General features: G+C 42.7%; 17 protein-coding genes, 2 long non-coding RNA genes and 1 pseudogene across 50 annotated transcripts in view; 13 read left to right on the plus strand and 7 right to left on the minus strand.

Annotated features, from left to right (window-relative positions):
* Positions 1-9516: 9516 nt before the first annotated feature.
* Positions 9517-40170, minus strand: GPAT3 (glycerol-3-phosphate acyltransferase 3). The gene is made up of 13 exons (XM_067556823.1): positions 40128-40170; positions 38577-38784; positions 27355-27427; positions 23552-23822; positions 22338-22412; positions 19977-20066; positions 19310-19403; positions 16702-16817; positions 13599-13654; positions 13018-13103; positions 12293-12421; positions 11510-11589; positions 9517-10682 (listed from the first exon to the last, which is right to left on the minus strand). Exons 2-13 carry the CDS (start codon positions 38718-38720, stop codon positions 10562-10564), a joined length of 1335 nt encoding a protein of 444 aa, XP_067412924.1. The 5' UTR covers positions 38721-38784; positions 40128-40170; the 3' UTR covers positions 9517-10561.
* A 12565-nt stretch (positions 40171-52735) lies between these two features.
* Positions 52736-75297, plus strand: ABRAXAS1 (abraxas 1, BRCA1 A complex subunit). Of its 2 annotated transcripts, none has more exons than XM_067556830.1 (9): positions 52736-52773; positions 55347-55433; positions 57197-57233; positions 59781-59847; positions 60796-60989; positions 66205-66324; positions 69604-69688; positions 72493-72604; positions 73261-75297. In XM_067556830.1, exons 2-9 carry the CDS (start codon positions 55403-55405, stop codon positions 73689-73691), a joined length of 1077 nt encoding a protein of 358 aa, XP_067412931.1. In that variant the 5' UTR covers positions 52736-52773; positions 55347-55402; the 3' UTR covers positions 73692-75297. The 2 variants fall into 2 exon arrangements, with proteins under 2 accessions (XP_067412931.1, XP_067412930.1); XM_067556829.1 differs by lacking the exon at positions 52736-52773 and adding an exon at positions 52897-53297 and having other exon boundaries at positions 55343-55433.
* MRPS18C (mitochondrial ribosomal protein S18C) lies at positions 74581-79528 on the minus strand. Of its 2 annotated transcripts, none has more exons than XM_067556832.1 (6): positions 79309-79528; positions 78556-78614; positions 76582-76665; positions 75192-75249; positions 74782-74841; positions 74581-74702 (listed from the first exon to the last, which is right to left on the minus strand). In XM_067556832.1, exons 1-6 carry the CDS (start codon positions 79400-79402, stop codon positions 74626-74628), a joined length of 432 nt encoding a protein of 143 aa, XP_067412933.1. In that variant the 5' UTR covers positions 79403-79528; the 3' UTR covers positions 74581-74625. The 2 variants fall into 2 exon arrangements, with proteins under 2 accessions (XP_067412933.1, XP_067412932.1); XM_067556831.1 differs by lacking the exon at positions 79309-79528 and adding an exon at positions 78876-79168.
* Positions 79529-79610: 82 nt separating this feature from the next.
* HELQ (helicase, POLQ like) lies at positions 79611-114091 on the plus strand. Of its 5 annotated transcripts, XM_067556824.1 has the most exons (18): positions 79611-80114; positions 83108-83864; positions 86298-86476; positions 87225-87425; positions 88808-88880; positions 90459-90556; positions 91527-91625; positions 92770-92915; positions 93996-94235; positions 96998-97139; positions 97603-97707; positions 98421-98643; positions 100529-100686; positions 102253-102351; positions 102953-103126; positions 108445-108558; positions 111307-111441; positions 113883-114091. In XM_067556824.1, the coding sequence occupies exons 1-18, from the start codon at positions 79956-79958 to the stop codon at positions 113982-113984; spliced, it is 3204 nt and encodes a 1067-aa protein (XP_067412925.1). In that variant the 5' UTR covers positions 79611-79955; the 3' UTR covers positions 113985-114091. The 5 variants fall into 5 exon arrangements, with proteins under 5 accessions (XP_067412925.1, XP_067412927.1, XP_067412926.1 ...); XM_067556826.1 differs by lacking the exons at positions 111307-111441; positions 113883-114091 and having other exon boundaries at positions 103017-103126; XM_067556825.1 differs by lacking the exons at positions 86298-86476; positions 87225-87425; positions 88808-88880.
* An 11773-nt stretch (positions 114092-125864) lies between these two features.
* On the plus strand, positions 125865-151282 carry HPSE (heparanase). Its single transcript, XM_067556833.1, has 12 exons — positions 125865-126059; positions 130005-130150; positions 132227-132352; positions 133950-134123; positions 136271-136442; positions 137594-137641; positions 140416-140509; positions 141197-141303; positions 142547-142661; positions 146111-146229; positions 147245-147391; positions 148365-151282. The coding sequence occupies exons 1-12, from the start codon at positions 125893-125895 to the stop codon at positions 148522-148524; spliced, it is 1575 nt and encodes a 524-aa protein (XP_067412934.1). The 5' UTR covers positions 125865-125892; the 3' UTR covers positions 148525-151282.
* Positions 151283-163946: 12664 nt separating this feature from the next.
* Positions 163947-174962, plus strand: COQ2 (coenzyme Q2, polyprenyltransferase). Its single transcript, XM_067556834.1, is given in 8 exon segments — positions 163947-164238; positions 166636-166710; positions 166713-166801; positions 168780-168901; positions 169167-169252; positions 171574-171707; positions 172241-172429; positions 174483-174962. Coding segments are annotated over 8 exon segments (1137 nt in total). The 5' UTR covers positions 163947-163952; the 3' UTR covers positions 174639-174962.
* On the plus strand, positions 172731-193929 carry LOC137158875 (placenta-specific gene 8 protein-like). Of its 2 annotated transcripts, none has more exons than XM_067556837.1 (5): positions 172731-173457; positions 189174-189318; positions 190346-190470; positions 192348-192456; positions 193770-193929. In XM_067556837.1, the coding sequence occupies exons 2-4, from the start codon at positions 189210-189212 to the stop codon at positions 192450-192452; spliced, it is 339 nt and encodes a 112-aa protein (XP_067412938.1). In that variant the 5' UTR covers positions 172731-173457; positions 189174-189209; the 3' UTR covers positions 192453-192456; positions 193770-193929. The 2 variants fall into 2 exon arrangements, with proteins under 2 accessions (XP_067412938.1, XP_067412937.1); XM_067556836.1 differs by lacking the exon at positions 172731-173457 and adding an exon at positions 175290-175502.
* Positions 193930-204097: 10168 nt separating this feature from the next.
* PLAC8 (placenta associated 8) lies at positions 204098-206660 on the plus strand. The gene is made up of 3 exons (XM_067557348.1): positions 204098-204206; positions 205687-205811; positions 206333-206660. The coding sequence occupies exons 1-3, from the start codon at positions 204098-204100 to the stop codon at positions 206435-206437; spliced, it is 339 nt and encodes a 112-aa protein (XP_067413449.1). The 3' UTR covers positions 206438-206660.
* A 1595-nt stretch (positions 206661-208255) lies between these two features.
* COPS4 (COP9 signalosome subunit 4) lies at positions 208256-220715 on the minus strand. Its single transcript, XM_067556838.1, has 10 exons — positions 220558-220715; positions 217818-217897; positions 216842-216993; positions 215360-215463; positions 214202-214355; positions 212326-212476; positions 211455-211625; positions 210028-210143; positions 209298-209382; positions 208256-208742 (listed from the first exon to the last, which is right to left on the minus strand). Exons 1-10 carry the CDS (start codon positions 220632-220634, stop codon positions 208609-208611), a joined length of 1224 nt encoding a protein of 407 aa, XP_067412939.1. The 5' UTR covers positions 220635-220715; the 3' UTR covers positions 208256-208608.
* Positions 220716-227483: 6768 nt separating this feature from the next.
* LIN54 (lin-54 DREAM MuvB core complex component) lies at positions 227484-283203 on the plus strand. 5 transcript variants are annotated; one of them, XM_067556839.1, is made up of 14 exons: positions 227484-227780; positions 242300-243033; positions 249986-250106; positions 255672-255817; positions 258151-258309; positions 269069-269285; positions 270909-270982; positions 271191-271388; positions 272783-272874; positions 274014-274085; positions 276529-276631; positions 277027-277164; positions 278424-278626; positions 279898-283203. In XM_067556839.1, the coding sequence occupies exons 2-14, from the start codon at positions 242341-242343 to the stop codon at positions 280097-280099; spliced, it is 2418 nt and encodes an 805-aa protein (XP_067412940.1). In that variant the 5' UTR covers positions 227484-227780; positions 242300-242340; the 3' UTR covers positions 280100-283203. The 5 variants fall into 5 exon arrangements, with proteins under 5 accessions (XP_067412940.1, XP_067412943.1, XP_067412942.1 ...); XM_067556842.1 differs by having other exon boundaries at positions 272789-272874; XM_067556841.1 differs by having other exon boundaries at positions 258154-258309.
* On the minus strand, positions 230345-231549 carry LOC137159140 (uncharacterized). Its single transcript, XR_010921543.1, has 3 exons — positions 231352-231549; positions 231090-231227; positions 230345-230467 (listed from the first exon to the last, which is right to left on the minus strand). It is a non-coding gene; the product is annotated as an uncharacterized lncRNA (long non-coding RNA).
* A 6464-nt stretch (positions 283204-289667) lies between the features above and the next one.
* Positions 289668-296570, plus strand: LOC137158880 (uncharacterized). The gene is made up of 2 exons (XR_010921482.1): positions 289668-289931; positions 296266-296570. It is a non-coding gene; the product is annotated as an uncharacterized lncRNA (long non-coding RNA).
* Positions 294191-304739, minus strand: THAP9 (THAP domain containing 9). 2 transcript variants are annotated; one of them, XM_067556846.1, is made up of 6 exons: positions 304321-304410; positions 302828-303627; positions 300962-301157; positions 299965-300250; positions 298695-298845; positions 294191-296881 (listed from the first exon to the last, which is right to left on the minus strand). In XM_067556846.1, the coding sequence occupies exons 3-6, from the start codon at positions 301010-301012 to the stop codon at positions 294928-294930; spliced, it is 2442 nt and encodes an 813-aa protein (XP_067412947.1). In that variant the 5' UTR covers positions 301013-301157; positions 302828-303627; positions 304321-304410; the 3' UTR covers positions 294191-294927. The 2 variants fall into 2 exon arrangements, with proteins under 2 accessions (XP_067412947.1, XP_067412945.1); XM_067556844.1 differs by lacking the exon at positions 302828-303627 and having other exon boundaries at positions 304321-304739.
* Positions 304740-311522: 6783 nt separating this feature from the next.
* On the plus strand, positions 311523-375299 carry SEC31A (SEC31 homolog A, COPII coat complex component). 11 transcript variants are annotated; one of them, XM_067556847.1, is made up of 29 exons: positions 311523-311902; positions 316324-316406; positions 317089-317212; positions 321357-321555; positions 322888-322983; positions 325355-325495; positions 326471-326613; positions 327676-327775; positions 331128-331289; positions 331478-331630; positions 332976-333209; positions 333874-333948; positions 334861-334911; positions 337230-337307; positions 342693-342759; positions 343749-343927; positions 345082-345208; positions 347784-347929; positions 350329-350502; positions 351366-351539; positions 355670-355762; positions 356454-356583; positions 358116-358454; positions 363050-363088; positions 364959-365017; positions 367266-367538; positions 368713-368832; positions 373507-373578; positions 374691-375299. In XM_067556847.1, exons 2-29 carry the CDS (start codon positions 316328-316330, stop codon positions 374868-374870), a joined length of 3807 nt encoding a protein of 1268 aa, XP_067412948.1. In that variant the 5' UTR covers positions 311523-311902; positions 316324-316327; the 3' UTR covers positions 374871-375299. The 11 variants fall into 11 exon arrangements, with proteins under 11 accessions (XP_067412948.1, XP_067412952.1, XP_067412950.1 ...); XM_067556851.1 differs by having other exon boundaries at positions 358116-358409; XM_067556849.1 differs by having other exon boundaries at positions 316327-316406.
* An 8521-nt stretch (positions 375300-383820) lies between these two features.
* Positions 383821-451605, plus strand: SCD5 (stearoyl-CoA desaturase 5). Of its 2 annotated transcripts, XM_067556859.1 has the most exons (6): positions 383821-383922; positions 389554-390063; positions 430977-431107; positions 436771-436976; positions 443377-443609; positions 449650-451605. In XM_067556859.1, the coding sequence occupies exons 2-6, from the start codon at positions 389835-389837 to the stop codon at positions 449838-449840; spliced, it is 990 nt and encodes a 329-aa protein (XP_067412960.1). In that variant the 5' UTR covers positions 383821-383922; positions 389554-389834; the 3' UTR covers positions 449841-451605. The 2 variants fall into 2 exon arrangements, with proteins under 2 accessions (XP_067412960.1, XP_067412961.1); XM_067556860.1 differs by lacking the exon at positions 383821-383922 and having other exon boundaries at positions 389532-390063.
* A 7198-nt stretch (positions 451606-458803) lies between these two features.
* LOC137159077 (borealin-like) lies at positions 458804-459983 on the minus strand (annotated as a pseudogene).
* Positions 459984-487722: 27739 nt separating this feature from the next.
* On the plus strand, positions 487723-529889 carry TMEM150C (transmembrane protein 150C). 6 transcript variants are annotated; one of them, XM_067556864.1, is made up of 11 exons: positions 487723-487836; positions 489174-489273; positions 496152-496260; positions 512157-512238; positions 513096-513149; positions 513279-513311; positions 513435-513502; positions 519144-519271; positions 525048-525256; positions 525343-525412; positions 526674-527060. In XM_067556864.1, the coding sequence occupies exons 3-11, from the start codon at positions 496203-496205 to the stop codon at positions 526758-526760; spliced, it is 789 nt and encodes a 262-aa protein (XP_067412965.1). In that variant the 5' UTR covers positions 487723-487836; positions 489174-489273; positions 496152-496202; the 3' UTR covers positions 526761-527060. The 6 variants fall into 6 exon arrangements, with proteins under 6 accessions (XP_067412965.1, XP_067412964.1, XP_067412968.1 ...); XM_067556863.1 differs by lacking the exons at positions 525343-525412; positions 526674-527060 and adding an exon at positions 528392-529889 and having other exon boundaries at positions 525048-525225; XM_067556867.1 differs by lacking the exons at positions 496152-496260; positions 525343-525412; positions 526674-527060 and adding exons at positions 511963-512032; positions 528392-529889 and having other exon boundaries at positions 512154-512238; positions 525048-525225.
* A 2885-nt stretch (positions 529890-532774) lies between these two features.
* On the minus strand, positions 532775-554192 carry ENOPH1 (enolase-phosphatase 1). Its single transcript, XM_067556869.1, has 6 exons — positions 554027-554192; positions 542835-542936; positions 540924-541126; positions 537447-537579; positions 536606-536729; positions 532775-534001 (listed from the first exon to the last, which is right to left on the minus strand). Exons 1-6 carry the CDS (start codon positions 554108-554110, stop codon positions 533862-533864), a joined length of 786 nt encoding a protein of 261 aa, XP_067412970.1. The 5' UTR covers positions 554111-554192; the 3' UTR covers positions 532775-533861.
* A 1783-nt stretch (positions 554193-555975) lies between these two features.
* On the plus strand, positions 555976-561195 carry HNRNPDL (heterogeneous nuclear ribonucleoprotein D like). 2 transcript variants are annotated; one of them, XR_010921483.1, is made up of 9 exons: positions 555976-556157; positions 556983-557151; positions 557237-557398; positions 557892-558023; positions 558197-558314; positions 559246-559413; positions 559654-559753; positions 560137-560241; positions 560929-561195. XR_010921483.1 is itself a non-coding variant. In XM_067556861.1 (8 exons), the coding sequence occupies exons 1-7, from the start codon at positions 556069-556071 to the stop codon at positions 559722-559724; spliced, it is 909 nt and encodes a 302-aa protein (XP_067412962.1). In that variant the 5' UTR covers positions 555976-556068; the 3' UTR covers positions 559725-559753; positions 560929-561195. The 2 variants fall into 2 exon arrangements, 1 of the variants encoding a protein (XP_067412962.1); XM_067556861.1 differs by lacking the exon at positions 560137-560241.
* Positions 561196-565706: 4511 nt separating this feature from the next.
* The window catches only part of HNRNPD (heterogeneous nuclear ribonucleoprotein D), a 32223-nt gene continuing 21213 nt past the window's right edge, over positions 565707-576716 (plus strand). Inside the window, exons 1-2 of one of the 3 annotated variants that reach the window (XR_010921484.1) lie at positions 565707-566105; positions 568567-568623. Coding sequence is in view for 2 of the 3 variants with exons in the window: in XM_067556870.1 (XP_067412971.1) it covers positions 565894-566105; positions 568567-568623 (269 nt within the window). In the remaining variant the exon portion in view is untranslated. The remainder of the gene's footprint in view (positions 566106-568566; positions 568624-576716) is intronic. The other 2 variants (XM_067556870.1, XM_067556871.1) reach the window with 2 other exon arrangements.

Here is a 576716-nt window from a genome sequence, read left to right on the forward strand (position 1 = left end):
GAAAATACAGCAAGTAGCTATCTTTTATAAAATGGCCACTGTGACCTGCAGCTGTTCCTCTTTTCCAAATTTAAAGGGCCTGTCCTAGAAAGGCATATTGGGAAAAAGTTCATTTCAACAAGCAACCCTAGACTAAGAAGCATTAGTAAGGATCAGGCAGTTACAATGGAAAGTGGTTTTGTACTGCTGACTGTGCATCATAAAGCAATATTTTCAAATACAACACAGAGCTTTGACTTACTGTAGAATGAAATTTTTCTCCACACTGTTTCCTGTTGTGCTCTGGAGTAGAAGAATTTCATTCAAATAATCCATCAGCTTTTCAAGGGGAGCTATAAAGGTTAAAGACACATTTGTAAGATTTCAAGAGGAGGAAAAATGAACGTGATTGTCCTTTACAAATGCTAGTGATGCATTATAATCACCTCAGTGAGAACCTGAGAAAACTGATCTAAAGTAAAGGCTTCCTGGTTTCCTTGCCAGACTAAGTAATATTAATAACCAATGGGATGAAAGGAGTTTCGAGAAGGATAGTCTATTAAAACCAGGAAGTCTGTAGCCACTATGCAACCTAAATCCTCCAGGTCAAAGACCTACAAGAGACTTGGCTGATCCTATAACCAATTGGCTGTTGTAGTAGCAACAGATTGGCCTCACAGCAACTTCATACTAAGCAGCTGGGGTATGTCAGAGGGAGGATTTCTTCATTCAGATTCCCCCCAAGATCCTCCTTGCAAAGCCTGTTTCTACAGGGCAGAGAGCAGCATTTTGGCATTTTATGCTGGTGTCAGTCTCACAAAAAGAGCAGCCATCTCAAAATATTAACTTTCAGAAGCAAAAAGAGTGCCCTTCTCTTTAACCAGTACCTTGTCAATCCTGCTTGTGAAGGTTATTGCCCAGCCTGCCTGCACTCCAGACAGGATAGGGTTAGACAGCAATATCCAGAGAAAAAACAGGTCCGAGTTATGTCTTTATCGATATTTCCCTGTTTGGACTCAGTTTGTTTTGAGATATGTAACTTACTTGCAGCATTTCACAAAATCTTACCCTCAAAATTAACTGAAATTGCCTGGAATGTGAGCAGCGTTACCTGGACTGAAAATTGGCTGCAGAGCATAACTGCACAGGTCAGGGAGAGCCATCTAGTGGGACACTACTGGGATACAACTCTGATCTCAACTTCATTAATGATCTCGAATGGAGACTAAACAGCACTTTAATTAGAAGAGCATTTATTAAAATGGTCTCTGTCTCAGGTACTTATCTGGCTCCATCTACAATAGTATCTGAGGGTCTCAGAGTCTTGAATGTATTTATTCTCACAACATACCTCTGTGGTAGGATAATACGATTACCTCCCCATCCCTTCATTTTTTAAATAGATGGGGGACTGAGGCACAGAGAGACCGCCCAAGGTCACACAGGAAAGCTGTGATGGAGCAATGAATTGAATGTGGGTCTACGGAGTCTTAGGCTAGCACCTTAACCACTGGACCACATTTCCCCTCTAAAGAGTATAAATAACCCTTTTTCCCAGGACTTTTCTTCTGCACCAAGAGCGAGGAGAGAAGGTGGCACAGAGCCTCTGCACCATTCAGGGAGTTTCGTTACACAACAGGAATCCTCAGCTTTCCAACTGCTTTGTGCCAGAGCAGTGGAAAGCAGCCCAAGCAGACTCAAGAATTGGGCCCAGTAATTTTACCCCACTCTACAGGGCTTTTATGTCGGCTGGCATGTTTTTTTCTCCCATGAACGAGGGAGAGTTTAAAGCAGTAAAAATTGTCTTCCTGGTCTGAGAGTCTGGTAATCAATCTGACTTGTTATACCAGTTTTTTTCATATATATATACACATACATACTCTAGGCTGCATGGTGATGGGTCCTCATATGACATGGTTTATAACATTGCAATAATGTAAAAATCAATAAATAGCATTTGCGACTAAAAAAAAGGGGCGGGGGGGTGTAGGGAGCTCTCAATTTGCCAAGGTCCAGCTGGGAGATGCAGTGTCTGATAAAGACCTAAAATGAGGGACATATGAAGTTTAAAATGACGTGGAATTAATTTAACAGAAATAATTTTTATAACTTCAGATTCAGCCTCTGGCATAAATACAGTAATTAACACTAATAAAAAGAAGTAACAGCAGGCCTTAGCTCAGTTAATTTAGCAGGTGTTAAAGGCAGTGTCCCTTGTCTACACAAGACTTTTTAAATGTTAGGTAGCATGTTAGCTAACACATACTAACATCACACCTTAAATCTTAGTCTAAACAAGGCCTTAGTGCCACAATATGATAATAGAGGTTCAAGTCTGTCTAACTTGAATCCATGATCTTCAGGCTTAGTACAACCGATGTGTATCTTTTGCCCAGCCATTTTTTTAGTCCTATTGGTGAGTTCCACAAAAACTCTAGTCCACATGATGTTCATATAGCTTCAGGACCAGGAACCAATACACCCACTGAAACCATAATAATAAATCGTACCTCTTTTCCTATGTAGATCTCAAAACATTTTACAAAGGAGGTAAATGGGCTCATTGCTTCACAAACTCATTCTGAATTTGGTTTTACTGGAGGATGGTCAGACAGTCAGATCTTGAGGGTGGATGAAAGATTTGATCCTGCTTCTGTTGGAGCTCATGGCAAATTTTGCATTGACTTCAATGGGACTAGGATTTGGGCCTGACTGAAAGCCGTCAAGAAGAAGGCGGGTGAGCACAAAGTACACATCATAATAAACCGCTAGCAATTTTTCTGTAGTTACGCAGGGGAGGGAAGGAGGAGCAAGTTGTGACATTGCTCCACGCTCTTCTGGAAGGTGCTGAGATACCACAGTGATGGGTGCCATATAAAAAGCTGAATTGCCAAGAATAGAAGATTCTTCAATGAGCAATGGAAGTCAGCAGTGCACCCTCCACACCACAGATCATTAATTATTTTCTGATACTGGTGTTTGCTTAGAGCAGTTTTACATATTCAGTTTTATTCTGCTTTGCTCAATAACCTGGTGAAGTTGAAGAATTTTTAATGTTGAAAGCAACTTGATCTCCAGCCAGTATCTTTCCAAAAATGTCTAAAGATGCAGATAGGTTCCTTGTGGGATTTTCAAAAATGTCAAAGCACTCTAACTCTCATTAGGCACTTATCTGCATCTCCGTTATGTGCCTCGATGCTTCTGAAAATGCCAGCAGGCACCTATCTATACCTTAAAGTGTCCAAAAACCTTTGAAATTCTGACCCTAAGTCTAGCTTTAACTTTGACAGTAACTCAGCCAAAACAGATAGAACAGTTTGGCCTGGACCTGCTGAATTTACTGCTGGCTTCTTGGCATGTGCCTAAATTTGAGGGCTAGTACCTGTTGCTGCAGCCTTTTGAACGAGATTCTCTATCTCAGTGACACAGTATCGTTCTTCTTGTTAAGTGTAACATGGATCAGATACCTGTTGCCAATAGGAGTCCATGCTTCTGAATTCTTTTCCTCTCTCTTGAGCACAAACATAGCGTTCAGAGTAGTGTGTGCAAGTGTAAGTTTGATCATGGCTTGATCATTTGGAGAGGATTAAACCCTGCCCAGGCCGCTGACTTTACTGGATGCAGAAATTAAGTGTAACCAATGCATGCCGTGGAGCAAAAGAAAACAAATCACAGTACTTTGTGCAAGAGCAGTTCTGTGTTAAAGCGATCCCAGTATTGGTTTAAATGCCATCATGTTCACTTTATGCTGTGGCGTTGTCAATCATCTGGTCTAATGCATTATCCTGGAATGAAGTGAGGATGAAACAATGTTCATCTTCCTATTGTTCTACTGCCACACAATGAAACAAACTATACATAAATAAATAAACCACACAATAGGCATCATTATTTATCAAGAAGATTTGGGCCTTATTTTTTTAAAGATGGCCAGCTCTGTACATCAATGTGTTTATTGAATTGACAAAGCAATTGCGCATTTCTGAAAACTCTACACAAAAATAAAAAGCATAGCAAAACTGTATTAAATAGTCTGAGGCCCTGATTTAGCCTAGCATTTTCTTAAGTCCATTCCTCTTCAGCAAAACACTTACTCATGTGACCAAGTCCCACTGAAGTAGAAAATGTTTAAGCACATGCTTTAGAGTTTTTACTGAATTGGGGCCATAATCAATAACTGGCAGTTTGATGCAAACCCATATGCAGCAGAGCCCCTCTTATCTGAAAACCCTACTATCATAAACTGGGCTATGTCCCTTCCTGTGCGTAAGATATGAATTATTCCTCTTCTTACCTATAAAAACATTCTCTGTCCCTTGTTCCATTCAGATAAAGAAGGTTTTACAGTGTTGTGAAGGTGACTTTTTAAAAACTTCTATTGCAGCACATTGGATGTATTTGCAAAAGTTACAGGTAGTGTGTTTTTTCTTTTCCTTTAATGCTATAATCAACCAAAATGTGCCACGGTTGGCCTGTTTTTCTATGAGATGGTCAATAAGCCTGTGGCGTGAAGTTCTGGCCTCTCTGATTTCAGTGGGAGTTTTCTCAGACTTCAGTGGAGACAAAGATGTCACCCAAGATTCTGTAGAAAAGATCTTTGCAAACATCAGCTGCTTAAGGTTTAAATGATACTGCTGAGAAGTCAGGCATATTATATGTTTCTAAAGCCACCGGTTACAAAAAGGAACAAAGCAGGAGGCCTTGTGATGGAGATATGATAGTCACGAAAAATGTTATCACAACCACCTCCACTATGGTCAGTTTTGTTTTTGTTTTGTTTTTAAAGAAAACCTTCCCACACAGAACGTAAACCTGATACAATGTTTAAGATATATCAGTACATAGATAACAAGATAAACAGACAAGTTCTCTGCACCAAAGATTCATCCCTTGAAATTTTTTACAATCAATGATCCTCCATCTGTGACCAGGGTATAATAAGCAAGACCTCTTTTCCCATTTAGTTGCGTGGGAAGTGATCCCTGACACATGTTTGTAATCCCCGGTTGAGAACTCCTGATCTGTTAAGAGATCTAAGAAGCCTTTTTATTTCATTTGAATCACAACCTAGCCTTGCAAGAAATGGTATAACCATTTGAATGTAGAACCTTCATGGGAGGGAGAGGGCCACAGTTACAGTGAAAAACAAATTAGATCCCCAGCATGTGCGGTCATCCTTTGGAACAGTAATATAATATAAATTAAACCATATCTGTGTAATTTTAGCAACGTATTGTGCCCATGTTTAAAAAAAAATCAATTTTTCTTAAGAGCCAAAGGGTAAGCAGAGGTCGTGTGCACAATCATACAGCCTAAGAGCCAGCTATTATTTTTGAGAGACTGTAATAGCTTGGTGATCAGTTCAAGAAAATCACCGTCATTCAAGATGATGTCTAACATGCACGGGCTTCTCTGTAAAATGAATTTACCTTTTCATTATTATTTACTGAGTGAGCCTGTATTTCATTTGTATGGATTTTACCCAGCAAATAGAAAAAAGAAAAACACAGAAAATCTAATAAAAAGATGGAGACAGTGAACAATTATTGGAGTCTGTATCCTGCCTCTTGAGGTCACATTTCTGCCTTTTTTATGATGTTCATTTAGGGGAAAACAAAAATATTCAAGATGGCATCAGATTGGATCTGATAAAGGTGCAGACACATCGATCAGAGATGGCAGCGCCAAGAAATGCAACTGTGACAAAACCAGCATGGTAGCTTAACAATCAGACTCTCCCACTCAGTTTGCAGTTTTGTTATGAAGCATTCATAAACAATGGTGTGGCACCACCATTTAAACCTGGGTGCAGATGCATCACACGAGTTCTGTGCAGTGTGTTGTGCCCCATCTCAAAGGTTTGACCCTTCTCTGGCATGTCACAAGCCTGGATTCCATCTCTTCTGGAGAGCAGCAGCATGGAACTTTAGGCCATGATCCTGCAACGAGGGACCCTTGACTGCACACCCTATAGCATCCCAGTGAAGTCAATCGGGCTTCTTGCCGGCAAAGGGCTTACCCAGAGTTCATTGCAGTATCAGAGCCTTAAAATGGTGGCATTAGAGAATCTCAGTGGTATCAGTAGATCTGCTCAAACACTGGTCTGACAAAACCATCACAATGACATGGAAATCTGGAAGTAGAAGTGTCTATTTAAGTAGTCGAGCCAGACTCTGGTCAGTTATTAGTAGCTATGGCTACTGTTCATTAAAAGAGAAGTTTTTAGGGGAAAAATCTTAATATGCTAGAATTAGAAGTCTTGAGCTTTTCCAAGCCACTCTAGGGTGAGTTCTCTTCAAAAGTGGCCTGTAAGCATCAGGTTCGTGAAAAAGGTGAAGCTACTACTTGTAGATACACTCTGAAGACAAGCTAAACTTTGGAGCTCCAGCAGGCATGGTATGCAATAAGTATTTAAACAGGAAAATGTTAATCCAGAAACTTACACAGGAATTATATTACAGAGCTGCAAACTGTGTAGACAGAATGCAGCCCTATAGAAGTTGCTGAGATTTCAGCAAGTGTCCTGTAGCACCTATGCAAAGAGGCCTGAAGGGGGCAGACATACAATGGAGTGGGTCAGGGAAAACAGAAAGAGCATGGAAAGGGGAGGGGGAACAGGGAACATAAATTAACTGTGGAGGATCATGCAGAAAGCAAGGAAGATAAAAGGTCAAGGAACAAGACAATAGAAAAGTTAGCAGAATTGTCAACCCCCAAACATTCAAAACTCATTAGGCAGGCCCCCCAAACTCATGGGATCGGCTTAAAAAAATATTTTTAAATAACACCCCCCCAAAGTTGTAATCTGTCCATTCATCTATGAGACTTTAGGATGCAGTTTTCAAACTTTTCTCAACAACCTGGAGGGCTAAAACCATTTTTTTTAATGAAAGCTGAGACTTTCACATAATCACATGAATCCAGGACCTAGGGCTTTAAGAAAAACATTACATTTCACGAGGGGTAGCAGTGTTAGTCTGTATACAGCAAAACAATGGGAGTCCTGTAGCACCTTAAAGACTAACAAATTTCTGCAGGCATAAGCTTCCGTGGGCTGCAACCCACTTCGTCAGCTGCATGAAGACGCATGCATCTGACGAAGTGGGTTGCAGCCCACGGAAGCTTACGCCCACAGAAATTTGTTAGTCTTTAAGGTGCTACAGGACTCTCATTTTTATTAAATTTCACAAAACTCTTGCTAAAAAGTCATAAGAGTTGGCAATCCTGCTGTTGGGGGATGGAAGGATTGGATGGAAGGAGTGAGAGGACAAGTGGTGAAGAACTGGGAAAGGGATGGAGAAGAGTTCAAAAATTAGCACCCAAATCTTTGAATAGTTAGCCTAGTGAAGGCTCTGAACTCCTTGAAAATTGCACACACCTTTTCCCACGCTTCAACAGAGAGTTTGCTGTAGTCTTAGAGTTCATGACTGGATTTGTAGATAGTCCTGTGAAGCACTAGGCAAACAAAACAAAGCCAATCACACCATCTACCTGTTAAGGAGGTTAATACCTCATGTAAGATATTTAAAAGGGGATGGCCTTGGTCAGAAACTTCTGTGAATCTGTTGAGTACTGAGGGCAAGAGAGGAACTGCCTCATTCACAAGTCTAACCATACAGTGACACTTAGGCTATGTGTACACTACAGTCTATGGCAGCAAAACTTACATTGCTCAGAGGGGTGAATATTCAATACGAGTACACTGACATAAGCACTCGCGTGCACAGCACTACGTCAGTGGGAGAGCTTCTACCGCCAACAGAGCTTCTGCCACTCGTGGAGGTGGGCTTTTTAGGCTGACAGGAGAGCGCTCTCCCGTTGGCATAGAGTGTCTGCACCAGATACTGCAGCCACAGAGTGGGGGTTATCCAGTGTATTGCACTGAATGCAACGTGTATGATTGCCTGCCCTATTGGCAGGTGGCGTATGTGTGCATTTGGTGCAAGGAGCTTCTGATTCAGAGCCTGCATACAGACTTTGAAGACCAAGGCAGATGAACTGGAGGAGCTAAGGGAGACAGAGAGATACATAGATGAGACTTTTCAGGACACAGTAGAACGGCCCCACCCTTGGTACGACAGCCTCTGTACTATTGAGGAGGATGAAAGTCTCAGGGAAGAAGAACATCAAACTGGAGCAGAGGGAAACGATGCCACAATTCGGACCCTCTTTCCATATGATGTCATGGCACCCTCTCACACTGAGGATACCTCTCTGGGGGAGGGAATTACAGTTATTAGGAAAAGACAAGTAATAGCAATAGGATACTCGATCATTAGAAACTTAGATAGCCAGGTTTGTGATGATCAGAAAAACCACATGGTGACTTGCCTGCCGAGTGCGAAGGTTGCAGATCTCTTGGGACATCTAGACAGATATATGTGTAGTGCTGGGGAGGAGCTGGTGGTCGTGTGACAGAAGGAAGGATAGGCGAGAGGTCCTGAAGGCCACATTTAGGCTGCTAGGTAAGAGATTGAAATCTAGGACCTCCATGGCAGCATTCTCTGAAACGCTTCCAGTTCCACACACAGGACGTTAGACAAGCAGAAATGCAGGGCCTCAGTGTGTGGATGAGACGATGGTGTAGGAAGAAGGGGTTTAGATTTATTAGGAACCTTTTGGGAAAAGGGGAGCCTGTACAGGAAGGATGACTCCACCTAAACCAAAATGGAACCGGATTGCTGGCATGTAAAATGAAAGATCATAGAATAGTTTTTAAACTCAGGGCTGCGGAAAGCCAACAGGTGCGCTGCAGAGGAGCAGGTGGTTCAGACAGAGACATCCCTTAGGGGAGAATCTATTAATGGCGATTCTCTATATCCTAGTAAGGAGGAGAGGATGGAATAGGATAAAAAATATGGGTAGTACTGACAAGAAACAGTCACATGAAAGAGAGTCCCATTCAATTACATCACATAATGGCAGACAGCTAAAAAGTGACAATTTTTTTAAATGCTTATATACAAATGCAAAGTCTAAATACTAAGATGGGTGAACTTGAGTGCCTCATATTAAATGAGGATATTGATATAATAGGCATCACAGAAACGTGGTGGGATGATAATCAATGGGAAACAGTAATCCCAGGGTACAATATATATCGGAAGGACAGAATAGGTCATACTGGTGGAAGAGTGGCACTATATGTGAAAGAAAGCCTAGAGTCAAATAAAATAAACATCTTAAATGAACCAAACCGTGCCATAGACTCTCTATGGATAGTAATTCCATGCTTGAATAATAAGACTATAGCAGGCCACACTCCTCTCTTCAGCATCTGGCATTGGCTAGCTTAGGTGGCTCCCCACCTAGCAGGCTGTCTTGTGTGGATCCCTTTCTTAGGCACTTGTTTCTACCTAGGCACTGTCTAGGAAGCTTAGGTGGCTAATTCAGGTTTATATGTATCCCACTGGGTAGTTAGGTGCCTAGAAGTTAGATGCTGCAATGCCCAAAGTCCCTTTGTGGATCTGGACCCAACAGAAGAAGAAATAGAAGCCAGAAAGAACAAGTTAGAGGAAAAATACCACCACAAGAAACTCATTAGAAATATAGAATTTATTTCTCCATTTACAATAAGGCTGCAGTACATGAACATTCCCAACAGGCCATTTCTTTTACTGCAAAGGGCATATGAATCCTGTTTGTAATAATTATTGCTAACCCAGCCCAGTGTGTGAGCTGTGCTGTGGTAGCTGATCCCCACAGATTTGTTTTTTAAGCTGTTAACATTCTGCAACAAAAAAAGTTACTGCACTTATAATAAAAATGCATCTGCTACAATACAGAGGTATCCATTTTCAGTATTGAGCACCCCGTCATCTCTTCTCTACTGCTCCCAGTCTGAAGAAGCATAGGAGCTTAGGGAATAGTTCAAGCATACAGAGATGTTCTAGAGGAATCTCCTAAATATCTTCCCAGGTATCAGTTTCCATTAGAGACAATTCTATGTTTAGAATTCCCAAGGTCCTGGTTGCGTTTGAAGAGGATGTTGTTCCGATTGCCCACCTCTCTCCCCACTGTTTAGGGTCTATCATTCTAGGTTATTCACCACCTCCCTAGCCCATATACACAGAAATACAGACAGACAGACCTGCATCAGGACAGCACCAAAACTGCAAGATTAATTAAGAACTGAACAACAGAACAGCCACCTCATGAACATGATAAGAGGGAAAGTAGCTGTTCAGGAAACAAGTTTATGTTTAAAGCTTCCAAGTGACTTTAGCAAAGAGTCATTTGTGCACACAGTAACCTGCCCGTGTCTGACCAGACTCACTGTCTGCACGTCCCTTTCAGAGATTCAAGGAAGTATCACATATTGTTTTTAAAAACTGCACTTTTTCTCTCCCCCCATTTTAAACTGGATTCCACTTCGTGATATCCAGAGCTGCAATTCAGTAGAATATCATGCTTGCAAGAAAAATACATAACAAAATACCGCCCCATGTGTATGTTCTGCCCCCTTCACATAAAGTATATGCACACACATTAGAATAGGTTTGGTTTTTCTAAATGAAAAATCCACAGTATTCCTATAAGGGCTAGTCCTGGGAAGCTTGGTTGGAAAAGCTGGGCTTCAGTCTCATTCTGCTCCCTTTGATAGATTTCCTGTTGATCCATTTCCTACTATCATCTTACTGTAGTTTTTCTGCTGCTCCTCTTTGAAAATGTCTTTGACTTTGGCCCTTTTCAGACCTCCATCCCTGGAGCAGAGAAGAAAAAAGCATGCAGTTTAACGCTAACTTCAACACCAGGGAAAAAATGAAATGGGAGTTGAGCTTCTAAACACCCTTGATGATCTGGGCCAAAGCCCTTAAATATACATGCCCATGTGACTTAGGTGAGATTCAGTAACAGTAGTGCTTATGTGAAGGTATCATCTGTCCCTTCTGTTACTTTAACTCCATACCCCGTCCTTCAGGGCTCTGTACAGCACTGAATCAGCTTGTGCATTTTTGACTGCTCTCATCAAGGCCTTGCTCTGGAGTTTTTTCAGGACGATCCACTTGTTTTATAGTTCTATATGTTCTTGGGGTACTGTAAGCCCATACAGAGACAGGGGGGTCAATGGATAGAGCAGTGGACTGGGGCGCTGCAGACCGTGTTCCTAGTCTCAACTCTGCTCCTGAACTGCTGTGTCACTTCACCTCTATGCACCTTAGTCTCTGTCTGTCCACTGGGGAAGACTGTATTGTGCTTTGAAACTTTCAAATGAAACCCACTGTTCAAGAGCTCTGTATTGTCATCATAGAAATAATTAAGAAAACCCATCTTCCATATGGACCCTGAATAGCCAACTCCCTTATTATCTCCCATATCCTGGCTAAGATCATCTAAGATAAAGAACACAGGTTGAGACAGCCAAAGCTGTCTAGGGGATTTCAACACATCTCCCATTATCTTAGTGGAGAAGTGTCTAAGTTCCCTAGACAGTTTAGAGAGAGTCAACCACATTCTATAGCAGTTAAGACACAAAAAGACCTGGATGCAAGAATGTCACATTAAGCCCAAGAAGAATCACATCTCTTACCAGGAAAGCTCAGTCAGTCCTCCTTGGAGAGCAATGGCTGACTTCACTCTGTTGGCAAACTGGACAGCATCTTCTCCTTCCTGCAAGGGATGCAAATTAGATTCAATTTATCTATGGATTGCTTTAACACATGCAGCTGTGCTACAAGTCCTACAGACTGTTTGTGACCAGAAGGTTTCTTCTTTTAGAGCATTAGGTTTTGTTGGGGGGCGGGGGGAGTTTGGAGGGTGTCAGAGAGGGGATTGGAGCTCATTAAACTCATTCCCTGAATGTATAGTTTTTGCTTTCCTTTCCTCAAAGGATTTTAGTCTGCTCCGCATCAGCAAAATGACACTAAATGGAAGATTACACACTTCCCATGCAAATGTAATCAGCCAAATCTGGCACACGTTTCAGGTCTGTCTTTGAAATGATGGCAAGAGAGAGAAAGTTTCCCTCAGGCAGATTTGTATTATTAAATCATCAAAGACCAGTTTCCAAATAGCACATGTTATTTTTAGCAGTACAGCTCACAATAGCATCAGTAATTGCACAGCCATTGTGCCATCAGCACTACTTGGACCATCAATCCCAGAGCATCAGCATATGGATAGGGACAGCCTTCCTCTCCAACAGCTAATGTACTGCAGGGACATTCCAATACTTCAATACATTGGGGAATACAAAATTTAAAAAGAAATTGAACAATGCTATTTAGAGCATTGAGGGAGACTCAATTTAAGATTGATTTGTACAGGATATAAAGTAAGCATGGCTCACAGAATCAACCATGTGCAAAGATACCTCTCTGACCATTGGTGGCATGTACCACACGTTGCACACAATGGCCCAACTCGTCATTATTCGCAACAGGTAGCTCACTATGTCATATTTGCTGCTGTTCCAGAACGCATCTCCAAACTGCGGGTCATACTGCAGAGGAGCAAAATGGTAAGAGTTTAAGTCATTACTTCCAGCATAAATGAACACACAAGTAATTCAGATCCAAGTTGCAAGCACTAATTCGGGTGCATCACTCACAATGCTGTATAGGAGAACATGAGTAACCATTACAGATTAGCCTCCATCCACTGTGACTGAGGTACAGCATGGGAAAAATATTGTGTATTTTCACAGTGGTGTCAGATCTAGTCTTGATAACAAGTTAGATGTCCCTATTCCTTTAAATACGGTCTTGTTAATTCGTGGGATGGCCAGTCCATGCCCTGCATTCCTTCTCACAATGTGGGAGACAGGAAAGGCAAACTCCAGCAGACCTCACTCAACAGGTTTCCACTTATTCAAGAGACAGCGATTCTAAAGAGACTGAATTATTTTAATCCAGGTGTATTCAGTTGTACTTCCAGTGGCCAAGTACACCAGAGGGCTAGTTGCAGGGGTTTGTGCTTCTGCCAGCAACTATACTAAGACAAACTTTTGTCCATCTCCCACCCACCATAGACCACCGAACTGCCATACTTTTCTGCAAGTCAACAGCAGTGTCTGGAGATATTACTCTTTTATTTTACCTTGATTGCAACTGGATAGATGGTCCCTCCTATTTCAAAGCTTCCTTTCTTAAACATCATTACTGATGTGTTGTTTATGCAAGTGCCTGGCCAAAAGAGAAGTCAGAGTTGGCAGTCAAGAAGCCTGTGTTATGTATTCTAATGGAGTCACCCAATAAGCTTTCACCAGCTTGCAAAGCAAGCAGCCCCTGGGGAACAATAAGAGCACCTCCAAAAAGAATGAGTTAGTCTTTCCACTATCTGTGCTTTGTCCAGGCCTAAAGACTGGAGCTCAGAGAATGGTAGGGCAGTGCTCCCTCCCTGCTGTGCTGGTAGGTAGAAGCAGAGAGACCATGCAGAGGCAGCCTGCTGGTCATCACACAGACAGGAAGGATTATGTCATTTGTGGGAAAATCCCTTCCAGCCTCCTTCCCCTTCATCCTACCACTTCTGGAAGGAGCTGGGGCATCCTGGCCACTAGATGTTCCCTATTAAAGTGTCGGGCAAGATCTGTTTGAGCAATAGGAATCACAGTAGGAGGACAAGGAGTGACGAAGCACTGGGAAGAGAACTGAGCCCAGTGGAATGAGACCGTTTCTTACCTTCTGGAAAAATTAAAATTGGCAGTTTCTTCTTATCTGCTACATGTTCTCTCAATCTGTAGAAGCAGAAAGAAGGATGTTTAAGCAATACATTTTGAAAAGGGATTAATTTTCCCAGTCACATATGTACATTCAACAGAAACCAAAAGCCAATGTTTGATACAGCATATCTCTGTGTGCCTGTAATTCATAACAGGAATATCATTTGAGTCTAGATTCAGCTCTCTAGATCCTTTAATGTGTGTCTAGTCCGATCCAGTATTTCATCTATTACTGTAGCCTCAAAGGGACTTCCCTAGCTCTCTCTCTTGCATTGCATGGAGAGGGAGAGAGAGAGTGCGAGCGCGCATGGGCACGCTTAACCTCTATTGACTGTTCTGATTTGAAGTGCAATAAGTAGAACAGGTCAACATTTGTTGGCAAGAGACTGCAAGTTTTTTTACAACTAATATTTTCCCATGAAAAATGGTGCTTTTTTGGCAAGCTCTAGTAATAAGCAGCTACTGTGGTGAGAAGAGGAAAGGATTCAACAAGGGAGTTTGAGAAGAGGTACCTTTGTTGCAACATCCACAAGCAATAACTGAGGGGTTAAAAACAAGGAGTATCTGAAGGGTCGGTAGTGCTAACTGGCAAAAGCTTGCCAGAGAAGGAACGACCATTTTTGAGGAAAATCGTCTTGCACGGGTCACAGAAAAATGCCAGAAAAGAAAGGACAGACAACTGTCATGCAGTAATCATGGCCCAATCCTGCCTCCCAACACTAGCTGCAATGTCTGCCAATGAGTCTGCAGCTCAAGGATCAGACTCTTCAATCACCAAAGGACCCACATAAAATAAAACCTGTGAAAGAGATCATCCTCGTGGGTTCCTCATGGGATCACGGACAACGAGTGTTAATGCATGAGGTGAATGGCATAAAGTTCAGTTTAAGTTTTAGGCTAACTAAGGAGAAGTTTTTTGATAATGGCACAATCAAGTGATGGAAGCCCCACTGTTGGAATACTTAAATAGGCCGAGCAAAATATGCCAGTTGCAAATACCCCAATGGCCGGAGGTGAGACACTAGATGGGGAGGGCTCTGAGTTACCTGAGAAAGAATTCTCTGTAGTATCTGTCTGGTGGTCTTGCCCACATACTCAGGGTCTAACTGATTGTGATATTTGGGGTCAGGAAGGAATTTTCCCCAGGGTCAGATAGGCAAAAAGCCCCCAGGGTCTCTACCATTCTCTGCAGCATAGGTCACAGATCACATGCAGGTTTAAACTAGTGTAAATGGTGGATTCCCTGTTACTTGAAGTCTTTAAATCAGGATTTGAAGACTTCAGTAACTCAGTCAGAGGTTAGGGGTCTATTATTGGAGTAAGTGGGTAAGTTTCTGTGGCCTACAATGTGCAGAAGGTCAAACTAAGTGATCATGATGGTCCCTTCAGGCCTTAAAGTCTATGAGTCTATATAGGCAAAATAATCTTGATTCTAGTTATTTAATTCTAGGCCTTCTCCATTTCCAGAATATCTATAACACCCACAATTCTCACTCCTGGATCCTGATTGAGAAGACTTGCCAGAATGCCCTTCAATCTGCCATTTAGAAGCCAGGAAAGTGAAAGACAAGTTTGCTTCTCATAAGACTATCCTGAAAACTCTACACAAGATTTAGGATGGGATACAAACACCAGTCATTGGAATCCATCCACCAGCAGGTGCTCCTTTGATTGAATCAGTTGGGGCAGAGATTTAGTTTGAAAGCTTTTAGTTTGGAAGGGGCCAGCTTTTCTGATCAGGACGATTGGATAAAGAGTTCATCTCCTGTTTTTCTCCCCAAAAACCTTTTAGTTATCTTCTATAAATGAAGTAGTTAGTGAATGTATCCGAAAAGAGAAAGAAGGATGAGAATGTAATTCTTCCCAGTTAATGAGATCCCTTGTTCCCTCCCATGATGGGAGGTTGGCTATATCAGATTCAGATCTCTAAGTAGGAATGATTGTCTTTACACCAAATCTGAAGTTAGACTACAACCTTTACATACAGTAGTGCTATATTTCAAGTATCTGTATTGTACTGCACTGAGGGAAAATTCATCTTTGCTACATAATTATACTGTACTTTGAGGAAATCTTGCCATTTCCAGGAGGAGTTCAGTACTTTAGATGACTTCATCTAAAACCAGCAAGTCTGTGGAAAAGTTCCAATTTACAGAATATTTCAGAAAGAGCTACAGGTAATTCTATTTCATGGTCAAATTAATATTTTGTGAGTAACATTAGGTTCCTGCCTCCAAACAATAAGTCCAGCTTGGAATTTCATATGACTTTTCCCCCTGACAATTCTGTGGGAAAACAGAGCTTAGATTATAATTATGGAAAGAGATACTTGGGTACCTGCTCACCAAGTGTCCCTGGCAGCAGTAATCAGATTAACCCCATGTCAGAAGTTCTGTTGCAGTCACGCCTGTATGCAGTGAATGGAAAAATCCATCACTGGAACCTTTTGTCTGAAATAGTTTACAATAGGAAGAGTTTCCAAGAACGTAAGTGATTTTTCAAAATGTTGCCCTATTTCTGCAGTATCCCAGCACTCATCTACAAGCACACCCTGGTCTATTCCCTCCCCAGCTGTGGGTTATATCCACGTTTCATTTGTGTTGCAAATCAGATACGTAGTAATATTCCCACATCCCAAGAAAAATAGGGTAGGACTGCTCCCACACTTGTAATTTTTCCATTCACAGCATGCATGTTGCAAACAACTGAATTCTGCATCACTCCAGACTATAGTAACATACAAGTTTAGAAGGAGGTTGAGTCCTTGCACTCCCTTTGTTTCTACAGGTCTTTAGCATTTAGAACAAGATGGCCAGATATATTCACCGCAGACAAAGTGCTTCTACAATCTAGCCTGTCACTCTCCAAAAGAGGCAAGATTGTTAGGCTACTGGTGTGCCAAGGTCTCTTTGGACCAAGAACCATCTTTTTGTTCTGTGTTTGTACAACAGGGTCCTGGTCCATGGCTAGCGCTCCAAGGTGTTAGGACTGTTGTGATAGAATAATGCCATTGTGGTTCGCAAACACAGCAGCATTCAGCCGAGTGATTGCCCATTCCTTACCTTTTTGTCACTAGGTGGCGGTCTTTCATTTCTGAGCGCTCAAACCAGACATGAGGAGAGGCTTTGACAGTGGATCTCTGAATAAGTCCCATTAGACCCCCGTGAGCCTGGCCAACCTGCAAGCCCAAATAAGACAGGCTACTTATACGAGACTCAGGGCAAAATAAAATTCCATCGGCTTCATGCTTATTTAAAATACAGCTACGTATCTCATAAGCTAGAGCTTTGCAATGTGCATAAATTTTTAAAAAATGTAAAATCTAGTAAAAGCATTCACTTCCTAAACACCTAGAATATATTTAGCACTATTTAAATGTTATACACCACGGCTCAAACCCTGGATATATAGACAGTAGAAAGTAAAGAGGCAACTACTTTGTAGCATTTACTTTTGTGCATCTTCAGGAAATCACAATGGACACTTGAGGTTGCATTTTTCTGACATGTCAAGTTTCCATTCACCCTGGAGCGAAGAGTCTCTGCACATAGCTAGAAATCCCTTTAAGCACGTTCAGACCGATAAGGGCTGCTGCTAAAGTCACTTCTGAAATTCTGCTTTCACAGAACAGTTTATAGAGTTTGCACCGTCCTTGTCTCTTCATTATTTTGCACTAGATTGTTTCATGCACATTAGGGCAGGCATATAACTGTGAGTGTTAACACTCACCTGTACTTAGAAGTTTTACATGCTTTTGTATTCACACCAAGAACTGGGCACTAACTGCATGAACAGAAAGCCGTGAATCATGATGCAATTAGCATCAACACTTAAAAGAAGTCTTCCTCCTTCCATGCCAAACCTTGTCCTTGGCCTTTACCTTTTATAACTTTTTAGGCAAAATATTTTGCAATACTCTTTCTACCACTGACTTGCAGAGATTTTAAATACGTTCAGTCACTGAAATGTGGCAACAGGAAAGTTAAATTTACTAAAGATGAAAGTTAGAGTTTCGTACCAACTTTGTGCTGTTACCACATTACAAGCTGCACTGAGATGCCCCCCTCTTAACCTGTTACTTCCTTGTTTCTGGGCATTTCACAATCCCAATAATTCAGCTACAAAGTGGATTTATGTTCTGTTATCTCATCCCTAGAGCACTACCTATAGCCAGGCTCACATTTTGGTCTCAAACTGCATGATGGGCAGGCCACCACAAAAGATCATCAGCCACTGCCATTATCGTGGGTGCTTTTTTACAGCTTGGACACACTGGATCTGTTTACACTGCAAAAAAACACCTGCAGCTGGCCCACGTCAGCTGACTTGGGCTCACGGGGCTCAGGCTGCGGGCTATAACATTGCAGTGTAGATGTTTGGGCTTGGCCTCCAGCCTGGGCTCTGGGACCCTGAGGGGGTCTTCCTTCTGGAAGAGTCTGTCTCAGCAAAATGTTACTGGGCTGTTCTTTTGGATGACTAGCACCCAATTTACTTAAGTTGACTCTCACAGCTGGCAGCTACAACACCATACAACGACAGTCCACTCCCACAACCTTCTTCACAGCTTCACTACAACAGCAACAAGAAGATCTGCTAGAGAGAACAGGTAGCAGGAATTTTACTTGACAAGCCATTCCTCCACCCCCCATCTCCTCCCCAGCACTGAATCAGAGGTGCTGAAGGTCTGCTGCTAGGCCTCTTCATGAAAGTCAGCAGTAGTCTTAATTCCAGACAGTGGTGAACTTCGTTTGATCACTACGTGTGACAAAGAAACGGAGCACGTCCGCTCTGTTATAATGAAGAATGTTTGCAGTCCGTGCATTTGAAGAGCGAGTCACGGCTGGTCAGACACCTGTGCTGGCCCAGTTATGCCCAGGTGCAGTTTACAAATTGTACTTCCATAGCAATGCTACTGGCCACAAACTTCCAACCTCAACACCAGACATAATCTTGCTCAAGGACCAAACGTCCCCTTCCTTCCTTCCACTGAAAAAAGGATTGAGGGCAGAGACTCAGTTCTAGAGCACTAAGCAGTAAGTTAGGGTAGGACTACACTGCAAATTTAAGTGTAGCTGTAGCATGGATAGGCTTGAATCTGGCTAGCATGGGTAACACAGAAGTAAAGATGCAGGGACAAAGGCTCCAGCACTGGCTACATACTAAGGTTGCTAGCCTGAATCCCCAGTGCACTCGTACTGGGGGCTGTCAGCCTGTACCGCCATCTCTTCACTATTATTGTTACCTGCACTAGCGAGATTCAAGCTAGTGCAGATACGCCTACCCATGCTACAATCACACCTTTGTCTGCCATGTGGACCTACCTGTAAAGAAATGCATTTTTAATAAGTGATCCAAGAGATTCCATTCCTGTGATTTCTCCAGGGGTTTAGCTCCTCATTTACACTTTGGTCTGAAGTGGCCATGTTCTCATAAACAACCTAACGCAAGCCACTGAGTTTATCAGAGATCTCAGGGTGCCCAATCACTCTAGAAAGAGCTGCAAAAAGTCAGAGATTCTTCCCACAGTGAGAGGCTGGTGACACACCGGGATTGTTCATTCTAGAAATCTGGAGTCAGACCCTACTTTAGCTCACAAGGGTTAGGGCATTTACTGTTCTCCTCCTCATCTTTACTGTGTACCTCAACATCATAAGTTTTCACTTATCATACCATTGCATAGCATCCATCGTTAGTCAGGATTAAAACATCTATTGGAGATGTGTGGTTGGCAACACATATACCTCCTTTCTGTGGTCTGTTTTCCCTGCAATGATAGGAAGCATCATTCACTTAACTGTACAAAACATAACTATGTTGCCTACTTAATCTTTTCCTAGATTATTGGACAAGCCAGTGTTTGTTTCAACAGGTCAAACTGCAGCCAAAGAGTTAACTAGTATTTTGTTGATTATATTCAGTGTCTCGCTAGTTCATGGGATACTGCTTCTCAGTGGAATAGTAACAACAGCAGTTTACAATAACTTCGTAGGCACCTGCAAGCTACAATATGGTTTTGATTAAATTCTAACCTATGGAAAATTCTGTCAGTTTACGGACTAGACCTACAGTTAATGAGAATTATGTTAAAATACCAGTTGTCACACTATCAGGTAATGAGTGAACACTGAGCAATACTTTCATCATTCAGCCCCTCTACCCATGTAGCAGAGTCATTCTACTTCCACTCAGACCAATTTAAGTTCATTAAAAGATGTCCTCATTTTTAGACACTCACACCACCATGGACACCCAAAAACACAATAAGTTACCCACTTAGTCCTATTTGTCTAGAGTTATGTATCCCCTTACAGCAAGAGTGCAACACAGACTTACTCACTTGTTATGGTATGTGATAGTACCAGACAGAGCTCTGACAAGGATCCGGGAACACGTCAGGTGGACCAGTTCGCTTAGCCAATCTTTAGCACTAAAAGACACGTACTCTTAGACTTCTGAACAGTCTTGGAAGGCAGCTAAAATAGAAGCTATTTTCTTCAGCCTTGCAAAGTGTTTCAGTTACAAGGATTAGGCCAAGAGTCTATTGCAATAGTAGTATGTTTAGTGGTTAGGCCAGTGGATTGGGATTCTGGGACTGGAGTTCTAGTCCCAGCTCTACCACCAACCTGTCGAAACACCTTGGACAACATCACTTCACCTCCCACTCTCTATCTTGTATATTTAGATGGTAGGTTCTTTGGGGCAGAACTATCTCACGTTGTGTTTATTTTATATACACACATCCCAGCACGAAGGCAGCCCAACCAAGACTGGTTTCCCAGAGGTGCTTCCATACTATAAAAGAGTGGTGACGCCACTGGTGGAGAGCCAATAAACCTAGCAGAGACCTGCCAGGCTCCTCTGGACAGCTTGGGGAGAAACAAGGTAGAGATAGACAAGGGGAACAGGTGAAGGAAGGAGTGTTTAGCTGCTGTTCAGAGTAGCACTGCCACTTGAGTGGCACTGCGGTTCCATGTTTTCTTCTCAGTTATTTCCATAGTGAGTATGCTCATGTCACAGGTAAGGGGAGGGGTTTTTGTTGTTGTTGATTTTTAAATGATCATCCCCGCAAACTCAGCCTGGGCTCTTCTGACAATCACCAGTAATGAGAGGCTCTCCAGGCCAAGATAGACTCTCAGTTACAGAGCTGCGAACCCCTTAAAATGGTGGGTTAGCACAGGTGTTACAACTGGAACTTAGTTAACAGTTCTACTGGTGCTGCACAAGGAGGACTAGAATCCAGCTCATGCCTCAGAGCCAGGATGGCCCTGCAGGTTCAACGGAAACAAGACCCCTTTCTTCAGACAGCCTTAATCATTAGAGAGAGAACTGGGAATACGCACAAGAAAGTGTTCCCTTTCCAGTCACTCTTTGGACTAGAATCACACGTTAGAGCGTCTCCATTGCAGAAAGCATAGTTTCCTTGTTTGTTGCCTCACACGTCTCCTTGTCCTACCTGGCTTTCCCCATTTTGCCTCCCACACTTGTCTTCTGATCTCAATTCATCCTCCTCTGCTTCCAGGAAATCTGCCAGTCTCTCTTCTTATCACCACAGTGCCACATTTTTGCCCATTCTCACCACAGCATCCTTCACCTCTGGCATTCTTGTCATACACCAATGCTCCATATTTATCCTCTCAGATAGCCTCTCTGGTCAGTTTCCACCACTTCCCACACAGTGGCCAGTCTCTCTGACTGAACAGATCACTGCTTTTCCCCCTCCATGACTGGGTGGAAGTATGGGTGGACTCCCTCCCTATTGTTCTTTCTGCTCCATCTTTACCCTCTAGAGCTCTTCTGTCCTTAGAAGAGGCCACCCTTTACTGACCTCCTGTCTTGATGCCTCTGTTTTGAGCTTCATGTAATCTTGACTCATCTATATATCTGATCTCCTTTCTTCTCTACTCCCTCCAGTCTTTCCCCTTACTGGTTTTTTAGGACAAACTCAGCACAGCTGAGGATTAGGGGAGGCAGAAGGCCAACTTTCCACCTTCTCCAATTCCAAGACTGGATGGGAACCAAACAGACTTCAATGCAAGTTAGACAGAGCAGCCAGTGATTGCTATAAGTCAACAAGCTCTAATCTGACTAGAAGTTGCTGGGCTTAATTCAGGAGTCAGGTGAAATTCCACAGCCTGCAAATTATGCAGGAGCTCAGCCTAGGTGATCATAATGGTCCTTCACACCTTAACCTGTGGACAACTGGAGATTCCCCTCTTTCAGGCAGCTTCAAGTCATCTTTGTGCTGCCTCCTAACCTGAGTCTTTCACATTCTCAGCTTTGCACCTTCGGTTACATTGCCTCCCAAACCTAGGTGTCATTTCCTCAAACACTTCTTTGCCCTTAAAAACTCTCCCCTCCTCCCTCACACTTCTAGGAATCCTTTCCTTGGTATCCCCAAGTACTCCTCACCATCCCCTGCATTTTTGTTTTTGATTTTCGATTACAAGTTCTTCAGGACACAGAATATCCTTGTATCCACATAAATTAGCGGTTTTAGAAAAGGACTAGAAAAAACCCACATCATCAACTTTGTGCTTTGTGCCCTGGTGCCAGATCATGGACTTGGCGGGTTCCCCATGCACAGAGTCAATCCCTGCTTCTCCACAAAATTCTTCCCAAACACACAGGTTAGTTAACAGGGTGGGGGAGGAGGGAGGCACAAAAACAAAACAAAAAACAAAAAAAATAAAACACTTACCTGCTGTTTGGCAACTGCCCTACAAGTGTGGTTCCCACAATCATTGAAACAATGCCAATGGCAGCCAAGGTAACACTAAAAACAAAAGGAAGAGTCAAGACTGTTTGCAACAAAAAGATCCCTGTTGAGGTTGACTTAAGGCAATTCATGTCACAAAAACATCTAACTAGATGTACTAGAGAATATGAGAACACTGAAGAGTACCTGATGAATATCTGAGCTCCTATGATAGTTTCAGTGTGAAGAGGGGGAGGGAATAAAAGGAGCAGTGAGAGACACTGTGGTGATGGGTGCAGTCTGAGACGTTAAAAAGCCCAGTTTGCGTGTTCATCATCATTCCTTGCATGACTCATTTACCTCAGAAACTGCAGAGAGATCATGAGTGCGTATGTGAGACAGAGGCTCATTGGTGGTTCACTGCTCTGTGAGAGTAACTCTGGTCAGGCCTGACACACTCATGGCATCTAACACACTGTTGTCATAATCTGTATCTAAAAGGTGACATTTCAAAGGTTTACTGGACTATAGAGAGCAGGGGAGAGAGCCTGTAGATTATCCATTGCTGGCTGGATTTGAGGGGACAGGCTCTTAAACCTCTGGGAAATGCAGATCCTTTCAGCCAAGATGACTGAAAGTCTCCAGAAACTGACTATAGGTGAGAAACCTGCTCAGACCAAGAACGTAACCTTCTGAAATTAAGTTATAATCTTAGAAGTGTATTTTTACTTGTGTGCATTTGTAACCATTTCTACCTTTATTCTTTATACTTGGTATGACTTCACTCTATGTCCTCTTATTAATAAACTTCACTGCCTTTTCCCATAAGCCAACTCTGCGCTTTGATTGAAATGGAGAGTTTGCCAGGCCCAGTTAAGTTAATAAACTGCTGTGTACTAGCCCTTGAAGGAGCAGTGAACTTGAGAAGGTTTTATGGACACTACAGTAAGAGGGGCTGCAGAAAGAGGTTTGGGGGGAGGGTGAATTCTGGGCAGGAAAGGTTGCTGAGGTCACCCTACAAAAAGTAAGTGAGTGGTGGGAGCCTGGGTGAGAACTCCTTGCTTGTAGCCTGGCTGTTGGCATCAGGGCTGTGAGCTACAGCAGCATAGCACTGTAGTCGCCCAGAGTTGCGAGATGTGTTGGCTGAACCCCTGACTGGCCCAGTTGAACCCCACCGCATCCCCAGTGACCACTTCGCCTCCCAGCACTTGGCTCACCGAAGAGGCAGCAGGAAACAATAGCGCACGAGGACCCCAAGCACCCACACGACAGTCAGCCGCAGGCTGATGTACTGGAAGTTGACGTTTGTCCTCGTGAGGAGGTTCCAGGAGACCAGCTCCTCTGAAGAAAACCTTTGGGTGACTTCATCTTCCACAATCGCCTCAGCCCCCTTCTTGGAGAAATAGAAGACGTCGGAGAGTTCAAAGTCTACTCGGCGCAGGCCCGCGATCTCCTTCTCCATGGGGGTTTCATCTCTCTGTATGATGCCTTAACAGATATGGGAGGAAATTATCAGATGATTGAACAGAGAATGGATGTTCTGTTGTCAAAGGATTACTTGCTTCTCTGTGCCACTCAGATAGTGACCTAACAATATCAGAGCCACACGTTAGACAGCCAGAATAGTGCGTCATGGATTATTGCATCATGCAGGCCATTCTTCCATCACCTCCACTCCCAACCCCTAAATGCAGACATTTACGAAGGCTGGGGCAAATTGGAAGTTACGCAGCAAGGCAGACTCTTTCCTTCCTGTCCATCCCCTCCTCTGGGTTTCCTAAGTCCCATATGGGATGAACATTAGAAGCTAATCCATGCCTCCTCGCCACAGCTCCACAGTCACCCCACAGAGAAGCTCCAGGTGGCCGCTCTCACCTTTGCTGCAGTTATTCTAGAAGATACCTATGTTTTGTCCCTTAGACATTAGCAGCTTAGGACTAGATGCAAGAAGTGCTCCATTGGGAAAAGTCTAGAACAGAGGCCCAATCTTGTTTACATTAAGGTCCCTTTACACCACTCTGGCAATGCACTAGAGCCTTGGAGTGTAGATTACACTCACTCCAAGGCCACTTTGCACTGCCAGAGAAGTGAGTGTGAATTGGGCACAGATTCCCCTCGCCCAGGCAATGCTACAAACCCATATTTATGGTGTTCATTCTCCACTCCCCAGCATCTTTCCTACATCTGGCACCTGTTTGCATTGGATATCCTTGTTCCCCACCACTCAAGATACAAAGGCTTGGATCATTGACTGTGGCTGAAACCTGAAGGGGTGCTGAAAATAGCTCATCTTTAGCAAGACTGTTTTTTGGCACCAGTTAAGCTTCACCCCGGTCAGCAGCGGCTCATGTCTGCAGCAGGGACAAGCTACAATTGAATTTTCTTAACTGAGAAAAATCCTGAAGGCAGTTGTACCAACAGTTCCCGTAAGCAGAGCCCTACCCCCTACTGTTTTATTTCACAAGACCGTAAAAACTGAACTGCAACATTTGAACTTTGTCTATATAATGCAAAGGGAGCAAAGGGAAACTGAAGGAGTTATTCAGAGTTGCATTAGAAGTGGCTGTATTCATTGCCCAATTTTTTATTATGTAATAATAATAATCAAACAGATCTGTGCCATTGCGGTGTACCTCTTGGAGATCAGGGGCAAAGTTCAAATGCTGTCTAGAGCTGAAGTCTTGCTGACTTAAGGTGATGTCTTGAGGAAGTCAGTAACAAGTCTAGCCACACACAAATTGTTTACAGAGGTGATCTAGTGTTTAACTTAGAGGCAGAATTACCTTGTGGTTGGGACACTGAACTGGGATTCAAATCAGAGTTCAGTTCCCAGTCCCACAACAGGATATGTGACCAGGGGCAAGTCACTTGACTTCTATGTGCATTTCACACACAGGATCTGAAGCACAATGCTCACTCCCACCCTTTGCCTCATCTATTAGGCTAGGTTTCGCCACTGAGCAGTACCTTACACAAGTAGCCTTACTGAAATAAATGGAGTTACTTTTGGAGTACAGTACTCTTCCATGCAAGTAATGTAATATCTGTACCTTGCTCTGCAACCGAATGCAGAGTGACTAAACCATTTAAAGGCACTGGAGGTCAAAAGTCAGAGTGGCAGAACCTAACCCTTAAATTGCAAGATCCTTGGGAGGCAGAGCCTGTATCTTAGGTGTCTGACAGTGCCAACCCTCAGTGGATCCTTGGTCTTAGCTAGGGTCTCTATGTGCTACAATAGTCATTTTAAAACAAGATTAGTAGTAATTTAAGAGGATTAGTATCAGAATTGAAACAGGCTTTTTCTGTAAAAAGGTTGTTTACAAATAACGCCCATAGGGTTGTCAAGTTGTGACACCGTCTCATTGTTGGTGCCTTCCACTTTACTATGGCCATTTAGGGCTAAGTTGAAGACTGAACTGCAAGTTGCCCTTTTTAATTAAAAAACAAAACAAAACACCTTACTTGGACATTTCTATGCATCAAATGAGTAACGGCATGACAGCACTGCTGTAGCCTTCATCCTTCTTCGTCCCCACCGTCTGTCACCCTCACTAACTGGGAGAGTCTTAAAATTCAGATCAATTCCTTCAGGCAAAGATCATGCTTTATGGGACACACCTATCACACCTTTCAAATTAAACGGTCATGGATATTTACAACAATTCCAAAGCATCTACTGGATTATGTGAGGTACATGGCTCTCTTCTACTCAATCTCACATCTTTAAAACATTTAAATTCCTATACCACCAACTGATCTACCACTGATCTTGCCACAAGGACAGGTAATGCATACAATGCCACAAGTGTCACTCCAATAGTCAGATGGTACCTCTAGACTCTCCGATACCCAAGATGTCACTGTTTGTGTATCCAATCCATAACCACTGCACAGGCAGTCATCCCCAATCCGATCATTATTGTCTGCGCACAAGGGTCAGCTAAGAGAATAGCCAGTTTCAGTTAGTCTATCCACTTGACTGGACCAATTTCTGGTCCTTTTCTGCTTTGGAGGTTTCATCATAAATTCCAAGACTTTTGGGTGAGTTTAAGCTACCAAAGTTGCTTTTGCAGTCAACCATGCCCTAATGCAACATACCACAACATACACAGTGTATTGGATAAGTCACAATAGTCTCATAGACGTTAAGGTCAGAAGGGACCATCATGATCATCTAGGCTGACCTCCTACACATCGCAGGCCACAGAACCTCATCCATTCACTCCTGTAATAGACCCATAACCTCTGCTTGAGTTACTGAAGTCCTCAAAATCATGATTTAAAGACTTCAAAGAGAAGAGATTTCAAAATTAAGGTACAGAGACTATATTAAACAAATCTCTGGCTTTCTTTGTGAAGGAGAGCTGGACATAAAGTGCATCTGGCAAACACTGAGGTGACACAAAGGAAAAAAGGAAAAGCAGTTACACGAGATTAGTACTTTGTCAGCCTCATGGACAGATGCACAAGCACAGACCTTGTAGAATATAGGCATGTTAGACTGTGTTTAAACACAACGTCCACTGAACTTCAAGGAACCCTCAAAAGACATGGTACACTTCAGAGACAGCAGCTCATCTGTCTGTGCCTTTTAATTCCTAAAATAATTTCAACATTCATCTAAACATAATAAGTAAGAAGTCAAACAACAGTTCATGATTTCCTCATCAAAATCCAGTACATAGATAGGAGATATAACACTCAGACTATCCTCATGAAGAGGTTTGATCTGCCCTACTTCTATCACCCTGGGGCACTTCTCATCCCACTTTATCAGACTCCTCAATCTTTTCATTTACATAGGACAGGCCATGTGAAAGTTCTGTACGTGCTGCAATAGCAATCCTTATACCACCAAGGTTTCAGAACCATCAAACCAGAGAGCAAGCCTGTCCCATACAGCAGCAGAATAAATCTTTCACACTTATCTAGCTCCTTTCCCTCCCACCATTTTAAAATAATCTGCTCCCCATTTTCTCATATTAATATTACTGAGACATTCTTCATTCAGAGTTCTTACCACTGGAAGCAGAGTTCTTAAGCTCCCGTGCCTGCTGCTGCTTGACTCCTTTCTGGATTCGTATTGTAGCCCACTGTTCAAGAGAAAAAAGTGTGCGTTTAGTGTTGTAATATTTGCTCACCATTAAGAGAGCTTCCTAGAGAGTAAGCAGCACTTCCCTGGAAAGCCATCTGCACTGAGTGCTCTTCACTAGACAAACTCCCATATGCACCACCTCTGAAACAATCTTGTTCCTGCTCTTAAGTGTCTTGGTGCAGATAAAAACCTACCAGCAACAATCAATGGAAACAATCAATAGTTCTAGACTAGAGGTCCCCAAACTAAGGGACCCAGCAGGGCCCAGCCTCCAAAGGGAGTGGAGAGGGACGGCCACCCAGCCCCCTCTACCCCCAGCTCTGCCCTGGTCCCACCCCCAGCTGCAGACCCAGCCTTGGCCTCTGGCTCCCGGCCCAGTGACAGATCCACACCCAACAACGGCCTGCCCATGGCTGCACTCCCAGCTCCACTCCTGGTCCCAACCTGCCCCAACTGCGGTCCCAGCCTCAGCCCCTGGCTCCTGGCCTGGTCGTGGCTCCAGCCCCAGCCTCAGCCCCTGGCCCGGCGCCGACAGGGATTGCCAATCCAGAACAGATGCCAATCCAGAGAGTACACTTAATCACAGGACATTTTTTTTTTTTTTTTTTTTTTTTTATTTCATTATTGGTCTCCAGCAATCCAAGCAGCATAGAGACCAAGCAGCCAGCAGCCTCACCCCAGCTGCCAGAGTCATGTTTTTTCATTAGACCCTCATCTTACTGTGTGTGCGCGCACGGGGGAGGGAATATTCATCCATCCCTTGTGGCAACAGAGAGAAGCTAGAAAGTGCAACCCACGTACACCCTAAATGCTCAGACACCAGAGATCAAGACAGAGAAGCTCTGGTTATCTTTTTTTTTTTTTTTTAAAACAATTAAAGAGATGATTTGTGAGCACGTGGTGTTAGCGATACAGCCCACAGGGTGACCATGGTGCAGGCCAAAGGCTCTCCAAAGAGGTCTCACAGGATGCTACGGACCAGCCTCAGGCATTTGTTTTGAGCAAGAAAGAGGTGAACTTGTGTGCCACAACTGCAGTTTCACAGAGAGGGCGCAACCCACTAGCAGCTTCTCCAAGACATCCTGTGGCAAGAGGATATAGAAGAGCAAGGAAGCCACAATAGTGCGGGCAGAAAGTCAGCAGGTATGTGTGAGAGATGTACCTTGTACTCTTCGGTCTCCCTAGTTCTCACACACGTCGAGGAGATGCAATTTCAGATAGGCCCCAAAAAGAGAGGCTTACCTACTTTTTAAGAGTCTAATCCAGAAACCAGTGAAGTCACAGGATTCTTAAACGACTTAGTTGTGCTTTGGATTAGGCCCTAAAAGAAAGTGTGGCATACTGAGGTCACCAGGCTATTCCAATAGAGGAGTGTATTTTCAGGGTGGGGGGGGTGTAAAGGACAATGGCTTGAAGTGAGAAGGAGCACCTGTTCTGCAGATCAATGTGTCTTATCAAAAGTGTCAGCTGAGAGTCCACTGACTTTTCAGGAAGAGACAAGACGACACTATTTAAACCTTAAATTCCCTTTCAGAGAACATTAATTCCACCTGCATGATGAGACATAGCCACCAATGGGATAGATCCTAGGAAAGAAGTTGTAGCTATTCTTGCTAGCTAGTTCCAGAGTGAGAATGGAGGTTCTCTCTCAATGACTAAATCTACCCTTATTCAGGGATCAAAGCATTATCCTGGTCAGAGGCCTAGCACTTGTATTTTAAGTCTTGGACCAGCATCAAAGTATTCATAAGTGCTGGAACGTGAGGCCTAGGGGGTATTGCCATAGCCCCCAGCTTGAATTGGTTTCTGTTACATACGGGGTTTACATTTTGGTTCAGTGGCTTTCAGCACCCCCCACTATAAAAATTATTCCAGCACCCCTGGAAGCATTTGCTTATTATTTGTGTTATCAAATGTATCAAAGTTAGGATGACTAGTCTAATTCCCAAGGTCCTCTTTGTTCCACTTTTTAAAAACAGATACTATGTTTGCCTTTTTCCAGTCCTCGGTGAACTCCCGCATCCTCCACGATTTCTCAAAGATAATTGCTAATAATTCCAAGATTGCTTCAGCTACTTCCTCAAGTACCCTAGGATGAATTTCATCAGGACCTGCCAACCTGAATATATCTAACTTATTTAAATATTCTTCCTCTATTCTGCAACGAATTCCTTCCCCAGGTTGTTAGTATTAACTGTGATCTGGTCCCAAATTAAGCCTTTTTAAATGAAGTCTGACACAAAATAGACATTGAACACCTCAGCCATCTTGATGTCAACAGTTATTAGCTCTCCTTTCCTATTAAGTCTTAGAGGGCCTATGCTTCCCTTTGTCTTTTTCTTGCTCCTAATGGAGTTATAGAGCTACATATAAATTACAAGCATTATCTTTGGTGTAAGATCTAAAGTGCAATTTACCTGGGGTAAGTGACTGGTCCTTTGGGACTGGGAATACACCAATATTCAGGTTGACTTCTGGTGTTAGGGACCAGCTATCTGGTCATGGCAAGCTAGACTGCAGTACCCAAAGAAATGTCTGTCCATGTTAAGGCTGTTACAATGCTTGCTGAGTTCACACTTGGCTGGTGAAGTCTAAGTATAGAACTCACAACCAATTGGGGGTTTGTGCCCCACTTCTTAACAGTCTGCCCAGAGGCGGGTATTCATGCTTTTGAGCCACTCCATAGAGCCTGACACTCCTGATTTGGTGATCGACAGTAGACCCCTACCATGTCACCACCCATTTCCCCCCCTTTTAGGTTTATCGAGAGACTTTCAACTGGTCTACCTCTCACCTCCTTCCAGACCTCAGAACAAGTGTCTATATTCTTGATGTACAATGCAACACCTCCTCCCTTCCCTTCTCCCTCCACCACCTATCCTTCCTGAACAAGCTACAGCCCTCTAAACAAGTATTCCTGTCACAAGATTTATCCCACCAAGTCTCTAGGATGCCAATTAAGTCATCATTCAGCTTGTGTATTAAGACTTCCAGTTTATTCCCCATACTCCTTGCACTTGTGCAGAAGACATCTAAGAGGCTGAGCAGATTCCCCCACTAGTTTCTCTCTTGTTGCTCATATGACTCTATTTACTATTTCCTCCCCCACCCTCTACCCTTTGTGGGTCACTTTTTTTCAGTATCTGAAGATGCTCTTCCCCTTGTTGGTTTGAGGGACTCGTGCATTTCAACTGTCCAGTATATCTGCTCTATGCTATGCAGCACTCTAAGAATTACAGATTCTCAATGAGCTAGAGTGTTGTTTATATCTCGGACCACCAAGACTAAAGACATTCAATAAAACAAATCCAGTTACCACCTTGCCTCTTCATAGAGAATTTCCAATGTAAGTGCTGCCTAAAGACCTGCTAGTTCCAGGACCAACACTGTACACTGACTACAGAGATGACTGATCTTTCATTGAGTGTTTGTTTTTAACTCCTAAAAGCTTAGGGAGATACTGGCTAAGGTAGAGTGAGGAAGCAAGTATTCACATCAATCTGACTGTCAAGCAAGTAGTTTTTGCTGTCGTATGTTGCCATGCTCCCTCCTCTCTCAATAGTTTTAATAGATAGCATTTGTACGTCTGCTGGGGTTCCCTCCCCCTAGAAAGTGTGAAGGTATCCAAGATGCTCATGTCATCACATGCAACACCTCTTCCCTCAGACCTTCCACCCTATGTCAAAACAAAAAGACTTGAGGGTTGGCACTGTGCAGATATAATAGACATTTCCTGCCAACAGGTCAGACCATTTCTTGCTTTGGCCCTCTAGGTTTTACCTTTTTCAAATAAACAGCAAAAATATGAATTAATATAAGTCACATCCATGCTGTAAGGTTCGATCTTTCATTACTCTTCCAGGCTACACACATTTTGGTAATTACATTGGTTTTTTCCAGCCAATTGTCTTAGCCTAGTGATCAGAGACAAGTATTGATCCCTGTCTTATTTTGCATGAGGAAAGATAGTAATCTATAAAGTGGGCTGGTAGCATCGCATTTGGAAGTATTCCTGATAAAGTTTAATGTTATTGCTGTACTACTTTAGACACAGCTAAGTCCATGCTAAGGCAGAATCAAATAGGTCTGAACACAGCAGAAGTCAGTTACATAACCCTGAAAACACAGGATATTGAGACATGCATCTGCAATGTTTGCAAAATTGCAACATCACGATGCTCTGCAAGAGAGGCAGTGGATCTTCAAGGTAGATAAAACTGAAGTGTAATGGGAAGCAAACTACATAATTCCTACAGCTAAGATGTGCTTGTCTGTTCTTCTCACAGGGTATGTCATTAAAAACTACTCTAAAATAGTCTGATCTGGGAGCTCCATAGTCACCTTACCTACAAGATCTACTACCTCATAACAGAGTCTGAATTAAAGAAGACTGAAAAGTGTTTGGTTGAGTACACAAAAGGAAGTGAAGGTCATCATTTTCTTGAATTCATACCTTGGTAGGAGGAGTATTTACTATGAAAAAAAAAAAAAAAGTGTTAAGCTGTTCCACGACCCAGTCACAAACAAGGCACCAGAACAATGGTTAAAACACTCATTACAGTCTTTCAGTGTAGCCTGGATGAAGCCATCTACAGCACTAGTTTCCAGGAAATGATCTGTGCCAAGGTATTTCTTGGAACAGGTGTAGTATTGGTGTTATTGCAAGATTTTGGCAAGCTTGAGATGATCTTCTGGTGTTTTATTTTCCCCTCTTTCTTGTGCTTGTTTCAAGAAGCTGACCAAAAGAAAGCAGTGAAGTAGGTTTTTCAGATCTGCTCTCTGATCTATCCACACAAGTATTGACACTCTAAGGCAACATGAACTGGGAATGTGCAACCTCAGGTAGCTAATATTTTGGAAGTCATCAGCTGGAGAACCTAAGGAAGGAGGTGTGACAGATAGGACTATTTCCTGCACTACCCTGGACAAACCTTATTGAATTAAGTTAAACCACTTTAGGACTTCATTGTATTAAAAATGAAAATGTTTAGGCCATTGTGGGATTGTATGTAATGCCTCTAGAGAGAAGACCTGACAAATGTAATCCCTGGCAAGTGTTGCGTTTCAAAGAACTATTTGAAATAACGTCAACTATGGCCATACTAGGTCAGCTCAATGGTCCATCTAGCCCAGTATCCTGTCTTACCACAGCATCCAGTGCCAGATGTTCCAGAGAGTGAATGGAACGGGGCAATTTAACAAGTTATCCATCCTCTATCATCCACTTCCAGCTTCTAGCAGTCAGAGGCTGATGGATACCCAGAGCAGGGGGTGGCATCCCTGACTGGCTCATACCTATTAATGGACTGGTCCTCCATGAACTTATCTAATTCTTTTTTGGACCCAGTTCTATTTTTGGCCTTCACAACATCCCCTGGCAACAAGGTCCACAGGTTGACTCTGTGTTATGTGAAGAAGTATTTCCTTATGTTAGTTCTAAACCTGTAAACTGTTAATTTCATTGGGTGACCCCTGGTTTTATTTTATAGACTTCTATCATATCTGCCCTCAATTGTCTCTGTTCCAAACTAGCAGTCCAAGTTTTTTTTAAACTCTCTCCTCATATGGAAGCTGTTCCATTCCCTAAACATTTTTGTTGTCTTTTTCCTGTACTTTTTTCAGTTCTAACATCTTTTTTGAGACAGGCGACCAGAACTGCATGCAGTATTCAAGGTGAGATGTACCACAGATATATATAGTGGCATTTTCTGTCTTCTTATTTATCCCTTTCCTAATGGTTCCAAACATACTGTTAGCTGCTGCTACACATTGAGCGGATGTTTTCACAGAACTATCCACAAGGACTTCAAGACGCCTTTCTTGGTGGTAACAGCTAATTTAAACCCCAACATTTTGTAGATATACTTGGGATTTTTTCCCCGATGTGTATTACTTTGCATTTATCAAGATTGAATTTCATATGCCATTTTGTTGCCTACTCACACAGTTTTGTGAGATCCCTTTGTAATTCTTTACAGGTTGCTTTGGACTTAACTATCCTGAGTAATTTTGTACATCTTCAAACTCTGCCACTTCAGTGTTTACCCCTTTTTCCAGTTCATTTATGAATACGTTGGACAGCACTGATCCCAGGACAGATCCTTTGAGACCCTGCCATTTACCTCTCTGCACTGTGAAAATTGACTATTTGTTCCTACCCTTTGTTCAACCAGTTACTAATCTATAAAAGGACTTTCCCTCCTATCCCGACTCCTTTCTTTGCGTAAGAGCTTTTGGTAAGGGATCTTGACAAAGGTTTTCTGAAAGTACAAGTATGCTAAATCCACTGGATCACCCTTGTTCACAAAAAGTTGTAATAGATTGGTGAAGCATGATTTGCTTTTACAAAAAAACCACATTGACTCTTTCCCAACACGTTGTGTTCATCTATGGGTCTGACAACTGTTCTTTACTACAGTTCCAACTGATTTGCCTGCTACTGAAGTTAGATTTACTGGCCTGTAAAGTTAAATAGATTTCCTAGGAAGTACCTGTGGGAAGGAAGTGCAAATTCTCCCACCTCCAAACCCAACCTTTGGAAGCTAGGCCTTGAGGTGATGCCCATTATCTGACTGGTTACCTATTCACAGTCTCTAAGGATCCAAGACCCAAACTGTACAAAGGAGGGGAAAAAAAGGAGGGGGGGGGCGGCCAGAAAAGTCAACACTAGCCCATGTCGCTTTAGTTATACAGCATAGAAAGGCACATTAGGACTTCAAACAAATAAACAAACAGACCCCTAGTTCTATTAGAAGCCCTGGCAAGTGGGAGTTATAAAGTGCTTAAGGGTATTTTCTACATTTAAGTAGTAAATGGTTTTGAAATTTCAAAACAAAGAAAATCCAAATAGAAGACACTTAGAACAATTTGCGAAGGCCATTCTCAATAGCGCCAGACTGAACTCCCAGTCTTAGTGTGCCCCATAAAACTGATGGCAATTTCACTATTAGTGACAGTAGCTAATAACAGACAATACTAATACATGACACAGTCAATGTTTATGGCCTCAACCCTGCATACATTTATATACATGCAAGTAGTCTCATTGGCTTTTATGTATTACTCACATGAGTGAAGTTAAGCATGTGCATAGATGTCTTCAGAGCTGGGGCTTTTGTTATTGCAGCCATGACAAAGAGTTGGGTTTTTTTTTCTTGTTCTGAAAGCCAGCCAAGCTATTACAAGAGACTCACCTCCGTTTTATATAATAGGCTAGTCTCCAGGAAACTCCTTATTACTGCTCTAGCTGGCATAGTCTCTTATAGCTAAACCAAGTAATTCTACGCAGCTCTGAAATCCTCTCTCTCTGCACTAATGAGCCCTGGAATGATGGAAACCAAGTAGTTCAAGGTGTTTGCTGATGCTGTCCAGTAGTGCTGACTGAATAATGGGTTTTTGGCTTACTGGCAAATTTTCTCCACCCCCCTCCTGCCCCAGGTCAAATGATACATTTTTGTTATGACAAAACTGGACGTTTTGTTTTGATTTTGACTATTTATATACTTTTAACATCAATAAATTAAATTTTAAAACAATAAGTTGTTTTAAAGCAACCATTCAAAATGTTTTGTTTTTTTACATACCAAATATTTCATTTTGTTTGGTTTTCTTTTGGAGAGAAGGGATCGTTTCCACTGAGGCCGTTTGGCAAAACTGACATGAATTCACAAAATGTTTTAGTGCTGAGGAGATAGCAGGGTTTTTTTTAAACAAAGATTTTGGCCAAAAAATTTCACCCAGTGATATTCTTCAGTAAAACCATGCCTAGGGAAGCAAGGTGTATTCATTCACCAGTTTTGTTAGCCACATGAAGATTCATACGTTATACCAGTTAGTCCATACACCCTCCATTTCCCCTTACTCCAGTACAGAAAACATTTTTGTTGTTTGTACCTTATTGGGTTTCTGTGAAAAGACAGAGTACAATTTGCATAGCATGTAAGGCCAGAAGGGACCATTGTGATCTAGTCTGACTTGCATAGCATGGGCCACAGAATTTCACAAAGTGCCTCCTGCATTAAACCCGTAGCTTCTGGTTGAGCTTTTTAGAAAAAAACCTAATCTTTAAAATATTAAGTAACAACAAAAAACACGACTGCATCCGTAGGTAAGTTATTCTCATGATTATTACACTCACTGTTCAAGGTCTGAGAGTTATTTCTAATCTGAGCTCCTCAAACTTCAGCTCCTAGACACTAGATAATTTTATGCCTTGTCTGCTAGACTAGTAAATCCTCTATTAGAAGCTGTCCATGATCAAGTCACCTCCAAAGTGTTTCTTTGATAAATGGAGTGAGAGACTAAGCAACTCAATCTATGTAAGGTTTTCCAAGCGCAAGATCATTTTTGTAGCTCTTTTCTGAACCCCATCTAATTTGTCAATATCAATTTTTAGGACGACACCAGAGCAGACACAGTAATCCAATACTAGTTTCACTAGTGTCATATGCAGAGATAACGCCTCCCTAGTTTTATTCAATATTCCCCCATTTATATATCCAAGGATTTGCTCGTCCCTGCCACAGCATCACCATCCCACGTTCAGCTGGTTATCCCCCATGTCTCCCCTACCCTCCAATGCCTTTTGGGTCACTGGTTTCCAAGCAACAATCCCTCATCCTATCAACACAACCTACATTCTTCACTCCTACAAGGTATCACCTTTAAATAGATAAAAACGTGTATTACTCAAGTAAGGCCAGTTTACCAAGCTACCCAGACTGCTCTGTACAACTGGTGGAGTGGTAAATGGCAGCTCAATCTGGGTCATCTCAAATGTTACCAGACAATGATTTTCTATCAGATCATTAATAGAAAACCTTAAATAGTATTGAGCCAAGAACAGATCCCTATGGGACCCCACTAGAAAAAACTCCTTTGGAGGACTCATTTATTTAAAGTTACTCTAACATCTGACAGTTTTTAAAAAGCCATTTAATAGCTGCTACTTTTTTGGTATAGCACTTTTAAAAAGAAGAAAATTCAGAATGTTGTGTGGTATCAAGTCCAGCTTCTGTAAAGCATTTGAGTATGTTATCTCAACCAACCTCAGAGAGCACCACCAAGTTTAACAAGATCTATTTTCTATAAAACCCATGTTGACTGGCATAAACAGAGGCAGCATGATTTACTGATTGCTTCCCAGCACATCCTTCCACAATTTCACACAGAACCAACGTCAAGCTAAACAGCTTATGGTTACCCGGGTGATCCTGGTTAACGTTTTTTAAAAAGAGGCTGGTACAACAACATTAGCTCCTCCTTCCTCCTCCCTCCCTAGGACTTCACACACATTCCACCTTCAACCTACCCCTAAATAGCACTCTGCTGGAGATGTAGATTTCCATAGCGGAGGAGGATAGCAGGCAAAGAGAAGGAGATCAGCTCACATGCCCACCCCACTCAGAGGATGCTGGGAAGCTGAACTGCTGCTCAACACTCAAGAAGTTGCGCCTGTATGGCCATCCCTGAGAGCACTGTGAGATTTTATGTGCCAAGTGACTAAAGTACAACACAGCAGGAGTGGCCAGAAATTTACATCACGTGGAATCTGCTTCGTGGCACGTATTCAGGTGCCAAGGGCCACATCAGATGCAAGGCATTACAAAATTAAACCCCTACCCTCGCTGAGAATATTTCACTTTCACCAGGTGAGGCAAGAGAGTGTTTTGTTAAAGCATAACCTTGAGAAAGTGCTCCACTAAGCACCAAAATTGGATTTTCCCTGAGCAACTGCTTGGGTAGCTATCCATTGCCCAAGTGCTCAAGGTCTCCCAAGGGGCTATATCAACTCACCTAGATTATTTGCCTGATTTTACAAGAAGCTACATAAAAAGCATTAGCGAAGTCAGGTCAAACTAAAATTTCAAACAAACAATGACTTGTTTATACTGCTCTGTATACTGTACACGGAAATGTATATACAATATTTATATTCCAATTGATTTATTTTATAATTATATGAGAAAAAAATGAGAAAATACGCAATTGTTCAGTAACAGTGTGCTGGGACACTTTTGTACTTTTATTTCTGATTTTGTAAGTAAGTAGTTTCTACGTGAAGTGAAATTTGGAGGAAACGCAAGACAAATCAGACTCCTGAAAGGGTACAGTAGTCTGGAAAGTCTGAGAATCACTGAGTTAGACAACTGATTTATGAAGTAGCACTTACATACACGTGTCTGCTGGGCCTGTACAATCATGGTTTATACTCCACTGTACATGATATTTCTGCACATTGTTTGGTCAAAACAATAAAAAACCACAAGTTAATTTCTAGGTTATTCAACAGAAGGTTAATTAGGAAATACAGGCGTAAAGGTCAGCAAGACTGACAGATTCAAGATTTATAGCTGGTCCCTGCCCTAAACCACAGCTCATATGCAGCTTGGCACAGATGACTGCTATCAGGGTCCTTAAAAAGGAGAGGAAGGCAGAACACTACTGCACTGTGCAGTGAAAGGTACATTATGTTCTTTCCCTTCTCCATGAAGGGATTGGATTTCAGCCTCAGAATATCAATGCATCACAGGAGTGTAAGATGTAAATACAAGGCATTTTATATTAATCATTGGCTGTTTGGGTTTTTACATTCAGTTTATGCTATAACAAGTGTGGATGAGCACACAGAAGAAGAACATTTTAGCAAGGAACAAAAATGGTTGAGACAGTTTTTGGTCCAGACTGGCATGAAATAATTCTGACTTTGTGGAGTTTCAGGATAGTTTCTTTTTAAGTACGAGTTCCCCCCTCTACTGTCTTATACTTCATGTGGATGATCTCCTGCATGCACAGCTTGACTATCAGGACATTTATTGGAAGCTGCGACACAGATTGAATGTCACCCCAGGGGCAAAGTTGTCCTGATTTAAGATTATGACGCATGCAGCATTCCCAGGAATTCAGTTTTCTAGTCTTGACTAGCCAGCTTTTGACAGATGGACAGACTGCTGATCCAGAGAGAGAACACACCCTCTTGAGCTAGAGAAGCTGAAACATTCAAGGAGAATAAGTGTGCATGCAGAAGTCACAGCAGAATTACTGCTGCAGATCAGAAGCTTTTACAGGAAGCACGATTAACAGCACCCAAAAAAAAAGACATGTCCCAGTCACCCGCTCCTTCGCGGCTTTAATGGCCACCAACTTACCTCCAGGGTTTTTACTAAAACCCGCATGTAGATTTCAGAAATTCCCAGCGACACGCCGAAGGCGGATGGCAACAGAATCAGTGCAAGCACCAGCGTGAGCCAGACGGACAAAACTTGGACTGCAGCGGAGCCGAGGTTCTCCATGATCGCTGAAACCCCTGCTCCAGGGGAGAGCCTCTCCCGCCGCTTCCTGGATCCCTGCTGGCGGCTGAGAGCCGAAGAGGAAGGAAGGAAGGAAGGAAAGAAAGAAAGACAAACACCACTTTCAGAAGCTAGCCTGCCTCCGCCCTGCTCTGCCCTGCTCCGCCCCGTTAACTAATTCAGCTCAGGACAGACTCAGCCAGCCAGCACAGCCCTGCGGATTGCAGACCCTCCCTCTGTGTAGGGCAAGAGAGAAATGGGCCGGGGTGGGTCACGGAGCCAGCGGTGACTAGCAGCCATGGAATGTAAGGCGAAAGCCAAGGGCACGTGGCTACCCAGGGAGCACGTGCGCCCCTTGAGTGAACCCTGCAACACAGCAGGGGTTACAATGGGTAACTGAAAAGGGAACCCAGTTCGCCTTACACCTGGGAGAGGACGCTCCTGAAAGCGGAGAGAAGGCGGAGCAGGTAACACCAGTTGCCATCGCACACTGGTGCTAGCTCACAATGCAATGCGTGGGGCAGACGCCTGCGCCTCTGGTGCTGGGGAGCCCATTAAAGAGACACTGGGGGCGCTTTTCCCCGTAGGGTTTCTCTTCCTTTTTCTGGGGTCAGATATCCTGCTTTCAAAACAGCAGGAGTGAACAAGGTGAGGAAGAGAACACTTTAAAAAAAAAATAACCATCGTCTTAAAAATCTAGCCAGTGTCACAGAAATCCCCAGCACATTAAAAGTAGTTTCAGGTGCTAAACCTACCCCCCGTCTACCAGTTTTAATGATCGCCTCTTCTTTACACGAGTTTTTCCTCCCCCCTCCAGATCCATGTAAACAAACAAAGGACAAGCCACTGGAGGACACACAACGTTATCAACTGCACGCGTTTGTAAAGAGTTCCCTTGTCTCATGTTGTATCATTCCAGACAGCACGGTTTTCAGTTAAATGGGTGCTCCTCTCAGGTCCCTACTCCAAGCAGATAGTGGATGTAGGCAAGAAAAGTTTCAACAGCCACAGCAGAGCTACAGTTTGTGAAGATCATGTCAAAAGAAGAGAGGAGGGCAGCACAATAAAACCAGGTTGATCATTTAGAACAGGAGTTTTAAATTGACTGCTAAAAATCTAGAAGGGCCTCCTGCCTCTTGAAATGTAACTGCAGCTTTTAGTTTGAACAGTAACCGGGTTTATTTTTATTTTTTAAAGACTAAGCCTTGAGACTGTTTTGCGATTATTGCAGATTGAAGCAAACCTATAGCACTAAGCAAAACAACACCGGTTTTCCTAATAGGTTTTATTTTAGCTATGCATGCAATTAACTCCGCTTTTAAGTAATCAACTGTTTAAACCCTGCTAATAATTTTAATAATAAATAATCATTAGTAGTACCAGGATAGTACAATACCCAGTAACACTTACCTGGCCCAAGGTTTCCTAGACAAAGAGCACAAAGGAAAAACACGCCCCTGGAGGGCTGGCACATATATATTTCCTGCAATCAAGGGACAGGAAAAGCTGCCAACGTTTGTATACCATAATTCACTTAGCAGAGAGACCGTTTTACCATAAACTTTGTATTACTCCAACCCTCCACTCGGGCCTGATTTTTCTTTGGAATAGTGTTCTCCCTTGTAGACAAGAGAAATGCAATAGGAGAGAGAATAGAGGCGAGGCCCCCACATGGTGGGGGAGGAAGGGTACACTTTACAGGGGCCCGGAGCCTGGCCCAGACTGCAATCTCCATTGTGTTTGGGACGGGGCTGGTGTTACAAGTTTGTACTGGGCCCCAAAAAGTTTTGCTTGGGCCCTGAATAGAGGAAAGAAATAGATTAAGGATAACTGCAAGTGCAGCCATTGGGATAATAATAAAAATAATGATTAATCATAATAATGAATAAAAACACTCTGTGTTTATACAGAAGGCTTTCCATTGGTACATCTCAAAGCACATTATGAAGGTAAATAAGATAGCATTATTTCCAATTTACAGCTGGGGAAACTGAGACCCAGTGACATTATTAAGTGACTTGCTCAAGGACACATAGTAAATCTATGTCTGAACCTGTAACAGAGCCCACATCTCCTGCCCAAAGAGGGGAAGGTGAGATGCTACCTAACAAATGCAAAGCTTCTGGCAGCACAGCTCTGGGGCTAAGGGTTAGGAGCAGGCAATTGGAGAGCTGGAGGGAGAAAAAAGTCTGTGTCTACACTGAGGAGTTTTAGCAATTCTCCCTCTGGTGATAGCTCCACCAGTGTTAGCAATGTGAAAGTATTTGTGTTGACAGGAGAGCAGGGACAGCTTTAGCTGGAGTCCACAGGGCCCCTGTCTAAGATATGGCCGTCATGACAGAGGGCCGGCCAGGCCAAACCTAAGATGGGAGCCCCGTGCACATTGGTTTATCCAGGCCTGCACCCAAGGACTAGCCATGCTGTGTGAAGTTATTCAATACATCAGAAGATCACTTTAACATCAACTCTTAGAGCATTAATTGAAGAAGTTCCCGATATCCTAGGATACAACAAAGACCTGATATGATGAAGAACAGAGGCCCAGATCTGCAAAGGTATTTAGGCTTTTTATTTAAATCAATTGATCAATGGAAATGAGGAGTCTAAATATCGTTGAGGATCTGAGCAAGAGTATCTGCTCACTTTTTACCAGGATTTCTGGTTGTGTCTCACATTTTCTTTTCCTACCACCCACCACCCTATTCCTTCCCACTTAGCCAAAGTTGTTTGGAACCTTTGGTGTTTGAAGTATATACTTCCTTCCAGGCTTAAACACCCCACATTGCTAATTGCTGCCATGGAGTGGGACCAGCCCACGCAGCTGAGACTCCCTCATACACTGTACCTTTGCCAAAGTCACACAAGAGTCTGTGTTAGATCTGGGAACTGAATCCAGATCCTCTCTTTCTTAGTCTTACGCCTGCACCACAAGATCACATTTCTGTATTAGAAATTCCACATTGCCTTGTGGTTATTTGAGCCAACAATTCAGTACAGGAAAGCTGATCTGATCTTTCTATTTGAATGGTTACTAATTGGCAAAGGTAGCTTTTGGCAAAGAATTTTATGAAAGTGTAAGACGGAGAAAGGAAAGGAGTTGTATGTGAGAAGATTAATACTAGAAATTCTTTGAGGAAAAAATTACACCTAGATTCATTATCATTTTTAAATGTAAAAATTTAAAATACGTATCTATAAATAACAAATCCATGGACACCAAGTACTTCTCAGTGGTCTCTATATACACCACAGTGAGTTTGGGGATGTGGAGACTTGTCCACTAGTAACTTGACAGAGACCCAACAACTCATTTCAGGTGGACTACCGGCCACCCTTCAAATCATAATGTGTGCTCCAATTCGTGCCTGGTTTCAAGCCAGCAGTGTATATGTGGAAGGCTCTGTACCCCTTTTCCAATCCCCTGAGTCATACAGTATCGTTGAGATAGAAGAAAAATTCTGATGATCTATAGATTTTATTTTAAATGCAGCAGACTACAAAACATCAATTAGTTGCAATAATGCATCACACAGAAACAACAGATTCCTTTTCTATTTGTACTGATTTGTAATGATCTGCTCAAATGTGGTCATAGCCCCTATAGTGCTAGCAATATAACAGAGATTCTTCTTTAGCTCAAGTGGCATACACCTTTGTTTTTCAAAGTATGAGGAGTACTGGTTTTATCCCCTCTCTCTATGTAGTTCCTGTCAATCAAAGCATGATGACACCGATGACATTTTTAGCTGGCCATAGACTGTTTTATTTTTTCTCCTGGACATCACATGCTCAAGCATGATCAGCCACTCTGTGTATACTGAACAGGATAAGTGCACCATAAGTAAGGTGGTGAAAATGCAAACTCAATCTGCTATTTTAGTACCCGCAGGTGTCCCTCTCTCCCCTGCCCCATACATTCCTTGGATATTTCTTTGAAATGAGTAGATCATCAATACTGAAGCAGAGAGAAATCAACTCTGCTTTTGAATTGCTCTTGGAATCTTCTTTTTCTTTAGGTACAGTAGGGAAAAATAAGCCTAGCCATTTGACAGTGTCCTGTTAATTACAGAGCTGCTGGCAAAGCCTTGCAATAAATTATGCTAAAGTTCACTCTTAGTTATTCTTTGATCAGAATGCAAGATATTCACTATCTGTTAACTACAAAAAATTGCTGACTTATAAAGAAACTGCTCTTGCACTATGGCCTTTGTCTTTAAAAAAAAAAAACAGCTATTATAAACCACTGAATATGCATTGATAAATCATTTTCAAACTAGTTCCACCATTTATTTGTCCCCACTATAGTGCGTGAGGGAATAAAGCACAGTTATGTCACACTGTTCTGAATTAATTGCCATTTAGGATAAGCCTAGCTCAAATCAGCAAACCTATTTTGCAAGGAAGAGGGACTGTTTACTTACTCTCAAACCCTATGACCAGACCCACAGCTTGAGTAAATCTGCATAGCTCCATTGAATTAATCAGGCTATGTCAATTTTCACAAGCTGAAGATCTGGCTTAAATGGAGCTGGAATTGTCCATAAAACTTGTGACACTGGCAGACCAGGTGCCAGCTCATGTCAAGGTCTCCATGTCTCAACTGAACACTGACAAATACACAGCTGGAATCTATCTGGCTCACCTGTGTGTCTGAATTGTTACAATAGGCGTTAGGATTAGAAGAATGTACTTAGTGTTTAGACTTTATGGAATGCTTGTGAGTTGCTGCATGCATTAATCTCACTTATAACATCTGTATCCCATACTGTAAGGTAATATTTGAGTGGTTGTGTATTGTGAGCTTCTGTGACTGTGTAAATCACCAGACAGGAGAGAGTCATTAACTAGAGTGAAGTGCTGATCTCTAACAAAAGGTGTCGTGTCCTGGCCAACAAGGAAGTCCCATTGACACTAGACAGACAATTGTGGGGCATTAAAGAGGACAAAAGGTCCTGCCCTCACCTGCGAAGATGAGTCATGCAAATGGATTCCTCTTCTTGGCTGAATTTGCAGCTCAGAGCACAAAGGAAGAGGGCAATAAAAACCCCTAACAAGAGGGAAATGGATCACTATGCTGCTTGTACTTGAGGAGGGCAAGGTTTACTAGGCATAAGCAAGAGATCCCCAGTGCACATGTTACCTTCCCAGTTGCAAAACTGTCTCACATGATCTGTGCCCTGACACTATCCCCTTCTGCTGCTCCCAGAGCTGCTTCTGCTATAGTCCAGTAGTTAAAGCAAAGTAATTTGGGGGAGAGGACTCCTGCCTTATATTCCTAGCTCTGTCATTGATTTGTTGTATGATCTTGAGTAAATCCCAAGAATGTCTCCGTGCCTCAATTTCTCCACATGTTAACCAGGGATAACACCACTTAACCATGTCACATGGATTTTGTAAGGCCTACATTTATTAAGGTTTGCTGACAGTCACAAAAATGGACTACTTAGCATCTATTTTGTTTATTAATTCACAATAGAAAGTTCAAAACATGTTTTAAAAGACTGTTTTTGTGTGTAAAAAATGCTCTTTAATTCATTGCCTGGATACAAAGTAACATAAGACATGCAATGTATTGTTGTGACAGTGCTATCGGGCCAATAGTAAGATACTGAGTACATAAAACTCCCATTGACTCCATCTCTCATGTTCTGGCTGTAACAAATCTATATACGTTATTTTGGCTATAGTTTTTTTAAGTATCAAAATAATTCTAAAGATGATGGAAGGAAATTTCAATCTTTATTTCCAGAGTTAAGGAAATCCTCTTGAACTGACTCAGAAAAAAGATTTGGAAAACATAATTTCATGCAACAGCCCCACTTTTTTATTTTATGGTAAGTTTTTTATGTTATTGGTTTCTAGTAGGTCAGATCTTATAAAAAGTAGCATTTCATTTGTCCCCTGGCAACAGAGCCACACAGGTCCAGAATATCAAACAGTTTAATCTCATGTAAGTATTAGCTTTTTATTACACATAAATATGGTCTGCTATATCATACTTATCACAGTCTTCTTTTTATCTGCTTGCCATTCAAAAATGGCAAGTGGCCAGTAAACCACTCAGCGGAATTCTCCACTCATTCATTTGTCTTTTGATTACATGTAGGCCATACTTTTTCTCTGCTATTGTATTGACTATATTTCATTGAAAAAATGTATATCCTTTATATAGAAAGGCATCTGTTTTCAGCTACACTTTGTATCTTTGAGCTACAACTGGAATTTTACATTCTACAGCTCTGCCACCTTTGACTTCTAAACAATATTAAAATTCATGATTATTGATGTTAGCCTTAGTTTTAAAATTCCTTTTTATCTATTATTTATTCTTTGTACTACAATATTGCCTGCTGTGCACAACTAAGATCAGGGTTCTATTGTTCTAGGCACTGTACAATCATGTACTGAGTCAGTCCCTGCTTTTGTCTCAACAGATAAAGGGTGGGAGAGGCAGAGAGATAAAATGACTTGCCCAAGGTCACACAATGGCAGAGACAGGAATAGGATCTATGGTCTTGGTTCCCAGTCCAGTGTCTTATCCAGAGAACCATGCTGCTTCTCTGATCTATCCACAAGGTACCTATGTGATCCCTATCACCATAGTATCTGAGTGTCTCTCGAACATTAATGAACAAAAATATTTCAAGATGAAAAATGTTTTCAGTATTTTCACCTTTTTTGTTTGTTTCAGAATTGCAGGGAAACACCCACCTGATCTAGTTATTTACTTGCCCCCTAAAAAAATGGAGGTAAAGTTTTTTTAAAGGTGTTAAAAGAGTAAAAGTAACTTTTTAAAGGTATTTGACACTTTCTAAAGTAACACTTTCACTTTACAATCATCTTTCTCTCCCCCTTTATCCCCCCAACACACACACATACCCCTTGTCTACTCTTGAAAACTAATCAGGAATAAGGGAGGATGCAAATTTAAAGTGGATTAACTATTCCTAATTAACTTCATGTGTGGACACACTCTTATTCCAGAAGAAGGGTGCCTTACACTAGGATTAAGATAATTCAGAATAAGACACTCTTATTCTTCCAGAAGAATAGTGTCCACACATGAATTTAGTCAGGACTAACTATTCCAGAATAACTCCTGATGTAGACAAAAACTCATTTATGGCTGGATTCTCTCTCTTTGAAATCAAGGGGAGTCTTGCCAAAGCCATAAATGGATACAGCATCAGATCCTAAGTGCCCAAACTCATCCCCAAATAAGGCCTGTCTACATTACAGAGTTTTGTCAACAAAACTGGTGTACACACTGCAATGACCCTTTTGTCAACAACACTGCCCTGTTCTGTCAACAAAGTAAAAACACCTCGAGGAGAGACGTAGAGCTTTTTGTGACAATGTTTTAGCGACAAAGCATCAGTGTAGACATTGCTGTATGTTTTTGTCGCAGTAAACGGCCTCCGGAAATGTCCCACAATGCCAATCCTGACCACTCTGGACATCTGTTTGCACTCCGCTGCTCTGCAGCTACCTGCTCCTCCCCTCAGAAAATCGCGGGAAGTTTTGAAATTGTTATTCCACTTCCTGGTTGGTCAGCATGGATTGCTTGCCTCTCATCTTCCCAACTGACCATGGCGGCTCCACGCAGCAAACGCTCTCCCACTTGGAGCATGCTGGAACTGCTGGACCTGATCAGCATTTGGGGGGAGTCTGTTGTGCAGTCCCAGCTCCATTCTAGCTGAAGGAACTTTGATACCTACGGCCAGATTTCTCGTGCCATGACAGAGAAGGGCTCTGAGCGGGACACGCTGCAGTGCCGAGCTAAGATCAAGGAGCTGTGGCAGAGCTTCCACAAGGCCAGGGAGGCAAACCGTCGCTCTGGTGTGGAGCCAATGAGCTGCCGCTTCTACAAAGAGCTGGAATCCATCCTCAGCAGCGACCCCACATCCACCCCCAAGACGCCTGTAGACACCTCCACGGCCCTGGGGACACTGGATACTGGACTGAACCCCAACGAAGAGGTCATCGATGAGGAAGTAGAGCTGGAGGATGATCCGGAGCTGGGGAACAATCTGGTTGCTGAGGTTGGGAGTCAGGAGCTGTTCTCGACCCCAGAAGGCTACAGCCAGTCCCAACCTTCAGCTCAGGTGCCCTGGATGCAGGAGAGGGGAGCTCTGGTAAGTGTTTGGAAGCTGATGCTGCTTATGTACAGGAGCCATGGTGGTCATTAGCTTGGCTAAAACATACAGGTAGTTGAAGGGACAGAAATGCACAGGAGTAGCTGTGTTTGCATGTGCTTTCCCGTTCCCTTGCACATCTAGGCAGTACAGCTGAGAAGCACATTAATGCATGCTGAGATTTCGCAGGTATCCTCCAGTGTGACCTCTAGGAAACTTTCCTGGAGGTACTCTCCGATTCTCTGTATCAGATTCCTGGACAGAGCAGCTGTGTTTCTGCCTCCATTGTAGGTCACTCTCCCATGCCAATTGGCAATCACTTGAGAAGGGACCAAAGCAGTGCACAGTCGAGCAGCATAGGGACCCGTTTGAAGCTGCTTGCATGGAGAATATGCATCCTAGCATCCTTGCTGACTAAGGAGTGATATATCGGCTTCTATGGCCCCTGCTTGTGGAGAATGGTGGCAGAATTTGAAAATTGTCTTCCCTGTGTATCTGCATTTATGTCCCAAGTGAGGACCCACCCAGAACCTAGATCTACCTGGATGGTCTGCTCCCCTTCCCCCCCCCAACTTACCATTCTCAGGCTGATCAAGGAGCTGTGCAGGGGGAGAGTGAGAATGAGGTGTGTTTCACAGTGATTCATGTGTACTGTCAGGGCACTCACAATAATGGTTTTGTTCATTGTTTCTTATTCTTACAGAGATGTGACCTTCACAGCCAAGGCCCCTACACCAGCAGATCACTTACGACTGATAAAGATGCGGCCCCGGAGAAGCAAGGAGATGTTCCAGGAACTCCTTCTATCCTCTGAGGCGTACAAAAAAGAGAAAAGGGCTTGGAGTCAATCGATGTCAGAATCTCAGAAGATGGATAAACAGGAATGGAAGGAAAACCAGCAGAGAATTTTAGCTGGCCATGAGCACATGATCAAGGCCATGGAGGATCAGACAGCGCTTCTAAAGACAATAGTGTCATTGCAGACACAGTTCATGCAAGCTCAGCCCCCCTTTCAGCCACAACAGAACTTCTTTCCCTGCACTCCACCAAATCCCCCTACACATTCCTACCAAAGTCACGGGCCATCTCGCTACACCCTTCATTCCACCTCCTTAGACAGCTATGAGAATGACAGCTGGACTTACACTCAGCTGTCATAGCTGCCTCTGCCCCCCACTACTTTCCTCCCTCTAGGATTTGTTTGTGTTGTGTTCTGTTTTGTGTTTAATAATAAAAGTAGGCTCTCAAAACAAGAATATAAAAGTAGCAGGTAAGTATTTCCCCTTTCTGGAGGAAGTGAAGAGAGTTCCCATTCCTTCTATATTTTCTTCCTATTGTGCACTCCTAGAATACGTATCAAGAGTCCACTCTGAGTTTTTGAAGCTTCCAGCTACTATTTTTTTTTTTCTCTTCTAGGTTGAAGAAACAAAATGATTTAAATAAAAAATATTCTGTGCAGGACACAACAAAGGGGCTGAGCTGAAGGCAAGGGAAGCACACAGCACCTTCCACCTCAGCACCTTTGCAGGCCAAGCCCATAACACTGGGAAAGTGTGACCATTTGTATGAGCTGGCATTCAATCAGATTCTGTTCCAGCTGTTTCCCTTTCCATTATCATCTGGCTGTATTTCTTCCACTGCTCCTCCTTGAAAGTCTCTTCAACTTGAGCCCTTTTCAGACCTCCATCCCTGGATTTTAGGGGGAAAATGCAGCCTATAGTTACTTTTAAATGGAAGAATCAGGCTACAGTACTTTTGGTCCATCTTCAGTGTGCCACTCAGTCAAAACAGCTATTTTGCAATACACAGCTACTCATATCCAGAATATGCACAAGTAACTGCCTAGCAGTACTTGTGCCAGCTGGTGGCAAAGTATGTATTGAGTCCCCCTCTACCGGCTGGTTTATATAGAGGATAATATTCTACTACTACTACTAGCAGTTATTCCATTAACTCAAGTGGTAGAGGCCTGGACTGTGATTCTCATTTCTACTAACACCCCTTTTTCATGTCTCTGGCCATGTAAAGGGACTTTAAAGTGAGTGTAAATATCATTTACATTTATAAACATTGTAAAGGGGCTGAACTGAGGTTGCATAAGCAAGCTTAATTCTGGAATGTCCTAACTTCTGAGTGCTTGATTTTCCAAACTTAATTTTCTTTTGACATAATTTTTTGAAGTAATTTATTATCTATAATACAGTTTCTCATAGGTCTCAGTCCAGGAATCAGGCCTGCATTGTGCTAGGTGTCCTTTAAAATACAGTAGAAAGACAATCCCTGCTCTCAAGAGTTTACAGTCTAGGTTAGTGACAAGATATAACAGGTGGATAAAATGAATACACAGATAGGAATGGGGGAGAGGGAAGATGAGTGAACTAACATATAAGCAGTCTTGCATACAGATTATCTGTGTGCACCATGGAGCTTGCCACCTCCCTAAGTGTTATCAGCTGGCTATGATCCGTAGGCATCAGAGCAGAAGCAAGTTTAAAAGTAGAATTTGAAGAAAGAGAGGGTGGAAGGGGAGTCAAAATAAGCTTCATCATTTTTTTCCCCATGGAATTTCTGCATCAGAAAAAGTGCAGAGGTGTTTGTGGGAGGCATTGACTAATGGGCAGTGAAGCTTGGGAACTCTGGCATAGGGAAGGTAGCAGTGAACAATGCAGTGAGCTGATAGATACAACAGGTAGCATGGAGTTCAGTGTCTTTAAGACGAGGACAAGAAGCTTATATCTGGTGTGAGATGGAAGGAGAGTCAGTGGAGCGACTCAGAGAAAAAGGTGGCATCTTGAAATCAAAGAACAAGGAAAATTATTTTAGCAGTAGCATTTTGAATTGACTCAAGGTAGGGAAGTTTATAATAGTCAAGACCTAAGAGGAGGCATAGGCGTGCGCACGGGGTGCACTGGGTTTGCCCAGGCACACCCTAGTGCAGGGCTCGTGATACCCACCGAAAATAAGGACACCAGTAGTTTTTCTGGCATTGTGGAATGACGTGATGCGAGCTGCCGCCGAAAATAAGGACACTGGCAGTTTTTCCGGCGGCGGGGAAGAACCTGGCACACGATGCAAGCTGTCGCCAAACATAAGGATGCTGGTAGTTTTTCCGGCGGCGGGTAAGATGCACGTAAAATTCCCTAGGTAATGTGTGCACACCCTAATGAAATGTGCTGTGCACGCCTATGAGAGGAGGCGATGGCAGTATTCAAGATGTGAGAGATAAGGGCCTAGATGAGAGTTTTATCAGCTTGGACAGAGAGAAGGCTGAATCTTGGAGATTTATGAAGGAAACAGTGACCAGATGGGAATGCAGCCTGGATATGAGGACCTATAGAGAGGGCCAAGTGATTGGGAGGATGGTGGTATTAATGGCGACCAAGAAAAAGGGAAGAGGAGATGGTCTGGGAGAAGAAATGAGGAGCTCATCTTTAGTTATGTTTAGTTTAAGCTGCTGTCAGGACAGAAGATGTCAAAGAGGCAGGCTGAGGTGCAAAACCAGAAGGAGAAAGATAGCGTATCAGTAGAGAGGTAGATTTGAGTCATCAGCATAAAGCTGGTATTGAAAGCCAGGAAAGCAGATAACATCACTTAGTGATAGGGTGCACAGAGGAGGGGTCCAAGGACAAAGCCCTAATGGGATTCCCACTAAAAGGAGAATTGGAAGGGGAGGATCCATCAAACAAGACTGACATATAAGCAGCCTCAAAAGGTAGAAAGAGAACCATGAATGAACAGTTATGAAGGCAAGATTTCAAGAAGCGGGGAGTGGCTGACAGCATCAGAGGCTGCTAAGAGATCAGCGAGTATGAGGATGGAGTAGATGACCTAGGACTCAGCCAGGAGGTAAATGGAAACTTCAATAAGAGCAATTTCAGTGAAGTGGAGAGGATGGAAGCCAGACTGGAGAAATGAGCATGGAGTCAAAGAAGAGGAACTCAGTGAAGTATTGCTAAATGGTATGGCCAGTTAGTTTGGAGATGGAGCAGAGAAGGGAAATTTATGGATAATTGGAGAATCAGATGGAGCCAACTGTGTGTTTTTAAGATGGGGGAGTCTGAGCTTGTATCGTGAGGGGAATGAACTCAGATACAGTGGAAGGGTTTCTTACTGAGGAAGTGCAGGCAGCCTTCCATGGGCAGCAGTGGCAGATTCACTTTGTTGGCAAACTAGATGGCATCTTCCCTCTCCTGCAGAGGATATAAATTAAGTGCATTGCAACTAATGTATTTTAAGAGATGCTGCTTGCTAGAGAATGTCTGGTGACAGCCTCTTTAGACATGAAGGCTTTTATTATTGCCAGCAAAGCTCTGCTCTGAAAAGTCAGTCTATGAAAATGTTTATGATCTCTCATTGATTCCATATCAGATTTGCTCCATTTACAAGAAAGGATTGTTTTCCAGGATAGATTACTTCAGGCTGATGCATCATTACTACAAAGAGCAAAGTCTATAGGGCATATTCTGTTCCTAGTGCACTTGGGCAGCCCTATTTTCTTCAGATGATGTCTTTAGTTACCTTTGTGCCATCTTGTAGCCTTTAGAGAATGCCCTCAACTACAATTGTGCAACCTACTGTCATCAATAAGATTGCCCAGCTGTAAATAAGGGCCAGATTTAACTGTATATTTGGCATCTGATTCTCATTTACACTAAGGTCCATTTACAGTGCTGTAGCAGTGTAAAGGGACCTTAAAGTAAGGTGTGTATCTCTGTTTCTCCCTTTCCCCAGTTGCATGCATGACTTTTAGTAAATGTAGAATCTATGACCATAGATTGGAAGACACAAGTCCAATTCAAATTCGGATAGGGACAACTGTGGAATTAATGTAACAGAAAAGATTAAAGTAGAGAAACATTTTCTACTCCAGCATTCAAAATATGAGTGATTGTGAAAAGGGTTTGTCATCAAATTAACAGTAATGATAAAAGATTTTTCATCCAAAAGCAACAAGGAAAATTTAGGCATAAACCTGTGAGAAAAGAAAGAAACGGCAGAAAGAGCACCACTAGCAAACTGTCACAGAAGAAGGAATGGATAGTAATGACAACGGGGCATGGGGTGCCCCCTACCTGCTCCTCCTACCCCAAACCCTTGTGATTCCTTATCCTGGGAAGATTGTATTTACCTTTATCAATACCAGAGCCATCTGTCCCTGCTTCACACTTGACAACACTCCCATACCTTATGACCAGGGGCAGCCAATAGGCAGACCCCGGGCCAAATCTGGACCACCGGATGCTTTTGAATAAACCCCAAAATATTTTTGTTTCCTTATTATTATCATTTTTATTATTATTTTCTCTAGAGTCTGGACCTTGACTATACCTTGACCCAGAAATTTGGACCTTGACAAAAAATTACTGACTATCTCCCTGCCTTATGACAATGAAGTAATAGTGAAGTAAATTTTATTTCTCCCTTTTCTCCACAAGAGAGCGTGTTTCTCCAGCAAAATGAGTGTGTCTGTGTCTTACCCTTTTCCCCAGCCCAAGATTGAGTGTTTCCTCAATGGGGGAGAGAAGAGGGAGTTCCCAAGATGTGTAACCCCCTTTTTGTGACCTATAGGGTGCATGTGTGTGTGTCCCTTTTCCCAAGTAGAAGGATGTGTGTTGTCCCCTCCCCTTTCTCCTCAGCTGCAGAAGGTGTGGGGTGTGTTTCTCCTTTTCCCAGGAGAGCTAGGTCTGTTTCACGTATACATTGTAGCTGGGAGATTGCAGGCCAGGCTCCTATACCAGGCATGGGCTGGCTACAGGGCTTCCTTCCAGAGAGAGACATCGGAGATGTGTTCACTGTGCACAATACACCCCTGTGCTATGCCGCCGGATGTGTCTGAGGCGGTCAGCTTCCATCGGGCACGTCACCCGCAGCGTCCCCCGAGTAGCTGAATGGTGTCATACACTTCAGCACTCCCTCACAGTGTGTGTGTGTGTTCCCCCCAGGCCCAGCCGTGTGTGCGTACGCGCGCGTGTGTGCATGCCCCCAGAGGGCTGTGTGGGTGTGCCCCAGGGCTGGCTCTGTGTGGGTGTGCCCCCAGCAGAGGACTGGGGGCGGCGGTGTTTGGAAGTGCGGGGGTGTCCCCGGCAGAGGGCTCGGTGTGGGGGTGTTGGGGAGTGCCCCCGGCTGCCTGGGGGACGAGTCGAATCAGACCAGGCCCGGCCCGGCCGTTTCCTTCGGCCCTGCCCCTGCCCGGCGCTGTGGCGGGCGGCTGCCGTTTCCCCTCTGGGCACTAGAGGTCTCACGCGGCGGGCGCGGCCCAGTCTCGCTGCTATTGTTGCTCCGGCCTGGCCTGGCCTGGCCTGCGCGCGGCGGCCCCTCAGGCCCAAGCAGCAGCCGCCGTCCCGCCCGGCGCGTGGGGATGGAGGGAGAGAGCACCTCGGCCCTGCTCTCCGGCTTCGTCTTCGGGGCCCTCGCCTTCCAGCACCTCAACACCGACTCGGACACTGTGAGCCGCCAGCCCGCCCCCGCCTAGCGGGGACAATGGCACATGGGAGTGGGGCGCGCCTGGGGCGGAGGGGCGGCATGGGGGTGTCTGTCTCGGGGGATGGGGTGGGGTATCTATCTCGGAGGGGGGCTGGGTGGGATGGGGTGTCTGCTTATGATGGGGTGGGGGGATCGTTTGAGGTCACGAAGCAGGTTTTTACATCACCACCCCCTCCCCGGGCAGGGGGAGCCGCTCTCTCCTGGGTGTCAGTGACTTCCCCTGCTTTCCCTTTCACTTCATTCTCCGCGTCCCTGCTGCTGTTTGTCTAACTCCATCTCCTGTCTTGCTGGTTACTGTTTCACAGCCCTCCTCCCTTCCCCCCATGAATGTAAATGAAATGACTGTGTGTGAAGTAGGACCAGACCTACTGCCTCCCCCTGCTGGGGCAGGGATCCTTTGGGAACTGATTTAAGTCACTTGGCTTTGTAAAGGGAGGGTTTTGCTCTGTGTTTCAATGAGGTATTTACAGCATCAGTCTTTTTTTTTTTTTTTTTTTTAATCTCCCTCCCTTCAGATGTCACCACAATTTGAAAGCAGCCCCTGCTAATGTAGGTGGTAGTAGCGGTGATGTGGTTATTATGACAGGAGAGGTAGGCCCCAATCCTGTAAATTGATCAATGTCGGTAGACTCTTGTGCTCATGCAGAGCCTTGAAGATCTGATTTACATGGATGAGATTGCAGATCAGGGTTTAAGTTATTTCCAGAAGTGCAACATTCCCCAGAAAAATTACACATTTGTGCTGAAATGTATTTTATCTCTGGGGAAAAAACATGTGAAATGCTTTTCCCCCAGGTCTTAGAAAATTTTCTGTGCACTTATTGTAGTGTTTGGATAAATTTACATTGTCTTGATTTTTTTTTTTAATATCAGAGTTTTAATTATCTTGGTGCTAAGTGAAGATAAATGTATTTTGCCTCACTTAAAAAAAGTTTGGTCTTGGGATCTGCCAGCATGAAGGAGCTTGCAGGATCATTCTCCCTTACGGAGCTCCACTGACCTCAGTGAGGCTCTGCACAGATGCAGGGATCTGGCCACGCAGCTCTAGTTTCAGGATCAGGGCATTGGTTTGGAAATGAGGTTATAGCTACTGGAAAATTGCTTGCAGAATGGGTGTATTTTATTACTTTCCCTATATTTTAAACTACAATCATAGGTATCAAGATCCACACATATCTTTATCCTGGCAATATACATTTGATCTAGTTTTTAACATTTTTTAGAAACAAAGAATCTTATGTATTAAAACCTCCTTTATTGCATTATTGTTTAGAATTTAAGTACAGTAAAGTCAGGAAGTTGATGTCTTTCAGAATTGTAACTCTGCTACATTGTGTGTATGGTGAAAAAGCAGCATTTTCTACTTCTGCATAGCATGTTATGGAATAGTTGTTAAGAGCTGGCCAAACTTTTAGGTCCAAGTCTGACAGGTAATCATTACAGCTAAGACTACATCCCATTGAACTTTAAAAAAAAGGAAGCATAACAGAAATAAAAAGCAAGCAAGCAAGAACACATAGATCCTCCAATTTTTTTCTTCCCTTATATTTGTGTATTTAAAAACAAAAAGCCAACCTCCCCATATCTTTATAGCTTTTTATTCTTGTGAAATGTTTCCTCTGTAGCTATTTTATCTTTTATTCCTGCTATCTCTCATTTCTATATGCTTTTGTTGAACTTAAGGGGAAGTAACATAAGCATTTTGAGAGAGCCATTTTCCCTCATTGCTTGTGGTCTTTTCTGTGGTGCCTTGACTGCACTACTGCTTGTGGCAGTAAATCATATGGAGAAATGATTGCTGACTACACAAGATAAAGGACAGTGCTAGAAGTGCAAGAGAGAGCTAACAAAGATGCTTGTTATGGTAAATTATTTTTGTAAATGTAGAACTGCTTTCTCTCCCACAGCTTGTTTTCCAGATGATGAAGTGTAGATTTTTTAAAAAAATATTGTCAATAAAAGCATTATTTGTAATGTGTTTTTCCTCTGTTTGCTCCCCCTACAAAGGAAGGTTTCCTCCTTGGGGAAGTGAAAGGTGAAGCCAAGAACAGCATTACTGACTCTCAAATGGATGATGTTGAAGTTGTTTATACTATTGGTGAGTCTACTCTTGATCTCAGTGGGACGGTGTATATGCTTAAGTACCTTATTAAATCTGGACCTCAGACTGGCAACAAAGATCTTATTGAATCTTATCACAATACTATATTTAAATGTTGTATTTATAATTGTGTACGCTGATATTTCATATGTTCTTTAACTTCCTGAAATTCTTACAAAAATATTAATGTAAACGAAATATTTTATCTAATAGTTCTAGACATATCGAAACAAAAGTACGAGCTTATATTTTCTTGAATATCTCTTCTGTTCTAGACAGTCACATTAAAAACAGATTCTGCTTCTGACTCCTTCTGTTGCTTTGAGTGAGTCACTTAATCCCTTTTGGATCAAATTCAGTCCTGGTGAAATCTGGCATGACTTTGAATTCCATGAAGTTCAGCTCATTTACACCAGGTTGACTTCTGGCCTTTTTTTCCATCTGTAAAATATGTATGCTATTTGCTTTTCTCAGAAAGTGCTCTGAGGATTAATTCATTAATATTTAAGTGCCTTGAAGTTGAAAAGTGCTTAAATGTCAAATACTGTTTTATTATTAGAGAGATAAGGTGGGTGAGGTAATATCTTTTATTGAAATAACTTCTGTTGGTGAGCAAGACAAACTTTCGAGCTTACACAGAGCTCTTCTTCAGGTTTTATTATCAAACAGGCTTCAGATATTTCCACCATGGAGTTTATTTAAAAACAAATTTCTGTAGAGGTATTAAGTGCTGGGAAGTCATCTTATATTTTATATCAACCTTTGAGAAGAAAAAATTAACATATTAGAAGCTGACTGTAAAATATATCACTTGAATATAATCTTATTGTATAGAATGTATAAGAATGTAATCTTATTGTAAGACTTAATATTCCCCTCTGGGAAAATTTGGGCAAAGAAGAAGGTTTGCATTTAACTCCGAATGTTTGAGGTTCGTCATCTTTATTTCTTCAAGTAGTGAATCCCATATTCTTGATCCATCTTCTGTGAAGGTTCCGCTTCCTATAGTAATGAGCCAAGCCCAGTGGTCAACCTCTTTAGTGCTTCACTGGAACACAGCTGTTGTGTGAGGTTGTAGGTCAGAGAGAGACTCTCTCTCTATCTTCCATAGCCACAACCAATTCTATGCAGGATTTTGAAAATCAGGACAGAAGCATTGGACTGAATTGTATAGTTGGAAAACATCTAGATTATTGTCAGCACTATAGTAATATAAATAATAACTTTTCATTTATGAAACAACTACATTTTTGCATATAAGTTTAACTGTAAGAATAATTCTGATGCTAAGTGCAAAACTAGAAAAAACATTAAAATGAATTGATATTAGGTACATATTCTTATGCCCTGATCTGGGCCTTAACTGAAAAATACAGGACAGTTTGATTAAGTGTATTTTTTATCTTTACTCTTGTTCTCAAAAAATGAAGAGAAAAAATGGGAAAAACCTTCCACTATTCTTGCTTGGCACTGCACAGGGGAAAAAATAAGTCTATTGTAAAACACACCTAAACATGTAGATAGTTTCCCTTTAGTTTTGAAAAACTATAGGATTATTTTAAAAGACTAAGTCTTATTTCCTGACCCAATGTAGGTAGATATTGAAGTTTAGATTTTTGTTTTTGTTTGTTTGTTTTAAGTTTTAAAGGTCCCTTGGTAAGATTTTTACTTCTCAGGAGGGTCTGACTCTGAATTTAGTTTGCAGACAAATGAGTATGCTGAGTACATGGAGCCAGAGTAATATGTTGTTTTTCTTTCAGATATACAAAAACATATTCCATGCTATCAGCTTTTCAGGTTAGTATCATAACTAAACATGTGCAAAATTAAATGATTGTTTTCTACAACGGTTAAGCTCACATCCTATGGGTGAGGAAATAACGTCGCTAGTGGTGAATAACATCAGCTCCTCCAAATGTCAGATAAGAAATGTCTGTGTATCCATTTGATACAATGCTGTATTAGTTTTAAGTACTTTTTATTAAATGTATACTGTGTTGCATATATTTGTGTGCATGTAAAAATACATATACTGTATACCATATGCGTTAGTGTTATCCCTCTGATGAATTGCAGAACCATGGTTTGCATTGTGCACAGTATGCATAATCTTCCTGAGACTTACTCTAACATTAAAAATAGCTACATTTAAAAAAAAAATCAGCCTCTTCCCATAGGTGTGGAATTTCCCCCCACAATTACACAGTTTTGAGGTCCTGGGTGGCCAATATTTGATCATGCCCTAATAATAGTTTTAAGGTCAGATATCTTAAGACATATCAGTGATAGAAGTAAAAACATTGAAGCTTTATACCATTGGAAATGGGAGAATGTCAATTTATCAATGAGATACACTTCACTTGCTTCTAGTTGTAGAAGATTCTTAGATAACTGGTATTAAATGTGATGTGTATATATAATCTATTTTAGGTCCTTTTTAGAAGTTTTAAAAAGTCATTTTTCTTCTTACTCCATAGCATGAACAGTTGGACTCACAATAGCAAGGTTTACAGGCACAGGGATACAAAAAATAGTCCCAGTAAAAAAATTTTACTCAGCCTCAGACACTTAAAATGTTTTATAATAAAAATGATGTTGCCCATACAGAATACACCCTAATGTAGTATAAAGGTTTTATTGGCATTCATTTAGGATTATTTCAGGTATTCATATACCACAATGGATGCTGTAGAAAAATGTAGACAACCCCCACATCATTCAATACAGCAGGCCAAACTCATATTCCTAAAATCTTTAAGCTACACCACACCATTACTGACTTTCTGTCTCCATGATTCAGCAAAGCAACTAAAAAATCCATCCTCTTTCCATTAAAATATTTAAACCCGTGTGTCACATTCCAGGGTGCAATCCAGACCAGTGAGAGGTTGTGTCACTGCCTGCCTTGTAATCCTGAGTGCTTCACAATGCTTTACTGTTGTAGCTCCCAACCTGGACTGCTTGCAAACAACCTAATGGCATGCAGCCTACACCCTCAGTGTCTGTGTATAGCTACAGCCCTGGTCTAGCAGCTCTGACTCCAGCAGCCTGTCAGCAACACTCTAGTCACACTCTGGCTTCCACCAGCCTTGGTTACTACTTGCATGGTGACCTTAACAGACTCCCAGTCCCAGATTTTCCCCCAAACATGTTTTCTTCACTGTCCAGCCCTCTCCTGGACAGTTCAGATATTAGAGGTCCATTGTCCTTGTAAGGGTCGTCAGTATGCAACAGTCTGTTACTTTAACTGGAGTTACCAAAACAGTTCAGTTTAAACACAACACTGAATTAGTTTTGATTAAAAAATAAAACAAGTTTATTTAACTACTAAGAGAGAGATTTTAAGTAAGTACAAGTATAAGGCATTAAAGTCAGAAATGGTCACAAGAAATAAAGATAAAATACTTTCTAGTAGCTAAAACTTAACCAGCTAGCTGTGGTTCAAGGTAAAATCCTTAGCACATGTTCTCAGCAACATTGCTGACCGAATTCTCAGGACAGGAATTCCCGCAAGTCAAAGTGCTGGTTCCTTTGTCGTCTTAGGTGAGAGCGAGAGAGAGAGACCGAGATAGGGAGAGAACCCTTGGTGTGTTTTGCCACTCACTTATATAGTCCAGTCACCCTTTGAAATGCATTTTCCTTAGGTTACCCCTAGATAAAGTTCATTCCAGCTGTAAGGATGGAGACTTGGAGTCTCATGGTGAAAAAGGTTCCATGCTGTTGTTAGCTAAAATGCAGACCAATCTGTTCCTGCCCCTCTTCGTTGCCACTTGACAGATAGTTGCCAATCAACTTTCAACCTGGCTAGAGGCATCAGCTTGTCCTTTGTCTTTGAGAAACCAGTTTACCCACTCCGCAGATTTGTCTGGTAAACACATTATAGTAATAATTTCATTTTATGTTTATAACTGTTAATACGCATCTTGTATAAACATTACACAAGAATATTGATGATCATTGTGTTGTTAGTTTTTATATGATACCTCACAAGGCATATATGCACAAAAATTGTTACACTAGTGCGTGGGATATGAATATGAGGTGTTTTCAGTAACACTGTGCTTAAATGCTTTGCTAAATCAGGGCTTACATCTGTATTTGGAGTGTGAATAATGGGTGCCATTATTTCATACTATCACTTTAAAACAGGCCTAATTTTTTTGAATATTGTTAAGTGTAAACAAGAAAATCAGGATGTACTGGGAAGATGTTTCCCACTAGACTTTGTTTTAATAAACTTCGTCTGATCAGACTGAAATGAGGTAGCTGCTAGATTATTTTAAAAAGTATTTACTATGGTACAGTAACCTTTTGTTCTCTGATCCTTCTAATTATTTCTTCTAGCTTTTATAACTCTGCAGGTGAACTGAATGAGCCTGCACTGAAGAAAATATTATCAGGTTGCAAAAAGGTATTTTATTTTCAGAAATAATCGATACTCTGGGGTTGATTCAGGGCATTATGCTGATCCTGTGTAATTGCTGAGTTGATTCATATTTAGTTACCTGTCTCATTCCATAATTTCACTTCAGGTACTTACTCCCTCTTGTCTTTTCAGCCCATGACAAAAGTCCAAATTGTACTGAAATTTGTTCCTCACAAAACAGTACTTTTTTTTAGGGTTGGGAAATATTTATTCCCTCTTCTGAGCTTCTGTTGGAATTTTTTTTTCTCATCTCCCAAGTGAACTATTTAAATGTTGCAATGAGGTCTCTTCTGCATTGGATCAGAGAATTGTTTTTCAGTTCAAACAGTTCACTTGAAACACAGACAGTTGAGTTTCAGTTGATTGGAATTTTGGTTGATGCATTGGAAGAGTTTGCCCTTTCATTCACTGAATCAGATTGGCATCCTCTTAACTGACTTGAAATGCAAATAATTTAGTTTTCATTGAACACCCTTTCTTCAGAACAGAATATTTAAACAGGATGATACTGCAGGTCTGATAGGGGATAGGTGTACTGGTACAGGGCCAAGTTTAGAGCAGGCTTAATGCTTTGGCCATAAGCTTTGAAAGCAAACCAGTTTTGATAGATTGATTTAAATTCTCCTCATGGGAGGGGTATATGTTCTTAGTAAGGTCTCCATTCAGTAAAGAATATAAGCATGAGTTCTAATGGAACTACTTGTGTTTAAATGCTTGCTGAACATGGATAGTACTACTTATGTTTAAAGTTAAGCCTGTATTTATGTGTTTGCTGAATCAGGATCTATAATCTTAAAGAATTCCAATTCAGTTCAGTGCTGACTCCTCTTCTGACTTTTTCACACATACGGTTGTGCGTGTGTGTCATATGGTTGTGTAATTCTAGGGAATGATAACACTGAAGATTAATCTTTTTTTTTTTTTCCTACCCAGAATGTGATAGGCTGGTACAAATTCAGACGTAATACAGACCAGACAATGACATTCCGAGAAAGACTTCTTCACAGCAATTTACAGTCATACTTATCAAATCAGGGTCTTGTCTTTCTGTTATTAACTTCCAGTGTAACTACAGAAAGCTGTTCCACTTACAGATTGGAACATGCTTTGCATAGACCACAAGAGGGGTAAGTACCTCTCTGTTGCTTGTTCTCTAATTCTAGTAGGACACAGGGATGTATGAGATGCTCTGACTTTCCTTATGCTATTCATTTTTCTAGTACTTCTTAAAAAAATTACTATTTTTAATGCCAACATTGACTGATTCACTTAGGAAACCTGTTGATTTTATGAAAAAAAATCTTCAAGTAAACTAGACAAAGGTAACATAACAGATTTAGAAATGATTTTTTATATTGGTAGAGCCTTCCCTCTCTAATTTGGATAGACATCTTTCTGTACATTTTTCTCTCTAGTTTCTTTCATTTGAATACTCTCCCCACAACCCTTTGTTTTTCTCAGCTCCAAGTTTTCCAAGCACAATCTCCAGCCCAAGATTTAATTAAGTGATCTCGTAAGTCTTTGTTTTAGCATCATGTAGTTTTTGTTTTTTGAGGAGCTTTATAGCAGATGTAGAGAAATCTTTGTCAATGACTGTTCTTAATCTCTGAAAAGTTCTGCTGGCATAGGAAAAGTACAATGTATGCCAGTTCCTGTATTGATTTCATCACTCTTAATTTGTATCAAATAGTCACACCAAGCTATTTAGATTATTGGCAATTCTTTTTAGGGAATCTGGGAACTCAGGTAACAGCAGCAAAAACATTTGTTAGAGTTGGTCATAAGTTTTCTGACAGAACATTTTTCCATTGGAAAATGCAAATTCGTTGTTCTATGGGAACGTGTATATTTTGAGAAAATTCTGATGGAAACCAGGCAGGTTTCCAATGGGACAGAACTTTACTTGGCAGTCTACCTGTTTCTGTCAGTTTGTCCTCCTGACTCCTTGGCAGCTCAGAGCCTAGGAGCCCTGGTTCTCAGGCTCCTGGCTCCTCAGAAGCATCAGCTCCTTGGCAGCTTGCCTGGGAGGCTGTGAGTGGGAGCCCTGATTCCCAAGCTCATCTGCATCCCTAGCTTCTAGGCTTCCAGGGTTTCCCCACTCCACATTAGCTCACCAAGTGAGCTGCCTTGGAGCTGGAGCTTCCAGATCCTCAACAGGCCAACTGGAGGAGAACTTCAGAGCCAGGAATCTCAGGCTGGGCTGCCTGGATCCTTGGGCTGCCTTCCTGTCATCAGCCTGGGGGGTTCCTTCCACCAGCAGCAGAGCAGGTGGACAAGAAAGGCAGACAGCAGTGGCACTGGTGTGTTCCCATATTGGGATAATCCCGTCCACAGGAAATGCCAATGATTTGTTCTGATTCAGATGAAAATCTCAAACACTAAGTTTCCTGCAGGATGGATATTCTGTTTCTCACCCAGCTCTAATCTGGGTGTTTTGTATCTAGCTTGTTCAAGCTATCACGTCAATGCCTATCAAATTTTTCCTAGTACATAATATGTTGAATTTTCCTGTTATCTTTCATTACATTTTTACATCTTATTTCTTGGCATTTTTAATAAATGTTGCAATTTGATACAGCAGCAATAAAAAAAATCTCTAAATTGGTCATATGGTTTCATTCATCAACAACATAAATAGCAGTTTAATTAAATTCAGAAAGCTGGCTTCAGACATTAGTTCACAAAACTATTTCATTAGTAAATTAACTTAATTTTTTCAAGCCAGTTTTTGTTGGTTTTGTTTATCTATTTGAGTTATAAATTGGCCTGTCTCCCCTTTTTAAAGGTAACTTGCACAGGGCAGAAATTGTTTCGGGACTTTTTTGTGTGTTTTATAATCTATAAAGAGGCTGATTTTTTTTTTAAATCTTTAAAAATATTAGGAACATCAGGTCTTGTCTTCTATATTTTGAGATTTAAGACACATATTCATAATGTTTAAAACTGAATCAAAGAATCGCTTCTCCTTTCAATCAGGTTTGCTTTCCTTGATACCTGTGATGTCAGAATCCTAGCGGTGTTTCAGGAAAAAACAGAGTAGGCAACTTATTTTCTAATGTAAAAAATGTTTTTTTTTAATAAAACCTTTTTAGGCCACCTTTCTGCATCATAAGAAGGGAAAAGAGGGAGACGCAATTTTTTCCCCCTTTGTGGGTATACTTTAACCGACAAAGCTTTACTATTGTCATTTGTGTTGACCAAACCTTCACTGCAGTAGCTGGATGATGTCAGAGGTTAAGGTAAAAGAAGCATAATCCAACCAGTTGACAGTAGATCAACCATTTGAACACCACTGCTGAAGTATACGGGTCCTAAGGAGAATGACAGTTATTTACCCCAAAATGAATAAGAAACAAACCATGCTCACACTGTAAACAGTTTACATTTGATCCCTTTGCTCCCTTTCTCTGCTAGAGCTCAGAACCAGATGTCAACCAATCATTCAATTTTAAGTCTCTTTTGCTTCTGCTTAGAGTTCTCTTATTCATTACATTGCAAACCCACTGATGTCATGCTGTGTTAACCAAAATCCAATTAAAAAAGGTATAAATGAACCTTAAAAGACATTGCCAGGTATCTTCGTCCTTAAACTTAAGTTATACAAAACCTAAAATTATAAAGGGAGAGTCTCAGTTCAGAATGACAGCTTTTTTTACCTGTATTGCAAATGACACCTTAAAATATTATACCTGAAAGAAACAAATACTTCAATTTTTGCTGTTTATGCAATATGATTTTGCATTTTAGTTTGGACAGTGAAAGTAGATTAATCAATTTCTAATCTGTTTCACTTGCAAGGTATCATAAGCTGGCAGAGTGCTAAAAGTTTGAGTTGCAAATGCTGTAGGGGGAATGGTCCTGTGTTTAAAAACAGTGTCTCCCTTGGAATTTAAATAAAAACACCAGTCTTCCAATTGCCTTAGATTTTGTCTGTGCTCTTGCCTGTGACTAAATGTGGAAGCCTGGTTTTACAAAACCTAACTTTTGGACCAAATCTAATCTTACATTACCCCTCTAATACAAATGTCTTCATGATTTTTTAACATTTCAGTTGAATATAGTGTGGCGTATCTATACAATGAAGTGGAATGTTTAGATGTAAACAAACACTGCAGCATTAACACATCAGAACCTAAAAGTAAAACTGCCTCAAAACTAACTGAAATGTTGATCCTATTTCCATTGTCTAAAACATAAGTCAAACTTAAATAATACAAATAAGTAAAGTAAATTCAATAACCAGACTCAAGTAAGAAAATAGTAACTTAGGTAAGAAAACATACAAGTTCTCCTTTTGGTATTTTACAGACTCAAAAATACTTTAAAATAGTAATGTAAACTTGAACATAGGAAAACTTGAGGAAATGTGAACTTAACTGGACTTCTGGCCCATATGTTAAATTTCAGATGTAATGACAAAGACCCTTATCCTGTAAGTTATGTATGCCTTCAGCCATGTAGAGCCCCGCTTTGGTAAGGCTTTTTTTCCGCACAGGTTTGCCTATGCAGAACAACTTGCAGGATCAGAGCCAAAATACAGAAACCAATGTCATTTCTAGTATTGAGTAATAGTTCATAATAAACTTATTTTTATATGGGTAGGGCTGTGTTCACCAATTACAGGGTACATAATTTTAGCATCTGGGGCTATCTTTCCATTGATTTTAGTGGGCTTTAGAGAAGACTGAAAGTGAATACCTTATCAAGTCGACTTGTAGCTGCTGGTTTGTCTCCAGAGGGGAAAACACCGATACAGCAGTCTCTGATCTTATGGGCTTGCTTCATTTATGGATGAACAAAATTAGGCTCGCTACATGATATGCTAAGTTAGATAAGAATGGCCATAATGGGTCAGACCAATGATATCATACAGTATCCTATTTTCCAGCAGTCACTGGTGGCAGATGCTTCAGAGGAAATGAACAGAACAGGCCTATTTATCCAGCTGTTGTCCAGTCCCAGCTTGTAGCAGTTGGAGCTTTAAGGACACCCAGAGCATAGGATTGTGTCTCTGTCCATCTTGGTGGACCTATCTTTCATGAACTTATCTAATTATTTTTAACCCCGTTATACATTTGGCCTATACAGCTTTCCCTGGCAACGAGTTCCACAGGTTGACTGTGTGTTGAGTGAAATACTTCCTTCTGTTAGTACTAAACCTATTCATTTCAGTGTGACCCCTAGTTGACATGTTATGTGAAGGGGTAAATAAAAATTGATTATACACTTTCTCCACACCATTCATGATATTATAGACCTCTATCATATTGCCCCATAGTCATCTCTTTTCTAAGCTGAACAGTCCCAGTTTTTATAATTTCTCTTCCTATGGAAGCCGTTCCATACCTCTAATCACTTTTGTTGCTCTTTGTACTTTTCCCAATTCTACTAATATCATTTTTGAGATGGGAGACCAGAACTGCACGTAGTATTCAAAGTGTGGGTATACCAAGGATTTGTATAGTGACATTATATTTTCTGTCTTATTATCTATCACTTTCCTAATGGTTCCTAACATTGTTAGCTTTTTTGACTCCTGCTGCACATTGAGATGTTTTCAGAGAATTACCCACAATGATTTCAAGATCTTTCTTGAGTGGTAACAGCTAATTTAGACGCCACCATAATGTATGTATAGTTGCAATTATGTTTTCTAATCTGCATTACTTTGCATTTATCAACATTTGAATTTGGTCTGCCATTTTGTTGCTCAGTCACCCAGTTTTGAGAGATCCCTTTGTAACTCTTTGCAATGTGCTTCGGACTTAACTATCCTGAGTAATTTTGTATCATCTGCAAACTTTGCCACCTCAGTGTTTACCCCATTTTTCCAGATCATTTATGAATATGTTGAACAGAACTGGTCTCAGTACAAATCTTTGGGAGACACCGCTATTTACCTCTCTCCACTGAAAACTGACCATTTATTCCTACCCTTTGTTTCCTCTTTTAACCAGTTACTGACCCATGAGAGGACCTTCCCTCTTATCCCCTGACTGCTTACTTTGCTTAAGAGCCTTTGGTGAGCAACCTTGTCAAAGGCTTTCTGAATGTCCAAGTACACTATATCCACTGGATCACTCTTGTCCATGTTTGCTGACCCTCTCAAAGAATTCTAATAGATCGGTGAGGCATGATTTCCCTTTATAAAGTCTTGCTGACTCTTCCCCAACATATTGTGTTCATCTCTGTGTCTGATAATTCTGTTCTTTACTATAGGTCCAACCAATTTGCCTAGTACTGAAGTTTGTTCCTCTGTGAGAGTTGTTAAAAATGAAATTCTGCATTTATAGCTTCTAAAATGTACAATGATAATTTTCATGTTCTTGTTTTTTTTTAAAGTCTCTTTCAGAAAGTTCCTTTGGTAGTTGCCAACTTGGGTATGGCAGAACAGCAAGGTTACAGAACTGTGTCTGGTTCCTGCATTTCTGCTGGCTTTGGCAGAGCAGTACTAAAACACAGGTAGGAATGATGCACTTTTTTCATATTGAGCTTGTTTCTCCAAAGATATATTATAGATTTCAAAAACTGACATACTGGGAAGGAACCAGCAGTTTAACACTTTCAGATCATAAAGAATGGGGAACATTTTTTTTGTATTTTATCTACAGTATCTCATCCGATACAGCCTAACTGGTAACCACCGTAATTGAAAGGGTTAGTATTAAATATTGTGAGCCAAAGATTTGTAGGGTAATTGAACTCTCCATCTCTACATCCAGCTCACAATTTTGGGTCTGTGCTTCTTTGTGTTCAAATGTAGAATGCTTTATAGCTAAAATTCTAACCCATTAAATCTCTTCAGCAAGTGATGCAACCCTCACTTGCTAGTCAGGTATAACAATTACTAACAACTATTGGTTTGTTTTGTGATTCATTGCTTTTTCATGGGCTTTTGACTAAGCTCAGTTGTCATATCAATTTGAAGTGACACTGTCAACTTCAAAAGAATGTGTACAAAATTTCTTTACCTACATTTCAATAATTTAAGGTATTGTTAGTAATTAAATACAATTTGCTTTTCGGTAATACTATTTGTTCTTTATATTTCTGTAGATTGGCCAATGAATTTGAGTTCTTTTTTGTTTAGTCAGTTTTTCATATTCTTGGTGCTGCTGAATTTTTGTTTTAAGAACAGTGTATTTGCTTATAAGTTTATTTTTTAATCAATTGAAATATTTCTAATGGAATTTTTAAAAAAATCCCTGGAAATAATTCTATTCGTTTTGTAACATCTTGCTTTTTCAAAATCTAAATGTGGGGCCAAATAAGAGATTTCCTTTACAGTACTATATTACTTTGCCCTCTTTCACCTTCTGAGGATCTGACAGTGATTATACATACTAACAAATTAAACATTTTGATACATCTGAAAAGGTAGCTAGAGACTATCCCCATGTCACAGTTGGAGAAATAAAGGCACAGAAATTAAATGACTTGCCCAAAGTCACTCAAGAGTCTGTAGAAGAGCTGGGAAACAACCCATATGTCATGAGCCCGTGTTCTAATTGCTTGCTGGACTATTCTGTAGCATAGAAACTACAAACTGTACTTATAAAGGGATAGTCTCAAATAGGTATCTCTAATATTTGATTCTGCAACTGGCTGGTGATGTTTCATGCAGCAACTTGGCATTGCTTCTGGTACCTGGCACAGGCCTGTTTCCTAGCTATTATTGTGTGTTCAACCAGTTATGTGCCAGAGGAACTTTCCTAGGATCCTGCCTACCAATTGTTATCATTTTGTATCAAAAGCTGTATTTGGTGGGGAAAGGTTCTATTTCTGAATCCTGGCTATGGAGCATTGAGCCGTAACCGTTACCTAAGAGTAGCAGTTTTATTATTTCTACTTTCAGAGAGGAAGATTTAAAAGCAAATATTTTCTTTCCTATTTCCTAATCACTGCTACCAAATTAAAACACGAGTTATACAATATGGCCATTTATTTCATATGCCTCCTCTAAAAATATAAAACTACATCGTAATTACTATATATAAGGGGTTCTCAAACTGCCATAGTGAGCCTCCCTAAACTAAGAAGAAAAAAATTGTGTCTTCCCATAGTTTACTAAGACACACAAAGAACTAAAAATCCTATACTTTGCAAGTATGAGTAATAAAGTAGAAGGGCTTTGATCAATGTAGTTTAAATGAGTGTCAAACACTTAATTTTATTTCATATAGCAACTTTTGTGTTCTCTCAGCTCCATTAAAGAATACAAACAAAATTGCAGCAGCTAAAATTGCACATTTAGGAAATCATAACACTAAATGATCGATTTAGTTAGTACCCACCAGTCCTACCATCTCAGTGGGAGGAATGAACTTGTTTCCTAGCTATACAAAGTAGTGGAACTCAGGGATGCAGTGTAGAAAGGCAGAGATGTAAGTCATCTTCCTCTGAAAGATGAGAGAGATACTTTGTTTTGATTGTGGCGAGGGCTGAGAAGCCTGATTCAGATAGGGAGGTTGATGAAAAAGGAATGAGGACTTTAAGAGCTTGGTGGGTTAACTCAGTAAACTCAGGTTCTACTGATGAGCAAAAATTTGCAACTGGTATTTGTGAAAATGAGTGCTGCCATTCCTTGGGCTGGGCCCCATCTTTTGCCTCCACAGAAAGCAGCAGCAGCAAACAGGAGGAATCTTCACAGCTTCCTCTTATCAGTCACTTACCTCAGAAATATAGACTGCTTATGTCTGTCTCACTGTCCCACAGTCCTGATTCCAATAATAATAAATGGGCAAATATAGAATATTGTCTTCATACCTACATGTATTTCCCACAACCAGTTAAGAAATAACAGGGGTTCCAACTTTGCAACTTGAAAAATTCTGAGACATGTCACAAAGTCATGAGATTTCATTTTATTTTTAAAATCCCATTTTAGGGATGTTTTCTGAACTCTCATGGGACATCTCCTCTCTGCCTGCGTTTGTGTGAGCATGATTCCATGAAACTCAACCCAAAATGTATGACAATTCCATACTGCAGCTGCCTGTGTTGGGGCACCAGCGGCATCTGCTATAGCTCAGGAAGAAGCCCTACGCTGCCAGGAAAAAAAAGTATAAAAGCACTGGATGCCTGTACTTCCTTTAGTCTGAGAACCTTTGCTATAAATCAATGTTCAGAGATATATTTAGGTTATTGACTTGCATATGTGCCTTATCTAATCCTTTTACCACAGATTCTGGATCTGAGGACGATAAAAAAATCACAGGACATCTTATTTAATAAAAGTTTTAGGAAACAAGTACAATCACCAATTATTACTGGGGTAGTACATAGTAAGTAAAAACAAACACCTGCATATCTGCAAAGTATACAAACAACTATATATTTACATGGAACTTTACAATAGAGACAGAACCCCTTACCTGAAGGGCTTTCAGTGCAAGACAAGGGACAAACACTGGGAATGAGTTAAATAGTAATTATTCTCCCTTTGAAGGCTGAACCACTGAATTATCCTACTTATTTTTTACCCAAAACCTGCTGGTATTTTTGCTATCTGCCAGCCATTTAGTCTTGGAGTCCAGAGACCTACAGTTTATATTCTAACACAAAAGTAAACGCCGTGATCCATTACTGCTCCTGTCTGAAAACCTCTTATGCTTAGGGAATTACTGCTAAGGTAGACATCTAAGTTAGCAGATTTCTTTTGTCCGCTAAAGTCTAAGCATCATTTGGTACACATGCATAGTTAAGTTTAATTTTACATTGGACTTCTTTTTGTGTCTCAAGGTCAGAATTTTTTTATGAAGATGGATCACTAAAAGAGGTTCATAAGATTAATGAAATGTATGCCACCTTGCAAGAGGAATTGAAGGTAGGTCATCAACTTTCAGAAAGGCATCTGTTGTCAGATCATAGATGTTCAAGGTAGTACTCCAAACAAGTCAAGGAGTCCTGCTTCTCATTTACACTAAGGCAGCCTAACACCGATCTAACAGCACAAAGAAGCCTTAAAGTGAGTGTAAATAATGTGCTGCCACTTCAAGTTCCCTTTGCACTGCCCTTGTGATATAAAGTGGCCTTACTATACATGAGAATTAGATCAAAAGTGTCTTGTGCAGGAGGTGAAAGAAAGACTGGGTACAGGACAGCTGACACCATAAAAGTCATATAAAAACTAGCATTTCTGTTAACTACCCAAAACAGTGAAGAACTTGAGTAATTTGCTGGGATCTCAGGGTAGGGATTGAAAAATGTACCTCATACAAAAGATGAAGGGCTGGTGCAGATGAGACAGCCACCTAAATTCCAGGATAATATCAGAGAAGGCAAGTCCCTTCCCTCCCCATCCTCTAAAAAGGGGCAAGGTACTGTTAATCCTAGTAGGACGCTGTGCCTGAGCCACACTGGCTGAGTTTCCCGTATCAGTCGACAATAGCGGTCTCCCCTCCCCACACAGCTAGAAATTTAGATCTCGCCTACACCTTTTTTTTTTTTTTTTTTTGGGGGGGGGGAAGGAACAGACATTCACTGGATGGATTTGAAAGAAGGGTTCCCTCTGCTCCAAATCATGTCTTTTAGTTTCTCCACCCCCTAAATATCTATGCCTTCCACCCCTGACTTTCCAAAAGGGATTCTGGATTACAGCAATGAAACTGGTGGCAACATTAAACTGCCAGATTACATAAGCGTTACCATCTCAGAGGAAACTGAGCAGTGAATGAAATGCTTGGAGTGAGATCAAAGGTGACATCTTTGAAAAGGTCACAAATTAACATGTGGATCTGCTCTTATTGTTGAAAATTCCATGTAGGAAACTTTCTGGGTAGTGTGGGAGTGGGAGCATAAACTATGATTGCTGTACAACATAGTTTCCATTTAAAAAGAAAGTTCTAACGCCCGTGGTTGTGAAAATAACTTTTCAAATATGAACTAGATGTAAACTGATGAGTTAACTTATTGAGTGGCAGCTGCAGTGTCTGTGTTGCAGTTTATACCCTGTCCGATGAGCAAAAGAGTGATAGACAAGATATTTATGACTTCAAGTCATTGCCCACTAGAAGCTTAGAGCAAGGCTTTCTCCTAATTCAGGATAGGTTTAGAAGCAGCTCAGGAGGTGGAAGCCACTCTTTTTGATCTTTCTTCCTTAAAAAAGATCTTTCAGGACCCTATTCCTAAAGGAAACCAGAGACATCTGAACAGTGCTTCAAAGTCCCCCAAAGAAGCACAGCACTTTTCCATTCCCTACAAGAAAAGAGTGTGTCCCCAAACACTGATCACTAGGACTACAAAATTCAGACTAATTATCAGTCCTTTCACCCAATTTTATTAGTATCTCCTACTGTATCACATGGAAGACTTGGTTTTTGGCTGTGTTAGAGAAATTATGAAGTTTTTTATAGCACAACTAACTTTAGTTAAACTTAGTGTAGTAAGTCTTCTAAAAGTGGTTCCTCAATATAATTATTGTATAAGAAACTGAAATAGCAAAATTTTAGTATCAGCTGAGGAATCATGTCAAAGCTTCCATCTGAATATGTGGTAATACCAATACAAAATCATGGAAGTCTTGGACTGGGCCAATATGATTTTTGCAAATATCAGGAAAGAAAATTGGTTCCTTAGCTGGCAATGAACCTGCAATCACAGTTTTTAAAATTAATGAGTTATTACATTGCTTTGTGAATATTGGTCTTGAGAAAAATAAGTAGATAATACAGCTATTGGGAAGTAGATGATTATAAATACTGTTTTTAAAAACAGGAGAAATTAAATGTGAATCATCCAGAGTTGCTAATTAGCATGCAACTGAGAGTCAGATGGGAACAAGGTAGTTTACTAAACTGTTGGAAATTATTTGTAAATAGTATCATGATTTTAGACATCAGAATTGAAGCGGGTGGAGGAAGAACTTTATTTTAAATACTGAGTAAAGACAGCTTTATCATTACTAAAATCACATCCAGGGCGTAAGCGCTGAGCACAAAACAAACAACAATAAGCACTGCATAAGGGATTAGAGAGAAATTTGGCTGTCCTTTTAAATTAAGATGAAAAATAGTGAAAGAAACACCATTGATATAACTTTGACAGACTTCAGTAAAACATACGATATAGTACCTCACTCCTTCTTGAAGTAGTAATTCAAAGTTATTTGAATAGAAGTATTACCTGAAGGCCTGAGAATGACACAAATCAATCAGGTATTTTTAAGCCAAGTGAATTCAGTTGTTAAAAGTGATAGAACTTGGAGTAGTAACATGAAATTAAACAAAGGAAAACAGAGAAAACGTCAAGTGGTATTTAGAATAACTGTGATGGGAGAATATAGATTTGCCTCCCAAGAGAAACAGATGAAGTCCCATTTGTTGAGCTTAAAAGTAGACAGCATAAAATACATTGTAGAAAACCTTCTAAGATTATAGGTAGAATGGACTAAAGATTTTCTAAGTGTTTTTCCAGTTAGTTGCTGATTCAGTAATCATCTTGCTGTTCACAGTGCCCTCAATGTTTTGTTATATTGGACTTTTTTTTTTTATTTTTAAAGGTATTGTACAATGTGTTAACTTGTTTTTCAAGGATGCTTTTAACTGAAATAAGATGTACACATAAATAAATCCAATATAAGAATGACAATGGCTACAATTGATTATTCAGTAGAATTGACTTCTCTTGCAGAAGATATGTTCTAAAGTAGAGGGCAGTGAACGATTAGTAGAGAAACTCCTCGCAGAACTGGACCAACTAAAACAAGAAATAAAAAGAAAAAAGGAGCAGACACAAACTTCAGGTAATATAGAAAGATCATCAAGCCTCTCCATGGAACTATAAGATATCTAGTAAAACTGGACATGTAAACAACACTTAATATAACTGTTCAATAATGACATTTCCTTGGATGAATCCTTAAGACATTAAGGTAAAAATGAGATTTCAGCTGTGCTTATTCCCACTAAATTCAGTCTGGTCTAAAACCCCACAGTATGGAATTAATTTGAGAGTCTACATTAGTGAGTAATCTCTACAGCTGCAGTTTAAAAGTTTGATACTAGCTATTAAACTAAATATGAAACTCCACTCACTCATTACTAGCACTAATCTTTATTCTTGGTGTATCAAAAATAATTTGTTAACCATTGATTATTTTTAAAATGGAGTCTGAAAACATTCTGGATATTTGTGTTTAGCCACCATCACTTTCTAACTACAAGTCAAAAGGGAAACTTAAAACCTTTTCTTGAAAGGAGAGAGTTTGCCAGTCATAGTAAGTTAATTTATGTATGTGACCATAATTCACTAGAAAGATTTATGCTGGTAACGTACAGAAATGGACTATTCTGCACATTAAGCCACTCCAGAACTTTAAAACAAAAAGGCAACTGAACACTAGTGATAGGAATTACTAGAAAAGGGTAGGTTGAAATTCTTATTTTTTGTATTATTCAGGAGAGAACAAAAGTGATTCAGATGAACCAAAGGAGAATGTTTTCCTTTGTCAAGCTTTACAAACGTTTTTCCCAAATTCTGGACTTCAGACCTGCATTGTTTCCTTAAAAGGCAGACAGATTTCTAAACACTGCTGTAACACTGATCACAAAATAAATGTAATGGACAAACTGACTCTAATGCAAGAAGACAGTGACTTTCCTGAAGCTGGAACAAGGCAGATAACCAAGCGTAAAGCTAGTGTGACCACAGCTGGACGAAAACCATTCAAGAAATCACGGCCATTGCAACTTCACCATAAATTACTTAAAGGAGACCAAGACAACAGTGATCAAGAAAGAAAGCTTACAATGAGTAGTGCTGAAACAGATGAGGAAACTTTGGAGAAACTTAAGGACATTAATGAATATCCACAATCGCCAACTTTCTAATCTTTTCAGGTCAGGTGTAGGATTTTCCTCAGGGTGACTACTGCTGCACCAAAAAAATGCTGCCAATGCATTTACTACGTTTCATCAATTGACAGTAGAGCAAAAACTAATGTATTTAAGTATCGTTTTGTAAAATTTTTTAAATGTAAAAGTTTTTTTAAAATGCAGATATCTTATTTGGAAAATGTAGAGCACAGTCCAGATTACACTCCCTCACTCTGCATTCCCTTTCTCTCAGGGTTCACAGTAGGAAGAATAGTAGTAGAGTAGACACTGAAAACTTAGAGCTGCTGCAACTGTCAGAGTGGGGATGTATTATACCTTGGCCTTTGTGATACTATATCCTTATTGCTGAAGGAGGCGAATACCACATTTAGGTTTTGCTCAGCTGCAGCTGACTTAAAGTGCCAGGGCAGTTTTGCATCTGGGTCTGCTGCAATGTTAGGTTAACAGCAAAAGTTGCTCTGTCTGTGTTGCTCTAATCACTTGCTCTCTTGTATTCAAACCCATTTATATCTTCCAAATGGCTTTTATGGTCAAGTTTAAGTGCGTGTTTTCCCTTCCTTTAAACTCAAAAAGGTATGGCATAGGGTCCTGCTGCATTTTAAGACCAGATTGTAATGCAGGAAACAGCACACAAGTGTTTTGAAAAGTTTCCTACAGGTTTTAAATTTTCACAGTTGCAAAAATGGAGAACTTTCTCCTCTCATTATGAGTGCTCAATTCTGTTGTTTGTTATAGCATGTAATATGTCTTCTTTCTGGCAGTTAAGCAGAGGAATGCCAAATGTTTTGGTTAAGAGTAAAAGTGACTTGAGCATCAGTCCTAAAATTGTTAATATCTTGTTACAGAAGTAAAGTTTCTGGTAGTAATGAGAACATATGTCATAAACATTACAAAATAACTTTATTGTTTTATGCACAATTTACATAACTTACTCCGGATGCCTGATATCACAAATTGCTGGGTCATTAAGAAATGTTGGATCCTTGTACATAACTGGCATAAATCCTGCAAGAAATTAATTCAGGTAAATTTTTAAATAAAAAAATAATTTTGTCTACAAAAACTAGTTTACAGCTATGCTTACCCATTATATGAGCTCTTTTAATGGCTTTTGCAATCTCTTTCTGTTTCTTCCCACACAAGCCTGTAAAGACAGTTTTTAGCATCTTATTTCAGACGTCCAAATACTCCGTGAGTAAGTCAATTATTAGGAATTCCCTCAGGCCTTTTTTTAAAAAGGCTTAAGGGAATGGGTAAATCAGATTATACAAACTATTAGTATGTAGAAAGTGTATGATTAAATTGTTTGAATTCCCTAATCATGAAAATTATCCAGTTATGTCACGTTACTCAGTGGTTTCACAGTTGATAGCAATTATTGCCACTAAGATGGTTAAATATCGAATACTAAATTTTAATAGTAGTATTAAGTAAACACTTGTAATAAGATACAAAGATTACTTGTTAAATTGATATAGACTACAGCTTACATACCTGTTATGTGTCTGCCATAAATGCGGCCAGTATATGGAGAAACAAACTGGGACAGAAGCTGATGAAGAACCAAAAAGCTTTATAAATAACTCTTACAAACCAATAACTTTAAACACAATTTTTTTTATTTTAAAAGTTGTATTCTGTCACTAACATATGCTCCCTATGTTATGGCATATGCCATAATTTGCCTCAAAGAATTTATCACAAGAATAACTTGGCTTTTAAACAAGAATTAAAAACCATGTACATCAATGTACTAAATACTATCACCTTTTCTGTGGTGCTCATCTGGGATTAATTAGATAGCAACTCTAGGAGGTGAGGGCCTACCACCCCCATTTTACACATCAGGAACCGAGTCACACGTTATAGCCAGAAGCAACTGCTAGTTTTGGAAGCGCAGTTTGAGAATCTTATTGCCTGACTTTTCAAAGAACTCCCATTAATCATCTCAATTGCAGTCACGAGTGCTCAGCACTTCTGAAGGTAAGAGCTCCAGGTATCTCAAGTAGACAGCCAAAAAATTATTGTGCCCTTTTTGCAAAATCGAAGTTGTCCTCAAAAAGATAAGGGTTTTGGGTTTTTTTTTAAACTTATTGGATTAGCAGCCAAAGGATACTAACTTCTCCTACAAGCTAGTATATTAAGCTCTTCACTCTTCTGAATGACGTGCCTCACCCACAAAACCTTGATGTGAGTGTCTCCTCCAGTAAGGATGGGAGGCCCAAACAATTCTGTACATAAGATTTAATTCTTCTAATCACCCATAAAGCAAAGGATAGGTCAACTGATCACTGTCCTAGCCTCCTACCCCTTGTGGAGAGTCCTATAGCATCACTCTTGCTAATCCCCATAAAATCTATACCTGTGCCCCAAATACTCCCCCAGCACTGCAATTAAAAGCAAGGAAAATAAATTGACTGTCAATTTACCTCTGCTTCTGCAGTTGTAGCATTTCCTGGTGGGTGATGTCTGGAATTCTCTGCTCCGTGTCCCCTTCTGGATCCCTGATTTTGACCCCTATAACCCTCATTCCTGTCCCTGTTTTATCATTTCTAGTGCCCTGCATTCACTTGAGTCCTGGGTCAAGTGGTTTCTCTCTTTCCGCTAGGGGAAGGGCCTTTAGATGTGGGCAGGCTTGTGCCCCCCCATCCCCAGAAACTCAATAGGTGCAGCATTTCCTACAGCTAGTGCAAAGAGAACAACCAAATGGGAGTATCAGCATATTCCTCATACTCTTCCACAACTTCATAACTAGGATTTAACCTCTCTAGTCACATTTTTCCCTGGTTCCTCCTGTGTAAATAGCAACTTCCCCACCAATAAAATTGACCAAACAATTGCCTGAGACAGTTGCTGCACAAATTCATATTGTAAAGAAACTCACCTGTACATTCTTGTAGTCTACATTTATTCCACACAAGACACATCTTTTAGGAGGATCCTTATAGGGGTTTTCCATTTGAATTGGCTGAAATAAAAAGTAGTTTAACTGATTTTTTTATTCCCCACAATGGGACATAAAATAAAGTGGCCACACACAAAACAGATAATATTCTACTTCTTGGTTTCATTGGAACACAAATAAAAACATCCTGTAAAATTGAAATGAAGACTGATTTTAAGACTTAGTAATAGCCCATGCCATTAGAGATGGCTTCATATTGCAAACCCAGCCCTTTGCTTCCCAGGCTGCCATAGGTTAAAAGTAGAGATATTGATCTCGTCTCTAAGGCACTTTTTTTCTTGTATGTATGGATCCCATCATCTTAGTATTGCGCATCTCCCAGATATTTAAAAAATAGAAAATATCAGTTTTCTCTTCTCCTCCCCACTTTATACAAGAAATGGCTTTTAGTTTGTCAGCACCATGACAACTGCTGGAGCTCAGTTGGAAGCAGTAAGTTCCCTGGTTCCCTTCCCTGCCTGAAGGAGGCTGCTCTAGGATTTACATAATGTAGTGATGAATGTAACTATATTAAGGCAAGTATAGTCCTCTGCAGGGGATAAGGTTAAATTCTGCCTGTCACCTAAGTAAAGGTATAATCCTTACCTTGAGAGCCATGCTCTTACTCTAGATTCCTATTCAACTCATAAAAAGGGAAGCCAAGTAGCAAAAACTAGTGCTGCAAAATGATATTCAAGTACCCCACCCCCTTAAAAAAAGGAAAACTTTTTAAATGATTCAGACCTATCACTAATCAATACAAATTTTGTTTTTAAAGCTATTTAATTGCCATGCTGACCAAGGCTTAAGCGGACTGTGGAAGCCATAAGCAGAGAGGGACAGTCCTTATAGCTTAAGTGGGCTTTCCTGGAAAATTCTCTAGGGTTTTTTAGATGGATGGATTAGTAGTAAATGGCAGCAGCATTCTTCTCATGGAAGTCCCTCATGGAAAACTTCATACCTTTGAAAAACTCCCCACTATGTGTCTGGATTTCATAAATACACTTGTCACTGGCAAAATTCCACAAATTAAAACTACACCTACTGGTGAAGCTATCACTGAGAGAAAAATACAGTTTTAAAACTAGATGTCATTCAGTGCAACTTCAGTAGTACGCAGAACTGTCCCATTGTGTTGCTTGCTGCTAATTAAAATACATTTTTTAAAAAGCAAAGGAAGTGTCAACCAGAAAGATACTGACATCCAGTAAGTGCTTTACAGGCTCTCTCTAGTCAATGAATATGGATTTTGGCAACACAGATTACATTTACCTATTTTAAGACTAACAGAGTTTGCGTTTAGGATAAGAGACAAAGTGAAGACTTCTGGATTTTGCCTGCCTTAGGGTATGTCTACACTGACAGCGGCAAAGTCACTGCTGTCAGATCGACCTTTTTGGATCGATTGAGCAGTCAGTGAGGACCCGCTCAATCGATCCACAAGTCGACACTGTTAAACCACCCCCTACAAGTGACGTAGCAGTGCAGTGAAGACGCCGTGCAGAAGGGAAGCACAGCAGTTGACAGGAGTTACGCAAGCCACTCTGTGTAGCCTACGTAACTCCTGTCGACTGCCGCCAAATCGCCAGGTAAGTGTAGACTGGGACTTAGTCACTACCTTGCTGCACGACACTTGCCCCTCTAGGTCTTAATATGCTGATCTGTAAAAGAGTTTACCTACTTCAGAGGGTTATTATAATTCTCAATTTGTCCGTAAACTACTTCAAGAACCTTAGATTAGAGGTACTTCAAAAATGCCAGACAATGATAAACCAGCATAAAACTTCATGTAAAAGCAAAATATAGGCAGCCAGTCTCTCAGCCACAAAACGTACAGCTCATGCTTTAAGAACTATTTTTCTCAGCAATGTAAGCTTAGTCAACTACAAAACATGTCACATTAAAGCCTCTTACCAGATCCACATTGTGGGATACCTGTTCATGTTGTGAACTACATCCCCTTCTCCACAACACTGTTGCAAGAACAAAATAAAAGCTACTGTTAAATCACTCTTAAAAATACTGCCTCTAAACAAAATAATTTCCTGCACAAACTGAAAGTTGTGCCTCTTCAATGGGGAGAAGTAAGTTGACTATGTAAGAAGCGACTCAATACTGCGATGTAGTTTCCCCATTAGGAGATCAAACGCGGGGTGGGGAGGGAGGAAGGAACCTTCTCCGAACTGTCAGGGTCTTTCCCTGCTGTTCGTCTCCCTATTTTAAAATACACTTACAGCTGCATCCCCGTAGCATGGCTGAAGTAGGCAGACCAGGCTGTGGGCGGTAGGGAGGCTGCAATCGCCACCCTCTCCATCCATCAGTCGGCAGACGAATCCGCCCTCCCCAGACCTGACCAGGGCAGGTGACAGAGCAGGTGACGGGCTGGTGGTGCCCCCAGCTCTGCCCGGCGGGATCAGACCGCCAGGCCATCCTCGCCCGCTTGCTGCGCGGGGACGATCCCCGGCCCCGAGGCGTCACAGGCGCGCCAGTCCGCGGCGGCGAGGGCCCAGAACGCGGTATTCTGCGGCCCCATCACGCTGAGGGAGGACGAATCACGCCCTCACCCTCTCCGCTGAGGCGAGGCGAGGCCTGCGGAGCCCGGGCTCCCGTCCTCACCCAAGCTGCGGGCTGAGCCCGGACCCCAGGCCAGGCCAGGCCGGGCCGGGCCGGCCGCACACAAAGCACTAGATCCTTTACCAGCTGCCAGGGCCTGCTGGAGCCTCCCCCAGCCCCGAGATGAAACCGCTAGGGCAACTGCCATCTCTGTCCCGGCCTGACCCTTCACGGCACCCGTTCTGGAACGTCTCACTTCTGCGTCCTAGCCTCCGCCAGCGTGCGCGTGAGCAGGGAAATATGCTCCCCTCATACAGACAGGAACGCGACTTGTCGTCCTCGCCCAAGCAGTGCTGCCCAATCAGAAGGCAGCGATCCACAAGGCAGCCAATGGGAACACGAGCGCCATCGTCTCGGTCTTTTTACTCGTTGGGTAAAGAACGGATATGACGTTAGCAGGCGGAGGTGGAGCTTGCGTGGTGTGCTGTACGGCCGCTCTGCTGTTATGTTCACCGGCGGGCTGGTGGCTTGACTGACTGTTGGGGGTGGGGAGAGGAGTGACAAGTGGGTGGTTGTTTCTATTCACGATGTCCCGCCCGCGGGGAGCCGAAGGGAGCCGCTATTTCCGGGACGGAGACCCCGCTCCGCCTGTGTAGCGATGGTGTCGCCGCTGATCCCCGCATCCCTGGAGTCGTTTCCCGGCTCCAGAGGCCTGGTGCCCCTGCCCTGACCGGCCCGGCCCGGCGCCCGAGGGGCCGGGGATGGAGGATGGCGGCCCTGCGGTGCGCAGGAGGAGCCGTCCCGCCTGTGCCCGGAAGAGGAGCAGGGACAGAGCCCAGCCCTGTGGCCCCTGCTCCCCACCGGCCCACAAGAGATCGAGTCCTCGGGCTGAGGAGGAACCCGTCCCCGCCAGTCCCGAGGTAGGGAGGGAGCGTGCAGGACGCCTGGGTTCTTTCCCTGGCGATGACCCCCTCTTCTCCCCCGCCCCCCCCCCATAGGAATGCGTGGGTAGCGGATTGGGGCAGGTAAACGTGCCGCCCTGCTAGACGGAAATGCTCTGCTGCCTCCTCTTCCATCCACGCAGTGTTGTGGAGAGCCTGGTCCCGGCGATGATCCCTGGGGCCCAGTGTGTTGTCTCTGGCAATGACCAGTGCCAGATACTAGAGGGAAGGACCAGAACAGGGCGACTAGCAGGAGATGTCCTGTCCTCTAGTCCTGGTTTTTGTAGTCAGAAGTTTAGGGACACCCAGAGCATGGGGTTGTCTCCTTGACCGTATTGGCTAATAGCCATTGATGGACCTGGCCTGTATGAATTTATCTAATTTGTTTTTTGAACTCAGTTATATTTTTGGCCTTCACAACATCCCCCCACAGCAAGTTCTGCAGGTTGAGTGTGATGTGTGAAGTGTTTCTTTTTCTTTGTTTTTAAACCTGCTGCTGCCTATTAATTTAATCGGGTGACCCTTAGTTCTTGTGGTATGTGAAGGCATAAACAACACTTCCCTGTTCGCTTTCTCCACACCATTCATGATTTTATAGCCCTGTAATCTCTCCTCCTGTGGAAGATGGTCCATATTCCTAATAATTTTTTTTGCCTTTCTCTGCACCTTTTCTGATGCTAATCTCTTTTTTGAGATGGACCTTCCAGAACTGCACACAGAATTCAAGGTGTGGGTGTACCATGTATTTATGTAGTGGCATGAGGATATTTTTCTGCCTTATTATCTAGACCATTTATTTTCAGAGAATTGATAAGGCCAAGATCCCTTTCCTAAATGCTAACAACTAATTTAGTTTCCATCATTTTGTAGGGGTAGCTGGGATTTTTTCCAATGTGCATTACTTTACATCTATCAGTATTGAATTTCATCTACCATTTTGTCACCCAGTTTAGCAAGAACCCTTTGTAAACTCTTTGCAGTCAGCTTTTGGACTGAACTATCTTGAGCAATTTTGTATCATCAAATTTTGTTGCCTCATTGTTAACCTCTTTATCCAGATCATTTATGCATATGTTGAGCAACACTGGTCCCAGTACAGTTCATTCTGGGATCCCAATATTTTCCTCTCTCCATTTTGAAAACTGACCATTTATTCCTACCCTTTGCTTCCTATCTTTTAACCACTCCATGAAAGGACTGTCCCTCTTATCCCATGACTGCTTACTTTGCTTAAGAGCCTTTGATGAGAAACTTTGTCAAAGGTTTTCTGAAAGGCCAGGTACATTGCATCCACTGGATCACCCTTGTCCACATTTGTTGACCCCCTCAAGGAATTCTAATAGATTGGTGAGGCATAATTTCCCTTTACAAATGTTGTGTTGACTCCTTCCCAGCATAATGTGTTTATCTATGTTTTGTCTGACAATTCTGTTCTTTACTATGGTTTCAACCAATTTTCCTGATAGTGAAGTTAAGACTTACTGGCCTGTGATTGCCAGGATTGCCTCTGAAGTCTTTTTTTTTTAAAAATCAGCGCTACATTAGCTACTCTCCAGTCATCTGATACAGAGGCTGATTTAAGCCATAGATTACATGTCACAGTTAGCAGTTTGGCAGTTTCATAACTGCATTCCTTCAGAACGCTTGGGTGAAAACTATTACTGTTTAATTTATCAGTTTGTTCCAAAACCTCCTGTAACTGACATCTCAAGCTGGGACAGTTCCTTAGATCTGTCACCTAAAAAGAATGGCTCAGGTGTCAGAATCTCCCCCACATTCTGTACAGTGAAGACTGATGCAAGAATTAATTTAGCTTCTCTGCAGTGGCCTTGTCTCCCCTGAGTACTCCTTTAGCACCTGAAACATCAAGTGGCCCCACTGACTGCTTGGTTTTCTGCTTCTGACATACTGAAAAAAAAATTGCTGTTAGTTTGTGTCTTTAGCTATTTGTTCTTCAAGTTCTTTCATGGTCTGCCTTATACTTTTACACTTGATTTGCCAGAGTTTATGCTCCTTTCTATTTTCCTCAGTAGGATTTGACTTCCAATTTTTAAAGGATGTCTTTTTGCCTCTATTCACCTCTTTCACTGTTTAGCTTTGGTGGCTTTTTTTTTTTTTTAAATCTGTTTTGTTCTGTTTTTTTATTTGGGGTACACATTTCGTTTGAGCCTTATTATGCTGCAGCACTTTCCCAAACCCCTTACCTTTGTAGTCCAGGTTTATGTGCGCTTGCCCCTGTCCCCAAACATGACAGCTCCCTGGTAGAGGGCATTAGTGATCTTGTATTAATTCAAGTTAACTAGCTTATTTATTCCAGGGTAGGATGCATTTTTTTTTAATGTGCTAGTCTAGATAGTCTGTCAAGGTACCAAGGTGTGTGCTTCACCCTGGTCTGATCCCTATTCGGTTCATCTCCCAGCTTTACCTACCATTCACTTTGTACATCATTGCCCCATCTGTAAAACATCTGTCTTCGTAAAGCACTTACAAATCTTTTCATTTTATTTTTTTTTTTTTAAAATGCCAGCAAATGTGACGAAGGTCTTGTCTAAACACAAGTGTTGGTCCACTATAACTATACTAGTATAGATAAAGTGCCCCTTGAGTGTGAACAGTTGCACTAGTATAAAGGTGGCTGATACCAGTATAGCTTATTTCTGTATGGGAAGGGGAATATGTTATGCCAGTATAAAGCACCTTTATGCTGCTTGTTCACACTGTGTTGTACCAGTATAATTAACACTGAAATAGTTATACACGTATGAAATCTGAGTGTAGATCAATGACTTAAGAACAAAAGTCACTTTAGTGGTTTTGAAAATCCCACCCATTATTTTTCATAAACAAAATAAAGTGCACACTTTAATTACTCATGAAATTTAAATCTGGTTTAATTTTTGTTTTGAGTCTGATGTTTCAGATATAAACCTGTCAGTATGTGAGTCAGCCTTTTTTTTCTTTCTTTTTTGCAGTATAATAATGACAGCGAAGAGGACTTGTTTGGTGACTATAGCAGCTTTTCTGGAAATGATTCTTTGTTAGCTCAAGTTGATAATATGGAGCAGGAATGTCTTCAATCTATTGACTTGCTTTCATATACTAAAAACATGGAAGACAAAGCTACTGTAGAGCCTGCATTTGGGGATCTTCAATTACAAAACGTCAGAAGCAAGGAACTAATTTTTTCTGCTACAGGAAACATTACTGGTTTCAAAACTGAAGAGAGTCATTTCTGGAGGACTGCAAGTGAACAAGAGAACAGGACTCTAGAACACGGGGATTGTATTTTAGATGATTTGCCATCTTCACAGCTTCTATATTTTGAGGAAATGAATAATTCCTCAGTTGATTCTAGAAAACCATCGGGTAGAAAAGAGAATGCTAATAACATGAATTTTTGCCGTGATAAAATGTTGAATCAGTCGTCTTGTCACCATAATGCAGAGCACAGCAAAAGAAATAATGAATTGTCCCCAAGCACCACATGCAACTTGAGTAAAAGAAAGAGCCTCAAAGATCACCTAAAAAATACTATGACTGAAAATGCCAAGGCTCACATTCCAAAGGTTTCTAGAACTAAGCAACTCAAAGAAGCAGTTCTGTCTGAAGAAATTTGTGTTGCCAAAAAAGCCATTGAAACGTCTTCTGTCGATATTGGCCCTTTCTATGGGTTACCCAGTAAAGTTAAAGATCTCTTGGTACAGTTCCGAGGAATTGAAAAACTTTATGGTAATATCCATTAAATTTTTGTTAAAAAAAAATCTATTTGCTCTTGCGTTAGTGGGTATAATACATCCAGCTGATCGATGTAAACTTTTCATCATGTAATTGTGGGAACAAATTTTCTGTTTTAAGTTTCTAGACATTAAGATTGTTGAGGTGGAATTAGTGAATGAGTTAGCTAGTCCCCCATTATGCTTCTGGCATTTAGGGCAGCAACGAAGCTCCTCCACTCCTGTCTGTTTCTGGCAAGTCTTTCTGTGGTTCCCCAGCTGTGCTCCAAGTCTTTCAGCTCTGCTTCCACAGCTGTTCGCCATGTTTTCAGGCATCTGTGGCATCTCACCTCTGCTATGACCTGAGCTAGCTTCCCTGTTTTGTACATTCTCCATACATTCCAAGAACCAAGTTTGGTTTTTGTCTTGAGCACTTCAGTCTTCATGCCAGTGGCTTCCTTTTGGTTTTCACCACTGGCAGTCATATGGGCCATTGACTCCTGAAAGCCATCACACACAGTATGGTTGATTTCTCCACCGCTGTTTCCGTAATGTATTTTGGTTTTATTCAGGATTGTTAGCCCTGTGCCTAACTCCCAACCTGGAGGACCAGGGTGTCTGCTTTTGTCTGGCCCCTCTGCCTCAGACCAAGCCGGCATGGCTGAACCTACCAGGAGCAAAAAAGCCCTCGCTGACACAGACTCTGGGGCACATTAGAGCAGAGTTCGACAAATGTGTTTTTTGAGCTAGGAGCCAGCCCCAAAATTAAGGAGCCAGACAATGTGGGCCCAGCAATGGAGCGCCCTGGCCGGAGCGCAATAGTTGCAGTGCTCCCCCCGCCCTGCCCCTTCCCACAACGTGGGCCCAGCAGTGGGGAAACCTAGCCAGAGCGCAGTGGCTGCTCTCCTCTCCCAGCCCTGCCCCTTCCCTCTGCCCCTCTCCCACAACGTGGGCCCAGTGGCAGGGCAGCCTGCCTGGAGCGCGGCAGCCACAGCGCTCCCCCCCCACCCTCGGCCCTGCCACATGGGCGCAGTCGTGCCCTGATCAGAGTGCAGCAGCCACTCCCCCTGGAGAAATACTAGGCGCCAGAATTAAATTTCTAGGCACCATGGCGACCTGGCCCCCAGGACTTGTCGAACCCTGCATTAGAGCACGCAAGCTGTCCCAACCCAGTAAGGCACAGACACCAAGGGACAGTAGTTAAAGTACCCATAAATTCTAAGGAGAAATCTTTCAAAGAATGCTGAGGTCAAAAAATGGAAAGTGAGGAAACTTAAGGTTATGCTTAAAAAAAAAAAATTTAAATATTAAAAAATGGAAACTGTAACCTCTGTCCTCTATCCATCCACCTTAAGCATTCAGTGTGTAACCTAACTTTTTTAAGGACTTAACTTGTTTTTAAGGTCTTCTTAAAACTGTAGTGGAGGCAGGGTTCAGGAGCGGGATGGTTGCTGTTTACCACTTTTGCAAAAAATTCAGGCTTGTTTTCTTTTCTTGGTATTTTGCATGTGGGTTGTAAAAAGGCCTTCAGCCTTTTACATTTACATTACTATTTAAAGCTGTATGTTCCTGTGTTTCATTTTATGGTAAGATTGAATTACCTGATCAACAGAATATATAGTGGCTAAGAAGTTCTTCTTCAAAGGCAACCCAACTTCTGTGGCCCCTAAAGGATGGAAACGTTCTTAATATCTCAGTTTATGGTCTTCTCTTGCAAAAGCTCAGCTTTCCCAACTACTTTGGGGTTGTATTTGTTTCTATAGATAGTGTCACATTCAGTATGTCCACTGAGATATTGTGCTGTTGGTATTGTGACTCCTCTTTTTGAAGACCTACATAATTCAGGTGCAAGGTTGTCTGCTGGGTTTTAGTGCTGTGCAGGTATACATGGATGGAATTAAGGTTGTTTGGGTGACCTAATCTTGCAATGTTTTGGTAATGTCTAAACGAACCATTTCATCTTGACATTATCAAAACATTACAATTTTTTGGTTCAGTGAAAAGTATTTGGCAAACTGGACAATAATTCTCAAATAGTTTCGGGTTGACCAAAACTATATTTTGGCAAATAATTCACCAAAAAGAATTTGCCCCGCTGTATCTGGTGTTCATTCTATGAAGCTGTTTTTAATCTCTCCCTTCTGAAAGTTGTTTAACCATTCTAGGCAAACTGAATGGCAGGATATTGTAGTAGATGCTTTAATACCTATACGCAGGATGGAGCAGTCTGTATGTGGTATGTTAAAATATTTTGTTCTGTGGACTCTTACAAGAAGGATGGTTTGGAAGGCTGGATCATCAGAAGTGTTCAGTACTTTATCAGTGAAAGCCCTCTGAGACAATAATGTGCCCCATATCCTTTAGTTTTACAGAAAACTTGCATTTTGATCCTGAATCAGCATGCATGTGAGAGAAGTGACAAAATAATTTCTTTCTTTTAATTTTACAGAGTGGCAGCACACTTGTTTAACGTTAGAATCTCTGCAGCAAAGAAAGAACTTAATATATTCATTGCCAACCAGTGGTGGAAAAACACTTATAGCTGAAATTTTAATTCTTCAAGAATTGCTCTGCAGGCAGAAAGATGTTTTAATGGTTCTACCATATGTGGCTATTGTCCAAGAAAAGGTGTGGAAACAATGTTTTGGTTTTTGGTTTTATTCTGAAGTGAATGTTACTTTTTACATGTGCACTTTGTTTCCCAATGTTGGAAAATTAACTAAATATTTTAAATCCTCAATTAATCCATAGGAGAGTTCTAGTGAATATATTCTTGTATGTCTTGAATAAATATCAGTCTGGAATGAAGAAAAGTTTTGTTTTTATTTTCTAGTTCAGTTTAGAGGCTCTCAAACTGCTCTTTGTGATGAAATATACATTGGCTACAGTTAAGGATATCCACTTTAACTGAGATGTGAAAAATTAAATTTGCACTGAGCTTTTGGAATGTTAGTGCCATGCTTGCAGTCTCTTCTAATGAAAGCCTACTCTAAAATCCACATTGACGTTTAAATAATCTTTAAAAAAAAAAAAAAAAAAAAAGCTAACATAGCTATCTAGTGTAACTAATTGATTTATGGAAGACAGATTAAGTATTTTGTCACTGGTTTGACAAAACTCAACACCTGAAAGGCTTACATACTAAAATAATTTTGTCGCTAATATGCTTTGATTTCACTTTTCACAGTAGTTCTTTGTTCAAGTAGTAATTCTTATTTATTGCTGCATAGTATATACATGAAATGTCTTTTTATATTCTGGCCTCAATCCTGAAATTACATCTCCATGAAGTTAATTGCAGGATTAGAGTAATTAAGTGTAGATATTAATTTACTCTTCATCTTATTTGTTCTTTTTGCATTTTATTTTATTGTAGGTTTGGGCTTTGTCGAGTTTTGGAATAGAGCTAGGTTTCTTGGTTGAAGAATATGCAGGAAGTAAAGGAAGATTTCCTCCAATCAAAAGGAGGATAAAGAAATCACTGTACATTGCTACTATAGAGAAAGGACACAACCTAGTGAACTCCTTGATTGAAACAGGAAGAATTGGTGACCTGGGTTTAGTCGTAGTAGATGAGGTTTGTTATAAAACTTGCAATGGGTTATTAGTACATATGTTACTATTTTATTTACAAAACTAGGTTCAGTTATAATAAAAATACACAGTTTAAAACTGTATATATGTCATATAATTGGCATATTATACAGATTTTATATTAGGAAACCATTGCTTAGCAAGTTGGAAAGTATCCCAGGCTTGTCTTGAGCATTACTGCTCATTTAGGGATTGGGGTTTTTTGGTATCTAATAGAGCAGTGGGCTCTACGTTTGAGAAAGATGGTTGGCCAGTGTTAACTACCTAAAACAAAACCATTTGCAGAATAGGATACAAGGGGCATTCATCTCATACTAGCATAAAACAAACTTTAACTTTTAACTGGTTACATTCAATGTGTTTTACTGATTCCTTAATTTGACTGAACATGTTTTTGTATATAGTATATATACTGTTTTTGATCACATGACTTTCTGAAAGGCCCATTTGTGGCATGAACTAATCTAAGATGGTAAAGGAACAGCACCATTCAGCTTTCACTGAGGAAATGTGGCACAGTTAAGGTGCTGCAGCTTCCTCTGTCAACAGAAGGGGTTTTTCTGTAGATATACTTAATCCACCTCTCTAAAAGGCAGCAGCTAGGTTGACGGAACTATTCTTCTGTCAATTATTGCTGTGAAATAACTACAGCATTCAGGCCATGACATTTTTCACAACCCTGAGTGATATAACTAGGTTAATCTAATTTTTAAGTGTAGGCCAGAGTCACAACTCAGATACAACTCTGCTCCTGGGATAGTGTAGCTATGTGCTCCCCTTGCTTAGGCTTGGTTGCAAGGTGTCATCCAGCCCCTTGTAACTACCATAGTTAAAGAATGTTTATACAGTGTGTACTACATAAGCAAGGTTTCCGTTAATAAAATGTTCTGTGAAGAACACATTCAGAATTAAGTGCTGCTTTGCCAGTGATGACTGTGTTGTCATTGACTGTTAGGAAAAGGCCAGCACTATCTTGTAAAGCACACTTTGCTCAAGATACAAAGTGTTCAAAATACATTCTAATTGGGTAACAATAAAGATCACTGCACTCAGTATTTCCTACCAGGAAATGTCATTTCTGTGACCATTGTTATTTAATTTAATGGAAAGCCAACCTTGTTTTTAAACACACGTGTGGTGTTAGATCTACTTTTTTGCCCACTCTCCTAAATGAAATGTGTATTTTATAGTGAGATGACATTTTTGGAAGGGAATTAGTCAAAATACACCAAACTTAAAGAGAAATCTGACAAAGGGTTTACCATATTAAAAATATTTTGGGTTTGATTGGTATGCAGGTTTGTATTTAGAAGTATCACTAAGCAACTAATTTTAACATGACCCACTCTTTATTTTTTCTTGAAGTTGCATATGCTTGGTGCGGGGAGTCGTGGAGCTATACTAGAAATGATTCTTGCAAAAATTCTGTACACCAGCAGTAAGTAACTCCTGCATCATGACTACAGTTACCTTTAAGAAAATCTTGTTAGTGTTACAGTTTGTATAATTTGAGAGAGATTAATCTAACTAAATATATTTTTTACTGTTTGACGGTTTCTAAAATTTCACAAACTCCACTGCGTAATAGTGTATTTCACCATGGATCACTATGATTATTTTTTACCCATTTGTAGTGTCTTACAGGACTTCATGAGGTGGACCTGTAGTCCCTTTCCTTTATATTTGAGAAATTCCAGTGTGGTGTGAAATGCCTTGTGTTTCCTCAAGAGTGATTTCTGGCCCTTCCTGTTAAATGTTTATACAAAGGCCTTGAGGGACACTGAAACATGATGCACTACATAGGTGTGTCTTGGTTCGAGTTGGCATTGTGAGATATTTCTGTTACTTGTCTGACTAGCCTGGAGATTTTCTTTTTGGATGCAGACCTTGCCCCAGTATTACCATGTCTTTGTCACCTAATGCAATTGTATCCCGATGGACCTCTGCAAGCTTCAGCTGATGCAGAATACAGCGACCTGCCTTGTGAATGGGAAGGGTGGATGAGAATATTCAGCATCTGATCTTCAAGTGCAGCGCTAATGGCTACTTAGGTGTTCTAAGTAAAATTCAAGAAATCTAAAGCTCTGTTGTCCGGGACCCCGTTATTTAGAAGACACCTCCTTCTCTGCTGTCTAATGACAGTTAAGGCCTTCTATATCCTGACCAACAGTGCCTGGAAGCTGGCTTTCTAAGGTCAGCAACAGAACACTCTTCAATCAAGCACGCCTGCCTTTGAAACTTGTTCTTGTTACAGTCTCCCAGCTCCTACTGGAGCTTCAACTTACACTGAAGAGCTCTTTTGTTCAGCCCAGACCTCAATTTGATTGTTGTGTTTTTGTTTTTGGTTTTTTGCCTTTATGCTAGGGGAGGCTATATGAAAGGCAGGACAGTTTGAGTTAACCTTGAGCCTTGTATGTGATAAAACTGTTGCTAAGGCTGTTTTGTCACATGCCTCTCAAATTCCATTACCTTCACAGTTTTTTAAAATACACCTGTATCTCTTGACACATGAGTTGAATGCCCATGGGTGATTGTGATAGTGAACAGTTAAACTGTTTCATTAAGAACCTTGGGACCTGCCAAATTAAAGCCTTACACAAAGTCTAACCCAATCACCACCGTGATAGCTTTAATTCCTCCACAAGTAGAAAAGTTTCTTCTTCCCTTATGTCTTCTTTATAAACTGAGTTGTGTTGGGTTTACAACATAGCGTGGTATGGTGACTGCTGTGTTAAAATATGTTCATTGTTAACTAGAACTTTGCTTATGCTATGATATCTTGCACTGAAATATGTACAAAAGTTTGTGGCCCCTTTTCCTTGCCTTTATTTAAAAAAAAAAAAAAAAAGACATGATGAAAACATCTGCCCAATACTGAATTCATGTGTTCTTTTTATATGTGCTATATAAGGCAATGAATACATCTTGTGACATTTTTAACGTTTAGTGTCTTCTAATTGTAATCAATATTTCATTTCAAACTTGAAAATGTACTCAACATTTAACTTTTTTATAGAAACCACTCAAATCATTGGAATGAGTGCAACTTTAAACAATGTTGGGGACCTGCAGCAGTTCCTGCAAGCGGAGTATTACGCTAATAATTTTAGACCAGTACGTGTCCAAGACTAGAGAAAACTATTGCTTAACATTTTTAGAGTTAAAAGTGACTGCTAGTTTCACACTTTGAGCTTTCAACACACAGTTTTTGTACCACTTACTATATTGATTTAGAAACCTGCATAGTTAAAGCAGTACAACCACCTAATGCAGACATAGTTGTACTGGTATAAAGGTGCTTATATCTGTATAGCTTATTTCCATAAATTTAAGCACCTTTATACCAGAACAACTATGACTGCATTAGGTGGTTGTGCTGCTTTAACTGTGTTGATTTCTAAATGATTCAGTTAAGGTGATACAAAATCTGTAAGACGACCAGCCCTTCATGATTGAGAAGGCGTTTGTATTCTGAGCTCTTTCATTTAGTGCTTCAATTACTTTTCAAACCTTTGGGCTGAAATTTCTCATTTGTTCTCTATCTGGGAGGGGGAAGGATTGTGTACAGTTTGTTTTAAAAAGTGTTCCTTTGTTTTGAGAATTTAAAAGATATTACTTTAATTGTTTGGATTATCTAGATTTCCAGGGCTAAATCATGTTTGTTTTCTGAAAAGTAAGTGGCAGCAGTGGAAGTGACACAAAGTCTACTTAACTTATAGTGACCACTGTTGCAATTCAGAAAGATAGTTAGCTTTATTGATTCCCTTCAAGGAACGAACGTTAGACGAAATAGCATGCAAAACTGAAAGTAAATTAGTTGTTCACTAGCGCTGAAGCTCACAGGGTCAGCCAAGGTGTACTTTGCCATTTTGTAGAAATGTGTATTTTCTTGAGGTAAGGTATTCTTGGAGGTAAAGAACAGGCACGTAAATGCCTTATGCCAGCACTTGGGTGTGGAGATAAGAATTGTCTTTTGTTTTTTGGAGTGGGAAATGTATTTCCAAGAGATCTTGTAGTGATGCACACAGTAAACTATATGTTTTAATTTGAGTAATGTTAATACATCCTTTTTTAATGAACCTAGGTAGAATTAAAGGAGTATGTTAAAATACAAGATAGTATCTATGAAGTTGACAACAAAGCAGAGAATGGCCTTACTTTTTCACGTCTTCTTAATTTCAAGGTAATGCAGATAAATGTATGAAACTTTTCATTTCTATAGGTATACAGTGCTCTTATAAAAATGATTTTTTTTTTTAAATTAAGGTATTCTTAAGATTCATTGGTTCATAAATATAAAGTATGATAAAGGGAAATAATATCCATGGAAAAGTGGGTCTCAGAAGGCCAAATACTAACATGAGGGGTTTTTTAGATTTTAATTTTATTCCCAGCTATACAGGAGAGAAGAAGGGAGAGATCTCCTTTTCCCTTCTGATTAGGGAAGTGAGTGCTTGAAAATTTTAGACACCTAGCCAGAGACTGATACAAAAGGTAGAGCCTATGGGCAGGGTTCAGGAAAACTACCTTGGTAGGTATCCCAGCGTCCTTTCTTGTGTCAACAGCTGGGAATCTGTGATGGGCTTTTCACTAGGACATTGCCCCTGCATTGTGGTAGTAGGAGAGACCCTTCTCTTTCATATTGGCTTACGACTACTGGGTTTCTAGGAATTTTGTTCAGTCTGCTATAACTGTTCTTAAAGTAGGTCACATCTGGGGCCTAATATACTTGAGTGCCCATAGGAAGTGTGGAGGAGGAAGCTAGTAGGAGTCCATTCTTGGTTCTAGGTTGCTATGCCCATAACCATAATGTAACAATCAAAATTCCTTGTCTTTACCTACTTCTCCCTGTGTGCGTCGTCCCCGTCCGTCGTCCCCGTCCCCCCCCCCCGTGTCCGTCCCCCCCCGGGCCCAATTTTTTTTGTGATCTCTAGACCAGTCAGTTAGTGGATGGAGCTGTTCTTGGATCACTGGTTTGGAGCACTCTTCTCCTTTGATGGAGTGATTGCTAGTAGAATAGAACTTGGAGCTCTGATGCTATCAGTGAGCTCCTATGGTAGTAAAGAGGCAAAACATTCCATTCACGCCTTTCTCTCCTTTCCAGGTCAAGCTCTGAGCATCCCTCAATAGTGTGTATTTTTAAAGTGAAAGGAGATTCAGACTTGATGATAACCTGACCCTGCAAACACTTATGCATGCTTATACTGAAGCAAGTACATGTGAATAAAGTTAAGATGCATCAGTATTTGCAGGGTTAGGGCCTTAGGTTTATTTCATGTAGATAACAAATAAAGTATGTGGTAACTGTCTTTTCACTTTTATTTCAGTATTCTAGTAATCTGCAGAGGATGGACCCTGACCACCTTATTGCATTGGTGACAGAAGTCATTCCAAATTATTCCTGCCTAGTCTTTTGTCCCACTAAAAAGAACTGTGAAAATGTAGCTGAAATGATATGCAAGTACCTGAACAAGTATGTTTCTTTTATTACTATTTTAGAGTACACCTGAAATGCGTTTTCACTTTTTTAAGCACCAAAAACGACTCACTTTTCCAGAGGCGGCGGTGATGGAAAAAATATACTTGCCTGACCAAAAACAAACAAAAAAATTAACTTTCTCTGGGCGAATGGAGTTATGCAAGGCTATGCTAAAGGGAGGCTGAAAAGGAACGCTCCCATTTCAGAGTCCAGTTTTTTTTAAAACAAAAACAGGCACTAAAATACCATTTTCCAAGAATCAGTTTAAAAAATGTAAACACGGGGGGGAGGGGAGAGAAAATAGCAAGGTTCCTTTAGAAACTATCTATGGAATTCACATCTTGTTCATGCTGTTCTGTATAAATTACAGCACTTACTGTTTCCCATTCATGCTCTCAGTTGTTCTCTTCTTGGTCAAGCCTAACAGTAGCCTGTTAAGCAACTCTTTTGTGTTTGGTTACATAAGCTGTGAATGTAAGATGCAAACAAAAAGTTGGCATTTTTTTAATTGAATATCTTTTTGTTTCACTAATAATGAAACAACCAATGTCTGCTCAGATTCATGCAGTAATAATTCAAATAAACCTATAGAATTATCTTTCTAGGAAGTTACATGGCAATTAAAATAATCAAATATACATTCTGAAAGTAAGCGTAACAAAATAGATACTGAAAATTTGAAATCTCTTAACTACTTGATATTCCCATCATTTTGAGTGCTGCCTATGGGGAAAAGAATCTGGTATTTCTAGACTCATATGCAGTTTGTATTCTCTTTGCTCATCTCGGTGCATTTGAAACAGAAGAATGTTTGTCATAATCTTAGCCTTTGTTTTCTTGACTGAAAGTATGGGTTGCTTTTTGTGGCTGAGTAACATTGTTTCTCACTTTGGTTTAAAAAAAAAATACTAGAAACGTTAGAAAAAGTTTTCTGGACTTCAAAGGTTGGGGTGAATATATTCTTGCTGTAAGAATGGAGACTGGGCAGAAGCAATTCAGAAGTATCCTTTTATTTTTTTTAATATAGTTAGAGTTATCAAAATGTAAGGCTGGTGTTGCTTTTTTGCCCCCAAGGGAATATAGAAATCACAGAGAAAATGAGAAACAAGATCTTATTAAGGACTTGAAGAATATTGGTAAAGGAAGTCTCTGTCCTGTTCTAAAGCGAACCATTCCATTTGGTATTGCCTACCATCACAGCGGTCTTATCAGTGATGAAAGGAAACGTATAGAGGAGGCTTATTCTGCAGGTGTCCTGTGCCTTCTTACTTGCACATCTACTCTAGCTGCTGGAGTCAACCTGCCAGCTCGAAGGTTAGTTATGCATAAGTATTTATTGTAGGGATTCATTTAAATCCTATAATTGTCAAAACTCCTGAGTTGTCAAAAGTTGGAGATGTAAACACTATTAATGTGGCTCTGTTCTGAAAAGTGATTTAAACATGGCACAGTTTATTCAGCATTTCTCCTTGTGTGGTGTTAGTCATATCTGCTGACTTCAAAGATGAGTTTTTTTGGTTTTTACTCTTGAGAACCCTGCTGAGCCAGTATCCTTAGAGCAATCAAGCTGCATTCTATTTTGTCTCAAGTATAATTAAGAGAATTGTAACTAAATTCCAATTTCAGGACCAAATCAGATGTTTGCACAGGCATAACTGAGGGGAGAACTTGGATTGTGGAATCTGTTACTTATGATGCTCTATGAGACAATAAGAAAAGGTCTTGGCTTTCTATAGAGTTGGCAGATAAGAAAACCATCTCTTTACTTATAAATTGAGAAAATTTTATATAAAATCACTGAGATAAAGAAGGAAAGAAATGCTATTTTTAGACTTTTCTAAGTGAAATTACACTGAAAATAGTCCTTTATTAGGAGAGATTTTTGAAAAGTTTAGACAACATAAAAATGTACTAGCATAGAACACATCTGTTCAATCTGTATGTTTGAGGTCATGTTGGTGACTACAGCAGTGTGTCCAAATGACCCGTTGCTGTGTAAATGCTGATACATCCGTTGAAAACAAATACTGAATTAATGCAGTGACATTCTTGAACTTAAAAAGATGCAATGATTTATTATTGTCACAGTGGTGTCATGCCATTTGAAAATGATGTACAGGTAAACATTTTGACAGGATATTGACATATTGTTTCTCAATGTGATCAATTACCTTATGTATTCTGATTTGCTTGGAGACTGGCCTCTTGCATGCTGCAGACAGAAGGGCTTATCCAAAAGTAGCTTTTAAAATAAAGTACACTTCCATAGATAAATTGGTTATTGATAGCCTGAAATCTTAACTCATGAATGTACAATAATAAGTTATCTATAACTAAAAGAGATTGGAATTACATTTTTATTCTCTAATTTGGTTTTTTTGTACATTTGACAGAATTTTGTAGACAATCTCTTCTCTGCCTATATGAGTTTTTCACACAGCAACCAGGAAAAAGAACAGTTTTTTTTTTAAAAAAAAAAAAGGAAAATGTGATTGTAAAACCACAGAAATTGGCAGGAGAACTCCAGGCACGTGTGATACCCGAAACTAATTTTAACTTGCTTTTGTAAATTATTACAGTCAAGTTGATTCAACTTTTTAAACTGCATGATTTAATTAATAATGTTTGTGTTTTTAGTAATTTTTTGTAGGCTTACTGCTAAATAATCTGACTAATGTAAAACAGTTTTGTCTTTTAATATTGGACTTCTCTGCTCTAGAGCAAGAGTTTGTTTAATCTTGTTTGTTTAATTTAGTTATTCAATATAACTAGAATGTGACTAAATGCAATTTTGGCTTTATTTCTTTGTAGCCTTTCTAAATGGAGTTATTACTCAGAGAGATTTGAGGGCTTGGAAATAAGCTCATTTTTGTCCTTTATTTGACAGTTCAGGGAATATACTTGTCAGTGTTTTAAATAATTCTTCTGTTCCTCTGTATTCTCAATTCAAATAAAGCTTAAGCTCTGTAGAGAGTAGACAGAAGTCCAGATTGTTAAGGTAAATATCCTATTGCGTCAAATCAGTATTTTAAAAATACAGACTGTTGTAGGAGATGCTACAGTGTAAAGACACAGGTAAGGAAACTGCAGTGCACTGTCATGGGATGTCTGTAGAAGCCCTGGATGACACTGTAATGTTGAAAAGTTCCAGAGGGGTAGCCGTGTTAGTCTGCATACAGCAAAAACAACGAGAGTCCTATAGCACCTTAAAGACTAACAAATTTCTGCGGGCATAAGCTTTCATGAGCTGCAACCCACTTTATGCCCGCAGAAATTTGTTAGTCTTTAAAGTGCTACAGGACTATTGTTTTTACTTGTAATGTTGCTGTTTTGTTGTTTGTATTACTATAGCTGCTAAGAGCTCTGGTCATGCACCAGAGCCCCGTTGTGCTAGGTGCTGTACACACATATAACAAAAAGATTTCCCCTAATCGAAGGAGCTTACAGTCCCAATTATAGGATGAGACAACAGATGGAGGGATACAAGGAAACAATGAGACAGTATTGGTCAGTGTGCAAGGCCATGGTCTCAGTACACCAGCAGCCCTGCCCATCACGTTTTTTTGTTGACACCTTGGAGAAAGTGTTTTGAAGGAGTGAGTTTTGTGGAGGTTTATGGGCAGCTCCTCCAAAGTGTGAAGGGCAGGCTGGGAGAAAGCACGAAGGTGCTTGTTTGAAAATGTAACAACTGAGCAATGGAGTCTGGCATGGTTGCTTATTTGTTTTCTTTTAATGCTAACAAAGTTCTTTGACACTACTATAGTGATGGCAGCTGATACCATCCCTAAGATACAGTAGATAAAAATGCAGCTTGACACTTGTTAATATTTTATCAAAGATTCTTTCCAGATTATTTAAGTGCGCTCAATATTGCTCTTGATTTTCAAATAGGCATAGTGGGGTATGTTTTCTATTTGACAGGCATGCATAATTCTCATTAACAATGAGTCTTGCATCATGAGGCAAATACAAACTTTTTTCTTGGGGAAAGCTTTGTGTTTTAATATAACTTTACTGATGTTTTAATACTCTTACTACAGAATGCAGCTTTTTCAGGGTGTCTTCTTTTTTCTTAGGGTTATTTTAAGAGCTCCTTATATTGCTACAGAGTTCCTGAAGAAGAACCAGTATAAGCAGATGATTGGTAGAGCTGGTCGAGCTGGTATTGACAGTGCTGGTGAAAGTATTCTTATAGTGCAAGAAAAAGACAAACATCTGGTAACTTCCACAAAAAGGGTGGTGGTTTGAGTCAGCAGAAGAAGTTGAAGGGGGGAGAGGGATTTTAATTGTTTTTCCCCAACTCTTCATTGGAAATTAGCAGCAGCAGAGTGTGTGTGTGTGTGTGTGTGTGTGTGTGTGTGTGTGTGTGTGTGTGTGTAAAATTATTTTACTCTCTTTTTAATAATGACTTTTGTGGGAACCTTTCCTGCAATCATGAGGGCAGCCAGAGCCCCTTTCCAGTCTCTCTTTGGAGACCAGCTCTATTCGCTGCAGCATACATAGTCTCTGACACAAGAGCTTATCTCCAGAGTTCAATCTTAAAACTTGGACATCGCCAGCAATTTTCTTATTTACTAGCTTGGTTTTTAAAAACCTTCAAGATATTTTTGCAAGTGAAATATTTTCACCTGTGAAGACTTTATGAATGCATGTGTAAATAACAATTGCTTTGTTTTTTTAGGTTCAGGATTTAGTAAACAGTCCTTTGGAGAACTGTTACAGCAACCTCTTGCTTGAGGTCACTAAGGGAATCCAAAGCCTGCTCCTGTCTTTAGTTGGATTAAAGGTAAAAATGTAACTTTTATGTGAGAAACTAGAGAGGTGTGTTTTAATATTAGGAGTATGGATGCAAATGAACTATACTCATGGCATATACAGTTAGGGCAGTTTTTCTCACAGAAGAGCTTCACGATAATTCAGAGTTTTTATACTGCATTTTATGGGATAAGTTTGTTTCATTTTGTTTCACTAGGATGGAGATCAGTTAACTTAGTATTCACTAAGGCCTCGAGTTTAACCATGACTATCTTATATGATACTGAGCACAACATGTCCTTGTCTTCACTAATGATAATGTTGAGGTCATAGTTGTGTTAGCTAACTCAGCTGTTAAATCATGTTGAATGAAACATGATGATAAAATTGCCTAATGTAGACAAATGTTTCTACTGTTTCCAATTTGGTTTTAAACATATTCTAGTATAGTTCACTCCTTAAAGAGCAAATAAAACTAATACCGTAAAAGTTAGAATGGTAGAGTAGGGTGGTGTCTGATGTTAAATCAGATCTCTCACAAGCAGAATGTCTGTCTATAGTATCACTTTCAAGGTATCACATATTTCTGTAGAAACATAGGGCAATACTGCTAATTCTATGTCTTCAGTAAGCATAATGTTTTTAGCTAAAAGAAGATTGTAGGTTGGTACTAACCTATCATGCTATGCATAATAATCAGATTATGTTTAAACAATGTTGCAATCACATGCTAAAATGTTTTAGATTGCAAGAAACTCTGAAGAGATCTACCACTTCATGTGTGGCACGCTATATGGTGTTCAGCAACAGTTTCTGTCTAAAGAAAAGAGTCTCTCAGATGTAACTAGAGAAGCACTGGGATGTCTGATAGAAAAAGGACTCCTAAAAGAAAAAATGACCTCTGAAAAGGAACAAAAATCCCAAAGTAATCTAGAGATCACACAGTTGGGTCAAGCTACCTACAAAGGTGAGAGAATTTTCTTCATTTTCATCCTACTTCTTTCACAATAACATTTAAAATCTGGCCTTTTTTTCTCTTTGTACTTAGCTAAAACTTTCATCCAACCTCTTATCTCCTGTCTGAAATAATTTAAAATCAGAAAAACAAAACACCTGGAAGATCATAATATAATAGGGTGTAATCAGCACTGTTTCAAAGAAATCATGTCTCACTAATGTCTCAGAATGCTTTGAACTTGTTTGTGAAGTAGTAGACGAAGGAAAACTGGTTAACATAAACTATTAGACTTTCAAAAGGGTCCTGCACAAGAGACTGCTAAAGAAGTTATGTAGTTATGGGGTGAGAGGAAAAAAAACTGGTTAAGAGGTCAGGAAAGTCAGGAAAGTGAACAGTGGGATTAAATGGTCAATTTTCATCTTCACAAAGGGTTCTTCATGGTTCTGTACTCGGTCCCATGTTGTTTTTAATGTATTTATTAAGCATCTGGAAAGGGGAAGGTGAGTAGTGAGGTGGCAAGTTTTTACATATGACACGCTATGATTTAATTACTCAGGACCAGAGAGGATTTTGAGGCACTTCAGAGAAACCTCAATAAGTAGATGAATGAGCCGTAATATGGCAAATGAAATGTAGGGTGTATAAATGCAGAGTAGTGCACATTGGCAAGGAAAATGTAAATTACTTACACACCTTTTCAGAGTTCTAAATTAACTCTATTAACACAGGAAAAGGACTTGGCATCCTTGTAGACAGCTCAGTGAAGATTTCTGCTTGGTGTGCAGCTACTGTTAAAAAAGCAAACATTGTTAGGATTAATGAGGAATGCAAAGAAGAATATTATAATGCCTTGATATAAATCAGTGATGTGTCTTCATCAGGAACACTGTGCAATGCAGATTACCACATCTCAAGAAGTACACTGTTAAACTAGAGAGAGTTCAGAGGAGGGCTGGCAAAAATAATCAAGGAATGGAAAAACTCTCATTGAGAGAGTGAAAGGATTGGGATTGTTTACCTTAGAAAAGAGATAAAAAAGAAGGGCCATGACATAAGTGCATTAAAATTTTGAGATGTTAGATCTGGGACTTCTCCCCTAATACAAGAGCCACAAGGGCATTAAATTAAAAGGTGGGAAGCTGAAAACTGATACCATTTCATACAACATATAATTAGACTGTAGAACTCCTTGCTATAGGATGTTATTGAGGCCAAGAACTTAGCAAGATTCAAAAAGGGATTGGACATTTATATAGATATTGAGAATTTCCAGACTTGCTATAATTTAATAATAAAAAAAATTTGGAAAGTTTATTAATCCTCATGTTTCAGGACTTAAACTAATCTCTAACTATTGTTGTCAGATTGTGATCTAATGTTGAGGACAGATTAGCCCACACTTGTGTACCATGGGGTTTTTGCACCTTTTTCTGAAGCGCCTGGTATTGAACTAGAAGAACCTCTGCTCTGATCCAGTACGGCAGCTCCTTTATTCTTATCTTGACTATTGAGTTCTAATATTCAGTATCCCCATATCAAAAATAATTTGGCTTAGAGACCAAGCATCTTCCATTCCTCCCTTTAATTTTAACTGCCTTTTTTTTTTTTAATATATGGATGAGTTCTAAGTATATTTGGCCTCTGTTGTAGTAACACTCTCCAGGCTGTCATCCTCATGAAGTATTACCATTTTGAGAGTAGCAAGAGGCATTTCTTATTGACTAAACACATAAGATTTGGGAGTCCTTGGCATCGTGCTGATTACTGAAATGCAGGCTTGACTAAAGGTACCCCTAAAGAAAGAGCAGAGGGAGAATGTACATATGGTACGGTAGATTGTACTTCCCTCTCACTGTTTTATATAAACTGGTAACTTTATGCTAATTTATTTTAGGATCTATAGACTTGGCCTATTGTGATGCTCTCTACAGAGACTTGAAGAAAGGTCTTGAGGGACTAGTTCTTGAGAGCTGCCTTCACCTTCTGTATCTGACAACTCCGTATGACATGACTTCTCACTGTAGCCCAGACTGGATGATCTATTTTAGACAGGTAGGACATGGCTTTCAACCGTACAACACTTGCTCTCCTACCCAGCAAAACACAGGTTGCTTTATGTAGCAGTTTCCTCTGTGATCCTCTTCACTTTCATTTATAACCTTTTGAACTACAAGCCTTCTAACAGCTAAAATTAACAAATTAAAGAAAGGGGACAAGCGTAACCTAACATGATCCTTTATTATAGAGAAACTAAAGGGAAACAATCATTTATTGAAAATATAATTGTAACCCATACAGTAGCATTAAGAATCAAATGTAATGATATGCTCAATCACTTTATTATTTCACTCATTAGGACTATGTGAGCCAATGAGCTATTCACCAGGAGAATTGAGAGAGATAACAGAGCTGCTTCTTGACACAGCACAAAACACAGTGCCCTAAATTATGTAGTTTTGCATCTATGAATTTTAGCTTTACTTTGGTTTGACTAGATCTATGAACTGTAAAGCCCCTCTCAAGGTACGTCTAAACTACAGCTTTTCAGCATGTCTAGACAGATGCGCTAGCACGCTAAAAATAGCAGTAGGGCCAATGGAGCAAGGGCAGTGGCTCAGGCTAGCCATCCGAGTATGTAGGCAGGGGGTCTGGGCGCATTTGTACTCAGACAGCTAGGCTGAGCTGCTGTCTGTGCTACCCCAGCTACGCTGCTGTTTTTAGTACTTTAACTCAATCAAAGCTAGCATGTGTCTGCCTGCCTGCGCTGGGATGTGCACTCCCAGCTAAAGTATAGACATGCCCTTAGACGGTGATCAGAAAGCGGAATGTGCCAGTGATGGCATTAATATCCCCAAAGCTTATAGTTTGCGCTGTATAAATCCAATTCAAAGGTGAAAGTCAAGATACAACTGGAAAGTGAAGTCAGAGGCAGTGCAAAGGGGCGGGAGGGGGAAAGCACTTCAAAGACCTCTGTGCAGCTACTCTTATGCTGGCAGAAAGGGAAAATCGTCGTTGACTTCTGGTAACAAAATATTTTCTATAGCTTGCTTCTGTGAATGGTTACATAGTCAGCCATTTGATCAGCACTTCCTTTCAATTGTTTTTTGGTGTACTTCTTAGCGTTGCTTAAATATTTTATCAAAACTGTATGCAAAGATACTAAAATTGAAGGAAAACTTTCTTTGCTTAAAGTTTTAGAATTTGATAGTGGTGAGCTTGAACATGAGTTCTCTCAAATTTTCACTGCCTTCTTGCATATTTCTAGTGATAGACAAATAAACAAAATACAGATATTGCAGGTGAAAATCTATTGTGTAATGATGCTTGTGCCCACTTAAATAACTATCCTACAGATGAGGGGGTGTGTGTGTGTGTGTGTGTGTGTGTGTGTGTGTGTGTGTGTGTGTTGCAGGAAAGGAGATGGGGCTCATCTGAACTAATTTGTATATATTTATGAAATTTTTTAAAGGATAAAAGGTTACGGATTTGAAGTTGTCTTTTAACTGTTCTATCTTGTAACTCCAACAAAGATATAATTTTAAAGGTATTGTTTTGCATTTGATTAATATAAAAAATGTGTTTAGCTGCACTGTTCAGTTTTTTAATTCTACTTTTTAGTTCAGCCAGCTAAATTCAGTAGAACAGAAAGTAGCAGCTATTGTGGGAGTCCCTGAAAGTTTTATTATGAAAAAGGCTTCCGGTCAAGCCATCAAAAAGGTAGGCTGAAGATTTTTATTTAAAGAAAAAATAGTAGAATTGTAATCTTGTCAACTGAATTGTTTTTCATAATGCAGCTAATAACTGAGGTTCTTTAATCTCACAGTTATGGTAATTTTAGGGGTGGCTTGTAACTAGGAAATGACATTTCTATCTAAAAGTTGTGCATTTTTCAAATTGATGCCCTGTTCGTTAATTTTTCTAGTATAAAGTTATTAAAGTGCATTATATTGTATAGCCATGGAAATTGTAGGATCCAGGACCCATGCTGGCCATGGCAAATAAACAATTTTAATTATTGTCTGTAGTTTCAGAAACACAAATCAGACTGAGGTGTGCCAAGTCAGAGTAGGTTGAGTTAATCTTGGTTTCACCAAAATGCTTCCCACTATTTCCTCTATTACTTCACAAACCCTCAAATGTAACCCTATGACATCTGACTGTTTCATAGGATTAGAGAAATTTAGAGGAGGAAAAGCCCTGTTATGATTATAATCCATTCCCCTAGCATTGTAGGGTTCTTCTCTATGATACTCTTTCAGTTTTATCTATTGGATCCGAGCTCACAGGTCTAACTGAACATGTGCATCTATCTTACCAGGATGTGGACAGTGGTGTTGTAAATAGGCTTTATCTGTCCTTTGTTCTTTATGCCCTACTGAAAGAGACCAACATATGGAACGTTTCAGAAAAATTTAACATGTCTCGAGGATATGTGCAAAATCTCCTAAACTTGGCTGCCTCCTTCAACTCCTGTGTGCTGCACTTCTGTGAGGTAATTAATGTTAAATGGACAGTGTATAGCATGGCATTGGTAAACATTTATGCTTTTACGTGATGTCAAGTATAAAAATGTATTTATCAAGGTCTGAGGTATAGGGTGATTTTCTGTTTTAGAATTTTAGAACTTACTACTGTACATTGGAATGGTGTCACCTTTACAAAACAGTTAGATACAAAAATGTTTGCTATACCAATTAGTTCTTCTTCAAGTGCTTGCTCATGTCCATTCCATTGTAGGTACGTGCGCGCCCCATGCATGGTTACCAGAAAACTTTTCCCCTTAGCAGTAGGGCTGGCTTCAGTGCCCTCTGGAGTCCTGCGCACATGGCACGCGATATGAGGCTCTGTGGGCCTTACGTCCCCTCGATGCCTTCTTTCTGCCACTGAGGATGTCTGGAACTGAGTTCTTACTTGCTTCAATGAGTGCCTCTTAGCTGTAGCCTTTGTTTTTATAAGTACTTGTTAAGTTAGAGACCTCCACCGAGCGTCAGCGCCTTGATCTCTGGACTTTAAGCCTTGTAAATCCTGCGGGAAGGCCTTCCTGATTAGCAACCTCCCACGAAGACAGTTTAAAGTGCCTTGGGGAGTCTCAGCGAAAGGACAAGTGCTACATCTGCAAGGCATTCAGACCAAGAACTCAAAAGGACCGAGATACCCGTCTGAAGGACTTGTTAATGGAGGCAGCCATGAGAGCAGCGTCAGAGCCGTCCCACTGCCTTTCGGCACTGAGCACTGGGTCGGTGCAAAGTGTTCCGCCGGGACCGGCTCCATTGCAGCACCGGGCTTCCTCTTCACCACAGAGGAAGAAGCCCAGAAAACAGCATCTGGCAGACGACCGCTCTCCCACATGGAAGAAGGCTAAGGACGTGGGGTCGAGCTCAGAGCCAGTGAGCCAAGCAACCCCCGCAGGGGCAGGTTTCGCCGGAGGCGGTGAGCCCCTCCGCAGAGCGCCTCCCAACTCCAGAGTGCGGAAGGTGACCGCTACACCTTGCGGTGCTGTCGATGCCAGAAGCACTTTAGGCGGCAACCAGTCTGTTGGCCCTCCCCGCTCCTCACACCCTGTTGGCCCAGATGGAAAGGGCAAGGGGTAGGGCACCCGCATTGAGGGGAAAACCTCTGATCGGTTGTGTGTGTCTCCCCCCCCAGTAGCTGCACACTTCACCGGACCCCCGATGCACTTCTCCGCGAAACGGGTCACCGCAGCAGAGATCGATCCCATCAAGAGTCTGTTGCCTTGGGACCCATTCACCGGCACCAAGGCGGTCTCCGGGGCCAGAGCACCGATACTGGAGGAGCCCAGACAGCCCAAAGCGTCACTTACAATTGCCAGCACTAAGGGCAGTGACATCGACGAGTTGATGCAGATCCCTCTCGGTGTCGAGCAGACGCTCCCTATCAGGAGCCTGGCAACATTCTTGGTCACCGGCACCAATAAGTGAACCCGGGCACCGGCATTGCGGTGCTTCCCCAGGGAGGAAGGCCCCTCGTCGCCCAGACACCGCTCCCGCTCCTCCTCCTACCACAGGGGGTCCTCCTCACAGAGTCGTCCAGGCAGCAATGCCGCTGGTCACCGGACTCATGCTCCCTGTCCCCAAGACGTCGGTCAAGGGATGTGCCAGGATAGGAGGCACAGATACCGCTCCACCTCCCCTCGGTACTGTGACACAGGGAGACGGTCAAGCTCTGGGCGATGCTGGTCACCGGCAGGAGGGTCTGGCGATTCCAGGGAGGGAAAAGACCTAGCAGCTCCCCACACCCAGCCTCCTCAACCTGAGGGGAAGGGCAAGGTCTCTGCCCAGCCCCTCCATGCTGGCCTCAGAGTGAAGGGCCACCCCAATGGCAGTACTGGAACCCCTGGGGGCCCTAGCATCATTGGCAGAAGCCCATGACTCCGAGTCAGGGGAGGACACGGACCCTATGGAGGGTACATCTGCGGGGGCTCCTGCGCACTCAGCAGAAGTGCCGGCCCCTTCAGCATCGGGTCAGTCAAATTCTTCCTCCCTAGTCTGTATGCCCCACAAGCTTCCAGGAGGCAGCTCTGGCCCCAGCAGAGCCAGCAGCAGCAGCCCAGGTTCCCGGCGTAGGTTCGGGGCCTACAGGAGGAGAGAGAGGAACATTAGGCAGCGTAGACAGGGCCCACCTTCTTCCTCAACCACGCAGCTGCCTACCTTCGGACGCTCAGGCGGTCAGCATCACTCATTTATGCCCGCTGAAATTTGTTAGTCTTTAAGGTGCTCCAGGACTCTAATTGTTTTTACTATATACAGACTGACACAGCTACCCCTCTGGAACTTTTCATTCATTTTGATGGTGCACACAAGGACAGCATTCCGCCTCGCACCTGGACTCCTCCTGCACTCCCATCTTTCCTAGACCATCTTGCTACTTTCCTCCCGGCCTGAGCCCACATAACATCAGACTGCTTAGGTCCTGGGCACCATTGGAACGGGCTATATCCTCCAATTTTCCTCTCCTCCTCCCCGCACCTTCCCTCCCTGTCCCCATCCCCGTCCCTCTTCAGGGACCCCTCTGCACGCCTCTTGTAAGAGGAGTTGCTCGTGAACCTTCTCATACTGGGAGCCGTAGAGGAGGTCCCACTGGATATGAGGACAAGGTTTCTACTTCCGATGTTTCCTCATCCCAAAGGCCAAAGGAGGACTCAGATCTATCCTGGACCTGCGGGGCCTAAACAGGTACATCAGAAGGCAAAAATTCTGCATGGTTTCCCTGGCCTCTATTATCCTGTCCCTGGATCCAGGAGATTGATATGCTGCCCTTGTGTTGAAGGACGCATATTTTCACATATCGATCTTTCCGGGTCACAGAAGGTTTTTCAGGTTTGTGGTGGGGGGTTCCTGCTACCAATGTACAGCCCTCCCTTTTGGCCTATTGTCAGCCCCGAGGATGTTCACAAAGTGCATGGCAGTGGTGGCTGCATATCTCAGGTGTCGAGGGGTACAGATCTACCCATATCTGGACAACTGGTTAATCAGAGGCAGGTCGAGGGCTCAGGCCCAAGCCAGTCTGGACCTCGTGCAAGCCACCGTTCACAAGTTGGGCCTGCAGAAGTCTACTCTGGTGCCTGTGCAAAGGACAGAGTTTATCGGGACAGTCCTTGACTCAACGCAGGCCACAGCATTCCTGATGCATTCCCGGTTCGAGGCCATGTCCAGCCTGATCAGGAACCTCCGGGCCTTCCACCTTACAACAGCACGAGTCTTCCTGCAGCTGCTGGGCCATATGGCAGCGTGCACTTATGTGCTCTGCCACACCCGCCTGAAGCTCAGACCACTTCAGCTATGCTGACCTTGGCTTATGCCCCGAACAGGCACCTAGTGGACAGGGTTGTCACGGTGCCCTCACGGGTCCTGGCCTCCCTAGAGTGGTGGTTATACCCTCAGCCGATGATGGAGGGAATACCCTTTGCAGACAGGGGCCCTGCAATGACTAGTGTCAAATGCTTCAGACCCGGGGTGAGGGGCGCACATCAGCTCCAGTCACAGTACCCGGAGGACCTGGTTGGAAGAGGACCAGGGGCTCCACATAAATGTCAGGGAGCTTTGAGCGAGCTGGCTAGCATAGGCGGTGTTCCTTCCCTTCTTGAAGGGCAAAGTGATTCAGGTCCTAATGGACAACACCATTGCAATGTATTATATCAACAGACAGGGCGGGGCTCGTTCCTCAGCCCTCTCTCTGGAGGCAGTGGGTCTCTGGAATCTGGCGATAGGCCACGATTTTCACCTGGTGGCCTCTCACCTCCCTGGTATCAAGAATGCCACAGTGGACCGGCTCAGCAGGTCCTTTGTACCTTCTCATGAGTGGTCTCTTCACCTGTCAATCGCAAACGTGATCTTCTGGAGGTGGGAGTTTCCTCAAGTGGATCTCTTCATCTCCAAGGTCAACAAGAACTGCGGCCAGTTCCGCTCCTTTCAGGGGCGGGACGAGGGGGCCATGTCAGATGCCTTCATCATTCCCTGGTTGGGTGGGCTGCTGTATGCCTTCCCTCCCATTTCGTTAATACATAAGATCCTATTGAAGATCAAGAAAGACAAGGTGAGGGTCATCCTTATTGCACCCGCATGGCCCAGGCAGCACTGGTTCACGACGTTCCTGGAGCTGTCAGTGACTCCTCCCCTGGAACTACTAAGGTGGCACGACCTACTTTCCCAGGACCAGGGGCACTTTCTGCACCCGGATCTGGATTCTCTCCACCTGACATCATGGAGGCTGAATGGCTGAGATTGGAGGAACAAGCTTGCTTGTCTCAGGTGCAAACCATACTGATTAGTAGCAGGAAGCCTTCCACGAGGTCATCATATTTGGCCAAGTGGAAGAGGTTCACTTGCTGGGCTGCAGCATGGCAGATTACACCCCACCAGGCACTGATCCAGGTGGTCCTAAACTATCTGTTGCACTTCAAGCTTCAGGGTGTAGCTACTGCCTCACTAAAAGTGCATCTGGCTGCCATCTCAGCCTTCCATCCCCCAATTCATGGGAGATCAGTTTTTTTCCTCGCACCATGGCGGTGAGGTTTTTGAAGGGCATAGAAAAGCTCTGCGCACAGGTCAGGAATCCCATGCCCCGTTGGGGTACCATTCAAGCCTATGGCAACTTGCCCGCTACTGTCATGGAAGGTGGCCTTCTAGTAGCTATCACATTGGCTAGGAGGGTGTCTGAAATCAGGGCACTCACCTCATTGCCACTTCATACAATTTTTTTATAAGAATATGGTCCAACTGAGGCCTCACCCGGCCTTCTTGCCCAAGGTGGTTTCACAATTCCACATCAACCAAGACTTTTTCCCAAAGCCACACGCTTCCGAAGAGGAAAACAGATGGCATATACTGGATGTACACAGAGCCCTGGTCTCTACTTGGAGAGGACGAAGCCATTCCGTAAAAAATGCCAATATCCAAATTGACAGCAGCGTTCCCTTCCACTTAAAAAATCAGGATGTTTAATTGCAGGGTGACTTCTTGGAAACATGGCTGCACTGGCAGCTCTGACTGCTACTTCAGCCTTCCAAATTCAAGAAGTCTAAAATGACTTTCAAAGAACATATTATCCCTAAAGTATTGCCTCATCCTTCAAAAGGCCCAGCTTTGGGATGACTATTTGAGAAATGCTGGACTCAACTCTTGGAACTGGCCAGAAGGATTTCTACAAATGGCATAAACCCTCTTCCAAAGGCTACACATATGCTGCTTTAGTAATACTCCAATTGGAATACAGAATACTGGCCCAGAGTACAGGAATTTAACTAGAATTGTAAAGTTACTTTACAAACTTTAATATAATTTGTTTCTGCAGGAGTTGGAGGAATTTTGGGTTTATAAAGCCCTACTGACAGACCTCACCAAGCGACTGACCTACTGTGTTAAGGCAGAACTCATCCCTCTTATGGAGGTGGCAGGGGTTTTAGAGGTTAGTAAACCCAATTTGGGGGTCCAAATATCCCTAAATCTAACCTTTTATACTAACCTCAACTATGATGTCCCCATGTGCCTGTGGAAGAAGCCAAACAAATATTTTTATTAAGAATCTAACATTTTGCTAAAATCTTGTGAAATCTTTCTGGGGTGCAAGTTCTACGATGGAAAGAAAATTATTCTGTTAAATGTGGAGGGCCATGTTTGCATTTCAGTGGTTTTCATAGCTTATCTGTTCAGTTTATAAATTTAAAAGTGTTGACCAATATATGTTGGCTACATATATACCATATTAATAATATCTATGATCTGTGCCTGATATATTAGCATGCATTAAGCACAAATATTATAGCAGTTACATAGCCTAAAACGGGCTATACTTTACTATACTACTTCTCACTATCCTAAGTATCCCTTAACATCTTGCATTTGCTGAAGCAAGCTTTGGCTTAAGTAAATAGAGACACTGTCAGGTTTGAGCCATATAAATGTGATACCCTGGTACAACACTAGGAGGTGTCTTCATGCCCTGAGCACCTAGAAGCTGTGTGTTCAGAACAAAGAGATAAAGGGTATGCCATGAGACAGAAAAACAAGGTAGAAAGCTGATTGGTTAAATCAAGTTTCAGATAATGTACACAGGACCTTTTATAGCACTGCACAAGATGGTTTCCTGCAGACTGGTATTGTATTGAACCTTTTTCCTGTACTATATTATTATTGGCTTATAGCAATAAAACTGATTGATACCTGTTATTTGATCTCTTGAATATGCTTAATAACAAACCAAAGTGTGGTCAAGCAATTGACTATATGATTTATCGACAAACAGGTTTTCCTGAAAGCGCTTGAAGCTCAAACTCAAATTTTGCATTCAGGTTGCTTTTTCCTTCTGGCTACTACAACAGCAACAATAAAAATGTCACAATTGTACATTAGTTACCAATTCTGCAGATACTCGAGTCAAAATAGAATCCAAGGTTCTCTTCTTGTAGTACTGGCAGCTCTACAGAGTTAACAGGAGTAAAAAGTGGCATATTAATTTAATGTATCACTAGAGAGAGAAGCTTCCTGCACAAAGCAGACATCTTGAGTTGGAAGCTACTACTTTTTTACAATGACTTTTCTGATGATGCCCGTGCTTTAAGGAGGAAATCACGTTGGTCTCTAATTTGAAGGAGGCTGTTTAAATACCACATGAATCCATTAGGTAAATACTGTCCTCGGTGCTATATCATATGCAGCCTCTGACCTCATTTCAAAGTTAAATGACTCTGCAATTAGACTATATTGTGGACAAATGCTACTGTTATCAGGTTCAGCAGTAGGGGTGCTTTATGCCAGGAAGGGAAACTAGCTAGTAGCCTAATTAGTTTCCTTCTTCAGGCCAACCTTTTCTCTATGTAAAGGGTTTTGAACTTGATGCAAATGGGAAATTGAGTCTGATTACCTCTTCAACTGGGTATTTAAATGGAGTCATCTGCAGAGGGAAATAGACTAGGATTGTGCAGTTCTATCAAAGTTTTGTTGTACTCTTTCCTACATGGAAGATAGTTACAGGCAACTACCAACCTGCTCTTCTACAAAGTCAGTATGCCACTGCACAGTAATGCTACGGCTAAATGATTCTAGTCCAGGGCTACTCTAGAGAACATTGTAAAGTCTCTAGACTTTTTAATCATGGTTTCTTTATCAAGAGGAAAATTAAGTAGATAGGACTGAATAAATAGAAGAAAATTCATGGAACTAAGCAAGAGAAGAGGAAAAAAGCTGGAAGATAGTTCAGTGAAACCTGGGGATAGCATTTGTGCATTAAAGATCAGTTGTGTATATATAGCCCAAATTACAGAACAATCTTTGTTTACCTTATCTATGAAAAACGTAACATCCATAGTCAGATTGGAGATGGTCTTCATTTAAACTGTGTAAGACCTAGCACAACTAGTTTTGCATCAAAGATCATTCTTGTAAGTCTCTTTTTGGCTGCTTTATCTCTTTTCATCATAACAGTATGACCCCTAATAAAATGCCTAAGAAAAGGAAACCAAACAAATAATACAAATAATAATCCTGTTCCTTAAATACTATACATCTCTGTTCATTTTATGTGAGTCTACAGTCACAGCTCTGCACCCAATTTAAAAGTAAACAAGGGGGGTATTACTCAGATGGTGGAAGAAAAGTAAAACATTCGTGAGCTGTAAAATTAAAATACCTTGTCTGTTCTGAGCTTATTGTAGCAGGCTGTTTGGCTGTTCTTTGCAGGCTAGGTCCTCGGAGGTTCAAAACTTAAGGGCCAGATTTTCAAAAGAACTCAGCGTTAAGCTGCTTCCATTTAGGCATTTAAATGAAATGACCAGATTTTTCAATGTGCTCAGATCTCATTGAAGACAATGAGTGCTGAGAGAGATGAGAATAAGAGAAAAGACAGATCTATACAAGTCCATTCCTTGAGAGGAAATGACGTTGAAGAGGTAGAAAGGTTACTCAGAGCTGAACAAGGATGTACAGAGGAAATAATGGCTTTTTGGGGGAATAAATGTAATTGAGGTAAACTTTTGTAACGGTAACTGGACTTCATTTACATACAGTCTCAGTCTGCCATTTGAAATGTTCAGGGATGAGAGGATAGATGAATAAATTGTGAGATCAGTGCAGGGGTTTGGACCTACAGATAAGTGAGGTTCTACACTTCTTAGTTACAAATCTAATTTCTAACATTTATTTTATTTTTGGCTTGCAGTCTCGAGCAAAACAGCTGTACGATTCAGGATACAAAACTCTAGCACATCTAGCTAATGCAAATACAGAAACACTGGTGAAGACGATCGAGCATTTGTCACGACGTCAAGCCAGACAAATGGTTTCATCCGCAAAGGTGAGCAAAATGAGCTGCCAAAGGGATATTGGCAAAGATGGAACTTCAAAAGAAAACTTTGAGTTAACTAAATATTTTTCCATTTAGTAATCTTTCTCCAATGGATTAATGGGGTCATTTGTGACTAGCTAGGATCAACATGCAGAATTTGCTAGAGGGAAATTGCCCACTTAAATCTCCCATGTGTTAATGGGTGTGTGTATATATAACCTTTTTAGTGTGCACAGAGAATGACAGCATAGCTTTTATTTACACTGCAGTAAGAGGTTATGGCTTGGGTTTTTTCCTCCATGTTTTTGATCTGGCTGTTTGGAATAAACAAGAAACTCCTAAAGGTAAGTACAATGCACCCTCGCTATTACGAATCCCTGGGGATCCAAGCCATTTGTTTGGCATAGCGGGACAGCTCCTCTGCGGGAACTGACAGCACTCCTCCAGTCTGGGAGGGGCCAAAAGTTTATCAGGGCCCAAGGAATGCCCTGCCTCTGTGCTGTGGCCCTGGATCCAGAGGTGCGATCCAGGGACCACGTTCGCTATAGCCCAAGGTTCGCTGTTGCGAAGGGCATTCTAGTGGTGGTCTACTCTATATAATAATGGATACCATCTCTGTCTTTTGGGAGAAGACAGTTTGCCTGTGATTTTCATTCTAGATGAAGCATTTCTGTAATAGAACCCTAATCATGCTCTCAGCCCTGCCCCAGTGGTGTTTCCTTCCTATTGCTCTAGAAGGAATGAAGGAGACCTTTGCTGACCATTGTGTCTCAACAGCAGCTAAGTGCTATGCAAGTGGAAATGTTATTTCCACCCAGTGATCTCAAAGGGTTTTATAAGATGATGGAGGAGTAGTATCCCCATTTTACCAGTGGCAAAACTGAGGCAAAGAAGTTGCATGACTTGCCTGAGGTCGTGCAGGGAATCAGTGACCTGACTCCTAGTCCCATGCAGTTATCACAGTTGTACGTGCACCACCCTGGTGAGGCAGTTTAGTGCCTCAAAATTTAACATCTAAAAATTCTAGTGGTGATTATGGCTCGGGAGAACAGATTTCTTAGGTCTACAAACTATAACCTGCCCACTCACCCCAACCCTTAAAAATTGCTAATTTACTGTAGAAGATGTGCATGAAAAATCTATGCACAAATTCTGGAACTAACACGATGCGTGCTTAACTTCACCCTCATGGTCACATTGCTTTTAGTGATACTGTCTTCCTAGTCCTCTCTTTACTTCGTATGTCGTGTTTCAAACACATGCTCCTTAGGGCAAAGACCTTGGCTTTATATCTGTCTGTGATGCATGGTTGCTGCTATACAGACAAATAATACAAGAACAGGAGTCATAATAAACATCACTAATCTCAGAACAAAAGTTACAGGCAGTGTTTGCTTTTTCTTCCTGCTCAACAGCATTTTTCCCCTCCCACTTTCAGTTTGTGTCCTTGTTTGTGTTGCAGCATCAACAATGTCTGACTGACTAATTCAACAGAGGGAGCTCGTTTGATGAGCCTGGTGAAACAGCAGCATTTTGTAATATGAGGGAAGATTTATAATCGGTATAAATTAGGGCTGGTTTACACATTTTTAGCACCAATTTAACTAAGTTCTACTATGGACACCCTTACGCTGATTTAAAACTGTTCATATCAGTTTAGCTTGCATTGGACATCTCTCTCTAAGCTGTGTCTATGCTAGGGAGTCAAAATACAACACCAAGAAACAAGAACAATACACCACACCGGGTATTGTTATATTATTACCATTTGATGCTTAGACACTTCTGAAATCTGAAGAACAAAATAACTGCTAAATTGCAAAAAACATTCATGAGTTGCTACGATGCTCCATAATATGTTTAAGGTTTTAATATTATGCATACAGCTGTTGCTTAATGCATTCAGCTGTTTACTTCTGTGCTCAACATATTAATGTTAACTTTCTTTCCAAGTATTTGCTTTTACAATTTAAAAAGTGTGCCTATTGTTAGAAGCTGTCCTCTTAACAAAAACACTTTCAAATCTTGCGAGACTATAACTTTTAAATGGCCTACATTTGGCTCTTTATATAGCTGTATTAATAGAGCAAGAAGAAATTCTGCTCATTTCTTAGAACTGCATAATACAAATTGTAATCAGTACATGTCATTTTTATTCTAGTCTTCTAGGTTTGACATATCAAGCTTAAACCGAAGTAGGATGAATAGGCTTCTATAAAGAGGATCTCTCTGAGCAGTAAAGTCTTATTGATATTGATATATTAAATGTGAAAATCCTCTTAGTGGCTTGCAATTCTTGAGCCAAGATTATAGTAATTTTGTTCCTAATAACCTAATTTCTTGAATGACTAGATGTGTTGATGTAGGGAATGCTGGGGTCTCCGTTTACCACTAATTGAAGAAATGCACTGTGTTGATCTGTCTCCTAATATTTTAATTTCTCTGCGCAGATGCTGCTGACTGAAAAAGCTGAAGCTCTACAAGAAGAGGTTGAAGAACTGTTGAAGGTGCCTACAGATACATCTGAAGGCCTCCTAACAACTCTGCCATAAAAAAACATGATGCAGTGGAATTAATTCTCAGCTCTTAACATTATTTTAATTCTTTTAATGTACTTACATGTAACTAAAGCTTTTCTGTTTTCATAATAAATACTCAAAACACCTTTTTTGTATACCTCAGTTTTCATACATTTTGAAATCAGAATATTTTTGTAACTCTGGATGTCATTTGAATGGTCTGGTTGTTGGACCTCTTGGATGACTAAGAAGGAAGAATCAAAGTTGCGCTATATATACAGTTCTATAAATGCCGGTAGCCTTGTTCCAGTCACATGGAATTGTGGGTAGAATGTTAGTTTACTGTTTGGTGCATAGCTTTTCATTTCTAGACACCTAGGGTAAAAGTTTTTAATTAGACACAAGTGAAAATTAGTTTATTCCCATTATTAATCCCCTTAGAGATTTTATCTGCATGTCTAAACTACCTCACAATTTTGGTATGTACTGCAGTCTGTTTTCAAGCAGGAGCTACTAGACCATGAAGCAAAAGCTGTTTGGGAAATCCTGCACAGTATGTGCCCAAACACTGCCTAATTTAAGCACTACTTTCATGAGTTCAGCATCAAATTCACACTGTCTGAGCTGACGTGTGGTTACTTAGAAAGGTTTTGAGCCCTTTCTGGTTGTTTCTATAACTTCTCCCTAATAGCCTGTTGTTGCTAAATGAATATCCCGTTCTCTCCAGATACAGAGTACATGCATAGACTAACACAAAGGTTCTCCAGAACTTACCTGTCAATATCTTTAAGGGGATTTTGAAATAGGAAGGTGAAAGATTTTAGTCAAGGGTCTAACTTTTCAGTAACTGCATCAACATTGCACAACTCGATAGACAAACACCACTCATTAGGATGCTAATACAGGTATCTGTACCAGGTCTGCTCTGGCAAAGAGGTAGCCATAAGTTAAGATGGCTGTTTCTCTTCAGCTGTTATAGGTGAGACTTCTTTGTAAGATAGAGAATAGCTTTTATTGGACCAACACGTAATACACAAGGCTCAACACAATTTGAAAGCCATGGATCACATCGCTAGTCATTGTGGGATGCATTCAGCACAGAGTGAAGCTTAAGCATAACTTAAATGTTTCTCTGCAAAATCCACTGGCATTTCTTGTTCCATACAGACATCCCAAGATGCATCCTTCTGTGACATTACTGCTACTGTTAACCCATTCCACCCATGGCATTAATCACGTCCGAGGTCTGTAGTTAGTCTTGGATGGGCATGCTATCCTTTTAGCCCATAGGACACACTTTTATATTGCATCAGGGTGGCGGTTAATGTAAATTGTAATAGAATTATTAATGTCTTGATCAGTGAACATGTCCCCAACTGAGGAGTGGGAAGAGGCTGATCAGTTCTGGGCAAAGCTGTTAATGGTTTAGCAACTGAGTTTTGTTTACACTTAGGCTGTTGCATGGAGGAAATCGAAGTCAGCCATGGACTAAATTGCAGCAGGGCTTCATTTAAACCAACCAAGCTGGTAATGCTACAACTCTCGTAAGTAATTTTGCGGCCATAGTATAAGGTTCTTAAGTAAGTGGAGCTTCAGTTTTATATACTCACTATTAAAGCCTGATCATGACCTTCCAAGTGTCACACATCAGAAATACTGTTACCCAAATAACAAATATCACAGGATCTTTTCAGGGGATAAGGCAACAAGCCACATTTATTGTGAACACAGAAACTTGGTAAATAGTATTAAAGAAAAGTATCAACACTGTAATAACATTAATATTGTGCTTCACTTAGTGAAATAGCATTAATAATAATGTAAACACTAGGAAAACAGTGTTAACATTATATCAATACTACAATTACAGAGACATGTTTCAATTGATGCTTTCATTCACACTCTCACAGACTGACAGGCATACACAGACAGGGAGACAGACAAACATACATAGGGATCTTCCAGATGTCATAGTTACCAGCCTCTTGGTGCTCATGATAGTCACTGGCCTGGTGACTAGAGCATGAGGATGAGGAGCAAGGTTCTGCCGATGCGCATCGGTACTCCTGTCTGATGTGATGTTGTAGACCCGAACCTCCAGCCTTCATCTTGTCCCATTTTATAGGGAAAGGACCCCATGTAAGTCTATGGGTTTTGCATTGTCATGCTGCAACTGCATTCTTGGTGTGATCTTTAATCACCCACATTCTTGTAAGCCTGATCAGATTTTGTCCTTTGAAATGTGCTGGCTCCAAAGTCATCAGGGTGGGTTCCTCTTCGGCCATTTGATCATTTTTGCTCCTTTCTTCTTCCCTCAAGCGTTTTAGGTGAGGCTCCTGTTTTCTTCATGTCTGTTTCAATATCCCTTACTCAGACCAATTGTTCAATCACTCTTTTTGTCTACATCCAACTCAATTGCTCGGCCATTCACACTTCAATCACTCAGGGCCAACTCCTAGCTGAAGAACTTACATATTATTTTTAGAGCAAACCTTATTTCATTTTTGACAGTGTCTTTCACAATTAGATAGATACATTACATTGCACAGTGTGGCTTTTGTACTTAGAATAGGATTTTTACAAATATATTGGAAGCAGGTAAAAGTAACAGATAAACTGGCCAGTGGACATAGTTCAGACATTTACAAACAATCTTAAAATTATACAAAGTGCAGACAGACTTGAATTAACATTTAAAAGGGTAGAACAGTAAGAGTCAGTTTGAGGTTTTAGCTTTTGATTCAGACTGATGTGCCTTTTGGTAGGGGGGGGGGTGGTTGTGGCTCTGTTCTTACATATATTTCAAAAACAAGATTTTGGCCAACAATACCATAGACAGCACAGCTCCTGGAAGCTCCATTTAGATAAAGGAGGCATTGCTAGACATTTCACTACCTAGCAGACGGGTCCATTTTAGATGTATCAGGATGCATTACGAAGTTAAATTTAAAAATATTAAATGTGTAGTCCTCCTGGTGTTTGCCAAAGTGCTTAAGTAATATTTACAGTACCTTAAGTATTCAGAGCTGTCTCTTGTGTCCAGTGTAAAAATCCCCTAGTGCTTTCTATTGGTAAAGAGACAGTTGAAAATGGTGCTTCTTCACTTGGGTATCACCAAGGTAGGTCTAATACGAAAAAAAAAGTTCTACTAGTTTCAAATAGAGAATTAATTTGTTTGGAGTTATCTGAGGTTGATAAATATTTCAGACAATCACTAGAATGTGAAGAGCGGTGAGGGAAAAATCATAGGTCTAAGTACATCAAGAGAAATCTCCAACAGAAAATAATAGACATAACCTTCATAAAAAAGAGAGTCCTGTAGCACTTTAAAGACTAACAAATATAATTTCTGCAGGCATAAGCTTTCGTGGGCTGCAACCCACTTCGTCAGATGTAAGGAATAGAAATCAGATAGGAGGTATATATATACATCTAAGGGTAAGGAACAACAATGGGGAAGTTAGATATAAGCAAAGTCCATTCAGTTAGAGTAGTTGAGGCCTATTCATAACCATTTGATTAGGAGGTGAGAATGTGTGAACAGTGACAATTACTTCTTGAAATGAGAACCATTCCAAGTCCCTATTTAGACCCAGTTTGATTGTGTCAAGTTTGCAGATGAGTTCCAGTTCTGCAGTTTCTCTTTGAAGTCTGTTTTTGAAGTTCTTTTGTAGAAGTATAGCAACTTTCAAGTCAGCTACAGAGTGTCCTGGGAGATTGAAGTGCTCTCCAACTGGTTTATGGATGTTACCATTTTTTATGTGTGATTTGTGTTCATTTATTCTTTTGCGTAGTGACAGTCCAGTTTGGCCAATGTACATGGCAGAGGGGCATTGCTGGCACATGATGGCATATATTACATTAGTAGATGTGCAGATGAATGAGCTCCTTATGGTGTGGCTGATGTGGTTAGGATCTATGATGGGGTCACTAATGTCAGTGTGTGGGCAGAGCTGGCAACGGGGTTTGTTGCAGGGGTATGTTCTTGAGTTAGTGATCTTCTTGTATGGTGTACAGTTGCTGGTGAGTATTTGCTTCAGGTTGGGGGGCTGTCTGTAAGCAAGGATAGGTCTGCCTCCCACAGCTTGAGCGAGTGAGGGATCATCAGCTAGGATAGGTTGTAGATCCCTAATGATGTGTTGGAGAGATTTTAGTTAGGGGCTGTAGGTGATGGCCAGTGGTGTTCTGTTGTTTTCTTCGTTGGGTCTGTCCTGTAGTGGGTGACTTCTGGATACCTGTCTGGCTCTGTCAATTTGTTTCTTCACCTCTCTAGGTGGGTATTATTGTTTTAAGAATGTTTTATGGAGATCCTGTAGGTGCTTGTCTCTATCTGAGGGATCGGAGCAAATCCGGTTGTATCTTAAGGCTTGGCTGTAGACAATGGATCGTATAATGTGTCCAGGGTGGAAGCTGGGGGCATGAAGATATGTATTGCGGTCAGTTGATTTTTGGTATAGGGTGGTATTAATGTGACCATCCTTTATTTGTATTGTAGTGTCCAGGAAGTGGATTTCTTGTGTGGACTGGTCCAGGCTGAGGTTGATGATGGGGTGGAAATTATTGAAATCCCAGTGGAATTCTTCAAGGGATTCTTTCCCGGAGGTCCAGATGATGAAAATATCATCAATGTAGGGTAAGTAAAGGAGGTGCTTGGGGACGAGTGTTGAGCAAGCGTTATTCTAGGTCAGCCATAAAAATGTTGGCATACTGTGAGGTCATGTGAGTGCCCATAGCTGTGCCACTGACTAACAGACTAACACGGCTACCCCTCTGGAACTATAACCTCTGGAACTTTTTAATTATGTCTTCAATCTTTGTCAGGACCAGTGGATCTAAAGATTGATAGGTTTGTTTGGCTTTTCCTGATTTTTGTCAAATCCCGAGGGAAAAGTCCTGTATGGGACTATCTGGATTTTCATAACACTCACAGTGGGGACAGTGCAGCTAGTAGACCACTTTTTGGTCTCTACTGCAGTAATTAATGTTATAGGAAAACCTATATAAGTAACTAAGCTATGCGAGGTATTGATTATAGCCTGCTTATGTTCTGTTTAACATGATATACTGCTATTTTTTTATTGATTGATTGATTGTAAACCCCTTAATTTAAAATTAATGTAAACCTTTGATATGACCTTTCCTACACTGGTGAAACTAAACAGCAGAGAAATGGGTCTTTGACAGCTGTTGGTATTTGGGTCGCTTATTCTGTGCGCGCACTGCTTTGTTGGTTTTGTGGTGTATAAAGTGGTGTGATAGTGCCTCCTCGAAAGACATAACAAAGGGTTATACATATTAGAAACAAGCTGATGAATTTAATTCCTCAAATCTGAATCTGGGGAAAAATTGGGTTGGCATTTGTCATTTCTGCTGCTCTGTTTCTGCAGGCTGGGCTGTGCCAGATGGATGTTTGTGTTCCCACAGGCGTTCTCTGATGTGACTTTTGCTTTGCTGTCTTTAGAATTGGAGTGGCTGAGACTTCAGCAATTGAAATCCACACTACACTACAGCCGGGTTGTACTTTGGTTTATTTTAATCAGAGACATTCAATTCAAGGTGTAAAATTGGGTGTTCATTTCTCACTGATGATAAATGGTGTGTCTTGATGTTGAAAAGCTCACCCCAGGATGGCTTCATAAACTTTACAGGAGTAAAGGATTTTTTCTTTCCTTAAAAGGATCTGGCAGGTCTTACTTCCATGTAAACATGATCAAAACGATTCAGCATTTTCCTATGGTTATAGCAGGGGCCTGGGGTCATGGTTCTCAGCTCTGCCGTTGGCTGGCACTGAGGCTTTCAGGAAGCCTTTTAGTTTAGTTTATCCGTTTGTAAAATGGATGTAATACAAAAGCTACATCTAAAGGGGAGTCCAGGCTTAAATTGCTGTTTTGATCACAGCCACTGTGTACATGAGATGTATTTGTGTTTTCTATGGCCTTGTAAGTCACTTCTATGGGAGTTAGTTCTGAGAAGGCCATTCTAATGCACTCGCACTCTCATATTGCCTCAGCTTTGGATACCACCTGTAATATAAGCCACCTACTTCGAGTTAAATGTGTTGCCTTTTATGACTGGATTTGTAAGAAGGTGATCATTTGGTTTTTATTCTCCTTTTGGAATTTTCAACGTCTTGAGCTGTGTAATGGTCCCAAATTATCTAAAGTTGCCAGTTATTGTGTATTCCATGGAGAATATTTACATTGCACTGAATAGCAACAAAGTCATACCCTCTGGCAGCATGACAAACCTAATGTTCCCGCACAGCAATGAAATGTTTCCTGTTTGATTCTAATTATTTTTACTCTTCATTTCCATGTATTGCAAATGCCACTCATTCATCATGATTAGCTGAATTATTTTTAAAATCACAAGTTGCCTTTATTTTTACTTGGAAGCTCTTAAAAACAGCTATTATTCAATGCTGTGGCTTCTGATGACATACCTGCAGCTTCCTTTTATGGAGCAGTGTGAAACATGGGGAAACAAAGAATAGCGTCAATAAATGTCCCTCTCTTGTCTATATTTGTGAATAAAATAAACACTAAAGAGAATTTAAAAATCAGAGGAGAAGAGAGAAATTGGGTTTAAGTAATTGAAGCAAGTTCAGTGAAGGTTTGTCTTGTTAAACCAGCTAGTTTCAGAGGCCTGTGTGCAGGATCAGATGAATTTGCTTGATTAGAATCAGGGTTGGAAGGATTTGCCGTTCTGAGGAATTTCAGCAGTTTCTAAACTTTGTGTTGAATTTTTCTCTAAAGAAGGAAAATACCCAAACCACTCAGAATATTTAATCAAAATGTGGCTGTGGAAAATCAAGACTCAGAAATCATACGTATTGTTATTGTTTCGCTTTCCAAGATGCTTAAGTCTTTGCTAGAGCCACTAATGTGCTTTTTAGTTTTACAGCAGCATTTTCATAAAAAATTTTTACTTGGTCTCCAGGGGAATAGTGATGAAGTTTTTTGGATGGAAGGGAGAACTGATTACCAGCATTTGTCTATTTAATGCAGAAGTTTTGAGCTGTATTAAATGTAGAATGAAATGGAGAGTGTCTCAGCTAAACAGGCTAGCTGGTTCAAAGGTTCATTATAAGCAGAGAGCACCTCATGTTGCTGGAGGTTAGGGAGAACAATTTTTTGTCTACACAAAATTATTACAAGTAGGTCTGTGTCAGTACTGTGAAAATAAGAGTTGGACCATAGCCCTTTCCTGAATATTTGAAAAATGGGGGATTTTCCTTCCTTTTTATCTCCTAACTGCTTCTAGTATTTACAGAGGTAGACGTTGAGTTCTAAACAGCACGGTTAGTGGTGCGGTCCAGAAGTCCTCTCTGTCATGGACAAGCAAGAATAGATTTTTAAGGCCAGAAAGGACTGTTATGATCTAGTCTGATGTCCTGCGTAATACAGGTCGCAAAACCTCACCCAATAAATTCTGCATCAAGTGCATAACTTCTGTTTGAGCTACAGCATATCTTTTAGAGAGACATCTAGTTTTGACTTGGAGTGCACGTGATGGAGAATTCACCATGTCCCTAGGAAAGTGCATAGCTGCAAAATTTCAGTGGGTGGGGATGGGAGAGGAAAAGGTTGCATTAGGACCTTCCCTGGCAACTCAAGTTGCAGTCTGAGCATAAAAAGCAGTCCACCACATCTGTTTCACTTCTCCATTTTGTCCTTACTTCAGATGTAGCCCCTTCTGTATGATAGTCACTCCCATTCGCTCTCAGCTACAAATTAGGGGGGGGAAGGTTAAAAAGAAACATCAGCTTTGCAAAATTGTCATGAAAGATGGCCACACCAGGCCCACACCCCACCCCTTTACCCAAAACATGGCGGATACACTTGATAGTTGACTCCCCCTGGGAGAGTGGGGGAGTAGAATTTTCGAGGCTGGCTGAGGGAGCTCTGGGATAGAAGAGAGTTCTGCAAATTGCAACCATGGGAATGTTTTGGGTGTGGGCTGACTGCTGGTGTGTGTTTTTGTGTGAGCCAGAAGGTCTCACTTGGTACTTTCTGGTGCAGGAGAACTGATCTAAAAGTCAAAAAATAGAATGTGGTGCTGGTGGTTAAAGTGAAGTTTGTCCATCTCTAAGTCTGAAGAAGCTGTGACCATGCAAATGCCAATGCTTTAACCATAATCATGTAGTGACCATGCAGCTTTTATTTATTTATTTATATTACAGAAGCACCTGCATATTCCTACCAAGTCATGGGCCCCATTGTGCTAAGCATTCTACAAACACGCAGTAAAAGATGTGCCTGGCCCCACTTGCTTACAAGCTAGACCAGGGATTCTCACACTTTTTTCCCTGGGACCCCCTTTGAAAATATTTCAGGCTGTGATGACCCCCCCCCCAAAAAAGTGACAACCCCTCCCATGCCATGCCATTCCCCCATCCCCATGCCATGCCACCTTTACTTCTGCGCTGCTGCTGGGAGTGGAGCTGCCTTCAGAGCACCTGGCCAGCAGCTGCTGCTCTCTAGCCACGAAGCTCTGAAGGGCTCTGGCTGTCAGCCATGCATGGGAGCTGACAGCTCAAGACACCCCCCTCCCCCCAATAATAACCTCATGACCCCTTGAGGGGTCCCGACCCCCAGTCTGAGAACCTCTGAGCTAGATAGGCAATGAGGGGTAAGGGAAAAAAAGCCCAGAGAAGTGAAATGACATGGCCAAGCTCACATGTATCACGTCCCCGTTTAGTGTCCTTCCCACTACACCTGGTTCCCAAATGGTGGGTTGCAGGAAGGGTCGAGGTGAGTCACTGGTCACTCCTCACCCTGTGCTCTCACTTCCCCTGGGCTTGGGCAGCAGGCAGAGGCAGTAGAGCATTCAATACAATACTGGAAGATGAATGAAGATCATACAAAATCAGTGTTGCTGTTGCATAGTTACAAGATTTAAAAATAGCGAATAGTAGTTAGATACACACACAATGTATATGTAAATAGTGGGCCCTAAAAAAGAGGAAATGCAGCTGGTAAGTTACATTAATAAAAAGTTTGGGAACCACTACACTAGATCATGTTGTCCTTCTGCCTCTTTGTTAGCCATAGAAAAACATAACTCTTGCAAACTCTTCAACCGACAAATAGCACAGTCAACACAGTCATTCCCTGCTCTTCATTAAGGGCACAATCCTATAAGGTGTTGAAGGGTTGTCAGACCTTATGACTACATAGGCCAGACAATAACCTGTCATTCAATATGTACTGACCCCAAATACTCATATGGTGAAGTTGAGTACTCATCTGCAACTTATAAAGGTTGTTTGGTATTGACAATGTGTGAATTAAATCAATTAGAAAACCAATGCTGTGCATGCTATAGATGAAGGGAGGATGGTGGGCTGGCATCTTAGGGCAGTATTAAGGTAATTTGGGGGGCTCTTTTGAAAAGTGCAGCCTTGACTGTTTTCTTGGTTTTTAATTCTTGTGGTTTTTTTGGGGGGGTGGTTAACTAATTATAAATCCAAGCTATTGTTCTGTGTCTGCAATCTGAGTTTCACCTTAGCAAAACTTTTTGTGTAGGAATACACTACAGTACATGTTCAATCTCTACAATTGTAAAATAGGGCAATATATTGTACATACTGTTCAGTGTGACTCAGTTAACAGCGTGTGGGAATGTAACTGGAATTTCCTGACTTTCATGGGTTGAAATCTTCAATCTTTAAGTTCCTTAAATATACAGGCGCTTTTGTGGCTTTGCATGATGTATTTTGTTTAAAAGAAACAACTAGCTGTGGCCAGAACTGTCCACCTCATTTCCTTGGGTAAGTCTGCACTTCCTGATGGCACTATTTAATTTCCTAGAATGTTTTATCATTGCCTCACACTCATTCTCAGACGTGGAGTGAAATGGAGTGTATTGTAATGGCCACATGACCAATACTGTGAAATGCAATGTCAGGATTACAATGTTCTGCAGTCTGGGGATCCTCTGGGGCAATGAGGAGATAAGAGGGGGACTGAGAATGGGACTCAGCTCAAGGATCTCCTGAGGTCCTAATCCTCCTAGACCTAGGATCCTGTAATCTTAGGCAAATCACAAACTCTCCACCATCCTTTTCTTATCTATAAAAAGGGGCTAATGCCACCATACCTATCTCACAGGGGTGTTTTGAACATTAAGAAGTTTGCAAAGCGATTTGAAAATTAAGTATGGTAAAATGGTACAGTGAGCCTTATAACTCGAGCAGTCGCTTCACTTAGCTCCAGCATCAAGGTTTTGTGGGCTACTAAAGGCACAAGGGATGGACTTGCATATCCCGAGTCCACAACAGCTGCATTGAATGTGCAGTCTGATATTCACTTAGCTGGAATGTAAATAGTGTGACTAGGGAGGGAAAGATAGAGCACAGTGCTGTCAAGAGTACAAGAATCTCCATGCGAAGAGTTCTGTGAGCACTTCCACAGCACTGTGAAGGGTACATCTGAGAACAAATGGTAACAGGCCATAATTAAACTGTCTTTTGTACCTGTATCCATGACTTTAATTTTGTTTGCTGTAATAATTTTGTCATGTGCTCCATGGCATTCTTAAGTAGCTGGTTCATTCATACACTTGGGTAACCCTTGTGATGTTGCAATCAACCCCTAGAATGTGAATTACTCTAGCAGAGGGTGTCTCCCTCCACCCCCACCAAGTGTATCCATACAAAATGAATGGGGTGCCAGAAGTTGGGAGCAGAGTATTCACCCAGTTAGCAGGGATGACAGGAGAGACATTACAGGTCTCCTTCCCTTGTGCTGAGAGAGCAGGGGCTTTGACACACAGGCTGTCAGAACAGGTGTGAGTTTGGTCTGGTTGGTTTTGTTCTGTTTCTGAACTGCCCTGATACAAAAACCGTGGGGAGGTGGCTGACCAGGAACATGTGAAGGCTTGTGCAAGTTTCCCAGCAGTGAGCCAGGAAGTGCTGAATTCCTGCAGTGCAGGCGCAGCTGCGAACTGAGGCTTAGTTAGGCCTGAGATCTTTTTAAATATTTCCTTTTTGAGATCAGGAGATCTGATGCCCAAGCGCAGGGCTTCTTACTGGCTTGGGTAAAGAATGTCTTACACTACTGGTTCTCAACCAAGGGGCTGTGTACCCTGGCGCCATGCACAGGTCTTCCACGGGCTACATCCGCTCAGCTAGACACTTGCTGAGTTTTACAACAAGCCCCATAAAACGCACTAGTGAAGGTATTACTGCATCTGAAGAAGAGAGCTAAGTCTCTCGAAAGCTTGTCTACAAATATTAAATTTGTTAGTCTTTAAAGTGCCCCAGAACTCTCGTTCTCTTTACTAGTGAAGTCAGGAGAAACTTAAACGGCAGGCAGCCCAGGACTTGTCTATACTGCTCTATATGCTCTCCATGGCCATGTCCCTACACTATTTGTATTCCCAGTGCGCTAAGTGGCAATTCTCTGGTAAAACCCGAGCAGTGAAGCTCTGGTCCCCTAGCGGCGGGACGGGGCGCGGGGGGGGGGAACCCTTTTCTGTCTTTTTGTCAGCAAGCAGGTGTTAAGGGAAGCGAACTGGGGGAGGGGGAGCACAAGACAAACCGGACTCCTGCAAGGGACAGGAGGGCCGGGAAAGGCTGAGAGACCCCGCCCTGCACCCTGGCGGGGGCACTTGAAGAACAGCTGTTGAAAACGTGTGTGTGTGTGTGTGTGTGTGTGTGAGAGAGAGAGAGAGAGAGAGCGCGAGCGAGCGCCCGGCCCGGGAGCGCCACGCGAGGGCGGACACACACACACACACACACACACAGTCTTCAGTGGGGGGCAGGCGCGGGCTGGCCCCCGCCCTCTCACCGGGCCCGCCCGGCAGGGGCGGTTGCTGACTCCGGCCCGGCAGGGCAGGGCAGGGCAGGGCAGGGCAGGGCGGGAGCCGCGCGCTGAGCAGAGCTGCCGGCGGGGCCGAGCCGGGCGGAGGGGGAAGCCGCGTGGCCGGGGAGCCGAGGATGCTGCGCCGGCTGCTGTGGCTGCTGCTGGCCGGGCAGGCGGCGGCAGGCGCGGTGCTGAGCGCGGAGCTGCGGGGCCGGCCCGCCCGCGAGGTGAGCTCGGCTTTTCTCTCCCTGACCATCGACGCCAGCCTGGCCGCGGACCCCAGGTTCGTCAGCGTCCTGGGGTGAGTGAGAGCCCGGCCCCCCGGGGCTGCCTCGGGAGCAGCCCTTCCTCCCCCCCCCCTTCCCTGAGAGCTAAGACGAGCCCCCTTCGCCGGCCCCGCCGGGCCCAGCCTAACTCCAGAGCCTTGCCGGGGAGCGCCCTGGCTGCCCGGGACTCCCAGGCGGGGGTCCCGCCATCGCCTGGCCCTGGACCCACGCGCTGCCCGCCCCCCGGTCTGCCCATCCCCAGCCCCGCGCTTCGCTGTCTCTCGGCGACTAAGAGCAGCCGATCCAAGTTACCCTCCCCGCCCCCCCCGCTCTTTCTAAAAAAGCGCCCCTATTCTTACGGTAAAAGCGTTGCGAAGAAAACATACCAAACCCCCCCGAAGTTCTTACACGCATGCTGTCTCCGAGGGCCGCGGGCAGGCAGTTGCCAGCAGTCACCAGCTCCTTCTAAGCAAGCGCCTTTATTCTTACGGTAAAAACATTCCCGCGGAAACGTGTAAAACCCAACCGACGCTCCTAGACGCATGCTAGAAGCTGCAGCCGAGCTCACCCAGCAGTCCTGTCACTCCCTGCTAACCCAAAATCTGTCCAGCCCTTCTGCAAGGCTCGGAGGTACCCCTGGACAGAAGGTCCCGTCTGTCTGCTGAATGAAAATGAAGGACGGAGGCCCTCTGTCAGTTCTGACTGTTTTTTTTAATGCCAAAAGCCCTTTCTTTCTTTGAGACACTGGCAAACCCAGCCTGACCCAATGTCTGCAAAGCTCCCCAGGGCGGTGCTGCTCTGGAGTGTTTACAGTCCCCAGGACAATCTCGCTGCACTGTTCTAGTTCCTGCATGAGCTGTGGAGTAGAACACAATCATGTTTATACAGTTCCTAAATTTAAATAAGTGGTCCCCACTGAGACTGCATGGGATTGCAATATCGGCCACACTGGGATGTTGGGTTTGGCCCATTAGAGGGATGTGAAGTCAGATTCCTAACTCTCTCAAGTGCAGGATTTTGAACAGTCCCATCTCTGTTATCCATTGTGCTTTCTTTGTATTTAATTATCAAACAAAGCGTAAAGGAAAAGGAAAATAAATTAGGGACAAATGTGAAAGGTAAGGAGAGTCCCAGGCAGGAGAACAGAAGAGGGAGTGTGTGTTGGAATGGATAGCTCCAGAGGCTTTAATAGGGAAACAGAGTGCTTCCTTGTATAGGTTACCAAGTGAAATCCAGCCCGGTGAAGCAGTGTTATAAAATTGCCATCTAATAGCACCTCCATGGCCTACACAGCAAGCATTTGGAGGCTAGGTCACCACGTGCCCCCATCACAAATCCCATGCTACACTTGTCATTAATTGGCACTCTTAGCAGAGGCCAAGAACTGAAAAAGCTGTGCCTGCTGGAATACTTTCTCTTCCCACATGTGATTCTTTCAAGTTAGTGCTTAGACACAGTCAGTCTGTTTACACTGCAGTAAAACATGGGCAGCTGCCCCACATCAGCTGACTCTGGCTTGTGGGACTCAGGCTGTAGAACTATAAAATTGCAGTGTAGACATCCAGGCTCAGGCTGGAGCCCAGGCTCTGGGAACCTCCCCCCTCACAGGGTCTCCTGAGGCCAGACATCTACACTGCAATTTTATAGCCTCACAGCCTGAGCCCCATGAGCCTGAGCCGGCTGGCATGGACCAGCTGTGGATCGATGGGTATTGTTGCAGTGTAGAGGTACCCAGTGGCAGGAACACCAGGTGCAGGGAATTCCCAGGACAGCTGCCCAGGCTGTACTTGTTGTGAGGGTAACCAAGGTGCTTCATTCTGCAGGGCTGCCACTCCAACACCTTTTATCAGCACTAAATGCACAGGGTTTCTTTAACTGAAATACAGAGAGCAGGAGAACTGAGCTGAGGAAAAGGTGAGGCTGAGGCAAACTGACAGGAGAAACAGGTGTAATCCCAGGAGAGAAGAGCATTACAGCCACCCAGGGCCAAAGGGGGGGCCAAACACCACACACACAGGTGGCAGTGTCTTCCAGCGATAGAGGGGGTCCGCACAGCCTTCTGGCACCACCATTGAGCTGGGTAATGAAATGAGCTTAGCTCCCAATCCTGGTGCAGCTTTGGACTCTCCTTCCATTTATGTCTTTTGCTTAAACTCAAGTGCCAAGTAGGCTCTGTCACTGCCTGAGGCTGAAACTGCACTTACTGAAAAATGCAATCCTCTCTGAGTCACGCATCCCTTCTAAGGAATACACGAGATAAACCAACCCATGTCCAACCTTCACCAGAGTTTTTCTTTTCTCCTGTTTCCCTTCTGCTCTGATTCTCCATGTCTCTCCTGCCCTCCGCCTCCCACTTTCACTCCTCCTGTGTCCAGAAATCTTTTCTTTTTCACTTTATATCTATTTTCTGTTCCTTTTATCTCTCTCCTCTTCTTTTCACTACCCATTTCCTGCAGCTGCTTTCATCCTCCTTGTCTCTTTTCTTTTCTCTACATCTCCTTCCTCTTAGTTCCCATCCCCCTTTTTCTCCCTTCACCCTGCCTCACATCTTTTGTTTTCCCTGGCCTTCCTGTCACATTTTCCTTTGCCAGATCTCAGTTTTATTTTCATCTCTCAGAGGTGTTGAGGATTAATGTGTTAATGTTTGTTGACTTACTAAACACTTTATTCTCTCACGGCTTGGGCCTTGCCATCTTTTGGGGATCCCTCCTGGTGCCTGGCCACTGGAGATGGTCTCTCAAGATGCGGGAGTCTTTTTTCTAGGTAGCCACAGAGAAAATCTGCCCCTCTTTTCCACTGTCTGAGCTGTGGAAATAAGTTCCTGGAGCCCAGGATATTCCATTTAGCAGCCCCTTGCTCATGCAGTCACCCTGCTTATGCTGACAATATCCATGGCCTAGTGCACTTCCAACCTTTCCAACATGCAACAGCAGAGTGAAAGTGGAATGAAAAACAAACTAATCAGAGAGTTCATGATTCAGGCTCTGCCGCAAGGAGGAAGTAATTGGTGGCTGATAATCTCCTGCACTGTTGTTCCATAACAGAGATAACATCATTGTTATCTCTGCTGCATGGTCAGACCTAAGAGGGGCAATCTTATCTCTTCCTCTGCAGTAGATGGAATCAAGGAGCATGTTCTCTGCATGTTACGCCAGCTGAGAACTTGTCTACACACACAGATTAAAATACCTATTTAAATTAAACTGGTGTAATCTGTTTAGTTAAACTGATACTAGTCCATGTGTGGACTTTATCTGTTTTCGGCTTAAGAATGACTGGCTTCAGTGTTGCTTAGGTCAATCAGGAATCAAATTTTAAAACCAATTTTAAGTTAAACTAGCTCAACTTTCTTACGTAGATAAGGCCCTGGTGTACTCCAAACAGTTTGTTCGAGTGTTTCATCGGGCAGAACAAATGAAATGGTACATCTACCCCCCAGCATGCAAACATGAAATTGAAGCTCTGTCATCACTTCCAGTTTTTGGAGAGGGAAGGTGGGGAAAAGCATAACAAAACGTAGAAAAAAATCCTTCATTTGAAAGAACACTCCCATTTGTATCACTGACCATTTTCATCAAAAGGGAGGACTTTTCCTGGAGAACAGCTGCCTGACCTACAACATCACTGATGACTTAGTCAGAAATCGGCCAGCCCTGTGATCTAGTGGCAGCCCTGTTATATGATGCAGGGGATTGAAGTATGGATCTGGGAGAGCTGGCGGTAACACACCCAGCCCATAGATGGGTGTGTGTAATAGGGAGCAAAGAGTGACATATGGCTAGGGGGAGATATAAACAGAGAGGAAAGAGTGGGGATTGCAGCAATCCTCACACCACCTGAGGCCACATGCTGCAAAATTTGCATCTGGTTCTGAATGTTTCCAATTCGGACCCAGGGTTTTCTTTCAGACCCATCTCTGCAACTGCTTACAGTCAGCTTGATTGCGATGAAGACATTTGTTCCATTTCTCCCTTCGCCAGCTCTCCCAAACTGCGCACTTTAGCAAGGGGTTTGTCTCCAGGCTTCTTGAGATTCGGTGGCACCAGAACCGACTTCCTGATCTTTGACCCAGAGAAGGACGCAGCTTTAGAAGAGAGAGACTTTTGGGAACCGCAGGTGAAAGAAGGTAAAACAGACAGGAACATGTTAAACATGAAAATGTTTTTGATTCAAATTAATAAAAATGTGCATTAAAACATGCTGCAGATGCAGTTAAAACAGGGCAGCCCCATTCAGAATTCTCAGCTGATGCAGCATTCCAGTCCATGCTTACATGGCAATAGACAAGCATGATGTTGACAGGCCTGTCCCATGTCCTGCAGGATGAGCTCCTAGTTGCTGGGAGAGAAAAGCAGAGATGAGTGGAGCTACCATGGAGGTACCACAAAGTGAAACATCCTACTTAGTGGGCCAGGGCTGCTTAAAAGATTCTCCTTTGCATGGATGTTTAGAAACGTTTTCCCTCCTATCCCTTCCATTCTGCTCTGTCTCTTCTCCTATCATTACCCCAGTACTTACAGTCTGCAGGTCTCTCTTTCCCCATCAGCTAGCTCCTTAGGGTTCTTTATATTATGAGCTGGGTAGGGACTCTGCATGAACAAGGCCTAATGCATTCTGAGTGGTACCAGAGTTCAAAAACAAATAATGACAGTCGAGAGTCAGGGTGGAAAACCGGTCACTTTACAGGCAGAATCCCAGGCTAACAGCTGGGAAATCTACCTTTCTGCTGGGTTGCTGTTCCATATAATGTCATGAGAACAATGTTCCCAGCCTCTGCATTCCCCAAGAGGAGCTAGAAACTTGCAGTTCCATCCTAAATATAAAACATTAACTAAAAAAAAAAAATCAGGTGGAAAAAGAGATTATTCTGCTTAAACTTTTTGGGTGGGATTTTCAAAAGCACTCGTCTTTGGCCTATTTCTGCATCCATTGAAGACAGTGCTTTTCTTCTTCCTCAGGGCAACTTGAAAAGCAACATTAAAAGATCAGTGTCCAAGTTTGTCATCCACTCAATCTCATCTTCCAGTGACAGGGAATGAATCAAGGCTGTCCCTCTGGAGAAAGATCTTAAAGGGCAGCAGCGACTCACTGGATGTTCCATGGTTTACTCCCACTAACTGTAAGGGGAGCAGAGTTAGGACAACACTGAATACTTTTGAAAATCCCACCCTTCTATTTAAATAGCATGGAAAGGTTTTAAAAATAATCCCACACTTTGCTTCAAGATGCATGGCTTGCATGTGCCAAATTTAGCCTCTGGTGAATTTCACTGAGCATTTATACCCTCCTAAAGGTGGGTTTGCTGATGAAAAGCCTTGACAAAGCATTCTGTACAGTGGTACTAGTTAAAGTGTAAGATGAAATATTTCCTTTACTGTGTCCTGCTCTCTTGCAGTGTTTCTGAATGTACAGCCTCCTCAGTGTACTGTCTGACAATGCTGTGGTGTCGTTTATGGGTTCAGTCATTTTTTAAAAATGCTGCCTGAAGAACAAACTTAGCATTTCCAGAGCTTCTGCCAAGACCTTTTTCTCACCACTCTTGTAATGAGATCAGCTGTTCTCACTGCATCAAGCAGGAAATAGTTTTTCCTGTTTTGTGCAATGAGAGCTGCTGACTTCGTTATCTTCCTGAACTGAAGTTCTTTACTCAAATGGTACATTGTCTGCTTAGGTACTTTGCGTACAAGATTTAAAGTCATTAGCATGATCATTCAGGGAACTTCCTCCGTCAATAACAAAACAATGTACCAATTTATAGCCACCCATCATCCAAATTCACCATTTTCCAACTCAATCTATCCTCACCCTACAAGTTTTCAAGAAAAGATGGGCTTTGCATATATTTAAATGCTTTCCTGAAATGGGAATAATTTTCTTAGGACTGGCAAAAATCTTAAAACCAGTAGAAACATGGTAAGTACTATCATTGTAAATGAGAAATATTTTTAGATGTTGATAACTGGCTTTATTTGATTTTAGTGGGGGGAAATATGAATCCAATCATCCTCCTGTCTAATGTTTAATGTACTGAAAGTTCGCAGGCGGATTCAGCCTACAGAAATGTGCGAATGAGCAGCACTCTACAAACGTAACTATGTTTCTTTAGGTGGACTACAATCCTCATTTATTGTAACCTAAGCACAATACTCTGAAAAGTTTATTATTGTGACATGAGTTTGTTTTGGGTTTTTTTGGACTGCAGGTATTTGTGGATTAAAAGTTGTTCCTTCTGCTGTGGAGGAGCTACTGCTATCTCAGTGGCCCATCCAGGAGAAGCTACTCCTTAAAGAACAGTACTGGAAAAAATACAAAAACACCACCATTACAAGTAAGATTTTTGTGACAATCACCGGTTAATTGGAAAGTCTCTCTTTTGCTGTGACTTGCAACTGGGAGATGCAAACCTGTTTGAGTTCTAAGGTAAAATTTTCAAAAGCACATAAGTCCCATTTCCAAAACTGACTTTGACACTGGTTCCTAAACCCCTTTGAAAGTTTAAAGGGACAAGGTGGGGGAGGTAGTATCTTTTATTGGGCCAACTTCTGTTGTTGAGAGAGAGGCAAGCTTTCGAGCCACACAGAACTCTCCTTCAGATCTGGAGCTCTATGTAAGCTTGAAAGCTTTTCTCTCTCACCAACAGAGTTGGTCCAATAAAAGATCCTCCCTCACCTTGTCTCTCTAATATCCTGGGGCCAACGTAGCTACAACTCTGAAAGTTTGAGTCACTGAGGTGTGACTGAAAATGTTACCACTAGTGTCTGTTTTCTGATTGAATATTTTGTCTGTTGCAATGGGAGTTGAGTGGATGCTCAGCAACTTACAGGAGAAGGCCTTGACATTTTAAGATCAGTGGGGCAAAGCCCTGTTACAGTAGACACTTGTTTGCAGCAACAGCTTGTCAGAGTAATTGCCACTTATGAGCAACATTTCCCCTGGGAACATTTTCCCTACTGTGAATTGTCTACACTCGGTAACAGCAACGTTTGTGATGTTGCAACGTCACATCCAGAGGTGGCGATGGGAGGGCATGTAGGGGCATTGCCTCCCGCACAAAACAGCGTCTTTCCACTCCCCTCCCACCCCTGGCCCTTCAGCGTGGCTCCCGGGCGCACAGCCCATCCACCTGCCGTGCCTGACAGAGCCTGTGTGGAGAGCTGTGTCGGGGAGGGTCTGGAAAAGGGATTTTTCAGGGAGGAAAGCTGGAGTCAGAGGAGCAGCAGAGGTGCCACTGGAAGGTCTCCTCCTCCCTCCCTTCCTTAGCATCTGGCTTGCAGTTGGCGGGGGTGGAGGGGGTGTTGCTATTTTGCAGTGGGGAGTATCCGGGATCTCCCGTGCACTGAGCTGTCCCCTCCATCTGGGTTCTGGCGGCGGGCTATGGGTGTGCTGCTTTGCAGCAGGGGAGTCGGAGGACCTCCCCTCCCCAGGGCACTGACCTGTCCTCTTCCCCCCTCCCGTGTCCACTGTCCATGCTGGGAGCCCCCCTCCTCCCCGCATGTCAGGCTGCGCATGGCGCCCTCCCCGCCCATCCCTCCCTCGCCAGGGTGGAGCATGAAGCTGCCGACTGGGGTTCCCCTACCAAATCAAGGGTTACCCTGCTCCATTCTCCCCAAACTTGGGGTTCCCCCACCCTCATCACACCCCACCCCAACATGGCTGCCCCTTCCCTTCCAAAACACCCATAACTCTTCATATGCCTTTGTTCAGACACTCCCCATAACAGCAACAGCCACTGAGGAGCAACAAAGCAAAAGGGCACCGATACGTTGCTCCTAACAAGCCCCTACTGTATTTTGTCTGTACGTGCTACGTACATCTTCTGTGCTAATCATCACAATGAGGAGGCTGTACATTTGTTCTACGTCAGTTGGCACTTCAGAATTTTGGAGACAATAATTGGGTTTTTTCCCCCATCTTTCTTCTTACAGAGAGTACTGTGGACATTCTGTACAGCTTTGCAGAGTGTTCAAAGCTGCATCTGATCTTTGGACTTAATGCCTTACTGCGAAAAGGTGGTTTGCAGTGGGATAGTTCAAATGCTGAGTTGCTGTTGGATTATTGTGGTTCCCAACATTACAACATGTCTTGGGAACTTGGGAATGGTAAGTACAGGGCATGAGAGGTGGGGGGGGGAGGGGTGTGTGTGTGTGTGTGGTTATAATTAGTATTGTTAAGATGAGAGGTACTGATGACTGCATCAGTCACAAAGCTCTGAGGTTGGATGTGAATGCACCGTGCAGTTAACACGAGGATGGGTTAGTCAGAAGCACCCTTCACCTAAGACAAAAAGGGGTCATGAGCCAGCCTGGAAGTTTGGTCTGAGGCCATGTCTACACTACCGAATGAAGCGGACCGACCTAAGTTAGGTCACCATACAGCTGCCGCAGTAATTACATTGCTTGTGCATGTCTACACTTCACTCCTTGGGTTGGTGGTGCGGGTCCTCACTAGGAGCGCTTGCATCAATTGTCCTGTCAGTCTGGGGCATTGAGAGACAGTTCCTGAAAGCCCGGAATGGTCGACAAGCGACGCAGTGTCTACACCGACGCTGCATTGACCTCGGCTCTATGTTGCTTGTGGAGGAGGAGTTGTTAAGTCGGTGTTGTGGGGCAGCTACGTCAGCGGGAGCAGAATTTAAGTGCAGATGCTTCCATAATTTGGTCGACAGAAGCTGCCTTACGTTGACCTAACTCTGTAGTGTAGACTAGACCCAAGTGGAGGAGGGCTTTTGCTAAGTATTTGGGTAGAGGGGTGCGTGTTTGGGGGGGGAGGGGGCAAACAGAAATTGAGAAGAAACAGAAGAGAGGGAGACAGAAGCAAAAAGCAAGAAAACCAAGCTGTAGCCTGTGAGCACAGTGTGACCCTAGAGGAAGCCAGAGAGAGGACTTTAGGACCTGTTGGCTAAAGAGGCCTGGAGCTGTAAGCTAAGACATTCTGCTTTTGCTTCCTCCTGCCTTCGAAGAAGCAGGACTTTGTACGTTGCTTGTAAATAAACAAGATAGCAGCTAAGAAAATACCCTACTGTCATCAATTTCTACCCACACCTGTAACATCCCCAAGGCCCTGAACTTTAAGTAGCTGCTTAGATTGAAAAGGGGCAGGAGGATTTTGTGCACCCCACTTCTGCAAAATTGCCGAAATCCCTTGGATGCGCAAACCCTGTCCAACAATGGCAGATTTTTGTGCCTGCATCTCGTACTGTTTTGCAGACTCCTCCATGAAGCCAGAATTTTAATGTATGTCAGATTGTTCCACAGCTAGAGATGGGATTGAATCACAATTTTGGGATATCCAGTTAATGCTTTGTGGCAGTTTAGGCCACTCAGATCCATAGTAGTACTGGCCACTATCGGATACATTGGGCTGACCCAATATGGCAGCTCTTACATTCTTATCCTGAACATCGATAACTGAAGTCCGTTAGGAAGCCACAGTGGGAAGAAGCCAGTTACAGGGAGCATTGCTGGGGTCAGGAAAAGCAGGGTGTCCGTGACAGTGACTAGGGCACTGGCTAAGTGGAGGGGATCTCTGACACGCAATAACGGGAAAGAGTATTTGTACACTAGGTTATAAAGAAGTAGGCTATACGAGGAAGAAACAGGAGAAGAGACTCTGGGTTGAGGTGACAAGAGGCAGACAAGTACAGGAAGACAGCAAAAGAATGGTCTCTAATAACAGAGGATGGGGAGGTTCTTTGGGTCTGAGAAGAGAGGCCAGGAAATGGGAGAGAACAAGATTATATTTGAAATATTTACTACCACATGGCAAAGGCCATTAATTTTTACAATGAAAAATTTTCAGGAACAGCTCTGTATGATACAAATCCAGATCAGAGCATGTTTTATTGGAGAAATAGTAAGATCTTAATCATGACTGAGAGAAGCGGTGGAAGACCTACTGCTTGAATTATTTTAAATCATTTCACTGTTTGTAAAGTGCTTTGGGATCCTCTGATGACAGGTGCTACAGAAGTGCAGAATATCATCATCATTATTTATTCAAACTAATTTTGGACAGAGGACTGGAAAACATACTATTTGGAAAAATCCTTCCCTGAGAGGGAGTGGTTTCCTGTAGATGTAGTAGTCTCTCCGTTCTCTTATTTCATAGCTTATCTAGTGCTTAATTGTGTAGTTCTGTAAGTTGATTGGGTGTTACTGCTATGCACATTTTGAATGAGTCATATGTGTGTTCTGGAAATCTATTAAGAAACGGTCTGTGTGTGTATGTGTATGTTTGTTTGTATCAGAGCCAAACAGTTTCAGGAAGAAGTCTGGCATCTATATTGATGGCTTCCAACTAGGACAAGACTTCATTCATCTTTATCACCTTCTGAGAAACTACAGCAGCTACAGGAAGTCAAAACTTTATGGCCCTGATGTTGGTCAACCACGGAAAAACACTCAAAAGTTGCTGAAGAGGTAACAAAGCAGAAACCTGTCATCACGGGCTTGATAAGATAAGGCAGTAAGATGAGTGTAGAGTGCAGATGTGTATGGGAAATAGGACTGAGAATTCATGGGGTCTGATTCCATGCTTGGGCCATGCCTAAGATGTTAGAGGACCCTGAAAAATTAGATTTTATTGAGAACTAATTTGTTTTAGGTTTTTTTTGGAAAACTAGAATCACCAACTGTCTGCCTGTCAGAGTATGATTGAAATCTTAACTGCATTGCAAGAGAGAGTAAGGGCAAAATCCCAGCTGAGGAAAATTGGCTCAGTTCCATTGATGTAAATGGAGCTATTCATGGCAGAGGCTCTGGCCCTAAAGTGTGGCAGAAACTCACTAATCCACACACCTCTCAATCAGCATCAGAAGAGTGTCCCCCCACCTTTCAGCAAGGATTTAATAACAAATGCTGTGTCAATCCCATGCTAGTTTGTTGTTCATTCTGTTTGCAAAATATTTTTCAATACATTTACTATATTGTGAAATAGCACCGAAAATAAGTGGCATAAATGGAGTATAATATATACAATCAATTTTAGAAATGAATTTGAGAAGGAAGAGGCAGGCAGGGTATTGTTTTTTTTTTGTTTTGTTTTGTTTTTTTAATTAAGTTAGGGAGTCTAAACCACATGAAATATCATAGCTGCGGTGAGATTGCAGCCTTTTGGTATAATGGAAAGCTTGTGCATTAGATTTTTATCAGTCAAAAAGCCCCAAATCCACTTCTGTTGTAATCACTAAATCCTGTTTAAATAAAAGTTTTAACTAGTGCCTTGCATGTGAGAATCTCAAAGTACTGCACAAACATGAACTCATCCTCCACAATCCACTGATGTAGGTAAATGCTACTAACCCCATTTTATGGATGAGGAAAACTGAGGCTCAGAAAGGATGAGTGACTTGCTCCAGAACACTCAGCTAGTCATTCTCAGGACCAGGATTAGAATCTAGAAGTTTCTGGCGAGTCCCAGGCCAGGGCGTTGGTGCAATTGACTCTCCTGGTGTGGTGTCTGAGCTCATTGTCAGCGCTTTGATTTCAGTGCTGTCTCTCATTTTCTGCAATTCTGTTGTGTACTCAATGTTCCACAAAATAATGAAATCATGCCTTTTGTTTATTGACAGCTTCCTGAAATCAGGAGGAAAAGTAATTGATTCTGTTACGTGGCATCAGTAAGTATTAGGTATCTATTTAGCTACTATAGTATTAACAGATACAGATTTTTTTGCAAAGCATTATTGATTTTTAAATACGGTAACAGCAAAGATGGAAAAACAGTTGAAACAGCGTCTTTCACCACACATCCACTCACAGTGGTACTCTGTCCCCCTCTAGTGGTGGGTAGGCCACAGAGCAGTTGATGAGTTTGTGTACAAAGTGGGGTCTTTAGCTCAAGCAGTAGAGCCACGAGCTCCTAGAAACATAAGTTCGAGGTTCAATCCCCACTGCTGACTCACCCGGCGGTGTGATGTTACACCAACACTGAGTAAACAATATCCTACTTTTAATAAAAAGAACAGCAAAAGAAAACATGTCGAGCCCTGTCTTGTAACCCTACTGAAGATGGGAATTGTGGTAATAAGCATGTTTTTGCAGGATCAGGACATAAAGACTGACTAATCTAAAGATTCTCAGATTTCAGAATGATTCAGCAATACAGCTTATTGCAACAATGTTATTCTGCAAGTCTCTTGGCTTTGCATGCCAAGAGGGAGGGTGGCACATAGTTGGAGATGAATTATTAGTGCTAAACACCAGTGAAGCCTTTTAATTGGCAGCATTTATAAACACAATTTTTATCAGGTTTGCTTGTTAGTTGTTCATGAGGATTCTCTGTGGTACCACACTTTTGACAGTTCCTGCATGGAAGTTTCGTGTCTCTTTCCAAAACACTAATCTATTGCTTTTCCTTCCCTGCTGATGTACTCCTGACTCCTCCGATGCTATGCATGGGGTTTCCCCCATGATTTTATTTCTGCTTTCCCTGTTCTGAATAAACAGCATATATCAAGAGAAGAGATTTTTAAAATGTTAAGATTGTCTAACAGGCCTCTTGGCACACAAAGTTACCATCCTTTCCAGGTGCCCATATCACTGATGATCTGTGGCTATGCAGCTTCAATAGAGGTGGAAAGATGTAGTGGCATTCCTGAGCATTTTATAACCTAAGCATAGGCAAGACTCTACTTATTGTAGCTGTGCACAGGGCTCCACGTGATTACTAACCCTGTGGTCTGAGAGGGACAGAAACGTGAGCAATGATAACAAAGGAGATACTTTTATTGTGTTAAGATGAAGCCAAGAAGTCATAGCAGGTAAATTTTTCAAAGCAGTGCAGGGAGTTAGCAGTTTTTCTCACCAGGCAAGGGTATTTTTCCAACAGACAGTGCCTTTTGCATATGTAGCATTTGGACTGGCACAACCAATGACGTGCACACTGAGCAGCAGTTGTCTCAAAGCTAGAGAATTTGTAACTGAATAGACTTCCTACTGGGAGGTGAGTGGGGCTTGGCTGGCGTAAAGGAGAGTCTTACTTTTACTCACTCTTGATTAGGGTGAACAACTATTAGTTAGGAGGTCTAAATTATTAAACCACATAAGGAACTGTCCCAGATGAGACAGCCATGTCAGAAATGAGTGTAACACCGCTGTATAGCTCACTATACAAATGACATAACAATTGAGAGAGGCGCATTGGAGATGGACGTTCATTGCAAAAACACCGTTTGCAGTTCAAGGAAGTTTATCTGTTGCCCAAGCGGAAGCATGATCCAGCTGCCCCTTGGCTGCCACGCAGGCTTTGGCCAATAGGCAATAATTCTGAGAGAGAGGAGAAGGGGGAGAGCCAAGTCTCTGAGGATAAGACCCATGTCAATACTGTTGTGGCCTACCTGATTTTGAGTCCCCTGAGGTGCTGAAGGTTGCTCCTGTCCAGCTGTTGCTGAGGTTGTGGAGAGATTTGGGGGTTGAGTTCCCTCAGAGACTATCACACATGATAGCATGGAGGCCTGGCATTAGAGACAGCGAGACCTGGTGACAAGTCAAAGTGGCTTGCCCTACCTTTCTCTTCACTGTCCTCAAGTTCATCGGCCATTTTAAACATCCCGCTAGGTGGGAGGTCTGTGGAACTGAGCCAAATTCTCTGTTGCACCAGTTGCCTCACTGAAGTCTGTGTCAGTGTGACTGAGAATTTGGCCCACCGAGAGAGAAAATAACCTAAAGAAAACCTGAGATGTTGACTTCCAACCCATAAGACAAGTCTGACAACATCCCTTGCCCTCTTCAGTTGATGATAGAGAAAGCTGTAGCCTTTTGGGATGTTGCCACCAAAGTCCTCCAGCTAAAAGAGGGAAGTTGGAATGTGACAGACCTAATGTAAATAACAGCCTCAGTATTTTTTTGTATATCTTTATACATCAGTGGTTTTCAACCTGTGGTCCGTGGACCACTGGGGATCTGCAGACTATGTCTAAGATTTCCAAAGAGGTCCACACTACCATTCAAAACGTAGTCTAATACCACCTCTTTCCGTTTTTATTTGGGGGCTCTGCAAATGGTAATATTTTGGCAAAAAAAAAAAAAGTTGAAAACCACTATTATACATCATAAAGGAGCAGTAAAGACCTCCTACACATTTATTTTTCAGTAAACATTTAATGATTTGGGATCTTGATTTAAAAACATGGTACTGTTTACAATTTTATCATTTATACTGATTCAGTCGTTGGTGGACAGCAACTAGTATATGTGCGCAGGCAAGAGTAGGCAAAGCAATTTGTATCAGCTGAGCTTATCCCTGCTTGAAACCATGTGTAAGGATAGGAGGTGCAAAATATTAATTTTAAAAACTGTAAGAAAAGACAGCAGTGAGATGAGTAAGTATATCAGGAAACGAAGTTCTTTAGATCATGTTTTGTAACCTTGGCTGCATCTCTTAACTTTTCAGTTACTACGTAAATGGACGAAGCGCTACTAGAGAGGATTTCTTGAGCCCTGAAGTGCTGGAAACCTTTGTTACAGCAGTAAAAGATGTTCTTCAGGTACAATTTTATGTTAAATTGTCTGTGCACACAGCTACCATGGTGATGGGCATATAAGAAACCAGAATAGAAATTGTTGTCTAGCAATACATTTAAGGCATCTCAATTTTTAGATGCTGTACTAATTGTAAATAATATAACAAGTATCAACAATGCAAGTAACATTTGATCTCAAGGAAGATATTTTAATAGGAGTCTTTGGCTTCTACTAAGCATAAGACTGAACATCTTGTAAACCATGAAAATGAATGTATAGTGATTTGTTCATGCCATCGTGGCTCCAGAGATGGAAATTATGTCCAGATTCTGCTCCCCTTACTCTCACTAGGAAGGTACCTTATTCCCAGAGTACCCCTGCTGATTTCAACAGGATTATGTATAGAGTTAGATACTTCTCTGTGTGAGTAAGGGTTGCAGAGTCTGGTCCTTATTTACTTAGATTTGCAAATCTATTATTTAATATATGAGAGTTTAAAAAACCAGCTATTTTCTTTTCCCCACTCCTGTTCATCAGAACTCTTATGGAGCCTTGTCTCATTAAATATGTTCATATTAGGAAGCCCTGAAATTCATATGATCTCTCTAGAGATCAGTTCAAAAGCACAGAATTGTGACTATTTGTTATTTAAGCAGCACCATATGTACTTTACTTTCCTCTCTTTATCCTATTGACCCAACATTCTCTAGATTGTTGATGCAACTGTACCTGGCAAAAAGGTGTGGTTAGGAGAAACAAGTTCAGCATATGGAGGTGGAGCTCCCAGACTGTCTAATACGTATGTTGCTGGCTTTATGTAAGTAGAACAGCATGTCTTTAAAGTTACTCTTTTATTTTTTGTAGCGCTCTGGGTTTTTCAGGACCTCTGTCAATTAAACCACCACCAGTAAATGCCCAGCATGTCAGCAACATTCCCCCTGTCTGAGTGGGACTGGTATTGCTTTCTCTGGAGCCCAGTGACACTTCTGCATGCACAGACTGAGGTGATTACTCTCATACTGGTTAGTCCCCAGGAACACAGAACACTGATCTCAAAATATTCCCTATTCCTGTTGGAGACAAATGTGAGGGATCTAGCCAAAAATACAATATTTTATGTTAAGTGCTGGCCAGGAAAATATGCTTGTTTGACTTTTAATGCTGTATAGAAAGAGTGGCTAAAGTAAGTGTGATCTACAGAGCATAGGGCAACTGTCATAGCATTCTGTAGGGTCGCTGAATCATGTTTAAGTTTGGAGGAGTGGCCCAGAAAAACTACAGATCTCCGCATACTATCACAGATCAAACTAGAGAAAAAGTTCTGGGGCTGTCCCTAGCTTCACCCATAGCTGGCATTCCATCCACTTGTGATGCCCAAATGAGACGCATCTGACAACGCAGATCTTCACAGCGTGATTATCTATATTTTTCTTTTGGCCAAGAGTGAACTAACCACACTGATGTTTAAATTGTTGCTGGTAGACGTCAGCATTAACACTTCATTGAAATGAATGGAAAGAGTTCACACTTTGCTCAGAAGTTTAATTTCAGTCTGTCTGCAGACTCAGGTGGACATAACTGCATTGGTTTATATCTGGTTCATATTTTTACAACCAAAATATCTAGAGAATTATTTTTACAAATTAAACTCAAAAGCTAGAGCACAAGCTGACTTCTTTATGGGAGGCTCCATCTCAACCTTATTGCTTCTGCTCAGGACAAAATCACATCCTGAGCTTTTTAATTTCCACAGGTTGCACCTCTTTACTTAGGATGAAGACAGTGATAAGAGAAGTCAAGGAAACAGTACAGTATGATCAGATAGCTAGTCAAGATGGCATGAAAAATGGATTTTCATAGAGGCTCGTGCTATTTCTGTACTTTGATTTAGTTGCATGATTTTTTTATGTTTAGCTTTATTGTTTTATTTTAATTCTTGTTTCTGCTTCATGTATAGGGTAGCTGAGATAGCATGTAACATAGGGGAAAAACTGCTGATCTAAACTATCTTTTTTTTGAGGATTACTGTTTTTCTTTTTTTGTTTCCTGTTCTCTGGCAGGTGGTTGGACAAATTAGGACTGTCAGCCAGATTGGGGATTGATGTGGTGATGAGGCAGGTATTCTTTGGAGTAGGAACCTATCACCTGGTGGATGCAAATTTTGAACCGTTGCCTGTACGTATACAATAGCATTGTCTTTAATAATAACCAGACATGTGTATATATATGTGTATTCTGGTTAAATCTGATGTGGAGAGAGATGCCAGCTATTTTTACCCCTGTAAAGCGACTCACTGATAGGTACCTGTGACATACCAGGGCACAATCCAGACTAATGAACAGCTGTCACCCCTGTCCTGCAACCTTGGGTGCCTTCCAGTGCCTTGCTGAAGTAGCAGCCACCTGTGCCACTGACAAACAGCCTTCCAGCATGCAAGCCCCACCCTGAGGGTGTGTGTGTGTAACTGCAGCCTGCCAACCACACCTGGGTCACACTTTGGCTCTCACCAGCCTTGGCTATATTGCATGGTGACCCCAATATACCCCTAATCCCAGATTTCCCCCCAGAAATGTATCTCCTGCACTGCCCAGCCCTCTTCTGGACAGTACAAGTTACATTCTTAAATCGGTTATTCCTTTAAGGGAATAATATGCACATAACTTGTCATCCCAGATGGAGTTACTCAGTCACTTCAATTTAAATACACTGGATTAGATAAACGAATAAAACTAATTTATTAACTACAAAGAGAGAAACTTTAAGTGAGTACAAATAATAAGGCACAACAGTCAGAAATGGTAACAAGAAAAATGAAGATAAGACTTTTACTAATACCTAACTTAACAAACTATCTTAGATTCAGGCAAAATTTCTCACTACATGCCTTCCACAATCTTACTGATCAAACTCTGTGGGTCAGGACCCCTCACCCAGAGTCCAACGACTACTTCCTTTGTCCCTTCAGGTGCCGTGATGTGATGGGCTAGGGGAGAGAGAAGGGTGCCTTGGGATGTTTGTCCCTCCTTTTTATAGTTTCAGTCCCTCTCTTGGAAAAACATTTCCAGCTGAGCATTAGGAGACAGTCTATGTAGAAGGATGTTCCCTGTGGGCTTTTTCTCACCTATATGAGCTTTCTTTATTTCCCTTCCTGCTTGATGACTCTGTTTACTGCTTAAGTGCAAATTACACAGAGCACACATTCTTCTGTTTAGGACAGACCTGTTTGCCAACTTCACTCAGGCAAGGCTATAGGGTTTGGAACATGAGTTAGTAACATCATAGAGGGAAATCTTATAACTTTACAGACAATGTTGCCACACATATTTTATGAGGACTATACTGACCAGCAACTTAATGAGTTTTCAAATGATACCTTACACGACATGCCTTGTACAAAAGTTATTACAATAATGTGTAGGGTGTGAACACAGGGATACATTATGTCACAGCACCAATGTATCTAAAAATCAATTAAGTTCTGAATATGGGTCTCGTGCAGTCTAAGAAAGCAACAGGTATTGAAAAATGCAGGGTAAAAGTTATTGTGCTTGAGCAGCGGAGATGGACCTGAGCCACAATGTTCTGATCAAGACACAGACTTTCCCAAGGCTTCTGAGGTTTCAATGCTTTGGTTTGGGGGTTTCTCTAATGAGCAATAAGTGATTTTTCAAATGTTAAGGACTTGAGATGTTTCAGCTTAGTTATTTATGTTATGAGCTAATAGTGTAAGAATTGTTATTTTTAAGAACAACGCAGTTCTTGAGTCATAACCATACAAATAAAAAAGCAACTGAAACCAATACACTTTTTCATTCCCTTATAACATAGGTTGTCAGATTTATTTGGAGTAATGTTTTGCTTCGATAAAAGACTTTCTGCCATAAAGGTTCTAATGTCTTACTATAAGCATAGAACTCTCTCATTAGTGCTAATGGCAGTTACACATAGATGTGGGAGGAATAACAGTTCCCGTCCTTCTCTCCTACCTTCCCCACACTGGATCTGCTTCCATGTTGTGGCTGCTACAGATTGTAAACAGGGCTTATAATTGACAATGGTGATGTAGCTATGATGCTGTTTTCTGCATCCTGCTCATTTAGATGTAAGATATCCCCATGCTGAGGGGCAGGGCTGTGAGGGGACTTAAAAGTTAGTATTTGTCCTTTCCTTCTTGTTTTCCATAATCTAAAATAGACATCTAGTGGGGTAGTGGGAAATGTATATGATTATAAATAAAGCCAGTTCTTACCCAGCTGAGAAGCTAAATCTCTTTTTCTATACAGCAGCCTTCATTCTGCAGGGCAAATACCTTTCAGGATCCCACAGAAATTTAAAAATAAAGAGAGCTTCTATAATATGCTCCTTTTGGAACCAGTCTGCCTTGAGATGGCCCTCGTAACATGTCTGTTTCCCATGTGTTTTCCAAGCCATATCTACTAACCTTATCCAAAGTCCATGTTTTTCCTGGTATTAGAACTACAGAGCCAATCAAGCAGAAAGAATACATTGCAACTCTCTACTCTCCTCACATATAACTAAACTAAATTAGAAAAAGGAACAGTGCAGCAATACAAAGACATGGACCCCGACCCTGATCTCCCAGTATTTTTGCATTAGTGTAATTACAGTGAGTTCAGAGGAGTTACTCCTGACTCTCTCAGCTGCATGAGTTCAGACTCAATCCCCTTTATTGATAAAACCACCACTAGCAAAACCACTAAGAGGTAGCTGTTCTAAGGGTCAAGTTAAACCAGACACAGTTAGAGCTAACTGAGGGTCCATCCCTATGAAGTACTGAGGGCAACTTGACTCCTGTTGATTTCAATTGAAGGTTAGGATGCTCGGCACTTACCATCTGGCAGGATCAAGTCCTGCATCTCCCACTTGAAGGGCTCCTATATCCATGTATGAAGCTCCTATATCCATGTATGAAGAGGATAGAACAAAATGGCTCTAATGGGACCTTCTAAACTCAGCCACTTTACAAATTGGAGCCAGAATTTTTCTTTGTCACATTATTTGTTGTGAACTTGAACAAATTTGATATGCAGGATATTGCAAAAGAGAAAATAAGAGAAAAAGCACCAAGATATCAACAAAGGGACTCTTAAGTAACAAAGAACTCCCTCACCAGAGACTATGTTAGCTCTAGCTGCACTAGCAGGTGCAGTTGCTGTTTTTAAAGTCATTATGTGTCATCTGCATTTTATTGTAGTCACACTCCCAACAACTTGGTAGTGGCAGCAGAGTGAATGTACAATCAGAACATACCGTGTAGAGAAGGTGTGACTAACGGGGTTTGCCAAGTTCTGCAATTTAATGAAGGGCCGGTGGTGCAGACATTGGAGATTGCAAGCCTGGCATGCCTCAACATCCAGCACTGGATGGTGAATCTAGTAGTTTCAGCAGTCGGCACTTAGGAGTCTGCCCTGTTACATGCAAATTGGACATAGCCCTCAAGCTCCTGGCTAGTTATTATTGGGACCTGGTTAGGGAAACATTTTGGACACCCCTGATATAGAGCATGGTGATATTGTATTCCAGTGTCCAAATGTAATTTCCCTCTTATCTATAATATCTTGTTTGCCACATGGAAAAATGTTTTGTTTTATATGCAACACAGGATTATTGGCTCTCTCTGCTGTACAAAAAACTGGTGGGCACCAAGGTACTCAATGTTGGCCTGAAGGGAGCAGACCCGAAGAAGCTTCGAGTGTACCTTCATTGCACCAATAACCACCAGTAAGCATTGAAACATGATATCCAGGAACAACCGAATATAGTAAAAACAGAGGCCCTAGGGCACAATGAGCCCATTTAAATCAATGGAAACATTCTGACAGGCTAAACAGGGCTTTGGATCTGGCCCTACATGATCTGCAATTACACAGCATAACATGCAGAATGGGAAGGGGAGTTCTACAAAAAAAAATTCAGGAGTCTCTTATGAAACATCAAACAATAAGTCCATAAGAGTTGCCGTAGGAAATTCTATGGGAAGGAAGGAACGGTCTTGTGATTAAAGCACTGGCTGGGACTCAGGAAATCTTAGGTTTTTTTCTTAGCTCTGCTACAGACTCCCTGTGTGACTTTGGGAAGTCGCCAGATCTCACTGTGCCTCAGTTCTCCATCTGTAAAATAGAGATAGTTCTTTTCTCTCCCTCAACCCCTTTGGCCTATCTTGCCTGTTTAATCTGTAAACTCTCTAGGGCAGGGACTGCTTCTCATTATGTGTGTACAGTGCCTAGCACAATGGGGCCCGATCTCAGCTAGTACTTTTAGTTGCCATTGTAATACAAAAAATAATTGGGTCCATCCACTCCAATGTCCTGCCTCTATTGATGGGCTCTGGAAGGAGCCTTCTTGCCCTCCATAGAACTAATTTTAAGGAAATGTGAACAGTACAGTTGCAGGTACAACCTTTTACCTCCTGTGTTCTCCCATTGTCTCCTTGCCATCCGTGGTGTTCCCTTAATGGCTAAAGCACTGGGGCTGGTGGTGTAGAAATAGCTGCAGATCCAATGCCCCTTCCCAGTGTCTCGCTGTATTCTGGGACACTGAGCAGTTCATTGCTCTTGGTGCTCTGGGGGCACACCCCATGGAGCCTTGGCATTTATCCTCTCCCTCAGCAGAGAAACCATAAATTGGTCTGCTGCAGAGGGAACATGATCTGCCCAATTGTGACTACAATGCCTTTCAAATACTTGAATTTATTTTTAATATTTGATCATTAATATGCTTTTCTCTTACTTTTCAGTCCAATGTACAAAGAAGGGGATGTTACTCTGTTTGTTTTAAACCTCTATAATGTTACCAAACACGTGCAGTTACCCCCTAACTTATCTAATAAGCATATAGATGAATACCTTTTATTACCTCATGGGAAACAGGACATACTTTCCAGGTGAGAATATCTTTTCTTTCATTGCAAAATGTACCCTCACTAGCATGTAGATGAGCTATTAAGACAGGTGTCTATTTTCAATTTTCTAGGATAAAACTAGTTACTTTTATGGGTTTTGGTTTTTTTTTGTAAGTGCTTACTTATAAAATGAGGTGAACTAAAACTAGGCATTATTCATAAATGTTATTGAGGTGATAGCTCTGCAGACATGTAATGATTATTGTTGATGCACTTTTTCTGCATTTAATATGGAACACAGGAATGATGGAACATCACAAAAACTTATGAATCAAAAACCTGCTTATATCCGGGTTCAGTATTTTGGGTCTGATTCTAATCTCAGATTAGCTTTGTACACAGGTGTAACCACGATGATTTTAGTGGAGTTACTCTTGATTTATGCTGGTTTTAGAGAGATTCAAATCAGGCCCTCTGTGTTTAACACCTACTATTAATATTGCTAACACACAGAAGTGGTAAGGATCTGCATTCATAGATTCTAAGGCCAGAAGGAAGCACTGTGATTATCTGGTCTGAGTGACCCTCTTTGGTTATCAGTGGTGTATTAACAGTTGCAAGAGAAACACATTCCTAAGCTTATCTGTGCTTTTCAATGTACATTTGCCACCCAACTTGTGATTGTAAAACAGTTTAATTTTATGAACAAAAAACTTTTTCTTTTCAATTTTCCTTAAAGTTACACACACATGTATTTATGTAGGGTATGTCATGTACATAAATACATGTCGCTTGCAGACAGTTTACTGGATGCTGTAGACATGCTGCTAGCATCCTGTATGCTTGTCAGTCTGTAAGGATGGGGGTAGAGGTGGAGGGGGTTTAGCTACCTTAAAGCAACAAGAATCTGCCTTAATTTCGGCGCTTTCCTTCTCTCTTCCAGTCACGCCAAGTGAGCTTTGTGTTAAGTATAGCACACAAAGCATAAATAATTCAAACACCTCTCTCCATACAGGTCTATTCAGTTGAATGGCCGTGTCTTAAGGATGGTGGATAACCAAACACTGCCAGCGTTTACTGAGAAACCCCTTCATCCAGGGAGCACTCTAGGCCTTCCAGCTTTTTCCTATGGATTTTATGTAATGAAAAATGCAAAAGCTACTGCTTGCATTTAAACATTGAACACATCCTCGTAGGATGGTTGCAGGAGCATTGTGGCTAAAATGCAAATTTGATACTAGAGGGTTACATTTCTGTAATAAGCATGAACTCTGGCAATCTTGCTGCAAACCTGCTGGCAGCAACAGCAAAACCTGTGGGAGGAGAGGGCATAAATGCATATTATGTACTGTGTATATGAACCATATTGATGCAAACCTGCAAGAACATTTTTACCAGGTGGGGGAGTTTGTTTCTTTCCTCTCTCCGGCCCCCAATGGTCCACTTAGTAGCAATTCCTTCTCCATTCCACACACTCCTGTCACTGGAGCTGATTATACTGTGTCTGCAGATCTGCCAACCAAAGACTTGGACATTCCCTCATCTTCTAGGTTATATACATTTAAGCATAATTGTTATAGCCGCCTTTTTTTCTGAGAGAAAATGAGGTTCATGAAGGGGCTTTTTTAAAATATATACCCCCAGTGTTTTTACTCACACTGTTCCTTTAATGCCCCTGGAATATGGGAGAGCAGACATGAGAGAGACAATCATGGGAAAGCTACCAATAGTTACTGCAGATAATGAGCTTCTGATTTTTTTGTGCTCTAAGGGATATTCAGACCGGCTCTTTTCAACTGATAGTTATGTTGGGGGCGAGGGAAGTTGAAAACAAGCAAACTTGAAAACAAGCAAACAAGTAAGATGAATAAAGGAAGGATTATCTAAATGGGAAGAGGGAAATAGAGTGAGGAAAAATGCTGAAACTTACCTTTATCTACACTTAAAGGTGCAGCTATGAGGCTGTAGTACTTGGTGAAGACACTACCTATGCCTACAGGCGAGCTCCTATTGGCTTAGGTATTCCACCTCCCCAAGAGATGGTAGCTATGTCAAAGGGAGAAGTCCTCCCGTCGTCATAGCGCTGTCTACACTGGGAGGGAGTTAGGTCAGCATAACAGCGTTGCTCAGGGATGTGAATTTTCATCCTGAGCAACGTAGTGATACTGACAAATTTAGTGTAGACCAGGGCTGATGAAGAAGAGAATTAGATGTCCAAAAGACAGGTATAAATGGAGAGGGGAAGAGTTGTATTACGAACAAAACAAAAGGTGTAGGAAGTGGGGAGTGGTCAAATACTGGAAGAGAGAAATCAACAGCAGACTCTGTAGGCCAAATCCTCTGATGATATAAATTATCATAGTCTATTGACTTCTATTGAGTTCTGACAATCTATACAAATTGGAACTCTGACCTTGCATATTCAGTATGTAATAAAACTTTATGACAAAAAGATGGAGTCATCCCTTCAAAACGTTCACTACTCAGCATAATTTTTAGACACATTATCTCAGAGAGAAAAGAACCCCCATATGGGCCAATAAACTATTTTTTCCCAGTATAAATGTCTGTCATAGTGACTGCACATCAAAATCACAGATAAAACTTCACTCTGCTTTACTGATTTTTCAGGTAACTATCATCTCCTTTTAACCTGCTTCCCTGGCTCACAAATATTTTCAATTGGGGAAGAAGATATCCCTAAATAACTCCATCAGAAACTGTGAATGTGCTCAGGGAAGTCCCCTCATGTCACTACCAAGGGCCTGAATTATGATCAGGCTGGACGATGTCACTAACTCTGTCCATATAAGGCAGGGAAAGCACAGAGAGTCTGACTCAAAGCCCACTGAAGTCAAAGATAAAACTTCACTGGGATTTGGATCACACTCAGAATAACTAACAACCTTCCATGGCAGTAAGAGACAGCTGATTTCTCACAGCCAACTGAGAGACATCTCTGATTCTATAAAGCTCAGGAGATCTGTTTAAGATTCTTTGGGCCAGCAGAGGTAAATGTCAGCTGGAACTTCTTCTCTTGGCAAACTTACAAAACCAATTTTCCTTTTCCCTTAAACTTAATACATTCTTCTACATAGACATGCTCTCATGGCTTCACTATACCTTTACCCAGGAACTACTTATTCTCATAAATAAATCTCAAAACACCAAATAGCAATATAATTTAAAGCACAGCTATTGCCTTTGATATTTGTCTGTATCTAATTTTCTTAAAATTTGCAACCTGCCCCAGTGCAAATTGGCAATGCTTATTGTGATATGTATCAGGAAAAAGTTTCACATTATTGTACTTTCCCTTTTCAGGATTAAAAATGACACTGTCAGTTAAATAAGGGCACCAAATTTAGATTTTGTTTATTAAAAAACCCAACTACTTTAAAAACATACACTTAACAGAAATATAGTTGACATTTTGTTTAAAAATTGCAATGAAAACAGATAATTTGTGTTCAATTTAAAGTATTTCACTGCGGTATTTTCAATCCAAAAATTGCACCATTGTGCTAATACATACATGTCAGAAAGTGAAACAAACTATAAACAAAAGCAAGACTGACAAGTCTCTTCATTGTCCAAATTAAAATGGAAGAAGACAGCATAAATTATGAAAAATAAATTAGATTTGTAAAGTTCTTAATTGTAACAGTTTAAAGTGTTGAAAAACAAGCAATAAAGTGTTTTTAACCTGACCAGGATCCTTCTCAGAACCATTCTTAAAAACCAGCACCACCTGCCAACTCTGTTGTATGTGACTTTTTAATATTTGCATATTTTTAATAAAGTAATTTATATTAGTTTGGTAATTGTGATTAGAAGATTCATTTAAAAACTGGAAACACAGCCCACACTGTTTTTTAATGTTTGTAAGTGAAATTTTTATATTTGCACATTTTAATAAAGTAATTCATATTACGTTTTAGTAAGTGTCACGTTCTTTAGAAGATTCATGTTTAGCTTATTGACATCTGTGAACGGTACGTCCTTATAGTCAGATTTTTTTTTCTTTTAATCAAACCTACTCCAGGTGTCTTTCTATGACAAAAAATAAGAGGTATAATAGTACAAATGCAAGGGAGCATGGAGACAAAGCATGTGATGATGGCAACATGTTTCATTTTTAAACATGGCCTCTTTCTCTAATAGGTAATTATCATTATGGAGGCAACAATTAGTGATGTTTAGAACTTGGATGGTGCTTTTCAATCTCAAAACACTTTACCAGTGTAATTAATCTTTATAACATTCTCTGAAAAGCACTACAGTACTCATGTACTTTCATGAATAGGAAAGCACTATTAGTCCTATTGTACAGATAAACACATTGAGGCAAGGAAGTTAAAAGATGTGTCCAAGGTTACAAAGGGTTCAGTGTCAGAGCCTGGATTAGAATCCCAGGTTCTCAGCACTGTGCTCATGTAACTAGACCATACCTCTCTCCCTCCCGCTAAAGTTATTGTTGCTTCAGCATCTTGTTTTACTGTTTTTCCATGGCATTATAATAAACAATAGAAATTTAATCCAGACTAAAAAATTGGTACATACATGAGATCATACCTCATGATTGATTCCTACCCCCATTTTAATTATTCAAAGAAATTTTTGTTTTACTATTCGTGGTATTTTTCAGAAGTATATAAGAGAGAACAGCATTTGTATATAGCAGGAAAGATTAACAGCTTTGGCATGCCACTCTTCTCCCCTCATCCCCAGAATTGGGCAGAAGGAGAAATTAAGTTCACACACCTGACATAAGTAGGTCAAGCAAATGTAACTTAAGTATCATAAAGTTCTGTGTTTCAAACTAGTATTTTCCACAAATGTGTTGTATTCCATGTACTCCCAGGAATTTCCCTAGTCCCGCTACTTAAAGTATGTCTTTAAGAGTGAAGCATGGAAAGAGACTGGCTCTCCTTACATTGTGTGAATAAAAATGAAGGCCAAGTGTACCTAAGAAGTTTGCAATTTTAAGATGCTGAAATTTGGTGTCCTGCTTTGGTTAATCACAGTACAGGAGGTTATTAAGTCATATTATATGTCGATGTTAGAGGTACTTGAGAAGGAAAATGATTGGGGGACATGCATAATCAGGAACAAATTAATGGAGCTAGAGACTCGTACTGCAAGGTAACCAACTGCCTTATGTGCTCAGCCTCCTCTCTGTCTAGGGATGGTACTTACAACATTCCTGCTCTTGAAGAAATAGCAAAATCCTGAGTTGGGTTCATTAGAGTGAGAGCTTTTAAAATGATGGCTCCTTCTATGGTATATTCAAGTGAAGTGGAGAAACGATATGTAGAGATTGGTGGAAACTCAAACTGTAAAACCAAATGGCTGGGAATTTTGGGAAAGTTTGAAGTTAGAGGCAGTGGCCCATGTGATGAAAACTTCCAGAAGAATTCCCTATGTGTAAATACCAGTCTAAATGGAGACAGATAAAACAGTATCTAGCAAAAGTTCTTATTGTACCTTATAAAATGATAGTCAACTTGAAAATTGTATTTGCATCTACAATTTCTGTACTTATTGTTACAAGTAATTCCTAAGATTACTATAACATTGTCCTCTTTCTGCCAATTTGTTTACTTTATGCTGATGGTGCATGCTTTCTGTAAGACCTTCAAGAGGGTATTTATCAGTCACAGCAGCAAAGCTGAAAATGATCAAGCAACATCCAGGTCTATATGTCACATTCAGATCAACTGCACCTGTATTCCCCTTCTGTGATCCGGCAAGGGCACCCACTCTAGGCTTGCAGTGCCCTGGCCATCTCCTCTCGAGTTGACGTGTCTCACTCCCTCCTGACTGGGGTATTTCCAAACTGCACAATCCCCGACAAAAGACAGCCTGCCTAAGCAGGCTTGCTTACTTTCTCTTTTGAGACTAGCACCTAAGTAATTGCCCACAATTATAAGGTACCACATAGCACTTCCTCTGAAAACTTTTATTCGCCAGGTAAACACATCAAAGAGAAAACATATTCAAAACAGGAAAAGAACCTACACACATGCCAATAAGCTTACCAGAGATCACCCAACCCTAATATAGGCTTTGGCCCAGCCGTTCTTCAAAACCCCACCCAAGGAGTTTCACTGTTGTGAAGTTCATTGCAGCTTCAGCTCAGAACAAGCATCCAGTCTTGTAGGCCAAGTCCTTCTAAAGTCTCCCTAAGGATTGGGACCCTCCATGTACCAGGGTTCTAATTTGTTTGCTGGATCAGAAAGAAGGTCCTAAACTGTTTAAAACCAGGCTAGTTATCCAAAAATCCTTTCTTTTTCGTTGGTCCCTGGAGAATCCAGATTGAATTAGTAATATGCTCTCCAGGGGGTAGTGTCAAAGGGCTGATAACAGGAAGAATTTGATTAGCATCCCCCTGTTACATACAATTCCACAATAACACACACAAGTGCATATTTAAAACAGACTACAAAGGTATTAAACATAATTCAATAAGGTATAACGTAATTCAGTATGTTTATCTTATTTCCCTAAGGTTTGGCCAGAATATTGCTCATACTATTACAGACTGCCAGACATAAAAAAGTGAACCGGAGTATTTTTGGTTTTGCACTCAGGGCTACTCAAAAGATCTTTCTAAACTTTAACAGGGAAGCAGGATTAACTGTAAAAGGATTTTTTTTTAAATGCATGCTATTTAAATGGTGCTCTATCCAAAATAATGCTTTAAGTAAATTGTTAATCTAAAAAAATTTAATTGGACAGCATCCCTTTAATTTGTGTGCTAATTACTTTGCTATAATTTAGTAAACACACTAAAGTGTTTGTGGGATTGGAACTACAGGATGAACCAAGTGCTAATCGTTTGGCTTTTTTAAAAAATAATTTCCTCCAATTCAAATAATAAATCTTCAGATCTCATGCATATTCTGAAACCCAACAATACAGACAAATCAAAACATATAGCACAAATAAAACTGCACTATAAGAACAGTCAATAGTTATTACTGGAAATATGACTAGGAAGGGAGAAAGGGTGACAAAAGCTAAAGCATTTATATGCCAACTTACTGTGAAATGATTTTATGGAGACTAATTATAGAGATAGCGAGTGTTTGCCTCCACCCTATCATTGCATTGACATGTAATCCATTCTGGGTGTAGAGCGGAGTGTACCTGTGACTAATAGTCAACATTGTGGAAAGTTTCATTTTTGTGAACTCTTTGTGATAAGGTGCATTCTGTAATAAATTAGAACCTCAATTACTGAGCACAGATTTACAGCAGCGCTATTTCTTAAGGTTAGATAGCTTGGAGCATAAAAGTTTTTGCAATATTTTATGCCCAAAACATAAAGGGTCTAATAGTGCTGTCACTGGAGACAACGGGTATGTGACCATTGATTCAAATTGGAGCAAAGTAGGTTTTGTCATGTAAACGATGTTCCTCTGTGTATGTGAAAGATTCAGCAGGCCCTTAATATCTAGTATACATCGGTTACTAGCTGCAGTAATAATTCCACATAAGTAATAGTGGATCACAAGAGAGATTGATCCTTTTTAAAAATATCCGTTAAATCTACATACTGGGTAACAATGGAACTCATAGTATCATCTTTTTACCCAGAACAGTGTACAGAATTACTGTAACTAAGCTTGTGATTGGATACTTTATCGCACTTTATTATAAATGGAGGGTCACTCTGCCAACAGTTTGCAGCTTTGGGTTTCCCTGCGGATCACTGTGCTCTTTACAAGCTGTTTTAGTGCCTTATAGACTATGCTTCAGCTGAACAATGAATGGAAAAAAACTGGGTGACATTAACTGTATTGTTTCTCTAGTTTTCCGGTTCTTCTTCTTAGGATAGTTTCAATGGATTTAAAGGTCATTTTGTAGAGCTTTTGTCAGGTCCGTCATGCTGAAAGGGAGGGTGGCTGTGGCATGAGACACAACTTAGCCTCCTGGGGATGTACAGAGGCAAGAGAGTCATGATGATTTGATTCTCCATACTGCACTGTTGCCTGAAGCTTCTTTTGTAAAAGGCTCCTGTCATAAACGAGGTTAGCTAAGCCAGCATATAAACCTCTTGCATAGTAAGAGACTGGACCCAATCCATTTGTTTGGGGGTAAGAGGAGAATGTCTACAAAAACAAATGTCCAGAATATCTGCAAAGGGTAACGGGTAGTAATGGCAAGATAGCAATTGTCTACTGGCTATCTCACAACAATGGCAGGCAGGAGACCTGAATTCATTCTTGCTTCTGCCACTCACTGTGTAGCCTTGAACAATTTATTTAACCTCTCTGTGGCACAGCTATTTGCATAGGAGGATAAATATTTCCCTACTTTCGTAAAAACAATGTGAAGTGTGTGGATGAAAAGAGCTATCCATGTGTAATATATTCATAGTACAACTTTTGAAGTGAAAAATGCACCCATGACAAAAATGTTAACTGTGAAGTGTTTTAGTACCAAAATCAGGAACCTTGATCAATGAGCTACACAGAGATTTTTGGTTACAAATCAAAACTGTACATTTATAGTGTGAAATTAGCCACCAGAGGGAGCAATTGCTTAAACTATGCAACAAAGTTTATTTCCTCAATTCATAACAAGTGCATCATAAAGTGTTTCTAGTGCAGTATTGTCAACCCCAAGCATTCAAGTCCATGAGATTTTTTTTTTTTTTAAATTTGCCTTCTGGTTACTTAGTCTTTAGAGTGCACGCAGGTGATTTATTCATGCTTTTCTCCTCCACCCGGGAGGTTAAAACTTCCTTTTTTTTAAAGTAAAGCTGCGATCCTCTCATAATTAGTTGCCTCCAGGAGTTGGGACTTTAAAAAACGTGAAATATCACAAGATCTGGTAATGCTGATGGTGTTCTTTATAATTTGAATGCAGAGTTTGAATTGAGAAAAATTAGACTACTGTTTCTTCCTCTAGGTCACAATCAGGCCACAAAGTCTCTGCCACGCTAGCTTTGTCTCGCCTTTCTCTCCGTTTACTCAAGATTTATCTCCTAGATCCTTCCTTTCCTCCTCCTTGCCCCCTCCCCTTCTTCACACACACACACTCCTCTACTCAGGCTGGCCTTTGCTGCAGCTGTCTGATCTCTAGGATAGGCCACAACCTGGAGCACGAGAGCTTGAATCCAGTCCAGTCTCCCACCCATATGCAGGGAATGGACTCTCAAACATGGTTCTTTTGGACACCTTGCTGATGCCCATATTGGTGAAATGGCTTCCCCGATGCAAGCTATTCAGCCAGACCACACAGACTCCTGCTCCCTGACTCCCTGTTTTTAAGGATTTTTCTCTAAAGGCTGGGCCCTCTGCTCTTGCACTTTATAGAATCCATCATTAGAGTCAGACCCTCTGTGTTCTAGCAACAAGCGTTGGCAGGGTATATGATTATACTAGCTCAATTCCATCCATCCCTGATATGGAATCTTAAACTGATACAATAAGAACCTGGAAGTAAAAAAGGTAATTTACATATTTGTGTCATTTAGGTGGTATGCCAGAGAAGCAGCTTTCAAAGTTGGAGCCCAACCTTTTGTTCCTCATAAGTTGAAACTGCTAAGAGGAAGCATTATAGCAAAAACACCTTGAAAGACAACATGAGTTGGTGTTGGAAGTAATCTCTTCTGTCTGCTATAACAAATCATAAAGGCTCCTTGAGGTGGCCATGTTTGTGAGGATTGTCATGCTAGCTGGATTGGGGAGGAGGGCGTTTAGTATACGGTTTATCATCAATATGTCAAAATCATAATAATTCATGTGAGATATGCCATGTCAGGTACAGTACGAAAGGTTAAAATGTCTTAGGTAAGATAATACTTATGTTCATGTGTGATATATGTAATGGAAGTTATGGATGTATTTAATATACCTGTATTTCAAATTGTGCTGCCTGAGACACACCCTAGACTGGATGGCAGCAGAATAATAGCCTGCTTAATGGCCCATTACGACACTCACAGAGGCCAGGGGCCCAGGGGAAAAACCAGAGATATGCCTGACAGGCCACCAGGACTTGCCCATGTGACTCTAGACTCCATTTTAGTTCATGTAAAATCTTGCAAGTAGCCTGGCGAGGGCCAGAGGGTATATAAGGCAGAGCGCTGGGAAACCATTTGGTCTTTCAGTCGGGATTCAGCTTCAGCCACCAACTTATCTCTGGATCAACTCATCTACAACTGAACTGAAGCTGTGAAACAAAGGACTGAGGCCCATCCAATTACTGGATATATACCAGAGAAACTTTACATGCCTGCAAACGCCACAATTCTTCTAGAAACCTTGTGTATATGGACTTTTAATCATTTGTATGTATCTGATTACTTTAATCCTTTAACATTTCTCTTATGGTTTGTTTCTTTTATAATAAACCTTTAGTTTTAGTTACTAAAGGATTGGCTGGCAGCGTAGTATTATGGGTAAGATCCATACTTATATTGATCTGGTACTGTGGCTGACACTTTAGGGTCAGAGGGAACCTTTTTAGTAAAAAGCATAGAGTTTAAATAACTGGTCTCTTTACTGGACCTAGTGGCTGATAGCAAGCCGGAGACTGGAATGCAGTAAAGGAGGCTGTGTGTATGTGTATACTGGCTTCTTGATAACTGGTGTGGGAAGTCAAAAGCACAGTTTGTGGCTGGTTGGGAAGTCTGGCTTCAGTGCCACCCACCAGTACTGGGAGAATCCATTCTCCTTTTACAGCCTGCCCTGACCTTGACATTCCCAGGTGGCTGCCCTAGGCACAGAAAGGTCATAAGGATGTTACAAGTATTTCTGCAGTTCTGGAGGTCTTTCTCTCCTTTCCCCCCCTTTTACCTGTTACACGCCAATATATTTTATAAATGCGACATCTGGGTATGACACCTGTCCTCGTGCAATAAGCATTTTAACGTATACATTAATTTAAAAAAATCATAGTTTGAGAGAAACTATGCATGTAACAAGATTTTGGTAGCAGAAACAGGTAACTACATATTTTAGACAAATAAGTTACTTTAAAAGAGAACTAGTATGTAATGTATAGGATGATTCAAACAAAATCCAAATCTTTCTGCTACAGCACTGGTATAACATGAAAACAATTTCTCAATCTCAACACTATTTCTGTATATCCAAACAAGCCCTCAGGGTCTTGTCTGTATTCAATTGATATATCATCCAGTTCTCTACCTCAGCCTACCAAATTGAAATATGATGGTAAACTTCCACACACAATAGAGAAGGCAGTATGAGTCAAATGCTGATCTCTGTCAAGAGGATATGGTAAATCTGTGTGCTCTTAATATAGTCTCACCCCACTGTAAGTAAAGGGAGATTAGTAAAATACCAAGGATAGAGCTATGACAACCCACATTTAAAGCATAAATATGAAAAATGTTTATCATATAAAAACTGGAACAAGCAGTCTGTAAAATAAGATTTAAATCTATTAGGCATCAAAGCCAGAATATATAAAAATTCCATAAACAATATCAAGCAGTATTAATACTCTAAAACAAGAAATAAAGAGAGGAGGCCTTGGCAAGTAGCTGAAGAGAAAAACTGTTATTAAAGAACTTCATGTTGTTTACATTTTAATTTATAAATCCTATTATCTTTAATTTATGTTGCCAAATGAACTTCGCAGAAAAGTTGAAATGAGATTTGATCTTTGGTGAGCGTCTGTAGATAAACAACAACGGCACAAAGATCTACACAAAAGCATGGATTTTGATAAGAGAAAATATATTGAGAGTAGATGAAAAACTCTAAGTGTTAAGTCATAGAAATTAGAGATGGAAAAGACCTATTAGGTTATTTAGTCCATTTTACTGCCAGGACATGATTGTTCCGTACATTTTATACTTTATTGTTTTGTTCAATCTTGATAAGGTTTTCATCTGTTCCTTGGGAAACTATTCCACAGTTCAACAGATCTCATAGTCTGGAAGTTTTTCTTGATATTCAGCTAAATTTTCCTTTTCTTACATTCCTTTAACTACCTTTAGGTATATTCCTGTTTCTTGCCCTTACACACTTCCTCTGACTGACTTTTTACTCATATCAGTTGTAGGTAATTGCCATGTCCACCCTCTTAATCATCATCTATAACTCTTAACTTTTCCTTATAGTCAATCATTCCAGTTCCTCAATTAATTGCTCTTTGCTGAACTGACTGCAATTTTTAATGTGTTTCTGGTGCTGAGTAGCCCAGAACTTAACAAACAGTATACTAGGTGTGGTCTCAGATGTTCTATGCTGAAACAGTGTAAAAATTGCACTACCTTACACAACAAAAATGCGGCTCTTTCTGTGTAGGTAGTCATATAAGTAACGAAGATATATTTGCATTGCTTTTTTTACTCCCTCTCATCCTGCAGGGGCCAACACAGCTCTAAGATCTTATGTCTTGACAGACTTTGTTTATTGAGTTCCCATCAGTTGCACCTGTGCAAAGTCATTGACGACACCAGGGTTGAACAGATGTCAAAAGGCATAATTTGGCCAGCAGAACCTTTACTGGGGGAGGTGAGGGAGAAGGAAAGAACTCAGCCTGACCATTTTCAGGGCTTACATTTAGTTAGAAAGAAACATCCTTTGTTTTTGTAGACTGACTATCTGATGAGGAGCTGAGACACAATGAACAGGGAAACCCCCCCAGTACCATTTTTAGAATAAATTTAAAAAAAAATACAATTTAGAGATTTGGAATATGTGAAAATATTACACAGTGGATAGAGAAACTGACTGAAATTAAAGCCCAGGCTTACAGGGAAAAATATGAACTAAAGTTAAAATCAGAATATACAACTTTCAAGTTATTAATTCAAAGAAACACTATCAGGCTAGCAGAGGACCTGAAACATATGCCTGACCTCTTCCTTTTAGCTAGAAGAAAATTTTAAACACATGGAGACTAATTTTGTTGTTAAAATATTTGTCACTGTTTGATGCCCCTAGCTCAGCAGTGGGGAATGTACATATATATGACATTCCAGGGTACAATCCAGACCAGTGAAGGACTGTCACCCCTGCCCTACAACCTTGGGTGCCTCACGATCCTTAGCTGTTGCAGCTTCCAACTTAGGTTGTTCAGTCAGCCTGCCAGCATGCAGGTCAGAGCCTGAGTGTCTGTGTAACACTATAGCCCTGGTTCAGCAGCTCTGACCCCAGCAGCCTGTCAGCAGACACGAGCCATACTGTGGCTTCCACCAGCCTTGGTTACTATTTGCAAGGTGACCCTAATACACTCCCAGTCCCACATTTTCTCCCCAAATGTATGTTTTGCAGTGTCCAGCCCACTCCTGGACAACCCAGATATACTAGGTCCATTGCCCCTCTAAGAGGATCAATACACAACCACTTGCTACCTTAAATGAAGTTACCCAAACAATTCACAACACTGGATTTGTTTTAATTAAAGAAAACAAGTTTATTTAACTATAAAGAGATGGTTTTTAAGCAAGTACAAGTAAAGAGGCATTAAGTCAGAAATGGTCATAAGAAAAATAGAGTTAAAATGCTTTCTAAACCTAACAAACTAGACTTGGTTCAAAGTGAAGTCCCTCAGCACATTTCCAGTAACACTGCTGACCAAACTCTCAAGCCAGGATCTGCTCCCAAAGTCCAATGGCTGTTTCTTGTCTTAGGTGAAAAAAGAGATGAATAGGGAGAAATAACTTGGTGTTTTTGTCCATTTTCATAATTCTCTGAAATGCATTTTCCTGAGAATGACCCCTAGATAAAGTTCTTTCCAGCTGAGAGCAAGGAGATTGAGTCTGGTGGAGGAAGGAGGCTTCATGCTGTTTTTTTCCACCAGTGTATGCTGAAATGCAGATTTTCTGTGTCTTCTTACCCTGCCTCTTCCAGTCCTCTCCCCCGACCCCAGGCTGTCTGAGGACTCTATTTACAACGTCTATGCAAATTGAGGTAAACACACATCCCTTTATTTAAGACATGCCAGCTTTACCAGTTCTAACTAACTGAGACTGAGTTTGAACATGTGCCTTTAACATCATACAGGGAGGGGATTTCATAACTTTTACACATAATGTAACTACATACTTTTCACCATGATTTCATTGACCAGTGTGTTACTAATTTTCAAAGGGTGTCACACAAGGCATGTTTTGTACAAAGATGATTAAGATAGCATGTGGGGTGTAAATACAGAGGTGCATTTGGTCACAAGATATGTGACTCATGCCAGAGTGTGAACAAGCAAGTAAGTTTCAGAAAGACCTGACCACTGTATTCGCTGTGTTCTGATCATCTGTGAGAAGAAGCTGAGTGCTGAATAAATGAATGAGCCTCATTTGGGTGTGATCTACATTCCATTTTTGCACAGATTTATCTAAATCAGTAGAAAAACAAATTTAGCTGAATTAGTGCAATCCCCTAGGTTGGATGCGGTTATATCAGTATAAAGGTGTTTAGCTTGTTTCTGTAATCAATATAAACACCTTTATGTTGACATAACTGCATCCAACCTAGGGATTGCAGCAAATTTATCTAAGGGCTTGTCTACACCTAAAATGCTATGGCGGCTCAGCTGTAGCACTTCAGTGTAAACACTATCTAATCCAACGTAAATAATCCATCTCTCTGAGAGGTGGTAGCTAGGTTGACACAATAATTATTCCGTTGACCTAGTGCTGTCTACACCAGGATTTAAGTGAGCGTAACTGTCACTCAGGGGTGTGGACTTTTCACACCTGTGATGTAGCTATGCTGACCTAATTTTCTAGTGTATACTAGGCTTATATCTGGTTTTCCACTGATTTAGTCCTTACACCGATTTAACTGTTTGTAGCCTATGTGACAAAGGTCACTAGTGGGATCTCTGTAGTTTCCTCCTGATTAGAGAATAGGCCACCCTACAACAACTGGTCTTGATGGGGATGTGAGAAAGGCAATAGCAAGAGCTTGTTCATGAAGTTTGCTACTGTTTAGGGATGGGAAGAGAAGGAAGCTCATCTTCCAAAATGTACCTTGGGTGAGGGGAATGATTTAAGGACGGAGGCAAGGGATGCTTGGCACAAATAGTCATGGTCAGGGGCAAGCGGCTTGCTGGGGCAGTAGAGGAGTACACAAAACTGCGCCCTTTCTTAAATGTTTTTTTTTTAATTACTGTGCTTCAAACATCGTGAGAAGTTTCTGAAAGAGATTAAATGACTTAAGTTCCCAGGTGGGTGCCCTAACCACTGGGCTACAGAGTCATTAATTCCCTTGCCCCTCCTCTCTTTCTGCCCATATAACTGTTTAAATATTTACCACAGTGGAGCAGTCAGGGAAGGAGGGGAAATAATTCAGTGGGCAGGGCACCCACCTGGGAGATGAGAGACTGTGGATCCAGTCCTCCTGCTCCAATCACTCTTTCATTATTTAATCTGCAGTGTAGTAGCTTCAGCAGGAGAGACTGAAGGAACCCCACATCATAATTTCCCAGAACTCAGTGGTTAAAGCTCTCCCATGAAACGTGGGAGACTCCTGTTCAAATCATTTCTCCCCCACTGGCAAAGAGGGGAGACTTGAAACTGGGTTTCCCACATCCAAGGTGAGTGATCCAACCACTGGGCTAAAAAACGAACACCATTCCCACCTCCTCCTCTGGCTATTTTGTGTGGAATGAGGCGGTGCCTAACCCATCTGACGCCAGGCGGCTGGTGCCTGTGTGTGCATTGCTAAATAGAGGGCGGCACCTTTCTACAGCCAGGATTTAGCCATCTATCTTCAACGAAGGAGCAGGGCGGGGCAGGCCTTAGCACACACTGCTTCTGTTGGCATCCCCCACTGGCCAATTTAGCAGCTCCCCACCTACCTACCATGCTGACTTTTGTAACTTGCGTCCTCAGGCACCTCCCTCTCGCTATTAATTGTACAGCCTGGTGGATCGCAGCTGTGATTTTCTAAGCACCATGACCTGCAGCATTGCCATGCCCGACCTTCGTGGCTCCCACCCCTTAATCTTGTTGTGCTTCTGTTTCCCAACCTGTAAGCTGGGCTAATGATGCATAATTACCCCAGAGGTGTGTTGTGAATCTTACTCACTGCTCGTGCGGCACCCTGACTTCTTCAGTGGAAGCTGCTTTCAAGGTGTGGGCAAGTCCCATTGCGTGAGTGACGAGGTGCTAGTGGAGTAAGAGGCCGGCCAGCAGGCCGGTTTCTGACTGTCTCGGAAAAGTTTGCTGCTGCCTCGCTGGTTCCAAGTGCCCCTCCCCCCGTAAGCCACTGGGCCCCGGAGCAGCGCAAGTGGTCGCAGCGCGAGCTTCTAACGGCCACAGTCCGGGCGCTGGGCGCGCGGCTCCCTCACTGCGCCTGCCCGCGCGGCGCGGCTGAGGCGTCTACTCCCCTTGGCACTGGGGAGGGAGGAGCCGGGGGTCGGGGTGGGTAGGTGGGTGGACGGCTGAGAAGGGAAAAGGAGGCGAGGCAAGGCTCGGCCCGGTTGGGAGTGGAGGGGGGGCGAGGCATGTATCAGTGCCAGAGCCGAGAGGGGGAAGGGAGGGAGGTGACGGTCCCAGCCCCAGCATGCGCGCGACTCCACACTGCTGGGCGGGACGGAGAGGCGGGAGAGGCCCCTCCACCTGACGTCATCATACTGCGCACGCCCCCACCCGGAAGCGGGCGGCATGGCGGCGGCGCTGGTGGTGCGGCTCTGTCCGGCCCCCAGAGCTGCCCCCGGGTCCCGCTGCCTCTTTCTCCGCGGAGCCGGCTTCGCTCGCAACGCCGCCGCCACGCTCGCTGCCTCGACCCACCGCGCCCCGGAGCCCCCGCAGTACCCCCTGTTGGGCCTGGGCCGGGGAGCGGTGGGGGCCGGGCGGCGACCGCTGAGTTTCTCAGCGGCGGGGCTGGTGAGCTCGGCCCCCGGCCCCCTGCAGCCCTACCTGCGGCTCATGAGGTTGGACAAGCCCATCGGTGAGTGCCGGGCAGCGAGGCCAAGGCCGGTACCCTGCATTCGGCTCCCTCCTCCGTGCTACCCTGCGGGCCTCTCCAAGGTGCTGAACAGCCAGACGCAATCGCTGTCAGCCCTGGCTGGGGAAAGCCCCCGACTGCCACAGCCTGGGAGCGGATGACAGCCTGGATCACTCTATGATTGCCTGTTCTGTTCATTCCCTCTGAAGCACCCAGCATTGGCTGCTGTCTGAGATAGGATCCTGGGCTAGATGGACCCTTGGTCTGACCCAGCATGGCCATTCTTATGTTCTACAGCAGGCCTTGGTTCATGTCACAGTGAGGAGTGATGCATCTCTACATCCCAGGGTTGCTGTGAGGATAAACTCCATGAAGACTGCTGAAATTATGGGAGTCTTTAAGGGGAACGGGGCCTAGAAATGCAAAGTGCTGCTATAAAAATGGATTTCAGCAGCATCCACTTGCCAAGAGACTGTTGGATTGTTTGAGGCAAGGCTAAACTATCTACAGCAATACTGGTGTCTGGTTTGTACAATCACTGTTAATTTTTGTCAGTGTAAAGTTTTCAAAACCACCACTCATCCTACCGCAATCTAACAGTTATTGGTCGAGTTTCCAAAAAGACATGAAGTACAAACTACCTTTTGAAATTGAGAGTGCTTTTCTTTACAAAAAAAATTCCAGTGTTTGTTTTACAAAAGTCACATTCTAATAATACTTCAAGCAACAGAAGTCTAGTAATATACAACACTTAATCAACCTTTTGTCCCAAATGACCTTTAAGTGGTTTACAGGTGATCTAGTACAGCACCACTCAAAGGATGGGGTGCTGACAATTTGTTGCCCAGTAATGCTGTACAATTATGTGAGGGGGAAATGTTTAGCGAGGACAGCAGGGCAAATCTCTACACTTGTATTTAGTGCCCTGGGATCTTTTATGGCCATGATTGCCATGTGGACGCTCTGGATGTTAAAAGGTCATCTAAAAGATTCTAAGCATTGCATTCGGTGGTCTATCGCAGATGAGCTGAGTTGGCCTGCAGATGTTTGTCAGTTGTTCTAGAGAGTCTAGTTAATTCAGACACCATTCTTAAATCCTTGAGCTATGCTCAGAACAAACAAAAAGCATGAATTTTACACTATTGCCAGTATCCAAGTGATTTTTTTATTGACACTTCATGTTGAAAACTTGTGTTCCTTGTTCCTGAATAGCAAATACCATTGACAAGGTTGAAATTGTAGGTGTTCTCTTCTTGGTATGAGAGACAAGGTGGGTAAGGTAAAATCTTTTATTGGACCAACTTCTGTTGGTGAGAGAGAGAAGCTTTTGATCTTAGGGCTTGTCTTCACTTACAGTACTAATGCAGCTGCGCCACTGTAGCGTTTTAGTGAAGACGCTACTATACTGATGGGCGAGCTTCTCCCAGCGGGTAATTAATCCACATCCCTGAGAGGTGGTAGCTATGTCTACAGGAGAAGCTCTTCCATCGACATAGCGCGATCTACGTGAGAGATTAGATTGGTATAACTAGGTCTCTCAAGGGTATGGCTATTTCACACCCCTGAGTGACCTAGTTATACCAATATCAGTCTGTAATGTAGACTTGACCTTACACAGAGCTCTTCTTCAAGTCTGGGAAATAATACTCAGAATTTTAGCCTAAATAGTTAACACACACTTAAAGGGACCATTCAAGATGAAGTGGCCTATTAACACTCCTTTTGTCATTGGGGGGAGGGGGGGGAAGGAAGAGGGATGGATGGCAGCTGGGAATGGGTAGTTAGTGGGTTATAGATAGTTGTAATAAGCCAGAAATCCGGTATTTTCTATTCTGTGTTCTTGGTAGAAAGACTGCAATCTGCTTATTCAGGCTAGACAGTCAATTAGTCAGTAGGTCATGTGGCACTTGGAACATGAAATATTTTACAGATTGGCTAGACATAATTCATATAAACTCAAGAGAAAAATCCATTTTGGAATGTGTCCTTGTGAATAATTGTAAAGTTAGCTAGATATTTGGTTTAGATAGAGCTGTGGAACAAGGTGCTTAGCAAACTAGTGTGCATCTTATGTTCTCTGTAATGGCTGATTTTATGACTATTTTTCAAACACTGTATTTCCTCCATGGTTCAGTTTTCTGTTTTTATTGGGAAACAAACAAAGAGTCTTTATATTCAACATTTCAATTAAGAAGAGAGGAAAAAAAGTAAAATAAAGGAGCAGAATCAAATTGCGGATCTACAGTGCCTTGCACTGATAACCATCTCTCTGTTTTGGTGTTGCAATTTTAGAAGTTTTTAATTAGTAATTCAGCATGTACTTGCCTTTTGTAGCATGCTAAAGAGTAATTCCATTTATAATTTCTCTTTTCCTAATCCCTTTCAAATTCACTTTTCTAGGAACATGGCTGTTGTATTTGCCATGCACATGGAGTATAGGCTTGGCAGCAGAGCCAGGCTGTTTTCCAGACTGGTATATATCTCTCTGTTTGGTACTGGAGCGGTCCTGATGCGTGGAGCTGGCTGTACAATTAATGACATGTGGGATCGGAACTATGACAAAAAGGTAGAGAATGCCCCATGGTCTTGAAAAGAAGAGGCAGGCTCCTTTTAGTGTTTAACGTGCAAGTAAATTGCTGGCTTTTTATTGAAGTAAGCCCTCTTTTGTCTTTCACCAAGACAAACTGGTTATTTGTCTGATATAAATACAGGCTTTTCTGATGAAGAGTACCTCCAACTAATCTCATTTTTCTTCCTGGTGGTTCAGAAGTCATACAGAAACTAATCTGATGTCTACCATCCACCTTTGAGTGGTAAAGGAGATTTTCTTTTTTGTGTAACAGAGAGCCACAAGTAGTAATGCAGTAGTGGTTCTTGACTTCCTAGATTATTTGTATCTAGGATAAGGTACATCAGATAGTTACGATGTAATCAGAGTTTAATCACAATAAATCCACTTTTTGTAATATTTTCCTAAAAACAGAACCAAACCAACTGACATGCTTCTTTTAACCTTACTAGTCATTACCTCTCCAAGAATTATTGGAGATTTCTTTATCTTCATTTTGTAACTTTTCAGGTGTAAATTGCTGCCTAAGGTGAATTTTATACTCTTATTTAAACTGGTGGCTATAGTAATGTACCCCAGATAAGAATGAGCTTTTGTAATGTCAACTTGCAGTTTTCTCTGTAACTTTACACTAAGAGAAGACAAGATAATTTGACACTGCTGCATTTCCACTGTTTGGTAATAAAACTGCTTCTCTGACTTTTACAATTGGGGCCTACCTACAACAAAATAATGAACTTAAATGAATTTGACAAGAATGTGATTTCATTAACAGTAAGGAGTTTAAAATTCATATAGGAAATTATTTGACACACAAAATCTCCGACAGGTGTCTTCAAGAGTGGGTTGGTGGCACGTCTAGTTAGTGATGATTTTGTTGATTTCTTGACTAAAACATTCCATGCTTGGTCTTAACCCACAGTTGACTTTTTCCTGAATGTTAGAGTTAAATTAGTGCAGTCATTTCTGAGTTGCATGAAGGTGAAGATGATACTCTCTATGGACCAAAAAATATTTTTGTATTGTCTCATTTAAACTGCAGAAGCTATAAATCTCAAACTTGGCATAATTGTAGTGTTAACTGAGAGAGGAAAATCAAGCCAAACTTAAAGGAAAATAGTTTAGTTTTGTTAAAGCATATGCACACAGTACTTTTTATATAAATTATTAGAGCGTTGTAAACAGATGTCATTCTTACCTGGCGCTCAAAGACACACATACTGTATAAAGTGTAAAACTTACTCCTTCCTTGGGGTTTATTGTTAATTTAGATAACATGACATACATTTCAGCCTCAATTTTCTTCCCAAACTTAGTTGCTCCTATAGTGTCCTTGCTGACCTCTCTTCCCCTGAAAGTGGTTTCATTACCTTCTATATCCTGCTTGGAGCTAATTGAATGCTAGTATAACGAGGTGGGACTATACAGCATCCTTATGTAGGATTCAAGCATTTAAATACAGGATGAGTCAACAGAGGAAGCCCTGCAACTCTATTTATAATCCTAGAGTCTTCCACCCTATTACAGACATTTTAGTACAGAAACACTTAGAATGTTTGAACAAAGAAGCTGTTTAAAGGTGCCCTTTGTTCTTAAAATAAGGATATTCAGTGCAAAAAGTTAATTTCTCAATATTGCACTAAGTACACAAATAATAAAATTCAAATCTAAAGTTATTACAGTAGCTTTAATTTAGTCTCATTACACACAAGTAGTATTTTCTAATCCTGCTTTCATTTTTAAAATGTTGCATATTTTAATATAAGTTTTTACTGTTTATTCATCCATGTGTACCATATACAGGATGTGAAATGTGGCACAGGTAATATTGGTTTAGGAACCCTTAACTTTTGAATTCCCTGATTCATAGGCTTAATTTTTCCATCTTTACTTTGCATTAAGATATGATTCTTGTCTATAATGTGTATTTTAACTCAGTATGTTGGATTTAGTATTGAAAGTATTCTTTCTTTAGGTTTTAAGAACAGCAAGTCGACCAATAGCAGCTGGAGATATCTCAACTTTTCAGTCCTTTGTTTTTCTTGGGGGACAGCTTAGCTTGGCTTTGGGCATTCTTCTGTGTCTAAATTACTATAGGTAATGTATATGTGAACTTTTATTCTTACACTACTTTGCTACCAGGCTAAAGCTAAGCATGATGAATTTCAACAGACAAGGCAGTTTTTTGGGAAAGTTAAAAGCAACCGAATTCATGGTTTTAGAATGAAATAATACTTTCAGTCTTAACTACGTCACTCCTCTGATGCTACAGTATTGATTCTTAGACAAGGAAATAATCAGAGTTCAATAGAACTATTAAGTAAACCATATAAAGTCTCTTAATTAACTTCTTTCATTACAGTATTGCCCTAGGAGCAGCCTCTCTGTCTCTTGTGATCACTTATCCCTTGATGAAGAGAATCACGTATTGGCCACAACTGGTTTTGGGTGAGTTTAAAAATTGCTAGTTTCCCTTTTTTCATATGTAATTTTTTTTTAGTGTCCTGGCAAAATCTTAATAAGTTGCCTGAAACTACAAATAAGGTCATTGGTATGTCACACTTTTTTAAACAGTTAGTAAAACACTTGGGAGTTTCTTTCCCTCCTGTCCCCGCACACTCTGGTGTTGAGAAATAATCCATGTCACCTGAGTACCAAGTGAGAGATGTGGGATATTTTTCTCTCTGCCTCTGGAAATCTTTCTTAAATATGTATTTCACCTTATATTCCAATCTGAGACATTTAAATTATATGAGCTAAGCAGATTATTTGCACTGTATTCTAACTTGACACAGTTTGATATCCTACCTTTAAATTTTTGTTTCCCATATTTTTTCCACTTTTAGTAACCACTTTTAATATCTACCATCTTTAATAAACACTGCTGTTGTGTCTGCTCTGTTCTTCTTCCATTTCTCTTCTTTAACATTTCTCTACAGCTAATAAATATTAAGCTTAAGGCCTGAGTCATGCAGACATTTAAGCATATGTTAAACTTGAGACATATGGGTAGTCCTGCTTACTTGACTAGGACTACTCCCATGTGCAAACAGTTGCAAGATTGGCGGTCTATGTTAGTTAAATCAAGTTTAATTTAGAGAAAAAACGTATAGTAAATTGTTGCTACTTATATTGTGTAATATGTAGGTACTTCGATTTATTGCTGCTTAGTTGAAAATTTGTATGTAAATGTTATAAACTCAATGTGATATACTTTTGAGATTTTATAACAATTCATGTGGCTTATCATTAGGTTCTTTTTTTTTTCTTGTTTGAACACACCATTGCACTTTTCTGAATTTTTTTTAAAAAGAAGAAAAAAATAAAAAGATAGCACATTCCACAGTGAAATGTGCTGATCACAGCTCATCTGTCTGACTTTCAGACACCATATAGTTTTTCTGCTACTGTCCCTAATAGTAGCAGTTAGCCAGCACTCTCTTCAATGCATTCTCTCCAAACATTTTAGAGACTAGAATGTTAGTCTCTTTCCTTCTGCTGCAGATACAAGCAGAGCATAGAAACCCAGGGACTAGTGGGAGGGAGATGAGTGGTGATTCCTACTACGATTAGCATTCCTGTTTTCTCATATAACATCTTTCATTTCTCATGAGAAAATAATAAAATAATCCTCTCTTTTCCTCCATCCTCCTGTATGAGTGCAATGTTTCTGGGTTTGTAGATTCCAAGACCAGAACAGACCATTGTGATGATCTAGTCTGACCTTGTGTATAACCCAGGCTATAAAACTTCCCCAAAATAATTACTACAGCTTTTCTTTTAGAAAAACATCGAGTCTTGATTTAAAAATTGCCAGTCAGGGAAAATCCACTATGACCCTTGATAAATTATTCCAGTGGTTAATTACCCTCTCTGTTAAAAATGTACGCCGTATTTCCAGTCTGAATTTGTCTGGATTGTTATACCATTCTCTGATAGATTGAAGAGCTCATTATCAAATACTCATTCCACATGTAGGTGCTTACAGATTGTAATCAATGTTGTTGTAGCTGCGTTGGTCCCAGCATATTAGTGAGAGACAAGGCGGGTGAGGTGATGTCTTTTATTGGAGCAGCTATTGTTGGTGAGAGAGACAATGTGTGTGATTTATATGTGACGCTCTGAGTAAGTTTCTCAGACCTGAAGAAGAGCTTCATGTAAGCTTGAAAGCGTGTCTTTCTCACCAACAAAAGTTGGTCCAATAATGATATCACCTCACCCACCTTGTGTCTCTAAACTGTAATCAAGTCATTCCTTAATCTTCTATTTCTTAGACTTAAGGAGCTCAGTCTATTTAGTTTGTCACTATAAGGCATGTTTTCTAATCCTTTAATCATTCTTGTGGCTCTTCTTTGAACCCCCTCTCCAATTTATCAACATCCTTTATGAGTTGTGGGCACCAGAACTGGACACTATATTCTATCAGCAGTTGCACCAGTGCCAAATACAAAGGTAAAATAACCTCCTTACTCCTGTTCAAATTTTCCCTGTATATGCATCCAGGGATTGCACTAGACCTTTTGGCCTCAGCATTACACTGCAAGCTCATGTTCAGCTGAATATCCCCACAACTTCCAAATCTTTTTCAGCGTCTCTGCTTCCCAGAAGAGAGTCCCCCATCCTTTAAGTGTATAGGGATTAAAAATCAAAAACTGCACAGATACTTGAGTGTCAAATGTTGATGGAAAATATAATTTACATTGCTCCTGATTTTTACATTTTAGAAGCCTATAATTCTGTATATTTTTCTTCCCTTCTATTACTTACAGGGCTTACATTTAATTGGGGAGCCTTACTTGGGTGGTCTGCCATCAAAGGCTCATGTGATTGGTCCGTGTGTTTGCCTCTCTACTTCTCTGGAGTTATGTGGACATTGGTATATGACACTATCTATGCACATCAGGTAAAGTAATGACATTGATGTTAACTTTCTCATTGTGAGTTTTGTGTGTATTTAAACTCACTACTTTGGACTTGCATGGCATTATTGATCTCCCCACTGCAATCAGAAGATTTAAAACCTAGAAGTGCTTTTAAGACATTTTTTTCTTATCCACTTGATTTCACCCCGCTAATTACTCTATCATCCCAAGTTTTTCTGCTCACTGTACTATCTGTGTAAATTAGTTTATGAATGTCTCTGAGTAGAGCCCTTACTGTTAAAGTGCTGTATACACCTAGGTATGGCACTATATAAGTAATTTTGAAGTCAGTAGCAGCAGTCAAGTGCTCAACAGCTTTGAGAACTAGGCTGCTTATTTAGGAGCCTAAAAATGGATTTAGGAGCCTAACATTAGACACCTGTCCTTGAAAACGTTGGCCATAAGGCAAAGCCTTTTCAATTACATCCCTAAATCTACTTTCCCCACCCATGCCTTCTCAACTTGTGAATTGCTAGGGGAGTTATGTTTTTTCTAATAACTTTCTTTATTCTAGGATAAAAGAGATGATGTTGTCATTGGTGTGAAATCAACAGCACTAAGGTTCAATGAAAACACAAAGCAGTGGCTCAGTGGCTTCAGTGTTGCAATGCTCATGGGTCTGAGTATGGCAGGAATAAGCTGTGATCAGACTTTCCTCTATTACACAGCTGTGGCTGCCGTAGGTGCTCACTTAGCTCACCAGGTTTGATCTTATTTTTTACTTCTTTTCTAAGTGGAAGCTCTAGATTAGAAATCCTGTATCAGTTTACCTAAAATATTCAGCTGTCTTGTCTCAAACCACTGCAGCAAAAAGAAGGCTTTTATTGTATTTTCAATAACAGCTGCAGACAGGTCTGTCTTTATATGCCTAAGCATATAGCAGCCTTTACTCTTCTCCTAACGTGTAATGTAGCCATCATCATGGCATTTGGATGCATAACTTAGAATACAATAGGTACATAATATATGCACTAGGATCATTCGCTTAAATTAAAAGGTGTATAAATGTTAGTGGGGGGAGACTAAATGGCCAAGTGATTTGGCAATGGATGCAGAATCTTTAAATGTGGTTATGATCTTAAAAACAGCTATGTAAAAATGGCACTGTTGTTTTTGCCTCCCAATAACTCAATTAAATTAACACCGCTTACAAATGGATATATATTTTCTAACTGCAAACCCTGCAAACTCAGTCTGGGATCTGAAAGGCAGTCTGGGTTCCCTTTGTCTCATACTTAATCACCAACAGCAGATATCCTGCAGTTGTAATTTAGTAAACAATTCTGTGTAAGTGTCAGCGAGGAAACAATACAGGTCACTGTCTCATGGCTATATTGGTTTTAGCAATCTGACAATAAAATGTAGTTAAAATCAAACTTATTTTAATCAATAGAACAAGCAACTAGGACTCAGAATAAACAAAGTAAATACGTGTCCTTTTTATGTATGCACATTTCTGATCATAATGGATCTTTAAATTCAATCATCAGTTCATATCCAGACCAAGCTTGTAGTGATTGCAAATGGTCTGTAGAAAATGAATTGGTGGTCTCAGTAGTAGACTAATGGTGGTAGAAGTGTAGAGGTAGTTCTTGTAAATAGAGAAGTGTCCGTATCCCAGCTGGCAGCCTTGTTAGTAGTCAAGAAACTAAGTACATAATTGGCATGGAGCCTGATCAGGGTTGTGAGATGCAGTGGGGTGCTGTGGGGAAGCTTGCACATCTGATGCAGGTGCTGAACTCTATGGATAAATTTCATTCTCTAGGATTGCCTTTTTATAATTCCCTTTTTATAGTTGTGCAAATTCCCTTTTTATAAATTGTGCAAATATTGAATGGCCAGGATTCCCTTAAATGGGAGTCAGTACAACATGAGAGCTTCTATTCTCCAGACCAGGTAGGATTAGATATTTGAGAATGAAAACCTAAGTGTTTGTGGGGAGGGGAGTATAGAACAATTATCAAGAACAAAATAACCAATCATTCACCCTTTGCCTAGTACAGAAAATGCACACACACAAGTGATATTAGGAGGATATTTAGGTATTTAACTATCTTTAGTTTGCTAGATGTTTTGACCTTTTTCAGAAAGTTAATTGCAGTCTTCTTTTGCTGTTCACTTAATCCCCTCTCATCTCTTTTTCCACCATGTCACCCTCCTGCACATGCTTCTTCGTTTCTTGGTCATCATCCTGTTCTGTACCCTTGGACATCCCACTGGCAGCTCATGTTTTCTGTCATCATTAACTAGCAGTAGCTCCTAAGGGAGGCAGTTAGCCGGGTAATCCTTATTTTCAGCTGATTTTGCAGGTCTTCTGTGAGCTATCTGTGAACCACAGTTTGAGAACTCAATTCCTCTGGACTCTCATATTCTTGTGTGTGTGTTTGTATTGAAACCTACAGCCAGATTTTTGAAGATATTTAAGTGTCTAAAGGTACAGACAGTGCACTGTGCACCTGTTGTCTGTACCTTTCGGTGCCTAAATATCTTTTAAAATCTGGCTTAGTATCCATACATGATACTTATTCTCTCTACCTTTCTGTGTATATTGTGTCTTCATCCATTTGTCAAGTGCATTTAGGCAGACTCTGTGCCTGTATAGAAACCAATGCAGGCACAGAATTTTGCCTCTTTGGAGCTCATTGTGAATTTCTTGAGATAGGGGACTGTTTGAATGTGTCTAATGTGAAGTGTCTGGCATGCTTGTGGCACTATAGATAATAATAATAACAGAACATTATACTGAACTTTCACAGATTTACACTTTGGACATACATAAACCTGAAGACTGTTGGAAGAAGTTTACCTCTAACCGCACAGTGGGACTTCTAATTTTTATAGGGATTGTAACTGGAAATTTATGGAAAAGAAAAAATCCCAAAGAAATGAATGCAATCAACACTGATATTTAGTCTTTATTTTAAAATGATACTGTGTTCAAGAATAAAAGCACCTTATCCGCAACTGCTACTAGTTTTGTTTAATTCAAATATTTAGCAAACAGAATTATTGTTAATTAATACATTTTAAAGACTGAACTAGCAGTGGTCGTGACAACAGAGCTTCTCAGCTGCTTGCGATGATCTTGAAATGTAAAATCCCTGTCCTGCCTATTGCAAGGAATCTTTTGTAAAACATTGAATATTGTATGAGCCCTGGCAATCTGTAAAAATCACAGTAAGTTTCTCATGTGAAAATGCAGTCATTTGTAATGTAAAATAAAAACTGTTGTGTGAAACTTTAGTGATTTGATTTTTGCAGCAGTTTTTTGCATGAAAATTTAGTTTCAGTAAATCATTTTTTTTCTCCAGACATGTTTAGAAGCAAGTAGAGCAATATTCTGTAATTTGGTTCTGAGTAGTAATAAGAAGAATGACTTGGCATATTCCAATTCTGTAGTCCTCAATCTGATTGGCCATCTATGGTTCTGGCCATGTGGAAATGCTTTGCTGGAAACTTTATGGGCCTCCATTTTTTCCTTTTAAAATCCCTTTTAAAAACAAACTTCTGCAGCATTGCTTACAAAAAGTGAGCTGATCTGCCAAGAATTAATGATTGGAATATGGACTATATATAAAAACAAACCCAAAACATCCCAGGATTATTATAAAGCATACCTAGCCACTCAAGTTGTTTGATCTTACAAACCTAACCATGTCTTACTTTTGACCCTCTGTGTTTCAAGATTGTAAGGTTTCCAGAGGAAGGACTTGTCTTTCTCCATGTTCTGTAAAGCCTCTAGCATGTACAGTGATAATGGGATAACCGATACATAGGTGAGAACTACAAAGTATTTTTATTTGTTTCTACTGTGAATTATATCACTTACTAAGTGGTCTAACAATTCTTTTATTGGCCCTTAATACAGAGCTGTATCTTGCAAGGTTATGGATGCCATAATATCACTCCTTACGGGAGTAGGTTCATTGATTTGGGACTTTCAATAATATCCTTAATAGCCTGTGATTTATAAGTGAAGCGGCTCAGCCAGCCTGTCATTCACTCACTAAGGAAACTACGTAAAGAGAGTGTCCTGTTTGTAACTTCTGGAGTTAGTTTCTATATAAGGAACAGCAGACACACCTATTACAAGACAATGGCTGAATCACTTCGTGGCGTTTCTTTTAGATGAGGCAGGTGTAGTTTTCTGAAGTAATGAGCTCTGATAATGCTTGTAGAGTAAGGCCCCACACCCACAATCAAGTTCTTGTGGGCAAATCACTGCCCCCACATAGAGCCCCATTCATACCACTAGCCTATGGGTACATGGATCTGTTTGCACTGAGATAATTAAGGGATTAGGCCTGAATGTCTATTGTTTTTTAATAACGTTTCCATCTTTCTTTTGTAATGTTGTTAATTATATTTTTCTGAAAACAAAGTAATTTTCTCCTACTCTTTGAACAAATGATGTTAACTAAAGATATTTTTAAGCAAAAAGTAAACAAATTAAGAATTTTATTCACTAGGGATGCTTTACATAACACCGCTCCAAGTATTTCAGTATTTTAGCAACTCATGACAGTTTTGTTTCTTCTGGTGGCTTTTAGATATTTGGACAAAGTTTTTTTTAAAACTAGGTAAATTCTGTCTTGTCCTCTATTTGTTCTGTGTTTTTTAAAATATTAAGTGGGCTGTGCTCTAGGTATCAGGGAGTTGGAGGCTTGAGATCTGCCTTTAAATTAACTGTTGCTAATGAAGGTATCATGTGCATCTGAAAAAAGGGCAGCTGCTGTTTTAAGTTTTAAACCATCTACTCATAGATGTGTTGTCCTTGATGATCATGGGACACCAAAAAGGAGAGAAAGAAAGCCATGTTAACTTTTGGCTTCCTTAACACTGTTAGAGTGACTGAGTTGGTTTGTTCTTTCTTTATCATACAAACAAGATCTCCATGATATTCTGAAGGTGGGGAGATGGGTGGAGAATTTCATTTGTCACCCTCATCTTGGGGGAAAAGGACAAAATAAAATACACAACCCCAGTTTATTTATCAGTACCAGTTTAAACCTTTGGCTTACTAGCCAACTCTAGACTAGTGCTTCCTATTCTATTGAGGATTCTGGCCTTTTAAAAATAGTTTCCCATGTCCCATATTCTCAGTTATTAACTGGGAGACTCAGATGCAACCTATCATTAATAATTATCAGTATAACTTGTCCATAGGTGCATGTATGTACCTACTTGACTTTTGTGAGCGCTCTGAAAAGAGAGATGTTGCTCCTGCAATTAATTAAAGGAAGAAACCAAAGAAGCCTGTATCTGTCACACTTCATTCCGATCCATTTCACTCATGCCACACTGACCAAGGAAACTCAGAACAGGAAAGTGACCTGAATCTTTCAATCAAAAACCCAACAAATATGAACAGTGTTTTAAGAAGACAGACCACACCTTGTCACATGTACAAAGAATAGTAGGCAAACACAAAATAAGATGTTGGATAACGTCCATGTATTCTCAGGATTGTTTTAAATACAACAGTCTACGGTCGATAGGTGGCTTGAAAGTGTTCAAGTCAAGATCCTTGAAATTGCATCTTCAAGCCAGTTGTGTGGGGTTTTTTAAGTGGATAGAGCCATCCAAAATGTTCCCACTTTTCCTAAAATTGGACTTTTATGTATTAACTTCTCCCCATGGTACATATAATCGCCACCCCCATATTGGAGTTATTAAGTAGTATTTTCAGCTATATTTGATATGAGAGCCGGACATTACTGTGTGATTTCCATCCTGTATCTTTTTGCCAGTAGTAACTATTAATGAGAGATGCAGCTTAGGTATTTAAGGTACACCATAGTGGTATGAGTGGCCTAAAACCATGATTTTCATAGACCCGTAAGTCCAATGGTGGCATGAATAACCAGTGATCTTGAGGGAAAGGCTGTGATAGCTTTCAGCCCTGCTGATTGATTTAAATAGACTTACATTTTCAAAACAGTCTTCAAAAGGAGAAGGCTGGGGGGTGGGAGGGGAGTGTGGTCTCCAAGATGATGACCCTGCAGGGATGGAAGGTAGATACCCTGGTATAAAGAGTACTAGTATGCTGAACTGTCTGAAATTCATCCTTGGTGTGAAGGGTTGGCATGAAGGCCCCCTACAGACCACATGAATCTTGTACAGCCAGAGACTGTAGATGTCTTGTTTCTGAGTAGGCTAGTATATAAGGGATTAAAGGATTAGGAATACAGGATCTGTGATTATGTCTATGTAGTGGCCCAGAAATCTTCCAAAGGGGGCTGCATTAATGCCCCAGAGCCTCTTTCTGAGGTGAGAGATGATCCTTGTGGAGTTCCCAAGGGAAAATCAGGTTACTTGGATTGGGATTTTCAAAAATGCCTAGAGGATTCAGGAGCACAAGTTTCATTGACTTTTCGTTGGACTGGTGCTCCTGAAGTCATGTAGGTGCTTTGGAAAATCCAAATCTTGGTCTTCCATGGCAGAATTTCAGCTTCCACAGTGTAGCAGCCCCAGATCTAAACGTGTAAAAACAGTAAACAAACATTTTGAAATGCACTGGCCTTTATTTTTGGACTGTAATTATTATAGAAATCTCAATGTTTATATTAATCACAAATGTGTACTCAATGTAAGCATTATGGCCCCAGTTCTCAGTTGACTTATACTAGTGTAAATGGGGAGTAATATTCACTTCTGTCTGCAGAATCAAACTAGTGTTAAACTGACTGTATGAAGAATCAGTCCACTTGTGTCAAATTTTTTACCCATTATTGTTTTATGTTTACGCTCTCATAGAATCATAAAATCATAGAATATTAGAGTTGGAAGGGAGCTCAGGAGGTCATCTAGTCCAACCCCCTGCTCAAAGCAGGACTAACCTCAGCTATATCATCCCAACCAGGGCTTTGTCAAGCCTCACCTTAAAAACCTCTAAGGATGGAGATTCCACCACCTCCCTAGGTAACCCATTCCAGTGCTTCACCACCCTCCTAGTAAAAAACTTTTTCCTAATGTCCAACTTAGACCTCCCGCCCTTCAACTTGAGACCGTTGCTCCTTGTTCGGTCATCTGCCACCACCGAGAACAGCCTAGCCCCATCCTCCCTGGAACCCCCTTTCAGGTAGTTAAAGGCCGCTCTCATTTATTCCGTTCTCCCTTTCTTTCTCCCACTCATTTTCTTTCGTTCTTTCTGTGCTGAAACATCTTTTACCCCTTGCTTGCTTATTTTTTTAAGTTAAAAAAACCAATTTTCCCAATGGTTTTAATCACACCAAACTCAGGACATTTTAAGTTTAGTTTCCTATAATAACAGTAATTCAACCACATTTCTTGTATATATACAAGATTGACAACATATATTCAAATATAACGTGACATTTGAGTTAGTGTGTGAAGATTTCAATCCTGAGTTTTGCAAGATTAAATCTCACCCTTAGTGTTGCATAATGTATTTCTTTTGTATCTAACATTCGTCATTTTGTGATGGGAAAAACAGATGACTATTCTTACAAAATATCTTTTCAGGTCAAGTTGAGATATCCTATAATTAAATTCCTTGATGACAAGTAGCTAGTAGCAATCTTGGAAAGTCACCTGGGTAATTTACATGTTGCAATTTGTGTAGCATATGGAATATATATAAGGGACTTAGTTGAAGTTCGCCCAAGAAAAACAATCTCTCTCTCCAAGACTACTCTGCAACTGGTATGTGGATATTTCTTTGTTTAGTCTGAGAGAACCTTTAGCAAAGTTCAGTTTATTAAAACTATGAAAAGCTGTTAGCTGCTGAGTTGGTTATTTCTGGGAGGAGAAGCTAATAAAAAGTGAAAATGTTTTGTTTTCTACTCAGGAAACCGATTAGGTAAAATGAAATATGCTATAAATCCTCTTAGTGGGTATTTGACAGAATTATACACCCAAGGTAAAAAGCAGGAATGTAACTTTTTTTTTTTTTTTTGCCTGCCAATGTTCAGATTGTATAAATGTATTAAAATGGATATTTCCCAGAAATTTGGAGCTGATTTTACTGAAAAATGAACTTTGGTACAGTTTAAATTTGGCTGCATATATTTCAAAATGACTAATGGAGACAAAGTACATCTTACTAATGGTATTAGGGTTGTGAAACAGATTTCATAAAAATTCAAGGTAACTTCTATCTTATGTGCTTTGAAATAATCCATGTATTAAGAGAAGGCAATATGTCGCTTGCTGTTTTCAACGTGCTCTACCCTCCTTTCACCTATTTTCTGCTCTCTTGAAAAATGCAATGACCTCTTCTCCCACAATCTTGTTTGGTCACCAAGATGTGTATAGCATCAGTGACGGCAGAGTACCAGCTTTGCAAAATTTCATGGTTAAGTTAAGAGAGGAGAAACCATATGAATGGACCTATGGTTTAAGTGACATGAAAACTATATAGAGAGTACTGTATACATCTTGTAAGAGTCAGCATAATGCTTGTGTTACTTTTATTGTTTTCTAAAGAGACAACTTAGGAACAAATAATGATCAACATTCTTTTCTTTGAGCCACGTGGCTGATCTTGACTCTGATTACCGGCAATATACAGTAACTATATATGGTGTTCAGAATACAGTGAGGAGTGCCCTAGATTGATCTGGGGAATGGGCAGAATATCAGAGCAAAAATCTTCTCTATTGATCAGAAGAGAGCTTTGCCCAGTAATTGGAAGTGGTGTTATTTCTGTTCATTTGCTTGACTGATGTGTGGTGCAGAAAAGAGTTGTGTATAAACCAGTTTAATGTTTAAGGAGAAGGTAAGATTAATTTTACTTTTGCAACTCTTTGTATCTCTTGGGAGGAACCTAGAAGATTGATTTGTGGAGTAACATCTCTAAGAAGCCAAAAGAGTAATCACAGAGATTTGAATGTCTGTTTTTCAGCACTCTCTTACACCCATGCAATCACATTAACATCAGTTAACATATGTTGGAATATGTTAAAATTAGTTGGAATATGTTAAAAATATATAATGGAATTTTGCCCATGGTGTTTTGACTGAAAGTGGCCACTCTGTTTCTGATTTTCAGAAAGCAATATTAGTAAAATCATTCAGACTTGAGGTCCTTTGTTTTTCAGAGAGTGCTCGCTCACTTGCCAGCAAGAAGGTGAGGGATGTTTAAGGATTTATTTTTACAGCTTGGCAATAGTTTCTTTTAGCAATAGGATGAAGCAGGCTTGCTTTTAACCTTAAGAACTTGCAGATTAATGAGGCTATTAGTAATGAATATGGGTGACATATAAAGTACTTTCTAACTTGTAAACAATTGTCCAATAAATATAGGTGGTTTTCAGGGCATAGTTTTTAAAGCACACCTAATGAAGAAGATAAACATTCTGTGAGATAAGAGTCGCTTCTTGAAAGGAGTACGTGTGTGTCCTTTTTGTATTGTACTTTTTTTTTGTCTGTTTTTTTTATTTGATCTCTTGAATATTTTTAATATCAAACCACAAATGAGTCAATCAATCAGCTATGCATTTTAATCAATATGGTAACTCTAGTGTCCAGTCAGGCCCCCCCCCCCTTTTTTTTTCAACAGACAAGGAACTGAAACTAGAGATTGGCCTGAAACAATCTTTCAGGGAAGTCTAAATTTTGTGGCTTGCACCCGTTATTAACAAAAATCAAATCTTATTCAACTCAGTTGAACTGGTTGATTACCTACCAGTAAACGAGAGGCAAAAGACTTGTCATCTTGTTACTAATCCCTTGAGCAGTCCAGCCTTATTTGAATCTGAAAGGATATGATGCTGTTTAGAGAATCCTGGTTTTTCCCCCAGATGGACGGGTGCATGTGTGTTTTTTCAGAGTTTTAGATGGAAGTCAATAATGGGAATTGCCTCTGGGAAGACTTGAACACTGAACTGTACCCAGATGCAATATCAGTGAATAGTATATACAGACTGACTGAGTAGTGCATTGGAAGTCTGGCCAGACCTGTGCATCTTCATTTGTCGGCAGGGCTGATTCATTTCAATCAAAGTTGTTTAAATCACAGGTATAATCGTGTTTTAAAATAGCAAACTGATTTTAAATAATCTGTTTTAATATTGATTTGCATTTGTACTTTATAGTTACTTCCCTAAAGAAAGATTTCTTCTTCCCATTGGTTGATAACCATGAAAACATGTTTATTTGCAACTTAATATTGCCTTTACACTAAATTTGGTGTTTCTTTTTGCTCATCAGGAGAATACAGTATGACTATATACATTTTATTAATCAAATATATAGCTTAACTTACATTTATTCAGATTCTTAATTTTTATTTTTTTATTATTTTAGAAAATGGTGACTGATGCATTTCTTCTTTACTAGATGATAGTTTTTTACTTGTGATTTGTGTCCTGCTGTGTTTGGATGGAAATTCAAATGCAATTTAAAATGCACCAAACCCTCATTTTCAATTTTTTTTTAGTAGTTCAATAACACCAATTTAAACATGCTGGATACCTTAAAAAGGAAAGATCATCAATGTTTATAAAAATGTTCTTAATTTAAAATTAACTGGCTTATTATACAAAGGAATATATGTAGTTGGTTAACTGAAATGATTGTTTCTGATTTACAGTCATAGATTGGAAAAGGAAAACAAGTTTTTTTGCTTTTCCAACTCCCTTTGGTTCTTAACTTTGGCTCAACTAGTCATTGAACTGAACTAGTTGAATAAACTTAAAAAATAAATAAATATTCTCTCTGCATCTGCAGAAGAGCCTGCTGCAGTCAGAAGCTTGTTTAGCACTTGAACAAACTCTAGTTTCAGGTGCTTAGCGAGGGACTTCCATCAGGTCAGTGGTATGACTTTTTAAAAATCTTGGCTGCAAACATGCATTGTTTAATATTTTTAAATTTTAATTTACATGATTTTGATAGATTATAGTAAGTTTAGGCCTTAACAGAGGTAGTCAAAATTTTAAATTTAAAAAATTTTATTTTTAAGAAATAAACTTGTGTTGAATTTAAATAAAAAAGTCCAATTTTTTTTTTAAATCATCTATATTTATCCACCCTGTTTGTCAGACTCCTCCTGGGGAATTAATATTATTTTGATTTGCATATGGTTACACCTGTTCATAACCGCACCCTGTCTAATATGGAGCATAACAAATAACAATACTTCCTGCTTCTAGAGCCCCTTCCATGTAAGATTCTCAAAGGGCCTTCCATCAAATCCAGCCTTATCCCTCACTGTGCAGCAGATGGGGAAAATGCGGCACAGACAACGTGATTTACTCAGTTGTACGGGCGCTGGGAATAGAAATCTCATTTTCTGCTCATGTGTTAACCACAAAACCATCTTTCCTACATTTCTCTAGCAGATATATTATGGAACTTCTATTGTTCTTTGAGTGTTTTCGTAAGTCCATTACATTGCACGTCCACACACAGTAGGTGTGCGCTCATTGTGTGCACGGGTGCTGAAAAGTGTTCCCTTACAGTACCCATAGAGGCAGCCCTGCCCACAGCTGAGCACCTTGTGCTCTGAAGTGAGGGTGTAAAGGGCAGAGGCACCCTGTCCTTCGTCCTATTTATTCTTACAATTGGTGGTTGGAGCATTGGTGTTCCTTGGGAACTAACTTACCGTATACCTAGTGGTACTTTTTCTGTTGTTTGATGTTAAAAAGAAAGTCTTTTATTCTTTATTTTTAATTTCTTAAACTTTTTTTTTAGTTCTATTTTGTTTTTCTATCCCTCTCTCCCTCCATCCCTCCCGCCCCCAGTACTGGGGGAGCCTATGCCAAGGACCCGAAGTTTAAAACTTTTGTGGGCTGCAGAAAGCTTATATCCATTAGCGACCTTCATTCACACTGCCTCAAATGCTCGGGTGAGGCTCATGCTAGATATAGGTGCTCCATTTGTTGTGGTTGTAGGACTTGGACAAAGAAACTGAGGGAGGAATGTCTCCATTATAGCCATATGGAGGCAGCCCTTTGATTGGCATCACAGCCCCCTTGGTAATTGAAGGAAAGTTCCTCAGCGACTTCTTCCTGAAGTGCTCCCCCAGCCTTGCCAGCAGACGAGCCAGAGGAAATCCCCATCACTGGGTCTGTTGTCTTAGAGGGCCTAGACTTTGGGATTCAGAAGCACAGGAATAAATCGGTATCCGGTTCTTGAAGTCCAGAGGAGGAGACTCTGCTACAGAAGGCTGGTCCAGTACTGGCTCGTACAGACAGCTCTGAGCCCTTGACTTCGGTACTTTCTCAGGGACTGACCAGCTACCTGGTCAACTACAATGGAGCCATCATCCGTGGTTCCGGAGGGTCAGCAACACATATCTAGTCCAGAGGCCTGTGCTGCTGCCAGAGACTTCCTGTGCTTGTCAGTGCAGCCTTGACCTTTACTTCAGGCCAAGGACCATCATCTGAGCTCAGTCAGCTGCAGCCATCGGCACCAGAGCATCATCAGGCTTTGTACTGATTCTGTCATCATCATCTGGCCCAGCTCTATGCTGCATGCTACCAGTGGCTAGAAAGCTGTCTATGCTTCCTTCAGCACTGTGTCCTTGAGGCAGATCCAGGTCTCAGTCACTGAGGATCCCTCCTGGTTCCATGCCATTCTGGCTCTTTGATTACTCCGATTGCATGTCCGACTCTGAGGTAGGCTCTTGGGTACCCCAGTACTGAGAGTCTACAGCTCCCTGCCTTTCCTACACTCATTATTGTGACTCTAAAAGGGCTTCAGCCAGGGGTTGGGGCACTTAGGCCAGGTGTGCTTGGGGCCCAGTGCCATAACAGCCTCCCTCAGTGGCATTACTGGGTGCCCTGGAGGATAATGCCTGCATCCAGATCTACTTCGCCTCTCCCCCATACAAGTATGTCTTCCAAGAGGGAGTCTTCTCCAGCCAGAACTGAAAGCCAGTCACGGTCGGTACCTTTGGAACCTCAACCTCATGATTTGCCTCAGCTGACTCCAGAGCTGCAACTTGCTCTGGTACTTCTGTCTCCGCTGCAGACCTCCTCCTCCTCATCTGATGAGACACTGGTTCCGGAGGCATCCTCCCCAGTACCAGATGACTGGAAATTGATCCAGGAGTCCCCCAGGTGGATGGCAGCCTCCCTGGGCATTCAAGTGGAGTTTGTGGAGGAGAGAACCCACACACTGCTTGACGTTCTCCTTCCTACGATGGCAGGGAAGCTGGCCCTGCCTGTAAATGAGGCCATTGGGCAGCTGGCCAAAACTATTTGGCAAACACCCTCCTCTGTTCCTCTGGGTGGCCAAAAAAAGGAAATGCAAATATCAGGTTCCATCCCAGTGATTCGAACCCTTACACGCCTACCCCGTTCATTAGTGGTGGCTGCTTTCAACAAGAGGTGCCAACAGGGCGGGGCTAAGGCTCCCGCCGAGGACAGAGATGCCAAAAAGCGCAATATTTTTGGTAGAAAAATGTATTCTACAGCAAGTTTGCAGGTTTGCATTGCTAGTCACAGCGCTCTGCTCTCAAGATAGGATTTTTCTTACAGAGAGACAAGCAATGCTGGCCTTACGGGTGGTCAACCGTCTAGGGCACTGTGGTCGGGGGTGCCATGGCTCATGCGGTGTCCCAACTTGGCAGAGGGGCTTGAGTTGCAGGGGATGTTGTTGCCACTTGCGGCTGGGGAGAGTCTGCGCTGGGGGTGAGCTGTGGGAGCCCCCGTGGGCTCGGGGGAGCGCCCTGCAGGGCAGGCTTGAGTCTGGGCTGGCCTTGCCTTGCCCCTGGGGCCATGCCATGCGCTGGTCTGTGCCAGGCTGGGGGGCAAGGAAAGTGCCAGGGGGGAGAGCTGCACTCACCCTGACCTGCCTGGCACAGCCCACCTGCCAGGATAGCTGCTAACCCCCCCCCAAGTATCCATGAAGCAGGGGCAGATGGGGCACGCCTGGGCTAGTGGCAAGTGCTCCTGGGTGCACAGAGGTGTCCCACGTTGTGTGGCACTGAGGAGCAGAGGCAGTCAAGCTCCCTTGGCAGGTTTCAGCAGCTCAGGGAAACAGACCTTGTTTTGGGTGCATGCTGGACTGAGCTTCAGTTTGTGCCTTGCAGCACTGCCGTCCTCCTGGCTCATCGCATGGTCGCCAGCCCCGCGTTCTGTCCACTGGTGCCAGAGGCTCAGGAGCTACAGCTGCCCGGGCCATTTGCCACGGTCTCTGCTGTAGATGTCCCCAGTCCCTGCCATAACTTAAAAACTTCTCCAGTAAACTCAAGGTGTGTGACCATATGGTGTATCTGTACTTAAACACAAAGAACGGGTGCCAAAATACAAGTTTGTCTAGGGCACCATTTTCCCGAAGGCCAGGCCTGGAGGCAATATCTCAGTTACTGACAAGCTGCTGGAGGAATCTGGAGAGCAATTTTTGTCTCAGAGGGACGCCTCACCTCTCAATCAGCTCTGCAGGCTTGTTTAGACAGCAGATTCTGCAACCAAGGCGATGGTGACTGCAGTGCCTATGCACATATCCTGGGTGCAGTCCTCTGGGATTCCTGAGGCAATGCAACAAACAATTGAGAACCTCCCTTTTAAGGTATGTGCTCTATTTGCATCTAAAACAGATGAGGCTTGACACACATTGAAAGATTCAAGAGTGGTGTTGAAGTGTCTGGGCCTTTATACACCAGCAACAAAGAGAACAAAACATCGTCCTCAATATGAGTTCAGGCAGCAATATTACTCCTTCTGCCAGGCTGCTCTGTTGAAGAAGAGGTAAAGGCCCATCAGAAGGAAGCCGATGCCTTCTATTTCCTCACTTTTTTCATCCCAGCAGCCACAGACCTCAAAGCAGTAATTCTGACTCCTACGTCGAGGACAGCCTATTATCCAACCAGATCTCACCAGCCCCTTTCCACCTTTCTGGGACAAGTTGTCCCCTTCCTACATTGGAGAAGCATGTGCTAGGTGTGGTGGAATGGGGATACACACTCCAGCCTCTCTCTAACCCACTCCCATGCCCCTATCCAATCCCTCTTCAGGGACCCCTCTCTTGAGTCCGTGCTAAGACAAAAAGTGCAGACTCTATGTTCTTTGGGAGTGATAAAAGAAGTGGGGCACGCATTTTGTTCCTGATATTTCCTAATACCCAAAGCCAGAGGAGGAACTTGGAACTTGGAACTTGAACAAATACATCAAGAAGATAAAGTTCCTCGTGGTATCCCTGTATAGGTGGTAAGACTGGTTTCAGTCACCCAGTCATGACCAGGTTTCTGACTGGCAGAAACAATTTATCAGAGACCAACACCTTCCTGGGTTTTGATCTGGTGTTGTGTGCTCTTATGGACCCTCCTTTTTAAACTTTTAACATTGTGCTGGTTACTGCACCTGTCAGCAAAGGTGGATTTCCTAGTGGCCATCACCTCCTCCTGAAGAGTGGGAGACGCGAACACACTGGTCACAGAGCCACCCTACGCTGTGTTCTGCAAAGCCAAGGCTCAACTGCGACCACACCCCACATTCCTCTTGATGGTGTTGTCTGATTTCCAGTCGGATCAGTCTATATATGTGCCAGTTTTCTTTCTGAAGCTGCTTATGCACAAGGACAAGTGATGGCTCCAGACCTTGGATGTTTATCAAGCATGGGCGTTTTACCTAAACAGGATGAAGTCTTTTTGAGTGACTTCCCGATTCTTGTCTCTTATACAGAACATATGAAAGGCAATCCGATTCCAAGTCAGAGGCTCTCAAAATGGATCACCAGCTACGTTACAATCTTCTATGCTGGCAAAGGAATACACCGCCTGCAAAACTCATAATGCACTTGATCCGAGTTCATTTGATCTCAGCAACGTTTGTGGCACATGTCCCAATTATGGACCTCTGTAGAGCAGCAACGTGATCTTCCATTCATACTTTCACCAGATATCACGCACTGTTTGCTGCATTAAGGGAGGACACAAACGCACATAGGTGGTCCTACGATCTCTCTTCTGATGAGACTTCACGCCCCACCTCTTGGGTAACAGTTTGGGAGTCACCTGATACAATGGACATATGCAAGCACTCAAAGAAGAAAAAATGGTTATTCACCTCATAACTGTTATTCTTTGAGATGTATTGCATGTGTCCATTACATGACCCAACTTCCTTCCCTGGCATCGAAGTGTACCCATTGGCTTCTGGTGCAAAGGAACTGAGTGGGGTGGAGTGGCTCCATCCTTTATACCATCACTTCAGAGCACTGGGAGCTTGGCTGTGGGTGGAGCCTCACCTACGGGTACCAGCAGAGAAAACTCCAGCACCGATGCACGTGACATGCACACACCTGTGGTGTAATGGTCATATGCAACAAATCTTGAAGAACAATAGTTATGAGAAGGACTGACCATTTTCTCCTTTGTGAAAACCCAGTAATAAATGCCATTCAAATATATTAAAAAAATATATATTTTGATATGGTGTCAAATAAAATCCAAATGTATTAAAGGGACACTAACTATAAAACTAGTTGATTAAAAAAATTAGTCAATATAGACGTACCATGAAACATTTTCACTTAAGTGATTTTTAAGTTGGTGTGCCTTTAACATGTGCAGTTATAGTGTGTACAATACATATTCTACATATGGACAATACAATACACTGCTGTCTGAAAATATATGAAAACTGTTGTTGCCAGAATCATTCCTGATTTAGGCAAGCCACCATTGAAGTCAAAGGGAATTACACTCATCCCTTTAATCAGGCAATGTCTATATTGACGGCGGCACTTGTCGGCACCGCCAGATCGATTCTACAGGATCGATTGAGCAGTAGTGGAGACCCACTCAATCGATCCGGAAGTCGATGCCATTAATCCACCCCCACAAAAAGAGTAGTGCTGCATCAACGTCAGTGCAGCGTAGTGGGGATGCTATGGTAGGTAGAAGTTAGGAAGTCGACAGGAGATATGCAAGCTCTCTACAATAGCTTGTGTTTCTCCCATCGACTACCGCTGAATTTCGCCAGTAGTGTAGACCAGGCCATAGTGTTAGCAGCAGGAAGAAAATCCCGATTTGAAGGCTGATCTCTGTGTTTGAGATTTCTATTTCTGCAATAATGTCTGTAGTATTTTGTATTGTGATGGTCTCAGATTACACACACCAAGTAGGATCAGTGTAGGTCAGAACTCACCTGGAGATGGCCAAGGAACTGTTAGATGTTACTGGAAGACATACTGACCATTCAGTTAGAAGCACCCTTTACTTTGAATCAGCAATGTGATTGTAGGGGAAAATATGCTTTTGGATTGAAACTTCACCCTTTCATAACCTGGTCTGAAGAAACTGAGCCATCCCTGGGCTAACGCCATTGACTACAATTTGGCCTAAGATGTCCACCAAAACTATCATGGTTTTACAGCATTGCTTCTAATGAAGTGAGAAACATGGTGCCATTTCACAAAGCAATGGGAATAACAGTCTCTTAAGTGTATCACCACAATGATGAGACACCCTGACTGTGTGCAGCGCAGATAGTCACTAGCAGAGCTTTTTAACGTGTTCCTTTTATTTTCCCTTCTAGGCTGCAAACTTCTAAACTCGTCTGGGGAAACTAGAAATGGCCTGTCAGCCTGTTGTTACGAATCAGCCCCAGTTTGGCATTGCTTCTATTGCACGTAATTCCTGGCAGACTGAGACATTCGACTGCTGCAATGACTGTAAAATCTGTAAGTGGATATGTGAATATCTTCTTTTTGTTTTGGCTTGTGGTGTCTTGATTTTGAGATTATTGTTATTTCGCCATTCATTAATGAGGGTGGGGGAACATTTGTCTATTATTTATATTCAAAAGAGTGGCTTGTGGTGAGTGGTCCCATATGCACACCGTGAGCCAACCACTAGATGGCAACATCACTCACCAGTCACTCACACACACGCGAAGTGAATACTTGTACTTCTGCCCCATTCAGACAACCAAGAGTCACAGATCCAATGGGCTGGTGCCAACTGGTAATAAATCGATATTTTGCAGACAACAGACACAACTACTGGATATAAAACACACAGATAGGACTAAAACATTGGTCTTTCAATTCCAAACTATAGACCTCTACTATTTATGTTAAAGAAGAACTCCACATCAGTTATTCTTATTTTAAAAAGAAACCTTGATGCCAAACTTTCAGCCCTCGAACCATATTTTTCATTTATAATTAAATATACTTGCTACGACTGCTCTGAAATGATCCTTTTTTTCTTCCAAGGAACCGTCCTGCACACAGAACATGGCTTATTATAGAATCAAAATGTTTACCAAAGATCTACATGAATTAAACACAGACCAAGTCTACACAATATACTAACCAAACCAGCTAGTGTTCCAATCAAACATAATGGTTTGAAATTCAAACATTCGCTATTTGTTTTGCTCTCTAAAGTTCACTATGAGATATCAGATTATTAGATCCTCTATTTCCATTCTTTAGGGGACCTACGTAGTGATGTCACCTGCTATTTCATTTGTTACGCAGGGAGAGAGCTGCAGCTGGGGTAACAGCTTCATGTGACGTCACTGCTGAGGTCTTTCAAAGACCCCACCTTCATTTGTACTAGCTCTGATTCATTGGTACATGCCTAACTTTCTCCTTCTATTTGTCCAGGCAGTTCTATGTCTCTCCTAAAAGTGGGGGTGAAAGTTAACTGACTGCATAAATGAAAGGGAGAATATCCATTTGTTGTTTTGTCATTATGCAGGTGCATGTGGAACATTCTGTTTCTGTTGTCTCGCGTGTAAAGTTGCGAAAGATATGGATGAATGCTGCTGTTGTGGCTCAAGTGTTGCCATGAGGACTCTCTACCGGTCAAGATACAGAATCCCGGTTAGTTACAGTCTAATCGTTTTGTTTAGCCCGTGCTCAAAAGAACGTGTGATGAACACCAGAGAGGGGGAGGAATAACATGAAGGGACCTGGGAAAGATAGAAATGTGGCCATAACATTTGTGTTACTGTGTCACAGTTCAGGGAACTGCACCTGTGTTCCCACTCTGTGGCCACCAAGGGCACCTATTCTTAGGCTTCCCGCTCCCCAGTTGTCATCTCTCTTAGGCGGACACATGTCTCTCTCCTCCTGACCAAGGTATTTCCAGGCTGCACAGTCCCCTGCATACATTGTGATATCTCCAGCAATCCAGACTACTAATCAGCCTGTGTCTGCACTTTGCTTTCTCTCTAGGGGCTATGAACAGCTGTAATTGCCCACAGTTACAAGTTACTTCACAACTCCTTCTAAGCAAGCATATTTATTTTTAGAGTAAAATCATTACAGAGAAAACCTGTTAAAAACAGTAAAAGAACCTACACCCATGCTAATAAGCTTACCAGAGATCCCCAGCCCTAACAAAGGCACTGGTAGGAGTCAGTCCTTCAAACCTCAGAAAGCGGCTTTTCTGTGGTCACAAGTTCATAGTAGCCTAAGCTCAGAACTAACACAAACCATGAATAGTTCAAACTTTCCTCTGTATAGTTTGGGCTTTTGATCTTCAGACTCTGGGAACAGCTAGTCAGCAGACTGAGGTCCTCTTTGTAGCTTACAAAGGTTGGATCCTTGCATAACCAGAGGTGAGAATTTGCATTCACCTCTCCCCATGTATTCCCCAGGAAAGCCATTTAACTCTATTTGTCCTGAAAGATCATTCTCGTCAGACACATTGTTTCAGAAAAGCTCAGCACTAGTCACAATCTAGCCACTTTACGTAGATAAGCCAAGATCTTTTTAAAATTTAGCCCTTTGTCACAAAGCCCAAAGACAAGAGTTCTTCTGTGTGATTCTAGTCAGCCCACATCTACAATATTTTGTTCACTGCTGGTTTCTTCAATACCAGATGGATGTAGATGAATTGGAAGGAAATCAGAGAACAGCAGTGAAAATAATTAGGAGCACTGACTTCTAAGAAAATTTAAAACTAATATGTATAGTTTGGCCAAGCATTAATACAGGGGGCTATAACTACAAAATCTGAAAGGTGTAGAGCAATGTTTTAAGGTATGGTATCAGAAATACTAACAGAACAAAGGTAGAAGGAAAATTTAGGGTGAATATCTGAAAACACTTCCTAATGCTAAGAGGAAGTAAGCTGTAGAGAACCATCCCAATTTAAGGGCTGAAAACCCCATTACTGGAGACATTTAAAATGGAAACTGACAAACTCCAGGGAATATTCTGTAAGGACCAATCCTGCACAGATAGGGAGGTGGACTAGCTTGACCTAGCTGGGCTTTCAATCTCTATTCTCATTTGACAGGTAGCTGCTAAAGTGTGGTTGTTAGTGGGTAGTCCTCATCCATTATTTAAACCTGCTTCTAAACTTGAGTAAATAGCTTCTTTGGGGCCTGACCCAGCTCTCTTAAGAGGCACCTTGGCGCCCGCAGCCCAATCTCTCTTCCTCCTACAGCAGGCAACTGCTTGCCAGCTGCGGACATATCTCCTTTTTTCCTGCTTGTAATAGCAGGGACTTGGACTACATAACCAAGTGAGAGGCGTGGCCACTTTTAATGTCTGTGAGTGTGACAAAAAGCCTTCAGGAAAAGAAGTTTAACTACATTCTTTTCCATAATGTCCCTGTCACTCAAAGGCAGCATTGCAGGCCCATATTCTAGTCTGACTTTAGGTCCATTCAATGTACTAAAATCAATGAAAAGTTAGATGTACATCTTATGGAGTCTACAGCCTGTAATATTTTTATTCTTTTTAACTAGGGAACCCTCGTCTGCGATTGCTGCACTGCCGTGTGTTGCGCTCCATGTTCTCTCTGTCAACTGAAGAGAGATATTAACATAAGGAAAGAAGCGGGGACATTCTAGTAAGGTTTGTCACTTGTTTAATATGTATTTGTGAGCATATTTGATAGATCAAGAGGCTTCTCTAATGCGATGGCTCAATTGAAGTTAGTTGTAGGACAAATGGGACATGTGATGGAAAAGTTGGTATAGTATTAAAATGATATGCAAATTAGTGACCAGGTCTGATTAAGATAGAGAGGGAATATTCTGCTGTGCTCACCCTGTGTGTATTTAACTGAAATCTTCCAAGATTGCCATCTGTAATATGGCTTTTGTAAATCAGCAGGTACTTGACATGTGTTAGAGTCACCACAGCAACAAGGATTGAGAGTTGTAAGGCAACTCAAGCCAATTTGAAAGAAAAAGTGTATTATTACTATGGTCAAAATGCCTGGCGGGCATGGAATGGAAGACCACGAGGCAGCAAGGCCATCTATTACTTGGGGAGAGCCTAGCTGGTAAACTGAAGGTGCAGAGTATTCCACTCTAGGTGACATCTGTAGTAGGACTCCACAAAGGAACAGAGCATGTCAAACACAAACAAGAATGGGGCCAGAGGGTGTGTTCTACTGAGAACCCTACATGACTCAACTGTTGAGGAAGTTGCAGAGGGAAGCAACTGCCATGTTGCTACTTCCTTCATTCCAAGAAGCAGATGCTCCGGTCGAGCAGTACCCTTGCATAGCAATGTGTGGCGTGACCAGCCATTGCTCAGCTCCATTCCACTGCAAGGAAAAGTGCTTTGTTCAGTAGGACTTTACTCACTTGTTCAGGATTAGCCCCTACTTTAGGATATTACCATCTATCAGAACTACAGCTCAGTGTAAAAGGAGAATCAAAGTCACGTCAAGAATGTGAGGGTTCTATTCGTGGAGAAGGTGTAGCTCACGGGTGGGGTTTTCAAATGGCTCAGGACTGAGCTAACTCTGCCCCCACTGATGTCAGCAGGACAACTCGTTAACTTCAGTGAAAATTTAAGCAAATGCTGAGATGAGAGCTTTTAAAAACCTCCCTCAAAATGTAGGCACATATTTGTTCATCTTGCACTGAAAAAAACCAAAACTGCACCACAGAGGGTCTGATTTTCAGGCACATTGAAGATCTTCATATAAACTGAGGAAAAGGCTAGGCTCTTGTATTCATGTTTTTCAATAATATCCAGTGAGTCACATCCTGTTTTCACGCACCTGCAGCATCCTGGCTTTGAGGCAGATTTATACAGTAAGCATTCAAGCAATGTAAAACATAATACACCACCCTGAAATTTACTTAACAAAACCAATAGTATTGTGAATCTCTCAGCCTTTGTGTATAACTGTCTTTTCTCGCCCATTTCAGGTGTTCCTGTGTTCATTTGTATGTCCTAGAGCCTCCATATGCAAAAGTTTTCCGTCTCCTGTTGTATTTACTGTTCACCAAAGTTCTGTTGTAGGCCTTTTAATGTAATTGCTACCAAGCACTATTTGTAAGAAAACATCAATAAAGGAAACAACCTCAAATTTTCTTTGCCTCACTTATTGTGCACAGATGTGTGTTAATTTTATCATCACTACAGCTTCTTGAGGTTCTACTGTACTAAGCTGTCTTGGAAAGAGTATTCTGTTCCCAATATCTTGCTAATACTAGCCTACTCTAGGTCTATGGAATACTCTTCTCACAATATTTCTGCTGCCGTCATACAAGAGCATAAGACAGACTAAGCTCTGACAGTTAACTTATTTTCTTGCTACCTGACTTGTAAGAGAAGTTTGTTTCTTTTCCTGAATGTAGTAGATACCTAAATTGCAAATCCAACATGAGAAACTTGGAAGGTTACAACTATATTACAGTTTTCATACATTGAAACTCAAACTGTTAGAGTGCAGTATTACAAGCAACTGTTTAAAAAAACACAGGATATGTTGATCTAATTGTCTCATTTTTCATTTTATTGGAATAACCTCAACTCACAGGAATGTGATACTTACGTTTTCATAACACAACAACCAAATGGAAAGTGACACGACCACAAAGCAGTTTAATAAACAGCAAGTACTATTACAAAGTAAGAATTTTTGCTGCACAGATTGTATTTCTCCCTGGACTGTTAAACCACAGCTTTCTAAGTAGCAAAGCATATTTCTGATACAGCACTACCATAGTGGGTACATTGAAACAACTTCTTGAGTTTTAAATAAAATACTGTATAAATCAGGGGTTTAGAGGAAAATGAATAGAAGTAAAGGTTGAATTTTCAGGTGGTTGTTTCATAGTTTAAAAAAAAAAAAGTCTATTTACCAAATCTATAGTTCAGTTATTTCTAAATTTAGAGATATTAAGTGGAGTGCCTGTACATTACATGATGAAGTACTGCAGGACAAAATGGCTGTGGAAAATTTCCTACTGAACATGTATTTATAAGATTAATAGGATGAAAAAAAATGTTTGCAGTCTGGTATAACTATTTTGTGTAGTGTCAAGTTCTCTTAAACTTTAAAAACCAGGAAAGTACAGCCTTGTAAGTAACAAGCAGACCAGATAAACTGCTACTTACAGTACAGACTCTGCCATCTGCTGGCTATAAGAAGACCAAGCACAGTCACTTTTGGTGTAAGATTTATTTGGGTTATGTAGCAGATCCTCATTTTAAAATATAACTTGCTCATATTGTAGGGAACAGCACAACTAATTTAATTTTGAATTGCACCACCAGAAATTGAGGGACAACCTTACTTCAAAATGAAGTATTCCATGAATTTGATCAATAAATCCATTCAGGTGACCCTTAGTTATCATCTGAGAAGCTATCTTTTCTCCTGCAAAGCAGGAATCAGAGAGACAGATCTGAGAAATTGTATTCATTTTGTTTCAAACATATTTATGAAGTTCATTTAAAAAAAAAATCCCTAACCCTTACACAGCTCCCCTCCTCCAATTTGCTTTAAGACACTTCATTATTGCTGCCCAGGTTCTGGGCCAAAGAAAAACTAGATGGACTCCCTTTGGCACCAGTTGATGCAACTGCTTAATCCACTTCATATTGTTGCTTCTGAGCGAAGTTAAGCACTTTCTCTCCCTCCCCACCCCTCAAAATGAGCTAAACGTTTTGCATGCTGAACATGTTGGCCATGTGATAGTCTTTCAAACTCCGAAAGGCAGTGCCGAGTATGAACTACTGGGCTGGTTGTAACAAGATTTCACATTTACACTAAACCATAACTTCAGAAGTCTCACTTGGAGTATGGAACCTTGAACAAGAGCCTCTAACCTCTGAAAACTGTGCTATAGTATGAAAGAATTCGTATTAAATAACTGGCCTACAGTGCCCTTTAAATACACTGTATCAACACTGTTGCTTAAGCAAAGTAACTTGAAAAGCTGAACTGCTTAAAGTTATAACCAAAAATACTTGTTAATATCACTCTTTGCCAACTTTTTAGAACTTGTTTCTGGCATTCAAAAATCACCATGCAGGATACAAATAAGATGTTGGCTGCAGGGATCTCTGATAATACTCCACGCTTTTCAATGATAATATTGTTGAATAGTTTGCTTGCACATAACAAGTTGTATTCAATAAAAGCTCTGTCCAAGAGTCTTGAATCTTAGCGATAACAATGAACTGTCATTTTATTCTAAGAGTTTTCAATGTACTTTTTCTTGCACTGTGAGCAAAAGTTCACTAAAAGTTTATATGCACAGAGTATCTAGCCATATCTGGTTTCCTTAAAGCACTATTACTCCTTACAGGAGGGAACAAGCAATAGGAAACTGACTTAATATAGATAACTGTTCAAAGTAAGAAACCTAGAAGAACATCTTTAGTTTCGCTAGTTCAGTTCTAGGACATCCAAGCGGAGATGATCTTGTGGTTAAGGTACTGGAGGACTCTGGAGATCCAAGTTCATTTTCAGACTCTGCTACAGGTTTCATGTATGACCTTTTAGAAAAATGAGTTATTCTGTGCCTCAGTTCTCCCAGCCTGAGAAATGGGGATACTGCTACTCTCCTTTTTCCCAGCTTTTGTCTTCTTATTGTAGCTCTTTAGGGTAGGGTCTGCCTCTTCCTGTGTTTGTGGAGTACCTAGCACATGGAGCTCTGATCTTAGCGCCTCTGAGCACTGTCCTAACACAAATATAGCTATCAGCCAGAGAAGGAGAAATGCTGCAACAGTTACACACACATTGAAACAATCCTTGTTAATTACTGTTTTGGACCAGACAGCATAGATTGTAGACAATAAGAGCTTGGGGTTCAAAAGATGGATGCAGCTTATTTGGTCAGAGGAACCTTTTAAAACTTTTTTTCATTTTGATCTTCGTGTTCAGTGTGGCACCCAGAATTAGACATGCTTACTCCTGCTGAGATCTCATCAAGGGTAACTCTCGTGGTCTTACAGATGACAATCCTGTTAATGCACCCCGGAATGATGATAGCCTTTTTTCACAACTGCATCACTCTATTAACTCATGTTTTATTTGTGACCCACGATAACCCCAGGTCCTTTTCAGCAGTACTACCACCTAGCCAGTTATTCCCTATTTTGTAGTTACACATTTGATTTTTCCTTCCTAAATGAAGTATTTTGCACTTATCTTTGTGTTTGACCATGTATGACTCACTCTATACCTCATCTTACTTTCTAGGCTTATCTTATCCATTGTTATATTGTTCATTGTAAATGGTTTCCCGGGTCTCCCCTTATCTTAGCTAGGGCAGACATTCTCTTTCCAGCTTCCTGATTAATTTGCCTTGCTAATTCTGTCTTCCAAGAAATAAGGCCTACCCACATCCAATTACTCATGTCAAGCTAAGTCTGCACTGATCTGCTCAGGGTCATATCCAGGAGTGTCAATCCCATAGCCTGGATGCTCGGGTTGAACTCCTTGGAGACAACTTGTTCTCAGGAAGTACAATCCATCCTGGTTAGCAGCAGAAAGGAGTCTACAGGATCAACATACTTAGCTAAATAGAAGAGATCTTTTTCAATCTACATGGCTTCTCATCACCTTTCTCCCACTCAAGCCAGAATTTCAGGACATCTTGGACTATTCGTTATACTTTAAAATAGGACTTTCCATTAGCTCTATGAGTTCAGTTAGCTGCTATCTCAGCTGTCCTTCCTATTAATGGCTCCTCAGTTTTTTTCACACCTAGTGATACTGAATTTTCTTAAAGGATTGTGTGTACTCTCCAATCAGAGATCTGGTCCTATCTTGGAGTCTAAACTTAGTTTTAATACACCTAGTGAGTCTTCCTTTTGAACCTATGGCAACTTGCTCTATGTCACAGCATTCTATGAAGACTGCATTTTTAGTGGCTATTACATCAGCCACAAGAGTGTCTGAGATGCAAATGCTATTGGCAGAACCTCCATTTTGTGGCCATTGCAGAAAGACTAAATGGGTGAACATTTTCAGTACTGAGATTATTGCATTGAATATCTTGCATAAGATCTTGTTCTGATCTGGCAGATGTAACTCCTCCAAATAAGATAAGAGCTCAGGTTATCCTAAGAGCCCGTCTAAGCAACGTACTGACTGTGGACATCTGTAAGGTGGCTATGTGGTCATCAGGTCACACCTTCTCCAGACACTATGCCATCACTCCATCTTCTTGAGCCAATGCAAACTTCGGCAAGTCTGTACTTCATTCCCTGTTCAAGTGGTTCTGAAGTCCCACCTCCCACAGGAAATCCACTGGTAAGTCACTGACAGCAAAATGTATATTTGCAAAAATATGGTCAAAATTCTCCACCTCGCATGCACTGGGCACACAGACCCCTGCAGTGGAATACATGTGTCCACGCTACATCTTGAAGAACGAGTTACTGGGGAGGTAAGTATTAATTCTGTTCTAAAGGACACATAGCGAGGCCATGCACGCAAATCTCGCAAGATATCTCTCTCTCTCTCTCTCTCTCTCACTCACGCTCACACACGTATGTATGCATCCATCCATCCCTTTCCTCCTCCTTCCCAGAACAATTAAGCGTACATTCAAGCCAAATTGTAGACTGTTTTAAAGACAAACTACCAAACATACATTCAAACTAGTTTTATATTATTTTATAGGTAATTTATCCACATAAACACATTCATATTTGTTTTTCAATATTAATTTATGTAAAACACAAATACACACAGCCTAACCTAAAGGAAATTTAATGGGGTAATGGCTAATACACCCAAGCAGGAGACAAAATGCAAGCCTAGTTTAAAATGTTCTATGTAAAAGAGTCTTTAACATTTTACTTCTCTTTCGACAAAGAGTGTCCTTTTTGTTAAAGTAAAATGTAACGCTTTCAGAATTTAAGATGCAAATGGAATGTAGATTTATTAAAATTATCAAACTTGGATTTAACAAATAAAACTAAAACAGCAATGGAGTAGTAGGGAAACATATTTTTAGTATTTGAGAGGCAGTAGATGCAACAAAATGTTCTTAAGATTCAGTATATCTAAAGTGCTTTTGTGGTAAATATTTTGCATTATTAACTATTTTGGCCCATTGAGTGAATATAAATAAGAACTTATAAATCATTAAACACTTACGCACACAAATCCACACAGAGTAACCCACATTTTTAAAAGGACCATGAACAAACAAGACAACATGGATTAGAGATTTGGTCTGGATTTGAGAGGAATATTTGGTAGTTGTCATTTTAGCACGGGTAAATGCATGTCATCCAGGCAAGTCTTCCAAACCTGAGGCAACATATTTGCCTGCTGCTCCTTTGCTTTCCAACTATCTAATCAGTTTCTCAAAGAGGTTCAGAAGTAGTAAGTCAGTAACACCTACAAAGGTATCAGGAAGATTAGGTATACGTACCAGGGCTACACGGCAAGATTGGTCATTTCTGACTAAGATGTAAAACCTAATGCAACAAAAATGCTTCTCTTTACCTGCTCAGTGGTATTTTAGAGAAGCATCTCAAAAGCAACAACTCTTGTTTCTTAGTAACCTTAGACATAAGTTGGTCCCTAAAAAAATAGCAGTAATTAAACACGAAACCTATAAGAATGGTGGGGTGCAAACCACTGTCAGCATTGTAGAGTCACACCAGTGCAGAATTCCAAGCCCAAACATTTTTTTTAATGGCTAAAAATGTCCTGTGACAGAATCAAAATGCATCAACAGCCTTACATTTGTAGCAATAGTTTATAGAGCTGGCTGCAAAATAATTATTTTTTCCATTTAATTTAACATCCCCGAGAATTAATTTTTCTGCAGTTTATATAAAACTTGACCTTGTATAGTGGTTTTAAAACCGTAACTTCTACCATGCCTCCACATCCACCCCACCTCTCAAGAATTTTGGTTTTGTCTTAATCAAAGAGGAAGAGGTCTTGTGAAATAAAAATTACTGAACAATGTTTCAAAGAGCTACTACCCCAACTTAAAAAAAAAAAGCTTATTTTTAAAGCTGTGCCTACATAAATTGCTTAGCATGCAAAAAACATCAACCAAGCAAAGAATTTTCTAAACTCAGTTTACAAAGATAGGATATAATTGTATTGTAGGGTCATCTGCCGATTCTAAAAAATATTTCAGATACCAGGATACAATATAAAACCCCTTATTTACAGAGGGATTTTACAATAAAATAAATTTAACAGACAAGCCAAAGCTTTGTAACTTCATGAAGAATACAGAGACCAGCTGTTGTATTCAACACCGTTATCTGAAGAAAGATATCCCCCTACATCCACTCCACATACCCTTCCCCTCTTTTCCTGGCTTGTTTTTCTAAAACTGCCATCTTCTCTGTATTCTCCTGATGAACATACAGCTTTTAATCAAAGATCCAATGAAATAAGAAAGAACATCAAACAAAGTTTTAAAAAGTAAACTACCCTAAACTTTTCAACATTTAACCTGAAAAAGCAGGGCATGGGGATAAGAGCTGGCTTGAATTTTAGTGGAAACTTTGACAACCAATAAATCGTTTTTTAGTGAAACAGTTTTGTGTCCCTGCTTTGTGAGATGTCAAGCTCTAGCATGGGCAAGAGTTCGTCAAACAAACTCCCCCCGGTTTCATGAGGCATTATTTCCCCCTGTTGTTTTGCCTAACTGTCTAATAATTTTTCAGGAGGGTCTCAGTAAATAACTAACATTAACAAAAGCATTTAGAGGATTGTATACTTGGTGATGTTTTGTAGCTGTACCTGCAAAGTAACAATTACACTGTTTGTTTTATTTTTCATCCCATTGAAGGGGCCCTGAAGAATTAATGTTCCGGTTCTTGTATAACACTTTTACACACGCTGTAACCATAGATAGTGGTCAATAATACAAGACAGTATATGACAGATCTGAGAAACTGCTGAAAACAGAGACTAAAGCCCTGATGTGGAGGGACTAGAGGGAAATTAAAAGGCATCGTTGAGGTGGAAGGGGGATGATTCAAGAGGAGATGAGAAGTAAATGGGGGAGGTAGTTTGCACTGGCCTGTATACCTAAAGAACCCCTGGGCCACAGAGTTCCCTCATTTTCTCAAATCTCCTCTTAAATCGGCCCTTCTTGCACTCCAACTATGCCTTTTAATTTTGCAAGATTAAAATCTCATCCTTGGTGTTGCATAATAGATTTATTTTGTGTTTGATGTACATCATTTCATGATGGAAAAACAGATGCCCGTTATTAAAAAATAATCTTAAAAGATATTCTGTAATTAAACCGCTTCGTTACAAGTAGCCAATGGCAATCTTGGAAAGCCACATGATCAGTTTATCAATTATTGTAGCATATGGAATATATATCAGGGACTTGGCTGAACTTCAACCAGGAAAAGGGAACTCGTGCGCTCTCTCTCTTCACTACAGCTCTGCAAGCGGTATGTGCATATTTCTTTGAGTTTGGCAAAGTTCAGTGTATTAACATTTTAGAGAGCTGTTAGCTACTTAGTTGTTTATTTCTGGGAAGTGAAGTTAGTAAAAAGTGAGAATCTTATATTCTCTACTCAACAAACCAATTAAGGCAAAATGAAATATGCTGTGAATCCTACTAATGGGTAGTTGACAAAATTATGCACTCAGAATGGATAGCAGAATAATTTTTGTTTGTTTTTTGCCTGCCACTGTTCAGACTGTAACACAGTTGATATTTCTCAGAAAGTTGGAGGCTGATTTTACTGAAAAATTAACTGTGCTACAGTTGAAATTCGGCTGCATATACTTCAAAATGACCAACAGAGACAAAATACATCTTAGTAATGGTATTGGGATTGTGAAACATTCTTCAGAAAGATTCAAGGTTCTTTCTATCCTATGTGCTTTGATATTATCCAGGATATTATTATCTTTAAGAGAAGGCAATATGTCACTTTCTGTTTTCAGTATGTTCTACCCTCCTTTCACCTATTTTCTGTCCTCTTGAAAGATGCAACGACTTCTTTTCCCGCAATCTTGTTCAGTCACCAAGATGTATATAATACTAGTGACAGCAGAGACCAGCTTTGCAATATCTCTTAATTAGGAAAGGAGAAGGTAGGTGAATGGACCTAGGGTTTAAGTGACATGGAAACTGTATATAGAGCACTATATGCATCTTGTAAGAGTCAGTATAATGAAGCCCTGATTTTATGTTTATGGTGAGTGTTTGTTACTTTTATTATTTTCTACCCATGCAATCACATTAGCGTCAGTTACTATGTGTAACAATAGGGCAGAATTTTGCCTACAGTGTTTTGACTGAAAGTGGTGTCTCATGTTTCTGATCTGTAGAAAGCGATATTACTAAAATCATAGTCAGACTGGAGGCCCTTTGTTTTTCAAAAACCTCTTGCTCAGTTATCAGCAAGAAGATCAGAGATGTTAAAGGTTTTAGTTTTACACCTTAATAACCATTTATTTTAGAAACGAAACAAACAGGCTTGTTATTAACCTTTAGCACTTGCAGATTAGTGAGGTAATCAGTAATGAGTTTCTATTTACCTTTCAGCATCACCAATACATGTGAATCATATAACATAAAACAATAAGTAACTAAATAAGGGTTTCATAGTCATATAGCTACTGTTTACAGAAAATGGGCCTTGAACACAATGAGTCACATTAGGATTATGTATAGCCCTGTTCTAATCTCATATATTTATAGCCCTGTTTTCATCTCACATCTTTATAGTACAATTAAGATACTTCTCTTATAAAACTTTATGGAAATAAAGTATTCCTTCATCTGCAGGAAATCCCACCTAACTTGGATTGTGCAGGTCTCCAGATGTTCATGTGGGTTCAAATGGCAGGAATCACATTACCAGGATGTAAGGGGGTGTTGCCAAGTAAATTACAACTGGGCAAGTAATGAATATCAAAGTCCTGCCTTTGGGGCACTTAGAGTGCTGCCGTATACGGAACAAGGAAAAAATAAAAGCAGAGTAAAATAAATGTACCTTCATCCCAAGCCTTTTAATATATTTGTATTACATTAGCACCAGAATCCTCAGGGGCCATCTACACTGGAGCTGGAAGCATGCATCCCAGTGTGGATAGACAGATGTGAGTTAGCATGCTAAGAATAGCAGAGTAGACGGGACCGCTTGTGCGGCAGCTCAGGCTAGCTGCCCAAGTAATCTGCATGGACCCCATCGGTATGTGTTACTCTTTTTACACTGCTATTTTAACATGCTAGCATGAGCAGAGCTAGTGCGCATCTGTCTCCCCAAGCTGGCAAACAGGCTCCCAACTCCCGTGTAGACGTACCCTCAGGCAGATCAGAGCCCTGGTCTCCTGAGTACTTGTACAAGAGACCAGTAAAAAAATGGTCTCTGCCCCAAAGAGTTTATAACCTAAGTTGTGCCAGTCTTTCACTGCTGATAATCTTAGATGTTACATGTAACAATAGTAGTGGAAACATTTTCAGACGTCAGTGTTTTTTAAGGGGATAGGGTGCCTTTGACATATGTATATTTTCAATACATATCTACGTACACTGTTTGAAAATGTATGAAAACTGTTTGTTGTTGCCAGACTCATTGCTGATTTTAGTCAAACCACCATTGAACTCAAAGGGAGTGTTTGCCTGAGTAAAGGACTGAGTGACATCTCAGCATTTGGCTAAGTGTTAGCTGCAGTAGGAAAAGCCTGATTTGGGGGGGGCTAAGCTGTCTCTTTGCAAACGACGTCAAGAGAGAGTGCCATTTCTGCAACCATCTCCATAGTGTTTGTGGTGTGATGATCTTGGATCATACAGGGAAGGTATGATGAGAGTAGATCAGGACTCAACTGAGAGATGACCAAGGAACATTAGGTGTTGCTGGACGATATGTTGGCCATTGAGTTAGTGGCACCCTTTCCTTTGAATCAGGAATGCACTGTGATGTTAGGGAGAAATGTATTTTTTGGATGAAAATTTACACCCATTTATAATCTGGACTGAAGAAAGTAGACCAAATTCATTCCTGGTCTCTCTCTCTCTCTCTCTCGCTAGACAACAATTTGGCCTAATGTATCCACCAAAACTATCCAGTTGTCCAATTGATAACATTGCTTCCAGTGATGTGAGAAACCTGGTGCCATTTCAAAGTGATGGGAGTAACATTCCTCTGAGTGCATCACCCCAATGACGCTAGACACCCTGACTATTTGTGACACAGCTAATCCCTAAAAGCCTTATTCAAACCGTCCCTTTCATCGTTTTCCTTTCAGCATGTAAACGTCTGAACTCATTGGCTGAAACTAGAAATGAACTCTCAGCCTGTCGTCTTTCTACAGCCCCAATTTTCTGTGCCTGCTGCACAAAATAGTGCCTGGCAGACCGGTCTGATGGACTGCTGCACTGACTGCGGAGTCTGTAAGTGGTTAGTCAATATTGTGGTCTTGTTTTGGCTTTGTGTCTTGATGTTTGGATTAATATTATATCTCCAGTCTTTCAGTGGGGATAGTGGGGTGGGTGAATCCCATTTGTCTATTTTATATTTATTTAAAGGAATGGCTTGTGGTTGTATTTCCCATATCCATGCTGTGAGCTAGTCACTAGATGGCAACATCACCCACCCACTCACACACAAATCCAGTGTTGGTAAGTGTAGAAGGCTTTAGTAATGCTGTTCAGGCGACTCAGTGCTTCTGTCTTTGGAGCTCCAGTGTTCTCAATACTAGCAGATAGGGCAGCCTTCTAATTCAGCTGACCTCAATGATACTCATAAAGATCCCAGGCATGGTTCGGTGACAAAGGCACTCGGCCAGGTTTATTGCCTTCAAGGCACAGTACTAGTGTCCCATAGGAGTTAAGGTACACTAACACACAAGTGCCCAATGGCCAGGAACAGCTCAGTCAGCAGCAGGAATTTCTGCTGTCCTCTTGGCCGCACAAAGGGTTAAGGCGAAGTATCCTGACATTTATAGATTGAGAAAAACAACTGAGATAAACAACTTATGTACCACCTAACAGCGTTCATCACGTTTGTTACTTCCCCTTGTTCCTGATATCTCGGACAAAACATCCCTATTCATTATGCTGTCAAACCCTCTTGTCTTGTACTAGATTGGGATGTATGTATCTGTACTAGATGGAATATATTTATGTAACTATCTAGAGCCTCATACAATAGCAACAACTTTGCTATGTCCATGGACTGGCCAGTGAACTTGTAAGCATCAACTTTAATACATGGCCTGACTTTGGCTCACAGCCTCTGGTTCAGGCCGCAGGTCTTGCACCAGGCCCAGCACTCCAGGCTTTCACTCAAACTATAGCAGTACTTGTACTGCTACCCCACTGAGACAGAGTTCATCCAGCTCTGCTGCGGGGCACAGATCCAAACCCGTGTGTGTTCACAGCCGGATAACTAACACAGGTTAGCTAATCTTGCAGTAAAATCCTAGTGGAGGCAAAGTGCTCATGTAGCGTTTAGCAATGTAACTATGCAAGTTCAACTCTACAGCCCACACCTGTGGTTCACCTTGCTTAGTTACATCATGGTAAAATGACAATCCCTCATCGCCACTATAACTGTACAGTCAGACAGATAACGTGTGTGTTATCCTACTGTAAAACCACATGATTTTTGGCAGTGAAGAAATGCCATTGAAGTCATTCATTATGCGGGGAGAGCTGCCACTGAGGTTACAGCCTCATATCACATCACTATTCTTTCAAAGAGCTTGCCCTCCTTTGCACTACCGCTGTCCCATTGGCACATCCCTAACTCACGCCTTCCAATTTTCTAGGCATTGCTACGTCTCTCCTAAAAGTGGTGGTGAACGTGAACTGTCTGGGTGAAGGAAGAGAACACTGAGTAAGCCTTATTTGTTGTTTTGTCATTATCCAGGTCTATGTGGAACATTCTGCTACTATTGTCTTGGATGTCAAGTAGCAAGTGCCATGGATGAATGCTGCTTGTGTGGCTCAAGCGTTGCCATGAGGAGTCTCTACCGGACAAAATACGGAATCCCTGTTAGTTACTGTCTAATATTTTGATTTGCTCACGCTCAAAGAACAGCCCTTAAAGCAACATGTCATTGATCAAAGCAAATCAGCTGGCTACATTTTCATTAGCCTGCTTTAATCCCATGTGATTCCTCTCCATCTGAACACAGCTGCGACGAGACTTCCCTTATGATCTGAGGGCACTGTGCTCCAGTAATTAGCAGAGGATTGGGCACTTGGAGACACAGATTCTACTTGCAACTGCCACCAACTCACTGTGTAATCTTGCACAAGTCCCTTAGCTCATCTTTCCTTTGTTCGACCCATCTCTAAAATAGAATTTCTGTGAATCTAGGACGAATAGTAGTTTGGTAAAAGACGTTTAAAATGTAGCTTTTTTCCCCCTTCATGTCCCTGTCATCCCACTGAAAGGCAACACTGAAAATCCATATTCTAGTCTGGATTTAAGTCCATTCAATGTGATAAAGTCAATGAACAGGTAGATGTACATCTTAAGATACAGCCTTTAATATTTTTTGTTTCGACAGGGATCCATCTGCTCTGATTTCTGCACTACCTTATGGTGTCCTGTATGTTCTCTTTGCCAACTAAAGAGAGATATTAACCGAAGGAAAGACATGGGGATATTCTAATAAGGTTGGTCACTTATTTAATACATGTTTGATAAATCCAGACTTCTCTGATGTGATGTTTCAATTAGTTATTTCTAGGACAAATGGCAGAGTGATGGAAATGTTAGCATAGAACCAAAATGATATGCAATCGATGAACAGATCTGTATCTAATAGAGAGGAGATCCTGCTCTTCCCCCCCCTTTATGTCTTTAACTGAAGTCTTCTTGGGCCCCAGCTGGCCATCTACAATATGGATTTAGGAAAGCAGCAACTAAGCCTTTTGCTTGACTCTGTGTTAGAGGAACCATAATAATAAGTGGATTGAGTTACCTTAGTGACTCAAACCAATTTAAAAGGAAACATATCATTTACTATGGGCACTGTGCCTGGCGGGGAATGCAAGACCACAGGCAGCAAGGACCATCTATTTGTGGGAGACAGCCTTGTTGGTAAACCGTAGGTGGTGGGATTCCACACAGAAATGCATAAGGGCCAGAGTATGTCAAACACAAACAGGAATAAGCCCGACCAATATGGCTCAACTGTTGAGTGGGCTGTGGAGGGAAGCAACTGCCATTAGTCTCCATTCCATGAATTAGACAGCTAGACCTGCTCTAGCAGTGCCCTTGCATTGCAATAGGCGGGTGAATAGCCATTCCTTCATCTCCACAAGTTAGTGTCACACATGTAAACGGGATGTATTGCTAGGACTTTCTTCACTTGTTCAGGATTAGGCTTCTGCTGTACCCTTTTGGGATATTACCATGCACCAGAACTTTACATTCTTGTGTTTGCACAAAGCTAAATAGTGTCAATTATGGAGAAAGTGGAGATCCTGGGAGCATTTTCGAAAGCACTCAGGGCTGAGCTAAATCTGCTCGCATTAGGGTCAGTGGAAAAACTCCCCTTGACTTCAGTGGAAGGAATTAAGCTCATGATGAAAACTTTTAAAAATCTTTCCCAAATTGTACACAAATATTTGTTCATCTTTTATTGGAAAAAGAAAAACACATACCTAGGAAGGTCTGAATTTCAGGCACATAGTGAATATCTTCATATAAAAAAAGGAAAAGGCTTAGCTCTTGCATTTTTATTCATTTTTCCAGAGTCAAATCCTGTCCTCATACCTCTCCAGCCTCCATTTGAGGCAGATTCATTAAAATGTACAGCTATGCATTGTAAGCCACGATAAGTAATCAAATGGTGTAAGACAAGTTAGTGTATTAACAGCACTGATGGTATTATGAATCTCAGCCATGAATGTTACTCTTTTCTCCCCTATCTCAGGTGTCCTTGTACTTGAGTCCTAGAAACTCCATATGCAAGAGTCGTCCCAGCTCCTGCTGTACTTACTGTTCAAGAAAGTGCTGTATGCATTTTAATCTGATTGTTGCAAAGCACTTATCTGAAATCAGTCAATAAAGGAAAGCAACAATCTCACATTTGTCTTTGCCTCACTTATTGTGCATGTATGTGTGTTAACTTACAATACAACTTGAGACGCAGTAGTGAATGTACTAAGCTGTCTTGGAAAGAGTATTCCACTGTTCCTAGCGAATGATAGTTTATTCTAGGACCACTGTATGTTCACTTCACTGTTTCTGCTGCCATCCTGAAAGAGTATAAGACCAGAATCAACTGATCACTAACTTACTTTCCTGCTCCCTGAATTGTAAGAGAAGGATGTTTCTTTTCCTGGATGTAGAGATATCTAAATTTCAAATCCAATAAAAGAAACTTGGAAGGTTAGAATTATATTGCATTTTTCATACACGAATTGCTAGTGAGTGAAGTCCAAGTGACTATTTAAACAAAGGCGTCATAGGATAGGTTGAATCTAATTAGCTCACTCCTCGCTTTATTGGAATAAACACAACTCACAGGAACATAACACTTACATTTTCACAACCACCAATGGGAAGTGACAAGTCCACAAAGCAATTTAGTAAACAGTATGTGCAGCAAAAATCTATTTTGTTAAGAGATGTTACTTCTTCCTGTACTTTTAAACCACAACTTTCAGAACAGCAAAGCATATTGATACCCATGATACCCATGTTGAGTATTCTGACAAAACTTCTGCCGTTTTAAATAAGATTCTGTTTATTACTGTAATTTTCAAGTGGTCATTTCATAGTCCTAGAAGCACAAAAGGAGATTAATTATAGTCAAAAACCTTAAGTATAGGTTTATTGAGCCATCTGAGCTTCCATTGCCTGTGCTGTCCATTCTGGTACTGTCTGACTAATCTTCTCCAGAAGGTTGTTAACCTGGAAACATAGTGACTGAATCTGTTTGTCCCACGTTGGCAAAGCTTCCCGAGCTACAAAATAAATAAATAAATAAATAAATAAATAAAATAAATTTACAAAAGCAGACAAATTCTTTGCAATTCTGCTGTATTTTGATTAATAGCATTTTATTGGTATTTCACTTAATCCTTTTTTTGTCACATAATTGTCTATTTACCAGGTCTATAGCATTGTTATTTCTAAATGTAGAGATTAAATGATTGTTGGCTGTACATTATATGATTTAAATATTGCACCACAAATTAAAAATGGAGAATTTCCTACCTCATGTATTTACAAGACTAATAGGATGAATTTTTTTTGCAGTCTGATATAACTTTTGTATACAGTCAATCACACAATCTCTTAAACTTTAGAAAAGAGTAAAATACGACCCCATAAGTAACAAGCAGCCAAGCTGAACTGCTACTTACAATACAGATTCTGCCATCTGCTGGCAACAGCAAGTCCGAGCATACTTGCTTGTAGTAGATCAACATTTTAAAAATATAACTTGCTCATGTTGTTAGCAAACAGCTCAATCAATTTAGTTTGAATCGCACCACGAAAAGGAGGGACAACCTTACTTTCAAAATGAACTATTCCATCAATTTGATCGATAAATCCATTCATGCGACCCTCAGTTATCATCTGAGAAGCTATCTTTTCTGCCTGCAAAATAGGAATTATAGAGACAGAGCTGAGAATTATATTCATTTTATTTCCAACATATTTATGAAGCTGCAAAAGGATCTCCAACCTTTACACATCTTCCCCCCCTAATTTATTGTTTAAGACTGCATTATTGCGGCCCAACCTCTGGCCCAAAGAGAACCAGATGTACTTCGTTTGGCACCAGTCAATGTTACTGCTTAATCCACTTCTTCTTATTGCTGCTGAGCGAAGTTAAGCATTTTCTCTCCCTCCCCGCCCCACAAAATGGGCTAAATGTTTTGCATGCTGAACACGTTGGCCTTATGATTGAAAGGCTATAGGCAGTGCATAGTACCAGTTACTGGGCTGGTCAGAACAAGATTTCACATTTACACTAAACCACAACTTCAGAAGTCTTACTGGCAATGAAGAATCTTGAAGAAGAACCTTCAGTCTTTGAAAACTATGCTATTATAATTAATACTAATTGTTTTATAATTCCTTTACAATGCCATTTAAATACACTATCACTTTCGTAAGCAAGGAAACTTGAAAAGCTGAACTGTTGAAAGTTATAACCAAAATACTTGTTAATATCACTGTTTGCCAATGGAATTCGTTTCTCATATTCAAAAATTATCACATGGGAAACAAAGAAAATACCTTAGCTGCAGGGATCTCTAATAGTGCTCCAAGCTCTTCAAAGGTAATATTGTTATAGAGTTTGCTTGCAGATAACAAGTTGTGTTCAATAACAGCTCTGTCCAAGATACTGGAACCTTGGAGACAGAATAAAATGACAGCTCGTTGTTGAGAGTTTTCAATAGATTTTATTCTTGCATTATGAGTAAGACAAATACTTCACTAAAAATTTATATGCACAGAAATCTAATCATATCTGGTTTCCTTCCAGAACTATTACTCCTTACAAAAGTAAATGAGCAGTAAAACACTGGCAATTTACTTAACTTAGAACGTCGTTAGTCTCTCTAGCTCAGTTCTAGGACATCCAAGTGGAGATAGTCTTGTGGCTAAGGTACTAGACTAGGACTCTGGAGCTCTGAGTTCATTTTCTGAGTCTGCTACAGGTTTCATGTTTGACCTTAGAAAAGTGAGTTAATCTGTGCCTCATTTCTCCCCATCTGAGAAATGGGGATACTGATACTCTCCTTTCTCCTGCCTTTATGGTATCATTATTTTAACTCTTGGTGAGAAGGGACTGTCTCTTCCTGTTTGTGCAGTACCTAGCACCTTATCTTAGTTAGATCCTTTAAGCTCTAACACAAAACAAACAGGTGATAGTCTGCTATGAGCCAGAGAGGGAGAAACACTGCACCAGTTAAATGGACATATTAATTAACAAGGATTTTTTTCTGTTTTGGACCAGACAGTAGAGATTGTAGCCAAATAGGAGTTTAAGGTTCAAAAGATGCATACAGCTTATTTGGTAAGAAGAACGTTTTCTAACTTTTTTCGGTTTGATATTTTTTCAAAGCATTTCTTCCTTACTGTATGGCAAGAGATGTCCATAAAGGTAAGGTTTGCCTGACATATGAAGTGGACTTTGCACTTTACCACTCTAACCTAGAGACTACACTAATTTGAATTTAAGGCTCCATTAATGTCATTTAGTTTACGTATCATCATTTAATAAATTCTAGCCTGAATTGTATGTGACCAAAAGCTGCACTGCACTGATGAGAGAATGGATTTGGGAGATAGTTTTGGGGTTTTATATCCATATTATCTAGCAACAGTTAGGAAAACAAACACTGAGCTCTATCAGGATCACAAAACAAGACATTTGTATAAACCTGTAGAAAACAGATCATATGTATAGAGAAGCTGGATTCTAGAAAGTTATTTTAAGAGATCAAGAGGTTAAAACAGAGGGAGATATGAACTGAATCTAAGATTGAGCACTAAAATACATTAAGGAGGGTGGAGTTCCAAAACCAGCACCAGAATAAAGGTTTGGATAACCACTTAAAGTATATACACCTTTCTGCACAAATACTAGACAAATCTATACTGGGTAAGTTGTGTGGATCTGGAAATAGGGTATTACTGTGCTTTAAAGAAGCCTGTACCATCAGCTGTAGTTGCTTTCTGGTGTGGCATGAGCATGGCAGCAAACTCTTGCAGCTGATTCCCTCGGATAATTCTGTCTAGATACATTTTCTCCAAGATCCCATAGGCTGCAAGCTGCTGACACCGCTCATCCTTGAAAAGAGTGGCTAACATGCGAGAGCGCTGCTGTCCTGGAAGAAACAATGAGAATCTCACAAAATGACCTCCTTCAATAAATTCTGTAAATATCACTTCACTAAAACAGTGATCATGAGGGAACATTGCTTTGCAGTTGTCATGTTCACTCCTATACTACTTCCAGGGATAGGAGTGTATCATATAGAAAATATCTAATATTTATAATGTCAAGGCTTCTAATGTGCCTATCACCATGGTATCTAGATACCTAGTATTTCATTGCAAATAAAGGAGGGTAGTTTTTCTCCTCATGGCTAGTTTAAATAAAGTCCCTAAGTCCCATGTTTCCTTTTTCTGAAAATCCTTCCTGCATTTCCCCCTTAGTCTGTCTCCAGGTATACTTTATGATCAGTCACTGAAAAAGTTTCCTTAGATAACAATACCTACTGCAACCTTTTCCAAAGTGTTCTATTTAAACTGCCTAAGCTTTCCCCACTTACTCACTCTTTTGTGCATCCAGGTAAGATGACTGTAACTTAGGCGTGCAGAGAGACAGATACTCCTGGTTACCAGCCTGTTATCAAACCCTTGATTCCCTACCTGTTTTCATACTTCTAGATTCCTCGCTATTACACCTTACAATGAGGAGAGCTGCACAAAGGTAATGCTGAGATCAACTAAAGATTAACAAGCCATTTTTATAAGATATATAAAAGGCCAGAAATACACAGAAATCTGTGGCATTCATTTTACCTGCTGATGCTAGGATAGTACAATGCAAAGCATGCTTCAAGGCCTCTAGTCTCTCACTTTCGTGGACTATGCTCTTGTAAGAGAGCTCATTGTACCTTTGGGCAGCTTCAATGAACTTCCTTCTGTAATCAAGAACACGAGCATAGCAAACCTAAAGAAAGAAGGTGCCAGTAAGAAAAAAGCTTAATAGGGAAGTGACCGTACAGTGGAGACACACATTAGCTGTTGTATTACAAAGTGAGAGCATGGCTCTATAACCATCACTTAAGTCTGCTGAGAAGTACACCATCACCTCGGGAAAGTTCTGCAAGAGCTCAAATAACTATTCTTCTGCAGTTACAGACTTGATATTCTGGCAATCTGTCCTCTAGAGGCCCTGATAAAGTAAAACAGACTGTTGTGAGATCGCTATAGAAACTGCAGAATCTTAATCTGGATGTGCAATATATGAATTATTGCTGAGCATAAACAAACATGCAGTGATATGCACTACTACTACCAGCCTCTTATAATGATCTCTGAACTCATTGTTGAGGTGCAGCTAATTCTGAGATTAAATTGCAACTGTTACTGGGTAATGCAACATCACACAACAGTATATGCAGGAAATGAAGATTAGTATGTGTATATATATATATCTATATATATATATATATATATATATATATATATATATATCCAATAAAAGATTCAGGGGAGGGAAGGATTTAGATAGATCCAATTAATTATCCAACTTCTAATTTGGCCAGGCCATCATAGTCACAACACTAAGTCGGTTAAGTATCATGTACCTTTAATGGGCCACAAGTGGTCAGGAGCCTGGTTTTAAATTTCATCCAAAAGAAAGGGAGTACTAGCAGCTAATATGTAAATACAGTCAATTCACTGATTTAAACTAGCCGGTAGCATAAGCTGATTATGCAAAACTTAATATTTTTATAGAACTTCTTTGTATGGTGGAATAACAATTTCCAAGGAAAGAAACATTTCCCTTCAGTGTTTGGATATCAACCATTGCAACACAGTGTTAGTGTCTAACTATTAAAAATGAAACTGAATATAAAACAGAAGTACATAAAATATAGTACAAATGGTTCATAACCCAAGTCTCCCTTTTACTACTAACAATGGCACTTAGCACTGACAGGGTGCTCTACATGTTCAAAGAGCGGTACAGAAACTAAGTTTTCCTTGGTGTGTCTCCTTCAGAGTTTAACATTCCTTTGCTTTTCAGTCTTCCCTCTGCTCCAATTGTTCTCTTATAATGCTTATGCTCAATCTGCAATTTTACAGCTAACTGTGGAGTTCAGGCCTAGTGTATTAAAAAATTGTTCTTGGACTTGTAATGTCCCGGTTGCTTAATGCTCTAGAACTGCATGCTTTTCTGCAGCTACTTGGTACTGCCAGTCTGAGCCCCAGCTCTGTTATTTCCCCACAGTGGGGTAATCTTTAGAAGACTAAAGTTCGCTACAGGACAAAATTGCTCAGGGAGTGTATGATTTTTACAAAGAATTAGTTTTATTCCTTGTGGTTTGGTGTCAGTGATTATGGCCAATTTTTCTTTTCCTGATGTTTATTCAAGCTAGTTACTCTTTGTCCTTTCTGTTGGGGAGCCAAATCTTATTTTTATCTTGATCTACAGATGTAAATCAGGGATAACATTTTCAAAAGTACCTATGTAATCTAGGAATCTAAGTCCCATTTTCAAGAGTGATTTAGACATTTATAAGTTTAGGCTCCCATTGACTTTTAGTGAGACAAGTCAATTTTGAAAATCTATTTATCAAATGCTTATGTAAAGCTACAAAACAACTACTGTACTTCAATGTGGTATTCTTTCCCTCTTAGAAGGAAAAACTAAAATAAGTGACACCACCTTATAATGGATTTGTAGCTGTTCATTGGTTGATTCGTTCTGAAGCAGCGAAGCTCGGTTAATATAAGCCTCCGCCTGAACTGGATCATCATCCTCCAGGTACAGTCTGGCAATTTTCAGGTACGTCTCCAATTTATAATCCACATTGTATTGTCTGTGAAGGAGCAGAAAAGTATGTAATGTAGAAATCACTATTCTCATGGGGTATATATAAATTTTTAAAAAATCAACTAGTTTCATAGCTACATAACTAGATACCTGCAATACAGGTGGCTACAATAAGTTGCAGTGCTACAGTGCATTACCACCACACTGGTAAAACTAAAAAATTGGAAAAGTACAATTAAATCAGATAATACATCATATTATATGGTCATCTGAAAATAAAAAGGTACTGTTTAATATACATTTCATTCCATTCTCCCTTAGTCACATTATACTGTATTCTTGGAACAATCACCCTATCTGAAGCAGAATTGCTCCAACAGTACAGTCCCTTTCTCCTACTCCAAATACACATAATGCTCCTTAAATGTTCAGCAGCTTTTCATTTTTCTTCTTTCCCCAGGTCAGTGTTCTCCTCTCACAATGAAATGAGAGATGGAAAATGCCCATTAGTTATTTAGCTCATTTCATGTTCATGTAAAATTATGTCCTACAATCATTAGGACACTGAGTCTTGTCACTTCAGATCCTAAATTTGCAACTTCACATCCTGTTTTGATTGGCTGGGAACTTGCTATAAAAGACAAGGAGCTCTGCACAGAAAGGGAAATCTGTAGCACTATTTCAGTCTTGTAATCACAAGAAGACATAAATGTGGGCAAATCCTGTAGCAACTCCTTATGTGTACATGGAGGGGGAAAGAATGAACAAGGAAAAGTGGTAGAGAGCCTTTTGAAGTGAAGCTTTATTCATCACAATTGCTAGAAGGACACTAATGCGAGATATTCCATCTATGTTGGCACTTTGAGAGCCAAGCAATATTTTGATCCTGGAGATGATTTTGAATTTAACTACACAATTGTCACCATGCTACATTACTGAAGATCCAGGGAAATAAGCACAGAAAAACAAGACACATTTTACCTTAGGGAAGCATTTAAAACACTAAAGGATACTAAACAGGACAAAATTATGTCTAACCACAGTATTTACTTTTGTCCTGTTTCCAAGGGGATCCCCACCAACACTTGTGCTGCATTTCTCCAGTCTTCTTCTTTCTCATAAATTGATGCAAGATGCTGCCTTATAGAAGCAACCTGGAAAATAAAAAAACCAAGAGCATACTAGAAAACTATCTTCCATTAACAACCGTATCATCTGATTCTTCTCTCATGTACCAATCGTATTTTCCCTACTACCTGACATATGACACAGTAGCTTCTTAATCAGTATAATCCTTCTACCTACAAATCTTTATCAAACAAAGGCCAAAGTATATATATATTTAAAAAAAAAAAAAAAAGACTAATGATTTTGAGTGCTTCAGTTTTTGGGTTCCCAAGTCAAGACACTATAAAAGGACCTTTTTGGAAAGAGCTAAGCATCTCCACTCTGAGTCATACCCTTTTACAGGTGCTAAATTGGGCTCTCCAAAATTTAGGTGCCCAAAATCAATAGCCATTTTTGATGGTCTAGGCCTAAATAATTAACCCTTGCATCACCCCCATGAGGCAGGAATGCACTCATATAACTTCATTCCCAATCATGAGATTTACAATGCATGTGTACGGCAGTCTGCCTGTGCACTATGAGTTGCAGAATCAAGCTCTCATTGTGATAATTAATTGAGCCATTTGTTTGGTGTGGTAGGCTTAATCCATGTACAACCATTGTAACATATGGGTAAGCATGTTTAAATGAGCATCTAGCTGAAAGCTGATTAAAATAACAACATGGAAACAGATGGAAATGTAAAGCAAGACAAGTGATTGTTTTTTCCAATTCAAATATTATATTTTATAATATTTAAATAAAAACTTCTTTTTCTCCATACATAAATACTATCAACTAATGCTGCAGGTTATCTAGAAAGAAATCATAAGCAGGCTTGACAACACATATTGAACTAAGTTCTTTAGCTGACTGATGAACTGGTGTTTCAAGGAAACATTTTGCCTGATAAACAAATTTTGAATTCTTAACTTATTTACAGAATACTTTTTAATAAAACATACATTTTTAAAATAAATGTGGTCTCTTCACATGCCCTGCCTACAGTGTTAATGTTATAAAATACAGTGCAAGGAGTACCAGACTGCCTCTCAGTGGTTTTTCTAACAGCCAGATTATTGTCTTGCTCTAGGAAACCATTTTTTAGTAGTGCATGAACTAAATACTTAGCATCTTGATTAAGGGACAAATACTGAATTATTTGCACATCCAAAATCCTAATTGAATTCAACAGGAGTTTTGGATACACAAGAATGTAAAGCTGGACTATGAGTACGAGTGTCCATTTTTTACTGAAAAACATACAATATTTAGGATTAAAAATTCAGTTTTGAACTTTTTAAGCCAAATATGCTCATCATTAATCTTATAGACTTTAAATGATCATAATGATCCCTTCTGATCTTAATATGACCTCCTCCATGCTGCAGGAGGCAGACTCTCACCCACTCACTTCTCTCTTACCTGTTCTTCAAATGAAATGACTCTAGGCTGTATCTTTTCCAAGGTAAAGTGATAGATTTCTTTGGCTGTGCTATCGGGAAGATTTGGGAGATGCGTACAGAAATCAGTCAGCAATTGCCGTGAGATCACTAGACTGACATTCTCATTTACCACTAGTTCAAAGACACAATAGAAACAAGAAATAAGAGAAGAAATATATGTCAATGGTTTTGATATCGCCAATCTACAGTTAATCAGCAACTTTAATGGTAACTTTGAATATTCTGGTTTTTAAGTCATTAAAATCTTAATTTTAAGAAAGCTAGATTTCATTCTCTGAGAAACCTATACTGTCTGTTTGCTCCATTGCTCACAATAGTTCTCAGGTATGAAAAAGGCTAACGCATGATGTCCTACTACGGTTTAGAAAGATCTTTCATTCTAAACTGCTGTTTTCAAGTGTGTATGTTATAATATCTTGGACAAATGAATGCTTCATGCTAAGTTTTATCATGTCTGTTCTCAGTCTGGACAATTGATGAGGGGAAATTTTGGTAAAATTATTTGACAGTTTTAAGATATCCAAATATGAGCAAAAAAGATTTTGATAATTTTTTCTGATATTTTTCCCATGTTAACTCTAAAGTTTAAAAATATTTTTTAAAACTAATTAGTCCTCAGCAAAGACCAACTATTTTAGGTTTTTATGTAGTGCCCATGAGTGTATTCAAGAGCTGTATCACTGACAGGTTTGGGGGGAGGAGGAGATCTAGTTAAACAAACAAAGATATAATAATTTTAAAGTCTATTTTCTACTAACATTTTAACATACTGATGTTTGGTGCTCCAAGCAGATTCAGATGCAAGACTGAATATGCATACAGCATCAAACATTCCCATAGCCTAAGCTATATTTATCTGACTGTGCAAACCAACATGTTCCTAGTCTTCAGTCAACAATGCAAAACAAAACAAGTATTATCCCAGACATACTTACTTGCTTCTACAAAAGCTTTCAAAGCTTCTAGCTGTTCCACCCCAGACAGCTGAATTGCTTTTTCCAGTATTTGCCGATATCTGTCCATAGATTTAAAAACAAAAAGTTCATCACAATTAATATCCTTTCATTTGTTTTGTCTGTTTTGATGCTTACTTTGTGATTTAGATGGTTTCTCTTATTATGTGGCATCCGACGAAGTGGGTTTCTGCCCATGAAAGCTTATGCACAAATAAATTGGTTAGTCTTTAAGGTGCCACAGGACTCTCGCTGTTTTGCTAAAAACAGACTAACTCGGCTACCCCTCTGGAACTCTCTTATTATAAACTCTCTATTAAAAGGTGCTATATTTCTTTAGGCTGGGGTTTTCAAGAGAGCCTAAAGGCTAGGTGCCCAAAGCCCAGTGAAATTCAGTGAGAGTTTACTGCCTGGCTCCTTTGAAAATCCCAGCACAAGTCCCCCAAGATTTGTATTTACATACTGTGAACGATGACTTATGCAGTTGTGTGCAGGTTAGAGCACCTCTCCATAAATCTGATAAACAGACATAATGCTTTAGTATTGTCATGGGGAAGGGGTACCAGAAGAGTACACATAAAATCAGATTACAAATGTTATAAGACTGTCATGCTCTAGGGACAGAGGATTAAAAATGCTGGATTCAGGGAGCACAAGGGATACTGGGAAGGAGATGCATGCATTACAGAATGGGGGTTGAAACGACACTACCCCAGACCAGGAGAGGAGACTTGATTTGTTTAAAACATGTATTACAAAGTAAACCTCAAAATATTTTAGGTTTTAACGACAGACAATAATGACTGCAGCTTTGATCTCATGGCTTAAGCCGTCATTTTACCCATAAGTGGAACCATAGCCTTAGTGGTACAATAATATATAAAGGATATCGTTCACTCTTCCAATTGAATTTTTTAAGCCTGCTATTGTTACAAGTACCTCCTAAGACTGAGGCAGTGTTGTCTAGTAGATAGGGCACTGGACCAAGAAGCAGACCTGGTGTTGTTACCAGCTCTGCCCCTGACTTGTTGGCTAGCATTGGGTGAGTCACTTCACCTTTCTGTGCCTCTGTTTCTCCTCCTACTCTTTGTCTTGTCTATCTATATTGTAAGCTCTTTGGGATAGGGATAGTCTCTTATAATGGATTTGTACAGCGTTCTAGCACAGTGGTTTTCAACCTTTTTTCATTTGTGGACCTCTAAAAAATTTTGAACGGAGGTGCGGGTCCCTTTGGAAATCTTAAGCATAGTATGTGACCACAGGTTGAAAACCACTCTTCTAGCACAATGGATCTCTAATTGTGATTTGGACTGGTAGGTTCTACAGTGATGCAACCCCCCCGCCATACAATAAAAAGGTTATTCTAATTTAAAGAGATCAGAAAAAAACCCATTTTTCAGTTTTGTGCATTTGACGGCAATCCATGCACAGTTAGATTTACTGTTTTGTTGATGATCAGTTAGTTACATTTCCTCTCTCATGAATTGCTTCAGAGGGAACTCATCTCCATATGCTTCCCTGGCTCTGCAAGTGGATATTTAGCAGCAACAATGCTGAAACTTGAAATTTAAGAGGCACCTGGCAGGCATGTGTACAATATTTGGTGGTGGTGTTTTGAGGCTTTAACAAGAAAGCAGCAGTGGTGCAGAACATACTTCATTTTTTAAAAGGAATTTGAAAGTGTCTGGACATTATTTAAAGAAGTTCTTAAATCAAGATTGGTTGCCTTTTTAACACATATGCTCTAGTTCAACAGAAAGCTATGAGCATCATACAGGAATTACTTAGTGAAATTTGATGGCCTATGTTATTCAGGTCAAATTAGATGACCATATGGTTCCTTTTGGCTTTAAAATCTAAGACTATCAGAAAGCTAATTTTTAAGCATTGAATTTTCTGAAATGAGATAATGTGACAGTATAAATCAACACAAACCAATACACTGTTATACACAGCTGGGAAGAGCAGATCTTATGGGAAATAAATTATGAGAGAGATCTATTTAAAAGGACGTGATTAATGATGTGACATGCAAGCAACCAAAAGATATGCTGTGTTTTAGAGTTCATATATTTTTGTATATTCTCACCATCATAGTTTTCACTTTGCACTTTCAAATAACCGCAGTTTCAGTCAAGTATTTGTCGTAAATAAAGTTTCTGCACTGTCAGTGTTTCCCAAGTCAAACCCAAGAGAGATCAATAATTTACTTGCTTGAATCGCCTAACTAGTCTGACACACACCACTCCACATGGAAAGAGGAGCCCAAAGATCTTTAACACAGAGCTGAGCTCCTGTCTGCACTGACCCATTTTACAAAAGGAGTGAAAAGTCGTTCCAGGTTCTCACCTACTTGAGTCCAGTCCGTCAGTTACGGGGATCCCGGGTCAATTTGGAAGCAAGTTACTGGTCCCTGTCCTGAAGCACCTGCTGACCCCCTTCCCCTACCACCTCAGCTGCCCCTCTCTGAACTGAACCCCTCTCCGCCCAGACGCCCGCCCCTCTCCTGATCCCCTTCCCCCACTCCCTCCTACCCCATCCCTTCTCCCCTCCTCCTCACTCCCTCTCCTACCCCTTCCCCCAGACCCTCCTACCCCGTCCCTTCTCCCCTTCCCACTCCTGCCCCGCTCAGCCCCGGCCCCGGCCCCTCTTCCTTCCCCCTCCGCCGCCTCCCGGCGATTTGGCCTGGCTGGGCTGGGCCGCTCGCTCGCCCGTCACTCACTTCCCCGCCAGGTCCTTGTGGGAGCCGCTGGAGTTCATCAGCTGGGCCAGCTCCTGCCTCGCGGCGGCGGCCGCCATCTTCCTACCCGCGGAGACAGACAGACAGACAGAGAAACAGAACGACAACCAACGAGGGGGCGGGGCACACGTCGGTCCTCCGGCGAGAGGGAGGGGACCTCGCCTCGGTATCATAGAGCAGCAACGGCTAGAAGGACCCCTGTCCCTGCGAGGAGGGTCACATGATACCGCGCTCCCACACTCACCGCCGCCCTCTTCTCTTCTTCCGCCTCTCGCTGCCCTGAGCTCTCCCGGGTCCCGAGCCAGAGCGCTGCCAGGTGCAGCCTGCCTGGGAGGGACGTGGGATGCCAGTCGCGGTCCGGAGCTTGTTGCTGCTGGGGGCGGGGGGACTACGAGAGCAGAGCAGAGCAGAGCAGAGCCTCGCCTCGCCTCGCCTCCTACTGGGAGCAAACCAGGCCCCTCCTCCGGGTCCTCTCTCTCCGGGTTCAGATCCTGACTAGGGCCATGGCAGGGGAGGGAGACGGGCTTTTCTGAGGTGTTTCTTCCTCCCTCGGGGGAGGGGGGGAATGTGGTGGTAACTAATCCAAGCGCTGCACACCGCCTGCTTCAGATGCTGGACCTGAAAAAGTAGGGTCCTGCCTAATGCACTCACGTGGCCCAGTGGGGGAAGGATTAGGGGGTGAGTTGTTTCCTTCCCAGGGGGTCTCCTTGTCAGAGAGGGAGGAAAGCAAGGCTAGGGCCTGATTAGCAGGGCACGTGAAAACTATATTTTTCAAATGTGGGTACTTAAAGTTAGGCACCTAAATACAAGTGAGCTGCTTTTCAGAAGGGCTAAGCACCCATCTCCCCACTTATTTCAATAGGAGTTGATGGCTCGGTGCTCCATTTACTTAAATAAGAGAATTTACGTGTGCCAAGGAATGCCAAGAGGCAGCTGGTTTCAGGATTGGGCTTCAGCTGGAACAATGAAAATAGACTAGGAAGTTTTAATTTTTTTTATGAACCAAGTCTCACATTTGGGTTGCAAATACTGCAGATAAATATTTTAATGGAGACAAAAACAATATTTAAATCAATTGGGTTAAAACATTTGTTAGGATTTCACTCACTTTTAAATGTGTAGGGTTAAACACTTAAAATTCAGGAAATGTCAAAGTTAAGGTTGCACAAGCAATTGTAACCATTTCCCTCTTTCTGCTACAGTAATTAATTAATGCCATGGTCACATGCTATTTTAAAAATAATATATCATATTTGATTATATATATTATGATAGAGGTCTATAAAGTCATGACTGGTGTGGAGAAAGTAACTAAGGAAGTGTTATTTACTCCTCATAACACAAAAACTAGGGGTTACCAAATGAAATTAATAGGCAGCAGGTTTAAAATGAACAAAAGGAAGTATTTCTTCAGACAACGCACAGTCAACCTGTGGAACTCCTTGCCAGAGGATGTTGTGAAGGTCAAGACTATAATTAGGTTCAAAAAGGAACTAGATAAATTAATGGAGGATAGCTCCAACAAGAGCTATTAACTAGGATAGGCAGGGATTGCTGTTTGCCAGAGGCTGGGAATGGCTGATGGAATGGATCACTCCATGATTACCTGTTCTTTTCATTCCCTCCGAAGCACCTGGCATTGCCCACTGTTGGAAAACAGGATACTGGGTTAAATGGACCATTGGTCTGACCCAGTATGGCCATTCTTATGTGTATTTGGTGTACAACATATATGTGTATATGGTGTACAGTAAAGGATACTCTGCAGCAGCCACTTCACATTTTCCATTGTGTGTGTGTGTATACATATGTTTTTCATGATCTCATTGTCAGTTAAATGCAGATCAAATGAGCAAGAGAAAATGTTGCATGTAGTTCCATCATTCTGAATTAACTCTCAAATTTTCACACTCTTGTGCTTTATTGGGGAAATATTTAGGGCGTGGAGCTGAAAAGCCATTAATCTAAAACTCTGAAGCAAGGTAAATTGTGCTATAGCATATTTAGCAAATGAATACAAAAACGACGAAGGTGAGAAAAATACATCCACTCTGTGATAAATTATTGAATGTTTAGAGTGGAGAGGAAAATTCCCTTGGTTTCCCCACACCCTACAAATAAGATCCACGATAAAGGACATAGTAAAGTATGCTTAGCATGTTGCACTTGCATAACACTTTTAATCCAAGAATGACCAAGTGTTTACAAAGCTGTACCCCAGCTTGTTCTTGTTACCCCCCTTTTATAGCTGCAGAACCAGGCTGTGGAACCCCTGCCTTTTTTTACAAGGTCTTAAACAGTTCCCCTTCCTAGCTATCACCCCAGCAATGGCAGCACTGTAGCAGGGTGCGTGGGGTACATGCAGTAATGCCCAGCAGTGTGCTATGAGCGGAATGGCCTCCAGCAGACAGCCCAGGCGACTGGAGTGGTTGCACTAAATGCATTGCATTCACCACTTCCAGCGCTCCAGCCGCTGTTCTTCAGCCCTTGACAGATGGGTGAGACGTGATGCTGCCCTGCACACTTAGGATCATCATACAATATTAGAGTTGGAAGGGCCCTCAGGAGATATCTAGTCCAGCCCCCTGCTCAAAGCAGGAACAACCTCCGCTAAATCTTCCCCAGCCAGCGCTTTGTCAAGCCGCAGCTTAAAAACCTCTAAACCTCATCCCCCCCACGCACAGCCAGGCTCCTCCCCAAGTCTCCCAGCCCGCCCTGCTCTGCGGCTTGCTCCCACCTCATGCAGGGCGGTCGACTGCGTCCTCAGCTACAGCCCTCAGCAGTCCGGCCTTGCGGGGGCGGGGCCAGGCAGGCAGCAGCGCGTGATCGTGACGTGAGGCGGTGGCGTCACGCACCAGGAAACGGCTTGAGTCGCGGCAGGAAGGAAGCGCCGGCTGGGCATTGATGATGCTGGGGAGGGGAGGAGCTGCGCTCGCGCGCTCGCTTGGTGACGCGGTGTCGGTTGCCAGGGCGGCGTTGCGCACTATTATGGGATGTGGCGGTGGAATGGCGCTGGGCGCGTGATTTTGAACAAACACGGAACCTGTCCCTGGTGCTGCCGCTGCCGAGAGCAGAGCGCGAGCCCAAGGGGGAGGAGGGGGCAGCCGCGGCACGAGCCTGGGGGAGGGGGGAGCGCGAGCCCGGTGAGTGTGAACGCGGGGGGAGCCTGCGGGGTGGGGAAAGCAGCGATCGGAGGGGCGGGGGTGCCGGCCCGGGGGAGCCCAGCATGTCACCCCCCGTAGCACCGTTCAGGCCCCCCTCACCCCCTCCCTGGGGGCCACCCGCCCGTCAAGCAGAGGCCTCGCCCTGGCAACAGGGAGGTGGAGGAGAGAGGGGGGGCTCCCCGCCGCACCCCCAGCGCCGGGGACGGTCCCCGCCCGCCCCGAGTCCCCTGAGGACAGCGTGATGCGGGCGGCCCCCCCTGTCAGCCGGGCAACAGCCTGCCGGTGAGCACCACGGCACAGCCCCGCCCGCGCCGCCGCTCCGGGGCCGGCCGGCACCGGTCCCTCCGGCGGAGAGGCGCGGATCCGGAGCGGGGAGGGACTGGGTGTGCAGCAGAGGGCTGGGGTCTGGGTGACACGGCACAGAGAGAAGCTGCCGGGGTGGGGGTTCCCTTCCTCCTCACTGTCATCCATCCTCTGTGACAGACAGGGCTGCGTTTGCAGTGCAGGCTGCTGGGCCGGGCCGGAGGAGCTATGCCCCTTCCCCGGGGGCTGGCCACTCCTGCTTTTGTGGCAGCTTGTGCCGTGGATTTATTTACTGTTTGTCCTTTTGTCACCGCGAATAAATAGCATCCCTTTTCACCGCAGATTTTGAAAACGAGAAATAAAATAATCGGATGTGTGACTTATGACAAACATGTCGGCTTTTTATTGTAACGGGTATAATATAGAGAGATGTGTTGCATAATAACTAGTAGCTTTTTTTATGTGGCTCTGTTAAATGTAGACATTTTAAGGCATTCAAGAGTCCAAAAGAATTGGGATTTACTATGGCATATTTTTTCCAGCAAAGATCAAAAGGAGAGAAAAGCAGGACACAGTTTGGGCCTTTCTTACATCAGACTCCTCTTTTTGTTTTTATTCAAATCCATAAATGTGTGTTGGTTTTTCATTTCCCCTGCCTACTTCAGTGGATAAATAAGGATGTTTATACCTAGGGCAATGTAGGTTACAAATGAGTAATGAATCATTGCAAAAGTTCATTTTAGATATGCATCTCTGAAGTGCAAAATCAGATACCAGATCTCAAAATTGTCAGCTCCTTCTTTATTATGTAGTGTGTTTCTAAACTGAGTATAGTAAAAGCAATTTCAACAGTATCAGAAGATGAATGTATAGACATGTTTCTTATATAGTAGTTGACTGAAATTAGGTCAAATTTATAAATGGAATTTAAATAGGAAAATATAATGGCTTGTCTGAGACTCATGTATGTGATGATAACCTCATATCCAAAGAGGGGAGGAGATTCTTTGCTCACTTTGTGTTGAAGCCCTGAGAATATTCCTTCACCTTTGTAGCCTCACCTTTGTCTGGTTGGGGACCCTTTGTGGAGGTGGGGGGGAATAGTTTCTAAGTGTTGCAGAGCCTTCCTGCTCTGGGGTTGAGTATCCTGCCCTGTAATACCATTATGTTTATTTTAATTTCTGAGGTATTGATAATTTGGCTGTTTAGTTTTCCTTTGATTTATAACTTTCTATAGGAGTCCTGGGCCAGTTTTACAGCTGCTGGCACTCTCCTCCCACACCCCCAAAAAGAAAAGAAAATATAGACCAGTTGGAATGAGATGCAGCAGTACTTGTTTCACGTCTCATGCTCAGTGTCTAACTGATCATATATGTTGGGCTGGGAAGGAATTTTCCCGAGTCAGATTACCAGTGACCTTGTGGGTTTTTCACCTTCCTCTGCAGTAGGCAATGGAGGTTACTTGCTGGAATTATCTGGGTATATCTCAATTAATCAATTCTCCACCATTGTAGGTGCTTTGAACATTGGTGCACCTTAGTCCCTCTTATTTTGTGCCTGTGGCTCATACATTTAGGCCTTGCCTACACTACAAAATTGTCAACCTACATTAGGTTGATGTACAGTCACTGCAGTAATTACTGCAGTGGTTCATGTCCCCACTAAGCCCCTTCTGTTGGTGGTGCATATCCTCACTCAGAACACTTCCATTGACAAGTGTGTGAGGCATTGTGGAGCACTGGCAGCAGGAGCCCCCCTACTTGCCTTAGGGCCGACAGTCTGAGCTGTCAGCCCTGCACGGGGCTTACAGCTGGAGACTCCCCCCCGGCAGCCATGATCCAGCCATGAGTCCCTCATGAAGCTGACAGTCAACAGGCAATGTACGTAACACAGTGTCTATTCAGACACTGCGTCACCCTAACTACATCAACCTAAGCCAGAGGTCGGCAGCCTTAACAAAGAACTGTGCCGAATCTTGCCCCCCGCCCTCTCCCAGTGCCTGTGGCAGTGTCGGCGGTGGGTCTGGAACCCTGTTCTGGCAGCAATGTCCACAGCGGCGGCGATCTACAGCACCTGTTCTGGTGGCAGTGTCTGTGGCGAGCACGGAGTGGCGTAACTCTGGTCAGAGTGTCGTGTGCCTCTCAAAGTCAGCGTGTGTGCCACAGGTTGTGGACCCCTGACCTAAGCTCTGTGCCTCTCATCGAGGTGGAGTTATTAGATCAGTGTAGTGGGCGACTTACATCGATAGGAGTATCGTTGTAGTGTAGAAGACACTCACAACATTAGGTCAACGTAAGCTGCCTTATGTAGACCTAATTTCGTAGTGTAGACCAAGCCTTAGTTTCCTGTGGGATGTAATATTTTGGTCTAATTTTGGTGGTTTGGTTTAGTGTGTTGGTGGTCTTTGATATGCAAGAGGTCAGATGAGGTGATCTGGTTGTTCCTGCTGAACTTAAACTCATTCTTTGAAGGACCTTGTATGTTGATGACTGCTTGTCTGAAATACCTTTAGGGGCAGTCCTAGAATTCTTAGCCTGAGAGCAATTTATTTTTTTGTTTTTATTTTCAGACTTTTTGTTGTGCTGTAACCAAAAACATTTGCTCTATTAAAATAATATTTTTAGGCATGTTTTCTCTGAAGACTGATATTTCTTGATATATTTTTATAAAATGGGCCTGTCACTGATGTTTTAGAAGCATTGAGTGGGAAAAACAAGACAAGTAGTTTGATGCCATGGTGCAGTAGCCTAGTGTCACAAGGATCACTTTCTGTTACTTTGTACTTCCATACAATCCTCTAGAAGTCTCCTGTTTAACTTTCCTGGAGAGATCTGAATTTAACCTGCTGGGAAGTTTTCAAGTTGAAAAAAATCCAAACCAACCTGACCTGCCGTAAAACATTTTCCCTTTCTGCAGGTGTCCAAATCTTTGCCTACGCTCTGCTCTTTTTCTGGCATTAAGGAAGCTTGGTGTTCAGGAACTCAAGTAGCTGACAGCAGCAGGGGATGCAGCTGTCGCCCAGGCAGCGTTTACAGCTGGTTGCGTTCCTGCCCTTGTGCTAGTTCAAGGGGTAGCATCCATTTAATAACTTTTATTCCTAAAACTCCTACCTTCCCCCTGCCCCCCGCTGGTGTCTGTCACTCAGGAGCAGATCTCCTCCTCTTTCTTCCCGGGCGGGAGGCGGGGCTGGGGGAGCAGTGGGTGGTGTGAACCCCCCTGAGCTGAGCCTCCCCCAGACAAGGGAGGAGAGGGCTCCATCCTTGCCCCGCCCCCGGCCCGCCCGGCGCTGGGAGCAGAGGGAGGGAGGGAAGGCGGGGCTCGGCTCCCCGCGGTGGGCGGGTCTGGCCGGGCCCGGCCGGCCGGGGGCGGAGGCTGAGCTTGTTGCCGAGCCGGGAAGCGAGCGATGGTGATGACGAGGTGAAAATGGCGGATCTTTCGAAATCCAATCCCGGCCCCTGACATACCAGCGTCGCCAGCAAAACAGCCCCGGGCCCGGGCCGGCGGCTCCCCCCGCCTCCGCCTGCCGCGCCGCGCCGCTGCCAGGGGCCGGCCGCCCCCGCCCCCTCTTGTTCCGGGACCAGCCGCCGGCACCGCTCCCTTCCTCCCCCCCAGCCGGAGCTGAAGTTCCCCGTCCTGGCACCCACCCTGCCGCTGCCGCTGCGTCGCCTGAGCGGTGAGACCGACCCGCGGCTGGGGCTGGTGCCCTAGGGACGGGGCTGGCCCTGGCCTGGCTGAAAGGTAACGAGCAGCGGCGAATAACCCGCGGCGCGGCTGGGCAGAGAACTGGGCTGCTGCTAAGGCCTCAGCCGCCTTCCCAGCATCGAGCCAGGGGGTCCGAACGAGTCCCGACCTGTCCGCCCCCACAGCCGGTGCTGCCCCCATGGGCTGCCCCAGGCAGGGAGAAATCCGCGGGGGAAGAAACGGGACGCGTTCTGCCAGCTTTTAGCTGTATAAAGGATGAGGTGTATAGTAAAGTACTTGAGGAGATAGGGCTTTGAGAAACAAAAACCATGGAGGTAGTGCTAGTGATATTCTGCAGGGGTGGGCTGTGATATAGACGATATGATCCTTTTTTTTTTTTTTTAAAGTACCGCTACTTCTGGCTTGCTGTGATCGTCACATATTATTTATATATTACAGCTGATCTTTAAAGCCCTAGTCAAACACTAACTAGCAAGGCATATCTTCTTTACCTTTGGCAGGTGTGAAAGGCCAGTGAGATAATATTATTACACCCAGCCTGGTGCAATAATATCAGTATTTCTCAGAGGTTTGTTTTTTATTTAACCACAGTGCTTCTGTTGATGTGCCGCAGTTTGGAAAGAATAATCTGGTTCATTGCTGTAGTGGATGTTAATGATACAAAGTAACGCTCAGGTTTTGTGTTTAGTCACTGCAGTTTTATGCTTTTGTTCAGTAGAAATTCCTGGTAAGTATCAAAATAGATCATCCATCTTGTACAGATAGCATAGAGAGACAAGGTGGGTGAGGTAATTTTGTTTTGGTCTCTCTAATATGGTGAGACCAGCTCAGCTACAACAACACTGTATGCAGATAGCATATATGGCATTTCTCTGAAAAGGTGTTTTTGTTCCAGGTCTGGTCACATTGCCAAATTTACAGAGTTAGAGATCATGTTATAGCATTGTTTGGTTTCGCTTGTGTAGGTGGTATCTATTTGTGTTACAGCCATCCTTCCAAGCTATGACAGAGAAAGATCCTGAGAGGTGCTGAACACCTATAATTCCCATTGCTCAGAATGTCTGAGGAGCAGGCCTCACAGTACAGCTCTAACTGGGTAGTATGATTATAACATTTTTTGACCCCATCCTATCTAGTCAAGACTATATGATTATAAAATGGTTGGGATGCTATCATGTTATAAGATTGCACCATAGTATATTTGATGGTCTAAGGGCCTAGCTGAACTAAATCATTACATGTTTCTATAACTTTCTGAAAAATCTTTTGGCCTGAAATTTCTTGTGCATTATTATTTAAATAGAATTCATCCTACTTTTCCAAAATCTCATGCTTGCTATGAACTTTGTCTTCAGTGAGGCCAAGTGCCTATGACATATTTGAAGACATTTGGTTTAGAAAGGTTAAGTACTTTATTCTAAAATCCTATATAACACACATTCAGTACATAGATTTCCCACTTTTTTTTAACCCACTGAAATATGGGACTCCAGATATACCTCCACATCTGTGCAGGTATATCTGGAATGATGTATGTTGAAATGCAGTGTAAACTGGTTAAGATGGACCAATTAGACTTCTTTTGAATTCTCTGAGCCTTCCTTATTTTTAACGATCAGCCCTCCTCCCCACCCATGGTGCAACACCATATTATTATTTAGAACGGGTTGTCCTTATTAACTCTTTGAATGAGTGTAAACTGAGGCACAGTGAATAACTAAAACCTCAGAATACATACTGTATTGGTTTCAAAGTATATTTCTCCATACAGAGCATGAAAGGCTAGTGGAATGCCCTAAGAGGAGGAGGAAAGCTATTAGAGGTTTTAACTCTTGTCATGTTTCACTTTTTGTCTCCTATATTTAAGATAGTATTTGAGCTGACCTATCATAATGAGCCTGCGCTTAGTTTTGTCCAGGTTAATAACCAGACAGAGGTGCCCTGTGAGTCTGATGGGCTCTGTGATGCTTATAAGCAGTGTTTGGAGTTCACTCAACTCTGCTGAGTCCTAATTTTAGCCTAGTTTAATATATCAGCACATCTGTACAAATAGGGTTTATTTGAATGTACAATTTTTCTAGCTTTGGATACATTGCTTGTTAAGGTGTGAGCACACAGATTGACTGTAAAATCTGTCAAACTCCAGTATTTTAAGTTGTTTGGTATTTGATGCTTGCATTATAACAAGCACTAATGGGGTATTTAAGTGTATGGAACGTGTTTGCCATAGCAGATCAGGCAACTAACAGTGGTCATCACCTGATATTTCAGAGTAGGACTTGAATATTTCATCAACTTCTGTTAGCCAGGAGTAGATAAAGCTGGGAATAGAGAAGGTTCTGGAAATTCTTCCATGGAGATGGTCCTCGATCTTGATTAGAAGCTTCATCTTTTGTTTCAACTGCTGGATGGTAGATGACTAATGCCATTGATGCACCTTGCCCTCTCTAGCTGTTAGAAAGATGAGCTTATGGCTAAGGGACTCAGAAGGACAATGTTAAATTCTTTGCTGTGCCTCAGATTTGATGTGTGATTCCCGGCAAGTCACTTAGTCTCCCTGTACTTCTATCACCCCTTGTGCAATACCAAAGGTATTACTTTTCTACTTTACAGAGAGGATACATTTATTGATATTTGAGGAGCCCAGACTATACAGGGTTGGGAATGATACGAGCGCCTACGTAGAGGCGTCTCGTTGCTGCTTTCCTCTGCTTCACAAGCTCCTGTGGGAAGAGAGAAAAATGATCTCCTCCACTCTAACAGTCTTTTGGGTGATCCTCCCCTGTGAATAACTTCTGTCTGCCTCAGTTCATGGTTTTCCTAACAGGCAGTGTGAAACTGATGCGATTCTTGATTTCACTGCTATCCATAGGATTCTGAATAGCAGCAGTGAAACTGACTAGAATCTTGTTAATTGGACAATGCTGTTTATCAAAGTTATGGACAGCAACAGACCTAAGTCTGTCTGCATAGACTCAGACTTCAAGGTCAGAAGGGACTACCGTGATGTTGTAGGACTTCATACGGGCCACAGAATCTCACCCACATAGTCCTGTAGTAGACCCCTAGCCTCTGACTGAGCTATTGAATTCCTCAAATCACGGTTTAAAGACTTCAAGTTACAGAGAATCCACCATTTATACTAGTTTAAACTTGCAAGTGACCTGTGCCCCATGCTGTAGAGGAAGGGGAAAACCCCCCTAAGGTATCTGCCAACCTGACCCAGGGGAAAATTCCTTCCTGACCCTAAATATGAGTTACCATTGCATTAGGAAAATTAATGTCTCTAAGACCAGATTTGCTAGTAACTTAAAGGGATACATGTGTGTTATATGGCATACTCACCACCTATGCACCCCCTTGAGTCAGGGTGCGATGTTGCAGTAGCTTTTGTCTCCAGTACCCCATGCAGGCCTTCTGTCTTTGCACATCCCTGACCTCCAAGGTAGTCTTTGGGCAAATCACATAAGTTCTAAACCTCTTCTGGGATAACAAAAAAATCAGAGTGAACCTCTAAACTAATGTTCCCCCTGCCCCGCTTAGACTCCACTGAAGTGCTCTTACTGGCCCTATCTTTGGGCTTTCCTCCCACAGGAGCCTAACCTACACATTCAGGGTTCCTCCTCTGTTGCTCCTTGTTTAGCAGGGTTTTCCCCTGCTACCTCCCCTTCCTGGGAACTCCAGCAGTTTTCCCTAGGGATTTCTCCTGCCCTTTCTAGGCCCTGCCTCAGGGTTTATGTCCTCAGGAAACTATCTTAGTCCAATGGGTTCTTTCCTGGAAGAGTGTCCTGCCTTCTCTGCAATCATTTCCAAAGTCTGCTTATAAGGTCCAGGTGACTAACAGCTTGTATTTAGCTCTGGCCGGGAGGCAATAAAACAGTCATCCCACAGTTGTGGAACCTGTTGCTAATTGGGTCCCCACCTCAGCCTCTAGCAGGTGATAGGGATTCACCTGGTCACGGTCTGCTTGACATCCAGTCAGTTTTTAAAAAGAATTGATAGTAGTTTCAGTATCACACCTACCCACTGAATTCCTACTGCTAGTTTTTGTGGTTTTAATATCAAATTTTATTATGAAACATTTTTCTCTCCCATTTACATGTGTGTAAGACTCACACAAAGACTTATACAAGGGAGGTAGTGAAACTGATCACACGCAAAGCATGCATGTCCAAGTGATCAATGCACAAAGTAAGCAAACTGAAAAAATAGAAAACGCTTTTCTCTCTAATCTTTCAATTACAGTAATTAAAGGTGGTACTTGTAACAACAGTAGGTAAAAATATTTTCAGACAGATATAAGATTTTAAGTTGGTCTCTCTAGGTTTTTTTTAAAATGAAAGCTATAATAGTGTAGAAATTGCTGATTAGGGAAAGATTCCTACTCACAACTAGTGTGTGGGCAAATTGATTTTTCAAGTCATACTTTTAAAGAAGAGAGCCACCTCACACTCCTGTAATGAGCCTAGCTAATGCTGGCATGGCTTGCTAGTCTTCTCATCTTTAGAAATTAAGTATATGAGACCTATATTGCCTAATACATCCTATATTGATGATATTTTATAGTTGATAACTTACAGGCACAAAACAAATGAAATACAGTCCTGGCTCCCACTATTGCGTACCTCGTCCAACTTGTATATATGCAGTATACTACTTAAATGTGTGTTATGTTACCCATAAAGGCATGCATCTAATAACATAGAGTAGTACAGAATAATAGATAAGTGTGAGGGAGATGAGTTGTAGGTGACTTGAGAGAACCATAACATTGAATTTTCTGAGAATATGTTTTCACTGCCGTGGCGGCAGGCGTCAATGCAGCAGCATCGATTGAGCTGGTCTGTGTAGACGCCATGCTACAGCTGTGTTGTGTAGCTTGCGTATCTCCCGTCAGCTGCCGTAGCCACCAGCGTAGACCAGTCCTGACTCTTGTCTGGTCACATTAATTTAACAGATGGTTGAGAATGTAAGGTGTGTCTTTTGGCATAACATCTGTAGTTCTTGAGAACAATTCAAGAAAAAATGGTGCCTTGCTCACTCTGTATTGCAACTGGATAGGGAGCAGGTATATATTTTGTCTTGAAATGGCCTGCATTGGCATTGATATTTGATAGATCTTAATCATTTCTGTCATGTAACAATGAAAAACAAGGTCCTCTACAAACATTTTTCTACTTGTAACAAAGTGTTTCCTTTTTATTGTTTGCTGTGGAGTTTGGAAATTTTTTGGTTGGTGGTTTGTGGAAATAAAATCGTCCTTTCTCATTTGTTTCACATGATCCCTTTTTTTTTACTGTCGTGTTTTGCTTTTAATCTACTTCTTTGAAAGTGTAACAATGGGGATAATACATGTATAAAATCTGCAGACTTTTTGTGGCATTACATTTTCCACTTGTTTCTATTGACCATGGCTAGGTTACAGGTTCATTTTTTGTTTTACTAGATTTTTACAGAAAAAAGGTTTGTCTATACAACACATAGAATATTCATAAAAATTAACACAACTGTTACTTATATACACACACTCGGGGGAGGGAGTGATTTTTTTTTAATAGAAACCTGCTTCAAAAATAAAGATGGCTTATCACTGTTATGCTTTTCATATATGTAAATTGTCTTTTGTTCTGGATAGGCAGGTTTTGAAAACTCCACTGACCCTTTTGATAGTGACGAAGAAGTCTCTCTTGTTGCATGGGGGATCCTAAGCCATAGATTGTTACAAAATTAAAGCCTTTTCCTTTAAACAAACTCTGTAACCCATATGTTTGCAATAGTAATGTACTGAATGTAAGTTTTATGCAATGCTGGATTTCTGCCTCTGCATACAGATAGCACCAGAGATACTGGATCACAAAGCTTTTTTAACCAACAGCAAAGAAGGTATTAACAAGACTAGCCAGTTTCACAGCTGCAGTTCAGATCCTTATGGACAGTAGTAAAACTGAGGAGAATCATGTCAATTTCACCTTGTGGCCTGCTAAGGAAAACTGAGCATAGCATAGGCAGGCTATAGACATAGTCGCTGAGGAGGACCAGAACAGCAGAAGGCTGCAGGAGGGGTAGAATTGCGATGAATTATTCCTCTTCCATCCAAAACAGTCAGGAGGATTTGAATGGCAAGAGGGAGAGATCCTTTTCTCTTCAGTTGTCAAAGGGGCATGTGCTAGTTTCAAATTCGTCACACTTACTAGACAAGAATGATTTGAAAGTTGGAACCTCAGAAGAAGGTCCAAGGACAACAACTTGATAAGAATCGTAGTATGTTCTTCCATCCCAGCAACTGGGAGTAAGATGGCCTTTTCACCCATGTATTATATTTGTATTTCATATCTACAGCTGGAAAGTAGCTTTAGTTCTCTGGCTAGTTACTTTTATTCATGGAGTTCCAACAGCATGCTCAGAGTTGTTCAAGATGCAACAAAGACAGAATCTGTTGGAAAATCTTGCAACCTACATACATTAAAAAATCAAGGACTATTTTAGAGTTGGATAATTGATGCTGCTTGTTGTGTGTATTGAGGATGAAATGAGTCTTTCAGAGGATTGTGAATGTAGAAGATGGTGGCTTGATGAACTGGTGTTGGAGGTGTTCAATGTGTAGGGAGTGGAATGGAGAAAGGCATGGCAGAAACAATAGGAGAAGATGAATGGAGTGGCAAGGAGGGCCCAGAAAAGGACTACTGCTCCTTTAAGGAATACTTCTGCATATTCTTACTTGAGTGTTGTGCTGCTGAGTTTTGGAAACTTTCTGGAAAGCAGTGCCCCTTGGGACAGCTGCATTGAACATTCAGCACAGGGGTTCTGAAAGTGCTTCATGGCCCCAGCCACCCAGTTCCTAGTTCTGTTCATCTAGTTATGTGCCTGTAGCTAGTTAGGGGACTTTCGGCTTAAAACTCCAAACTTTCAAATTGTATTATGGGTAGTAAGAAACAGTTAGGTAGTTTGTGCCATTGCAGAATTAGACTTTGTCTGGACAAAATTTCTTCAACTTTTCTGGTTAAGGGTGATTGCACCTCCAAAGATCCAAGAAGAATGGATAAGAAGTGTGGATTTAAGCAGTGTGCTCCTGCCCCTCCATGTTTCCAGAAGCAAACATGCACTCAGGTTGTTTGTGCTGCCTACTGAAAGTTCATTCCTACAATCAGCCCTAGGCATGTGGTGCCTTTACACTTGGTGCCTACACTAATAGGCAACTGAGACGTGCTTTCTTCACCAAGGATGCCTGATGAAGGAGGGCACAGATCACAAACAAGGAAGGAACTCTTGGCTTCCCTTGTGAAGGACCAAAGCAGGGCTGGCTTTGTCTTCAGTGGATGACCCTAGCACTGAAAAAGTTGGTGCCAGACAGATTGGGGCCCTTGTCTGTGTAGGGCCTGTGAGGGCCTCATCAGTAGTAAGAATTTCCACTCTGAGAAGTGAGCCTTCCACTGCTGGAACTTTATTGGTGTTAGTAGGAGGCGTAAGTCACAGGCTGCAGGAATGATGTGAGTGGTACTTGAAAAAGCAAGGAATCTGCTGTTCAAGTAGTGGAACTATCTTTTCATAGATCTGTTCATGACACACAGCAATCTGAATTGTCCTCAGTTCCAAAACAGGTGAGGACAGACTTGGATCACAAATGCATTCCTGTTAAACTGGAGACAATAACTGCTTTATTTGATTCCATTAGTGATTTAAAAAAAAAATAGACCAAGCTAGACCCTGGAGCATAGAGTTTGTTCCAGCATGGGCCAGACAGCATTAGAAGACAGATATCCTGGATTTCTCATTGCAGTCTTTGTTTGTTCTACAGTGGACCTGTTGTCTCAGGAACTCTGTCTTGTCCTGCACCTCAGTCTGGAATTGCCACTATGTCCCGGCTTGGATAACAAGATATGGAATAATTTGCTTATCATGTGCTCTGTGCAAGTAGAGATTTTAGTGGAAAATGTTTTCCCTTGGGATAGTAGCTAATAATCCATTTCCATATTCTGGGTATATGTAATCTATTTTGGGCTACCTATTGTACCTAAAATCTCTCAGCCTTTCCTTGCCTTTATAAAGGAGCGTGTCTACCATCTCAATGTATCATCTGCCAACAGACAGTTTTACTGTGTTCAGCCCTCTCACCATCAAAACATTCCTGAAAGGCGTAGTGAACAGTTCCCCTCTAGTCAGAGATCTTATCCTTGTGCTGACATGTTTGGTGGACTCACCATTTGAGCCCTTGGAAATGAGCTCTTTGTTCCACCTGTTACTAAAGACAGCAGCTACAATCACAGCTTCATCTCTGAGCAGAGTGAGTGGCAGGTTTTAATGGTCTCTATTGTATTCCATAGGGACAATGTTGTCCTGCATTGTCATCCAATTATGACACACACATGCTATGGTGTGTAACAGCCACAGTTGCTCAAGTTTGGGCTAGTAGTAGTTGACATTAAAACTTAGGAGTTCAACTCCTATCTCACACACACTACACAGCAAGCAAATAAGCTATACTAAGCACAATATTTATTTGGCCCATTAAACATGGTTACAAGCCAAACCCTCCACCAAACCAAGCTTATCTGTCTGGGTGTTGTGCCCAAGAACAACATTTAAAAACAGACACACCTTTGTCCATCCATAGGAGAGTTTCAATGGTCAGTGTCCACCAACTTTATTTTTGGTTATGCACTTATTCTGCAAACTGGCTATCTTTAAATCCACAGGGAACACATTAATAGATAAATAGCATACCAGAAGCCATAATTTCACTCTATTAATCCAACACTTCCCATGTCAGCAGCACACTATGGCAGTGCCTATGCAAATCTCATAAATATAGAAAATGAAATGATGGAAATGAGATGAAAAAGCAAAGGGTAGTTTGCTGAGAATCTCAAAGCATTTTACATAGGTGGGTCACTTTCCCTAATTTTTTAGATAGGGAAACTGAAGCACAGAGATATCTAAAGGGGCAGTATGAAGTATGGAAATATAACCTCTTACAGAATTAAGTGAGAATTAGTTTTTTTATTTTTTTTTTAACAGCTTCGATAATGTGGCCATTTAAGCCTTTTGGAAAATTTCCCCCCAAATGTGAATGTGTTGCAATTATTTTTGTATTTTGTTTTCTCTGTTTTTAAGCCCAGGATGCAGCTAATGATGGAATAATAATATGTTGCATAAAACACATCAGGAATGATCTTCTTACTAGGAGATGCTTTTCCATACAATATTACTAGCTATTTTTGGCAACACAGTGCCCCATTGAAATCTGTGTTGCAAATGCTCTATCTTCTGCAGTGAGACTCTGCAAATAAAAATGTGTTTTAACTGCTTATGGAGCATTGCTCTTAAGATACACAAGCAACATACTATGTAATTATTACACAGCATGCTGTGTGAAGTGCCACTGAAATTTGTAGTTTAAACATTCTGTTTATTGCGATGGACCTTTGTACAGTAACAGTAATGCTTAGATGCACTCCTACTGAAATTACTGGCAGAAGGCCTGATCTTGAGAGGTGCTGAGTGTGGCAACTCCCATCTGAAAGATTGGGAATTGTGTGTGCTCCTTGCCACTCAGTATCAGGCCCAGTTTAAACATTTCTTGTTCCAAAGTGTTTGTTTAATTTGATATTGTCATCTGTTCTGAAATCTTCCACTGCTTGGCACTCACTGTAAACTTAAACATCATATATTCTAAATAAACTTCTTTACCCTGGTTACACTTGAGGTAATTAAATGTGGAGTAATTTTTAAATCTACTTTACTTTACCTCATTTATGTTCTCCATTGACTTTTTGCGTTTCTCTTATTTTGGATAATGAAAATCAATTAAGATAGATTCATGATTATAGTTTTTCACTTTCAGGTTCTTAGTGGTAGAACATTTGGGTTTCAAACACTGCAGGGGAATGTTATTTAAAAGCTGTTTTCATTGTTATTTTAGTTGTGGGTTATCTTCAGTTTTATAAAAACTTGTTTTTACAAAATTTGATTGTTGGGTCAACTTTAACATGAGTCATTTTATGAAGTCCAATAGGTGTTTGATTTGGATGATTTGTGTGTAGAAAAGCATACGGCTGACTATATGGACGTTTTCAACATGTATTTATTGATATTGCCTGTCATCTCTGTAGTTCTGCTTTTCAGTTTCTGTGGAACTGCATGGCATGAAATTGACAAAGCTGGCATGAAACCGAAAGAGGGGTGAAGGAAAAGCTGCTAGTCTTTGACTTTTATTTTACTTTTACACAAGAGTCTGTTGTGAAATTAGAATATGGTGTCCAAAACTTCCAACTATTCAATGTTCTGTTGGAATGAATGGTGTGTGGAACCAATTCCTTTCTGCAGAATGTAATAATATTTGTGTAATAAATGGCAAAGGTTTATAAGATTTTCATGTTAACTTAATTGTGCACCCTGAAACCATTTCTTTTAATTAAAGGGGAGAGGGAGGAGAGAACAAAAGAAACATGGGTATTTGAGCTAATTTTGTAACTTTATTTTCTTGGTAACTCAAATAAACTGTCATCTTATTTGTCAAGTTGCCCATTGACAACTTCTTGCTGCCTTCCTATTTGGGATGTGCCATTCATCAGCCAGTGTATGTCAGAGGCATTTTTTTCCCTTCAGATCTATGGAATGTTAATCAACTAGCTTGGTAAATGACACTTTATAGCTGTAAAGCTTTCTACAAATATTAACTATGTGTAAGGTTAAGATTCTGTCACTGATATTTGTAGTAAAAGTCAGGAACAGATCGTGGGCAATACACAAAAATTCACGGAAGCCTGCAACCCGTCCCTAGCTTTTACTGAAAATACCCTGGGGGAGGGGGAACAAACAGAGCACTGCCGGGGCTTGCAGTTGCTCCAGCCCCATCATTGCTGCTGCGGCAGGGGCTGGCTGCTGCTGCTCCAGCCCTGGGGGGACTGACCCAACCCTGGCAGCTGCTCCGATGGGCTGGGAGCCGCTGCCCCAGTGGCTCCAGGGCTGGCCACCGGTCAGCTGTTCGGCGGCTCCAGAGCTGGCTGCTGGCTGCCTGTTGGTGACCGGGGAGCTGGCTGCCAGTCAGCTGTTCCAGCAGCCACTGCTCTGGCAATCCTGGGACTGACAGCTGCTCCAGCCCTGCCGCAGAAGAAATCATAGATGTCCCGGAAAGTCATGGAATCCGTGACCTGTGTATTGTATCCTTAATTATGTGTTAAGTATTATTAAAGGGCAGTCACTGGTACTCAGCAAGTGGGGCTTTCCACTGATTCTGTCATTCTGTCTGTCTGTAGCAGAAACAGATGGAATTGGACTTTCCTGAATTTGTAAAATAAGGCACAATTTAGTCAGCTCTGGGAAGGTTGGCAGGTGCTACAACAAAAATATATAAACACTCTTGAAAGTCAGGATGATGAAATGTAAATATGACTTGAAATGCAGAAGTTTCACAGCTGTTATGTGATGTATTGGTCACATCTCTCCTCATTATGCACATTCAGCTAGTACAGAAGAATTAGGTAGCAACCATGGAGCTTTATTTCTGTTGAAAAGATCAGGTGATCTTACAAGTCGATTTAATTCACTAGATACCCATAACTCAAGGTTTTTCTTTTAAATTATTTAATACATCTCTATATTTTGCATCCGTGCCATGCATAGGTTACTGTTCCCTAAGTGTGATATCAAACAATGAAGACAATTCGGAGGGAATTTTTTGAAATTTATCTTTTATGTGGATTGCAGTGTGTAACCCTGTAGTCCATGTTTTATAATCTTTTCAATAACCATGCATTTTAGGATGCTATTTTGTAGAAAACCATTTAGTAGTCTGGAAGGGTAGGGCATTTCATGGGACTGTTGGCAATTGTACAATGTGGTGTTGCTGTCCTTTCCCAAAAATGAGGAGTTGAGTGGGAAGAAAAGAACAAAGCAGGAACAAACACTTGTGTTTGTGTGTTAGAATGTTACAGAAAAGGGATACAGCACATCTAGAACTTGATTAACTGAAAATCAGGGATGGAATATTCCATGTAGACCTACTTTAATCAGATACATGCTATGGAAGGAAGGCTGATGAAAATTCATGCTTGTATCACTCCTGTCAATCTTTTGTTGTATCAAAAACATTAATATGAAATATTTTTTCTTAACAGCAAAATCTATAATAGTTTGAAGAGCTCTGTGCAAGCTCAAAAGCTTGTCTCCTTCACCAAAAAGAGTTTGTCCAATAAAAGATATTACCTCACTCACCTTGTCATCTTCATGTCTCTGGCAAATAGTTATCCTGTGCTGGTTATGGAAGCAAAACAGCTGATGTGGACACAGCTTCTCTTGAACAAGTGAGAGTTGTGCCTCCAGGAGGCTACAGGAACAGGCTTTTAGTTGCTTGCTATCACATGGGAAGCCTGCAAAGTGCACACCAATACCTCACTAATCAACAGGAACTTGAAATATTAATGTAATTTTAAAATAATAAACTGTTCTATAATGAGTTTGTAGCTCACTAGCTACAAGGAACTATACTGCTTTATGAATTCACAGCTGATGCAAAACATTTCATACAGGTATATTAAAAATAAAGCCTACTTAGAAAACGAACCGTGCAGCCATATAACTATATGGTAAATTTTCCATCAAGTTCATTATAGGAAAAAAGTTGGCTCAAGTCTTTAATACCAAGCCCTAGTCTACACTACGAAATTACTTAAGTATAACTAAGTTGCTTAGGTGTGTTGTTAATCTACACCCCTGGGTGGCATAGTTATACAAACCTAAGCACTGGTGTAGACAGTGCTGTGTCTCCCGATGCCATGGCTACAGCCTCTTGCAGAGGTGGAGTTATTAAGCTGACAGGAGAGCTTTCTACTGTCTGTCTCTCTCCAGAAGCGCTACAGCAGCGCAACTGCAAATTTGTAGTGTAGACCTGCCCCAAGACTCTTAAGTCTTACTGTCTTAAATCTTATTTGGTGCAAAACTTCATTAATAACGTGTAAGTTCCAAGCTGCACCATAAAAATGCTTCGTTGATCATCTTTTTCTTGTATAGTTTTCTTACAACATTCTAATGAACAAAAAACAAACTGAAACTAGTAGGAACCCCTGAACCTGTAAATCGCTTTCATCATCAGCCTGTCAACATATAAAGTAGATAACATACTGCAGTTTTCCCGTAGCCTTTGTACTTCTTGGGTGAATAATCTCCAGCCATTCTATAGTCATTTTGGCTGTTGATCATAAAATGGTGCAAATTCAGACATACGCTGGCATTGTCGTCAGTAAATGCAACCTCAGCATTTAATATATCCATTTAAAACCATCCACAGTATCCATTAATTATGAGTAGGAGTGCTGTAAAAATGGCACCATTGCACTTTGCTCAGCAATGTGCAAACCCAGAGTTGTGAGGGCAAGGTGCTATGCTTGCTGCACCCTGACATTCAGCATGAATGCTGTAAATGGTAGGAAGGTACACAGTGCGCCTATTCACTACAGGATGAAAGAAAGAAACTGATGGAAGGAGGCAAATGAGGGAGGAGGCATTTTAAGATGCTGATCTTTCTTGATTGACAATATGTTACCTTTTCAGTGGGTAACACTATATTCATGCTTCTGTATCTTATTAACAGGAGATTCTGCCATTTTCATTTTTCCTTCAAGATTTTTCAAGTTGAGACTCGTGTATACAGTCCATTGCAAATTCTGGTTTTTAAGATTGCTTTTCTTTCTAAACAGTTCAGCAAACCCTGCAGATTAGTTCATTTATTCACTGGATGTTTTAAATAAGTCACAATTTGAGGCCCCCCACCCCAGTAAATATAGAGCAAGTGAGCTGTGCTTTTTCTCTCACTCTAGAAGTATGAAATCATCCATGGCCTTAAACATTAGTACTATTGGCTTGGTTCTCAAATGGGTTGGTGATCAAATTCAATAGGTAACTAAATTTGTCACTAAATAGCTCTGCTTTTCCATGTAGTGTTGCTGAGATCTCTGAAATTAATATTCATAAACAAGTGAACTACTAGCACATTCACTACTTCAAACAAGTCCATGGAATGACAGCCTGGTAATGAATGTTGGCATATGTGACCAATAAAACCATTCATGAACTCTTACATTTCTGAAAGATTTTTCACTCTTACTATATATCTTGGTCAGCTACTTACAGCCGTTGTGACTAAGTGGTCTCTGTCATGTGCATATGCTTGGAGCAAGGAGGGAAGAAATTGCCCTTAAGCTGTAATATGTGGTTAGGTCAGGACTAGGGATTTACAGAAATGTTTAGGAACTTTTTATTTTAATTCCTGGCTTTCTCTGGCCTTGAGATGTTGGTGTATTGCAATGCTGCTGGAAGAGGTCTGATATAAATTAGGATGAACAGGAAATTCAAGTAAATGTATTAAAGAATCAAGGATAAATTTCACATGAAAATATAGTTCCAATAAAATTCCCCCGCCTCCACTAGTTGTGCACCTGTATTTTCCTCTATGGTAGTACTATTCTTGAAGCTTTGCAGAAATTTGTTTTTCTGGAGTTTTGTAATTTATGACCTATTAATTGACTGTTTTCTTTGATTGTTTTTTTTTTTAAATATAGTTGCAGTGTCTGGTCATTGACCTACTGCCAGAACATCTACTATGGAGGTGGTATCAGCAGAGGTGAATAGCTTACTCCCTGAAGAGATAATGGACACTGGTATAACTCTGATGGAAGATGATAGCATTGAGGCTGTTATTGTGTCGTCACCTATGGGAGATGCAATTCCTATGGAAACAGAACTGGAAGAAATAGTGAACATAAGCTCAGCCAGTGAATCTGCAACTACAGCCACATCCACAGTCACCGCAGAACCAGCTACCGTGCCCAGCAATCACTCAAGCCAAGTTACAGTGAATACCACAATTACAAAAACTGACCCTAATGCAACTGTAAAACCTACCTTGCAAAGTGGCCTCCATAAACTTGGTGCTCAGACTCCTGCCACTATCTCAGCCAATCAGATTATTCTGAACAAAGCCACTGATCTTAAAATTGGCAATCAAACTATAAAACAGGAGGGGCAAAAGCTAATTGTGACAACTTTGGGAAAGTCTGGTCAACCAATTGTCTTAGCACTACCCCACAACCAACTACCCCAGACTCAGAAGGCCACAATTCAAGCACAGGCAGGAGACTCCAAGGTACCAGCCCAGCAAATCAAAGTAGTTACTATTGGAGGGAGGCCAGAGATGAAGCCTGTTGGTGTCTCCTCTTTGACTACAGGAAGCCACCTGATAAATACTGCAGCCCAGTCTTCTGTATTACAGACCCAGCAGTTAAAAACAGTACAGGTAAAAAGGGGTGGTTGTAATAATGAAACTTATTTTTTAAATTACCTTTTTTTTGTTTTAATACTAACACTGTTCACAAATTAATGGTTCACTTTTATTAAAGAAATGTTTGTGCACATGTGCGCACGCAACCTTCAGAATCCACTGTGTGTATATATAGAATATTCCTGCTAGTATATCCAGTCATATCTGAATGTATTTAAATCGTAAGTTCTTTACGTCCAACTACTTTTTGGAAGATTAAGGTTTTATCTCAGAGTGTGTGTCTGTGCCATCAGAATTTATTGCAGTGGAGAGAATTATTTACATAGTGTTTCAGTTAATCCCATATACCTTTTAGGAAGATGGAACTGTGCATGGATATTAAGTTTATTTCTTCTAAATCCTTATTTATTTCTTCCTGATTGCTGTTTAAATTTCTAAAGAACACTCAGGCTATATCTGGGAAAAAAGATCTTCCGACTGACATTAGGTGGGGATTGGAGAATAAATCTCCAACAATCTATATAAAACACAGAATACTTGCTGTGTGTGTAAAATGATGGAGCCATAAGCAAACTAGGAACAAAGCACTAAACTCCCAAATGGATATTCACAGCAAGCAAACAAACTATAGCAGCAGAAGATTTGAGACTACGTATTTTAAAGCACCATACAATCTCAGTGTTGTTTTCCAGTGCAGTGCTTTGTAGCCATATCAAAGCTGAAGACCAAATCCTTGACTAATGTTGAGAATTTTAACATTTGACCATTCCCTACTGATTTCTTTTTTACTTCCATTGTTAATGTTAAGGTTGGCAGAATATCTTTAAAAGAGACTGTGGCTCCTGGCTCAGCGCACAAACATTTAAGAATGGATCAGTTCCTGCCATTTGGCTTGAGTTATAGGGCTGATGCTGGCAGTTAAAAGAAAGCTAAAGGAAAAAATGCATAAGCTATGTTGCACTCTCTGGTTGTAGCATTTATGATTTTCCTCTTGCCCAGTGCATCTGAGACTTGAAAAGGCTGTGATTCTTTCTGATTGACCTCCACTATTTTCTTGCCTTTAGGAATCCTGAAGGTTTTCCTGGTGATTGATTTATGTCCAATTGCAAGGCCTTAAGAATCACAGCTTTACAAAATGAACTTGCTCTTCCCGTTTGCTTCCTTTTGTAAAACAGATTAAACTGTTTGCATCTGGTTTTTCAAAAGCTCCTATTAATGTTTTTGATTTAATAATAAAACTTCACACACCCATGAATCTATGCCATCTGCATGCATGTGTTTAATAAGTAAGAGATCTGTAAGAGTGGGTTATGGTTTAGTGTGGGCATTGTGGTTTACTGCAGCAGTTTCTCAATGAAACAGGCAGACCATGTGATGCTGGGTCTCTCTCTTTCAGCTGCTTCTACAGAGAAGTTTATGTAGTAGCGTCACAAAAGGACCAGTGGTAGGGGAAGCATTCTGAACGAATGGCAGAGAAGACCAGGTGACAAACAAGCAAGTGCAGGGAAGCAGGGGATATAGAGGAGGGGAATGGATGGGGTTGGGGATAAAAAAAATGAGGCCCAAGAGTCAATGATATGATTTACCTGTTTTAAAAATGACAAAACACTTAATGCAACAAAGACACAAATATATAGACACGTCCCTAATACTACTCTTCCCTGTAAGAAATTCCTGTAGGTATCACAGGGATGCTATGTCATTGCAAATGGAGGAGAAATTCATGATCTACAAGATCATGAATGAGAGGCAGGGTGGTCCATGAGGGAAAGGTAATCTCACTGTTAAGATCTTGTCCACACTACAAAGTTTGAGAATCCTGATCTAGGAGATTAATGGTGACACTGGGAGTTAGGAGGTCCAGGTTCTCTTTCTGGCTTTGTTTAATTTTTCAGTTCCTCAATTGCCACATGTATGAAGTGGTGATGCTACACTCCTACCTCACAGATTTTGAGAGATTTAATTGATTTGTAAAATCATTTGAGATTCTCCAATAGAAAGCTATGTAAAGTGCTAATAATTTATCTTATTTATTTAAAATTCTGCTTGAGTCTGAAAAGTGATTGATTAAAAATCAGCTTGGGATCTGAGAATCTAGCTGGGTTCTTAACCGGCATCAGCACCAGTAATAAAAGTTGTGCAGGTCATGTTAGACCCTTACTTACACCATTGTAGCCCCGTTGTCTTCCAGTTTGGTCCTTAAGTAACTGATGCAATCCATTACTTTGGAAATAGCAAAACTAATTGGAATTTGGTAAAACATTCTACAGAATCCAGGTCCCTCTCTTAGAGCTATGTTGAATCTTCAATGCTACTGAGAGTGAAATGCATTATAAACTTGGGCCTAGTTTATGCTAGAAAAGGTTTGCTGGTAGAGCTATAACTTATACCAGTTCCCCAACAGAAATCAGCTATGCCGGCAAAAGGACTCTTATGATGGTATAAATGCATCAATGCTACGGCTTTTGCCAATATAAAAATGTAATAAAAAAATCACACTCCAACCCACATTACTATACCAGCAAAAGTTCTGAGTGCAGATCTGGTCTTTACTCATACCTCTTTCTAATCTCATGCCAAGATCCATCTCCACTCCAATTGCTAAGTTAGCCTAAATGAATTTGTCTTGCTGTAGTAACTGGCAAAGCCAATATGTAGCAATAGAGATTTTAGTCTGCTGTGCCATGATTACTTTGGCAAAGCAAATTTTTTAAGCCATCTCAGTGGTACCTTCTCTTCAAATTAAAACCAACACACTCCAAACCCCGCTCCCTGAACCTGTTTCTTCAAGCTCAATCATCTTGTCTGAAAAAATGGCTGTGATACCTCTCTTCATCTTAGCTCTATTACTCCTTCAGATTAGATATGCCATAATATTGCGTATAGGTTAGTTGTATTTGAATGTATAAATTGGAATCATCGAGCATATGTTAATCTAACAGATAAGGGCAAAATCAACCTTTAGATACATGCATGCTGTTCCCCCTGAGCTGTAAGTGCGCATCAGAGGGCAGAATTTGACCCTTACCATAAATAAAAGACACTTCCAAAGCAGCCTGTTTGTATTCTGTTCGGAGCAGAGGGCTGTATGTTTTTTCTCCTGTGATATTGCCACATCATATTTCCTTAGGGGAGAGCTGCTTGCGTGGAAGATTCTTCACACTCTAATTCAAAGAAACTAATAAGGCTGGTCAGAAACTTCATGGAAAATACTAGTTCATCAAACTTGAAATTTCTTGTGAAAATAAGTTGGGTTTGATGAACTTCAGCTGAATTGCAGGCAAGTTTCTGTTGGAAACCTGCCTGGCTCCTTGCTTGCTGTGGAGCTGGGGGGCCCTGGAAACCCCAGCTCTTGTCAGGGCTTAACTCCCAGCTCTGCATCAGGGAGTGTGGAAGTCCTGGCATGGGCTGATTGCCCCAGATTGGGAACCCCAGCACCAGCTGGGTATTTGGAATGCCCATTGTCCCAGGAGTCTGGAAGCCCTGGGGTCCTGGTTCAGGGCAGTCTGCATGGCAAGGTTGCTCTAGAGCTGCAGAACCTGGGAGCCCTGGGCAACTCTGCTGAATAAAATTGACATTCTTGTCAGACACAGGTAAATATGATTAGTTGCAATCTGTTTCTGCTGCAATTATCCCCTCCTGCTCTCCCCTCTGTATCTGATCTCCCCACCACCCAGGCTTGCAACCCCCTGCTTCACTCAGCCAACTGTTCATGTTAGAGAAAACAACAAAAACCAAAACTCTAGTTTGAGTGTTCCTAAAATATTTCATGTTAGCAGAACCCTGATGTATGGAAGTGCTTTAAAGCAAGATTACTCACTATTAATTAGTAATACCTAACGTCATCTCAGATAAAGTTGTGGCTGCGAGACATGGATTATATGCTGAACTAGCTTGGCTTTTTGGCATCACTTGCCACGTCAGAGAGGAAAAAGTGACTGCATTACAGTAATAGTGCAGAGCAGGGTGAGACTGATTTCTGGCAGGGCAGAGATCTGGAGTCCAGCAGGTATGATGTCATGGAGGGGTTTATGAGGAGACAGATATTTACTGTCAGAGGGGTGTGTGTGCATTTATGATGGTTTTTTTTATATTGCACAAGCAATGTTACTGATACATTTGTTTTAAACAGATATTTATTTTAGGATTTTACACAGCTGCCCATCACAGTAGTGTCTATTATTAGAGCTAACTCTTAACTTTCATTAAACCTTCATGCTATACAGTTATAGGCTGCAATATAAATGGGGTCTGCTCTTTCCAAGCAATTAAATATAATGTACAAATTATATTTTTTCCTCCAAACTTCTGTTTACTAATTTCTGTCTCTCTTACGTTCTAACAAACTTTCATTTGGGCTAATAGTAAATTTTGCTTCTTTTTAGGTTTTAGTACTATATGAGCTGCATATTGTATCATAGTCTATATTTTCTTTCCATGTTTTAAAAGGTATTTCAGTCTTTTGGTTCTGTACTTTCTGAAACTGAAGAGAAAATCAGTGCCAAGGCATAGAGTAGTATGTACAGTATATGTGAGGAGAATAATCTCCAGGCTACTGCTGGCCTTGATCCACAGACTATAAGATAGAGCTTTTCTCTGTTGAATAATTTTGCTCTGCAGTGCAGAGGAGTCCATGGTTTCCTTTAAATGAGATCTGTTTTCTAACCTTGTCTGGTTTTAAAACCATCTTATGTTTGCTGCTGTTGGCTGAGTACAGCTAAGGGAAGACAGAGGCAAGGTTTGTTTTACTAGGAAGGTTTCATTGTCAAGACGGTAACACTGAATTCTCTGAAAAAGACGTCAGCCAACATTCTAGAATGATTCTCCTGACAGTTAGAGGCCTAATGCCTCCCTCAGCCAGCACTAGATGTGAGCTCTGACTCCTTCAGTGTTGCTATCTTTATAACTGGTATCGCAGAGTACACTGCTCTGAATTGAAATGACCCAACTGCTAGTTCTTGCCTGAAGCTTTCTGAGCTGATGGTGTGCTGATGCAGACCAATTTTAAAACTGCAGCATTTCTTAAAAACAAAACACAACAGGTACTTGTAGTCAGTGATTAATATAACTAGGGTTTTCTGTAGGAGATCACAGAAACTAGCCCACATGGCAATGACTTCCTCTGAATGGGCTCTTTCAGGGTGGCCATATAAAATCATAACTTACATCTCCACATTCTTGCAGTGTTCAGAGATTTTATTCTCTGTAGGTTGCTCTAGAGTGAAATGTAATTGTGGTTTTGATCCCAAGTTTTAGGGCCTGCTTCTCCACTCTGTGCCATCAGTTTTATGGCACGGTAACTCTGTTCAAGTCAGTGGAATTACACTGGTGTGAATCTGGTGGTGTTGAGTGGAAGAATAAACATCTGATCTACCACACTGATAATTGTCAGGGCACACTTTTGGTCAGCGTGGCCTCTAGGTGAGCCAAAAATTTTCTCCAATCACGTCTAAAACACATAATTAGGAGCGAATGTTCTGAAAGCTGGAAATGGCACTCTTACATTGAGGTGTTTTACCACTGACACACTCCATCTTCATTACCTCTTTCCCCCCTCACTATTCAGGAGTGGCTAAAAAGTCCAAGGGGCTTTGCACACCCTGTTTGTATGTTTTTTTCATCCCAAGATGAGATGTGAGGGATGGGGGAGATTGGAGGATTTTTTTACCCCTTGGCAGAAATGGAGGAGGAGAGGGATGGCTGGAGGCTAAAGAGGAACTAGAACAAGACCTTGTAACTTAAAGGAAACTGAACAGAGATGCAGTGTGCTCTCCATCACCAAAACTGCCTGTAGGTATTTCGGGACCAGCAAACAGCCCACCCTTCCACCAAAGGTTTCTCTTATCCCCCCACAACTCCCCTTCTATTCCTTTAGATTATAGGTCCCCACACAATGTCCAGAAGCTAAAGATAGAGCCATTCCTGCTTGCCTTATATAGCATACTGAAGCAGTGGGCCTCAATTTATACCTGACTGATAACAGACTGCTGCAAGGAGCTTTTGTGGCCAGCAAATTAAAATATATCCTAATGACTGGAAGAAGGTACCCTTAATTCTAAATCCGTAACCCTGCAACTCTGCCAGCTGAATACCAGTATCTGATTTGATCACTATAACTAACACAACCCAGAGCTCTGTTGAGGAGTCAGGTTCTGATTTCTGTAAATTGGATGGGGAGATGAAAGGCTTGTTTATAAATCTTCAATTGGACCTGAGCTCCCTCAACCAACTGAAATTACCTGTCTCTTATGAAGCCATGTTTTCGAAGACTGCATCCGTCTTCACAGGTTTGGAAGATTCACTGTAGGAAAAAAGCACCCTTAGTTTCTGTGTACAGAATATTTGCAGCTGTTTGACAGTAAGTGTCAAAAATTCCCGGGGATTGATGGAGCTTCCTTACAACAGATGCTGAACATGGTTTCTCCATCACCAGCTGTGGGGTAGAAGTGTGCTGCATTTGGAATACATGGACTAATGCTTCCAAAAAGCAGTTTCCTTCAGTGACTCAGACTAGAAATAAATATCTTGTTTGAAATTTTATAACTTTTTTAAAATCTCAAAAATGAAGCACATCCGTATCAACAAATATTCTTCAACTTCTTCAATAAAACTCTGGGTGAGTGTGGAAACAATTTCAGGGCTTCTGCCCCATGCCCTTTTATGACCAGACGTATTTTGGAAGAGGTGTACCCTATCTGAAAAAGAATGTGGCTATGCTGCACCTCAGCTTTCTTCACTGGCTGACTAAATGGCATTAATGACAACCTAATTGTGTGTCTCAGGAAAAATCGGGGTGGGAGGGAACCAACAGGAGAATATTATGGGTGAGTCACTTCTCCTCAATCATGGAGGTTTTGTCCCCTCCCATTTACTATGAACCTAGTGAAATTGTATTTCAAATCCCAACACTGAGGTTATTTTAAAATTCTCTTTTCTCTCTCTCTTTCAATCTCTGTCCCTCTTTCAGATGGCTAAGAAGACCCGCACACCTACTTCTGGCCCAGTAATCACCAAGCTGATCTTTGCAAAACCAATTAATAGCAAAGCAGTTACAGGACAGACAACTCAAGTGTCGCCAGTCATTGCAGGTTGTACTTCTTTATGCCTTGTTTTGCTGTGCTGGTTTTCAAGGGCTGTGGAATGAAATGGTGATACTGAATGAAAATCTAGCTGTTCACTTACTGCAGCTTTTGATGCGACATGAAATGCGTCACATTTAACAATTTTAGATGTTTAAAAGAACTTACAGCCTAAAATTTAGCTTCTTAAGATAGTATAAAAACATGCATTTGTGGTGTATCATGCTGCAGTCATTCGGATTGCTGTATCTGCATACTAATAAGCTTTAAAATAGCTAATAAAAATTAAACAGGTCAGATGTGGATAATACAGTATTTATTTTTATGCAATCCAAAAATAGCTATCCAAGACTCTTAAGTGCTTTGTAATTATGTTAAACACACAATCGTGTATAAGGAGGAAATTACACCTTATTAATAACATTGGCTTCTTCTTCGAGTGCTTGCTCATGTCGATTCCAAGTAGGTGTGTGCCCACCGCATGCACAGTCGTCGGAAGGTTTTCCCCCCAGCAGTACCCCTCGGGTTGGTGCAGGCACCCCCTGGAGAGGCGCCTCCATGGCGCTGTATATAGGGGCCTGCCGACCTGCTGCCTCTCCATTCCTTCTTATTGCCCGTGATGGTCATTGGAGCTTTGGTCTTCTTGCTTCTGCAAGTTTTCCCCCTTGTCCTTAGCGGTCCCCGTAAATAGTTAGAAAGTTAGTCTGTTGTTGTAGCCATAGATAAGTGTTAAGTAACTGTAAGGGGTCACCCTGTTTCTGGGACTCCCTTACCCAGGGCCCTGGGTTATGCCTCAGGCCCAAGACTTCAAACCCTGTGGATCCTGCCACAAATCTATGCCAAAAGGCAACCCGCACAACCCTTGCTTGAAGTGTTTGAGAGAGTCGCACCAAACAGATCGTTGCAAGATCTGTAAAGGGTTTTGCCCGAGGAGCTGTAAGGAGAGGAGTGCGCGTCTAAAGCAGATCCTCATGGAGGCAGCTCTTCAGCTGCAGCCCCCGGACCCAGCACTGGATGCGTCAGTGTGCAGTGCCCTGGCACTGAAGAAATCCTAGGCGCAAAGAGAGCCTCGGCACTGATAGTCTCTAGTGGCGAAGACTGTGCAGCACTGATCCCATTCACCGGTGCCCAGTAAGACGCACAGGGCAGACGGGGCACTCGCCTTTGGTGCAGCCCATGGACGAGGGCTCTGGCCCATCGTGCCCACAGCCGTCTTTGGCACAAGGGTCCCCAGGACCATCGACGGTGGCTCCTCAGCGAGCGCCTCCGAGCCCGGTGAGTGCGGGTTCCCTGGTGAGGGAGAGTGAAGTGGAAGAGCTGGACCTCCTCTCCACGCCGGATACATTTGAGGTGACGCAGGACCTGATTGCCATGACGGCGCAGCAGTGCCCCGTCTCAGGAGCAAAGGTGCCAGATCAAAGACCTCCAGCACCGCTAACCACGGTGCCATGTAGAGGCAAGCCTCCCGTGATTTGGCACAGGTTGCCTTTGCCCAGGCATCGGCCATTGCTCTGGTGCCAGTCACCCCTGTGTCTCTGTTCACCTTCCCCACAGCACCGGCACTGATCAGCCTCCCTGCACCAGTCAGCCGCAAGTAGGCACCAAATGCCCTCACCTCGGCACAATCACTGGCACCGTGGTAGCACTTGAAGGCTGCAGTTGCTTCTGCACCACCGTGGTCAGAGTCCAGGTCACTGAACTCAGAGGTGGACTCTGGTGCCTCGAAGAGACACAAGTCGGAGGGATGATATTATAAGGCGGGTAGAGAGCAAGCACCTCCTGTTGGACCTTGGCCTATACAGTGGCAGGCGCCTCAGCAATGGCCCTTTTGGACCCCAGGGGTGTATCACCAAGCCCAAGGGTCCCAGCTCAGCAGGCCTTATTCGGTCGCCTCAGAGAGCCACGCAGCTGGCACCCTGGAATGCAGCTCCATGCCGCGCAGCACTGAAGCCAGTGGGCGCAGGGAGGCGGTGCCGCCGCCGAGGGCAGTTTGTGCAGCACGCGGTGCTGGAAAGGAGGTGGATCCAGATACCGAGGTGAAACCTGATGCCTGTAGCAAGGTCCTGGGTACGGAAGACCCGATGGGCCAGGACATTCACGAGGTGGAAGGGGGGTCCCAGGGCCTCGTCGTCTTCGTCCTTTGACGAAGCGGTAGCAGGGACATTGACAACTGAGCTTCCCATGGACAACAGGGCCTGCCAGGAGCTCTTGAGAAGGGTGGCCCAAAACCTGGGTCTGCAGGTGGAGGAGATTCGAGAGTCCATAGACCCAGTGTGGACATTTTGGCTCCAGAGGGCTCCCTTCAATTTTGTTCTATCCCACCTTCCTAGTCCCTCTTCAGGGACCCCTCTCACGAGCAGCTTCTAATAGGAGAGGTGCAGGAGCTGCTTCGCACTGGAGTGGTAGAAGAGGACCCTCAGGAGCTAAGGGGAAAAGGGTTTTACTCCAGATATTTCCTAATCCCGAAGGCAAAAGGAGGGCTCAGGCCTATTCTCGATCTGCAGAATTTCAACAAGGAAGCTGAAATTCTGTATGGTCTCCCTAGCCTTGATCATTCCCTCTCTGGATCCGGGGGACTGGTATGCTGCCCTTGACCTAAAAGATGCTTACTTCCATATCTCAATAGTACCCTCCCACAGGAGGTTTCTCAGGTTCATAGTAGGACCCAACCACTACCAATTCGCTCTCCTCCCATTCAGCCTATCAGCAGCTCTGAGAGTCTTTACCAAATGCATGGCCATGGTCGCTGCATTCCTGAGGAGGCACGGTGTCCAGGTATAGCTGTATCTGGACAATTGGATAGTCAAGGGCAGCTCCATGGAGCAGGTGGAAGCTCACATCGCTCTAATACGGGCGACGTTCCTCAACCTGGGTCTGCAACTAAACATGAGCAAGTTGACTGTAGTGCCCACACAAAAAATAGAATTTAGAGAGATGGTCCTGGATTCAGTTCTGGCCAGAGCTCTGCTGCCAGAGTCTTGTTTCCAGACTATGGGCTCCATAATACAGACCCTCAGCAACTTTCCTACTACCACAGCTCGAAGCTGCCTGACCCTTCTAGGCCACATGGCCTCCTGCACATATGTGGTCCAGCATGCAAGGCTGCGACTCAGACCTCTCCAGTTGTGGCTAGCATCGGTCTACCGACCCCACAGAGACGGTCTGGACAGAGTGGTCTCCCTCCCACCTCGGATTGCAGAGTCTTTTCAGTGATGGCTCAACCCCGGTCATGTGTGCGCCAAGGGGTCCCATTTGCCAGGCCGCAACCGTTGCTGGTGCTGGTAACAGATGCTTCGGCCTTGGGGTGGAGAGCACATCTCGGTGAATGGAGGACCCAAGGCCTTTGGTCCCCAGAGGAACTGTTGCTCCACATAAATATCAAAGCTACGGGTGGTCAGGTTGGCCTGCCAGGTGTTCCAGTCTTGCCTGATGGGCGAAGAGGTGTCAGTATTGATGGACAACACCCTGGCAATGTTCTGTATGAACAGATGGGGGAGCATGTTCCTCTACCCTATGCAGGGAGGTCATCAAACTCGGGGACTTATGCATCGCTCGCTCCATAAACTTGGAAGCATCCTATCTTCCCGGCACCCAGAACGAGCTGGTGGATCACCTCAGCTGTTCCTTCAACATCCATGAGTGGTCTCTCTGCGTGGATATCGTGAGACACATTTTCCAGGGGTGGGAGTTCCCCCAAGTGGACCTATTCGTGACGCGGTCTAACAGGAAGTGCCACCAGTTTTGCTCCTACCAGAGTCACAGCCTAGGTTCCATGGCAGATGCATTCCTCCTTCCCTGGGTTCACCACCTGCTTTATGCGTTCCCGCCATTTCCTCTTGACCGCAAAGTCCTCCTGAAAATCAGGAGAAATGGGGCCTCAGTTATTCTTATAGCCCCAGCGTGGCCGAGTCAACACTGGTACACAACGTTGCAGCAGCTATCCATAGACATCCTGATCACGCAGAGCCATGTCGCTATCATCTCAGCAAGGAGAGTGTCTGAACTCAAGGCATTGACCTCAGACCCCCTGTATACAGTATTCCATAAGGACAAGGTGCAGTTGCGCCCGCACTCGGCTTTCCTGCCCAAAGTGGTGTCTCAATTTCACTTTAGGCAGAAGATTTTCTTGCCAGTGTTCTTTCCAAAGCCGCATGCCAACAGCAGGGAATGTAGTCTCCACTCCTTGGATGTCAGACAGGCGCTGGCGTTTTACACAGAGAGAACTAAACCCTTTCATAAATTAACTCAGCTCTTCATTGCTGTAGCAGAAAGGATGAAGGGACTTCCAGTGTCCTCTGAAGATTTAATCCTGGATTACGTCATGTATAAGGGCGTGTTACGAGCTAGCCTCGTCAGCGGTGATCCTGGCCCATGTCCCCATACAGGAGCTAGTCTGGTGCCTCCCATTGGGAGACATTGACCACAGTCCTGCTATAGAGCCTGTAGGAGGAGATCTCACTTTTTTTGTGGAGCTGTCAAAACAGGCCTACTAACTCTGGATGCTTTTTAAAGCAATCTAAGAAAAATGGGTTATGACTTAATGCAGGCTGCATTGAATTAACAATTAGGTTGGATATTTGTATCCCTATTTTACAAAATATTTCTTGCCAGTATAAAGAAAATCCCACATGAATATCAACTCCTGCCTCCTACCACTTCTGCTCTGCCCCTATCCTTTGTGCCTGTTGATCTGGCAGCAGGGAAAAGTCAGAGGTGCACTTGCCAGCATCAAGCTGTATGTCATAGGGTTTGTGATCTTCCATGTTATCTACTAGAAATAGAGATGAGATAGTGATGCCACTTGGAGTTTGTTTATTACCCCTGCCTGCCATGCAGGAGCAGAAGTTTATTCAGGTTGCACTTAGATCTGGAGATAGCACATTTTACAGAATGGTGTGTTCCATTACTCAAGGGCACATGACATACAAGAAACAAATCCTGAAGAAACAAACTTACAACTAATGGTTACAGATAAACTAACGAAAACTCCCCTCATCACTCTCAAATAGCCCATTTTTGCTGATTGGCTTTTGAATCTTTCTCTGGGTTGTATTGAATACTCAGAAGCATCTTCTGAATGTGCTGGTATTCCCGAAAAATGGAAAAGTCTCTGGGTGTTTGTGCAGTGGGCATTTATGAAGGAGGCTGGTGATTGGTAAGTCTGTTGCCAGAGCTAGCTTGTTTTGTGTAGGGTACAATAATGTCAGAGTAGTGCAGAAAAGATTGAGCTGAAACTCTGGGAGTAAGGAAGAATCAGTGAAACATTGAAATATCAGTGTAAATTCAACTTTTCAAGGTATTTTTAGACATAAGATTTATTTGGAAAACTCATGACAGCAATGTGTTTGCTTCTAACTAAGGTGGCTTTCCTCTGACTGTTTCCTCCCCATTAAACATGATCTAAATAATATGGATTCGCTTCACTGATATCAAGGTAACTTTCCCTTTGAGATGGCGTGAAGGTGCATTGGCATACTGTTAGCATTTATGATAAGGAAATAAACCTTTTGCTTGTCAGGCTTTCATAGACAAACATACAAGTAATTAGGGTGACCTTGTGCCTCTTGTTCACAGGTAGGGTTCTTTCACAGACTGCTCCAGGAACGCCACCGAAGACCATAACCATCTCTGAGAGTGGAGTTATTGGGTCATCTTTAAGTTCTACAGTGCAACAGACACCGAATAAAATAGCTATCTCCCCGTTGAAGTCCCCTAATAAGGTGAAAGCACTCATGAATCTGTCTGCTCTCTTGCATGGATATTGACACTGTGATTTATGAGGTCTGTCTTGTTTTCAGCAAGCTGTTGATTTGAGGACTTACCACAGATAGCTGTTCACACATCACAGTTCTTTGCAGTGAAGTAGAAGCACAAGTAACTTATTTTGACTGTTTCTCTTATTTTGTTTTAAAACAAATGTTCACAGTTAGTTATCTCCTGCCTCTTGTCTTTCTCCCTACTGGTGGTCAGCTGGCTTCCCCAGGCCCTGCCCCAGGGCAAGTCAGTGTCACCTTCAAGAATAGACTTTGATGACATCATCTCAGAAACTCTTAGGATTTAAATGGTTTCTTCAAAAAAACAAGATCTATTGGGCATACATGGAAAATAAATGGCTTGTATAACGCATCTAGTCTTAAACTGCGCAGAGGCCAACCCAGATGGTCCCCTCTGTATACTTACAGTGTAGAAGCAAAATGGATACTTCTGGAGAGTGCATTGTTGCTCCCCAGCTTATCCTATTCTTGTCTGCCCCTTTGCCAAGCAGCCTGTGGGGCTTATCAACACTAGCTTTTTTCCTTAACGTCTCCCCCATCACACTTTTAGTGGAGAAATAATGGGAGTGCTAATGTAGAGCAACGTCCAGTCTTCTTACTACAGTGTCATCTAATCCTGCTCAGGTAGTTAAAATACTTGTGTCCTATCTAAGGTACTACTCCAATGTTACCAGCCCCAAGGAAGTGGCATGGCCAGTACAGCAGTAGTGCGAGATTTTAAGAATAATGCCAGAGCCTCTAGTCTCATGGGTACGTGCCATTGCTTCTCCTCCAAGTGTCCCAAGCCCTCCTAGTTACAGTCTGAGAGCCTTTTGATTTTAAAGGCATTAATCTGTTTGTTATAGTCCCAGGTATCCTTCAGACATGTATTTACAGATGACCCCTCTGATGGGATATGACATTTATTAACATCCATTATATTCCAGATTGTATTAATTTATTTGCATAAATAATCTGCAGTTCTAGTTTCTCCTGTATCCCTTACAATTTACTTTTTCAAAGGTTTTTTTGTTTTTGTTTTTTTAAGCTGTAGCCACACAATAATTACCTGTCAATGCACATTTTCATTGCCCTTATTCTGAGGTGATTGAGGTTGGAACATACTCTTTTGAGATGCTAATTAACCTTATTTCAAATATTTGCTCAGGGATTCCTGGGTTTTTTTTAAATTACCTATACCCTTTATCAGATATGAATTATTGACAGATTAAACGGTCTGTCCAACTATCAAACTGATTGCTCTCTCTGTTAAATATGGAGATTTAAAAAAAAAAAAAGTTTTACTGCATTCTTCAAAGCAAATCCAATAGCTAGTAATTAAGAAAGCATATCTGTCACTTTGAAAAGATGTAACTTGTTCCTGTTCCCTATTCATTCGTGCTCTCTTGTCCCACTTTAATGGTGTGTGATCTATGAGACTGCATATACCCTCCCAAGGAAAGTGCTAGACCAATGATCGTCACTATTTTTCAAGCGGGAGCCACTTTGGCAAAAAAACTTCAATGTGAGAGCCACATCAACTACTAAATTAACACATTGCTTGCTACTCCTTAATGATGTAATGTTACAGAGCGACTCATGTAACTAGAACTCTTTTGTTCGTTCATTTTCCTTAATAGCCACAGTTACGTTCTTATCTGCTTTTTCTCCTGTTTCACTTTCCGATTTTCTCTTCAACGGAATTAAGAATCTAGCCATTCTTTCCAGTAACTCACTGGGGCCAAAAAATAATACACGGCACAAAGGGTTGAACACTCCAAGTTCTACGTTGGTTGCTATGGTAATATTTCAGTTCTACAACGGATATACTTAGATGTATTTATTGGCACACGTCGTACCATGTGGTCAATGTGACATGTAAAGAAGGTGGACTTTGATAGGCTCGGCACATAGTCTGTTAAAATAAATTGGACTAGAAACAATTACTCAGCGAGCCTCACTTAGGATAGATGGGAGCCGCCACTGGCTCCTGGGCCTTGCAATGAAGAACACTGTGCTAGAGTTATGTCCCGTCTAGTGTTTAACTAGCACTGGATAATAGAGAGACAAGGTGGGTGTGTCTCTATTATCCTGGGAACATAGCTACAACAACACTGCAAACAACACTGGATAATATACTTTAGGGGACAATCCTACACTGACCGAATCGGCCTTTTCCATCTCTGATTTCTATGAGACCCAGATGGTGGAGAGAATGGAAAGAAAATAAAACCTTCTCTAGCTTTGTGACTTACTGCTTACTACAGAATGAATTTAACCAGCCTCTTCATTTTGCTCAGCAGCTGACAGTGGTGTCGGTGGCCTCGCAGCCTCCAAACTCCCCTCAGAAGACGGTGGGTGTTCCTCTGAATGTAGCGTTAGGACAGCAGATCCTCACAGTGCAGCAGTCAGCACCCTCTTCCCCTGGCAAGGCCATAGTCAACCATACAACTGCTCAGGTATATATTGACTTTCCTTGTACTGTATGGTTTTATTGTCCATGAGTCAGCTGCAATTTCCACTCTATCTGAGCGCAGAGTACTCAGCTGTTCTGTTACAGGGTATTCTTGTTCATGGGGACTGCCAGACACCAGTGGAGCAGGCTCTCTTACTGCCCAAGAGCCAAAACGAAGGCTATTCAATTTGAGTTCAGTAGGTGGGCAGAGGGAAGCCAAGCAGTTAAACAATGGCTTACCAAATCTGGGGAATTGAATGGTCCATCAGCTGCTTTTTAAATAGGAGGAGAACAGAAGCTAAATCCATAAGTGTGTAAAAGAGACTTTTAACCTTATTATACTGGTTAGCTAGAGAAAGTGTCTCTTTTTGGTTTGACTGCATTAAATTTGCTTTAGGCTATTTTCCTGTCTCTTAAAACTGACATATAACATTATTTTATCTCTCAAAAAGATAGAAACTGAAATATGGATGCGTGAAAGTAAAAATGGCAGTTCCTAGGAGGTGCTGCAAATCATTTTTGGTTCTGAGGCTTCACTTCATTACACCTTCACTAGCTGCCTGGGTTTGAGGGAGAGTTCAGAATTTAGGGCTTGAATCTGTGAGGTTTTGGATACCTGTTAGGGAATTGTGGGCACTCTGTTCACCACAGATCAAGCCCTAATCTGTGAGGCTGTGCCATTTCTTTATACAGAATTGTTTCTTTTTTCAAGTGCTGGTGTCTTCCATAAATACAGAAGTTTTGGAGCAGGCCAATCCAGGGACAATAAAATCCAGGTTTTCAGGTTGCTGAATACAATGTGATAGCAAAGGCTGTTTTTTGAAAACCCACTATTTCTTCCCAGGAGTAATATGAAAAAGGAGTAATGTGTTCAAAATCAGCTGAAGAAGGTGCATAGTGAGAACATTTGATCCTTTTGGGAAATGGAGGTTTTCCTCATAACTTTGCACAAACTGATTCACTGCCTATTTCATACCTTCTCTTTATAATTTTTATTTTATTTTATCTTCCTTGGTACTAACACCGTATCAGGTTTCCCCACTACAAGTCCTGATTGTACAGCTGCTTCACACATGAACTCCTGTAGAAGTCAATGGGAGTTCTGTGCCCAAAGTGCCTGCAGAATTGGGCCCATAGCAAGGATAAACCCATACCAAGTTTTAGGTTGTGCATTGCAGGAGCCTATAGTTTCAGTACACAATATTTTTGCCAAATATCACTCATTTATCTCTGTATGTATATGTTACTCTCATCACTGTGCTACCTGAGCATTATTAGGCAGATGATATTATCTGCTTTGCATCTTTTTATTTTATTAAGGACTGGAAAGAAGCCTGGATTGTGGTTGAGTAAATTGAATGTCACACCAGAATACCTTAATCAATATGTGTGAGTAATAAGGGACAAATGAGGGACAAAGATGAGTAGGGAAAGAGTGATGGCTGCTACTCTGTTTTTACTGGGAACATTTTGTCGAACTATAGCAGCTTGTCTTTCTTGAGAGCTGGCTGTTGGCTTGTTGTGTGATATAACAAGACATCACTAATACCTCTGTTAGATGGTTTCCTCTTCCTTTCATTTTTTCCCTTTAAATTTCATCTCAGACATTCTGTAATTATCCTTGTAGTAAAAAGCACCATGCAGTGCTGGAGATAGTCAGGAAAATGGGACAATACAATCCCAATACAAATTCTGGCTCAGCTTTAAAAACAATTGTTTCTTTTGGTGAAATAGCTGTCTCTCAAAGTTGTCTCATAGCCAAGAGTGACCAGTGTGTCTGACCAGGTTAAGAAAGACAGAGAAAGTGGTGAGAATGTCTTTTATTGGACCAGCTTCTGTTGGAGAAAGAAACAAGCTTTTGAGCTACACAGAGCTCTTCTTCAGGTCTGGGCAAGGTACTCAGAGTGTCGCAGCTAAATATATAATGAAAAAATTGTTTAGCATGTAAGTAGTTAGCACACATTCTGAGAGACCATTCAAGGTGGAATGGCCCGTAAACATCTCTACAGTCAAAAGACAAAAAAGGGGTGTTTAGTGGGTTCCAATCATTGTAAATCTGTAAACCACTCATCCCTGCTTTCCCCTTCTATGACTGCAGAGATGTTTACGGGCCACTTTACCTTGAATGGTCTCTTAGGGCTTGTCTACACTTGCCTCAGAGATTCGTCGGCAGTTGACTGGAGTTACGCAAACTACACAAAAAACTTGCGTAACTCCTGTCGACTTCTCTGCTTCTGTTCTGAGCTCTGTCTTCAATGCACTGCGCCGACGGGAACCGCATTCCCGTCAACGCAGCGCTACGCCACTTGAGGAAGTGGTCTTAATACGTCGATTTCTGGATCGACTGAGTGGGTCTTCACTGACCGCTCAGTCAATCCAGATAAGTCGATCTGATGGCAGCGTATTTGCCGCCATCAGTGTAGACATAGCTTTAGACTATGTGATAACTGCTTATGTTAAACAAACTGTTCCACCCTGTATTTAGCTGTGACATTCTGAGGACCTGGCCCAGACCTGAAGAAGAGCTCTGTGTAGCTGGAAACCTTGTCTCTCTCATCAACAGAAATTGGTCCAGTAAAAGATGTTACCTCCCCCATCTTGTCTCTCTAATATCCTGGGAGCAACATGGCTACAACACTGCAAATGGGTTAAGAAATACAGCCACTTCACTGTAGGCTAGTGGCTATATATTCCTATAGCACAATACATCAAAGGAAAACCTAATGTGGCAATGATTGCTTTGCCCAAGACGAACCAAAGGATCCACAAATAGCTATGGTTACTTCTACCCAATTGGTGTTGTCTAACAAAACTCTTACCAAAGTATGAGCTAAGGGGCCCAAATCTTCCTCTTCAAGGAATTGTTGATGCTTTTTCTATATTCTGTTCAGGAAGGACTGTGGTTTTTGTGTTTGACTAAGACATCCGTTTATAGACTGTCTTCCAAAGGCTCCATTTCACACTATATGTTGATTTGAATATAGTAGGCTTTGGTTTCTTTATGTTGGAGGGATTGTTGTGGTCTGGCCACAACAGGATGCATGATCTGGCGTTATCTTGTGGTTCACAATTCCCAGTAAAACTTTTGCTGTGTGATAATAGGTATATTGTAATATAGGAGCTCCCATGGGATGTCATGCTGGCTCTTTCTGGGGAGGGAACTTCCTTCAGATCTCATCAAGAGCCAAAATATTAACATAGTCTTTTATAGCATGGAAAAAACCTTCTTAACTGTAAGGAAAGCCAGCATCTTCTGAGTGAGTGTAAAATAGCCATGGAGCTGTGCAATGTAGAAAAGTGATTTTTAGGCCCTTGATGGAACATTTTTAGTCCGCTCTAAAGCAGAAGAGGTGGGTTTCACTTTAAGTGCAGCAGCACAGTTAGATTTCCAAGGGGTCTCCTGTTTGTACGTAAGAACTGAGTCTCCATTTTTGCTTCTCTTTGTTCTGAAAATTGTTTTTTCTTGTTAGTTTTTAAATTTGCCAGTAAGTCTGTGTTGCTAAAATATAAAATGCCAATATATCCTAAACCTAATGACTTCCACCTCTGCTCAGTTACATTATTCATCTAATTTAGCAGTAAACTTGGTCGCTGACTTGCAGAAGATTGCCTGTTTAGAAGCATCCCACATGAGCCCTCCCTGTACTTCAGCCTAGCAAAGTTTATGGGCTGCTTATTAAAAAGGAATAGCATATGGCCATATATTCTAATTGCCTGACCTCAGAGTATTGATCTTCTGCAGTTATATCATTAGTAGCTGACCAGCAAATGTTGTTCTGCACATGGAAACAAAATGGCTTGACTTTATTAAAGAGCATCTCATTAGCTACATAAATATGTTATTCTGGAGTGGCAGCTGAACTCTGATTTTCTGTGAATGAAATATCTATATAATACAGTTCCAGGATTGTCGCTCTGTCTGTGTGTCACTCTGAAGCCTTGAATGCCTGAGTCAGTGTGAAGCGATGGAAACAGCTATAAGCATGCCTTAGAGCTATTTTTGTTTAGAATATTCCCAGGTTCAGTCATCACTGGAATTCGCGGTCTGCTGCTTTCCAGTTTTTAAGTTTCCAACCTTTGTTGGCTTTTTAGACCTGGTCTACAGTACAGACTTTTGTCAACCAAAGTCAGCTTTTTGCACCAAAACAGTGGTGGTATACACACTGCAATCTCTGCCGATTCTCAATTCCCCTGATTTTGTGACAAAATAAAACCACCTCGATGAGAGGCGTAGAGCTTTTTGCGCCAAACTTTTAGCAACAAAGCGTCAATGTAGACACTGCGCTTGGTTGTGTCATGGTAAATGGACTCCAGGAAGTGTCCCATAATGCCTATCCTGACCGCTCTGGTCATCAGTTTAAACTCCGATGCCTTGCAGCCATCTGCCCGTCCCCCTTTAAATTCCCAAGAATTTTTTAAATTCCACTTCCTGCTTGGTTGGCGTGGAGAGCTCACATCTCGTCTTCCCAACTGACCATGGCAGCTCCACACACCAAATGCTCTCCCGCAAGGAGCACACTGCAACGTCTGGATCCGATCAGCATTTGGGGAGAGGCAGCTGTGCAGTCACAGTGCTGCTCCAGCCGAAGGATTTCGATATGTACAGTCCAATTTCTCGTTTAATGGTGGAGAAGAGCTATGAATGGGACACCCTGCAGTGCCATGCGAAAATCAAGGATCTGCGGCAGGGGTACCAAAAGGGAAGGGAGTCAAACTGTCACTCTGATGCAGAGCCAAAGACCTGCTGTTTCTGTAAGGAGCTGGAAGCCATCCTCGGCAGCGAGCCCACCTCCACTGCCAAGAGACCCATGGATACCTCCACGGGCTTGGTGAGAGCAGACACCGGATTCAACCCTGACGAAGAAGTCATGGACGAAGAGGTCAAGTTGGAGGACAGTGCGGAGCAGGGGGCCAGGTCATTTGCTGACCAGGGGAGCCAGGACCTCTTCTCAACCCCGGTGGGTTCGAACCAGGCCCAGCCCTCCAGCTCTGGCATGCAAGATGCAGGAGAGGGGAGTTTGGGTAAGCAATATTTTTGAGCTGATGCTGCTCAGTTACATGAGGTGCAGCTGTCCTTTTGCTTTGTTGCATTATATAGGTGGGTGGAGGGATATAAATGCGCAAGAGTGGTTGTGTTTGCATGTGCTTCCTGTTGCCCTATATAGCTAGGCAGTGCGGTGCAAAAGTGTGTTAATGCACACTTAAATTTCATGGGAATCCTCGAGAGATCTCTAGGAAACTTCCCTGGAGATACTTGCCAATCCTCTGCTGGAGATTCTTGGTAGAGCTGCTTTGTTTCTTCCCCATTGTAGGAAACTTTCCTGTGCCAATCGGCAATCACTTGTGCAGGGACCAAAGTGGCACACAGGCGAGCAGTATAGGGACCTGGTTTGAAGCTGCTCACATGGAGGAGATGCACCCAGTGGTGTACTGTGGGTCTCCGGTGCCTGGGGGCCAAGCCTGCATTTGCGTCTCCCTGTCCCTGTGCAGGGCAGGAGGGTCCTGGCACTGCCCCCCAGCTGCCCTGGGGAGGGTCTATACCTGGGGGGGGGGGTGAGGGCTTGGGGGGGGGTGCAAATGCAGGATTGGCTCCGCCAGCCTCCCCTCCCCACACTTATGCATTGTGCAGCGCCCGTCTCTCCTGCTCCAGCCCCGCAGCCTGGCACCAGCTCAGATAGGGCAGCTTCATCCCCCGGCCTAGGGGGTGGGTGCGCTGAGCTGGCCCTTCACGACGTGCAGGGAGGCGCAGGAGGCTCTGAGGGGCAGCCTTCTGTGACCGAGTGCTCCACCAGCACTGGCTCCATCATGACACCGGGCTTCCTCTTCACCACAGAAGAAGAAGCCCAGAAAACAGCGCCAGGCAAACGACCGTTCCCTCACGCGGAGGAAGGCTAAGGATGTGGAGTAGAGCTTCAGGGCAGCTCAGAGCCTGTGCACTGAGCAGCCCCCACAGGGGCAGGGTTCGCCCAGGGCAGTGAGCCCCTCCGCAGAGTGCCCTCTGACTCCAGAGTGCAGAAGGCAACCGCTACACCTCGCGATTCTGTCGACACTGGAGGCACTTCATGCGGCAACCAGCCTGTTGGCCCTGCCCGTTCCTCGCACCCCGTTGGCCTGGACGGAAAGAGCGAGGGGTAGGGTACCTGCATCGAGGGGAAAACCTCTGATAGGTCCCCCCCAGTGGCTGTACACTTCACCGGACGGACCCCCGATGCACCTCTCTGCAAAATGGGTCACCATGGAGGAGATAGATCCCACCGAGAGGCCCATCTCCTGGGACGCATTCCCTGGCACTGAGGCAGTCTCCGGGGCTGGAGCACTGGTACCGGAGGAGCCTAGACAGCCCGAAACGTCACTCACGATTACTGGCACCGAGGGCAGCAACATCGACGAGTTGATGCAGGTCCCGCTCAGTGTTGAGCAGACTCTCCTTGTTGGGAGTCCGGCGACGTTCTCGGTCACCGTCACCAATGAGTTTTCCTGCGCATGGGCAGCACAGAACCCGGTCACCAGCATCGCAGCTCTCGCCCAGGGAAGAACCCCGCCGACCGTGGGCTTCAGTACCGAGAGGCTCCCAGTCGCCCAGATGCCGCTTCCACTTCTCCTCCTATCACAGGGGCTCCTCCTCACCGAGTCGTCCAGGCAGTGACGCCACCAGTCACCGGACTTGTACTCCCTGTCCCCAAGACGTTGGTCAAGGGAGTGCCAGGATAGGAGGCACAGATACCGCTCCACCTCCTCTTGGTACTGTGAGACGGGGAGATGGTTGAGTTCCAGGCGATGCTGGTCACCGGCAGGAGGGTCCAGCAATTCCAGAGAGGGAAAAGACCTAGCAGCTCCCCACACCCAGCCTCCTCAACCTGAGGGGAAGGGCAAGGTCGCTGCCCAGCCACTCCAGAGTGGCCTCAGAGTCAAGGGCCACCTCAATGGCAGTACTGGAACCCCTGGGGGTTACAGGTGGTCTCGGGACCCTACTCCCTCGTCTCGTCAGGGAAGCAATCAAGGGCCCCAGCATCACTGGCAGAGGCCCATGACTCCAAGTCAGGGGAAGACACAGACCCTGTGGAGGGTACATCTGCAGGGGCTCCCATGCACTCAGCAGAAGTGCTGGCCCCTCCAGCACCGGGTCAGTCAAACTCTTCCTCCCCAGACGAGGCACTGGTGGCAGGCCCATTGGTCCCCTGGATGACTTCCGGGCACGCCAGGAGCTCCTAAAAAGGATGGCCTCCAGCCTCAGACCAGGAGCAGATGGACGACCTCTTTAACGTAGTGGCAGCAGCAGCACTGTGCCAGGTCGCACTGCCGGTTCATGAAGAAGTCCTAAAGTTGGCCAAGGGGGTCCAGCAAACTCCATCCTCCCTGCCCCCAACCTCGAAGAGGGTGGAGAAAAAGTATTACATTCCCACGAAAGCATTCGAATGGTTGTTCACCCACCCTGTGCCCAGCTCCCTAGTGGTGATGAGTCTCCAGGCCATCTAAAAAGGCTGCTTGTGGCATTAGGAAAGGAATTTAGGGCAGTTAAGCCGGCAGCTTCTTATTGAACTGCACTGAACGTTCTGGCCTGTGACAGGGCACACGTGCAGCCCTGACGGTGGCTGCTTTTCCAGGCACTTCTGGGGTTTGGAGGGAGCCCCGAGGTGCATGCTCCTAAGAGTGTGGCTCTGCAGAGGGAATATATTTCAGAAGCTCCAGTCAGAGGCAAACAACTTTTTATTAGTGACACCCAGTTCCAGAAAAATGTTGGGCATTTACACAGCAGGTTGACGACCTTTATAGGCATTAATTGAACTTGAAAAGAGCATGGCCATATTTCCATGAAAAAGCAGAACTAAGGCCTTAACCAAATCACAGGTGTGCGTGTGTCCATCTTCTGTTGAAATATTATGTTGGGGGTGTGGTCGCTGGAGAGGAGGAGCTGCAAGCTCATGAATCGATGGAGGTGGGTTCAGGAGCTGCAGGGTTGGGACGCTTGTCTTGGATGAGAAGGGCTGTTAGTGCTGAATACACTGACTTAAGACACTGAGGGGCTCAACTGGCAAAGAGTGCCTTGTCATGTAACAGCAGCTCCGATCAGGCCTGAAAACTCACTACACCCAAAGCCTGGCTGTCATGGCATTTATCTATGTCAAATGTTGTGTAAGGTATCATGTGAAACTTCTACTATACGGGTCATTAACATCATTGTGAAATATATGTATTAACGCTACAGGAGAAATTATGGATACTTCCTGAAACTAAGACTGTAATCAAAGAAAAAAAACACATACTTTTCCAGACAGGAGGGAAAGATAGTTATCTCCCCCTGTCTTTAATGTAAATTAAGCAGGCTTAGCCAAAGGCAATGGGCATTATATTTGCATACTGAGGCAATAAGAAAAAAAAATGTAACTGAAGATCAACATAGACAGGATGGTGTCTACATCCCAAAGAACAAACAGCAGGGAGGTGAGAGGGACTTTGTCTGGGGGTACATGTCAAAGGATACATTTCAAAGGTGTTAGTGGCCTATAAGAGGGGGGAAAGACATGATGTTTATCCATTTACTGAGAAAACCCTTTGTAGGGAGTAAGTGAATCATGAACATCTGGCTCTTGGTATAACTGAATACCAGCAAGCTCTACAGGAAGGTGAGAGACTGTTTTAGATAAGATTAACTTGCTAGAGTTAAGTTCTCATCTTGCAGAAGCATGCTAAATATTTTTATTTGTAACCACATCTGTTTTTACTAAATTTGCTTAGCATCACTTAAATCTCTGCTCTTTGTTGTTAAATGCATTCTTGGTTTTACTGTAAGTTCTTCTCAGTGTTGTAATACTAAAGTGTGACTCCTCAGCTGAGCTACTTGATAATTTCTGTGAGCATCCGGTGACGGGCTGGATATTGCAGAGAAACGCTCTTTCTGGGGGCTTGGGGACTAGGGTGCATAAAATGTCTTTGGAGGAGATTGTTTGGTCGGCTAACAGACAGGGAGCCGTCATCTAGTTTAGTTCCAACAAGTCTCCTTTTTTTGCTAAGACAGAGGGGTAACGATCATTCGCAGTTCTGGGCTTCCTGAGAAACTGTAGTGACTCAGCCTGGTCTTGACTGTTTTGTCTCACCATTATGCGTATATTTAACAATATGAATTGTTGTTTAAGGAGTTAAATACACCCTACATCTTATTCTCAGATCAAATCCTGCTCCCTTTGTTTAATGAACTGCTGGTTATTGCTTGGATACAAGCAATCAAAGAACCATAACTAACTCATCTGAATGTTACAACTTTCAGGACCTGATCCAAAGCTCATGGAAACAGTGACAGGCTTTCGGCTATCTTTATGAGCTTTGGATGAGGCCCTTCAAAGAATGTGTGCTTCACATTTATATAGTAATTCAGTTGTTCGCTGACGCTGGTCAGCCCTGAAAGGAGGAGAGGAAATTCTCTGCCCACATTGGTCTGACTATGGTAACATCACCTTAGCTATAGCTACGATTACAGATGTTGTTTTCTCTGAATTGCTCTTGATAATTAGGGTTACAGCACAAAAAGATTTTAAAAATACCCCAAGAAACAACATTCTCGTAAAACCTATGGAGTGGCTTAATGCTTTCAGTAGAATATAAGTAGATCTGGACTTTGCTCCTGCTCAGAACTATAGACGTTGGAAGATGAAGAGGGGGTAGGCAGCAAGGCTGAAAAATAAGTTGAAATAGCCCATCTAGGCAAGACAGAGTCATGGTGTGAATCAAAATTTTGACAGTGGGAATGAAGAGAATAGAGCAGATTTTAGAAATGTTCTGGAGGAAGAAACAACAAGTTTTGTAAAAGCCTGGGTATAAGGAGAGAAGAAAAACAAGGAAGTCAGGGTTTGGCGCTTGAGAGATAGGAAGTTGGTGAAGTTTGTAAGCAATGATGGAGAAGGGGCTTTTATAAAGTCAGGTGAGCAATAAAGGTGTATATTTAAAATAAATACATGCTCTCTACTCAGTTTGTAGATTAGGAAAAGCCTGAAATAATGAAGTCTTTCATGTTCTAAATGTACTGCTATCCTCAAATGAGATTTCTCATGCATACTGCCTACCAAATTCCTTTCCTGCTTCCTCTCCCCTTTTTTAAATGTTCTTTTTGTTGTGGCTTCTGCAAGTGATTTAATGGATTTAAATTTGTTTGCTACATTCTCAGTGCTTCTCATTACTTCCTTTTTGTCCTTAGCCAGTCCACGCACTATTGTCCACTGCTTCAAAGCCTCAACAGCCTCAGTTCCGTTTCCGGTTGAAGACTGTATGGTGACACGTAGTCTTCCTATACTGAGCTGTGGAAGGGATGCTCTACATAAGCAGAACTGAGTGATAGAGCGACAATGCGAGTCTGGGACCTCTACTTCTGCACAGACTGAAAAATCATAAAATTGATTTTGTTTTTATTCCCAATAATTGGGAAACAGCTCTCTCACTTTCTGCTGTATAGTTTTTGTTTATTTGACATTGGCTCTTGATTGAGGGGCAGTTGGTTTTGCTTATATAAATGATACTAGTTTATTTGGGAGTCTGTATAATTGATTGACAATGGGACTGACCTCCTTTGGCCCTGCTAGCCTCTGTGGCCTGGGGACTTACCCTTGCTGTGCCTCAGTTTTTCATTTGTAACACAGAGATGATAATAGTGACATGCTTCATAGAGGTATTGGGAGGGTTAATGAACTGTTCACTAACAAATATAGGGATAGAAATGGTGACACTTCCATACCAGTGTCAGGTAACTTTGTGCTACCTGTGTTGTTTAACAGGCTGTGAAATCAGCAGTACAGACCATCACTGTTGGAGGAGTGAGTGCATCTCAATTTAAGACCATAATTCCCTTGGCAACGGCCCCCAATGTTCAGCAGATTCAGGTACCTGGAAGCAAATTCCATTATGTCAGACTGGTTACTGCCACAACAGCCAACAGTTCAACCCAGTCAGCCAATCAGAATCCTGGTATCAACACACAGCCTCTTCAGCAAGGTGAGTGGTGTCAATCCATACCCTGTTTTATTTGGTCTAAGCAATTCATACCCTAATTTAGGTCTAAGCACTAACAGATATAAAAGAACCCACAAAGGGTAAAAAATGGTTAGATGATATAGATCTGTGGCCCTGGCCAGCTGCGCTAGTTTTGTACCAGGCCCCTGGCTGTGGAAGGCTCCATATTCCACTACACCAACTCTAGGATGCATTTGAAAATGCTCTGATGTTGAATTCCTCATTCCCTAGAGACTGGTTCCTGGGGAGCCTGATATGCTGTTGTTCCCAGGGGAGAGTGTCAGCCACTCACCTTTTTGGGTGACTGGTGAAGTCAGATCCCTGTCTGTGCCTCAGTATGCCTAAATGTGAAATCTGGGCAGTACCGTGCATACCTCACTGGGATTAATGTTTGCACAGCATGTTGAGATCCTTTGATAGACACTGATTTAGAACTGCAAAGTATCCTCTGTTTTTAGTAGGCATTTTCTGATGGTGGTGATGGAATGGGCTGTAGCAAACAGAAGATTTCAATGCGTGTTCTCCCCTTTGCATATTTACATACCACTCCCATTAATGCCAAGAGGAGCGCTGCACATAGACTGATTAGAACGGTTCATCTTATGCACTTTGCTAGGTGGCAATATTGAGTACTTAGTAAATACATTATGTTGGCATAAATTGAAGGGACAAGGGGAATGATTTGGTGAGCAAAATTAGGGGAGAAAAGGCTGCCTATCGTGTCTCGTTTAAGGGGAAAATATAAGATCCAATTTGATCCTAAATTTAGGTTTTGTGAAAACAATCTTTGACCAAACTTAAGACAACTGTTTTGAGCAGTTACCATAACATTATTTTGAATATGTCCTTTGGAACTGTTCCCATGTATTGTATAAATTCCAACAGGAAAAAAAAAATCTTGTAGTGTTTTAGTGCAGACTTTGCAGCATTGTGCTAATACTATGTAAATTGAAAGTGAAGTAGATTCGAACCAAGAGTGAAACTGACTAGTCTATTTTCATTTAGTTTTTGCATCTCTTTCTTTCCACTTGGCCAACCAGCGTAAATAGTGAAGAGTTAATTCAATTTTAAAATTCTTTAGTTCCTTACAGTAACAATGGTTTTAAAAAAAATATTAGTTTTTTTGATCTAGCAGTATTTTCCCAGGGCCCGATCCTGCAAACACATACTTAGCTTTATGCACATGGTGCTTTTCATGTGTGTCAGTGTTTAAGAACTGGGGCCTAAGTGACAGAGATCTAGAGAATCAGCTGATAATTGCTTTCAGTACTGTGTTTCCTGAAAATAACAAGTTTAGCTCTATTTTCAAAGTGCTATTGGAAAAAACTGTAATAAAATAATTACTTTATAAATTAAGCCCACTCTCAGTGCACAGTTAAAATGTAAAACAAATAGAACAACAGTAAATAAACAATGTAGAACTCAAATAAAATGCTACTAGCATAACCAAAATACATAAAAAAAGGCAATAAACCCCACCATGTTACACAGAAAGGTAACTTTTTATTCTGTGTAAATGGAAGTGATAAATGCTTCAGGATTAAATTTTAGAGACTCTAAATGTGCACATGCAGTGTGATATGTGATATTGTTTCTTTCAATCAGCTAAGCCAGTGGTGGTGAATGCAACCCCAGTGCGGATGTCTGTCCCAATAGTACCAGCTCAGACTGTCAAACAGGTGGGTTTAATGTGAAATCTATATTCTTGTCTCTGTTCAGCTGGCAAACAGATGTCAAAATTCTGGCTCTGGAGGTAAAGCATGATGATTTAAACTGTTCTGCACAGATTTGTGTCTCAGAATGATTTTATTTGAATTCCAGTGTAGTTTTCTGCAGTGGATAAAGAACGGTATGCTGATGATGTCCTAAGGTTTCTTCTCTTTCCAGGTGGTGCCCAAACCAATCAACCCAACTTCACAGATAGTCACTACTAGTCAGCCACAACAGAGACTTATTATGCCCGCTACTCCTCTGCCACAGATACAGCCAAACCTCACTAGCCTCCCACCGGGCACGGTACTGGCACCAGCCCCGGGCACAGGAAATGTAGGCTATGCAGTTCTTCCAGCTCAATACGTTACTCAGGTATGGGGTTAGCATGGGGCTAAATGATGAAATGACACAAGTAATTGCAGAAGGCATCTTACATTTGTGTTAACGTTCTTGAGCCCTTCCTTCAGTTTCGGGCTTTGACTTGCCCTTTGCCAAAATCTGGTCAAGAAGCAGAATGAAAAGGAATGGGAATTAAATCCATGATTTAAGATTGAAAAGGTCAGCAACATGTACAGGGATTTTTGCTTACATGCTGTGAACAGTTAGTAGAGACCTTGTTATACAGTTCTGCCTGCAGTGGTCTAGCATTTTGTAGGTAAAAAAGATCTGGAATAACACAGTATTACATAAATTACATAGAATCAAATAGGATCTTGTTCTTGGCACAAAGAAGCAATGGAAGTAAGACAATAGGCCAGATTTTCTGAAGTGGCCAGCACCAGCAGTTGGGGCCAGATATTTTAAAAAGAGCTCCTCCTGTGTTTGGCATCTGAATGAAGTGGCCAGATTTTCAGAAGTGCTCAGCCCCCAAACAGCTCCTGTTGTTCTCAAAGGGAACTGCTGGCTGCTGAGCTCCCTTGAAAATCTGGCCCAGTGCAGAAAAATAAATGTACACAGAGAAAGCAGTGAGTAAAAAAAAAAAAAAATACAAAGCTTAGCCACGGGGGGGATTCTGATGAGCTATGTGTGAGGAATGCTCCTGAAGTGCGTGCTTCCTAGGAAAAGGTCCAGGGTCCTGGGTCCATGGGCCTTGCTGCTTATATTTCTTGCACCTAACTGGTCGTGGCATGGAACAAGGAAGCATGCAGATAAACGCTTAACAGTACCACAGTCAAAGGGAGTGCAAATAAGCCATGGTGTCTTATTCTTGTTAAAGTTGATTCTGAATGGATTATGACTTTGCAGGTTGTTTTATTAAGTGGGGTAACTGTTTGCTCTGATTCATGCCTTGTAGCAGTGATCAGGCACCAAGATCCACTCTGTAAAGAAAGAAAATGGATCTGATTAAAAGGGTTAGAACCGTTTATATAACTCCAAGCTTTCACTTGGCAGATAGCTGATATACAAGCTATTTGTAAAGCATTTTAGCATCCTTCAGACTGAAAGTTACTACATAATGTAAGCAGCTTAAAATAATGCAGCCCAAAGGTTCTAAGATGAAATGGACAAAAATGTAAAGTAAAATAGAGTAGGACATTTCTGCTGAATATAGTGTCCCTTAAACGATTTACGGTCTTGTGAGTTTGTGAAACTTGCAAACCATTCACAAAGTTGGATTAGGACAGTACATGATATATATATATATATATATATATATATATATATATAGCATTTTCATAAATGCTTACTAAAAACAGTGTACTACACATCTTGTGGTATAAAATTATTGAAACTTCAGAACATACATTTACTCTGTGTTTTGTTAGCTACAGCAGTCATCATATGTATCGATAGCAAGCAACACTGGTTTTACTGGGACATCTAGTATCCAGACCCAAGCAAGGCTACCATTCAATGGGTGAGTATTTTGAAATACTTTTTAAAAGCTTGTCACAACATCTTCCAGAAGGAGAGTATGATGATGTATTTAAAGGGGACAGACTATACTTGTCTGAAGAGTTTTTAAGGAAAAATTAGCAGGGTGGGGTGGGGAGGCTGCTGTCTGTGCTGTTCTTGTTCTGTGGCAAAATAAAGAACATCTGTTTCTGTGGCTGTCAATCAAGCACCTTTTACCCTCACTAAACTCTGTCAAAGTCAAATCTTGTATCTTCTTTTAAATCCCATAGTAGGAGTTTGAACAGAGAGCTGGCCCGTTGTTAATTTTAGGTATTGCGGTAGCACATAGGACCCCTGGTCATGGCCTTTCCCTTGAAGTTGATTGGAGCAGCTGGGTACTTAGTACTTGTGAAAACCCAGCCATTTACCTAGGTGCCTGAATATGAATTAGGGAACTTAACTTCAGGCTCCTTTTTTAATAAAAAATAAAATCTTGGCTTAGTTTCAAGGTAACGCACTGAAAGTGGAAACTTTTCAAAGTGTTATGCCTCCCACCACCCCATTCCCTTGCAAGTTTAGAAATTTTACCTGGTTGTGCTGAGCCTGCCTTTTTCTGGAAGTACATTTGGAAGTACATGTGATTTAAAAAATACAAACTAAACCAAAAAAAAAAAATGGTCTGAGCTAATCCTGAACCCATGTCTTATTTCAGCTTTTGGGAGTACACCAGGATCAGGGGTCGCCACTTATGCTCAGAATATAGCTGGCCAGATACGATCACTGAAAAATCCTAGCTCTCATTGGTGGTTAAGGCTGATCTGACACAGAATACTTTTTATGTTAAACTAAATGGCAGGGTTCATACACTGCTTGCCCCTTGTTCAGATCTCTGTCTGCTTGCCTAGGACAGTCACTTTGTCATTTCATTATCAGTCTTAACTCAGACATAACTCGGATGAAGAAAGAGGCATAGTTTGAATTTATGTCTCTTGTATAGTACTGGGTTTGGTTAGATTTACAACAGTATCACAAACCTTGCTCCAAATCAAGATACGGTTCCCATGGAGGCTTATGCGATTTCAGTGGATCAGCATTCCATGATTCACAGCTAACCCAAACCTAAAAAGGAGAGACGCCAATAATGAAATGTTTCTTTTACAGAATAATGCCATCCGAGTCTGCAAACCGCCCCAGGAAGCCATGCAATTGTACAAAATCGCTGTGTTTGAAATTGTAAGTGTATTTTGGTTTAGTTGTTTTCTCTTTAACAATATTTTAGTATATTGCCAAAATTAAATAGAAAGATTAAAGTAACTCCAAAGTGTGAGTTCTAACGGCTCTCAATCCATCCATAAATCACCTTGGCGTAAGTGCATATAATACTTAATGAGACATACTAGCTCAGTGGTTCCCAACCTTTTCTCTGCTGCAGCACACCTCAAGCTCCAGAGACCTCTTCTCTCCACTCCCAGCCAGCGGCTGCGGGAGGGGAGTGGAGGGGCAGAGGAGCCAACCCATTGTTCGCACAGGAGGGGAGGAGGGAAGAGAAGGAGATTGAACTCTGATTGGTTGCTGTGCCCCTGGAGGAGGTTCAGCAGTGAGGCAGACAGCCAATCAGAAGGTGGCTTCCATCCCCCTTGTTCTCATGCATACTTTTTCAAAAAATTCCATGGCACACCTGTTCGGGCCTGACGGCACACCAGTTGGGAGACGCTGCACTAGCTTCTTTAGGCTGTGTCTGCCCTAGCAATTTTCTTAGTTTCTGACCCTTGTGGTTTCACTGGTGATAGCACCATGGGAGTGCTGGGGTAGATTGCCCACTGGCATTTCAACCAGATGACAGAGGTACCAGTGACCACATGAGCCCAATCTGCACGAGGGCTCCCGCCATTGCTACCACTAGTGGAGTTATATCTGTGTGTGTTTCTAACCATGGGAGGCTTTAAGCAAAATCATCTGTTGTAGACGAAGCCTTAAAATGTCATTCAGTGAAAAAAGAAACTCTTACCAATGGGATTCTGAGGCTTCCGACATCCTGTTGATGTCCTACCATTCCACTCCAATGCCTGCATCAGTATCTGGTGTGATTATGTGCTGACGTTCAGTTGGGATGATGTCTCACTTTCCCACATAGGTGCAATGTCAGGAGGAGGTACTAGAATTACTTTGTGGCTCCCTAATTCTGGGATGATGAAGAGGGCGTTCATAGTGGTTGTGTTACTGCTGGAAAAGCTGATATAACAGCCACCTTAGTCCAAGTTAGGAAATCTGTCTGAGACTTGTCAATTTAAGGTTATTTTTAATGTAATGCATGTCATGTTCATAATGTGGATATGCACATACTTTTGAGCTTAGAAATTCTTCAGCACACTAGATCAGAACTAATCATGTATGTTTAGTTTTCCTTCAAACATCTCACAGCCTGCATGATTGTTATTTATAGAGCACCAAATGTTGCTAGACATGAGGTTTCCTCCTGGATAGCAGCTGTCTGGTTCCCAAATGTTCTGTGAATCTAAAACGGAGAAAAGATTGATGATGATACTTTGCATTTATATAACACATGCCATCTTCAGAGTGCTGTACAGAAATTAACTCACGCCTTGTCCACCTCGTTATTTGCTCCAGGTATGGCCAGCCACTAGTGCAGTGCGATATAAACCACTAACGTAAAGTGGTCAAGCTGCCACTTGCACTAGGAGAACTTTCCCCTGCTTCCACATGAAGTAGTCCTCACAATACACCTGTGAGGCGGGTTAGGTACCTAACTCCCATGGATTTCAATTTATTTATCAGTCAATTTCAACTGATATCAAATATCTTTCAAAATCTGGCCTTATTCCCTGTGTGCCTCAGATCCCCATTTTAAAGATGGGGGGAATATAGATCTTCCCTACCTCCGAGTGGTGTGGTAAAGTTTGTGAGGTGTTCAGACACTACAGTCATTGAATCCATAGAAGTACTTAAGATACACAGCCACCAATCAGTTCCTCCCTTAGGGTGACCACCTAGTAAGTGTGAAAAATCAGGATGGGGTGAAGGGTAATAGGCGCCTATATAAGACACAGCCCCAAATATCAGGACTGTCCCTATAAAATCGGGGTATCTGGTCACCCTATCCTGCCTTAAGCACCTTTGTGATTTTTTCCTCCCACCTCAATGCATTGGAAAAATCCCTGTTATAATCCATACAGCCATATTCCTTCAAATCCCTTCTTTAGACTCACCTATGCCACAAAGCCTGCAATACCCTGGTTGTTGCTCATGACTAGTCAGATGATGTGCTGTCACTGCCCCTCTTCCATCCTTTTCCTACTCCCTTACTTTTACTCCACCCTCCATTCCTGCCATTCCCCCCCCCCCCCATTAAAAAAAAACCAAACAAGCAAGCAAAACCAACACAATTTGCCACTAACAGAGCAGTGCCGATTCATGACCATATTATTAGTAGATTATGCTCCTGTCACATACCTTTGTTTGAGGTCTTATATTGTATGCGCTCTGGGCCAGAGATTGTCTCATTTATGTCTGTACAGTACTTGGCCCAGTTGGGTCCCAATCTCAACTGGGGCTTTTAGGCATTACTATAATAGAAAAGTTTGTTGCAGCTACTGCTAAAGCTAGTGTGATATCTGCATACCATGTTTGTAAATCCTTTCTGGATCTCCTGTTTCAGGTATTGTGATTGTTTTGCAAATGGTGAATTCTGCAATAACTGCAACTGTACCAATTGTTATAACAATCTGGACCATGAAAATGATAGGCAAAAAGCAATAAAGGTAAGGGGTTTTTTGTTTCTCTTCTTTAAAGTTCACAAAATGGAAAAGCATGTCACAATGTATCTGTTTCAGTGTACTCAACGTTGCTATTTAAACTGGACAGTTTGCCTCTTGTTTTACACCTCTCGGTAGCTGGGATGAAAGTAGCCACCTTTTCCTGTTGGGTTGGGAGGAGAATGTGACTCACTCCAGCATAGTCTTGGGCTTGTATTTATTGTACTGGTCCTCTAGATCAGTGTTTCTCAATGACCAGTCCATGGACTGGCACCAGTCCCTGAGATCTCTCTGACACAGTATAGGAAGCCAGTCCCTGGTATCAAAAAAGTTGAGAAACACTGCTCTAGATCTTACTCCCTGAATGTACTGAGACCCATCTTTTGGATCTGCATTGATAGGCCTGCCTGGACAGAAATCCAGAAGCCTTCAAGCCCAAAATAGGGAAAGGAAAGGAAGGGGAATCAGACCGACGGCACAGCAAAGGCTGCAACTGCAAACGGTCGGGGTGTCTTAAAAACTATTGTGAATGCTATGAGGTAAGATGCGTTTTCTTGTCTTGAAGAAATACATTGGCTTTTCTCCTTTCTGAATGTAACTCTTGCCCATTGCACTGTCTGTAATTAAAACCTTTAACTATCTTCTTCTGCTAGGGCTGGTCAAATGTTATTCATTGAATAATTTGACTAATTTCACAACATTTGAATATTTCCCAAAACTTGCCTTTTGTAGTCATATGCTACTTACTAGAGGTAGAGAACTACTTTTTGGCTTTTACCGTACATGGTAAAGCTTATATTTGATCTTCCACAATTGCTATCTCTCTTCTAACAAAACAGGAGCTTTAGATCCTGTACTTCAAGGTTTCTTTGCAGTATAGCAAGTGAAACTCTCCTTAAATATTCAGGGTTTAACCCTGCCTTCCAATACTTAGACACACACAGCTTTGCGTTTTGCAGAATCAATTGCTTCTCTCATATCCCTGTATAGACACTGGTTTTCTAAAATACGTAGCAGTTATGACTTTGTATCAGAGGGCAAATTCATGCTTTTGTCCGGAGAGCGATGTCTTCTGTAGAAATCTGGTGTACAATCTCCTTGTCAGTTTGTGGCACCATCAAGCAGTTACAACCCATCTAGGGGTGTTGTTATATGCAAGGACTGAACTTGGGTCCTCTGAATCTAAAAGCATGAGCTTCTACTGCATTAGCAAATGACCAAGTTCTTTAACTCAGAGGCAGTAACGAACTCATAAACTTCTGTACGTGGTCTAATTCTTGAGATTAAATTCCATAGAGACTCATAGATTTTATTTATTTATTTATTTACTTACTTATTTTTAGGCCAGAAGGGACCATTAGATCATGTAGTCTGACCTCCAGTATAATACAGACCATTAAATAAAGCCAGATAACTTGTGTTTGGCTAAAGCATACCTTTCATAAAGGCTTCCAGTCTTGATCTGAAATTTCAAGAAATGGAGAATCCAAAACTTCTCTTGGTAGTTTGTTTCATTAGTTAATCACCCTCACTGATAAGAATGAGTACCTTACTTCTAATTTGAATTTGTCCTACAGGGGGACAAAGTCACACTGTTACTGTGGTTCACAAAGTCATATTTTATTGTTGCACAATAGCTAGCTTTACACTGTAAAATACAGATTGTAAAAGCCTGGAACTTGTAAAACTATATATTTTCCAGATATTTATAATTTCTCTGATGCATACTAAGTTTGAGTCAGCAGTTGAGAATAAAATAATATTTTAGGCCAACCACTCTTTCTTTTGTTCTTTGTAGGCAAAAATCATGTGTTCCTCAATATGCAAATGTATAGGCTGTAAAAACTTTGAAGAAAGCCCAGAACGAAAAACACTGATGCACTTAGCAGATGCAGCAGAAGTAAGAGTCCAGCAACAGACAGCTGCAAAGACAAAGTTATCCTCACAAATCTCAGACCTGTTAACTAGGCCAACACCAGCTCTGACTAGTGGAGGAGGGAAGTAAGTTAACACATTCCATTCTCTTGACTTGGCTTTAACACTATTTTCATGATACAGGTATCTTGGTGCTCTGCTAGATGGATCCCAGCAAGCTAAAATTATTGCAGTCTTTGACATTTGTATTCAGTCTTTCGGTTGTGGTGGCTAATGTTATTTAATATTTGTATTACCATGGCATTCAAAGGCCTCCATCATAATTGGAGTCCTTTTGTGCTAGGTGCTGTACAAATGCATATGAAGACACTCTCCTGAGTAATAGTGAAAACTTTCTGGAATATATAAGCCATCTAAATTTGCAGTTGAGTCAGCTTCATAGTTAATTATCTCATACCCTGAATGCATTTAAATGCTGTTGGTTGAAAGGATATGTAGTGCATGGCTGCTGCCTAAATTATTAAAATACGTACCTTACGGAGAAGAGAAGTTATATAACAAGTCTGTCAATCAAAATATATTGGATCATTATGACATTGAAATTAGTGTAAGTAAAATAACATTTAAAAAACAATTACAAGATACTGCAGATATTATGTATATAGTATAGAAACATTGTTTTGTGTTACATTGTAGCAGTTGAGAAATAGTAACGAAAATCCTATACCAAAATGCATACACAGAAGTGGACAGAGTTAAATTTACATGAGTAAGCTCAAATTTGCCACACTTCTGCTTGTTTAACTATGTAACTTTAATATTCCTTCAATGCAGTTTTTAGTATGGAGCTATCAAAACAGGTGAAATTCTAACGTTAAATCAGTTAATTCGTACAATTTCCCTATAGCTAAAAGGGATGTGGAAAATTATGTATTCTGTCTGTCTTCATGGCATTCTCAAAACATACAGAGCTGGAGGCAGCCACAGACTGTCAGCGTTGCCTCTGAGGAGTGATCTTCCTGCTGAGCTGTAGGGCTTGTTTGGTGTTTTCCGTTAAGGGCAACCTCAGATGTAACCCAGAAACTGTGGAGCAGATTGATCCTGGTCACGTCAGTCCTGATTGAAACTTTGAATGTGCTCTACCTCCGTTTGAAAGGGCATAACCCTAAAGTTAGTTAATTGGATTCATGGATCTTAGTACTAGAAAAATTGAGAGGTAAGCAAAATTTTCCTTGTTTGACAAGATATCCAAGTATATGCTGGTATAGCTACAGAGCCTCTCCAGAAGGTTTCCTTCAGCTTCTGAATTTTCAGTGCTTCAGTGAGAGTTTTGCATATAGCTGACTGATGATGTAGTTTACCGGTGACAACAGTTAAGGTTTATATTTCCTTTTCAGACTGCCATTTACCTTTGTAACCAAGGAGGTGGCTGATGCGACTTGTGACTGCCTGCTTGCGCAGGCCGAGCAGGCTGAAAAGCTGGGCAAGTCAAAAGCAGCAGCAGAGCGCATGATCCTGGAGGAATTTGGACGTTGTTTGATGAGAGTCATTAACTCAGCAGGAAAGTCCAAAAGTGACCCCTGTGCCATGAACTGTTGACTCTTCCCATGAGCCAGGGTAAATCGGACTGAACGTCACACTTAAGGCACAGGGACACTTTGGTTCACAGCAGAGGATTTAATACTATTTTATTGTTAATTTGGTGCTTGTTTTACATTGACTTGCATAATACTGAAACAAGAAAATCTTTTATAATTAGGAGTAGATTCTTTTAAATTTTAGCTAAATTCTCTTCTACTTATGACGATGCCTGAAGGTGAATTTTTCTTCCTGTTGTACAGCTTTTAACTTTCTTGGGTTTGCTAAGAGTTAGATGTTTTCTCCCTCCCTCTTTCTCTAAGAGAATTGTCCGGAGAGCCTTTATAAATTATTATAATATATATTATTTACAATGTATAGAATTGCATCCCTTTGTCCATATGGAAGACAACAGACACTGGCAGAAAATATTTTTGGTAATAGACCTAAAAAACAGTATCCGTATATCTGTGGAAGAATTAATTCTGAAAGGAAATGTATAGAAACGAGCGTCTTCTTCACATTACTAACAGTCTACCAAATTAGATAAAAAGAACATCACTGTACAACTCTGGAAGGTAACGAATCAGCATTAAAAACCCGATTCAGTAAGGTTCTTAAGCACAAGTAATGTTAAGCACGTGGGCAGTTGCCTTTTTGGGTTGGATCACGTGTTTAGCATTGCATATGTTCTTAAAAACTTTGCTGAATCTGGACTTCAGGGCACAACTTTTAAAATGAAAGGTATTTCAATTTTTCTTTTAATGATGACAGAATTTTCAATAATGGATTGGATAGTCTAAAATGGAAGTTGAAGGACAGATGATGGGCTATACATTCAGAAAGAATTAAAAGCAATGCTGTAAAAGCAAGCTGTCCATCCAATTTGTATCATTAGATAAACATCAAGAAGGAAGATGCTGTTGTGAATCTAGGACTCAGACCTGCAAGGCCCTGAGCATCCTAGCTTCTCATTGAAGCCAGAGAGCGTTTTCAGTCCTTAGCACCTTGTAGGATGGAGCCCTTAAAATGTCAGAAAATGAGATTATTGTTCTGTACACTTACATAGAAACTGAGATACTGGGTGAGAGGGAATTCAACCCTTGTGTTTTCCTGTTATCACAGTTTTCATGTGGGATGGATTTCAAACAAGCTGCATCCAATTTAATCAGAGAACATGTGAAGATCAGATTCCATGTACAGCAGTGGCCTTTTTGATATCACTTCTCTAATCTTTGTGAAGCTTTTGGTTTATTTTTTTATAAATGTTATTTAGGATTGCAGTTTGAGCCATGACATGCAGGTACACTGGTATGGATTCAAGGTCACTATCAAAACCAGATACACTTGAGCTTTTTTTGTGTGGGGGACAGAATCAAATCAGGTCAAATAGAGGTGTGCACAGAAGGATGGGAACTTTTTTCAGTATTTACTACAAACAATCCCAAATCACAGTTTTGGTAGGGTAGCACATTTACAAACTGTTAAAACAGTTTAAGTAGCTCTGAATTTAATTAAAGGAAATAACCATGTTTAAATTCACAGGCATTTAGTTAGGTATCTTAATCCTCTCTGTAATTATCAGAACAAAATGAATACTTTTTTTCCATAAAAGATTTTATAGTCTCTCCACGTGTAGCTATGTATATATATTTTCTAACATGTCTGTGTATATGTAGCAAATCCACATATACCACCTGCGAAAAGGGAATCCATCATTCATTAAATAGTAATTTTTTTAATAATTAGGATCTGGATTTCTAAAATGTCAGTGCAGTAACTTTAAATGTAGATAGTTCAGCCATTCATCTTATTTTTAGTGACTCAATATAGTATGTTCAGTAAAATGTGTATAAATGTAAATTAGTGTAAGTGGATAAAGTAATACCTAATCAAGTTATTTTTCAAACAGATTGCAATACACCTTTTTTTGTCTAGAACTAAATCCATGTTAATTTTGTATATATTCTGTGTCCTATTCTCAGTTGCACCTTTTGTAATGTGTATTTATATACAGTGTGGAGAAAATGTTTGTGAAATTTTGGATTACAGTTGTAGATTATGTATGATGGCAATGCTTGTAAAGATTTTGAAGGTGCAATCAAATTCTCTTAGTTCTATTTGTTTTGAACAAGCTTTCTCAAATATTAAGCTTGTTCCCTCCCCTCCCCCGTCTAGGAGGTAACAAATCATTTTTGTACTTCCTTAGCCATTTGCATCAAACTGCTGAATAAGATTTACAGTCAGATTAATCCAGTTATTTTAAACAAATCTGGGATGGGGACAAAGGTTCATTTTTCTAGTCCTGTTTACACCTGACAGTAGAAAGATTAAATTTATATTTACTAGACCTATTAAAAAATACACTTTTCTATATTGTAAAAAGTCAGCTAAATCACAAAGAAAAATAAACATTTATACTATTCTGTAAACATGATTTTTGCACTCTGTTCCTTTAGAGCTGGCAAGAACATTAATGGTTTTATTAAAGTACTGGATTTATTAATTAGAGGCCAGGTTGTCACCAAAGCTGCATTCAGTAAGGCCTCATCTCAGCAAAGCACTTTCTTGTCATTAGGCATGTGATTAAATCCCACTGACTTCAGTGAGATTTATGCACATTCTCAAAGCATGTATGTGCTTTCCTGAGTAGAGATGGGCTTAAGCATGTGCTTAAATATTTTGAAATGGGGCCAAAATATGTACATGCTCAAGCAGGTAATTGGGCCCAAAGGGGTATTTTTGTATTTACCTCTCCTGCATGAGCAAATCCAGGTTCTACCCCGGGGATGAGTGAACAAACTTAGTCCTTGATCCAACATACAGATCCACATGGATGAACCCTCTTGCCATCAAAGTTAGTGGGACTCTATACAAGCACAAGAGTCTCTCCATGCAGATCTGATTGCAGGATCAAGGGTAAAATGTTCAGGGCCAACTTTGGCCACAGTCTTTGAAAATTTGGCCATAGGCATTTTACTGATTGGTTTTTTTTGTATAAATCTTTATTGAGGAGCAGGTTTCTAAGTATATCCTGCAAGAGTTACTTCACTGCATAAAAACTGGGAGTTTTAAAGATAAAACTTCTGCTTTCTTCCACAAAATAAAACTTTATTTTTGGATTCTTTAAGTTCCCCTGATTGTTTTCTCTTCAGCTTTTAAATTATTTTTTTTTAGTGTGAAATCAGTGCTCATGGAAGTAAAGGATTAATGCTACTGGCTCGAGCAAATGAGGTGCTGTGCTCCAATGCTGCCGCCCCCTCTTCCTTCCCTCCCACCCCCAGCCCTACCGATACATTATAATCATGGTCAGCATAAGTGGTCAGTACATGTCTGCTACTCCAGTCCTGAGCAGACAGTCAAACCTACTAAACTGTGCAGTGAATGGGTTATGGACAATCGATCACTCTGGATTACAATGAAGCCACTGAACACATCTGGGACCTAACTCCAGGACCAGCTCAAATGTCGTGGTGGTGGTATTTATTTCTGGGAGAGACTGCAATGTGCTAGATGCTTTACAAACCTAAAAGAAGATCGTCCCTGCCTTGACGAGTTTACGGTATACAACAAATGGCAGGGAAAGGATGCAGCATATAAGTAAATTGCCCTTTCAAAATATTTATTAAATAACTAGCTGCTTCTGCTACTTCCTTAGTAGGGCTCAGTGACTTTTATAGCCTTCTTCCAAAACTCATGATTGTATGCCTGGCTGTCATGCTAATTGGTCTCTTTAACGTCTAATGGTATCTTGTCCATGTACCAAGTTTTTGGCCTCCCCCTAGGTCATCTGTCATCTATGAGGATTGCAAGGGACATTGTACCAATATAACTCTCAGATCTCCATTAGACATATCCATATCAACTTAGCCTAGCCTCCCTCAACTTGTCTTCAGTCGGGGCACACTGCAGTAGGCACCCCACAAACTCATTCTGTTTCCTATCTTGGAGTGTCCAACTGTTTGGTCATCTCAACATCTTCGTTTCCATAGAAGAGAACATACTGATTTATTTTCTTGTGGCTGGCTCTCTGCTTTGCTCATTAGGATGGGCTGAATTACAGATCTATACACTCCACCTTTAACTTCATTGGCATCTTTTTATCAGCTTTGGGATGATGCTGAGCATTATTCAGGAGAACACCATTGTCAGCAACCATTGATCCTGGCTCTTTAAATTCTTTGACACTTCTAAGCTTTCTGCCTGTCATATCTTTAACGGTGAGTCCTCCTTCCTCCGTTGTCATAGCCTCAGCACTCTAAGTCCCACCTGCTGAAACTGCTGTTGCACTGTTCAGAGTTGGTATGCAGGGCCCCACAAGCTTCCACACATAGCACTAAGTCATCAGTAAACAGCGTATTCCAAGGCAGCTCCCTTCTCACCACACCTAACACAACCACAAACAAAAAAGGGCTCAATGCTGACACCTGATGCAGGCCAGCATTTATTGGAAATTCTCTGCTGTAGCCTCATTGGGTTTTGACTACAGTAGTCAGTCCCTCCTACATATCCTGGATAAGATATCCGTCCAGCACCCCCCTCTATCACAAACCCCACCAAACTAATTCTCTTGGTACATGATCATCCACATTCTCCAAAGTCCTCAAAAGCCCTGCGCAGTTGCTGTCTCTTTTCTCTGAACTTCTCCCCAACGGTGTGTAGAGCAAATATGGCATCCATTATACTCCTTCCTGGCATAAATCCATACTGACCCATCCAGACTTCAAGGGTCTGTGAAGGAACGACCAACTCTCCCTAGGTGATAGATAGGGGAATGTCCTGCAGATGCAGGACAACTGTGAATATCCAATAAGCAGTTACAGACCAACTGGCAGCATCTCAGCAGGGCACTGTGGGGTAGCTGGTGGTATGGCTGCCTTTATAAAATGCCATACAGGCCCTATGACGAGGACACCAAAGTGAATAAAGACTACCTTAACATAAGTCTTGCAGGGGCCAAAATGTGATTTGGTAGGCAGCTCAACTTGGAGCAGAGAAACTCTGATTTCAGATCAAGGGTGTCAGACTTGGACAGCCAACCTGCAAAGCTCATCCCATAGATATACTTGTGTAAACTGATCTCCCTGTCAAGTGTACCTCAGAGGGGTAGGGCATTCCTCACAAGCAACGTACAACAGCCTTGCCTGACTTGTAACTGGGCAACAGCTGCTAAAGTTGAAGCGAGTGAATAAGGAGTAATCTGGGATAGCCACGTTGGAATGTAAGAACACCCACTGGAGGAAGCATGGAGCTATGTGAGGGCTTAAAGAGGAGAAGAGTAAATGGCATATGTACAATAAATTAACTGGAAAGGTTGTAAAGTGAGGATGTTAGTGGAAGGTTATAAAATCTACCGTTTAGGGAGTTCAACCTCCTGAAACGGTCTTGGAATGATTTGGATGAAACCATGCAAAGGTATGTGATGATACAGATTACCAGAAGGTCGGACAAGCTGATTAAACTGTGTTGGGAAGAGGAAATGATCTATACAGCAAGTGGGTATGCACCAGTTAGGAGAGGATCAAAAGATAAAAGAAGAATTTTTTTTATGAGTTGCTGTACCTTACTGGAAACATACCACACACACACACACACACCCACCCACCCACACACACCACACACACACACACACACACACACACACACACACCCCCCCCATGAGAAAACATTCTCAGAGCAGATCTAAATGCACATGTTGGAACTGCAAAGACTAGATGTGAAAACCATCCATGGAAGGCATGGCATTGGAACCAGAAATCCCAAGGGAGAAACAGTCCTACTGCCTTGTCTGACACTGGATGTAGTGATTGCAAACACACATTTTCAGAAGAGGGATTGCCACCTCGTAACATGCCCATGAAGGACACAAGTCCCAAATTGATTCCTGTTTAATGAGAAGAAGCAATAGATCACAAGTAATCAGTTGAAAGGTAATACCTGGCAAGTGCATTGTGAACCAGCGCAGACTTCTTACGGACTTCAGTATGCAGAGACCTCAGAAACACCTAGGCACTGGAGAGGCCTAAGTGGTGGAAACTTAGAGATGGGAATTAAAAAATCTTTGAACAAGAATATTTTGAAAGAGTGATGAATGAGGAGAACCCAAGGGAGGAACTTGTAAGACGAACTGAGGCATGATAGGAGGAAAAGGTTGTAGAGACACTTAGGAAAATGAAAAAGGAGAAAGCATCTGGGCTAAACGAGGTACCAGTGGGTACGTTGAGGTCACTGAAAGAGAAGGCAAGGCATCCAAGTATTTTACAATTCTGTTCAATGATATTCTTAAGAAAGAAAAAATTCCTGATGAATAGTTTAAAAGCTTTGTGGTGCCCAGTTTTAAACATAAAGTAGCTATTACACTGTGTGCTAATTATCACTCAATTAAACTGATGTTACATGCTATGAAGGTATGAGAGAAGATTATTGAAATGTGTCTGCATGGGAGAGTTGAAATTTGGATGGTTTTGTTACTTTCAGTCTAGAAAAAAACACTGAAAGCCATTTCAATTTTGTGCTGCCACTACATAATAAAGAGAGCTCCAGGTATTCAATACAGTGCTCCACGCAAACACTTAATTAGAAGGGCCAAAATTTGCAACAAAAGACTAAAGAGTGTCCTTGTCATAGACTGGAATAAGCTCTGTCTAGCAGTGTTGCACCCTGCCTTGAGAAATGGGCTGAATGATTCTATGCTCCCCAGATGAGGTGCTTTGGCAAACAGATTAATCCTATTAACATGGTACACACCATGGTCCTGCTTAGCAAAAAGAAGTGACTAAGCAACAGTTAAACAGGGCATTACTGTTCCATATAAAGCATCATATGCAAGGGCAGCTTCACTGAAACGAACTAATGAGGAGCTCAGGAAGTCCATGCAACCAGTCTGCCTCATGGCATGAAATCAGAGCTAATGACTGGTGTTCTTCTCTTTGTAGAAACTCCTGTACAATAAATGGGCTACTTTGTGAACTGTACTATTGGATAAATCAATCTGATGGGATAGTTGTGGGGAGACAGTGTCCTATTGCATGGATCATTTAATAGGGCCATGTGACCACCAAACTTCAACAAGCAGTTCAACACAGTAGTGTTCTGTTTGTTTCACTCCACAGAAACTGAACCACATGTCCTTCCAGCAAAGAAAGTTAAAAGGGCCTTTTGGAGCACCATCTGGTGTACCTCAAGCAAACTGCAGCATTTTAAGTGCCTTGGCACTGCCATCTAGTATCAAATGGTGGAAAGGCAAGAAAATTCCCTGGCTGTCTCAAAATTCATAGATCCTTAGCAGTGTAAATGTTTGTAAATGTCCATATCAATGTTCACATCATCCATGGGAGCCTGCTCTCAGCTTAGCTTTGAGAACTGCACAGGATATTTCTTTGTTCTAAGGTAGAAGAATGTACCATTCCAACTGCATAACTGTTTTATACACAATGGTTTTTAAGCTTCAACTCTCATTTATACATGATAGTTGAGAAGAACATGAGAATGGCCATGGTCCATCTAGCCCAGTATGCTGTCTTCCAGTTCTGATAGTGGCCAGTGCTCCAGAAGGCCGTGCTCTAGAGAGTGAACAGAACAGGGGAATTTATGGAGTGATACATCCCCTGTTTTCCAGTCCTAGATTCTAGCAGTCAGAGGTTTAGGTATATGCAGAGCACGGGGTTGCATCCCTGACCATCTTAGCTAATAGCCATTGATGGACCTATCCTCCATGAACTTATCAAATTCTTCTTTTAACCCAGTTATATTTTTTTTGGCCTTCACAACCTCTCCTGGGAATGAGTTCCACATGTTGACTGCGTTTTGTGAGGCAGTACTACTTTTTGTTTGTTTTAAGCCTGCTGCCTGTTAAGTTCATTGGGTATCCCCTGGTTCTTGTGTTATGTGAAGGGATAAATAACATTCCCCTATTCACTTTGTCCACATCAAGGAATTCATGATTTTATACACCTCTATCATATCCCCCTTCACTCATCTCTTTTCCAAGCTGAATAGTCCCAGTCTTTTTACTCTTTCCTCATAGGGAAGTTGTTCCATACTCTAATCATCTTTGTTGCCTTTCTCTGTACATTTTCCAATTCTAATATGTATTTTTTGAGATTGGGGGTGGGGGAGGCAGAACTGCATGTAGTATTCAAGTTATGGGTGTACCCTGGATTATATAGTGGCATTATGCTATTTCTGTCCTATTATCTATCCCTTTCCTAATGGTTCTAGTTGATATTTTATAATCAACTAAAGTAAAGGAGTAGTTGAATTGGAAAATGGGCATTCCTATACCTCAAGGTCAACTTACTGTTGTCAATAACATGCATAAAGTCACAGGTACATAACTTTGGACACCTTTCTTTAATGTTCTGGAAACCAATAACTTTAATTCAGGCCTTATTTAATAACATTTGCCCTGCATTCATAGTGCCTTGGACTGTGGCCCTATCATATCTCACAAGCTAAGTTGGTTTGGCTGGGTCAGTGTATGATAGGAAACCTCCAAAAACACCAAGTTAGGACAGGAAATGATACTGGTGATTCAGGAGATGTTTCTCTTTCTTAGACTCTGTCCTGAAATCAATGCCCCAGTCCAGTGTTAGGAGACAGTGTGTGCATGAACATGCTCTATTTTGGATGACATGTAAAACTAAGGTCGTACCTGCTTCTAATCATTAAAGACACCTAGATGCATCTTTAGGTAAGAGAGAGGATACACTTGTGTCTGGCTAAGTTCTAGCTCGGCTAATTATATTTTACCTACCTAGACTTCTCCAACACGTTCAAATGGTGTCATTTAGGAAGAGACAGTTGAAATTCTCCGATCAAAGACGCTGGGATGCACCATCGCCTGAAGTGGAGTCACCCCCAGGGACACTCGTCGAAGAAGACCTAATGGGTCCTAAAATGGGAAGTGAATTCTTAGCTTCCAGCCCTAAGCCACTGTGTACGTAGCACTGCCATGTGCTGATAAACAGTTATGTTTCTCCCTAGATTTCATGCCAGAGGTGAGTGAAATAATCCCTGTTTTTTTCTCACGTGACAAGGCTATTGGGAGGGTTAATTGAAGTTTGTAAAGCACTCAGAGGTCTCCATCTGAAATCTTTGTTTCATACGCCATCCATCACCGTGGTGTCTGAAGGCCTTACCCATTTCTTAGTGAACATACCAAGTTCTTGGGTTTTTTCTTTCCATCATCAACAGGAAATCCGTTGTTTTCTGTCATGATTCTTGTAACAGGTGATCTGCCCTTTTAGTGGCTGGAGGAGGCGGAGACAGGGAGCAGCTGACCCTGCTCCAGAGAGCAGCCCAGCGGGCAGGTGTTGGAATCAGAGGATGCAGCTAAACAGTGCCTCATGATTGGCCTATGCTCTCAACTGAGCAACATAAAGGAGGGCCCAGCTCCATGAAAGTGCACTCTCTACTACTTTCCTTTCCTCCATTCTCCTGCAATCAGAGCAGTAAGCTGTGGGCAGGGGCTGCTTGGTAGCTACCAGAGGTCCCCAGTCTGAACCCTTCACCAGATGGTTGTTTGTGTTACTTTTGCACATTTTTCTTCCTGTCTTTGTGAGGAAAATAAACAGAGCCCTGAGGAAAGGGACAGCAACTAAGCTGGGTGTGGTGATTTGTCCTCAGCTGATGCTCAGAACCACCAGCCTATCTGTAGTGACAATGCAGGCATAGCTTGTCATTGCTCAGAGAGAAGCCTGGCTCCTGAAGTGATGGGAGTGCAACAGTAACACCACCAGCAGCTGCAGCAGATCCTGGAATAGCAGCAGCAGCCACACATACAGCAGCATCTGCTCCAGCAGAAACAGCAGGAGAAGTGGCAGTAATTCATGCCTCAGCTACTGGCTTGCAGGTTGGTGCAGGGCCATGGTTACCTAGGTGCGAGGGAGGGGTTCTCATTAAAATGGGGCCAGGAGATGACCTGGAGGCCTTCTTAGAGACTTTTGAGCAGGTGGCTGAGAACTGCTAGTGGCCCTACCAAACTAGCACCCTTCCTAACTGGAGACACCCAGACAGCATACTGGGCCCTAGGTGTGTCTGCAGCAAAGGATTATGGGACACATAGGGCTGCCATATTAGATCACCTAGGGCTCAGTGAAGAAGGGTATTGGCAGAGTTAGATGGAAACCATTTACCTGCGACTCCCGCCCAAGGGAGGTAGCACAGTGACTCTGGGATGTTTGTGCTTGGTGATTGAGACGGGAGATTTTCTCCCTGATGGAAATAGTTGAGGTGGTAACTTTAGACGGGTTCTGCCCGATCCTGCTGGCAGGACCCCAGGAGTGGGTCTGTTGCCACCAGGTCATGTGTGTGAAAGAGGCAGTCCCCCTGGCGGAAAAAGTTCTGAAAGCAAAGTTAGACTGAGGGTCTATGAGTGATGGGGCAAGCCACAAGACCCTCTTCAGGCAGGACCTCAGCAGGCCAGGGGACATGTTTGCACTCCCCCAAGCCATTAATCCATAGGCCAAGCCTAACTGGCTACCTGTGATCCCTGGCATAAGGGCCAGTGGGAGAGGGGGGCCCTGATGGGAAGTCTGGTGGATCCCCCAATTTGTGTTACCCGTGATCAGGAAGGCCATGGGTACAAAGGTTGTACACAAATGCAGTGTGACTATGCCCAGGCTTGTGCCCCAGCAGGAGCCCCTTGGTCCAAAGAGGTAGTTGTCCCGGTCACAACAGATGGAACCACAGTGCTGGGCCTAGTGGAGTCAGGTTTGGCACAGACTGTTGCACAGGAGCAATTGTAGTTCCTGGGGCTCTGTGTGGTGCAGAATGGATATACATGGGCTGCATTCCTGGCACTGTGCAGCATTACCCACAACCAATGTTAGGCTGAGCTACAGTCACCATCGAGTCAGCATTTGCCCTACTTGGTGGTTGTAGGCCAAGATTTGGGGCCCGGGAGCCAGTCTTTTGAGGACAGCAAGTAAAGTGGGATTAGCCCCTGCTCTCGGCACCCACGAATATATGACGTAGAGGAAGTCCTTTCATTTTCCAAGCCTGAGCTGTTTTGTCTGAGCCCCAAGTCACCCTGGGAATGGCCCTGTGCCAGAAGGGAAACATTTAAGGTTCCAAGGGGTTCCTGGGAAGGGCATTGGGGTGCAGTGCAATTTGGATTTCCTCAGGGTTCACACACACACACACCCCCCCCCCAGAATGGGCTGGCCCTAGCCCCACCTCATGAGAAGATGTGTTGGCTGTGGCCCAGAGGCTCGGATTCAGAGTCAGAGGGAGGATACAGTGTTCAGCCTATTACATGGCTCACTGTCCGGGATTCCCAGCACCTCATTTTGAACTAGAGGGGGCTCTCTTGATGAGGGTAACCTGAGACAATTACACTGCAGCCTGTAGAGTTCAGCTCCTAATCCCCAGGCCATACCCACGTGTTAAAAATGGTCCATGATGTACCTTGATCTGGTCACGGGGAGGGTGTGGGGTGTGTGTGGCAAAGACAGAGGAGCGAGTACTGGCCAAGTTGTTTTGGCCGGGTATTTACTGAAATATTAAGGATTACTGTGCATCCTGCCTGGACTGCCAGTTCGTGGGCACCAGACCAGCCTGTAGGGGCCTTGTAGTCCCTCTCCCACTAGTGGGCATCCCATTTGAGCAGGTTGGAGTAGACCTCATAGAACCCTAGAACCAAGTTCACGTGGGGGTTGATTTATTTTAGTAATTGTAGACTACGCCGCCTGGTACCCGGAGGCCATGGCCTTGCACTCCACAATCGCACAGGCTATAAATACTGCATTACTGAAAGTGTTCTCCAGGGTGAGGTTCCTGAGAGTCATTCTGACAGATCAGGGCATGACCTTCATGTAGCAGCTAGTGCAGGAGGTGTGGTCTCTTCTGAGGATCCATTCAGTAAGACTCTCCGTCTACCACCCAGACAGGCTGGTAGAAAGGTTTAACCACATGTTAAAGGAGATGCTACAAAACTTCGTAAGTGTCAAGGCCTGGAATTGGGACAAGATGTTACCCTACCCATTTGCAATCAGGAAAGTGCTGCAGCCTTCTATGTGCTTCTCACCGTTTGAATTACTATATGGGAGGCAACCCTGGGGGATACTAGCCGCCTGCAGGAGGCATGGTGGGAATTGGGTAGCACAATCCTTAACGTAATTCAGTATGTCCTTAAGTTAAGGGCCCGCTTAGATCTGGCAGGAACCTTTGCCAAGGAGAACTTACAGGCAGCATAGTTCTCCCAAGAATGGTACTGTAATAAAAAGGCCTATCTGTGGGTTCACCAGCCAGGGGACTGAGTACTTTTGCTGCTTCCTTCCTCTGAAAGCAAACTGCTGACAAAATGGCAGGGCCCTTTTGAGATCCTGCAGTGGGAAGGTGAACTATGAAATAGATTTGGTGGGGAAGCAACAGGGGTCCCAACTATACCATATTAACGTTTTAAACCTATAGAATGCCGCAGAGGTTTGCTTTATTCAACCTGACACAAGAACTAGACTTAAGAGCCCATGTCATGGTCCCAGAGCTACCCATGGAGTTACCCCCTCACAGAAAATCCCAGGCACAACAGCAGGAAGACAGAGAGCTGCTTAAGGATGCTATTAAGGAGGAGGGGGGGGCTACTTCAAGGTGCTGAGCAGCCTGAACTCACATTGAAGTCAGTAAAGTACTCTGCATCTCACAGGATTGGGCCCATTAAGTGCAATTATTATAATCCCTCCAAAGAGGAAATTAAGTAAGACGATTGAAGGGAAAAAACAGAATTATACTGAAAAAAAATTGAGAATCCATGAGATAACGATGAATTTTAAAACTTAATTGTTTAGTAACAAAACAGTGTAGAATGGAGGAAATCAACCAGCTCAACAATGAAAGGTACTGGAAAGAGGAAATAAAGGAGTTAAAAACAAGAGTGAAAAAAGAGCTATTAAGCTGCACATTTATTACGTTGTGTATTTAATAGTTAACAAATGTTAATATATACACAACCTTCAAGACTGAGCTTGATAAGTTTATGGAGGATGGTGTGATGGGACAGCCTAATTTGGCATTAATTGATCTTTGACTACTAGCAGTAAATATGCCCAATGGCCTTGATGGGATGTTAGGTGGGGTGGGTTCTGACTTTCTAGAGAATTCTTTCTGGGTGTCTGGCTGGTGAGTGTTGCCCACATACTCAGGGTTTAGCTGCTCGCCATATTTGGGGTCAGGAAGGAATTTTCTCCCAAGGCAAATTGGCAGAGGCCCTCAGGGGTTTTGCCTACCTCTACTGCATGGGACACAGATCACGGGACACTTGCTAGTGACTTCTCTGTATCTTGACATCTTTAAATCACGATTTGAGGACTTCAATAACTCAGTCTTAGGTCAGAGGTCTATTGCAGGAGTAGGTGGGTGAAGTTCTATGGCCTATGTCGTGCAGGAGGTCAGACTAAATGAGCATAATGGTCTCTTCTGATCTTAAAGTCTATGAACCAGAAAAACATTTTGTCTGATTCACAGCAGAAGGCTGGTATTACACAACATGTTGCAGTGTCAAATCCTGAGTCCTCTGTTTCCCCAAGTCCCGGTGTTGCTGTGTAGTTTCCTTGAAATGGACTTTTCCAACTTCCCCACCTAATCAAATGTTAACATCTCTTCCTTGCCCTTGAGGCCTTGTATAATCAGCCTACAGCACAGGTTGGATCTAATCATGCCCTGCCTCCTTCTCTTTTCCCACCAATTCCAATTCTTCCCCCCCAAATTTAATTTCTTTTTCTTTCTGCATGGCCAACTGCAGTAGGCCAGGCCTTCACTTCTCCCATGAAGTCTGCAAACACTAATCCTTGTCAGTCAAATACCTGTACTGTCCTCCCCACATTTTATTTAGAGGAGAAAACAAGCAAACCAAAAGTTTCTCGCCAATACTTTCCACTAGGTCTCCTGCTTGTGTCCTGACTTACCCATTATTCTTTAGTTCGCAAGGTCTCCAAGGCAGGATACCTCCTACCCTGACAAGCATATCTACAGCTGTTAATTTACTTCCAAAAAGATATTTAAGGAATGTCTGGTCCCACCCTCTATATATTTTCTAAATTCCTGTATAGAGAAATGCATGACAAGTCTTGTTTATTCTATCCATTCCATTCTGTGCCAGTTTCCCTGCACCTGGATCCTGTGCCATGAGTTTTATTTCTTACCTGACTCATGTTCAGATTTAAGCATTTAAAGGAAGCAGTTTGGTATTTATTTTTCTGACAAGCTGCCAGTGGAATTAAAGGGCAAAAGGCAGAGTGATTATGTAATCAGTAAGTACAAGTAAAACATGTTATTTCTAGTACAAATATTTATTTTTTTAAATAGCTTTATAAGATGTTTTGCTTCATAATTTTTTATGAAGCTCTATGGAGTTATCTGCTGCTGTATGACTTCATCAGCTCTTTCTCCCCCAGCCCTTTTTCTAAACATGTATGAGTAAACTTGGTATTCATCAGAGTTAGGGGCTAACAGCACTATCCTGAGCCAGGCAAGGCATAGGTAGGTATTTGGCAAGCTTCCCCACATAGCTCTGCCAATGCACCCCAATGTGGATTTCCAGTAATTTCCATAATCTAGTCCTGCCATAGACATAGTTGTTCTAAAATCTGTTCTGGTTTTGCAATCTGCATAAATGGGAATTTAGGAATTAGATCAAACTCATTTCCATTTCTAACCCAAGGCATGACTGGAACCCAGTACTGTTAATCCTCCCAGGAGACTCTTTATTAGCCACCCATAGACACAGTATTGCCAAAAGATCAACTGGAATACATCATCTCAGTTCTCCGACACTTGTGTTGCATATATCAGACCTTACCTAAACATTACTCAAGGGGAGATCCAACATCATTTAACAAATTAATAAGAAATTATGGCACAGGTAAGATTTGGATAGATTTATAAGTCTTTAATGATGACGAAAATGGGTGTTTCCCAGTCAGCCTTTTCCATCCATGCCTTCCAGAACAGTATTCCAAACCCCATGTTTTTGCATGTTCAGCTCTGACATTTAAGTAACATTGCACTACATTCCTTAACAGCCTTGTATAGTGATTGATGACACACAATTCCCCATCAAATAGGTGATTGTTTAACTCAGTAAAGAGGTGACTCTGCCCAGATAACTCATATAAAATTTTCTGTTCTAAATACATATCCTGTTGCTTGGGGTTTAGCTTATAGTCTTCCACTCTTGCATGCGTTTTTAGGACTTGGTCAGAAATTCTCACAATTTGATGCACGCTCTCTGATGGCAAACTCAAGCTCCCAATCTTTTTAATGCACAACAGTAAACCACATTTTAGGATTTTGTCATCTGACACAAAGAGAGAAGTGACACAGGCTTCACATCTTATGACAGCTGCTAACTTCTCAGCAACAAAGCCAGCAGTATAGGTGAGGCTTTCTGCATATAGTGACAGATCTGTCAATGCATTACTCAGTGTAGAGTTAACTGAAATATGGCCTGTACAGTAAACGTAGTCTGTTGATGGAATCTCCACACTGCCTCGATCATACTGAGAATGAATGGTATCAAGGGCCAAGTCTGTCCTACGAACAATAGATACATCTAAAGTGCTCATGTCACCTAAAAGAAGATTCTGCTGTAATCCTGGTGTCAAACTATACTTGGTTATCAGTTTACAATAAGCAGCCTGGAACATCATGCAGGTAGGGTTATCGCTGCTAGCACACATTTGTCTGAGGGCCCTGAGAAATAATTCCAGATGATCTAGGCTGAATGTATAAGTCAGGAGGTAGCGGAAGGGCATGTTCTTTGGAAATATATAGTTTGTGTAAAGCCATTTTAAGCTCTCAGCATTAAGCAAAAAACCTAGAAATCCTAATTTATGTTTACCGTTTAGAAAGTGTCTTCCCAAAGTGTCAGTTAATGTGGCAAATGCATTTCTAGCCTCAGTTAAGAGGTGATTTATCTTGGCATAATTTTCAGAGGACACAAGCCCTTTCAATCCTGTTCCATAACAGCTTCTTCCATGAAAAATGTCAAACAGATAGCTCATCAAGCGCACAAATTTGATGGTACCATTGCAGTTATGAAAAGAAGGCAGGCCCAACAACTGGAGACATTCCAGTGTGCCAGCGACACTTTCACTGAACAGCTGTGCTGCGTAGTTCACTCTCAGTTCACTATTTCTGGGTCTGCCTGACAATCTGTCACTAATATGTAGTAATTCCTTCTTTTGCAGAGTCACTAGGTCCACTATGTGCTGCCAGTGTGCTGTTTCATCAATGGACTGTATTCTGTGAAAGCACTGAAACACGTTCCTTATTAACTGGAGCATATGGCAAGCATCAAAGAAGTATGAGATCCGATGAGTGGCGCTGTGAGGATGCTGAAAAGTGCACTGTATGTTACTGGCATCAATACGTATGCCCAATGCCTTTGCCATCTCAACACCATGGGCAGTGGCAGCAGATGTCACAGAGAGAACCGTGATGCCTATGCTGCTCAGCTTGTTGATGGTCTGACAAAGCAGCTGAGCTAGTAAATGTCCAGTGGTTCCATTTACAAAGAAATAACCCAGGGGAGCTCTCCAGTGACCATGAACACCTACTGCCATTAGGACTATAGCTTCGGAGGCCAGAGGTGCTTCATCAGCATCCAGTGCTCCTGTGCCCAGGTCTACAAACCCAACCAGACGTTGAGTCACAGGGTCCCACTCCAGCTGTTTCTTGAGAGCCATACCATCTATCATCAGCGAGCAGTACTGGTATGCCTCTTCTCCTTGCTCTACTTTCTGCTGAAGGTGAGAGAGAATACTGTTGCTGAAGCCTGGACAACCTTCATCATTAGACAACCAGCTGGAAGACAGAAGATAGATTATAGCTTCTAATTATTTCTAAGGGAAAAATAAACCATTAACAGGCTTTAAGGTTTAGTAAAGTGCTTGCAGATTTTTAATGTAAATGAATATATACAGTGTTTTCCTACAGTGCACCTTTCATCTTCTCCTCCACCTGCCTGATGCTCTGGGGTTCTCTGCAGTGATCCCTTTATTGCCTCATGCTACTTTCATATTTTTTTTTCATGTTGTCCCCTATGCTTGGAACAGCTACTATCCTATTTCCCTCTCACACTTAGTATGTTTGCTTCACCTCCCATCATTACATAGGAACATAAGAATTGCCATACGTAATCAGATCTGTTTGGTTCATCTAGTTCACTAACCTGTCTCTGATGGTGACCAGCACCTTCGGAGGAAGGTGCAAGAAACCTGAAGTAGACAGATGTGAGATTCTGTCTCACAAGGTCTCATTCTGACCTCTAATAATTGGAAGCTGGTTAAATCTTAAAGCTTGAGGTTTTTATCCCATCCCAAAACTTTTTTTGCATTAACTATTATAATTCTGGATATTCTTGTTATCCATATAAATGTCCAATAGCTCTTTGAATCTTACTAAATTCTCAATTACTTCCTGTGGCAATTTTTTTTTTTTTTTTTTTTAAACACAACATGTATTTCCTTCTATAAATTTTTAATTTGTACCTTCGTTAAGTGTTCCCTTTGTCTTGTGTAATATGAAACAGACAGAACTGAAGCATCTCATCTACTTCCTCTATAACATTCATTATTCTATATGCTTTTTAGCATGTCCCCTCTTATTCTTCTCTCTTCTAAGGAGAACAATCCCATCTTTTCAATCTCTCCTTGTAAGAGAGTTTTTCCATGCCTGTAATCATTCTAATCTCCCTTCTCTGAACCCCTTCTAACTCCTTAATATATTCTGGGTAACCAGTGCTGGCCAGTACTCTAAATGTAGGCACTCGTCTCTTCTAGTGCAGTCTGCTCCTTCTCCCATGACTGATCTTTATAGTTTGTTCCCCATCTAGTATTTGGCGCAGTCATCCTCACACTGAAGTCACTGGGACTCTTCCCACTGACGTTAGTGGGATAAGGATTTTATTCTTAGACTGTAAACTCCTCCCGGCAGGGACATAATCATGTTTTGTGTTTGCAAAGTGCCATGTATATCCATGGCACTATGTTAATAATAATGAAAGAAGTCACAGCATTTTAGTATTTGTTCCCTCCTTCTATTAGATACTGAAATCAATAGATATCAAAAAAGCCAAGCACCTGATGTCTCTCTTTCCCCACTGGTTGCTCACTTGAATAATGCACCGTACTCCTCATTACCTCTGCTACTGTAAATTTAATCCTTGGGTGTGTTGCTTTATGACAGTCCAAGTGTTCAGCACAGTCCCCCCACCCGCCCTCAATATCAATCTTGCTGACATGAGTTAACATTCCTGTAACAAAATACTGTTTAGCTCAGTGGTTCTTAACCTTTCCAAACTACTGTACCCCTGAAGCCTGAGTCCCACCCCCACGGGGCTGAGGCATGTAACTTAGTTACATGGCGCCCCTGTGGCTCCAGGCAATTACCTTTCTTGCCACCCCCAATACCAGCTCTGCACTTGCGACCCCTCTAAAACTCCAGGTTAAGAAACACTGGTTTAGCTTCTTTGGTACACATAATACAAATTTAAGACAATAGTTGTAAGTGTCATGTTGAAGTGGTTTTATGAAATCTCTACTCTGAACACTCCATCTCTTACTTATCATAGACCAACCTGGAAATATAATCTGAGATAATGAGATTAAATACTCACTTTGTCAGGCTGGAAGGATGAGGCAGGGGAAAATTCTTTCTGACATAATCATACGCCTTACTACTATAGAGTTGGAGAGTACAGGCAAACTGCCTCATTTCCATGGAGTACTCTGTCATCTGTCTCCAGCTGCATGACTCCCACTGCAAATCTGTTTTTAAAAATATAGATCAGCTTTGGTAAGCAGCATGAACAGTTTGATCATTTAATTCAGAAGAAGAATGCCTCTACACTGCAGGACATGAAATACATGATAGGAAAAAAGAGTGAATCGTGTTTGACATGGCACAAGCCTAAATCCGAAATGTCATCACTCAAGTACTTTTGTTGTGGATAAAGCAAATTCAGATTCATTGCTGCATTTCCCCTCTCCTACAGAAAAGAGATGGGAAACAAAATCCTCCATGCCTCTGCCAGAACTCTCTTGCTTATGCCAGCCTCTTTCTCTATGTGTCACACTATGTTCTGTCTTATCCCAACTTGTGTGCCTTCTAGACTGAAAGTTCCTTGTGGCACAAGCTGTCACTCTGTACATCATACTGGGTTGACCACAGGGTTGGTACTTAATATTTAACATTACTAACAACCCAGACATCCCCATTTTCCTCATACCTTAACACTTTACTGCCTTTAAGGACCCACATCACAGGCAACATCCTTCTAAAGGAGGATGATGAAATGTGATTCTGTTCAGAGAAGGTCAATACCATCCCTGAATTAGCTGGAAAAAGTTGCTTTGAGATCTACAGATGAAAAGTGCTATATAAGTGCTAGCTATTAATATTCATGACCCAGTTAGGATTAAAACAATTTAAATGTTTTTTCTCTTTATATTATAAAAATGAACACAGAACCAATTTTCTAAACATTGTCTGAGTGGGAGAGGAATATAAGGTTCCCTTACTTAAATATCATTTAGATTCAAGCGTGAATCTCTTAAAGCTGAACATGTTCACTCAATAACATGTCGTACCTTCCATGATACACTGTTTTAGGGCCTAATCCACTGAGGTGGCTGCATCTCAATTCACCTTGATCTCAGTAGGAGTTGAGGGAGCTAAATATCTTGGAAAATCAGGCCCATGTTGTGTAACTTTAGTAACCAATTTGAGATATCTTCAAGAAAAAGCCTTTGGTTCTTCTTTTTTGTATTACAATAGTGCCTAGAAGCCCACAAGTGAAATCAGGGCCCCATTGTGGTAGGCACTGAAAATAAAGTACAGTCCCTGCACCGAACAGCTTACTATCTAACCAATGCCCTTAACAATACCTGAAAACTGGGCCTGCAGCAGGCTCATGGCTTCTTCGGAGAGCAGCTTCTTCTTTGCAAGCACATTGATCACGCTAAAAACCTTTCGTTCTCGGTACGAGAGGCACCTTTGTGCTGACTGTACTATTTCTTTCATTTCTGTCTGTTGCTCAGCAGCCATTGCAGGACTCTGCAAGCTATAGTTGTGATCCACAGTAATGATCTGCTCATGAGGAGCATCATGTGAGAATGGCTGCTTTAATGCTTTCTGGGATCTTCTGTTTCTAAGATGTGTACTCAGAGGATCCTACAACAGAGAAAAGAATGCAGGGCTTATTATGGGGAAAAATACTTGAGAGAAGTGCATGGCTATAATGGAACAATGAAAGCCAGATTCTTGGTTGTATTAATAGAAGAATAGGAAGTGTTAGTATGTCTGTGTAAGGTCTTTTTGGATTCCCGCTGCTCCCCTCTGAATGCTGGGTACTGTACAAATCTTTCTGGCATAAGGATATTATTGTCTTGAAGATACTACACAAGCCAAAAAAAATGCCATCAGATGTCAACAATCTAAATCAGGTTGTATTTTTACTGTATTTTTCGCGTGGATGGGCATGGTAGGAATCAACTTATCTAGATCAGAACAAAATGGTCTTAAAATGTAGTTGCTTTAGTAGAAAACGACCAGCAATAGTAGTTTCAAAAGAGCTGTTAGCAGGATGAGTTTGTTCAGGTTTAAACTGAAAGAGCACTAACGTTAGCAGTATATTTAGATTTATTCAAAATGGCTTTTATAAAGAGATAAAGAATATGTTTTCCTTTCCCCCACTCCTTTCGGTGTATTTGTGAACCAGCATAAAATAAACTGTCTAAGGAGTTTCAATTTATGTTGCTGTAGCCTTACAACATGAGTTGCAAGCTCTATTTTTCAAGTCATTGCAGTATTTGTCTTTAAGGTTTCTAATATGTTTCCAAGCTGTTAAAAAAGGTAATTGCATTAAAAGTTCTTTTTAACTACCTTGTATTGAAAAACTGAAGGTACAGCTCCTTTCCTTAGTTTTCTTCTCATGCCATATGATTCAAAGTCTGCTTCTGCAAAATGTCTGGAACACAATATGGCACCCGGTCCTGGAATCCAAACCTTTTTGCTTTTGGGGTCTGCTCGATTAACAGCATGGATCCATTTTGTACGCTGTATGGCATCAATGGGAAACCTGAAACATGAGCAGAGCTCTCTTTCAATTATCAGAGCCAAATTCTTTTCTTAGTTAGACTACTGTAAATCTCGAGTAATTTCACTGAAGGCAATAATATCATTCCAAATTTACAATGGGTGTAGAAGAGCAAAAAAAGTGTCCTTAAGATTCAAATAATTTGGTTTTGAAAAGTTACGATTTTACAGTCACAAATTCCCCAGTTAAACTGATTAAGGAGCACTTCAGAACACTTCTGTCAGGCAAGTCTTTATAAGATCTGTGCAGTTAGGACTGCTTAATTGTTGAATTCCACTCTGAGATGCCCCAGCATGTACACCGTAAATGCAACATCAAACTACCCTGAAATATCAAGGCTTCAAATTGAGTTCCATGCATGGAGGTGGCCTACAAGATGTTTCCCTTCTTTAGTTCATCCACCGTGACCTCTGTCGTGGCTGGGTCTCTTTCAAACTTACACTTACACTTTTTAAATTGCTTTATAACTGCTATAATTTAAATTATTGGCATGGTATTTTTCACCTGCACATTTTCACTTTCTGAAAAATTCAGCTTTATACTTGGTCTCTGCCCAAATGTAACTTTTTTGGGGGGATGCAGGGGAACATGAGAGGGATGAAATTTGGGAAAATTTTGTTCAGCTGGTTTGGAGTTATACAACAGTGCTTATTCCCCTGGAGCTAAAGTTTAGAAGCTGAATTCTGAAAGTTCAGACTTAGGACTCTATACCGCAAGGTGCAAGCTGACTTCATGTGGGAGCTGTGCAGGCATGGGAATGGTCCGCCTGCACACATCTCATTGCAGGATTAGGGACTAAGCATAGAAAGAGTCCTGAATTAAGTACATTTACTAGATTTGAAAAATATTACATTCCTTCTTTACTCTTGGGACGTGAATCCACAGTCAATATCCACAGATCAATCAAATTACTGGTAAATTAGTTATTTTCAAGTTCACAAAGCTATGACCATTTGCAAATTCAATTGAGAATGTAGGGAAAAAAACTTTTCAAGAATCTAGTCCTATAGCAACTCCTTGCTCGCTGAAGTTAACGAGGGTTTCATCCATCGAGTAGCTGCATGAACAAACTGCTGTAAAAGTGCACAATAACGGGATTTGATCCTGCACCACTGAAGTTGATCGAAATTAAAGGATCAGAATGGATATATATGTGTACCTATGTAAGGGGCAATTTTGCCACTGTTTTCACTGGGACTATTCATAGAATAAGATACTACTCAATGTGAGTAAATGTGGAAGAATCAAGGTGCATGTGTATAGTTACCCATGATTATTAAGTGACACCAAACAGCTGGCAAATTGGGACTTTGCTTTTTTTATCTCCAAGGCAAATAAAATAAAATTAATGCAACGTTAACGTGTGAGACCAATGCCTCAAAATCATACGCGTCTTTAATGGAGAATTGAAAAGCCTAAGATTCTTTTTCTGAGCAGACCCAGGTGCCCTCTTTATTTCAAATGTCAGGGGAAAAAAGAATTAATTTCAATTTTATTTAAATTTAGAAGAATAATGGATTCATCATCTATTTTAAGTAAGGGTAGATAATTGTGGGGATCAGTAGTTCAGGATCTATGGCTCCAATCCTGCAAATGCTTAAGCATGTGTGTAAATGTATGCATAACAGTCCCACTGAAATGGCACTACTCACTTGAGTAAAGCTACACAATATTTTCAGGATCATGCCCTGCTAGGATTCTCTATTTCCCTTTAATTCTCTTCAGCATCATCACTTTCCCAGGTAAATCCTGTGTCTGTGTATCTGTAGTTGAAAGTTCTGAGGTTTTAGAGAGAGCTCCGCTGTCCTGAAATATTACTCAAAAGCCTGAGTCAAATGATTAAATCTGAGTTCAAATTGAAAAGGATACTCACAATTTTAAAAAACAAAATCTGTCTGAAAACTCATATTTCTATAGTTACAGTTAAGATTACTATAAAAGAAAATTGAAAAAATATTGTTTCTTTTTTAGTTTTATGTTATGCATTTGATAGCACTGAATGTACAGGCAGCATAGCATGTGGAAATGGTTAAAACAGGAGTTCTCAAACTTTTTTTGCTGGGACCCCTTTGCAAACATTTCAGGCAGTGACGACCCCCCCAAAAAAGTGATGACCCCCCATGCCATGCTTACCAGCATGCTTGGGGGCTGACATCTCATGACCCTCACAGGGGTCACGACCCCCAGTTTGAGAACCCTGGGGTTAAAATTTGAAAATTAGAAAAATGGAGCAAAATGTTTATGAATATATTTCCCCACCACTGCTACCATCACGTCCCTATTTTTCAACCAGTGATTGAGCTGGTACAAATGCACGCACGCACACACACGCACACACAGAGGAATGTTTTATAATTTTTTTGGCAAAATATTTTTTGACCAGCTCTAAGAGTCAGTGTCAACATTTATGCTCTTGTCATTTCCTTTGATTGTGTGGGTGGCGTCTTTCACCCTGCAACAGAGGAGAGAAAACACAGGGAAAGGACACACGAGTGTGCAGGGAAGGTGTGTAGATCCTAAGACTGTTTTAACTCTCTGAAACTCAGGTGCAGTGGAATGGTCACATCCCTCCAGTCCATGCCAGCAGGGCTCCCGCTCTTTAGGCCATGGCATAAGGCTCATGCCTTTCCTCCCCATGGCTAGAATCTCAAAATATTCCCCAGGGGAGGAGAGGGGTTGGGTCACCACAGCGGCTTCGCCAAGGATCATGCTGTTTGGTGTCTTCTCAGCAAGCCCCAGCTTCAGGAGTCCTGTGAGGCAATGAAAATCTTGCCCTTTTTCTATTACAAAATAAGTAGCACATGTCCCCCTAAGAAGGCTGTTTGGGAAGGGCCCCCGGCGGCCCCCCTTCACCCCACAACCTCTCGATTTTAACCCACTCTGACACTTTGGGGGGGGGGGGGTAGAGGTGACTCCTGATGCTGATCGCGCGGGTGCGGCTCGCAGGGCCCAAGCATAATTTTTCAGGCCCAGTACAAACGTGTAACACAGGCCCCTCCCACACACACACGGGTTGCAGCCTGGGCCGGGCCCCCCAGGACCCCAGTAAAATGTACCCTTCCCCCCTTGTGGGGGCCCTGACGGCCCTGCAGGGTCCCGCAGCGCTGCGGGGAGCCCCCCACACAGCGGCCCCTGCCCCACTCACTGGTGGAAGGAGATGCCCCGCTTGCGGCTCAGCCCGTTGTCCCGCGTGGTGCAGCCCAGAGCGGAGCAGCTGCGGGTCATGGTCCGCGCGCAGCACGAACAGGCCCCCCCGCCACGCAACAGAACCGGCCGCCGCGCGCTAAGGAACGCGCAACGCTCTCGTCCCTCCCCTTCTGTCACTAGTGCCCAGTCACAGGGCCAGCGCGGAGGGAACGACAATGGAACGCGCCTTCCGATTGGTCGTCTCCCCTTCTCTGCCCTTTCCGATTGGCTCTTCTCGCTTATTTATTTTTTTCGTTCGCTGAGCCCCCCGGCGCTGTGGCAGGGACTCGGGAGCTTTTCTTTGGCTACCGGCGGGTTTCCGACCTATGGCCCAGCCCTTCCGCAGCGCCATCTCCTGTGCTAACTGAAACAAAACGTTTGCCCAATGGTAAACGGAAGCAGGAATTTGTTGGGAAGGAGGGACAATTGAACCAATCAGAGAGGGCAAAGGGGGAGGCGGCAGCCAATCAAAACCAGCGTATCTCGGCACCAATGGAAGCGGCACTCTCTGCCTGGAACTGCTGTATCTCCGCCCTGTGTCATCGCGCGCACGCCCGGGCCCGCGCGCCTTTGAGTCTCTCCCTCCCTTTCCGGCCGCTGAACTGGGAGCCTGGCGGCGCCGCTCGGGCACATGGCGCTAGCGGGCGCGGAGGGGTCTAGCGACCATCAGGCTGCCCCCGTCCCCGCCAGCACCATGGGTCCGAAGCGCGGGGCCGGGCCGGAGGAAGCCGGCGCGGCGCGTGTGCGCCCGCTGCCCGGGGTCTGCCTGAGGGCTCCGAGCTGTTGGAAACCTGCCGCTTCCCTCTGGCGCCCGCGCCTCGGGGTGGGGGCCGGCATGTGGGGCCAACCAGCAGCAGCTCGCCGGCCGGCCGGGCCGGGCCGGGCCTATTTCGATGTGGACGGAAGGGCCCTTGGGCCTGAACGTGAGTCCGAGCTCGCGTTAGCTGGCTTGTGTAGCCGGGGCCTGCGGGCGCTTAGGCCCGTCCCTCCCCTCACGCACGGAGCGTTTCCCGGCGGCTGGGTAAGTTCTGGCTGAGCTGAGGGTTAACTTGCTAGACCCGGACCTCCCTGCCCTGAGGCCGTGGCTTGGCTGGGTTCGGTTCGGATCGGCAGAGACCGAGGCGGGTGGCTCACGTTGTGTCTAGACACGCACACGCCGCCCCCGCTCAGGCCTTCCACAACAACAGCCTGTGAGTACTTCGGTCTTCGGGCCGTCTGCGGGTTGTGCTGTAGCTTGTGCATCGGCAGCCGTGGGCCTGGCCTTCCTCCGGCTCCTCTGTTGCCTGCTTTGCAGGGAAGAGGTCTCACGTGACTTGATTATGATTAGTGCACCAGCACTAACTAACTAACTAGCCCTTAAGTGCTTCACTGGAACACACCCATGCATCACTAACTTCTTGCTCCAGTAGCCAGTTGGGGCAGCGAGCATTACTGGTTTTAAAGCACTCACGTGGGTGTTGTAAGGATTGATCTTGGCAAAGGCTAAGATGAGGGCATGTTAAAAATGATTGACGTGCTCTGGTATAAGAATTTAAAACTTTCTGGCATCTAAGACTTTTGTGATTGAATGAGGAACCTTGACCCCCTACCCTAAAGCTAAAGTAATAATCAGTTGATCTACCTGTAGCAGGAGGGGCTGAAAGGAGGCCAGAGATGGAACCTCAGTAAGAATTTATCATGCTGATTGCTCTCATACTGAACTGTTTAAGAGCTAATCCAACTTTCTACAGAACGGATATGTTGCAGGCAACGTTGGTGCAAATTTCACTTCCCCATCAGTGTGCCTTGTCCTTGACTGGAGGAACCGCCTCTTTGGGTACAAGTGTAACTTAGTCACTGTGACCATTAACTTGTTGCCGATACTTGACACTCTACATATAACTAATGTTTCATTGTGGCTTTTGTAAAATAGACACCTGCTCACTAGAAAATGGACCTAAGCCATCATATAGTGAAACCTTTCTCACATGTGACAGCCATCTACTACTTTCTGCTTAAGCAAGCCAAGTGAATGGTTTTCTGTAAAGTGCTCATATTGGTTCAGGGAGGAGTGGTGGCTAAGTACTTTCTACTTTTCACTTAATGTTTACTTGACACATGTCCAATGATTAAAACCTTTTCACTGCTGTTCACATCATGATCCGCTGTGATTAGTATCTGTTTGGATGAGGATATGTGGTTTAAAAACTGTCCTAGTGTGCTGACATAAGTGGAAGGCAGAGTAAAGCCACTAGATATTACTAATGCAAATAACTGTGCCTGCTAATGTGTGATACTTTTTGGGATGCTGTAGTTTTGGGAAGCAATATCACTGATTAAATATATGTTCTTACTCCCTCAGGAACTGATCTACTGACAAGATCTGCCAGGCAATGTTGGAATCTGAAAGTTCATATTGCTTAGCTACTGTTCAGGTGAGGGTTTCATTAAGTGTTTTTTAAGAATAGTTAAATTCCCTAATTAAACTTCACATTTGAAAGACTGTTGGTGAATCCAACAATAAGTTAAGGCTGTTTAAAAATGACAACTAAATTTTATCTACATTGTCTAGGAAGGGCATCACAATAATGAATATGAGATCTTGGATGCCATTCAACTCCTCCTTAGTCAGATACCTTGCCTCTTGCCCCTCTCAGCAGTTCTCTCTTTTCAATTGGTTTCATCCCAGGCACTAATGTTCCTGTCTGCAAGCCCCAGGTGTCTACATAGACAAAAGGAGTTTTCTGTCAGTGTACAAACACCACCTCCCCAAACCATATTATGTTGACAGAAGCCCTCTTTTATTGACATAGCTGCATTTACAAATGGTGGTTTTGTCAGCTTTTTTTCATACCCAACTCATATAATGCTGAAATAACTTAAGTATAGACCAAGTACTGAACATCAAAGAAAAGGGGCCTCTGATATTATGATTCCTTTTGCACCGTAACAGTAGCTGCAGTAGTAGAATCCCTTGTAGAACCTCCAAAGTTATCTTTCTCCATGGCCTGGGTACCCTGCTGGCCCAACTTCTTGCCTGAGCAGATAAAATTGTTATGTTACGGTTCAGCATGTAGGAAATTGAAGCTCTATTGGGGGTGGAAGGAAATGAATAGAAGGTTGAAAATAGAATATTTACAACTTACAATAAAAGCCTCAAATAACCTTAGGTTTAGGGAGTCCCCCAAATTTTAAATGTGGTTAGAGAATAATTAACTTATTTTCTCTGCAAAAAAGTGTATTTCTATCAACTTTAACTTGATTGGGAATTGGCAAACCACATATAGCTAAGCTTCAAGATTTGCAAGGTTGACATAGTAAGTTATTTTTAATATGTTGGTATTAGTTTGTTTTGCCTAGTGTCCAATGATTAAAACCTTTCACTGCTGTTCACATCATGACTTGCCGTGATTAATGTTTGACTGGATGAGGACATGAGGTAAACATTCAAAACCAGATTTAAAAATATTGGTAGTCAATTCAGTTTGCAGATTAAGAAACCTAAAATACATTTCTGGAATTCATTTGGTTTGCATATACAAAATAACTTGTACTTTTCTTTTCCCTCCCCAGCATTAAATTATTGCTCTCAGTTTGTGAAAAGTGAGCGGAGACTGTTCTGACTGCATTTGTGGACTTGTGGGTAAGCTTTTACACTTTTGTTAATTTCTTTATTTGCTGATTCAGTTTGTGCCTAGGTATTGTAAGTATCTCAGAACAGTATATTACATTGTATTAGTGTTTACTAGAGTACCTCAGCGCAACTAGTTTGGATCTGACCTTGTTTGATTCTGAATTCCTTTAGTCTTTTGTTAGACCTGTCATGTTTCTGAGGTGTTTAATTCCCTTTTTCTCAATGGCATTGTTAATATTTTAACTTAAGAATTTATATATTCTGACATTGGGTCTTGGAGATGACAATGGGATAATTGAACAGCAGGAGAATAGCGGGATACGGACCATGGACTTCAGAAAAGAAATCCCTCAGGGAGCTGATGGACAGGATCCCTTGGGAGGCTAATATGAGGGGGAAAGGAATCCAAGAGAGCTGGCTGTATTTTAAAGAAACCTTATTGAGGGCACAGGAGCAAACCATCCTGATGTGCAGAAAGAATAGCAAATATGGTAGGCGTCCAGCTTGGCTTAACAAAGAAGTCTTTGGTGAATTTAAACACAAAAAAGAAGCTCACAAGAAGTGGAATCTTGGTCAGATGACTAGGGAGGATTATAAAAATACTGCTCGAACATGCAGGAATGAAATTAGGAAGGCCAAAGCACAATTGGAGTTGCAGCTAGCAAGGGATGTGAAGGGGAACAAGAAGGGTTTCTACAGATATGTTACCAACAAGAGGAAGATTAGGGAAAGTGTGGGCCCCTTACAGAATGGGGGAGGCAACCTAGTGACAGAGGATGTGGAGAAAGCTGAGGTACTCAATGCTTTTTTTGCCTCTGTCTTCACAGACAAGATCAGCTCCCAGACTACTGCACTGGCACAGAACGGGAAGGAGATGAACATCCTGCAGTGCTGAAGGAACAGGTCCAAGACTATTTAGGAAGATTGGACATACACAAGTCCATGGGGCCAGATGCAATGCTCCCGAGGGTGCTGAGGGAGTTGGCTGATGTGATTCAGAGCCATTGGCTGTTATCTTTGAAAGCTCGTGGCAATTGGGGGAGGTCCCTGATGATTGGAAAAAAGCAATATAGTGCCCATCTTCAAGAAAGGGAGGGAAGAGGATCCAGGGAACTACAGACTGGTCAGCCTCACCTCAATCCCTGGAAAAATCATGGAGCAGGTCCTCAAGGAATCCATTTTAAGGCACTTGGAAGAGAGGAAGGTGATCAGGAACAGTCAATATGGATTCACCAAGGGAAAGTCATGCCTGACTGACCTGATTGCTTACTATGAAGAGGTGACTGGCTCTGTGGATGTGGGGAAAGCGGTGGATGTGAGAATTGCTGATCTAGAGGATGGGGTAGATTGCACCCTCAGCAAGTTTGCAGATGACACTAAGCTGGGGGGAGTGGTGGATACCCTGGAAGGTAGGGATAGGATACAGAAGGACCTAAACAAAATGGAGGATTGGGCCAAAAGAAATCTGATGAGGTTCAACAAGGACAAGTGCAAAGTCCTGCACTTTGGAAGGAAGAATCCCATACACAGCTACAGACTGGGAACCAACGAGCTAGGCAGCAGTTCTTCAGAAAAGGACCCTGGGGGTAACAGTGAATAAGAAGCTGGATATGAGTCTGCAGTGTGCCCTGGTTGCCAAGAAGGCTAATAGCATATTGGGCTGCATTAGTAGGAGCATTGCCAGCAGATAGCGGGAAGTAATTATTCCCCTCTATTCAGCATTGGTGAGGCCGCATTTGGAGTATTGTGTCCAGTTTTGGGGCCCCCACTACAGAAAGCATGTGGACAAGTTGGAGACAGTCCAGCGGAGGGCAACAAAAATGATTAGGGGGCTGGAGCACAAGACTTATGAGAAGAGGCTGAGGGAACTAGGCTTGTTTAGACTGCAGAATAGAAGAATGAGGGGAGATTTGATTGCAGCCTTTAACTACCTGAAAGGGGGTTCCAGGGAGGATGGAGCTAGGCTGTTCTCAGTGGTGGCAGATGACAGACCAAGAAGCAACGGTCTCAAGTTGTAGTGGGGGAGGTCTAGGTTGGACATTAGGAAAAAGTTTTTCACTAGGAGGGTGGTGAAGCACTGGAATGGGTTACCTAGGAAGGTGGTGGAATCTCCCATCTTTAGAGGTTTTTAAGCCGTGGCTTGACAAAACCCTCGCTGGGATTATTTAGCTGAGGTTAGGCCTGCTTTGAGCAGTGGGTTGTACTAGATGACCTCCTGAGGTCCCTTCCAACTCTGATTCTATAATTTAAAATAAATTGAACCTGACAGTAAATGTGTGTGCTTTCTGTAATAAACCTGTAAAAATTTCATTAGTCTGTTTCCAGAAATATAAAAAAAATTGTTTAAACATTCCTGGGAGGGCATCCTAATTGTAGTTGTAATAGACTGAGGGTTTTACTGTTCCTTTACTGCATTTGGTAACTTGAGAGACAGAATGAGTGAAATACTCTTTTGTTGGACCAATTTCTGCTTAGGAGCTTAGGGAATTTAGGAACACTTTACTGAAGTTGTGGGCTTATTGAAAGACTATTGAAGGCCTAAAACTGGAGTCAAGTTAGATGTTAATCTTCAATAAATAAGGTCTTTTTCTGTATTGTCAAAGATCTAATATGCTTTTTTACATTTTAGATAATTGTGAAGAGTTTCTATGTTCCATCTGAATTTTTAATCTTTAATGAAGATGCTGAAAACTGTTTAATTTGCTTCCTCCTTCATTGAGGGGTTAAATCAGTAACCAGATTACTTTTAATGCTTTTTTTTTTTTTTAATGGAAAAGGTAGTGAAGTGAGAAGACAGTCTCTTAAATCACTTATTTCAACTGCAACCTGTGAATCTTGGGAGATTGCTTTAAAATCCTCTTAATTTATATTGGTAATAAACATGATACAACTTGGTTTTGTGTATGCTATTCTAAAATCTGTTTTCCTTTGTATTGATAATAAACATGATTGGCTGCTGCTGATATAAATATGTGGTGTCTTGGCTTTGTTTGTATTGCTACTTGGGTACTCACTGCTGCTAGAATAAACTCTTCACATGAATGAGCTAAACTGCTAACACTGCTGTAAGTTAGGAAACCACCCATTTTCACATGGGGAATTATGCCAGCAGTGGTCATAAATAATATTTAGCCTAGAGGGAGAAATGTGACCTTTCCATGAAAATGGTAAATCCTGCTTGCTCACTCCCTAAAGATGATCAAAATGCTCTGCACTTTGCTGAGGCTTTTCTGGCCCTGGGCTCACCCTGTGTTGGAGAGGCACAGTCAATGCAGGTGGCCCATCACTCCACAATTATCTTTTGCCTTTAATGCTAGGGTCTCGGGACCTGTACTGAATAGCATAACATTTTGGCAGTAGAATTGAGTCCAGGTGCCTCCAGGAGAGCCGAAATTGGCAAAAATGTAGGTGTAGGCAAGTACCGTGGTGGAGCCTCCCTATTATATAAGGTTTAGTGCCTCCCCCAGGAAAGGGGAAGGGACACTTCTCCGGCGTGAGGACTCTCGAGCTGGGGTGAGGGCGGCCCTAGAGGTGCTCCAAACTCCCCCTTCTGTTAAAACTCCCCGCTTAGCTCTGGCAGCGGCGGTTGTCAGGGCCACCCGTGTATAACAAGCGAAGAAATCGCACCACTCCCGGCTCGTCGCGGCCTGGTGGGGCAGGCGGGGCCCCCCAGCCCTGCCTCCCGTCTTCCTCTCCACTCTGCGCCTGGCCTAGGCCGCCCGGCCGGCTCTACCCCCCGCGGCCCGGAAGGTGGCGGCAGGCCGGCCGGGCGGGGTCTCCCTCGGTGCCGGAAGCCGGCGCTGACGAGGGAGGCGCTTCGGCTGCCACGTTGAAGCGGAAAGGAAGGAGAGCAACGCGAGCGGGTCCGGCCGGGAGCAGGGTCGTAACCGCAGCGAGATTTAGGCCGCGTCCCGCCCGGCCCCGCCAGGTGAGGGGCAGCGGGGCTCTGCCGCTCCAGTCCCGGGACGGGGGGAGGTAGCCGGGGCGTTGGGTCGGCGTGGGCGCAACGGGGCCGGCCCCGGTTCGCATCGCAGGGCACAGGGGCGCCACGCAGGGCAGCCTCCCTCCCTCCCCCCCGGGCTCCAGTCCCAGCTCGCCGGGGGCCTGGGCCAGCGGCCTTTTCCCTGCTGCGGAGCCAGACAGCAGCCCCTGAGCGCTGCCCCCCGCCCTGTGGTGACCCGCAGCAGTGGCAGGGTCCCACGGACTCCGCTAGGCTGCACAGCCTCGTCATAGTAGCCTCCGAGGCCGCGTTAATGTAGTCTACTAATCTCTGCCTCCTAATTTACTCCGAGACACAGACAATATGGATTTGGTACTTCTAGGGTGTGTAACCTAACCTTAACTAAAAAATGTTATGCCTCATCTACATCTCGTGTCACCATGTTTGTAAAAACCTTCTGTATAAGCCATCTTTAAACACAGCACCAACCGCACGGGAAACCCTAGTGTAGACGGAGCCTTAGATCTCTTTAGGAAAAGGGGTTCTAGAAAGACACAGAAGAAAGATTGCACGATTGCTCTGAGGACCACATATTAATAACCACTTTGAGATTTTCATCTTGCTTGTATTATCTAAGATAGTAAATATGACCCTGCCACAGACACACGGAGATACAGCTACTTTATAGTTAATCTTATCTGAATGGAAAAAATAGCTTGGGGAATTTTTTTAGTGGCTAGCCCAAATACAATCCTGAATCTTTTGATTTGTAGCTCTCAGATGTTATTAATGGATACTGTAGAAGTACATAAAATCATAAATGTGCATGTAAGAGAATGTTTCTCCACTCTTTTAGTCAGTGAATTAGAATTGTTAGTGAGATAATCGCTTTTATTTTCATTTGTAAAATATAAGTGTCTTTTATGGCCTTTCTGTATTGTAATATATTGACTATAGAATGCTATACATAAAAAGTATAAGAAAATGTCCAGGAAAACATGAATGGTGCTGAATCACTCAGGATATCAGGTCACATGCTAGAACTTCTGTAATGAATTATATTTATGAGTGGTGCATTAGAAAAGTGCAATCATGTGCTTTTCTTGGACAGTATAGATAGGGCCATAGTGCCAACATGGCAACAGCAAGATTTTCATCATACACATTTTCCTTTGCCCATACCCTTGGGTATAATTTCGGGATGTGACTCAAAGTGAAGCTATGTCATTACTGTCAAACAGATGTATTCCTTAGAGTGGCATCCAACCCATCTTTTGGTGCTAAAGAATTGATGAGACTTACTGTTATGTTATAAAGAGGAGGGGAGCTTGTCTGTTTTGTTACGTTCTCTTTAAAAACGGTGTTTGATTAATCAAAGTCATTAAATCTGTCACTCAGTGTCCACCAGGCAGTAATCTCTTCTGTGTGGGAGGGGGCCTCAGTAGGTCCTGGCAGAGAGCGGGCATCAGAGTAGCCTGCATTTATTGCTGTTTTTAACAGTAAAAGTATAGGTCAAGTGAAAATGAGAGTATGATTTATGTGTTGTATATCAACTGTAGAAGGAAAACACTTTTAATAAGTAGAAAAAACTCTGGAAAATCAAGCCGTATTATGAACAAGTGCAAGAGGATCCGTATCTAAAACTGAACTAGACACAGTAGCATTCATCTCTTAGATTCCTCAGGTGGACCACCCCACCTTTTCCTTGAGCAGTTTCAGAGAGGACTTGTGCAACCTTGGACTTTAGCCCTTTGTTACTTGAGGGTTTGAAGTCCAGTTAGGATCTTTCCACGCAACAGCCTTCTCTGGCCCAGTAAGTTGGAGCACACCTGCTTGGCTAAGAGCCAGACTCCCAACTAAACCTCACTCACTTTGGGAGAAGTGTTTATGAGACTGGTATTCCAGATGACTGTATGAAATCAGTTCCTGAGGTTCCCCAGCACAAGCTAACTCCAGATTCATTTGACATGACCTGTAAACTGTTTGAAACTATTTCTTAGTTCTGAAAGTAGAATGGAGATACACAAGGTATTTTCAGCATGAGGTGATTTACTGATATGGTTTTTAATTCAGTTATATAGAGATGTAATTTTTAAAATTACTTTTGAGAACTACAAACTGACCTTGCAAAATATCCCCCTAAAGGATACGAAATTCAGATGAGTGAGACAAACTGTGTGTTGCCTGTTAAATTATCAAGAGTTCTATTGAAAAGGCCTTTGTCTAGCAACAGTCTGAGAACTCCTGATATTGATTATGATGTGCATACTTGATGTAAGTTGCAGGGTTCATAGTATAATTATCTGGGTGTGTGTTGTCAGAACGAACTTCTGTAATGTCAAGACTGAAATGAAGTACAGCAAAGCTGTAATTAATTGAAACCTTCCCATTATTATAGAGTACGTGTGACCAATAAAGACATTTACATTGTGTCTGTTCCCACTACTTCCTTCTCTAAGAAAATGTTCCTCATTAAGTAAAAATCAGAGGACCAGACATGTTATTCCTTAATGTTAATTTGACCTACACTTTTAAAATCTTTTTTTGGGTTGTATTAATTATTATAAGCATTTTACAAAGCTTGAACAAACTCTTTTTTGTGTGTTGGAAGTAATTTTCAAATGCAATCTTGCAAAATTTACCTATCCAGGAACTACAAAAAATTATATTTTATACACATTGGGTCAGGGTTGGCAGTTTTCTGGGAAAAACTAGTTTAGGACAGGGTGTTGTTAAGAATTAGTTTAAACCAGGAAACTGGGGAAACATAATTGCTTCAGTGTCCAGCAAGTTCAGCAAACAGAACAAATCTTTTCGAACTTTAGATACACCCATTCAAAACTGATGAATAGGATCAGTCTATCCACTACGTCAAAGTTGGTCTTCTGCTACAGAATGTTGCATGGCCAAATGGGTTAGGATTGCTGTAGTAGTTGTAGTAGTAGTTAGTACAACTGGTAGTCTGCAGCTCTGCATGCTTCTGATTGCTTAATGCAACTGTGCATTATTGTCATTTTTATATAATCAGATGTTTTTAATGTTGTTTATATAATACTGAAATATGAGTCATGACATGTATAACTTCCTTGAGAAAATAAAAACCCAAATATATACATACATTCCCATGTTCAGTATTTATATTACTATTACACCCACTGCAGTTTTACTTTTTATTTGTACCCCTAAATTAATCTGCACACCTACTGCCTTATGTAACCACAGGATGAATATGTAACTTAAACTAGTGTAATTTGGTATGCATGAATGAAACAATTTTTAAAATAGAAAATGCCTTAAACTGGGACTAACTTAATTTTTTTTTGGGGGGTGGGGGAGGGTAAAAACATGATTTTACCTGCTAACAACCACCTCTGGTAAATACCATGCCATCCCTGCCTTGGTTAAGTACATTTTTGTAAACCTGAGTTGTTATATTTTGTTAAAAATTTCTGTGTTCCAAAGTCTTTTGGATTACTATGTGCTGGTCTCTGTTTAGGAGGCATTTGATGAAAAATTTGAGTATTTTTCAGCAAACTTTTAGCAGGAAGACCAGTTTATCAGTTGATGTTTTTTCTAAATTATTTTGCATCACATAATAACAATCAACTTTTGCTCTTCTTCACACAACTTTTTGTTCATGCATAAAAGCTGCACAGATCCGCTTGTGAGAAGTGCGTGACTCAAAGTTGTTGAGCATGTAAGGCTTTCACTTAAGATATCCTTTTAAACAATTAACTGGAGGCCACAATTATGAGAACATTCTTGGCACTTCAGAATGTCATTATTATGAGGACCATATAAGGTTTTCATGGGTGATGGGGTAGAAGGTGGTGATTGAAAAACTGTTAATGTCTGGGATGAGTATATGCCAAACTTTTGTGTTACTTATCTCTTTATATACACATGCTTCCTCAGCCTGCACAGGAAGAGGGATGTAGCTAAAGGGACACTTTTAAATTTTTTTTATTTACTATTGTTACTATTTTTTTTATTTACTACACTTATTACTATGGTGGTTTTTGGTAGTGACTGTGATAGTTTTCAGTAGTTTCAGTTCTGATGACAATTTATGAATCTCTGTTTTGGCATTTAGAAACATGGACTGTATTTTTATTTAAATGTAATAGCTGCTGCAAGATACCATGTTATATCATGTAATCTCTTACTAGTAAGGGCATTCAGTCTAAGAACAGAATCTTACCCCAGTTGCTGTATTCCCCAGGTTTATTTAGATGTATTCAACATGTTTAACAAGTATTCATTTCCTGTAAACTTAATATTTCACCATTACTCTCCTCCCTACAAATGCCACATCATACCCACAGTTCCACGTACAGCACATTTCCTCTCTGTTGCACTGGGGCCATTTCCTCCAGTTTTTCTGTATTACAAAAATTATCTTCTTTTAGCAGGATGAAGTTAAAGGAGATTGATCGTACTGCTATGCAGGCATGGAGTCCTGCTCAACAACATCCCATTTATTTGGCTACAGGTAACTTGTTGAAAAGCATGATCTCTACCTGTGATGCTTTGTTTGCATATAGTGTAGATTATAAAATACTGACTGTACTTGAAGTTTATAATAGAAAATTAATGTCCTGAAGGTTGAAATAGTAATTGAGAATGTAGTGCAGAGTCCACTTAAAATCACTTTTCAAATTCCAGAATATCAGCTTTCCCTAGGAATCAAATCCCAGCTTACATATACTTTGTAAACATGCGTGTTTGCCCTAAATGGAGGGCAGCATTGATTAATTTCATGGCTTCTCCCTCTTAAGTCATAGGGTTATATGACCCAGTCTTTACCAATGGCTAGCAGTTGCTCAGTAGTTTTAGCTGCCAAACCTATTGCCTTTCAGTCAATTTCTGAGTTTCCTCTCTTATTTGTGGGAGATTTTCACAGCAGCAAAGGAGAGAAAAACATCACACACTTCCCTTTCTCTTTTTATTTTCATGGGAAAATTTGGTTGTAAAACCAGGAAAGGGGATTTGGGGGCAGGTGGAATACCTGAAACTACTTTCAACCCCTTTTAAAAAAAATTGATTACATTTCATGTTCAGTATACTTCCGAGACTCTGGAGATTTTATTTCCTTTGTATGTGTTCCTTTAGTAATTTGAAATTGCATTATTTTGTATTATGTCATTCTGATACAACAGTATGTTTCTGTGTAGGTACATCTGCTCAGCAGTTGGATGCAACTTTCAGTACCAATGCTTCTCTGGAAATATTTGAACTGGACTTGTCTGATCCTTCGTTGGATATGAAATCCTGTGCCACTTTCTCCTCCTCGCACAGGTATGAATTGGAATTCCAAATTTATTATTTGCTTTATAAAAATGCATTGTTTGTGGCAACTGCTGTCTGTGAAATGGGCTGAAAGGGCCGTGTGTGTTGCTTTAGCCCTGTCTCAGTATTATTGGGAAAGATAAGAAGGGTGGGGTTGTGGTTAAGGTGATACACTTGGACTCCGGAGAGCTGGGTTCAGTTCCTGTTCTGTCACAAATATCTTAGGCTGGTATCAGTTGGATGATAAAAACATAGAACTGTGGGACTGGAAGGGACCTCGTTAGGTCGTCTAGTACAGTCTCTTGCACCAAGGCAGGACTAAGTGTTATCTAGACCATCCCTGACAGGTATTTGTCTAACCTGTTCTTAAAAACCTGCAATGATGGAGATTCCACAATCTCCTCTGGTAAATTGTGCCAGTGCCTAACTACCCATATAGTTGGAAGTTTCTTTTCTAATTTCTAACTTAAATCTCCATGGCAGCAATTTAAGCCGATTACTTCTTGTCCTGTCCTCAGTGGTTTAGGAGAACAATTTATTACTCTCCTCTTTATAACAACCTTTTACATATTTGAAGATTGTTATCATGTCCCCCCTCAGCTTTCTCTTCTCCAGACAGAACAAACCCAGTTTTTTCCATCTTTCCTTGTAGGTCATGTTTTCTAGACCTTTTTTGTTGCTCTCCTCTGGACTTTTTCCAGTTTGTCCGCATGTTTCCCAAAGTATGGTGCCCAGAATAGGGCACGGTACTCCAGTTGAGGCCTTATCAGTGCTGAGCAGAGTGAATTACTTCTTGTGTTTTGCTTGCAACACTGATGATGTTTGCTTCTTTTGCAACAATATTATATTGTTGACTCATATTTAGTTGTTGATCCACTATTACCTCCAGATCCTTTTCTGCAGTTCTCCGTCCCAGACAGTCTTTTCTCATTTTCATTTGTTCAGTTGATTATTTCTTCCTACGTGTAGTACTTTGCATTTGTCCTTATTAAATTTCATCCTATGTAATTCAGACCATTTCTCCAGTTTGTCAAGATCTTTTTTAATTCTAATCATGTCCTTCAGAGCGCTTGCAACCCCTCCCAGCTTGGTATTGTCCACAACATTTATAAGTGTACTCTCTATGCCATTATCCAAATCATTTATGAAGATATTGAATAAAACTTGACCCTGCACAGGTCCTTGCTGGACCCCTGTCAATATGCTCTTCCAGCTCAATTGTGAACCACTGATAACTACTCTTTGAGTACCATTTTCCAACCAGCTATGCACCCACTTCATAGTAGGTTTGTCTAGGCTGTATTTCTCTAGTTTGTTTATAAGGTCATGTGAGATAGTATCCAAAAGCCTCACTAAAGTTGAGATATATCACATCTACTGCTTCCCCCAATCCACAAAGCTTGTTATCCCGTCAAAGAAGGATGTTAGGTTGGTTTGATATGATTTGTTTCTGATGTAAAGAAAAATAACTGTATCTCTGTCAGAGCCCTGGGAAATTTCCAGAGAACAAAGGGTAAGAGTTATACGTGCTCTTAAAAATAGGAAAAGGCAGTTACAGCTTCTTTTATATGTTGTGTCATCCTATTGTGTTTAGGTATTGCAGGGGGACTCATTTGATGTATCTGCATGTTATTTTTGCATTACATATGTAGTTCAACACTTACATCTGGCTATTGGGAAGAAACGTTCCTAGTTGTTTTGCTTCATTTAGACCCATATTACTTCTAACTTCAGGCTGTGTATTTAGCTAAAACTTACATAATTAGCATTAAAAAACCCCAGAAGTCATTCCGTTGACATCTTAGTGGTACTTTTAGTAGCATTGGTAGTGGCTTCTATTCATTGTAAATTAGCCATAACAATATCAATGAAAGCCTGAGATGCTCTTCCTGGGGGCATAGAAGGCTCTGAAAACTTTCTATTGACCCTGGTTGGATCCGTTAATCTTTCATATCAGATACAATGTCAGCACAAACGGTTAATCCTTCCGTTGACCAATAATTCTCAGTGGAGGTGTGTGCAACACTTACAGATTGTCAGCTGTTCATCAATGAGTAAGCTGTAGTGTTAGTATTAATATATTTTTATCAAAGATGTGTATGAAGAAAATATAGTATATTGTAGCTCGGTTACACTGAGATATATAGAAATCCAAATCCATTGAGGTATGATGATTATGTTTTACACTACATTATGATGTAAATGGAAGTTAATTCCATTCATTCTCCGGACTCCATTTTTAAATAATGATTTACAAGACTAAGACTGTCTTTCAAAGATTTACACCAAACACAATTGCCTCAACTTTTAGAAATTATAAATTGATTAAATTGTAATCTGAGCAGTGCAGGAACTGTGTCTTCCTCGTACAGTATCTGACATGATGGAGCCCTGAATCTGATTAGGCCTTGGGCTGCTATCCTAATATAGATAATAACTATTAAAATAGTTGGTGCAGGGAAAGCAAAAGGATTTTGCAGGACTTATTGGGTCTTGCTGTGTGTGAAGTCCCAGTGAGATGCCAGCATCACATCCACTATTGAACCAGTTGCAGAGTAGGACAGGCCTGTCTGTCATTTCTTTGCTTGTGATATTACAAGTTTTGCAGATCTCTTATTGCAACCCTCCCACAATATAAAAATGTATATATTTGGAAAAAAGGTCCTACCTGACTCCTATAGACCAGTTTCAATCTGCAGCATTGTTTTTTGGATGGCAGTGTTACCAGTATACTGAATGTCATGCTGGAAGAGTAAAGGTTGACACTAGGAACTGCTAAACACTGGCTGAGGGACATATAATTTAAGTAAGTTGTGCTGCATGTACTCCTCTTGCTACTTGGAGAATTCAGCGTATAATTCTGAAGTTGCTGCATTTTTAATAAATTATTTGCAAGTTGCCTTTCAGTCATTTACTGATTAATGATGGCATTTGGGTTTGATTTGTTTTTATAGAAACTTGTTAGTTTGCTTTCCAAATGCAGAAAGGCCACTTTCTAAGAACAATACCACAAGAGAACGTGTGTGGTAATATAAAAGAAATGTACTCTGCAAGGCTGAACGCACAGGGATATTGTTTTGTTATAAGACTACTTAGTTTAAAAAAGGAAATCCAGATACTTACAGATTCACCACACAGTGTATTAGCTTTGATATCTTTCAGGTCTAAAAGTATACTCTAACCTCTAATTTAACATGAAATAAAACAGACTACACTCCAGGCAGCACACTTTCTTGTTTGTGTATAAGTGTTGCCAAGTACAAAAGATAATTTTAATTGCAAGACTGCAGCTGAGATATAGGGCTTGTGTCAAGGAGACCCTTTTCATTGACTATCTATCTGCCTCTTGCATAAGTAGCTCTTCACAAATATCAGAGATTTATGTGACGGCTTGAAGTTGGGTGTGTTTATGATTCTCATCAGGAATCTAACAGTTCTTTGCAAACATTATCTCAAAAACCCTAAGGATTCATCTGACTTTAGAGCCTTGAACTGAGGCGCATAGAGTTGGTGACCTGTCCGCTGTCACACTTTTGACAGTATAGGAGAGCCAGGAATAGAACCTAGGAGACCCAGTTCTCAGTCTCATCCCACCTTTGATCTTACCACCAGCCTGCACTGCCTCCCGTAAAGTGTTAGGTTATGTCTACACTAGCATTTTTGTCAGTCAAACTTTTGTTGGCCAAACTTTTGTTGGCCAGGGTTGTGAACCCCTTTCCCCTGAGCAACGTAAGTTTTACCAACAGAAGCGCCGGTGTGGACAGTGCTATGTCAGCGGGAGACGCTTTCCCACCGAGCTAGCTACTGCTGCTTATTGGGGGTGGTTTAATTATGCTGACAGGAGAGCTCTCTCTCTTGGCATAAAGCGGCTGCATGGGAGACCTTACAGTGGTGCATCTGCAGCGGTACAGTTGTGCCCCTGTAGTATAGGCATAGTCTGAGTGTTCTTTATAAGGGGAAACAATTGAGTATTGGTTCTTAAATGAAACATTTCTTCAAAAATGGTGCATTTTTCTCAGCTCATGATTTAGTGCACCTGTCCAAAAAGTTTCAACTCACTTCTGTGTGATAAACTAAATAGGATGCTTCCCACTTATGATGATATGGCAGTGGATCTTCTTAAATTGTTTGTTTTGTTTTTTTTATCTTGTAGGTACCATAAATTGATATGGGGACCTCATAGAATGGCTTCAGATGGTAGTCTTTCAGGAGTTCTAATTGCAGGTGGTGAAAATGGAAATATTATTCTGTATGATCCATCTAAAATTATAGCTGGAGAGAGTGAAGTTTTAATTGCACAGAAAGACAAGCACACCGGGCCAGTAAGAGCTCTGGACGTGAATATTTTCCAGGTTAGATTTTTTTTTTTAATTCAATATACACTGTAATGGATTAGTAACATAAATTAGTAAAATGCTACGGGAATGTTCTTTCCCCCAAAAATCGCAAAAGAAAGTTGTTGTTGTATAAATATTTTTGCATATTTTAAAAGAAAATAATCTTTGATTTTAATCATTATTTGAACTGAAAGCATTTTAAAAATCTGATCTGCTTTTCACCATTTAGGCTATTTACTTTGTGTATTTTTCTGTTTACATATTGAAATAAAACTGATTTTTCATTTTGTTTCTAGTCAATTTCACATTTCAGTTCTCATGCACTACCTCAGTGTTGTCATGGTTGCAGGCAAATGTTGAAATTCCCCCCCAAAACTGCTTTCATTTAAATTAAAAAACAAAAACAAAACTAAATATTTGTTTTTAGATTTTGTAACTATTCCATTTTTGTATTTTGTTTCAAAATAAAGATAAAATGTTGGGGTCTAAAACTCATTGGCTGGACACAATTCTTAAAAGTAATAAGGACTTAATCACAGAGCTAATTTAATTCCATGACTAATGAGGATTTACTGCTCTCAAGATACAGCCTTTTTTCTCATTCATGATTGTTCTGTGAGAATTCAGTTTGTTTTGGTTTACTAAGTAACATTTTTTTTCTTTTTGCACATGTTTTTACTAAGGCAGTAATTAGTTCAGTGTACTATGTTTAAATTGCATTGTTTCTGTTCTTGTTTATTATGAAGTTGGGACCTGTTTTGCAACCAGTATTAGGGTATGAGCAAAGCACATTGATATAATAGTTATTTTCCTTCTAGTTCATTCTCCTCAGATCCCACTGCTATTATCTTGGCATTCCTCTTCCACCTATAAAACTGCTTCAAATGCTTCTCTTAATCTAGGAAATGTTCTTAAAGGCCTTGTTCTTGTGAACATATATGAATATGTTCAACTTTACTTACGTTTGGGATCCCAGTCATGGGACTAGTAACATGAATAGAGTTAAGCACAAGTGCAGTTGTTCACAGGTTTGGGGCATTAGTACAATGGAGTCATTTTGTGCAACCCCATTCCTTACATGTCCATTTTCTGCATCTGAGTACTGCAGATCCCAGGGACACTGCCTGCGGAATTTAGGTCCAACTTGCTGCAGAATATATGAGGCCTTGGCTAATAAACAGTATTAGAAATCTTAAGGATTCTTGTATCTTGTCTAAATTGCTCTTGTGATAAGGGCTACATTCAGAGCTGTTGGCACAGCTTCATGGATTGGGCCCACAATATTTGGGACGGTGAAGGCTGATGATAGAAATATTCTCAGTGTCTCTTGGCATCTTTCTATTACAGACGAATCTTGTCGCATCAGGTGCTAATGAGTCTGAAATCTATATCTGGGACTTGAACAACTTTGCCACCCCAATGACACCAGGAGCTAAGACGCAGGTACTAGAGTTATGTTTGTCAAATGATTTGAAGGACTCTGACATAGAAATATGCAGATTATTTAAATTAATTTAAATCTTATACCAATATACAATATTGAAGCAGTTCTAAGCATCAATTTGTGTTTTCAAAAACTTCGTTTAAATTCTGCAAATATTACCTTGAATGTAGTTAAGCCCTTGATAAACATCTGCTGTTGTTAGATACATTCCTTAAAATAGTCAGACAAATTTATATTGGGGATAAGAATCCTACCAGTATATTGTTTTATTACATATATTGTATAAATTTCACTCCCAGACAATAAAATAACCCCCAGTGGATGTTGTTTTTCTGATTGTAAATTTATTAACTGTTAAGGCTAAAAATGGAGATGTCTTTGTTTTGTATTGAATGTGATTTATTAATGGGTTTGACCTTTATAAAGCAACACAGACAAATTGTAATGACCACCACCTTTGTGAAAATTGACTCTGAATTGAATGGAGACTTAAGTTGCATTCCAAGTAACCAACAATGACTCTTGTCATAATGATATTAATTGTGCCTATAGTGTTTACATTCAGGTTGTAGCCAGTTCTGAATTCTTTTGCACACCCAAACCTCCCAGTAAGGTTAGAATACTTAACTCTTGTGTGTCAGCAAAACAGCTTATCAGTTGTCATGCTTTCAAATTTGAGTGAGCAAAATCCCATTGCTGTGCATTACTCATATTGTATTTTGTTTGGTTCCTGATTGGGATTTTCTGCCTTAACAGTAGCAATCACTCAACTCTAGTCTACACTTAAAAGTTACAGCAGCATAGCTGTTTCGGTACAGCTCTGCCGCTGTAAGATCACTTGTGTAGCTGCATTATGTCAACAGGAGAGCGTCTCCTGCCGACATAGTGCTGGTCCACACAAACGCTTATGCCGGCCAAACTTACGTTGGTCCGGGGTGTGTTTTTTCACACCCCTGAGCGACATAAAGTTTTGGTAGACAAGGCCTCAGAGACTTCTCTCAAACAGATCAAAGGGTTGAAGTTAGAGGCAGTTTTAACAAGAACTGACATGAAAGTTTGAGTTAGCTGTGGAAGCAGCCAGTAATCTTTTCATGGGGTAAAATTTTACAGTAAGCTAAATCTGATGGGTCATTTTTGACGTATCCCTAACTTTCACGGCTGGAGTTGCATTTCAGTTCACCAGTGGTTGTTAGAAAGCCAGGTCTCTGTAATTTCATCATTCTTCAAGTATCCTTCATGGCTCCATGGAGGCTGAGTTTTTTGTAGCCTACGTTGGCATGTTCTACTGAGAGTTTCAGTCTGAAGAATCTTTAAGCTGCTGTGACAGATGCCGATTAAAAAATAAATTAAGGTCTTAAACCTGGCTATTAATAAGTGGTAGAGAGATAGGTGATAGGTGTGACAGTTGTTCCATAGATATTCATATGGAATATATCATCTTAATGTCTAAGCACCACTGGCTAATCTATGTTTTATTTAAAGATGACCTGGAGAATAGAAGAAAATGCTAGCCTTCTGTCTTTATTTTCTTTCTTTGTGCTGTATAAAGAAGGCCTGAAAGGTGCTTGTGGTATTGTGTATTTTAAAGTTTATTTTTCTGTGTGTGAGTTTACATAATTGCTAGTAGAAAATCAGGTTTTATTTACCATGAAAAACTTTATGGTGACTAGAGAACTAGTGACATTATTGCATAATAGTTGTTGAGAAACAATATTGAGAAGCAATCTTTACTCAGGCTGTTTAAAATGCCTTGGTTTTAGTTTGATTTTTATTATCAAATTAGTCCAGTGACTGATGAAATTTTGGAGACATATTAAAGATCCATACCCTTTGAATTAAAGAGTGAGTGCTTATAATGCACCTGCTCTGAGACACCCAAGAAGTCTGCCAACATAACCAGGGAAGACCAGACTTGACATTCCTGATACAGTAAAAAATAAGCACAAAAAACACTGGTCCCTCCAAAAAAAACAAACCATAAAACCCCCATCTTGCATTCTTTTTATACATCACGAAAAACCAATCAAGAGCACAAGTCCAATTTTTAAATACGTTTTTACGGGTCACTGTTAAGCTGTTGAAGGAAGACCAAGCAGGTTTGTTGTCCATAGCTGGCTAATGCATCAAATTTATCACAGGCAGAAAGCAAGGAGCGGTGCAGATAGACCATAGACAATGCTACCATATTTTTAAATGCATGGATTTGAAAATTTCCTAGTGTCAATTTGATGTGTTCAGGAAGGTAAAACGAACACGTGGGCTGTGAGGATTAGCTTTGAAAACTTTTTCGTTTTGCCAACTTATCTAATGAAAAGATTTGAGTTCTCTGTTGAAAAAAGATAATATTGAGACATGTTTTGTTTGCAATAGCCTCCAGAAGACATCAGCTGCATTGCATGGAACAGACAAGTCCAGCACATCTTAGCATCTGCCAGTCCCAGTGGTCGTGCTACCGTGTGGGATCTCAGGAAGAATGAGCCTATCATCAAAGTCAGCGACCACAGCAACCGGGTAATTAATTATGTTAAACTATGAAGAGCCTGTATAAATAATCATGATTAAATATTAGACTTATTCTTGCCATAGTAACACAAGTGACTGCATGGACTCTCATTAGACCCTTCAGTGACACAGGGACATGTCTCCATTTTAGACTACATGCTGTAGGATCTGTTAATTTTTTAAAGGGCTATATTTATATGCCAAAGGTGGATTATTATTTTAAATAGCTAATTTTGCAAATGATTCAATTTATATTTGGTAGGGAAAGAATTTGATAAGAAGTGTAGGGTTCAGGCAAGAGAAGGGGGCATTACGTATTGCTCAACAGTGCGAATTCAGACTGGTTAAGTGATACGCGCTATACCGATAAATTCAGTATTGACCCATTCATGGCTTCAGTGGGAAGATTTTATTAAAATAGACTGAAGAGTTGTAATCTGCAACAGTGTGTGTTTGACGGAGAATAAAACGGCCAAGGCATTTACTAATAGGTTTAAATAGTTTTACTTCCACAATGAAGCTACTCTTTGAGGTTGACATTGTGCCTTACAGCTTAGGTAGAGGTGGCAAAGAAGTCTAGCACTCTTACTCGTCTGTACAGCAGCCAAGCACAAGTGCTGGGTTTGATCCCTGGCAAGACACTCCAAAGGGGTCAGGTGCAATAGTCCCCATCCCCAGTGCTCTGGACAGAAGAGCAATCATCAGTTCCTTGCTTTGAAAAAGGAGAGAATTTTGATCTAATAATGATGTAACCTGGCCTATAGTCTAGTTATAGAGGAATATGATCACAAAATGGGAACAAACAAATGTAATGCCCCCTTCTCTTGCCTGAACCCTACACTTCTTGTCAAATTCTTTCCCTACCAAATATAAATTGAATCATTCCCTTAAGCCAGCATTCTCTGTGCTTCTGTTTTGAGGGGTCCCTTTTATTCTATAGTGTTGCTTGATTACCTTGTGATCTAACGTGACTTTATCTATCAGATGCACTGCTCAGACTTGGCGTGGCACCCTGAGGTGGCTACGCAGATGGTCCTGGCTTCAGAAGATGACAGGTTGCCTGTGATTCAGATGTGGGACCTTAGGTTCGCGTCTTCTCCTCTTCGTGTTTTGGAAAACCATACAAGGTATTTATGCCAGCTAGTCTGTGAATCTTGAGTTTTGTTTGGTGTTTAGCCGTTTCCCCATTTTAATATTGGTTTGTACACGTCACTGTATTTTTAACCTCTGTCATTTGATGTTAATGCCACCCCAACTTTAAACTCTGAGGCAGATGCTTTAGCAGCTACTGTAATCCTTAACCTAGACTTCGAGTGATATAGCTAGCCTTTGTGCCCAGCAAGGCTGTGCCAGTGGGCCCCACTGGTTTTAAGGAGCTAGAACTATAAAAAAGGATCCAGCTTGAATTAAAAAATAAGTAAGTTTCTAGCTGTTTCTTTGGAGAAGAAAGTCTCAAAAACGTAAACATATGTAAACTGATTGCTAGGGTGCAAAGGAAAAAGCAACTGGGCTAAACTTGTGCAGGAGGAATTGCGGGATGTAAAGATCCCACATCCATACTTACACACCTTCTTATGCAAAATGAGTTGCTTACGTTTGGGATGTAGTCTCATGAACTCTTTCACTAACTGTCCCCTGAATCCTTTGGCTGACCTGGTGTACAATGGTTAGAAAATGGTGGACAGGAGTTGGCTGCATTTGAGGATAGAGGGCAGCAAAAAGCTGTGTTACAAGCACTCCCCAAAAATGCTGATGTTGACTGTGTTAATGCTAACCCTTTAGTGTAACCCTTTAGTAATAAAAAGAAGATTGCCACAATATTAGTCACAGTTCTTATCCGGCGGTTTTCTGAGTCAGGTATTAGTGCTACATTTCATTACACAATCTACCTTTGATGGCCATGTTTTTATCAATGGACATAGTATATGGCCTTCAGGTACCTTTCTGGATTTGTGCCCTTAGCCTGTGGTTACACTTTCATGACTCCTACTGCAGAAAGTTGAAAGAATCTATTTCAATAAAACAAATGTTGGCAACACCTTCTCTACTCTCTCACCATAATAGGGATGGCGGGGGAATTGATAGTTAAAGATGAAGTGATCAAGTAATCTAGACACTTGCTAATGAGGGTGCCTCATTAATCATCATGCATTTATATTAATATTTTCTTGCTGTGGCTTTTCACACAGGGGTATTTTGACCATTGCTTGGAGTATGGCAGACCCTGAGCTGTTACTCAGCTGTGGAAAGGATGCTAAGATTCTCTGCTCTAACCCTAATACAGGGGAGGTATTGTATGCAAACCATTTTCAAAGGTCATAAATAGAGAAAGATTCTTTGCATTATGTTTGTTGTGGAGAACATACATAGATGACTTGATGTGAGCAAAATATTTTTTTAAACATGTGTTAATATTTGTTTTTTATTCTTTTACATTGTGCCCTTCATACCAAAATTATAGTCTCTGATCCCAAACGTTTTGTACACACAACCCAACTCAGAAAAAATGGGTCCGTCTTATACAAAGGTGACATCTTTAAAACCAATGAGTGTTACCTGCTGTTGTCAGCCACATACATTATAAACCAGAACAGGGGACAAGGCTTGTCCCCCACTCACTTTTAGGCTTCACTAAGGGGACGCTGCCAGGTCAGTTTTGTCAATTTCATCTGCCTCTGCTTTTTGTGAAGTGTGTCTGTCTCTGGGCTCTTGTTCTTTTTGTCCATGTTTTTCTCAAGGTTTGTTGTTGTTGCTGCTGCTTTTCACATACCTGCTGTTCTTTGCAACCCAAACAAACCATGAGCCAAAAATCTGGAGTCTGGTGATACGTATGGGAGCCCTGAATCCTTTTCTTTGCACACATGAAAACCTTTGTAGACTACACACCTGCTCACTACCTCCTTTGGCCCCCACAGATCAGTGTTTGAGAGGACCTGCTTTCTTTTCCTTTACTGTGAGAAAGGATATTTTGGAGGTGCTGGGGCTTTCTGACCACTGGTTTTTGACTTGACTCTGTCCCTTCAAAGCTACACATGGGAACTCTGGTTTGGGGGTGAAATCAAGTTAGTGTTGCTTGTGTCATCTCTTACTCCAACTTCTCTGAAATGGCTGTTTTGTAGCTACATCTTTATGGCTGTATTTCGGCAAAGCGCTTAAGCACATGTGTAACGTTAAGCAGGTGATTAGTTCCACTGAAGTTAAGCATGTTTAAGTGCTTTGTTGGGTGGGAACCTATGTGGGTTTTTTTTTTTTTTTTTTTTTAAATTAACTTAAAGGTATTTTCAACCAGAGGCTATTTTGTATTTGCTGTAGAAGTGGTAAGAATTAATTTCTGATTGTATTGATGGAAAATTAATAGAAGATTTAATAATTACATTCCTTGCAGGTTTTTAACTGAATACCTTTTAAAAAGGGTGTGAATTCTTTATTCAGTAGACTTGAGTCTTTGATTAAAATCTGTGGGAAGTATACAAGTAGTGTTTTGCCCACCAGAGGGCTCCCATAGCTACTATATAATACATGAGTAATGGAAACATAGTTTTAAAATATGAATGAATTTTCTTTGGCTATTTGAAATGTGCCCTAACACCTTCCTACAGACATTGTCCTAATGTAAAAAGTCCCAACACTGTGCACAAAACTTTGGTAAAAGTCAGCAAAAGTAAACAGGCTTCTTCAAAGGTTAAGCTATACCCAAGTCATACAATCACCCTCCTTGTGCCAAAGCAATCAGCCATATGCTGGGCCCTGACCGACAGCAGACCATGGCTCTGTTGACTCAAAGGGGGAAGCCAATGGTTCTCAGCTGAGAAAATCTGCCTCCGGCCAACAGATGTTCAGATCTGTGGACTATCTGCAACAGTGCCCTAACGCATTGTGTAGAAAGTTCATTTAGCTGTTAGCAGCAACCTAAGCCATATAGTGTTTCACAGCTCAATATCACCAACAGAAAAACACTTACGGCTTTGAATTGCAAACAGGAAGCTGGTGCAGTCTTGAGAAAGTTGCTGTGATAAGATCCTTTGAGCTAGCACTGCTAAGTCAGTGGACAGCTGCTTTCTGAATGAGCTGTGGCTTCTGAAAGCATTCCAGGCTGTCTCCATATACTGCAGAAGCCAATTTAGAGACATCAAAGCATGGATAATGTGGCAAGGGCAACATCCAAGGTAAATGGTCAGAGTGCAGATGAAAGGTGCAGATGAAAAAGGCTTTTCAGGCTACTGAAGCCAGGTGAAAATCCAAAAGGCTAGAAGAACTTTCAGGTTGCAAAACTTTTTGACATTAATAGGGGAACTATCTCTATATAAAGGCTATAAAGTTGAATAAAATGCATTTATCAGATCATACCAAATTCCTTATGAAAAATATTTCATGAAAACTAAACTTAATTTACTGTTTTGCTCCTTCAACAAAAATTTGGAAAGACAAACTGAAAGAATTCCTCTCCATTATGGTTGTATTTGTCTACATATGTAAGACTCGCTGTTACAGTTATTTGTTTGTATGTTACTTTACAGAGAGTAAGTCTGTTCAGAAGCAGACAGAATAAACTTCCAAAGCTTCAGCTTCGCCAATGAGTTAATTCCTATAAAGATTAAATATTAAAGTACTGCTGTTGCTAACTTGGATTTAAGTTACAACTGTGGCTCTCTCTCAAGGTTAACATCAAATTGTGTGTATGCAAGGGGAATAGATCATCAATAGAAAATCATAATCTCCTGGTTTTAGATGAACATCAAGGCAAAGGCAGGCATTATGTTCCTTTGTAAAGTGTGATGTTTAAATTGAAGGATCATTGAAAATGGGGAATAGCAGCCTTGTCTCAAGACTGGCAGAGTTGCAGCAAGAGGCAATGTGCACGCTTCCCCACAGCGCTGCTAGGGTAACAGCAGCTCCCCTTCTAATCCATTCCTTAATCTCCCTTGAGCAGAGACTACTGCTAGTGCCAAACTGTGTGTTGGGCTCATGGAAAAAAGGAGTGACCTTGAATTAACCTGTGACCAAAGCAATAGCCTCTGGGGCAAATAATTATTATTTATTATTCGGATTACAGCAGTGCCTATAGGTTCCAACCATGATGTGGACCTCATGCTAAGAGTTGTACATACACCTAATAAGTGAGAATTCCTGAGCAAAAGAGCTTTTAATCTAAATAGACAAGACAGACAAAAGGTGGGAGAAAGGAAGTATTATTACACCTTATTACAATACTGATGGAAATGTGAGGCCCAAAGAGAGTAAAGGTAAAACTTTCAAAAATGCCTAAATTACTTAGCATAATTTTCAATGGGATTTAGACTCCTAAATCCCTTAGGATTTTTTTGAAAAATTTACCCTCAGTGACTAGCCCAGAGTCACACAGGACATCCATGGCAGAGGCGAGCACAGAACCAGATCTCCTGAGTTCCATTCCAGCACCTTAACCACCAAACCATCATTCTTCTCTTGAAAGCCATAGCCACAATTTTTAACCCTTTCTTTCTCTCGTCCCCTGGAAATGGTATTAAAACAGGAGACCATAATCCTATTTCAGAGTGTGGTTGCCCGTCTTACTGATACAGGATCTTTAGTGACACAGTAGGGTCTTTAGTGTAGTTTATTATGTTAATACTGTTTCATCAAACTCTTTGTTTTGGCCCAGGTACTATATGAGCTTCCCACGAATACCCAGTGGTGTTTTGACGTTCAGTGGTGCCCCAGAAATCCTGCTGTCCTTTCAGCTGCTTCTTTTGATGGCCGGATCAGCATTTACTCCATCATGGGAGGGAGCACAGATGGTTTGAGGCAGAAACAGGTAGACAAGGTACTGAAAAACATGAAGAGAAGAATATGAAGTTGGGGAAGAAATTACTTACTCTGCGTGACAAAATTTGAAAATAGCTGAAGTGTTGACATCCAAAATAATGTGCAAGTCTGTTGAATAATTATCATGTGCAAATATCTCTTTTACATACTGCAGGAAATGTGCAATCAGTTTCTTTCTCTTTAAAGCTCTCATCCTCCTTTGGGAATCTTGATCCATTTGGCACAGGACAGTCCCTCCCCCCACTGCAGCTTCCACAGCAGACGATTCCACAGAGCACTGTTCTACCGTTAAAGAAGCCGCCCAAGTGGGTCCGACGGCCTGTTGGTGCATCGTTTTCAGTAAGTGGGAGCCCCTTTGCAGGCTACTGAATGGCAAAATTGATTTTGCAGTAACGTTTCTGATCTGTTCTCTGCAAGCGGTGCAGAAGGGGTTCCATACTGCATTACAACAGAGCTTCACTAATTTGCAATAATGACTGAAAGCCCACTGTGGAGTACCACATTTTGCAGTTGGCAGCCAAGCGAACAAATACGTTACAAAATAATTTTTGTAAAAGTGCTGCATCACCATACGCTTTGTTAATTTAGCTTGCTATGTGCAGTTTACTTTTTAATGATGACATGCACTGAATATTAAATACGCTCTGTATGTAGTAACAACTTGGAGGTGTCTCACACCTTTCTGCAGCTCTCTGCTCTTAAACCTTTGCTGAGAAGCAGGGTCAGGCTGCCAAGTTGTTTTTTGCTGAGGGTTATCAAAGTAACAGATTAGCCGAGTGAGATTTAGCAATGTTCCACTGTACTTTAAGGGCAGAACCACCTATTCTGTGACTGCATTGTTCACTTACTTCTATGTTACTGGCTTTTTAACTGCCAACTAGAATATGCCAGATTTTCGTTCTCTCTGTGTTGAACCCTGCGTCAGAATAGATATCTGTGCCAAAATACAGATCTATTCTCAGCATGCTTGTTATCTGATCCATAGGTTAATGTGAAATTCAACATCTCCAACAGGGTGTCATTCATGTTATTTGGGAAGCTATTCATATATCCTTCTAACTGTACTTTGGGGCGTTAATTCCCATTATCTCATCCTAGCTCTCTACTAGCTAATTGACAAATTTGGATTTGTGTAGGTTTTCTGCTTTATATTATAGTGGCTTCATTTAAAGCTAAATCAGTTAACTTTTTTTCTTCTTCCTTCCCTATTATCCAAACCTTGGCTCTTTCTCTGCCACTTTTATTTCTGTCAGTGTAATCTGCCAGTTGTGTGTTGTCTGAGGTAGTGTTACACATTTTTAGGTATGTTTTCAGGTAGCACTTATCATGCCATATGTGTATGCATAATTTTCTTATTTAACAATTATATTGTAGCAGCGGCAGAAGCCCCAGTCAAGATTAGAGCCCCATTGTGCTAGATGTTGTACAAATACATTGTCCCAATTCCTAGGAGCTTTCAGTCTGAGGCTGTGATCCTACAAATGTTTATGCAAATGAGTAACTTTACTCTTGTGAGTAGTCCCAGTGAGTTCAATGGGACTACTAACATGTGTAAGTGTTTGTAGGCTTGGGGCCTTAGAATGAATTGAGAGAGAGAGTGTCTGTGTGCGTAATACATAAATGTGTGTGCATTGTATAAATACGTTATATATGTCATGTTTGTGCATTGTTTATTAAATTATAGTTTGGAGGGAAGCTAGTTACATTTGAGAATGTAACGTCTCATCAACAAGGAACTGAGCAGCAGCAGCACCACCACCACGTGTATGTGAGTCAAGTTGTCACCGAGAGAGAGTTTCTAAACCGCTCAGATCAGTTGCAGGAAGCAGTGCAATCGGAAGGCTTCATCAACTACTGTCAGAAAAAAATAGAAGCTGCCCAGACTGATTTTGAGAAAAATGTGTGGTCTTTCTTAAAGGTAATGCTTTTCAGATGTTTTTGAATTCTTAAAGGATTCTCTGCCTTCTTAAAACCAATGCTAAAAGTGGTCCTCAGTGCATGGTAAAACATTTTAAACAGAAAACACTGTGTAAAGATAATGAGACAATTTTTAGTTTGTACAGTGGAATGGGATTAGACTCTGAAGATTGTATCAAATAATCCGTATACTTGATCAAAAGAGATTACTGATGGGAGGACAAGGAATTGTCGAAGTAGGTATGCTTTAATGTCTGCTCTTAAAAGATGTTCTAGCAGAAGGAAAGAGCTACAGATTCTGGGGAAGGTTTGACATAATTTAACCATTGGCACAGTATCTACATCTTTATACTAGGTCAGGTAAGGATAGATTTCAGTTTTAGTATTTGGCAAGGTAAAATATGCTTTCCATCATTAGTTATGACATTTTATATTTTCAAAATAAGAATTAAATGGAAATTGAACAGGTCCAGTTACTATACATAGCTATACTCAAAGGCCCAGGTCATGGAATTCCACTGTTAAGTTCTTCCTTTTTAACACATTTTGCTTAATCATTGATTCCCAATATATGGTTACACAGGTCAGGTGGAATTACAATGGGGAAAATTAAATTAGGGTTCAAATCATGCTGCTTCTAACTATTGGGGTGGTTTTTTTTAAAGGTGAATTTTGAAGAAGATTCTCGTGGCAAATACCTTGAACTTTTGGGGTACAAGAAAGATGACCTAGGGCAAAAGGTAAATCTGCTTGAAAGTTGTGTATGTATTCAGTATTTATACTAAGGAATTTATTGAAATATAATATAAAATATTAAAGACAGGGTGAAAAGTTGAGATGCTTATATTATTTGGCATATGGATGGAGAGTTGGAATGGCAATAACAAAACAGAGCATGTGAGAGGACATGCATTTTTCTGGTTGATCATATTTCAAGGGTGCTTCCTGATAACTCAGTTATTGAGTTAATCCTATATCGTCCCAGGATGCAGTTATTGCCCTGCAATAACTACTATAATACAATTACTATCCTATAAGCAGTACCCTCAGGTTATTTAAATACCACTAACTTGAAGACTTATTATTTAAGCACCAACAATGTACTCATTATTCAAGAAGGCCCAGAAAAACACAGTATCTGCTCTGAAAATTTCACCTAGATAAATAACACAAAATACCTTACGAGACCATGGAGAAGTTCCTGTCTAAAGCTTTTTATGGCAATAGCAGTATTTTTTTTAAAGATATATATTCTTCTCTTGTTATAGACACTCAGATTGGAAATTTCAAAGCAGTCTAGAGGATTTAGATAGATCTATTAATTTTAATGTGTGTGTGTCTAATCCTGTAGACTCCTTTGAAAATCTGAACTTCATTTTTTCTCTGTTAGTAGGAATTACTCATGTATGTAGAGATGCAATTCAGTGCTATTACACTTGCACATTATGTAATTAAAAACATTAAACCCTCTTTTTAGTGTTTAATTAGCTTAAAATACTAAGATAGTAATATTCTTTTTTTTGATCTTGGTGGCAATAATTTTTAGGAAAGAGGGGTGACCTGCGAGATGTTAACACTTGCTACATGCTCTAAAGTTAAAAAAACAAAACAAAAAAAAACCACTTCTCTAATAAATCTTAATTATTTTGTAGATTACTTCAGCTCTGAATAAGGAGAGTCTCATAGATGGTGAACTAGAGGAGGTAAGCAAACAAAAATAATTTCTCTTTTGACTCAATAGTTATACCAGAATATATATATGACTCAGATTATGAGCATGTTGTAAATTTACAATTTCCCCATAAAATACAACAAAATTCATATTTTAAAAAAAATCTCTGAAATCTCATGCTCTAGAACTGTGAAAATGTCATAGTTAGTTTTTTCTTATCACCCAGTTAGCAGTTAATGTTGCGTTTGTTTTAGGATCTCTGTCCATAGGAAGAGAATTTAATCTTGACACGAGTCTTTTGGGGTTTCTTTGCTCCGCTACAGTGTTTTATGTTGTCTGTGGATGTAGAAAGGTGTCATTGACTGACAATGTGAAGGACATCTCTGCAGCCTCCGGATCATTAACAATAAGAATTGCATTGAGGGGGGAAGAACCACCCTGATTTTGTATAATTTTAAAATAAAAAATAGATTTAAAAAGAATCTTTTTCAATATTTAAAAAAAAAAAAAAAAAAAAATTACTTCTGCGATGTACTTTCCTTCCCCGGTCTGAGGAGGACCAACGGTTTGGAAAGCACAGAGCTAGTAACAACCTTCTTAGCTAGCCCAGAATTGAACAGCTCGTCTTTGCTCTCTCTGCAGTCTCACAGTCTCAGCAAGTCATGTTTGTTGTAGGCAATCAATACTTACATTGCAGTTTTTTTCTGCACTTAAACATCTGCTAAAGCTAAAGTGCTGTGATCTGTGTCTAAACCTAATTAAAAATAGGATTCACACTAACAGGAGTTCAGGGAAGAAATATAATCTGTGGTGTGTAAGTGCTCATCACTCCAAAGAGGGACAGTGGGGGTGGGGAGTCCTGCCCTTATCGTATGGAATGAGGAAGCTGGGGAAGGGGGCTTTCGCCACAGCAATGATGTAGGAGCTGTCCTGCTGGCACAGGACTGCAAAGGGAGGGAAGGCAGGGAATGCACTGTCAGGCAGCATGCTTTGCTCTTGTGACAAGGAGCAGTTTGTGGACCTGGCTAGTGTGTTGTACATTGAGGGGGCTGCCCACTCTCCCCAGCATTAATATGATGCACCAGCAGGCCTGGAAGCTAGGCCCTTCTCCCCAAGCATACCTGTATGCATGACAGAGAGGATTTGGTCTAATGGTTTAATTTTCAGTGTGTGGGACTGAATCTGAGATTCCCACATCTTTCTTGTAAGAATGGTTTGCACTGAATGCTGAGGTTTTTTTTTAATAGTCTAAAGTAGTAATGAAATATTCCCTCACCATGCATTCTCTGCTTCATACTCTCTCCTTTGTCAGAGTCTGTTACAAACACCCATCGTGTCATTATAGTGCACATGTTCTTATGGTTACCATAAATCATTTTCAAATAAAAAAAAAAAGTAGCTACATGTTTTCAGCTGTGTTATACAAGGCACTGCTGCCTGTTGGTTTTGGATATTAGGTAAGGAATAAAAACATGCCCACACTGGTTAGGTACACTTATTTTTAATTACGTTTTATGCTTTAAACAGCAGAGGGAGACCCTAGGGCTTTGCGAAGCAGCTGCAGGGGAATGCCAGACACTTGCAGTGAGTTCATAGCAGAGTTTTTGGCATTGCTTGCATTTTTAGCTTTTATACAGCATAACATATTTACTTTAGGGCATAGCGGGGATTGGCTTATTTACAGCAGGTGGCTTGGATAACACTTTTACTTTTTTTGGCACAGAACACAATTAGATAATGGGAGGAAAAACAGGTTATATAATTGTGCTCTGCTTAACTGGTTTTGACCAGACCCGCCGCGTCACTATTTTAAACGTGTTACAACATTTTTCGCAGCCTACATTACAGCTGGTTAATTTGAAAACTGTGGCCTGGTTTACACCTAAAAATTATATTGACCTAGCTACACTCAGGGCTGTGAAAAACTCTGTGCCCTGTGTGAAGTAGTCAGGTTGACCTTACTTCCACTTAGATGCAGCTAGGTCAATGAAAGAATTCTCCTGTCAACATAGCTACCACGTCTCAAAGAAGTAGATTGGCTACATCAATGGAAAAACCACTTCCATCAACGCAGGAAGCATCTACACTACAGCGGCTAGCCTGCAGTGCCGTAGCTGTGCCATTGTAGCATACATGTGGCCTAAGTGTGGCTCTGTTTAGTGGGGAAAACCGAGGAAGTGAAAACATTTACATTTCTGCAAATGGAATTCTGCTTTTGGTGGACTTGCTCTGTATATTGTTGGCTTGTGTTCCTTTTAATCTGCATTCTTAAATGCTGTGTGTGCGTGTGTGTGTGTTTTCTCTCTTTCTCCTACTAACTTTTTCCAAACACTTTCTTCTCTGCAAAAGGCTCTTAAAGAATCCAACCAATCAGTACAAAATGATGATGAAGATAGCCATGTTACTGAGGAGCAGTTCTTGGGAGAGGTAAGCATTGGCTTCTGTATTAACTATGTTGGGTTATCCTGTGCTTACCCACTGTCTTAACATCTCATTTCCTTTCTAGTGCGTCTTTCTAATTTTCTGTGTGTGTGTATTGTACTTGTGTATATTTGCACAATGGCAAATGAGAAGAGAGGCAGTCCATCCACAGCTTCTCTGTTCAGGTTTGGTCTACACCGTGAAAAATTTGAGAACTCCTATTCGAAGGAGACTTCCACTGGGTAGTACGCATTTCTATAAGTGGAAGGTCATAAAGGGCTCTAAACTAGAAGCTGCAGAATGCTCTGGCCCTTATCCAGCAAAGCACTTAAGCATGTGCTTAATTTTCAGAATGTGAGTGGTCTCATTTCAATGTCCAAAGCTAAGCATGCGCTTAAATGCTTTGCTGGATTGAGCCCGAGTGCCCAGCACTTCTCAGGATTGAGCCCCAGATCTCTGTGCAGTAAAGTTAAGTGTTAGCAAGGTAGCATTAACATACAGATCATCCTTTTTCTGGGGAACAATATATGTTTATATAAAAACAGTACATGCAAACCTGATGCCTCATGCTGGAGCAATTAGATGCTTGGACCACCCTGACACCTTGAGCAGGTGACATAATGCTTTGGTTCTTCTTCAAGTGATTGCTCATGTCCATTCCATTATAGGTGAGTGCATGCCACTGTACACGGTTCTCGGAACTTTTTTCCCCTTAGCAGACTCCATAGGGCCGGCTCTGGTGCCCCTGGAATCCCACGCACATGCTGCAGTATATGAGGCACTGCCGGCCCTACACCCCCTCAGTTCCTTCTTTCCGCCCCTGACGATTGCTGGAACTAGTCTTGCTCTCTGCAAGTACTATTCCCCTTTTTTGAACTCCTTTGTTATTTGAAGTACTTTAGTTAGTTTTAAGTAGTTGTTAAGTAGTGTTAAGTGTAGTTAGATAAGAAGTTCCTGAGGGGTTTACAGCGGCCAGGCCATGCCCCAGTTGCCTGGATTTAAGCCATGTGCCTCCTGCGGGAAGGCTTTCCTGCTCAGTGACCCCCACAATCGGTGCCTTAAGTGCTTGGGGAAGAGCACAGGAAAGATAAATGTAAGATCTGCAGGGCTTTTAAACCGCGGACTCAGAAGGACCGAGAGATCCGGTTAAAAGCCCTGCTCATGGAAGCAGCATTCCACTCGGCGTCTGAGCCATCCCGCTCCACCTCGGCACCGAGCATCACCTCGATGCAGAGTGCACCGCCGGCACTGGGATCGACTCGGCACCAAGCAACGTCCCTGGTGCCCAAGAAAAAGAGGCAGCATGTGGAGCGCGGACACTCCCCTGCGCCGTCGGTATGGGCAGGGTCAAGTGCAGAGATGCACCGGCCATGGCCTGTCGAGTCTTCTTCAGTGCCTGCATCTCCAGTCAGGGAGCCTCCCCCAACTCCTGGAAGTGGGAGAGTGCCCCTGCCGACACCGTCAACACCAGAGGCTTTTCAGGCGGCAAGAGCCTTGTTGGCCTTGCCCACGCCACCTCCGCCCGTCCCTCTCCCCCGCCAAGGGAGAAGGGGCCGGTGTCACAGGGGAAACCTGCATTGGGTCCCCCCGGAGGGCGGTGGAGATCCCCAGTACAGAGAGGAAGATCTCCCGCCAGATGGCCACCAGGGGTAGAGCGAGGATGCTCCCCCAGCACTCACTCCAGGTCGGCATTGTTGAGCTAACCTGCTTCGACTCAGGATGCAGAGTCTCTCTCTTGGCGCTGATGTCGGTCCCCGGCACTGGAGGCAGCGCAGGCCAAGAGACGGCACCATTTGAGGTCCGCCAGGCGATGCTCAGACAGCTCTGGCTCTGCATCCACGACATCGAGTTTGCCCGCACTGAGGTGACACAGAATCCGGTTGCCACGTGAAGACCGCACATCGCACAGTCCCTGACGCGGAACCTGGTCGCCAGAGTCAGGCTTGGCACCGCAGAGTTCAGAGCGGTGCTGGTCTCGGTCACCGAAGGGTAAGCAGCACCGTAAGTCCTAGGTGCCGAGACGGTGCTCTGGTACCTCGAGCTCCTCCGAGTGCGCCTATACTCGTTAGCACTGTTCATGGAGACAGAGGCAGTCCTTGTTGTCCTCTGGCTTGGAGGCGTTGAGAGAACGGTCCCCGGCACCGGGCGGTGCCCGAGACCAAGGCCGTGCACGGCACCGCAGGTCTAGTGACTTGGGGTCCCACAGGGTAGACAGTCGTCGGGACAGCCGACACCCCCACAAGGCATCTCAGCCAGTGGCGCAGTCAGCCCCAGCTTGGCCCCAGGGTCAATGGCTGCAGCAGTGGCCTCAGCAATGACCTTATTGGGCCCCATGGGGCATCCAGATGGGACAGGGGTCACAATCCATCCTGTCAGCAGGGCTTCAGTCCGTGCCTCTGGCTCAGGAAAAGGCCCATACACACCACTTCTCGGACGAGGAGTCGGACCCCATAGAGGGACCCTCTATGGGTGCATCCCTTTGTCAGGTGAGGGAACACCCGCAGGACGCGCCTCGGCAGTCCTCTTCCTCCTCACCGGACGAGGCAGTCTCCCGGGACCATATGGCGCCACTGGAGGATTTCAGGGCACACCAGGAGCTCCTCAAGAGGGTGGCCTCTAACTTGGGGCTGGAGGTGAAGGAATTAGAGGAGGCTGATGATACCCTCTTCAGTGTGCTGGCGACAGCTGCACCAGCAAGGGTGGCCTTACCAGTTCACAACAGGATCCTCAAAATTGTAAAGGCCCTGTGGCAAACCCCTTCCTCGGTTGCACCTACGTCAAAAGTGGCCGAGAAAAAGTATTATGTCCCAGCTGAAGGGTTCGAGTATTTCTTTACTCACCTGGCCTCGGGAACCCTGGTGGTAGATGCAGCCAACCAGAGGGACAGGCAGGTCAGCCAGAGTCCACTCCCAGGGACAAAGACAGCAAGAAGCTGGATTTGTTTGGGAGAAAAATTTATTCAACGGCAGCCCTGCAGTTCAGGATTGCCAATCATCAGGCCCTCCTGGGTAGATATAATTTTAATTTGTGGGACTCCCTCAGGCATTTTGCTGAGGCCCTGCCCCAGGACCAAGCCGCAGACCTTACCACCATCCTGGATGAGGAAATCACGGTGGCCAGGGCAGCACTCCAGACATCCAGTGACGCTGCTGACTTGGCGGGTAGGGCTATAGCCTCCACCATTGCCATGAGAAGGAGCTCGTGGCTGCAGTCCGCGGGCCTGTCCCAGGAGGTGCAGCAATTGATCCAGGACCTCCCCTTGGATGCACGGTCTGAAGGACTCCAGGGCCACACTTCGCTCCCTGGGCCTGTATACACCCCAGGCTTCCAGGAGGCAGGCATGGCCCCAGGTGCAGCAGCACCCAAGGCCTCCATCTAGGCCGTTTCAACCCTATAGAAATAGGGACGGGAATAGGGGGTTCAGAAGTAGGAATCAACCCCCCAGCTCATCCTCAGCCCCCCAGCAGGGGTTCCCCAGGGGGTCAGACAACAGTTAAATAGTTTAGCCTTGCCCCTTGGCCTACCCGCTGGCGGTGGACTCTCCAGGCAATGATGAAAGGAATTCCGTTCAAGGAACTGATCCAGTCGGTCACCCTAAATTCTGACACTTCCACTGTAGGATAGGGAGCCTGCATCAGCACCGACCTAGGCACTCAGGGGCTCTGGTTGGGGGAGGAGAAGCTCCTGCACAGCAACGTGAAGGAGCTGAGGGCCATTCGCCTAGTATATGAAGTGTCCCTCGATTCCTGACAGCCAGAGTGGGGCAGGTGCTGATGGACAACACCGGAGCCATGGTTTGCATAGACAGGCAGGGGGGAGAGCACCCCTTGGCCCTCTGCAAGGACTCCTGGGAGTGGGGAACGATGAGGGAGGTAGCCTCAGCAAGTCGTTCCTACCCCGCCATGACTGGCCGTTGCACCTGGACGTGGTGGCGATGTTCTTCCAGAAGGGAGACCGCTGATCTCCCACCCCATGTCGGTCAGGCTCCTCACGGTGGTGGAGAGGCTCTACCTGCAGGTCTGTGACCCGGAGCCTCTCTGGGGTCTCAACCGGGTGCTCTTGAGATGCACGGGGCCCCCCGTTGAACCCATGGCTTCAAGCCTCCTGCTCATGCCTTCAGGAAAGGTAGCCTTCCTGGTGGCCATTACCTCAGCTAGGAGGGTCTCCGAGATTAGGGCCTTGACCTCGGAGCCCCATATACAGTATTCTGTAAGGATAAGGTACAGTTGAGCCTGCATCCAGCCTTCCTGCCCATGATGGTTTCCCAATTTCATTGTAACCAAAATAAATTTCTCCCCGTGTTTTTCCAAACTGCACGGTTCGGAAGAGGAGAGGAGATGACATCTCCTCGCGTGTTACATCATGCATCAAGTTCTGCGACCAGCAGGTGAGGGTGCCCCTTCTGGCAACCATCACAGCGCACTCAACCAGAGCTCAAGCGCCATCGTCCAGCAGACGAGAGAGGACACGGGATTCGGCAGAGTCGTGCTTAGTGCAGCTCACCGGTAACTCCTACCCACTTCCAAGGTATTGCTTGTTAGTCACCTATAATGGAATGGACATGAACAATCACTCAAAGAAGAAAACAAGGTTACTTACCAGTAACTGATGTTCTTCGAGATGTGTTGCTCATGTCCATTCCACAGCCCACCCCCCGTCTCTGCCGCTGGAGGTGACAGAAAGAAGGGACTGAGGGGGCGTAGAGTCGGCAGTGCCTCATATACCGCGGCCTGTGCGTGGGACTCCAGGGGGCACCGGAGCCGGCCCTATGGAGTCTGCTAAGGGGAAAAAAGTTCCGGGAACCATGCACGGTGGCGTTCACTCACCTATAGTGGAATGGACATGAGCAACACATCTCGAAGAACATCAGTTACTGGTAAGTAACCCTGTTTTTCCCTCTCTGTAAAATGGGGATATTATCATCTGCATGCCTCACAGTGGGGTTGCGAGGATTAATTAGCTAAAGTTTCTGGATTTTTTTATTATCTTGTTGTCCAAGTAATTGCTTACAATGTCTAAATACTCACACACGTGCTTATATGAGCCTCTCCCAGTGACGTGAACCCTGGTGTTTCTGAAGTATTTTCCCCTAATTGCATCTAGTTTTAAAATGCTCACTGGTGATCCATCAGCAGTGTATTTTTATGTTTGTACATTTACATAGCTAGGCAAATCACTAGATACTGTACAGGTGCCAGGGGAAGTTAATGACATTGAGTAGAAGCATGGAGCATAACAAAGCTCTTTCATTCTAAGTGAGTGTCTTCTTGGAGGAATGACCATAGGAAAGCATACTGTGCCCTCCAGTATAAGGTGTATAACTTCAAACATGGATTTATTTAGGCAAATTCTTTGCATAGGCTGAAAAACTGCACTTTTCCTCTCTATTAGAGAACAAAAGAGGAGAATGAAGATCTGACACCTGGAAAAGAAACGTTTAACATCTCCATCAGTGGAGGTAAAAAGCTTACTTATATTGATTTCATGATACTTGCAAATATTATTGAGCTGTCACAACTGTAGTGTTATCTAAATTCTCTTTACATGGAGCCTTCTGCCTAGGGAATGTCAGAGAGTCTGTTATTTACACACATTTTAATTATTTGTACTTCTGTATTAGCTTTCATCCAATGATCTCAAAGTACTACAACACCTTTGTTAGGAAAAGTAAGGAATTACATAGGGATTGCTTCCCCCATCATTGAAATGCATCCATCTGTGGGTAGTTTGACACTTTTTAACAGCATATAGCTAGTCTACACAACAATTTAGGACAGGTTGTTAGGAAAGATACTGTACCAGTTGACACTGAAACTAGAGGAAGGATTTAGGTAGACAGACTATTGTTACCAGACTTCAGATTTGATCAGGACATGAGTGTTAACACCTCTTTTCTTACCAACACTCCTGGGGGATCTTTAGTGACCACAGAGGTTCAAGACCTCCCTTGTACATCTCATCCACAAGATAGCACTTCCAGCATTAGTGTCCCCTGACAAAATACACTGGGTCATAGTTTCAGTATTGACTCAGAAGAAAGAGTGCTGCCTAGTGAAATTCCAGCAGTGCTTCCTATGATGCTAAAGTAAGTGAAGTTTGGAGATCTCTTATCCAAGTACTGGTCTGGCCTGATCAAGTGGGTTTGAGGTCTCTTGGGATTATAGCACAAGGCGGAAGTGCTGCAGACTCTTTGGCCTTGATTCAGGAAAGCCACCCGATTGAGGAGAGCACTTAAGCACATGCAAAAGTGCTGTCTTGAATAGAGATGAACTTAAACATGTGCTTAATTGCTTTCCTGAATCAAGGCCTTTGAGAAGAAAACAACCATGCATCACAGAGTGAGAGAGAAGTTGCTACTTGACTCTCCTATATAACTATATATTTAATGTTTATTTTATTTTGAAGCAATAAAATTGTTTTAAAACTAAATTATTCCTCTTTTTGCAGATGTTGATGGTTTGATTACCCAGGCTTTGCTGACTGGTAACTTTGAAAGTGCAGTTGATCTCTGCTTACATGATAACCGCATGGCTGATGCCATCATACTGGCCATAGCAGGTGGACAAGAGCTGCTGTTGAGGACACAGAAAAAGTATTTTGCTAAGATGCACAGCAAAATTACCAGGGTATGTAACTTTCCACAGAAAATTAAAACAATATCGGTGTGTATAGACTTTCAACAGACTCCTGAAACTGTTAATGTTCTGGTGACATATGACTTTCCTTGCTCACTTTTATACATTTGTTTCTAGGAGGATTGAATGAAGGGTAAATTCATTCATTGGATCTGTGGGAGAAAGGTGTTTTTCTGTTTTGTGTATTGTTAAGCAGAGAACAGGTTCACTAGCTGGGATGAAGAGCAGCTTTTACTCTTATTTCCACTGTCTATCCTCATCTTTTTAAAATGTGCAGATCACACTGAGTAAAAAAAAATCTTCGCTGATGAAGAAGGATACATATCGAGTTTAAACATAATGTTTAGTGTATTATGTGCAGTGTCTTATCTGGTCATCCTTTGCAAGTACTGTACTTCCTCTGACTGCAGCACTTAATATGTTAATTTTTGTCCAGTCAGTTGGAGGAGAGATTATTGCTGATGTTTTGCTTTACTGTGTACAAAGGTTTATCTAAGTATAGCAAGACTAATCTAATCACACGACATCTACAAGACAGTGCATTATGGACATCTGCTTATTTGTGCTCTGCAGCTTGTGCCTTGCTGGCAATGTGCCTTCAGTTCTTTGCCTCCTGCTGCTCACTTGCATCACAGAGTGAGTAGAAGGTGAAAATGAGAAGAGCAGTCATCAAGAAATATTGTAGCACAGCTGGCATTTTGAAACAGTAGTCCAGTAAACCTCTGAAATGTGTTCTTTGAAAAGTAAGCCCAGAAAAAGTTCCTCTCCCCTGTTGCTTGTTCTTCAGGGTGTCAGAGTCAAGCCCTTTCTTTCTCCCTCTGGTCAGTTTGCTTTTTTGATTAGCTTGATCACATCGCTTACCTGAGATGCAAATGTCTGCACCCTGATCCTCACATCATGTGCTACGAATTTTATAATAAGGATACTTATCTGTCCTGTATTACCTTTGCTCTGGTTTCTAAGTTTCAGTGGATCCCACTTAAAGATCAGTTTACTTTATCTTTCAGATTATTTGAGTTGCAATGAAGTGTCTCTCATTTGCGCAGATAGCATGGAGTGGGGCACACTGCATAGATATAAATGATATGGTGTTGGAAATGGGAATTCTACAAAGACATCATTCGGTCTTTCTCTTTCCTTCCCAGCTCATCACTGCAGTTGTGACAAAAAACTGGAAGGAGATAGTTCAATCATGTGATTTGCAAAACTGGAGAGAGGCGCTGGCTGCTGTGTTGACTTATGCTAGGCCAGATGAATTTGCAGCTCTCTGTGGTAAGAAAATTTACAGAATGGATGTAATTTATTTTACTCAACTTTCGTGGAACTATGCTTTTAAATACTGCAGTTATTTTCCTTCAAATGAATTAATTTATTCATAATTAGTTTGTTGGGCAATTCCTTTATTTTGGATTATGGGAACACTTCGGAATTTTAAAGGGGTACAATCAACTGGAAATCAATCTGTTATCTCCTACCCAACCAAATCTATCCCTGTTCCTGGTAACATACATCTTCCCATGTTGTATCTGTTCTGTGAACAGATGGCTGTTCAGTCTCCAAGGACGTCAGCCTAGCTCTTCTTTTCATAAGGCATTAAATTCATTGTTTTAATTTTTTGTAATAAAAGAAATATACCCCTAAAGGCAATCCATTCCTAAATCATTGTACAGTTCAAAAAGGTTTGTGCGTGGAGAGAACAGGTATGCCTGCTCATGGCCAAAGCAAAGCACATTCACTGTTATCTTTTCCTAAAAATCAGCAGTGATGGCCATTAATATGGTGGTTGCCTCTGCTAAGAAAACAATATATAATATATTTTGCTTAGGGGATGCCAATTAAAATGTTTCAGAAACATGACTGGATGGAGCAGTGAATTCACAGAACAGAATTATAAGACTGATAGATGAACACAATTTGTTGGGGAAGAGTCAACATGGCTTTTGTAAATCATGCCTCACCAATGTAGTCGAATTTCTTTGTGGGGATCAACAAACGTGGACAAGGATGATCCAGTGTATATATAATGTACTTGGACTTTCAGAAAGCCTTTGACAGGGTCCCTCACCAAAGGCTATTGAACAAAGTAAGCAGTCATGGGATAAGAGAGAAGGTCCTCTTATGAATTAATAACTGTTTAAAAGATAGGAAACAAAGGGTAGGAATAAATGGTCAGTTTTCACAGTAGAGACAGGTAAATAGCAGGGTCCCCCAAGGATCTGTCATGGGACTAGTAGTGTTCATTATATTCATAAATTATCTGGAAAAGGGTAAACAGTGAAGTGGCAAAATTTGCAGACAATACAAAATTACTCAGAATAGTTAAGTCCAAAGCTGCTTGCGAAGAGTTACAAAGGGATCTCAGAAAACTGGGTGATTGGGCAACAAAATGGCAGATGAAATTCAATGTTGATAAATGCAAAGTAATGCACTTTGGAAACTGCACTCCCAACTGTATCTACAAAATAACAGGGTCTGTATTAACTGTCACCACTTAAGAAAGTGCTCTTGGAGTCATGGCGGGTAGTTCTCTCAAAACATCTGCTCAGTGTGCAGTGGCAGTCAGACAAGCTAACAAGAGTGTTAGGAACCATTAGGAAAGGGCTAGACAATAAGACCGTAAATATCAGAATGCCTCTATATAAATCCATGGTACGCTGACACCTTGAATACTGCATGCAGATCTGGTCGCCCCATGTCAAAAAAGATACATTAGAATTGGAAAATGTACAGAGAAGGGCAACAAAAATGATTAGGGGTATGGAACAGCTTCTATATTAGGAGAGATTAAAAAGTCTGGGACTGTTCATCTTGGAAAAGGGATGACTAAAGGGAGTTATGGAAGTGTTATTTACCCCTTCACATAACACAAGAACCAGGGGTCACCCAGTGAAATTAATAGGCAGCAGGTTTAAAACACAAACAAAAGGAAGTATTTCTTCACACAACACTCATTAAACGTGTGGAACTTGTTGCCTGGGGATGTTGTGAAGGCGAGAAGTATAACTGAGTTCAAAAAAGAATGAGATAAGTTCATGGAGGATAGGTCCACCAATGGCTATTAGCCAAGATGGTCAGGGATGCAACCCCGTGTTCTAGGTTTCCCTGCACTTCTGACTGCCAGATGCTGGGACTGGATGATGGGATGGATCACTTGATAATTGCCCTCTTCTGTTCACTCCCTATGAAGCATCTGGCATTGGATAGGATACTGGGCTAGATGAATCATCAGTCTGAACTGGTGTGGCTGTTCTTATGTACAACAGTGTTAGCACTTTTAAGTTGTTAAAGCACTTTGTAAAAATTAATAGGCGCCATTAACAATTTCAGCCATAATCGCATGATGGTACAGCCCCAGCTACAAGCCAAAACGTATTGCACTAGCAAATCAGATTGCCAGGCACATGCAAATAAAACAGCAAAATGAAAGACAAGCCCAGACTAACCCCCTCATTTGTCCCATTTGAACATACGAGCATGTTGCACAATTACTCTGTTTTCAGCATGCCTCAGGGAAAAGTGTTCCTACATCTTGTCTTCCCATGACTTTGTAGATGAACATGGAGATACATTGGCCAGGCAGTGTCAGAAATGTGTCACAACGCCTGCCTCCTCTCTATACATTTTCAGAAACGCCCTAAATGACCAAGTGGGTACCCATAAGATAATGAAAATTTTAACATTTCTCTTCTGCGTTTTGCTAGAGTTAGAGTTTTGGCATCTATTTGAGTATCAGCTATTTTCATTGTGTTAACCAGAGCTAGTCCAAGCATTCCATGTGATACTTAGTCTGTTTTAATTATCAAGTATTTTATGAGATGACATATGCCTTTTTTTTTATAATTCTTAGATCTGTTGGGCACTAGACTTGAAAATGAAGGGGACAACCTCCTGCAGACACAGGCTTGTCTGTGTTATATTTGTGCTGGGAATGTAGAGAAACTAGTTGCATGTTGGACTAAAGCTCAGGATGGAAGCAGTCCCTTGTCTCTTCAGGTTAGTGTCTTTGTGAAGAAAGGTTTTGAGTGACATGCTGTGATAATTTGGTATGGTGCTTTCTGTAAGTATGTGGGCTTGGCTTTTAAATACGTTTATTTTTACGTTGGTTTGGATTTTAAGTAAGTTTATTTTTATACAGGCTTTTGACAGAGCCTCTGATACTTGCAAAAACAAGGAGAGTCTTGTAGCACCTTAAAGACTAACAAATTTGTGCGGGCATAAGCTTTCGTGGGTTGCAACCCACTTCGTCAGATGGCTTTGACGAAGTGGGTTGCAGCTCACGAAAGCTTATGCCCACAGTAATTTGTTGTCCTTAAAGTGTTACAGGACTCATTGTTTTTGCTGTATACAGACTAACACGGCTACCCCTCTGATACTTGCATATCCTTCAGCATGCAAGTGATTCGTTACTTAAATGGGTAAAATAAGTTTATTTATAAATGGGCTGTGCTAACACTACATTGCAAAATATATTCTCAAACGTTTATCTTAGCTTGTAAAAATAAAGCTGTTGTGTATTTCTGAATTTATTTACTTTCTTTGCAAAGGTTGATGCATTATTTCAGTACATTAGAGACCTTGATTTGTTTTGAAATTATTGCTTTTGGAATAGATGGATTAGAAATTTTGGGGATTAAGTACATAAAAGTAAACCCCAGAATAGTTAGTCACAATGTTTTTGAAGGTGGACACGGGTATATTTATTTTTTGGACTTGCATATATAGGTTATTGAGCTTCTTTTAAGGCAAAGGCAATATCTATTTCCCCACTATAGGGGAAGCTGTGATTCTTGCATAATTTCTTTCTATAATAATAATAATGATTATTTCTTTTTATAATGCCATCCTTTAAAATTGCTTTGGACTTCAATTTTAGAAGTAGCTGATTGTAATGCTACTGCACAGTGCCGTAGGTCAATATTTGCAGAAGGCTGAGGAAAGCAGAAATATTTTAGAACTGTGTTTTGTTATCATTCATTTCTAGTCGAATTTCAAATGACCAAATTACTTTTCAGTCTTCTGAACAAGATTCCTTTGTTATAGAAATATCTCAGATTTGAATTTTCATTTTGATTGCTTTGTTTCACCTACACGGACTATAAAAACTGCAAATCATATATGAGCTAATATTAGGCCTCAATTAACTGTAGTATGGGAGAGAGAGAAATCCCATAAACTGTTATTTGAATCTTAAAAAAATGCTTGTATATTTATTAAGATATTCACTTACTTGGAAAAACCGTGACTGAACTAGAGAACAATCCAGTAAACAATCATACTAGTGGGGTACTATTGGGATTCACATGTGGGATCTGGTTTCTTTAAATACCTTCATTAATGGTCTAGAAGAGGGAGTAAACAGCACATTCATGAAATTAACAAATTATACTAAACTGGGAAATATTGCAAACACTAGTGAGGATGGAGGAATAAGAGAAAGATAAGAAACATGAGCAGAAAATAACACAGTGAGATGCAACTGGGAAAAAACACAACTGAGTACATCTGGGAGAAAAATAATCCAAAACACAGCTGTTCAATGGGAGAACAGGTATCAGAAAGAAAGCCAGGGTTGATAGTAGATATTCCATTAAACATGGAGTTTTCAGTGTTTGGCAGTTTAAAAATAAAAAGACCAATACAGTTTTGGGCTGCATATACAGAGGCGTAGTTGTTAAAGGATGGTGCAAGTGATGAGAATTATTTTGAATGGTACATGGGTTTAATTAGGATTCATGGAATGAAATCAAGAAATGGAAAATGTATTGGGTATATCAGGAACATTTTCTTGGCAGTAAGAGCTATTAGATTGTGTAATAGTCTCCTGAAGGGAGTGGTGGAGTCCTCTTTGCTTGGAATGATTAAAACTAGACTTGCCAAAACACTGTGAAAGGTACATTAGGGAACAATCCTGCGACAGAGAGAAGATGAATTAGACGACCTAACTGGTCTTTCCCATCTCTGCCTTGTGTTTCTATAACATTTTTGCAAGAGCAGTTAGTAACATTGGTTGTTGAATAATACCAGGGGGAAAAGGCTGCTGATAATCTACAGGTACCTTAGATCTCATAAAATAAGAATTTAAAAAATCTCATCTTTATGGAGTAACCAGATTATTGCTAGTTTATTTAATGTCAGTACATTTTAAAATGCACTTAAATTGATGGTCGCTGATTAATGTTCTATTATCTTGCTCTCTCCGAATGTTACACAGTAAAAGAGGTAATAATCCTTGGGAAGACCTTTATTTTCCATCTGTTTAAAATAATGTAATGGGAACTGTGTAGTATGCAGAGGTGACCTCAAGACTATTATTGACATACTGTAGTTAGTGGCCATTTTCTTTCAGTTGGTCCCATTAACTTGCTGTTTTTTCCTTTGTCATAATCCTCAAGGACCTTATTGAGAAAGTAGTAATCCTGCGTAAGGCTGTGCAGTTTACACGATCCATGGACTCTGATGCTGTAGGGGCTCTTCTGGCGGAGAAGATGAGTCAGTATGCCAATCTGTTGGCTGCACAGGGCAGCATTGCTACTGCATTGGCTTTCCTTCCTGCAAACACCAACCAGGTAAATGGCCTTAACATTCCTTCTGCCGCCTTTTAGTTGAGGAAGCTTTCATTGAAAACCTTTGCGTGGCACATGGAATTGTATAAAACTGTCACCTTCCAGTGTGGTTCGGGGTTCTTTTTCCTGCTCAGTATTGTCTTGGCAAGGATTATTATTGTGCATATGTGGGAAAAGTCACTGGAATGGGACATTGTCTCAGCATAATGGTCTCCTGGTGCTGCAGAAGCTACCGGGTGTTTTGGAAAATAAGTCAAGGGGCAGCCAAGACTTTGCTTTGTGGAACCTGAGTGATAACACGCTCTGACGATGGATGGTTTTATTCCTCTCCTGCTGAACACTTCCTATGAATTCCATAGATTTTGCAGGGTGGCTGTTGGAATATCAGTTAATTCCTGTATATATACTGAAGTTCTTGTCACGCTGAGCTGTGAGAATTGCACTTCATTCTTCTTCCTTCTTGGCTCGTGCTGTGCCATTCTCCTGGCCAGTGGGGATTAGAGAAGAGCCCTAGCTAGTCGCCAGTGGTCATAGCTGAAGATGTAGCAGCAGTCACCTCCCACGCCCTATTTTCCCCCTCTCTCTGCACTTCTGTAGCATTCCCACCACAGCCGGCCTGGGAATGAGAGTTCCATCCAATATTTCCCATACAGTCACCTGCACCTGATCCAGCTGTAATGCCTGTTTTTTGGCTGGAGAATACACTTGCTTCAGCCAACCAGAACGCTGTTCAGTGGAGTATCCTGCCCTCGTCTGAGCAGGCATTTGAAGTTTAGCTGAGCAGTAAGTGGCCAGTCATCCGCTGATTTGACGCCACAGATTCCACTTGGTGTAATTATATGTTTGCTTTGGTTTACTATTTGCAGCCAAACATCGTGCTATTGCGGGACAGACTTTGCAGAGCCCAGGGAGAACTTCCAGTGGGACAGGAGGCACCAAAATCCCCTTATGAGAGAGAACCCATGCCAAAGGGAAGAGCTGGACCTGCAGCTGGACAGATGCAGATGCCCCAAGGCCCAGCCCAGCAGTATTATCAGCAGGTAAATGACATAAAGCAGTCATGCTGAAGCTGTGCTTCCACTGCTTGGGTTTTGAAGATGATGGCTTGTGCACTTTGTTTCTTTTCTTGGATCTGAAGGGTGTGTGAAATGTGCCTACAACCCTTGTTGAATACCAATTCCTTTGTGCTTTCTTGCCATCTGTGTAGATGCCTCCTTTACACTGCTTTTAGAAACACCTCTCCAATATCTTATCAAGCAGCGTGGGTTTGGAGATATTTTTTTCCCTTAATTTAAATTGTATTTTAGTGCAAAGTACTACAGATTTCAGGTTTGGGGGTTTTTTAAAACAATTTTCCCCTCCCACATGCAGCTTTGAGACTCAGTCATGTCTGTCACCATCTCTTCAGTTAAGGACAGGCTGGCTGTTCACTCTGCAGCTCAATGCGCTGTAATCAGACAGAGAAATTGCTGTACAGCTGCAATAGCTAACGCCGATTCTGCTGGTACTTGCTGAAAGTCCAGTTATGAATGTTACGGGAGACTGAGCCAGAGACTTGGGATGGCCAGTACAGCCTCATGCTTAAAATCCCTTCCCTATGGTGTGGGGAACAGGCTGGTGGAGTAGGAGCAGTGTAAGGAGAGCATCCGCACCTTAGGCAGGGTAGAGATGGTGTTGGGGGAGCGATGAAAGACCCGAGTGTGAGGTGTGCTGGAAGAATGAGTGAGTGAGTCTGGGGTAGAGGAGGAAGCTGTTGGGGGGCGTTGGGTGGGAACATAGATGAGAAATAAGGGAGAGGGGGGTCTTTGTGTTAGATTGGAACTCAAGGCTGTACCAAATCAGACTGCATGGCAGAAGGGAAAACTGGTTTGCCATTGGTGCTGTGGGGCATGCCACTTTAGAGGTACTCCTAGTTAAAGTGTGATCACCAATCCCTTAGCAAACCATTATTGATCAGCTGGCCCTTTTGCACACAACCACTTTCACCTAATTCCTTGAGAATGGACAGCGTGTATTATTGGTATGGGAACTGTTTTTCAGTGGAGAAAATGGAAACGGGAAACCCTGTCTGTACTTTGGGTTACCCTTCAAACCCTGGGCACTGGCAATGTGGATTTACTGGACTGCTCCTCATGCTTTCTGGCACTGGGGCCTGTGGTGCTTAATCAAGTAGTTGCATCTTCCCGGCATTTTTTGTTTCTGGCTGCGGAGGGGGCTGTGGTGCATTGCATTGCCTCAGGAAAATGAAATTCTTTGCTTCTTTGAGGGCAAGGAAAAGGAAAGGCTGAAGGGTCAAGGGTGTTTGGCGTTGTTGTCTTCCTTCGTATGTCCGTGGCTGTGGATGCCTTATCGCATAGTTAACCTCAGATGATATCCTGGATGTAGAACTTTTAAAAAGTAACTCTGAGTGGGCAAAAGACTTCCCTGTATTTATGCAAAAATCTCTGTGTTTGATCTATTTTCAGATACTTTACACATAATTAAATCAGCTATTTTCTGTGTCTCTTTTGCCTTCCTTCCTGTAACCAATGAACTGTATTCAAAGGTTATATTGCAGTCTCAATGCCCTTCATGTTCTGCTATGGAAAATGTTAGCTTTCCTAGATACAAGGTGGTCTGGGTAACACATCAAACTGGAGTTTCACATTTTCTGTCCTTTAGTGTTAAGTGCTGGGAAGAGTCTGGAGAACTGCCTCAGTTTATTTAATACAAACAAACAACAAAACCTACATTCAGGTAAAATTATGGTTTAAGCGCAAACCAGCAAGTACATTCCAAGTGAACTGTGCAAAGACATTTTTGACTGCAGGTTCCTGGCACCGAAAACACAATCCTACATTTAGGTGCTGCAGGGATTTGATATTAATGGGATGTTACAGGCAGACATGCAGCAGTATGTAGATTGGACAGAGCGAAGTACATGTTTAAACGCTCATATCTTACCTGTATCACTAAACTAATAAGCATTAGTCTGGGATATTGCAGATTATGTACACTTTGCATTCTATGGCTTTTGAACCAAACCTTGTTCCTTTTGGATAATCTATGCATTATTCCAGATGTACAGAAACTCCTTCGTTCAAAAACTCTGTATTTGACTATTTTATAACATTAGCTTTAAAAATATTTAAGCCTTCGCTTTTAGTTTTCATTGTCATTGGCCCCAATTTAGGAGAGCACTTAAGCATATGGTAAATCCATCATTCCTGTGCAGGCCAGCATTTAAGCATGTGCTTAACTTGAAGCACGTTTTTAATTATGGGCCTCCATCTGTGCTGGATTGTTACACTCTTTTTCAGTATTACGATAAAAGTGGCAGAAAGCATCTGATTAACGTTTTAAAATTGCAAACTGATTATTGATCAAATCATGAACATAAGAACAGCCATACGGGGTCAGACCAATGGTCCATTTAGCTCTGCATCCTGCCTTCCAATAGTGGCCAATGTCAGGTGCTTAGAAGGGAATGAACAGAACAGGTAATCATCGAATGAACTATCTCATCACCCATTCCCTCCTTCTGGCAAACAGAGGCTAGGATCACTTCAGACGATGGTTTTGCCTCGCTGCCCATCTTGGCTCATAGCCATTGATGGACCTATCCTCCATGAATTTATCTAGTTCTTTTTTGAACAGTGTTATAATCTTGGCCTTCACAACATCCTCTGGCAAAGAGTTCCACAGGTTGACTGTGTGTTGTGTGAAGAAATACCTCCTTTTGTCTGTTTTAAACCTGCTGGCTATTAATTTAATTTGGTGACCCCTGGTTCTTGTGTTATGAGGAGTAAATAACACTTCCTTCCTTACTTTCTCCACACCAGTCATGATTTTATAGACCTCTATCATATCCCCCCTTAATAATCTCTTTTCCAAGCTGGAAAGTCCCAGTCTTATTAATCTCTCCTCATATGGAAGCTGTTCCATACCCCAATCATTTTTGTTGCCCTTTTCTGTACCTTTTCCAATTCCAATGTATCTTTTTTGAGATGGGGCAACCAGATCTGTGCACAGAATTCAAGATGTGGGCGTATTATGGATTTATATAGAGGCAGTATGATATTTTCTTCTTATTATCTATCCTTTTCCTAATTATTCCCAACATGGCACTTACATATTTGGGAAGTTATTAAAATGCTCATATTCATTGTTGTAATGGCTCATTATATAAAAAAAATACAGTGCTGTTGTTATTAGAAGTAGGTGTATTAAAGTAATTCCTGAGTCAGCTGGTAACTTAATGTGGTTGCTTATTCTAACTAGGCAAAGACCAGGGTTTAAGTCTTACCCTGTCTCCTCCCTCTTACATGCAGTGTAGGCACTGTGAATTCAGTCTCTGGCCGTACCTCCCATTGCTCAACAGTATCCCCTGTCGTCAGTGAAAGATGTGATATAGATGAGCCCAAAAGAGTCCAGCTCATTCATCCATGGGCAGGAAGGCAGTGATTACAGTGTAGGGCTAGGGACTTTGGAAAATAGGGGAAACCTGGGCAGGGGGAGATAGCTGATATCCAGTGGGAGCTCTGAGGATGAGGTTGTGGGAAGGGACTAACACTGGGGAAGTAGCTTATTGTGCACGTGCTGCAGCTGGATTTTAAATTTTACTTTTTAAAATAAGACGCCTCAGAGGGTCCTGTAAGTCTGACTTAAACAAGCCCCCACTTACCTGAAGGCAGTAATCTTCCATTTGATTGAAATCTTGCTGTTGTTGAAATGCTGCGTAGCATGAGCCCTCAGCCTGGGGTGAGTTTTTGCAACAGTTAGGAAAATGTGACAAAGGGGGGCTTTGTAATAATGACATTCTGGCAGAGCTAGCTTTCGTGGCACGTATAATACTTTTCAAACACCAATCTGCTTTCTGATTGTATTAGTACCTTCCCTATGCTTGATCTTCCTTCTGTGGTTCCCTTTTGATACCAGAACTCTTGACCTCTTGTCATCTCTGCTTGCATTTCAATGTGCAGTGATTTAGGCTCTGTCTTTATTTTTATTTTATCATCTTGATTTCATGGCTGCTTTGATGCACTGAGATACCTTATTTTGTGTGTTCACAGTGTTCCTATAACCTGTTTTGCATCTGGGAATGTGATACCCATTAGGGTTTTTTGTTTTGTTTTGGTTTGGTTTTTTTTAATTTTATTTTCCGTGATTGGTATTTCTTTGTTCAATTCAGGTTAGAATTGCCCCTACTGTCACTACCTGGAGTAACAAAACTCCTACTGCCCTTCCCAGCCATCCTCCTGCAGACTCTCCCTCTGACACACAGGTATAACATTCATTATTCCTCTTTGAGCAGGTTCTGTCCCCTTTAAATAAATTCTCCATATACAATTTGTATGCTTGATGCATTCCAATGCATCTGGGAGACAGTGACAGGTGGTCAAGTCAATCTGATTTATTGTATCCATGCAGCTCTTGTTACCTTTTCAAATATTACCCAGATGGCTAGCTTTGAAAAAGCATTAGCTTGTGGTTAATAAAATTTAAGCTCAAGTGATAACTTCCACAGCTTCTTTTTGGCAGTGGAATAATACAAATGTATCTCTTTTTTTTTCTCTTTCCCCTAACGTTGGAAATAATAGGTTAAACTTTAAGAAGTGTCTTGGTTGAAATATCTAGCCAGCAAAGCTTTGTGACTTACTACACATATATAGATACACATCATCTTTTCATTCTATATAAGTGTTTGTATTCCAAGGATGTCTGTTTCTTCCTTTCCCATTTAAGTGACCATCATTTAGGTTATGGTTCACCTTTATCTTGTTCAAAAAGCATGGCTGACTGAGGCGGTGGAATGATCAGCACAGTTATGTCAGTGGTGATGGCTATTTTCTGTTGTTGTCAATTTAAGGCCTTTAAATATGAAATTGTGTAATCCCATTAAAATCCTAGCCACTTGTTAGCAGCGCGGACTAAATCTGATCTCATTTCTCTTTCCTGCATTCCTTGTTTCCCAGGGAGAGAATCCTCCACCTCCAGGTTTTATTATGCCGGGGTCGGTTCATCCTAACATGCCGCCACATCAGTCCACCTCTCCCGGTTACAACATGTACCCACAGGCGGGGGCACGACAGACGTACCTGCAGAGTAAGTAGCAATGGCTCCCACCGCACCTCATTTATTTACACAGCGTTCGTATGAGTGAGTTTGTTCGAAATGTTCAGAACAGTGGGGAAATCACTCTCTGGGTGGGGGACCAATGCACTGTAAGCTCCTCCTACCATTCCCAGTCACTGCGGAGTATCTTGTCAATCCCTAGCCTCTATTTGCCAGAAGCTGGGAATGGCCAACGGGATGGATCACTTGATGATGACCTGTTCTGCTCATTCCCTCTGAAGCACTTGGCATTGGCCACTGTTGGAGTACAGGACGCTAGGCTAGATGGACCATGGTCTGACCCAGTCTGGCCGTTCTTGTGATGTGGCACTGCCTATTGAACAGCTAAATTACAATTAAGCTACCAACAACTCTTAGTCCGAGCCCTCGACTGGCTCTTCCTAAAGACTCAAAGGGCCAAAGATCCCTAAGAATAGTCCAGAACCAGGCATTTCGTGAGCAGCACATGTAGTTGCTGAGAAGGAACTTAACCTAATTCAGCTATTGCAGAGTGGGCTTAAAGTGAGAAAGAGAGAAAAGGGGAACAAGGAAGAGACAATAAATAAGGGCAAAGGCGGGGAAGGGAAGCTGCGCTAGCTTGTTATCTGTTTAAATTACAATGAAAGAAACACGGGACATGGAAGAGTAGTCAGGGTAGAGAGGAAATGGGGAAAGGGCCCTACAGGAGCAGAGAAGAAATAACAAACACAAAGATTAGATTAGGCACAGTGTTTGAGTTGTGTCATCTAGTGATGAGATTGGGGCCTTGCTGGAAGGAGACCTGTACTTTCCTACCTGATGGTGGCATCGTGAGGGTTATGTTGCTCCTAACTTTCCGAATCTAGAAGGCTCCCAAAGAAGTAGACCTCAGTCTTCCTAAAACATTTTCCTCGCCTGTTAATTTTGAGTGTGTGGGTTGTGTAATGGCTTGACAGTTACGAGTTTTGGGAGAGAAACAGACGTGTAGATAAACAAGCTCCTTGTGAAAAAGGACATAATTCCCACTGCCTCTCAGGCTCCAGAAACAAGGTAAGGTGACATGGCGCTCTGAGTCCAAGTGCCGCATTGTGGGAGTGGGAACTGGCTAGCCAGTAAGCAGTTTCACGTGGGCTGGGAAGGGAGGAGGTGGGCATTGCCAGTAAGGGAAGCTGAGATGTGAAAACTGACCCTCCAGTACAGAGAGGATCAAGCCGGAACCTGTAACCCGCGCTAGCAGGTTACTACCTCATTACCTACTAGTAGCAAGACTCTCCCCTGTTGCTGGCTCTGGAGAAAGGCCCCCCACATCTGAGGCCTGAGCTGGCTATTGAAGTTAGGTGTCCTATGTGACGGGGCATTTCTCTATTTACTAAGCCATTGCGCTCGTTTAAATATAAGCGTTCCGCTCAGCTGAAGTCGGGGGAAGTTGTCATCATTGGTACCTAGGAAGAGGGAATGGGGCGTCAAAACTGGAGAGGATAGTAGCTTTCTCTTAGTCTAATAATGTTACTAACTAAATCTCTCCCTTTTCTCCCCCTACATAGCTTATCAACCAACACAGCAGTATTCTTTTGGAACAGGGGGACCAGCACTCTCTCAGCCTCAACAACCTCTTGCTCCTCCTGCTTCAACCTCCTATCCTACCCCTCCGTATATGCCTTCTGCTTCTTCCCATTCCGAGCCCCCTCAGTTCTACCCTGGACAACCTCAGCCCTCTCCAACACGCTTGAATCCTAGCTCTTCTTTCCCTGCCCCTCTTCCTGGTGCATCTTTCCAGCATGGCAGGCCAGGAGCTCCAGCGACTTCTGTGGCTTATGCACTGTCTACTGGACCAACAGGTACTCTGCCTGCAACCAGTGAGCTTCCTGCATCCCAAAGAACAGGTCTGCGCTTGAAAGGCATTATTTTGCTTTTGTGGGTTTTTGTTGTTGTAATTTGTGTGTTCTGATGAATGATTAACATGAAATTTGGCCGTGCTTTAGGGTTAGTACACAGTGTTTCTAAAAATGGCATTATCCTTTCTGTGCATGGTACAACTCTAGGGCCTTGTCTCCAGCAGCTGAACCCATGCTAGCAGAATAGCTCTGATTCCCTGATCTGATCAGTGTGTACAGAGCTCTTCTGAGGGCCACACTGTGCTATAGAAAAAGAACCCTTGCCTGCCCTGATTACAGAAGCTACATTAGAACAGTGTTTAGACACAAATGATGCTGGCGCAGTTTTAACCATCATGTGGACAGAGCCAAAATTGCTACATGGCGGGTGAACGAATATAAAAAAAATGAGCAAATTTTCAAGCCATTGTGGATGCAGTGAGTCTGGTATTCTTCTTTCTCACACCACTTTTGCTGGCATAGTTTCTCAGTAGTGTCATTCTCAAGTCACACATCTGTAAATGAAAGGAGGGTCAAGCCTAGTGTTTAATTTAAGAAACCCTGTCTACTGAATGATCTCACAGAGATGCAGTCATAGGCTCTGTTTTCCTAGTCATTAGCTGTGATGGGATTACCGTGTTTATGAATGCCCTGAAAGATAATCACAAATTATTTAGAAACACTTAAATGGCATGTTTTTTCTGTAAAATAAACAAACCAAAAAAAAGCATGTGTATGTTGCTAGAACACAAGAGCCTGTTTAAGTGTGCATGATAACCAAGAATGCCAACAGGGTGAGAAACAGAATAACCCAAGCACCCTTTATTGTTGTGTTCATTTTGAGCTGCTCTGGTGACCTGTTGCATGATGACCGACCTGTCTCTTTATTAACGTCACTTATTTCACAGCTAAGTTTTACACAGCATTTCCACTCCTGATGCATACATGAGCGTGAGCAGTTCTGGTTTAAACAGTGTTGTAGGTCTACTCGGTTAACGCAAAGGGGGTAAGGGAGTATGATTGACAACAGGGCTTTTTTTGGGCAAGGATTCCTTTGTTTAAAGGAACGGGCCCTGAGACCGAAGCATTGGACTTTTCTTTCTTTTAAATGTCCTTTCTGGTGGGGAAATGGTTTGCTCAGGGCATTGTTAATGGGATATAGAGTCTCTAGGCTGCCAGTTGGAATCCAGCCCAGGCTGGCAGTGACTGAAAGGCTGACGCTGTTTGTTGATCGATGTGAAATGTGTTTGGCCAGCGTCCCCAGCACAAAAAGCCGAGGCCCACTTGGCACTAAGTGGCAACATTATTGTCCATCTCAGCAGAGATGTCATGGCTTGAATGGCCATGGAAGCTGAACGGTTCGCCGACCTCCCTTAGCAGTCAGGATGGGTCAGGACCTTGATCAGGAGGTGCTCCAAAGTGTGGCTTGGGGCACATGGATGTTACTTGCATTCATCTGAAGCTTGTTCTGCCATTACCCTCACTGTACTTGTTGTCTGGATAACAGGACTGCTGTTCCCCAGGCTCTGAATCCAGTTCCTTTCATGAGTGTTACATTTACACACACGTGTTGGAAAGAAAATGTCCCCTCCGTCCAAGGAAGAGTGGGGGGGCTGTCAACCTGGGCAGCATTGTTTAACATTGTGGGGAGGAGTCTTCCCAAAAGTGCATCCTGTTGGAATTGTTAATATCCCAGACGCTCTACCGACAGACAGAATATCTTCTCCTTTCCTCTTTGTGAGGAGACAGTTGGACGTCCTTGCCCATCTTTGTGTGAGGATGGTGCATGCCACGAGAAGGCATTAGTAAAATGGGTGGTGGGACACTTGCTTCCAAATTCCCTAGCCTTGCAGAAGCAAAGCAGCACATTATAATGCAGACAGCATTGCTCTTATGTCTTCCAATAAATGCAAGTAATGGGAAACCCATTTACCAGTTTTCTCTCTAATCCATTTTACTGTTATATTTGGGTCTCTAGAATGCACTTGAGAGATCTGTCACCCGTTAAGTTTCTGGTGTTAAAAGTTGCAGCAATATAGTCCATATGACTCTTTCGAAGTAGCGTGAAGCTCTCATTTATGCACCATAGGAGCTTCCCACATTAATAACAAGTACTGTAATATAGGTCAGTTTCAGTTTCCACTTTTTCTAGCCCAGTGTACACTTTTCATCAGCTGGAGTCATCCTCATTTCTCCTGGGTCAATACATTAGGATTAAAACTGGAGCAGCTGTTTTTCTCAGAAATGCTGTTTGATTTGCATATTTTTCATTGTATTGCTCAGAGGTGACCTACGCTTCTTTTTATTAAGTTCTGTCAACATTAGCAATATGGGCTGAATTTCTCCCAATAGTTAGTGTGGGGAGACATCCATTGCAAAGTTTAAAACTTTTAAAGTTTTAATTGAAAATCCCTTTAATTGATTATTAGCAGATTTCAGCACTTAGGCCCCAGTGCGGCAAAGCATTTAAGTAATGTGTGTAAGTCCAGCCCTATTCACCAGAATGCTTGAGCACATGCTTAACTTTAGTCACGTGCTTAGTCCCTCCCATTGGGTCTGAAGTGCTGAATTGCTCTATTGTATAGGGTTGCACTGCTGAGTTGGAGCCATGCTGTTGCAATTGAGAGAATGTTGTAAAAAAGATGTTCAGGGCACCTTAAACAGACTGCTCTGTTCTGTCCAGGTTATTAGATTATTTCTTTCAGAAAACTCTACACATTAGAGATGGAAAAACTTGCTTTTTAAAACTTTCTTAATGCTGAAAGTACAATATATATGCTGTTCAAACACCATCCCCTCAGAGTGCTCTTGATAAATATACTTACCCATCAACGTTATTCACAGAAGCTGCCCCACATAGAGAAAAAGGCCACTCAGTAAGGTACCATTATATTAAATACATGAAAACATAAAGCCTAAGTTAAGATCACACCTGTACCTCCAAATGTCTAAGTGCCAACAGAGAGACAAGTGGATGAGGCAATATCTTTTGTTGGACCAAATTCTTTTGGTGAGAGAGACACCTTTACACTGAACTCTTCTTCAGGTCTGGGAAACTTAGGCCTGCACTACAGACCTTTATCAGTAAAACTATGTCACTCGGGGGTGTGAAAAGCCCACCCCTTGAGCAATGTAGTTATACCAACCTAATCCCCCATGTAGACAGCGCTATGCTGAAAAGCTCTCCTGTCAGTGTAGGAGCGTCTTCACTTAAGAGCTACGGTTGCGATGCAGCATTTTAAGTGCAGACCTGCCCTTCATCAGTGTCACAGCTAAATACAAGATGGAACAGATTGTTTCGCATAGGTAGTTACCACTTATTTCAATGGACCATTCAAGGTGAAGTAGCCCATTAAAACCCCTCCAGTCATAGGGAAGAAAGGAACCGTAGGGGAGCAGCTGAGGGGGTTGTTAGTGGGTTATAGATTGTTGTAATAAGCCATAAATCCAGTGTCTCTAGTCAGTGCATGATTTTTAGTGTCTAGCAAAGTTATGAATTTAAGCAAAAGGGATGGTTATGCCTAGTAATGGAGGTTTGATTATTGACTTTCAATTTCTGTGCTTTCATACATTATAGTCTAGGACCTTAATATAATTTTGATGTGGCTTGTGTTTTCTTTTTTCAAACTTTATGCATTCAAAATTAAAAATCTAATCCTTTAAGATTAAAATATTTATGTAGTAAACCAGCATCAATTCAAAGATGCAGGTATAAAAGCTAGAACTCCGTGGGTGGTTTTTTCCATTAGTTTTTTTACAGAATCATGTAAAAATTAGTAGGTTAAGCAATATGAATAAGATCATATTAGAAACTAAGTGCTTTCACATTTCATTTTAAACTATCTAGGCTTTTAGAACAGCAGATATTTAAGCAACCTATCTCTGGCATCCAGCTTAAACATGAAACAATTTTTAGTGTTAATGACAGATATGCCCATCAAACCTTAAATATACTGTAGAATAGATGTCCCAGATCCAGTGCTCCCCTTTTCCCTTCTAGACGATGCAAAATATCTTGCTGTGTCATGTTGTTTGGATTGTCAGCTCATTTAGGGCAGGGAACTTGTCTTTACATTTTTTTGTGAGGCTCCTATCATAACTTGATATTGACATGCAGTATAAATAAAAATAATCATACAGGTCTTTATTCAGGAAAGCACTTAAGCATGTGCTTACGTCCAACTGAAGTCTAGCACTTTAATCACATACTTGAATGCTTTCCTGAACAGGAGCCATAGCAATGAGAGAATTTTGTGTCTAATGAGTAGTCTCTTGGTTCAGTTGGCCTGATAACAAAAGTGAGTCAGGATTCTGCAACAATTATTAGTAGCAACTTGAAATGATATACTAAATGCGAAAGGATTCAGACTCATTTTTTGGGAGGGTAGAGGAAGCCATTCTGCAGGGTTGATTGGACAGCAGATATTAATTTTATCCTTAAACTGACTATTCAATTAGAGTAGATACTTTTTGTCAGGTGACGAAAATTCAGGTTTTGCACATTTATTGAAACTAAATAGCTAATGAGAAAAATAATTATAGATTAGGTTGTGTTTTCATTTTTTTTAAAAAAAACCTTAGTTATTTTTGCATTTTATCTACAGAAAATCAGTCTTCTCAAGACCAAGCCTCTACCCTGCAAGGTGAACTAGCTACAGTATAACATGGAAATCATTAAGCCACAGTATGAAATTAATGGAATGCATATGACCCTCAGAGTACACTAAATTTAATGCTGTTTGTCAATATATTTTTAATTGAATCAATTTTTATAATATCCTAATGAAGATAAATAATAACATAACTGGAATTTTTAACCACAGAAGTGAGTTGATGCATTTTAACTGAATTATTCTATAAATTTAACAGTATTAATAATGCTAAAAAAAATTGATTTTCATAATCTGAAAAATCCAGGCTCTCTATATCTGAAATCTTATGAAAACTGATATGTCATATTATAGGAGGGACAATAGCTGGTGCTCTTGGTGGTCAGGGAACATGGCTGAGCTTTGCTTAACAAGAAGTCAGATAAAAGATTTTTAATTAATTGTTTAATCTGTCCCTTTAGTGTCTTAAGGGCATAATGGCTATTGAATGTGTTTAACAAAAGTCTCAAGTGCTTATTACATTTAGAGACCAGCTAACGCTGTACTGAAGTAACACAGTTCACTGTATAAACATGAATTTGTAGTTTGCTAAACGAAAAACACTGTGGTGAAAAAGTCCATTGAATTTTTTTCTTTTGGCTTTTTGTGGCTTTGTACAATAAATCCTCATTACCCCAGTTTAAGCAGCATTAATGTTGAGTTTTAATGCCGTGCTCCCTATTAAATGTGCATAATGAAATACTGGAAAATTTTTAATTCACTAATCTAAGCTTTGTACTGCAAATTTTGCAGATACATAAAATATGCTTTTTTTAAATGAGCTGATTTCTCATGAAGACCTCTGAAAAAATTATTTAGAAACAGTTCTACTCAGATATCCTATATTCTATATTTCTCTTTCCTTGTTATTAATGACATTGGCCTGAATGCAAGGGACCTGATTCACCAGACTATTCAGGCAACTTTACTCGGCTTCCATGACCCAACATAACAATAAACCTGACTTAACTAGCTGGGTATACCTGGCTTATAAACATTTTGTGTCTGTAGAGCATACAGATGAATGTGGCCTAGGATTGTAGGAATCCTACTGCTGTTTATTCTTCACTTGGAGTATCCTCTGTGTTTTCCTTTTGTTGTTGTTGGGGAACACCTCTTGTTGCCATGTAAAGATATCCTTCACAGAAAATGTCTTAAGCAGAGTTCTGTGCACATTAACTGCTTTTTTCCAAAGTTTTCTGAGGTACCGACTGCTGATTAACATTTTATCATAATGTCAACATGGTCGTGCAAAAACAATTGCCCAGCAAATGGTCTGATTTGTTTTATTACAAAATAGATGTAGCGAAACCATCATAAATAACGGAGTGACTGTGTTAGCACACGTTGTCTGTGCAGTTCTAACTGTTTCTGCCAGCAAAATTGCCAGCATTTTCAAAGGGTTTGGCAGTGCAACATTGCTGTCTTGGCAGATGGGAAGTTGCTTGCTTGCTTTTTCTGTTGAATACTAGGAGTTTAATTTAGTGGATTCAGGTGAATTATATTAGGTATAGGAAGGATGACTAGGTCAAACTCCAGCTTATCTGTAAAGAAAGTAACCTCTCTAAGGCAGATATCACATAAGGGCTTTCAGTGTAATGAATTTCAGGGCCTGCTGCTTAGCACAAGGGATGTATTATTCTGTCATCATGGATATTACTGGTGCAGAAGCACATCTGAGAACTCAGGCTTTGGTTAGCAGGTCACATAACCACCAATTTTACAGCTATGGCACACAGCCGCCTTTTCTTGAGGCTTTAGATGCTGCTAGAGCAGTAATTTGGGGGCTGTAGTGTGGCAAAAGGTCTATTCCCCATCTTCTGGGATTCTAACAAATGATTAATATTGCTTTTTTTTGTTACAGGGCCTCAAAATGGTTGGAATGATCCTCCTGCATTGAACAGAGTTACAAAGAAGAAAAAGGTACTGTAAGAGATTGGTATCCCACTAAACTGCATATGATGCATTTTAAAAAGTAGTATCTTAACTAACTGTTATGAAGACCATTGATGGAAGGAGAGTGAAGTGTTATCATCAAACAGCAACTTATATTATAGCAAGTTATATTTAAGGAAGAGGAGGAAATGTAAATTTTCAGCGTATATTATCTCCTGAAATGTATTAGTAAACACCCTGAAATATGCATCCAGAGGAGACTGAGTTCTTGGGAAAGTTGTTATTGATAATCCGCATGATCACATTTTGGGGTGAAAATATGATGGATGATGGATAGTTGTGTAGGAGTTTGCTTAGGACCGGGTTCTGAGCTGGTGTACATTGTCATAGCTCTATTGACTTCCTTTGAGCTGCAACCATTTCCACAGGTTTTGAGGCTTTGGCCCCTGATGTTTACTAACGGTAAGACAAGTGTCAGGATGGAGGCCACAATATAAAACTTTATAAAAGAGTGCGGGTGGGAAAATGCAGCATAACCAGTGTAGATAGTGGGAGTGAATAGCTCAAGAGACTTGTATTAGGGTAGAATGAGCCTTTCAATTCTAGCCTCTGGGTTCAGTGTAGAATGTTTTGCAGTGATCAAAATTCTTGTGCCCCCATGGCCCATATGAAATGAGATAGCGGTGATCAGTCCAGTTATTCCTGGAAGTCTGAGCAGATGGGATAAGGCTGTGAATGTACAGGGAGACAAAACTACAGTAACTTGTAATCCCAAGAGTTTGTCCCTCCAGGTCAGGATTAAGGATATTGGCAGGATGGAGTGGGGAAACTTCCAATGCTTCTGTCTATATTGTACCCGTTCTTGTATAAATTCAGGGCTTTGGTCTCCAAAGCTGTCAGTCTGGGGTCCCTTATGTGGGTTAAGACTTGCAAATAGGAGGAGGAAGCATACCAGTATGGATAACCCCGTGATACTAAAAGATGGTAAATTAATTTTAAAAAATCAGTTAGAAAATGCTATCTTTTAAATTGAATTATTATTGTATGTTTTGGTCATAGCCATGGCTTCTGTAATACAAAACCGATTTTTCGGTTTCGGGGCTTTTTTAAATAAAAAGTAATGGTCTTCGTCACTCTGCTCTACTTGGTACCAGCCAACCTTTCATCATGAATATTTACTCACTGATTCGCTGTATGTCCAGTATAATGGAGTATGGGTTTTATAATGGGTTTAAACTATTATTTACATATTATTAAATGGCTTATTGTAAAATAAAGGATATTTTGCATTTTTCCCCAAAGCTTGACTATTTTATAATTTCCCATGACTAATGATTTAATATTTATTAATTAAAAAATTGAGGGCCATGACTTTACTTTTTTATAACTAAAACTCTGACTTTTCCTTTTTTTGCTTGACCAAAACATCATTTGCCATGACAACCAACCAACTGTAATTACAATTTCATTAAACCAGAACTACACTCAGCATCTTGGACTTTCTTGTTGTTTCCTTTAGTACTCTTTAAAAAGTCTCATTGGGGTTTTGTTTTCCACATTGTTGTAGTTGTAACAGAAGCCAGCATTCCATTTAGTCACCTGATATTATCTCTACCAAACACTGTCTTTTATGTTTATGGCCTTTCAGGAGTATGTAAGTACAAACATTTAGGCACTAGTTCAGAAATGCACTAATTATTGGACTTACTAGAAGTCTGTTTGCCAGAGGCTTGAATCTCATTTGAAAGATTTATTATTTATATAGTGCCATTATATGTCCCATCAGTGCTATGCTATCCTTAAATAATCTGGATATTTGGGAATTAGTTTTGTGTTATTAACTGAGATTCATTTTCACTTACACTTTCTTTTTATTGAAGGTAAAAGGTCATGTTATGTTTGCCACGCTGTGAGTTCTGTAGTGTATTGTACTATGCTTTGCCCAATAGTGCCTTTAGGTTCCAATCCTTTAAACACTTCATCACATGCTTTTAATTTGGTGAATAGTTTCTTTGACTTGAAGCGAAGCCTGTGTGTGTTCGCCGGGTCAGGGCCTTAGATTTTAAGATCTTTGGAAGAGAGGCCTGTTGTGTACCTATGCAACAGTGTGTCAATGTATATGTCATAAGTGAAAATGTAGAAGGAGCTGGGAGGGGGGATTATTTCTGTGTTAAATTACAGCCAATTTGAAAGACAGAGTTGTTGTAATACTCCCCTTTTTGGAGAAATAATGAACAGCGGCAGCATAGTAAATGTTTTGTTTTATTGTCTTTAGATGCCTGATAACTTCATGCCACCTATTCCCATCACATCCCCAATAATGAAACCTCTGCTGGATCCACAATCCCAAATGCAGCAGCCTCCCGCTTCAGTGCCGCCTGCAGCCCAGGCTCCATTTCAGCCCTCGCACCTTCCGTCAGGGCAGCCCATTTTACAAAACCCTTTCCAGACTATTTCGCAGCCTCTGGGGCAGCCAGTCATGCCTCCTGCTATCTCAAAACCCAGTACAGAGGGGGCACCAGGAGCTCCAATTGGCAATACCATACAGGTAAGGGTAATTATGCTGATGTTTTGCATTCTGGTAGTGCCTAACTGCCCCATCCAGGATGGAGGGCTCATTGTGCTAGGCACTGAACAGACACCGAATAAGAACTTTCTATATTCATGATAGGTCTCAACTACACCAGAAAGTTGCACCGGTTTAACTAAACCAATTCAAAAGGCAGTGCGGACACTCTTATTCTGATTTAGCATAAGTTGATTACTAGGAATTGGTTTCAGCTAAACTGAAGTAAATCACTCTTAAGCTGAAGTAAAAACATCCACATGGGAGTTTGCACAGTTTACGTGAGTTTAAAAACCGATTTAAATTGAACCAGTACAGCTTTCTCATGTAGACAAATCCAGCGAAAGGGTGAGAGAAAAGGCAAAATCTAGTAAACTGTCTCACAGTCCAAAGCTAGCTGGACTTCTGCCCCCTTCTCTGAGTGCACCCCCTTCAGGCTGTACATCCCCAGCGTGGAATCTCATGATTCTCCCAGTCTCAGACCAGATGGTGGGCTGCGGCCTCCTTTGCACCAACCATGTTGGCTCCGCAGGCCCGACTAGATTTGGCTGCCAGCAGCCTTCCTTTCAGAGAGGTGACCAGCGCGAGTCCAGTGACACAGTACAGCTTTTACAAACCAAAGCATTATGTAACGTTAACCGTAGGATTAAGCGTAACAAGAAAAAGGGGCTTCATGCAACAAACAGTCTTCACGCATAGCTGTCTGACCTAGCTTCTCCCAGGCCCCCCACTTCTGGAGGCGGGGGTTCAGTCAACTTCACCACAGTCCCTGTGTCTCCCTCCCTCTGCTTCCGAGTTGAAACAGCGTCAGTGTGGTTTGTATCTGTTATCTTTGTTCTGGGCTCTCACTTCATATCCATAACCACCTAGTCGCTGCTACTTGCACTTAACTGCTACACTCAGCCAGTCATTTAGGACAATTGAGTCATGTCTCCTGAAGACGACGTTGCTTTTCATGGCAGCTGCTGAAAGAGAGACACTCCCCATCTAAGGAACTGCTAATGTTCCCTCTCCGGTGTTCTCAGCTCCGCAGGATGGGGGTGAGGAGCGAGCGAGTGTGCTCGGGGTGTTAGTCATTTTTACAAAATAATGACCCAGTGCATACAGCTCCAATGGGAGTTCCCAATGTGACTTTAATCGCCCATCTTTTCTTCAGCATGTGCAGTCATTGCCAGCGGAGAAGATTACAAAGAAGCCTATACCAGATGAGCACCTTATTCTGAAGACCACATTTGAAGCTCTCATCCAGAGATGCCTGTTATCCGCCACAGATCCAGTAGGTCTTTGCATTGCATGAGCCACTAGTGATGCAATACTATATTTAAGAACCATTTTCATTGGATGGTGACTGCATTAACCAGCAATACATCTCTCGTTTATGTCACTCTGTCTGGCCCAAGGGCTCCCTGAGCACTGTACAAACATAAATCACACAGCGATTATAGACAGAGACCACACACACCAGTAAGATGCAGCCACTTTGGGGATGGGACATGGCAGCCGTTCAGCAGCACACAGCAAGGCACCCCAGGAGTGGCAAATGGGACATGAAGCACCAAGGTTGAAATCCTGCCCACACTGAAGTTCATGGGCAAAACTCCCATTGACTTCAGTGGGGCCAGGATTCCACGGCAGATCTTTACCAGCGCCGTGGCCTAGAGTCTCTGGATAAGTAGGATTAGATAGCCCTGCTTCCGGGAGAAAGGAGGGAGGGACTCCTCTTGTCCACAATGGCAAACTCCTTCCATCGTATCAGTGGCATTGTTTGGCTCCCTTCTGGCTCTCTTCCATCTGGAAGAACTGGAGCTTTGGTCTGGGTGGGTGGTAGAGAGAAATGGGATTCCCTCTTTTTTTCCTGACGAGCAGAAAGATGATTCCTCTACCTCTCGCCTCACTAAACAGGCCCCCTTAAGGCGGGAGCTGTGCTGAGCTGATTTGGCCTTTGTTTGTTTGTTTAGCCAGTTCCTGTAACTGGAGCAAGGGAGCTCATATGCTGAGGTGGGTATTAGCTGAGGCTATTGTGCATCCGAGCTGAGGAGGCAGAAGGATCATATTAAGCCTCCATTTTTGATCTGTGTGTGACACTCCCCAGGGGTGTTCAGGGCTGCAAGGTGCCTCTTCACCACCTGCCCGCTGCAGGAAGCCGCTTTGCCTGATGCCAGCTGAGCTGTGCTCCCTGAAACCAACAGCCTCTGGCCACAGATAAGCACCGATGCCCAGGTGTCCGCAGACCCCACCCTCTCAATGCAGGCTAGTGAACCCTTCTGCTAGCGTCCCCCTCTTTTATATCTAGCACCTGGACACACTCAGAAATTACCAACTAAACTGAGGGGACAGAGTACGCACAGCTTGACTAGAATAACTCAGGATCAGATCCTTTATAACAGCGCAGCACTGCAATCTCTTTACAGTGAACACAAATACAAGTTTATAAACAAAGGTCAAGATTTTAAGAGACAGTGAGCAAGGACAATAAGAACAATAGATTACAAATAAAACAATCCTAGGTCTACACTTATTAATGGTCACCTTTTCCTATCTGAAAGAATATTTTCTTTCCTAAAGATTCAGTCTTTGACAGAGCTGCTGGTTTTTAGTCATAGCCAGGATACTGGTTTTCATGAATACCCCGCCCTCTTCAAGGGGTTTCTTCAGTCAATTGATGATCGAATGTCTTTTTATGTCTCCTTATGTTTCCCAAAACTCACTGTTTTGTCTCCCTAAGATGGGGAGACCCCTGTGATTCACTTCCTGGGAAGCTGGCTCCAAGGTGTCTTCTCATACTCCTGTTTATTTCACATCCACGTGTTGACTTGAAATGCAAATGTAGCTCCCCTTGTGTTTGCTTACCATGCTTAATCTGTGTGTGAACTTAAACAGACATAGAAATATACATCACTTTGTCTGACTAAACCAGTTTTTCACCTTTGCTGGGAAGTAACATCTGGACACAAACTTGTAAAGACATATTTTCAGTATATTGACATAACTTCTTAAATATAATCAGTATGCACATTTCACAGTGATATTTTTGGCCGGCATGATCCTGACTTTGATTTAAGATCTCACCCGGCATTCTGTATGGCAGCCATGTGTTAGGTGTAGTGAGTTTGGCAGGCCTCTTAGCAGTTCCTGACCCAGAGTAGTGAACCCTTTGCCAACTAGCACCAATGGGCCTCTGTGTCACAAGGTGACGCCCTTTATGGTAGCAAACAGACTTCACAAGAGGGTGAGAGAGGAAACGGTATTAAGTAGTTAGGTAACTAGTCTTTAATAATTGGGTTTATTCAGTGTGTCTTGTCTTTAGTAATACATGGTTGTGTCTGTGTCCTCCTACAACACATGACCACGGCCCTCTAAAGTCGTGTTTCTCAAACTGGGGGTCGCAAGCCTATTTTGTGTGTGTGTGTGTGGGGGGGGTGTTTGCGCTATTTCTACCCTTACTTTTGCACTGCCTTCAGAGCTGGGTGGCTGGAGAGCGGCGGCTGCGGGCTGGGCACCCAGCTCTGAAGGCAGTGCCGCTACCAGCAGCAGAGCAGAAGTAAGGGTGGCGTGATATGGGGCAGGGGTTGTCACAGCTTGAAATATTTTCCGGGGGGTGGGGGGTGTGCAGCAAAAAACTTTTGGGAACCTGGCTCTAAAGAATGGAAGTTCGGACCCGCTCAAGTGTTTAATCATGGTGCCCGCTAGTGGCAGCCTACAGAGACTATCCTAGAGCCCTAATGCTGTTACAGAAGCATTTTAGGTGGGTTATCGCTGGTGAAGTACAACAGCTGGGCCTGGCTCATTTACTGCAAGTGCCAGTCCATGAGCTTTTTAGCTGCTTCAGTGCATTTCCTGAGTTGTCGCTCCAATTCCAAAGAAAAAAATTGTTTCTAAATAAACAATGGAAATACAGGAGAGACTCAGAGAAAGAGATTTGTGTTGAGTCAATAACACTACAGCTATAAAGTATAATTTTTACTCCTTAGCTTGCCAGCAGTAAGTGGTTTATGAAGAGAAAATTGGCTGGCCATTCAAAGGAATCCTGTTTGATGAATATGTTTAACCAGTAACAGAGACACAGGTCTCCATTATTAATGTAAGCTGACATGTTGGTACTGAAATTCGATAATGGCTTTGTCAGTGTAGTAAGCATTCAGTGAACTGTTCACAAATTGACTTTGTATCATATTTACTGAACCGCTATCTAACATTTAAACTAGAGATGTAGTTTTGGTTTGATACCTGCTCGTATCATGGTCTCTTTCTTCCTCCCACTTGCTTTCCATTCCGACAATTTCCTGGTAGGTCTGTACACATTGTCTTCGCAGGAGGAATGAAAGAATCCCTTGGTTTTCCCTTTGATAGTCCTGTGACTATTCAGTAGCAGTTGATTGAATCAATGCTTTTCTTTAAAGGGTACCCTGCAGAGGGATGGGAGCAAAAGTCACATACAATAAAGAACTCTGGCTTTTTGCTCCCCTAATTATACCTTCTCCCTTTTTCTGGGCAGCAAACGTAAGAATGGCCTAAAGAAAATTCAGCCCATGTTCTAACACCACTTCATTTCTTTTTTTTCTCGGTATGAAAAGATCACTTGTTCTGGGGCATCAGCCGCCTCATTTGTTTAATTCCTTAAAAATCTCTTAGATTTTCTTGGGTACAACAAACAGTCCCTGCATACAGTAGCTGGGAAAGCTTTCTTGATTCCTTCTGTCTATCTGAGGAATAGATATCGTTAGCACATGGGCAGTCTCTGTCAGGCAATGTACAAATACATGACTTGATATGAAAGACAGTGTTGTCTAGAGGTTAAAACGGGGAGCTGGGAGTCAGGAGAACTATTTGCAGCTCTGCTACTGACTTGTGTTGGGAATTTGTGCCATTTGCTAAACACAGATGTTATTGTTGTTATCATCACTTAGTCTTTCTGTGTTTCAATTCCTCCATCTGTAAAATGAGGATAGTACCCAGGCTGTCAAACTATAGTATTGTATCGCCAGTGCTGCTGGTCTCCCTTCAATAGCAGCAGGAGCAGTAAGCGAGCTGTCCTGTTTACAGCTGGAGGACTCTCCCTTTTCACTTTGACTAGTCATGTGCAAAACCTCATTTTCACAGCTGTTCACAAACATGATCTGGGATGAAAATTCTTCATCTCAGTAATAAATGTGGCACTTTTGGTGAAACATGGTGAAATTCCATCCCACACCTGGGAAGGAATCATGAATTTGTCTCAGGTGAAAACTTGCCTTTCTAAGAGAAATGCCATCGGTTTTGTGCAAAAAAGGTCACAATGCACCTCTACGTTTCTGTCTCTGCAAAATCAGAACTCTCAGTGGGCACAAAAGATGTTTTGTAGCTTGGGCTTTGGTTGTTGTTTTCCTGTTTGCAGCAAGAATTTGTTTACACAGGTTGCTGTCTTTACTCTTAATAGCCTTACCATTAAAATACAATTAGAATAGGTTTTAAATTAGTGAATTTCCTTTCTTGTTTTTGTCTTTTATTGCTGTCAGTCCTTGAGCTCTCAGGACAAAATTATTCCTTGGGCAGCTGGATATTTTGATCTTAGCATTGTTTTTATTTAACAGAAATAATGCTTTCCCAGTTAACCGCAAAGCAAAATTCATACTCTATTTATGTCACACTTCTTTTATCCCAAAGCATCCTGGGAAATCTCACGAACTACACATGTGCTGTACTACTGCAGTGCAGCCACATCTAGGTAGGCAGAACTTTAGGTATGGCTACTGTCTACTATCATCTAATCTTTGTCTTTCGTAGTAAAATCAGTGGCAAAAAGTACTGAGTAAACAATAAAAGTGTCATGTAATGAGAACAGTGCTAATCGAGGAATCTCAGTTGCTGTTGTTCATTTGTTACACAGTTCCCTTTATGACTAAATCATACTATTATACTAAAATCAGAAATGTGTTCTTAATACCACTCCACTTCCTGTTTTCTCCCGCAGCAAACCAAGAGGAAGTTAGACGATGCCAACAAACGCCTGGAGTTTCTGTATGACAAACTTAGGGAACAGACAGTAAGTAGCTTTGTTCCTTATTACTTTAAGCTTTAAATATTTTTTCCATATGATGTTACATTTTATTACAAGGAATGATATCATTGGTTAGAGACCCGTCATTTCAGTAGAATTCTATTACACAGGTCTGTGCATGTGCTGTAGGCATTTCTAAGACTTTCCTGAAATGACGGCATTTAAACAGAAGGTTTAATGATCACATATTAATCATTATCTAGAATGATTGGCACTGTGAGTATGTGCAGACTTTTCATGTATGTGGTGGAGTTACGTCGTTTGTATTATGGGAGTGCTTACAGCCCCTGACTGAGATCAGGGTCCTGTTGTGCTAGAAACACACAAAAGGAGTCCCTGCTCCAAAGAGCTTACCATCTAAATAGACAAAACAGACAAAGGAAGTATCATCCCCATTTTACAGATGGGGAACTAAGGCACATTGAGACTAAGTGACTGGTCTAAGGTCACACAGGAGGTCTGTGGCATAGGCAAGTATTGAACTCAGTTTTTTACTGAGTACCAGTCCCAGTGGCATAACCACAAGTCCGTCTTTCCTTAGTGATAAACCTTTTTGGTTTTGACACTTGCTTGTGGGATGCTTCCAGAAGAGACGCCAGATCTTAAAGTAAATAAATAATAATAAACCTGCTAATACGTCTTGTTCATCATCATCACTAACAGAGGTGCTCTGAACTCAAGGAGACACTGACATAAAAGTGGGGTAAAGCCATGTGTGGAACTGGCTGTATGTCCCAGAATACAAATGGTCCATGAGCCTCCTCTGCCCCCTCCCAAAAAAGCTCTACAGGCATTCTGTCTTTTTCTCATATTTTAGTGTTTCAGTGACTATTCTTCCCAGCCTGTAAACACTGGCGTAAAGGGACTGATCCAGAGTCAGTTGAGGTCAATGAGAAGACTGCCATTGAATTCACTAGACTTTGTTTTAGGTCCAAAATGCTTTAGCTCTTTGGTGCACCTTTTCTAAAGGATGACCCAGGTTGCACAGCAGCCATGTGGTTTGATGCTTGACCTTGGCTATTCAGTCTGCTGGCTTTGGTATCCTGGATGTTTTTCCTTCTGCTGAACTCCTTTGTGTGTCCTCGGCTTCATTTCAGCTCTCTCCAACAATCATCAATGGCTTGCACAGCATTGCGAAGAGCATCGAAACACGCAACTACACAGAAGGATTGAACATCCACACTCACATAGTCAGCACCAGCAACTTCAGTGAAACGTCTGCCTTCATGCCAGTGCTGAAAGTCGTCCTCACCCAAGCCAATAAGCTGGGGGTCTGATGTGAGGCCCCCCCCTCCCCCTCGCCCAGGCAGAGCTTATGATGTTACTTTTCCAAAGAAGGACATTTCTACAAAAAACGTGCAAGAAGTGGACCAAGTACCAGACCTTATAGCATGTTGCAGTAGAGCTCTGATCAATGGCATTACACTATCCCTACTGATATACTTCATCTTAGAATGGCCTTTGAGCCCTGGTGCTTTTTTATTTTAGTCTTTTATCATCCCTAATGATTCCTATCTACAGACAGTAATGGATTACACCTCGTATTGTCAATTTTAAGTGCATGTTGTACTACTAAACAGTGGTTTTTAATACAGAACTGTGTGGAAAAGCTGATGGTAGTTATATATCAGACAGACCTTATAACACATTCTTTCCACCTCCCCTCCCGTCCCTCCATATCCACCAGATTAAAATGTCTGATCCTATTTTTAAGTGTATTTTGTCATTCATTTTTTTTAAAAGCTGCCTGCAATTTATTTTATTCCAGTTAGATGTTTAATAGCTTAATTTTGCACTGGGGCAAATAAGAAAAATAAATGCTGATGTGATATTTTCAATATCAATCATGGGATAAGAAGGAAAGTCCTCTCCTGGATTAGTAATTGGATAAAAGATAGGAAACAAAGGGTAGGAATAAATGGTCAGTTTTCAGAATGAAGAGAAGTAAATAGTGTTGTCCTCCAGGGGTCTGTACTGGGACCAGTGCTGTTCAACATATTCATAAATAATCTAGAAAAAGGGGTAAAATTTGCAGATGATACAAAACTACTCAAGATTGTTAAGTCTAAAGCAGACTGGGAAGAGTTACAAAGGGATCTCACAAAACTGGGTGACTGAGCAACAAAATGGCAGATGTTATTCAATGTTGATTAACTATAAAGTAATGCACATGGAAAACATACTCCTAACTATACATATAAAATGATAGGGTCTAATTTAGCTGTTACCACTCAAGAAAGAGATCTTGGAGTCATTGTGGTTAGTTCTCTGAAAACATCCACTCAATATGCAGCGGCAGTTAAAAAAGGTAACAGATAGGAATAATTAGGAAAGGGATAGATACTAAGACAAAAAATATCATATTGACGCTTTATAAATCCATGGTATGCCCACATCTTAAATACTGCATGCAGATCTGGTCGTCCCATCTCAAAAAAGACATTGGTATTGGAAAAGGTATAGAAAAGGGCAACTAAAATTATTAGGGTTGTGGAAAAGCTTCCATATGAGAAGAGATTAATAAGACTGGGCCTTTTCAGCTTGGAAGAGAGATAACTAAGGGGAGATGTGATAGAGATCTATAAAATCATGACTGGTGTGGAGAAAGTAAGTAAGGAAGTGTTATTTACTCCTCATAACACAAGAACTAGGGGTCACCAAATGAAGTTAATAGGCAGGAGGTTTAAAACGAACAAAAGGAAATATTTCTTCACACAACATACAATCAATCTGTGGAACTTTTTGCCAGCGGATGTTGTGAAGGCCAAGACTATAACAGCGTTCAAAAAAGAACTAGATAAGTTCATGGAAGATGGGTCCATCAGTGGCTATTAGCCAGGATAGGCAGGGATTGCTGTTTGCCAGAGGCTGGGAATGGCCAATGGGATGGATCACTTGATTGCCTGTTCTGGTTGTTCCCTCTGAAGCACCTGGCATTGGCCGCTGTCAGAAGACAGGGTACTGGGCTAGATAGACCATTGGTCTGATCCTGTATGGCCATTCTTATGTACTTAATAAAGGTTAATGTATTAGAAGGTTAATATATTAAAATGTGTCTTTATGAAATGAAGCTTTGAGAGTAGAACCTGAAGCCCGGGGGGGGGAGAGCTATCCATCACTTTGGAGAGGCGTGGACTTGTTTTCTCAGTGTTGAGTGCACTGCGGAAGTCCTAGTATATAGGGATTAATACATTTGTATTCCAAGTTTACATCAAGATATTCACATGTCAAGGAAGGGCTTAGCAGAGCATTGAAAGATCTGAAATCACAACAAGTTGCTAAGGTAACCAATACAGAGAGGTGGGCATTCAGCACATCCACTGCTTTTCTTGCAGTCCCCTGAAGTTAGAAGTTACAGGTGGCCATTTCCAATCTGCAGTGCTCCGACGTGCATTGTGACGTGACAACTGCCATGCCACTAGCATTGTACCAAGATATGTCAATTCCTTGTGTGTTTGTTATTTACTGCTGCCATTTTCTGCTCTGTTTAAAATTATACTTGAGTTTTTAAAATTTGAAAAATGTGTCAGAACAGCAAGTGACAGTATAGATGCATGGGAGCTATCAAAATTGCTCGAGGAGCTACAGTAGAGAACTGTTTCACTCCACTAGGTGCTAAGACTTTTAATTCAGACAACAAAAGGCAGGTTCCTAATTCCATAATTAAGCACCTAAATAATCTTCCTACTATTCTTCTGTAGTGGGCTATTGCATTGTCTGAATAGTGGCAGAAAGGTGAAATACAGCAACACTGCTAGAACCCAGTGATGAGGAATCTTTTTTTCTTGTCTCTGTGTGAAAAATAAGCTTGTCACCAGTCCACCCGCTGATTCTTGGACCCTATGGTCTAGTAAGTATTTCCCATCAACTTTGTAAACTGACTGACTAGCTGTGTTACAGTCCAGCATCATGTGGCATTTCCTCCTGCGTGGAACAAACTCACAGATCAGGTCTGGCTAACCCATTTTACAGGCTCTGTTTCTTAGGCAGTAGTTGTGTTTGTTGGTATTGTGACACCACACCGCTAGCCTGTCACCATAGCAGCAGCACAGTTCTCCTGGCTTTGTTAATAGCCTGTCTCTCCTTAAGCTGGCCTCAAGATCTCAAAGTTGGAGACACAAGCTTTCTAAAAATAGAACAGGAATGTATTTAATGAGAGAATCTGCTACTTTATAAATGAGAATGATGAACCGTCACCGTTTTATTCCCAATCTGTTACCTTCTGCTTACCTCTTTAACCAGTGTCAAGCAAGTAAACCACAATCTGACGATATGAACAGAAAGGGCTGTATTCATAGACGGAAGGTCGGTGACGCGCTGCCTGTTTCTCACTGAAACCAGATCTCAGTGGAATCCCATTAACATTGCTGGAGTTACTTCTGATTTACCCCAGCTGGATCAGATCAGAATAAATCCCGGAGGCTGTGGGGAAAAAATGATTAAATATTTAAACTTTGGCATGAGGGGTCTTGTCCTATGATAGTTGGAAGTGTCTTGTAAGAAGAGGGGCCTGCCCTGGAGCAGAGCAAGTTCTCTAGCAGGTGGAATATCTTTATATACATGCATGGAGGAAAAAGTTCACTGGGTATGTGCAATTTTAATAGCATTTTCTGGTACCACCTCGCAACAGATGGATGAAAGGTGGAGGCTACTTCAGAGTCTATTGACAGTACTATAGAAATAATGACTACTTCAGCAAAAAACCTTTCTTGCTTGTAAATGTTTGTTACGGATTTACCTTGTTTTACCTGGAGAATTGCTAGGACTAGCATATAACAGAAAGTTTTGCATTGTTTTCTGATCACAGTCAGGCTCTTCCAGCCTTTGGATTGTTTATATAAGATTTTAAAGTCAGTGCCTTTGAGATAACAGAGCTCCCTGATATACATATTGGGAACGTGGTTTTTGTTACATGCCACTTCGGGCCAGTAGTCCTGCTGTCAAAAGGAGAACAGATTCTAAACTGGACTCTGGGAGAAGAGGAGAGAAGATCCATTCTTTAATCCTTAATGTCTTCTCCTCAAAGGAGGGTGACGTTCTCCTGATCCTGTTCTATAATGTGAAGCAGTCAGTTCTTGCCTCCTCAGCACACAGGATGGTTAAGTCCTTGGATTTTTGCCCAATCCATCATATCCTGCCAAGCGACATAACAACCCCCCTGCATCTGTCTTCTAAAAAACTTGTGTCTAGCGATCATCATCCCTTGTGGTGCTCTGAGCCTCACTTCAGATTACCCAAGCAGTAAGAGGATTCCATTTGATTTGTCTGGTTGACACTGCTAGAATTTAGCAGGGAAAAATTTCCTCCTCCATCACTTATTTTCCCCCTTCCTGCTCCTCAACCGTATGTTGGTCCTCGATGACTCTGCATAAAAGAAATCTAATGTGCATTAGCAATTCAAAACCACATTAAGCATCCATTAGAAAGAGAGGTTAGGCAAGGGCAGACAGTGTTCAAAACCTAAATGCTAAAACAAGATGGTTAATGAATCTCTCCTACTTTCCCTCCCTAACAGTCAGATTCTGCATCCACTGAAATCAGTGATAAAACTCTTATTGACTTACTGGTGCAGGACTATGCAGTGTTGTTATAGCCGGGTCAGTCCCAGGATGTTAGAGACAAGGCGTGTAAGATAGTTATATTTTATTGGACAACGCGTGTTGGTGAGAGAGACAAGCTTTTGGTGCAGGACTAAAGCACTAGAATTGGACTAAAGTGAAGTCAGTTTTCATTATATGTTGTATTATTTTTGCACATAATATATTGATACAAAGAATGGTTTTAACATGTAACAATCTGTGTGTGAGTGCATGACGTTAAGATTGAGCTTCCAGCCTTAACTCGGTTCATCCAGGTTTGTGTGTCCACTCTCTTTCCTAGGAAGTTCTAAGGCACCCAAAACATTGCTCTGTAGTTTCTTTTTTTTCTAATTTTGCTTTCAATTAGCCTGTGGAACTCATTGCCACAATATATCATTAAGGTCAAAAGGTTACCAGATTTTTGTTGTTTTTGTTTTTTTTTAAATTGAACATTTATATGGATAACAAGAATATCCAGTGTTGGATCAGTAAACATTTTTAAAAAGAGAGTTTTGGTAGGGATATAAACTCTCAATCTTCAAGGCCTAATCCATTCTCTAACTACTGTGGGTAGGAAGAAACCGAGGACTGGTTATCCCAGAGCTGCCTATTACAGGGTTTCTTACATCTTTCTCTGAAGCATTGGTTCTGGCCTCTGTTAAAGACCAGATACGGGGCCAGATCGACTGCTGATCTGATCCAGTCTGGTAGGAGATGTGTTTGCACATGTCATCTAATGCAACATTCATGTTGTTTTTAAAAGTTAAATAAAAATTGCCATTAGCGTTTGTGATATCTCTGAGCATGAGGTATTTGACTAGGTGTCTTTTTAACTCTGCCATTCTCATCTTGGAGACACCTCAAGCCTAGGTCATCAGAACAACCAGAAAGCACAACTCCAGTGTTCATGCACAAAATTTTCCTAGATCTTAGTAAAATCTACAAAGCAAGCCATTTGTTTTTATATTCAGCCAATTCTGTTATCTCTGCACAGAATTTCTGATCAGAACAGATAGACTCCCGCCCCTACCCTTCCCCAGCAACCATAATTAAAAAAATCTCTAAATCAGTTCCTCTCACACTTTTTACAAACAAAAAAAATACTTTTCTGGGCAAATTTCAATCCCAAATTTATTTGCTGGAGAATGTTCTGAGCAACGGAAAAAGAGGATTCAGACGGAAGCTGTACCTCAGCCGAGTTATCATGCACACAGCTCATGGCTACTACAGTAATCTCCCAGTAACAGGGAATATTTTTTTTAAACATTTTATTTTAAAGTCGTTGTATACATAATATGCAGTGCATCAAAGGGAAATGTAGGCCCCAGTCCGGCAGAACATTTGAGTGTGGCTTAACTGGAAAGACATAAACAGTCCCATTGACACGTTTGAAGTAAAGGGGACTATTCACATGCTTTAAGTTAATCACATGCTTAAGTGCTTTGCTAGATCGGGGCCTTTGGGTGTCTCCTTTCCATTCTCTGTCACTGATGAGCTCACAGGCCTTTGAACAATATTTTGAGATCACTTGCTAGGAAACCACTACTTCTACCTTTTTTTTTTAAAAAAAAAAAAGAAAGAAAATACTTTTGAAACATTTTTTACAGTTCTGTGCTGAGATTTCATGATGGCCAGGTACTACAATCTTTCTTCATTCTCTTTAACAGGTACTTGCTTCTCCTCTGCATTTTTCCAGAGAGAGAATTCTAGAAGAACATTTAAAATACATCTATAAAAGTCTTGGGTTTAATTATATACTCTCTGCTGATTCTGTTGCCTCTGGAGATCTAGTTGGTAATTAATTAGCACACTAAGCTAATGTGCTTTGTTCTAGTACAACTCATGAAATTGCTCTTTACAAGCTCTGTTGCTCTAACATTTGAACATTAAAAACTAAGTGTTTACCCACCTCACGCTGAGTTGTTTTGAGGGGAGATTTCTTGTTTACATCCCCCAGCCTAACTCATTCAGTCGGGAGATTTTGCACCTTCCAGAGCAATCTCACTTGTGCTGTACGGTGCAGGGAGGAATGGGCAATCAAGGTGCATTGTTAATTGGATCACCCCCTACTGCTCCGCTCAGAGAGAGAAACCAACTTTGTTTGCTTTTGATTGAGCGTATAATGACAAGCCGAGGGCCCGATTCTGGCAAGGCTCCCATTGACTTGAATGGGGGAGGAGCAGGCCTGGAAAACCCCAGTGCATTTGGCCCCATTTTCTCTCTCTTGTGTCTTTGTTTATAGTGCATGTAGTCAGGCTGATCCTGAGCAAGAAACAGCACGGGACTGCTCATTCACACACCCATGACCCACGTTGTCATTTCCCTTCTTTCAGCGAGACAAAAGTGCCCATGTAGCACAGGGCCTCTAATGTTCCCATTTGCTTGGACGGAGAACGTGTAAATAATCTAGTGACATGTTGGATGATTGGCTAGGCTCAGTGAATATTGTTCCTGTATCAATTGCAGTTGGTTCACAAGTACATTTTTTGTTGGTCAGATGGTGCAGAGATCTGTTGTCCTACAGGCCCTCATTTAGTAAAACATGTCAACATGTACTTAATTGTATGTACCTGTATGTCCATTCCTATTCAGCAAGTCACTGAGGCACTTTATCAATGAAACTTCAGACTGTGCTTAAGTGACTTGCTGAATAGGAAAGAATGTAAGCATATGCTTACAATGAAGCGTTGATGTCAGTAGGACTCGAGCTCATGCAAAAGTGCTGGGGACATAAACACGAGGGCTAGTCCCCTGAGTTTTATTTTAAATTAGGTCGCTTACTGGGTTTTAACTTTCCATCTTCAAAAACAATAGCATAGTGCAAAAGTAGTATCGATGGCTGCTTACAGGTCACCCTCACCACGTGAATAGGTTACGTAATTGTTTAACCTGCATGTAAAAGACATCACTGAAGCCCAATGAGCCACAATATGCCCTCAGAGATACACCTACAACTCCCAAGGAAGTCCAGTGGGAGTTGATCATGAATATCTGATGGCAGAATTTTGCCCAAAGTGAATGCTTCTGTGCCCTTCCTCAAACTCCAGCTTCTGTTTGGGCAGCTAACAAATCACTGCATCCTAATATAAACCCCAGTGCAGCAAGGTACATAAGCACATACCAAACTTTAAGCACATGCTGGTTCCATTTAAGCTGATAGAACTACTCATGTGCTTGCCGTTCATCACATACTTAAATGTTTTGTTGGATCAAGGCCTTTTATTTGCATGCTAAAAGTTAGATACATGCTTAAATTCCTTGCTGAATTAGGGCATAAGAGGTGGATCCATACATTAATAAAAGATATTAACTAACACGAAAATAACGTTGAACGCAGATTAGCAGACGGGTTTATCCTCTGTAAATGTTTTGTCTACAACACCCAGTCCTGCATGAACGTGTTGAACTATATTGAAAAAGTAAACAAACCAGAAACCTGCCACGTGACAGCCACAATGGTGAAGTGAGGTCATCTAACAGCAGCTGAGTTAATCCTCCCTCCTTTTTTAAATAGCACCAAACTTCTGTTTGACTCTGTTCCTGAAGCCAGATCAGGGATCACAGAGGGAATATTTTATTAATCTTGTCTCTCCTCTCCCCCCGCTTCCAAATGGTTATGGGGTGTTTCCCACTTCTATTGGAATGTCTTTGTCCTCTGAAACAAAAAGTTGATTTTAAAAGGGTTTAATGTTTTTGGTTTGGTTTAAAACTAAAATCTTAAAATGATCTAGGCTAGAGATAGCAGAGTTGTCATCAGACCATTGCTGAGGCGATGGGCTCATATTCTGGTTCTATCTGCCCGTGTAACTATCAGAGAAAACCTTTGTATTGCAAATCTCTTCTGCCTCTTGTCCCCTTTCAGGATTCTCCATGTTTCTGGAGACCAGGAAATGCTACAACTATTTTTTCCCCATTGGCCTTCCTCGTTTATCCTCATTTGCAGGAAGAATGCTGTAGCTTTGCTCTGCAGAGATTGAATCTTCTTATGTCCAAATTACGTGCAGTCACTGAAAGCATTCACCATTACATCTAGCAGATTTGACATCTCCTTTGTAGCCACCACACCAGGTGGATCATCTTATTCTAGGTTTCTAATTGCCCTGCCCCTCATGATGTCAAACTTCAATGGGGTGCTGTTTTGTTGTTGTTTTTCGTTTTTTTGCATTTATTGCATTCTCTCCACTTTTAAAAATATTCTTTCTGGGATGTTTGTTAAGGTAGATCTCTGTTTGTGATATGTTTGTATTATCAGGTCTTTGAATTTCCCCCTCCAGGCTAGTCAAGGTCCTTTGCATGCTATTGGACATGGAGACATGTTCTTCAAACATTGCTTTGGTGGTGGAGGTGGAGTCTTGAACTCCTCTTCCTCTGCATCTCCTGCTACAAATGAGGCACCTGTAGCCCAGTGGCCCAGAGCTAGCTGTGCCTCTGGTGTAAATCCAGTTGATATCATTTAGAGTGATTATTTGTTTTTTAAAAAGAGATTAAATCTTTCTCTTGCATTTCCCCCCAAAATGTATTGCTGTAGGTAACAGTCATAGATAATGTGGAAAAGTGTCTGACACCTTTATTGGTGTTGAGTTAGCTCCTAACTCCATGAGGACTGCTATTGATTTCAATGGGATCTCTTAAAGAGCGAAGGTACTACAGGAATCAGAGTATCGGAAGGTGGCCCTCAACAAAACATACCAAATGCTGGGATTGGAATCACGGGCTGAAATCCTGGTTCCATTGACTCCACTGAGTTCAGGTCAGTATTTCACCCCTGGTTTTTGTGCTCTCAATACACGTCCTCCCTCATTCAGGCTTACACAGAACTCTGCAGCTGAGAGCAGGCACTGATCTCTCCTGCTGGTTGTTGGTTGCTCCCCCATAACAAAACTCTTTCAATTTTACTTCTGCACTAACCGATTTAGGAGACTGATTGGTTTTACTGGAGAAAAGCAAACTCTGAATTCATCCTCCTCCTCAGAAGCTCAGGCCCCACTATTTAAGCCCCGTGAGCTTTATAGCAGCAGGAACATTTCCTGTATTTAAAGATGTAAAAATGAGTCAAATCACAACACAGTGTTTGTTACAGTTCGCATCCTCCGGTATGTTTAGTTGATGTATGTGGTGCTTAAGTAATGGGCTAAAATGTAACAGACCAGTAAAAATTCTTGCTCCAAAGAGCTTACAGTATAAGAGGGAACATATCAAATGGTGGAACGATACAGAACGAACAAATGAGGTGAAGGCTTTCTAGCTGGATTGTAGCCTGCAGTGAAGAAAATTACTGTCATCTTTCAGAATTTCCCCTTTGCACTTATGATGTGGTTTTGTTCCAGAAGGCATTTAGAGAGTTAGTGTTTTAGGTCTTGCTACAGAAATATACTTCCAGTTGCTTAAGCAGATGGACATCAATAGGACTACCTGACGTCCATCTGAAGTCATTGCTTAAAGTTAGGCATGTGCTTACGTACCTTGCTGGACTGAGGTCTGGATGAATGGTTTTGCTGTAGATCTTTTCAATACGATACACCCCCTGGCCTCCATATGTTACTGAAAAGTTTTCCTTGTTGGATTTTGAAAAGATCCTGTCTGCATTTGCAGTAATGTAACTGCATCAATGCAGTCATCTGGACACAAACCCCTGCTGCAGAGGCACTGCATCAGCACAAAATCACGTTACACGATTGCAGCTCACTCTTGGAATTTACTTGGTTAAGTTACACTCCACACAAAGTGGAGTTTACAGAAGTGTATCTACATTCAAGGGGTGTGGCCATGCAATTATTCCTGGGTAAATGCATGATGTGGATTTCTCAAATATAGCTGGAGACTCAGATCAAAGGACTTAGAGGTGGAAGAGACTAATTAAATCTCTGAGTCTGTCCCATACAATCAAAATGCATGTGTCAGATATTAAACTAACACTATGTACGCTTGAACTTGGTCTAAAAGCTGACCTTGAACATCCTGAATATTTGAGCCCCTGAAGGAATAAAATATAATAACAACAACCCATCAATCTAAGTTGAATTACTAACTCCAGTGATCCCCAAAAAATTAACTGGAGACAATACATGTTGCAATCAACCAAATGAAGTTCTCTGGTGGTATGAAGTGAACCCAAGCATATAAAACACACACACCACCACATATTTTATTTGTACTGAGGGAACCATTCAAGAACGTAAGGAATGGGTTGCAGGTAAATATTTTACTTGATCTTAATATCTGATTTTTAAATAACTTCAGAAGGCCACAAATTGTTCATGAGTCGTGGCTCTCTTTCTTCCCTTGCTCTGTAGCTGCAGCATGTGAAGCTGTGCACTAGATAACAATCAACTTCCCCCCACCTCCCTCCCTCGGCTTCTCTGTGAATCTGGGTCATCCTCTGGACATTGGTGAACTCCGTATTAACAAATCCCACTCTGGGATACAGAACACCACAGGATTCTTCGTTTTAAACAGCAGCCTGCACTAAGTGACAAAGCACATAAAATGAGGCTGCAGATGCAGTAAGAAGCAAAAGCCAAGGCCTAGTTGGAAAGAAATAGATGGGAGGTTAGATTCATGCGCATTTAAAAACTAAAATAATATTGCTTTTGGGAAGGGAAAACATGGAGTACGCTGATGTAAACTTTATTGTTCTTTTTACTTCAGTGGCCTCTTTGTTATTTTCAGGGGAGTAAAGTTAGCTGATTCTGGAATGGCTGCTGCTGCCTATGATAAAGAGGCAGTTTTTGGGTGGCTGGAGTTGGCTTGAAGAACAAACATATCTGAAATTCAGCAGCCTTAATGAAGTGCTTACTGTCATTTAGCAAAAGCCTAGCTCAAACACTAAGAATTGGTCAAATAATACTTCGCATTTTTCTAGTGCCTTTAGGAGCTGTTGCTTTAAAAAGTAGTTGCTAGTTCCCCCCACCCCTTTGTGAGGGAAAAGGGTTATAGCTTTTATACATATAATCCACATTAAGATTTGATTTCTTTCCATAGCTAGAGGAAATTCTCTCTCAGATAATTGACTCTGATCTGCAGTCAATTGAACTAATCACATGCTTAAAATTAGGTGTGTACTTAAGTATCTTGCTGAATCAGTGCCATAGTCAGAACTAAACTTTAGGAAGAGGAATGAAACAGGAGCACAGTTTAATAGGGATGTTGCTTACCTCAAATCCGCCGATCACGTAAGAGGATTTTCTCTAGAAATGGAAGGCGGGGGGGAGGGGGGAGAAGCCCAACTCTTAATTTGGGTTATATATGCTTAAAGATAGGCATGCATTTAGCTAAACTGGGGCCTATAACCAGAAATCCCTGCTGTACAATGTGAAATCGGCAAGCAAATCCCATTCCCTCTAGACAACTCTTTAAAAGATTACAGTTCAGAATTAGTGGCCCCCCCCTTTTGGATGCATGGCTCCCCAAAGCATCTTGGAGATGAATCATAATTACCTGGGCACCCAAGGAAAAGAAGTTTAAGGAGACCAACAAGGCTGGGTGTAGCACGCACTCGTTCGTAAGGGCTAAGGCAGGAATGTGGCATTGGGAAGGTGCCAAGCTTCTAGCAGCTAGAGATGGAAAAGTCCTTCTGTCTGACCCTTGTACTCACCGGGAGTGGTTGAAGAGGGCCTTAGGGGTGTGACTGATGATGGGGGCAGGGAAGAGGTTGCTCTTCCTGGCACTCTCCGCTACTCTATTGTCAGATTTCTTTGGCGCAAGCCAGCCAGGTGGAGTTACTACAGCTTGGAGCTGCGGAACCAACTCAGTGGCACCACATAAAGGGTCAGCTGTCCAGGCAGGATGGTTCTAACCTATGGCTGCAGCAGAACTAGGTGATCTCTGAGGGCTGGAGACACCCTCACCCACCCTCCCCAAGTCCTTCCAGGGGAAGATTTACAGGATTGCCCATGACATCCGCCTAGCTGAGTTTCCCTACCCCTCTGGTCTGCTCCTGCTGGCTTCTCCATGGAAGTAAGGGGGCATAATGACCCTGAGTAAGGACTGCAGGATTTTGGCCCTTAGGGTGAAATGCATCCCAGTGCAGAGACCTAAGCATGGCTTAAGTCCACGGCCTTGTGCTGCTTCTCCGCAGAGCAGTGAATAATTATGAGGCTTAAAGCCCAATCCGTATATAAAAAGGGATTTTTGGAAGGGATTGGGACAGCAATTTAAATATGCTTTAGGTTACTGCGCTTGGAGCAGGACACACACAGGCACGATGGCCATGGACCTCTGCTGGTGTGAATTGGTGCAATCCCAGTGGAGCTACGCTTATTTCCACCAGCTGCGGCTCTCTCCCTATAGCTGCAGTTACACCCACTTATGTGGGCATCTCTTTGCCACAGCATGTGCTGGCATTCGCTGGGATTTCCCATTAAGGGATTTGACTTTGCACAAGCTGAAAATGAAACCAAAGTGGAGCCATTATGCATACCTGCCTCCTTCCATAAAAAACAAAACAAAACTGTCATCACTGCCTGCTGGTGTATTAATTTTGATGGAATATGTGGATACAAAAAGTCAAAGGTGTTAATATGACCCTAGCACTGTCCAACATTATACAGTTTTAAACAATTTTCAAGGTTTGGTATACAGAGACCTCAACCTGCTCAGTACCATGACTAAGACACCACTACAAATCCTTTTAACTTTTTATTAAAGACACAGGAGGAAAACAGAAGCCAGTTAAAGCATTTGAAATGCACACAAATAAACCAGGCTTTTCTTTTTAACAACACTCTTTGTTCCCTTTCCCTTTAGCTGGAGAGAGTTTTTAGAGGGAAACCCCTCTTGTCTGACGTCTTAGATGGTATGAGAGATAGTAATAACTGTCCTTTTGGGGAAAGAGAAGAAGGTAGTTGAGATGGGCTGGAGCTGTCCTTGCTGCTGCTGCTGCTGTTAAAATCCAATCCCATTTCCTAGAAGACAAACCAAGGGAAGCCCACACAGAAGAGGAAAGAAAGAGAACAGCAGAGACAGAAAATGCAGCTTGTATCTCTGACATTGACTCCTACTTGCAGCCTTGCTGCTGGGAAAAAAACAGGCCCAGCACATGGTCTGCTCAGCACCTTCAAGACCTGGCAAACTCATATCTCCATTGGGCTGTTTTGGGGCACTGCTTGTAGCTGCCTCTCTGGTCACTGCTTACAACGGTGTTGCTAACTATACAGTCTTGGCTGGCCAAGCCGGGCTCTTACTAGACCAAAGGAAAAAGGCGAGGGCTAAAAAAGAAAAATAAGGTGGGAAGGAAACAGGCACATGGATTAGGTGCGTGTGGGGGGGGAAGGCTCACATCCTAGGTAGTAGTTGGGATTTAGCTGGTGCCAGTGGAGAGGATGATGTCATCTGGCTCCCTCTCCCTGGCCCAGCCTGCTGGGAATATCTCATGATCAGGATGAAGGAGGTCTGGGGTTCCAGAAGATAGGGAGGGTAGCAGCCATGAGAGAGAAGCTCACCCCTTCCCCATCTGTCATCTTTCAGTCAGCCAGCATTGTGGTAGCCAGTGTCCCCTTCACGTCTCTTTTGGGGGAGTTGTGGGTGGAATAGCTCATTCCCACGTTATTTTGTTCCCCTAATTTCAAAAACCCCAATTTTGGTTCACCGATTTCCGGTCCCACACTTCTCTTGTTTGTCAGGCATGATCTTAATCCCAGCTTTGGCTCCTTTTCCCATCAAGGTGTATTGTTCTATCTTGTCATGACACTTTATACACTGTCCAACAGGTTTTAACAGTTGAGCTCACAATCAGGGTAAATTTGGAGCCCCGTTTATCAGAAAACTGCCCATAAGATTCTTAACAGCCTGGTTATTGTCCATTCAAAGCAGGCAACAAGGCTGAAAATAGAACACCCCCCAGTTCAATCCATCGAACACCTGCCCTCTCCACATGCTATCATGTGCAATAATTTTCGTTAAGGGGCCTGATCTTCCAGTGGGAGCTGGATTAGGCCCTCAATCCTGTTTAGAGCAGGGATTTTCAATTGACGTTAAATGAAACGTCCTCTTACATCAATTGATCTTAAGCAGGCACGGCTGCACTGAAGGAGTGCAGACTGATTTGGTGCCTGGAGGCGCTTTTCCCATCAAGTGAGAAGCTTCGAAGAGGGCTCAACAGCATCGCAAAAGCTTGGCTGCCTTTGGGCAGGACTAGTTGCATCTTGGCACAGCTTCTGATTTAATGCCACCCGCTCAGTGTTTGCATTCTGTGTGTGTGTGTGTGTGAATATTCAGTGTGGCCAATATGTGGCAACAAGGGACGGAGCAGCTCGCTCTCTTTAAGAGCCCCACATGTAACTCTGATTGGCTGTAGCTATGCTGGTCTGTCTCTCACTCCTTCTCTCTACCCCTCCCCGCCCCCTCTTTTTTTTTCTTCCCTCTGTTGCTGTGCGGAGTTCAGTGCTGGCACAGCAATAGCATCATGGATGAGATGCTAGCAACAGATGCTGTGCTCCAGGACTTGCAGTCGTAAGGTTTATTTAAAATTCGCCTGGAGGGGAAAGAAGAAGGGGGGAATCCCCAGACCTAAGAAGAACAATCATCATCCATTAAAAAAAAACAAATCAACAATCCTCCAAGCAAGCACGCACGCACGCACCTTCGCTGTCTGACTGGTAGCTGCTCCCAGACCCTGGTCCGGGGGGGTCCTCACATGCTTACGCAGACCTTGCTTTCTTAGCTATGTCGGGCCAACGAGCCAACTGTACGGTGGATGGAGAGAAAACGATCCCGGTCTGCGATGGGAGAGAAGAAAGCCCGTCAGGATGGAAAGCAGAGAGCAGCGAGGGGAAGGCCAGATATAACCAGGAGATTGTCTGGAGGAATGTCATCCTAATGACACTGCTTCACGTCGGAGCCGTGTACTCCCTCTGCCTCATCCCCAAGGCCCAGCTGCTTACTTTGATCTGGGGTGAGTGTCCCGACAATCGGGGTTTGTTTTGTTATCCCCCTGTAGGAGGGGGCGTTTGTTTCTGTTTTCTGCAGGCTGGGTAAGTCCCGTGTTTATGACTGTTCTTTAAAACTGGACTGGGGGGGCGGGGTGGGGAGGCCGCACATTGGATCTAGATATTTCAAAGTTCTCTTTCAGTGGAACAATTCCATTCAGCCCCTCTGCTGCGGGATTTGAACCCTAGGGCAAACGGATGCTAAACCATCCAGTGCCTTTCCCTCATGCGACAGGATCAGGATGGCTCCCATGCTGGAGAGGGGGGGGAAATCAGAAACAGTCAGATTGGAAACTTCATCCCCCTCGATGGAGGACGTCCATTGGCTGTTTTCAAGCACCTTGTCTCGTCCCTGCCCCTGTCTCTCAGAGCCTGGTAATTTTGACTCATTTCTGAACCAATAGCTCTCAATATTCTCAATGAAACAACTGGCGATGAGCGAGGGGGAGATGAAATCTTACCTAAGGGCCTGATCTTGTGCAGGACTGAGCGCCCTCCACTTGCACTGACGTCGATGGGAGTTGAGGAGGCTCAGTATCTAGCAGGATCAGGCCAGCTGCCTAAAATGCCTCCCACTCTAATTACTTGCTGCATGTACAATCCAGGCTCTCATTACTTTTTCTCCTTACAGACTCTGCTTTCCCACCTGCATCCTAGCCCTCGTGCCAGCCTCTTCCCCCTTTTAATGTCTGTTATGTGTCAATGCTACTTGCCTGCTTGCACATCCCTAGAGTTGCTAACTGAAGAATCCTCCTGCTGTCATGTGTGCCCCTGGCAGAAAGCAAACTAGGGCTCCCCCCTTCTTCCTCCCAGTGCCAGCTGGGCCATTGTGGCATGCCCCTGGGGCTGTGGGGGGCAGTGTGACTTAGGGCTGCAGCCCAGGAAATGCAGAGGCTCCCAACTAATCCAGAATCACCTTAGTTCCTGGGTGTTGGGATGTGCTGCCGACTGAACTGCGTGCGCTCTGAGAGGTACGTCAACCATAGCAACTTCCACTGACCCCTTTCCACCGTGTTTAGCTGAGACAGAGGACGCAGCCCCTGCTAAGTGAGTGGGTGCAGGGGGGACCCTGTGGGGGGGGGACGACTTCGATTTTTTTTTTTCAGAAAGCCCATTGGGGTCAAAGCACAATCCCAAAATGCTTTGCGCTGCGGCCAGGTGTCCAGCCCCCAGCAAAATGCCCCCACGCCTGGTTTGTGGTGTGTCCCACAAGTGCCACTGAATCTGATGGGAGCTGAAGGGATTGGCTGCCTCCCAGGACGGGGCCCATAAGTAAAGATACGTAGGGTTATTGCATGCTGGGAATGTGGAGAGTTATTCACGGGACCTTCCACTCCTGCCTCTCCCTGTTTGGTTTGAGGGAGCTGAGTGTTCACACACTGTGTTTTGCCTAACTCAAGGTATGCAGGGAATGGTGCTTAGCTCCAGGGCCTCCAGGATCCCAGCCGTCTACCCTTCCCCCCTGCCTACACTTACACGGTCACAGCTATGCTGGTACTCACTGCGTTCATTAATGACAACCAATTAGAAGTGTTCTTTGCACTTCCATCCCACTTCTCCTTGGAGCGTCTGCGAGCCCTCTGCAAAGGAGCATTTGTTAGCTCAGAGCTACAAGAGGGGAAGTTGTCACAACCTCTCCCTGCCTCACTGTGAGTGAGTGGTACAGTAGAGCGTGGTACGCAGGTCTCCTGGCTCCCAGGTGCCTGCTCTAGCATTTTAGTCTTCTGCCTTAAAAGAAATGGCTGTGCTACTTGAAAGCCACAAGTGTGTCAGTAGGAGTGGCACGTGATGGGACAGGCAGCACAGGGGCAGAGAGGGTGATAAAGGCTCTAGATCCAGACCATGTTCATCAGAAGATGCTCTGCGTCCTTCCTGAATTCCATGTTGGCTTGTAAGAGCAGTTGTGGAGAGATTTCAGCCGGGTGAGAGCAGTAAGACCGGCAGGACAATGAAAGGGGAGGAAAGGTAAAATCAAGTGTAGTCTCTCTTCAATGTCTGGCCTGGCCTTCTGGGGAGGAGGTGCTTGCACTCACCCCATAGGCAGGTAGGGGAGGGCTGAGTATTTGATCTGATAGCCCTTTTCTGTCTCTCACCATTAGGACCCTAGCAAAGGTCCCAGAAAGATGAGCACACCACACACACACACAACCTGGTGAGCCACACACAAGCTATCTGCAGGCTCTCACTCAGGGAATGTCTCTACTGTAATTAGACACTCACGGCTGGCCTGGGCTAAGAGGCTTTTGAATTGCATGGTGAGACACTCCCACTGCGCAGGGTCCCAGAGCCCGGACTCCAGTCCGAGCTGGAATGTCTTCTGCACCACAAACAGCCCTGCAGCCCGAGTCGGCTGGCGGGGCCAGCGGTGGGTGTCTAGTTGCAGTGTAAACACTCAGTAGGGTCTGTCCGTCTTGTCCCATCCACCCGTTTTAGTAAAGGGAAGAGTGAGCTGGGCACGGACCCTGACCGGGCTGTTTTGTCCGTGTAACACATTTCTACTTCAGATCCATGGTTTCCCACTGACGTGGGGCCAGGACGGTGAGCTCCATCGGTAGCGCACGGCTTCAGAGGATTCACTGCAAAGAGGCCTTGTTAGTAGTACATCTTTTAAAAGGAACACCTCCCTCCCCTGCAGTGTTAACGAGAGGTGGCCTGTATCCCAGTCCAAGATGAGCACTGGTAGCAGAGGATGGCATCACAGAGTAAGATTTCTAGATGAAGGTGTTCTCCATACTCATGGCTTCCAAAGACAGATGCAACACCCTTCAAGAATCCCTAGAAGCCCCAATATCTCTCTGTTACCTTGGACACCCGTTTGTGGTTTCTGTCTTGTCAGCTGTCCATGGCCTTGATTATCATTGATTGCCATCTCCCCGCTCCCTCTGCCTTTTAATAATTATTCTGCCCTCTGCAACATTTCCAAAGTCTCTAAATGGGCATTTCCATAGCTGGCCCTGCTCTCTCCAGACATGGCTGTGTTTTGAGACTGGAGGGTGTATCAAATCTAAATCAAAAGCCCTCACTGGCATTGTTTGACATGGGTTTCACCTGGTGCAGAAGGTGTTCCAAGAAATAGCCAGAGCACGTTACCTGCCTGTTGGTTAGCCGGGTGAGGAAGCACGCCCCATTCTCGCTACACCACCCCAACTGGAAATGATGGTGACAGGCTGAGTGATTTCAGCAGTTGTTGCATCAGCTTTTTGGCCACATGTGCTTAAGAATCAGGCTTTGCAGAGCTGTTGAAAGTTCAAAGGGAAAGGAATCTGCTCTAATTGCTCATAACGCTCCCATTCTTTTGTTCTGTAACAATATGATCATTCTTTAGACAGCACTGTTAGCATAATTCCTAGTATTTCAGTTGCTGTAGAAACAGAACGGAGCCACTTTTTTCAATTACATCAATTACTTTCTTTGATAATTTTCCCCCTTTTTTTTAAAGTGAAAAATATGATGAGCAAAATAGCTGATATCTATTAAAATCCTTCTGTAAAACAGGTTTGCTTTTTCTCTTCCTTCCCTCTTGCTGCTATGTAGATACCTACATTTTCTATTTTGGGAGGGTTTAGAAATCCACCCCTTGCTGTATCATTCTGGGAATTCTGCACACAGCTTAACTAGAGGAGATGTGAAAACCAAACGAGTTGTAAGAGCCCTGCAATGAGAAAATAAAGGAGGAGGCATAGCTATGCTTTCTGAGATGAGATGGTTTCTCTTGTCTGTACTGTAGCTGGCCAGGATGAGAAGGTGAAAGCAAAGATTTGCCCTAGGAAAGAGAACCTAACATAGCTTCTTTTTCCTTGTCCCTCCTGCAAGATCTCCTCCACTGAGATGATGCTAAAAGAAAAACACAGACAAGCACATTGCTGGCAGCAGTCAAGAGTTCCTTGAGGGACTGACTTAGGTGTGGATTTACCACGGCCCCTCTGCTGGATGGAGTTTCACACCCGTGAGTGCCTGCCTGGAGATAAATCCTCAATACTCATGACAGCTGAATGAAGGTGTCCTTTGACAAAAGGGCTACACATCTGTAGGGGTTTTTTGAGCTAAGGAAGAAGTTGTTAGTATTATTTATTTATTTGTGTTGTGAGAGAACCTACGAGCCCCAGTCATGGATTCAGTCCCTCATTGTGCTAGGTACTGTACAATCACAGAACCAAAAGATGGTCCCTGTCCCAAAGAGCTAACTATCTAAGTATTTTGATTTGTTGTCACCACATTGCACCTAATAAGTCCAAACAATAGGTGGATGGGTTCGTTGAAGTTGCAGGAGAATAACAAAGTGAAACGGTTAAACCCTCACTTCCCTGTCCATTACAACATGGATCCATTTCGAAGCGTTGAGTCCCACGGTAAAGGGCAGTGGGACCAGTCCATATTTTTTGACAGCACTAAAGGTGACCTGCAATTTCATAGATGTTTTCGTAGATTCCAAGGCCAGAAGGGACCATTTTGATCATCTAGTCTGACCTCCTCTTTACAGGGAGCTTCTCCCAAGTGCAAGGGGCAGATTGGGAGGAAGCACAAAGATGCTTACAAAGTTTTCAGATTTTAATGAAAATATTTCACTTCTGCAACAGCGAGAAGCCCCCATATTGAGGGTTGCCAGGTGCACAGCTTTCCCATCGAGGACAGGGCTGGTAAACATATATTTTGGGTAGCTTTTAGGACCTAGGATTGCCATTGCTCACAATCAAATGATGAAAAGTCATCTAAGGCATGGGCATTCAGGAGGAGCAGGGTCTCAGATCAGGCACACCATGGGAGGGCCAGTGAGTGCTCGTTCCACAATTCATTTTGAATGAACTGGGTTTGCATCCTTCATTTGTTCCTCTGTGGTGTGTGAAGAAGGGCTGGGAAGCAATTCTTCTTCAGCTTTGTTTTTCTCCTTTTTATTTTTTAAACCTTAGAAATATAAGGACTGTCAAGTCTGGTCTGCCATGGGTTAAAGTCCCTGCTCTGCCTCAGACTTCCTGTGTGAACTTGGGCACGTCATTTAGCCTCTCTATGTCTCTGCTCCCCGTCTGTACCATGGGGATGGACAAACAGCTAAAGACTCTGAGATGCACAGATACTATGGTAATGGGGGCCATATAAGTACCTGTGATGGGGTAGGCTACCCCCAGAGGCCTCAGGGTCCTGTCACACCCATCCCAGGAAAGGAATAGTGGCGCAAAGTCCCCCGAGCGGCCTAGAAATACTGCGCAGGAAGCAGTCAATCATAGCAAAGCTGCACAAGGCTAGCCACTCAGAGAAGCTGCAGGGAGCAACAAATCAGGGCCCAGGAGGGCCATATAAAAGGAGCTGCAGAGTCAGTTCCTTGCTGGAGCAGGAGGAGTGCAGCTGGTGCTCCTGGCTAGCCAAAGGAAATGGCAGCACCATGGACAGCTCAGTGCTGGCAGGGACCAGGGGAGCGAGAACACATGCCTGGCTGTCTGCTTGGCATGAACCTAGACGAGCCCCGAGCTAAGAGTGAAGCAGTGGTGAAGGCTGGGGCCAAGGGGAAGTGGCTCAGGGAACTGAAAGCAGTTTTGTTAAAGGGACACGGTGACACCTGGCTGCTATTCTTATGGTCACTGGGGATCTGGAGTAGGGTGGGCCTGGGTCCTCCCCATAAGCCACTGAGGACGTGGCCTACACTGGGACAGCGATAAACCCCCAGCAGGGGACCTGAACCACTTAGCAGTCCAGCTGGGGCCAGAAGGGTCCAGAGAGGGCAAAACCATTGCCTCCAGTGAGGAAGCCCTGGGAGTACGGCCCGATACCAGGGCCGGGGTTTTTTAAAGACTGCAGACACACCCAATGAAAAGGGGTGCTTATGAGAGGTGGGGTGCCGCACCATTACAATACCTTAGACCAATATCTGGTAATAATTAACTTCTTAATGAACTGGTCTAGGACCAACCCATCCTCCACATACTGCTGTACCAGTTTATATGGCACATGGGTTTTCTGTTCTGATTTAAGGTAATGTACAAAGGGCTGGTGCCTTGTGATGTCTAGATTGTTAAAATGAAGACCCAGGGCACCTGCTGTGGACAGGAAGGGTTGTGGGTAGAGGGTTTTAGCTGGGTAATAGGGAGGTGCATGTGGAAGGGTTTTAGAAGTGGTTGGAAGTCCTTCACTCCACCTCTTTCCAGCCAGCTACTCCATCCAACATAGATGTGTTTCCAAGTCCATCTCAATTTAGAACATAGTTTGCAACCATAGTGCAGGTCTGACAGCAACAGTTAGTCCTAAGATCTCACTTGAGAAATTCTGCTCTCCTTATGGAAACTGAGTCCCCATTTATGTTAACTAAGAATCTGTAGATGTGGGGAGAGCAGAATATTGGAGTCAAGAGCTGACAGAAGCATCTGAGAAAAGAATTTTTTGTCCCTCCAGAATTCTCCCCTCTTCTTCAGTGGAATCTCTTCTGTATTGTTATGAGTCATGAACAAGTTAATATTTGTCTCATAGTGGGGCCCAGGGGCCCAGGTCATGGTTGAGCCCCTTTTGTGTTAGGTGCTGTATACATTTATTTTTTAATAAAAGGAAGACAGCCCCTGGGTCAAAGAGCTTACAATCTAAAGAAGGGCAAGGCGTGACCAGTGGATCTGGCACACAGTGGGGAGGACGACAACAGTGACAAGAATAGGAACACAAATTCGCCTGTATTAACTGAGTGAACAATTTGGGGGTTTCAAGGTTTGGAGGATTTAAAAAAAAAAAAAAACAACAACCCAGTGACCAAGCGCTAAGAGCCTTCTCTTTGGGCCTGGGGTAGCCCCATCTGTTTAAACAAACTACCTCCAGCACTTATGGTGCTATGGGAGAAGTGCATGTGAGTGGAGCATGTGAGACAATGAGCTCCTGGAATATGTCAGCAGCAAACGTGCTCCTTGTAACTGAGCGATCCTGGTCAAAGAGGTGCCAGACACATGGAGAAAGGATGGCAGAACCGGGCTCTCCAGCTACCTCACATGCTTAGGAGGGATGGTGTGGCTTTGGTCACTGTGCTGGATTGCCATGAGAGAGGCGCCAGAACCAAACAGCCATCGCTCCGAGCTTTGGGGTGGTCTGGAGCGGGATTTGGATGTGAGGATTCAGGCCCAGCACTAATCAAAACCTTTTGCTTCATTAAAAGATGACCGTCACCACCCATGTGGGCTGTTCCTAAGGACCTATCTTCCCCCTGGCAGAGAAGGTGCCTACGCCCACCGTGAGGCCCTGAGAGGGAGGATGATCTGGTACGCCTGCTTGTCAGGACAACTGGGGTTCATGCTTTACGCTGCCACAGACTTCACATGTGGCCTTGGGCAAGTCACTTCAGGCGAGAGTTTTGAAAGAGCTCACCTCTCAGTTAGGCACCAAAATAAGTGGCCAGATTTTTATGTTGGATGCTGAGCTCCTTTGGAAAGCTGGCTGGTAGTCTTTCTGTGCCTGTTTGCCATCTGTAATGTGGGGATAATACGGCAGTTTTACCTCACAGAGGTGTGGTGAGGATAATTAGGTTAACTGAGGGTGTTTCTGGTGCTAGGGTGTTGGGGGCCATATAAATCCTTGGACAGAGAAGGCCACTGCTTGGTCTGGATAAATAAGGCGAGCAGGCTCTGTTCACCGTGGGGAGGTAACTGCTGCCTGTAGAGGCCCCTCTGTTGTGTGCCCCCCTGAAAGCCGCCCCCAGGCACTTTGTGAATGATGTCCAGAATGCATGGAATGCCCCAAGTGAGAGGAATGCAGCGCTGTGACTCCCCATCCCCAGCTGCATCGTGGGGTGCGTTCCTAATGCTGTTCCACAAGCAGCGCGTTTTCCTACCATCCTTTTGTTTGTTTTTTACATTCCCTTTCCCTGCAACATCCAAATGCAGCTTTGGTCTGGGGCTGCCACTTCCCTCCCCTCCCAATCTGGGATTTCCCTCCCATTCCCCCTACTGATCCGCTTCCCACTGCTCCCAATTAACTTGTTAATCAGTGAGTCACCACTTCACGTTGCGCAGAGATGAAAGAGGGCCCCGCGCTACCTAGAAAACAGCAGTTACAGCCAGAGTGAACATTCAGCAGCATTAGTTTCCACTGGTAACGTACTGAAATGCACCCAGCTGCACATAATAGACAATGGAAAAATTAGGCCAAGGACAAGCCAGTCAGTTGTTTACTCAGGGTCATCCAGACTTCCTCCTCCGACCAGCACCTAGCGAGCTTTATTCTGTCTTGTGCACTACAGCTCAGAGGGGCAGGAGAAGGGCTATGGAGAGGCATTCTGGATGACTCAGCCAGGGAATGCACTGCTGGAGTGGGAGCTGCACTACTCCTTCGAGGGATGCGGTATGAAAGCCCCCCGTCCTCCCCCCAATCCCCGTCTGTCTCTGTCTAGTGCAGGGAGGTGCTGGGGGCTGTGGTCAAAGCGCAGGGCCTGCACCCTCTTGACCCCTTGTGGTCACAATCTGCCTGATTCTCTAGTGGTCCATAGATTGCCTGCCCTGTTCTTACTGAAACAAGCTCTGAGCTTCTGATGTAAAAAATGAGCTGCAATAATTTCAAAAGAAGCCAGCCAAACCTTTCAGGCCTTCATCCATCCTAAAGAAGCACCAAAGGGCACACAATGATTTATTTGCCTTTGGAAGCCTCCTTTAAAGAGCAAATCCGCTGGGTAATGAGTAGGAGGAACACGTTTGCTAATAACCTTGCAGTCCCATAGATCCAACAGCAAACACCCTCCTACAGTATGGCACTCACTGTTCCTGTGGTTTTTCTAAAGCAGTTCTGAGAAGGGGAGCATGGCACATGCCCTCCATGTACACGCTGGCTGGCTAAAGCACAGTTGTTTTTCTGAGGCTCTCAGCTCCTTCCCCTGGAGCCCAGCCACCAATCTCTCAGAGATATGCCTGGACAGTAGCATTCTAACCGGCCTGCAGAGTGTGCGCCCGCTCTTTCTTTCGCTCTCTCTCTACCAAGTAATGGAGAAGACATGAGAAAAAGAACAGCCCAGGGAGCTGCAGATGATGTGGGCTAGAACCTCACATTTGTGACTCAACAATTCTGGCTTTATTTACACTAGAAGATGGGAAGTGGCATAGCAATAGGTAGGGGGTGGTGTGGGGCCAGGGGACAATTTACAGTTCAATGTTTTGCCACTTCCTTTCCTCACCACAACTCCCCTGACTCCAGACCCTGTGGCATGTGCAGAGCCTCCTCAACTGTGCTCCTACAGTAAAGCAAGGGAAGGTAAACGTTGCAAGAAAACGAGGGGCGAGAAGAGAGCTGCTTGTTATCTGGCTAAAACTTAACAGTAGTAGAAGAGAGATGGTGATATTTTGCTTTAAATCTTGCTTCCCACAAATGTAGGTGCCCCAGCAGCTGTTGCTCACCTACCTAATTCAGCCACTCACTGGGGCGTGCTGCACGCAAGGCAAGCAGTGCTGGGAATTCTCCTGAGCACAGATGCGTCTTAGAGCCACGTGACTAGACCTGCTCAGCTGGTGGTAGTTCCATGCTAGACCCTTGCAGACAAAGAGCCTCTTTCAAGGTAAAAAGGAGACAAATCATTTAAAAATGTATTCACTGCACCAAAATGGAGCGTGGGCATGGCTGGGTGTCATTTGAGTCCCCTCCGTTTTAACTTAGCTGCTACCCGTTGAAACTTGAGGCACTTTAAACGTGCCCTCCGCCCGCTATGAGTATTAATCTTTGGGCACTTATACAATGCTTTTCATACACTTGATAATTAAGCTTCAACACCCCTGTAAAGTGGGTAAGTAGATGTTGTTGTTGTTATTATTCCCCATCTGTAAGATGGGGAAACTGAGGCAAAGCGGTTAAGTGAGTTGCCTCAGACCATGGAGGGCAGCCATGTCCCAGATGGGGTGAGAACTCCGATGGCCCTGGCTCCTAGGGCTGTGTTTACGCCACCGGAGCACAACTCTTTTTTGGTGCTATTAAGCAGGTCTTGTCAAAGAGAGGCTGAGTAGCGTCCACAGCACCTCAGGCTGCTGAGAGGTCTAATAATATCAGCCCTGGGAGCGCGACCTCTGTCCATCTCCACGCCACATCCGGCGCTAATGCCAGAGTGACAGACATCTCACAGTACCGGCGGTGCAGTGGTAGTGGTTCTTCACCCACTCCCAATAACCTTCTGCAAAGAGGGAAAGAAGGCGAGTGGAAGTAGGCAGGACTGCTGAGAGATGGTGTCTTAAGCAAGGGTCTTCACCATCACTTTTGCTTTAGGATGGTAGGCAGGTTGCCCTCATGGAAGGTGGCATTAACCATCGCCATCAATAATGGACCCAAGTTCTCCCCACTGGCTTTGACCAGCGATGAGGGCAGGGCTAGTTGACCAAAGCTTATCCCCTAGAACCTCCACCAGTGAGACTGGAGGAGCCTTAGCCGGGGAAGATAGAGCCAGCACAAATATACCATCAGCGTTCAGCAGATTCTCATGGAGCTAATGGTAGATGGGGGAATATTTGACTCCTTGGCGGTGTGGATTCAGGCAGCCTGCTGCTTGGAGCAATGCTGTTGTTCTAGACTTTGCAAATGCTCCGGGGAGGGAGGGGGGGAAGAATAGCTGCCTATCCTCAACTATATCCAAAGCATTGGGATGTAAAAAGTCTGCTGCAATCAGTAGGATTCAGCATGCGTCCCCATCACTGGTGCTTGAGCTTCCTTCCCTGCAATTACAATTGCACTTGTAATTAACATTGATGTTATAATTGAAGATGAGCAATTTGTTGCAATCAGTAGATTTTATTTTTGTTACCGTCCATGCTAACTAGATAATGCCCTGCCCCACTGGAATGTTGGCCCGTCAACAAGACTCTGTTACACGAGGCAGTACCCAGTCTGCCTTCTGTCATGTTGACCATTACACATCGAGTTAATGTAGATACTTGAAAGCCTAAGCACAGTATCAGAGCAGATATCGCAGAGAGCTTTACAATGCAAGGACACATACAAAAGAGAAGCACATTTGTCAGATGCTGGTGTCAGGAAATCAATATGCTATTTTCATTTTCCAAGTGAACCTCAACCTTAATATCAAAAAGGAATCCTAGCACAAAGGGCACTTTCCATCCAGCCTCAGATGTTGCTTGCAAATGGACCCGAATAGAATTAGATGGCGTCAGTAATCAAAGGAACTTTCCTTGAATGGAGACTGGCCAACTGCCTAGTCAGTGGTCTTCACTTCCACGCTTAGCTCTTGAACCTTCACCACAGCCCCAACACTATCCTGGTTAGAGAGCTGCCTCTCTGCCTTCCACACAGGGTCATCGTAGCCATGTCAGTCCCAGGATATTAGAGAGACAAATTGGGTGAGGTAATATCTCTTATTGGGCCAACCTCCACATGGAGTTCTTCTTCTTCTGTGTGGCTCAAAAGCGTCTCTCTCTCACCAAAGGAAGAAGTTGGTCCAATAAAAGATATTACCCCACCCACCTTGTCTGTCTAGGGAATTAGGCAGTTAAGAGATTCTGAATCACTGGAGCGTGAGTGCTTAGATGAGGAGCTATTGAGTGAGGAGTTGGACCCCCCCCCGCTTTAAAACCATGATATTACCAGTAAGAAAAAAACAATCAATCCGCCATCCATTTTCCTTTTTTGGACAGGAAAGCTGAGTGGGAGCGTAGGGCGTCATCTGTGCACTGGGTTAATTGAGACGCCATTTTGGGAGGCTCTCCCACCTCACCTCCCACTTAAAAAGTTGTCTCGGGGAGAATGAGCCCTTAGAATGAGAATGAGCTAACAGGGTATCCCTCACCGACAAAAGGAATTGCTTCAAGGGAAGTCACTTTGGGGATGGAGGAGGCCCATTCTCTAAGCACTGTTTTACTGGTACTCAGGACTGGCAACCAGCGTGTACACCCAGAGAGCTAGTATCCTAGACCTACCACGGGGTCTAGGGCATCAGGCCCTAGACTTAGGAGCTGTGGATTTCAATCCCGGCTCTGCTGATAACTTGCTGTGTGATATTGGGCCAGTCATTTTGCCTTTCTTCTCCTCTACTTCCCCTCCCACCCTTGATCTATTAGATGGTAAGATCTCTGGGGCAGAGACTGTCTTTCAATGAGTTGTGTCAGTGCCTGGCACGCTGGAGCCCTGATCTTACTGTGCAGATAATGACAGCGGAGGCAGACATTGTGTTCTCCTTTTCCATTTGCCTATTTGTTCTGATCTGTCCCGGGTTTTATTCTAGCGCCCATCCTCGTGACATCTAAGGCACTACTGAATCAGCATAATGGGTGCTTATAAGTTCACCTCTGGCATGACGCCATGATGGAGATGTGGTCCATTATTACGAGAAGCAGCAATAACACTGTATTTTCATTTTAAATGCTATAATCTCCTCCCAAGGTAAGGAGATCATTTCCGTCTTGCTTGCAGGCCTGGGTTTGTTATTTTAGCCAGTCTGTGGCAGGCTTGCCTGACTGCATTAATATTTAATAATTTTGATGAAGACTCATATCTGGGAATAGTCTGCTGATTATTAGCTCCACTAAGAAAGCAGTCCCTTGGACTGGAAAAATCCTGCGCTCCCTTTCCTCATGCAGGCAGCACTGAACTACATACAGGAATTATGGGCCTCTTCCTAGGCAGAGGGAAAATCATGCTTTTCTAAGAGACACGTGTCACCTTTTCCATGTGTAAGTTTTGTAATTGAGGCTGCCATAGAATGAGAGAGCTGGGGGGTGTGAATCCCACCTTGCACAGAAATAGACCCGCTAGCTCTCATCGACCTAATGCACTAAAAATAGCAGTGTAGCCGCAATAACATGGGCAGCAGTATGAGCTAGCTGGCCTGCGGATGCACCATGGTGGGTTTGTACTCAGGGCAGCTAGCTTACGGTGCCGCTTGCTGCTGTCTGTCTGTCTGTGGCCACATTACTATTTTTAGCAGGCTTGCTCAATGAGAACTAGAGGGAGTATTTGTATGCAAGCTGGGGATCCCATTCATAGCTCCAAGTGTAGACATATAGCCCCCTGGCGTAACATTTCGCTGAAGAAAGAGGCGGGGGTATTTTTACAAGGGGGAGGATGGTCTTGTAGTTAAAACACTAGTCAGGAGACTTGGGTTCAAATCCTGCTTCTGCTATAGACCTATTACGTAGCAGAAGACAAATCACTTAGTCTCTCTTGCTCAGTTCCCCATCTATGAAACGTTTTGCTGCCAAAAACCATTGACGTGGCTTCCTGAAATTCATGAAAATTTTCATAAAAATTTTCCACATGCTTTGAAAATTTCTGATATTTCATAGAAATGAACATTTTGGTTCAGTTTGAAATGAAAAATTTTATGTATTCAAATTGAAAGTATAAATGTGGATTTTTCATTTTCCTGGCATTTCTCTTCCCCTGGTCCCCCTGCCCTCCAGTTTTTTCCCCTGAGGAAAGGAGGCGGAGAGAAAGGAGCTGAAGAACAACAAAACAAAAAAGAGAACCAATCCCCATCGCTCTCATTTTTATTCAAATATAAACAAAACATTGAAAAATTCAGTGAAAATTTTCAGATGACACAAAGGTCTCATTACCTTTGAAAGCATTCATGGAAACTAACTGCTGCTGTTTGAGCACTCTATTCCCTACCCCACAGGGTGATGTGCAGGTAAGGTTTAAATGTTTGTGAACTGCTGGTGAGAGAAGCCATATATGCTCCTAGATGATAGTGCGAGGTGGAAAATTTCCCATGAAAAACCTGTGGGAAACTTTCCCTGTGTTCTGTAGGAAAACTTTGGATTTTTGATTTTTTTTTTTTTTCAGCCAGCTCTACTGGATTTGTCTTAATTTTCTTCCAAGCACTCATTTGGCTCTTAGTATCAAAAACATGATTTAAAAAAAAATTAAACACAAGTTGAAATTGGCTGCAATCACTGTAGCATGTAAACTCTTTATCATTGGCCTGATCCTGCCTGCGCTGAAGTCAATGGAAATAAAGAATTTAGTTAAAGTTAACATCAGTGTTTGCGGCCTAATCCAAAGCCCTTCACTTTGATTTGGGTCAGGCCCTTGCTGAACCAGGAATAAGCTAAAGCCTATCTTAAGTCAGCCATAGACTGGCTAGTGACTTTTACTATGCCCATTCATGCACTCTATGTACAGAGACGGCTGAACATTATTGGCTCAAATTTTCTACTAAAAAAATAAAATTAAAATTCACCTGTGGGCAGCGATGGAGGTCCTGATCCTACAGTGAGCTGTGCATCTGTGGGCCTGACCGTGCACCCACACAAAACTCATTGCAGTATCGGGGTCCAAGCTGGGACAATTTTGGCTCACAGGAAGTGCTTCATAAAGTTCTGAGCAAGGGACAATGGATTTATATCTGAACCCACGCTGCAGACGTAACACGAGTGCTCACTGTATCAGCTTTCTCTGCCTCTGTGGACTGGTCTTTATGTTTAAGACAAAAGAATGCTTCTGTTCTCTGATCTCTTATGCTCTTCCACGTGATTGGTCCGTGTAATTTACCATCGGCCCTGCTTGGTACACATTCAGCTCTGAGCACAAGGCTGCAGCTCTTATTTTTTGTGAGTGATATCTCTCTGAGTGTGTTTGCAAGGAGAAAAGTACAAAAGGATGGAGAACTGGGAGATCCTATTTGTTTCAGAAGTAGCCCTCATGATAGCAAATCTTTCAAATGAGCCGCTTAGTGCTGCCTTTTGGAACTGTTTGTTCTGTGTCAGAGGGAGGTACGTACAGTATGTACACAAAATACCCAGCTAGGCGGACAGGTTTTAGGTGTGGTATCCTTCCACAGAGGGACGGCCCCAGCTGCTATATTGTTAGATATAACAATATCAAAAACAAAACAAAAAAACAGTTAAGGTTGCTGAGCAATGACATGGATTATGCTTGCACTAAGGACCAACATAACCCCCCCAACGAGTGCTCTGATTTCCAGAAGGCTCCCTACGGCTAGGGCCATTTTAAGACCTTCATAGGCCCTAGGCACACTTGCCTTCATAGGCCTCCCGACCGAAATAACTAATTTGATTTTAAGCTATTAATAAATAGTTTTTAAAATAAAAATAAAAAATTATATATAAAATTTTTTTTCGTAGGCCCTGAAAGTTTTGTAGGCCCTAGGCACTGTGCCTATTGTGCCTAATGGATAATATGGCCCTGCCTACGGCTGCCCATGGGCTGCTTCACAGCCTAGAATGGCGGTAGCCCTGAATGCTACAGCTACTCCTCCTCCCCTATCCCCCAGCACATGCCCTTCCACATCGGACGCCATCCCTGGCATATACCCTAGACTGGACCGTGCAGGGACATGTATGTGCCAGGCTTTGGCGCAGGATCTGGCCAGTCACTCAGATCTGTCATTGCTCAGCAACCTTAACTGTTTTTTTGTTTTGTTTTTGATATTGTTATATCTAACAATATAGCAGGGGCATGAGGTTTTTTAGTCCATAAGTGTTGCAAAGTGTAGGCATTTTTTAAGGCTGGGCTTTTCAAAGGGGCCTGAGGGAGTGAGGCATCAACTCTCTGATGCATCAGTGGAAAAGGTGAGCTGGCCCGAGAACTTGGCACCAGTGTCCATTCTCCATCGATTCAAGGGCCCTTTCAGCAGGGCATGCAGAAGGAGGTGCAGGATCTCGAAAGGTGGCTCCTGGCATTTTCTTCCAGTATGGACAAGGAACCTGAGCCAATGGGTACTGAAAATCTTCTGTCACCATGATTTTTCCCCATTTGGCTTTATGATGTAGAATTGTGACTCGTTTTCAACTTAAGACATCTTACTATTCCTGCCTTTGGGAGCTGCCATAAGTTTTTATGTATGTGTAACCAAGAAGCTTTGATCTGTGGCCCGTCCCAGAAAACGCGTGTGCAGAGCCTGGGGCTGTTTGATTTCATTCAGCTGGTGATCGCGGGGCTAGAAGAAGCATCTGATTGCTTCTCTTTGGAATTCTTCCAGTGATGGTAAGGAGGTGGTGGTGAGGAATTGCTGTCATCGAGTCGTCCTCTGTTGTTGTCTGAAATGCTGTTTCCTGTTTTGCTTTGAAGTGCTGTGACTTTTCTTTCTCAGAACTTAATTTGGAGCTGCTCAAAGAACATTGAGATCTCCTTTCAGATTAAGTCGATTTCGTTCTGAGATTTCATGTATTTGGCCTGCAAACAAATATGCTTTTTCCTTGGAGACATGGGAAGGGCGTGGGAGGGAGTGGTGCTACTAGGATAGAAGGCCTTTTGCCTCTCAGTTGCTAGTTTGAACTCAGTCCAAAGTCATTTTGATGTTTGTTTGCTATTCTTTGGTGGCTGTGTAATGGTTTTGCGAAATAGGTCAGTCATCGCAGTCCATTGGCTAGCGGAAAGGTGTGTACATTACAAGAATCACCATGTAACTAGCATCAACTTGACATTTTTTTTTCAGCAGTCTTGACAGCAAACCAAACACTGAATAGGGCCTGGAGGCTAAATTACCCAATATCCCCTAGAACTGCTACTTCCAGGTCTGTGGGTGAGGCTTATGAGTAGGACAGTGGGGAAGCTGGCACTATATTCCCGACCATGCACCTGTTCTGCAGGTAGGAGGTTTTAGTTTCCTGGAATCTGAAGCTAGGAGGGCGACAGGTTGGTGTGACAGGTGAGGCCTCAGACTCAGGCAGAGGAGACCTATGTTCTAATCATGGCACTGCCACACTCAGTGTTTGATCTTGGCTAGTATGTTTTGGGTGGATTTTCAAAAACGCTGCCCTAACTCTGCTCCCACTGAAGTCGAGAGAGTTTCAAAGGCATTCAAAGTTCGCCTAACTCTGTTGTCGGTGAAGTCCATGGTAAAACACGCCATTGTCTTAAGCGGGATCAGAGTTAGGCCAACACTGAACACTTCTGAAAAGACATTTCCTGGGTCAGATAGCCCTCTACCTTTCATAAGCCCTAAACTTCCCCACCTCCCGCCTCCCCAAAAAATTGGGTTAGAAGCTTGTTCTTGGGGGAGGGGCATAGGATACATTGCAGTTTAATTTAGAAAAATAAACAAATCCTAATTTTGGGTACCAACATTGCTCAACATGAAGATATGGTTGTCTCAATCATCTTTGAGATGCTTTTCTGTCCATGGACCAGTCACTTTTAATACAACTCTTCTAGCCTGATTGAAAACCAAGAACTTCACAGATTAAATTTCAAAACTCATGGGCAAGCAATTTTGGCCTGGCTCTGTAAGTAGAGGCAATAAGTCAATGGGTGAATCTACAAAAATGTGTACACAACGCCCCAGGTTTTCACACTAAAACTGATGTTTACATATTCAAATGATTGCATCCCTACCTACTGTTTGTACATGTAACTTACCTGCGCTTCTCATAAATGGTGGGAAAGGAGGGTCTTCTGATTAAGGCGCAAATCTCTTGGAATGATTCATCGTACTGAGGTTTACTCAAGGCATCTATATGGTTCCAACTATAGCTCCTAGAAATGAAAAGAACATTCTAACTTCTTATTAAAATCATGCATGAATCGCCATTGCAGCTGCCCATCAAAACAAAGTAAAGCATAGAGACTGTTCCCACCTAGAACAGCGCTAAGGTTGCGTTCAGTTGGCCTCTTGCGTAAAAGGTTACAGACAGTGTAGCTTTTAGGTGAAGTGTAACTCCTGTGTCTGGCCTTTGTTCGAATCATCATACAGAGCTGGGAGATAATCTTTCATGGTCAGAAATGTATCAAGGACTTTTTCATTCATAAGAAGCAAAATAAATAGCTGCTAAATCTTTCTGTCACTGTCTGCCCGTGGGATCTCACCTCCCAATCCTTGAGCTGGTAGAGGCATTAGCAGTTCAAATTAATGGTTAGAGTCATACAGTGTAGGCAAAAATGTATATCCCTTCATTAAATCTAGCCTGCCGGCATGCCACCTGGGGCTGTGAATGTGTCACATCTCATAGCTAAGCACTCTTGGGGTCCCATCATTATTTGGTGGTGAGACTCCTAGCAAAACCCAGGTGTTGCAGCCTTGTGAAACCGTTCCAGAAATGTACTGGCCCAGCTAGAAAAATGACTTGTCTACCTTTTTATCAGGAGGGCTGGCTAGGAGGGGAAAAAAAATCCTCCCTCCCTTCCCCCCCCCCCCCCAAGCGGGGGAAGAATTTTGCATGGTGCTCATGAGTGGGACTTTGTGGTGCTGTATTGGTGACTCAGTCGGAGGCACTCGTACCCCCCGCCCCCAGTCACTGCTGAATAGAGGTCCCAGCATGGGAACTGGAGGGAGGGGAGCCTGTGATACAGGCAAGTGCCCAGACCCAAGCCGTGAGGTTCAAGCTGCTCACGGGTGGAGCGGGTGTGCAGGCAGACACAGGGCTGTACTCCGAGCATTGTATGCGGGGGCAGGCCTGGGTTTCAAATCCCCTGTGCCAGTGCCACCCCAAACTCAGAGTATTTTGGATTCAGGCAGTGGGTCCAGCTGGGAGGAAATGTGCACCCAAAGGCTTTGGAGCAGTTCCATAGGCTGTGGAGCTGGGCGTGGGGGAAAACCCGTCACTTTTAAGCTGTGGTCCTGGATGAAATCAGTCTGGCTGCTGCTGGAGCAGTTGGAATTGCTGCTCCGGCTGGGTGGTGGAAATGCCACTGACGTTTGAACCGGCTGCCCCTCTCTCCAGATGGAGAGGCGGCTGGGCCACATGGTGCCGCGCCCTTGCACACGGGGGGGGGGGGGGGGGAGGTCTGCCGAGAATTCAGCTCTTGGCGGCACTGGCTTGTGCCCTGTGTGGGTAAGAGAGAGGGCTGACACCCTGGCCAAGCGAGCCCCGGGATCCCTCTGGGAGGAGAGGAAGGATGAGCAGGGACCACAATCGGGTCCCTGCTGGAGGTGGGAGTGGCTGGAATTTTCTCCCCTTGCCCCAAGAAACATCTGAGTTTGCTGCACTGGATTCAGGCTGTTGGCTCAGGCCAGAATTGCAGGGCCCAGCTCAGGATTGCCTGTGGTCCCTTGGCAATGGCTAGGCCGGGCAAGAGCAGGATCTGCTGGCCCATTGCAAGAGTGCAGGGAGTCTTCCAAGGCAGATTAAAGTTAGGGGGTATCCTAGGGCTGAAAGGGGGTTTGGCCAGGGGCTCCTGCCTGCCCGCTGACTCAAGGCCCATAGAGGATGTGAAGGGCCTTAGCCGGCACCAGGGCTGGACCAATCTCCAGTAGCCTCAGGTCTGGGGCAGGGTGCCTGGTCCCCTCTCCACACACAGTCCTTGTGCCGAGCCCTGCACCAACACAGGGCGTAATCAGGGCCTGGGTCTTCTGAATGAGGCATAAAACTGAGGCCTTGCCCCGTGTCTTGATTAAGGATCCATTGCGCTCCCTGTAAAAGTTGCTGTGTTGGCTTCTCTGGGCCAGACTCCAGCACTGGTAACGATGCCCTGTGTGCTGTGCGGGAAGACGCTCTGCTTTCCTTCTCCTTTGAGCAGCTGCTGCCTCCTGGAAAGCTGCTGCTGCTGCTGCTGCAGAGGGGCGGTCGCCTCGTTCTGCCCAGAGCTGGCTACCTTTCTGTAGCCTGTGAAATGATTCCTCCAGCGTTTACCCCCGGGGTGTGTGCGCCACCCCTGCTCCAGTGACTGTGTGCTGCTGTGGTGACAGGTGGGAGCTGCAAAAGCCACCCCGCCGGCTGGGGGAAGGGGATACGCATTGCAAAGGGCTGCCGTAAGGTGGAGGGCATGGGGGCGAGAACAGCGAATAGCACTGTGGGGATTCTGGGTGGTGCTCGTGTCCGTAGGCCGGTCAGGCTGGGCTGCTGTAACTTAGAGCAACTCCCGGGATGTCTACGTTAAGCCAGGGCCAGTTTGGTCTCTAAAGCAGCCCAGAGCTGAGAGGGCCCAAAGCTGCCTTAGCGCTCTCAGTCCCTGCAGGCACGCCAGGTGCCACGTGGTCAGGCCACCAGCCATGCATCCCCAGCCGCCGACACCATGTCCCGCAGTGAGCTGGGCTGCAGGAACAGCTACAGTGGTGGCCCGTGGCCACCAGTGGAGGTTGTGGCACTTGCTGAGCCTCAGTCTGGCTGCTCCCCTGCGGGATGTGAGCTGGGGAAATGCAGCTGGCAGGAGAAAGGGACCAGCAGCGCGTGGAGGAGTCAACAGGGAGAGGGCCTGTACTGGCCCCAGCAACCTGCTGGGCTGCCCCAGCCCACAGACACCTCCCCCCTGCTGCCCCATCTCCCTCCTGGAAACCTCCCACAAAACCTCACTGTCCCCATTTTCTTCCCCAAGCTACCCTACAACCAAAGCTAGGTACTGCCTAGCCTCAGTCCCCGCCACTCCCAGCTACTCCTTGCTCCCCCCAGCCATGGGCCTGCTTAATCTTCCCTCACACATCCTGTACACCCCCACAAACCTACCTTCCCTGTGCTCCCCCATCCCCCAGTCCATCCAGCAACCCCCAACTGCACCCCTCTGTTGCCCCGACACCCCTCACAAACTCAGCTGCCTTGGCTCCCCCCTTTTCCCCAGCCACCTGCTGCAGCTGCCAGGTTTTGTGCAGATCTAGGCCCTGCCCCCACAACTGTTTGGGGCAGAGGATATTAACCTTTAATTTTATGGTCCCATGTGCAAATACACAGATTTAAAGGGATATTTTGCGTATTTGCAAACAACTGGTACGAAAAGTCACACAGAGCAGCATCAACCTTGGCAGGTACGCGTGCAGATTGAGAGTTATGTTGTGGGCCTCAAAGCGGTCTTTACAATGTGTTGCAGTCCTTTTAGGCAGTGTTGCCTGGTGGATAGGGCACTGGGCTGGGACTCAGGAGACCTGGGTTCTATTCACAGCTTTGCCACTGTCCTGCTGGGTGATCTTGGGCAAGTCACTTTGTGCCTCAGTTGCCCCTTCTGTTAAGTGGGGATAATGATACTGACAACCTGTGTAAAGTGCTTTGAGACCTGTGGTGGAAAGGTGCTGTGTAAGAGCCAGGAATTATTATTTGGGCTGAAAGGTGCTGTGTTAACATTAGGTATTGCTAGTCATCACTTTCATTCTTCTCAGCTTGTCCAGTGGGAATTAAAACTAAAACTGTGCACCTGTGTTATAGCACTCCTAGTGTTGAATGGTGCACAAAAGCCATCACAAGCAGGTATTTTACATCCTGTTTGAAGAGCAGCCAGCTAAGTCTTTGAACTGCACATTAAATACTCCTGGGAGTCTTAACTTATATCCTGAGGATCTCAAAGCACTTCACAAACATTAATTAATTAACCCTTGCAACTCCAACATGAGGCAGGTAAATAATGCTATCTATCTCCGTTTTACAGATGGGGAAACAGAAACAGTGAAGTTCAGTGACTTGATCAAGGTTACACAGATTCGGTAGCAGGGTTGGGACCAAACCCAGGTGCTCTCAGTTCTGTGGCTGTGCTCCAACCGTAGATAGCACTGTCCCCTAAATACCATGCAGTGTCTTGAGAACGGAACTCATGGTACGACAGTGAGCTGTGTGGGGAGCAGAGAACGTGAACTCTGCTTCAGTATGAAGTCGGGAATTGGGGTCTAGTCAATGAGAATCAGCCCCAGCCACTTTAGTGACACCCTTAATGCTGCGAGAACTGTGCAAGGAGCCTTGGTGTAAAGGAGAATCAGGTCCTCCAAGCCGAAATGCTTTATATCAGGAGGGTGGGGGTGGGGGAGGTGTGAGAGAGACTCTAGGGATGGAACAGTGCAATATATTGGGTCTAAAGACATTTATTTTCACATCTGTCCGTGTGAAGGGCCAGTGCGGCAGGCACCTTAGAATTTACATGAATGCTTATGGAGTACGTCCCTACCCCTGGTATGTGTGGGAAATGGCAAACGGGGGTGAATGGCAAAGCTGCCTGCATGGAGCTTATTGCAGGGTGGGGATGTAAAGAGGCACACAAAGAGGTGAAGGGTTAGGGATGGAGATATAGGAATAAACGAACATGGTGGTGATTGGCACCATCGTGAGAGACGGTTTGTGCCCCAGAGAAATGATGATCTAAATATACAAGACAGACAAAGGATGGCAGGCAAAATTATTCCCTGTCTCTCCCATTAGGGGAAGATGGAATGGGAGCGTGTTTACATGGATTGCATTTTAAATAAAAACAAATCCAGCCCACCAATTCCCCAGTCACAATTAACCCTCTAGAACACCAATCAATCAAAAATGCCCCTCATTGTGCTCCAAGGCCATGGTTTGCAGCATACCGTACAGGTCTGGGCTACTTCAAACCAGAGTACAGCAGCCATCGGACTCAATCTATGTTGGCATAAGAACTACTCTCTCTCTTCTGTGTGGTTCTAAATCGCCTCCATGCCTATGACCTGGTCCTTGATTTATTTTTAAAGCCTATTGTGCTGATTGAGAGAAGACTGTTAGTGGCTCCTAAGGCAAAGATCATTTGTGAGGAATTGTTCTCTTTTCATTTTTCCTTTTTTTTAATTTTATTTTAAGCAGTTTTGATTTAAAAAGAAGAAATTCCTACCCGCTGATAAAAGCCAGCAGTTTCACTGCCAAAGCTCCGCGTCTGTTTCAGGTATGCTTTGATCTGAGGCCTCTCCTGCAATGTACTGCCTGAGCTGCAATAAGGTTCAAAGGGATGAGATGCAGACAGGAGCAAGAGTCTTACCTTTGCATCATCTGGCTTTAGCCACAAGCTCAATGTTATATAGACATGGCTCATGTCTGTCAGTGTCTCTCTCTGTGCAGCCGACGTGCTGTACGCCTGTATAATGTCATGGTATTACATGTTCCAAAAGATTGCCCTGTACATCAGCATGAGGACTGAAATATACGGCAGTGCTGTGCATTCCCATGTTAAAAATATTCTCTGCCTCTCGAGTAGACTTTTCTTTGGACAAATAGCTTGCTCTCCATTAAACCAGTGATCTCAAAATGAAGATCATAGTGAATTTTTCCACCTCCCCACCCCTTATACAGTAGAGCCCATTTCAGTGCTTTAAAGAGCCACTTAACTGGATTTGCATCAAGAAACGTCATTGTTCTGAAGAGCTGAGCTGTGAGCCTGGTATTAAAAAATGATGCGGTGCAGTGCCGCCTACAAATAATGATCATATTCAGAAAAGCTAACGTTTGCCTTGCTGTTGTCAGCGCCTTCAAGAATTGATCCTCAGCCTCCTCATTGATTTGTTTTCTGCTACTTTTTGCTCCTTTTGGTTGCTAATGATGTGCAGTGTGAGGAAGGAAGGTTCTCTAGTTCTCTAATGAGCCTTCATCTGGTTTGGCTTTCTTACTCTAGTCTTTCTTTCCATTTGATGAAAGTGTGTTTATTGCATTTTTCCATAATAAGTGATGTGAAAAATCTCTGGCTAGTTAGGATTTCAAGTAATTTGATTTAAGCTTAGTATGCTTAAAGTTAATGCTTAAGTGTTTCACTGAATCAGGGCCTAAAAGATAGTTCTTCAATTTCATAATATAAACTTATTAGGTAAAACTTTCAGACATGCTTAAGTCACGCCGGCATCTAAGTCCCAACATCACTTTTGAAAACAGGAGTGTGCTGTGATCACTTGTGAACACACAATTCAACTCACTGGGACTGAGCTGAAGTGCTGAATGCCAAAGTCAGTGTTGAAAATGGGACTGAGGTGCCTAACATGACTTACGTGCTTTTGAAAATGTTATCCTCTCTCTTAGTAGTACTGCAATAGTAGGTTATTATCCAGCTGTTAAAACTTTATCAAAGCGAGTCATGGGAGTGGGCAAGCCAGCTCTGATTCTGTTTTCCTGGACTAATATTCCACATCTTTCTATCATACCCTCTGCAAGGTAGTATCTTTTAGCATGAGAAGGAAGTTGTAGGCAATTGATGTATAGTTAATATAGCCTTGGCTTCTTACCATCCCACAGGAATGATCACATGACATTACTCGTTATTTTAAAGCGTGTTTTACAGACCGTCAATGGCAATGTTAATGCATAATTGATTTGTTTCACAACTACTATTTTTATAACTTGTATTTTGCCCCTGAGAGAGAGAATTGCAGTTTGCTCCATGTAACTAGGTTGTCTGATTTTTGGCACTGCATGGATAGATGTTATCTGTTACAGTAACTTGTAATCCTCTGTTAAGGAGGGTGCCCAGGTATTTCATCTGTTTCAGGAGCCAACACAATTGCAACTCATCCATTTTTGCATAAAGTAGAATCGTGAAAGCACTAACTTTTTTTTAATCCAGCTTATTTTAGAACCAGGTAATGATCCAAAGTGATCTGTAATATTAATTACGTAATGTTCAGATTCAGCCAGTAGTAAATGCCTATCATCTATACAAGGTGGGGACAAATTTTAAAGAGTCCAGAGTCAAACTTTTAGGTGATCAGCACTACAAAACAGGCCAGATTGGTTTTAAAAAAGCTCAGTTTCCATTCCTGCTATAGCTTAAGGGCAGGTGAAGTCGGTAGGAATTTTACTCTGGACTTCAGTGGAGCCTGGATTTCACCCCAGATTTTCAAAAGTGCTTGGGGCACCCAACGCAGTGGACACAAGGCTGTATTTTCCAAAGAGCACAACGCCCAATGTTCAGAGCTCATTTGAAAATCTGGCCTTGATTCTGGGCGCTGAGCCGCCTGAAATATTTGACTTTAATATTTTATGCTGTTCACCTCCAATCCAATCCATTTTTAAAGGACTCAGCTGATGTGGTTTAGGCTGCTTCTCTTAGTGTATGACATGATATCCCTATGTCTGCAGCTCAAAATTTCATACATGTTTTTTGTTGCCATATCACACTGCAAGCTCAGAGTATTTTATCTGCTGTCAATGATCATCCTTTAGATTTCTTGCAGTCTGCTGCTCCCAGGTTTTTTTCCCCGTTGAATATCCCTATCTGGTTCCCCTAGATTCATTATCTTGCTTTTTGTTTTCAGACCGAATCTCATTTTATTCTTCATGTTTCTACCCTGCCCAGATCCCTTTGCATTTCTCTGACCTTCCTGTTGTCCAAAACACCTCCAAATTTAGCATTATCTGTAGTTGTAATTAATATGCCATTTATTTTTGTTCTAGATCATTAACAAAGATGTTAAAAAAAACCCACTTTGCCTATTAATTGTGGAATATTCCCACAAATAGCTCCCGCACATGTGCACAACGTAACTCAGAGCCTGACAATTCACTGGCTTCGAGTTTGCATATTAGGAAAGCTCCTTGAGGTTAAGGATCTCCCATCCTTTCCCAGTTCCCTTTCCTTGTGCGCCACTGTTCTCCTCTTTGCCCTTTTTACACGGTTACCACTATAGGTGCAAGAATGTTCTCCTCTCAGCTCCAGCCCTGTGTAACAGCTGGCTTGTGTATCTCCATCTCAGCAACTCCGCAGTCTTCAGATCACCTCTCTTGGGTGACTCTTAAGGAAGCCTCTCCCTCCGCTGCTAGTTAAAAGCCATTTGTATAACATACACTCCATAAAATAAGGCTAGGGTCCTGCAATGGGTTTGCAATGCTGCGATTTGTCATCGTACCTGTGCATTGACTTCAGGAGGATTTAAAGCTTCATCTGCAAGGATGAAATGGCAGGAGTGTAGCTCAAAGCCCCACTGTGGTAATCTGGCACCGATTTCTTCCATTAGCATTGGGTCTGTCTGTGTACTACAGCAGCTTGAAAACACTGCTGTAGAAAGACACGGGGCTGAATCAACACAGCGGACTTAGGCTCTGCATCGCAGAACCCACAGCTCCAGCCTGAGGTATCCGGGTTCCTGTACAATGCATCGGGCGAGTTAGGTGCCTAAAAGGGGACACTCAGAAGCCAGCTTGCTGAGCAGGGAGCTGCCTAAATCAGCCAGTGGGAAATGCTTAGGCCCTGCCCTTCAGAGGGCTTACTTGCCTAACTTGGACTAGAAAGCGAGGTGCAAATTACTCCGTAACCCAGGGGTTAGCGCGCTTGCACTCATGGGGAAACCCAGGTTCCATCCCTGCTCCAAGGAATGTTGAAGGAGCGATACAAAGTGGAACAACTTCAATGGGAGAACTGGGGAGAGACTCACCCTACAGCCCAGGGGTTATGGCCCTCATCTGGGAGGGCAGACCTGGGTTTGGTGCCTGCTCAGGCAGAGCTTGGCTTTCCCACATCTCAGGTGCTCTAAGCACTGGGCTCTAGGGCACCGCTGCTGGCTGTTGGGCAGGTGAGGCATGCTTGGAGCACACCTACCAGAGCGGGCCCTGCAGGCAAATTCGGTGGGGGATGCCCAGTTTGTGAATCCCAAACAGGTTCAGGTGTGAGTGAGGTGCTGAGAACATAGTTCTGCACACGCCCATTAGCAGAAACGTAGGCACCTAGGGGATTTTACTGGTGGAACTCTCGGGGCCTAGGGAATTTAGGCACCTATAGTGTTAGTTGGCAACTCGGGAGGGGTTCTGAGGATCTAAATTTTGTATTTGGGCACTTAAAGTAGCAGGTGCGGACCTCTCCTGACATCCCTATGTTTAATTTGAGAGAGCTGCCGTGTTTCCTCCAAAATAAATAAATAAATAAATAAAATAAAGAGAAGACCAGAGAATTCCAATTGAAACCGCAATCCTCGTGGCTCACATTCATAGCCTTTTTTTCATTATTATTCTGTGAAAATCTAGACTGAAAGAGAACCAAACAAAGGCATCACTAGATCACAGTGTTTAAACACTCCAGAGCACGGACCTGTTTACACAGAGCCTGCCGTCTCTTGTCTCAGCATAAAAGTGCTCCTCCTAACTGGCTCAAATATGCCACCCTGCCTTTGACACACAATTGCAGGCTGCCAGCCACCGAACAGCTTCGCCACAGTGGCGCAGTCTCGTCTGCCTGGGTGCTATCACAGAGCCAAATGCCGCGCTTGGCGGTTCCCGCGCCATTCTGCTGTGGTCACTATGGCTGCATGAATGGAAAGGAGGTAAAAACTGGGCTTGTGTCTCCCCATTGAGGGGCTGCTCGGGGTCAGTGCGGTCCCTGGCACATGTCCGGCCAACCTTGGGAGATGCCCTATGTTGTGGCCCTGTTTCAGTGGCCCCATGTCCCGTTGCAGTGGCACAGAATGACAGGAGTGTGCAGGTTCGCTCTGCCATTGCTTTCCCCTCCTTGGCCAGTTTTCTGCCTCCTTGGACCGGCCTTCGCCTCCATCTCGCCACACCCTGGAAGTGGTGGGACTTACGCTGGTCCTGCTACCCCTTCTGCCAGCCTCGCGGGTGCAAAGGGGTCATGGGAGAAGGAGGAGTCAGCCAATCACTTGCTAACACTGCTGGGGTCGTGGCTGAGTTTCTGATATGGCTGTATTTCATATTTCTTCCCCCATGAGACTCCGAAGTGTATGACCTCAGCCCCAGAGAAATGCATTGTGGCCTTTTTAAACAAACCCTAACGTAACTAGCAAAAATCTGCTAGTGTGTGTATAAGATATGGGAACATAAAGACCAAATTAAGGGCAAAATTGTCCTCTCTGCTCCACGTTGCAGACTTCTATGGCTTGTACGCTTATTCCACACGGGGCTGTTCCTGCCATTACAATGGGTACAACTGTGTTACAGTGATTACAGCTATAGTTCATTATCTGTTCTGCGACAGCACCTCAGAGCCCCAGTCATGGACCAGGGCCCCACTGTGCTAGGTGCTGTACAAAGAGAACAAAAAGACTCTCCTAGCCCCAAAGAGCTCCCAGTGACTGTCTTGGCACCCATACCGTTATTTGAATAAATCTCTTTTCTATTTACTCCTAGAAGAGTTCATCCCACTTCTATTTATTCTTAAAGATTAGCTGGTCTCAGTTGGGCGATCCACCACTGCCATTCATCCTGTTGCCTGCAAGCTCATTGTGGCTGAGAAGGAGGGGAGATAAAAAATTGTTCTGCCTGGGAATAAAAGCCTTTTATTTAAAGGGCTTCAAAGCACCAGGTTCACATGTCCCCTGTGGTGCAAACAAACAAACAAACAAACAAACCACTGCAGCGGGAAAGGATGTGCCGGTAAAAATAGAGGCAGTACAACGATTCAGCTACTCTTCCCCTGGCTGAGCTGGGCTCAAAGTGGCCTGAACATATCCAACAATAAGTGGAGACAACTGATACATGCCATGATCGTGACACGGACTGACGGATGATGATATGGGTGTCTCGTGGTAGCTGTCCCCTCTCCCAAGCTTCCCTGACGAGACGTGATGTGGTGATTCCAATACTCAGGGACCACTGAGGGTTCAGGAAAAGGAAAAGAAAATGCGGAGAGGGAGGAAAAGGAAGAATCGAGTAAATGTGAGCCCTGGTCTTATAGCAATGCCTACAACAGCAGTACTGGAGCACTAGCTAGGTCCTGCACTTTTTGGCAGGATGCGTCGCCAGTGTGCACTCTCACAGTGCCAGTAGTTAGTCCAGTGGGTCTGCAGCCATGTCTTGCACATGCAAACGGAGCAACACAAACCCCGTGTGACTGCCTGATGGGAATGAAGAGCAGGTGCTGTAGAACCTCCTGGGCGCGCTGTGGTAGCTAAGCTCTGTGGCTTTTACTGGCAGGGCTGTGGAGTGCCAGAGCTGTGCTAGTGTTCCAAAGCATTGCAGATGGCAGGGGCAGTGCGGACAGATCCCAGGTTACATACAGGGTGGTCCAGAGGCCATAACGTTGCTAAAATAATTGAAGCCCACCTAAAGCCAATGTTCTATCACCAGCAAAAGGGCATCGGGGCAAAGCAAGGGCAGCCTGGATTTGTCACCTGCCCCCTGCACTTTAAATATACCATGACTGCTTTTGACCCGAGCGGTTAGCCAGAATTTTGGGGTCTTGTGAGTTGCTCCAGTCAGGAAAAGAAATGGGTGATTGAATTGGGCATTTCTTTGGTGCAATCCTGTTTTACATAGAAAGCACTTACAAAGTCCTGGCTTCCTGAACACAGCAAGAATCAAACAGGGGATGGTATCTTTGCTCAGACATTCAAGCCTCTTGCAGTCAGTTCTCAGCCCAAAAAGTTTTTTCTCAGGGCCAGGCTCCCAGTGTTTGTCCAGGCCCTGCCCTTGGCTTTCAGCTGCTTTTTCTCTCCGCCTCTGTGGTTGTGGTCTCGGGCTCCTCCGATGCAGACACACACCTTTACGCAAAACAATATCCAGCAGTGCCCCTTCACCCACACAGCTTAAATTCCTGAGTGGCCTCACATGCGCCTTTGTTTCGAACGGTGATGTCTGCCTGTGTTTTGATTGTCTTAGTTACCTGGTTCCGTAAAGGAGCTCAGTGGTGTCTTACAACTGTCTTAAATGAAGGTTGATGGTTACACTGTCAATGGGTTTAACCCAGCATATAATAGTGTGAATATCCAAGGTCAAACAAACCATCTTAACCCCTTTATCCTATATGGGGCTAATATAATCCCAGAGCCTATACAGGCCTGCAGGCCCAAGCAAACTACTGCTCTGGGGAACTACCAAACCAGGCACAAAGCACTCAGGTCTTCACATAGAAACATAGAGAACAGGAAGTTGCGCCTCACCCTCAAGTGACTTTAACCCTTCCACCCAGGAAATTGATCTAATTTTTATTGTGAAGGCATTCTATCAAAAGTAGCTATCCTGTGACATAGGCAAGTAAAAACAACCACTCCCCTCACATGACATGCATTATAAACCTGTGGAACTCATTTCCACAAGATGTCATTGGGTCCAAAGAGCTCAGCAGGGTTTAAAAAAAAAAAGCGCTTGGCTGTTTAAATGACTAATGAGAACAGTCTGCGTTCCATTGAACGGATATAAACTCTCACGCTTCAGTGCACAAGTCAACTACTAACTGAGCCAGGGGTTAGGATGAAGCTTCCTTTGGAACGGCTTGCTGGAGTCACATGTGGAAGAAGAGGAGAAATCTGCTGCAGCTGGGCACAAGGCACAGTTTTTTCCATGCAGGCTGGGGGAATGCTAGGCTGTGTTCACAGTCACAGCAGCACACTTTCCCTCCATGCCGGAGGGATGGCACCATGCCAAAGACTCAATGAACCAGATGCAGCCTGCAGCTTTGAATCCATGATCAAAGCTAGAGCTCCTCTGAGCTAACGCCAGCACTTGGGAAAGAATCTTTTCCCTCTTCCCCTGGCCTTAATAACATTAGACTGTTAGCTGCCTGGCTCAGCATTTCATTTCACTGCCCTATGGGGAGCCTGTTGCATCATCCTCACCTCACCCACAGGTACCACCCCCCTCCACAAAGCTGTTCTTCAGCCCCCCGCCGTGCCTGCCATTGAGCAAAGGACAGCCCTTTTCTTACTGATCAAGGCATGTGAATGTTCACTACTCTCTCCTCTGATTTCTTTTGAGGCATCTTTTCCCTGCCTCTCTTCTCCCCTCCACCCACAGCCTTTAAAATCCTCTGCTGTACGTAGCTTTTCATCTTGGCACGAGACAACCTCTGGGCAGATGGCGTCAAAGCTTCTGCTTGGCTGCTGCGGATTAGGTTACGTATGACTCTTCAAGGCCTTGGTTTGCTGAACCCTGGCTTTCTCACACCGTGGCTTTTCAGCCCTGACTCTGCATTTCATTTCCTGTGTTTTGCTGCGCTTCGGTTGGGCTTCATCTCTGGGTTCAAGCTCACTTTGGTATTGCCAGGGTCATTTCTCACTTCAGAAGTGTTGGGCTGAGGTAGAGAGGAGAGTTTGTTACTTGGCTCAGGGTAACGACTGCTCTGCTGGAGATTTCATCCCACTCTTTGGGGGTGCGGAGTTACAACAGGCATGAATTACACCATTAACCAGTGGGAAATTCTAACTAACAGCCACGTTTCTGAGAGCAGTCACTGATTTTTGCATGTCCCGTGTGAAAACAACTGGTGTCAAGTTCTCAGAATGATTGAAGACCTGCGACTCCTACCAATTTCCTCAGCACCTCTGATTATTGGGTAAGGTGTCTCACGTTAGGACCCCCAGAAAGGAGGCATCCCAAATCAGCGGCACTTTTATAAAATCTTTGCATAAAACAATTAAGAACGTAATGGTTCAAACAAAAACGTGCTTCCTAGTTCACCCTGGGCCAGCACTCTCATGTGTGAAATGTCACAGCATTCTGTATTATGTATTTGTTTAGCTTCTTCATTAAAAACAAGCGAGGGGAAAATGATGATGATGAATAGTTTCCCTACCCTTTTGCTGGAAGTTCCTCTTTAGCAGTTGCTTAGGTAAATCCGTGAACCTCCGTGCCTCAGTTTCCCTCTTCGTAAAACAAAGGAAATAATCATTATTGCAGAGGTGGTACATTACAGAAAGCCTTGGATCTTTGTTCTCCACACACACCCTGCCCCATTCTCTGCGGTAAAGGTGATCTCTGCAAATCTGTATGTTAATTCCACAGTCATCCGTTACGAGGATGCCATCTGCATAGCACTTGTAGAAAGCCGACTGAGATAAAGCCCATTTAAAACACTGATTTTCGTACTGGGCGTTGAGACTGCAAATGCTGTTGACTGCAGAAAGGGAAGGTTTTATCACTATCCCTCTTTGTAATGTGGCTCATCACACGTGGAGTGAGTGGGGTTGACAGTGCTTCACAAACTCACATTGACCATATCTTCATCTTCAGGGCTTTATGTTCATGGCTTCCTTTCCTCCTCCAGCTGAGGAGAAGGCTTATGTGCTGCAGTGTGCACGTGAGAGAAGAAGAGGGGCTGGGAAGGTCGGTGGATAGAGGAAACATCTTGTTTGAAGCAGGTGAATGAAGTGGTTCGGGGTGAAGGGCTGTGAGCTCCGCATGGAGGAGAATCACCGAAGTACCACACAAATGGTGTTGGTGGGACCCTTTGGTGGGGAAAGGCAGCCCCAGTGCACCAGCTCCTCTCCGTCCTCTACACAGCTGCCTCTGTCCCCGCCCTTTGCCATCTGCCCACCAGACGGGATGAAGAATGATGGAGGGGCCAGGTTTTCCAAGCCTGCTGTTTAGGTGTCTGGATGGGAGCAGAGTGCTTCTTGAACATCTGGCCCAGATGGTGGATGCTGAGCTCTGAGGAAGAATCTAGCTCATAGTGCGTATGTTTCTCGGAGATGGCCGCTTAATTTACAATGCAATATGCATCGTCAGTGGCTGCTGATTTGAGCCCCAGGGACGTAACTCCACTCCCCCCAGTCCACCTTTTTCCGCGTTTACCATGCCACCCATGGTAAGTCGGGGAGGCCGCCAGTAATAGACTGGCCTGATAGCAGGGCCTGGAGTAGCGATACCCAAGGTCCACTGGCTTGCCCTCAGCAAACCTCAGGGATTGTCAGCATCTGCTTGTTTCACTGGCAACGCGCCCAACTTATTTAGTGCCACTGTTGGTCCTTCCCTCTCTCCCTCCCTCCCTCCCAGTTAGGACAGCATTTTGGAAAGAACCCTGCCAGGGAGCTGTGCATCTTTTTAAAATAAACCCTCCCTTCTGTATATGGATTTTTTTCACAGGCAGGAGAGATGATGGCCCAAAGCATGTTTGTGGTCAGGACGGTGACAGCTTGCTATGGCCTGTTCCACATCATCTTCATCTGATGACAAGCTGCCTTCTCTATCACAATCCCCTGTAGTGTTTTGCTGCTCCGAGCGCTGCAGTGCCAGTCCAGCTGTGGAAGAGCAAGCTGGGCTCTAGTGTGTTTTTAGGCACCGTCAACAAAACTGCCGTCCGTGCTCTGAATCCAGAATCTCCAATGCTGGTGATGGCCCACAAGAATGTGTGAAGCAGAGAGAAAGAAAGAGCGCACAGCTGGATTTTCTCATACTAACTTAAACTCAAAATGCCAGCTTAATCTAGTATCAGAAAATCCAGCTGCGCTCGCTCTACTTGGCACACTCTTGTGGGATGGATATAAAATATATATCTTTGTAAATCAGCACAGAATATTTGAGAGGTCAGCTCAATAAAATAAACACGGAAGGTCATTTTGACCAGTATTTTGAGTTGAATCATATGCCAAGCCCTAACAAATCCATTGAAATAAAATGATTGTGGCATTAATGTTTTGGTGATGATTTGATTCCAGATGTTTTTATGAGTTACCAGCTCTTTTCCTTACTCAAGCACATTGTACCAGATGACCTTGCTGTTGACTGCTGCTTCTGTGATCTTGTCAATTACAAACCCAGTAGGGAGCTTCTGGCATATGGGGGAATTGCTAGGAGAGGTTTGCTCTAAATTTAATCCTTTTATATGTCAAGACAGACTCGCTCTGAAACTGAGCAAGGAATCTAATGGCCACTCTCCTCATGTCATTCCTATGGCAACTCTGATTATTTTAGGTAGTTCATTTAAAATCAAATAGTTCATGAACTAATTCAAATTGAGTTTGTAATTTATTTTGCAGAGGAAAGTTGGAAGTAGTCATCTCACTGTAGCTATGTGATGACTTATTAGCTATTTATAAATCAGGAGATGGTCATGGTGAAGTAACGTTTGCGAGGACCTCATTTCCCACAAGCATTGTGTCTAATCTCACTGTGAAATACATCTGATGGGGAAGATTTGCTTTTGCTCTGGTCACAGAGCTGTTGGGGCCTTTTGGCTGGGCTGTTTCAGCTCACGGGGCTTATGTAGGAAATATTTAGGCCGGTGTAGCTACCCCACTGCAAATCCACAGGGTAGATGCATTTCATAGGGCAAACCTGGTCTCTCGCCTATTATAGCTACATACAGTGCTGCTGAGCCTGTATTGCTACAAAAATCCCCAGTACAGATAGTTCTTCAGTCTTGCCCTTCAGTTCTCATCAGCTGTGCTAATTGCTGGGGAACCTGGGAGGTTACACATTGGAGAGTTCCTTGTGGAGCTTGAAAAAGGAGGAGGAAGAAAAAGGCTGCTTTTCCATTGGCTGCTTTTTGTAGGGACAAATCTGGGTCCCAATCAAGCCAGTGGGAAATTTCCAGTTGTTTCAGCTGGCCCAGGATTGGACCCTCAGTCACAGCTTGTTCCTAGAAAATTCTGGGCAACTTTGAGAGGTACTGAGGACACTCAACTGCCATGGATGCCCCTGGGAGATATGAGCTCTGAGCACCTTGTAGGATCATGCCCTTAATGCACATCCTTTTTTCCTTTAATCTGTCCGTCATCTGAGTTGTCAAAGTGAAGTCCTGACCGCTTGTGACCATCCATTCCATGGCATGTCTGAAGAGACTGGGGTCCTGGCTAAATCCCTGCCTGTGAAACCACTGAAAAATCCCCCCTCTCTCATTTCAGTTGGTTACTGCATTGGTCACTTCCTGTCCTTACCTGCTTTGCAACCTTGCTATTCACTGCTAAAGAAATGCCGTATTCTGCCTCCGAGGTGATTACATTCCAGTGAAGTAATTCCTGGAAAATGTCGGGGCTAAATCCTTCACTCCTTTGTACCCATTGGTATAAATCCTGTGGATGTAAATTGGGAATAGAGTGAGGCTGATAGCTTTTAAAGTGTTTTGGTGACCCTCCGGATGGAAGGCGCCGTGTTAAGGCGTGGACAGTGCCCAAGCACATTGGCGGCACTTCGCACGTTAAAACCACAAGAAAGCAGGGTGTTCTTGTTCTTTCAGCTTTTAAAATTCGTGTTCTTGGTGGTGTTTCAGCATAACGCAAACTCTCCAGGTCCCGTGCTGCTGTTTACCGCTGTGTCAAATAAAGTCTAAGGGCCAGCTCTCCAGAGGATGTAAATAGATCGATTTAAATGGAGCTACTTCAGTTTAAACCAGTTGAGAATCTGGTCCAATATAGTCTACACCTCTCTCTCTCTCTCTCTCTCTCTCTCTCTCTCTGTCACCACCCCTCCCCCAGTACCCAGGACAGAAAAGGAAACCAATAGTACATTGACAAGGCAAATCGATGCTCCCTTAATATAGTGAATTTATCCCCTTTGAACGCAGTTATCTTTCATTCTAATTTTGTACAGCTAAGCACCATTAAGATAGATGCCAGATGATGTCCTTGGTCACAGAAATAAGCTAATCCTTTATAGTTGTAGGAACCCTTCTTTGTGTCTAGATGGAGGTCTCAGCAGCTGCTGCTTTTAGCTGTCCCTCTTCCCCCATTCATGACGTACTAGAGGTGGGCCCAAACAAAAGCACCAAGTCAAGTGCTCTTGACAGGGGGAGGGGCCAGGGTCTTATTTCAGAATTTGAATCTAGATCCAAATTTCATGACTAACCCCTAATGTAGAAAAGGCTGAATCAAACAACCATATCCAGAAACCCTGGACCAATATCTTTTCACCATGATACAAGGGCCATGATCCTATACAACGTATTATTGTTTCTTATATATGCTGGATCAACTGTATGTCCTGTTTGTTACAAATTTGTTCCCATAATTGCAATCTTTTGGGCAATTTGGAAGGCCGCCTTTTAGTGACACTTGTGCCATGCTCTCCTTTTTGGATAATAAACTCTGTCTGGTTGATATATGGTAAATAGCAGAATGAGTTTTCCCCAGTTTTATAGGATTCCCAGTCCTTTCATTGAAAAATGACTTGTGCAAAGAATTAGAACAAGGCTGGGCAGCCAGCTTCAGAGAACCTAGAGTGAGAATTAATGAGTCTGGACTCTTCATCATCTTTACAGATCTAGTACTTCTCAGCTATTCTCATCACAGTGTGTGGGAAGGATGAAATGAGTTTCAATTAACCTTTGTATCCCACTCTCAGGAATCAGACGCAGGTCTGAATTCAGCAGTGTACTTAGGCCTGTGCCCAACGTTTAGCATTGAGGCTAGTTGTGCTGCTTATGCCTTTAAAGCCAGGCACATGCTTAAGAGACTTGCGGAATCAGGACCTTCGAAGACAACTGAACCAGCGCCGCAGCAGCCAACCCATCTTAGAGGGCCTAACCACTGCTGCAAACAGTGCCCACTAAGACTTAGTCAGAGACCACTGAGCAAACGTCGTTCCTCAATGGATCATATGGAGCAGGCTCAGGTGTGCAGCTCAGGCTAGATGACGGGGAGGACGCACCAGGGGTTGCCCTGTAGTCTATAAGACAATTGAGGTATTATCGAGTGTGGCTGCACAGAGAGGGCTTTATGCATCATGGACCTGATGCAAACTCCACTGGGAGTTTTCCCATTGACTTCAGGTTAGGCCCCCTTAGAGGAAGTTTGCAAGCCAGCGAGGCTGCCCTTGTCTCAACATCTCCAATATCCTAGTCCAGTCCTCAAGACTTCCCACACTGTATCCTGTCCTGCAACCGCCTCGCCCGCCAACTTTCCCTTTCTCCAGAAACTTGGCTCGCTTTCTCCATTAATGGTGAGGAGGATCAAAAAGGGCTGCCTCTCCTACCCTCTTTGTGTGTATGTGTGTGGGTGGCCAGCAAGCCCTAGCTTTCCTCTCCTTCCCATTAACGTGTGCGGGGCATGTGAATGTTGTCTTTCTACTCCCCACCCCCAGGGGCGGGCCAGTGTCCCATCCTCTTTTCTACCCCTCCAACTGCCCAGAGGTGGGGTAGCTGGCAGGAGGCTGGGTAGAAATGAAGGCACAGGGCAGCTTGACCTCTCAGCTGGTGAGAATGGAGTTCATTTCACTTCCTCCTCCCCAGACAGCTCTGCAGGGGAGAGGGAGCTGCTGAATGTGCTACTATTATCACTACTAGAGCACTTCCTTTGAGCAGTCCCCCCTCCCCCTCTTCCCACGCCTCTGCCTGCTACAGGAGTGAGCTGCGTTGCACAGGCTGGACATCTCTAGGACCAGCTCCTTGCTCACTTGGAAACTGTTTAACAGTTGGAAACCCCCTGGCTAATAATAGTGAACAATGGCTTATTTTTGCATCAGATTTTGATTAGGTTGGTTCTATTATTGGGGCTCTGATGCTATATGAAAAATATGTTGGTTTGGCACATGGAAAATGGAAGTAATTTAGGGCCAAATTCAATGTGATGGTGACTCACAATGTGCAAATAAATTGAGCTAAATCCATTGTTGGTGTAATACCATGGAAGGCTGTTTGGTGCTTTTGACTTCAAGGGGGCTGCATGGGTGAAAATCAGAAGAAGAATCTGCCAACACTTTGGTCGATTAAGTTTATATTGCATTTTACCTTTATGACACAGAGACCCATTGGGGCCAACTGGAAAAGGGTTGAGCTGTCTTTCTCCAAGCAACTCCTACCTCAGCCCCGACACACTTACTACACCTAATACACCGCTTTCATGGATTTATCCATAAAGGCTAACATGTGAGGGCTCTACTGAAAGCCCGTAACTCATAGATACTCATCATCTTTGTGAGATGTGTGTATGGGTAATATTTAAGGATTAACGTAGCTGTATTGACAATTATACCCTTGCTGTCTTGGAGTGAACGTGAGTCACTAGGGAATCATATATGTTGGCGATGGCCCATTCAAGCAGGAGGCAGTTGTCAACCCTCCCTGGCTAGCTGATAATGTAATGTATTGCTCAATTGTCCACCACTCCAACAAACCAGAAAAGCCAATGGAAAACTATCAAAGACAAACTATAAGCATCAAAACCACATGGACATGGAAATGAATGAGACGCCAGTGAGGGAACTACCCTGTCTGTGAATGAAGACAAGACTGATTCAGTATATCTTAGGGTGGGGATCCATTCATTGATGAGCAGGGGTGCTTGCTGGGTCCTTGCTCCCTGGGGCCAGCAAGTGCTGCAAAAGACTGAACTTTGGGGCCAGAATGTCCTTTATTAGACAGGAAAAGTAACTATTAAGTGTAGGCCCCAGCTGGCATTTTAGGATTTTGTTTCATATGTAACCGTTTGTTTCCATTACTCTTACTCGTTTCTGCTTGAATCTCTGTTCTTTCTTGAATACATTTTTTTTGTTTTGCTTTGTTATAATTGAACTCAAGTGCTGTGTGTGATACAGGAACGGTGGTCTAAAGTCAAACTGGGAAACTGAGGTACATTGTTCCTTTGGGAACAGAAGATCTGCGACTGCTGTGATTAGGGGCTAGACACTCATAAGGGGACACTTTGAAGGGACTTGGGGGCTGACAGGCCAGCTGTGTTAGGGAGCTAACACCCACCTGGCACAGGCAGGACAATCTTGTGTAGGAGGCAGGTGGGAACAAAATGACACACATCCCTGGTGCCCTGAGTAGTGTCACAATCATTGACGCTACAGTTTCACCCCCTGTGATTGTAAAGTTAATAGATATGTGTTAATCTTTTTCAGGTTGTGTCATAACCTTTGCCATTTGGAAGTGTAGATGTTTTGCAGTTAATCAATTTAACCAGTATTTCAGATTCATTTCCATGCAACCACAATGCAGGGGTTGCTGCTGGGTACAATATAAACACAAGTAGACAGTAAACCTCAGCAATGTGTATTTACTCCAGGTGAGAAGACATGCACGACACATTTACATCTAACATTGCCTGTTAAAAGGGCAAATGAATGTTAACATTTTCTAGTAATAAAAAACATCTCTTTCCTTTTTGTTTGAATAAAATTATTCAGAGGCTGAAATAGGCATATGTAATCACCATACACATACGTGTTCCCAGTAAGCTGAGGTCCCTGCTAAACACCACAGACAATGCTGGAACTGGAGCTGTGTGGAAGGAAGCCTGTTTGAGTCTACACTTTAGAAGTCGTTTTTGTGAAATAAGCACCTCCTGTTTAAGAAAGACTGAGATGCCATAGATTGTGACAGTTGGCTAGTTTGGATTTTGAAGGTTTAAGTGGATTTTGCTTTTGAACACGGGTCCAATTTGTATGGATTTTATATAATAATCTTTTCCCTAGCTTCCTCCCAGAAGATGAGCAGTGCAAGTGTATTATTATTCTCACAACCTTTTTTTCTTTTTTTGTAAAACAAAACAACCCAGTCTATGCAGTATTTATTACAAATGAATTCAAAGATACTGGGGATAATAACAAGTGCATCAAAGAGCATGGCATCAGGAGACAAATGAGTGAATGAATCAAACTGACCCAAGAAACAGCCCTTTCCTGGTTTGGAAGTCAGAAATAGTCTTTGCACACTATTAAAAAGTGAATTGAACCGAGTGCAACTTTGCTTTTGTAAATTAAATTAAATTAACTTTTTTGAAATTGACAATTTCAGATGAAAATTTGTTGTATATTTCTTGTCATTTGGAAAACAAATCTACTGCTAGGGTCCATTAGCATGTGTATATTTTACACAGCAGCAGTTCTTGTTTCATAATGGCAGGGAAATCAACAAGAAACATTTCTTTAAATTTAAGAAGTGGGGAAAAAAGTAACAACCTAGGGCTCTTCTATAACTCAGAAAGCCTGAGCTGCTTTTGTCTCAATCCTGCTAGGAGCTGAGCACTTCAGTACGCGTGTAACCATTGAAACTACTTATGTGCTTAACTTTAAGCCTGACCCCTCAAGGAGAAAGGAAGAATGCTGCCATAATGGTGATTGTTTAAGGCAGCAAGTGAATGGTTGTTAGGTGTGCAAGCTGATCTCTGGCTCCCAGGACTGGCAGGGGCTGGCATGTATTTTTATGCAACACTTGCCTGACTCCTAATGCAATACAAATAATAACAATAAAGTGTCATCTAGAGACCAAAATAAAGATCAGGGCCCCATTGTGCTAGGAGCTGTACAAAAAAGATAGTCTCTGCCCAAAGAGTTCATACTCTACATAGCCAAAGGTGGGAGGGGAAATAGAGGTGAAGTGTCTTGCCCAAGTTCACAATCTTTGTCAGTGTCAGAGCCCAGAATAGAAGCCATGTCTCCTGACATTTACTCCAGTGGCCTATCCACTAGACCACACTGCCTCTCCTTTGGGCAGGTTGTATGAACCATTGTGAAGAAATTAATCTCTTCTTCTTTATGTTGCCCTCCACATCACGTCTCCCTGCAGTGACCCTGCCAGCTGGTATCAGAGAGGAGTTGTTGGGCTCACAGTGGAAACCCATCCTGCCCTCCGCCACCAGAAGGAAGGTCACCATGGAAACGGGGCCTTGAGAGTATAGAAGAAAGTAATCCTTAAAGAATAATCTTATTGGTTTCATCCCTATTAGATTCCTTGAAGTGCTATAAAAATATAAATGGCTTCTATAGGTATTATGCTATAAAATATAATAGTGAACAGGAGTTTTTGTGTAGTTGTGTGTTTTTAAACTATCTTACAAAATCCTATACGAGAGAGAGAATTCTCTGTTGAATTCTATAGGATGGTCCAAAAGGCCTATAAGAAATTATATTTTTTTCCATTAAACTCAATATGTCTTTTCCATAATGGAAATTAGAAGAAAACAGAGTTTGGCAGGGCCCAGTGGCATATTTAAAATAAATAAATTCCTTAGTTCAGAAAAAAAGGAAAAGCATTGAAGTTAATTTTTTTCTTCAGATGCTTTAAAAAAAAATCAAACTTTAAAACTTACCATTTTGTTGCTGTCAGGGCCCAAAGTGGAAAATGCGCGCAAAACAGTTCTGAAGGGGAAGAAAAAGAGCTGCAAGCTAAGAGCTCTTGATTGTCCAGCTTCAGCAGAGGGTGAATTTTTTATTGTCAAGTTATAAACTCTTGATGATAGAGGGTTTTATAATGGAAACTCCACAGAAACTTATCTACAGTGGGGTGAGTGGCACCTGTTAAATTAGACTCAACTAAAGACCCACATGGGGAGCTGAGGATGGTGTCCATCACAAGGGTTGCTGCCTCCCTTCTGACACAAACATAATGAAGGGAAGTTAATGGTTCCTCTAGTGCAGTGCAGAATGCATCAGACTAACCCACTTTTCTTAAATGCCATTTATATTACAGTAGCAGCCAGAAGTCCCGACCGATGTCAGCAGCCTGTTATGCTATACAGTGTGAACGGTCCCAGCCCTGAAGAGCTTACAGTCTGTGGACAAAGGGTGGGAGAAGAGACAGAGGTGACATGACTTGCCCCAGGTCACACATCAGGTCACTGGCAAAGCTTGGAGTAGAATGCAGGTGTCCTGACTTGCAGTCCTGTGCCTTGTTCACTAAGCAACACTGCCTCTTTGTAAGGTTGAATAGCCAGCAGAAAGAATTGTTTTAACAAAGGAAAAAAGAATACAAACAGAGCCTTGCCATGAACAATATACAGTATTTATATTTTTATGTCTTGCAGCATATCTGTGTTTCCTAATGACGGCTCTGGGGGTGACGGCTGGCGCACATCGTCTGTGGAGTCACAGGTCCTACAAAGCCAAGCTGCCTTTGAGGATATTCCTGGCTGCGGCCAACTCCATGGCTTTTCAGGTTGGGATGTGGTTGCCAGATTTGATCTTCGGCCTTTGTGCAGTGTTATCTCCAGGCCAGTGCAAGGGTCTCTTCTGTGAAGGGAGGCCAACAATTACAAATTCCAAGTAAACCCAAACATCCACCTGTTTCTGTACGGTGCTAAAGCAGGACTGCAGTTATAATCTATTTATCTGTACACAGCATCCAGTGCAAGGGAAAACCTGATCAGATCAATGGTCCATGTCGTCCAGTAGCCTGTCTCTGAAAGTGCTCAGTGCTAATGCTTTGGAGGACAGTGTAAAACCTCCACAATGGACTATTACATGCTACCATGTCCGTATAATAAAGTTTCTTCCTAAGCCTAGGCAGCCAGAAATTGGTTTATGATATCCTTTAGGTATAGTTTTATCTTAGTTTTTTTTTACTATCTCTTATATCATGGTTTTCATCAGTAGATTTACAAAGTGGGTATCATTATCCCCACAATACAGATGAGGAAACTGAGGCACAGGGACATCTAGTGATCTGCTCAAGGTCACACAGCAGGCAGACCTGGGAATAGAACTGAGGTCTCCTGAATCCTAGCCCAGTGCATTATCTACTAGTCAACACAGCATCACTTGCATTTATTTCTTAGTGTACCTGTACATAATCTTATTACTAATAAAATAATCTGTCGGCCTCAATAACATGTGTGGCATTGAGTCCCATAGGTTAATTATGCTTTATGAATGAAAGTATTTCCTTTTATTCATTTTCAACCTGTTTCCTTTCATTTGGATTGGCCACTTTCTTCTTCTTGGATTATGAGAGAGGGTGAATTACAGCACTCTACTGACCTCTATACCATTCATTACTTCAAATATTTCTGTCATGGCACCTCTTATTCATCCTGTTCTCTAAACTAGACAGCACTAATCTTCTTAATCTCTCCTCCCACTACAAAGAGCACAGAGCTCCTTTTAAAGCGGTTTAGGACATGTTTGATTTGCTCATACTGCTCTAGCTCCCGCTAGCTGCACTGGCTATTTTGGGGGCACTCCACTGGTGCAAAACAGCCCTACAAAGTGTCATGACACTGTTGAGGAACAGTTCAGTTTTTAAGGAGCAATGGAACAGCACACCACTATTCGGAGGAAATCTTCCCCCACTTCATTGCTATAGACCTGCATCAACCGTGGACCAGGGTGATTGGGACTGTCTTGGCTCTTTTGAATTCTGCTTCCTGTGTTGCTGCAGATTTCACACTTAGATGCGTTGGCCTTCATCATCTGTGATGGCAGGGGAACATCCAGTGCAAATCCAGATACGGGGGATGCCTACAAATGGCTTTGCGCTACCTTTGCATCCCCATTTAGTCGGAATGGTGCCAGTCTATGTCACCCTGTGTAAGTTACTGCAGCGTGATGAGTCACAGGCCAGGCTGAGCCCTACTCCCCTTAAAGGGCCAGCCCACCAGCCCATGGTTTCCAGAGAGGAGCAGGGGCAGGATATCGCTAGCTATCACCCTAGGCTGGTGCCAGGTACAGCAAGTAGCATAGGAGAAGCTACAGCATCAAACCATGTCTAAATGCTATAAACACTTCTTGATGGGCACTGTGAATTACACTTAGCACTTCTGAGCTCACGCTGTGTGCTATTGTGACATGCTGTCCTTTGCACGAATCCTATCAGAGGCAATAATTACATCTCTATAGCCCCAGCAGATTTTTATGCTTGAGCTGTTTGTCGGCCATCCATCTGGAGTTACTTTTTCAAGTTCTTGTAAGGTTGAGTCATTTTCTCATTTCAGAAATAGGAAGTGCCCAAGTCATATTTACTTCAAACTCCTATTCCTGCAGCTCCTTTCTTTCACTGTGTCAAACCCTTCGGAGTGGTATCCGTCCTTACAAAGATGTGCCATTGTGGATCTATTATATGGGTTTATTTTGTGCCCACTGTATGAAACAAGCTATGTTTTTTAATTTAACATCAGGCAGTCACTAATCATTTTGATCTGATTACCTTGCACTCAGCTACAGTATCTCTTTGGAATTTCACTTTAGCTCATTTATTTCCTGTGTCACAAACCAATCTGTTATAAAACCTTGCTTTGCAAATTTGTTAAGAGACCCCAACAAAGAAATCTGGTCTGCATCATCCCCATAGCTTTGTCCTCTAGCTGTGTGTTCATGTATGTATTTACTTCAAATGCATGCGCTCCTTGTCTCTGACACCTTTACCTATCACGTTGTGATTGCCTCTGTATTTATTGCAAACAAGTCTGGTCTCTGCTGTTTATTTTCTCTTCTATTCTCTCTCTCTGCATTTTTAATTAGATGCACTTCAGTTATTTTGCAGCTTGCTAACACTTTCATGTGGGGAAGCACATTTTTCACTATCCCTGCAAATATTCACTGTTCTGTTCAAAGCCAAGTTAATTTCTTGCACTAACATTACTTTGACCTAGTTATCAGCTAAACCACAAATAACTTTATTATATAGGCCTCTAACATAATAAACAATAGTTTCATTTGGTAAAAAAAAAAAAAATGTGCCTTTCCCAAGTGACATTCTTATGTGTTCTTGACATTTGTAAATGACTTTGTTTAGCAGTTGTCGTAATATAAAAGGAGTGTAATAGAAAATTCCAATGCCAATGTGGACCTTCCTCTTGTAGCAGGATGGAAGATTTCACCCTCTCTGGTTTCTCTGCAATGCCACTTGCTTCCAAAAACATTTGGAAGCAATGCAACCATCTCCCATAGTTCTCAGCCAGACTGAGATTCAGGTGACTTCATATGCTTCATTTTCGCCAAAGCTTTAGTTTTCTTCTGCTATCATGTAATAAAGATGTGACACACAGGAATGCTGGTAAGAGACTTGTCTGTATTTCCTGGTCCCAGTCACCTGAAAATGAATATCCTTGTCACATGACGGGACTCTAGTAGTTATTGTTACATTCCCATACAAATGTCACTTACTCTCACTTTACTACAGTGTGGCAACCATAGCTGTGTTTGAGGTTTTTCAACGTCTCTTTGTTCTTTAATTCTCTGCTGGAAGGGAGGTTGAAAGAGGTTATTTATGTGTGATCCTGGAAGTCTTCCAGATACAATTTCAGGATGATGAAATTCTCACCATTTATGGATTTGAAGCAGCTTCTTTGGCTCTGTGGCTCTGTCCCCCTCAGCAGTGCTGATCATTCATTCCACGTGGCTTCTCTGAAGTCGGTAGCTGATATACAGGCCAGTGATGTCTACTGACTCTGACAACAGAAGCTTCTACAGCTCACAGAATGTGGCCCTCTGCAATTGCCTTCTTGGACTTACTGTATTTATTCTTCATCAATAATGGTGAGACATAAACTCTGTCTTTGTTGTTGCCTCCCTCTGAATGTTTCACAGAAACCCCAAGCTGTCTGTGTGCTCTGTTCTCCTGCTGAAAAGAGAGCTGCTGCAACTGATGGTGATGATACTATTGCCCTTCCTGAAACTTTGCTGCTTTGGATGGCATAGGCTGTTGCCTCCCATGCTGTGCCATGGAAATAACTAAGAGGGAAGGAGGAAGAGGCTGTCTGCTGAATGGTCTTTGCTTAACACACTGATCAGAGCACAGACTAGTATCTTCAGATGGGGGTGCCTGAGGTTAGGAACTCAAATTTACAGTTAGGCACCTAAATAAGTGGCCTGATTTTCAGAGGTGTTCAGCATCCAGCAGCTGTCAATGAAGACAGTGGATGCTCAGGACCAGTGGAAATCAGACCACTTATGGTGTTTCAGTCCCTGCAGGTGCCTCACTTTAAGTCTTGTTAACAGCCATTCTTTGCTGTCAGACATTTAACTGACCTTCATATCTCACGACAGCTTGAGCAGACATGGACCTAAACTGTAATTCATATCCTGACTTGGATCCAAAGTTCAGGGGGGTTTGGGACCTAAAGGTTTCTCTTCCAGCTCATTTGCACATGAAGAAACTAGCTCCTGTAACAAAGGCCCTCTAATACCTAAATCAGGTACACTTCCTGCCTTCTCCCTCACCCCCAACAACAACCTGAAGTGACAGCACTTGATTCAAAGAGGCATCACTACATCTAACTTCTCAAGTCACTATCTCAAAGAGCTCAAGATAACAAAACTAGTGAGAGAAGGCCAGTGAGTGAAAATAAGGCACATGTTTGGCTTTTCTGAGCCTGAATTTTCCAGCTTTCTGCTGCCAGTTTTATGCTGGTGCTGAAGGTACCTGAAATGGGGAGTTTAAAATTCTGTTGAAGCTTTGTTTTGAGCAGGTGATCGGCTACTGCAGTTTATTCCTTCGCCCAGGTCTTTTTAGTCCATTCTTGCATACTGGGCCCAATTTTGTAGGGTGCTGAGTGCCTCCTGAGAGGTGCTGAACAACCTCAACTCCTAATAAGTTCAATGGGAGAAGAAAGCAGTTGGCACCTCACAAGATCGAGCCCATTTTCAATGCTGTGTTCGTCCCTAGAAAATATGGTGGATAATCAGTGTGATGGTGGTGAATAGGTACCAATGTTGGCTTTGTGGGCAATACAGCGATATTGGCTCCATTGCTGAGCAAACGAAATCAGAGCTCAGAAATAAGAAATATGCCATCCTCCACACTGCATCTTCTTCAGCAGTTTAACAGCAGCGTGGTCTTTTATCGTGATAGTTATCTGTTTCCAGGCCAGATGCTGCTTCCTCTGAGTCCTGCAAAATATTATCTTCAAAAATCCCCTCTGAGCTATCTCATGAATATAAGCTCCAGGTAGGCCACTGTTCTGCAATATCCACTGTGAAGGTGAATAAGATCTCTTTCAGCTCTGTGTCTCTCAAACACTCATTTCTTCATGGGGCAGTGAATCTGCCTCCTGGGAAAGAAGAATATCCATGATGAAGGAGATATATTACTGTGGGCCTGCAGCAACTGTGACTTTCCAGTCTGGTTTATTGGAAATCAGCACAAAGGACAAGATTAGGGCACATCTGATGAGTGTCTCATTCAACTGAGTAAGATGGACCCTGTCAGGTTTTCAACACCACCACTGTCTGTTGCCTTTATCTGAATGCTATTGAGGCACCAGGCACTATGGGTGTCTGGTTTCAGAGAACAGTACAAATTCCTTGCTGTCAGTGTTACAAGGATTGAAGATAGGTCGGAATCAACACACCCCAAAATGGAATAAGCCAACCATGGAGGAAGCTTGAATCCAGATCTAAACTTCACAACAGGCCCCATCTCCATAATGGTCTATGTGAAAACTCTGCAGGCCAGCACTTTTGCGAGCAGCTGAATCGATTGCTGAATTTTGTGGTTTGGGCCAATTTATGGCAAGGGTGAAAGAGATGTAGACATCTTGGGCTCCACAGTGTTCCAGGAATGCAGAGTCCTAAAATCCTTTCTGCAGGGTCACCCATTTTCACAGAAGATCTGGTTCCTCTGCATAAGGAAGCTCCTCGAAGAAGCAGCAGGGTCTGGCTAGAAAAGTGTCACTCTCCATGTGTATATAAACATGCCTTCCCCTAGTGGCTTCAGTCCCTGATTTAATCTCACATGATTTATTTTTCTTGGCAGATCTGGAGAATCATTCTGTGGCTCAAATATATTATTAGTGGGTGGATGTGGGGGGAAAAGGGCCGTGTTGCCAAGTCTGCATCTCTCTTTTGTCTGCATCTCTCACCCCGCCCTTGCTTTCTGTGCAGAATGACATTTTCGAGTGGTGTCGAGACCACCGGGTGCATCACAAGTACTCGGAGACGGACGCTGACCCCCACAATGCGTGTCGTGGCTTCTTTTTCGCCCACATTGGCTGGCTCTTTGTCCGCAAGCATCGCGATGTCATAGAAAAAGGCAGGAAGCTGGATTTCACCGACCTGCTGGATGACCCCGTTGTGCGGTTTCAAAGAAAGTAAGTGAAAACTGAAACTGCTCCTGAGGGTAGATCTGAGCGGAGGTTTGGGAGGGACAAGGGTTGGAGACTGGGGAGGGGAGATTACTTAATCTACTTTTGATGCATTATTTTATACTTTCCTCCCCAAAGTGCCTTCCCTAAACATGTCTGGAAATAGAAGAGCTCACCCCACCCAGTGGTAACCAGTTGGGTACCAGGTGTTCAGTCGGGCAAGCTCTTACTCCCGGAACAGACTGTCCCCTTTCCTACCTTCCCCTCTTCCAAAAACACTAGGCCACGCAGTCACAGCAAAAACCAAACAAAGTCCACATCTGGAGCCTTTAACTGGCTTATATCAATGAATGCAATAAACATGATGATCATCATTAACAGACTCGGTGGGGAACACAATGCATCCCTCTGTCTGATCACCAGCCCGGCCTGCAGGTCCAGTTGAGTTGCATTGCTGCCTCTACCAGTACCTTAATTCTTCTATAAAATGAGATATCATCATCTTGGCCCACTGGGTTAATGCAGACCAAACTGCAGCCTTCCCGACTTTATGATCACTATGGTACGGGATACTGATCTGGATGTTTCAACCTATATTGAAATGATGTTTTCTATGGTGAGTAGTTGCATTGTAGCCAAACCCTGTTCCCAGTAGTGAATGTTTGCACAGGAGGTCTCTAAAAGCCAGATTGGATCAATTCTGTTTCGTAACCAGGGTGTTGTTATTTTTGGATAATACTGGGAAGAGGGGTCAGTCATGCCTGTCATTGCATTGAAAAAATCCCCATGAAGGGCTGAATTAATCTCTAGTCAATGGGACTGCACCAGGGATAAAATGGATGCAATGCATTGGTTTTGTCATTTTAGCTGCTTTTTTTGGAGACCAGTGGAGATTTCCACAGGACTTTGCAAAGTCTCCTTTGTAGCATGTTTGAGCTTTCAACACTGTCTTCTCACCTTTGCTTGAGTGAATTATATCCCATCTGAGACAAACATTTCTGTAGCACTTATATAACCACAAGTGTTATGAAGTGACAGAAGGTAAATTTCTGTGCAGGGAAGATTGTTTTAGCAAGTGATACTGCTCTGGTTTTGACAGCTGAGTTTTGGATTATTTAGTCCAGTGAGTTTTGATTTTTAAATTTTCTTTTTCTCAGTAACATGAACCTGTTTATGTCAACACCACATTGTTCTAAGAACAGCAGCTTATTATTTACTTCCCAGAGAAACAAAGAAGTCTGCTTGGTAGTAATGATGAATCATACCTCTCTAGTGGATTTCTTAGGTCCTGATTATGTGACATCTTTACTCACTCTGGGACCAAGTCTGTTGTCCGTTACACTAATGTAAATCTGGAGTAATACTGTTAATTTCAATGGAGCTACTCTACATTTACACTGGTGTAACAGAGAGCAGAACTTGGCTCACAGAGTAGTGCCTTTGTCCATGCATAGTCAACTCCATTGACTGCAATGAGACTGCTCAGTGTAAGGTACAGTTCAATGTGAATAAAGGTACAACAGTCTCTGGCCCTTAACTGCACAACATGGGACAAAAACTCAGAATGAAGGACGTACACACAAACACAGTCGTACCAATAGTTTGCAGAAAAGGGAGATTAACTTATTTTGCACAAGCTGTCTGACAGGTTTCAAGCAAAAACTTTTTTCCTTGTAAAATGGCTGACTTTTTAAATTACATTTTTTTTAAACTGTCGCCATAACTGAATTTTTTAACTTTTTGCAATAACTTTTGTGACTTTTTTAAACTGAAATTTTAATTGAATGTTTTGTTGAAATATCTAGAGACATATTTCATTTGCTGAAACCTATATTTTTTATAAATAAAAAGCATCTATCCATGTTTTTATAACCATCTTAATAAACAAACAAAAGCCTCACAAAAAATAAAAACTGATCCATTTTGATCCAGGCAAAACAAAAACAACTTTGAAATCTTTTTCTTTATTTTAATTTTGGAATTAAACACCTTTAACAATAATGTTGCCTCAACTGTGTTTCTGGTGCCACTGTTTTGCAGTGATGAAAGCAAGATATTGTAAGAGCAGCATGGAACGGGGGTAAATTTGGGTTTCAAATAAAAGGTGTCCTATCTGATGAGGCCCAGTTCAGAGGGACACCAATGGTTAAAGTGGCATGAAAAAAGTGTGTGTGTGGGGCGGGGGCGTTCTATCATCATCTGGGAGCAGCAACTTTGGTAAGACGATGCTTAAAGTGTTCCCCTCAATGACCCACCTTGATTTTTAAAATTTTTGCTTTTTTCCCGGTCTCTGTGTGATCCCCTGGCAACCTTCCCCTCACAGCTTTAGGCACTGAGGGATGCTGAGCCAGGGCTCCCTTTGCCTGTCAGTTTGAGGACAAACTGCAGCTCATTCTCCAGTGCTGAGTCCCTGGTGACACAAAGCGTTACCCTGCTATCCAGGGCCTGCCTGTTGCAACTTTATATTCTCTTTCCAATCCCTGCTTTTGTTTTGTCTTCAGCCTATTCAGCTGTTCTCCATCTTATTGCCTATTATTTTCTATCTGTCTTTCTTCTTTGTCTCCCCGCCTCTTGTGCCACTTTGCCAGCTCCTCCAGCTGTTGAATTATTCCACATGGCTTGCCGGCTCCTTTTCTCCTTATTTGTCACATTATACGCTTTCTGCCCTTCACCCTCCTCTCTCTCACTCACCCCACTTTTTTACCTCCCTCTTGGCTTATTTTAGCATTCTGCTTCACTTATCATATTGCTCTCCCTTTTCTTTCCCCCCCCCCTCTATTCAGCTTTGTTGCCTCCACCCCTTTGTGTGTGTGTCTTGTTTCCCCTCCCCAGCCCCCACATTGGATCATACACATTTTACAAACTTAGCTGAACTGTCAGAGCAAGTTGGCACATTTCAGAGTTTTGAAAACTACCTTCCCTCCTGAAATTTTGAGGAAGAAATAAACCAGTCGTGGTTACAGCTGCTTACATATTTGGGACTTGATTGGAAGTAAACTGGTGCAAACCCGTTGCCTTCACTGGAGTTACACCTACATACACCCTGTCTGAATCTGCTTCTCTTGTATAATCCCTTGTTTACATGTGCTTATAACTGTCTCCAAAATGTCCCTTGGGTAAGGGGGCGACAGCTGAAACCTTCTATGCAGTCTCAGCAAAGGGCTGATTTTTTTACTGGAGAGTTTAAGGAAAAGTTCTCCTATTTTTGTATTATGGGAGAATAAAAAAATTAAAAATAAACAAAAACGTGGGGGGACTGCAGACCTTATTTAGATTGTTAAGTTTCTCGGATCCTAGCTTGTCTTTATGGTCTGTGTTTGTACAGGGCCTAGCACACTGGAGCCGTGGTCTATGACTGGGGACTCTAGGTGCTACCACAAATTAAATAGATGTTGATGATACATTGTCCATTGAAGTCAATGGAAGGCCTCCCATTGACTTCAGTGGCCACTGGCTAAGGCCCTACTTGTGTCACCAGATAAGCAAATTGAAGCCCAGTACACTTTGTGATGTGATGGGAACTTGGTGCCTAATCAAATCAAATCAAAATCAATCAATCAATCAACCAATCAAATCAATCTAGATGCCAGAAGATTTTTAAACAACAAAAATAAAAGGCTAAAAATCTTCTTGCAGTTACATGTGTTACCCACTTAAATGACAGAATTTACACAGTCCTAGATTTTGAGGCCAAAAGAACCATTATGGTCTGGTTTGCCCTCTGGGCCATAGAACCTCACCCAATAATTCTTGCCCTTAACTTCTGCTTGAGCTAGAGCTTCTAGTTTTCTTCTTCCTTTAGGCAGGCGTTTGTGCCTTTGATCTCTGAGTCATGGAAATGAAAATAAAAACCGTACCAAAGGCACAGATGCTCAATATGTCTCAATACCAACATACATGAACCTGCATGATAATTTTCCTCTCATTGAATCTGTGCTAATTCCTTAGCATCAAAGTTCTCAGTGTATCCTATTGCAAATGTCAAGTGATTAACAGACCTAAGGGCATGGGACTGCTGCCAGTGCAAGTTGTGATGTTCTCGGGAAATTAATCATGGCTCAGTGTGCCTAGACAGAACTTTCTTACGTATTGTAACAAACCTCTGGTCTCCTTGGACTTTTATTCAGTTGTTTTCACTCTGCTGCAGCCTTTTGGTACTTCATGCACCAATGGGGAGCGAACGCCAATATTCCTGCTCCAAAAGCAGTGTTCCCTACTCATGGTGCTCAAGAAGAATCTTCACTATTAGGATAACAGTGCATTTGATAAACACACAGTTGCGCAGTCCACCCCAGCTGATATGTCTTAATTGCCATAGCAAGTCATGGGCAAGTGGTTTTTGGTGCCTTTCACAGAGACGGGACCCAGCTGCAAAGTTTGCAGCCAAAGTGGAACTTTCCCAAAGTTCAGGGGTGTTCAGACGGGAAGGTTTGCTCTGTATGATTTGATCTCCAGTATTTTGATCAGTTATAATTTAGGGCTGTAAATACCCTTACTGTTTTAGAACCTTGAATCGCACTCAGTCCTTTTCCCCTTGAAACAGAAAACAAGCGAGTTATGCAAATCTGGAGTTTCCCCCGCTGAGAGCAGCCATCCCGCGGCCTAGCCGACATTACCTGTCTTTTTCCCGTAGACAGATTAATGTTGAATGCAATTTTCACTCTGATGGAAAACGGCTGCAATTTTATGGTAATTTTTTTCCCTTTCAGCAAAGTCTTTTAATTATTCCTCTTAGTCACCCTGTGCAGTTTACTGTTAAAAACTGACACATCTTCCATGTAGTCTGACAGCAGCTGACAAGTAAGCAAGGAGAGAGCTGAAACAAAACTACTCCACTACGAACATTCTTGTGGAGGAATAGAGAAACTTCTGACATTTAACAAGCAGTGTATTGGCCTTACCACTCATGGATAATTAATCTTCACACTTTTCTTTGGAGAGGGCTGTTGGAGGCATAACGATAAAGGTGGGGGAAGTAAAAAACAGGCTTTTAAGAATGAAAAATTGTTTGTTCTCTTCCTAGTGCAGGATCCTTTCCATTTCTAAGTATTCTGAATAATTGTTTGAAAATGTTCTCTGAGTTAATAAGGCAGAAATCTGCACTTAAAGAAAATGCAATCTGCCCTGAATTTTTCCTTCAGGTAATGCTACTCTTAAGTCAGCACAATTTCTTTGTGCAAAACCAAATTAAACTCCAGATGGTTGAATACTGCTAATATCTGCTGTGATGCTATTAAATCAGTTTGGGAAATCAACAAGGTTTTAGACTGTTTTTTCCCTGCTGGAGTGAGCTGATAATCTGCAGAGCTCCTCATCTGCTGCATTTCTTTGCCAGTGAGGTTTCTTTGGCATGATAATGATAATACCTGTCTTTTTACATAGCGCTTCTCATACATAGATCATCTTATCGCCTCTTTACATATGGGGAAACTGAGGCACAGAGAAGTGAAGTGACTTGCCCATGGTCATGCAGTAGGCCAGTGGCATTGCTGGGACTAAACCTAGATCTCCTTAATGCTAGTCCAGTACTGCATCCACTAGGCAAGACTAGCCCATATGGCCATCAGAAATGAGTAAAATCTCCAGGGTTCAGCACCGAGTGAGTAAACAGACAAATAGCCAGTGAAATATACAGGTATTATCTGTTAAAGAAAACACATCTCCCAAACAAACAGCTCTGTACAAGGCTTAGATAAAAGGAGGAGTTATAGGAACTGCATGCCAGATCTTCTTTTAAACTATATTTTTCATATAATATTATTTATATTACAGTAGCACCAAGAGGCCTTGAATGAGTTCAGGGTTCCAAAATGTTAGCCACTGTACATACACATAACAAGAGACAGTCCCTACTCCAAAAAGCTTACTGTCTAGATCAGGGGTGGGGAACGTCCGGCCCGTGGGCTGTATTTGGTCTGGCCCTGGCGGCGGCAGTGGGGGGGGAATTCGGCGGCGCGCGCGATTCCGTAGGGGAGGCAGTGCCTGCCGCCGAAACCCTGCCGCCGTTTGCCCCTTTTCGGTGGCGGGGGACTTCGGCGGCGGGCACTGCCCCCCGCCCCCCACGGAACCCCACCGCTGCCGTGAAACCGCGCTGCTGCCGAATTCCCCCCCGCTGCCGAATTCCCCCCGCCACCAGGGCCACCATCAGGCCCTTGACAGAAAAAAGGTTCCCCACCCCTGGTCTAGATAGACGAGTAGGACAAATGAAGTACTATTATTCCCATTTTACAGATTGGGAATTCAGGCACAGAGAGATGAAGTGACCTGCCCCAAGCCACACAGGGAATCTGTAGCAAAGGCAGAAATTGAACTCAAGTATCCTGAATCCTAGCCCAGCGAAGTAATCATGCAGCCAACCCTCCTGTCACAGTAGTGCTGTTATTCCTGTCCCTTTGTCTCCCTGTAGGTACTATAAGAGTTCAGTAGCGCTAATGTGCTTTGTGATCCCCACCCTGGTGCCCTGGTACAGCTGGGGGGAGAGTCTGTGGAATTCCTACTTCCTTGCTTCCATCCTTCGTTACACCGTCTCTCTCAACGTCACCTGGCTGGTCAACAGCGCAGCTCACATGTACGGCAATCGACCCTACGACAAATACATCAGCCCCAGGCAGAACGCATTTGTCACTTTAGGAGCAATCGGTGAGTACCAGGCAAAATGTTTCTCGGAATCTTTCATTTGGATTACTTTGCGTTTTGCCAACCCCCCATGCAAGCTCTAGCTAGCAGTGGGATTCCCTTTCACTGCAAACAGAGCAGCCACTAGAAACCTGCACATAAGATAGTCAGCAATCCACTCCTTGAGTGCTCAATCCTGGCCAGGATTTAGATGGACTGTCTGAAGTAACACTGTGCAGCACAGTCTGTGAGCTAGACAAGAGCTGGACAACTCCTGGGTTGTGTGTCTAGCATCCTGAGTAAAGATTCCCTTATACCTGAGCCCTGTCTCTCTTCTCTCACAAGGGACACTAAATTAAATCCATTTCACCACCTAGCCCTCCACTCCCAGTTATGAAACAATTATTACAGTCTTGGAGGGAGAAGTGGGATGAAATCCAGACCAAGTTTACCAGCAGCAAGACACCTAAACTGTTGTGGCCACTATATAAAGCTATTGGTGCTGTCCAAGATATTCAAAAACGTGTGCCTGAACTTAGGTGCCTACAGAGGAGATCTTTAAAGGCACAAAGGGCAGTTGGATTCTCAGCACTTTTGGAAGCAGGGTGTTTACCTGCCCTTTGTGTCTATGAAAATCTCCCCATGTTCATGTATTTAGATGCCTAAGTAACTGGGCTGATTTTAAGAAATGCTGAGCACTCAGGAACATCTGTCGATTCCAGTGGGAGCTGTTGGGTGTGCTGTACTTTTGAAAATCAGACGATTTATTTAGGGTGGGGTTTTCAAAAGCCTCGTTTTGTTTCCATTGAAGCCTATGGTATTCCATGAAGGTTTTTAAACTGTTCTCATCACGGTAACATCGGAGCGCCTTCCAGTCGCGCATTAAGCAACATCACTACACATCTGGCACATATTGTTTGTTCTCTCATCCTCTCCACAGAGAGAGAAGTGTGTGCAGGGGAGTGTATTGTTTTGGCAGGGTGTGCCTTATATCCCTGTTGTTGCTATGTTTTTATATTAGGGAAGACCAGGTCAGAGAAATGCGCCTTGCATTTGGAGTGGAAAATGATGAGGTTTGTGGTGATCCTTAGTTCCTTGGGGGAGTTCATTCCACCATCTCAGACTGACCCCCCCAGAGAAAGTTCCGTCTCCTGCACAGAGAGGTGTTCTTCTCATTGTTGAGAGTACCATTATGCCAGAGGAGCATAGTTGTTGACCACAGTCTTCATCCCAAAACTTTAGATGCCTGGGCCTGGGTCATGGAGCACTTTGAAAATAAGGACTGAGACCTTGAAAATCTATGGGAAGCCAGCGTAGAGAGCAGAGGTTTGATACGTTCATGGTATCGTAGCCTGTGTTGTTGAGGAGATGTGCTGCAATGTTCCGAACTACTTGGAGTTTCCTAAGTGCTGAAGGCTTCATGCCCTGGTATAGTGCATTGCTGTAATCCAGCTGAGAGGGGATGAAGGCATAAATAACTGGGGCCAATCTTTATCCACCAACGTGGGACAGAGCTTCCTAACCAAGGCCAGATCATACAAAGAGTTACTCACGGATGCCACTATGTGAGAGCTCAGCATCTGCAAGGAACCCACGAGTCCTTCTAGGCTACAGACGGACTGGATCAATTGTGGGGGTGTATCTTCAACCAACGAAGATTGCATCATAGCTGCAAGCTCTTCAAGATACTTCCCTCTGCCTGCTAGCATTGCCTTTGTCTTGCTCAGGTTCAGCTTCAGGCAGCTGTTCTTCATCCACGAGCTGATCTCATCCAAGCACCAGGCCATCTTGGTGGCAGTGCTGTGGTCCTATGTGGTGAGCATGGTTACATGTCGATGTTGAAAAGGACTGGAGAGGGAACGGATCCTTGTGGAACTCCACATGTGAATCATCTGGTAGTGGAGGTACAGTTTCCCATCACTACTTGTCGGATGCAACCCTCCAGGAAAGGCTCAAGACATTTGAGCACGTTACCCTGGACCCCTGCCATCTCTCTCAGCTAAGGCAACAGAATCTCAGTCAACATTGTGGAATGCTGCGAAGAGGTCCAGGAGGATGAGAATGGATGCCTCTCCTCTATTCACTGACAGGAGGAAGTCATCCAACAATGCCACTAGGGCAGCCTTGTTTTGTATCCTGACCTGAATCCAGAATGAGATAGAAATATGATTTTTACAACCCTGAGGGGCCGCCAGTCTCTGACAGCAGCCCTTCCCTCCCCCCACTGCAGCCAGACGAAGACGTTCAGTAAGGAAGATCTCCTGTCCCCCTGCAGCAGGGAAACTGTGCGCTCCTGGGTCCCTAGGCAACGGAAGGTTCTCTTGGCCTGAAGTAGAGTCTCAGCACAGGCTTTGACAAGTTCTTATGTTTCATCCTGTCTGAATCAGCCTTTGTTTTCTGCCATCGGTGCTCAAATTTCCATCCTTCTCTCTTAATCCAGCACAGGGTGTCAGAGAACCAAGGAGATTGGTGTGGGCAATGGGGAGGAAGGGGACCAATTGCAGGCCAGCGTGTCAGTGGCTCAGGCCAGTGTAAAATGGTAACGATTCACTAGGTTCTCAATCCCTCGTCCTGTGGAAAGAGTGCTATTATCCTTTTGCAGGCTTTGGGATTTGTTGGAGTCCATGAGTCTTTGTGGTTGAGTCAGGATCACTGGACCTTCTTGTAGCCTGGGTGCTGGAAGGTCACTAACCACTGCCTTCATGAGGTGATCATCTGTTCAAGACAGTGGCTGGGTTGTGATGTCCTGTATCTTGACATCTAGACTGAAAATCAGCTGCAAAGTGTGACCAGCCATGTGGACTGGCCAGAGGTGACCCGTTTAAGTCCTAGGGAGGCAAGTGAGGAGATGAGTCCCAGGATGACAAGTCTACGGCATTTCACACACCGTCACTGACAAGGGGTCAGTGAGCTCCTTTATGAATCATTTAAACTGTGGTGGTCTGTAAATGAGCATAAAACCTATGTTATCTTTGGCTCTGGTTTCGACTGTCAGATTGTCTTACCTGAGGCACCTCTCTTGCATTTGATGTTAACAGAGAAGATGAATGTAGGGCTGCCTGCTGCCTTGTCCTGTCTAGGTTTGTGGTGTACTAAATATCCTGGTGGGACAAGATGCACTACCATAAGGCTTGCAGTGTCATCCAGCCAGGTCTTGGTAATGCAGGTATATTAGGTGCTTTGTCACTGATGAGGTCATATGTTGTTTGTTAGCCGCAGATGTTACATTGATCATTGTCCGCTTTAATTTAATTCCCTTTTAACCACAATAATTTTGCCTATTGGACTGCACACATCTGTGGTCCAAAACCAACGCTCTGACCTCCTGCTGTAGCCAATAAAAATGGATATTTCCCACTTCCCAGGGTTAACCTAGCATTAATTAAAGCCTCCCGCCACGCGATTATCCCCTTCCCTTTATTATTTTGATAGAGGTAGTGGCTGTTTTTACAGTCAATCATGACATTGTCACGTGTAAATACTGCATAGATGTCAGACACCTTTGAATGCAAATGTCAGGGCCTGTGCACATTCCTCTTGAACAAGTACTTAAGTGAAATGAATAGGAAGGGTTATTAGCTGTCACGAAGGATGTCCAATTTTTTCTGTAATAGAAAGGAAGTCAGGAAGCTTATCTCTGCTCTAACCTCAGCTTGACTCCTGCACACTCTCTCATTGCAGATTTTCTCTGCTCCCTGCTGCCTCATGGTTTTTAAACCTCTCTCTTCTACTTATCTTAAGAGTTCTGCCGGTGAATGACTCAAGCCCTGTTAGGAAAGAAGCACTACAATTCTCTCTGTAACCTTAATTGAAACATCCATTCAGCAGTGAGACGTTTGATGGGGAACCTGGGCTAAACTTCTTTTGAGCTCAGGCACTGCTTCAGATCCGTGTGTGGGGCTCTGGCTGACTGCAGCATGTCCTGTCTAAGTAGCTGGGCTGGCCCCTGGCCCTGCTTTTCCTCTGCCTTGCACCAGGATGTAAAATGGGAATGGGCTGGATTCTCAGCAGGTGTAAATCAAGGTAGCTCCGTTGATTTCAAAGGAGCTGTGCCAGTTTACACCAGCTGTGGCTGTATCCCAAGTAACTCCCCTGAGATCGACGCCGCTACGCTCAGGGAAGTGAGGGGAATCAGGCTCTCATTTCTGCGAGGCTCCTTTCAGACCATCCGTCTGCTCCCAGATGACAGCCATGCAGAGAGTCCGTTTCTTGCACCCCCATCTGTTTGAACTGGCAGGTGCTTCGCCTCGTCACCAGCCAAAACTGCTCATTGAGGGCTGCCTACACAAGGAAGTTGACAAAGATTGTCAGGAACAGGAGACTGGAATCAGCATGGAAACCAGTTTAGCTTATGGCGTGTGTGAGACAAAAACCTTGCACTACCCAGTTACAGATTGCGCCTCAAGTCTCGGCTGAGCTGAAAAGAGATTCGTTTGCCTACACTGGCAGTCAAGCTCTTTTCAGCAGTGGTCCCTCTGAGTAATTTATGGCAGCCTTGGAATGGGCCAATTCTCTAGTATGATCAGGCCTAATGAAAACTTCTGTATTTCTCATCCAGGGGAGTCCTTGTAAAATCAAGCTGGCTCACTCCCTGTCACAGGTTCACTACTCACTGCTGGTGCACCTTCTTGTGGCCACATCTGGGGATTAGTTTATGACTCCCTCAGTTTCCCACCCCTGTGGTCTCATTCTCTCTCTCTGGAGTCAGATTACGGCCCCTCCATCCCTCAGGGTGCGCTCTCTTCTTGGCTTGGTCCTCCGGTCTGGCCACTATAGTCCTCTCCTTCCAGGATCTCAAAGTCCTACTGAACAAACTGTCTCAGGCAGTCTTCTGCACCACCACCCAGGCTGTGGCACTTCCCAGGGGCTGGTAGGGGAACACAGGCCCACCCACTACCCCGGGTTCCAGCCCAGGGACTCTACAACCAGTGGCTAAGGGCTGCACTGTTGTCCCAAACCTTGCTGCTGTTCCCCTGAGCTGCTTCCTACTTTGCCTCTATCAGGCTCCTTTCCTTCTCCACCCTCATCTGGATGCTCCCTTCCCTCAGGGCTAAGATCCTAGGGCCTCTAATTTCCCCCTGGTTTTCTCCTTTCCTTCTCTCAGTCCAGAGAGTTATTGCAGCTCCCCTTTTACTCTCTACTTTCTGGTTTTAGAGCAGCTTAGCCTGTCCCTTGCCCAGTTGACCTTCATTGTCAACTAAAAGTTTATCAGCCTTGACTCTCCCTCTTCCAACTCTCCGGTGCAACTTGTCACAATGCTAATTGGCCCTTCCTCCCTACTCAGGCCTTGTGTGAGGTAGGCACCCCATTCCCTTCTTATTTTCCATCATCTGGCTTACCAATAGGGGATCGTTTATCAAATGAAGTCAAACGTCTTTGGTTCCCCCTCTCAATGGGAAAGCAAAACCACTATGCACTTTACTGATGTGATGGCCAAGTTTTCTACAGAGACCTCCTGCAGATATAGATGTAGCTTAATGTGAACTGAATTAAGCTACATCAATGTAAACTGATCTGAGTATCCACACTGTGGTTTGCCCAGTTTAACTAAATCAATATAAAAAAATATTTGTTAAACTAGTGCAGCATATAAGGAAGCAAATAGATAGATGGGGTCTTGATCCTTCAACTTTTTCTCACTCTGCATTTTAAATCAATGAGGTACCAGGCAGGGTTGGACCAGGGTAGAACAGGTTCAGGTATCTATCTACCTACCTAATCAAATTGCAACCTGAAAAGAGGCATGTTGACCACCACACCTAAAAACTAGGGCTGTCAAACGATTAAAAAAATTTTCAATTAATTGTGAAATTTAAAAAAAAGTCATGATTAATCGCCATTTTAATCACACTGTTAAAACAATAATATTGAAATCAATATATTTGAAAATGTTGAAAAACATTCAAAAATATTTGTAATACATTTAAATTGGTATTCTATTATCAACAGTGTGATTAAAACTGCGATTAATTTTTAAAATTTAGTTCATTTGTTTTGCGCTGATTGCTTGAGTTAACTGTGATTAATTGACAGCCCTACTAAAAATCTCTTTTGTTTTTTCCAGGTGAAGGGTTCCACAATTACCATCACACCTTTCCATTTGATTATTCAGCCAGTGAGCTTGGCTTGAAATTCAACCCAACCACCTGGTTCATTGACTTCATGTTTTGGTTGGGGTTGGTTACTGACCGAAAACAGGCTCCCAAGGAGATGATCTTGGCCCGCAAAGAGAGGACTGGTGATGGAAGTGCTTGAAAATACAACATTTCTGTGTAAATCTACGCTGTCGTGTGTGTGAGTGTGTGTGAGCACGTGCGCATTTTTTCTTTGGGGAAAGTAGTTTTTTTCAGATAAAATGGGCCAAATTAATCCCTGGGATAACTCCATCGACTTCAGTGGATTTATGTCAGGGGTGAATTTAGCCCCAATTTTTTTCCCTATTAGCTATTTTATGTCCAAATCCCAGACTATTAAGTGTAAAAAAAAATTAGATATTATTTAATATTAGCATTAAACATCCTAGAACTTTGATTTTAGTCATTCTAGTTTACGTCCAATGTACACTATAATATGCTTGTCCGTGTTAACCCTGGCAAGATGGATGAATTAACTATCCTTTCAAAGTGCGATTCAGGTGAGTGTTTGTTTTGTTTTTACTAGTCAACCAAACATGCTTTTGAAACATAATTTCTTGGGAAGAGGAAGGGCCTGATATGCTATTACAAAAACAATCAGAAAAGAATGTTTAAAAAAAATAATTATGGGGAGGGGAAATCAGTTTTTAAAAAGTTGTTTGTCTGAAAATCTGCTTTCTTATATTTGTTTACCCTGTTTGCAATACCCTTGCTCCACTGTCTTTGCTTATATGGAATTCATTTATTGCTAAGCAGGCTTTTGTGTTAAAAGCTGCACACTATACAAGCCAAAATACAAATTGATGCCATGCTTAGCTGATTCATTCGTTGTCATATAAACACTGTAATTCGTAAAGGTATACTGCTCAACTATGTCTTAAACCAAATAAAGCTTCAATATAAATGTTTGGAGACCTAATTTATATTCTAACTGGTCACAGCCACCGATGCATGCGTATTTTAGCTACTTCTGCACAATAGGTGTCTTAACTTTTTTTTCCAGCTTTCACTATCAGGTCTTTAAAAACTGGCCTTTATCTAGATCGCAGATTCTCCTAATGTTACAACTGCATGCAGCCTCTGTTGGTTTCAGAGCAAAATATTTTTAAAAAAAAGTTATGTAGCTTCTGGATTTAACAGTTGCCTTGTAAAAGCAGCATGTCAGATTAATAGGACATATAGCCCTTTGTGTTAGATGTTAGCCAGTGCAGGAGAAAGACTTTATGTTGTCTGCACTGGAGCACTTTTAAAGACAGAGGGCCTGACTCTCATTTACACTAAGGGCTTATCTACACTTAAAATGCTACAGCTGTACCGCCGTAGCCCTCCGGGGTAGACACTCCCTGTGCCAAAGAGGGGTTCTCCCATCAGCAAAGTTCATCCAGCTCGCCAAGAGGTAGTAGCTAGGTTGATGGAAAAATTCTTCTGTCAAACTAGTGTTGTCTATGTGGGGGCTTAGGTCAGTTTAACTATGCCTCTCGCGGGGGTTGGTTTTTCACACCCCTGACCAATGTAGTTAAACCGACCTAATTTTCTAGTAGCCTGGGCCTAAGATTCCCTTTGCCCTGCTCTGGCAGTGTGCAAGTACACACTTTCATGCCCATTTACATTGCCAGAATGGGGCAAAGGGTAGGGAGGAAAGGGGGATGGTCTTAGTATAAATGAGAATCAGGCCCAGATATTTTCAGGAAAGATATAGAATTTTAAAACCAAACTCAGTTCTTTTGGGTTTGTTTGGGTTTTCTTTTGTGTTGTTTTTTTAAATGATGCCAATATAAAAGAATTGTCTTTATTATGTACTTCATCCAGCAGGTGTTTAACAGTGTTAATTTGCCATTAATGACGTGTAAACTCTTGAGTGATTTACAATAAACAGCTATGAATTATCCTGTGTGCCGATCCTTATTTGAAGATCTTCCATTAAATGATGGTTTTATGAATGAATGATAAAAAATATTACACTCCTGCTCTGTGGTCAGTGGCTACTCCAATCCTTGTGATGTCTCATCTAGGTCTGAACATGGCCCCACCCATTACCATAATATCTACCACCTCAAAACATTAATTTATTCATCCTCATATCACCCCTGTGAGATAGAGAAGTATCGTTATCCCCATTTGACAGATGGGGAAACTGAGGCACACCCATGTAAATTGACTTGTCCAAATTCACACAGGACATTTGTATAAGAGCCAGGAATGAAGCCCAGATCTCCTGAGTCCTAACCCCGTGTCTTAACCACAAGATCATCACCTGATTCCTTGTGAGTCTTACAGTTGGGCCCAATGAAGAGTGGCTAAAATGATCAAGAACCCACATATCCAAAATATAGGTGGGTGGTGAGTTTGGAGGTGGTGATGTGTATGTGAGGGAGTGTGGCAAGGGAGAGAGATATCTTTATCATAAATGGCTCTTCCCCATATAAAAAGTCCTGTTGTTGTAGTTTACCAGTTGGGGCAATAACATAAATGCAATGGAGAGCTAAACCTGGGTTTATATCTTTCAGTTAAACTTTGGAATAAAAGATCTCAAAATAATACCAGTACTGCCACCATACTGTATTGAGCTCATTTCCCACCAAGCATATGTACAGAGCAAAACTTCACTAATTCCTATTATGGACCCAATCCTGCAAATAGATGTACTGGTGTGACTCCTTATGACTGCATGGAATTACACTGAAGTCAATGGTATTTCGCATGAGTGTAAGAGATCCACACAAGCTCATGTTTCAGCAGTACTGGGACCTAAAATTAGGAAACACATTACAAATGACAGATGTTTTTTGTAAATTAGTGAATAAGAAAAGAAACATGATTTTTTAAACAAAAATTAAGGCTACTACATCAAAAAATGTACTTGTTTGTGCTTTACTTTCTTCTTTACTTCGCATTTACATGGCTAAAGATAATCACCTAAATCCACATGTAATAGAGCTAGTTGAAAAACACCAATTATTTTCACAGGAAATGTTTTTGGGGAAAAAATTATTTCAAAATTTCCTGGGAACATTTTTCAGTTTTTTTTTAACCAAAAAACCAAACAAACCAGATAAAGAAAATGTAATAACTCAACACTGAAATAGGGCTCTGTCTAGTATAACTAATTTCATACCTTCAGCTGAATCAAACTCAGCTCCTCCCCAGGCTGTTCAAAAGCATGTCTCCTGACTGTGACTTTTCAGTCTATTACATTTGAGCCCTCTAACTTTAGCTCTTGGGGGCCATGGAGCACATCAAGAAAGGTTGCAAGAATCTCTCAACAGAAAAGCTTGTGTGGCCTCCCTCCTATTCAAACTGTAAACCTATCTTTAATCTGATTTATGAAAGAGCTCCAGGTGGGACCAAGCCTGGAAAACTTCATATCAAATTTTGAAAGTCTTCAGAAAGTTAAGTGAGAGAAACCAAGGGGTTGGAATGGAAACACTTAACCAGCGTGAGTGCTGCTGTGTCCATGTATTCATTTTTTTAAATAAACAAACCTTTCCCAGCAGCTTACCCCGCAAATGCACAAGGGAACGGAAGTAGGCCCCACAGTTGCAGAGCGCCGCCCCCCTGCCAACCTCCTCTCCCTGGTCTTGTAGATGGTGTGGAATCAAAGAATTAATCATAGAATTGATTATAGAATGCCTGGTCTGAAATTGATTATAGAAGGCTTGGCCTGAAACTGGGTAGCCTGAACTGTGATGGAAGCCCTCAGGTTAAATCATTGACAGGATACCCCAAACTGAGACTGAGATAAAGATGCTAAAATCCCACAGGATGTCTCAGAATCACCATTTAAATGCAAACTCCTTTTGGGAAACTCTAGCCCTTTTGATGTCTGTAAACCGACATCTGTTCTGATAAGTATTGGTATGTGCCCCCCTGTCTTCCTGGCCCCATAGGAAGTTACTCCATACAAATTAGCATTTTAACATATATTGTGTAGTCACCCATCTTCGGGTGATAGCCAGAGTACCTGATAACCACATTGTATAATCAAGTGACTCTTTGGTCTTTCCTGTGAAAACATCTGGTGTACCCCATTGTATATATAATTGTCTTTCCTGTCAAGTATAAACTATTAATCAATGCCACTATACGATCAACGTGTAAATGAACCTAAGCAACCCTTATATAAGTCTTTTGTATCTGGTAGCCAGGTGAAGTACATTTGCCCAGCATCCAGACATGCTGCTTGACTTCCCTATAGCCACCTGGGTTTTCCCTATGGCTATAGTATTCCCCATAGCTATGGTTATGTGATTGTGTGTGTGTCACAATTAAAGCTGCACCCGATCCAACTCTAAAGTGTAGCAATGTGACTTTATTTTTCCTCGACAATGGCCATTTTGGCCAGAGCTAGGAGGAGGTTGACGAGGAGATCCCACGACTTCGTGGGGCCACAGATGGGGTGTGCGTAGATGAACAGATGCGGGGAGAAGTGCAGACAGAACCTCAGCAGTAGGTTCTGGAGGAGGCAGAAGAGGGGCTGCAGCCTGGCGCACTTGAGATAAACGTGCGCCAGGGTCTCCCTCACGCCGCAATAGGAGCAGGTGTCAGGGTGAGGGGTGAACCGTGCCAAGTACATGCCCGTGCTCACAGCCCCATGAAGGAACCGCCAACTGATGTCCCCGGCGGGCCGGGGAGTCAGGGTGGAGTACAGACTGGCCCACCGGGGGTCCTCGCCCTCCGCGGGAGGCAACAGGTCCTGCCATTTGGTGTCAGGATGGGACACGAGGGTGAGGAAGTGAAGGGCGTATTTGTCTGTGTAGCAAAGTGCTGTGGCCTTCCTCGGAGCCTGGGCCTGAGGAAGGGTCACGATGCCCCTGCTGGGCAGAGCAAGGCCCTACAGGCCAAACACCCGGAAGCAGAGGGGCAGAGCCAGGTCAGGAAAGGGAAATATAAAAGTCCGGCCCAGCAGGAAGCTGCTGCTGGAGGGAAATGTGTTTTCCCAGAGGCTGTGGCCTGGGCCAGACCCAAGCCCTGTGGCAGTTCAGAGCAACCACCCCACTGACTGGAGCCTCCAAAGCCTGCCAGGGTTGCCAGGCCCGAGTGACTGGAAAGAGCCACCCGAGACCACTGAGTGGGAACAACCCCCCGAGCCTAACCCTGACCTGGAGGAGCTACCCGACGCTGGGGACCCACTGGAGCTGCCTGAGCCTGGTGTACTGGAGGACCTGCTGGGACCCTGGGACCTAGAGGAGCTGCCCTCCGCTGACAACCCTGAGGAGTTTCTAGACCTGCCACTGGTTTGCGTCCCCCCCTCCCTAGCCACCCTGGGAGTGCTTGGCTCCTCTGAATCTGTGCGCCAGAGGATATAGAGCTTTGCCAGCCCTGCCTGTCTGTGGGCCAGGGCTGTAGACCCCTTCGCCAGCCCTGCCCTGTCTGAGGGCCGGGGGCACCAGACTGCTTGCTAGCCCTGCCTGTTGGAAGGCCAGGGCATAGACTCCTTACTAGCCCTGCCCACATGAGAGCCAAGGGGCTACAGACTCTGAGGGAAGCCTGCCCTGCTGGGGGCTAGGGCTAAAGACTTATAATCTGCAAAGTGTATTCCCCTAGACCAAGGCGCTGTGGCCTTCCTTGGAGCCTAGGCCTGAGGAAGGGTCGCGATGCCCCGGCTGGACTGTGCCACCAGCCTACAGTCTAGTATACGTAAACCATGTTTCAAGATGCTACAATGTTGTACTTAAGGTTGTAAGGGAAACAAATGATGGCCTATTGTATTGCTTTGGCCCTGGTCCTGCAAGGAGCTCTGCAAGGGCAGCCCCTGTATGTACACAGTGCCCATTGAAGTCGTGGGGTGGTGGATGGGCACAGAGGGCTGGGCCACCCATCTAGCACTTATTGAAGGATCAGAGCCCAAATTATAATGGACACAAATAATGGGCCAGGTGAAGGTTGCACATGCAAAGTAAAGCTGATATAATTTTTTGGCAAACAGTAAATATGCCTGGCAGGCATTGAAATTTAGACTGAATTTGGTGAATAGTTTAGTGTGATGGAAAAACAACTGGTTTTTTTGAAAAAGTTGAAATGCTTCATCTCAGCCATTGTAAAATGTTTTGTTTCAACTTTTCGTTCTGAAATGGTGTTTCATTTTGGAATTTAGCATTTTTTAAAAAGGTAAAAAAATCCAAAAAAAAGTCCCAAAACTAAACAAAAATGATTGTTTGCGGAGGGGGGAAGAATGAAATATTTGGTTTGACCGAAAACAAAATGTTTTTGTTTTGCTGAGGAAAGATGGGGGGGATCACTTTTGGTTGTAACAGAACTGATTTTTTTTGTTTTTCAGACATTTTGATTTAGCTACCGAAACAAAAAATCAAATATAGGCTTAACTCTAATGCAAACACTGGCCCCCGTCCCTCAATTAATGCTTCAGTGGCTCGCAGCCCTGCAGAACCAGCTGCAGAATTGGGTCCTTGCAACAGGGTGTGCTAAATCAGGAATTAACAGAGCACCCTGTCTCTCTAATACCCACCAGGATATAGTCATTGGGACCTAATTCAAAGACAGGTAGTTGACAGAGGGTGTCCATTTATTGAGTAGAGCTACAGCTGAAGGGCTAATTGAGGAGGCAGCAACCCCCTCCCCAAAAGCAGCTGGGCTTATAAGCAGACAGGAAGGACAGCTGGCATAAACAGGCTTAGATGTTGCTAGTATGGTGCCCTTAGTTAGTAGGTAATGGACTGGAAATACATAGAACTAACACTCCAGGCTATGGCCTAATGGCAGAATCTAATAAAATGTGGTGGTGAAGGTGAGTTGTTGGTGTTGTGGTACATGATGAGGGTGGAAAGGACACTCAGGGGACATGCCTGTGATAAATCTCAGCTTTGGTCCTTACCCTGCTTAGTCTTGGGCTAATGCTTAGCATGATGTATGTACTGAGACCTGTGGCAGGCTTTGTTGTTTCCTTGCTCTTGTGTTGCTTGCTATCTAGCCCTAATGTTCTCTTAAGGTATTTGAGGGGGGAGCAGGAGTAGGTTTTTGCTTTAAAGGAATTGGGAGTTGGCTAAATCCCCTTGGAATACTCTCTTCCAGCTCCTCACACAGCAGCGAGCCCCTGGTTAACTGTTCTACAAAATATGCCCTGAATGAGGCAAGGACTTCTGCAGAGTCCTGATTGATTCACTCTGCCTCTTATATTGCAATGTGCCTGTGAGGGGCTGTATAAATCCCATGTTCCCTGATGACAAGGAAGGGGTTAATGCAAGCCTAAGGTGGGGCAGCAGATGGACCAGCTAGTATCACTTATAGCGCCTGTAATTACAAATAGACTTGGCTCCTGCAGCACTGGGGGTGGGAGTGAGCTAGGCTCTGCTGGAGAGGTGTAGGAAGGGGTTTCAATGTACAATGGTGGATAGGAGTAGGTGGCACTTAGCGTTGGTGAACTTGTTTAGTGAGTGTTCTATTGAGGGCTACCTGGAGTAAGCTGCCCCTTATCCTTTTGCTTTGGTTACACAGCTGCAGACTCCAGCAGGTGACCCTTTCACTGGAACAAAGGCAGAAGAGTGAGGTGGATGAAGCACTTGCTGATGATGAGGTGAGAGATTGAAGCTTCTACCTGGTGCCTTTCCTCAAGAAATGGAACTGCTGGGAGTGGTGTCTGTCGGAGAGAGTCTCTAATGCTTCAGCTAAATTAGCCTGCCATGCCTTGCCTTGCCTTGCCTTGCGTGTCTGCACTCCAGATTTGGCTAAAAGGTTGTATTAGATCACGTTTCATACATGCTTATTTTTGGGGTGGGGACAGAGGCAGCAGCATACCCTGAGTTATGAGCCTTTGGAAAAAAGTGTGTTCACTTGGGTTAGCTCCCATGAGTTAAAATGGCCGTGAGAACACAGTAATGTGGGTTAGCAGCTCAAGTTCGACCCCGAGCTCCCTGCAGGCTTTTATGCCAGCTGCTAACCTGAGTTAAGACTAATTGCTGCCTCTTCACTGCTGTTCTGACTCCAGTTAACTAATGTGGAGTAGCTAACTGGTGTGAAGACCACACTTTTTTTTTTTTGCAGTGTAGACATACCTTCAGCTGAATCAAACTCAGCTCCTCCCCAGGCTCTTCAAAAGCATGTCTCCTGACTGTGACTTTTCGGTCTATTACATTTGAGCCCTCTAACTTTAGCTCTTGGGGGCCATGGAGCACATCAAGAAAGGTTGCAAGAATCTCTCAACAGAAAAGCTTGTGTGGCCTCCCTCCTATTCAAACTGTAAACCTATCTTTAATCTGATTTATGAATGAGCTCCAGGTGGGACCAAGCCTGGAAAACTTCATATCAAATTTTGAAAGTCTTCAGAAAGTTAAGTGAGAGAAACCAAGGGGTTGGAATGGAAACACTTAACCAGCGTGAGTGCTGCTGTGTCCATGTATTCATTTTTTTAAATAAACAAACCTTTCCCAGCAGCTTACCCCGCAAATGGGGTGCTGCCTTTGCTTGGGGCGATCATCTTAGTGATGCTTTCCAGTAGATGCCCTTCAAAATAGAATTCAAAATAGAATTGAATGAAAGGAAGGGGGACCCTGGCTAAGGCACTGGATGGGGACTCAGGATATTTTGGTTCAGTTCCTGGCTTGGTGACAGTCCCTGTGGGCAAGTCACTTATGTCTTACGTCAGTTTCCCATAGAATAGGAATAATACTTCCTTTCTCCCACCCTCAGTTATTTGAGGCCCTGACTCTGCAAGGACTTGTGATTAACTTCACTGGGACTCCAAGCCTGTGCTATATCAGGGCACTAGATTGTAAACTCTTTGGGGCAAAGCTGGTCTCCTACCATGTGTATGTTCTTCACTGGGGCTTCTGGGTGCTACTGGAATACAATAAAGGGAGTGGCCTTGCTGTTCAAAAATAGCCTGAATTAGAAACTCTTTAAAGCAAACTCTGGAATTTTAAAGATGTTCAGTTTTTTGGGTTTTTTTAAACAGAAATCTGGTATTTTATTTGTACAGAAAAAAGTGAGTCAACCTATTTTAATCCTCTTAAATATTACAGGCTAAAAATCTGTTCCTAACTTCCACCATGTAGCAGAGGAGTACAACAATAGAGTAAGAATGCATGTTGTAATCCTAAAATTGGTGGTCCAAATTTATGACAGAGTTAATATCCCTGAAGTTTCATGTTTGGGTCTTGGTGCTGCTGCATGCTTCTGCAAGATGAACTGATAAATTCTTCATCATTCTCAGGGTCTCTGGACTGAGATGACTAAGATTCTTTCTGGTCAACTCACTGGCTGCTAAACGAATGTTCTCCCCCCTCCTCCAACAGGGACTGTAATGAGGACATTTTTGCTGTCAGCAAGAGGACTGCCATTTGCAGAGATTGTGTAAACCTGCTCATATGCTGCAGAGGTGTGTAGACCTGGTGTCCTGAAAACGCTGGAATCAATCCTGGGGGTGACAGTGGAGGTCCCCTGCCATGTGCAGGCATCAGCAACTCAGCCAAGGACTGGAGAAACAATTATTTTTTGCTTGACCTTTTACTAATGTGTCTTACTCTTGCTGATGGAGCTTTTCTGCTCTTGGAAGCTGCAGTTTTTTGGGTTGTCTTCACCTTCCCTGTGTTTGGATTAACTTTTTCATGTTCTAGCTCTGATTCTTCAAGGGCTTTTCTCTCCAGTTTGCTTCTCTTAGTTTGCTCCCTGTATCAAAGTTCTGTTTCCTCTTCAATTGTATTGATGTCCTGTTTGAATTTTTCAGCTTTTTTCACAGTTTTGGAAGTGTCTAGATAACTTCTGCTGTTAGTTTTGTAACCCTTCTGCCAAACCGAGTTGGCAGCAGCAAGGTTCACGTTCTATATCTAGGGGTCCCTGTCAAGGATACAACACCAAACTGGCTCGAGCCCCCACCCAGTCACCTGGGAAATCACACACTATCCCCTGGGCGCCGACCTCCTTCTCCCCCCCCCCCCCCCAAGGGCAATACTTCCCCTCTCGCAAGCAGAGTCTGAGTGTAGAAAGAAACCTTTTAATAGCAAAAGAGGTAACAGCACTGGTTTGGGAAAACAGTGCAAACAGAGCTCATGAACTCAATGAGCCAAACCCATCCCACAGTACAAGGTGTGTCCTTCGCCTCTCCCTTCCTTCTTCCCCCTGTACTGACCATTGTAGTTGCAATGTCCACCTCTTGGGTGTGGCTTCATCCCCTATGCGACTCCTCTGCTGCTGTCTCCTACTGCCTTCGGGCCTCGCTGAGTCCCCGACTGCTGGCAGTGACCATGCCTGTTTCCCACTGACCGCTGGCACCGACCACACCTGGCTCTCGCTGATTGCAGCGGGCTGGCATGCCAGCCCCTCTGCCAACCACTGACCAGACTGGCACCAACTGTGCCGGCCTCTCTGCCAACCACAGCAGGCACAGTTGGTACCAGCCTCCCACTAGAGTTGCCTGGTGCTCACTCAGCTCTGTTAGTTGTCAGGCAAGGTTTCCCAGATCCTCTACTGGTTCAGCTCTTAGTGATTTCAGCTCATAGGTAAACCTTCTGCTGACACACAATGTCCCTGCTTTCAAGAAACAAAAGACTCCAAAATGAGTCATTAACTCTACCTTTTAACAAGGGGGAGAGAGTCGCTCCATGCCTGGAGGCAACCCTTTGCCAGGGCCAGTGCAATCTCAGTATGAGACTGCTCCACCTCCCCGTTTCCAGGCTGAAACATCTGTCTGCCACCCTTGTGGAGCTGTTTAGTTTAGGGTGCAGAGTTTATCATAACAGACTAAGCACAGTTTTGCTGACATCTGTTCATACAGTTAAAGGACGACGTTTCATTACCCCAGCAGTTAACACAAAAGTGGTTTGTAGCCCAAAACCAGCCCTGCTAACCATTTCCCACTAGGCTCAGCACCTAGGTAAGTTATGCTAAATACTTAATTGTACTCATGCAGATACAAAGCCCGTGCAAATAAAGTGTCCCCCTTTCAGCTGCTGAGCAGGGAGAGGGACACTGAGACCTGGCTTAGTTTGTTTGTTTCTGATAGTTCCAAATCAGCCCTTGCTGCTTGAACATCACTTTAACAGCTATTAAGAGAAGTGGCGGGGGGGACCTAAATTGCAGCACTTGCATTACAACTCACACTGATTTCCCATGCTTTCTAACAGGAAAGAGTTCTTTCAGTGCTGGTTCTCAAGATGATGGCTTGGTCTAAAGTTGCAGTGGGGGAGGTCGAGGATGGATATTAGGAAAATGTTTTTCCCTAGGAGGGTGAGGAAGCACTGGAATGGGTTACCTAGAGAGCTGGTGGAATCTCCATCCTTAGAGGTTTTTAAAGTGTGGCCTGATTAAAGCCCTGGCTGGGGTGGTTTAGTTGGGGTTAGCCCTGTTTTGAGCAGGGGGTTGGGCTAGATGACCTCCCCTTCCAACCCTTATCTTCTGATTCCTGTTTGACTGTTATTTCTAGCCAAGGCTCCCAAATGCTTTAGTGACTTACTCTTCTCTGCAATTAGAGATGGGGTTTTAGTTAGCATTCCCTCTGTACCCAAAACTTCCCCTGATTCTAGTGGCACCTATGGGTATGCAATGGATGAGGGTCAGTCCCATTGTGACTAAAATATCTCTGAGCAACGTTAAAGTAATGGATCCTAGTGATGAATTACTTTTGTGGAAACAGCCATCAGGTTATTGGGTAGGTAAAAATATACTGCAGATTATTTCTGCTTCACATTCATTTCAACAGTCCTATCATTCCTATCTTAAACATGAGTAGTGATACCCACATCCAAAATCCCCCTGTTCAACTAGCCAGAACAATGCAAACTGAATCCATCATCTCTGGCTTCTGCAGAATTGATTGCTTTTCAGACCCAGTAATCTGCAGTGCAGTTTGTGACTCTGCTTTTTTGAAGTAATACAAGTTTTGCTTCAGTTCTATCTTTAGCTATTGTATTGGAATATGTCCTTAGCTAATCTCTGATTTAAGAGAGCTTGTTTGTATCAGAGAATTGAAATGAGAGAGAACAGTTTGGAGGAGAGGTGAAATATATACAGTAAAAAGTCAATCATATGGGAAAATGAACTAACTACCTGTTTTCTCAATGGTTCAGCATGGGAGGAGACTAGTGGGGTTGAGAGCTCCAGCTGTCTGGGCTTATGTACTCTAGCAAAGTTGACCTCTCGTGCCACTCTCAGTGCTATAATAGCTGTAGTTGCTGTAGTGTGGACAGGCTCAGGTTGTTGGGTCATAGCTCACTTGCTGGTGGATTCTCTGTACCTTAAAGTCTTTAAACCATGAGTTGAGGACTTTAACTCAGTTATAGGTTAGAGATTTATTATAGGAGTGGGTGGGTGAGGTTCTGTGGCCTGCCTTGTGCAGGAGGTCAGACTAGATGATCATATTGGTCCCATCTGACCTTAGTCTGAGTCTTTACCCCCAATATCATCTAAGAAGCAATTAGTGCAAAGATACAAAGCAATATGTTCTAGTTTCGTATAGAGATGGACCCACTTTCAAGTTCACATCTGGATCCACAGCCAAAATTTAGAGATGTTGGGATCCAGGGTATAGCCCGACTCGATCTCTAGTTTTGGATATGTTTGTAAGAGCTCTTTTGAAGCCAGTCAGCACCTCATGCATGTATCTGAACCCATAACATGACCTCAAAACCAGCATTTGCGTGTTTGATGTTATCATGGCAAGATGAGTCCTGATTTGTTTCATTTCCTATAGGGGCAATATAGATACATTTGTAGAGGCAGTGGGCTCCTTGTTACTGTGGCCTGAGTCACATACTACCGCTTTCAAGATGTTCCCAGTGTTGGAGCAGAGAGGATGTAATGAACAAAGCATAGGAATCAGGCTGCACTTTAAGCAAAGAATTCTGTGACTTCCTTTTTATTATAAGAAGGAAATTGTATGAAGTGATATTTTTGTTTCCAGGATTCTCTCAGGCCCTTCTTCCTCCTGCCCTCACCCCTCCCCTCCCCCCCCCCAACTCCCTCAGTCTTTCATCTTTAAGAAGAAAACATCATATGTTATAATTATCAAAGGTTTTGTGAGTGGTTTTTTTGGCCTATAGATTTTCTACACGTTGTTGGAATCTTTCACTCCTGTCTTTCCTATCTTCCTTTAGCAGGACTGAGAGGCTGGTGTGGCCTAATAACTTTCTAATTTTGTAACATCACAGAGAAAAGGAAGGACAAGTTTCAATATAAAACTACAGTTGAGCTGGGGAAGTACCTAATCAAAAACTCTCTTCTCTTAAACAGTCACTGTTTAAGGGCACTGGTGTTCAAAAGCACTAAGGAGTGGCTAACACCAGCAAGGTCTGGCTAGCTATGGGAAGTGCCTGCGAGGTGTAGTACTGGTTAGAAACATGGGACATTCTGGTTGTAGTTTGCGCTGAACTTCTTACAATTTTTTTTTTAGTGCTCCTGGAATCTGCCAATTTGACAGGTCCTAATCTAGGGGTTTCAGTGCATAGACTATCTTCCTCCAGTGGTGGTATATGTTAGACTTATAAATAAAATAAACATCGGGACCTTATTCAGGGGGACAAGGCAATACGCCATGTATATTGTGAATACAGAGATTTCAAAAAGCAATTGCGCACACACATGCGTTCTGTAGGTGGAATATATTTACCAGCCACCGAGTTGCTCAAGCCAGGCCACAGGCCAGGTGGACTGAACACGAGAGCAGAGCCGGGCTCTGTCAGTTGTGAATCTAATGCTCCTGGATGTTTGCAGAACGAACCCAAAGTCCTCATCTTTTTACCCCCATCTTTATAGTGATCCATCCCCAGTTGGGTCTATGGATCTTGCTGTGTCATGTTGCTTTCTCATATCAATCACTTGTGATACTGCAAACATGACGGCTTCCTGTTTCACACTTTGTCTTGTTCCGGTCCTTGGGGGGGGTTGTCTCCTTTGAACCTGGTGTTATCTTGATCCCACGTTCTTCGGCCATCTGGATCGTAAAAGTCATTACAATGCAATCTTGCTTCACGCCCTTCCTGTTATCAGAGAGACTTAGTTGCCACCTTTTACCTCATTATCACGCACACACCATTCATTCCTCAGTCACACTAACTTCTACTTCAAAAAAAAAAAAAAAGTACACCTTTCCCTTAAAGCTGCATTTCCCTATATGTATGTTTCCACAAAAGAGGGGAGTAAGTTATTGTAATACTAAAAACACTAGGGTGGAGTTAGCCATCAATATGGATCATTCCACTGACATACAATAACAAAGCCCATTCGCAGTAACTGTTTTCAGATCTGAGAAAGACAGTTGCTTGTGTAACAAGCTCTCAAAATACTTCTCAGCAACAAACTGAACTGAGATATTACAAACAAAATGAACACCAAACTGCGAGATATTCCAAGCACAGTGTTCCCAAAGACATGTAAATGTGATTACAGTAATAGTCTAGGATGTCAGAAGTGTTCCTGCCTCCTGAACACTGCTGAAATAGTTGCTCTCGGCTTACATGTGGACTCTGCCAATTGTTAAGGCTGGGGTCATGTCTGTGATTCACACAGTATTCAGATTTCCAAATGTTTGAGCAATGAGAAATGTCACCATCCTTATTGGGGGATTATGAATTCTGACTTCTGGTTTCCATTTTTGGCTCTGCCACAGTCTTACTGAGAAGCCTTGGGTCAGTCACTTTGCCCTTCTGTGCTGTAGTTCATCCAGCTGTAAATGTGAAGGGCAAACTATTCATTCATCATTCCTCTTCCCTGAGAGAACTTCTTTCTAAAATAAGCCTCTAAATTCCTTAGTAAATGTGCAACACTGTTAGAAATTCTACTGCTGTAAGGAGACGTATGTCTTTGGGGATTGGAACTACGAGGATCCTTTCACCCCTAGCTGCCGGCTCTAATCCAGCCTAGTTCATCAGGGTCTGTGAACAAACATACATTAACGTCTGATGGCTCTGCTGTGGTCTGTATCACATTAGTTCATCTCTGCTCCCAATGAGAAGGTGCCTGCATCACACAGCTGAACTAAAACTAAGCACTAGCAGTACATGAAGAAAGAATTGCCTGCTTGGTTTTAGAGGTGGCTTCTCCAGGTCAGGAGCCAGGGAGGGTGGGTGGGAACAGCAGTGGAGCTACGCTAGTTTAAATCCAGAGTACCCTGGATCAGAATCTGCAAAGAGGAGAGGAGACTGCAAGGAATTGGTCTGGTAATTTGCACTACCAAAGTCAGTGGAAAAGATCCAGAAATCTCCAAGCTGGTAAATCTCACTCTCCTAAATGCCCGGCCTTGATGTGTGGGTCAAGTTTCAGCATGGAAGACATTTGACTACAAGAGCACGATTTATGTACCCAGATTAGAAAATGCTTAATAAATAAGATATTAAGTTCCCAGTTTTAAAAGGGGAGTTAAATCTCTTACAAAGAACAGTTTAGAAGGCAGCCTTTTTATTACCATTTCTAAATAAATGTTACACTATCATCCCAACATGCATGAGGCTAAGCTTTTTTAATAAGTAATGTACTATCTACAGGCAGCCTGTTTCTTGGTCTAAGCAGTTAATAGCTCAGTTGCTGACCAGCTTTACCTACATGTTAGCTGATTTTTGTTTCCAGTTTTCTGGTTGGGCCTCTGGGAACAATTGTAGCTTGCAGAGTTGCTTCTGTCCTCTGTTTCTCCAAGAACTTTGAAAATTCCTGTCCTCAGTTCTTCCATTTCCTATTCTTCCTTACATTTGTAATCTAGCAGGGTTAAAATACAGCTCTGTCTTGCAGTATAAATGGGATCTGTGTCTCCACATACATCCAAGTCTGTCACAAGGTTCAAGGCTGCAGGAAATACAATTAGGTCTCTTCTATACTGCAACATAGAACAGTGCATTGTGTGGTGGGGGACAATCAGTCTGTATCAAGTCCCTCCGACTTGGCTTATTTAACAGGCCTGAAGGCCCAGATATTCAAGGTATTCCACTGATTTCACTTGAAACGATGCACCTAAATATCTTTGAGGAGCTGCCTTTAAGTGACCTGTCCAAGGTCAAGTTGGAGTCTGTATCAGAGCTAGTAGTCCCAGGTCCCAGTCCCACATTCATCCCACTGGATTAGGACATGCCGCTCTAATAATATCAGGTCAATATTCAAACATAAATGTCTAAAGTTCAACCCCTAAAAAAATCTATGGGTACCTAGATACCTGCTTCTAGCACTAATCTCCCCAGTGTCTAGTAATATTAACAGTTTGTACTTTTCAAAAGGTGAAGCTCCTGGAGGTCTCCTGATAATAGGTAGTCATTGATGAAAGGGCAACTATTGGACTTTTACTTAAACTAGTTTTGGATTTCTTCTATTGAAGTAGTCTTGAAACAGCAAAAACTTCTACTAGGAAATTGTCTAGTCAATGAATAATTCCTCTAGGTCCTGGTTTTCATTGTTCAACATGTGTTCCAGTTACACAGTCCCTGCCCCTTTATAGAAGAAGGGGCAATAGACTATTTTAAGTAATGATGCCCACTGCAAGAGAGGACTACTGACTGAGCTGAGCTTTCTGCTGACCCATTAAACTAATATCTTTCTCACTGGGTTGCCTGAATGAATTTAGGTCTAAGTGGTGTCAGAAATGGATTTGTGGTTTCATTCCAGAGTGGAAAAGAGAATTTATTTGAAGGAGAGCTGCCAAAAAGTAATAGCTTTAAGAGTGTATTAACACAGCCTTATTTTTAATGTCCTGAAAGGACTGAGGCTAACTTGTCTCAAGGCTTCTCACTGGTTCATCAGGAATGCCAGTCACACACAAGTATATGTCTTTGCTCACAGCTAAGGAAGTTAGTGTCATAAGCGGGTGGGTGCTCTAACGCAAGAGAATATTGTGATCCGATCAGATCTCGCGTGCCTCATGGTAGAGGTGAGACCTCTAGGGATAACGTTGGGTTCTGTAAAAAGTGATATGGGGATGCTCTTCCCTCTGTCTGCACTAAGACTATGCTGCTAGAGGGAGGTTGCAGTGTTTTGTTTTGAAAGAGGAGATCCTGACCTGTAATGAACACAAATCTCATTAAACAACTTGCGATGGTAGGAATGCTATTTGGGCCAGATTCCAACTCAGGTAATCACATTCTCCCTACCTAAATTCTCTTGCTGTTTCAGTCTGGTAAATATCATTGTTGCATTTTTTTTTTTTTAAATATAGTCTGAACAGATCCTTCAACACCATGTAGCTGCCTGGGACATGCTACAGCATATTGGCTTCACTAGATCATCATTAAATAAAAACCAAGCTGTAAATCTGTCCCACAAGATGTGGGACATTGGTCTACACAGTATGTGTGACTCTTAACTATTTTGGGGTATTTTAAGGTGTGGATGTTCTGGCCTATTGGATAATGGATAATTGTTGTTTTTGCAAGAACAGCAACCTTGCTCTCAGGACCAGAAGAGTACTCTGGCACTAAACTGATTTGCAATAGCCTGACCCGCTTGTGCAGCATTCTCCGGGGGCATATTCTTAGTGGAATTACTCTTAATCTGTACTTGACACTAAACTTTCTTGATGGAATACTGAAAAAGCTGGTATAAAGTATACTCGGACAGATGTTACCATAGGAGTGAGGGAATAGCACTATATTAAAAGACTGTATGAAATTTAGTGGAGATAAAACTTCGGAGTAGATGTATGGCTACAAAGACTGATGAATAAAAAGGCAAACACACCAAGGGCTGTACCATAGAGCTGTTGATCAAAAGAAAATTTTTCCATTGACTTCACTGGGGCCAGGATTTCACCCACTGTGTGCGATGCTGAGGGAAGCAAACTACCAGAGTCTAATAAAACTGGCAAGATGGTTGAGGTCTTTTATTGGCCCAATTTCTGCTGGTGACAGACACAAGCTTTTGAGCCATACAGAGCTCTTCTTTGGGTCTGGGAAAGATAGGCTGAGCCGAGCATCACAGTTAAATGCAAGGTGGAACGGACTGTTTAGCATAAGTAATTAGCACATATTCTAAGGGACCATTTTACCTTGGAATGTGTTAAGTACTTCTGCCAAATGATCCGTTCCTTCTTGCATTTAGTTGTGCCTTTCCCAGACCTGAACAAGAGCTCAAAGTTTGTCTCTGTCAACAGAAGTTTGGTCCACTAAAAGATACGTTATTTCACCCACTTCTAGCACTTCTCAGAATTATTGACTTTTTAACTCCTATTTTGTAATCAAATAGCTTGATCCTGTCAACCTTTACACATATAGACCATGTGGCTGACTCTAATAAGATAAACACTGACTGATGTGATTCATGTTATCAACCTGAAACGTCATTTATTTAATTAGCTGGTGTGAGGAAAATCAATGAAGTCATTTTTCCTGGTTCTGCAAACCTTGTGTGTTCCTGAAACCTAAACTTGAGGCTAGATTAAAGCTGCTGATATGTCTTTGAACTCTGTAAAAGTAGGAAAATAAGCCATGTGAGGTATACAGCACTGCAGGAGCTTCCCAGTTACAGGGGCAGAGAGAAGGTCTAAATAGACATTCAGTAAGCATCAAAACTTGGTATAATTTTACTGAAACTCTGACTAGTTTTGCCTTTTGAGAACAATGAACTATTTGTGAAATTCCCAGAAAGAGGAAATGGAGAAATGATGCATCAAGTTCTCAAAGCAGCAGATATCAAGAGTAAACAGCACTTTATTATACGGTTAAGAAAAGATATAGCAAACAGAAATGTATAGAAGAGAGGGAACAGTCTTCGATAGCCTTTCCAGGGCTGGGACTTCAAAGTTTAAAGCTAAGGAATGGATAGTGTAGAGGGCGGGGTGTGAGTGAGAGAGACAATGTTCCCCAGATCTCAAGAGGAAGCCTGGAAGGTGTTAGGACATGTTTTAGTAATTACTGTGAACTGCTGCTTCTCCAGTCTTTCCGATTCATTTCACTTTTAATTTCAGTACTGTGCCCTGGAACAAACTGAAATTATCAGGCTAATGGGGTTACATGTGCTCATTTCTTACAGTATTTTAAATTGTCAGACTTGTGTATTAAAAAAAAACTCTCTAATAAAAAAAGTGCTGCTCCAGAGCACAATTGTGTACAGAGATGTTGTAAATATACTCTAGGATCTCACCAGACAAAGGTAACAGAATATTGCATGCTGTATGACAGGGACATAAAGCAATATGCACAGAGAACAGCAACAGCATTATCCTTATTAAAATAACAGGGGAACTGTGATTTAGATCCATTTCATTAGCAACCTGTCAGGTGCAAATGCATATCTGGTGAAGATGCTCCAGCGCTATCTCTCTCCTGTCAGCATAATAAAACCACCTCCATAGTGGCAGTAGCTATGAGGGCAAGAGAAGCTCTCCTGCTGACATGGCACTGTCCACACCAGCATTTATGTCAGTGAAATTGTGTCGCTCAGAGGGGTAGTTTATTCAACCCCTTTCCTCCCCTCAAGTGACATAAATTATGCAGACATAAGCTGTAGTGCAGACACAGCCACTGTAGCAGAGGATTGCCCAGTGGCTAAGTGTCTGAAGTGCTCTACCCTGGTGCATGATCCCTCATCCAGCCCAGGGGATGCTTATCTTCAGATCTCTCTCTAGCCCAGCTCACATCTACCAGCCTTTCTCAGGGCCTCATCCTGCAAACCTTTATGCTCATAAATATCCCTGTGCAGAAAAGTTTTCATGATTGGGTCCTTAATTTTTCACATTACACTAGCTCCTTTCTGCTACCCTTCCATAGGCCAGAGATACTTTCTTAATACATGCTACCCATGCCTGATTTTAGCACTCTCTCTCTCTCGGTCTCCCTCAAATGCTTCTGCTCATCAAATGTTCTGTGGCCATAGGCAACAGCTCTGCAAAAGGATTAAAGTTGGTGGGATTCCATATGGGCGTACGGTCCATGCTGTAGGCTCATTTACTTATTCAGTATTCTCTGGGTATCAAGGATAACTGTTGAATATTTGGCAAATACAAATAGGAGAGGCAGCGTGGTCTAGTGGATAAGGCCCAAGACTGGAATCAAAATCTTGGTTCTAATAAATGAATGAATGATCTGGAAAAAGGGGTAAACAGGGAGGTGACAAAATTTGCAGATGATACAAAACTACTCAAGATCAGTCCAAAGCAGCCTGTGAAGAGTTACGATGGGGTCTCACAAAACTGGGTGAGTGGTCATTGATGATAAATGTCAAGTAATGCACAATGTATAGTTGGGATTATGTTTTCCATGCAAAACGACAGGGTCTAAATTAGCTGTTACTCCGCAAAGAGATCTTGGAGTCATTGTTGAGAGTTCTCTGAAAATATCTGCTCAATGTGCAGCAGCAGCTAGAAAAGATAATTGAACATTAGGAACCATTAAGAAAGGGTTAGATAAGACAGAATTTCATAATGCCACTGTATAAATCCATGGTACACCCCACTTGAATACTGTCTGCAGTTCTGGTTACCCCATCTCATAAAGGATATATCAGAATTGGAAAAGATACAGAAAAGAGCAATAGAAGTTATTAGGGGTATGGAACAGTTTCTGTATGAGGAGAGATTAAAAAGAATGGCACTTTTCATTTTAGAAAAGAGATGACTATGGGAGAAAATTATAGGTCTATAAAATCATGAACAGTGTAGAGAAAGTGAATAAGGAAGTGTCATTTACTCTTTCACCTAACACAAGAACTAGGGGGCACCCAATGAAATGAATAGGCAGCAGATTTAAAACAAACAAAAGGAAGTACTTCTTCACACAGTGCACAGTCAACCTGTGGAACTCCTTGCCAGAGGATGTAGTGAAGGACAAAATTATAACAAGGCTAAAAATAATTAGATAATTTCATGGAGGACAGGTCTATCAATGGCTATTAGTCAAGATAGTCAGGGATGCAACCCCATGCCCTGGGTGTTCCTAGCCTCTGACTGCCAGAAGCCGGGAGACGATGACAGCATGGATCACTCGATTATCTGTTCAGTTTGTTCCCTCTGAAGCACCTGGCATTGGCCATTGTTGGAAGACTGGTGTTACATATCAGGGTACAGTCTAGACGAATGAGCAGCTGTGTCACCATTGCCGTGCAACCTTCCAGCATGCAAGCCCCACCCTGAGAGAGAGAGAGAGTGTGTGTGTGTGTGTGTGTGTGTGTAAAACTGCAGCCTGCCAGCCACACCTGGGTCACACTCTGGCTCTCACCAGCTTTGTCTATACTGCAGGGTAAACCCAACACACCCCTAGTATTAGATTTCTAGAGGAAAATCTATGTCATGCACTGCCCAATAACATTGCCTGTTATTTCTTTAAAAGAAATATACGCACACACCTTGTCACCCCAAATGGAGTGTCCCAGCTACTTCAATTTAAAAACACTGAGTTAGCTTAAAACAATCAAACAAGTTTATTAACTACAAAGAGAGCTTTTAAGTGAGCGGTAATGATGAGGCATAAAAATCAGAACTGGTTACAAAAAAATGAAGATCAGACAATTACTAATATCCAACTTAACAAACTATCTCAGATTCAAACAGTCTCTCACCACATGCATTCAGCCGTCTTACTGACCAAACACTGTAGGTCAGGACCCCTTCTCCTAGAGTACAGCAAATGCTTCCCTTGTCACTTCAAGGGCTGTGATGCAATGGGCAGGGATTGAGAGAAGGGTCCCCTGGGGGTGTTTGTCCCTCCTTGTATAGTTCTAGTCCCCCCTCTTGAAAAAATATTTCCATCTGGGCACCAGGAGACATAAAGTCTATATGAAAAGATGTTTCCTGCTGCTTTTGTCTCACCTGTTTGGCCTAATTTTCCCTTTCTGCTTGATGATGCTGTTTACTGCTTACCTGCAAATTAAGCAGAGCACGCAGTGCTTTGTTTAGGACAGACCAGTTTGCCAACCTCAGTTTGGGCAGGGCTATGGGCTTTTGAACGTGTGTTAATAACACCATACAGAGGAATCTTATAATTTAACATACAATACTGCCACACATATTTCACCAGGACAATAATCACCAGCAAATTATGAGTTTTCAAATAATATCTCACAAGGTGTATTTTGTATGAAAATTATTACTGTAGGGTGTTAAGACAGGTACATTCTGTCACAAAAAGAGACTGGGCTAGATGGACCGTTGGTTTGACCCAGTATGGTGGTTGTTATGTAATCCTGCTCTGCTTCTGCTCATCTGTGTGATCTTGGATAAGGCACTTCACCTGTGATTGTATCCCTTCCAGCCCTTTATCTATTGAGATGCTAAACTCTTTGGGGTGGTTTGCCTCTTATGTCTGTCTGTATAGCACCTAGTGCAGTGGAGGCCACAGTGGATAACAGTTAATGTCTCTTGGTTCTGCTGTAATAATAATTAATATAAAACAACGGGCTTTGGCACAGTCTGCTTTTACAAATAAGGACCTCCCTCTGTAGACAGGATCTGTCTAATCTAAAATCGTACTTGGGAGGGAAAATGGGGTGTTTGAGGCATTATCTTGGAATGTTACATTTCCATTACCGGTGAACTGAAAACATGAGGGGGCCTTCTTCTGACAGTGACAAAAGGGAATGCTTTGTAAACAGATATCAATTCATATGTTTAAGTACAGCTGACAAGTTGAAATGCCAGAGATGTAGCCAATTGTCTTAAAATATTTTAATAAAAAGACTATGCATCTAGATAGTATGACAGCCTGTTGAATTTCATAGCTGGATGTCATTAAGGCAGCATGGTCTAGTGCATTGAGCCAAGACCGGGAACCAGGAAATGATTTTTAATCCCAGCTCTGCCATTGATACTCTATGTGACCTGGGGCAGCAAGTCATTTAGACCCAAATTTTCAAAAGTGGCTGCCTATTATTGATGCTTCAAGGGCTGGGTTCTGGCTTTACACACTGGGGCCAAAACGTACTTCAGTGAAAGCTGCTGGGTGCTCAAAACTGATGCAAATCAGATAGCTTATTTAGGTGCCAAAATATAAACTTTGGGCACCCCCCAAAAAAAACTTATTTTAACATTGGCCCTGGTTTCTCAGGTTGGGCCATTTTTGGCCTTACCCTGCCTGCCTCCATTTACTTCATTGACCAAATCAGAATAACGCATACTTACCTAGCTCATGGGAAGACGTGAGGATTCAGTGTAGTTGCAGAAAAGCCCTTGCAATAGAACAACAGGTGCTCAGCATTTCACAGGATTGGTCCCTTAGTAGGCATGATCCTGCAAAGCTTCACTTAAAACAAGCAGTCCCTGAGATTTCAATGGACTAGTTCTGTGACCTAACAATTATTCACGTGAGTAAACACATCTAGGAACTGTTCCAATCTCTGTCCAGCACCTGGCAGATTTGGGTCCTCAAAGGGTTGAATGCTCTCAACTCCCAGCACCAGCAGTAGAAACTCAGATCCAATGCACCCAATGAATTCAGTGGTGCAGGATCAGCCTTTAGGAGCTGAGTGCACAGAAAATGTCAACACCTTCAAAAAATCACTGGCTTTGGGTTTTCTGGGGTGGCCAGCTTGAAATCCTTAGGTCCAGATTCTCAAAGGTATTTATGCATCTAATTTCCATTCATTTTAATGGGGGTTAGGCACCAAAATACATTTTGAGGCTCTCTGAGCCTTAGGACTTACTTTCAGAAGTGTGGCGCGCCCAGATACCAAGAGAAGCCAATGGGAGTTGCAGGGGGTCAACAGCTCTGACAATCAAGCTCAACTTGTTTTTCGCTGGGCAGGGCACCCAAATGCTGAGTGAAAGCATAGTACAACTATTTAAAATGGTGGCCTATATTAGTGCTAAGAATTGCAATCCTGTTTAATTTCTCATGGTTTTGTCTTGAACTTCATTATTACAGTGAAACACAATTTTACCAAGGAATTGTTTATAACAGGGAAACAGTGATTATGAAAATAGTTAGATTATAGGTCGATTAAAATGCAGCCACAGAAAAATAACAGCTAGGTGTATTTTTAAAGCACCTTCACAACAGGGCTATTTCTTTTTGCCAAGTAGCCTCTGTGCTCTTGTCATATTAGACAAAGGAAAAAACCTGTAATAAGCTACAGAAATAAAAGCAGACAGAAGAGTGGTGCTGTCTATATTGGGGATTAACAGAATGAACTACTTACTAGAAAAGTCACATGGTGCAGGTTTCCTTGACAACTGTTCCCATAGAACCTGATCTCAAAGGAAGGAATCATAAAAAGACTACTGAGATTAACTGGTCATACCACAAATACTTCTAACTATATGAAAATTGGAAAAATCTACATGAGACTTAGCCCAATTTAAATTGCTAACTAAGACTATTTTCTAATAGTTTTGTTGGGTTTGTTCGGCTTCAAACAGAGCCCTGCCCTCCAGAAAATTATATCAGTAAAGGTTTAGAAAAGCATATGCCAAATAACCTGATAAAATGTAATGTGCTTCACTCATTTCTGATATAGAATTCATAACAGTCCCACAGAAACACAGGTTTAAGATTTGACAGGTTAAAAAAAAAAGTGTTAAGCTGTAAACAGTCTTATTGTATTTGATCAGCAGTGTGTTTTTGATAAAAGCACCTGCTCTATGGAGGAGGTGAGGGCAAATAGGACACGCACCAGGAAACTAATATAAAAGTCGAGCTGTCATCCAAAGTCAGCTGAACTTTCTGAGAGATGGTTGACAACTGTTCTCATGTGAGAGCTTTTCTTCTCATTTGCAGAAGGAGAATCTCTGGGGAAAGATTTAGATATGAAGAAAAAAGCCTGTGTGAAAACAGAAGGAGGCTTAAAGAAAAGACATTACAGCCCAACAAATTTTACAATCTTAGAAAAGAACTGTAAAAGAATAAGCATGGTCTTATGGTGAAAGCCCTGCACTAGGACTCAGGAGAGCTAGGCTCAATTCCCAGCTCTGCCACAAACGTCCTCTGTGACCTTGGATGAATTACTTAGGCCCAGATCTCCAAAGGTATTTAAGTGCTCAACTCCCATTGAAGTCAGTGGGTGTTAGAGGCGCCAATATCTTTAAAGATCTCATAGACTCACAGGCTTTAAGGCCGGAAGGGACCATCAAGGTCATCTAATCTGACCTCTGGCACATAGCAGACCAAGAACCTCATCTACCCATGCCTGTAATAGGCCTTAATATCCCTGAAGCTTAGTTTACCTGTCTATAAAATGGGAATAATCATGCCTTTTTTACAGGGGAGTTATGAGGATAAATTAATTAATCCCTGAGCACCTCACATTTTATGGTCTTAAGTGCCATAGAAAAGCCATTAAATAAGAGGGTGGGGTAGAAATCAAATGCAATTTTATTTCTTTCACCCTCACAAGAGAGCTAGGCTCTTCACACAAACTACACAAAAAGCCAGCCCTGGAAAGCATACAATCTAAAGGCCTGATCTAATGCCCATTGAAGTCAAATGGAATCTTTCCACAAACTTCAGCAGGAGTTGGACTGGACCCTTGCAGATGGATTAGACAGATGTGAATATGTAACACATGCCAGGCTGAGGAAGGCTGTGGGTAGGCACTGCTTACAGAAAGACACTCATCTCATAATTATAGGCATGAGTGCATCTTAGTGGCTACAATACTGCATGTGGCTTTTTTTGAAGTGTAAGCAGGTGGGGAGGGGTTCCAGCTCCCATACACAGCTGTGTCTAGCCAAACTGGAGAGAACTTGTGCTATAGAGCCACCAAACTGCAGAAATCATAGACTGCCTGTGCAGGCCCCCTCACCAGCCCCAGAGTGGGGGGCAGTGCTGGGAAGGGGTCATGGTGCACACTGCTACAGCTGTTCTCTGGGCAGCTTTGGCTTCAGAGCTGCCATAGGCTGTCTAATTTACAGCAACTCTGTGGGCTGTTTACGTCATACCGGGGGCTGCTCCATCCCCTCACCAACTCAGAACCGAAAGAGTGCAAAGATGGCTTAAGGCTAATATAATCATCTATTTTAGTTATTTTTAGGGTGCCTGTCACTGCAGTGTGTGTTTTAAACAGGGAGAATTAACCTGACTGAAATACGATGGTAACATAGGATACTGGCGCAAAAACAGCCAGGGAAAGGATGAAGATGCAAGAAACTGGGAAGAATTTTAAAACATTTCTTTCCTGCATGGGGTGTTCCGGGCATGAGTGACGAAAACCTAAAATTCTTCTGCTGTTACCGCTTCTGCAGAACACAACTGAATAAAGTGCCTTCCTGAAATACTCTTATTCATCATGACTGGGATTGGGACTTGGACTCGGGAGATTTGCATTCTAGTTCAGATCTGTTACTAAACTAAACTAAACTTCTGTGTGACCTTGGGCAAGTCACTTCATCACCCTGTTCCTCAGTTTCCCCATCTGTAAAATGGGGATAATGATACTGACCCCCTTTGTAACATGCTTTGAGATCTACTAATGAAAAGCACTATGTAATAGTTGAGTACTATTATTATTCATGAGACTATGTTCTTTGGAGTGAAGGAATAGCCTAAGGATGGCAACATACGGAGGTGTAAGATACATTCCATAAACGTACACTTATTTGTTTAAAAGGGTAGCATAGGGCAAGATACTTACTGACTTCAGAGCCATAGGCCCCAATCCCACAATTAGATCTGAGCAGGAAAAGCTCCATTAACTCTAATGGAGCTCTATAGCGGTGCAGGTGTGTGTTCACCCTATATGTATCCAATTGCAAGATTGGGGGTGTATACTTTTGTATTCTCACTGTACAGATCAATTTTATTCTATACCACATTTCCCCATTTTAAAAGTAGATTTAATAATCACTGTCATGTCATACAGTTGCAACCTAAGAATAACAACATGAAATTCAATGGTAGAATTGCTAATAGTGCTGCAGTTTGGTGCCATCAGATTCACTTCCTCCTCCTTGCAATGGAATTAACAGGGATGTCTTGATTTGCAGCTCCAGAGAATAAATAGTTGATCACTTTGCAGTTGGAAATCATGCAAGGGGGAGTTGAGAACTGTACTTATTGTGGTGGGACTGGATTGGAATAGCTGGAAAAAATGAGTGCATATGCGTGGTAAAGACAGAATACATACACGTGTTCATGTTGGTGGTAGGGCATTTTAAAATTAGTTTTAAAAATATTTTGAGATACTTATGAGATGGATGAGCAGTTGGCTATGATAAATGATCTAGTTAATAAACGGTGGGATATCCTTGACTTTTAGAAATATTAATTTGGTTGCTATATTAGTCCATGTGTTGGTTAACAGTCTTATTCCATAAGTGCAGGTTTTACTGATAATTCTCCAGTTGCAACTTGTATTTCCTTATTTTTTCAGAGTTGGCAGCTGGCCAATTTTTCTAGCCTTGGCTGTTTTTTTGGAGAGGTTGGGAGCTTGACATAAAAGCCAGGTGGTTAAAGCCATCTTTTAATAAATATATTCCACAGGAATGAAAGCAAATTGACACAACAAAGATGACCTGGAGAGGATTACAATAAAATAGGCATATGACCTTTTTGCTTTGTTGTCATATATGAGAAGGGCTATAAGTTTTCTTGTTTTATTTTAACAACCTTTTTATTCTGCTTGTCTCTAGAAATCTCAAGAGACTGATCCTTTGTTGGCCTGCATCTAGTATAGGCATTCACACTAGTGCAAAGTGAGTTTAAAGTGCTACCAAATCTGAATGGTCACATTTTATATCTGCTTTGCACTGCTGTAAATAACTGCACAATAGGCAAGGTAATGGATAATCAGGGCCCAAGTCCTCATGCCCTCTGTGCCTAGCTGGAGGCCTCCAGCAGAGGACCCAGATATGTGGAATGGATGCTCACTCAGTACTTAACTGGATGGGCTGATGTGTTAAACTTTAAACAAGAGCGCTTTTCTCCCAACTGTTTAGGCATTTTAATTAAAGAAATGTCCATTAAAAAATTTTGAACAGCCTAAGTAAAAATCATTTTCCTGCAATTAATCAGGTTTCACATCCATGGTATATGTATTGTCATAAACCTACTAATTCTCCAGCCATCTGTATAGTCTGCCAGGAAAGAAGTGTGGACAAGACCTTAATTTCTAATGTTAAAAGAACAAGCAGAATAAAATGTCTTTGGGGTTTGTTTTTTGGGGGTGGGGTGGGGTAACTTTCAGGTCTCTTACATATACCAAAAGAAGCACACAAAAGAAGTACAAAATCAATTTTTGTTCCTTTAGCTTTTAAGGTTAAGAAGTCAAGCACTCACAAGTCAGGAAATGCAGCATTAAGGCTGAACTCTGTTCGCATATGTTTAAGCTTTAAAATAAGGTTAATTTTAAATGATGATATATTTCATTAACTTCCGTAAGTTATAATCACACAAAATGGAATTTCTTATACTGCCTGAGGTCCCCATGCTGCAATGAGCTGTACCTACACAGAGCTCATTAGACCTTCCACATAACAAGTTGCAATAACGTTTCACAAATTTGTATTTGTTCCACCACATTGTTTGAATTTAAAAGAAGACCTAAAAATAAAAAGTTCAGAGAAAATCAAAATGTTTCATTTTGACACTTTTGAAAGAAAACATTTTGATTTTTCAGTTCAAAATTATTTTTCACTTCAAGATTTCCTCAGTTTTATTAATTTTTTTTTAAATAGTTGAAATTGAAAATGAAATGTTTCAATTTTGTTGAAACAAAACATTTTGTTTGACCCCAAATCAATTTTTCTGGACTCTTTGATTTGCTGAAAATTTTGGGGAAAAATTGTTGGACACGAAACAATATTTTTTGGAGCTGCCAGCAAACCAAAAAATCCATTATTTGCATAGATCTAATAATTAACCACCTACTTCAATTTCTTTGTGTTGAAAAAGTGAATAATTTTCCCACTCACATCACTCTTTAACTGAATTCCTCATGTACTTCCTTTTTCTGGGATGACACTGGTTTTAAATTAAAAAGTTTTAAACTTGCTGAATTTAGAATACTTTCTGCACTAATGAACTGTTTCTTTTTTTGTTTTTTTGTTTTTTGTTTTTGTTTTTTGTTTGTTTTTGTAACTTAGCTTGATTTGTACAGTAGCTCTTTCCAAGAATAAGAAAAATCAAGCCAAGTCTGCCAATGATTTCAGTGTCATCAAATCTGTCAAGCTATGACTTAAAAAAGAGAAGGGTGATGGTGGTCAGGGACTCCCTCCTAAGGGGGACGGAGTCATTCATCTGCCGTCCGGACCGGGAAACTAGAGAAGTGTGCTGCTTGTCTGGAGGTAGGATTCAGGATGTGACGGAGAGACTGCCAAGACTCATCAAGTCCTCAGACCGCTACCCCTTCCTACTTCTCCACGTGGGCACCAATGACACTGCCAAGAACAATCTTGAGTGGATCACTGCGAACTATGTGGCTCTGAAAAGAAGGATAAAGGAGTTTGAAGCACAAGTGGTATTCTCATCCATCCTCCCTGTTGAAGGAAAAGGCCCAGGTAGGGACCGTTGCATTGCGGAATAAATGCGTGGTTACGCAGGTGGTGTCGGAGAGAGGGCTTTGGATTCTTCGATCATGGGATGTTGTTCCAGGAAGAAGGATTACTAGGAAGAGACGGGATTCACCTAACGAAGAGAAGGAAGAGTATCTTTGCGGACAGGCTGGCTACCTAGTGAGGAGGGCTTTAAACTAGGTTCGATGGGGGACGGAGACCTAAGCCCGAAGGTAAGTGGGGAAGTGGGACACCACAAGGAAGCAGAAGGAGGAGGATGCAGCAGGGGAGGCCTCCTGATTCATACTGAGAAAGTAGTGCAATCGGCTGGTTATCTCAAGTGCCTATACACAAATGCAAGAAGCCTGGGAAACAAGCAGGAGGAACTGGAAGTCCTGGCACAGTCAAGAAACTATGACATGATTGGAATAACTGAGACTTGGTGGAGTAACTCATACAACTGGAGCACTGTCACGGATGGGTATAAACTGTTCAGAAAGTCAGGCAGGGGTGAAAGGGTGGAGGAGTTGCACTGTATGTAAGAGAGCACTATGATTGCTCTGAGCTCCAGTATGAAACTGGAGATAAGCCAGTTGAGAGTCTCTGGGTTAAGCTTAGAAGCAAGAACAACAAGGGTGATATCGTGGTGAGTGTCTGTTACAGACCACCAGACCAGGAGGATGAGGTAGATGAGGCTTTCTTCAGTCAACTAGGGAAAGTTTCCAGTTCACAGGACCTGATTCTCATGGGGGACTTCAATCATCCTGACATCTGCTGGAAGAGCAATACAGCAGAGCACAAACAATCCAGGAAGTTTTTGGACAGTGTTGCAGACAACTTCCTGGTGCAGGTGCTGCAGCAACCAACTAGGGGCCGTGCTTCTCTTGACCTACTGCTCACAAACAGGGAAGATTTGGTAGGGGAAGTAGAAGTAGGTGGCAACCTAAGCGGCAGTGACCATGAGATGGTCGAGTTCAGGATCCTAACAAAAGGAAGAAAGGAGAACAGAAGGATATGGACCATGGACTTCAGAAAAGCAGACTTTGACTCCCTCAGGGAGCTGATGGGCAGGATCCCCTGGGAGGCTAATATGAGGGGGAAAGGAATCCAAGAGAGCTGGCTGTATTTTAAAGAAACCTTATTGAGGGCACAGGAACAAACCATCCCGATGTGCAGAAAGAATAGCAAATATGGTAGGCGTCCAGCTTGGCTTAACAAAGAAGTCTTTGGTGAACTTAAACACAAAAAAGAAGCTCACAAGAAGTGAAAGCTTGGTCAGATGACTAGGGAGGAATATAAAAATGCTGCTTGAACATGCAGGAATGAAATCAGGAAGGCCAAAGCACAATTGGAGTTGCTGCTAGCAAGGGATGTGAAGGGGAACAAGAAGGGTTTCTACAGGTATGTTACCAACAAGAGGAAGATTAGGGAAAGTGTGGGCCCCTTACAGATTGGGGGAGGCAACCTAGTGACAGAGGATGTGGAGAAAGTTGAGGTACTCAATGCCTTTTTTGCCTCTGTCTTCACAGACAAGGTCAGCTTCCAGACTACTGCACTGGGCGGCACAGAATGGGAAGGAGGTGAACATCCCACAGTGCTGAAGGAACAGGTCCAAGACTATTTAGAAAGATTGGACATACACAAGTCCATAGGGCCAGATGCAATGCACCCGAGGGTGCTGAGAGAGTTGGCTGATGTGATTTCAGAGCCATTGGCTATTATCTTTGAAAGCTCGTGGCAATTGGGGGAGGTCCCTGATGATTGCAAAAGAGCAAATATAGTGCCCATCTTCAAGAAAGGGAGGAAAGAGGATCCAGGGAACTACAGACCGGTCAGCCTCACCTCAATCCCTGGAAAAATCATGGAGCAGGTCCTCAAGGAATCCATTTTAAGGCACTTGGAAGAGAGGAAGGTGATCAGGAACAGTCAACATGGATTCACCAAGGGAAAGTCATGCCTGACCAACCTGATTGCTTTCTATGAAGAGGTGACTGGCTCTGCGGATGTGGGGAAAGCGGTGGACGTGATATACCTTGACTTTAGCAAAGCTTTTGATACGGTCTCTCACAGTATTCTTATCAGCAAGTTAAAGTAGTATGGGTTGGATGAAAGGACTATAAAATGGATAGAGAACTGGCTAGAGCATAGGGCTCAATGAGTAGTGATCAATGGCTCCATGTCTAGCTGGCAGCTGGTTACAAGCGGATTGCCCCAGGGGTCGGTACTGGGGCCAGTTTTGTTCAACATCTTCATTAATGATCTGGAGGATGGGGTAGATTGCACCCTCAGCAAGTTTGCAGATGACACTAAGCTGGGGGGAGTGGTAAATACCCTGGAAGGTAGGGATAGGATACAGAAGGACCTAAACAAAATGGAGGATTGGGCCAAAAGAAATCTGATGAGGTTCAACAAGGACAAGTGCAGAGTCCTGCACTTTGGACGGAAGAATCCCATACACAGCTACAGACTGGGGACCGATGAGCTGGGCAGCAGTTCTGCAGAAAAGGACCTGGGGATAACAGTGGATAAAAAGCTGGATATGAGTCAGCAGTGTGCCCTGGTTGTCAAGAAGGCTAATAGCATATTGGGCTGCATTAGTAGGAGCATTGCCAGCAGATCGCGAGAAGTGATTATTCCCCTCTATTCGGCATTGGTGAGGCTGCATTTGGAGTATTGTATCCAGTTTTGGGCCCCCCACTACAAAAAGGATGTAGACAAGTTGGAGAGAGTCCAGCGGAGGGCAACAAAAATGATTAGGGGGCTGGAGCACAAGACTTATGAGGAGAGGCTGAAGAAACTAAGTTTGTTTAGTCTGCAGAAAAGAAGAATGAGGGGAGATTTGATTGCAGCCTTTAACTACCTGAAAGGGGGTTCCAGGGAGGATGGAGCTAGGCTGTTCTCAGTGGTGGCAGATGACAGAACAAGGAGCAACAGTCTCAAATTGAATTGGGAGAGATCTAGGTTGGACATTAGGAAAATGTTTTTCACTAGGAGGGTGGTGAAGTGCTGGAATGGGTTACCTAGAGAGGTGGTGGAATCTTCATCTTTAGAGGTTTTTAAGCTGCGGCTTGACAAAACCCTCACTGGGATTATTTAGCTGAGGTTAGTCCTGCTTTGAGCAGGGGGTTGGACTAGATGACCTCCTGAGGTCCCTTCCAACTCTATGATTCTATGAAAACCCTAGCCTTGGCAGCTGGTTCCACAGCTACCAGAATGTAGGCATCTCAGGAACCTCTTGCTAACGTAATCTGGATAATTGGCAGCTGGGTACAGAAAGCTACAAGTCCGTTAGCAAGAGGGCTGGTTGCCACTTGTAGAAGCTAGAGATGAGACTGATTGAAAGGAGCTGCAGGAAACATCCTATTGGCTGCAGGCTGTCTGTGTTTCTGCTTGAACCCTGGCTAGCGCATTTTAGGCTGGGATTAAATTGTGCAGGTTCCCCCAGTTCAGGCAGTTGCCATGCTGGCTTGCCACAGGACCACAATATCTGGTGAATAAATGTGGTGGAAGTCACACAATGAATAATCAACACTGACCAAAGGGCTTTTCGCTTCTAAAAGCATGTCTGCACCACAGATTAAGGTGTAATTGTAACACAGGTATGGCTACACGTGCTAGCTTTAATCTAACTAGTGTGGGCGATGATAGCAGTGAAGATGTGGTGTCATGGACCCTGGTACCAGCTAGCAGCCTGGCTAGTTCAGCTGTGTTGTCATGTCTCCATCTCTACTGTTAGATTAAAACTAGCATGGGTATGCCTACCTGTGCTACAATTACACCTGAATCTGTGATGTAAGCATTCCCACAGGTAATTATTTTTATCTAATAACATTTGATGCTTGTAGGAACTTTCCATTCCAAAATGCTCTATGCAAGTGAAATCCAGCCTGTTCTAAGGTGGAGGAGGGCAATCAAATGTACAGTATAGGTGTACTTTTATAGTGCATGTTACAGCTCTCTATGCACATGTATTTTTAGTCTAAATGACTACATTTTAAGTTAAAGGAATGCAATGAGCAATAGCAAAGTCTCCTCCATGAGAGAGAAGAATATTTTCATCCTCTGGAACATCTGAAATTAATGTAAAAGGGCAACTAAACACGAGGGATTTGGAGAATTTTAAAAGCACAGCACACAGAAAACAGAACTTACACAACAGTGTTCAGGGGAAATTTTATCTAAAGATAGTGTGGGTAATTCCCTACTGGTACAAAAGTCCGGTGCTTTTTTTTCCCTTTCTTTTTTTCTTTTTATTGCTGAGGAAAGCAAGGCTTTTCTCTCAACTTCATGTTGTTTTTCTCTGTCTGTCTGGATGTAAGGTACTAACTTTTAAACTTCTCATTTAAACAATTCCAAAATTTCAGGGACTGTTTTTGAAGCGAAGGGGCTAAAACATGCTGCACTCTGGGTATTCTGCACCAACATGGCAGCTCATAAAGGGCTGTCAGAAGCCAGCGCACCTGAGAGCCACAGGGATAGACAGTGTGCTGAGGCTAGGACAAAGAGGCCAACTGTTAAAGAGGGAGCTGTTTTTCTGACTAGTACAAGGCCAGATGCGGTGGTGTCGTAGCTGGAGGTAGAGTGGATTACCTGTGTTGACTTTCTCTTTCTGCCATCTCTGCTCCAGGAAAACAAGCCTTATGTAAATAATGGAAGTAAATAAGTGTAGTAAACATTCTTGTGTGTCTGTCATTAATTTCTATAAAAAAACCACTCAGGCTAAAACTGCTATTGCTTGCAAAGGAACAACAATGACTTTATAAAGTAGCTTAGAAACTTTGTACAGTATCTCAGAAACTTTGTGCTGTAGTCATAAGGCTTGATTCAAAGCTCAATGGAATAATAGGGAAACTCCCACTGACTTCACTGAGCCTTGGATTAGGCCCCTAGAGAGCTCATTACTCAACAAACTTGTCATTAATAAAGATTGTTGGCTGCATAAAAACTTCTAAAGCAACCAGTTAAAATATTAAATGAATAACCACAGTGCATCAAGTTGCGAAATATACATTCCAGATACTGCGCTGTCATCCCAACTACATGCTACAGCCCCATCAATGTAAGAATATGATTGCCATGATGTGAAATACAGTTCACATGCATCATCCACTCAATATGCTGCCATGAGCCTGTTTTACATAATCAGGGTTTGAAAATTTTAACAAGATCTTTAGCCCCCGATAGCACGGAGCAGACTCTGGACGTAGTCTGGACAATACAGGAGAAGAGAGCTGATAGTGACAGACACAGGAGAAATAGCTGTGCCACACATCAAAATTTTCCCTTTGTAAGTGATGTTTTTAATTAAAGAAAAGGGTCTCATTAGATTCCTCTTGTTTCGTAATTTTTTCCACATTTAAAGGAACATTGTCTGCTTCAAAATCAGATGTTGGAAACAAATGTATTATATGTTATCAATAACAACTCCTTAAATTATTAAAGCGAACCCGCTTTAAAAGTCCAGCATATTTATCCCTCCTTATGGACGCTGCTTGTTTGCATTTCTCTCCGTTTACACAAGGAAAATCAACTAAGTCGGTTTCAGATGTGTTTATAGTTGGTTTCACTTTCTGATTGAAATCAATGGAGTTCAGCGGTTGTCAACTCTCACAATTTTATAACAAGCTTTCTTAACGCCAGCTGCTCGAATCAAAAGATGAAAATTTCAGCTTTTGTTGTTTTAAAAAGTAAGTTTCACAGTCTCATAATGGCGCAGAAAGAGCTTGAAGCAAGTGCATCCTAAAGGCTCAAACCAGAAGATTTAAAAAAACCCTAAAATTTATTTTTTTTAATCTCATGATTTTTAACCTTGTGTCATGATTTTGAGGGCTTGGCTCATTATTTTTGAACACTTGGGATTGGCAAGAGTGGGAGTTGCACCAGTTTACACTAGCAGAGAATGTGGGCCCATATCTGTGGAGGTGCAAATTCAGTGACCCCTTCCCTTGCTATCTGCAGCTGGGATGGAACCTGCCTCTGTGGCACAAACTGAATGCAGAGACCTTTCTGCATGGTTCTTTCACCCCAGCTGCTGCAAACATGGAGCTTCTAGGGCATGTTGGGTCTCCGGTGAGCCTTCTGCAAAGATGCTTAGATACTATGTTGATGGGGACCATGTGTCTAGATAGCTCTGGATATTCTGTTTGGTTTAAATGATCCATTTATGACTATATAATATTCTGCTTTCCTTCACTGTCTGGTTACATTAATCTCCTAATAGTTGACTTTATGGAAAAACCTTGTGCATTTATTGTCAATCATTTTTTATTGTGGTAGTGTCTAAGAACCCCAAGCAAGGAATAAGGTCCATTGCCCCAGGAGCTGTATAAACACAAATAACACAAAGACAGTCCCTTCCCCGAGATTGCAAGTTAGACAATTTGCAATTGGTGACTAACCGAGAAATGCAGGCAAATGGTCATGGTGACCTCGGTAGTCAGAGATGGCAGCCAACCTACCTTGTTCTAGATGGCAATGATTTGCAAGCATCACAGAAATGGTACCTCATTTGGGGATGAAACTGTGACTTCAGAGTGGGTTCTCAGAAATGGTCTATTTCCCATAATAGTATTACTGTTATTGGCTTTGGTCCTGGGAACATCCTAAATTACACAAGCAAATGTACACATTTTTAATTCTTTCCTTAGAAATGGGCAGACGTGAGGAAATAGTTTTGCTTGGTTAATGTTTAATTCATCTGGTGAGGCAACAAGTGAGAGGGCATAACAACTTAGCTGTAATATATTTCTTCACCCAGTCAATTATAGGTCTGGCCTTAAGAACAAGAATATTTAACAGGGCCTGTACAGATTTATGATCTATTAGGTGCCTATGTATTTAGTCTTACAAATAGCAATAAACCATTCAATAATAATAATAATATTTAGACACGGCATATGCCCCCTTGCAGAGAGAGAGAGGAAGAGGCAGGGAAGAAAGAAGTCCTATACAGTACCAGCAATGTTAGGGTAAAAGGAAGTGTAAGGGCTTGTCTTCTCTTGGAAAATTATCAAAATAGCTTTTCTGGAATAATTAATCCACAATAAGTGTCCACATGGGAGTTTATACTTAAATAGCCATTTTGGAATAGCTATTTTGGTAAATTTCCATGTGTAGACAAGTCCAAGCAGAGATTCTGTAAAACAGTCCCCTATGCAACAGGAACAAGAAGCTGAGTGAAATCAGGAGCACATGATTATCCAAGACTGGGCACTGGGGAAAGTCCTGTGTTTTGGTGGAGTTTTTAAAATCTCTTTCAAAATAATTAACTTTGGGTTGAGAAGAACATAATAATACTGTCTTCCTCAAGAAATGAGCAGTTTTAGACTTAATGGCTGACATAATTAACTTTATGGCTTCAGCTTTTCTGACAACGTGTGGCTTTTGAGAAGTCTCTTCAGATGCTGGAAGCAACTGGACTCAAGCTTCATACCTAGTCACAAACTCCAACCATGTAGTTATTCCACAAGAGCCTCTCATTTGGAGTGAGCTTGTCTATCACTTCATGAGTGTGTCAAGTATAATACACTCAGATACATCTGATGATGAGCTGTGTCAGAGCAGTGTTTGGGCTAGGAGTGTGTGGGGCTGGGAGGATGAGAATTAGCTTTAAGCCACTTTTTTTGCCCCACTAATCCTGCGGACAGATGGTTTCAGCTGCCAGAAGCATTCCAGTAGGCCACTGCGCCCGTAGCAGGGATTGCAGCTGTTTGGAGAAGGATCTGTGTTCATTTGAAATTTTATGATGTGAGATGTTACAGGATAAGTGTTGCTAAGTAAAAGTGCATGACGCGGGATGTCGTCAGAGGAAGACCGGGTGCTTCATCCAGCCTTTTGGTGTGGAACTTTAGGGGGCAGGTTGAATTTGAAGGGAGGTCAGTTGTGGCCTGAGGAGAGGGAGCCCCATCACAGCTGGGCTGGAGAGTCAGACTGTGGTCAGGAAGGCAGCTCAGGCTTTCCCTCTGGGAGTAAGAAGCAGGCAGGCTCCGGAGCACTCTTGTGAAGTTGGTGATGTTGAGTCTGGTGAAATAAAAGCGGTTTTCGAACCAGGAGTCGGAGGCTGGTCAGTGGGCGGGTTGGCGAGATCTGTAGGTCCCTCGCAAGAGAATTGGGAAAAGCTTAAGCAGGCAGGGTCATGCTCTGTCTCTATTCCCGGGCCAGGGCCAGGTGGGGCAGTTTAGAGGAGTCAAGGGGCTGCCCTAGGGACCCGTACCACGGTGTTGACTACAGCGTGTGCCCAGGAAGGGACAGGCTGGCGCTGCTACAAGTCTCCCTGGACCACCAGGGTACAGCTGAGGGGAACGGTTTCGCCGGCCCCGCAAACCGGGTGGCTCAGGGCAAACGTATGGCTCGTCAGTCGGATCAACCCCACAAGGGTCTCCGGCCTGATGCGTGGGGGTGGCCCGGCCGCCTTGTGCAGCCTGCCCCTGGCCCTCTGATGCTCTGAAACCGCCTCTCTCCAAGCCCGCCCCCGCGGGGGCCTGAGGGAGCCGCTGCTCGGTGCCCAGCGCCGCTTGGCCGCTAGCCACGAAGGTGCCCCCCCCCCCCGCGGAGGGGCCGGGGACAGGCTGCAGCGGGGCGCTGGGTGGGGGTCGGGGTGAGGCTCCTCGCGCTCTCCGAGTCTGGTGACGGCCGGGCGCGCGCCACTCCCAGCAGGGGGGGCCGGGGCCTCGGGGCGGCGACGCGGCCGCCCCCTTTGTCTGGGGGGGGGGGGAGAGCCGCTGAGGCGGAGGCAAACCCCACCCCCTTCCTCAAGGACACCCTCCGCCTGCCGCCCCGCAGCCTCGCGCCGCTGCGCGCCGCCGCCCCCAGCCCGGAGTGAGGGAGCCGGACCCCATCGCAGGTAGGTGTCGTGACTGGCCTCGCGACCCGGGCCTCGCCCTGCGCCTCCCTGCACCGCAGCGCAGCGGCCCCGGGCTCCGCAAGGCGGCGGGCGGCGCCCCCGAGAGGAGCCCTGCTGCAGAGCCGAGCCGAGCCGGCCGCCGCCCCGGCCCACAGGGCTGATGGCACACGCGGGCGACCTCTGCTCTGTGGCAGGATCCATGGCTCAGAAAATGCCCCCCACCCCCACCGCTCCCGTCCCTCCTTCCTGCTGCTTGCTATTGTCTCCTGCGCGCAGCACAAAGGTAGGGACCGCGCCGCCGCTCCCAGCGCTGCCTCCTGCCTGCCCCCTGCAGCAGTGCCTGGCCGGCCATCTCTTGGCTTCTCTCGGGCTGGGAATATTCCTCTCCTCCTCGGGGACACGGACTTGGAGGCTGCGGTGTCAAGAAGGCTGCCTGGGATGGGTTGGGCTCATGGCGGGGGGAGGCGGTCTGAGGAGATGGGTGGCTAGGGTGGTAATAGGCGCCTCTTCTCGGCCCACTTCTTCTGGCTGACCAGCTGCCAAAGCAGGACTGATTGCAACATGACCAGCTACTAGGAGTTCAGCCGTGGTGGCTTTTCCCCTCCCGTGATTTAGCCCCTGGGTTTTACATTTTAAAAATAGGGTTATGGAATTGTTCCTGACCGGGATCATTGGCAACTGCCTGGAGAATGTATCTTGTTCTGTTTCCACACTGTTACCAGAATAGGTCTTGTGAGTGCAGCTGGGGAGTCAGTTTTAACAGCCCAGCCTCATGCCAGGCATCCACGCCTCTTTAAAAGATTAAATGGGAAATACTCTGGACTCATCAAAGAGTCTTCCTTGGCTCCTGGCTAAACCCAGGGGTCAGCATTAAACTGGAAGGGAAAACCATGGGAATGTATTTTTAGGATGGTAATTTGGTTGATTCTATCACAGTGGTCCTGAGACTTAGAATCATTGTGCTGTGCAAATGCACACCATCCAAAAGCTTACAGTGAACACAAGGACAAGATGAAAGAGGGCAGGTGGCAGGGTGGGGAAGGCCAAGGTGACTTGACACAGAAGGCTGCATATGTTAGTAGCAGAATATACTGTTTGGAGGCTTCAGTGTTCAATTTTAGCTAGATTAATGAAGGAAAGAGAGAGGTGAGTCATTAAAGTCCCGATCCTGCAAGTTGTTCCATTCAGGACTCATGCAAAGCCTTACTGAGGTTTCATGTGGATGCTGAAATCAGCCTGTGGGGAACAGCTTTCAGGATCAGCGTTTAGGAAACAACCTGTTTATGCCATTATCTTACCTTATCTCATCCTGCATTAATTTGCTGTGATATGCTTAGGTGTTGCAACTGATACATGGTCCTCTTATCAGGGAGGCTGAGAGCAAGAGGTGATTCTACATACAGCACCATATATGCGGCAATACTTGCACACATCAAGGTGAGTTAACATTGCATTTTTCGGTACTCTCTAAATCAAGACAGATGCTAATTTGATGAATCCTGTGCTATTGGGCTATTGGATCTACCTGACAAAGAACAGATATAGAGCGGGCCCAGAGTTTTCCCCAGGGATCTAGATGTTTATCTCCATATAAAGAACTGCCCTTCTCTGTGAAAAGATGGAAGTGCAATCTCCTGGACCCCAGCCTTGCTCCCCTGTGACAGCCCCTCTGCTAGGCTCTATTTGAAAGGGGCTGGAAGGATTTGATGGGGCAGGGCTAGGAGCTAGGAAGTAGCTGTGCTTGGTGGTAATGTACCCACTGGACTGCCTACTTCTTCTGCTGTGAGGTCTGGGTGTGTGAATCTTTTATTCTAGATAAAAGCAGCAGTGTATTACTTCCTTCCAGAGTTGGGGTGAAGCAGCCTTTTCCCACAGAGCCAATCTGTGGGGTTTGGATGCCTGACACTCACTTTCTCCCCTCCCACACCTCGAGGGGATGACTTTCAGAGAATTCCCTGAGGTGAACCACATCTGGCAATGCCATAAACCCTTGGATTGCCACCCTTTGGTTTCTCAGAGCAGGATCTGGCCTTGAAACCACAGAAAAGAGCTAGACTAACTGATTCACTTGCCTCGGTAGAGGTCATTGATATGTGTGACCTCATTATCCAAAGGTATGGCATTACCTTTAGCTCTTGTTCATAGCTCAGAGTTTACATCTAATCATTTACTCAGAATCCTCAAATTATCAATATTAAGATTTTCCATGCTAATTATTCCTCTGTTTGGTTTTGATTTTTATTTTTAACAAAAGCTTCTATAGCAAGAGATTTAGAAACATTATCTAATTATCATTTGTGCCATCATGTTGTCACAACGATATATGTATATAGGGAATTCTTAACAACTGCTTGTTTTGGAAGAAAATGTATATAAAGAGTTTTAAAAAATGCATATTTACAAGAATGCCTGTAACAGCTTATTTAAAGGGACAATAGCAGTTTAAAAACCATGAGCTTGATTCTGGTTTTATCCTGGTGTGATGGAGTAGAGAATGAGGCTTTATAATTTGTAAATAATTTTTTGTTTACTTATGTTCCTGTTAAACTCTAGATTGTTAGCAGTGAGAGAATTTTTAAAATCTCATTGTTTATATTCTGTATTTATTTTCAGTGTTTCTCAATTGGGACTGTGAAAATCAGTGAAGTCAGTTTCATTGTGTTTCACTTTAAAGTCCTTTAGTGCTGCAGTGTTTGGGTTGTGAATGGGAATGTGTATTGTATAAAACAAACTGTTTCCATTGATTTGTTGTTCCCTCTTTGGAAGAAATGTTTGTTTTGACATAATCCCTTTTGGCATTAGGTTTCATATGCAGCTTGATTTTTGTAGCATTTAAAGTTTGGCCCAAATGTAAGTGAACAATGATTCGTTAAGGCCCAGATCCTGTAATCACATCTGAAACAGAAGCCACCATTAGGGACCAGATCTACTAATGGAACTAAAGCTGCCAGCTCCCAGCAGAAGAGAAAAGTCCAGAGGAAAAGGGACTGATGCAGTTAGATAGTAAGTTTGGGGAGCAGGGGGAGAAGAATATGAGGTGACTGGAAAGCATAACTAGCAAGTAAGAAGGAAGGATGGCTTTATGGCTAAGGCATGGGACTCTGAAGATGGGGTCAATTCCTCACTCTGCCACAGCCTTCCTGTGTGAAACTCAGTCAAATTGCTTAATCTCTGTGCCTCAGTTCTATAAAGTGGGGTTGATAATAGTGCTTCTATTTAGAATGGAAATTGGGGGGGGGGGGAGGAACGGAACGGGTGCAGCAGGCCTGTCTCTTACTCCTTATGTACAATGCCTAGCAGGTTGGACTCTACAAATACTAATTAGAAGAGGGCAACCTAGTAGCAGGGAAGAATGTGCAGGGGGAGAGTAGAAGGAAGAGAGCAGATGGTAGAGAAACACAAGGGGGCAGGTGGAAAGTGGAGAGAACAGAATGAAATAAAGAGCAAAAGATTTCAATATAATTAAAAAAAACCCTACTTGCAGTATTAAACACAGATAGAAAGCAATAAGAGGCCCCTACCATCACCTTTCCATTGTTGTGGCTGCCACGGGGCCCTTAAGACTGTGGATGTGAGGGGAGTTGTCCATGAGACTGTCTCTCTATTAAAGAGCAGACCACCCTGTAAGTGGTTGGAGAGTCCTTGCAGTAACCTGTTAAGCGGGGAGGTGCAGACCCATTCCACCAACAGGCTGATCCAGGAAGGCAGAAAGAAATCAAATCCACTCGCTGTGCTGTCTGCAGGCGTGGAGTTGCTTGGGAAGCAGGAATGCTTGTAAATAAGGGTATGTTATTACCCTGGGGACAGCGTTACACCAGTGTTAAGGCTGTAGCACCTCCCCAGTGCAACTACGATGGGAAAAATTGAGACAGACCCACTGCTTGGCTGGTACTGCTGTGAATAATCAGTGGCCTGGCCTGTAGCAGGGGTGCTGTGAAGGGAGCAGAAACTTTGGTGACTCCTGCCCCTTTCACAACAACGGTGGAGAGGGGTTGGTGCTCCTGTCCCAGATTTCCTGAGCTGATGATGGACCAGTCTTGGAGGGAAGGGAATGTCGCCTCCTTAAGGGAGCTGTCTGCTAGGTCCTCACTGGTGACCACATGGCCTCTCTAGTGGCCCAGTCCTGTGAGGTGCTGAACCCTTTTCAAACCCTCTCTATGAGAACTGAGAGAGCTTGCTTAGATCTGCCTTAATGGGACCCATTTAGTTAGAACCAAGGGACTATGTCACTTTACAAGGGGTTAAAAGCTGTGAATTTGAAACTGTGGCTATTTAGCAACTTCTGCTATATACTGTAAGAAGTATGAAAGAAGATATAAAAATGAAGTGCAGTGAGTATTGACTTAATCTTGCAGTAATCCAAGGCTTTTAGGGATCCCCCCCTTTTTTTTTTCTATGGCTTCTTCTGTATGTTGGGAGAATGGGACATTCCCCTGAACAGAGCCAGATCACTACCATACTAGTTATTTTCTCTGCATCACACGTTAAATTCTGATTGGCATATCTGTGGAAGTCTCAGAAGGTGGGGCCTGATTCTCCTCTTGCAATACACCTGAGTAATTCTAGTGATTTAAGGAGAGTTACTCCTGATTTAGCACTACTGACAACTACTAAAAACCATCCCATCCCATAATGTGTTCAAGATAGAATTGCCACACCCCATTCTCTGTACATTCTCTTTTGTCTTTGCTTGTGTCTGTAGATTGGCAATACTTCTAGGCCGGGATATGAGCCGTATATAAACCACAAGTCTTTTTAAAGCTATACATACTTATTTATAGAGCTGCATACGTTTATTAATAATGATCATAATCACCAGGGATGTTGTAAGCACACAAAAATTCCCATTCTGTTTGTTGTTGAACAGTGATTGGGACAGAGGGCATTGGAACTGAATGGCTGGATCTGGAAATGGACCAAGAGTCATCAGCCACTCTGCAGCATCCATGCAGATGTTCTAATGGGACTTGATTGTAAACCAACCTGAGCTTTTTTGCAGATTTGAAATTGTTCAGAGAACTTCTCCTAGAGTGTAGCTTAACTGTTGACAGGTTGGGTTTTTTTAATCTGGTGATGAAAGGCACTTGTATTTTTCACTTAGCTCTACCATTCTTGAGTCTGACTGGGACTGTACTCAGAAGTGCTGAAACAGTGCAAGACTAGCTGTACTTGCAATATCTCCAGGTCAAGAAGGTTGGCCAAACATCCAAGGTGAAAGTATCTCCTTGTGATAAAGACACAGGACTGGGAGCTGAGACCCAAGTTCTGTTACTGGCTCTGCCACAGACTTCCTGTGTGTCCTTAGGCAAGTCCCTTAATCCAGGACTGTCCAAAGTGGCCTCTGATTTTGGGTATCTCAGTTCTTGGATACCCAAACTAAACCCCTTTCAACCAGACGCCTGGCAGCCCTTTGTGCTGTATTTGGTTTCATCTGCACACCAGCTTTCTCTGACTGGAAAAGGATGTTGGTACATGCATTAGTACACAAAAGAGCAAAAGATAAGAATGTTATCTGGGAGGCATGGATTGGCTTCTCTGCTAAGTAGAACGCCTCTGCAAAGGAGGGGGGGTGATAGTGACATAAATGGTGAAGGTCCTTCTGGGCTTTGGCTAAGGTGGGTTTCTGAAGCCTGTTTTGACTCTGATCCCAGACCTCAACTAGGGCAACATTAGAACCAGCTGTGTCTTTTAAATGGAATCCCAAAGGGTATTTGATGCCCCCCAGCGGCCATCACAAATAAGTGTATGGACGAAGTTATGAAATGATGCTGTTACACAGCCGCTTTCATCTGAGTGCATTTACCGGTTACGGTACGTACACACTTGCTACGCCACTGAAATAGCACCCCACCAGCCAGTATACAGCCTTGCTAGGGAAGGAAAAATTTACCAAGGACACTAGGGCAAATTGCCTACTCTTACGAAAATCCCCATTTGACATTTGGGTCCAATGTGCGTGCTCAGTGCAGGCCTAACTCTGCATTCATTGAAGTCAATGGGAACAGAGGTAAGCCGGTGTTGAGCACTTTGGGAAATACCACCCTTAATGTCCAGAGCAAACAGGACTTTGGTTTTTAAGGTCACATGTGTAGGATTCTCCCTTCAAATGAATTAGCTCTTCTACTTCAGAATGGAGGAGCTGAGATTACTTGGCTGACCTAAGCTGGTTGTTCCAGGGAGGCCATGCCCCTGTCTGTCTTCTTTGGCCTTCTGTTGTGTATGCCCATCATGCCTGTCAATGTCCATGAGCGCTCCTTATGAACATGAGAGGAGAATAGACCCCTGGGCACAGATTGTGCCCTCACCATGGTAAAAAGTTCTGCTTCTGCTCCACAGCTGTTCCCCATACTCTTCAGTTGTGCGTGCAGGTGTGTGGCACCCAGCTGGCCATGGATTACAAACAGCAACGTGGAGCAGTGCAGCGGGGGGACAGACAGGACAGGCAGATGGCAAAGAGTCTTGACAAATATGATTAAAGCTGATGTTATAGTCCTGGTTGAGGAAACACTTTAATGATGAGCCACTGTTTGTCACACCACAAGTCTATAAATACAGCATGAACATTTACTAATAGGACAGCATAGTTCATCTTCGATTGTTTGTTTACACTGAGCTGCTTTCCATTTCTAGGCAGTTGTCCCTTCCCTTCCTGATGACACTGGGCTGCCTTCTGCTCCTACTTAACTTGGGGGGTTCTGCTGGTGACATCCAGGGAAGCAGTATCAGGCCAAAGAGCTGGTTACGGGAGCTGCAGTGGGGCGACTGGCAAACATTGCCTCATCTTGCTGCTGCTCCTCAGAGGAGGGCCTTTGGAATGATCTCACTGTTTCCTGCCCCTGTCATCATCATCACCATCACCTCAAATCCGTAGCTTGGGAGCATTGAGGCCGGAGGACTGAGCTGATATCATTTCTGCCTCCACCTTCCCTATTCTGCAGAGATCACCTCCCAGTCATATTGCTGACTACTGTGAGGAAGGGTGACAAGCACTCTTGCCCTAATCCTGCAGCAAGTACAGGTGGATGTACCCTTGTACCTGTCTGGAGCCCCACTTAAGTCAGTGAGATTCCATGTGGATGCAGGGGGCTGCCCACATGTTTCTCACCCCAGAATTGGGCCTACAATCATAGTAAATACGTGCAGGTCCAGACTCCAGTTTACAAAACACATGGCAATAACGCAGCACCCTACTGGTTTCATAAGGGCCTATACATTTTGAGGTCTGATCATGGTGGCTGGTTATTAACATGGAGAGAAATCAGCCATGATGTCAAGAAACAACATATGAAATATCTCTTTGGGGGACAAGATGGTCCAGACCAGTGGTTCTCAATCGATTTACCATTGTGGGCTGCATATGCAGCTCTCTATGTGTTACGTGGGCCACAGGATGTCACATGGGCCACAGCTGTGTGCTGACTGGGCTGTAAGTTGGGAACCTTTGGTTCAGAGGGACTGATAATAGGCTACTGACCCTTTGCCCTTTCTGTCAGTATCTCGCCAGAGGTGACTCAGGCTGGCATGAGTAATGGCTGTTACTAGAGCTGGTTGGGAAATTGTAAGTATTTTCTATGGAAAAACTAAATTAAAAAAAAATTTCATAGAAAATTTCCAGTTTTGGAGTAAAAAGGTGGTGTCCTCCCTCCACCGCTCCCCCTCCCACCCCCAATTTTTCACTTTCTTTGTTAAAAATGTGGAAAATTTTGAATAAAATGAAAACATTTTGTCTCTCTCTCAAAAAAAGTGTTGATGGAGAATTTTGGACCCCCGATAGTCATGGCCATCTGATAGCTGTCTGGCGTCATACAGCATGTGCAATTAGTTGATGCTCGGGGGGTAGTTATGGCTATGTCACACAAACTACCATCTTGAGTAGCCCTCTTGCTGGTAGTCTCAGTGGAAAGGCTATGAACTGAAAAGACAACAGCACTGTACTCCTGTCTCACTCCAGGTCAGACCTGAAGCACAGAAGTGGGGTAGTTGGGGGAAGCTTGTTCCACTGTGCCAAACTTTCATTCTCTAGGGCTGTCAATCCTGGGTTCTGTGCCTTCTGGCCCTCTGCTTCTGCTTCTCCTTCTGCTTCTCCTTCTCCTTCTGCTTCTGCTTCTGCTCTGCTCTGCTTCTGCTCTGCTAGGTTCTGCCCACCATCCCTGAATTGAACTAGGCTGGTGCATTTCACCAGAACTAGTTACTTAAAATAATTTCTACTGTAAAAAAGTAAAAGGTAAATGAAGAGAGGACACTTCTCTGGGACACTTCTTGATTCTCAAACATCATTGCTATATTTTCAAATTCTCTTATTTCCCAAAAAACAGATGATGTTGCCTCCTCCCATTATTCCCTGACCACCTTGAAAGAAATCAGGCATGTGGAGACAGCACAGCTGGAGGATTGTGGAGGGACATTCAGTCTGGGATGACATGGGTGAGCAGTGTGAGGAGCTACCAGGTGGGAGAGGGGAGTCGGAAGAAAGCCCTTCCCTTTACCCCAGTATTTTCTGACCTGTTTACAAGTCTCATGCATCCTGTAGTTTATTAATCCACTTATGAAGCCCCCCAGCTGAGTTTGTAGAATAAACCTGAAGACGCTCTGCAGCTTCTGTATGCTGTTGGTGTTCATGGATTATGGAGGTGTTATGTAATGTTCTTGTTTACGTATTCTAAAATGTAATGATTGGGTAGCACTTTATTCTAGTGATTATGGATTTGTTCTTTTTTAAAAAGACAGAAATATGGCAGGCTCCCCCTGAAAAGAGCCCTTGTTTGTTTCCTTTTTAACATTATTGATTCACATCAATTCTTTATGAATCCTCTTATGATTTAAGCAGCTTCCTGTCTCCTTTCTCCTATCAGCATTCTGCATCTGCATTCTCTGAGATGAGTCAGTAGCACATCACTGTGAAGTGCAGTAACAGCTTTCTTTGGTATATTATGCAGTTTCTGAATTGGATTCTCCAAAACACATTTACATGTTCCAGTCTTTAAAAAGATGTATGACTCTGTTATTCTGATAATTTGGCTCTTGCTTACATTCATATCTCCTGGCTATGTCAACTTCTGGGAGAGCCTATAACTTTGCTCAGTGTGTTAAATTAAATGAACCTTGAGTGCACAGTGCTATATGTTTGGCGAGCTGCGTGCTGTAATTGAAGTGTGTATGTTAGATGGAATGGGAGTTTAATCATTTGTGGGGATGGGGAGGGGGAACTGTAATAAAGGCAGAGCAAACACTTGATCATTTGGACAAATTTAAGATAGACAAGTAGAAGCTGTAGCTGAGCAATGATATCAGGGTCCCTGCAACAGTGCAGGAAGTAATCTGAAGCCACTTACAATTTGGCACCCACTCGCTTCACAGGAGGCTTCAGAAGTCCCAGGTGCCTTGGATTTTCACAGTTCTGTAGTGTGAGATTGATCACTTTTTTCTTTTAATCCACTTGGATGCACAGCACCTGCTTTCAAGTAAATGGACAAATTTCATATGGTGTAAACAGAGCCAGAAATAGAACACAATTAAAAGACAATCCATTGCATCAAGGAGGCTGTAACCAGCTTTGTCACTGTGGTCTTTCTGATGAAGGGGTTAAAAATGAAAGATATCTTTTGCACATGTGCACCCACCCAAAGCCACACACACACTGACACCTACCTAGATACTAAACGTAGCTAGGATATTTGGTTTAGGATACTGATTAAAAAAAATATGTGCACACTAGGGTAATCTTTCTCATGAATCAAAGTCCATGTTTCTGGTCCAATATCACTAGTCAAGGTAGTGATACAGACCAAAGGAAGTAGAGCTGGTCAGAATAGTTATTTTTCCTGTTGCAAATTTCACCAGAAAACAATCACAAAAAGTTTTTTTCCCCTAAGTTTTTCCATGGAAAATTTCAATTATTTTTTGGCTGATTACCAAAATCTTTTTCTCTGGAAATGTTGCCATAGTGCTTCATAGGAGTTATAGTTGGGGGCCTTGCGCTCCCAGTCTCCTCTATAGACTGAGTTCCTGGGTTCAAAAAGAATTAGATACGTTCCTGGAGGGTAGGTCCATCAATAGCTAGGAGCTAGGATGATCAAGGACATGACCCATAGTCTAGGTGCACCTAAGCCTCTGACTGCCAGAAGCTGGGACTGGACAATAGTGGATGGCTCACTGAAAAATTGCCCTGTTCTGTTTATTCCCTCTGAAGGCCCTGACTGCTGTCGTAAAACAGGATACTGGATTAGATGGACCAATGGTCTGACCCAGTATGGCCGTTCTTATGTGGAACTACATCTTCCATCATACACCATGGTCCCCTGTCTTGGAGAAGAAAGGAGGACGAGGTGTATCATGGGAGCCCCCGGCCATGGCGTATGATGGGAGATGTAGCCTAGCCCACAGAGGAGAATGGGGACATGAGGTAATTGAACTACAACTCCTATGAGGCATTGCAGCAATATTTCCATATCAAAATATCCTAGGTTTTTTTGACAAATGTTTTGGGCGTGTTTTTGCTGAAAAATCAAATACGCATTAGGAACAATTTTGTTCTGCTGAAAACCCAATATTCCATTGAAAAGCAGTTTTGATGGACATTTTTCAGCAAAGAAGGTGTAGGGAGATAAAAGTGGTGTTTTGAAAGCCAGTAAGTGTTACATATTGGATCTACATTGTTTAAAAGAAAATTCCTGAACTTAAAATAGCTAAATATTGTAGCTGGTTTTTTTAAAGGGTTGGTTACAGTATTTTATGACCAATAATAACACATTATGTTGAGTTCCAGAGGGGTAGCCGTGTTAGTCTGTATACAGCAAATACAACAGGAGTCCTGTAGCACCTTAAAGACTAACAAATTTCTGCGGGCATAAGCTTTCGTGAGCTGCAACCCACTTCATCAGATGCATGTTAGTCTTTAAGGTGCTACAGGACTCTTGTTGTTTTTACATTATGTAGAGTAAGATGAGGACAGTGGCCTCTTATCCTCTTTGCCTGACAAAAACTGTTTGAATCTGAGGAAAGAGTCAGTGCAGAGAATGGCAAATCACTGGCCCAATGGCACTCAGCACCTGATCCAAAGCCCAATTAACTCAGTGGAAGTCTTTTTATTTTGTTTACTGCAGTGGTCTTTAGATGGGAGCCTTAGGGAGGCTCTGAAATCACTGAGAGCATGTCTATGCCAACATGGAGCTTTCCCCTCAGTGGATGGTAAAAGCCAGGGAGGATGGAACACCTTGTCTGTTCTTGACAGAACTTCCCCTGTCTTCAGTGGAGCTTGGATTTCACCCTGGAGGTTCAGGAGAAGGATGTTGTTCGTGGCATGCCTCACGCTGGGCCATTCCCCACCCCTGCAGGTCAGGAGGTGCTTACGCCTTGTCACAGGGCACAATGCAAGACACTTTTCACTATATGCATGGTCCCTCAGTAATGGAGGCTGCAAAATAGTCCAACAATGTTTTTGTCCTCAAAGGCAACCACCAGGAATGACGATCTTAGGAAGTGGCACAAACCTAGGAAGGGTGGGAAAATGCAGTCCATTCTTTGGAAGGAAATGAGCGACTCTTAATTTTGCATCTGGCACCTAGCTAATACAGTGATGTGAATGAGGGTATGTCTACACTGCGGAGTGAAGTCGATTTAATTTCATTTGACCTTCACCTGCTGAACTTAGGAAGTGGTTGGAGCATGATCACACCACAGTCATTGCATCAGGGGATTGTGTCCCTACCAGCCGCGCTTGCATTGATAATGAAAGCAGTGAACCATGGGTAGCTATCCAACAGTGCAACTAGCTGCAGGGGTTTATGGGAAGATTGTCGTCCTCCCAGGATGCAACATCCTCCCTCCCCTCGCCCTTCTTGTCCCAAACAAACAAATGAATGCTTTTTTGCGTCGTTTTTCAAAACCCATCAGTCTCTGCCGCATGTACGCCATTGCCAGAGAGGCATGGAGCCTGCTCAGCTCTGCACTATCATTGTGAGCATCACAAACACCTCACAATTTAATCTGCGGTATTTTGAAGGCCAAGACAGGAGCCGCAGCGCAGAAAATTGCGATGTAACTCAGGCTGCCCTGCTATGAGCCATAGAGCAAAACAATCCCGTTTGCTGCAGGCTGTCATGCACCAGCTGCAGTTGGTGGAGCGCCGCTTCTGGTCCCGGGAAACAAGCGCTGACTGGTGGGATCACATCGTTATGAAGGTGTGGAATGACAAGCAGTGGCTACAGAACTTCCGTATGCGAAAGTCCACTTTCATGGAACTTTGCGCAGAGCTGTCCCCAGCCCTGAAATGCATGAATACTCACTTGAGACCTGCTCTAACAGTGGATAAGTGAGTGGCCATCGCTCTGTGGAAGCTAGCAATGCCAGACTGCTACTGGTCAGTTGGGAATCAATTCAGAGTCAGTAAATCCACCGTGGGAGCTGCTGTGATGCAAGTATGCAGGGCCATTAATAGACTTCTGCTAAGGAGGGTAGTGACTTTGGGAAACGTGCAGGACATAGTGGAAGGGTTTGACGCAATGGGGTTCCCAAACTGTGGTGGGGCAATAGATGGCACTTGTATCCCTATCTTAGCACCGGACCACCTTGCCACTGATTACATAAACCAAAAGGGATACTTTTCCATGGTGTTGCAGGCCCTTGTGGATCATAGGGGATGCTTCACCAACATCAGTGGGGGGTGGTCTGGAAAGGTGCATGATGCGTGCATCTTTAGGAACTAAGATCTGTTAAAAAAGATGGAAGTGGGTACTTTCTTCACTGACCAAAAAATAAATATTGGCGATGTTGAAATGCCACTAGTGATTCTTGGGGACCCTGCCGACCCCTTGCTCCCCGTCTAATGAAGCTGTACACCAGTCACCTGGACAGAGAGAAGGAGCAGTTCAATAATAAGCTCAGCAAGTGCAGAATGGTGGTGGAATGTGCCTTCGGATGTTTAAAGTCCAGGTGTAGTGCAGTTTGCTCACTAGGTTAGACCTGAGTGAAAATAACATCCCAATAGTTATTTCTGCCTGCTGTGTGTTCCATAATGTCTGTGAGACAAAGGGGGAGAAGTTCCTGTTGGATTGGGTCGCGGAGGCAGATAGACTAGCCGCAAATTTTGAGCAGCCAGATACCAGTGCAACGCTGAGAGCAAACCGCAGAGTGCTGTGCATCAGGGAAGCTTTAAAAAGTCATTTTTATAATGAGACACAGTAATGGGAATCACTTCTCTATGCTGTGACTGCCTTTCCCATCCCCCACCCTTGCAGCACTGTTCCTGCACCCCCTCTTCCCTCCACCACCCATCCCCATGCTTTTAATAAATAAACAGTAATGAATTTCAAAGCATTTAAGTTTTATTGCTGATCCTTAACAGTGGAGGGAAAGGAAGATAATTTACCGGTTTGCATGCATTCTCAGAGGGCTGTTAGGGGATACAGAACCAAGTTTGTATGTGCAAACAGCAATGAACCCACATTCCCAGTTCTTAAAGAGGCCAGTGCCTCTTCCTGCTCCCCTCAGCCGGTGTCAAGTGGAACACGTATTGCACCCTGCTCAACCTTCTCTTGGAACGCTTGGGGGCGGGGGGCTAGGAAAGAGAGCATCTGCTGAGAGTTTTGCAGGGGCTGCAGAGGAAGTCTATCCTACTGCTGCTCTTCCTGAAGCTCTACAAGACACCTCAACATGTCTGACTGATCCCTCTTTATATGCAGCATCTCGTCCTGCGTTGCATGCTCATGCTCCTGGGCTGCCTTCCTGTTTTCCATGTCCATGTTCAGTTTGTCTGACAGTGAAATCCTCCAGGCTCTTAACTCTGTGTCAGCAGCTGTGGAGGCATTCATTATCTTGTTGAGCATGTCATCCCGAGTTTTTTTTCCCCGCCTTCTAATCTGCAACAGCCACTCTGCAGGAGTAGAGGCTGTGTTAAAGGCCACGCTGTCCACTCTAAGGCAAGCACAGCACAAGGTTTCCATTGTTAGCTCATCCCATGGATGAAAAGCAATGTTACAATTGAAAAAGATCTTCCCTTTATATTCCCAAGTGAACGCTAGACCCGCATTCCAATCTCTATCTTTTGCATGGGTTGGAGTGGCGTTCCAGCCATAGTAAATAAGGGGCAGGTGCATCCATTTTAGGGAAATCTCCATAGCACATGCTGCACAAGTCCACTTTTCCCCAAGCAGCAGGATTGTTGGGCATCCCTTCCCCTCCCAAAGATTGGTTTTGGAAGAGGTGGTCCGAAGGGTATGGTGCGGGGAGGAGTTGGGGTGAAGTGTTCCTAGAGAAAATATATGGGCACCTGTTCCCAGATCCCTAACACCCATAACAACAATGTCCTGTCTAGGAACTTGTGGTGTAGAGACCCAAGAGACCATCCATGGCAGCGGAATAACACGCACTGACTATATTGGGAGGGTATTGTAAACTTGCGCCATCTTCCCTACGTGACCTTGTGTGATATCAGTCTCCTGAGGGTAACACAGGCAGAAAGGGAGGATTTGCTGCAAGCATCTGGGTTCAGGCCTGGTCTTTATGTGTCTATGCAGTGTTCTGTGAAGATGCCTGCACATTTAATAACAGAGTGGCAGGGAAAAGTATCCTATCACAGTGGAAGAAATAAGGCTGCCATCCCCAGAAACCTTCTGCAAAGGATTGCAAAGTACCTACATGAACGTTTCCTGGAGATATCCATGGAGGACTTTCTGACCATCCCTGTGCACATAGTCTTTTCTAGGGGCAACCCTATGCTTAAGTGGACCAACAACGAGGAAGCCCATCCCCACCACCATAATAGTATTTTTTTCACTGTAACAAGAAGCTGGACTGGGGATGTAACCCCAGAAATGTGATCTGCAGTACATACTCACCCGATGTGCCTTCCCTGTCATCTCAGTCAGTAACGCTTTCCTGTGTCTGGCTGGGCTGCTCCACGGTAACAAACAGCTCCTGGCTTTCAGGGAGAATGGACACGCCACTCGCCTGCCCCCTGTTCTCCTCCTCCTCATCCACAGACTCATTGTCATTCATCCTGGACTCAGATTCCCCTGAGGTATCTATGCTGTGTGGTACAGTGGTGGGGTCACCGCCAAGAATACAATTCGACTTCAGTGCTACACCTCTTGGGGAGGTGGTTTTATTAAGTCGAACTTTACCGCGATTTAGGTCGGCGGAATGAACCTTCCAGTGGAGACACATACATTATGTGGTCAATGGAAGCCGCCTTCCGTCGACCTATCTTCGCAGTGTAGACCAGGCCTTAGAAATGCATAAAGCTATAAAATTCAGATCTGGTCTGGATTCTGACTTCGAACCCCCCTGAAGTTGGGGATGTTCACATCTGGGATTGATTATTAGCTACAGCTGGGCTCAAATCAAACAGTTGCTTTGGCACTTACTTTACTTCACCCTGTTTGCCCTAGCCCCTTCTTGACCAGGGGTTCTAGCTGATGAAGCTGGAGGAGGATGAGGAGAAGTGTTATTAAACTGCGAAAGTTTAGAAAGAGAAGTTGAATTTCCTGTGTGGTCTTGTGGAGAGGGTATTAGATTAGGAGTCACAGGTCCTGAGTTCTGCTTCTGGTTTTGCCACTTCTCTGCTTTGTGACCTTGGGTAGTTCGCTTCTCTTATCTGTGCCTGTCTCCCCTCTCACCTTTGTCTGTCTTGTTAGTCTGGAGTGGCTGAGGGAGAATGGGGGAAAAACATCTCTAGAGGCGATGAGGCACAAAAAATAACTTACCACTTAAATTATACACGTTTCAGGATGACTAGGTTGGAGGTGCTAATGGAAACATGCTAGAAAATGGTGGCATGCTGGCATCTCATCAGAAGAAGAGGTGGAAATAAACAGTATGAATGTAGTACATTTTAAACACTTTCCTCCTCTCCTTCCTGAATATCCGTCAAAATATCTTTCTGGGTGTCATGGTGATATGGGTGAAGGAAACTTTTCCCACCTCCATTATTTCATCTTTTAGATGCAAACTAACTGTGTGTGTGTGTGTGAGAGAGAGAGAGAGAGAGAGAGAGACACAGAGAGTGGGTGAGACAAACTCTAGTGTTGGTGCACAGCCCCGGAGCGCACAGTCCTCTCTTTAGCCACAGAAGGGAGCAACGCAGACAGAAGCAGCACAGGCTTCTGCATGCTGCCCTGCACATGTGCCTCAATCCTGAGTCAGAGGGACTGTTCTAGGGTTAGGATAGGGGGTAGTCTCCATCCGTAGTCAAACTTTAACTTTTCTGATGGGGTGCCAATTATGGGTGCTGGTGCCTTTTGTGATGTGGATACCTGTTTGCTGGAACTTGACTAAGACCATTAAAATCTTCTCACAGACCACAAAGCAGCCATCTGAGGGTGACAGCTTTTGGTCACTTCTGATGTAGCAAGCTAGAGATGAAAGACTTTGCTGTTTATTATTATTCATTAATTATACTGGATCCTAAATATTTGTAGTCTTGAAGAGTTTGTAGTCTAAGGGTCTGATTCTGCAAAAGCTGGGTACTGGGTATAGTGCTTAATAGTGTGATTAATTCTACTGAATTCAGTGGGGCTACTTCTGGCAATAAGCAGTACATTTGGAACTAAGTGTTTGCAGGATCAAGCTGTAAAAAAAAGCAGGAATAATGTGATATTTTAAGTGAATACAGAATTAGAGTCAGGGAGTCAGGGACTTTAAGGCCAGGCAGAACCACCAGATCACTTAGTCTGATCTCCTGTATAACACAGGCCACCACCCTACCCAGCACCGCACACTAAACCCAAGAACTGAAGAAAAGCCCAAACTGTGTATCCCTCAAGGTAGATGTGTTAATTTCTCAAGTGGCCGAATGCTCATATTGTTTATGTGCTTACCCTTTTGTCAGCTCCTGTTATTCTTTGACTTGATTTTCAGAGGTGATGACTAAGGATAAGATTGTGTCCTGAAGGTCACAAAAGTCACAGATTCTTTGACTTTCAGAGACCTCCATGACATTTTCTGCTTCAGGCCCAAGGTGGCAGGGCTGGAGCTGTCAGCTGGCAAGGTGCACCTGGAGCTGCGGGTGGTATCCGGAGCTCTGGGTGGCTGGGGGACCCTGCAGATCTGAGCTGCTGTGGGTGGCCAGGGGTCCCTGAGCCACCAGGGCTGCAGCAGGAGCCTTGGAGCTGTCAGCTGTGGTGGTGGCAGGTGCTTGAACCCCCTCTCTCTTTGCCGCAGGGCTTGGGCTCTCACCCCCCCCCCCCACTCGGGCTTCAGTCGTCCCCTGCCACACAGCCCCCCGCCCCCATTATTTTTAGTAAAAAGTCACAGGCAGGTTGCAAATTTCCATGAACTTTTGTGTATTAACCATGACCTGTCCGTGACTTTTATTAAAAATAACTGACAAAATCTTAACCTTAGTGATGATTGACCTCTGTTTCCATTTATGTTGGTGGGAACTGCAGGTGCTCAGCTCCTCTGAAATTCAGGCCACTTGTCGTTACTCCTAGAACCTCTCACACCTGTTTTACCAATTCATATATATATACCAGTCCCCTGAGCCACTCATGCCCCCAAAACTAGGTGTTTAGTATTAAAGGTAAGCTCTAGAAACTCAGCAGCCTTGAGCAAATCATTAGATATCCTTCCCTACCAGCCTCTGGTCACTCCACAAACAGGAACTGAGTAATGTGCTGCCACTAATATTTTATTGGACCAAGGGCCAGATTTTCAAGAGATCAGTGAGATGCTTGTGGCCAGAGTGTGTAGTTTTGTGGTTTAAAATTTTTTTTTTTTAAATCTAGCCCCCGATGTACTGAGCTCTTTGAAAACCTGGCTTCAGGTGACTTATGTTTTTATAAGTAGTGCTGGTTTTCTTCAATACGATTCTAATGGATGTTGTTAGAGGAATCCTGACATTGTTTACTCTATTGATCTTTTCACAAACTGAAATAAAATAATTTTTCTCAAAAGCTGGTTTCCCCTAGGGCTCCTACCTTTTGATCTGATCTGTTCAGTTAAGATTTGGAATATCATTTTCTATTAACAATCAGTACAAGCTGAACTCTCTAAGGTATAGTGAATGTTAAATTGATCACTGTTTACTGAAGGCCTCTTCCACTGACCTCAACAGACATTGAATCAGGCCTTTATTTGTCTCAGAAAACAAAAGTTCTGCAACAAAAGGACAATTAGCAGGACACCATGTTCGTCTTTTCCAACCTTCCTTCCAACTGCAGTAAGGCAGAACTTTCTGGGGAACACCTCTTTTCATCCCTTCCCAGGCTATGTCTTCATTGACGGTGGCAAATTCGCTGCCGTCAGATCAACTTCTCTGGATTGACTGAGCAGTCAGTGAAGACCCACTCAGTCGATTCAGAAATTGACGTATTAAGACCACCTTCTCAAGTGGCGTAGCGCTGTGTCCTGTCGGCACAGTGCAGTGAAGACGGAGCGCAGAACAGAAACAGAGAAGTCAACGGGAGTTACGCAAGTTTTTTGCATAGCTTGCGTAACTCCGGTCGACTGCCACCGAATCTCCGAGGTAAGTGAAGACAAGCCCCCAGTGATCTAGTGGATGGAACAGGGGCTGAAAAACTTTGGGAAAATCACATGAACTTCTCTTTCCTTAGTTTCCTCCTCCTGTAGAGTGAGTGAAGCCAAATTAGTTTGTAAAGTTCCTTTGTGTGAAAGGTACTGTAGAAATGCTGGGGACTATAACAAGGCATTAATAATCAAGAGTATTTTTATTATTAATATATTGTATCGGTGATGCCTGGATCTTTTCCTGGATCTTTTCAGGGAGGAAAACGCATTAGAAAACAGTCATGTCCTCTACCATACAAGGGTTATATTCTCCTAGCTTAGTCACAATATCAGTCCAGGAACATTTGGAACCAACGGAGTACAGAACAATAATTATATTATAGAGTTGGCAATGATGAGTGTATGACTAGGAGGTGGCATGTGCCCACCTGCTCCCTTAATACGAGGAAGGGAATTTAGGTAGTCAGTTACCATGGTCTTGCAGCACTGAGCCAGCTTTTGGTACACACACATTGATGCGATCAAATTCTGGCATGGACAGAGCTTTGTTGTAGGTTAGCCAGCAGCAGAGTGGAACTCACTCTTGTCACTACGAATGAATGTCTCTAGATACTGGAGTAACGGCTTCCACTAATGATGCCACTGGATGCTGCCATTTACTCATGGGCTGCAGGGGAAAAAATGAGAGAACTGCATCCCAGACACATCTGCAGCTCCTTGCAGCAGAGGCTGCGAGAGAGAACAGCACTGTAGAATTCTTAATGTGGGGTTGTACCGTACACTTACTAATGCTTTATCCAGATAGTTTTGTGTTTCCTGAGACTAGGATTTCCGCTGCTTCGTTATGGACTCTCCTCAACTTCCTAGTAAATCTCCCTAGCAGCTAGATTTTTGAGATAAGTCACACAGAAGTTTCCTTTTCTTAATTGCATCACATTACTTCCAGTTACAGTGAAATCCTAAATAACACCTCTCTCTACTTGACGTACAAGGGCCTGTCTGTGCTATGGAACTGACTGCCTTTAAACACTGATATTTAATGTCCTTGGGGACTAACCATGTTATAACATAGTTCAGTGCTGCCTGTATGGATGGCTGTAATACTGTGTAGTCACAATGTGTGAAAAACTATCTAGCCGTGGGCTAAAGCCTTCTTTCTTTGTTTTTTAATTTGTTATTACAGTGGAGTTTGGTGTCATCCATGCAGACAGCACCAAACTGTGTTACAACATGTCGATCCCCCAGCTGTGCATAAACATGGTTAGATTTGTGCTACAGATGGGCCCAGTGAATCTACAGGTATTATCATTTTGTTTTCTGCCTTTGTGGCTACTCTGTGGCCTACTCAGTCCTGATGACATTGCTTGCTGTCCATCTCCAGCCTTGAGAACTCGTGGTGCAATCCCTAGCCTTTTGCCCATGGAGGGGTGGCAGGTTTTGTCCAGTCACCTGTCTCTTTAATCAGCTGGGATTGGGGAGGGTTAGAGTTACATGAAACATTCACCCTTTTCCCCAGAAGTTGATTGTTCCCAGCTTCTGCTGGATTGGAGAGTGAAAGATGGGAGCCAACACCTGGATACCTATAGGGCAGAGCAGAATATTGCAGCTCTGCCATCGTGGGATGCTTTTAAAAAAGAAGCGCTAAGTGTCAGCAGGGAGTTTGAAGCTGCCATGCATCTTACAGTGCAGTGCCTCCCTTTCTATTGGCTCTCCCAGTCTCTGCCTCACACGCAACAGACCAGGAGCCGGCTGTAGAGAGTGAAAGAGAGAATACAGCCAGGTTAGGTCACTGCAGCAGCACCAGTGCTGTCTTTATTTTGTTACTGCCTGTCATTAATCTTTAAAAAAGGAAACAAGTCGGAGTGCGGAAATTATTGAGGCATTGTATTGCTATCTACAGCAGGAAAATTTTTTTTCCGTATTCTCTTAAATCGATTACTTCCCCTTGCTCAGGAAATGTTACTGGAATTTCAGTGCGATTTCAGACCATCTCGCAGGACAATTGACATGATCTTCATTGCCCACCAGATCCAGGAAAAGTCTTGGGAGCAAAATCAGGACCTATACATAGTCTTCATCGATTTAACGAAGGCTTTCAACTCTGTCAGTCATAAAGCCCTGTGGCAGGTGCTGGCCAGATTTGGTTGTCGTCCAAAATTTATTAAGGTCCTAAGGCTTCTTCATGATTGGATGATTGCTACCGTTCATTGTAATGGCTTGGAGACTGACCCTTTTATCATCAAAAGTGGGGTTAAGCAAGATTATATGTTATTGCCCCAACTCTGTTCTCCATCTATTTAGTAGTCATTCTGGTCCTCATTAAAGACCATCTCCCCATTGGAGTTGACATTCAATATAGACTGGGCAGGCGGCTGTTTAATCTTCAGCATCTCCACTCAAAGTCTAAAATCCTCAGGGCTTCCATTATTGATCTTCAGTATGCTGATGATTGTGCTATCCTTGTGCATACTGAGAATGACAATCAGTCCACATTGGATTTTTTTGCACAAGCCTACCAAAACCTAGAACTTTCACTTAACATCAAGAAGACTAAAGTGCTGTATCAGCCTGCCTCAGGTCTTGCACATGATGCACCACAAATAACTGTCGAGGGACAGACTTTGGAGACAGTCGAGCTTTTCTGCTGTCTTGGGAGCCAATTCTCTTTAAACACAAAAATTGACAGTGAGATTCAGCACAAAATCCAGTGCACAAGTTCTTTCTTTGGGAAATTGCTCTGAGACATTTTCATGGACCGTGACCTACGGAAGGATATCAAGATCCAGGTCTATAAGACAGGTGCCATCCCTACACTCCTTTATGGATGTGAAACCTGGGTGACCCAATGACAACACTTTAAGTGTTTGGAGAGCTATCACCACCTATGCCTCCAGAAGAGTCTTCACATCAAGTGGGAAGATCGCTGCACTAATACCAGCATCCTCACTGAAGCCAATGTCACCAGCATTGAAGCAATGATCCTTATGCACCACCTATGCTGGGCTGGACATTGTGTGTGGATGCCAGATTTTTGCCTCACAAAACAAGTTCTCTATTCTCAGTTTACCTATAGTCAGAGATCTTGTGGTGGTCATAGGAAACACTACAAAGATACACTGAAAGCATATCTTAAGAAAACTAATGTGGACATCCATAAACTGGGAGGAACAAGCCACCAACTGACCTCAGTAGTGTTATATCCACCATCAGGCAGTGGCCCGCTTTGAGGAGAAGCATCTTGCCCTCGAAGCTGAAAAGAGGGAGAGGGAAGGGAATAGAAAGAACTTTCTATCAGCAGGCAGCTGACCCGCTAGGAAATGTCTGTACCTATTGCAGGCAGGTCTGTGGTTCCAGGATTGGACTCCTGAGTCATCTCAGGACTTGTATGTAAATCCTTGGTAGAAATCATCCTCAAATCGAGGGATTGCCAACGACTGCATGTCATTGGTTATGGGCAGGACTGTGACAGGGGGTATTGGATGAAAACAGTCCACTTACTCCTTTTGTAGACTACCAGCATTTCAGGTCACAGTGCAACAGGGAGAGCAGCCTCTGTGGGGCCGCTACTCCTCCTCCCACACAACAGGCAGCTGAGGAGAAAGTAACTTGCTACTGGTGTGGGGTTACTTCTTCCCTGGAGTGAAGGGGAACACAGGAAGAAATCATGCTTTATAAGCAGTAATGTATCCTGGGGCAGCATGGCTACACATTGCCCCTTACTCAAGGCAGACCTTAATATTACAATCCAGCCCTAAACGAGAGGGTTGCATATATCATAGTTTATGTAGGCTGAGATTATGGCATGCACCAGGGGCTCTTTGCCTTCCTCCCATCCCCCTCACAAGTACCCTATGTGCCACCCACCCATCCCCCTCTATTCAGAGCTTCCCTGCCAGGGCTTCAGTGTGCCCCCAATTCCAGGGTCCTCTTTTCTCCCCCCCACATGGCCGGGGCTCTGTGTGTCCCCCTCCCCTCCATTCCTACCTTCCTCCATCAGCATCTTTGGCCCCTGTAGCAGGATCCCCCATTCTCTTTGCCATGCCCAAGGCTGAGTGCACATCCCGATACCCCCACCCCCAACCTCCTTCCCCTCCCCACTGTTAGTCTGGCAGATGAGTCATTCAGGATGTCAACATGGTAAACTCTACTGGGAGGATGAGCACAGATGAGATGGGCTATGATCATATTCAAAGGCATTAATAAGAGCCATCAGCTAGTTGTCAGTTGTCTATCGATCTCTTGAAGCGGTGGCTTTGCTAATCAGATGGCAGGGGCTCCATGTGGCTTCCATTTCCCCCCTTTCCGTTTTCTGCTTTCCCCAACAATCAAGAAGGTTCTGGCCATTGATGCCTACAATGTTCTCTGAGATACTGGAATTGATCAGATGTGGCATTCAAAAGTTATCACCATGACAGACAGACAGACAAAGAAATGCCATCAAGCTGATGGCAAGCTCAGGCAAAAAATCAGTTATCTTAAAACCTGCCCCAAATCATCACTGAAATACAGGGTGATCCTCAGTCTCCCCAAGAAATATCAACTCAACAACTGATGATGAAGGACAGGAGGAAGAGAAGGAGTGAAAGAGTGAGTGCTGCTACCCTACTGAAAGGAAAGTCAGTGTTTTAGCTTTGTTTTTTTTTCCAATTTGCATCTCTTAGTTTTTATTCAAGCTTGAAGGAAATGTGTATATATAATAGACAGTTACACACATGTACAAAACAGCTCCATTGCCAAAGGATGTAGGCAGTGAGTCTACACATATTTAAGAGCTTTGTGACACATATTAGCATTTCAAAATGACATACATTGTAGCAATAGCAAGCCACTATTCCTGTCCTGGTATTTCTAGTCTTCACCTTGCATATTTTCCTCTGGAGAATGCTTCCCTATGGAATTGAGCTCTTCTGCCTGCATTCATTTACCAGGAATCTGCATACCTCAGTATAGCTACTTTAAACCTAAATATCAAGAATTCCATTTCTTAAGAATTCCTTGTCTCAGCGACACTCCAGATGTCAGCCCTTGAACACAGAACCTTTTAATTCAGCAGAGTGCTCTTATTAGTTGGTTGCTGTGCACATTATGTGAGCTGATGATGAGAGATGGGGAGAAAGAGCATCCACCCATTAGAAATTATTGGGGGAAGTTCTATGGTTTGTGCTCTGCAGGAGGTTAGACTAGATGATCACAATGATCCCTTCTGGCCTTTGAATCTATGACTCTTTATTCGAGCAGTGGGCATCACTAAGAAAGCAGATCTGGGTTTTAGTAACCAGCGTGCTGTGGTGGGAAGCTAGGTTGCCCTTTGTATGGGAGAGTGTTGCCGCTGGTGAGCACAAGGGCTGATTGGCTCTATTCCCAGCTGTGTGATCTTGGGCAGATCACTTAGGGAGAGGCTTTAAAAAATGCTTGGTACTAAATTCCTTCAGCATGTTTGAAAATCTCCCCGATGTGATTTATCTGTGCCTCAGTTTCCCTTTTTTGCTAAATGAAAACAATGCCTACCATAAAGGGGTATGGAGAAGCTCAACTAACAGTTTAATAAGGATTATAGACTGCTTTCAGTTCCTGGGCTGACTGTCACTCGGGGCCAGATTCTATGATTCTGCCATGCGTTGACTAGTACTTTACTACACAAGTGCTCTCCCTGGTTTGCAGGGGACTCTCCTGGAGTACTAGGACCACTCCGCACGAACCAGGAGCAACAGGCTGCATTCTGCACTGCCAGGTTCTAAGTTTTATTAAATGTACTGCAGTCGTGTTGGAGAGGGGGTGGGACATGACATCCCCAGTAACTCGTGCCTCCGTTTTCTTTGTTCTGCATTACACTTGGTTATCTTTGTTTCTAGCAGGCATGGATGGGAAGAAATGCAGCGTGTGGATGTTTTTACCCCTTGTGTTCACCCTGTTCACTTCAGCTGGGCTATGGATCGTGTAAGTGACCTTCCGCTTGGGTTTTGGAGGGGAAGTGAGGGTGGAGTTAAATCAGGCATTCCCAAACATTGCAGTAGCATAGACCACATCTTAACAGAGAGAGTTTTGCACTGACCTCTCCACTCCCACTGAGGCAACTGCTTACATAGGGCTGGATTGGCAGCTGGTGATCTGCCTTCAGCAAGGGGCAGCATGTGGCCGTGTTGCCCAGGAGCAGAGCAGGGACCAACTCATGTCTTTCAGAGTCACACTTTGGTCCCTGCTTCCCCCTTGCTCCACGGGGGGCCTGGGGCAAGCTGCAGCAGCCCTTTTCCTGAAACATCTTCCTCCCTCCTCCGTAAGTAAGTAGTGGAGTGCAGAGCCAAGGCTCCATGCACCCCCTACCCTGGCCCATTCACTCCTCATTCATTGTGTGTGAGTGGGAGCAGCAGCCCAGAGAGGCTTCTCTCCCGTGCCTGCAATGCAGGTGATGTACCCAGAGGAGAAAGTGGGCATTTACTCAATAGCTTGAGCATCAGTAGTGCCAGCTGATAGCAAAGTGTTGTGGTCTGTGGTAGAAAAGAATTTCTTTCAGGAAAATTGGGGCTTTGATTAACCTTACTAATCAAGGCCCTAATTCAGAGAAGCACTTCAGCACATGCTTAAAGCTAAGTCTGACTGATTTCACTGGGACTTTAGCACATACATAAAATTAAGTATATGCTTGAGTGCTTTCTTGAATAGGAATGGATATTACACACTTAAGAGTGCTTTCCTGAACTGGGACCCAAATTAATTTATACATTAAAAAAACATGGTTGTCTTGTTATATTTGCATTGTTTGTGTTTTCTAAACTGCTTCTTTCCTCTTTTGACAGATATTTTATAGCTGTGGAAGATAACAAAATTATCCCATTAAGCCTGCCAGATGGGTAAGAGTTTGTTGCTGGCGTTTGTTTGTTTGTTTGTTTTTTAAATCAGTAACGTCTAACAAATATTTTTAAAGAGAAACAAAACAGCAAAATCCTTAATTCTGGCTCCTGTGTTTTTATGTCACTTAGGAAACCTGGTTCCAAAAGTCCCCCTTACATAAGGTAACTGGATCTCCCCCCCACCCCGTACCCAAGTATCATTCTGATCAATGGGTGTTATTTATTTATCTCTTTCTCTCTTTAGCTGTCTCAGTAGAGTTACAATGATACTTTATATTTTTGAAGTATTGCAGGTGATGCACCCCCTGCAAGCTGTGTATTTAGCCAAGTCATGAACATGGCAGCATTTCTAGGTAGGAACCGCATGGAGAAATTTGTATGGTTTTTTTTTGGTCTCACTTAATTCACTTTAAAGAGTCATTGGAACGTGATTAAAACCAGTAGCTATTGTTGTCAAAGCTGATGATATGAAACCTTTTAAAGAGGTGTTGGTAGTATGAAGCTAGTATTATTTTGTAACTATTTTTAAAAAGACAGAACAAAGTTGGATACGTTTGACCTTCATATTTTCCATTTTATTCTCTTCTTTTATCATCTCACCTTCACCTTGAATCTGTATGATTGTGTTTTTGATGCATGGAATATTTTTTTGTTTACTGCTACTGGTAAATCCTGCATGGGAACATTATGTAATTGGTCGTTGCATTTGACAAAATGTTATTTTTGAGGAGTTTAAAAAAAAAATCAATTAGTTAAAAATATGGATGTTCACAGGTTCCTTCTGGTAGGGGTGAAGCTTCTAATTGACATGATTGGGAGGAAGACTTGATGGGTATAACGCTTGAAAAAAGGTTTAATTATTTTTGTCAATAAAACTTTTTTTGTTATGCCTGAGATACTGTAAGGATTTTCTCCTGAAGCTATGTAGACAAATGAATCAAAATTATAATGCTGAGTTAATGTTGCATTGCTGTTACTGAGTCTGTCTCTGCCGATGTGGCCGTGTATATAATGGAAGCATCACTCAAATTTCCATAGTTAAGGCTGAGTTGAGTTTTGCTCTTAAAACAGTTCCAGAGGGGTAGCCATGTTAGTCTGTATACAGCAAAAACGACGAGAGTTCTGTGGCACTTTAAAGACTAACAAATTTAAAAGTGCCACAGAACTCTCGTTGTTTTTGCTCTTAAAACAGGGATTCAACCACGTCGTTACATCTGAAAAGTACAAAATATCTTCTCCCAAACCCAGAAAAGTCAGAGTTCAGGTTACACTTAAATGAAATCCAGACATGTTAAGGATGGAATGATACAGTTAGGGCACCCAAACAGCCTTAACTCTGCCCTGGAGTGACACAGTAAAGGGAGGGAATCTAATGTCTTTACAAATCAGTATAACCACAAATTCTCTAATGCCTTAATCACCATCATATGGTTATTTCATAGCATCACTGCAAGGCAAAGTTTAGGCTTAGGCGTAAATTGCAACATCCAGTTCAACCACTGGCCTGCTATGTGACCTGAGCAAGTCACTTCACCTCCCTGTGCCTCAGTTTCCCCATCTGTAAAACAGGGATAATGAAGTTCACCTCCTTTATTAAGTGGTTTGAGATCTACTTAAAAGCACACTATATAAGCGCTAAATATTATTATTACTAATCTCCTGTATCCTAAATGACTTATATTTACTCTCAATTTTTCCTCCATCTTAATGCATATTTTGAAAGGGGAATATCAATATCCATACACACTCATATTTATGGATATATTGGGCCAGAACTTCAGCTAGTAGAACTCAGCCTCGTTCCACTGACTTAGTGTATTTTGTGTAGCTCTATTATCTTTGGTCCTCGCCAATAATGCGCATATGTGTCGGACACACACACACAAAGCTAAATACAGATATATAAATGCAATTGCAATCTTTGCCCTCCAAAACAAGTATAACAACATGCATGTAGGAAAATTCTCATGTTCCAGTGTGTGGTTGACGTTAGTAAATACACATTCCCCTCTTGAGCTGCTTAAATGTAAAGCCCTGCTCTTGCAATCAGATCTGCAGACTTTGCTCCCACACCCAGCCCCATTTAAGTCCATAGGCTTCTTTGTGGGGCTGTGTCGGTGCAAAGTTTGCAGTTCTGACTGCAGGAGCAATCTGCCTGTGTGCAGCCAATTTCCTGAGCTGGTCTTATCAGATTGTATTACGGATATGAGAATGAATGGAAGTTCTATTTATGCAGTTGCGATGAAAGAACCAACAAAACCTGCTTCATGCCATCAGCATTTTCTATTTGAATCTCATCCAGTGTTACAAGGGAAACTAAAGCTATGGAACTCAAGGATGAAAATGCAACAAGAAATTTGTTATGATGTCTATGGGCATTACCCTACTAGGATAAAGCAGAAGAACTCCTTGGAACAGACTGAATGTCTGCTACACTGGATGCTTGTGAAGGCTACTGCCAGCTTGTACCATTATTGACCTTAACCAGATTGAAGACATTGCTCTAGAAGAGGACATACTGGAAATTATAAATAACAGAGAAAGTTCAAGGAGCCATAGTGGTTAAATATTGCTTTGATGTTGACCTTTTGTAGATACAGTGGTATGTTCTTTTAGTTTGCCTGTATAACTCCCTTTAGCATTATTAGGAGTACCACATGCATAAAACTGATTGCTCAAACTCAAGGGAAGGTAAAAATTGCTTTTATTTTAAAGAGTTCAGAATGGACCCAATTTTTATTTTTTTCATAGAATTTTTATCAAAAAAATTATATGCATCTCTCCATTTTGAGATGGAGAAGGAACATTTTTTGTTGTTGAGAACATTGCTGTTTTTCTCTTATTCCCTTGCCACCTTATTTTTGCGTCCTCTTTGTCACTGATAAAAACATCAGTTGCTTACATTTTCAAAAGTCACTAGTGATTTTGGGGGTGCTTTTAATTTTTGAGTGTCTAATTTGAGACATGTTTACAAGGAACTGATTTTCAGAAAGTACTGAGTGCCCACCTCTGAAAATCTGGCATCTTAGAGGTGTCTAAACTGACAGCCAAAAACTGAGGAACCCAAAATCACCAGTCACTTTTGAAAATTTAGGCCCAATAGATCGTGTTAGTTTGTACCACATAATTATAGATAGCACACAGTTTGTCTTCCATTGAAATCAGTGGCAAAATCCTAAGAACAGGATCCATGTGCATTGAAATCGATATCATAAGATTCTTATCTTTCACACACACCGATTTTAAAAAATAATTGAACGTTACATTAATATCACTTGTGATGAGCTAGGATTCTTCCTCTCCCTTTATACTTTGGCAATAACAAAGCAACAGCACGTGAAAGGCAGTTCATTTCAGGTGAAATATTACTGCCTTTGGATATGTGGTGAAGATGACGGTTGTGTAATTTAAGCACATATATAGTGGCCAATGCAGTCCTCCAAAACAGACTGACTGTCACGTTCTGTTGGAGTTATAAAACAGAAAGTGTAAATAATTAAGATGAAAAGGTCATCCCGCTGCATTGACTGGGAGGCTGCTGATGCTAGTATTTTGTCCAAGGGGAAACTCATTAGAGCCCACTTTAAAGAATATATTTTCTCTGCATCAAGTCAAACAGATACAATGGAACCCTTTTAGAGTAATACCTGGTAAATGATTAATAAACTGCCTGTGTGCTGGGTTGGGTGGTGAATGACGCAGCAGGAAGCATTGTGTCTTTTAATGTAATGCTTGGGCAACATGCTGAACTGAAATCCTTGGAAACTGTTCATTTTATGCCTGGTCCTGATTCCACTGAAGTCCATGGCAAAACTCTTATTGACTATAATGGCATACAACCAAATCCTGTATGCATGAAGCAGGTGCAGTGTGAGCATCAGCAATGCCATCATCCCAACACTGCCCTATCACTCAGCCATGACCTGTAAGGATCGTGTAGGGGTGAGAGCAGAGCTTGTGCTGAATTGAAGTGAGCAAATCATTCATTTTTCAGTTCAGTGGCTGACCTGAAAAATCAGTTAATTTTGAACCTTAATTCAATATTTTTGTTTTTTCTCACCTAACCAAAAAAACCAAAAAATTTTCTAAACGAATTAGTTCCACTTTTTCACAAAAAAATTCTTCATTTTTTTTAATGTGACTGGAATTATTTGCCAGCTTTGACCTGAATTCATTAATAGTTTCAGTAGCCTGGTTCTGATTCTGGATGCCGACTCAATCCTTGGTCTCTCTGCAGAGACTGCTAGCAAAACTTCACTTGTGAGATGGACCGAGATCAGCAGTTCATTTTTACATGAATGTCCATCAACTGGTTATTGCTTTTAGTCCCTTCTAATGTGGTTTGAGTTTCAACCTGTGACCTAGAGGTGCAGGGTCCTATCTCCTGTCATCAGTCTTATATAAAAAAAATCTGACTTCCTATTAAAAAAACAACAACAATGCTGAATGAATATGTTTTAATGTACCAAACTAAAGCAATGGAACCTACTTATGAGAGAAATTCACCTTAGCACAGAGAGCATCAACAAGGTCTTTATGAAACACATAAAACCTTAAAATAAGGCTTAAGGGAGACCATAAGCCATATCCTGGGCCATTTGCACTGGGGTGAATTTCATTCTTCATGGATATCTGTTAAAATAGAAGATCTATTCAAACAATACAGTTGTTGTACGACACGTTTGTATGTGCAGGAGGCTTAAATATACCTGGCATTAAAGTGGGTTTTCAAAAGAAACCTAAGGGAAATGTTGGCTTCCAACTCCTATTGGATTTCATTTGAATTTAGGCACCTCAATTCTTTAGACTCCTTTGACAATCCCAACCATAATTCCTATTTGGGTTTGTCTAGATGTGCTAATTCTTGTTCCCCATGTCTTGCTGTCAGTCACTATGCTTAGGCCAGGAAGATGATTCTGTGACTTCTTAAAGCTAACATGTCTCTCTTAGCTCTTTTCCCATTAGGAAACAGCCTTCTCACTTACAAGTGGCAGTTCCCTGCCTCAGTCTGCCAAGCACTGATCTTGTTAGGAGTGATCTGAGAATGACATTGATGTTATTGAGCCCTGTATGAAATGCAGTGTTGGCGACCTAAAATGCCTTGTGCTATGGACAAGGAGCATGGCAGACTTAGTTCAGTTCCCAGTGAACAGGTGCCCACCTCCGTGTCCTTGGTGTCCCCCTTGCTGGCAGTCTTAGTAGATGGGCCAAGGATGGAATAGTCCTTCAAAATGACCTGAGCTCTCATCTCTAGAGACTAATCCCTTTAGGTCAGAATTGTGATATGTTGGCAAGGCCGTGAGAAGAAACTTTCTTTGCTGTCCCTGTTGTGTGGTCAGATCAGTGGCTTCAGTCCCCAGAATTCAGAACCTTCCCCTAGCACTGCATTTGCAAAGATGCTTTTCAAATGTTTGTTTCATTAAACAATGTGAAAAGTGGGGGGCCGAATCCAAAGCCCACTGAAGTCAATGAGAGTCTTTCCATTGACTTCAGTGGGCTTTTGATCAGGTCCCTGCTGTGTGCTTCTGGAGGAGGTTATATCATCAAATCTAACTCATCCTAAATGTAGCTAATGGCAAAAAACTTCGTTCAAGTCCTATTATTATTAGTTATGTACGTAATATCCAAACTGTGCCAAATGCTTTACCGACCAGTAAGAAAGACATAGTCCTTGTCTGGTACAGTTTCTGTCTACGTTTTAGACAAGATGCAACAAGTGACAGCAATAAATAATGGGGCAGGGAGGGAAAAGAAGGAATTACCCAAGTTACAGGAGAGGGACTTACTGTGCTATTGTATCTTCTGCAATTAAACATGAGGTGGGATGTTCAAAAGCACTCAGCACTGGCCTACCTCTGTTCCCATTGCAGTTAATGAGAGTTTTGCCAGTGGTTTATTGGGAGTGGGGTCAAGCGCTTTTGGAAATCCCACCATGAGACTTGTGCTGTGCATGTGTTTTTAACTGTGCGTCTGGCACTCTGTTTCCTTTTTCAGCACTTGTTGTTGCTGTTCTCCGCTTTATACAGCTGAAGCCGAAGGTGCTAAATCCCTGGCTGAACGTTAGCGGACTGATTGCATTATGCTTGGCCTCCTTTGGAATGACCTTACTTGGCAACTTCCAGGTACTCCATGCCCACTTCCCCCTCCCTCCAGCTCACTGGTAACTAAATGTGTCATTCTTTAACTCTGGGTTACCAGGTGCATATCACAAGGGCTGCATTCGTTTTCCTGGTAGAACTGTGCTGGCAATCCTGCCTGCTCTGAGCACAGATCTCTATGCTCCTGGAGCTGCCATGACAGGAGTACAGCTGCTGGCATGGCTGTCCATGCTCTCAGCCTCCTCGTGCTCACTACCTGTGCCTGCCACTGCCTCTTAAATTGCTTGCCTGGGGGCAAAGGGAAGGCTGCAGCTACCATTAGTAGTATTCATGATTGATTATTCATAATACATTTTACAGTTAAATCAAAATCAAAGAAATAACCCTCCAATTCCAAGCAGGATTTAAATCTGTGGCACCTGGTGTCCCATCTCCTGGCACCCAATAGCAGCTGGGAGCCTACCTCACCCCAGGGGCAGGCACTGGTTTTGGCAGACGTGTGCCTAGGTGTAGGGACTGTGCTGGAGGCTGGCCAGCCCTGGGAGCTTGCACGCACATCTATTCTAACATCAGGCGGGGCTGCCATGAAGATAGGTGCTGCCTATGATGAGAATGTATGATGGTGTTTTGTCTCCTGCCTATCCTTAGACAGGCCACAAGGGGGACTTTATATATAAACACTAAGTGCATTTCCTGCTGTGAATCATTGCCCTGGGTGTAGTTCTTGCAGTTCTCATTCTGTTCTGCAGTGCGTTGTTGTTACAAACAAGTTGTCATCTGGCATTTTGAGACATCACAAGTTTGCTCTAGAGTGTGTATGCGTCCACGGTACTCATGTGTATGCTTGTCTCTTAGGTGAAAATGAAATGTTAGGGGAAGATTTTCAAAAGTATTTAAAGTCAATGGAGGTTTTGTTCTTAAATCCCCTGTGTGTCTTTGAAAATCTCCCCCTACTGGATTGCTAGCAGTGCAGCTCTGACTGACTGCTAACTGCTGAGCAAGCAAGAGAAATCACATCGGGCCAAATTCTCTGCAGGCAAGACTCCAGAGAAGTCCGTGGAATCATGTCGGCAGAGAATTTGGCCCATTATTGTTATTGAATGGGAAGAAGATGTAGGTTTTCTTTAAAAAAGTTAAAAACTGAAAGTAGCTCAGCGTATGAGCTGTTGGCAGTAATCACACGTCTGCTTGTGACAAGTTCTAGTCTGAGTGTTTATTAAGAATGACCCGATCGGCTACTTTAGGTCAGATCCTCAGCTGGTGTTCACCAATTCCATGTAGCTTCATTGACATCACTGCCCATTTCCCCTATCTAGCAGCTTGCAGCTTTGGTTTTGCCTGGGAACCCCCATGTTGTAAGAACTAGCCCGATGCTTGTCCAGCTGTGTGCAAGGCAATCTGTGGGAGCCTGGCGCCAGCTTTATGAAACAGAATCTCAAAGGTCTCCTTCCTTCCTCCTAGTCTTTTTCTCACATAGCGAAGGCTGGTTCCTTAGAAGCTGTTACAGTAAATTACTCCATGTTTTATATTCTGGTGTAATAAAGCCATACTTTGCTGGTTAACAGCACCCTTCTTTGGTCTTGTGCCAAACCACCACTGAGGCATGTCATTATTAGACCAAAGTACATGCCTTTGCATGTTTATTACTTAGCGGGAACACCACAAAATAGAATAGATGGCTTGTGTTCAGTAGTATCTCTGGATAAGATCTGTTCTCTGGGGGATGTTGAGAGAGAGAGAGCTTGACACACTACAAGCTTCCACAGCAAAGGTAACTTGGTCCCTGGTTGGCCCACACCATCTGTTTTATATTTCCATCCCTCACCAGAGTGCCTGAGTGCCATCCCCGTGAAATCAGCAGCCAGATCCCTAATGGACTGCATAGAGTCTCTGGCTCTTCTCGTTTTGGCGGGTAAATATTTTTCTAGGGGTAGGTTTTGGATGATTTTAGATTCTATTCATTCCTCTGCCCCCGTTTTGTTTGGTTGGTTGCTTAGGGTGTATTGGGTAAAAGTGGGGGGAGGGTCAGTGTTATGATTGTCATTCTTACGGTGGAAAGGCTTTCTCAAAGAGGAAGGTTTCACAGCTTTTCCTAGAGGTGATCAGACTCAGGATTTGCCTGGTCCCCTCTGGAGGATTGTTCCATAGCCAGATCCCTTTGACAGAGAGTGATTTGTCGCCAGCTCTCATGTGCTTCATCCTGGGCTTTGTGATCTGCTGTGCCTCAGAAGAGTGCAGATATGAAATTCAATCTTTGATGTCGCTCTGGGGCTTGATCCAGTAATTGCTTTGGAAAATAGGACCTAGCCTTAAATTGGCATGGGAAGCTGTGTGGGAGCCAATGGAGGGACTTAAGCAGAGGCTGCTGTGCTCACAGTGGCCTGACTCACTGAGATGTCATTGTGCATTGTCTTCCCACTCAGCTTCAGGTGCGGTGAATTACGCTAATCCAGCCTGGGCATGACAGATGCATGGATCCCTCTGGCCAGGTCTTCGTCTGGCAGAGAGGCATGAAGTTTCCTCACAAGCTGGAAGTGAAAGAAGGCATTTCTAGAAACTGATACTACCTGGTCATTCAGGCTCAGGGAAGGGTCAAACAGGACCCTGAAACTTTGCATCCATTTTGACAAATGGGGACTGTGCACCTGCAGTGGAAGGTGGAGACGATGTCTTGGTCAGCTCTTCAAAGCATTTCCCCTTTTTGACTAGTGTAACCTCAGCTTGAGACAGCTGGTCTTCACCCAAGAGCTTATTTTTTGTTGACGTTCTGACACGTTAGTATGGGGAAGGGGGGATGGTGTCAGTTGAGAATGGGATCTATAGTTGAGTGTCGTCGGCCTACAGTTGGCAGCTGAGCCCCTTGTGTTGCACAGTCTCTTCCAATGGACTCACGTAGATACTGAGGAGAAGCAGGGATAGCCTGGATCCTATGGGGACACCACCGGTGATGGCCTGCAGAGAGGAGGAGCAGTTACCTGTGGGAGAGGAATGACTAGAGCCACTGTAGTGCTGGGCCAGCTGCTGCTCCTTCTGTGTGATGCAGGCAGGTCAGCAGCACCTTGTGGCAGGGCGAGTGAAAGGCTGAAGACGTCCAGCAGTATAACCATGGAGACTCACTGTCTTCACGGCCGTGAGGAGACATTGGTACTGCCCCCAGAGCTGTTGCTGTGCTGGGCCCTGCCAGGAACTCTGATTGCAAGGCACCCAGGGTGTTGGCTGATGTCACACAGTTGGAGGTTGGCGGTTGCTTGCATCTCAACTATTTTACCCAGCAAGGTGGGGGGGGGGGGGTGGCAGAGGTTTAGCGGAGACTTCCCAGGCTTATTCAATAAACAGTGATTTCGTAGGTTGTGGCTTGACTAATGCCATGTCATAAAATCACAGCTCACACGTCAGCTTCAAAATCGTGATGCCCCCGGGAGACGGTCGCTATTCTGAGGTGTGGGATATTCGCTATTTAGGGCTGGTGAGTGCCTCAGGCGCAAGGCTTGTGATGAGGGGAAATCGTTTAGTGTGGCTGTCATGAGAAGGCCTTGTCTGCACTGCATTTTCAGACCACATTAGCACCTTTGTAATGACCTCTCTGTGACCTGGCCCGTGCTAGAAAGGTGTGAAAACCCTGAGCCTAATTCTGCTCCCTTGCTCTGTGCATAGTCATTTACACCTATGCAAAGGGCGTGTAACATGCGACCACATCAGAGGGGTCGTGTTCTCCATTTGGTTCCTGGTCTCTTGGCACGGGTGTAAGTGACAGCCCAGGGCAGTTGAAAATGAGCCCCCCCTCTAAAGGGTGCTGACGAGCATTCAGCATTTGTAAGGTTTCATTCTGGGTGAAACTCACCCCAGTGCAGAGGGCTGCATTCATCACAGGAGCTGTGGGGGATGGGAGGGGAGTTTGGCTGAGAGACATGCAAAGGAGACCATGTGCTGTGGAAATGGTCCCACATCGGCCAATGTAGAAGAGGGGCTAGAGTGGTCTGAGGCCAAGCCACAGATTCACCATTTCACATGGATCTTGTATCATATGCAACCAGCTCAGAGGGGCTGGTGCTGCTAGTCCAGCTCATAGACTGCAGTAACAACTCATAGACTCATAGACTTTGAGGCCAGATGGGACCATCATGATCATCTAGTCAGATCTGCACATCGCAGGCCACAGAACCTCACCCACCCACTCCTGTAGTAGACCCATAACCTCTGGCAGAGTTGCTGAAGTCCTCAAATCATGGTTTAAAGACTTGAAGTTACAGAGACTCCACCATTTATTCTAGTTTAGTTTAAACCTGCAAGTGAACCGTACCCCTGCTGCAGAGGCATGTGAACCCCCTACCCCCAATGTCTCTGCCAATCTGACCTGGGGGGAAATTCCTTCCTGACCCCAAATATGGCAATTAATTAGACCCTGAGCATGTGGGCAAGACCTACCAGCCAGATACCTGGGAAACAAATCTCTGTAATAACTCAGAGCCTCCCCCTCCCCCAGCCCCCTCACTGGTCCCCTTGGAAGGCTGTTCCAGAACTCCATCACTCTGATGTTTAGAAACTTTTGTCTAATTTCAAGCTTAAAGGTGTAGCTGGCTGAGTGGCAGCCCCACTCCCTGACCCTGGGCTAGGGGTGGATGGTTGGCTTTCAGCTTCCTGCACTTCACCCACACAGAGCCTCATAATAGTCAGGCTTTATGTGGGTGGAGTGAAATTCATTTGCTGTGTCAAGGACAAGCTGGAAAATTGAAAGACAAGATGGAATGAACCTGTTATTTATATCTGCATCCAAAGTGTGCAAGGTGCTTAAACAAATGGGCTGCTCCCGCCCTTTTGAAAAAAAGCCACAGTGCTGTATGTGTCATTTTGCCAAGTCTGAATCTGACAGGGTCATGGTCCAAAATCACTCCCTGTGAGTCTCCATTGACTTCACTGATAAAGGGTGGATTTGACTTACTCTGATCACTGTGAAATAGCTGCAGCCTCTCCCAACAGGGTTGCTTTTTTCCAGGTGAATTCCTATTTATAGATAAAGTCTGAGATTTTCAAAGCTTCCCAGACAAATTGGACATGCATCTCCTTTTGATTTGAATGGGAATTGGGCATCCAAATCCCCTGGGGGCTTTGAGACTCTCAGCCAAAAAGCTTCACTTTGTCAGAGTCCAAAAGGCTTGTGCTGCCTTTGTCATGCTTGTTACTTCCCAGATGACTTGGCCTTCCCTAAATTGTCAGTGCAACTGGATAGCAAGTATATAAGTATGGCCCCAGTCCTGCAAGCTCTGGGCTGGTGAACCCCTGTGTCCTAATGGAATTCCATTGAAGTCAGCGGGACTCCATCAGCACAGAGCTCATTCACTGCAGGACTGGACCAAGAGTATCAGTGTTCATGTCCACAGTACAGCGCTGACCAAGGCCCAAAGAACTGTCCCAGCATGCGCTGGCCACAGTGGAGAACCAGCAAAGGATTTTCTGCAGTAAAGTTTTCGTTTGGTTTTTCCAACATCCCCGCCAGAGAGTTGGCAGGGATGTCTGCAGGATGTTGCTTTGCTCGCTGCTCTTTTGTTTGGGAGGAAATTCTGCATGCAGCAGCAGCTAGGCTGTAAACAACTGGACTTCTCATATACCTATGTTGTTTTATGTTGTAACTGGGTAGGAAAGCAGCGTTGATTTTATATCGCCCTTTTATAACCAAATGATTTTTCTTTAATATTACACCTCTCCCGTCTCCAAAAAAAAAGGAGGATCATGACGAGGATTTTTGTAGATGTTCTGTCTTCTGGATGTATCAAAAAACTCACAAGTTCCTTTTTCTTTATAGCTCTCCAGTGATGAAGAAATCCATAATGTTGGCACGTCCCTGACGTTCGGTTTTGGGACCCTGGCCTGCTGGATTCAGTCTGCCTTGACACTCAAAATAAACCTAAAGAATGAAGGAAGAAAAGCTGGAATTCCACGAGTCGTCTTGTCAGCCACTATAACCCTGTGTGTGGTCCTTTGTATCCTTTGCCGTGCTTTCTGGACCTGTAGGTAATTAGAATAACAAATCTGCTGGTCACTGAAAGCGGGGATTTAAAAAATAATGTATGATATAAAACCTGTTTCCTTCGTTATAGCACGATCAGTCCTAGGAGCTCAAAACATTTATGGAAACCAGTGAATTTAGCCTCCCGTTTATTCCCTGAGGTAGGTTAATATTGTTATCCCTGTTTTACGGGTCAGGGTACTGAGACACAGAGATTGTGACTTGCTCGAGGTCATTTGCGAAGGAACAGTGTGTAGCAGGCCAAGGAATAGAACCCCCATCACCCGTGTCTGTGTCCTCTGCCCATACCACAAACCTGTTCTCCCTCATCGCTGGGGTTTGAGTAACCAAGGAGTGACCTGGATTGGTCACTGAATTACTCTGTGTCTCAGGCGTCCCATCTGTTACAAGGAGAATAATGCTTACCCCACACTGAGACCTCTGGCTGGAAAATGCTGTAGAAATGCTAAGTATTGTTATTATTGGACAGATTCAGGAAAGCACACGTATAAAATTAAGCACATGCTTAAAAGCTGTCCTGAATAAGGGATGCTGCCTGGGATTGGGGCCTTCGTGCTTTTCAGAAGGAGCCTGTCTGCTAGAGTCCCCTTGTGTCTGGGCTTTCTCTTCAGGGTTTGGGTCATTTCATCAGTGATCATTTGGCCTCCCTTTTTCATCAGCTCTTCCTGTTGTGCTTGTTCTGTTGCCCATTTTAGTTTTCATTGTAACTCTTGTTGGCAGAGTGGTTGTTTCTCTCTGAGCCATGGGGCCCAACTCTATTTTAACATAGCTGTGCATCAGATACATTGTGATGGGCACTTCATAGAACTGTCATTTATCACTCACTACAGTAGTGGACATCACAGGAGACGATTGCCTTTTGTCCTCATCACATTTCTGTCAAGAAACAGAGCCAAGAAAAGCTGTAACTTGCTAAAGTTTTGGTTAGGTCTCTTCATACAAACGTTTACATTCTATTCATTCACTGTGATTGTCAGCAGTGGGTTAAAAACTACTTGTATATCTTTTGAGAATTCCAAGAGATAAAGCAATGTGACTAGTTGCTGTTACACCATTGGACATATATAGCAATGCTTGTGTAAGACCATGAAATGTTTTAGGAGAAAAATCTCAGGAAAACAAGAAAAGAAGCTGAGCTTCTTAAGATCAGAAGTGTTTTGAAGATTTATTTAGATAAAATTTTCAAAAGCATTTAAGATCCATTTTCAGAATGGGATTTAAGCTCCTAAATGACTTAGGCTCTATTGAAATTTCACTCAATGTCAAAAAATATATCAGTGACATAAAAATGCATAGTCCTCCCCCATTTCCAGCTATAAAAGTTTGTTTCCAGAGAGATTTATTTCATGATTTTGCTTGTGGATCACTGATAATTCATATCCTTGCATGTTTTTCTACCAGCAATTTCAGTTCCAGAAAGGTTGGTGTAAGATTCTGCACAAAGAGCTGCAGCAAGTTGGGTCTGGCAAAAGGACATCATCAACCTGAGAGGTTTATGAAAGGTTGCTGAAGCTGGAAATCCAGTGAGTCAGTGTTGATCTTTCTTTTTTACCTCTGAAGAAGCTCCCATACGAACATGCTGAATGTTACCGGCACAAACCTATTATCTCAGTGCCTTTGGGTGTGGTTACTTCACCCCAGGTGATTATTCACGCTGTGCAGAGGACCACACCACCAGGTCTGTCTAGCACTGAAGTCCCATTTAAACTCTCCAGATAGGCCTTACATGGGGTCTAGGCCTTGAGCTGGCCCTTTGCATGAGGTGAATTTCACCCACAGGCACAACCTGAGAACAACCCTCTAAAAATGTGGAGGCAGTAGGAGACCTTTAGAGTCAAATTCCCATTCACTGCAGTGGGGACTGGGGCTGCTTACATTATAGCTGAATATGGCCCAAAGGAGCAGATTCTAATAGCCTGTTGTGTGATAAATCCAACCCCGAGCATTAAGCTATGTGGGAGGCTGTACATTTTCTTAGCTGTGAACGTGTGCGATCAATCACTAATCTTATAGAAAGAAAAGGCAGGTGGATAACAGAGTCAAAGGTCACATCTGTGCTGTGTTGAGGGGCCCAGTTACAATGTGGAGGTCCCCCAGCATGGCTAGATCTTGGGCTGCAGGAAGGAGCTGAATCTTCTTGTAACCCTGTTCCAACCCTGCGAAGTCCAAATGTTTTAACCATGTTGAGGTTAAAAGTGTGTGGTGTAACTGGGTCCCCAACCTATTAGTTTTAAGACTGTAGGTAGGACAAAAGAGTAACGGTGGAGTGTTGTCCGTTTGTTAAATGCCAGTGGTATGCTCAGCACAGCACGAGACACAGTCCCTGCCCCAAGGAGTTGAGTCCAAATAGGCAGATGATGCAAAATGCCTTTAGAAACTTGGAGGAAGGTTCCATCTCAGACTGTGTTGTTTCTTCTTAAGTATAAAGGGCAGGTTAGGGTATTTTTAAGGGTGTAGGCCAGTCTTTCTAGGCTTCCCAGAAAAGGTTGGTTTTGCAGAGGATCTGGAAAGTGAGGGTGGTGGGGAATAAGTGGGCTTAGCCTTAGCCCAGGATAAGGTTAAATAGAACTGAGCCTATTCTTATTAAGAGGCAGCGTGGTCTGTGGCTAGGACACTGGAGTGGGATCCAAAACTGGATTCTGTTCTCAGCCATGCCAGAGTGGCTGTTTGGTCTTGAGCAAGTCACTTCACCTCTCTGTGTCCTTTTCATCATGGGGACGCTACACACACACACACACACACACACACACACACACCCCCACCGCCCCATCAGGTGCTTTGGGATGTACTGATGAACAGTGCTGTGCAAGAGCTAAGCACTATTAAGTGGGAATAGAAGCATATTCATTATCCACATGAAAGCATTGCCACATGTAACAGGCTTGCAAATATCCGTTTGTCCGATTTCCTGTGGTATTAGATAGTTGACATTGATTCGCTATTAAATACTGTTTTTAATTGCACACTGATTGTCACTATCCAGTGGGTTATATTTATGTGTAAAAGGAAGGCATGATTTTATCATCTTACGCATTTGAAAACAACCCAGAGCTGCTATACTTGTTCCCATCCAGAACTAGCGCTACTCAGGCATGTTCTCCTTGACAGCTCTTCTCCAGACTTCATCCTGATGACACAGGGCATCCATATGCATGCAGCCAGGATCCAGTGGGGCTTGGTGATGTGCTTCCTCTGCTACTTTGGCACCTTTGCCGTGGAGTTCAGGCACTACAGATTTGAGATCATTTCCTCTGAGTACCAGGAAAACTTTCTGAGCTTTTCCGAAAGCCCCTCTGAAGCCTCCGAGTATCAAACAGATCAGGTGTAGCCCTGCCCTTGTCACATGGCAGGCGAGCTGGCGTGGTCACGAGATTTAACCCATGACCTCATTACACTTTTTTGACGAGTTCATTTTCCATGTACAATCACAGAGGTATTGCCAGCGATCTTTGAGGGCAGCTGTTTCAGAGTAGAACAAAAACACACAAGGACCTATCTGATCAAATCTAAAAAAACCAATGTATTTGTAAAAAAAAAAAGGCTGTTTGTGTTAGGGGGTCTCTTTCTCCTCAACCCGTCCCATTCATCTTAGAAATATACTATGGCAGATGTTCAATAAAGCAATCTGCACAAGGCCGCTGTGAGATAGGTCATATTATTCCCATGATACAGATGGGGAGAGGTCTTCTCCCAGGGTGACAGGTCAGTTAGGATCAGTACGCAGGAGTTGCTGGCTCCTACTCCTGCAATCACACCATTAGACTGCACCTGTCTCACGTTTCAGCTGTTTTTATTGCCTTGTTGTTGGACAGGGGTAACTTGATAATGGAGTGAGGAAGAATTACCAGCTGGTTCCACGGCAGCTGGGCTTGGAATCAGTCAGTGGAAGAAGAAAGCACAAACATATTCGCCTTTGCTTAAGGATAGGCACTTCTTCCCATTTGGAAAGCAGGTAAAGGGAGGCCTGGTTTGGGCAAAACTAGATTACTACAAATGCAGTTGTAGACAGCAGATGCCCACCTCTTTGTGGTGCAGAAGCAGCCCACATGCACCACATCGAAAATACAAAACGCATCCCAACAGGGTGGGTGGAGCTGGGCTACATCTCAATGCAGTTTGGTCTGAGCAGCTGGGACCCAAGTGAACAAACAGCATTGTGTTAAATGTGAACTTTTCTTCTGCCCAGCAAGGACCAAGAGGGTGCTTTTTTATTTTTAGTGCTTCCATATGATACTGTGTATATTTAGAAAGCTGCGTTTGTCACCATTTCTCACTGACAAGGGAAACCTTGAGTGAAGACTCTGGCTCACGTATGATCAAAACATAATTCAGGAAGATTTTACCGGATGTAGGTTTATTTTACTGCTTATGCACTAAAGGTGAAATCTCCCAGTTCAGAGGCCCTTGCCTCAACTTACCTACTTAACACCTATGTGCCCGATTCACCAACAGACTCCATTTGGTCAGACCCCTGCAGAACTCCATTGAGGCCAACGGCAACAGGAATCCACCTGGACAGACTTTGTTGAAAGATCAGGGTCATAGGGCTTAATTGGGACTTGAATGGTGGACCAGCCTAGGACCCGCTCTTTGCATGGGGCTGAATTCACCTTAAAATTTCAGGATAAAGAAATAGTTACAGGTGATGGGTAGACAAAAATCCAAACAGAAGGGCTTTCATCCCATTCCTAAAGGGTAGGGAGCTAAACTACCAAGGGTCTTGGTTGAGTGGCCAAAAATAGGAGACTTTTCATCATGTAAAATAGAGCTCAAATTATAGGGTGGGTTGAAAAATTAAGGTTTCTTCTGCAGAAAAGTAACTTTTTGGTGAAAAATAAGAAACTGAAAGTTTAGATTTGGAAGTGTTGCCACAGTGCACCGTGGGAGCTATAGTCTGGCTAGGGAACAAGGCCCATAAATGAGCACAGTAGCATGAGGCACCCAAACTACAACGCCCATGAGACACTGCACCGGCATTTCCCAATCAAAATTGGTTGGCTTTGGGCTCAGTTTTTTTCAGGAAAAGTCTACATTTTCTGTAGACAGGACACACACACGGTGAAAAATTTCATTTGGAGAACAACCCAATTTTTCCACTGAAAAACAGTTTTGATTGAAAATTTTCAACCAGCCTTATGACATTGATTACTTTGGGTCAGATTCTGCCTTTTGCTATCCTGATGTAATTCCCGAGTAACTCCACTGAATGGAGGGTTTACAGCTGACTGCAGAGTGTGGCCCTTTAATAATTATCTTGGAATAAGAAGAAAGTTGGCAGGGCACTTGCAGGGAAAGGAATGTTGCAAGCAGGGGAGAGGGGATGGAGTCATTGAAATGAAATGGTGATGGGTTTACCATCTATTAGGAGACGACTCAAGAGTAATGTAAATCTAATCCAGGTACCTTTTCCTTTTCTTTATAGCTAGGGGAAGGTAAGCCTGGTAGAAATGCACATAGATGGAGAATCTCACACACACACACACACACACACACACACGCATATCGAGCAGAGAGGAGTATGTTTTTGTTTAAAAAGTGTTTTACTGTAAATAGTCCACTGTGATGTTTTTAAAAATCAAATGCTTTTTTTTTATCATTTTATATTTTGAAATTTTATCAAAGAAAAAAATGAAGTTTGTGAAATGTTTCCACTGACTATATGCAATCCAAGCTGAATTTCAGACTTTTGGTGATATACTGTACATTTCTTAAAGTATTTCTAATGGCACATTTCAGTACAACTGAACAATTACTGATATACACTGAAACATGACCACTAAATAAACTTCTTTTATGGAGAGAGTGAGTTTTATTCCCTCCTACCATATACACAGTGTTGTTATGACAAATGGAACAAAGTGTGAGCAGAGATTCATTTTGCATCATGACATAGTGGTACACATCAACTTTAATTAAAGTCCCATGCCCCATCAGGAATGCAGATTATGGCTATAGTAGTACTGGTTGTGAATCTGGTACATTTCTGCATTGGACTCTCTTTAGGGGAGGCTCCCTCTAACTAAGCAATGGGCCACACATGTTCAGCCCCTCTTGAGGCTGGGCAGCTACTGTAATCTGCCCACAAACTCTTATCAGAGTTACACATGGGAAATAGTGGCAGGAGAGCTAATGAACTGCACCTTTTCATCCCATCATGCCCCACTAGGCTCTTCACTCTCTCTCCCACATCTAGCTTCTCTGGGGTTTGGGGGGGTAGCAACTATATCATCAGAAGGATATGTCAACACCTCTCTCCTCCTACCCTAACCTGATCCCACAGCTTTCCCTGGGCCTTTGCTGCTGAATGCATCTCAGGGGGAGGGCTGTCTTCTACATGCACATGAGTGCTTATAAGACTCCAGGAAATTATCCCTAGGTGGTACATGGTGGGGCAGAACAAGTCCATTCTAGCTCCAGGTACCCAACCTCTTCTTTCCAGGAGCTGCTTGATCTCAGTGGGGCTCCGAGAGGCAGCAGGGAGTGAGCAGCTGCTTAGTGTACTTCGTTGGTGGCAGAACATTGAAAGTTGTCCTTCCCTGGAGGAGGCACATCCTAGTAGAATCAACTGCCCCCTCCCTGGTGGTTTAATTAGAATTTTCACTCTCTCCCCTGCAGGATAGGTGGAAACATGTTTTCCTGTGGCATGGCCCTGCTTTGATCCCAGACATGCAGAAAGGATCATGGACAAGGCAGAATCCATGAGTTACAAGTTCACTATGAGAAAATTCCTTCCTTGCTGTTCAAATAAGAATGAATTTGGGTGCATACGCTATTATGAATGCATGGGCAGCAGTAAGGATTTCTGATTTCTTTAAGCTTGTATTTCTGTACCTTCCTCAGACCATGTTTAAGCAGATAAAGTTGTAAAACTTGGCTTAAATGTTTGAGACAATTAGCTAAAGAAAGGTTAAGAAGCAGTCACATTGTGCCAGTAAAACATGCACAGGGAGGGACAAAAACAAGTACATGCACAAATATGCAGTAGCTTACACAGCTACCTTTTCTGCACAAGCAAGAGAGGCAGGGCTGTGTGTACATTTTACTAGTAATGCTTGATGTTCCTTGAGTTAAAAGATCCCCCATAGGCCAGTCTCTACCCCCTTACACTTTTAGCTGTTTTACACCCATTCTTCACAGCTGTAGACACTATCATTCTGATTTACAGTTGTGGGTGTAAACCAATCACCAGTGACTTACAAATGTTGAATTAGGCTCTGGGCTGCACCTGTGATTGATTGCTGTTAACAGGTAGACTATTTACTGCTCCTGCTCTTGTACCAACCACAGAACTCCCATTAAAAGCTAAGGAAGGTTTTGAGTGTAACACACAATTTTCTCTCCAAGAGAAGGCTCAGATGACCTGCCAGAAAGAATGGGAAAGGTATAGCAGCACTGAAAGAAAGATGGCAGAGTTTTCTTATCTGTAACCTGCTTATCAGTATTGGGACTGCATAAAAAGATGCTGGAGCCTGGGCCCTGGAGGGATAATGCAAACACTAGCATTTCAGGTATAAGACAATTCTACTTTTATTTACTACCATAGGAAATGTTACATGACCACCTTGTATAAAGTGGCCCAGGTTAAGTGGTGCTGTTCCATGGTTTGTATTTTTGTAATAATTCATTAAGTGCAGCAGGAAGTGCCAAAGCCATGAACTATCTTTCATAATATCTATTTATAGCTGATCTGTGTTACAAGTTAGTGAAACCTTTTCTTAGCTGTTTAAGAAAAACTTGGAGGATTATTGCTAAGAATACAACATTTCTGAAATAAATGGAAGTCTGGCTTTAGCATGAAGCAGGTCCTGGCACTCATAGCCCAATACCACACATGGGTTTGTAACTTAATCTCTTAAATATATTTATAATCCAGTTTTCCTTGTTGTCTGGCACTGTATCTCTGGGCAGGTTTTGTGAGCAGTCCACACTATTTTACAGAGGTGCCAAGCGGCCTAGATTATGTAACATGCACTTCTTTGAGATAAAGAACTTGATTTCTCCTGCCAAACTTTGCCATCTGTGTGGCACATCTAGGCTGCAGAATCTAAACTTCATGGTCTACACATTTGGTCTTTACCTTTGGTTGTCCCAAACACACACATCCTAACCTCTTAAGGAATTAATTGGGCTTACTTTAACTTGTAGCATGAGAACTACAGACCTTAGTGGAAGGGGTAAGGTCTTATTTCCTTGTAAGAATCAAAAGTCTGAGTATGAGAAATACTTTGTTCACAGAATATTTTGTTTTTAAAAGTGACAAATGTCACATGGATTTTCAAAACCAGATTACATGGTGGTTGGCTTGCAGAACAGTCACCTTGTAGTAATAAATTATCCAACAGGAAAGGAAATCAAATGCAAGTTTCATTGCTGTTGCTCTCCAAACTCCTCACAACTCTAACAGACTTTTATAGGCCTCAATCTCACTGCATTAAAAATCGCCTCCAAAATACTTAGATCAGTGTCTGCATAAGGTCATGAAGCCAATACATATCTTTTAAAATTCTTATTACCAATATAATGAACAAAGATTAGACAAGGACAAGTCCAGCAGGTGGAGTTTGGTCTTTCTGCGCATATGCACAAGTTTTAAGTGGAGGATGGCAGGAACAGTTCATTGAAAGACGTGATGAGACTGTAATAAGATTTTTCATCATCTGTTAAGCCTGCGTTGCCTGGCCTCACGACTACGGCCACGTGCATATCTGCTTCTTCTGCAGCATTTGCCTCTGTGAAAAGACCGGTTTAGGAAACAAGACAGCCAATGTAGTTAGTTAGGTGTTTCATGGTGGTTGGCAAGTCACTATGTGTCTCCTCCAACCCCTATGCTTCTCCTGCTTTGGAAGGTATCTTAGAATGATTGAGGGGACTGGAGTTTGAGAACCATGCTGGGTCTCCACATCGCAATGTGATTTTATAGAAATGTAGACCTGGCAGAGACCTCAAAGTCATCAAATCCAGGCCCCTGCACTGAGGCAGGACCAAGTAAATCTAGACCATCTCTGACTGGCTTGTCCAACCTGTTCCTAGAAACCTCCAGTACCGAGGATCCCACAACCTCTCTTGGAAGCCTATTCCAGGGTTTAACTATCTTTATAGTTAGAAATTTTTTCCTAATGTCCAACCTAAGCCTTCCTTGCTGCAGATTAAGCCCATTACTTTTTGTCCTACTGTCACTAGAAATGGAGAACAATTAATCATAGTCCTCTTTGTAACAGCCCTTCACACACTGGGAAGATTTATCAGGCCCTCCCTCAGTCTACTTTTTTCAAAACTAAACATGCCCAGTTTTCTAAACTTTCCTCAAAGGTCAGGCTTTCTAAAATTTTTTTTTTTTTTTGTTCTCTGGACTCTGTCCACATCTTTCCTAAAGCGTGGCACCAAAATTAGAAACACTACTCCAGCTCAGGCCTCATCAGTGCTGAGTAGGACACTTACCTCCTGTGTCTTACATGTGGTTCTCCTGTTAATACATCCCAGAACATTGCCTGTTTTACAACTGCATCTCATTGACTCATATTCAATTTGTGATTCACTAGAACCCTCCAGACCCTTTTCAGCAGTATGGCTACCTAGCCAATTATTCCCCATCATGTAGTTGTGAATTTGATTTTTTCCTTCCTAAGTGAAGTACTTTTCATTTGTCTTTATTGAATTTCAACTTGTAGATTGCAGACCAATTCTCTAACTTGTCAAGGTCCTTTTGAATTTTAATCCTGTCCCCCAGTGTACTCACAGCACTCTTCCCGCCTCCCCAGCTTGGCTTCATCTGTGTATGTTGCAAGCATGCGCCCCACTCCATTATACAAGTTATTAATTAAAAATATTGAACGGTATGGGACTCAGGACTGATCCTTAGGGGACATCACTAGATAAGTTGTCATAGTTTGACTGCAAACCATTGCTTACTACTCAGAGTAGTCTTTCAACCAATTGTGCACCCAGCTTTAGTAATTTCATCTAGACCACATTTCTCCTGTGACATTCTCATAGGAAAGCAATAGACTGTCAAAAGCCTTACTAATCTTAAAATATGTCCTGTCTACTGCTTCCCCTAAATTAGGTCGGTAATCCTATCAACGAGGGAGGTTAAGTTGGTTTGGCATGATTTGATCTTGACAAACCCAGGTTGGCTATTATATATTACCCTATTATCCTCAAGGTGCTTACAAATTAATTGTTTAATTTGTTCCTGTACTTTTCAGGTATCAAAGGTAGGCTGATTGGTCTACAATTTGCTGGGTCCTCTTTGTTCTTCTTTGTAAAGATAGATGCTATGTTTGACCTTCTCTAGTGCTCTGGGACCTCACCAATCCTCCTTGAGTTCAAGAAAATAATTAATGGTTCTGAGATTTTCAGCTAGTTCTCCCCACGGTGCATTACATCAGGCCTGCTAACTTGACTACATCCAATTTATCTACATATTCTTTAACTCATTCCCTCCCTATTTTGGTTTGTGTTCCTTCCCCCCACTTGTTAATATTAATTGTGTTGAGTATCTCTAAAGAGCTAGCAGTTACACAGCCTATTTGGTGAGATTAAATAAACTTCACTGTTATGAATGGAAGGCAAGTGCACTGGGATTCCCACTGCCTTTGTCTGTTAATAATTCAAACAGGGCTTTAAAGGAAACAGGTTCACTTTCTTCAGTGTGCCCACAATGCTGCAGAGTGGGTATTCCCACAGCCTGTTGCCTATGGCAGTTAGTTTGATTTAATCTAACAAGAATCCGGTCCTCTGAAGTGGGTGCTTGTAACAGCAGCAAAAAATACAGTAACCCTCATTCTTAGTTTTTTAGGCTGAGCATGTGAAGACACAGATGTACTACTTTGCACCCAGTTTTAGGGGCCTGTGCTAGGCTCCAGGTGACTGATAATCCCCCCCCCCAGTCAACATGAACACTTAGTTTGTGGCAAGATGGGGTGTAAATCTAACCCCAGTAAGTGTCTGTTCCACTGACTGCAGATCCTGCTGCTGTGCACCAAAAGTTCCCTAGTGTGCTTGGATCTACTCCCATTTCAAGGTGGGAACTCTTGATGTGTGGCAGCAGGGTCCACACAGACACTTTCTGGGGAGGTAAATTTACACCCCAGCTTACCACAAACTAAATGTTCGTGTAGACAAGACCTAGGTTAAATGCTTGCCCTATTTCCCTTAGTTTGACACAGTCTATATTCAGTGAGGCTGTGTGATGGGATGAAAGGTTTTTAAGGAAGAAGCAATGCAATGGATATGCTGACCCTGGTGGTGGTAACTGCTTAACGCTGTACAGTTAGAGAACACATCCCACCCTGCTGCAGGGTGGGAAACCACAGGAAAGCCAGACCTCCTACCTCGAGTGACGTCCGTCAGGAAGAGAACGTTGTTAGTTGAACACCCGATGCTTGTCGCAATTCTCCTGTAACTCTCGCTCTCTACTTTGTGACCAATTTTGGTATCAAAGTGGCCATCGAAGAGCTGAAAGATTGAAGGAGAGGTTGGCTTTTGTAGGAGGATGCTAATTCTAGAAACCAGAGAACTACAGAACCCTCATAGGTATCCTCTCTTCCTACCAATGCAGCTAAGGGAATGTAACAAAACAAGGCTCTGATCACAGGACAGCCAGAGAATACATGCCATTTTCAATTAAACAAATAGAGCGTCCAGTGCAGGGAAGCTCCATTAGCTGCTTAGTTTTCTCATTGCCTTTCCTTAAAAATAATTAAAGAAATCCATTTACAAGGTGTATTGATGTGGAGATAGGGTTTGCACAGTGCCCTAACTGTTGGTTTATAGTGAGTCTATCTAATTAAGCCACCTCTCCAGGACATCCTGGATAAATCTTTTTAAAGAGGGGGAAGAGGAAAGTGAGATTTTTGTGTTGTGTTGACATTGTCACACTGGAAGTGCTCTCGCTGATATCCGTGCACAACAGCAACTGAAAAAGCACACGTGGTCGGCTGGCAAAATTGTGGCTGAGGTTAGAGCTTAACAACTGCAGCTCAAGCCAGTCTCTCTCTCCCTCCTCCTGTCACATGCTTCTCATTTTTCTGCAAATTATTATAGCACCAAAGGATATTAATGGCTAGCACGTTGCCAGCATGACCCACTGGTCCCTCACCCCAGCTCTGAGAGGTAGATCTTATCCCATTTTGCAGGTAGAGAAGCTGTAAAGAAGGCTATAATCTTATCTACCTCTAGAATATCACCTTCTGTCGAGTATCCAAGCAGAAGCTTCTGGGCCTCCACGCTCCCTGAAGAATAGATATACACTTTCATTCCTGCTTCCCTCCACTTCCTGATGGCTGGAACCACATCCTCGAAGAATCTGCAGGGAAGGATAATTGCAGTATTAACAACTTGCAGACAACTGCATGAGACAAACCTAGTACTGCACCGTGCAAACGGCTTCATTTCTAGTCCTGTGATACAGAAATGTTTTTGGTGGTGGCTTTAAAGCTGCTCAGCCCTTCTCCCAGGGCAAGTAATATACTCTGACTGAGCAATCCATTTTGATCACTGGACAGCAAGTAGCTACAAACATCTGTTTAACAGTTGGCTGAGGCTTCTCCAGCTCATTAAATCTTAGAGAAAAGAGGATGTTCTGCACTCACTGTGTGTGTGTGTGTGTGTGTGTGTGTGTGTGTGTGTGTGTGTGTGTGTGTGTGTGTGTGTGTGTGTGTGTGTGTGTGTGTGTGTGTGTGTGTGTGTGTGTTAGTTAGTTAGTTAGTTACAGACCTCCTGCATTCTCTAGCCTGATTGTCCCGCAGAAGTTTTCATTCCCCATTCTAGTAGTAGTTAGTAGAAGCAAAGAGCTGCAAGCTTCGTTTTACAATCTGTTTCATAGTCTGATTGAAGGTGCTTTGTATGAATTATTATAAGACAATACAGAAATAATATAGGTTTTGTTAAAGGGGGTAATGAGTTTTCAGCATTGTGCGATTAGTTTTTTAGGTTGTTAAAGAAATAATGCATTTTAATAGAGGGGGGGGAAATCACTAATGATGCAGCTACCACTCAATAACTTTCTCCACTGCCTTCTCATTATAGTGTACTATAGTAGTACTGGTTAGGGTTTCAGTTGTGAATCTAGGGCCCCACGGTGCTAGATGCTGTACAAGCACAGAACAAAAGGATAGTCCCTGACCCAGAAGGCTTGCAATCTGGGTATGAGACAACAGGTGGATACAACAAACCGCCTAGGAGAGCAAGAGTTAAGACACTCTGTTGGTCAGCATAAGCAGGGTCTCAGCACACCAACTGCCCAATACCTGTTGAGGGCTGCTTTTTTTTTTTTTTTTTTTTTTTTTTTTTTTAAAATCATCACCACAGCAAAAGAGTTTGAAGGCGGATAATGAGGAGCTCCTTCCATGCAAAAGGTGACAAGGGAGAGAGCAAGAAGGTGCTTGCTGGGATAACAAAGTGGGTGAAGATGACTAGCCTTATTAGAGTAGAGTCAACATCTTGATGGTGTATGGGAGATTAAATAGATAGGGATGAGATATACTATGAAGGCCCTTACAAATGAAGACAAGTTGTTTGTTTGATGGGGGGAAGGGGGAGATCCAGGGGAAGGACGCAAAGAGCAGCATGGTCTAGTGGAAGCGACAATCAAGGAAAGTGATCTTTGCAGCAGCATTTTGAGAGGTTTTATACCTGTGCAGCGTGGGTGTAAAATGCCACCGAGTTGGAATGGCAGCATTTTACATCCACACTGCCCAGGGTAAACAACTGCCCAAGATGCAAGAGAATGAGATCAGTCCCAGGAAGGGGAGGTGGGTATTTGAAGAAAGGGGGGATTCTGAGCTGATATTTGGAATAAGTTTTAATTTTGAACATTTGTTTACAGTATGCTCAATATTCCATGGGACTTGAGGGTTTATACAAAATATTTGTTTGTTTAGAAGATATTTAAGTACAGTATCTTCAACTTTGATACCAGTTAACCAAAAAAATTACAAACAGACCAGATCTCTGGAAGGACCTTGTCCCTCTCATGCTTTTGTATGTCATGCTTAATTCCCGTGTCTCAGACTGATGTGCCAGGTGTGTTATCTGCCCATGCTGGCATTCCAGCAGCTAAAATGACAGGGAAAAGTGGCTGTGGGCAAGCTATGAGTGTCTGGTCCCCAACAGCCATCAGCTCTTTTGGATTATTATCCCTAGCCTTTATCTTGGCAGACCATCAAAAGCCAGTTTTCAGCATGATCCTGAATGAAAGTGTTTATTAGCTGACTGCACCAAAACCGTCTGATATGCTGCAAACTGCATAAACATCTGATTTTTTTTTTTTTTTTTTGATTTTTTTTTTTTAAATCCTTGTAAACCAGCCCAACATTTTTTTCAGGCTTGCACTGTCTCTTCCTGCCTTCCGGCTGCCTTTTTACTACTTTTCTTTTGTTTTAAATTTATCCCCTTTCCCTGAGATCTTTTTCCCCTCTCTCTTTTCTGGTTAAGGGACACTCAAAAAAGCTAGAGACATTAAGTGTAGCCAAAAGTCTGTACAAGACTTCAACTGAAAGACTATTCTGAATCTCTGCTGAACTTAACAAGTATTTTAGCAATCTCATTGTTGCTGAAAAAGACCAGGTATCAGTGGAGATGGAGAGCTCAACTTCCCATTTCACTCAGCAACTGTTAGATGCCTAGATGAATATCAAAGAGGAGAAGAGGAGGAATGAAAGTACCTGTCCCAAAGACAGATGGGAGTTAATCTCACTTTTTGTACTCTCCCATCTCTTCCTCAGTTCTTGTTTAGCTTTGTCTACCCACCTTGTCCCAAAATTAAATTATAACTTGGATAAATGGTTTGAAATAGGAGGGCTGTTCTCTAAACTGTGAGAATTACAAACATGTACTTTCAACCTCCTTGCTAAATGAATGAGTCTCAAAGCTTTACCAGCTGACTAAGATATGATCCAAGTGGCTCAGGCATGCTTTCCAACTTAACAAGACAGCCATGTTAATCATGTGAGCAGAACTATTTTGTCCATTTTCCTCATGATGTTTCCATGTCTCAGATTCTGTCTTTCCCATATATCCTATGAGCTAACGGTTGCCATCTTGCCTTGCTGTCCATTTAATGGCAAAGATAGAACAGAGAGCTCAATATGCAAGCACGTACCTGCTCAACATAGTGAGCATTTTACACTGGGGGAGGGGGAAAAAAACCCAAACCCACTCAAGTTTTCCCATTACTCAGTGGGATTACTGTAAACTAAACTGAATGCAAAAGATTTTACAATTTCCCCAAAGTCACTTTACAGTATTGCTCCCTCGATCCCACAATTAAAAATCAATCACAAATCATGGATTACTTTTGCAATGCACATTCAAGGCAGAAATTGAGAATGGCTGAACTGTGTTCCATGACGGTGCTTCGGCTCGAGTTGGCACAGTAATCCATGCTTATTGTTCAGCTAAGAAGTAACTATTACATTTTTATACAGCACTACATAGCTTCCAGCGCCTATGTAGACTACAGGGTCTATTATAGAGTGGGTGGGTAGGGTTCTGTGGCCTGCGATATGCAGGAGGTCAGACTAGATGATCATAGTCCGTTCTGACCTTAGAGTCTGAGTCTATTTAGCTCTACTATATGCCCAAGAAAATCTCCTTAGCAAATATAAAAGATCTATTCCAAGGAAACTTTCATGAACAGGAGTTACTTACTCTCCCTTCATGCGGCCAGTTGCATAGGCTGCCCTCCACATGTGCCCCTGCAGCTGTTTCAATGCTGTGGTCTTCCTATCCAGGGACATCTGCCAGTACACATTGTCTACTACAGCCTGGATGACCCGTTCAATTTCATCTTCTCCATTTCCAGTTTCTAAAGGAATAGGCACAACTCCATCCAAGCTGGAATCCTCTTCAGCCTTGAAATTATGAACAAAAAGGTGACCCAACATTGCTAGTGATAAGAGCTCTAATTCCTGAAACCAGCTGAACAACTGTACAAGTCCATCCCTGTTCAAGACAGCACTTGAATACAGCCTTAATTTTACACACACTAAGTCAGGGGTGGCCTGACTTCAGCAGCGTGAATTTTCCGCGGAGGGTAAGAGACCTGTGGCTCTTTGCGATATCTACATCTATTTTTTGACTCTTCGTCTCTGACTGGTTGGCCACCCCTGCACTAAGTCAATGGGGCTTACCTACCTGCTTAAAAGCTTTCCTGGATAGGGAATCTTACCAGAAGGTGCTACAGGACTCTTGTTGGTTTTTACCAGAATTGGGGTCTAAAAGCTCACACTAATTGTAAATTGCACTAGCCCACAACCATTTGTAGGAGGTATAAATTCATCTCCAAGATTAATTTAATAAAATAAGGCAATGCATTAAATATGGCATAACTGTATTTATTTAATAGACATTTCAGAGATAAAACCTCAAATTAGATTTTGAAATAGTTATTGGGTAGTGGGGAATTCATTCAGATTCTACATTTAATCACTAAAATTAAAAAACACAAACTAAAAGTTACTGTTATGTTGGCCCTGGACAAATAGATGTTAATATTCTATTGATATATTTGAGAAAGCAGTGTTGTCTGGTGGTCCTAGAGCAGGAGCCAGGAACTCCTGGGGTCTGATCCCAACTCTGTTACGGATTTCCTCTCTGAGCCTGGATATAGAGGTCTATTTTCTGACCTGAGCATCATAACCAACTGTAGGATGTAGGATTGAGCCCGATGTAGGATTGAGCCCTGTCAGAACTAAGTGCTAAGCATTCTGGTCCCAATCCAGCAAAGCACTTAAACACATGCTTAACTTTTAGCACATGAGCAATCCCATCATGGGACTACTCCTTTGTTTAAACTTAAGTATATCCTTAAGTACTTTACTGGATCAGAGCCAGCATGCCCAGCACCCTTCAGGATAAGTCCTTAAATTTATCTGCTTAGATCAGCTGCTAATTATACAGCCAGATCTCTACAAAGAGCTTTCAGAAAGAACATTCTCAGCAAGAACAGATTTACAGTATCCAGCTTCTGATTAGAGTTCTGCTGGACTTCCTGTTCTGCTCAAGTTCAGCCAAATTTCAGCGGTGGAGATTGCATTTCCACCGATGAACCGTTGTGACAGAAATCAGCTTAGGGGCTTTTGCTAACAGCCCTTGAATTTAAACACTTGGAAACTTGAGGCAGGTAGTTCTACCTAACTAGGTTTTTATACGGTACACATCATCACTGGCTCTCAAGGGGTGGTGTTAGGTCTGGGTCCTACTCTCATGTTGGCTCAACAGGTTCAGTCTGACATTTTAATGAATGGTGATAGAAAATGTTTTTTAGTTTGTGTTCCCGTTATGCCAGAAGTGGGAATTTGAGTCTGCTTATGGCTGACGTTGGTTAGCAGACATGTACTTTAGGTAAACACATCGGTAGAAGATCTGAGGGGCACGCTTTATAAGTTAAAAAATAAATAAGCTCACGCAGAAGAAAAAGCGCTCCTCAAAGTCAAGCTGTAGTTCTATTACTTCACAAATATGGTGCTATTAGCAAAACAGCCACAAATCTGTGAGTGACATGAACTCTTTGATAGGCAGTAAACCTTGGCAAGACACAATGTGATTCCAATTACTCACCTGTTTCCTCAGTAGGCCGACATCCTGCTGGCACTCCTCCTCTTCCCAGTGTGCACGCAGATACTCTTTAACATTATCTTTGATGTAAGGAAATAATGTATCCTGGTAATACAACACAAAACAAGAACACACACGACTCATTTAAACTTGTGCATGCACTCTGTTTCCCTTAAAGGGATACTGCAAGTATGATTTTAAAAAATTAGTTTGTGTATCCTAGGCATTGATTGAGTTAAATCTCTAGGAAATGGACACAAATGCTCCATAACAATTAACAATGGCCCAAACAAAAAACCTCACCAATTGTGATGGCAAGGATTAACTGAACAAAACCACAAAGATCAGATATAAGTACTTAGACAGTCATTGAAAAGCGAGTGGAAAGCATTATATACATGGATATTCTTGTACTATTAACAATGAAGACTTTTAAAAGGAAGTTTTTGATAGAGCTGCTTTCTAATAGTATGTCCTAAAAGTTTAAAAAAAATTAAAAAGCAGAATATATTTTCTGATCTCTTGTTGATGTTTAAAAGGGTCTTTTCATCATGGGGAAGCTGGCTGGCTGACTGTACAAGGGAATAGAGAACCAAACTGTTCTGTCAAATGCACAAAGGAAGTGAACTGAAAAGATGTATAATTTTTTTCTCTTGTAGTGATCTCAGGTGTTACTTGTAACACTAGTACTAGGGGGTACAAAGCTTTCTGGAAAAATGTGGGGTTTTTTTTTTGTTTTTTTTTTTAAATTGATGATGCCCCTTTAAGCAAGCTAATGAATACAGATTTATGAAACACATGCTTATGTATCTGCAATCATTTAATATTAGCGGAGGTACCAGTTATTGTTAGTATAGGTATACTTTGGCTGAGTTATTCTGAAAATGAAAAGAGGTGTCATATCTGACATCTTGGTGCAAGTCCAGAGAAGATTCTTTCAAATAACACAGGACAATCTTGAACTCCTGTGCTCAGGATTTCAAGGCTGACTGCTCATATGCTCAGAATTGACAAGTTAACAATTTTTTATTTTTAAAGACGGCCCTTGTTCCTAGATCATTCTAGAAATGAAATTTGATTAGTCATTTGAGCTAGAGAATTCTACATGTTTTTAAATGGTCTTAAGAAAGTCCTACATCACTATATATTTAGGCTTTCAGTTGAGTCCTGCTGGACAGTATTTTTAAGTGAAATAAAGCAAGCATAGAAAAAATGTTAGAGGAGAACTGCAGTCATGATATGGGATCTTAAGGGTGACCAGAAACAAGTCACCCTGATAACTAATCATGTGTATTACAGTAGCACCAACAGACCCCAATCAGGACTATGGGGAGGAGGAGAGAACGCCTTTGGAAAGCCACTGACAGCCAAGGGCTACAGAATGGAGCTGGGAAATTTATCCCCATTTAAGTGAATTCACCTTCCTGGTACAAACATTAACTTTTAAAGAATAGATGTAGCTGACTGCCACCCTTCCCAAACCATTCTACCACCCTGCACATCAAACAATTGACTTATTTGTATTGCTGTAGCACCTAGAACTCATCCCCATTGTGCTAGGCCCTGCATAAACATACAACAAAAACCGTGCCTGCCCCAACAAAGACATTGCATATTTAGATTGTAAACTAACAGTTGGATAGCTTACTTTGTGCTGGTGAAAGTGACATCTTATGTGATGGTTGTGTCAAGCAAAACACCTGCAGCCATGAGGCACCCGGGTACCATGCTGGATTAAAGAATTTTAGGACTCTGCACTGTGGCAATTGGGTCCCTCCCACACCTTCTCTGCCCCCACAAGAGTGGGGGGTTGCGGCCTGCCCCTGGGTATGGAGGGTAAGCCCACCCTTCACTGGTTCTTATCCTGTGGTGCTAGCCCAGCTCCCTGCTCCCGCTTGTTGGCTCTCACCACAGCCCATGGGGGAACCCTTTGTCCTGAGCCATCCCTTCCAGGGTGGGGTGGGGAGTGTTTGGCTTCCTCCCCTTCACTAAGTGGTATGGGGCCCTGTATAACTTCACTGAGTGCACGCTGATCAATCTGGGCCTGCTTGGGTAGATATCCATACTTGACTTCAACTCAAAGGCTGAATTTAGAGTCATATGCCTGAAATTCTGTGTGCACTAAGAACATTTCATTTGTCTCTGCTGAAGAAACAAATTCATGAGGCTGGTGTGGCTTAAGGAAAGAAATAGATGTCAGACTAAAGAGCTAGTCGGACTTTACTGCCCTATTAACAATTGTAGGGGAAGAATAATGGACTATAAAATCCTCACTAAGGTAAGGATGGGGCACTAATTCTTCTTTCCTATGGCTGGTGTAGAGCAGCAACTACAATTTTACCTGCAGTTGACCAAGCAAGATGGCTCCATCAGGATTGGCAGAACTTACTGCAGTGATGCCTCCTCCTGATTTATAAATTGATAGGTTTGATGATCTGTTGTGGGGAGTCACACTCGCACACCGAGGAGTTCTTGATTTTCCATTTGTGCATTGAATGTCTGCATGTGCCATGGTTGGCTCATGTTCGGTTCAGATTTGACCAAGATGTTTGTGGACAGTCGAACCCAGGAGCCTTCTGCGTGGGATCGGGCACAAGGTGCTTATTTTTTAAGTCTCATTTAGCTCAGTCTGCTTTCCAAGCCTCCTTCTGATTGCATGAAGCTAAACAAATATTCCCAGAAAGGTTTGTGGGACTTAAGGAGCTGGGAGGAGGGCAGGAGGCATTGTCAAAGTCTTGGGGCACTAATGAATCCACAGGGAAAGTGGGATGCCTAGGGACTAATAAGTGAGTAACACGCCGCTTCCCCCTTCACCCAAATCCCATCCGACATATTAATTCCCCATTTAACCCATCCCTGTGGCTTCCAAATTCTTCCCATATTTTATTTTGCTCCCAATGCAGTACTACACTCCAAAACTGACACTCACTTTCAGAACAAGTCATCTGCAACCTACCTATATAATAATCACTTGCATTGGTCTTGGAAGGCTAAATGGGACTCCCTTTGGCTCCCAACTGGGTTACAAAACTCTTCAAGCCTTACCTCCCTTTTGGAGTAGGACCCTGGGGCCAGCACAGAGGTGGTTGGGACCTGAATTGCTTCTAGGTGGGGAGTGAGCACTACAGAGAATGCAGGCAAGGCCAAAAGAGCAAGGGAAGGCTTATTACTACAAAGGGACAACCTGTGTTTCCATATAGCCTGCCAAGACTCTATGGCATCTCCAGAGAACAAGCACTGTCCTGACAAACCAGGACATCTGGGCAGTTGGCACAAGGATGAGGAGGAGAGAAACACATTGGACATAACATTGCATAGTTAGCGCTTGCAACCGTATTTCTGTGTTAGTGTTCATTTAATGAGCAGAACAGTCAAATACATTAGAAAAGCACACAAGTTGTTGATACGATGATTAGCAGTGAAGTAGTTAACAGTGACATGCAGAAAAAAATATTTAAAATTAGGTTTTGCCCCCTTTTTTCCTTCTTCATGATGAGGGCTTGAAAGGGTGTTTTTCTGTTTGTTTTTAATCTTGGAAAAGTCAGGCATGTCAAGAGAATTCTTTCTTTGCTGGCTGGCTGGTGAGTCTTGCCCACATACTCTGGCAATCAGCTAAACCCTATCTGCCCTGGAGGAAAATTCCTTCCTGACCCCAAATATGGCAAAGGCTCTGAGGTTTTTCACCTTCCTCTGTAGCATGGGGCACGACTCACTTGCTGGTGGATTCTCTGTACCTTTAAAGTCTTTAAGCCATGATTTGAGGACTTCTCTAACCTACGACTGAGTTATTGGTTTATTACAAGAGTGGGTGGGTGAGGTTCTGTGGCCTGCATTGTGCAGGTCAGACTACATGATCATATTGGTCCCTTCTGACCGTAGAGTCTATAAGTCTAGTCTGGTCTGCCCTGGCTTTGTTGGTCCACCTTTAGGGTGATGACATGGGGAGAGATGAGTATGCCAGGGATTTTTATGGTGAATGGGGAGGGTGTTGTATCTTTAAAAATCACCGTTTGTCTAAAGTGCTCTGTAGTCATTAGAATTAAAAAGGCATTGAATAGTTTTAAACAGCATGCATGACTAAAAACAACGTCGCATTTCCTTTGCTCAGCTTTCAGTCTTGAGTTATGTCAGTAATTCTCCGGTCATTATCAAGAGTCTTTTGTGGTTGTCAAGAAATGAACATTTTAAATAATTTTTAAGTAAACTTTTCAGGCCTTTATATATCAAGAGGACCCAAGGCCAACATTTTTTCCTCCTTTGCATGTTCTCTTGAATTATCACTGGGCTTCAGAGTGGACTTCACTTCTTGGTGCAGCTGTTTCAGTCACACAGGTTCTAGATGATGTTGAATTGGATTATATTCTGAAGATACTCTTTAGATCCAGGTAAATAAGAAGTTTTTCAAGTTTAATTAAGAACAAAACAAAAGCCCTACCAATAACTTAATAAACATGCTTGTGTGATTGTTTTATCTGCTAATGTTACAAGATTAGTACAACTAAAAAGATTAAAGATAAAACTTCAGTTTGATTACTCTAAGCACTTTGTAAGGGACAGAATTTTTGTCTTGTCAATTTCTCCTGTTGCCTGTTTTCCTATACAGCAAGGAGGAGAAAAAAAAATATTCTACTAGGAGTGATAGCTCATATCCATTCCAATCCATATCCAATTCCAGTGCACGCCACTGTGCACTGGTTCCTGGAACTTTTTCCCCCTTAGCAAGCCCTGTAGGGTCGGCTTAGGCGCCCCCTGGAGTGCCGCGCTCATGCTGCGGTATATGAGGCACCGCCGACCCTGCGGGCCCTCAGTTCCTTCTTTCCGCCTGTGACGGTTACTGGAACGTCTTGCCTCTTGCCTTCGCAAGTAGCATTCCCTGTTTTGAACTGTTTCTCATTATTTGTACTTGATTAATTAGAGTTAAGTAGTTAAGTATAGTTGTTAGTTGTTAAGTATAGTTAGTTAGCATTAAATAAGAAACCCTTAGGGACTTAGGGTTGGGCCATGCCTGGCTCAACTGGTTTTAAGTCCTGTGCCGCTTGTGGCAAGTCCTTCCCGGTGAGTGACCCTCATGACCACTCTCCCTGCTGTTCGGGATAGCAGCACAGGAAGGACGTGCAGGATCTGCAAAGCCTTCAAGCCGCGGACCCAGAAAGAACAGGACGCGCGCTTGAAGGCTATCCTGATGGAGTTGGCGCTCTGCCCGGACTCTGAACTGGCGCATTCCCCCATGGCACCGAGCGTCTCCTCGGGGCGGAGCGCTCCACCGGCACCAGAGTCGACCCATCACCAGTCACTGGTGCCGAAGAAGCGCCAGGGCACTGAGCGCCAGGACTCCCCTGCACCGCCCGGGGGGAAGTCAGGAGATGCACCAGCCACAGGCCGTTGAGTTTACTCCGGCACCTGCATCTCCACGCAGTGAGCCTCCCCCGACTCCTGGGGGTGGGGGAGCGCCCCTGCAAGGGCTGTTGACACCGGAGGCGTTCCACGCGGCACACGCCCTCATGGCCATGCCCACGCCTCCGTTCCCCCCTCGGCCGAGGATGCAGGGACCGGCGTCTCGGGGTAAACCCACTCTGGGTGCCTCCGGTGGGTGGTCGAGACCACAGTCCAAGTCTCCCCCCAGATGGTCAGAGAGGGTAGAGCATGTCAGCTCCCCTCGCAGCTCTGACTCCGGGTCATCGAGCTCCTCTGCATCGCGGCACCGAGGATGGTCCAGGGCACAGGAGGTTTCATACTCGAGGCGATGCCGCTACAGTTCCGCCTCGTGTGAGGTGCGCAGCTCCCACACCCTGGCACCGAGTCCCTCGTCACCACGGCACCGGTCTCGATCCCCAGACTGCAGTCTGGCATGGATCCCGGTGCCAGAAGAATCAGTACCAACATCGGTACCAAGGAGACATGCACGGCACCGGTCTCAATTCCCGGACCATAGTGCGCAAGTGGGGAGTTCCCCAACTGGACCTGTTCGCATCAACCTGGAACAGGAAGTGCCCAAGGTTCTGCTCGCTCTGGGGTCGCAAGCCGGGCTCCATCTCTGACACGTTCCTTTTAGACTGGACGGGGACCCTGATGTATGCGTTTCCCCCCATTCCGCTGCTGCCCAAAGTCCTCTTGAAGATCAAGAGGGACAAAGCAGACGTCATATTGATTGCCCCAGCCTGGCCGAGACAGCCCTGGTTCAGCATGTTGCTGGACCTGTCCATCGCCCCGCCAGTGCTGCTCCTGAGGCTATTTAATCACCTATATTGGAATGGACATGAGCAATCACTTGAAGTAGAAAACAGGGTTACTTACCAGTAACTGTTGTTCTTCGAGATGTGTTGCTTATATCCATTCCACACCCACCCTCTGTTTCCCGCTGTTGGAGTCAGCAGAAAGAAGGGACTGAGGGCCCGCAGGGTTGGCGATGCCTCATATACCATGGCATGAGCATGGCACTCCAGGGGGCACCTAAGCAGACCCTACGGGGCTTGCTAAGGGGAAAAAGTTCCGGGAACTGGTGCACAGTGGCATGCACTCACTTATATTGGAATAGAGATGAGCAACACATCTCGAAGAACAACAGTTACTGGTAAGTAACCCTGTTTTATAAACCACAAAAATTTGCACGGGAATACAGTGAGGGGTAATATTTGCAGCTACTTATCTCATTTTTAGAAAGTGACTACATTTCAAGTTTAAGTCTGCTTAAATTCAGCAGAGAAAACAGAATAAAATATCCATTGTGACAGATGTCAGGAATGTAGCTGACTTGATGTATGTATGCATCCAGCAAGACAACATCTGGATTAAGCAAAATCTCAACTACCATTTTTTAAAAAAATTTCTAGCCCTTATGATTGCAAAGAAAACCTTCCAAATATAAAACAGAAATTGACCACTGCAGTATTGTCTTCTGATTCTGCAGCCAGCCTGAAAGAAAGATAGATGTGATCTCCCATACCTCATCCATCTCACTGGGGTGTTACCACACAACCAATGACAACCTAGGAATGTTAGCATTATTTCACTGCTAATCATTTTAGAGGCTGGGGGGAAGCTCAAAGACTGGGAGGGGAGAGAAACAAAAGTCAAAACTAGCAATGATCCTAAAAGTGAGAATATCTTCCCATTGAATGGCTGATGCTGAATGGGACAACAAAAGTACAAACAAAATACGAGGTTTAGTTATTACATAAATAGCTAATTCTGCCCTTGATCTTTATGCAAACCTCCCATAACATCAATGAAAGTTGTGCTGTAGCTGGAGGATAGTGCATAATCCCAAATTCATACCATGCCCCATGAATCATACTTTAAAATTGAAGTCAGCCCTCTGCAAAAGAGTATGATAACCCTGCCCTAAGATGTGCAAATATCCTAAATCCCTGGAGCATGCTAGGGCTAGGCTCCTTGCTAATGGGATCCTAATATGAGAAATTAGAAAACTCTGTAGATTAATAGAGTTCAGTGAATTAAGTGATGGAAATGGAACCAGATTAATTAGATCAGCTGCTGAAAATACAGCATAAATGTAATCTATATTCTCTAAGGAGATTGCAAGTAAATCATTGGGAAGTCTGTGATGGGACATATCTAAGGAGTAAGCCATTTATATTGTAGAATAAATCCTCTTTGGAGAATCCAATTGAGACTAGAAAAAATCTTCTGGCAAACATCTATAGAGACCATTTATGAATTACTCAGTTTAATGGAAGGGAATGGAATTGAGTGAGTAGTGGCAACCATTCTTAAGGTTGCAAAGAGATGCAATTTAGAAGCTTCTTTGAGGAACTTGAATAGATGCCATATTGCAATAATTAACATAATAAAGCCATTAAAGAAAGCTTTATTAGAACCAAAGTGCATGTCATGTGGCAGATTTATTGTATTTTTAAAATCCAAGCAATAGCTCAGAAAATAAACCATTTCAAAGTAGTACTCGCAAATTTTGATTATCTGAGGCCAAAGATACATTTGGAAAATTGGAGAACTAGAAGCATGAGTGGCAGGAAGAAGAAGAGAGGAGTTTACACTTCTTGAGAGTGATCCCACTAGCTTTTTGAAAGCTGAGGCCCCTGTAGGACAAAGAAGTAATTCAGGCCCTCCAGGTGTAGACAGACACCTACGCATCTTAATTTATACATCATCAGCTCGCTATGCCATCCCTTTCCACACTTTAGGAGAAGCTGGTGTGCGTCTTCCTAATATACTTCTGCATTCTTACATTGCCAGGCTGGCATCTGAACTGAATGGGCAGGTCACACCTCAGCTGTTGCTTCAGGCTCTCTACAAATTCACATGGACATCCCTGCCTCAATGACATTCACTTCCCATTTTGAAGGTATTCTTAGCAACCCATTGCATCTGAAGGTTGGTTTTTGTTTTAAATGAAAGCTGAGACTGGAGAACTACTTGATGGTCAACCACAGGGGTAGTGGATGATCTTTTGCACCTTCTTGTGAGGGTGGGCATGGCCCACTGCTCTATGCAATTCAAACCCTCTCCTACAACACACACAGGAAAAAACAAACCAACCACCTCACATCAACATGCCCAAATACACTTTAAAATATTTCTCTTGGAACGTTCTTGCCCCACTATATAGAAAACAATGTGGTTAAAATTAGCTGTTGAAAACTAAGCTATCCCAGGAAAACCATCCTTCTGTAGATGCACTTATGCCAGCAAAAAGGCCTTTTGCCAGTGTAACTGCATTTCCAGGAGGAGGGTTTTGACAGCATAGTTATGTTGTAAGAAACTCCTGCACCCTGAACCTAGCTATGTCAGCAAAATTAGTAAGCAGAGTCCAGGCCTAATAAAGACGAGGCTACTACCTACACTTCCCACAAGCAAGATTTAGGCCTTGTGTACATGACAAAGATAAGATGACCTATGTTATGTCAAATTACACCCACCCCACTAATGACTGTGGGGGCTGATGTCCGCACTGCCCTCCTGGACTCAGGGATGTGCATCCTCTCCAGCCGCTTCCACCAACCTCAGAGGGAGCAGTAGGGGGACCTGAGAGCCCGGTCTCTCAGAACCGTTGGCAGTTCTCTGCCAGGAACCCAGCTACCCCACAACAGGCTCCAGGCTGGCTCCCCTCACCCCCCCAACTCCCCGTTCCCTGCCTGGAGCAGCTGCCTGGGGCCTTTTGCCCCCAGGGAGCAGAGTCCATCTGCTCAGCTCCGCAGGGGAGCAGGGGGCAGCTGGGCTCTAGCTGTCCCCTTTGCCTGTCAATTTGGAGCCATGAAATTGACCAGAATGATAGCCAATATAAGGACGGTATCTATACTGACAGTGTGTCACCCTAACTACATGGACATAAGCCCTACATCTCTCACTGAAGTGGTTTTATTATGTCAGCATAGTAGGGGAGTCACATCGATGGGAGGAGCATTTCAGTGTGTCGAGGCCTCCACTGTTTTGTCAACAAAAGCTGACTTTTGTCAACAAAACTCTGTAGTGTAGAGCAGCCCTTAGAAAGTTAGTTTCCTTTTTAAAGGCCCAAAGTTTTGACTGTACATTATTCATCTACCAAAATCATAAATTACAGAGAAGAAAAACATTATGTTGGATAACAACAAAAATACCAGCATATAAACCTACATTATCTTAGAAAAATGACCACCATGAAAGCGAGGAGGTGAAAGGTGATGGTGGGGTAATCAGTCAGAAAACTGGTGAAACTTATTTGTTTTCTCAAACAATTTAGTATTTTATGATTGGTAATAAAGGGCCAGTTTCACAAACAGCAGACACAAGCACCTCCAGAACAAAAACAGGAACCATTCAATATTTTGATTGGTGAAATCAGTGTACAGGTATATTTAAAACCCCTCTAACGATCCACGGTTGCCCTTCCTTTGCTGAATAAGGAGGTGGATTTTTAACTTGTCTGAAGTCACTAGGCATTTACAATGGTATAGGTTTCATTTAGCTGCTTTGGGACAGTAATGAAAAACAAAATGGTGTTGTTTAGCTTTCATGTCATTCATAAGGTCTTGATTTGCTGGCAAGTTAAGCTCTAACATTGGAATTTTGATCCCTGTGTTGTCAATGCATGCCAGCAGCAGTCAAAATAACAAGGAAAATATCTGTTTGTATATTCAGTAGGGTTATTTTCATTTTTAATTCATTGATGTGGTAGACGTCTTCTGCGTACTAGCCTGATAGAGTCTGACAGCGCAGCGTGCATCGTAACCTTGAAATAGAACTGTGATCCAAAGTGACAACATTCTTCAAGTGACCCATGGTTAATGCTACCTCCAAGAATTTATATTAAAAACTGTCAGATAAACTGAAGTACATGGTCACAAGTTGTGTAGGAATTCCAGGCTATTCACCCAAAACCATTTTCAAGTCCGTTTTTGTTCTGTGCCTTAAACGACTGGCTTAGCAACCACGAGGAGGCCTCAGGCACTTACAAGTGACCTAGTTTTTTGAATACCTGATGTGGCAGGCGTGCACCACAATAAAAGTGATCTCCTCGCATCTGACAGATTGCATTGGGGGCGGCGTTCAGAAGGGTGCCGCATAGTTTGAGTCTTAAAAGGCTATGAAGATACTCTTACTAAACTGTAGAGGCTGTGGGAGAGGCCGGGGCTGGACTGGAGTGAGGGGTGTCTCCACAGGTTTCTATATTGAAATAGGATGAAGCGGCAGGGACAGCATCGTTCCTGTGAAACCAGCAGGGGAGTTGCCAAATAACCGTCCACTCCAGACCGCCCCGCCCGGCCCGGCCCGACCCTCGCCCGCTCTAGTCACCTCACCGAGCTGAGGCGAAGCGAGGCGGGACTGGGGCCCAGCGCGGTTTCCCAGCTGGGGGAAGCCGCCGCCCGCCCGCCCAGCGTCACCCTCCTAACCAGATTTAACACAAACCGCAGCCTCGCAATGAAACCCGCCAGTCTCCCGCCCACCAGCGCTACCGAGGAAAAACCCGCATGGCCGCGGGCGTTGGGACAGCTCTCTCCCGTGGGCCTCGGTGCCGACCTCAGCCCCGGCTCCTCAGCAGGTAGCGGCGCTCAGGGGGGGTGCGCTGCCCGGAGCGGCTGTTGGAAGGAACCCACGGCCTGGGCCCGGTCAGCCTTGCTCCCGCCACACCCAGCCGCGGGGGGCACCGGGCTACTGCAGGGCGGGCCTGGTCCTGCTGCAGCGCCCCTGCCTGCCGCGGCTATGCACCCCCCACGTCCGGCCTGGCCGCGAGCGCTCACCTGGACAAAGGTGATGGGCGTGGTGGTGCCTTCGATATCCAGCAGGATCACAGCGACTTCGGCAGGCACCGAGACCACCACCATTGCCGGGCGCCGTCGCTGCTGCAGTACCAGTGGCAGCCCTGCGCCACCCAGCCCAGCCCGGAATGGAATCGAATCTGGAGGAGCTGAGTTTAGCGCAGCGCACCCACGTGGCTGGATTAAGGGAGTTCAGCTCAGCAGCTGCTGAGCGAATCGAGTCACTGGCTGCCCTGTGATTGGCGGGTGAGAAAAGAAGGGCGGGGCTTAGGCGTCATAATGCGCCTGCCCGGCTGGACCAGGCTGGACGCGTGCGTGGTGGCACTACTGGGCAGCTCGGGACAAAGGAGTTGCTATAAGCCTGCAATGGTGCAACGCTCCCGGGCCGGCGGTTGGGTTGCTTGCAGGATGCAGTCGCAGCCTAACAGCGCATGCCCAAGAGGCAAGCAAGGCGCGACCACAGTGCGCTGTACAAAAAGCGGGTTGGAAAATATCAGGCCATAGATTGAAGAAAGGGGCAGTAATATGTACGGTGCATGGTCCATAGAATGCAAATTGCATGGAACATGCCATAGGGCGCATGGTGCAGCGTATGCAGCATGCAAGGTGAGTTGCATTAAATGCATGATACCGTAGGAGTAAGCTAGTGTACGTAGTGCAAGCAAAGCTGCCTCATGTAGTCATGCCAGTCTCGGTCCTTACCCGCTTGCTGTATGTACAAGTAAGCATAATTAAAGAAGCCTATCCCGTCAACCTAAGGGCCAAGGGTCGGCATTTGCTAATTGTGCTTTCGCACGCAGAGGGCGAGGACAAAAAACAAGTGGCGCATGTGCGAGGGCTAAACTTGGCCCTGAATCTCCTGGGGTATGGCGTCTCCCTCCAGTGGATTTCATTTCCCTTAGGCGGAAAGGCTGTGGCTGCTGCATTAAATGGGTTTCTAGGTTGTATGCTCCCAGGGGCAGAGGCAGAGCTGCATCGAGCAGAGATACAGAGACCATTGCATAATAAGAGCTTTGTGGTGCTGCCCCCTTCCCTGAAAGTAGGATCTCGGAAGTGGAGAAGCTGCTCTCTGCAGCTATGGCTTCCTGACTTGCTTTATGTAAGCAGTGGCCTCGCCTCCCTCTCTCCGACTGACCTAATACGAAGTCGGGCCTGGGGAAGGTTCATGTTTCCTAAATGGCTTCGTCGCTTCCCTTGCGGCCGGCAACAGGGTCCAGAGCGGAGCATGGGGGACTTGGCTGCCCTCTTTGTGGGGGACGGGGAGGGGCGGGGACCCGGGAATATTTAGTCTCCCTATGGGGAAGGGTCAGATTTTGGACTGGACTTTGCTGTGGGTTGCTGTCAGAGGGGGAGCGGATTGGAAGTGCACCAAACAAGACAGGACAGGGCTCGCTCAGCATTATACTGCGGAATCTCCTTGCCAATGGCCTGACACTGCCAGCCGCAGCCGCCTCATGGCCACTCCGCCCCGAATCACCCGCACACGATGGCACGCTGCACCCAGCCAGGACGGAGATTGGGAAGGGCGCCCGGTCCGGTCCGTCCCGGGGTGCTCCTCTGCCCTGCCTAGGGGCGAGGTCGGAATGGATGGTGCGAGGCTGATAGTAGCCAGCCCTTCCCTCCTGAGTCACCTGAGCCCATGTGCGGCCGCCATTGCCCGCGTCTGTCTCTGTCCCCTACTGCGTCTCTCTCCGTCTGAGGCTGCCTCTGACTGAGCTCTGTGTGTGTGTGTGAGCTCTGTGTGCGTGTCTGAACACCGTGTGTGTGTGTGCGCCGCGCGCGCCTTGCACCCAACGCTTTGCTAACCCAGACAGGCCTCCCCCCGCCCGAGCCTCCGGGAATCGCTACTACGCCTGCGCCGCCGCGCTGCGCCGATTGGCTGTGGGAAAGGGTATATAAAGGCGGCGCAGGCGGTGTCCGGATCTCTTCTGCCGCCATTTTAGTGTCCTGTTCTCCGCTCGCTGCTTCGTCTCGAGTTTCTCTAGCTTCGCAGCCTGCCCGTCCCGAGCCGCCCAGCCCCCGCCATGGAAGACATGACCGACTACAGCGGCGGTCTGGAGGAGTTCGCCGAGGGCTCCAAGATCAACGCTAGCAAGAACCAGCAGGACGATGGGTATGGGCCGGACCGGCCGGGGGGCACCCTCCCCCCCCGGGCTGCTCGCGCGCTTTCCCTCCCCCCGCGGGCGGCGGTGGGGGGAGGGGGTCCCGTTTTGGCGCGTTTCGCGTTCTTTGTGTCTCCCTGTTGACCCTTTTTCCGAAGGGCGGGGCGGTGTCAATCACCGGGCCATGACGCAATGGGAGGCGGGGCAGCCTGAGCTGGCTGCTCGGGGTGGGCTGGGGGCGCGCTGTGCGCGCGCCGCTGCCACGCTGCTGTTCCCGACCGAGCTGGCGGGCGGGGCCCTGGCGGCAGCGCGCGCTGTCGCTGGCTGCCGGGGTTTGGGGCGCGTGGGTGGGAGGTTGTCGGTGGGATTTGCCGGGAGTTCAGGGGCCGCGGGCGGTAGCTGAGCCGTTGCCTTCGCATGGCGCGGATTGACCGCAGGCTGTGTGCGTTAGCCATGGGCTGAGGCGGCGGGCGGCGCCGACTGGAGCAGAGGCACTTGGTCACTCGCTCCCTCCCACCCTGCAACCCGTGTGCGCCCGGTTCATGCCACCACCGTCCCATTGACTGAAGGGAACGAAGCTCGGCGCACGTAGCAGTGTTTGCAGGAGCGGGGTCTGAGAACTTAATACCACGCGTATCCTCTCACACAACTAGCTATCGCTCTATAAAGGTCCGCTGTGAAGCCCTGAAAACGTGTTCAGTGAACCGAGAGCGGTGTCTCTTTTCCATTCGTGAGGCTGGCCTGGTTGTAAAATGACCACTTGGTATTATGGTTTCTTTGAAGCGTCGGGGTTAGCAAAATATTCTGCTCTTAACTCACGTGTTTTTCTATTTTAGTAAAATGTTCATAGGAGGCCTCAGCTGGGACACAAGCAAGAAAGATTTGACAGAATATTTGTCTCGGTTTGGAGAGGTTGTGGACTGCACAATTAAAACGGATCCAGTGACTGGGCGGTCAAGGGGATTTGGCTTTGTGCTCTTCAAAGATGCTGCTAGTGTTGACAAGGTATGTAGGGTCTGTGTAGTTGGCTCTAGTATGCATTCGTTTGTTCATTGCTTTCTGAAACTCTTGTCCTGTGTGGGATTTTTAGGTCTTGGAACTGAAGGAACACAAACTGGATGGCAAGTTAATTGATCCTAAAAGGGCAAAAGCACTAAAGGGAAAAGAGCCACCAAAAAAAGTGTTTGTTGGTGGACTGAGTCCAGATACATCTGAAGAACAGATTAAAGAATATTTTGGTGCTTTTGGAGAGGTATGGTTTGTATTACTTTCATGCTTGTGTTGGGCATTGACGTTCAGTCTTGGTCTGGTAGTGTGGAAGGGTATTAGGGTTGGATGGAGAAAAGGCAGTCTCTGCTTTGAGATGTTTTTGAAATGATGATGGTTGTGAGAAGGCTGCTTCCTTGTTAACTGCAAGTTATAATGCTGCTTGCATTATGTGGGACAAGATGCAGAAAATTATACTTCAGTAGAGTAAGTTAAGATCAACTTGAGATGCTGGTGGGCCATCTTAGCCTTTGGATACCTAAAAGAATTCTGTTGGAACCCATTAATATGTAAATAGTTCTATACTATTTTGGTATTTTATAAGTTGAGGTGGGATGTTTTATTTTTTTAATAGCTCTTAAGTTTCTACTATTGGCATGGACATTTGACCTTTTGACTTTAACTCAAGTATTTGTGGGATAAGTCATGTGCATGTAATTGTCAATTTCAAATATGGTTGTATATTTAACTGTTTACAGATTGAAAATATTGAACTTCCCATGGACACAAAGACAAATGAAAGGAGGGGTTTCTGTTTCATCACATACACAGATGAAGAGCCAGTAAAAAAATTATTAGAAAGCAGATACCATCAAATTGGTTCTGGCAAGGTATGTATGGATGTTTTGGTTTCTCTTCAGGAAATTTTAACTTGATGGTTCTTGTAGATTTTTAAGTGGGTCCTCAGGCAGCAAGTTAATTTTAGCTACTGGTATTGGGAGAGTTCTTGTTTTGATGGTGTCTGCCCTTGCATACAGTTAAAACAGTGTCTTCCTTTTTACAGTGTGAGATCAAAGTAGCACAGCCCAAAGAAGTGTATAGGCAGCAGCAGCAGCAGCAACAGAAAGGTGGAAGAGGTACTTCATCTGGTGGCCGAGGTGGTGGCAGGGGCCGTGGCAGGGGTGAGTTTAAATACTTATTTAAAGCCTTTATGTGAAAGATGAGTGTATTTACTTTTAAGTTTCTATGTTTTTCTTTTTAAAAAGCTCCAAAACAAACATGAACATGGCCAACCAAGGAGTGCAGAATAAGTTGACTTGATGTGTACTAACTTAATCAAAACTCATATTTTAAAATTGCGATGACAACTGCACTGATTTAGTGAACCTTCACATATAAATGGCACATTCCTGGATTTAGAAGCTATTCCTTAAGGCATAACTGTCATCTGAGACTTAAATTGTATTTATTCATGCTGACATAGATAATATTGGAACACGGAGGAAGGAGACCAGTGTTGTCTTTTTTGACAGTTCAGAAATGCAGGAAATGTTTGCCCAATAGAAAGAAGCCAGATACCTTCAATTCTGCATTAGACGTAATCATGCGTAACTAAAGGACTGGGGGATAGCAGTATCACAAATGCATTGAATGTTTGTGTCTTTGCAATAAGTACTGAGATACAGTAACTGTTAATGGAACAGAACAAAACTAGTCTTCAGTTGTAATGAAATAGTAGCCTACATTATCTTAACAAGATTCCTATTATAAGAGCTCTAAATGGAGTGGGAGTTCCTTTAGACCAAAAGCAAGTTGTGCTTGTTGCCCTGTGTGTGTTCATGTGCACTTTATTTTAATAGGACAGTGTCATCCATTTTTTATAGAACATCTTAATTATGGCAAATTAAGAAAAGAGCTCTGAGATTTGCATCCCATGTGATGTTTTGAAATGAGATGTCTTGGAGTTGTGCTTTAGAATGTGTTTCTTCTGCTGTTGGATACTTGCTGAGTGATGGGACTCTCTCCTGTAGCCATTACAATACAGATCACATTTGGTTCAGTTCACCTATCTTTTTTAGAGGGATGGAACTTAATTGCAATACTTTATTTCAGGTCAGGGACAAAACTGGAACCAAGGATTTAATAACTACTATGATCAAGGATATGGAAATTATAACAGCACTTACAGTGATCCGAGCTATAGTAGTTATGGTGGATATGACTATTCTGGTTACAATTATCCGAATTATGGATATGGACAGGGATATGCAGACTACAGTGGTAAGTAGTATTGATGTAGAACATCAAAGTAATTTTTATTTTTAATGTTCTAGTGTATAGTAAATTTCATTGTTGCGTCCCAGGAGCAAGGGTGGATGTTAAAGTATTGTATAAAGCTGTAAACTACTATGTAGGTTACTGGGGAAATTAAAAAAACAAATAAAACCTAGCCTTCCATGGGGCTAGTCTTTCTGAGTCAGAAGTTGGCTGTGAAAACTAATTTTTCCATTCTCTCAACAGGCCAACAAAGCACGTATGGAAAAGCATCCCGAGGTGGTGGCAATCACCAAAACAACTACCAGCCATATTAAAGCAGTACTTAGTACTTGAGGGGCAGCAGGTGTGTATATGAATGCAAGGACCACTTTCAGTATGTCTAATCTAATTTAAAGATCAATAGACAAATTAAAATGAGTAAAAACATTTTTCTCGTGTAGTCTGACTTTTTTAACTAAACTTTGTTAACTTAAAAGATTTTTTTTAAAACATGCTTTTCCTAAAGTGTCTATAGATCTTTAACTTCGTAAAATGTGATTCCGTCTTCTTTAGTACTTTCAGAAAAACTTAAGAGTTTTTCTGTTTGCGTTGTGTACCAGGTGGTCTAGAGGAATAATTAAACTTATTAGAAGTATTAACAGGTAAAGTACTGAAATGGGTACAACTTAAGGAAAACAAGAATGTTGTCTTCTAACTCTGACATTATACCTTGTTTGTACCCGCCAGCGGGAACTTCATTGCAGGCCGTGTGTCACCCTGACCACGTCTATCTCTGGGGGTCGCACGTTGCAGGCAGAGCGCAAGGCATACACCAGAAAACGCTGTCCTGTGGTATGGTCTCTTCCAACTTCATGTACCAGCGTAAAGATTAAAGTGGAAAACTTCAGACTTTGGCTTCTTTTTTAATCTTTTTGAAGATTAAGTGTCTTAACTTAAATTGTTTTTTACAGGAGTTAAAGTACATAAATGCCTTTACAGCTTAATCATTTTGGTCTTCTGTTTAGTGTTGTATTTCAATTGTGGAGCCTCATTTTAAGTGTGCATTCTTTAAGATTTAATGCTTGCTTTTTCTTTTTATAGCTAATAGTGAAATCTGCAAACCAAAACGAACTTTTAAATCTGGAAAAAATATTAAAGATCATATGCACACAAATTACATCAAGCTAATCATGTTTTTGGCAATGTTCATTCACAAGAATTAAGTTAGACTAATTTTCTTACTAACTGCATTTCTAGTGAAAAATTTTTATCCACAGTCCAGTTTACTGTGACACACACATTATAACTCCTTGCCTAATTTGGAGAATCATTCTGAAACAGCTTCCTGAATGGGCTGAACAGCTATATTTGGGGAGATGAAAGATTTCTAGTTACTCAATAATTTGTTAAATATGCATATGATCTTTAACAATGAAGAAAGGAATAAATAGAGGACTTAAAGCAGTTCATGAAAATGGACCTTTTAACAAGTCTTTTAAAAGTTGCACAGATCTGATAGTTATTTTGTCTTGTTTTTAGGTGAAGATACTACAGGAAAGCCATCTTGCAAAACATCAGGATTGAATGGAGGGTGGCCTTCATGACATGAGATGACTTTTGTAAAAGACTTTTTAGAGTACGACACAACCGTGTCCAACTGTATATAGCGGCTGATTTAGTTTTCTTTATGGTTTTTACTTTGTCCTTTTGCCATCTGTGTTATGACACAATGTGGATTTGTGTTCACAAATTTTATTTGTATAATTTCATGTTCAGTGATTCTTGAATAAATGCTTACTTATGTGATTCTGTCTTCCTGTGTCTGCTGCTTAGTTCTGTAAGCTAAAGGTTAAGTAATAACAAGGACAGCAGTTTTTTCATTTAGGAGAAAGATGACCTGTATTGGAACAGGGCCTTCAATACCCACTGGTCACTAACTTCCTAGATATGCCCTGAGCTTGAGGTTATTCTTTAAAGCATTACCACATCACCTGTTTTAAAACCTGCTGTTAAGTGATTAGTGCCTAATTGCAGTGAGAGAGAGAGACTACCTTAAAATTAAACATGTTAGAAATCCCTTGGCACCTCTTCCTGTGTGGTGCCTCCCCCCCTTTTTTTGGGGGGGGGGGGGGCATATATGCTTACTGTTGTGGTGTTGCTATGGATTTTTTTCTACTTAGTTTGAGCCTTTTGGAGATATTGGTGGGAGTTTACTAAATGTAGAGAGAGCCTGAGGTTTTTAGATTAGAAAATTGCTCACTATGAATAAGTGGACAAGAGTGGAACTAGTGAATTGAGACACCACAATGCAAAAATTCAAAATCCCTTCCTTTAATTTATGTAGCCTATTAATACCTCACCATAGTGCTGAAACAGTTGGGAGAAATGTTGGTTTTAAAATTATCTTCATTCTTTCAGGTATGCATTAAACCTATTTTATTGATAGTTCATGGTAACTTGGTTACATTTAAAATAGTTACTACAAGAGTCCTGTAGCACTTGTTTTTGCTGTATACAGACTAACACGGTTACCCCTCTGAAAATAGTTACTGAAATTTCTGAATGGGGATTCCAAGCAGTCAACTCTTCTGGGTCTTCAGTGAGTTACCTCTAGGTTGGAATTTTACCCATTGCTAAAAATACTTTTAGTAATAGGTTCCTATAAACCAGTGCTGAAAATGGTTTAACTGCTAGTATAAACTCTCAGTCCCATTATGGAAAGCTTCATCAGTTCAACAGGATCTGCTCCCAGCAACCATTTTTTAGCAACAAGTCAGTTTACTAGTGTATAAGGGGCTTGAGTCCATGCTCTGAATCCTTGAGTACCAGTACCTTAGCTTCCAATGTGGCTCCAGGTTTAACTTTTGCAGCTCTGTTTGTTCTTTCAACATGGCCATACAAACATACATTCATCCACGTCTAGTCATAGATCTAAAATAAAACCTTGTTTAGAAGATAACTGGGAACACTATCTACAGCAGTATAAATCTTTCCACTTCTGCACTGTGCTTCATTCCCTATGTCATTGCCTTTTGTGTATCTTTTATTCCTTTCCCATGTATTTGCTTATTGCACTTGTCTTGTGCCCTCTCCTGCTGCTGATCTACCATGCTAAAGTGAGTCACTTAAATATTCCTCCATTGGTCAAGCACTGGGGCAGCTCCAGCAGATTTGGCAATGTAGAACTAGTGTAAACCACGTATAGGCATCTTTACTACATATAATGCTGCTCAGAGCACATGATGATAAAGTAACTGCAGCTGGTGTAATCTGCCACTTTGCATTCTCTCACTACTGGGCTAGCACTACCAGTAGCAAATTTTCAATCTCGTAGATAAGGCCCAGCTGAACCACTCGATGGAGCTGGCTATTGTAGTAATACCTGGTTGCCAATAGAAATAGCTGTTTGCTTCCTCTTATACCTGTCAGTGGACTTTTGAAATGTATGTACTTCTCAAAACTACAGTACTTTTAACAGTGCTGTATGTTACTCTGTAGACCAACTTTAGAATGACAGTCCAAACATTGGACATGGTTATATAAGTTGTTATATAAGACCTTCAATTTTGTGCAGTTAAATGATCATCTTTCTTGTATAACCTTTAACAAGTTACTCGACCTCTTTGCCTCAGTTTGCTCTATAAATGAAAATTTTTTGTACCTAACGGATTTTAAAAGGCTTAATTGTTTTATAAAGCACCTTGAAAGGTGCTATAGAATTTACTGATAGAACCAAGTACTTCAGACAAGTATGAAATGGTAAGTATTTTTTTTTCTCTAGGGGACTCAGCCTGTAATCTTTTACTCAGACTAGTCTACTTTGAAGTAAGTAGTCCTGTATAAAGTCTACATAAGAGCCAGATCTTGGAAATGTACTCACAAGCATCTTAGTTATAATGTAAAATAGGAATCATACATCTAAAATCCATAGTTCATTACAGGGTTTACAGAAATGATCTATTTATTTGTTTATCTATTTGGGTCAGATGTTCTTGTACAGAAAAGAGGCTAGCCATTACAAAAAGGGGTGTATTCTTCCCTTTGCATTATTTTTAGACATCGATAATGTGTTCTTCATGCAAATCCAAATACAAGGATAGTCTCTGCCCCAGGGTACTTACAAGTTAACTTATTACAATGTCATTGGGCATTTTGGGGGAGGAAAGGGTGAATCTGGAAAAATCAGCTGGTTTTGTCTGAAGAACATTTAACTAGATCATGTACTCAGTTTGAAAAAGTAAATTTCATTAGCTATGTAGGCTTCTGTGTTCAGCTGTTTCTTGAGATTCAACTGTAGCTTTCCTTTAGGGTAGTGTGATGTTCCCCTCCCTTTCACCCTCATCCCATCTTATACTTTTAGGTGTGTGTTAATGTCTGTTTGTTTTAATGCTTGTTTTCCTTTACATTTTGCAGTTGCTTGCCCTTCAATTTGGCCTTTCAAGGTTTCTTTGGTTGTATTTTTAAATTGTACTAAATGTAGGGTATGGACTTATCCAATCAAGTGTAGTGTTTGTGTTCCAGCACAGGGAAAGCCTCACCAGTAAAAGTTTTGGGTCTTTTTTTAAAAAAAGACATTGAATCACTTTAGCCATGGGCATAGTTTAAGATTTTGACAAGTGCTGAAAAATCAAGGCAACTAACTAATCCTAAATTTCTTATGATTGCAGCCATAATCTGTGCTAATGTATAGTTGGTAAACAGCTTAGATTTCCTATTTAAGTATTTACACTTTAATGGAAGGGAAACAGCAGAGGTAAATAGGATCAAATTTTGATTTTTAAAATGTCTAGCTGATTTTAGGGTGCTGCTTTTCTCAGATCAAAATTTTCTAGGCTCATCTTCTAATAGCAGCTCATCCATCAATCCTCTACAAAAATGACTGTCACTCTCTTCCCCCCCTCCCCCTTCATTATCTATGGTCAGCTCTAGGAAAAATTACTGAGTAAATTTTGAAATGGATATCTAACTGTCCCTATGGACTGCCTACAATAGGCAATCTCCTCAAGCTCAGTTATTCAGTAACCACTTAAGGTTACAGGAAACACAAATTGAGACTAAACAAGAACTATTGCATTAAGGTCCAGACTTCAGAAAAGATGAGGTGCCCCTGCTTTGGTAATGAGTTGTTTGCAATACACTCCTGCATTCTTGCAGATGCTACATCTAACATCAATAGTCCAAACTCGATTGACTGTAGAGGATGAAATGCCGTCCCATTACAGTCCATAGGAAATTTGTCAGAAGCCAAGCGATGGCACCCTGTGGACCTAAGCTTTCACCTAGTCTCTAATACTTAGCTCTATAAGACATTTCTTCGTCCAAAAAGAGCATGGTCCTCCACAACTAAAGACCTACAGCCCAACAACTGCCTTTTTTGGAGAGCTGCTTTCTCCAATGAAATACAAGTGACAGATTTTTAATCAAGGGGTTTTAACAATGAACAGGTGGTTCTTATGCTTTCTAAATGGAAGCTTAACTCAACTGTTTGAAATTTTTAGTTTTGAAGCGTGTTCGCCTGTCTCTTCCCCCCCCCCCCCCTTTTTTTTTTTTTTAAAGTCCAAGGAGAAAGGGAGGAGAGTTCTAGTCAGGGAGGGGGGACACACTGTAAAACCATGACATTTTGAATGCAACAGGTTATTCCTCTCCCCACCCCTACTTACCTTTTTCCCTACCAGCTTTACTAAGGATCTCTTCCTCCTGTCGGGACTCGCGTTCCCTATTGGGGGCGGGGGCCCAGGAATTTTTCTTTCTCCCTCGGGCAATGTGCTACTCCTTTCTGCCTTCCCGCCACTAGCCGCAGCAGCCGCCTCCCTGACAGGGTGAGTCGGTCGTTTTCCTTTCACAGTACACACGCGTAGCCGGAGCCGCTGTGCTCTGTGCGGGCTGGGGCACAATCCGCCCCCCGGGCCCGCCGTGAGGCTGCTGCGTGGCGGCCGGGGACTGCAGGGGCTTTGGCCATGGGCACTCCGCGCCGCGGGGCTGGCGGGCGGGGCCTGCCAGGTGAGGTAATGCGAGGAGGAGAAAGGGCGTGCCCCAGCGCCCCTGCCACTCTAGTTACTGCCGGCGTAGCGGGCGGCCCTGGCGCCCTGCTGCCGGCTGGGCTGGGGCTGGGACTGAGCCTAGCGCGCCTTAGCTGTTAGCTCCTGTGTGGGAGGGAGGAAGGGAATGAGCTCTCTACCCCCTCACTTCCTCCTCTCGGTGGTTCCGATCAGGCCCGTGACCCTGTCTGTTTGTGTGCGCAACACAATGGGAGGAAGGCGGGCTGGAGAAGGGACCGGGCTCACGTGATCTCCCTGCGTTCCTTCCGCCCGCCATTTTAGGTTGGATCTGCGGCGGCGCCATTAAAGCGGGAGAAGGAAGGAGGGAGGCACAAGGAACCAGCGCCGCCGCCGCTGCTGCCTGGAGCAGGAGCCGCCGCTGTCTTCGCCGGCAGGCGGAAGCGGGCATCCGCGCGCGCCGCTCTCGTACTCGCCGCAGCTCCCGGCCTAGGGGCGCGGCAGCGTCATGTCAGAGCAGCAGTTCGGGGGGGACTCGGCGGCCAGCGCCGGAGGCGGCTCGGCGGAGCAGGCGGAGCAGCAGGAGGGGATGGCTGGGGCCGGGGCAGGCGGCGCGGAAGGGGGAGGTGGTGGTGGTGGCGGCGGCGGCGGAGGAGGAGGAGGCGGCGCCGAGTCGGAGGGAGCCAAGATCGACGCGAGCAAGAACGAGGAGGATGAAGGGTGAGTAACGGCCGCTCCGGGCGGGGAGGGGGAGGCGGCCCCAGCCTGTCCCCGCCGGCCGCGCGGCGGAGCTCCCCGCTGTTTACCTCTCCGCGGCCTGGGGCCCGCAGTGATAGTCCCGGCGGCGGCCGCGCACCCCTAGCCCGGCCTCGGGTGCAGTTTGGGCGGGAGTCCCGCCCAAGGGCCCTACGTGTCTGTGGCGGGGCTGCCTGTCTCCGCCCCCGCCCGCACATGCCCGTAGCTCGGTGGCTGTAAAGCGCCTCGGGCCGCCCGCGCCGGAGATGCCGCGCGATTGTCGCGAGCCGGGCTCCCTCAGTTAGCTCTCCCCGACCCCTAGCGCCGTGCGCGGCAGCGGCGGCAGGGAGCCGGGCGTAGCCGTGCCTGCCCGGGGGAGACGATGCTGTCCCTAAGGCGGCTGTCTGGGGCGCTGGGGGCCGCTCTGGAAAAGTTCGTCAAACAGCTGCGCCAGCGACTTACTGACCCGCTCGCAGTCCCCGCTCGCTGAGGCGTTGGCCTTATGCGAACGCGCCCCATAACTTCACTTCCACTGGCTGCAGGATCGAGCCCCTAACCCTCAACCCCATGGGCAGAATAGGCGTTATCCGTCCTGCAGCAGCTCCAGGCGCTCGGACACGCTTCTGTCTGAGGGCTTCTTGCTGCGTTCGACAGAGAACGCCTAAAATTACTACGACTGAAAAGCTGCCAAGCATACTTTTCGTTGTCAGTTTGTTTAATGTGTGCATTGACTGCGTTGTGCATTGACTGCATCAGACATCGGCTAGTTCTGCTGTGACCTGGGTTAGCTAATGAAGTGTAGATGTGCCTGAATCCTGTTGCAGTTGTGGATGACACCATGAGACTAACTAAATCTCAGGTTGACAGTGTCTAAGTGACTGCTCAGGGTCCCATAGTCAGTTACTGGCAGAATGGAATCCAGGAATTCCTACTTAATGTGCTGTATTTCAGCTAGTGTTGAGAACTATTACGGTGTTCCTCTATCCACCTTCCCCACACCTTCATGTTAGTTTGCACTCTGCTAGGTAAACTACACCAAGCCACCAACAGCTTCCAATCTCCTATTTCTGAAAACGCCTTTCCTGATCTCTCTCAGCTCAAAACGTGGTATTTTCCCACTTATTTATGGCCGCCTTTAATGTTAAAGAAGGTAATTCTAGTGTGATGTAGACATTGAATCCCTACTTTAGGGTTTTGTGCTCTGCTCATCATTGTAGTGCCTTCTACAAAAAATTAATAGCAACAGCAAAAGGACTTAATGGATTCTGACTCCTCTCAGGATAAAAACTCTGCCTGGAGTATTTTTGTTTTTGTTCTCATTTTTTAGAAAACAGAAATGGCATCTTAACACAGCCAATCTGTTGTCTGTCTTTCAGTCACATCTGCTTTAGCCATTGCTGCCTAAAATAAGCGTTCACTGTGTTTTTCACTTGATAGTCCTACAGAGGCAATGCAGCAAAAGTGAGATGGATAATATTTCTCCTTGTGTCTCAACAGGATTGTTTGCTAAATTCTAATGCACTATCTTTATTGTTGGTGATGGTGCTTAAGCCAAAAAGAACTTAGTTTTTATTTTCTTTTTAAAATTGATTTTAAAGAGCTTGTAATATTCTTTCTGCATCTTTGAAAGACAAATGTGGAGCCCGACATTGTCATTATTCAGAATAGAACTGCACCCCAAAATTTGTAGTGGTCAGAACACTAAGTTAAAAGAGTGTTCAAAACTACAGTTAAATCTAGATTTAGGGTCTGTGTGGATTGTAAGGTTGAAGTTTGGTTGGGGGTTAAGTAACACTTAGTAAGTAACTTATTAAGTAACTTTTCCTAATCAAGACAAATCTTTAAATCCATATTTAGGCTTGTAAATCAATGGCCTAACTTTCAGAACGGGGAGCCCATTGCTGCTCCCATTGAAGATTATTTACTCAGTACCTCTGGAAAATCAGGCCACTTCTATTTAGATACTTAACTGTAGGCATCGATGTTGGAAAATTTTAGCCAATGATTCTGGTTGGTGAACAAAAAATTAGTCTTTGGGAAGGTGGTATAAATATCAGGGAACTAAACCATAACAGAAGTGCAAGATTTTTAGTTGTATGACAAAGTGTGATACTATAGTATGCACATAATTTATTACTGAGATGCAGTCCTGAGCTGTAAACATTCATCTATAGCCTATTGATATGGTAGTGTGCTAATTGCTGTTTTTAGCTTGTTTTTCCCTTTAATGTTTTTGGCCCCCTTGCTAATATCATGTTAATGGCTTTTGTGGGCTCTTGCTCATCTTCAGGTTGTTTAGACATTTAAACATCTGTGCTTGATAGCTAGCTACAGTGACTGCAATAAAGTTTTTTTTTTAAAAGTATAAATAAATTAAAATTGTAAGCCTAACAAATGCTGAAACTTGAATTTTGATCAGTTACTGTATTGGTTGGTTGTTCTCTAGCAATTCAAACTCCTCCCCATGGCTTTCTGAAGCGGCAGCGCCACAGCGGGAAGAATGGTAAAACTTTACATTTATTTCTAAATGCTCAAGGGCTCTGATAGCAATAAATTGAAAATCACTTTGGGGGGCAGCTGTCTGGCTTGTGCCACTAACTGGCAACTTTTAATCCCCAGGACAAATTCCCGGTGGTTATTGTTTAAATTTAATAGGATATATGCTTGTGAAACTATAAAATTGTGCAGAGTCTAATGTATAGGTTTAAAAAATTGTATTACTTAAATGGCTTGTGTTCTTTGATTATATAACTACAGTTTAGTCAAACAAGATGCATTGTATTTGTTCCTTTATGTTAATGGAGAAATACTAAATATTGACTGAGTGTTGTTAAATGGATTTAATGGCCTTCTGATTTTCATCCTAATGTGTTTACCTTACTTTCATTTCCAAATAAAATGCAGTGAGGCTTAAAATATTACAAGGTGTTGGATTATAAGAGCCATCCTCTTGGAAGAGCAAAAGTCTTACTGAATGTGCTGTAAACAAGGTTGTCTTAGATTGCTTAAGTGAAAAATTCTTAGTAAGGTCAGCTCTTAATCTTCCGAAGACAATTGTAATAATGCTTGGTGTGAGACAAGCAGAACATTTAGATATTTAAAAACAAAAATATGGGACACAGCATTCTATACTGACTTTTTACATACCAATAAACATCAATAATATTCATTTAACTGAAACATATTTTACCAATTTTTAACTAACATTTCATTTTAAAGCTTGCCTTGAATTAATCTAGCATTACATAAGGTATGCTAAGTATCTAATTAAAGTTTACCTTAAATTAGTAACTGAAATTAAATACATCCAAAGTACCTTTAAGGTAAACAGTTTGGCATATTTAACATTTCTGGAAGGTATATTTATCAATCTTTTTAGATTAGGCACTGAGTACTCACCCTTCTATTACAGTTGCCAGTAATCTTTCAATTTCTGTTAACACCCTTTGTACACAACACAATAAACCAGGATTCATTGAGGTGGAGTTCTGAATATGTTTGTGATCTCCAGTATAGTCAGATCTGAAACAATTTACTTTCTCTTAAGTGCCACCAAACCATAGTTCAGAGGGGGGCTTCAATTAATTCAGTTTTCCAATTTGGAATGGCTCCCACCTTCCTCCTGGGGGTGACATATCAGTTGAACGGTAGAGTAGAAAACAGGCTCATTGGATAAGGATAACTTCCGTACCGCAGATCTGTCTCCCGCCCTTTGCAAACATGCTTGGAAGCCTCCTGAATTCCCTCCCTGCTTCCTCAATAACTTGCCTGAGAGCAGGGAGAAAAATCAGGCAATTTTATTTTTTAAAAAAACTTCAAAAAATTAGTTTGATGTTGTCAAAGTAAACATTTACATATAGTATCCTCTTTACCTTTAATTTAGTTTTGAATTTTATAATTTAAAAGTTCACAACTGTTATTTCTACCATGTCCTTGCTGTTTAATGCATCCTCAGTTAAGTATTGTGACTCGGTTGTGGATGAGGTTTTCTAAAAGGTAGTGGTATTCAGTCTAGACTATAAGAACCACTTTACTGAGTGGTGTCAGAATGTATCCGGTGATGTTTGCATCGTAACTTTGCATTAATTCCTTCAGCTAAAGTGTGTCAGAATGTTGTTCTACTCTCCCAGAACTTGAACTCAGACTTGAAATTTGAACTCAGTAGGAAATTTCCTGACAGGTTCATCAGAAGAAACCAATTGTTTCTGCAGAATTTAAGCTTTCATCTAGGCCAGTTCTACCTGTGGAAGGCTTTGTTGATATAACTTATTCCAGTTCTACACTTCACCTGATCAAAATTAGCTATGCAAAAGGGCAGTTTTGCTGATGTAATTGTGTATATAGTAAGGGCTTTTGCCAGCACAGCTATCTGTGTCACTCACAAATCAAACCACATCACACCCCTGACCAACATAGCTGTTCTGGCAAAAGTTTGTAGTATAGACTTGACCTTAGTTTTAAGCTCTTGCAGTTGTGACAGTAACCTTCCAAATGTGATCTGGTTGCAAACTGATGAAGTATTGTTTTACTGAGTCTGTAGGTACAATTAAAGGGATACTGTCAATTTCAAATTTTGAAATACACTATGTTGCCAAAATTTCACTTCCTAATAGAACACTCTTTAAATAAGTAAAAATAAAACTTCAGAAGGTTTCATCTGCTCCCCCATTTACGCAGCTGTCTTTTTTCAGCACGGAGCAATGTAGAGGAGAAACTGTCTATAAATAAGTACTATCAAATGCACCAGGTTGTTAAACCAAAAACTCCCCAAAAATGTATTCTCTAACTTTATGTATATTAAGCATTCCAAGTAATTATAGTAGGTTTAAAGACTTCCAAAGATGATTTCTCCCCCTCCCCCCCAATATGACTGTTCCTTTAAGAAAAGTAATCAGGTCTGCTGCAACTCAGAGCCTTGTGTATAGCACTGACACTCTCAGGTAGCATGTCATCTTTGGGTTACTGCTTGCGCAAGGTCTGGGCAACAGCAGAGGCAAGCATTGTAGATATATTCATGTGGGACAATGACCCAAGGAGAAAAGCTGGGGTTGGCGGAATTAGAGCAGCAGAGACTGAACCTTGTCAACATGCATACACTCAACACAGCAACCAGGAGGCTCTTGTTGAGATGGGAGTAGAGACCAAAAACTGATTTCCTTTCCAGCATCTTTAAAGATTGGAACTTCAAATTTATAAGTCTCCATTAGACAGAAGTGATTAATCTTATTAAAAATAAAACTCCTCCAATGAAGAGGTCAGGAACAGCCCTAGGCAAAAATCTAGCGCGCACAAATTTCAGTGGCTGCTATGTACATTGAAATATTGTAATTAAGGCTTGCTTACACTTTCTGTCATGTGGTTTAACCCTGAAAACTTACTATCTTCTTACCTATTTGCCTGCATATGTTAGAAAACTTGGTTTGTGCCTCAATCACTGTGCTTTTCTTACCCTAGAGTTTTGGAGTTTGAGTATTTTCTTAATTATTTGGCTACTAATTGACAAAGTCATAAACTTAGCCTTGAAGGGTAGGCCTGTCACCTTCTTAGCTTTGTCTCTCTCCCCCCCCCCCCCCCCTTTTTTCCCAGTTATTTGCACCACGTTTTATGTCTTTTTTTTTTTTTCACTTCTGTGCGTCTTTGAATCTCTAACCCTTACATGTTTTCTGGGATGTTTCCAGGATCTCTTCTCTTTAAAGGTTTCATGACATTGTAACCTTTCTTCTGAGAGCTGGAGGGTCATGGCTTCCTCTCTGCCTTGTAAATGCTGCTTATGCAATCTGAAAGTTTATGGGATGCATTTACATTCCACAATGACTTACTGCAGTGGTTTTTACCCATGTAAATTGGATGGCCCAAATCATCTTATTTATTATATAGCTTTCTCATTTCAATTCATATTGAAAGTAAGCTCCTGAAGTCTTCACTCGGACTATAGTTTTGATTTGTAGCCAGGGTCCAAGAGTATGTCTCACATTATCCACTGAACAATGACTGTGAGGGTGGTTACTTTAGAATTAGAGACTAGGTAGGAAGAGGTGGTGTCCAAGTTGCTACTGAGAATTGGTAACACCAAACCACAGGCTGATTACATAGGAAATACTCTGCACTGAGACAGCTATTGATAACTGTCATTTTTCCTTCAAGGTATTTTGAAGTGGGGTTTGTTTGTTTGTTTGTTTGGGGTTTTTTTAGGGAGTTTGATTCTTCCTTGTTCATTGGTGTCAGACATTGTCAGTTTTTCTTTATTTAACATATCCAGAGAGATTTCATTGTGTACATCGGTGAGTTCTGTTGATACTGCATTTTTCCCTAGCATTCTGTCTAGGCAATGCCCTTCTGAACAGATTCCACTTTTTCAGAGGCCATATTACTAACATTTTTCATTGTACCTGTATAATACCTTCTTGCAGCGTCTTTCATTCAGGGTGTCCTTTTCCGCCTTATTAATCTTATGAAATTGTTCTTTTCTTACATTACTGCATCACAAGCTACTATGTACGTCACTAGCTACCTATATATAGTAACCAAATATACAGGAGTCCATTCCATAGCTTGCTTAAGGTCTTTTAAACTGTTTGTACTGTCTAATTCCACTCCACTTTAACTTCTGGGTTTATAAAGGCCTGATCCCCCATGCTTCCAGAGATGCTGAACACCTTTAGCTGCCATTGCCTTCAGTTGGTGGTGTGGGTATTCAGTGTGTGTAAAAATATAATCTCTGTGTATAGACTCCTGAAATTTTGACATGAAAGTTGTCATTTCTAAAAGCCAGTGTTGTGTAAATGGGATAATCTTTTCAAGTACAAAATGTTTTGGACTTTGGCTGCTGGGAATAATGTACTGTCTTTTTTAGATAAATCCTGTGAATTGTTCCAACTGCGTTCCTGTTAGAGGCCATGCTTTCTATGTGAATCACTACAGTTGAGACCAGTTCAGGTGCTCAAGTTTGTCATGGTACTCCTCATCTCCCAGTTTAACTGGTAGAGCTAGTCTGGTTTTCAAGGCACACTGCAAAGTTCCTGTTTCCTCATGCTTTTGAGGAGAAGGGACTTGATGGGGCACCTGGGTTAGATATGAGTGTTATGACACTTCGAACACAGACATTCGGGCACTACTACTAAATCCCTATTAAAAAAAAGAAAATGAATGAAATCTTTACAAACAAAAAAGCCTGTCCCCAAAACTTAATATGAGGAGCGTTTTTACACCAAGAAGATGGAGGAGCCATAGACCCCAAGAAGTCCACTAGGGGCTTTGTTGTTGCTGTTGGTTTTAAGTGGAAGATGCTTAGATACTACAGTGGTGAGCAGCAGTACAAAATCCTACCATAGATGGCTGTTAGGACTTGAAAGTTGGTTGATTTTGCTGGGTAGATTGGCTTGAGCTCTTGCCTTTTCAAATAGTGTGAGTGACTGGGCAGGGTGTACCAACAATATCAAGCTCATGTCATCAGTGGATTTTTTTTCCCAAGGCTTCCCGTATTTAACATATTTTATACAGAGCATTTCATAAAGTGTATTTCTGTATCAATAATTTAATAGTACTTTTTATTACAACATAAACATGTAATGCATAACATAGCTATCCATTCCAACACTTTGAAAATAATTTTAATAACTAACTTAAATTGTTCTTAGCCCTTACAATGAATGGCAAGTGAAATTCACTGTTAAATGAGTGTACACTGTTAAAACCTTTTAGATTCAAACATCTAACTGTAAATTAATGTTAAAATTAAAATAGCGAGATGAGGCACAGGCTGGTTCTCTAGTGATCCCTCTGGCCAATTAGAGCACTGCTAGGCAGGATGATGGGAGGATATATGTGTAGTGTTCATCTAATAGCCCATATAGCCGAAGGGAATCCTCACAGTGGCAAAAATAAGGTAGATGTGGTATTTTCACTATTCTAACCAGCATAATATTTAAACACTGAAGTACATATAAAAAATCCCAAGATTCTAGGGAAGCCAAAAGTTTAAAAAAAAACAAACAACTCCTTCGAGTGCTTGCTCATGTCCATTCCACTATAGGTGTGGGCACGCCTCCGTGCACGGTTAACTGGAACTTTTTTCCCCTTAGCAGATTCCGTAGGGCCGGCTCTGGCGCCCTTTGGAGCTCCGTGCACATGCCCCGGTATATGAGATGCTGCCGGCCCTATGCCCCCTCAGTTCTTTCTTTCCGCCCATGACGGTTGCTGGAACTAGCCTTACTCTCAGCAAGTACTATTCCCCTTGTTTGAATTTGTTTGTTATTCTAAGTTAGTTAAGTAGTTGTTAAGAGTGGTTAGAGATAAGGCAAGTCCCTGCAGGGACTTTGAGCGGTCTGCCCTGGTCGCTGGGATTAAAGCTGTGTGCCTCCTGCGGGAAGGCCTTCCCGCTCAGCAACCCCCATAACCACTGCCTTAAGTGCTTGGGGGAAGCACACAGAAAAGAGAAGTGTAAGATCTGCAGGGCTTTCCAATTGAGGACTCAGAAGGACCGAGAAATCCAGTTGAAAGCCCTGTTGAAGGAGTTAGTGCTCCGCCCGGGGTCTGAGCCAGCCCGCTCCACCTCGGCACCGAGCATGACCTCGGTATGGAGCACACCACCGGCACCGGCCTCGATTGGGCACCATGCAACATCACTGGCACCGAAGAGGAAAAAGCAGCGTGCGGACACTCCTCTGCGCTATTGGTATGGGGAGGGTTGAGTGCGGAGATGCACCGAACTCAGCCCATCGAGTCTTCTCCGGTGCCTGCATCTCTAGTCTGGGAGCCTCTCTTGACTCCTGGGAGTGGGAGAGTGCCCTTGCCGACGTGGTCGACACCAGAGGCTTTTCAGGTGGAAAGAGCCTTGTTGGCCTTGCCTATGCCACCTCCACCGCCCCTCCACCGATGAAAAAGGGACTGGTATCACGGGGGAAACCCGTGTTGGGTCCCCCTGAAGGGCGGTGGAGATCCCCGGGGTTCTCTGGGGGTAGAACAGAGCCGACCTGCTTCAACACAGGACGCGGAGTCTCCCTCTCGGTGCCAACATTGATTCCCCCGCAGCGGAGGCAGCACATGCCAGGAGGCAGCACCGGTCGAGGTCTGCCAGGTGGTGCTCGGACAGCTCCCGTTCCAGCACTGAGGAGTTCGCCCCACCGAGGCGGCTCAGAACTCGGTCGCCGTCGAAGGACCCAGCACTGCGCAGTCCACGACGCGGAACCTGGTCGCCGGAGTCCAGCTCGGCACCGAAGTTGTCTGCAGGGCCGCAAGGCAAGCAGCAGCGGAAATCTTCGGTACCGAGACGACACTCCAGTACCTCTAGCTCTTTGGAGCGCACCTCCATTCGTCAGCACCATTCGTGGTGACAGAAGCAGTCCTCGTTGTCCTCCAGGTTGGAGGTGTCGAGAGGGCGGTCCCTGGAACAGAAGGGTGCCCGGGACCGAGGACGTACACAGCAATACCAGTCCAGTGACTTGGGGTCTCCAGGGGGGACAGTTGTCAGGAGAGCTGACGCCCCAACAAAACGTCACAGCCTGTGGCGCAGTCAGCCCATGTTGGCCCCAGGATCAATGGCTGCAACAATGGCCTATTGGGCCCTATGGGGTATCTAGATGGGGCTGGGGCCCCGATCCATCTTGTCATCAGGGGTGCAGTCTGTGCCTCCGGCACAGGAGAAGGCCCATAGACACCACTCCTCGGACAAGAAGTCGGACCCCATGGAGGGACCCTCAACGGGTTCAATCCTTCGCCAGGAGGGGGCACACACACAAAACTCGCCTCGGCAGTCCTCTTCTTCCTCACCGGACGAGCCAGTCTCCCGGAACCACTCTGTGCCACTGGAGGATTTCAGGGCATACCAGGAGCTGCTAAAGAGGGTGGCTTCCAACTTGGGGCTGGAGGTGAAGGAGTTAGAAGAGGCCAAAGATAGCCTCTTTAATGTGCTGGAGGCGGCTGCCCCAGCGAAAGTGGCCCTTGCAGTCCACAAAAGGGTCCTTAATATTGTAAAGGCCCTGTGGCAAACCCCTTCCTCGGTCACCCCTACATCAAAGGTGGCCGAGAAAAAAAATTATGTCCCGACTGAAGGGTCTTAGTGTTTGTTCATTCACTCTGCCCTGGGAACCCTGGTGGTAGATGCAGCTAACTAGCATGACAGGCAAGGTCAGCCAGGGTCCACTCCCGAGATTAAAGACAGTAAGAAGCTGGACTTGTTTGGGGGAGAGGTTTATTCCACAGCAAGCCTGCCGTTCAGGATTGCCAACCATCAGGCCCTCCTGGGTAGATATAATTTCTGGGGGACTCTCTCAGGCGGTTCACTGAGGCCTTGCCCCAGGACCAGGCTGCAGACTTCAACACTATTGTGGAGGAAGGAACCACAGTAGCTAGGACAGTGCTCCAGACGTCCTGTGACACTGCTGACTCGGCAGGCAGGGCCATTGCCTCTGCCATCTCTACGAGAAGGTGCTCGTGGCTGCAATCCTCGGGCCTGTCCCAGGAGGTGCAGCAGTCAATTCAGGACCTCCCCTTTGATGGGTCGGCCCTATTCTCTGACCAGACGGATGTGAAGTTGCATGGTCTAAAGGATTCCAGGACCACACTTTGCTCCCTGGGCCTCTACATGCCCCAGTTTTC

Source organism: Emydura macquarii, unplaced genomic scaffold (genome assembly GCF_026122565.2).
Source record: "Emydura macquarii macquarii isolate MOO-44397 ecotype Brisbane River unplaced genomic scaffold, CSIRO-AGI_Emac_v2 contig_1790, whole genome shotgun sequence".
NCBI lineage: Eukaryota > Metazoa > Chordata > Testudines > Chelidae > Emydura > Emydura macquarii.

Coding starts and splice junctions, on each gene's coding strand:
- GPAT3 (XM_067556823.1), bottom strand. CDS start 38,720: ATGGAGAACCTCGGCTCCGCTGCAGTCCAAGTTTTGTCCGTCTGGCTC. Junction 19,404..19,976: donor ACTATCACATACCATAACAA/GTGAGTAAGTCT, acceptor CTATCATTGCAG/GGAAAACAGACCACAGAAAG. Junction 16,818..19,309: donor ACGATGGATGCTATGCAATG/GTATGATAAGTG, acceptor TTGGGCTTGCAG/GTTGGCCAGGCTCACGGGGG.
- ABRAXAS1 (XM_067556829.1), top strand. CDS start 53,211: ATGGAGGGAGAGAGCACCTCGGCCCTGCTCTCCGGCTTCGTCTTCGGG. Junction 53,298..55,342: donor TCAACACCGACTCGGACACT/GTGAGCCGCCAG, acceptor CCCCCTACAAAG/GAAGGTTTCCTCCTTGGGGA. Junction 57,234..59,780: donor CCATGCTATCAGCTTTTCAG/GTTAGTATCATA, acceptor TATTTCTTCTAG/CTTTTATAACTCTGCAGGTG.
- MRPS18C (XM_067556831.1), bottom strand. CDS start 79,071: ATGGCCTGGCGGTCTGATCCCGCCGGGCAGAGCTGGGGGCACCACCAG. Junction 78,615..78,875: donor CATGCTACGGGGATGCAGCT/GTAAGTGTATTT, acceptor TTCTTGCAACAG/TGTTGTGGAGAAGGGGATGT. Junction 75,250..76,581: donor TAGACTACAAGAATGTACAG/GTGAGTTTCTTT, acceptor GTTCTTCATCAG/CTTCTGTCCCAGTTTGTTTC.
- HELQ (XM_067556824.1), top strand. CDS start 79,956: ATGGAGGATGGCGGCCCTGCGGTGCGCAGGAGGAGCCGTCCCGCCTGT. Junction 90,557..91,526: donor ACGCTAATAATTTTAGACCA/GTACGTGTCCAA, acceptor TAATGAACCTAG/GTAGAATTAAAGGAGTATGT. Junction 108,559..111,306: donor AGGTGGCAGGGGTTTTAGAG/GTTAGTAAACCC, acceptor TTTGGCTTGCAG/TCTCGAGCAAAACAGCTGTA.
- HPSE (XM_067556833.1), top strand. CDS start 125,893: ATGCTGCGCCGGCTGCTGTGGCTGCTGCTGGCCGGGCAGGCGGCGGCA. Junction 141,304..142,546: donor ACGTATGTTGCTGGCTTTAT/GTAAGTAGAACA, acceptor GTTCTCTGGCAG/GTGGTTGGACAAATTAGGAC. Junction 142,662..146,110: donor CAAATTTTGAACCGTTGCCT/GTACGTATACAA, acceptor TATGCAACACAG/GATTATTGGCTCTCTCTGCT.
- LOC137158875 (XM_067556837.1), top strand. CDS start 189,210: ATGGCCTGTCAGCCTGTTGTTACGAATCAGCCCCAGTTTGGCATTGCT. Junction 189,319..190,345: donor CTGCAATGACTGTAAAATCT/GTAAGTGGATAT, acceptor GTCATTATGCAG/GTGCATGTGGAACATTCTGT. Junction 190,471..192,347: donor GGTCAAGATACAGAATCCCG/GTTAGTTACAGT, acceptor CTTTTTAACTAG/GGAACCCTCGTCTGCGATTG.
- PLAC8 (XM_067557348.1), top strand. CDS start 204,098: ATGAACTCTCAGCCTGTCGTCTTTCTACAGCCCCAATTTTCTGTGCCT. Junction 204,207..205,686: donor CTGCACTGACTGCGGAGTCT/GTAAGTGGTTAG, acceptor GTCATTATCCAG/GTCTATGTGGAACATTCTGC. Junction 205,812..206,332: donor GGACAAAATACGGAATCCCT/GTTAGTTACTGT, acceptor TTGTTTCGACAG/GGATCCATCTGCTCTGATTT.
- COPS4 (XM_067556838.1), bottom strand. CDS start 220,634: ATGGCGGCCGCCGCCGCGAGGCAGGAGCTGGCCCAGCTGATGAACTCC. Junction 215,464..216,841: donor TCATTTCATTTGAAGAACAG/GTAAGAGAGAAG, acceptor TTTATTTTCCAG/GTTGCTTCTATAAGGCAGCA. Junction 212,477..214,201: donor AGCTACAAATCCATTATAAG/GTGGTGTCACTT, acceptor TTCTTTCTTTAG/GTTTGCTATGCTCGTGTTCT.
- LIN54 (XM_067556839.1), top strand. CDS start 242,341: ATGGAGGTGGTATCAGCAGAGGTGAATAGCTTACTCCCTGAAGAGATA. Junction 277,165..278,423: donor ACTATTGTGAATGCTATGAG/GTAAGATGCGTT, acceptor TGTTCTTTGTAG/GCAAAAATCATGTGTTCCTC. Junction 278,627..279,897: donor CTGACTAGTGGAGGAGGGAA/GTAAGTTAACAC, acceptor TTTCCTTTTCAG/ACTGCCATTTACCTTTGTAA.
- THAP9 (XM_067556844.1), bottom strand. CDS start 304,400: ATGACCCGCAGCTGCTCCGCTCTGGGCTGCACCACGCGGGACAACGGG. Junction 300,251..300,961: donor CTTCAGTTTTTCAATACAAG/GTAGTTAAAAAG, acceptor TCTCTGTTGTAG/GATCCTCTGAGTACACATCT. Junction 296,882..298,694: donor CATCCTTCCAGCCTGACAAA/GTGAGTATTTAA, acceptor TCTGTCTTCCAG/CTGGTTGTCTAATGATGAAG.
- SEC31A (XM_067556847.1), top strand. CDS start 316,328: ATGAAGTTAAAGGAGATTGATCGTACTGCTATGCAGGCATGGAGTCCT. Junction 350,503..351,365: donor TTCCTGCAAACACCAACCAG/GTAAATGGCCTT, acceptor TACTATTTGCAG/CCAAACATCGTGCTATTGCG. Junction 365,018..367,265: donor GAGTTACAAAGAAGAAAAAG/GTACTGTAAGAG, acceptor TATTGTCTTTAG/ATGCCTGATAACTTCATGCC.
- SCD5 (XM_067556859.1), top strand. CDS start 389,835: ATGTCGGGCCAACGAGCCAACTGTACGGTGGATGGAGAGAAAACGATC. Junction 390,064..430,976: donor GCTGCTTACTTTGATCTGGG/GTGAGTGTCCCG, acceptor TATGTCTTGCAG/CATATCTGTGTTTCCTAATG. Junction 431,108..436,770: donor CCAACTCCATGGCTTTTCAG/GTTGGGATGTGG, acceptor CTTTCTGTGCAG/AATGACATTTTCGAGTGGTG.
- TMEM150C (XM_067556863.1), top strand. CDS start 496,203: ATGTGGAGACAGCACAGCTGGAGGATTGTGGAGGGACATTCAGTCTGG. Junction 512,239..513,095: donor TCAGCTGGGCTATGGATCGT/GTAAGTGACCTT, acceptor CTCTTTTGACAG/ATATTTTATAGCTGTGGAAG. Junction 525,226..528,391: donor AACCCTGTGTGTGGTCCTTT/GTATCCTTTGCC, acceptor GCTCTTCTCCAG/ACTTCATCCTGATGACACAG.
- ENOPH1 (XM_067556869.1), bottom strand. CDS start 554,110: ATGGTGGTGGTCTCGGTGCCTGCCGAAGTCGCTGTGATCCTGCTGGAT. Junction 542,937..554,026: donor CGCCCATCACCTTTGTCCAG/GTGAGCGCTCGC, acceptor TTGTATTACCAG/GATACATTATTTCCTTACAT. Junction 537,580..540,923: donor ACTGGCCGCATGAAGGGAGA/GTAAGTAACTCC, acceptor CCTTCCCTGCAG/ATTCTTCGAGGATGTGGTTC.
- HNRNPDL (XM_067556861.1), top strand. CDS start 556,069: ATGGAAGACATGACCGACTACAGCGGCGGTCTGGAGGAGTTCGCCGAG. Junction 557,152..557,236: donor ATGCTGCTAGTGTTGACAAG/GTATGTAGGGTC, acceptor TGGGATTTTTAG/GTCTTGGAACTGAAGGAACA. Junction 559,414..559,653: donor GGGATATGCAGACTACAGTG/GTAAGTAGTATT, acceptor TTCTCTCAACAG/GCCAACAAAGCACGTATGGA.